Source organism: Desmodus rotundus, chromosome 6 (genome assembly GCF_022682495.2).
Source record: "Desmodus rotundus isolate HL8 chromosome 6, HLdesRot8A.1, whole genome shotgun sequence".
In the NCBI taxonomy this organism is placed as follows: domain Eukaryota; kingdom Metazoa; phylum Chordata; class Mammalia; order Chiroptera; family Phyllostomidae; genus Desmodus; species Desmodus rotundus.
In genome coordinates this window covers 37714086-38290801 of record NC_071392.1, presented here as the reverse complement: position 1 = coordinate 38290801, position 576716 = coordinate 37714086, and the positions used below count along the sequence as shown (strand labels likewise).

Genomic DNA, 576716 nt, shown 5'->3' with positions numbered 1-576716 from the left:
CATGTGACGGTGCCAACATGGTACACGTTAATATTCATAGCTGTGTGAATGTTTGGCATTTTCATGACTAACATATTAATTCCAACCTTATTTCAGCCCAGTAGTTTCATAGTGATACTGCAGTGCCCAACATGGTATACACACGTGGGGATTTATATTTAATTTAAATGTATTAAAATGAAATACAGTGAAAAGTTCATCCCTCATTTTCACTCACCACATTTCAAGTGCTCACTAGCCACATGTGGCTGGTGGCCACTATATTGTACAACCCAGATACAAACCACTTCTATCATCACTGAAAATTTCATTGGATAGTCCTGCTGGAGACCTTGCACTCAACAACTTTAAACTATCTGAGCCAACCATGCATTTTACTCTTTTACCAACACGTCCTGTCTTTCCAGATCACTATGACTTCAAATATATTTTTACCTTATTAGTTACCCTAATTTACAAATTCTTAAAATTTTATTTCAGGAACCCCTTAAATGTTAAAAATCATGAGGATACCATAAAGCTTTTATTTATATATGTGATATCTAGTGTTTTATGTCATATTATAAATTAAAAGTTAAAAATAAAATAATTTAGAAATTTATTTAAAATATCAATAACAGGCTCATCACATATAAATTTAAATACGTATCTTGGCATCAATTTCCACATCTGGGGAATTTCTACATTGTTATGATGCTACTCAGAGTTTGTGCCCTGACCCTGAATAAAGCCTGTGACGTTTTGGTTTATGGACGACACTCCAACCAACTGAGACACACTGGCCAAGGCCTCTTCTTTATTATTTAAATCAAGTTTAGTTTTCCCCTAGGTTTCCTTGTATAAATTTGAATGCTTAAAGTTCAGCGTTGTTTTGAAAAAAGCTGCAAATTAATGTGTTTAAAATTCAGCAAATTCTGGGGAAAAATACAGTCTATATTTTTATTTAGTTTTACCTGTAGTCAGGCCTGCCCTCTTGGTTTTCTGGAAAAGTGAGGATTCTGCTTTTTATATTAGTGTTCTATTAGTCACATATATATAAACTTAGTAAGTATCCATCTATCTACCATATTTTTTGGACTATAAGATGCACTGGACCATAAGACGCATCTAGGTTTTAGAGGAGGAAAATAGGAAAAAAAAATTGAAGCAAAGAATGTGGTAAAATATTTAATAACATCCTTTAAAGCAGAAATCCTCTTCTGCTTTGACATCTTTCCACAACTACAGTAGATTCAGCAGGAGACTACAGTATGCTATCATATCTTTCTACAACAAAATACAGTAATGACAGAACTATCAGCACTGTGTCCTTCATAGTTACGGGGCACTGTAGCTGAGAACGTCAGTGGATGACGCACTGTTATGGGGGGATCCGCTGCTGACACTGTTATGGGGGGATCTGCTGCCGGAGGGCCACAGGCTGTGCAACACTCTTGTATGGGGACAGCAGTTTTGCACAACCTGTGTGGCTCTGCAGCTGTTGCCAAATTACAGCTCCCATCATCCCAACCTGTCCAAGCATGATGGGAGTTGTAGTTTTGCAACAGCTGCAGGGCCACATTGACAGGGGATGCTGCAGTGGAATTTGCCTATGTTAATATTAACGGGGGACACATCAGTCATGTGATAGAGGCATGTATGGACGCCATAGGCTTTCTTCTCCTAACGTGCCTGCACCGCTGCACCCTCTTCCCTAGCACTATAGTATGCTGCAGCAGGGACTCCGCTCCTGCCTCCCTTGCTTCGTATTGCCAGGACACCTTCTCCTCCTAGCCCAGGGCCTGCAGCATCTCCCCACTCAAGATGCACCTCCATTTTCCTCCCAAATTTAGGAGGAAATATGCATCTTATAGTCCAAAAAATATGGTATGTCTTACAAAATGCACTTTCCAAAGGTAACAAACTCAATCCACAATGTGCTTTTTAAATACATTCAATATTATAGTTATAAAAAAGGAAACAAAATTTGGAATATTGATTCTTAGAAAATTAACAGAAACCACTTTTCTTTACATAATAAAATTTAAAGCCTCTTAAAAGTCTCAACATAAACCATATTTTCCTGGATATAAATTGTCCATAATAAAATAAAGTTAACTTATATTGAGACCAAACCATGTTTTATTTTATAACATACTTAGTTCATCCCTTCTGTGAGAGAGATAGCTGCCTATTCTCTCTTCTTGCTCCTTTTGACTTTTTAAGGATTAAAGTTCTAATGCATGAGGTCTATCTGGAAAAAGCTCAGCCACTGTTAATGTAACAAGAATGGTTTTCATGACATCATGTAACTTGGCAGCCAAGGAGAGTGGAATGAAATGCACACATGTAAAAAATGACAACTTCACAGTACTAGTTAATGGGAGTGGTAGATGCCGTTGAGTGAGCATGTGTACTGTGTGGCTGTCGCATTCAAAATGACTGAAAGAGTAGAGCAATGAATCTGCATCAAATTTTGCATTAAGCTTGAACAATCCTGTACAGAAACTATTCTGATGGTTCAGAAATCCACAGCTATGGGCAACTGGTGATTGGCAGTTTCATCAAGACAACACTCCCACTCACACATCATGCCTGGTGCAGAGTTTTTGGTGAAATATCAAATCACCCAGGTGACTCAGCCCCCTTACATTCCAGATATGGTGCCTTGTGACTTCTGACTTTTCCCCAAACTAAAATCACCTTTAAAACAAAGAAGATTTCAAACCACCTATGAGATTCAGGAAAAGATGATGGGGCAGCTGATGGCAATTGGGAGAACTGTGTGAGGTCCCAAGGTGCCTACTTGAAAGGGGACTTGGTGTCATTGTCCTGTGTATGATGTTTCTTGTATCTTCTTCAATAAATGTCTCTAGTTTTCATATTGCATGGCTGGATAGCTTCTGGACAGACCTCATATATAGGCTCACAGGAGAATTTCACCTTTTCAACCCCATCATATTTGATTTTGAGTTTTGGATGCCATGGTCAGCAGTTATTTCATTTCTAGAAAAACAAGGGTAACAAAAAATATAAGATTCCTGAACCACGATCAGTAAGAGTTCCTAGCCTTTAAGTTAATGTGCTGATGGTGCTAGGCTGACATAACATGTGCAAAGCTGAGTCCTTCCTTGCTTTGAAACACAATCTTTGCTGGTGTAACTCTGTTCACACCCGCGCATGGTCACCTACTCATTCTCAGGAAACCTGGTGACTGTGGCCTTGTTTACATCTATCTGCGTAAGTTTTGAAAATAAACTGCAGAGCTTGAATATAACTTCATTGTTTGAAGAAATAATTGTAGAAATTGACACGATTTTTAAGTAAGGTTTTTAATCACAATTTACAGATATAAATATAAATTTACCAGAAATATCCTTATACATTTTACAAAATATAAGATCTCATAACACTGAATTAAGAAAAGTTAGATGTGAATTAGATGCTCTCTTTTAACCAAAAATAGATCGAAGCAAGTGAGAATAAGGCTAAAATTGTCGGTTAGAGCAAGGGTGGAATTACACATTTAGGTATGGATGCTACTTTTCAAGTTGTGACAGAAGCTAGAATGCATTAAAAGACAATGTCAAGGAAAATGAGATGACGCCAAATCAAATTCATTTATGTGTTTATTTATTTATATACCTTCCTTGTATTTCATCCCACAGTTGGTTTTGAGTAGCTTATTTAGAGGTAAGTAAGAGGTGGCAATTCAAATAAAATGAAGTGTCAGGAACAAGAGGAAAATTAAAACATGTGACAATTACAAAGTATTGCAAGTTTTAATGACTGTATAGGACACCATCGATACATGGTCTTTAGAGTTCTAGAGTTTCCTGGCATCCACTTGGAAAATATGGTATCAATCTGACTCACATTCTCCCAATAGAAAAAATGCATGCGTATTACTCAGCATTCTCCTGGCACCAGGCCCAAGAGAAATGACTCACATGCTTTTTATATTGGGAACACTAAGTAATGTAGAAAACAACGTCCTCAATAACATCTCTCCAAAAAATAAAATAACATATTCCATATGCCCCTTACGGTGTCCCACAGAATGAATGCAGGACAAAATACTGTGGAAAGCTTTCCTCCAAGAAGCCACAACCATGTTATAGAAGTACAGAAGTTTCTGCTATTGAAGAGATAGAACCCAGCTATCAAACACAATTTGAGACCAAGCCACGGGGCATGCAGAGGACCTCGGGTGGTGGGGATACTGGGGAGTTGTGTCCCACACAGCCATACAACAGAGTGCTTCAGTGCACACGGCTGTGCAGGTGGCCTGGCTTTAATCCCATCTATGCCCATTATTGACAATGTGACTTGAGCAAATCATGGACTCTCTCCATACTTGTTGGTTTCTTTTTGAAATAGGGATGCTACTCATGATATTTCTACCTCATACAACTATTTTTAGGATTGAATGAGAAAATACAAGTAAAATCCTGTGCAAAGGGTTGGCACCTGTCAAATGCAAAATTTAAATGTTAGCTATTACTTTATCTTCAAAGCTGAAAAGGACTATGCAAGAGAATATATAGTCTTATTCTCTTTGACACTAAGACATGGGATTAGGGTCAATACATCGAGTACTCACTATCCAAGGACTTGGTGTTTGCAGTGTCACCTACTTGCTAAAGTTTATTTGTACCCTGAATCTGTACTAGGGGTGTGGCTCTGCAATCATTGCAGATGAGTACAGGACAACAAAATTTCAATCACCCAACATGTGTGTTGCCACCTGAGGTTGAACAGGGCAAGCTTGCCTTCCTGTTTTAGCCTTCATACAATAAACAAGGGTCCTCCACATTTCTCTTTCTTTTTGGGGTGTTTTTCTATCTAAAATGACACCCAAACATAGATTAGAAGTGTGGTATGGTACTCCTAAGGCAAGAAGCCCTGAATGTCTTTGAAAGGAACTTTAGAAAGGAGAAAAAAGAAAAAAGGGAGGTGACAAGAGTCTTGTGTTTGAACTGCTTTAAGAGTTAGTGTGTTCTATGCAGCAGAGAGAAAGAAGGAGCTTATACCCTTTGCAACAGCATGGATGAAACTGGAGAGCATTATGCTAAGTGAAATAAGCCAGACGGTGAGGGACAAATACCATATGATCTCACCTTTAACTGGAACATAATCAATAGAAGAAAAAAGCAAACAAAATATAACCAGAGACATTGAAGTTGAGAACAATCTAACAATAGCCGGTGGGGGGGGGGGGGCAGTGGGAAGAGGGGATTACAGGAACTACTATGGAGGACACATGGACAAAACCAAGGGGGAGGGTGTAGGTGAGGGAGGGAGGTGGGTTCAGTTGGGGTGGGGTGGAGGGATGGGGAGAAAAGGCATACAACTGTACTTGAATAACAATAAAAATTTAAAAAAAAAGAGTTAGTGTGTCTTCAGTTGGATACATGGAACAGAATGACAGATTTCAGAGGTGAGGGGGTGGGGGGATTGGAAGAAATTAGCCAAAGACCCTACGCATATATGCAAGGCTTATGGACACAGACAAAAACTTGGTGAAGGTTGGGGTGGTGGAGGGGTAGGCTGGGACTGGGTGGATGGGCAAAAGGGGGATAATATGGGAGACATCTGTAATAGTGTCAACGACAAAAAATTTAAAAAAAAATTAATGCATCCTTAGTTGTCAGATTGACCATTTATTCCTTAGAATGACCATTTATTCCTGATTGTATAAAGAGAAAGCAGATAAAATTCACATTTCAGGCATAAATCTAATAGCTGTGAGAAAAATTACACAGAAAACAAATATTTGTCTTCATAGTAAAAATATTTGGGAATTATAAAATATTTAAGAATTTTGTTTTTATTTAGTTATAGTTTGGAGAAAACTATTGCTATTTGTTGTTGTTTTATCCTATTTTTATCATTAGTGCTGAACTGCTTTTTTCAAATATTTGAGCTTATTGCTGTGTCAGGGCAAGTTTTGCTGCCTGATTTTACATGCGTTGTCTATGATGTATGAAACTCTAAATCGACAAGGCTTTAAGTAATTAGTTTTTGTTTTACTGTAAACCTGTTGTGCTTGCTGTAACCATAACACTTTCCTGTATACCTAAACCAGTCCTGCTGAGTAAGAAGAATTGCCTAAATGTGAAAATAGTGTAGCTTGACACCTGGTTATAAACTGACTTCCTGGTCTATAGCTTACAGAGTGTATGCCCACATGCCCATAGATTAGGAGGGAGGGCGGCCCAATCCACTCTCACATTCTCTGCTCTTCTAGTCAGATGGCTTTTGTAGAAAAGCCTTAAATATTTTTATAACTTACAATTCCTATGCAGTTGCAAGATTGTTTTCCCAGATTAGGACTTCCCCTAAAATAAAATGTGTAAAAGAGTAATTTATGGTAGGGTAGGAGAGACACCTTTTCTCTCTATATGTGAGGAATACATTTCCTGTAATTTAAAGGAAATGTAGACATTATTTACAGCTCTTTCTTAAAATAGATTTATTTTATATATACATACATGTACACACACATTTTCTTTCTGTTGGCTCATTAAAAATATTGAAAATACTTTGATGGAAACAAGTTCAGCTCAACTTTGAATGAAATTCAGTTACTTTTTAAATAGATGATAATAGAGTACTCAGGTGTTGTGGCCTAGTGTCCTAGCAGTAGAGATATACATAAAGTGCAGTTGCATGTTATAGAAGCCCATGTTTCAGTTCGCCTAGCCCAAATTGTCTTAGTTTCAATTCCTAGCAAACTGAGGGAGTCTCCCAAATAGCCATTTGCCCGTCTCCAGTGATATTCTGGAAGAGGAAGCCAGGGCAGGGCTGGTTTGAGAGTGACTGCTGTCTTCCAAAGTCTGTTTTCTGTATAAAGCAGCAAGTGTAGTTGAATCTCCCAGCTTTTAGCTTATCCAGGCCAAACTAAAGGAGTCGAGACACCAAGACCGCACGAGACAGTCATTGGGACCAGGTAGACACGAGTCTGTGATGAGATGAGCTAGAATCACTCACAGTGCCAGGTTCACATTGATTCCAGTCATCGCACTGAAGTGCATCAGCCTGAGTGAAGGTCTCAGAGTGAGGTGACATGCTTTGTTGTACTTTTCAACAACAGCTTCTCCTGGAAGCTATCATAGATTTTTCTAGAAAGCCTAAAGTTGAGAGGAGAAGGTGTGGATACTAACTTTTCTTTATTTGGGCGAAATAAGCTTTAGGGTAGAGTTTTGTTCAGTTTGGATTTAATCTTTTGAAAAAGAAATTGCTGGTTCACTGGTTTGATTACAATTTTTTTTTGTTATCTTTAAAAGGGAAAACTGCAAGGTGACTCGTGTGTTGTGTGAATCTGCCATTCCCCCAAGTTTTATAAGTATCGGTTGTTTGACTAATAATTGATCACTGCGATAAATGGATATTGTTAAAATGCATCTACACTCAATGGAATTCCTCAAAAATATGTAATATTCAATGAAATTAGAAACCTCAATAATAAAGTATAGACCTTTTATTGTCACTGCCCACTTTGGATCTAAATCATTTAAAATCCCTTACAACCACCTGTGTGCGCTTCTAGTTTTATTCCATTATCTCTCCTAAGACCTTATCACTATTCTGAATTTTGGGCTAACCATGTCTTGTCTTTTTCTTTTTGTTTAAGTGATTTTATCACTTATTGTATATATAGACAGTCCATATGTTGCTAGATTTTTGTTTCCTTTTAAGCCTCATAAAAATGTTATTCCTGCCATAACTTGTAATATCTTTCTTCAAATATGTTTTGGGTCTTATTCTATGTTGCTGCATATAATTATATTTCATTTATTTTTATTTAGTAATTTCACTAGTAGCTGTATAATACTACTTTGTTTATATACCACGATTTGTTTATAAATTATCTTCTCTAAGGGCACGTGAGTTGGTTGTGGTTTTAGCTATTACAGCCTCTAAGCACCTGTATCTTTTCACGTCTGTGCAAGAGTAGAACACCATGGAAAATGCAAATGCTTATCTCTACAGGCGATGTCAGATTACCTTCAAAGTGGCTGTATAATAAACATACCAACCAGCTGCATAAAAGAATTCCATTGTTTCATATGTACACCAGTCCTTAACTTCAGGAGAAATTTTAATTTTTGCCAATTTGGGAGTGTGAATAGAAATGGTGATTAACAGCAGCCTGATTTTGCATATTTCTAATCATTATTAAGGGTAAGCAATTTTCCTATGTTTAAGGTCTTTAATGTTGCCTTTCCAGAAAAATGTTTGTTCATAATTTTTTAAAACAGCCTTTATTTTTTTTAGAGCATTTTTAGATTCACAGCAAAACTAAGGGAAGGTATAAAGATTTCCCATACACTGCTTGTTTCCCCACACACGGCCTCCCTCATTATCAAAATCTTGCCTCTTTATGAGTTTTGTCTGCTTGTTTAGTGATTGGTATGTGTTCTTTCTGAACAGTCATTTATTTTCTAGTTTCTGGCTTGTCTTTTTACTGTTTTATCATGTTTTTTGAGGAACACAAGTTTTTAATTTAAATATAGCTTATCAACCCTTTTTAAAAATGGTTCTTGCTTTTCCGTCTTGTTTGTGAAAACCTATTTTACCCCAAGGCCATGGAAAATATCTTCCTATATGTTCTTACAAGTTTTTTTTTCTACTTTTGTCTTTCACACATGAGCTTTTGATCCACCTGGAATGGGTTATTGTATACTAAATGTAAGGCTCTATTCTAATGCTTCGTAGTAGCAATTATAATATCCTCCCACTAGAAATAGAAGAGCTTTAATAAACCTCAGTGGAGTTGGAAAGAATTAATACCGTGTCCTAAATGGGCCAACAGTGGGAATCAAGCAATTGAAATAAGGAAGATTTGGATATGTAACAGATCATCAGAGATATTCAAAATAAGGGCCCTGAGTGCTAAATTGTGTGAATACCATGGAAAGAATGAAAAATCTGTATACACAAGGGCTCAGATGGACTTCTGCTTGCTAGATAAGTATTGTGCTTTGGCTGCCTTTTATTCCGATTGCTTATCTTTTCATCCATGACCTTCAAAATTCTAAGACTCTGGCCTTTGCTAAAGGGTATCTTAAATATAGTAAATGCCTTGTACACAATAGCTGTTCAATAAATATTTATTTATTTGAACTGAATGGTACATTATAATAGAACAAAGTGAGCAATATATGTTTTAGACCAATAAATAATTGGGATGAAGGAAGGAAGGAAGAAAAGGGAAGAAGAGGAGAGAATAGAAAAAGAGACTTTCATTTTCATAAGTCCTATATCACAATATTGTTCAAAAATTTTTTTTATTTTTCTTGGAATTTTGAGGAAGAATCCGTTTTGTGGACCAATCACATGATGAGAATGACTGGCACTCCCTAGCTGGAAGAGATCTGTAGAGTGAGGGGTGGGTGTGTAGCAGGCGCAGGGCAATCTAGACACCAGAGTGGTAAGGGCACCTCTCAGGAGACATTGCAGGCGGCAGAATTTTTTTTTGAAACACAAGAAAGCTGTCTCCTACAATTTCTGATTGTTTTGTTGCTCCTTCCCTCCCATGCTCCCATGGGTTGTGAGACATCATCATTCTCTGGTTGCTTGTCTACCATTACCCATAACGATTTTTTAATGGCCTTTTTCTACCTTCAGGAAATGGAAAGGGCCTGACAGTGAATCTTCCATAACTACTAATGATTTCCTTCCCTCTCAGTACTGAAGAAAGTTGGTGGAAAAGGAAACTCACTCACCCTAAGCATTTTTGTCATAAAATGATACTCATTTGAACTGCTTACCCGTACTGAGATGCAAGTACCATTTAAGTGCATTAAGGTTAATAATGTAAAAGACCTAAAAATAATGGTAATCTTTAGCAGTATGACCCAATCCTCCAGACACAAATACCATAATTAGATTGGCTCTGCACAAACTCACTTAAATATTTTAATCAAGTGTTTTCCGTGCTGTATATGTAAAAGAAATTTCTTTCTGGTTGTTCCATAGATGAATACAAGATTAAAAACTTGGAAACTTAGAGCTCAAGGAAAGTGAATATCATACTTTCCTAATGTCTCTAATTGGAATAAATGATATATATATATATACACACACCTGTTGAAATTGAGGAAGCCTATTGTTCCTATTGGTTAAATGAAACAAAGCTCTATTCTGGTCAGGTTTTCTGCAACTCACGCTCGCAGTACTGCTTTGCACATAGAAGTGAAAAAACATCCCACGAAGACCCTCTCCTTAAAGACACATGAGGGTATTTCAGAATAAGTGAACATTTTAGTTAAATGCCCGTGAACACTGGTAGTGGTTTAAAATTAGATAACTTTTGGAAAATTCTGTATATTTATTTTTTGAAATATAGACAAAAATAAAAGGAAAAGCAATATATCACAATGTAATCAAACTGAAAAATTAGTTATTTCTTAGCTGTGGTATGCACTTCAATTGACACAGAGGGTTTGGGAAAACAAATCAAACAAAATGGAGAAAATGGATGTATGATGGCGTTCAGATAAGGGTGAGATGACTGGAATATGATCATTTATTCTTTATTTCCTCTCAGAATAAGACAAGGGGCAATGTTAAGTCCTAATAAAGATGATTATAAGTAAAACAGAATAGGAAGTGCGTGGGTAGAGTAAATTTAACTGTTTTCTCCATTGGGATAGTAAAACCAGGCATATTTGCATGAGTAGAAAGTTGAAATGGTTGGGCAACTGGAATGAAATGATGGTAAAGACGTGTAGTTTGGAGCTCTTATCAAAGCAGAATAGATACAACGCCAGGCTCATCATGAAACATGAAAAAAGATCTTCATAAAATGAAGTAACTGGAAATAAGGCTGCAGCTTACTTGCGTTGAGTATTATTTAAATACATTCCTTCTGGAAAGTTACACTTCTGCATGCAAGTCTATTTGTGAGGTTCATTGAGGGGTGATCATCGTGGGGCCCAAGAAGCAGAAACAAATTGAAACCAGCGAAAGCAAAGAGTAACAATGGGTGTGTCAGGTGTAAAGCCAATAAAATTATTTAAAAATTTTATCAAAGAATCTTTGAGAGGGAAGTGAAATCACATAGGGAAGCATGTCATCTGTGTTTGAATATGAGCCTTCATTGTAATAAAAGTCAGCCCTGTATAAAATTGAATGGGGAAATTATGTAATATACATTATATATGTGTGTATTTGTGTATGTGCTTATATATGTGTGTATTAATGTAGTTGTATGTATGTGTGTGTGTATGTACACACACAGGAACTGTGAATTGCCTCTGTGGAGCATAGTCCTGGACACATAGGACAGATGCCACAGGTGGGTTCTCACAAACATATGTAACATTCTGTTTAGGAGGAGTAATTGAGACTGTCTCCACACCCTGACAAACATGCACTCCTTCCACAGGAAAGACATTGTCTAAACAGTGCTCACGGCTGAGCCACTTTCTGCTTGGTAGTAGTATCGGCAAAGGGAATAAAGGAGAGTTTGAGGGAGGAAACAAAGGAACATTTGGTAGGAGGGACCTGTGAAGAAAGAAGTTTGGGCAGAAGGAGACAATGAGAATAGGAAGGGTGTCCTCTGCTTTAAGGAATGGAGTCTGTAAACAAGCAAGTTGTGCTCAAGGCAGGTTTTTCAGAAGTTTTGATGTGATATGTGATAATGCTGCCTCCGCCTCCGTATCCCCGATAATCATTCAGAGAAATTTTCGTTATTCCTCAGTGCTTTCAGTGCTGAGCTTTGATTTTTTCCCTCCCATATACGCCCTCCTCTCCTCTTCCCCTCACAGCACGTCTTTCATCCTCATTTGCTTCCTTGAAACGATGCACAATTTCAGTCTCCTTAAGGTATAGGGAACCAACCAAATGTGCTATATTTTATATATATCTGTTCCTTATGAAGATGCAATATGGATCTCATACTGATTAAAATATTCAAATATAAAGAGAAAGATATATGTCATTATAATGAAATAGAATGAAATATTTCCAATAGAATTTAATGTTTCACAAAGAATTTAATTGTTTATTATTTTCTATATTAAATATTTTATGTAACTATGAAAAATGAAATGTTAAATATCTGTGCTTCCACAATTTCTTAGATGCCATTTCTATTGCAAATAAAATGGTTCCAATTTCGTCTAGATTTTTACAAGGTTTTAGAGCAATTTATCTCAAACGCTATAAAATAGTAATTTTGAGTGGGGGGTGGGGAGAAAATGCAGACAACTGTAACTTAACAACAATAAAGTAATTTTTTAAAAAATTAAAAAATTTTTAAGAAGACCCGTGAAGATTTAGGTGAGTGGAATCCTAATTTGGGGTCATAGGTTCTATCCTAGAAGTCAGCATCATCAGATCCCCCCTTCAGGCAACACAAGAAAAAGTTCTGCTCTCTTTTATGTGAGAAACTCAAGAACAAGACAAATAAAATTTGATTTCACTAAAAAAATAGTAATCTTGAATATATATATTTATGCAAGAGGTACGATTTGGCCAGGGATGCAATGGTAAAATAAAGGAATCATAAGTCTTTAATATTTATAAATTTAAAAAAATATATAACTTTTGGATATTGGTTTATATAAATTTTTCTAATTTCTGGATGATACTATTGATTTCAAAAAAAGTGTTTAAAGTTCAAAAAATTAGAGCCAGGGAAGTGACTCAGAGTCTAGTACACTGATCGTTTTAACCAGCTTTTTGATTGATTAGAATTGGTTGTCATTGATAACAGAAAGTTTTACTTACATTCCACTGTGTAAATTCTACAATTAATGTATCTGTTATATCTAAGTAGCTGAACAATCTTCAACTGGTAATATTACTTGAGTTAGAGAAAAACAAAATTGTTGGAGTTATTTTAGACTATAGCATTGAAAATTTAGAAGTGGATTTTACTTGGCAGGTAAGCTTATTGAAGGCAGAAGTGAGTCTGCAGGGGTTTCATAGGTTTGTAGATGTGTGGAGTCATCACGAGGTAGTCGTTGGTCACGGCACAGCTTAAGGGAGCTCATTAGTGTGACTGTTGTAAAAGATCATGTCTTTAAGAGTGTAAATGATAAAGAGGTGCTGGTATCTGAAGTATATAAGATCAACAACGATATAAAAGAGACTAAAATTCAGTGTTATCACTGGTCATTGAGAAGCTATTTTCTTGAATTCCACGTGCATTTGGTATATTATATTATCATTTGTTATGCCCACAAACTATATTTGATGGTGAGATTCAATCACACAAGTAAGAAAGGTTGTTGCTAAGCCCAGCAATGCACACCTGTGGAAAAGTGCAAGGTTTGTTGTCCCCCGTCTTCTTTCACCCTTATACCCGTGTACATTCCTGCTCCTGGTCTGAGAAAAGGTTACAAACATAACTTGAGGTTGCCCTGTTTCTTAGCATCTGACCCATTTTCTGATAAACTTCATGTATCAGGATGCTTACAGCTGCAAATAAGACAACCCCCCTAACAGTGGCAGAGGTATCCATTTCATATAACGAAAAAGTTGAACGTAAGGCATCTTTAGCTTGGCCCATGCGGTTGAAGATGGTTGCCACAGTCAAAAGCATCATACAGAGTAGAGAATATTCTCCTTCCCACATCATCTGTACACTGTATTATTTGTTCGCCACCCCAAGATAACCAGTGCCACCCTACTAAGCTCAATAAATAGGGGAAAGAGTAGTCTCCTTTTCTGTGTTTCTTTCTACTAAAAAAGAAAAGAAAAAAACCCAGGATCCTCTACAGTTCTATTTGTCTGTACTAGTTTGCATGCCCATGCCCTAGCTACATGTTTCTGGGAAAGCAAGTCGCTGATATCTTCAACTATGACAGTGGGATACAGGCTCTACTGGAAAAAAAGAAATAGGAGGGGTCATGGCATAGATTTGGCACACAACCCACACTTCCCCCAGCTATTACAACAGTGCCTCTTTCCTGAAGGCTTCACCAGTACAATGACTCGTCAAGTTTCAGATTTTCCTTGTCTGATAAATGAAAAAAGGTACCACATGATTTTAATTTGACGTTTTCTTATAATAAAAGACTGACAAACATATTACTACTTATTTGCTGCTAGAAAAATGGAACAACTCTAATTAGCTTTTATTTATTGTGTGTGAGTACTACTGTATCATTTTCTGATTTTAAAAATTTTGTAATTATTTGAATAGGTAATGCCTTAACATGGTTACAAATTCAAGATGTGAAAAAAGGCATATAGTCCTTTTTTCACTTAGATCTTTCAATATGATAATCGTATATCATCTTATATAGTTTCATACATAACAAATACATAAAATATTTAAAAATTATTTTGATTTACCATAATCTATTTAATTGGTACTTTGTTGATGGATATTGAACTATTTCCAATCATTTGCTACTATAGACATCGATATATTATAAGAATAAATATTCATTTTACACACACAAGCAAATCTATAGGATGAAATACTGAGTCAAACGTATACACATTTGTAATTTTGACAGATATTGACTAATTGTCCACAGGGTTTGTAAAAGCCTATACTTTCATCCATAATATATGAGAGCATGTCTCTCCACAGACTCATCAATAAAGCACGCTGTCAGATGACTTTTGGCATTAAAATATAATTTATATAATGAGGCTGGGGAACTTTCAAAAGTTCTATTCTGTGACTAATTTTTTTTAAAGATTTAATTTAATTATCTTTAGAGAGAGGGAGAGGGAGGGAGAAAGAGAGGGAAAAGAAACAACAAAGTGTGGTTGCCTCTTGTGTGCCCCCTACTGGGGACCTGGTGGGCAAACCAGGAAGGTGCCCTGACTGGCAATCGACCCAGTGACCCTTTGGTTTGTAGGCTGGCACTCAGTCCACTGAGCCACACCAGCCAGGGCTATTCTGTGACTAATTTTATACAACCTATATTTCTTTTGGGTTTTATATCTTTATTCTTATTTATTTTTACAAGCTTTTTATATATTGAGAAGATTAGTTCTTTTCTATAAAACACATTGCAAGCATTTTTCATAGTGTTTTATTTGTATTTTGACTTTGTTAATGGTGCATTTACATAGGATTTAATTATAAGTAGCCAGATTAAAAAATCTTTTATGGTCTTTTCTGTCTTTTGACTTTATGATGCTCTTTTCTACGAAGCAGTTCTTATGCAAACAAACAAAAAAACCCTGAATTTAATTTGTTTCTTGAGTCCCCCTCTGCCTAATAGTGAAAAGTCAGCGGCTGCAGGTTAACTCAGTCAATCAGGATATCCCAGTCAATTCGGGCATTTTCTTCTTCCTTATCTCCCTAATTTTAGGTCTCAGTTCTGAAGGGTGACACTTTGCCATAACTTTGTAGGCCTGTCTCTGATTTTGTCATCCTGTCAATGTCTGCTAGGAAGCACAATCTCCCACCTGGTCCTTGGTTCTTGTTTCTCCACCTGGACATCTGCTGAGTTATTCATGCTCCTTGGTGTTTGGTCACTGGGCTGGAAGGCTGTCTCCAGGCCCCCATTTCAGATGGAAGATTTGCTCTGAGCTACTTCCTTGGTGAGCCTTTTCATTGATGTGAAATTACGCTTAAGGAATCTTTTCTTGCATGGGTTTTGGATTTTGAATTACGGACAGGCCTCCCCATTTCAATGAAAATACAAATCATTTCCCTTTATCTTCCAGGTTTTTTGTTATCTTATTTGTTACAGATGAGTATTTTATTAATTTTTATTGTATTTTCAGGTATGATGCATATAATGGATCCCAGTTTCTTGATTTCACAGATGACTGTCTTGTTTCCCAATAACAGTTATTGATTTGAGAACTCATCATTGTGTTAAAACTACTTGCACTTGAATCTCTTTTTGGACTTTCTAGTAGTGTTCATTGTTCTGCCTATTTATATTCCTACCAGCAAACTGTTCTGATGATTGAAGCATAATATATTTTTATATCTGCTAAACTAATCTGCCTTCACATTCTTTTTTCTTTTCAGAGCACACCCCTTCAGGCACTTGCATTCTTCCAATATAAAATTTAGGTGATTACATACTGCAGTATATTAAAGTACCTACCCACATACATACATGTAGAAAGCCGATGGGTTTCATCATAGTAGGTTTATTCTTCTTTACTTACCAAATGCTGTTATTCTATGTAACAGGTTTTTATTAGATATCACCATGTTATATTTTTTAAAAAGACAAACATCTTGCTAAATTATAGTTAAAACATATTAAAGTCATAGAAGATTAGACTTCATGGAGAATTTTTGTGTGAGATAAAATAAACAGGCAATTTAAATGGGCTTGATATTATTGAATAAACATTGTCATTTCATGAGTATTCTCTACCATGAGCTATTTTGATTGATGTTACTCTTTCAATTTACTTTGTCACTGTTTCACCCCCTTTTTTTTGACTGAGTCGATTTACTGACATTGTATGTTAAACTTTAGCTTTTTCTAAAGGTAAGTATTGAAAGGGTAATTATCTACAAGTAATATAATAAATGCAACACTAGCAATAAACAAGTTAGTATTGTGCTTAACTTTCATTGAATGCATTTTTATGGACCAGGTACTATAAGTACTTGTATTTCTTCATTCTTATAGCAATCCTCTGTAATAGGAATTATTATTATTATTATTATTTTGTAGCTGAAGAAATAGGAGACAAGAGAGGTCACGTGTTTCAAAATGCATTGAAAGCAACTGGGAGCACTGAGATTTGAACTCATAGAGTCTTTGCAGATTCCGTGCTCTTAACCACCACAAAATCCTGTACTAATGCAGCAGTAACTTCCATTATTCCCGATGGCCTTGCGGCAAGCATTTCTCATCCTAAAATAGGCTCAGCTGTGCTTCCTTCCTTTGGGTTTCCTGATCTATCCCTGTGAGCTTACAGTTTGAATCCTGAGATCTGCTTGAGCAGGTTTAAACTTTAAACTTTAGCGCAATAAACAGGTACTCACACTGTGTTAAGAGGCTTCCTTTGGGAAGAATATCTTTAACTTGGACTAGAGGTAGTGGGCACCTCCTTCCATTTCCAGAAACCAGCATTGAGTCAATTAAGAGTGACACCCTCTGAGAAACAATATAAATAAACTGAGATTTCTTTATTCAAAACTTCATGCTGTTTCGTTGCTGAGAACTGTGAGACCCACGGGTCTTTCACGGGCACCAAAGCACTGCCATTATTGTTTCTTGTAGAGGCTTCGTGCATGGGTCTAAATCGGATATGTTGCTCCTTTCCGGTGAGAGCTCAGGGTCTGGGTAAAGTTTCAAACCTCAAAGATCAATTAGGTTTTGCCTCCGGTAACAAGTTTGTTTGATTTGCTTGAAGAAAGAATACAATTTTCCACCTGTGCTTTTCTGATAAAGAAGACAAAGTTGATGGATGCGAGTTGACTCTGAGTTTCTAAAAAACAGACCTGGAGGAACCGAATACATTCAATATTGTGGCTATGGGATCATTTTATTAGAACATCTACTTCTGGGCATAGTATCCCATTTAGGTAAATTATGCAGGAGAAATAGGAACCTGGTTTCCTAGAGACTGAAAATGTCAGAACACAAATATATTTTCTTATTTGAATTGATGGGGAGATGTATGTACGGTTATAATAAAAATAAATTCCATGTGACACCTACAAAAATGGAGGGACTTAATTTTGAATTAAGGGATCAAATGTCAAGCAGAAAAGTTCAAAAGGAGAATCAATGCAGTAGCTGTAAAAGCATGTCCCCCTCAGAAGGCACTCTGACATTACAATTCAGAACAAACTTGTGAATATGATTCCCGATAGACGAAAAGGCAGAGTCAATAGGAACAATCCCAGAAACCTGCACCGATAACCCAGGAAAAAAAAACCCTGACTGGGAAGTACAGCCAAACCTTTAATAGCTGGACGCATTTAAACTGGAAACTTAGTTTACTGAGCTTGCCTGTGACATAGTTCCTGCCATTTTGAATTCTACGTATTTTCTGTCTCCCATCTCAATTTCAAGAGCCTAAAATGACTTGAGTAAAAAAAATACAATTGATTCTTGGTTTCTTTCCAAGATCCAGTACCTCCACTAGATGCCCCTTGAGAACAGAGTACCCAGTAATTACCATTATAAGGAATGTTTGCTGGTAGCAGAGGACAATAGCCAGAACTCCTTAACTCTCTGTGCACAGAATGGATTTGATTAGCAACACCACCTACTTAGAATGTCCCTAAATTCCAGCTTGACAAGCCACTATCTTGTCATTATATTAAAATAAATCTCACATAAGATTCATCTTTCAGATGTGACAGAAAGCACTCTCAATTCCCCCAGGCATATCCATCTCTCTCATAGCAGAGTTCGAATTGGCACGGCCATGGTTCTTCTGCCCCATGTCCAGGCTTGAAAAGTGCAATGCACTTTGCAAAATATCCCGTTGACATTGTATTATCTATTAATTTTTCCTCTTTAGGGTGAATGAATAAACTCATCACAACGAATAAACTCACAGTGTCTGTGAATTATTGCGAAGTCCCAGAAAGCAGAGCCTGGATCTAACTCAGTAGCCTTTTATGCCTCATTGCCATGTTTAGTCAGAAATTAACTCATTTTTGGTGACACTGAGGATTTGTATTATAATAGAAGTTTTTTTCTTTAAATTCTAATCTAGTAATTGTTTTTTCTGCTTCAGATATATTTAAATTCTAACCGAATTATGGACATGTTAAAGAGTTATTGGCCACTCAGTGCAGAGTCTGATAAAATCCTAGAATTTATTTCCTATGTGTATTTTTCCTTAATTTCTAAATGCATGTAACATTTAAAGGAAGCAAAACCCACATGGTTTCATTCATTTGTATTGAAATTGTGAAAATGTTCACTTTAAGAGCTCTTTGAAGTTTAAGATTTTTAATAGCCCACTTGAACTTTTTTATCTCTAAACTAGGATTATATTTTGCCAAGAATTAACAAACACCTAAAGGTTAGGGTTCATCTAGAAATTTCAAACTCTCAAACTCTCATATTTACCCTCTATATGTTCTAAACTTAAAAATTAAAACAAAACCTCTTTTCTCTAGTACCTACTGGACAATGAGCAATTAAAATATGGTGTTTTCTTTCCTTGCTTCTATTTATTCACATCTGAATGTGTGATTTGCTTTTTTATCAACAGTACTTAACAGGCAATATTGTTTTAAAATACATTATTAGAAAGCTAAAAACATATTTGACTATTGACTTAACTGAATATAATATAGGTATTTTATTTTAGTACATAGTAAAAAATCTATTTTTTAAATTAAATGTATTGGGCTGACATTGGTTAATAAGATTACATATTTTCAAGTGCACAATTCTATGACACATCATCTGTATGTTGTACTGTGTCAAAACCATTACTTTTATACTGTTTTATTTACTTGCATGACTCTAAGTGCCAAGGATAGAGAGAGAGAAATCCAGTTTAGTAGGAAAGAAGGTCAACAAATGGGAAATGATAAAGACCTTACAGAGGTAGAGCACCCTGTGCTACTAGACGAGGTAGGACACGTTAAGGTCAATGACTCTTGACTAATAATTGCAAAACAGTAACCAGTATGTATTATAAAATATGCATTCAACTTTCCTTTGTGCCTGCTTAATCTGTCATTCATATTCCCTTCCTTATACCTCTTGAAGTTGTTCATCATTTTTCTCTTCAAATTAGTCCAAACAATTAAATGGTAGCATCAGAGCTTGAATGACTGTGGCTCTCAATTAATAGAAATACATACAATTCGATGCAGCGGTGGGTAGAACGAGTTATGCCCTACATGTCAAAATGTCAATGGCATGAGAGCCACATCTGCTATGAAGCTAGTAGAGAAATAAAATGATGGAGTTAAATCGTATTGTGTTGTTGATGCCCATGGTCATTACAAACAATTAAGTTATGATATATACTAAATGTAAGTGCATCTGATAAAAAATTTAAATAAAATGCAAATAGGAAAAAACTTAATTTTTAAGTAATAGTAGATTTATAGCAATACATAATGGCCACAAGATTATATAATGGATAGAAATATCAATCAAATTCCTTTATTAATGTGTGTAAATTTTATTCAGCAATAAATTTTTACTCCTATCAGTATAATATCTCTGCATATGGTGAAATTTGGTAACATTTAACTATAGATATTGGTGACAGATACCTTAAGTAGAAATGGCAAAACTCTTATGTGACATTTTATAGTGTACCTTTTTCATTAGATTCTGAGATGGTCCATTTTATTAACTGTGCAAAAATTGAAAGCTTGTAGCTTTTGGAATCGTATCAATAACAGCACCCTTTCTAGTTATTTGCTTTTATAAGAATGCCAAAGGTGATGTGTCTAACATAATTTAATTATACTTTTACATATAAAATATATAATTCACTATATAATTCCACATATTTTTGTTTCTATTATCAGAGAAATGATAAACCATACTGCAATGTACATTGATCTTTGCTCTTAAGAAAAAAACATTGAAAATCATTGAGCTGAGCCATCTTTCTCCCTGTACTGAGTACAAAATGGAACACTCATATTTTTAGACATTATTTTTTTCTTTGCAATATTTTTAGTCTTTTATAATTTACTTTGCAGGGTTCATGCCCCCCCCCCCCCCCAAGAAAGCAGGTTTGCACAAACTTAGGAAGTTTGGTCACTTCCTTTCTTACCCATGTGACTGAAATGGTTCTCTTATGTGCATGAACAGAATGGCCCTATTTTCTTTCTCCTCCATATGTTTCTACTAGATGCGAGTGAAAAGCAAGTAAGTCAAGCATGCTGCTCTTAAAAGTGACTTCACTGTGGACACTAGTACACACTGAAACTTTCTCAACTACAATTGCCTAGCAACTTAGTGATTACAGAGGACAGAGTCCCTATGGAATTTTGACCCGAGAGTCCTGAAGTGGACTGATTCTCTGTTCTAAGTGAAAAACTGTGCTCCATGTCAAGACACATGAGTATATCAAAATGGAAATGTTTTCATCTTAGTTTATCTGAGCCATTAAGACCAGAGACTGTACATTCCAAAGTGAAACAACTACATAGAACTGTCAAATGCAGGTGACTGAAAACCTGTCAGGAATCTCTTAAACCTTTACACATCTCTAGGGTAACAACAATTCAGGAGTTAAAGACAAAAGGAGAATAAAAATATTTTTAAAGACAGCTGTTGCCTATGTCCACGGATTATGCATATAGGAGTATGCTCATTCCTTCACCATCTTTCGTCCAACCCTCCCTCCCCTCTGACAGCTGTCAGCCTGTTTCATGTATCCATACCTCTGTTTCTATTTTGTTCATCAGTTTATTTTGTTCATTAGATTCCATGTATAAGTGAGATCATATGGTGTTTGGCTTTCTCTGACTGCCTTATTTCACTTAGCGTAAAAATCTCTAGGTCCATCCATGCTGTCACAAAAGGTAAGATGTCCTTCTTTCTATGGCCATGTAGCGTTCCATTGTGTAAATGTACCGCAGCTTTTTAAGCCACTCATCTACTGATGGGCACTTGAGGCGCTTCCAGGTCTTGGTGATTGTAAATAATGCTGCAGTGAATGTTGAGGTGCATATATGAGAGTATTCTTTTGAATTGGTGTTTCAGGGTTCTTAGGATAGATTCCCAGAGGTGGCCAGAGGAAAAGGGGGACATGAGGGTTGGGCAGAGGTGGGAAGAGCAAGGGAAAAGGGGACATCGTAATAGTGTCAACAATAAAAATGACATTAAAAAGATAGCTGTTGCTGTGGATTATATTATTTTCTATTCTATTCTGTGGAAAAGAATATAAGCCCCAATATTCTTTTCACTAAAAGATTAGTGAAAATGGTTTCAATTAAAACACGAAGAGTTTTATAGGTATTCAATAAAATTAGAACTATGATAGTGGACTAATCTCAGATATCTGACTGAGAAATTTAAAGAATAAGACGCAGGCTCGTTAGATGTTACCCAATCAGCTGAGCGTGCAATGAAGGCCACTGATTACTTTGCCAAAGTGGGTTTCATGTAGCATGGGGACAAAATCCTGATAAAGTCATGTTGATGTAAGATGGATTGGTGAGAAAGTATAGACAGTGAATATAAACATTATTTTTGGATGAGATATTCTATAAGGGGTGCAGAGAAATGTGGCAGGGAAGATGGGCAGGTGGGAAATGACCTTTCTTTAAAAGATGTGATCTCTTATGGTGTATTTATATTTTTAGGGGAATAATTTGGTAGGAAAAATAATGATTCAGGAGAAAGAGAGAATATAATTGCAAAAACAATGTCTTTGGTATGCTGGAGGAGACAGGATACAGAGCACAAGAAGACTGAACAGCTTCTCCTTAAAATAATTGATATTTTAATTAAATTTGGAGTACTATTAATAACATATTTATACCTGAAAATAGGAAATGACTTTTGACAACTGCAGGAAGAATCCATCCTTTGAGGAGAGAGGGTAGAGCTCCTGGGGTCAAGTCCAAAATCCTGAAGTCAACTATGAAACCACAGATTATTTTGCCCTTATCTCTAGCCTTACTTATTCCAGTGTTTCTTTCATTGTCTCCTCTGCAAAAATGCTGACATCTTTTGGTTTATTTCACAGTCTTTCATTATTCTCTTGTCTGTGAGTCTATATACATGTTATTCCTACGGCACTGACCACTCTCCTCATTTAAAAATACATCTCCCTTACCTTTATTACTATGTGCAGGTAAATATAATTTTTGTTTAAGACTAGGCTTAAATATCCTATCTTAGGGATATCTTTCTTATTACTAAACTAGATAAACAAGCTCTAGTTTTGCCAATATACAGCATTATTCTATAACATTTATCTCCCTAACATTTATTTGGTTACACTTCTTGCTTCATTGTCAGCTCCATGTGGATGATGGTTAGGTCTTTCTCTTGACAATGCTGCATCCTATAATAGTTGAGATATATTATATAGTTTATAAATTTGCTGACTGACCAACCTGCTTGCATGGTCAATATAAAGGAAATTCAACCCTTACTTTATCTTTAATCAAGTATCTAAATCCAGAAAGCTCTATGAAATATGTGTTTAATATAATGGAAGCCATTACACTATGTCGATTAACCCAAAATTTAAGGGGAGTAAGCAACCACTTAGCAGAGAAGAGAGCAAGGCAGGTATGGAACAAAGAATAAATGAATGGGAGGAGAGGTATCAATAAAGATCTAAAGCATTGGCTAAGGCTTGGCACAAAATTGGCTTAATGGAAGGAATAAAGTCACTCTGTTTTCCAAGGGAAGAATACAAATTTCTCCACACTCTGTTTTCAATTCAGTCGAAAGAACACTGACCTTTTCTTCTTTGTTAACTCAATCATGCCTCAGACTTATGCTCCATTTAGAGAACTTGATTACTCTTAAAGATGGTTTGGCAATAGCGCTTTCCATCTTGCTCCCATTAACTCAGTATCTGCTTTATATTATTTTTTCCAAATTTGTTTTTAGAAAATGATTGTCAACTAATTTTCTAATGTAAATATTAAGTTTTTGTTTTCCTTCTGTACTTCTGACATAGCTACCTTTTTCACATTGTCCTTGAGAAATCATTAAATATTCAATCCATATTTTGTGCATATGGTAAATATTTAAGAACTTAATACATAAAAGGCATTTTTCTTGGTGTAGAGGAGTGTAGAGGGCAATTACTCCCTTCATAGTAACATAAGTAGGTACACAATTAATTATAAAACACAACAGAGGATTACCAGAACTACCGGAAGATTGGAAGTGGTGTGCTTTTGGAGCACAGATGAAGGAATAATAAATTGTCTCCAGAGAACAGAAAAGGGTCATAGAATTTTGAATGAGGCCTGTGCTAAGAGTATTGGCTTAGGGAATTCAGGCAGAGAGAAAGGCATGATTTCCAGCACAGAGGTATCAAAGTGTGTTTGGATAAGCAACTTCTCTGGTATGACAGGAATACTGGGTCACAAAGGAGAAAGACTGGGAACATGCGTCAGGAAAAGGAAGCTAGAGCCAAATTGCACAGGGCATCGAATGGTTTTCTAAAACTTAAAACTTTTCTCTGTATGTGCTATAATGTAATTAAAATTTAGATTTTAAAATATAATTAATTTGCAGAGTTGGTTGGGAAAAAATGGGAAAGAATGAGCCAGTGACACAACCATTGTCTGGGAAAGAGAGAAAGGGCGTTGAACTTTGGAGATAAGAAGCTCCCCTGCAGTCCAGGCTGGTGTGGCTCGGTTGATTGGAGCATCATCCCATAAACGGACATGTTGTGGGTTCAATTGCATGTCCATGTTTCTCTCCTTCTCTCTCTCCTTCCCAGTAAGCATGTCCACGGGTGAGGGAAAAAGAAAGAATCTCCATTCCTTTACTGAGTTTCTGCTAGGCACATAGCAATGAGGTGGATGCCTTATAGAATATCCGAGTCAAGGCAACTGTAACCGCAGAGGGTCATACTACTTTGCTAAAAATGGAAAATATAGTAATTTTATTTTATAAAATTTCTGAACTCCTACTGATTTCAGTATATTTGGAGAAATCACCAAAAGCATGAAATATCCTGATAAGATTTGGGTGAAATTTTTGTTCCAGAGCGTTTATCTTTAGACTTGGATTCACCCCGATAAGCACCATCATCTCTGAGGTTTGTAGAAGTTAATATTTAAATAATCAGGCTTCATGGTGAGTGCTTGCAGTGTATTTAAGTGGTGTATTTTTAGGATCTATTGCCAAAATCAGAACAAAGGCAGTGGATCAAGTATGAAGCGATCCATATTTTGTATGTAATGATAGTACAATTCATTGGGCAAAGTCTTCCCATTTATTTTCAAATTATTTGGAACGGTCTTGGATATTAAAGATGTTTTTTCTTTTCAATGTATTTCTCTTACAAAAGAAAGCTGGCTTTGTGTTGTTAAATAAATCAGGAAAGAAAAACCTTGGGTGAGTGCAACGAAGCGGTAAGGCAGCTCACCACTTCTCCTGTAAAGATGAATAAAGGGCATTAAAAAATCCTCCGGGGACATTTCACAAGCAGCCTCCTCTCACTTCAGAGAGAACTGCTTGTCTACCCAGCTTAGTTTCTCACATTAGTTTCTGGCATCATAACTCCATTTAACATAAACTGTTTATATTTAGCAATTTCTGATTTCCTTTCTTGGCACAAAAATTTCTGAGCTCACCTATAGTTTAAAAATATTTCTTATATTCCTACAGCTTTTCTTTTTTTTTTAACTTAAGGTAGTATTTTACCAGAGACCAGATAATAGTTTTTAAACATCTAAAAGAAGACGTACCACTCTAATTTACAATCACCATTTAAAAATGAGTCTTAGTATGAGTTGTTGCATTGTCTACCATTTAACTGAAATGTATGTTTTTAGTTAAGTCAATTTTTCCACATAGAATAAGATAAAATTTTGTTAAAATATTAATTTTTGATATACATGTTTAAAATATTCTGCTGTAACAAAAACAGCATCTTCCAAGAGACAGCTTTTTAATTTTTCCTGCTGAATCTAGTTTTAAAAGTTGCAACCTTTGATTAAGTTGACACTAATGAATTTTAATTTTTATTCTGTAGACATGGAGGGTATTAATTTAGTATTGAAATACAATACTAAAAAGTTTTATTTTTATCAGTGGGGAAAGTTTGAGAGCAATAATTAGCATATGCAGATGGTAGAGGATAAAATATTAACTACAAAGAATTTATGACTTCCAGTCCTTAACCTTCTAAGGCAGATGGAACCCAAAGATCCCTGCTTAGTAAAGTAGACCAGTAGGTGGAGCTGTGAACAGCAGAAGCTGAGAGATGGCCAAAATAGTGCAAGAAATAAATGGTTGGGAAAACATGGATGGGAATAAGTAGGCAGAAATCAGCCCAAGACATGTTGGAATTATTCTTAGAAGGGTTAATTCTGCCGGCAGAAGAAGACTACAGAAGAGATATAATGACTACTGTGAGGAGCAGGATGTTGGGCAAAAGAATTTTAAAAGGGACTTTAATGGGTTTGTGTTTTATATGTGCTGTAACCCTCTCCTCTGTCACATAATATCTTCAGAGCAATCTTCATTCCCTTTCAGTGATGCTCTTTGAATTGTTATTTACTTGCTGTAAGTGTAAAGTTTCTCTTCTTCTTTTATTAAGGTATTATTTATAAACAATAAACATGACTAGTTTTAAGTGTGGGGGGAGTAGATGGTGTCGAACAGTTGTCTGGTGCTTCTTTGCCTCAACTTGGGTGACTCTGAAGGGCCGCTCCTGCTCTAGAGCTCTCAGGGGACCTACTGAAGTGCACTCACTGTAAATAGAGAGCAGTTTAATTTGTTTCCTTCCCAATCCTGCTTTCTTCCAGCCTTACAGGAGTGGTCCTGAGTTTGCTACCAATACACCTCCCATACACAAGTCTCTACTGCATTTTGTTTCCAGGAGGACATGGCCTAAGAGAGGTGGTTCCAGGAATGTCCTGGCAGGGGTGTGCACATTTTTGCGTCTCCAGCCTGCACTGGAAGAAGAATTGTTTTGGGCCACCCATTAAATAGATTGCAACACATCATCACAAAAAAAAATCTCATAATGTTTTAAGTAAATTTACAATTTTGTGTTGGGGCACATTCATAGCCATCCTGAGATGCATGCAGCTCATGACCACAGGTTGGGTACCCCTGCCAGGACCTAAGGAAGCCAACTCTAAAATGAGAATTGGAGGTTTGACTCACCTGCCAGCCAGGTGCCAATGAACACCCATGTCTGATGGTCAGTAGACTACCTAGAGCCCTTGAGATTCTCTAACGAAGTAATTGAGAAACCCCACTGATAGTAAATGGGGACAAACACCCATGAAAGGAACATAAGGCCTGGTGGGACATCTCAAGAGAGGTATTAGGATTCCCATCACCTGCAGCCAGAGGGCAGAAAAAAATGGCCAGGCCCAGAACTTAATCATAGAGCTCTAGAGAGGTTTGAAATCTAAACCTTGGAAAGCTTACTACACCAAGATTAGGCACTGGCTTGTCTGAAACAGAGAGTTGAGATTTGAGATTTGGGATAGGGGCATCTAGCTTTATGAGTCTGAAATCTCTGAAACTCCAGATCTCCCTGAATCCTCTGAACATGCAGAAGCTTCTTCGTTAAACATACGTCTTGTCTCTTGTTTGTAGACAATGCAGAAGCCTCTGCTTTTCAAGACAGAATGTATCCTTCCTTCCCTACCTGGCCACCAGACCCCCAGTTGGGGTCAAATGCACCAGAAAAAGAAGAGATAACAGATAAGGGCGCAGGATCAAGGAGAGAGGTATAAAGTTGGATAACAAAGAGTTCTCCCCTAAAGTAAGATTTACTGTTTTGGCAGGGACCCTATGGAACAATGCAAATAAGCTATTGAGTTGCTCTTGGAAGTTTAGAAAAAGTGCAGACCTAAAATACATGAGGAAAGGCTGTCTTAGTTTGCTCAGGCTAGTATAACAAAATATCATAGACTGGGTGGCTGATATTCATTAGGCAACAGCAGGCAAGTCCAAGTTCAAAATACTGTCAGGTTCATTTCTTGGCGAGAGCTCTCTTCCTTACTTCCAGACCTATCCCTTCTTGCCCTATCCTCCTACGTCAGAGAGGAAGCTCTTGTGACATTTCATTTTCCTATTAGGCAACTAATCCTGTTATGAGCACTCCACCCTTATGATCTCATCGAAATCTACGTCCCAAAGGCCCCACCTCCTAATAACATCACTTTGGAGTTAAAGGCTTCGACAGGGATGGGGAGGGGACACAAACATTCATTTTTTAACAGTCTCTGAAGGCTCAAAACAGGTGTGGATGCTGTAATGGCCACACTAGATAAACCCCAACAGCCAACTGTGTTCCTGGGAGGGCCCAAAGGACCCTCCATTTATCAAAGCAGAAAAGAGCATGTTAGTGAGAGTGAGCCAGAATCACTGAGAAGCCCCTTGCTAGTTGTCCTCTATAGGCTAGGCTCATTGCAGAAAGGGCTGATTTGGAACAGAGGTCCTGAACGTCCTGAGAGTAATAAGGAGCCTGAGAAAAGAGAGTCCAGCTGGTAGCACTTAACCATCAGAATTCAGGTGGGAGCAATTAGCATAATGAATAGCTGAATAGCCAGGTCTGAGTGGCAGCCTGTGATCCTGACCCACAGAGAGCTATTGAAAAGTAGGACATAATGTTCTGGGGCACCAGATAGTAAGGAAGCTAAGAGAAATGTTGTGTAATTTATACAACCAAAAAATCAAAGATGGATAATGAGGATGCTGAGGGCAGCCTTGGCAATGAAATGCCACATTCTCAGGCCCAGTTTCCGGACATGAGCCAGGTCTACAACTGGAATGCACCAACTAAGGAGACATACCGTGTCTGCATAAGGAAGGATCCTACCATAGGACTGTAAGTGTGTATAGCAGTGATACCCCAGTGCTTTTCTAAAGAACTTATGACCATCTACTTGGCAACTATATCCTGGGAGGAAGGGGAATAGGGATTTTAGAACTAGGACCCAGGGTCTGAGCTGATACTGATCATGCAGGTCACTTGTAAACTGGTGCCTGAGGACTCTGATAAATGAAGTCCTGGCCAATCTGCTCATAATGTGTCCCCTAGGGCCACAGACCCACTAGGTGTGCTTTCCCTGGTCCCTACAAATCCCTAACGTTCTGGAAAAATAGAGTTTAGGGTACTTTTTAAGGAGTGCAGCTGCAAGGTCACCTTAGAGAAGATACCTTGTCATTCTCCATGAGGACATGGTATGCATACAAAATTATTGAATATTATTTTGTACTGTGCACCCAAGTAATGGAATAATGCCTGAGTGCTGGAACTAAGGGCCGGAAGCACTGCCATGGCACCCCCAGTGAGGCAGCTGTGGAAACCGGAGATGATTTTTTGCCTCCCCTCCCGGTGTAGGGGTGAGGTAGGGGACACTTGGCAATGTTTACAGACATTTTTGGTCTTCACAACTAAAGGATGCCACTGGAAACTATGACTTTAAGCAAAGCAACATATAACAAAACCACTTTTACCCTAGGTTAATTGACATAAACATGATTTAACATCCTATGGCATATTTCTGGTCACAAAAACATCACCAAATTTCTAAATAAAGACCTAAAACACTCCTAATATTAAACATGAAATGTGAGCTGCACATAATTTACAAAAGATTAGTAAAAACAAGTTAGATAATTCTTTTCCAAGCTGCTTATTCCAGTTCAAGGTCTGGGTGGCCAGAGCCTATCCCGGCAGCTCAGGGAGCAAGGTGGGAGGCCACCCTGGACAGGACACCTTTTCTGTCAGGGTGCACACACACACTCAGACTGGGGCAAATCGGACATAGCAATTCACCTCACTTACACATCTACACATCTTCGGGGGAGTGGAGGCAACCAGAGTTCCCGGACAGAACCCACGCAGACGTGGGGAGAATGTGCAAACTCCACACAGACAGTAGCCACAAAAGGGAATCGATTTTTTTTTCTCATCAGTGTTATAACAAAACTACAGTGCGTGAAATGACACTTGTCAAGGACTTGGTGTACTTTGGATTGAGAGTAGAGTTGAGAGAAAGGGTAGATACTGACTGAGCACAGCATTCCCAAGCAGGCTTCTCCCTTAAGTGCCTAATTCTCAGGAGTGCTTAACTTGATTAGCTTACTTTAAGGTTTCAAAGATAATTAGATATTAGAGAAATTAATTAGAAATTGGACTCTGACCTACCCCGTTGAGTTCTTTACATTATGTGTCATATTTTGTGGCTTTTAACTTTTTATTCACTGGAATTATTAGAGGAATTAAAAAAAGAGTAAGAGTCCTACGGAAATTCCAATTTAGTAAGGGAGGCACATAGAGCCCCCAAATCTGGGGTTAAGCCAGTTTCCTAATCCCTTTCTATTTAAAGCGTGACAAGGAGTATCAGTATCACTGGAAAACTTAGAAAACTGAGAATCTCAGGCCCCACACTCAACCTTCTGAAGCACTTTAGTACTATCCCCAGGTATCTTCTGCACACACTGAAACTGAGAAGCACCAATCTACGGAGTCTAATAAACACCCAGACTCATGTACCTGATGATGACAAGTTAGGGAAGGCTTGGCAGTAAGACACCAGTTTTTATTACGGTTTGGTTGCATGTGCCTCAGACAGGTGTGGCTTACTACCTGCTTCATCAGGATGAGCCATGCATAACTACATTTGGGGAACTGTTTACCGGTGAAAATAATCTCAGCTCTAGAAGGAACCTATGTCATAACCCAGAAGCAGTAACTATTGTACGCAATCCTCCTCTACAGGCTATTTATGCCCATGTATAATACGGAACATATCAAGATATCTGCAGAACTACTTGAGTGAGCTAAAGTGGAGGAGCTAAATTACAACACTAACAAAAACTACCGGGACATAACTCATAGCAACATGCCTTAGCTTTGCTGTATCTGGCAGTGGTAGCAGAAACACAGTCAAGCCAGTAGAAGACTCGTTATACCACACAAATGCAAAAAGATCAAGAAGCCAAGAGCAACAGACATTCAGTTTTCAGCACTAAACCCCTGTAGCATCTCTTCATGTTTATTAACTGCTGAAGAAGTATTTGTCATGCATCCCAAAGCGTTATAGTAGCAGTATAATAAGCCCCATGCTCTGTTACAAAACAAATACAAACGCGATAAGCACTTAAAAACAGCGCGATAGAATCTGTTTTTAAAATCCCTGCACTAGGAGCAAAATATTATTGTATGATCAACTTCTGGCATGTTTCAGGAGAATAAGTAGCACAAGCACTCTAGATCTGATAATAACGTCATAAAATCTGACCGATCACAGCTGGAATCCTCCTGGAAGGGTGAAGAAAGAGGCAGAGAATAAAATTGCTTAGTTTTGTTTGCATCATGAAACCTTTTAAAGATATATGTCAACTGATCTGGAAGTAAATCATCTTTTCATATACGAGGCCACGCTCTTATATCCAAGTTTCTTAATGACTGGCATCCCATGATTTATTTACACAGAGGTAACTTAATGTCGATTTGGTTCTCTCCTAACACTAAGGAATGTACGTTTCCCTAAAAGCAGAAGACATAAGTGAACTGTGTGGTCCATTTTTTTTTTTTTTATGAGACCACATGTACTTTAAGCTCCTGAGGAAGCTGCTTTCCTTTGTTTGGCAGGGTCTGTGGCCATTCCGGTGAGCTGGGAGAGACTGAAGTGGTTGTTGTGCCAGCAGTTCAGAAGATGAGGCACCGAGAGACGTGGAAACTTTTTGAGAAGTTGCCATCCACTCACCAGGAAGGGACAAAGGGAGGAATCGCAGTTCTGCTCAGGGGTTGGTGTTAGTGCGACTTGTATATACCCTTTATTTTTAGAAATCACTGGCAAGATAAAGGCTTTCAATAACTAAGTACTATAGCAAACCACATATTTACTTGATAAGAAATAGTAATATCAATATCTGATAGTTGAAAGGGAAGTATAGTAAAAAAGAGCTTCATGTTATTTAAAGATGAAGTGTCTTGGGGATACAGTCAATGACATTGTAATGACTATGTATGGTGCCAGGTGGGTACTGGAAATATTGGGGGTGGGAACACTTTGGAAGTCATGTAATTGTCTAACCACTAGGCTGTACACTTGGAACTAATACAAAGTGATATTGAATATACACTGTAATTGAAAAGTAAAAGAAAGATAAAATCTAACTTTTGAGAGGTTGTACTGTTTTTTATAGAAAAATAAATTGGGGTAGTACAATCATGGATTTCATGCAGGGATAATAAGTTCTAGTCATAAAAGTATACTGGAACTTTTTTTATTATTGTAGAGTTTATGTAGATTCAGGTGGATTATTCTCTGCAATGACATCAAACATGATTTTTTAATTATACTATATTGCCACAGCCTGTAGAAGAGCTTGGATATAGCTATTAAAACAAAAGCCCCCCAAATATATTTCCAGTGAGATAAGCCCTGCTGCCTTCACATAATAACTGCCCTGTGTAATACAGACACAAATACATATGTATATGCACACATACAAGTACACGGTAAACATATGCTCTGGAGTACAAACTTGCCCAGGAAAATACCTAGGAGAACACAAGACGCATATCGAGTGACTGCCGTGGTTGCCAGCCCTGGACACCCACTGAGATCACCGGGGAGCTTTACAAACCCTTGCTGCCTAGGCCCCGTCCATCCCAGAGATGCCGATTTCACCGGCCTCAGCTTTTGCATTTCTTTCAAAGCTTCCCAGGTGGGTCAAACATACACCTAAAAAAGTTAGCAGCTGTTGGGCTAATGTGGTCACAAAGGGTTTTGATTTTCCCTCCTTTGAAAAAACATACCAGACAGCCTTCTGTTTCTCAGATTTGTAACCCTTTTTCCGAACAAACCACTGATCCCATCATGAAGGCTTTTTCTCTTTTAGGACTCTCTCGACTATCATTTGGGTGGAGAAAAGGGAGAAGAAAATCACCATAGAATGTGGGTGCATAAATGACCGTGATTCTGTCTTGGGCAGAAGACAATATCTCCAGCTGCCTGCACAGATTAGCCGCTCAATGATTATTTACTGAATGAGTGGGTGAATGAATGCTGCTGTTAGTTACTTTGGTTCTAATCTTGTCTCCCAAGATCCATTTCACTTTTGGCCAGGAGTGGCAGGATTCTCTGCGCTCTATTCTATGTCCTTTGCTACTTGTTCCAATCTCTGCCATTAGAACTGGAGAACAGATTTTTGAGGTGGCTGCCTTGCTGAAAATGTTGTCCCAGCTCACAGCCAGAGGATCAGGCCCCTGTTTCTCAGCTTACTGCTTGAGGATGTGGCAACCAGTCTCAAAGAGCCAATTTTATTTATATTTATTTGGTAGTAGAAGTTGCATTTGGAAGTAATGACTCTTAAATATGGAGAGTATCTCCTTGTCAGAATGTTTGGTTGCAAACAAGAAACCAAAGAAAGTTGCCTGTGAAAATATAGCGGCATTATGCCACGTGAACGATTCAAACAGAGCTCCAAAATCACTTAAAAACACGAAGCAGTCGCTAGTAGCACCACCCGCTTGGTCTTGCCACCTCCAAATCCTCTTGAAGTTTCGCAGTACTGAGCTCTAAAGTCTCCATCACGGGAAGACAACAACAAAAACTAACAAATCAATGATCTTTCTTTGTATTTGGGGGTTAATCTCTAAGATTCAAAGTCCTAGATATGATAATTATATATATGAGATTTTTTTTAAAAAAGAACATATATTTAATGTTTTAAATACTTGTTGACTCTAACTCACATTATAAATCACATTTTATTAGTTCAGTAATTCTGTCTCTTTTAACTAGTATGTAAATTGCTGAAGTCAGATCATATCTCAGCTGACTCCCACCTTTCCAAGGCTTATCATACTCAGAATTTAAAATCCTTTGTGTCCTTCAAGATCCTACCATCAGACACCTGGCCGCCTCTCTGCACCCCTCAGAAAAGGGGGGATTTTCTGCCACATTTCCTCTTGCTCACAGAGTGTTAACTGTACTTTGTTCCATTGAATAACCAAAGGGATCACTTCATTTGTCTCTTTTCAAATGTAACCACGTCATAGAGTCTTTCTCCACCCACGGGTGAAAATTAATACCAATTTGACATCTTACATATTCACTCTCCATTCCTGCTTCCGCACACACACACTCACAGGAACATAAATGCTAAAGAACTTTGATTTTCACTGTGGTATCCTATGTACTTATAAAATTACTAATTTACAGTACATATTCAATAAATATTGGCTGAGTGCCAAGCAATACAGGAACAGAAGATCATAAGAGATAATTTTTTAAAGATGTAAGTCTCAGGAGCTTTTGATACCCATGCCTCCCGATATTCTAAATCCTTTAGTTTTATAATCGAAGAACCTGATGATTCAATCAGAGAGTGTGGTACTGCAGTTAGACTGACTGCCAGGTAGATTTTTATCTGGGTGATAAATAATTTTTGCTGTACATGTAATGCACTTATTTGGAAAAATTACACATAACTAACTTTCATCTCTAGTATTTTCAGTATTTGACTTGCAAATTATGGTCGAAGATCAAAAACTATGAGGGGAATTTTCATTTGTATTTAGTATCTTATTTGCTTTATCAGAATGTCACAAGTTAAAATAGAGAGTGAGATATTTATGTAAAAATTCAGGTTATGTTCTGAGAATAATTTATGTTGCAAAAATTTACCAAGAATGAACTAATAGAAGACTGTTGAAGAATCGGAGGGTATAAAGATTTCAGATAATGCCTCAGTTCCAGGTAGCTTAAAATATATTTGTAGAGATAATACATGCCTAGGAAAGAAAATTACAGTGCAAGGTAGAACGTGACAAATTAATGATAGAGAAAGCAAGTTAACCTCTGATCAGGGAAGACAGCCTGCAGTCCGAAAAGACTGGAGGAGGTAGGAGAGAGGCAATGAAATATAAACATTTTCCTGAATTACCCAAAATGAAAGCCAACTTAAGAAGTTTATACATATGAACTATTCAAAGTTGAATTAGCAATAACTACTGAATAGCATAAATAAACTCTCTAATTCATCCAGGATCACATGTAAACTCCAAGTGATTAACTGACTACCACTAAAGACATAATAATTCCTATTCACTCTAGACATAAAAAGTTACTGCTTGCACAGCTTCTCTTTTGAAGAGGAACACATACCTTTAATGTTTTAAATGCCTGCTGAGTTGACTATAACTCACAGGTAGAAACCATGTTTATGTTTCTAATGAACCCCCCAAAGTGATGACATGTCAGAATAATGTGAACAAACAGCCCCTTTAGCGCTCACAATAGTGAATGGGGTTGAGCAATTAGCATTCCAGATCAAACTGAAAAGGAAACTAATCAAAAGCTTCATGGGTCAGTTACATCAATACAACTTCAAATTTGATCCTTGTTATTCAAGGAATCTGAAAATTTGACACCCACAGGTATCAGGCTGCATTATTTTGCTATCTTTTTATTAAAATTCCTAATGATTTTAACAGACGGTTCTTTTTTAGAAACTATTATATATCCACTCCAATCTATTTTCTGTATTATTTCTATACTACATTGTCATTTTCACCAGCTTATTTTAGAAATATTTCTTTTCTTTTTCCTCCAGCCCTCCCTCAGCCTCAACCTCTAGTACATCACAACAGCAGATGAGCAAAAAAAATTTTTCATTTTTCTTATCATTGGAATTAGTGTAAGGTAAAGCTCAAGTGCATATTAAGCAGTAAGAATCACTTTAGATTCTGAATATAATGGTTTTTATAAATGGATATACGACCTTGAAATCATCAGAATAGTTGATTTCTACTCAGTTCCCTTCAAGTTACCAAAAGCATTTGTCTACAACTCCAAATGAATAATTTTTACAATAAAGTCATATAAATTTCTTCGTCTGTCCTTCTCTTACTGTCTCTCATATAATTTTTCACAAGGCTGCCTGGTATCCCAAGCCACAGGCAGAGACAAAGAACAAGTATAGTCGGGAGACTGCAAGAGTCTAACAAAGACTTAAGAGATTAAATCAAATTGAAAATTCTCAATTAGGAAAGAAAGGTAGGTTCTGGTTCCGGATGTTGATGAAGAAGACCCTGAACTCACCTACCATGGGCATACAAAGTCTGCAGCTACACATGGAGCAATTTCCTGTGAAAAAAATCTAAAGGCCAGCTGAGCAAAGACTACTACAAATTGGGAAACAAATCCTGTAAAAGACACAGAAACACAATCTCACCATAAACCCACTCTCAGCATAGTGACCCACAACTGGGAGATGCCACAAAACCCAGAGCTTCTCCCTGAGGCCGTGCCTCTTTGAAACTAGTGCTGAGAAAATTGGAAAGCCACGTGTGAAAGAATGAAACTAGACTACTCTTTGTCCCTATGTACAAAAATTAACTCAAAATAGATCAAAGACCTAAATAGAAGACCTGAAACAGTAAATTACACAGACAAAAACATAAGTGCTAAACTTACGGGCCTTTGCCTTGGAGAGAAATTTGTGCATATGACCCCGAAGACAAGGGGAGGAATAGCAAAAATAAATGAGTGGGACTGCATATAACAAACTAAAAATGCAAACCAAAACTACAGTGAGATACTACCTCCCATGGGTTAGAATGGCTATTATCAACAAGGCAATAACAAGTGTTGGAAGGGTTGTGGAGAAAAACAAACCCTTATTCACTGCTGGCGGGAATGTAAACTGGTACAACCACTGTGGAAAACAGTATGGAGACTCCTCAAAAAATTAAGAATGGAGTTATTATATGACCCAGAAGCCCTCTTCTGGGTACCGACCCAAAAAACTTGGAAACACTTATTCTGAAATACATGCACCCCTATGTTCAGTGCGGCATTATTCACAGTGGCTAAGACATGAAAACAACCAGTGTCCTTTGATGGTTGATTGGAAAGAGAAGACGTGATAAATATACACACACACAGTCAACCATGTCTATATATCTATATCGGTAAATATGTATATAGAGAGATAGATAGATATATAGATATGGCAGAATACTACTCAACCATAAGAAAAGATAAAATATTGCCATTTGTGACAAGATGGATGAATCTTGAGAATATCATGCTAAGCAAAATAAGTTAGACAAAAAAAGCTAAGAACCATGTGATTTCACTCATATGTGAGATATATAAAACTAAAAGCAACAAATGAACAAAAACAAATGAGCAAGAACTCATAGACACAGACAAGAGGGAAGGGGGTTTGGGGAAGCAGTAAAGGGAGTCAAATATATGTTGACAGAAAATATTGAGTTTTGGTGGTGGGCACACAATTCAATCTATAGATGATGTATCATAGAATTAGACACTGGAAACCTATATAATTTTTATTAACCAATGTCACCCCAATAAATTGAATGTAAAATTAATTACATGGGTTAAAACTTTTTTAAAAAAGGGAAACTGCTCTCAGGAAACAGAGGCCAGCGAACACCATCTTTGCACTCACTTCTGCCTCTCTCAACCTGACCAGTGTCCTTGAGAACAAAGGTCATACTACATCTGGCACTCTGATTTCTGTGGCTGCAGTCAGGGGCCTGCCTCTGGTGGTAAAATTTCAGATTTGGGGGATCACTATACAGGCTTCACATGGACTTTAATTAAGACAATTAGGTGTTACAAAATTATAGTATTTAATGTGTTAAGACATCTTATTCAGAAATTTCCAAACTTCTCCATATCCTAAAACATTTTTCAAAGGTGTTTTAGAAGCTTTCACTGGAGGGAAAGGTGGGGTGAGAGTGGCTGTGAACAAGGAACTCTTCAAACCCCAGATCTTGCTTCTGCCAGGAGAGACCCATTCTATTACTTCCAATATTGGGCTTACTTGTTGAGTTTCATTTAAAGAAAGGATTTCTGTCAATTTTATACTTCTAGAATGCATAGGCCAATATGAAACTAAGACCATAAGATATTGATTGGGGCAAATACCAGTGAAGGTTAAAGGACAGAAGGAGCAGGGAAAGACTGAATCCTCAGAGAAGCAGGTGCCAAGATAAAATTTAAAATATCAGGATTTATAACAGGAAAGCCTGTGTGGAAAAAAAAAAAAGGTCAGGTGTTTCGATAAAGCAGGGACAGCCAGCCATCGGACAATGATGCAAGTCTCAGCATTCAGAGGAATCCTACGTCTACCAAGAATAGGCCTGCCTTAACATCCCTCAGTCACTGGTGGGCAACATCCCATGGAAAGTGCAGTCTTCTTGCAAACTTGGCAAAGGATGCCGGAGCACAGCAGATAGGGCCCTTGGTCACTTAATTCTGTCTGTAGTTGGAGATCTGTGAGGTATGTTCTCCTGGCTGCCACATGGGTGAGCTCCAGACTATAATGCTGATCTAATACCTGTGAAGAGAGAGAGGGAAGGGTAACTGATTGAGTGATAAAGCCTCAAATAACACTGCCACTCTGAGAAACTCCCATTAACCCGATGGAGAAACTGAGCGAGATCACCTGATAGAGGAAGTAACCTTCACTGGGCACAAATGATCCAGTTGTTTATGTTCCCACTGTTCTGTCTTTGGGAGCAGACCGCAGGAAGAAAGTGGCCTTGGCATAACCACCACATCAGATTTACAGGAGCAGCAGCTGGGAGCTGTCAGCTAACTGCATTCTTTGGAGGAAGTTTTTTCTCGAAGGGAGGTCTGGGTGGCGCACCTTCATGGCCGCCACAGAATTTTATGAACAAAACTCTTTGAAAATAACCTACCTAATAAATCCCTCATTTTACAGATGGTGAAATTTAACTAAATAAAATGAATTTCAAAGGTTGAATGGTTAGTTGTTTTATAGCCAATACTGAAACCAAAATATTTTTATCTTCTATCCAGAATTATTTCTACCATACTTCCATGCATTTCCAGCATTCAGTTCCACAATATGACCAATAATTTACTCTTATTACTAAACCTTCACATAATTACAGGATGAAGAGAAATCCCAATTTGGCTTGCATCCTGCCTTAATTTTTCTTTTCCTTCTTTACAGATTTCGAAATTGTTAATGAAATTCTAATTCAGCAAACAGAACCTTAAGGTCAATAGGTAAAGATTATGCTTTAAAAAAAAAACTGTTGCTTTTCAAATGAAGAAATGAAGTCATAGGAAGAATTAAGTTGTCTGATGTGGTCTAAATAGTGAGTGATGATGATACAGGATGGTCCAATTTGTCTAATCGAAAAAGTGTCGAAGGAAACGGCTCACTTTTGGTGTATGCTTGTTCTCATATATTTGGAGATGTTCCTGTTGATAACATTTCTTGTTATCTCTTAACAAAAAGAGAGTCAGAAAAAGCATTTATCGATAGTCCTTTACCCAGTACATACTCTTCAAGGCCTTCTTCTGGAATTTGAAATCAAGATTTGTAAAAATATGGGGAGAAAAGGCAGACAACTGTAATTGAATAACAATAAAAAATTTAAAAAAGTCATTAGAATGAAAAAACAGTCCTTCTTATGTTAATCATGAAAATAAATAAATACATAAAAATTTTAAAAAACTGAAAAAAAGATTTGTAAAAATACTTTACAGTATTTTGTTTTCTCTTTTTAAATTTAAGACAAACAAATACAAAGAATGTTGAACTTTAAGTAGAGCAAATTCAAGAAATAAAATTTAATTAAATAAGGTGAGTTTTGGAGCTCTTACTTCTCTGTTATTTAGTCTCTTAATATACCTAGTTGAAAAAAAGAGTATTTCTCCATATTTTTATCTTTTCCCTTAATTTTTTCCATTGTTAAACAGTATAAATCTTATTTGTTTATTAAATTGGATTTCCTGTTATGTATTCTAGACTAAACTGTATAATTTATTATCAAAATATAACATATCTTAGCTCCTTTATGAGGGCTTCCTGATGTATGCCCAGAGGTGTCTTCTGCTTATTGTCAGAAAAAAATACAATGAAGCCAGTCGGCAACATAAAGTGAAATTGGGATTAGCTATTTCAAAAGAGCCAATTTTATAAAAGGATATATACATAATATTTTTTCTGGTGTGGAGTTTTAGTTTAACTACGTATGTCATCAGATGGTGAGTATTAATAAAATACACAGCAAAAGTTTAAGACTCTCCTTTGGCTCACTAAAGGCTTAATCACCAGGATATCAGATGTAAAGTGAGTTTAAAGATCATTCAATTTATTTTCTTTCCTGTGCATCTTTCTAGAAATTAGCCAACAAATTAGCAACTGTTTGGTCAAGAACAACTCTAATTGTTAAGAGAATGTCTTCAATGTATAGGCCATGGGTATATCATTCATGGTCTTAATTTATTCTCTGTACAGCAGCTCAAGATTGTTTCAATCCCTCTTGCCACGTGCTAGCACTTTAATATTAAAGAAAACTCTTATGCCTCTTGTCTTCATGTCTTAGCCACATAATTAGAGCTAAATGTATACAACTATAACTTTCTTTTAAGAATAAGCAAATCACTACTGTGACTTTAAATATATCCTGGATTTCATTAAAAGCCTTGCCTAAGGGACACATGTTTGAAAGAGGAGGTAGGAGTTTTTATTTCCTTGGCTGCGTTAAAAAATAAAATTCTTTATGAGAATTAAAGGAAAGGGAGGAGTTGAGCTCCTTCAAATCTTTTAGATGCTGGAGTGAAATCTCTGGGGAAATTGCAGGAGAAATGACAGAGAAGGATGAGCTTTAAAAATAACAAATTCTGCTAATTAGATATAATTGGGTCACCTCCTAACTATCATCACAATCTCATCTCTCGTTTAGTATTATTACCCATTCCCGGTGAAATGATGAGAACATTTGTGCAGTGCACAAACTGAAAGTCTGTAAAACGAAGTGAAAACTTTTCTTAAATGTAGAAAAAGTCATTATTGTAGCTGTTTTAAAAATTAGTCTATGTTTTTGTGTGTATGCATCCTAGTATCCATTATGTAAACATTAGAATGCATTATGTAAAACCTAGATAACGGTGAGTGGGATGTTATAATTCTAAACTGAAGGCAGAACTAAACTAGGATTTACCCCTTTTATCTAAATATTTTAATTATTTTAAATAATGAGATAGAGTAATATCTAAGTTCTGCAGAAATTAAGTTTGCACTAGTATATATGAAATCTAAAACCCAGGAATTACTTTCAGCTATATTTTAATAATATCTTTTTACGAATTGACTATTAAGAATTACCCTCTAGGAAGCTGAATATATTTGGTCTCAGTGTCATAGAAACTTGTGATAAAGTTGCAAACATCATTTGCAAATGTTTTTATGCACAGAGATAATATAGTATTTTGTCAAAATGTATACGATATAGATTTTAATTTTTTATTGTATTTTACCTTTTGGTAGTGTTATTTTGAACAAGTTTTGTGATGGTATTACTATTTAGCACTTCAACTTGGTTAACCTTAAACTGTATTAAGGTACACAGCAAAAGTGAAACATATGTATATTAATCTAGAGGTATTAAGAATCTGACCAGAAGAGAAAAGGAAGGAAGGAAAGAAGGAAGGAAGAAATGCTCAGATAAAGCAAAATTATTTTTATGATAGTATTCTAGCTTCCTATTCCATAAATGCAAAATTATTCTGTCAAAAAAGTAAAATTTGTGCAAAATATAACAGATAAAGTAAAGCAGCTTACTAAGCTGGAGATTGAAAGTTTCTTCTTCTTTTTCTTAGATAAGTTCCTTTAACATTTCATATAAGGGCTTGGTGATGATGAACTCCTTTAGCATTACCTTGTCTGGGAAGCACTTTATCAGCTTTTCAATTCTAAATGATAGCTTTGCTGGATAGAATAATCTTGGATGTAGGTGCTTGCTTTACATCTCTTTGAATACTTCTTGCCAGTCCATTCTTGCCTGAAAGGTTTCTTTTGAGAAATCAGCTGATAGTCATATGAGAAAGCCTTTGTAGACAACTCTCTTTTTTTCTCTTGCTGCTTTTAAGATTCCCCCTTTATTTTTAAACTTTGGCATTTTAATTATGATGTGTCTTGGTGTAGTCCTCTTTGGGTCCAGTTTGTTTGGGACAAATGACAATAAACTCACAACTATCAACAATGGAATCCAGAAAAACTAAAACAAACTAAGCAAACAACTAGAACAGCAACAGAATCATAGAAGTGGAGATCACATGGAGGGTTATCAGTGGGGTTGGGGAAGAGGGAGAATGGGGCAAAGGTACAGGAAATAAGAGGCATAATTGGTAGGTACAAAATAGACAGGGGGATGTTAAGAATAGTTGGAAATGGAGAAGCAAAAAACCTCATATGTATGACCTGTGGGCATGAACTAAGGGGAGATTGCTGGAGAGAATGGGGGGCAAAGGGGAAAACTGGGACAGCTGTAATAACGTAATTGATAAAATATACTTAATTAAAAAAAGAAAATTTCTAATATATTTACTCCTATAGCTATATTATAGCTATATTATAGACATCTCATTGTGCTTTTGATGTATTCCTTCTTCATTTCTCCTGGAGATAGCACCCAAACTTATTCCGAGAATCTTACTGGCTGTGAGGTTTGGTGCTTAGTGGCCTAGAATTTTATTTCTTAACTAAAACTGAAGTTAGCTATCCTTACATAATTCTCTTTTAATTGTCTATAATATTTGCCATGAATAAGACTTAGAAGTTAGAACAAATCATTCATAATTTGGGGATACATTTATGTACATTGTTATTACAATTAGTTATATATAAAATTTTTACAATTTTTAATGCAAGGTAAAGATCAAATGTTATTAATATTATGTAATCAAAGGGAGGCTATACAGCTCGTGTGTTTAGATAAAGTCTAGACTGTGAATATTGAATGCATTTTAGAATTAATTTTGTATACAAAACAAAGTTCTGTCACTTTCCATTTGCATGTGGCCTAGTAGCCATTTCAAGTTCACTGTCTATTGTCATCGTCTATAGAAATTTCTTCTTTCTCCTTTTATGTGGTGGGGTAAGTATACAGAGCGAGACAAAAGTAGTTTTACAGTTGTGTGTATGCAAAACAGTGTTTACTCTTGTATTATTATTTATCAATTATTGTACTACTTTGGCCCCAGCCTGCATGTATGCAGAATGATAGGTTTGGCTTTGGTCATAGCTTTTTGGCAGATATTGGGGCTACTGGCAGTAATATAGGTTAATCTAAGCTCCCAATTTTTCTACTTTTTGCTACACGGAGATGAGGGTCCCTCAACACATCTGCTTTATCCCGTCATCATATGGAAATTGCTATCTGAAAAAAAATGTGTTTTTATTTCTGGTTCTAATATTACATTCTTGGTTTCATCAATGCAATTATTGGTAAGTTCATTTTAGTGTTTTACCAATTAGAAAGATATAAACAAGCAATTCATTAGTTTTGTGGAAGTCAAACTCATTAGTTATTGCAGCAATCAAATTCTTTCAGTTTTTAAGAGAAATGCTGTTCTACATGAAAAACATTCCAAAATGGAAAATGGTTTCGCATTACAGAGAAGGCAATAATTTATTATAAGTCCACGCAAACTGAGGCATTTTATAGCAAATTCTTCATGTTGCCTTAGAAAAATCTCATTCATAAATATAACTGTGTAGTATTGTATTACACCTAAGTCTCAGTTTCAAAGTTTTCCTGAATTAATATTGTTTCAGTAATAAATCACTATAACATGTACCTTGTTCACAACTGTTTTTCGGGGCAGGGTTCTGTGGTATTACTGTGATTGCCTGACAGATCACGCGGTGATTTCAGAGAGCCTTTCTCGACATTCCTACCCGCGTAGAGACGAGGAAGTAAACACCACGCTAGAGTCCTAGACAACTGAACTCTATTACTGGAAAGTTTATTGCTTTTGGAATTTCTACTCAGTTTTGAATAATGAAATTGTGCATGACGAATTCCTAAAACACAGTTAAACCCAAATATATTAGATGTGATTTCCCAGCATGTAAAAATACATCATCTACTTGTCTCAAAATCGATTGCTAAAATGTATTGTCGCTTCCTTTTAATTATCTTCAGAATCCATACTATTGTACATAAATATTGCTGCTATTACCGGTGTTACTAATAACAGCTAATATTTTTGTATGTTTTCATATCCTAAACTGGTAAATGTGGTGTCGGTGAATTCTTAGAACAGTTCTATCAGAGCAGTGCAATTATTACCATCCCCAACTCCCAGATAAGGGAACAGGAGTAAGTAACTTACTCTGCTTGGTGCACATCAACTACACGGGGAAGCTAAGGTTCGGACGGAGCTAGTCATGCTCTTGACCAACAGCCAAGAAGGTAGGAGAAGCACTGTAGCATTCTGGTGAGTTTCAGGGGCAGGCGTACAAGGGTCTCACACTGTGGTTGTTACCAAACATACCATCATTTTCATAGTGGCCGCTTGTCTCTAATTTTTCAGGTAAAGTGGCTATAAATTCCTCAATATGACTTCTCAATGGTGTTTTATGTGCATATAAAGCATTTAATGCAATAATTAACCCCAATGATATATGGGCTTTACAATAAAATATATGCATGAATATATTTCAATTTGGCATTCACAAATACACATATATGCCAGTAAATAAATGTTTCCTTATGCAGAATAAATGTTAAATATAATATGCCTTCCCACATCAATAATGTGATAAACCAAGAATGAGTGCTATTTTCTTCCTGATGACTGTTGGTTTGGTGACAGCCACCTCTGTAGCCAGAGCCGCCCGTGCCATCTGGTGGACAGAGCGGGGGCTGCCGTGGGCAGTACGACAACAGTCTCGTGAACCCAGAAACCCACAATCTGAGAAGTCAATAAATTTTACTCATTATATTTACCTGATGAGATTGAAAGTCATGAAAAACATGTGAATTTTCTTTCTGATAAGGAATGGAATGATGCAGCTGTTCTCAACAATAAAGGTGTAGGTAATTACCTATCACTGAACCCATCACTGAAAACCCACCACTGAAAACTGTAGCCCTAATACATTCATCCCTGTTCCCTTTTGTCCTCCGCCCCCTCACACCACACACACGCCTCTATGGTATCATCTCAAAACCTCATCCACTGGTAAGACACAGCAGTTATTTGTTCAATGATCACCCAGAAACACACCAAAGGAAATGGTAGAAACATGAGGAATATATTACACAAAAGGAACATTTGGTCTTTTTAAGAGGAAATTCATAATGGTGACTAAACACCAAAGGAAACAAACCCATCCTTGAAAACTTCTTGTAAACAGGTTGAGGAAGCAGAAACATCTGGCAATAATGTAATTAGTATGTGTAACAGCATCTTAAAAGCATATTAAACACAATTACATTAACAGCCTCAGCCTGGATTCCAATCTACACTTTATCACTCGTTATCCTGATCAAAAACTCAGCTTCACTCTGTTGTTAAAATGGAGGTGACTGCATCTCAAAGAATCATCATGACAACTGAACTAGATAATACACATAAAACAAAAAGGATGGCTCTTAACACACAGAGAAGTCTTCAGTGTTTAATACTGACAAAGAATCCATCAGGAAGGGATACACACGGGCCTGGAATGACAGCTACACCAAGTTCTCTCCAACTGCCACCTGTGGATTTAATTCATTGGCTGGAATTGACTCCCAAAGCCACATCAAGCTCCAAGGAAGGCTGTGAATTGTAACCAAGTTTTTGTTATAATAAAGAGAAGAATGTATGTTGGAAATGCAACTAGATCTCTGACATACAAGTGTTGCCACTAAATCTGAATTTGAATAGAACTTGTTGCTCATTTATAATGATAAATTGAATATTCAGCTATATTTGGACTTTTGATACAAAATGACTAACTGCAGCATCATTAAGTGTTTTCCTAAACTTTTTTCCCTCTACTCTTGACCATAACTTTAAAACAGATAATGCTGGAACAATGCAGACACTTGTCTGTTCCACTATCCCCCAATTTTCACTTCAAAACACACAGGGTCTGGCACAAATACTGCTCTTTTTTATTATAAAATATTTTATTACAAATCACAAGCAGGTAATTCTGTAATATAACAACATCACACTCAAGCACACCATATGACATTTTGGGTGAAATGTTCAAATTAAAACTATAAATTATTACACTCACATTATTACCCTACCAACCACACTCAAGCAGGCCTTATTTCTGCTGGACCTAGTATATTGTGTTGGCCAAAAAGTCTGTTTAGTTTTATCCATAAAATAAAAAACACATTTTTCATTTTCACCAATAACTTTATTGATTTGGATATTTTGAGTATATTGGCTATCTCCCTGCATGGTATAGCATCGATTATTCTCAATTAATGTCTCAATTTGATTGCTATCAACTTTAACTGGTCTGCCCACCCATGGAGCATCATCCAGCGAGAAATCTCCAGCATGAACTTTACAAACCACCTTTGACATGTTCGATCAGTCACAGCACCTTCTTCATACACTGCACAAATCTTTTTTTTTTTTTTTTGCGTTTCAGTGGCATTTTTACCTTTCTTTCAAGAAAGGTAAATGTTGCATATTTTCTTCCATCTTCAATATTAAAATGGCTACATGAAAATTCACCAATTTTGATGAGTGTTTTTGAAAATACATGCTGACATGACAGCTGTCACAATATAATTTAACAAAATTGTTTTGAAATAAGTTACAGACAATTAAGCACTACTAGAGCTATCTTATGGAGAAAAACAAACTTTTTGGCCAACTCAATACATACTGTGCCTTACACTCTGAAATCAAGTGTGTAGTCGCTCATTTCCTGGGAAATAAAGCAAGGTTTGATAGCAAGAGTGTGAATAATTTACTTCCTCAATACAAAAAAATCTGTAAGTTCTTTTAGTACTCTATATGAGTAAATTTACCTTACATCTTTCCGTCAGAGTAGCCTTTTTCCCATGATTGCAGCAAGTGGGTCAGTTGCTAGAATTCTCTTTATTAACACATTGGGTTAGGGTTACATTTATTGATACTATTGATTAACACTAATATTAATTACTTATTAATACTAATATTTTTGAGGTACATTTGAATTATCTAGATATAGTTATGCCATCTGTGACAAAAGTAACTTTACTTCTTTCTTTCCAATATCTATAGATTTGATTAACCTCGCTTATACCTCATTGGCTAGGACCTTCAGTACAAAATTGACAAGTAGTGGGAGTGGATATCCTTACTCTTTCTCTGATCTTATAGAGAAAGCTTACATATTTCATCTTTTAATGTGATAGTTGTGAATGTTTTTCATAGACTTTTTTATGAGATTAAGAAAGCTACCTTAATTTTCCTAGATACTGGAGAATGTTTACCATAAATTGTTATTAAAATTTATGAAATGCTTTCTCTGCCTCTGGAGCAGGTCATATGTTTTTTCTATCTTATTTTTAAGGTGATAAATTATATTAATTGTTTTTGGAATGAAAATTAATTTCCATCTTCTAAAATAACTGCTACTTGGATATGGAGATATATATATGTAGATATATATATATATATGAATTTTGTTTGCAATTTTCATATTTATGCATGTGAGAAAGGTTATATGTTTCCATTCTTGTAATGATCATACCACACATATTGGTATAATGATTATGTTCATTTCAAAAAATAAACTGGGAAGTTTTCTCCTTTTTTATTTTCTAGATAAGTCTGTATTTGGATAAAAGTGTATCTTTAATATTTGGAGAAATTTATCAGCTAAGATATCTGGACCTGGAGATTTTTTTCATTGGAAAGTTTTAAATTATGATTTTAATTTCTTTTAAATTGTTTTATAGATTACAATTTTTATAATTTATCCTCAAACCTAACTTAGATTAAGAACATTGGTATAGACTGATTGTTGACAAGCGAAAATCAAGTAAATATAAATATTAAGAAAACATGGAAAGGATTTCACTTCATATAGAAATTAAAGTTACTGATGAAAAGAATATGGAAGGGTGATATGTCCAATGTATAATGAACATGAATTATATTTATAATTCCAAAAATGTACATTTTGTTTAGAAACAAATGTTATGCAATATCAATGGGTTTTAGAAATTTGAGGAAATTATTTATTTATTTTGTCAAAGAACGAAGTTAATGTTTATTAACTGACTAGATTAAAAAATAACCATGGTAGATACCTCACTTCATCCTTATAATAAGCCTGTTGATCTGGTCTTCCCTGTTACTGGCATCTCTACCTTCTTCAAAATAACCTGAATTTCTATATGGAATTTCTTTATTTTTCTTAAGGGTTTCTGGCACGGCAAAAATCTTTCTCTTTTGTGTGCTCCATAGTTCCAACTGGAAAAGAGGTTGTCAGATTATTTTTTAATCCTAACCTGAAGGTATGTTCATTGATTTTAGAGAGGAAGGGGTGGGGGAGAAGGAGGGAGGGAAAGAGGGAGTTGGAGGGGGAGAGAGAGAGAGAGATGTATGAGAGAAACATCAATCAGCTAATCAGTTACCTCCTGGACATGCCCCTACTGGAGACTGAACACACATCCTAGGTATGTGCTTGACTTGGAATAAAACTCACAACCTTTTGGTGTATGGGATGATGCTCCACCAACTGAGCCACCAGGCCAGGGCAGGTTGTCAGATTATTTTTATATCTCAATGTAATTGTCTAATTCACCTGTGCTAAAAATTATCAGTTGTCTCTATGCTGCTTTTCTCCCTTTCCTCTGCTCATGCACATAAACAACACACACACACATACACGTACACACATACATATATGTGTATATACACGCATATGCATATATATGTGTGTGTGTATAAATATATAAAAGTTGAATGAATTTCTTTGCATTTGGTTTTAATTATGTTCTCTGATTGGCTCATCTATGTCTAAAAATCAAAGATTTCCTTTTTGAAATAGTTTTGACAATTTGTTTGATATAAAGGATATCTACCATAAGTTTGCTTAATTGTTTTGAAAGTAATCATGCCTTTCTAATTTAAGGTGTCCTAAGAGAGAGAAAAGCATATTTATTTTTTACCTATTGAGTCTGGAATTTTTACTAGAGTCATCCATAAAAGTTCCACATGCAACTCTACAAAGTGATATATTTATGTTAAAGTATCTGGTTTTCTTGTAATTGGTAATATTATATTAACTGTCACTTTCCTTAAGCAATGTTAAAAAGTAAAGAATAAAAAAATGGAGTAATTATTTATAGTAGTATCACTTTCTCAAGAAAGCTTTCTTCCATTTTATATATTGTTTAAGATAGAAAATATATTTTAAAATGTTCATTCTCCAAATAACATTTTAAAATAAATAAAACAAAAAAATAATCAAATTTTTATGGAACAAGAAAAGACCCCAAATAGCCAAGCAATCCTGAGAAAAAAGAATGAAGCTGCAGGTATCACACTACCTGACTTTAAATTATACTTCACAGAGATGGTAATCAAAGCAGCATGGTATTGGCAGAAAAAGCAGAAACACAGACTAATGGAGCAGAAATGAGAGCCTAGAAATAAAACCACATGTATATGGGCAAATAATTCTTGACAAAGGAGCGAAAATACACAATGGAGAAAAGAGAGTCTCTTCAATAAATGGTTCTGGGAATATTGGAAACCCACATGCAAAAGAAGGAAGCTAGACAACATTTTCCCCATATACAAATATTAACTCAAAATAGTTCCAAGTCCTAAATATAAGGCTTGAAATAATAAATTACATAGACAAAAAACATAGGTACTAACCTCATGGACCTTAATCTTAAGAGATTTTATGAGTTTGGCTGAAAGACAGTAAGAAAATAAAGACAAAAATAAATGAATGAGACTATATTAAACTAAAAAGCTTCTGCACAGAACAAGAAACCACCAACAAAATAAAAGGCAACCAATATAATGGGAGATGGTATTTACAATCATCAGCTCTGACAAGGGATTAATATCTAAAATATGTAAAGAACTCATGTAACTCAACACCAAACAAACAATCCATTTAAACAAATGGGCAGAGGACCTGAACAGACACTTCCCCCAAGAAGACATATAAAATGACAACAGATATAGGAAAAGATGTTCAACTTCACTAGCAATTAGGGAAATGAAAATCAAAACAATGAGATACCACCTCATGCCTGGTACAATGGCTATTATCCACAAAAGAGGTAATAAAAAGTGTTGGAAAGGTTGTGTAGAAAAAAGAACTCTTACTCACTGCTGGTGGGAATGTAAACTGGTACAGCCTTTATGGAAAATAGTATGGCAGTTCCTAAAAAAAATAAGAATAGAGTTACTATATGACCCAGCAATTCTTTTTCTGGGTATCTGCTAAAAACCCCCCTCAAAAACATTTATTTGCAAAGATTTATGGACCCCGATATTTATTGTAGCACTATTCCCAGTGGTCAAGACATGGAAACAATCAAATTTTCTTTAAAAAGAAGAAATGTATCCAATGGAATACTACTCAATCATAAAAAAGATGGAATGCTGCCATTGGTGACAACATGGAAGGTCCTTGAGAATATTATACTAAGAGAAGTAAGTCAGAAAGAAAAAGCTAAGAAGCACAGGATTTTACTCATTTGTGGGATATAAAACTGAAACTCACAGGCACACACAAAAGTATGGTACCAGAGGGAAGGGGGTGGAGAGTAGTGACAGCAGATGATTTGACTTTGAGTGGTGGGCACACAATGGAATGTACAGCTCATGTATCATAGAACCATGCATTTCAATCCCACATACTTATTGACCAATATAACCCCAATAAATTTAATAAAAAAGAAATGTATGTAATAAGAACCTCAAGAAATGTACACTTGAAACATGTAAAATCTTATTAATTAATGTCACCCCAATATATTTAATAAAATATAAATAAATAAAACACTTTATTATTTTATTCAACAATTTTATTAAGCACTTACTATATGTTTATTTGATAAGTTAAGTGTTGATTTACTGAAGATTTTAAAATATCTAGTTAATTCCTCTCTTGTGCTAAAATAATAGTGTTTATTTTCACAATATGACTTAGCATTCAATTTATTAATTTTGAGTAAAGAATACTCAGTTGACTCCACCAAAAAACTCTTCTACCTCATGAATGAATTTGGCAAAACAGCAGGATACAAAATCAATATTCAGAAATCAAAGGCATTTTTTATAGCAACAATGAAATATTAGAAACAGAAATCAGGAAAAAAATCCCATTTGATATAGCAACAAGAAAAATAAAATACCTAGGAATAAACCTAACCAAGGAGATTGAAGACCTATTCTCAGAAAACTATACAACGCTGAAGAAAGAAATTAAGGAAGACACAAATGGAAACATATATCGTGCTCATGGATCGGAAGAATTAACAACATCAAAATGTCCACACTTATATGTTCCACGTGTGGGAAATGTAGCTCAGCTCCCACTTGGAAAAGCCAGTGGGTGTGAGGTTTGGCAGGCAGGACCCACACTCACGGACAGGTTCTCCCATGGGGAATCAGGCCTGCATTGTACCTAGGCTGCTATGAGACTTGCTTTTGCTAAAACTCCCTCACCCTGGATTGAGGCAGCAAATGTTTACTGAGTATCTTTAACTTCCTAAAGTCTGTGCTAAACCACCCAAGTATGGAGTGTAACCAGTTCAACCACTTTCCCACTTGAGCTGTAACATCCTTCTCTTTAAAGTAATTAGCAGCATTCTGTCCTTTGTTGTCTGTAAAAGGTGATCACCTACAGTGAACCTGCGCCTAGTAAATGAGGACCATCCTCGATGTAATATGTCCAGAAAAGCAATAAAAGCTTGTCCAGGCAGGGGTCGGCTCTCTCTCGGGCTCTCTCTAGCCCTCTCCCCCTCTCTCACTTAGACAGTGGCCATGTCATCCCTTTTTCTCCACAGGATTTCTGTAGTCTGTGTGTATTTGTCTATTGCTGCCACAGCATAGCATCCTGCTGGCCAGGATCCATATCACCTACTACCCAAAGCAATTTATAGATTCAGTGCAATCCCTATTAAAGTACCAATGGCATATTTCACAGATACAGAACAAACACTTCAAAAATTTATATGGAACCATAGATGACCCTGAATAGCTGCAGCAATTTTGAGAAAGAAGAGCAAAGTAGAAAGGATCACAAAACCTGATATCAAACTGTATTACAAGGCCACTGTAATCAAAACAGCCTGGTACTAGCATAAGAACAGACACATGGACCAATGGAATGGAATAGAGAGCCCAGAAATAAAACCAAGTCTCCATGGTCAATTAATATTCAACAAAGGGGGCAGCACCATAAAATGGAGGAAAAATAGCCTCTTCAAGAAATGGTGTTGGGAGAGCTGGACAGCTACACGCAAAAAAAATGAAACTAGAGCACCAACTTACACCATACACAAAAATAAATTCAAGGTGGATAAAAGATTTAAATATAAGTTGTGACACCATTAAAGTCATAGAGGAGAACATAGGCAGGAAAATCTCAGATATTCCATGCAGCAATATTTTCACTGATATGTCCCCTAGAGCAAGGGACATAAAGAAAAGAATAAACAAATGGTATACTATCAAAATAAAAAGCTTCTACACAGCTAAAGAAAACAGCAATAAAATAAAAAGAGAACCAACTGTATGGGAAAATATATTTGCCAATGATACCTGAGACAAGGGTATGATCTCCAAAATATATAAAGAACTCACATTGACTCTACTCTCAGAAGACAAGCAACCCAATTAAAAAATGGGCAAGGAACTTAAATAAACACTTTTCCAAGGAGGACATACAGAGGGTTCAGACATATATGAAAGGATGCTCAGCATCATTAGCCATCAGAGGGATGTAAATTAAAACCACAATGAGATACCACTTCACACTGTTGAGAATGGACATTATAAACAAAGCAACGAACAACAAGTGTTGGAGAGGTTGTGGAGAAAAGGGAACCCTAGTGCACTGTTGGTGGGAATGCAGACTGGTGCAACCACTGTGGAAAACAATATAGAATTTCCTCAGAAAACTAAAAATGCAACTGCCTTTTGACCCGGCAATTCCACTGCTAGGATTATATCCTAAGCACCCTGAAACAACAATCCAAAAGAACCTATGTACTCCAATGTTCATTGCAACACAACTTACAATAGCCAAGTACTGGAAGCAACCTGGGTGCCCATCTGTAAATGAGTGGATCAAAAAACTATGGTACATTTACACAGTGGAATTCTATGCAGCAGAAAGAAAGGAGGAGCTCCTACCCTTTGCAATAGCATGGATGGAACTGGAGAGCATTATGCTAAGTGAAATAAGCCAGGCAGTGAAAGACAAATACCATATGATCTCACCTTTAACTGGAATATAATCACCAAAATGAACAAGCAAGCAAGATATAACAAAAGACATTGAAATTGAGAACAGGCTGACACTGACCAGAGGGGAAAGGGGAGGGGATAATGGGGGAAAAGGGTGAAGGGTTTACAGGAACAATTATAAAGGACACATGGACAATAACAAGCTGGGGGGTGGAAACAGGAGAAGGAAGTAGGGAGGGCTGGGGTGGTGGGGAGGGGTGGGGGGGAAGGCAGAAAACTGTACTTGAACAACAATAAAAAAATGTTTAAAAAAATCCTCAATTGTGTATCTCACAATTTAAGGTATAAGACGTCATAGGAGAATAATATAGGAAATATTATTTTTGTCTAAGAGTATGATTTTTTTCAGTTTTACTGAGAAATAACTGGCATGCATCACTGAATGAGTTTAAAGTATGTGGCATGATGGTTTGATTTACTGTACTATGAAATGATTGCCACAACATATTGGTTAACATCCATAATCTCATAGAGGTACAATAAAAAGTAAAGAAAAAATATTCTCCTCCTGATATCTCTTAGGATTTACTCTCTTAACAACTTTCACGTATAACATACAGCAGTGTTAACTACAGTGATTGTGTCGTTTCTTGCATTTCTAATACTTATTTATCTTGTAACTGCAAGTTTGTACCTTTGACCACCTTCCTCCAATTCCCCATCTTCCCACAGTACCTCTTACCCCTTCTGCTAATAATCACAAACACAAATCTGATTTCATTTTCTATGAATTTGGCGTTTCCGTTTGTTTATTTCTTAGATTCTACATGTAAATGATATCATAGAGTATTTGTGTTTGTCTGACGTATTCCATTTAGCATAATGCCTCAAGTTCCATTTGTGTTGTGACGAATGGTAGGGTTTCCTCATTTTTATGGCTGAATAATATTCTATTGTGCATATACAATATCTTCTTAACCCACTCACCCCCAATGAGCTCTTAAGAGTACTCCCAAATTGTGGCTATTGCCAATAAGGCTGCTGTAAACATGTAGGTGTAGGTGTAGGTATCTTTTCAAGTTAGTGTTTTAGTTCCCTTTGGATATATATTCCCAGCGGTGAAATTGCTGAATCATATCACAGTTTTTAATTTTTTGAGGGATCTCTATACCAGTTTCCATAGTGGCAGCACCAATTTGCAATACCACCAGCAATGCACAGGGGTTTCCTTCCCTTCACATATGCCCGCATTTGTTACTTCTTGTCTTCTTAATGATGGTCGTACTGACAGGCATGAGCTAACATCACATTGTGGTTTCAGTGTGCATTTCCCTCATGACTACTGATGAGCTTTTCATGGACTTGCTGACTCCTTGCATATCTTCTTTGGAAAAAATGTTGATTCAGATCCTTTGTCCATTTTAAACCTTGAATTATTAGGGTTTTTTGTCTTGTTTTGTTTTGTTTTTTTGCTATTGAGTTGCACAAGTTCCTTATAAATTTTGGATATTAACCCCTAATCATATATATGGTTTGCAAATATTTTGTCCATTCCACAGGTTGTCTTTTCACTGTGATGTTTTTTTTTTTTCTCTGCAGAAACTTTTTAGTTTAATGTAGTCCCACTTGTTAATTTTTTTATTTTGTTACTTTAGGTGTGATTTCCAAAAAATCATTACCAACACCCAGGTCAAGGAGCATTCATTCCATGTTTTATCTTTTTAAAAATTTCTTTATTTCAGGTCTCACATTTAATTCTTTAATCCCCTGACAGTAGAATTTTTAAATCATTAGGCAGATTTAATGTTTACTGGATAATATATTTTACAAAAAAATGTTTTAATAAAATTAGATTTATTATTCCAGTTTAGCAGATTGTGGGGGACCTCCACCTGCAGGGTCCCATCCCCGGCTGCCACGGATGAGAATAAGTCTACCAAGACATGATCTGCTTGGGGAGGAAAGGTGGCCCATCTCTCAAAGGAGAAGGGCCAAAAGTCTTTTCCTCAATGGGCTTTTATTGGGTTCATTTTGCACAGGAATATAGGTAAAGCTCATCAATCATTGTCAGGCAGTAAGGATCAAACAATACATAACATACAAAGAACTCTGAGGGCGTATTCTGAGTCAGGGTCAGATAGCTAAAGGGCTATAAGACTTTGAGAAACAAACTCATTTCAGGCTTGGACCCTTATCATTTAAATTGAGGGTATTAGCAAAGCAGGTTTCACAGGATTTTATGCATTCTTTCTTAGGCCTGATCTCCTGAGGGAACCCTCTTTCCAGCACAAGGCTGTATCCACCTCTGGCATTGTTTCAGGCTTAACTCAGGTAGGGGAAGTAAGGCAGCCAAGAGATTAGGAGACTTCTTGCAGACAGAATGAGGACTCAGGCTATGTCAAGCTGAGGGGCGAGGGTCCATCACCCCCTTTTTCTATAGCCCCCTGAGTCCTTCCCTGTGGGCCTCTTCATGACCATGCCTGTCTCAGGTCATCCCTCCCTTGAGAAATCTTACCCATCATTGGCTAACTGGTCAGGCTCAGGGCCAAGCAGGGTAAAGTAAAGTGGGCAGAGGTGGCCCCCTGCCAGGGAGATAAGCTTTGTCTCCTTAGTGGCTTATGGTCCCAAGGTCTCTGACTCAGCCTTAGCCATGGGGGTTTTTACAGCCTCTGAAACCAGACAGGAGGGTTCCCAACAGCAGATAACACTTTGCATTTTGCTTAAAACTCCTAATTTAATTAAACTATAACTTAATCCTTAGCAAATGTTAATAAGTTATTACCAAGTTTTTAAAAATCACTTAAATGTTTAATATATTTTTTGTACTGTAGCATTAGTATTCTCCTCACTATATAGTAAACTACTTTTATAACAGGGATATTTGGTATTTTTCTATGAAACCCTGGCACCAAACAGAGGGTCAGCTCTCAATAAATGTTAATTGAATGAGTCAAAAGCATAATGTATATAATTACTTATTTTTCTGGAAAAAAATGATAAAAATATCATTATTTTGTAATGTAGATGACAATGGGTTAAATTCACCAGATTAAAACTATTCAACAGTGGGAAAGAAACCCTACTAAGACATATTTTACGTAAACCAAATTACTTGGATGCATTCATATTTAATGCAGTGTAATATTTTACTGTTATGAAAACTGGAAATCTCAATTACTTCATCTACTTTCTAGTTGTTCTTCAATTGGAAGTTGAGTGTCCTCTCAGGTTGTAGCTACTGAACAAGGAGATAACTTGTTAACCTTATACAGAAACTATCTCAGCAGAGAGTTTGTTTCAGGAAGCCAATTGTTGGTAAGTTTGTCCATCCATAACAAAATAATTTTACACAGAATAAGACTTTTCTATTTCTTACTTCTTTTACTTCAATCTAAACCAAGTTCAACATCTTTTATAAGGAAAATGGAGATTGGTACACTACTCTTATCTTGTTCTAATCCAGCAATTTTCAAACTTTTTCATCTCATGGAACACTTTAGTAATTAGATTTTTCTAATTACTAAAATTCTGCGACACACCAAAAATAGATGTTTTGCCAATCTGACCAAAAAAAAAAAAGGGATAATTTTGGTTCATTCACATCGAATAGCTTTTGTTATGTTGACTGTTGAAATTTTTTATATTTGACAATCTAAGGGAAAAGGGGTCAGTGGCCTTGACTAAATAGTCAGGAATTGCATGGTTAAGAAATTCTTGCAGCACACTGGTTGAAAATCGCTTGTCTAGTCATTGGCAACTTCAATTTTAAGGATTCATAAGTCACTTCAACAAAGACCAGGCACAGGGTTGTTGTATAAGAAACCCAGACTCAGAGACCAAAGAATGTATAGTACAGGTTGTTCTTATAGAACCTGGCAAGTTGTCAGAAGTTGAACTTAATCTGTCTCTCAGAGCTTACATCTCTCCCATTTCTGCCTCTCTCTGTTTATTCGCTGACCTTTCCTATTTCTGGCAGTGGAATGGCTGCTCCTGCTTACTTGCCACCCTTAAATGACTCAGTGCCAGCCGCTATGACCCCCAAATAGTCATTTGGCTGGCATTCGTTATCAGTTGACTAGTCTTTGTTCTTCAAGTTCTTACTGGAAAAAATCTGATTGGCTTAGTTTAGCCTACGAATCCCTCATCTACCTGTGGGGTTGTGTGTCTATTCCAACGTAAACAGCCAGGTTCAGGGCTGTGGATTCATGCGATGCTCAGACAGCCAACTGGAAACTCTAGGTGGGGCGGACTCTGTAATGGCCCATCTGGTATAATACAGTATCATTTAAAGAGAGCAGTTGCCCATGTTCCCTGCATTACAGGATGTAAGCCTATTCCTTTTCCTTTCTGTTTTTCTTTAATTGCTCTCCATTTGGAAACTTTCAAGATAAGCTAATTGAGCACAACATTTAAGAGTTTTGAATTACTGTTCTCATTTCTATTGTCTACTTAGAGTGCTTCCTTACCCTTACTCGTCTTTTTTTCTTCCACTTTCAAATACTTGTAACCTACATAATGTTGATGTAAAATAATTAAGAAATAATTATAAAAACATACTTTTAAATATAAATTTCTAAAGACTTAGGTTGTCTTAGGTTATCTCTTATCTGTGCTCTCATCACCCAAACAACGATAATGATGCTGCAGATGAAGGCAGCGTGGCACAGCAGCCAACAGGGCAGGCTCTGGTGTCAGACCATTGACTTTCTCGTCCTGCCTTCACCTCATTCAAGCATTATGACCTTGGACTATATGTGTGATTCATGTGACTTTCTTGATACATATAATGTATTATATACACTAGGCATGAAGTATGCACTTAATTAATAAATATTACTACTATTTCTAATTACTATTATGTTATTACTACAACTACTGCTAATACTACTAATCAATTATCTTTAAAGCTTAGGAGTTTCTTAAAGTTTGCAAGTTAAAACACATTCAATTACATTTTTGTGTCTTTTCTACAAAGAAGAATATATAAAATTTTAACATAAGCCTTATCTATAACTTTCTGTCAACTAACCTTTATGTTCTCGTTTGTCCATTGGAAAAATGTTGTCGGCTGAATTGATACTCACCCAGAAACATTTGCTTGTCATGAGAATTGTCATTTTCAGGGCTGCATCACTGCATTTGCCCTCTGAATATTTCTTTCTCATGTCTTAGTCTAATCTTCATAGACAGTTTAGTATAATCTAGATTAGTAAGGGAGGGGATTAAATTATCTACCTTTTACTCTCCTTGAATACATAGCTTCCATTGGAATGGAATCTGTGAAACCTTAGTTGTCTATTTTGTAAGCACATTATAGACCACTCAAGTATAAATCAAACATGCATATCTATTATAAATGCAGAACAATCTTAATCCACTGAGACAATTTGCACTGTGGCAACCCTTGATTTGCCTCAAATCTTGGTTTTATGTAAATGTTTATATCACAAGTAGGAACCGAGAGGAAGGTCTTATTTAGATTGCTGTTAAGTTTGAGGGTACATGACAGCTCAATTGGTAGAAAAGTACATTCCCTGGTGCCTTCAGTCTTATTTCCAAGAATGGCAGTCTTCACCAGGGCTCACTAAACTCTTTCCAGGAAGAGCTCTCAGAGTGTGGCAGCTGGTTCAGAGCTGTCATGAGATTTAAATTCTTTAGCTAGTCACCCTTCGAAGGAGGATTATGAAACAGATGTACGGGAAACCTTGTATTTACATGTGACAAGAGTAACTCACATGGAGATGATAGAGATTAGACTTTTCTTTCATGGTTATAAAAGCTTAATGTAATTTAACTAAAACAATTATACATTACTCCAAATAGGTAAAGTTACATCAGTTATAAATATTTGAATCCAAACAGATGTTTTCTCAATCTCAGCTAAGTTATCTTATTTTTTCTCTTTTTTTCTACTTCTTCAGTCAATGAGACTTGTGCTCAGATTGACCAAAAACCTCCCAAAACTCAACTGTATTTTTGTTGTTATTATTTCTATTTTCAGAGTGGAAATAATGTTTTTGTTGAAAGTGGGTGATTTTAGAAGCTAATTAATTGCTAATTGATGTCTCTGGTTCATTATATATTTTATACTTTTGGCAGGAGTTGCTCTTTATAATAATTTAAAGATAAACAATAGTCATGGAAATCTGGTATACTCTCTAAAAGTATTATTAAACAGGTTTCAATGCAACTGCATTTACAGGCCTCCAGTGTATTGACAAAGGAAAGGACAACCTCGAGGTTGTTTTGGCATCGCCACACCGGGTAGTGCACTTCACACACCCCTCTTTCTGGTATTGACCGCCAGAGCCTGTGCCACTGGACGAGGCTTGGTATTTAATTTGAAACTCAGATAACAGGAAACATAACTAAGAGCGGGGGTATTTATAGAAAAAGGGAAATCAAGTTATTAATATTGATTTATTCATTCAATGTATCTTTCCAAAACATTGTGCTGTTTTATTGGATATTGGAGTGAAAAGAGCAAGTAAAACAATACACCTTCCTTTAGGTCATTTCAATTATAGAGAACACTCATCCACGTGATTAATACAAGGAAGTGTGCGGATGAGTTATGAGAAACATTCTCAGCAACGAGCTGAGCCCCAAACTGGCAGTGGCAGAGTCCCACGTTGCTGCGCCATGAGTTTCCGAGTTTCTCGGAAATCTCATCTCAGCAGCAAAGCCAGAAAGAATGCCAGACGGTGAGGTGTCATGTAAATCCCGTCCCTGGGTCAAAGTTGATGACCAGATGTGGCAGATCTGGAAGAAGGACTTTAGGGCAGATGGAAAGGGCTTTTTAAACAGGTATGTTTAGGAAGACTATGTATTTTAGGAAGACTGAAATCCTGTTGTTTCTTTAGTAACTCATGACTATTGTATCAAGTTTCCAAGAAGAATCTTTAAAAGTTAAATGTATTAATATTAAGAGATCTATTAGTTTTAAACTTGTTAACAACATTCTAGAATTTCATTTGTTTAAAAACATTGTAATATACTAGTTTGATTGTTAATCAAGTGGTAGTGCCAGTAAGTCTTGATGTGTCCATATCAGTGACCTTGAATCAAACTCATTATATTATAAAAACATACAGATGACCTTTCTTCAAGTGCTCATGCCTTTTGAGGCAGTTAGTCCTGACTTGTCACAGTACCCTATGCAGACTTACCTTTCTTAGGCTTTACTTCGGTCCGTAAGTATTCTTCTCCCATTGATTGTACCAGTCACCCAAATCAAAACGCAGGGCAGTCTCTGCTTCCCTGCAGCATGTGGTCTGGGTATCTGAAGAGCCATCTGGAAATAAAACAAGATCCTAAATCAATGAAAATATACATACTTTTAGTTCATTACTGGGCTCATAAGAACTACAAAACTTTCTAGGGACAAATAAAACAAAACAAACCACAAAAACAACAATAATAAAAATAATGAGCCAAATGAATAGGAAACAAAAGCCAAAGTGAATAAACATTCAATAGATTGGCAGTAAAGAATTTTCTATCATATGTACCTAAGGAGGTGGGAAAATGGCCTGAGAGGCAAAAAGTAATAATGAACTAAGAAATAAGTAAATATGTAGACAAACTGAATATGTATTGTCTATATAAGATAATAACAGTATGGTCCGACTTGTAGATTTAACAAAAAAACACAAATAAAATTCTATTAAAAGTAGCATATATATCAGGAAAGGAAAAGTCAGAATCAAAGTGTTCTAAACACCTTTTATAATATATTAGGGGGCTGAGATACTGAATAACTTAGGAAATTGTTAAGTTAAATATATGTAATAAAGTTTTGAGGTTGCTGTTTCTATTTTCACAGTAGAAATAATGTTTTCATTGAAAGTAAGTGATTTTTAAAAACTAATTAAAGTTAGTTTTTAAACTAATTGCTCTGATGTGTCTTGTTCATCATAAATTTTATACTTTTGGTGGAAGTTGCTCTTTGTAATAATTTGAAGAGAAATGATAGTTATGTAAATCTAGTATACTCTGTAAACGTATAATTAAATAGAATGCAATGCAACTACATGCACATGGCCTTCAACCTACTTACAAAGCAAAGGAGAGCATAATGTTTGTTTTTGTACTGCCACACCTGATAGGGAGAAAAATTAAAAGTAAAAAACAATCAATATGCCAAAAAATAAAATATAAGAAAAAAGCAAACAGAAAAAGTGACATTAAGAATGTAAAATAAGCCCTGGCTGGTGTGGCTCAGTGGATTGAGTGCTGGCCTGTGAACCAAAGGGTCACTGGTTCAATTCCCAGTCGGGGCACATGCCTGGGTTGCCAGCCAGGTCCCCAGTAGGGGGCGCTTGAGAGGCAAACACATTAATGTTTCTCTCTCTCACTTTCTCCCCCTCCCATCTGTCTAAAAATAAATAAATAAAATCTTTTTAAAAAGAATGTAAAATAAAAATGTTAGAAATAAGTCTAAATGTGTCAGTTATCCCAATAGACATAATAGGCCAAGCTTGACAGACAGAAGACATAGGTTATCAGGTAAAATAATGAAGTAAAATCCATTTATGTGTACACTACCTGTGTAAGGATAATATGAAAGATACAAAAACGCATGCAATGAAAAAAACTATAAAGTAATTAGTTAACTTCAGAGACTAGCACGTGCTAAGAACAATTTTCCTTAAGTCAATGACATGAAAATGGTTGTGAAGATGGCATGGGAGAGATTAGTTCAAGAGTAAAATAAATTTATGTATGTCTTGAGAGACATACAACTCAATTTAATAATTGTACTTTGTTTTAATCATGATTTAAATAAGCCAAGTGTAAAAAGACATAGTTTAGCAACAAGGGGAAATTTGAACAGGAGAATAATGGCAAAGTCAATTTGAGTGGCACAATCTGTTTTAAGGCCCGAGTTACTGAAGGTTCAGGGGTCGGTTCAGAAACGGATATTAAACATGGAGTGCAAATACCACAAAGTCACACTCTGCATCTTCAGAGACAGACAAAGAAACCATAACCCCAAAAGTCAACTATTCACATAAATGGTGCATACATCTGAAATATTTTATATGTTGATTTGCCACCTCTAATGAGATTATAAGCAGGTTATTTATTTTTTCTAAACTCTTATGGACCTCCCTATGGCTGGCACTCTAGAGTTACCCCTAATAAATTTTATTAGGCTCTAATGATCAATAATTTTTTTATAAATAATCAAGGTGTAATTCTAATGGCTTCTAAATCAATATAATTTAGTTAGTTCCTTTAATACAATATTAGGATAAAAATTATAATATATTGCAATAATTTACTACATAAAAATTGACTATCCCAATATATTTCTACTAGTACAGAGCTACTTTAATATCAAAAAATACAAATGGAAAGCCTCAATTTTATAAGGTAAAACTCTATCACCAACACATTATTTCCTTATGGGCTCCCTCCTTACACACAGATTAAGTCACCGACATCCATTACAGCTTTCCTCCTCCATCCTTGTTTGGGTTGTATTTCCAGGCTGGATTCCAAGATTTGGCTCACTCCTCGCCTGTGTCACTAATCCTTGAATTTGCTCCCTGCTTTTTCCTTTGGGTTTAACATTGAACATTTTGAGAACTCATTTATGTCTTAGCATGAGACTCCAACTGCATTTTACTCTTTGCTGTATGTTTGCATATTCCACAAAGCTCAACCCCAGTTATAGCCACCTTAAAGCTCAGATCAAAGGTTCCTAGACTAGGTGAGGGCCCAGATTTTCACTTGTCAAATCAAAAATAATTTCTTTCCTTATTGTTATTACTATTGCTATTATTTTTAAAAGACGCACTTATTCAGCATCATGTTCAGACTATTACTTTTAGTAATCAACAGCATGAGTGAAAAAAAAAAAAAACTACATCAAAATCCTTTGTTGGAATGCTTCACACTTTCCACAGAACAGAAATTAAATACCTGTGATACAATTAGTCACAAATACAGTTCAGTCTTCATGCTTTTGCCCATTGACATGACTACTGACCAAAACGTGTCTTCTTGGTAGCAGTGAGCATTGTCATCCTCTGCTTGGCTGAGGCCACAAAACTGTTGTTACCTATAGCTTCCCTGCCACTTCTCTGGCCCTCCTCTTCTGTTAAGCTTTATTTCCTGGCAGTAATTAAAACCTTTCAGCACTGCCTTAGCTACTGCTGCTGCTGGAGTCGCCATAGCCACCTTGGTTTTATGGTTTGGCAAAGAACTGGCCTCTATCACCAGAGGGACCATAACTTCTGCCTCCAAAGTCTCCTCCTTTCATGGGTGTAAAATTTGAAGGTTGTTGTAATTGCCCAAATCATCGTAGCTTCTGCCACCTCCCAAACTGCTTCCATCATTACCAAGTCCATTACAGCCATCCTCATTACCACCATATCCACCACCACCACTGCCACCAAAGCCACATGAAAGTTTCCTCCACGGCCAAAGTTGTCATTCCCACCAAAAACACCTCCAGGACCACCTCCAAAGTTTCCAGAACCACTTCGGCCTCTGACTAGATGGAGCACTAGCCACTGCCTGCATAGATAGCACTCCCCTTACGTCACAGCTGTGGCCATTCACAATATGGTATTTGTGAATGACGATCATGTTTGCGGAGCCATAGTCATCAGAGGTCACAAAAGCAAGGCTCTCTGCTTGCCCCTGCCTCGGTCAGTCAGGATTTCAATCACTTCGGTTTTCTCGTACTGTTCAAAATGATCTCTTGGATCTCTCATCACCACCCAGCCTGTGAGGTTCCCCAGTGCTCAGGATGGCTCCTCAGACTCCAGGCAGTTGTTTCGAAGCTCAAGCCTCCAATAAAGAGATTGGTCTGGCTCCTGGGGGGACTCTTAGACATGACGACTGTGGGAGGGAAGACCTTCATGATGCAGGAAAAAGAATTTCATTTTAAAATGCATTCATTAAAAAATAGAATCCTAAATCTATTATTTTTTATACGTCCTTCTGGCCAGATTATTATAATGCTTACGTATCATGTTCAGACAGTCAAATATATCCGATTTGCAATTACAGTAAGTTAATATTGACCGTACAAGGGAAAAGATAGGTGAATATTAGGCTGCTTCCTATACTATTTGTGACATAAACCAAGTCTCTATCTTCCTGGGACTTTTTTGATTTATTTACACAGTGTACTTGTACTAGTTTTTTTTTTTTTTAAGATTGCTAGATTGCTGCTTATTACATTTTATCTAGCTTTTTATCTTTGTTAATGATGTATCCTATGTCTGAAAGTTTCCCCTGAGTGGTCTGGACTATTGAAATAAAACCTACGTTTGTGTTTCAATAGCAACTTATGTGACTCAGATTTATAACTAAATTGTCATCATTTCTTTTGCCTCCCACAAAACTTGAATCCTCTTGTTCATCCTTATTTTCTCAATGTCCATCTTGGAGCCAACACATAACGTGTGTTCATTAAATATTTATGGGAATTATGAGTGGATTATAAAGAGTATTTTCACAGTTTAGATCTGTGTCAGGTAGTATAGGTTTCTAACAATTTTGTTGCGTTGACCCAGTTTTGAGGTCCTCAGCAGAGGTCAATCCTCTTTTTGAGCAGCTGATCAAGTACACACCCAACAACTTCCCTTCTTGGGCACTCACACCGCAGGCCACCGTGCATCGGCCCTGATCAGCTCCAGCTTTCTGCTACCAGGTCCCTGGGCGCAAAAACCCTGTGTGGCCTGGCCTGGCAGCCTTGTCTTGTTTGGAGCCATCAGCAACAAAAAGTTCTGCCTTTCATGTATCTAATGTTACTATGTTATTTCTTACTGTCAAAAGAATTTTTAAATTGTATACTATAACACATAGCAGCCCTTACCTAAAAGCTAAGTGTGTCACATAGAAATAATTAGTTTAGCATCTATATTCAAGACTCAAAAAGTGTTTCTTAGAATTTGGTAGCAAAAAACCAACATCTTTACTATCAAAAGCCTTGAAATAACTCCCTTAGAGGGGACAAAGAAAATGTATAGCTTGCTACCATTTTTTTAAACTAACTTTTAAACACTTTAAAAGAAGCAATTATGCTGTATTCCAAACTTTTATGCCTCACATATGTCTAGATGCATAATGGGAACTTAAAATACAATTACCAAGAGATTGAGTTCAATACATATTATAGATTGCTTTTTATATTTGCCTTTCTAAGGAAATGATACTATATCATTTCTTCTGTGGGGACAATTTAGTACAATTTAACTGTATTAATTTAAGATGATCTTAATAGACCAAAGAACATAGATAAAATAACAAAATAAAATAGATCAAATAACAATATAATTGCAATCAAACTCAGACATAAGTAGTATGTTATTTTAAACGAAGTTGGCTGCAACTAGTGTTCTTTTTTGCAGTTTCCAGCATCTGCTGAATTTACTATATAGGTTGTATTGTCCTTACATTTTGGCAGAAACATAAGAGAGAACATATTTTCCTTGCTGCCCCTCACACTCTTTGATTGGAAGGTTCCACTACTTTATTTGGACATTTTCCATCATACTTCTTATAGTATCCATATGCTAGCTTTTTATGCCTATTAATGTTTTCTTTACTCTGGGCACCCTTCCAAACACACTACTTTGAAATATGGAACTTCTTATTTAGTTATATAGCCAATATCTAAAAACCTCAACTAAGAAAAGATTTCCACCAGAATTTTCAAAGGTGCTGTTAAGATCAATCAAGGCAGCCACTCACTGAGTGTGGAAAAGAGTCTTATAACAGCCCAGGAAACCATCCCATAAAGCCTGTACCAGGGAGAACAGAACGGAGGACCAGACACTACAAACCGCCATGAGGGGAAACTAGCCAAACTCAGCAGCAACAGATGGAGAAGAAATGCTCTTATTGACTAACTTCCTTATGAGGTTGTATTTATGTTTCTACTTACTGGGTGCAGATCATATTTTCTGCCAACAGTAAATGCTATTGATTTAATACATGTGAGCTCTACATCACACTATAGCCCAGTGGAACCTAGGGATGGAAGAGAAACACAGAGTTCTTTTTCTAAGACACAGAAGATAACCCATAGACTATTGAGGCACTTTTGCTCCCGAAAGGCTCATGGCTAAGGAATTTGTATATTGTCTTTTGAAAAAAAAGTATAGGCATGAAGCGAAATTACATTTTGGATGGAGATGGGCAGTGCTACTTTTTTTTCCAGATGTCTGCCTAATTTTCTTGCCAGAAATTTCTAAGATTTATATAAAATTTTCCTTTAGAAATGCTTACCAATGTTCTGTGAAGAAAAAGCAAGGCACATAATGACTTGATCATCTCAGAGTGAGACGTAATGAAAAAGATACTGTATCATTACTGAGAAAATACAAGTCCAGAGAAACCAGAGATCAGGGCTCTCTGGCCTTTGGCAACACCATGCTGGCTAACATGAGCAGAGGCTTTTGATCTAATTGCGAATTTGCTCCTTTGTGATGATGACATCCCATCTCCAGCATTCAGGAAGTAAACATTTTAAAGTAACTGGCTTTGTCATTTGAAAATCAAATCGGAGGGATGCTGGCTGGAAGCCAAGGACTTACTCCCAGATGCATAAGAAAAGTGGTTGCAGCATATAATTAGGTTAATGCTGGACTAGACCCTGCTTTTGATGAGTTGGCAACTCCCATGACTGCGTTGCTTTAAGTGGGCTGGTGCCTGGGAGGAAAATACACCTGTGGGACTTACCAGGAGACAAGCACCAGAAAGCAATTGAAGGGCTAGGATTTCACAAATGGTTCGAATAATGGAATCACAGAACAGAAAGGTCGTCTGCATGGGTTCCTGACACTACATGGGTTTTCCGTCTGAAAGATGAAATCCGCCCTACTTTTTTATTCAGATTTTCCAAAAAGGAGGCTCCACCATCTTCTTTGGTGAAGGTTTTAAGGTTTAGTATACCAACAAGTTCTTCCATATGATGCCTCAAAGTCTCTTTGTTACAGTTAAGACCTAACAACTTTCTCCTGTAATATTTTTAATATGCATGTCTGTGATTCCCTCATATTACTAACTCTTACAATATCTGTATAATTTTTTCTTCAGAGTCACTTACTATACTCTGAAACTTTTAATTTCTCAGGGATTCAAAATTGATCAAAATTCCATAAATTCTCAATTCTGATAAGACGGAAAACACTGAGCTCTGTTTCTTGGGTTTCCTGTTCAGGTTCTGATCATTTGCCATAGGTAATGAATGCACTGCGGCCAATTTGACACTTTTGTTACTTGAAAGAAACTGTAAGGGGCACTAAATAAACCTGTTACCCAATGTTAGATGGTTATGTTACTTAAGATCAAATTTGGCTGAAAGTGAGAATGAGAAAAACATCAACATATAGAATGAGTTTCTGGTATATAAGAAAAAATGTTGATTTTTATGTATAAGAACACAAAATATTATTCAACTTGTTATTCAGCACATAGAATCACACTTTCTAAAAGTTTACATTATACTCCAGGAACACATATTTTTCAAAAATTTTAACCTCTTTAATGTGCCTGAGTCATACACTAATAGTAAAATATTAAATAGGCAGTCGCCTTCCAAGAGCACATTGCATACTATGGCTAAAATATTCCGCATACTCTGGACTATGACCCCAGGAACGTTTTCTTCAATAGCATGTCTTCCAGTCTGTCAGCAGCAGAAATCGATACCAAGCCCCCAGTGTGGCACAGTTCCCCCAGGTCCTCAGTCTTCTACCTGGTGATGGGCTGATTACACTGGACTGCTCATCATCATAGAAAGGCAGCATTTTGTTCTTACTGGAACATTCACCCCTGTGAATACAGACTTGAAATTCTTGCATACAATGCTCCTTCCCAAACGACCATCCCAAAACTTATAGAATGCCTTACACACTGTCATAACATCCTACACAGCATTGCTTCTGGTCAGGGACTCTCTTCCCGGCAAATGGAGTGCATTATTATTATTATTATTATTATTATTATTGCTCCTGGAATCTGTCAGTCTCACCATGTTCCCCATCGTCCTGAAGCAGTTGACTTGAGGTAATGGTTAAACAGCTCTTTGAACATGGAGTTACAATGCAGAATAGGCGGAAACATCTTTTAGCACTTGGTTAATATTCTCCAGAAGGTGGTATATGCTCTAAATCAGCTGTCCATATATGTCGCTGTTTTTCCAGTAGCCAGAATTCTCGGGGCCAGGAAAGAAGAGGTAGAAATGGGAGTGACATTGCTCATGTTTACACCTGGTGATCCACTAGCAGAATGTTTTCTTCCTGTTTCTAGAACCTCACAGCCAAAGGATGGGGTGTTTCCCTCAGGATTTGCGCTAATCATTCCATTGAAATGGAAGTTAAGGTTGCCTCCCAGCCACTTTTGGCTCCTCTTGCCTCTGAATCTACAGGCATAGAAGGGAGTTTGTGTACCTACTGAGGTTACTGATCCTGATAACCACAGGGAAATGGGACTGTAACTCCACAGCGGAGATAAGGAGGAACGTGCCTGAAAGATAAGAGATCCCCCAGGTGTTTCTAAGTTCTACCATGTCCTGTCATTAAAGTCAGTGGGCAGCTACAACTATCCAGTACATGAAGGACCACTAATGTCCCAGGGTCTTCAGGAACAAAGGTCGGGGCCACTTTACCAGCTGAACAACCACAACCAGCTTAGCTGTTTGCTGAGGGTAGTGAAAGAAGGTAATTATAAATATCAGCTGCAACTATGTGACTAGTTGCAGAAATGAGGATTATAACTGTTCAATGTGAAGTGTATTTATTCCTTATTGTGTTGTGAATGTGTGTGTGTGTATTTTACAGTTAAACTGTGTCCAGTGTACACATACAGGTAAGAAACATGATAAGAGGTAAAAAGCATTATGAGAATTAGATGTACAAAACAAGAAATAAAAAAGCAGAAAGTAGATAAATTTAAAGCCCTTTGAATGAGTGCAGTCCAGAGTGAGTGGCGTCTTCCCACATGGGCCTCGACAGCCACCATCATCCTAATTACGGGTCGTGTGCTGAGCAATGACTGTATTCAAACTCACCTACTAAAGGAGAGCTGGTTTCTTATGGTTATGATCACATCAATACTGTGGATAATCAAAGAGAACACAGAATTTGCTAACATGTCACTTTATATAAGATTTTTAAATAACGTTTTATAATCATCAAACTCTTAGGGGATTCTAGTTTGTTTTACCCAGAACCAAAGGTTGCCTCTTTTGTTTTGTGTAAATTATTCTCAACAAACAGGCTTTATTTTGCAATACTGAACATAAGTTTTGGTTACACATTTTTAAGGAAAATATGTTTGCTTTCAGTGGTCAAGATGGAAAGTAATGTTCTACCAAAAAATGGAAATTTCATGTGAAATACTGAATTGCTGAATATGAGCCAATTTTCATGGGCACATGGAAAATATCAGAAGAAAAGTATGTAACTAACTTAAAGTACTCTAAGATTAATTAAAATTATGATGAAGTATATATGAAATAGTGATCCAAATAAATAAACAAGAAACCAATTATAACTCATAGTTATAAAATTTACATTATAGAATAAATACCAATCATTGACAATTACTTGTCCTATTATTGCAGTGGAAAATCTTTTGAGTGATTTTTTAAAACCATTTGATAAATAAAAAATCATCATGATTGTAACTTACCTTTGAATGATATTCCTAGACTATTATATGACGATGTTGCTTTAAAGAGCGGCAAGCATCCCATAAAACAGCACTGAGTGCACAGAATATATGCCATAAATTCCTAACCTTGGTGTCCTTAAAGTAAAAGCTACTGCTAGGATACTAGAAATGCTGCTTTGGTATTCTGCTGTAATTACAAGTCTTGTCTCTGGTTTATCTTTAACACATTTGACAACTTGGGTTTTTCTCTAAAGAGAAAATCTGCTCCTTATTATGAAGTTGTAAATGTAGTTTTGAAGATTTAAAAGTGAAACCAGAATATAAGAAAAATATAAAAATGTATTTAAAAGTTTAATTTGGAATGCTTACTAAAACAAGAGAGAAATTATGGGTTCCTGACATGGGGATATTTGAAGGGTAAATTTTTTGTCACTTTGCAATTTATTTATTAAAAAGCTGTGAGAAAATTCAGAGAAAAATGAAATGTAAAACAAAATGATAAAGATGCATAATATCAGTAATAATCATTCTGATATCCAGAAATGAATTATAACAAAAACTTTTAGATCAATATTAAAGCAATAACTTAAGAGGAAGAGATAAATTTTGAGTGAAAGTAATGAATAAACTTTTGATTATATGATCAAGTTATTCAAGAGAATTCAATAACATGAACACATTTGAAAATGCTTATGATAAAAACAATACAAAACTTATAATACACTAGTATAACATATAAAGAGAATATTTAAGAAATCTGGATATGTCCTATAATAATGTGGCTCCTATGGAAAAAAAACTTGATAGATGTGTCCCCAATTTGACTTAGGATAGTTCCTAAGAACTTTCATGATATTAACTGATATTAATTGTGGGGGTAAAATAGTTCTAACAGATATTTTTTTCTATTTTTTTTTTACAGTAAATCCAATTACAAAATCGTTGTTAACTTAAGAAGCAATCAGCATGTGTACAACTAAAAGTGTAAGAAGAAACTATTAGAAGTGTGTCAGCCCACTAACGAAAAGTCCTAGACTTGCTTGCGAAGGTGGTTTTATATGATCCGGTCACTTTAGAGCACTTCCCCTCCGAACAAGGAGTTGTTTCTGCTACAGAAAATAACTTCTGCTGCGCTTGGACCAACACCTCTGGTACTGTAGCCAATATAAGAAATTATCGAACCACTTGGCTAAAACAGGTCAATGCCTCTTTGGTTACATATTTTGATTTGCTTGATACCAACTGACTTTGCTCAAGGGGGCCCTGGCAGGGAGCAGACTTCAGACTCGGTATCATCCTCCTAATGGCGACATGATAGTCTCCCTGACGCACCTTGTTCTCTCACAGGCCGCACACACCTGTTCACAGCCACCAGCATCACATCGGATGGCCGCACTAGGCTCTGAGAAAGAAAAACGTGATGAACCGCATTCACTATGAGTTGCACCATGAGACAAGAGCAAGTTAGCTCTGAATGTGACAGAAAGTGGTGCTAGTAACAAATTTTTAGTCGATCTCTCATGTATGAGAAGATGAGCAAAATAGGGGAATTGTTCAGTTCTTTAAACCAGGAGACCTTTAAACTGGTGTGGCCCTAATGCCACGGTGGCCTACCTAAGCCAACCAAACTCTTAGCCTGTAAATGCCTCAAGGCCATGAAATAAAAATGCGAGGGACAAACACCCACAAGCAGCCAGCTAGGCTTTAAGTTGTAACCATTCTTTCACATACTTTTTTGATGTGATAACAAATTCTTTCCCTACTTATTATCTTGGATTCATCAGTCATTTACTTATTTATTAACAGCTCTCGATCCTGGGTCAGGCACTGGCTGGGCACTGAGACTCCATTTGTGAGGAGAAGACATACAATTAGGTATCACTAACTATCACTAACTTAACTTTGATGACGAAGTTCCAAAATGGTAGCAACCTAAATCTTCCCTAAACTCATTCTAAATCAACGTGTTTTTTAAAAAGACTTTGTTTTATGGAGCCATTTTAGGTTCACAGCAATTTGGAGAGAAGGAGAGATTTCCCATATATCCCCTGCACCAAAACATGCATAGCCTCCCTAATTATTACATCCTCTATCATAGTAGTACATTGGTTATAACTGATGAACCAGCACTGACACGTTATTATCGTTATCTAAAGTCCATAATTTTATGTTGGGTTCACTCTTGTAGTTATCCATTCTTTGGGTTTGAGCACCTAACCATCATTGTAACATCATATAGAATAGTTTCGTTGCCCTAAAAAATCTTCTGTGCTCCATCTATTAATCCTCCCTCTTCCCCCTGCCCCCGAAGCAGGCAACCACTGACCTTTCCACTGTCTCCTGCTTTCCTTTCCTTTCCTAGAGAGTCATGTAGTTGGAATCACACAGTGTGGAACTTTTTCATCTTAGCTGCTCCCGCTTACTAATACTCATTTAAGTTTCCTCTATGTCTTTTCAGGGCTTGATAGCTCATTTCTTTTTAGCACTAAATAGTATTCCATCATTTAAATGTACAATATTTATTTATCCATTCCTCTACTGTTATGACATCTTAGTTTCCTGTAAGTTTTATCTACTATGAATAAAGCTGCCATAAACATCTGTGTGCAGGCTTTTGGGTAGGCATACATTTTCATTTACTTTGAGTAAATAGCAAGTAGCACAACTGCTGAATCATATGACAAAAGTATATTTAGTTTTGTAAGAAACCATTAAAGTTTATTCTAAAGTGGCTGTACTACTTTGCATTCCATCAGCAATGAATGAGTGTTCCTGTTGCTCCACCTCCTTGCTGGTATTCGATGTTCAGTGTCTGGATTTGGCCATCTTAATTTGGTGTATAACGGTATCCCATTGTAGTCTTAATTTGTATTTTCCTGATGATGTATGATGTGGAGCATCTTTTCGTACGCCTATATACATTTGTACGTCTTCTTTGATGAGGTGTTTCTTTAGGTATTGGTGCATTTTTAATTGATTTTTTATTTTCTTATTGTTGAAATTGAAGAGTTCTTTATGTATTTTGGAGAACAGTTCTTTATCAGCTATGTCTTTTGCAAATATATTCTCCCAGTCTGTGACTTGTATTTTTATTCTCTTAATATTGTCTGTCACAGATCAGAATTTTTTTTTATTTTAATGAAAGCCAGTTTATCAATTATTCTTTGGAGGATCCAGTCTTTGGTGTTTTATCTAAATAGTCATTCTGAACCAAAGGTATCTAGGTTTTATCTTCTAGGACTTTTCTAGTTTTGCATTTTACATTAAGGTATGTGATCCATTTTCAGTTTTTTATGTGTTTGTTTTTGTTTTGTGAAGCATCTGATCTTGTAACAAAATTTTAAAGTTCGGATCATCAATAATGAAAGCAGTGGCACCTGTAGAATCTTGAAGTTCACTCTTCTTTTGTCCAACACTCATCTAATTGATAGGATTTGGGGAATTTCCATAAATTATTGGTTTTTTTTCCTAATAAGGTTATGTTCTGGAATGAGAAGGGGGCTCTAAATTATTGTGTATTTGGGAATCCCTTCTACTGGTAAGACAGTAAGTTTCTCCTTATTTCTTTGTTATTTTGTAAAACCTGCCAAATTCCTGTATAAAATTGTAGATGTTATATATAGGAACTAGTATTCCAGGATGTCTGTAGGCCAGTGATTGTCAACCGTGTGCCGCAAGAATTTTTGAAGCACTCAATACCTGACTATTTAGCCAGGGGCACTGACCTTTTTTTCCTTAGATTGTCAAATAACAAAAATGACAACAGCCAACACAACAATGGCTGTCCAGTGTCAATGAATCAAAATTATGCCTGTATGTTTTTCAGCAACCTAAAAATGTAATAGCAAAAAGTGTAATATATGTTTTGGTGTGCTGCATAATTTCAGTAATTAGTTTATGTGTGCCATGAGATGAAAAAGGTTATTGTTCTAGATTATTGATTTAGCTCTGAGTCCTCTTTAGAATTTGAGATTTTAGCTCATAGACTCACATGCCTTAAATGTTTAAAAAGCAACAGCAACAGCAACAAACTTGCTTCGTCCACAAAACAAAAATTAGAATATTGTAGCTTTTTACAAATGGAGAAGTGGTATTTGATAATGAAGCAAGTTTCCCTTTGCTATTTTCTCTCTCAGAATCCTGTTTGTTCCCTTCATTTTATTCACTAAATATACAATTATTTTAATTGTTTTGTTTTTTACAGTTTGTCTCTCTCACTAGAATGCACATTAGAAGAGGTTTTTACTTGTTCTATTTCATTCATAGTTGTTTCTTGGGCCTCATACAGCACCTAGCAGAGAACAGACACTTATTTGTTGAAGTATTGAGTTTAATGCTTTAAAATAAAAGACTTATGAATATTTACCACTAGAGGGCATTTTCCCTCCATCTTAAAATCCTAGTCCTCTCCTTTTAAACTGGAGGGACTGAGTACATTTTATTAACCTGCAAAGGTAAAATATTTCATATCAATCAATTATCTCAAATGATTAAGAGCACATATACTCTAAAATATGTGCTTTAAGCATCTATATTCTAATAGTTAAACCATCTAGAATTTAAAACGATCTAATAAACTACTCAGGCTTTCCGATTTAACTCTATTTAACAATACACATATGCAAAGGTATTTCAATGATTTCAAATAGACATAATGGCCAGAACCATGCATCTTATAGTATTTTAGTTATCTTGGAATACATGATGTGTATGACATGATTTAATAAGAGATAAATAATTTTAATTGAGTTAAAAATAAGTCTTTTTCCATAGAAGAGTAAAAAACGAAGTGGTCACAATGAGGCTCTCAGCTTGAGTTGCCGTTTTGCTCCTCCCAGAAGCAGCCTCAGGGATGGAGTGAGCCTGCACGGTGTTCACTAGGGAACACCACGGGGATCAACACCTGTGGACGGGACGGTAAGGAAGCAGGATGGGGCAAAGACTAAGTTCAAGCTTTGAAGGTTGACAGAAGTCAACCCTACAAGCTGCTCTGGAGCTAAGAAGGCCCATTAGAGTAGTTCAAAATTAGGCCCAAATGGCTAGCCTTTATATTTCTCTGTCCACCCATCACTGGGTGTGGACCATGGGGACCTGGAGCAGTTGGAAGAGTCGGTAGATGCGACTGTGGAATCCCTGAACAGGCTGGAAGCTGAGGTCTGGGGCAGCAAGTCCTTCTCTGAAGGCAGATCTGAGTAGTGCTCTGGCTGTCTGTCTATCACAGTTTAGTTTTGTGGCGAATTTAATGGTGAAATATTAAATTAAATTAAATTTAATGGTGAAACCATTAGTTAAGTGGGGACTCTGGAACTGGTTTAGAAACAAAGAATGTTTTGTAGAGCAAGTTGAATATTTACAATGTAATGATTTAAAAAATTAACACATGGATGTTTAAAGCATATTGTTAATACCCAGGTCAGGAGTTGAGAGAAAAATGTAAAGTTACCTTGCATAAGTCAGTCATGTTTTAAGTGTAACAAAGTTACTGATATATTTCAAAGTTAATAAAGCTACTATGTTTTGTTATATGTTGATATGTGTTTGATATAATTCTAAATGTTGATATTAACATTCTTGAGTAGTGAATATTATGTTTTAAGTATCAAAAATTTGAGATTTCTATTTTTTAAATTGATTTTAGATAGAGAAAGGAAGGGGGGGTGGAAAGAGAGTGATGTCGATCTGTTGTCCCACTTATTTATGCATTCATTGTTATTTCTTATGTGTTTTGACCGGGGATCAAACACGTAACCTTGGTGTGTTGGTATAAGGATCTAATCAACTGAGTTATCTGTTCAAGGCTAAGATTTTTAAATAATTAATTTACCCAATGGCATTTTTAGAAAATATAAATAACCTAGTGTGGAAGAAAATGAAAAAAAAAACCCTCTCTTAACTGTAAAATTAGAACTTCTCTTATTAATGTTCTCTGTCAAAATACATACCTTGGTCTTTCTTATCCCCTTTTTCTCACTTTAAGTTTTAGAGTGCATTATTACTTTATGTAATTTAGGGTGACATAAAATCCTTGGGAGGAAATATTTTTAACAATTCTACAATTCAGCTACAAAGAACTGAAATTCTTTGTTCAATAACCGTTTCCTGAGAAGTTCAAGGAAAGCTTTCTGTATGTTTTGAACTCATTTACCAGAAGATGGCGCTCACGCTCCTCAGCAGTGAATCTGGAGGATTTGACACTTTTGAAAAGAAGTTTAATAAAGAAGGGGACTTCAGCATGTTTATCTGAACCGATTGAGATTCTTCATATGCAGGTGCAACTAATCCTTTCAAGATATAATAAAGTGCAATAAATCCTCCTTTTGCAATATCTTCGCTGGCTTTTGAGGCTGATTTTGCTTTTTGTACTCAGCAAAGTGCGGCAGGCCTCTGCACAAGTGATGTGTGTTTAAGCAACAAGGAGACTGCCCCATTGTCTCCCGTCAAGCTGCCTGGGATGCAATTTCCTTTTTCCTGTTCTCAGAATTAGCTGATGAGAGCCAGTTCCCCAGGTGAGCATAAATTCTTCAGATATTTTGCCCCCTGAAATAGGTGACCAAAGAACCATGCATTCACTAACTGTCACTCTCAAGGTTGTAAGCTAGCAGATGCACTGGGCACAGTAACCCTTCTGTACCTCTGTCACTGCTTCTTACTCGGAGAACAAAGAGTGTACCTGCTACTCCTTTTCCTTTCAGTACTGTATAAATACTGAAGCTATACACTGGAAATTTTCAGGATTATTATAAACATTAAGATCACTATCAGGCAAGTTAATATATGTAATATTAAAGTATATACATCAATACATGCAGGTAAGTTCTTTGTTTATGCAATACAAAATAACTTGTCCTTTGAACTGGATATCTAGTAAACTTCATTTCAGGCTAACATCTTCTTGTTTCTTAGGTAGTCTCAGATTCTCAGATGCAAACAGTTAGAAATATTTCTGCTATTTCTCTATGTCATCCTGTGGGAAATAAGAATACATAATAAAGAACCAGGACTTCTCTAAATTATTTTTAGTTCAAGAAAACTATAGTAATATCAACTAAGCTATGGGTCTTAGACCTCCAGTCTTCATTTAGAAAAGGAGCTGCTAATGAGAGTGAATGAAAGCAAATGCTAAAGAGGCTTCTTATTCACAACAACTTCAATATTCTTCACCTTTCCTATTGCCCCTGCATTGCTGCCAGTGACTGGACTGAGTTAGATATGGAATGACATGCTGAGCCTACCCCGAGTTGTCCCTCTCTTATGACTATATGCTAGTTGTTTAAGGGTTAATCAAACAAATACATACCCTCCAAAGCAACCAGAGAGATTTTGTAACATTCTCCATCAGAATGAGTTCATTTCCTACCTAGTTTAAGATTTTCCAACCTTTTAAAATTGCACTTAAATTAACATCTATGTAAACCCCTATGTTTCATGCATTTTGAAATCTTCTCTAATGTGATCTCCTACCCTTTTCCAAGCTGCACTGGCCTTGTGTTAGTTCCTGCAATGTAGCCTGCTTGTGACAGCCTTAGAATTGTTGCTATAGCCATTTCTTCTATCTTGAACATTATTACTGCTTATTTGCCTGTGTGTGGCTAGCTCTTTATTTACATTCAAACTGCAGAATCAATGGCATTCATCGACTTTCTATCCTACTGTTTGCTTTAGAATTAATCTACAATGGATCACTGCTGGGTTAGTTTTCTAGGATCACCATAACAAATTGCCCCAAACTAGGTGTTGTGTTCTGGAGACCAGAAAAGTCTGAAACCGAGGTGCTGGAGGGGAAGAATTATTTCTTTCCTTTTTCACCTTCTGGTGGCTCTTGGTATTCCTTGTGTTGTGGAAGCATAACTTCAATCTCAACTACCTCTGTTTTCACATGCCTTTACTCTCTCTGTGTCTTTCAGTATCTCTTTTTACAAGGACACTAGTCTGATTTAGGGCCCACCTGAGTCCAGGGTGATCTCTTGTGGAAGCCCTATTTTCATACAAGGTTACAGGTGGAGATTCCAGGTAGACATGGATTTTTGAGGGACACTGTTAAATCCACTGTATTCACCATTTGATACATTTCATGATTTATGTATTGATTTCCTTATTATCTCTTTCATCCCACCCAGCACTATAATGTCAAGCCCCTGACATAAGAAACATTGTCTATGTGTTTAGTGCTATGTTGACACATAAGAGAATATCAGTAAATACTTTTAATTTTTAATAAATGGATAAAATGATGCTTCCAATAATCATAGCTGAAACCCTCAAACAATTGAAGCATATGATTCAGCTAATCGGGCAGATCGAATTTCTGAGCACGTAAAACCATACAAGCAGGTAATTCTGCTTTACATGGCCTTTGTTTGGTTCACCTTCAGGCGATGCCTTGGAGATCCCAGATTTAACACAGCTCCCCTGTATTCAAACCTCTCTCAATCCCAATAACAGTGGCAACAAAGGAAAACTAGAAAAGATCCTTCTGGATCTTTGAATATCACAGATGCAATCTCTCCTTTAGCACTACGAGGGTTTATATGTGTTTTAAATTCCTCTTAGCAATGCCTATTCACAAAAGACTTCATCCTAGGCTGCACATTAATGTCACATGAGAAACTTTTAAAAATTCTGATTCCCTGGTTACCCTGGACCAAATACATCGTAATATCAAATCCTCATTTGTTGAGGTCTCCCAACACTCTTTAAAGAGATTCAAATGCAACCGTGGCTGACAATTCCTGCTGTAGCGGATGCTTTCCCTGGGGTAAGTTCACCTGATTGCTGTGCTTCTTGAGGCTGACTCTCCTCAAGTGGCTTGTGGTACATTGAACTGTTCCTATTTGTAATTCAGCCTCTTTTAGGAGCTTGGCTCCTTTAGCTTATGAAATTGGTCTGAGGGTTGAGCACTCAAACTAGAGCTGGCTTTTAACTACCCAGAGGTTTCAGGTGATTCTTTGAAGGACAAGATTAGTATTTAAATAAAAGAGTTTCTGCTCTTTTATTCTGGGCCTTCCCCTGCTTCCCACCCCAGTTTTCTCAGCATTGCCAGCTGCCTAGGGCATTGTCTTTTGTTTCCAACGCTGAAGTCTGTCTTGAGATGAACACTAATAATTCAGCCTATTTTGGGGGAGAGGGTCGTGTTGTGTGGGATGGCAGGGGGGCAGGAAATGTGTGTGGCTATAGGTAGACTATTCTCTTTGCGGTGCCCCAATGAATCCCACCATGACTGCTCCTGATCCCTCCCACTCCAGGCATCCACTGTGGAATTTCTGTGGCTTTGCTCCTACCAAATCTAAAAAATCATATTCCTTCAAATGTTTGTCGAACTGACATTCTTTTACTTGATTAAATTTGTCTTCTTTCAGTCTCTCAGGAATAACTCAGTTCTGAGCTTCTGAAACTTTCCTTCTGATTTCTGAGTATGGTTCTACATTTATGCAATTAAAAATATATATATATGCACGCTTTCTTGCTGTCCTGTTACAGAACAGACCCGTGGTGGGGATGATATACTATTACTGAATAGACCCCCTTTCTCCCGGGGTCCCCCTGTACTAGGTTCGCCTTGCCTGCCTCCCACCAGGAAATTATAGCTCTCAATGTCAGAGATTGGTGAAAAGGAAAGGAACTATTTATTCAAAAGTTTTACGGACTTAGTGTAATGACTTAATGTCTTTGTTAAACCCCCAATGCCCCTTAAAACACCCCAAACAGACATTGTCCTTCCTTCCCCCCTTTGCCCAGTCTGGGGTACCGTATCCCAGGAAAAGAAATAGAAGTCCATAGCTCAGGTAGTGCCCGCTCCTTCCCAGTAATCCGTGTTCAGCCCACAGGCCGCCTGCAGTTCCCAGCACCACCAGCTGTGTTGCCAGGATCTCTAGTTCTTAATCCAAAACCACATGGCACCCTCCCCTGGCCCACCAGCAAGAATCCTTTTACCCCTTTCCTTCCCGCAATGTCTCTCTTGCATTCTTCCAAGCTGCTAACGGAGAGCTCCGCATTGCTGCTACATCTCACTTTCCAGGTTCCTAAGCTGCGTGGCAAAGGGAGCCCCAAAGCTGCATGATTTGGCCCCACGCAGCTGCTGTGCCTGGGTTTAAATCCCAGCGCCAATCTCCCTCTGCATCTCCATTTCTGACTCCTCCCATAATCAGCTACACCTGCCAGTATTCCCAGAATTTTCTAGGTGTTATGGGCTGCCATGGTAAGTTAGGGCAGGTGTGGCCCCGTGGGGTGGAGCCAACCATCTCCAGGCTCTCATGCAGGCGCTGTAACCAGGGGGAGTTGCCTCCCAGTTACATCCTGGGTGGAAGTCACTCCCATCTCCACAGCTCACAGCACAGCCACAACTATTTAACATATCCATAAAACCAGTTAAAAGTTATAGATAAGTTAAATGACTGTTCTAGAGATTATCTGCAAAACTGCTGGTATGCAAGACAGCTCTAAAAGACCCTGCTCCAAGTGTCCCATCCCCCAGTTCAGACTTGTAGGTATGAGGACATCCTATATTTTTAATATTTCCTGGACAGCCTGAGTTCTGAACCCCATTACAAATCCCTCTTTGTGGGGGGGGGCTGGCTGCACCCTGTTACAGTCCCAGGGTGTAATGTGAGGGAGAAGACTACAGTGTGTACTCAGTATGCCTTTTTGTCCAATGAGAGTTGTGTATGCTCAACACTAATACACATTAGCTCACACACAAATTTCTCATTCACACGCAGAGATGGCACAGTGATTTTAATGTTTGTTAAGAAAATTTAACAAGTTCCTAGTCGTGCTTTTACTAAAAATTAATCAATTAAACATTTATTGAGAACTTACTACTGTTTATCTAAAACTGAGCTGGAAGCTATGGATATAAGAATAAATAGGACATGCTTTATTTTCTCTCAAAAAGCTCACCACTTGGTTAAGATGGCAGTCAAATAAGATACAGAGAATATATCTGATATATAATACAATGAGTGCTAGGTCAGAGCATATTCAGAAAGCTTTTTCTGAAGATCAAAAAATAAATAATGTGACATGCCTTTGAAGGATCAAGATTCAGTATTTTTCATTGCTTTTTGGTTTTTGTTCATTGTCAGTGTCCTCTGTGTTCCTTGTCGGAGTTCAGGGACTCTCTTACTGGAAGGACGGTGGGGCCTCACTGAAGACTTCAGAGTCTGAGTCTCTTGGCTTCCTATCATCATGTTATCTGAGCGGACAAGGCCTTTCTGGTGGTCTCCCCGTCTCTACACAATCTGACGTAGACTCCGCCTCTTTGTCTTGCGCTCCGTGTGAAATCTCTGTTTACAATATGTCCCTGTCTCAGCTCCGTGTCAGACCGACCTGCCTGTGCCATTGTCTTACTGGAGACCAACCTGTGTACAGGTGCATTTCCCCAACAATTGATTTTGTTTTCTGCCTGGGGTCACTCTGTTTTGTCTCAGAAACCACCGTTACTGCTGTAGATGGAGCTAAAATGGGTTTTCTTTAGCCAGATCGCACTGGAGAATCCTGTTTGTGTTTACTCCTGTGTGGCATAGTTGTCCCAGGCGCCTATCTTTTTTTTGAGAAGAAAACTACATTTTAAAAGATTGTTTTAATTTAATTATATGAAAGTATTAAGCTGTAGTTTTCTTTTCTATCTATTAGATGATTTAGGGTATGCAGTAGCTGGTAACTGTCAGAAAAATGGAAACTATTCCACATAATATCAGTATAGATTGCTGTGTTTTTACTACATTTTACATACCTTTCTAAAATTTGTATATGATAATTCACAATCCTACTAAGATAATTTTATGCCTATTTTGCATAAATATTTTAATATTTTTGTTTTCCCATTTTATTTTTGCATTTAGTATGGTATAATTGTGATCAAAGTAATAAAAATATTAAATTAATTAGAAAATACTGACAAAATTGAGAGATGATTGAGATGCTGTAAAATAAAATATTTACTTAACAGTTCCAGGTTCAGCTTGACCAAATTTTTCAATGGTAGATATTTTTGTTGTGTAGCTAACTGCCGATATACAGCTGGCTAGCTTTCAGAGTTGAATTAGCAGTGAATAAGAAGTCCAATGTTTTCTAATAAAATGAGCTTTAAATACTTTAGAGAAAATTCACCATATTTAAAACATAGTTTTGTTGTATTCTCATGGAAAAGCCTTTTTGAAAAAAAAGTTAAATTTTACTCTTTAAAATTACACCTCAGTTTTAAAATATTAGATGCCATAATAAATATAATTAAGATTAATAGTGTTCTCATTTCATAGTAGAGGAATTAAAGTTCTTTTACAAATGTACCACTCATTTGAAACCACATCATTTGAAGAATTCCTACAATATCAACTTTCTCAATTAACGAAGAATTTGGTGAATCCATCCAAATAAGAAAATATAATATTCAACTCCACTGGGATTTCAGAGTTAAGAGACAGAGGCAGAAAAGAGCTGTTATTAGGAAAATTTTCTGAACAAGTAGATTCTTCCCATTTCTCCATGTTCATCTATTTCACTTACTCATTGGATTTTATATTACTTCCTTTCTCCTATCCAACAAGATTTTATTCTTTATAGCTCATGAGAAAGTTTAGAAAGAAAAGCATATTTTCTCATGTGCGGTTTCCAACTAGTAAGGTCTTGGAGGCTAAAGCAATACCTTTTGGGTGCGGGATTAATTATTCAGTATTTGCAAGTATTCTTATTCACTTGTTTATTTTGGTTCTCTGGCAGTGGAGGATTATAATTTTGTGATTTATGGCACCTACTTACCTTTTAATAAAAAATAGGTGAATTTAGTACCTGAACTAAATCGCGTATGGAGTCTACACATGTCAAACACTGTGTCTCTATTCATGTAATTACAACCTCAAATTGCACTGGTGAAGTTCTACCAACTGACACTATCATAGATTTACAACGTGACAGTTTTTCCCCTGTAGGTTTTTAATTTGAAGAAGGACAGATGTTGAGATTCAAACCAAGTGGGACCAGCTCTCCGTGAAATGTTTTCCACTTGATTCTATGTTATGGCACAAAATTTGCAAGTGAAAGCTCTTAAATGGTTGGACAGCAGGCAACCACTTGAGTGGAAAGGTCATAAGGCTCAGCTGAGAATTTATGTGATGATAACATCAGGAGCTGTTTGTCTCATATTAAAGGATCGCTGAGTGTTATTATAGCTTAAAGCATACATATGTATGCTGGCATAGTTGAGGTACTCAGTTGTTGAATTAATGAACTAAGATGTATATTATAATCAAAATTTAATTATGAATAACGGTAACGGGGAAGAGATGTAGTGCAAATAGTGGAACTTTCAAATAATATAACTCTCACCTTTAATGCTTATAATGCATTTTATTCTCCTACTTGGTACATCTGCTGTTCTGAGTACCTTCAGCACTTTATGTATTAAAGCCACACGGAAAAGACTAATTTTCAGCCACAGCTGTGGCACTGCTTGGCTAACCTTTATAGCCTCCATACCAATACGACGTATTTCCCATGTCACAAAGCTAACATCATTACTTGTCAAGGTGATTCAAATTATTACTGAAATTTCCTTTTACTCCTTTATTGGTTTTTGTTTTCAATTCTAACCTTTCGGATACCGCCTTTAAAGGTAAATGAGAAACAACGTGTCTTTGTTTCATCCTTCAGGATGCGTTCGTGTGCGGCCAACCCCACTTGGATGTATCCAACCAGCTACCAGAACCCCAGTTTCCACAACAGTAACAACGCATTGTCTGTAATTTTGTGATGAAGTAAACTGACACTTTCCACCATTTACTACATGCAAGGCACGGTGGCTTACATATTAAATGCGTTGTATATTTAAATCTTTACAGAAACCCTGTAGATACCTATTGTTATTCTCACTTAGCCAAGATGGTAAGTAACAGGTAACAGGTAACCTTTGTTAACAGGTAACAAAGCCAGGCTACGTCTTCACTTAGCAAATAGTTATGAAACACATACTATGTACAAAGCACTTTGCTTGGTGCTAAAGAAAATAGTGAGCTATTAGATACTAGTTGTTTAATGTTTTATTGCCTGTTTCACACCCTGAAATGTGAAATCCTTTAGTGTAGGAACTTTGTCCTTTTTTTCATCACTAAATAGTCAGCACCTTGGAAGTATTTGGCATACAATAGTAGTCATTAAACATTTAAGGATAAATGAATGAAAAATGAAATATGTTCTCTTGGAGCATTGATAAATGAATCAGAGGTATAAAAGGAAATATCATATTCAGGAGAAATTCTTTGCCCAGAAGTACAAATGCAATCTAAAAATAAAAACTAATAGTTACTTTACAATCTATTTTTTATGTTCATTAATCAATTTTACCATTTTTTTCCCAATGAAATTAGGTTAATTCAAAATTTAAATGTTTCCAAAGTGCTGGGGGTGGAAGGCAAAAAACAAACAAAAAATGGAACAACGAAAGGATTGCACAACTCCATAACAGTGGGGAATCATTGCAGTATGATCTGTAAAAAGCTTTCCTTCGTGTAAGAAAGTTGCGCAGCTCTGGGTCTCTGGGGAAGATGCCAGGTGTGGTTGGCTGAAATCATGAAGCTTTTGTAAAGTTTCTACATTCACCTGGACTCTTGTAATGTTACATTCGTCAAGATAATGACACATTGAAGTGTCTTTCAATTGAAAAGAAAACGTCAAAAGCACAAGTTTCCAAGAAATTCAGCCTGAGACATTTTATGATGTGAAAATAGCCTTTGCAAAGCCCCTAGATACTCATATACTGCAAGGTCCTTACTTGAGATGCTGACAGCTGCTGATGCTTTCTCCCTGTACAAACCCATTCTCAAGCTAGAAGTGTTCCTGAAGTATATTTTAAGAAGTGAACACACTTGGCTAAATATAAATTGTGCATAACTTCAGAGTTATGTGAGGGAGATGAGTAATTAAAATTTTAAGAGTTTTCTACATAAAAATGAACCAATTGTTAAGAGGGATTAATAGGTGTGAAGTAATAGAAGCTACTAGCAGGCAAACTGAAAAGCAGAAAGTTATCAGGATGAAATATTTATTTCTGAAATATCAAAAATATTTACACGAAAACATTTTATATGACCAAATTTGTGTAAGTATTTTAATTACCATGGAGAAATATTTATATTAACTTCACACATTATGTGGGAAGTATTCTTTAAGGAGACATGAACTCTAGCCTAGCATCACAGACTTCTACTACGTGTCCACTTTTTTCTGTATAATGGTTAGGAACGCTAGATCTCCCTGAGAAAAGGGAACTTTTCCAGAATCGCTTTTGATGTTTGCCTAAAACCATGCAATTTATGAATTTCCATAACACATAAACCACTTGTTCTCTTAAGATAGTCATTATTTACTCTTACATATTTCAGTGTCAACCCTTAACCTATAGGTTGTAACTTCCTAGAAGTCAGGATTATATCTCCTGAGTCCAGTACATAGTAAGGAATTGAGGAATAATTTTTAAGTGAATAAATGAGATATATCAATGTCTTCTGGTCTTCCCAGTGCCGATTCTTCCATAACATATCTCCTTGTGAATTTGTACATATTCTAAGTATGTGATGGATGATTATCTGTCATTTGTATTTCTTCCTGATAAACAAAACTTTAAGTTAACATTGCCTGAGTATGGTGGTGGTGTGAATGTATTCTAGGGGATAGGATACGCTATTTTTAAGTTGGCTCAGATTATAACCACAGTACGAGAGCCTGCCTAGCCACAGTTCTGAGCAGAGATGAAGAGGTCTCCCATGTACGGAGAGAGGGAGGTAACGTGTACTTGGTTGTCAGGTAGAAGAGGCACTAACCTGAAGGATGAGATTTGGGGCAGATGTTCCCTGCCTCCCAAACACTTCTCTTTTAAGATTCGATATTGTCACTTAGATATTTGGGATTTCCCTCACTTGCAGCAATTAATTTATGTTAATATGAACAACCTGGGAGGTTGTTAGAGTCACATTATTAAGTATTTTTGAAACAGTCCTCGATATGGATAGCAGGTATTGAGGGACTGACTTGGTTTACCTTCTTTTCTCTGAAATTTGTGGGAGGAGTTTTAGGAAAGACTTGGAGGCCTGTTTTTGGTGTCTTCTTTAAAAAATGCACTCTGAGAAGTAAATGAGAAGAAATGCATTTCAGTATTTTCACCTGAGACAAGGAAGCACTAGACGCAAATCTTCATCTTGTCTGAAGTCTGTTTGGGTTTAAATTAAGACTCAAAAAAATATTATTAAGAAACTTGAAAAATCTGTGTGCACTCACTATGTCTTATTGTTCAGTTACATGGAACTTACCAGGAACTAGAATATACCAGAAGAATTGAGGCTGGGGCAGAAGAAGAATTGGGATGGCACCAATGAGTGGCACGAGGGACAGTCATGGGTTTCCTAGAAATGCGTCAAGTTCTGGATATGTAACAATCAGCCGAGATAGGCTCTAAGTAGTTCAGGCACTAGTGTCCGAGTTAGCTTGGGATGAGTGCAGATGTGTAGCAGTAGAAACTTGGAGTTGGGCTGGATGTAGAACTACAGGAACTGAAGGTGGGTTGCAGCAGGGATATTAAACCAAACTAGGAGGGCAAGGCTCTGTAGAAGGAACTTAAAACCATGAAGTGCCATATCACATTTTATTTTTCCAAACAAGTTGCCTGTGAATTTGGTAGTAAAGGTGGAGCTGTTGGGTTTGTTCCCAGTGAAGTGCGGGTTCCTACTGAAGGAGGAGCTAATCCATTCTATTGGCTAATGGAACAGAGAATGTAAAGATGAGGAAGGTGGATAGGTGCTTGGGAGGTAAATGCTATAGATTCCCATCAAACAATTTTAGCGTTGAAAATAAGAGTTCTACAAGTTACCTGCCTCATATTTTGAATGCATAGAGGTCTATAAGTTATTTGGACATGTTTGGGTTAGTCAAAAGATACACACACACACATCTCCTTGGAACCCAGATAAAACCACCTCGATTTGAGGTTTTGCACTTCCAGCTAAATAGGCAACTCCTTGAACAAATCCCTTAATCATCTCCCTTTTCAGATTAACTCACACTCTAAAATTACCTTTCTTCCAACTTCACTGTAACTGTCCTTTTGAAAGTTCAGATTTCCTAAAGGAAGGAAGGTCAAGTTAATTACTGTTCCACCGTCTTTTTTACTTTTCTTTCTACTTTCACTTTCTGGTATCTGCTCTTACCTCTCAACCACATGTAGCTCTTTTGCTTTGGCTCGGGGACACCAACTTCCTTTCTGGAAGTAGTCCGAATCCTCCTGCCCCATCCTCTGCCATTGTCCTCTCTTTCACCCCAAAGTAGAAAGGATAAAGAGCCCCCTGGAAAATGCTGTTCTGCCCAATTTTCCAGCCCTACTTTCATAATTAAAGCCTTGGTCATTTTGCACAACATTTATAAGTTGTAAGCTACTGGCCACTACTCTATCATGGTCAGCAAAGGGACTGACCAATAAAGGAATATGGATTATTCACGGTACTTGGTCAAGAAAACAGCTGTCTGAGATTTTACACAATGGTTCCTCTTTTATGTTAAAAATATAAAAGTACATTAAGTCACATCAAGAAGCTAACACTCAATGACACCTCTCTGGTAGTGACTTTACAAAGTTGCTCAATTAGTGTATCATGTCTGCTTTGGAAACATTCTTGAACCTCAGATTGCCCCAGACTCCCATTACCATTGTTTCTAATTTATTGTTTTCCCCAACAAATTTAGAAGTTTGTGTTACACATTAGCAAATCAGCAGTCTTTTAAGATGATTTACAGATTACTTAAGCAAAAACTGCACTTTTTAAACTCCATGGCTGGGAACTTTCTTGAGCTTTAATTTAAAGCCCCTGCTTTCTGAAATCTCAATGTCATCGCACATCCAGCGTATCAGGTCTAAGTGTTTTTTTTTTTTTAATATTTTTAATAGGCCCACATGTTGCTGAAGACCAATAAACTATGTTCATAGGAACCATAGCAAAGAGTCTTTTTTTCCTTAAGGATAGATATTCTGGTTGACAAGAATGCGTACCTGCAATAATGGATAAGCTAAGAAGAAGTTCATGGGCTGCTTTAAACAGATAGTATTTGTTGCTTTGGCACGGAACAGTGAGTGCAACAAAATAACTTAATTCCTTCACAGTCATACATGGGGAGAAATTATCAGGGTGAATTTAACATTGCAAAAATATCTGGGATTGTAGGACTAGTGGTGGACATTGTTAATTTTTGCTGGGAGCAAACTGGCAAAGTTGCTGAAACTTTTGTAAATATCATCTGGAACTTAAACAATGCACACATGGATTTATTTATGATGCTTTTCAGTAACCCTGAACTTGGGATCAGTTGGTTGTGGTGTGAAAAACAGAAGTAAGACCACCCAGGATAGAGTGCAAAATGTATCTCAGAAATCGATTGCATGCACACGTGTATACTTCAGTGTTGGTTGTGTTTTTAAGTGTTGGCTCTGAACATCACTGTGAGTTAATAGCTCCAAAGTATTTTAAGAAAATGGCCTTTGATTACTGTTTTTGCTAAATTACATATCTTATCATAAAAGGCTTTCTGTTGGCAATCCAAGTAGTTCTACTTATAGTACAGATTTAAATTACTATATTCTTTTTGCAGAAATAAAATACTATAAAATTATAGGAAAAAAATGGTTCAGAAATTCAAGCAGTCACTTTTATACTGCTGCCAAATTTCAAGAAGCCTAATACTGGAATATGAGAAAAATGTGTACCTTCATAATCCTAGGAAATCTAAAGGAAATGAGATGACAATATTATCTATAAAGTACACCCTCCAACTGCATTGTACTGCTTGTCCTAAGAATGTTATTTAAAAACTAGCTAAAACTATTTATATAATTGAGGTTTTTCATATTTTTTGTCCCAAACAACAATGACAGCAACCCAAACCAACACAGAAAGCCTCACTTTTGAAAAGCTGGATAGTAGAAATACCTTCTAAATGGAATTCTCTCACTTTCAAATCAGCCTGCATTATTATGGAGTAAATATTACATAAAACACTACAACTTGCTATAATTTCCATGACAATCATTCTAAACAATGTGTAATAGTTCCTTTTCATCTAAGTAAATCTCACCTGATGTGCCAGGGCTCAGACATCTTACTATCTGGCCTCTGCCTCGACAGCCGACAGGTTCTTGTGGTGGGTTGGCCTTCCCAGGACTCGGGCAGCAGAGGCCTGAGCAGAGCTGTCAGGCCAGTGAAGTCTTAGGAAATCAGCTATACAATTCAGTAAGAATTATCTAAATCTGTGCCCTTGAAAGAGAATGAGATCCAAATCTATAGAAATGAGTCACTTAGAAAGAACCCTGCTGCTGGAACATTAATGCATGCAAAAAGTCATTGGAGGGTTTTCCTAATTCTGAATCAGTCCTGGTTCAGACAGTCTGGGGCGGGTCTTAAGTATCTGCATTTCTCATGAGCTCTCAGGTGATGCCTGTAGTCTACCTTTGACCACGTGTTTCCAGTAGTCTGGACTTAGTAGATGGTCGATCAACATGGACAAGATCAGTAACACATAAGGGAGATCTCCAGAAGAGTAAAAAGAGAAGCAGACTGGAACCCATGCATCTGCACAGTTCATAAAAGAGACGCTGAATGTATTCCTTTATGCTTTTACTTCTTAGAAGATCAGTGAACTTTCTTCTCCTGCTTTCTCCAGCCACTATTCTCTCTTGTTTCATACTCCCACAGCTTTTGAGATTTTTCTGCTCCTTATGTTCTTAAAATTTTTTGAGAACCCTCTTCCAATCCTTTAGCATCCTGTGAAATATGTTGTGTCATTATGTGACCAATAAATGGAAGTTGAATGTACAAGGTAAGCCGTGTTGTATTCAGTACAAGACATTTAAACATGGCAGCACTGGCTGAAGCACAGAGAAACACGGAATTCAAAAAGATATCAGAGAGGAGACCTAGCTTGAAGGCATGAAAGAAAGTCTAGTTCAATATTCTCTGAAAATTATCTTCAGGGCTACCATAAATATATAAGGTCTGTCCAGAAGGTATCCAGCCATGTAATATGGAAAATAGAGACATTTATTGAAGAAGATAAAAATATAAAAAATATTGTACATAAGGCAATGATGCCTCAGTCCCTTCAAAGTAGGCACCTTGGGATCTCACACAGTTCTCCCAATTGCCATCAGCTGCCCTGTCATATTTTCCTGAACCTCATCAACAGTCTGAAATCTCTTCCTTTTCAAAGGTGATTTTAGTTTTGGGAAAAGCCAGATGTCACAAGGCACCAAATCTCGGCTGCAGAGGGGCTCAGTAACCTGGTAATTTGATGTTTTGCCAAAAAACTCTAAACCAGAGGTGATGCTTGAGGGGGCATGTTGTTATGATGAAGCTGCTAATCACCAGTTACCCATTCTTCGACTTTTGAAATCACACAAATAGCTTCCACAGGGGAATGTTCAAGCTTAACGCAAAATTTGATGTGGATTCATTGCTCTACTTGCTCATTTTGAATGTGATGGCCACACAGTACACAAGCTCACTCAATGGCATCTACTACCCCCACTGACTAGTACAATGATGTCGTCATTGTTCACCTATGTGCATTCCACTCCACTCTCCTTGGTTGTCAGGTTACATCAGTGTTACACAAAGGGTTCTCATTATATTAACAATGGCTGGACTTTTTCCGGACAGGCCTTAATTAAGTTTTGAAATTAATGCTTTTTTTTCTTTAGTTATGTATAATATAAATTAAGTTTTTTTAAAAAAGACTTTATTTTTTTATTTTTAGAGAGAGGGGGAGGGAGGGAGAGAGAGAAGGAGAGAAACATCAATGTGAGGAAGAAACATCAATCAGTTGCCTCTCAAATGTGCCCCAACTGGGGACTGAACCCACAACCCAGGCATGCGCCCTGACTGAGAATTGAACCGTTGACCTTTCTCTTTGTGGAACTATACCCAACCAACTGAGCCACACCAGTCAGGGCTAAAATACTTTTGTCCAATCACTCTTTTTCCATCTACCAGCTTGCCTAATACATATAGTAGTCTTTATGGGGGAAGATTCAAAATAGTCTCTTAAAGTCCCTATAAACAGAATAATTCTACTTCAAAGCCTACATTTTTTATTTCATCTTCTTCTGCTGCTCTTTAAATCAATATCCAAGATAGTTAAAGCTTCAAGATGACAATACTTCACACAAAGCAATTATTTTACAAGAATTACCAAATAATTGGAGCCGATCAGTGTTCACACTTTGGGAACTTTTATCCTCTCCTACCAGACCTTGAAGTGCGTCAGATTCTGCCGAGACCTTCCTGTTAGTGAACATCTGGATCATGTCACACGTTGGCCTTGTTTTTGCCTAAGAGTTTCCTGGTGGAGTTGCCTCCCACAGCACATGTGGTTTATTTCCAGTGTTACCCTCGGCTTGGCAGGGTTGGTGGTGTCATGTCTCTTTGCATCTCTACTTTTAAAAGGGAGCAATTTTGCATAAATTATTATCCTTCTAGGTGTGAATTATGATAGTGTTCTTTTTCATGCGTTCTTCAGAGACTATGACTGATGCCTGAGCTTCTTGTAGATTGTATCTTATTACAAGAAACATAATTTCATCTACACTATATGGTTTTCAACTTAATTCTATTTTTGACAGCTCTTCATCTGTACTTGCAATGGCTTAGACTATGTCTCAAGATTTTTTAAAATATAAAGGCACACTTAATGTAATATAGTTTATTGGAGCTTGTATGAAAGTAATTATTTTGCTTTCTGCAAGATAGTTGAAATAATGTATAAAGGTGGGTTTTCTTTTGAAGCTTGAAAATGCTAACTTTGAAAACTTTATAAAAAATATATATACATATATACACATGTATGTATATATATACACACACGTGAGTACTTAGTACAGAATGGTGGGCTAACTCACCGTTAGAATATATTCTTTGGGGTGATGCTGGCAGACAGTAGCCCTTAAAATTAGAAATTAAAAGTTGACCTAATTAGAAATTAAAATAAATGTGTTGGTATCTTAATTGAGTTGGGTTTTATGAGAGGATAAAAGTCAAAAACAAAAATTCTTTATCTTTAACTAGGTGTCCCTTAGAATGTCTTTTGAGAATTTTTATGGGAAAAGGCATATACAAAAGTGCTCAAATGAATGATATGACTGAAATTATTATTATTGTTATAATTTAGAATTCCTGAAATTGTATTACGCCCTTTTAGTTTTCTGTCTTTAAATTATATTACTAGATATATGTACCAAATAAACACATAATTTAATAGAAAATTACATATAGGAGTTGAATATATATACATAGGATGATTATAATTATTGCTGTTGAAGAATGAGAATCTATATGGGATTTCTTCTGGCAATTATTGATATACAATATTGATAACTATTATATGTTAAGAAGTAGCAATTCAATCAAAAGTATAAGGTTGATCTAGCTGAACACTTTTATAAAAATACCATTTTGAAGTGTGCTTCATGAATAGATTCATTTCAAATTATGAAAAATAGACATATTTGATAACAAAATTATTTTCAAATAAAAAGCAGACTTTATAAATACATATATAATTCCAAAAATATTTTTTTTATTTTGGTTACATAATCAAATATGTGAAGAAACCTCATTTTGTATCAGTTACAATATTATTTTTTGGACTAATTTCAACAGTTTAAGAAAGATGCATGAAGAAACCAATAATTTTTCTTTGATTGTTTTTTATTCTAAGAAGTGAACTATAGACATCGATTCAAGTGTTTGATTACACTCATCCAATATTTCATTCATTCATTCATCTTCCATATTAATTGCTATCTTATATTACCAAGTTCCCAAGTCAATAAATTGTTTCCTTAAGTTTACATTATTTTAGATGGTCTAAACTAAATGAATGCTTATTGCATTCCTATAAAAGTGTAATTGATTAGTGACTTTCATTATGCGATACAATATGGTAAAGAAAAGGTTCTGTTCTAATTGAGCTGGGATGGTAAAATTGCCCTCCTTCACGTAAGGAAGGTCAAATGCGGTCGTGAGGGTATTGTGAACGTTATAAAATGACACGAGAATGTAATGTACTACTGAACAGAGCTTAAGTAAAGCTGTATCATGCTTCTCCTTATATTGATTTTATTTGCCACTATAGTAATTTATAATTACAATGCAATATAAATAAAGTCTCTATTGTTGGGTTTAATATGTATTGATGTAAATCAGATTATTTTACAAAAATGTATGAACATTTCCTTTAAACAAACTTAAAATATTATTTCTCAATAATAAATATACAGCTACCCGGTATTACATAATTTTAACACTGTCTAATGACAAAGAAGATCTTAGAAAGAGACTAGTATGGAAACAATTGCAGATTATGTTCCAATATCCATTAAGGGTAATAAGATATATTTTTGAAAGATTAGGGATTTTATAACCTAAGGTATTTGTTGTCTGTTTTTTAAATTCTAGAGGGGTTTAAAAGTTGCAAGAGAAAACTTAATAGTGGCTTGTTTCTAATGCCAATGACTATCACTTTGATCAAAATATAATAACCTTGGGATGAGTATTTAATCAACTTTTACAAGTGAACATATTTCATAATTGCACGAATTTAATATATTCTTTAATAGTACATTTTTTTTCATACGGATACCAGATTTTACTTTTGATGTAGTATACTGTTTGGTAGGTAATAATTTAACCTGCATCCCATACCAAATAAAATATAACTAACTTCAACAAATGGAGTATTAGGGTTAAAAGTAATGCGAGAAGAAAACGAGCAGTGTTTCTGAAATTGGTAGATGCCAACAATGCTGATTTGAAACATTGCTGAACCATTTTTCTTCCATATTTAAATTCAAGTAGAATTTATTGAATGGTATATAGAAACCTACATTAACTTGTTGACATTTATCAGCAATTTAAACATGTCATGAAAAAATTTAAGGATTGATAAAACTGCCATTCATTTTTTATAAATTCAAAGATGCAAGCCTCCTAAATATTGAGACGTATTAAAAATAACCCTTCAGTGGAAAAGCTGTTTGATATTAGACACGTAAGTTTGTCTAATAATGCTTAAGCCTTTCTCAAGTTAGTTATAAAAACACAGTCCAAGCATTAAGAACTGGACTACACAAGTGACAGGAGTTTTTTAAAATGTATTTACTTGAGGTATAATGTTGAGACTTTATACAGAAAAAGGATGGAAATTGAGACTTAAAAATTAACCAACTTGTGATGACTTCAACACATTTATGAAAACTTTTATGTAGGTACTGTAAAAATAAACAGTGTGTCTACAAGTATAAAATTTAGATTAAAAGACATAAAATACATTCTTTTGTTATACAAGACAAACTTGACAGTTTAATATAGTGGCGATGTGGAGCTGACAAATTCAAGATGTAACTAGGCCTGCTCACTTTTTAAAACTTGTGTGTGTGTTTGCGTAAAAATAAGTCTTTGCTTGTCAACTATATGCGCTAACCTCACTTGTATGATGGTTTAGCCATGACATGCTCCATGTAGGGTAACCATGGAACAATGACACCATTCATATTGTAATGATACCTTTGGTGAAGTCTTGCTAAACCAAATAAACTATCTTCAAGTTAGCAAGACAATGTTGGAACTTGTGCCTGAGCAATCTGATAATAGATGAGCGAGGTAGTGCTGAAGGAAGGTGAAATATAAGAGAAATTATCTGTTGAGCTGTTACAGCACAGAGAGATCAACCGGATGAAGCTGTCTTCTCCCAGCCATTCGTCTGTGGAATTCCCAATTCTAGCTGAAGCATGGATGATTGACGGATAGAGGAAATTGTGGTATACAGAGTAGTTTGAAGATGGTTGTGGGAAGTCTGTCCAGTGCTGATTGCAGCTGAGTCAGGATAAAAGAGGTCAACATTGAGAGGGAAGGTAGGGAAAGAAAGCAAAGTGGGTAGCGGGTGGAAGAAGCAGAGTGAATGACATCGTGTGCCCGTGATGAGAATGTGTGGTATAAATAGAAGACAATAAACCAAAACCTAGGAAAAACCAAACAAACACACCATTTTGACTCATAGCAGTGGGACATTTTACTTGTCTTTATGAATGTGTGCTCCATCCACCTAAAATACTTGTTCCCAAACTAAAAGCATTTTCCCCACCTCTCCTCGACTCTCCTTATTTCTTCTATTCAGGTCTCCCTTCTTTTACATGATCTGGACAAATCTGTCTTATATTTTGGTTTATAGGTTGCATGTTATTTCTTTTCTGAAGCTTTCCATCTCTCTGGCTGAAGGAATTCCTACTTCCTCTTTGACACTGTACCACATTTATTGTGAACTTGTATTTGGAACTTACCACATTATAACCTGGTTCTTTGCAACAACGATTCACTGAGCTCTGTCCCTGAGCCAGGAATCACGCTAGGCACTGGGTCAGAGAGAGGTCAGATACAAACCCTGCCCTCAAGGAGCTCCCATACTAGAAAGTGAGACAGTGATGTAAATAGAAAAACTATACCTTTGTATTAAGTGTGATGATAAAAATATATACAAGACCCACACTTAGTGTTGAGAAGGTGGCTAGCTTCAGAAATGGGAGGTTCAGAAAAGACTTGCCAGATATGGTGATTGTAAATCATGTTACTGTTTCCTTTATTTTACTGTGAGCTCTTTGAGGACAAGGGTTAAGTCCCAGTCATCTCAGTATCCTCATCACTCACCAGTGCCAAGTACATAGTAGATAGGCCAGATCTATCAGTAGGATTTAATCAAATAGGTAGGAATCTGGCTTTGAAGGGCAAAGTGTCTAGGAGTCCAGTTTCTTTACATTTGAAATCATCTTTGGTTTGGTTTCAGTTGCTAACTGCCTCTGCCTGTGTGTGTTTGCATGTTTGAAATTGGAGCCAAGCTTTTTTCTTTGGTCATGTGGACTGTAAAAATGGTCACATTGCATGAGGCATGGTTTCTGTGGCTTCATTCTCTCCTTCACTTACAGCTCCTCTTAATATGTTAACTTCAAAACATGTTTCTTTAGTGAACTAGTATAGGAAAATTTTTGAAAATAAAATAAACTGATAAGATTTTGCAGACTTTTAAAAAATAGTGTTTTCTTTTTTATAGAAACATGCATTTTGTAAATATAAACATCAACATTAAATAATTATTACAAAGTCAAAATAGAAAGGATGGCTGACTTTGGCATTAGGCCAGTTTATATTTAACAACTTACAACCCAATAAGATGATTTAATAGTAACTTTGAAGCCATTAAACTCGATAGATTTCCTTTAAAGTGAAAGCAAATTGTGTGTAAAAAATGAGTTCATAAAACAAAGCTTTCAAAATGTTATGCTATTCACTCCATAGTAATGCTTACGACCTTCAAAACCGGCAATTTCAATGACAAATTATCAGGCGTCTTTGGAGATCCTGAATAAAACCAAACTGATTATGATGACACATTATAGAGTTTCATTCCCATATTTCCTTTATAGATATGTCCTAAAAATAACCACATTTAATTTGAAGGGCGGGAATATTCACACCATCACTACAAATACAGAACCCAGGTGACAGCTGATGACAATGCAGAAACCTGGTAGCTGATGATGTACCAACCTGATTGGTCCTCGTCCTTTTCTAAACTTACGCTCCTTGACACCACATGCTAGAGGGAACAGTAAAGACATCTGAATTCCAATATTTTGAAGAAATGTGTATTTAGCAACTGAATACAAGCTAAAAGGAGTAATTACAGCAGCAGTTTCATTACATTTTCTCTCCAGTTTTGTCGTTCCCATCTGAAATGCAATGATAAATACAGATATGGAACATGTACACTGCCTGGAAGCAACATGCTTTTCGAATGGGCACACGCCTTCTGCCCTTAAATAGCACACCAACCACCTTGTCACCTGTGTGGGAAAGCTGGCATTTTAGGATGATATTGAACACAATGAAATGGAGTACCTATAAAAAGTTGCATTTTACACTCTTCTTCTTTTCAAAATTATTTACATCTCTTTGCCTAATATGTAGGTAGCAAAAATATTAAACACATACCATTGAAAAAATCACTAAATAATACATAAAAAGTAGTATTAAGTGTGCATTTACATGCATTTACATTTTACATTTGATTTCCACTGGGCCATAATTTCTCTGCTGCGATGTACCTTTTTCCTACCTTAAGACTGAGGTCATAACTTACTTAAGGACCCACACATCTCTTACCATAGTTTCAGCTCTGATGATCCATGCATATGTCAAAGTCTATTAAAATTATATGGGACATTATTTTTCGTGCAACCTGTCCCGACTCAATACACATTGGCAGAAGATCATGACTGTAATAAGAGTTATTTACCCACAAGTTATATCTATAAATGTCTTTGCAAACTTAGACCTGATGGCATATAATGGTATAGATTTGTTAATCCTTTGTTTCTTTTAATTGAAGTCTAGACTTTCTATGGGTATTTTATAATGCTAAACAAAATGCATTCAGATATTGGAAGATATCCTGAAGTGATTATATAATCTCTATTCCTTCTAATCCTTTATTTTTGAAGACTGATAAGAAATAAAATGCTTCTGTTATTGTAAACAAATTTGTTTTAGTTGCAAATATAGAATAAAATGGAACACCAAATTTTGGTACAGTTAAGATATCCTGTAAAAATAAAAGAATGACCTATTTTTGGAACATTATTTGTTTTGACATATCTCACACTTTTGTTTTCTCTACATGAATGTGTTCTTCAAATAATTTAAAATCCAGTCAGCATTTAAAGATGTACTTTTCAAAGAAATACTGTATTAATCAATGGAGCTTAAAATGAATGTAGAATTTTTTTAGGCTTTCATTTGAAACAAGTGTGAACAAATTGCTTATTCAAGGTAATCATTAAAACTGTAAGTTGAGCTTCCATCTGTGAAATTTTTCAGTTGATAGCAAAATTTTAGAAAATTCACTGTAGTCTGAGGTGAGAAATTAATGCTGAGTTAATTAGAATCCCAAGACAGAGAGTTGGAATTTCAATGCTGCCTTCATTAAGTGCAATAGGATGTTTCTTTCGCATTTTTGTCAGGAAGAAGGACCTGGGGAAAGATTTCTGGCAAGAAGAATGCAGTACAAACGGCACTACTGCAATGCTGATGGTTTTCTACACCTGAAAGTCAAAGATTCCAAGAAATCATCTTCGGACAATGAAGCAGGCAAGCCCTTAATGAATAATCTTTCACCTTATTTAATAAGTTGTTGCAGGAGACGAAGACTTTTACAGGTGTAATGTGTGGATTGTGTCCCGGAAAATCGTTTGTATAAAAGTTGCTCTTACTGACATGAAAAGAACTAATGTTCTTTAGACAGATAATTGTCTTAATGTGAGATAAGAGACAGTTAACACAGATATAAACAGAGTTGGAAAATTTCTTTTTAGGATGTTGTTCTGAATATTACTGATCTCTCTTTTTAAAAAAATTAGGTGACACAGAGATAATTCCTAATGGAATCATAAGAGAGAGATTTTATGTCTCAAATATCACGCAGAGATTCAAACATAGAATTGAGACATTTTCTATTAATATATATTAAGATAACGCTTATTCATTTCATGAAATATGTGCTCCTTTTCTCCTCATTGATTCATTACATAAAACAAAATGCATTTAACAAATCAATTTATTTCTTCCCTTTTTGAGAAGGCTAAATGCTGTTTTTCTAAAAACATATGCATGTTAAAATCAATTTAGACAATAATTAAAGAAGGGGAGGTGTTATTTATTGGAAACCCTCATAACAATGAAACATAATTTATACCCAGGCTTTACTAATTAACTGCAATGATTTTTATATATATATATATATTTTTTCTAAAACAGTATTGGCTATCCCTCTTACACAACTGAAAACAAAATATTGGGGAAAAAAGCAGCACAGAGTTGGAATTTTTAAAACAAAAACTATATAGCACAGTAATTGTAAGATGAAAATCTACTCTAGCTTAGAAAAGAGCAAAATTTGACTGAATATTTGTCATGGTACATTTAAATTATAGTTTTAATAAAATACATCTTTAGATCAAAGCTGAAAGAAGACATCAGTAGTAGATCAGTGAATTCCATTTGTTTTCTGGATGATGGATGGTTTATGTTTTTCATATTTCTATAGACCATTTCATTCAGTATCATTTTACTTCTCCTGTACATATATAAACACGGACGCTGGTAGACAGAAAAATATCCTTGGATCCAACCACATTTTGGAATATTCATCAGCTTAGTAATTCCATGCAGTTTATTTTAAAGTTTTAGTTCAATAAAATGGCTTTGCTGATGCAATTTTTCTTCTTTAGATGGCTATATGGCAAATGACATTTTTATTTCTCAGGCAAAGAGGAAAGCAAAACCTATACAGGGAAATCCCATAGGAAACATTAAGTCTGCTAAAGTGAACATCGGCATTCACCTGACCTCGATTGTGTGTTGGGATTAGAAAGAACGCGTGTTAGGAAAGTTACTCATGGACTTAATTTATAATTGGTAGAATTCAGTTGCATTTCCCACCGTTGTAAACATCCACATAATGCCATGAAAAAAGTTCATGTATATTGCATTTCTTCCAGTTACTGTCTTAGGAGAGAGTCTCTACTTGTTTGAGGTTTCTAGAGGTAATGCAGCTCAGACACTCCTGGGTGCCCTCTCAAATTCGTGGGTCCTCCTGTTTCTAGCTTTCTTATTTTCCTGGAAGTGCTTCCATTTGGTAGTATTTCCCTGGGTATGTCCTAGCCTTTGCCGACGTTTCTTGTCCCTTTTCCAAACTTGTTCACAGAACTCATCCATTGTGTTCAGGTTGGGGTGGTTAATGAGCTGCATGAAGTCTCTGTACCACACCTTCTGGCTAGGTGTCATGCTGTTGGACATTTCTTTGGTCTTAGAGCCATCTCCATCATCATCTTTATGAAGAAGTTCTTCCAAATGCTCTGTGTCAATGACTTCCAGGCTCACTTTAAGAAGAGTTTGTATGAATCCATGTTCCACGGCATTACACATGTAATTGCCCGAATTTTCCTGCTGTAGACTACGCAGTAAAAGCCCTTGTTCTGTCCTGATAATATGGTCATCCACTTTAATCTGGCAGAAGGAAAGGGGCAGTAAAATATACATATTTAAAAGGAATACATTTCTGAAACGCTGTCTCAGTAAAAATTTAGATTGTGTGTTGAGGCACATTTTAACAGTCAGTAAAATTTCTAGCTTAAGAGATATGATAGCATTTTGCTATCAGAAAAAAAGTTATACATTTATGTCAATTGTTTTTAAGATGCTTTGCAAAATATTGTTTGCCCTTGGTTTTAATAAATTTTCTCATTATAATAATTTAATATATGCAAGGTGATGGGAGGAAAGTACAAAGATATACTTTATTTTGCATATTTGAAAGCAAGCATATAAATATAGGACAAAGTTAATTTTAAATATTAGAGTTGGAAATACAGAACACTGATACTAGAAAACAATGCAGCATTAGAATTAACATAAAATATGAAAAAATAAAATACAAAAAATCAGCAGTTGAACAAGCAGAAAAAAGCATGAGATTACATGCTTCATAATTATTTGTTTAATTTCTTGGGTCTTAGATGTTATATAAAAATGCAGATATATTCTTGAATACATCTAAATTCACTTTTATTTTGAATGCAGTTTATAACAGAGATCCCTGAAAGCCTAGGCTGTAATATATGAAATCATCCTTGACATTGGCATGATGTGATTACATAGATAAAGACTGCTTCAATTAAAAAAGATAATGGGAGAATTTTTACCTTTATATTCAGATTATGTTTGTAAAAATGTCTGTATATAATCCATTTAAAAATCACATAGTCTGGTTGCTCTTATATAACGCTTTTCAAAAGCTTTTGAGTTCTCTCTGAGATTTTCTTTGCACAATTCTTTAATTTCACAGAGGAATAAATGTATTCATCGAGGACACAGCTCTGATATGCAAATTTCATATCAGAGTTCATACTGGGACCTTAGAATCTTCATCCTGCATCTCCTACTCCCTTTCCCCAAACTCTCTTTCCCATGTGAGGTGGAAGTTAGTGGAGAAAGAAATACACATTTGGATAGCAGCATTAATTGAACAAAAGTTAAAATTAGTAGGATGATTTTTTTGGTACACAAATATAGATAATATAATGTCATGTAGATAACTACAGAAAGAAGAAAGTAGATTCTAAAAATATAGGACCTGGCACAAATAACGTCCCTTTTTTATTATAAAATTGTAAGCATATAATTCTGTAACATAATAATATCACACTCAAGCACACCATATGGCATGTTAGGTGAAATCTTCAAATTAAAATTATAAATTATTGTACCCATATTATTACTCCACCAACCACACTCAAGCAGGTATCAGTTCTGCCAGACCCTGTATATCACCAAATGGCTTCTGGGACAAAGCTCACCTTTGTTACTGCAACACCTAGTATATAACCTGCCATCTAATCAGACCTTCGATGAATATTTGTTTAATGAATGAGCTGTTATTGGGTAAGAAAAGGATAAAGATTCACAGTAATTTTTCCCCTTCAAGCCAATCATGCTGGGGTTACTTAGTATACGTTAGATAGAAATAATCCAGTCAATTTCATTACTATACCTCTTCTTTGCGCTCTTCATTTCGTCTCTGGAATTGCCAGTGGACCAGAGCATGCTGTGATTTTGGGCTGCATTCCAGGAATGTGCTACTATTTTCTACTCCGTAGATGATTCTTTCTTCAAAGCCCTGGCCATGGTGATTATCTGTTCAGTGGAAAGGAAGATGAAATGAGAACATGTTAGAGCAATAAACTCAACTTTCCAAAGTATTTATTTGGAAATTCAGGAGATAAATTTATTGCCAAGTTGGAAGTGTTTTCCAAATTGATTGAGGATGGCAGAAATGTCAAGGATGTAAGGTTTCAGAACCCAAGTGCTTATCAAAATAGACATTATTTGGATGGATTCTATAAGGCATGTGCAGATACTTGCCTTCCAGAAAATAGCATTACAGTAACAGAGTCAGCCATGTGTGCCGTACAACTACACATCTTTACATGCTGTGATAATACTCCCCAGGACAGTGTTTTAACTCTGAAACTCTGATTAATGGGGCCAGTGCATATTGTACTATTTTCCAGCAGAAAAGTCATTCCACCGGGCTTTGAAAACAAGATTTTGCCTCTTTGTATTTGTTTTTTTATCTGTAAAATTAAATTCACCAACGAATATTTATCTAGTATTTTATAAAAAGTAGAGTTCAGGAAGTTTATACTCCCTGCCAATAACCCCTAAATAATCCACAAGTTTGTGCTGAAGATCAGGTGGTGTGAAATGTTTGGAATGGCTCAGAAGAAAGATGCGTAGTTTGAATGCAATGTGGTTTCAATTGCCTTTATTTTAAAATGACACATCTTTTAATATTTTCAAGAATTAGGCTGAAGAATATGGCAAGAGTATATAATAAAATGCAGCAATAAGAAATCCTGTTTCCTGATTAAGTTTCTATTATTTTACCCCTTAGGTAACCTCCTTCAATGTGGTAAATGAAACACAGTTAAGATCAAAAGTATGACCTAGGGAGTGTAGGTAAAACTCATTTAGAGAAAAAAAAAAAAAACTCCTTATTATCTTGTGTAATCCTGTTTCCATTATGACATCCTGTAAAATCTGGGATTCATTAAATTAATTTAGAAAAAAATAAATATATTTTCACATGCATAGAAGGCTGACAGTATAGACAGATCAAAATATTTTGTTCTCTATTTCAAGCTTAGCTAGATTTTTAATTTTAAAAAGTATCCCCTCCTTTTTGGCATCACTTTGACAGTTTTACTCTCCTTATAATCAACTGAACATTTTGTCTGTCATAGACAATATGATTTGCTTTCACTAGCCTTAAAACTTTCCAAAATCCTGCTTCCATCCAATCCCTGTCCATGGCTAAGGTCCACCCTCTCCTCATCTCCCCCTGCCTAAAGTCAGCCTCTGCCTCCCTTGTTATCCCCGGGGAAGTCTGCCTCAGTGCCTTTTCCTGTATTGCCTGATGTGTGAAATAAAACTCTTCTAATATTGAGAAATATCTTATTTAAAGGATCAATCCCTTAGAATTAGGAAAAAATGAGGAAATCACTGAAATGTAAAGAAACAACATTTAACTGATTTGAAGTTGCTTTTTCCATATTGGAGGTATGTATCTTTTTCAATATCTACATTGAATATATTAGCATTTTTCTTTTTTTCTCTGAAAGTATTATTGTATCTTTGATTGAATAGATTTGGCACCCGTGGCTCTGCTGTTTTGCAAGGTATCTGCTTCCCTGGATAAAGGTAAATGTAATCTCTATGCCCAACAGGTCTGGAAAGACCCTGCGAGTCAAGAGCTGCCATGAATAATGAAAATGCTCATCACAGAGGTCAATGCAGTGTGCATGGAATTCCTTTTGTTCCTGCAATTGCTGTGTAGTTTAAATTGCTTTGATTTATCAATCCTTTCGGGTGGAATATTAGTCAGCCTTAAAAAAGAAGGAAGTCTGCCATAAGCAACAACATAGATGGACCTTGAGGACATGCTAAGTGAAATAAGACAGTCACAAGAGAACAAACATGAGAAATAAATCCAGGGGGAAAAAGCAGAAAACTGTACTTGAACAACAATAAAATTTAAAAAAAAAGAAAGAAATCCCATTTATATAAGAAATCTAAAATAACCTGAGAGTGGCACGGTGGTTGCCAAGGGCGGGAGAAAGGGAAATGTGGACTTGCTGTCAATAAGGGTGTAGTTTTAATTATGCAAGAGGAATAAGATCTTGAGATCTAAAATTTGTTAAGAGGGTAGATCTCATGTTGTGTTCTCTCACCAATAAAATTTTAAAAATTAAAAAATTAATATAGTAAAAAGTTATTTTACTTTTAAGAAGAGAGTTTTCTTTCAAGTTCTAAATATTAATGAACCATAACATATAGACAGCATGACGATGTAGAATAAAATCCCAGAAACCCAGGATTCGGAAACAAACACCGTGGTGATCCACTAACATCTTCTGATTCACCAGCCATGCCTCGAAGGCCTGCTTTTCTTGTAGACTTGTCTCTCACCTAATCTAAGCTACTATAAATATCTATAGCAATATAAAGTATAAGTAAGTTATTGCTCTCAAACATAGAACTCTAAATACCTTAGTACACTAGTTGCCCCAAAGCTAAGAACAGTGTAACTTGTACAACAAGAAAGAACAGATCTTTATATTAACATGTCAATTAGGTACATTTAAAAAAGCCCACTAAGTTGTCTTCTTCCCAATTCATTTAATCATCCCAACTGGTCCGTAGAGAGCTTTTGGTTCAACTTTTTTAGAGTCCTGAGAAAACTGCTCAGCTTTTAGTTTCTCTTCAAGATTTCCCCTGGTGACAGCAAACGTTTCCAAACATACATACACACACACACACACACACAGAATTCTTTTAATAAATGTTTCCTTATATTAAAAAAATTCATTTTAACTGCTATATAGCTATAGGAGAATCTAAGATAGTATTTGATTTAATCAATAACTTACAACAAGTTGTGTTTATTTTAACATAGCAGAAGTTCATGGGCTTTTTAAGACACATCATAATATTGAGGTACTTTTCCACCTGAATAAGAAAAGAACCGCAACTGGCAAATTTGGCACATTGGCTTGGCGCCTTTTATTAGTTGGCCTTCATAACCACTCTTGCCAGTACCTTAAGGATTCATTGCCCTCTAACTTGGCTTTCTATCTCTCCTTTGTCCAAATATAAGCCAAAAGAAAATCTTCTACTTAGTAAGCAGCTAGCCAAAAGTTCTGTCATATTAACCTTCATAATAAATAGTATGTGGAGGTGCTATTGTAGTTCTTTGGTTTGAGACCCCCCTGTTGTATGGTTGGCTGGGTCCTGCTGCCATCAGCAGTAGTTGCAAAAGTGAAAACTCCACTGAAGGCAGTTTTCTGTTGATTCCACTGCAGCAGCATGTTTCAAACATCAGCAACTTTTAATTTCAACTGGAACTTTAATTTAAAGTGGCCTCAGCCAAGCATTCATTAATTTGGGTGCTCAGATGTAACAACCTGTAAATGTTTTTCTGTTAATTTCCCCACCCCTGCCACCTTATAAACAGATATCTAATAAGTATTTTAGAAAGAATGATAAGACACAATAAATACCATTCTTCTTCCTAACCATTCTATCCCAACTGCGTGATCAAATTTTGTGCAACATCAGAAACATTGGGTGTCAAATAATGAAGTTTCTCTCCCCATCCTTTAGGGTCTTCCTTCTTCTCCTAGCCTCTCAGTCTGTATCTCATTCTCTCTCTCCTTCCCCCTCTCTCTCTCCTCCTTCACTCCCTTTCAAAACATTACAAACAGGAATGATATTTTGATTGTCTTCTAACCTTACTAGATTGTCAATACTTTCTTGGAATGCAAGCGTAATATCCTATTGACTGTTTATTAAAGCAAACAGCTCTGCATAGAAATGGCAGCACAGTATAATTAAACTGTAAGTGCTTTTCGAAGCCTATACTACCAAACTCATACTTAGCCGATATAAATCAAAAGCTCACCTGAGAAAGCATTGTTAATTCAAGATTTCCTGAAGGATAAGAAATCTGCATATTCATAGGAAGTATAAGCTATAATAGCCCCTGGATTACACTAGTTGATCAGAGAGCTGTTTACCTGAAACCCACTCTGGTAATGCCATGACGTAACAGACTTTGTTAAGTTGTGCTGTGTGGGGGCCCTCTGACTGGCTCGCTGTGTTTGTGCCAGGACCATCTTGAGTGTGATGTTCATCACGTCATAGTGGTTTTTGATGTGAATCTTTAATTTTGTCCTTTCTCATGTTAATTTTTAGGAATTATTGATATTCTCTTGATTAATTTACTTTTTAATGTATCAGTTGATCATATTTCTCCCTCTAGATTGACTAAAAAATGTGTTAGAAAAATTTACATCTTGCCCTTATAACTTCTTGGTAAATATGTTCTTAAATGCCTGCTCTTGTTCTCTGTCAGCAAACTTGCTTTGCCTTGTGGCATTGCTATCTTTATCTTATATTTGTTTTTTTTTTTCCCTGACCTGGAACAGAACTGCAACCCAGGGATGTGCCCTTACTGGGGTTTGAACCTGTGACCCCTCCGTTTATAGGGTGTCACTCTAACCAACTGAGCCACGTCAGCCAGGGCTATATTTGTTTTTAATCAAATAATTGAAAATTGTCTGAAATATATAAGGTAATTTAGCAATTATAGATAAAAAATATTTATAACCCTTTAAAATATTGTTTTTGTTGTTCTTAAAATATATCTATGTAGAATAACAGTATAATGTTTGGACACAGAAATAGTCATACAAATGTGCGGTATTATTATTATTGTTATTATTGTTTTTTTAAAAATTTTATTGTTATTCAATTACAGTTGTATGCCTTTTCTCCCCTTCCCTCCACCCCACCCCAGCCAAACCCACCTCCCTCCCCCACCTCCACCCTCCCCATTGATTTTGTCCATGTGTCCTTTATAGTAGTTCCTGTAATCCCCTCTCCCCACTGTCCCCTCCCCACTCCCCTCTGGTTATTGTTAGATTGTTCTTAACTTCAATGTCTCTGGTTATATTTTGTTTGCTTTTTTCTTCTGTTGATTATGTTCCAGTTAAAAGTGAGATCATATGGTATTTTACTGTTTTGATAGTTTCAACTGTTAATTCATTCAAAACTTAAAATCTTTTGTTGAGAATTCATACAAGACAAATTACGCACTCCTTCCCAACATCAGTCCACTCCCCATTGCCATCATAGAAAGTATTTCCTCTTTTATGATTCCTAAAAATCTCTTTTTTGCATATATTTTCAAAGCACATGTAGTCTTATTTATTACAATTATTTCTTAATCTGGTTATCTTTCACTTACTGTATATTCAAAAGACAGTCATTTGTCCCTCACCGTCTGGCTTATTTCACTTAGCATAATGCTCTCCAGTTTTATCCATGCTGTTGCAAAGGGTATAAGCATCTTCTTTCTCTCTGCTGCATAGAATTCCATTGTGTAAATATAACATAGTTTTTGGATCCACTCGTTTGCTGATGGGCACTAGGTTGCTTCCAGTACTTGGCTATTGTAAATTGTGCTGCTATGAACATTGGGGTGCATAGGTTCTTTTGGATTGGTGTTTCAGGGTTCTTAGGGTATAATCCCAGCAGCAGAATTGCTGGGTCAAAGGGCAGTTCCATTTTTAGTTTTCTGAGGAAATTCCATACTGTTTTCCACAGTGGCCTCACCAGCCTGCATTCCCACCAACAGTGCACTAGCATATGATCTCATCTTTAACTGGAACATAATCAACAGAAGAAAAAAGGAAAATATAACCAGAGACATTGAAGTTAAAGACAATCTAACAATAGCCAGGGGGGAGTGGGGGGGGACAGTGAGGCTAGGGCATTAGAGGAACTACTATAAAGGACACATAGACAAAATCAAGGGGGAGGGTGGTTTCAGCTGGGTTGGGGTAGAGAGATGGGGAGAAAAGGCATACAATTGTAATTGAATAACAATAAAAAATTGTTAAAAAAAACAAACAAAACAAAAGACAGTCATTAACCCTTAGCTGAGGTTTGCTGAATGGCAAACCTAAAACTATGTAGTCTGCATTGACATCCCCAAGACAGAGTTATCATAATTTTATTTAAAGATCATTTAAAATATAATCAGTTAAAAAGAGTAGAGGGATTATAACCTTGATTACGCTATTATAAAGGACACATGGACAAAATCGGGGGGGAGGGTGGAGGTGGGGAGGGAGGTGGGTTCAGTTGGGGTGGGGTGGAGGGATGGGGAGAAAAGGCATACAACTGTAATTGAATAACAATAAAAATTAAAAAAAAACGATAGGACACATTGTTAAACCACTGTTAAATGTAAACATTTCAAATTTTCTAAACTTGTTAAGTTTTCAAAGTTTACAACAGTTGATTTGAGAGATATGCTGGGAGAATATAATGACTAATCAAGTATACTTCAAAATCAAAAATTCCAAATATGGGATAGTGAGAAGACAAAGAAATTTGATACATTTTATGAATATATTCTCATTTCCCCAAGGACACCTAAATCTCTAAAAGATGTCCTTGGCAAAGAGTAATCTTGTAAATTTCCAGAAAGAAAGCATTCTAATTTAATCCATTTAAAAATACATTTCACACTTCGGAAGCAACTGTTTGAATACAAACTTTTGTCATGAAAATTACCAGTAGACAAGAAGGGTATAGTTGTTAAATTTGCATAATGAATTCTCATGGGCTGAATTGAATATTTAGAGCAAAAATAATTGAGAGCAACAAACATTAAAATAATTTTAAAAGCACCACAGTGTGTTTGAATAACACAATGTTACAATACGTTGCAGCTGTTAATGACAAGAAATAATGTTTTTAAGGAAGCAATCCTCAATTAATCACTTCCTCTTTTAGTGGGATAATTTATGGAAATGAAATGAGCCCAATAAACCAGAAAGAATGGGAGGAAAGAAAGAAGTTAAATAAATTGCTTCCTTTTGTAACAACAAAAAATCCATGATATCCATCATTTGGCCAGAAATATCATATTGCTAACGGCCTTATTTAGTATTTGATTCTCTTCCAATAAAGCAGAAACAGAAGGCATCGCATTTCAGCTTTCCATTTATCCCACTCTCCATTTTAACCCCATAAATGTCTTCCAAGATTGAAACACTAATAATGTAAGAGGCTCAAAAAATTAGATGTCATGTAGAAAAGACAAAGGTGGGTGAGTTAATGAACATTATATTTATTTAACTATTTGACCTGCTATCATTTTTGATGTCCTCCCATTTGTTATTGAAAAGTTGAATTTAATAAGTAATAAACATAAAAGCAATTTTGGGGAGGGGCAAATGGTTTTAAATTATTTTAAATATATTTAGCAAGTACAGTTAATTGCTAAAATACATAAGGAGAAATCTAATTCTATTTGTTTTCATCACATGGTAATTTTAATATTTTACAGTATAAGTTTTTTTCTCAATAATATTTACTGCCAAAGGCCAAGCAAGGAAGGGAAAGAAGCATTGCCCAGAAACCCTGGTGACATAGAACATTGCGGATATGCACTTCTTTGGTTAAACATCATTACTTAGATTTCTCTTACTAGATTCTACACGATTTTCTCCAGAAATAGAGGAGGCACTTTTTCAGTAGAAAATATTTTAATTTGGCTTAAGGTGGATGAATTGTATTTTTTAAGTTGCAGTAGCTAAAAAGTTTGGCATTTTATGGATGATCAAAAACTCTTGGTAAGACATAAAATATTTACAACTAAAATCGAGGACAAAAATGTCATTCCTTTCAACATCCATATTCTTGGATCTGACTACTAAGATGGCTAACAGTTGATTTGATTTCCTATACTGTAGTGCACTTAAATTCTGTAGTCTGTATAAGCTATACAGCAGGGACCGTGTGTTGTGTGTTTATTTATCAAGATAATGCTTCGTACAGTGCTTCTCCAATGTTTTATATGATGCTCACACCAACTAGTTTCCTTGTAAATGTTGTTTGAATGTTAGTTTGTATGCATGTGTGCACCCAGAAATGAACACATATGCACATATTAAATCTATGTGCTCAATACATCTATTTGTCAAGTACAAAAAAAGACTCAATTAATGAAACTTTAGAGACAGTTTAAAGTTACAAACTTATCTACTTGAAATAAAGTTTAAATTTCAAATTACTTTGATTTATGCTCTAAATTAAGATCTGTCTCTGGTGCTGGGGAATACTTATCAACCAGCATACAGCATTTAAAATTTTATAATTCAAGTAGTTTCCAATCTTCCTTGAATCCACTGATTCCTGTGGATTTGTGTTGAAAATGTTCTTGTTGGTATATGGATAGGTAGATGAAAAAAAATCACAGAAGGATGTGACCAGGGCACTTTAATTTTATTGTTCATAAGTAATTATTGTTTCAGAGATAGTCACTAGCAGCTTGTTTCTTAGAGATTTATTAAGTTAAAATATGAAAATAAAACTGAGGTATTAGGAAATTACTATGAAGCCATCTGAATAGTTGTACTTAGTACTGTGCTTAATATCTTGAGATGCCGGAGTCTGCAATGCTTCTTAGCATAGAGCAGGCCAAAACTTGGTTAGTTAAAAAGCAACACCATATGAAGACATCTACTGTAATGTTAACTTAATCTATATCAAACATCTGATATGTATTATTTTCATAATATTATAGCAAACGTTTTATCAAGAAGACACATAATTCATAGGCCAGAGTAAAATTATCATAGGAATGTTTACTTTTAGAAAACATGAAGCATGGACTTTGACGTTTAATTTCCTTTTCCCCAAGAGGTATGATAGGAGATGATGAAAAATACCCATTTGCTAAGGCAAAAAACTTCCTAAATAATAATGAAAAAAAATCTTCCACTTTAATATGTTCTTCTTATAAGTTTTAGAAATTAAAAAAATACAAAAGTCCTAAAATGTTCCCACTTACAATGGTTAGATTATATGTGTAGAAACAGGTGATCTCTGATGACATATTTAAAAACTTTAATAAAGAACAAGGATGACATAAACTATTTCAACATTGTTATTCAGATGTATATGCATGTTTTGCACACATATACTATAATAATGGGATTATTAGCCCAAGGTACTATCAGAGGATGTTTATTGTGGTGATTGACTATCTGCAGTGAAAAAAGTTTCAAAAAGGGTTTACAAAAGCTACAGAAGATAATACTGTAGGGAGTTCATTCTAGACGCATACTTCTTCATATTTTAACATCTCTGATATCAGAATGCATGTGGCAGTTGCTCTTGATCTGAGCTGAAATTGCTCTGTTTGGGAAAAAATTTGTTCTTCTGTAACACACATGAGAACCTACTAAGCTGATACCGTTTTTGGTCTTCCCTGTTGGTGGTTTCAGAAAGTAAACCGACCCACGACTGGTGTGGATTGGGCATCATCCTGCAAACCAGAACGGTGCTGGTTGGATGCCCAGGCAGGGAGCATGCCTGGGTTGCAGGCCAGGTTGGGGGTGTGAGCCAAATGATTGATGGTGATGTTCCTCTCCTTCTCTTTCTCCTCTCCCTTCCCCTCTCTCTAAAAATAAATAAATAAAATCTTAAAGAAAAATAAACCTTGATGAGTACCACCCTGTGGTTCAAAGAGTATCCCCTCCCTTTTCACTACTCATAATTATGGTTGAAACAAGGACATTTCCTTGCTATCTTTTGCATGGGGATTTGTTTTGCCTTCATGCTAATGCAGAAGCATATTGCGTCCTGGTGTGCCACTGGGAGCATCTACTAGACTGCCCATCTTGGGCAGGTGTTTTTGTTTTTGTGTTTGTTTTAAGCAGTGCATAAAATAATGGTGTATCTTACATTCAGTGACATCTTAGACTTGATACAATTTGGTAATTTATTAAAGTTAGAGGTTTTTTTGTAAGGCTGACATCATACTCATCTATCAAATCTGGAGGCTTCCTTTGGGGCTAAGTGCTCAGATTCATAGCTGGATTTTCCTACATGTACAAAAGAAGCCAAAGCATAGACCAGGCTAGCATTGCTGCAAAATACTAAATTTACAACTCTGCAGACCATAAAAACGACACTGCAAAAGATATTTTACGAAATTTTGATGCCAAGAAAGACATAAATTGATCCAGTTGTCGGGATAATTAGGAAGACTGAATTCTGTGGATGTTTTACTATGGGATGCTGGACAGGAGATACACGTATGCAGAACAGCCAAGAGAACCATTACAAAGTGAAATTCAATGATGACATTCAGCTAGAAGTTGGGGTATCAAATACTGTAAAGACTCAAAAATCTAAGATGTAAAATTAAAAAATAAAGTTACAGTAGAGGTTTTTCTTCTCTGGATCTGTAGATCATAGTATGACTCATTTTTGCTTGGTAAGGAAGGGGACATGGGAGGTAAATTTTAAAGGTAAATTGACTCAGATACTTATGCTGTTGAATGTAGTCAGGGCAGCTCCAGTTCTGTATGCAACAGTTATTTTAAAGAAGGAAACATGTTGCAAAACCCTGAGGTTTGTCTTTAGCATTCTGTATGAGGTGTGAGTGGAAAGACAAGACGATCTGGCAGCGCATATATATTTAGGCTTTTAGACTAAAATTTCCCGAGGTGAATGGCCACCAGTGACAGCGGAGAGCGTCCTGGATCAGGGCAAGGGGAACTGGATCTGTCTGCCTCACCGAAGGCAGCTCACCATCAGCGCTGTCTTTGCACAGAGGGCACAGGGCGCTGAGTGAGTGTTAAGGGTTTCATCGAGAGTACAATTCCTTCCACTTAATTCTGAATTATTTTATATAGTCTCTCTATTAAAACCTCAGGATATGTAAAATATGGAGTGCTACAAAATATGTTTACCATTACAGCTGGAACTGATTGTCCTGAAGTGTATAATTTGGCTTCAAGTTGCTTAGCAGCTTTCTGTGAAAACATCTCATATCTTTATATGTTTCCATATGAGCACAGATATTTTATTCCATGTGAGATGTGACATTAGCAAGACAACATACATGACTTAATAGGGCTGAGTTCTGGATTTCTGCCCATTTTACTTTCAAGTATTGATAGTACCTATTCCAAAATAATTTACTGATTCCCAGTGGTAAGCCTCAGCCTGCCAGATGGGTATGCCTGACTTAGTTTCCAACCATTTAAAATTTACTATAAACTTTGATGTCTAGTTTTTATGTTTGGTCAATTATCAAACAAGCAGACAAGGAATCAAGAGGCCTTCAAAAAAGGAATGCTTCACTGCTGCAGAGCTCCTCAGAGTACTTTACCATTTCCTCCCGTGTATCACAAGCATCTGCTTAGGACTGTTCACACACACACACACCACACACACACACACACACAATCCAGTAACACCGAACCGCAGCGGTTCCTTGTCCCTACAATGTTGCTTCTGATAGAAGAATCAGGGAGACCTTGACTCGTGTTCCTTTTACTTTGTATACTAAGCAATTCCACATTACCAATTTTTACAGGCTTTCACTAACTAACTTCAGTAAACACAACTTTAAAATCTGAAGCACTTTCAGGCTTAGTCATCAATAGTCAACAACAATAATTTATTCAGTTTAACTTAAAAAATAAATAGGTTTTTGGTCAGTTTTCCTTGTGTATACACTCATAATTCCAGTATATATGTAATTAAAAAATACCAACTGGGGCTAATAAGTACCTGGATAGCTAAACAAATGGATGTGTCAGTAAAATTTCATTAAAAACTATATTGGTTTAAAATTGTGAAATGCCATACTGTATTTTATTAAAAATTGATTATTAGTAAAATATAAATATATATATATACTTATATATAAAATTCCCTAGCAATCCTCAAAATACAGCATAGTATCCTACATACAGTGGTGTATAATAATTATTTATTAGTTAATTGGTTGACTTATATTTCTAAGGACATCCCATTTCTAATTATGATGATATTAATAACATATGACTTAAATAATATAGACAAAAAAGAATGGATGTTATTTAATTCAGATTTCTACTGGAAAAATGAAACAATTATTGGCTATACTACAGCTTGTAGTATTTTGATTAATTTAACAAATATTTATTAAATATCTATATGATATTTATTACCATGATATACATGATATTGCATCTGTTATAGCCCTCGAGATATAAGAAAGAGAAAAATGACAAGATCCATACTCATATGGACATTAAAGTCGGATTAAAAGTGAGCTCTATTACATCATCTTATTTCTTTTGTTTCCCGTTATTATTATTAGCTTCTTCATAGCTCAGGAAATAGATTCTTTAATACAATGAATTAATAACTCATAAGACTGCATAGCTTAAACGTGCTTATCATAATTCAACATTTTTACATGAAATAGATGAATGGAATAGTAAATGTTATGTCATTTGAAAATTTAAAGACTGTAAGTCAATAAGGTACTATATCTGTACAAACAAAAATTTATAACATTTGCTCTAAAATAGTGGCATCTTTTTTCTTTATAATAAGAACAATAACAGATAGGAAAGTCCTTGGCAAGAAAATTTCCAAGCATAACAGATCCAAAATATAGGCTGAATTCATGACCACCTGTCTCCTGATACCGGCCTCCTCCAAACACCCCTGTGACTGGTCATGAATCAGACACCGGTACATACGGGATACCTAACAGAGGATGCGGCCTTCAGAAGAGGAACTAGATTTGGAATACATGCTAGAGTGCTACTTGTGCAGTGTGCTTTCTTTCGTAACATTCATGAAACACGGGTATTCTACATTCAGAATTAGTGGATCAAATTCAAGTTAACTGATACAAATATTAGACCTTCCTTTAGGATGAATGTAAAAGGCACGAAAAAAGTTAATATGATAATTATGCTCAGCTACATGTAAAATGCTTACATTTTACATTTCAGCTATTTTTAACTATGAATTATTCATTAATAGTGATGTCATTGATCAGTTTCACCAGCAGAGGGAAGCAGAGCTTCATTATTATTTTTGTAAAGGGCTGCAGCACAGGGGTAAGCTATACTATAATTTTACTCCATTTTAACTGAGGCTTGCTTGGTATTTCAGCATTAAAGAAGCATTTTAATATTAAATAGGCCTTGACATCTTTAGCAGGCATAAAATGAACTTAGTCTAAACTCCCCAGTTCAATAGAATATAATACTAGTAAATTAGCATGAAGACATTGGAATTATCTTCCACTTGACTAGGATAACCAGTAACAATATATTGGGCCTATATCATCAGCATATTGATGAATGCTTTGCATGGCTGATGTAGCTCAGTGGATTGAGTGTGGGCTTGAGAACCAAAGGGTCACCAGTTCGATTCCTAGTCAGGGCATATGCCTGGGTTACAGGCCAGGTCCCCAGTAGGGGGAGCATGAGAGGCAACCACACACTGATGTTCCTCTCCCTTTCCTTCTCCCTCCCTTTCCCTCTCTCTAAAAATAAATACATAAAATCTTTAAAAAATACACTTTCTTCTTTGGTATATTTAAATACATATACTTACCTATTACTCTCAGGTTGCTACTATATATGAAAGCATGTACTTAAACTGGCTTTTTTTGTTGCTGTTAATATGAGAAAGTTGAACTTTGAGTCTCATAAGGGTTTAAAGTCTTTAATTTATCATACCTGTAGTAATAAGACATAATTCATTTACTTGTGTTCTTTAGAATTTCCTTTCTCTTTGATTTTCTTTCTCTTCAGCTGCATTTCCATAAGTATTGCAGGAGAGGTGTGTGCCCTGCCTGTGTGTGAATTTGCACTATTTCTTGTGGTTTTATCCTGGTGGTAGCAGGTTAAAAGATGAAAAATGTAACTTACCATGGTGTTGTAAGTCTGAACAGTGAGTTAGTGGGTCTCCATGTCTTATATCTTGTCGTCTTGTGCGTCTAAAACAATTCATTTAAAAGGTATTATTGAATCTCTAGTCCCTCTTGGGAATTTGTCATAAGAATTAATATGAATCAAAAATCAAAGACTCTAGGAGTATATTGAAAGAGATCATCTATGTCCAACTAAAAGATTTTTTAAGAGCAGCTTATTATACCTGTGAGAGCTGTCTCCAAGATGATCAAAATGGCAAACAGTATGCGAATGTGTTAACAATGCATTAGAAGTCTTTCAAAGGCCTCGGTAACAGAAAATTCAGTCTTTGTTTTGTTTTGCTACTGGATATGAATCACTAAGAATCTAACATCTAGAAACTCCTAAATTTTTAACATCTTAAGTTTTGATTCTCAGTGAAAATCACAAAATATAGAATAGCAACCCATTTCTTCTTAAACAGACAATTTTTTTTTCTGCTCACTCATGAGGGAGTAAGCTTGAAAATTGAAATTCACATGAACGTTCTCTTTCTCTTAACATATATACATAGTTTCTTAAATTGACTTTTGTTAAGTTTAAAAGCATTAAGACTATCAATTCTATTGTTAAGTTAGCTTAAAGTTTTCTTTTATGGTTGCTATTATCAACCTTTTTAAGACAAAACATTTCTTTTAAGATCACAGGGCTGTGATTTAAAATTGATTGACTTATGCAGTGAGTAAAAGAAGAAATTCAAGAACAAATATTGAGGAGCAAGGCCTCCTTCTGTCAGAGTCAGGTGAGAGAGAAGACAATGAACTTACCTCTAAAAGAAATGCCAAATTTGCTATAAAAATCTAAATGAGTTTCTCCTTCCTTCTACTGCTCAGATTACGTTAGTGGGTGTCCTGCCTGCACTTAAGCTAACCCCTGACGGGGAAGACGGAGGTTGGCTCTAGCCACAGTGGAGCGAACAAGATGTGTGGTTCCAGAACAAGGCTAAAATGGAGATTGGCTGTGTGTAACAGACTGGAAAAGATTGGGGACACTCGTCCAACTGTTTTCTGTGTCTCTTTCAGTGGGTATTGTCTTTCTGCAAAGTTAGTTACCGTCCCTGAAAAGAGCTCTCACAAAGGCCACTGAGAATTGCAAACATGGAATTTGTTACTGTATTCATAAATTTAGAAGTCCAGAGTATTTATAGATTCCTATTTGTAGAATTGGTGAGACTGTCAACAGATGTTGCACATTTCAAAATTGAGCCAACAAGAGAACTTGTGAAACACGAACCACAAACACTTGGGAAGGCATTTTTTTTACTGCATTTTAAGCTTTGAAAAATGCCATTACAAAGGATATATAAATATGAGGTCTCTAAATATCCTTTTCAAAGACACACGAAGCTGGATTAAGTAAAATCTGCAAAGCACACCAAAATTTTTTAATAATAATTCCTTCAATTGTGGATTGTAGGTATGCAATAAACACATTTCAAGTATATAATAATACCCAGCTTTTTAACATATGATAGCTGTAGTTATAGTTTTAATCCTTCTTATTAAAATTAGCTTTAAATTAGAATGGAGTATTACTAAATTAGGCAATATGATACACTCACACATGGAAAGGAAATAATATTCAATTTTAGTTCAAACATGAATTCACACTATTTGAATATTAAAATTCTCATAGAACTAACTGATTTAAAGAATCATACAATTTTAATCAAATATTTAATTTGATTGCTATAAAATGTGCACATTTTTATTTATTAAACTATCTGTAGTTTCTTTAATCAATAACACATTATCTCCACACTGACTTTTTTTTTAATTTAAACTTCCAATTAAACCAATAGGTGTATATAAATGATACAAACATGTCATCTCATTTCTGAATGTTAAAGTTTTAAGAAAATTATATTTATTAAATGGAATAGCCTAATACTAAATTTTCATTCAATATTATTAACAAGATAACAATATAGGTTTTAATTCATATGGACTGATTATATGACAAATTTATTGATAATTTACCACTCTATGTCAATATTATCTAAAGTGTACAATCAACAGATTTTAGTAGATATTAGGGTTATTTTTTCCCCTAATATTTTCCCAACATTTAAAATAAACCAAATATTGTAGACTATACCTCACTAGCAATGAAAAATATCTCTGCTATAGCTTCTTATAAAACATTAACTATGATAATAAAATTTATTTCTCCTAAAATGCAGTTGCTTAATAATGCTGATTTCTATTTTATATTTCAATAATTTTATGTGCGTAAGTTTATGTGTACTGTTAACCTTTGGTTTTGTTAGCAAGGTATTGTATATTACTTTCATCTATCATTCCTTGTGTTTTAAACAGTGGTAAATATCAACAGAGAAAGGCAGCCATAAGTGGTAGAGAACATGTTGAGATAATGATTTTCTAAAAGTAAGAAAAAAAATTTAAAGCAAAAGTAAAACAAGTTTGTATACAACTGTCAGATTGTGCTAAGAGTTTCCTGAAGTATAACTGAGCCTCTTTAATTTAACACCAAACACAAATGATCAAATGACTGTTCCTAATACATTCAATCTCCCAGATGGCGACTTACAGTTATATTATATGTAAATATATTTTAAAAATAACTTCTAGGCATACTTGAGCAGATTTTATTCAAGCATGACCTAAAAAATATTTTAAGTAGTATTATCAAGAATATGCTTAAAATATTTGTATATTACATATATACAGATTGAGAAATAGAGGTATTTTTTAATGTAGTTTTATATTTGAAATTCAAATACTGCAAATACATGATGATACTATGATAATATAGTAGCCTTTACATTTGGGGGTGGTCAAAAAAAGATATATTTGGGTCAAATAAAGATGTATAGTTAATTGATACTATATAAAAATGTGATACCTTCAAACCTAGAAACAATTCTTTTAAACTTTTTATAATTGGGCCCCTGTGTACCCTCTAAGACTCTAAAGGTAAATAAATTCTTTCCTTTGAGAATTTTCTGTTCATCCAAGGACATGGATTGCTGTATTAAAATTTAGAACCAGGATGAAATGTTGCTGGATAAAAACTGAAGAAGTTTTTTTTTCTTTTTTTTTTTTTAACAAAAGAGCGTTTTCATCAAAAAGTACAAGGCTCAGCCTACATTCTGTCTGTGACTTTTACCCTCAGTTTTCCCCTGTGTAAAATGAACCTGTAAAACTTTATAATTTCCAAGTATAAACATTCAATGTATTATTGTGACGCTTCAGATTTCCCTCAGTAATTTATTAAAAGTACGTCCCATTACATGTGTCCCTTATATGATAGAACCCAACTACCCTATTATACATTTTTCTGATGATTTTGACTATTAAAGGAAAAGAGGAAAATGTCTAAACCTCTTTTTATTCATTGAAAATGTTGGTACACTTATATGAAGGAAGCTGTTTCAAAAATAGAATCAGGTTCAATAAATAGCAAACATTTGTGTTTATTCTCAATGCCTTTCCTACCTCTTTGCAGTAGGAAAGTAGCGAGAGCAGGAAGAGCCATCCCAGGCACAGTAGGGGTCTCGGGCTAGGCAGCACTCGGCGCAGGCTTTCCCGTAAACATCGCATCGGTGCAGGGGGAGCTGGGCCACCCCCACCATGGAACCAACGTAGAGCTGTTGCTGCAGAAAGAGTTTGCTGTTACAGCAAAAACTATCTTGTTTTTCAAATCTCTTCTTTCTTAATAAAGTTTATACATAATAATGATAACTTCATATTCGTGCATTTAAAAAGTCTCATTATTGATAGTTTCTTTAAAGGCCTGACAGATAATGTGACAACTTAAAATGAGCAAGATGAAAATTTAAATATTTGACTGAAACAGGTGTAGTTTATAAGTGTAAAACCAAGGGAAGATAAGGAAGGTAGTGATAAGTACCGAATATGTCAATTACACTGAAATGAAAAAAATTAAAACAGGAAGACACTGAGCAATGTAATGTTCAAACTTCCAGTTTTTTTTTTCTTAATACTTGTTTGTGTTGGATTCTACTGTTCATGATTCTGAGTAAGCAGGTTACTTGCCTTGAGTTCCTGAGGCAGGGATCATTTGCTTCTGACTCCTGGCTGCCCTACTGTACGCTGCCTACTGTGGGGTTTCAGGGCTTGTGTCTGGGAGACATTTTGCCCGACACCAGCTGTGTGGTGCTTGCACTACCTCCAGGAAGACTACCTTCAACAAAACCACTAACTTACTTCTCATTCGAAAGGTCGTGCTGGCCGGTGCTGGTGCTGAGCTTAAACCAAAAGCTCAGGCATTGTGAAGCAGCGCTGTAATGGGCATGGGAGTACCTGCTTTCTAGGTCTTGCCCTACGTTAACTCTGTGTGTGATCTTGAGGCAGTCACATAATATTGCTAAGACTTACCCACAAAATGGGCATGTTTAACTACATTTTTAAAATATGCATCCAGATAAAATGTTCTACAATGCCATTGTCCTCCATGTGTTTAGAGTTACCCAATAAGTCAGATATAGGGGGAAAAACTTTCTAGTAGCAACTAATTCAGGATTTCAGTACAGTGTAAAAAATGCCTTTAACAAAGTTGAACCAACCTAGCATATCAGCTGCAAATTTATCTAAACATGATATGAAATAGAAATATAATTATTTTCTGTTTATCCGCATTTACTGTAATTGGTGTCATAGCTCCCCTTCCTTGCACTAAAGGCTTGAATGAATACTGCGTAAATACTGCCCTGAGCAGTGTGGTTCAGCTGCTTGGCCTGCAAAGTGAAAGGTCGCTGGTTTGATTCCCAGCCAAGGCACATGCCTGGGTTGTGGGCCAGGTACCCAGCTGGGGGTGTGGGAGAGGCAACTGATCTTTGTTTCTCTTCCTCTCTTTCTCCCTCCTTTCCTCTCTTTTAATCAATCAAGCAATAAATTAATCAATATTTTTTAAAAAGCTGTGTAAATACTGAAACATGTAACATTTTGCATGGGAAAGATCTTAAAAGTGTATTTTAATTTCTCAACAATGTAAATAAAAATAAGTCACACAAAAGATGGTTTCTGAGCCATGCATGCTCTTCTAAATATTAAAAATTGCCTGAGTGTCAGCAGTGGACATCAATGCAATTGTATTTCCAAAAGAGTTTCAAAGATAGACTATATATATATGAATAAGCAAGTTGAATAAAAACTGAAATATCTATTAGAATTAAATTATTAAGGGTATAAGGACTACCTATACAGAAAGTAATTCTGTGCTTCAAGCTAACCAACTAACTTTTATCTTAATACAAGAAAGGGAACTAAGGGAAAAAAGTGACACAGTAAAAAATAAACCACGATAGAAGCAGTTATCCTGATAAATGTTGCTCATTCCATTCCAGTAAGTGAAAACTATAGTATATCATAGTTTAGTCTAGTATAGAGCATATATTATGGCTGACCAATTTTTATAGTATTCATATTTTATTACTGTATATTGAAAGATGACACAAGCCATGGCAAATTAAGAAATGATAAAGTCCTTGGGAGGAAAAGATGAAGTATTGTCTCTCAGTTTTTTGTTGAGAGACAATTAGATTAAATTGTACCTTTCTTAAAGCATCTATAGTATGCATTAAGAGTAGACCATAATTTGAAAAATATTCACAGGAAACTTAATTAATGGGAGGAACTTTCCCCCTTCTTTTCCCCACTCTTATCCTCTATTTTTCTCTTTCAAAAAGCATCATTTAAAAATGATAATCTTAGATTGTATTGAAAGCAATCTCAATGTTCATTATTTAAGTGGGGTAGCAATTGCCTGAAGTACAGTTGGCATTGGAGAATATGGACATGCTAAACTATATATCATGGTCATTACTATTTAAAAAGCTATTGATTGAGTTTGTCATACTTAATAAAAAAATCTCTATGTCCATTAGCCTTTAAGAAACATGAGCAAAATTCATAGTTATACATTTTTAAAAATATGATATTTGAGTATAAAGAGTTGCTATTATCTAATATTTAAATCTGTACTATCCCTTTAAGAGAAAAACAGAGAAAAAATACACAGGAAGAATAGAAAACCCCAAATATGGCAGCTGAAATTATTGTAATGGAAACCTAAAGTTTATAAAATGCCAAAAATTAAATGCAACCCAATGGCTAACTTATATTTTACAATTTTTCTGCAGTACTGGTAGTGATTTGCAAAACCGATTATGCTATCTAAATGAAATACAGGGGAGGTTTGCAGGCACCATTGAGCATAATCCAGTTGCTAGCAAGTGAATGATGTGCTTTTTCTGCCCAATTTAACATCACCGTAGGCTTTCTCACTATCCTTCTTAACAAGTTGCAGGTCATAAAGCAGGAGATGAGTCTATTTATCCAGAAAATTAGTTGCAGTACTGCTTGTCCCTATTGAAACTATTGCCTCACTTTTCAAATTTCCATGAGCATTGAACAAATTGAGTCACATCTTCATGAAATGAAATTCTCACTATTTGAAAATAAAGCCTAGAGACATTGTCTTCTATTTTGGCATTTTAAAGGGACATACTGCTTTTTGGGAAATGTGTTACATTTAATAGTCAATTCCTAAGATAGCTTTATATTTTTTAATCTTTTCTCTAAGATTTTATTTATTTTTAGAGAGAGGGGAAGGGAGGGAGAAAGAGAGAGAGAGAAACATCAATGTGTGTTTGCCTCTCATGTGCCCCCTACTGGGGACCTGACCTGCAATCCAGGAATGGCCCAAACTGGGAATCAAACTGGTGACCCTTTGGTTTGCAAGCTGGCACTCAATACACTGAGCCACACCAGTCAGGGCAGCTTTAACATTTTTTAAACAAAAAAAAATGTTTTATAATACTAGATAGATATACTGTAATTAAGACTAGTAATGAAACCCAGCAGAGAGTAAATAACAAATCATTACAAGAGAGAGTATCCCAGTCTCACTTTCATCCTGGAAATCCCTAGGTTTTCTTGCCAACATTTGATAATTTTTAGATTATAAAAGCAGGTGAACACATACTTATGAAGTGTAGGATAACAGTATCAGGTCTATAATATCTGCACTCTGAGTTTCTGTAAACATCTTGGAGTTATCGATCTACTTTGCCATGTATGTGTGGAACGGATATACACTGAGTTTTACTGCCATTATTTTAGTGTCTTGTACACGGGGTAATGCACAGTCAGAGATAAGATTAGCCAAACGATTCTCCTATTAAACAATTTGGGATTTGTAAGTGCTCACTGCAGTGAGGAAGGGGCTCCCTGCTATCTTCTGTTGTACTTCCTACAGGGTTATTTAATAAGTATTAATTCAACTCGATGTCAAATCTTTTTTAAAAATATAGTTACCAGTTATGTATTGGATAGAATGATCAGATGACATTTATGAGGAAAAGATACATTTCTTAGAAGTTAAAATTATATTTGTTTTGTACATGTCATTTAGCATTTAGAAGTCACTTGTTTTCAAATGTCTTGCCAAAGGATTAATTCAATATGAATGGAAAGCCTATTAACATGCACCCATAACCTGTGAATTCATGGAGTATAATGACATCATTTGGCTATGGCCATTTTTCTGTTTTGCCTTCATATTTAGCCAAACTAAATGTTTTCTCTAGAATATAATACTACTGAAAAATTACCTTTAAAGTCAAATTCTCCAAACACATATAATCCAGTACATAATTTTATTAGCCTATAAAATGTATTTTGATTATACATGCAAATGAAATTATAAACTTGTATTCTCAAATATTCACCACTATTAATTTTAAAGGACAGATAGAGAGATGAAAAGAATTATTGAGTAAATTATATTACAATGACTAAAAATGTTATAACTGAAAATTTACAACAAATAATAATCTCAGAAATATTTTTATAGAGCATACATGAAATTGGTCAAAACGTGGGGGCAATAAAATATCTTTAATTTTCATTTTACTAGCTTATTATAAGACCATTCTTTTCTCTTTGTTTGAACAATTGTTAATAAATCTGTAAAATTTGATGGATCATAAAGTATGTACTTATTTGAAACACAAAATTAACAAAATGTAGAGTACTGATTTAAATACATAATGAAAGTACCTGCTTACTGGAAATCTCCATTCTTAAAATAGTAGTTGGCTCCTAAAGAAGAAAAAGAAAATGTAAACCTTTGGTCAATTATAAAGTCATTAATTAATTAACACAGAACAGAAACATAAGTTGTCAGAGAGGAAACATCAGTGCTCATAAGAAGCAACATAATTAGGAAATAAGAAGCATGAAAGAAATTGCTTAGATAAGTGTTAAATGTGTAGAACAGACAATAAGAGTGTGTTAATATCCCCCAGGCAGAGACCATTAGGAACACACCTGTAGTTGATCAAGTTGCGTTTATTGCTCATTGCAGTAAGAGAGACCATGGAAATGCTCAGTAAGTGTTGGAAAAAACTTACATCTTTTGAGCTTGGGAAAAGTGATTTAATAGAGGGTTCAAGGAAATGAGGGTTTGCTCTGCATTAGAAGCTATCAAAAAGCACAGATAATTCTATAGTTAAGTATCTTTATCAATCTTACTTAGAAGGAGGGAAGAACAGAGTGAAGATAAATCAGTGGTTGGAAAAAAGTAGCAATTTGGTCATTTTTTATGGTTTCAACAATGTTTATATTCTTGTCTGTGTTCTGACATAATTATAGAAAGGTCTTGCATTTCTCTTGATTCATCACATTTTCAGAGTGGACATGTCTGATGTCGGCATTCTGTGAAAATATGTATCTTTATCTGGCAAACACTGCGGCCTGCTGAGTGGCAGGCCAACTCCTAATAACACCGATGAGGAGCTGATAGCATTAGGCTAGTTTCCAGTCTTTGAGGGCTGTGTGGGCTCAGCTGGGATGAAAACACTGTTACGTGTTCTACTGAAGCCTATCATGAACACGTAGAGTTAGCGCTAATAAGTACTGTTCTTTGGTGAACTCAGACCACCAGAATGCTCTTCACCTGAACTCATTAGCCTATTCCTCTTGGTTCACTTTCACTGAACTATGCTCCTTCATATCTTTCACCAATAACAAACACAACTAAGAAGGAGATTGCTTAGGGGTTTCGGAGGTGGCTAAGGAGAATGAGGCTTAGGTAAGAAAATCATTTTCAAAGGCATTACTTTATAGGTGGCTGAATCTGAGCCCTAAACAAAGTGTGAAAAGGTAGACTTTGGTGCCAAACGGTATGGATATAAATAGTAACTCAAACCTGGCCGGAAGTGTGGTATTAGAGTTACATAACCTCTTTGCAATTCAGTTTTCTCATCTAAATAATAAGTACGATGGCACCATCCTCAGGATGGTTGAGAAGATTGAATTAATAAATATAAAGCATGTTTGCAAATGTGCTCTTTCTCTCTTTCTACACACACACACACACACACCCATATCCTTTTCTTGCTTTAGTTTTTCTCTTTATGCTTTATGCTTAATCATTACCTGGAAGTATATACATATAATTTATCTTGTATCTTATGAGTTCCCCTCAATGTCCCAGAGCAGAGTCCCCAGGCGGCTTTTATCTGCATGTGGAGAGCAAGAGTAAGGAACTAAGAATTGAGAGGAAGGAGGGAAAGGCAATGAAAGGACGTGCCATTGAAGTCACCACTGAGGGGAAATCTGAGAATAGTGGGCAATGACTGCATTGCAAATAGTGGGCAACTGTCCACTGAGGCTTGTACCAGGAAAAGTATTCATTCATCCCATTACTCAGTGGGTGCCCACAGGGATGCTAAGTCTCCCAGTTGTGACTCTTGTTTGCCCTTTCGCCTGCTGTCGGAAAGTGGAAGACACACGGGGGGGATTAAGGCAGGCTGATAGGATGTGAGGAGGGGGCAAATTTAGGACAGGTATTTTTTGGTATTTTCACTGCCATATCCCTAGCACCCGGGACTGTTCCTGGCATTTAGAAATTCTCCATCAGTATTTGTTGAATGAATGAATGCAACAGTAAATGAATGAATGAATGCTCTACCAATTTTCCCTTTTCTCTCCTATCTCTTCTACTTTGGCCAGTATAGTCTGTTCCTTCCACTGCATTTGTATCTGAGATAAAGGCACTTATCATTTTAAAAGTCCTTAGTCCTTCAAGCTTAGCTGGAATTTCTTTGAATATATTATAAATGTTCTAGACTCACTGTTTTTTTTGTTCATTTCCTATTTAGTGCCATTCATCCCTCAGCCCACTGAGTCTAACCCTTACTGTAGAGAGGTTGCCTACCATAATCAGAGGCAGAAATCACCAAAGAAGTGTATTGCTGAATGGACAAATTCAAGTCTATATTATTATTTCTGGACTTTGTTTTATATGGCACTATTGACCACTTAGTTCTTCTTGACTGCTTCCTATAGTAAATTTCCGTATGCCTTGGAATTCTTTATTGATTCTTTATTTTTAGCTTTTTTAAAGAGTCTTTTCAAGCTCTAGCTGTTCCTCACATGTCAGCTTTCCCTTGCTGAATCCTGTCCACTCTCCTTTGGATGCCACATTTTTTTTTCCTGGAGAGCTCATACACTCTTGTGGTTTAAATTACCCCACTAGGTACTACAAAACTACACATTTCCACTTCAGATTGTGAGCTGACCACCAGGTTTTCTTAACAAATTTAAGATAATCTTCTTGAAACAAATGAGAAAAATAATGTGGCATGTAATTTAATTTAATTGGGATAATATAGAGATTTTTCCATAGTTCCCCATTTTCATAGTTTAAATTAATAACATTTAAAAATGTTTTGTGGGAATTATAAATCATAAAGACAGCTATGATAAGAGTAATGTCTATCAATTTTCTCTATGAAGAGATACAATCTTTAGAAGCATCAAATCACAAAAATCAGGGGACAATTCCTCAATGATTTTTACCTTAAAGACAAAGATGACTAATTTATTTAGTTTTATATAATATTGGAATCAATGAACCCAAACAGAGAATTTAGAAGAGTTAAGAAAATTTTCCATGGCAATTTCTTTCAATCCAAAAAGCTTACATGAGAAATGATTAGGTTATTATGTAAGCAGGTAACTTCAAGCAGGCTTTCATAAAATGTATTTTATAGTCAAGGTGCAAGAAAAGTGCTTCTTAGAGAATTATTAACAGCTTAGTATGACTGAAGTGAAAGTTATATGTATCTAAGTTCTTTGAAGAATTTAAGTGAAACTATTTAAAAAGGAAACTGATTACTATTCATACATTTCACAGTCATTTAATTAAATATCTACAAGGTAGATGAAAATGAATTAATTACCTCATACATAAATTGTAAAACAAAACTAACCCCAATCCGCACCAAACTCACATTACGTCACACTATGATTTCAACATTATTAAATTTAGATCTTAGAATCCCTTAATTAAAAGAACCATATTTATTTTTTAGACTAGAAAATTAATTACAGTTTGGAATAAAAGGTATACTATATACTGCCTGTGGTTGAATTAATAGGTAATATATTAAGATGGCATACATTTAAAGAAGCTATGTATTTTTCTGAGAAATAACTTGTGGTAAATATAATTTCCACTTAAAGCAGATAGAGCTTTATAAGCATTTTTTCATGCAAGCAGATTCACTTGCAAATACAATTGGTATTTAAGTAATTAGAATCTTTTCAAGATTTTCTGATTCTAATTTATTATATTTTTCAGATATTTTAACTTAATCCTTTTTACACTTTTGCACTCACACAGCTTTTCAACCTGCTGATCTCAATACAATCTGACGCTGCTCCCTAGATGCGAAGCTCATGGGCGCTCCTTTAGAATTAGTTAATAATCTGGGTTTTGGAAAGCATCAATTTCATTTTACATTGGAATGAAAATTAAACTCTTTCATTCACTTGCTCTGCTGTTGATGGAATGTTGCATGAATTTGGTTTAAAGTGTTTGTGTTATTGATGTAACTGCCTTGCAATGCTTTGCAGTCAACAGGACTATAACTAAAACCCACCACACTAAATGTACTGCAACTCGATGTAAATACTCCACTGTCTCAAAAGTAAAGTGCTATTTGAACTGGAAACACAATCCCACATGGAGTAAAGTAAAAATCAACACATGTCTGGCTTTTATATACTTTTAATATTTTTAACAAGATATATATGTGGAACTTTCAAGCATTTTAAGAGACTTTTGTTTGAATAACTAGTTAACAATAGCTACTATTTACTAGTAATTTTAATTAAAAAACATTAAAAAATTAGGAACTGAAGAAGTTGAGGATCAACTGACTGTACCCAACATGTTCAAGGTCACATAGTAAATATGATTTAAATATCAGTTTATGATTACAATAATATTTGAATTAAGTTTGTCTTAGTATTTTAATACCATTTTGAATATATAATGGCAATTTAAAGTCATTTCTAGACTCCTATAACAATGCCAATTTTATTTCACTTCTTATTACCTATTAAAATTTTACTCTAAAGTGGAAATTTTTATTACAGAAGAATGTTTTTTTCTGTATTCTGATTGGGATTTGGTTTCACTCAAATTAAAGTATCTTGGATATAACTGAAACCACTGGAATGTTCTGTGAATAGCCAGGGTGTTTTCCTAAAACCCTCAAGGTGGTAATGGGCATAGCACTGGCTCTAACTCAGGATTTTATATGAGATTTGGTTATTCAGTCTAGCAAGGGCATGTAATGAACATGGTCTCCTGGAGATAATATGGTAAAATTAACTGGTTGGTTGACATTAAGTGTCTTTCTTTTTAAAATCCAAAAGTATCAGATATTTCCATTGATCCTAAATGTGTTCCTCGTCTATTTACCTGGTCACATCACCGTAATGCTCAGGTTAACACTTTAAGAATCTTTTTAACTTATTTACTTTTAGAGAGGGAAAGGGAGGGAGAAAGAGAGGGAGAGAAACATCAGTGTGTGGTTGGCTCTCGCTTGCTCCATACTGGGGACCTGGCCCACAACCCAGGCATGTGCCCTGACTGGGAATCGAACCAGCAACCCTTTGTTTCACAGGCCGGCACTCAATCCACTGAGCCATACAATCCAGGTCAGATTTAGTACTTTTATTTATGTTAAATGAAATGAACTGCAAGGCTCATATAGAAATATAAAGATTGTAACATTTCTTTGTTTTTTCATTGTATATAGCAACTGCTCTAACGTATTGTGTTTTTTCTCCCATTGCAAAATTAAACAAAGTTTGACAGTGAAATACTCCAATTGCTAGACCACAATATATGTATGAACTTTGCCTGATAGAACAGAATGTTGAGAGTAAATATTTCTCTAAACTCTGCCCAAATATGTTTTGTCCACTTGAGGACCAAAGAAATAAAAATGACAGTAATGCATAGCAGAGAATGTAGGAGCAAACTGGAACATTTATCCATGGAAAGAGATGTGTTCTAAGTTGCAATCAGTCCTTTTTACAAAATAAGCTCATGAACAATATTTCTATGCCAGTACAGTATTGATCGCTTGTATCTAACTGTTAGAGACTGATAAAGGAACTCTCTAGTGACTCTTAAAAATTACACAAATGCCATTTAAATGTAATCATAAGTGAAGTTCAGTTGTATATTTCTCTAGAAACTGCAACACACTAACAAAATCTAATAGGTATGAAATATTTGTGCTTGCAACCTCAAAAGATGTTTTTACAAGTCATTTAAGATCACCATAAATGAATATCTTATTAAACAAAAATTTTTATTAATGTATGAAAGAGTGTAGCTAACATGAAAAATGTAAATTTAAAATTCCAGAGATATGGGGAATAAAAATTAGCTAGATACACCACTAATGCAAAATTATGCATGTTTCAATTCATAAAATCCCAGAACATAATTAAATAATAGAAGACTTTAATTTAAAAATGGCATGATACCCTGGCTGGTGTGGCCCAGTGGCTGAGTGCCAGCCTGAGAATCAAAGGGTCACTGGTTTGATTCCCAGTCAGGGCACATGCCTGGGTTACAGGCCAGGTCCCCAGTAGGGGGCATGTGAGAGGTGACCACACATTGATGTTTCTCTCCCTCTCTTTCCCCCTCTCTTCCCCTCTCTCTAAAAATAAATTAATCTTAAAAAATATTAAAATTATAGGTAAAAATAGAAAAGAAATAAAATAGCATGATATAACTTTTTACAATTCCACAAGGGAAAAGTTAATTGTAGTAATGGATGATAAATTAAGTCCTTAAAACTATGAGGGAAAACACATATGAATCTGTAAGCTGTGTAAGGTCAGGGACCATGTTTATTGTGTTCAACTCTGAAGCACCAAAACTTAGTACTGTGCCAGATTCATAGTCAGCACAATGAATCATTAATTCACTCTTAATATTAGTAAGTTATTAATTTGTTAATTAATAACAGTGAATTAGTAAATAAAACTTAAAAAGTAATATATAACAACTGAAGAGAAATATAAAATGAACCATGATGAATCTGTAAGTACAAATTATAAAAATAGTTAAGGAATTCTTACGTTAGCATAATGTTTCAGTATCTCCTATAACTTCATATGCACCACTGATGGCAATATTAATTTTCAGTATAAAGAACTGGCATTTTTTTCTACTAGAGAGTAACATGGGATATAACCAGCAGTGTAACTTGTTGCTGTTCCCAGTTTCTCTTCCTCGTTCTTTGGCACCTCACTTTACCATGATCTTCCTGAGGGAGACTATCTGTACTTTCTCATATTCCATTTTTTCATCAATACCGATCCCTTCATCTATTTAATAAATGTTGGTTGAAAACATATTTTAGGTGCTGAAAGACACAACAATGGACACAACACCACGATTTATTGATCTACCCTTCAGTGCCCACAATCGTTTGCTAACTCTGGATGGACTCAGTATTGCTAACCCAGTCTGCTTGGATAACTGTAGTTTTGAATACGTAGGTTAAACTCTCAGTGTGTAAACACTAAAATGGGGCTTAGTGAACAGTAGGGATTAGTCGTCACCTTATACCAGACATAAATAAAATAAAGCCCAACTATCTGATTGTTAAAAATCATAATATAGTTATGATGATTTTATTATTTTAAAGACATACCAACAGTTAGTAGAAAATGCTACTGGACAGGTGGCTTATTTTCAGTGTAGCTAAATTGAAATAATAATATTAAATTAGCAATAAAATTTTGAGCACAGTACCTAGACTGTCCTGGATGTTTTACATATAGTATCTTCAATTCTTTTCCCCTCCTTGTGAACTATGCGTTCTTCTCGCTGTTGTACTGATGGGAAACCTCAGAGGGATAATGCAAATGTTCCTAATGGAAGTGCCATGTAGATAGGACTGAAGAGCCTACACTCTTTTCACAGGAGCAGTGCTAGTTGTTACTACCAGGTGCCCGTGGCAAGGTTTATCAGTTACTGCTTCAGTGTTAGTCATAATTTCGATCGAATGAATATATGCCAGGATCTTGCCATATTGTACTTCTTCTTTTCTTCAAAATAGTACTGACTAGTGAGCAAGAGCCCAATAAGGTTCATAAACTGGTTTAGAAACATGAGGCTAAGAAAAGTCTTGGGGAAACTTTGTTTACAATTAAGCAACTGAAATATCTATTCAGATGCTTCATTTTATAGATAAACTAACTGAGACACACGGAGACTAAATGAGATAATCATGAGCTGTAAGACTACATCCACCATTTTCTCATTCCGTCCCCAAAAGTCCTCTAATCCCAGTTTACTTTGCGGTCTTATAGATTGCTCTAGTATTTTATCAACAAATTGAAATAACACCTTTCATAGGCATCTACTTCCCTGCCGTATCATAAATAATTTCTGCCAAGATGTGCTTCAATTCAAACTTTTCCTATTAGCTAGCTTTCCGAAGGAAAAAAAGAACATTGTGGTAAACGTTACATTACTTTAGCCGAACACTCTCAGGTCAACCCATATCCTCCTGCCTCTACCCCAATCCTATATAAATTTACCTGGGCCTTCTGTGATTCAGGAAGAAGGGACAAGTATCGTACATTTCTTAAATGTGTACATTAGGAATCCATACAAAATGTGCTACCACTGATTACAAAATCTCAAACCTTTTCTTCTAAAAATAATTTTTAGTGAAAATATGGCAATACAATTCATGGATAGGCTACAGAATGGTTGAATGCATTCATTCCCCTTTCATTCTGAATATATTTCCCTTAATACATTCATGTAAGTTACCTACCATCCCCGTTATACTATAAAGGGCGAAAGAGAAGATTTTGGATGTGGGGGCTCATGAAGTTTGGTCATTGAGGTAACTTACATAAATAATATAAAATGTAAATCATATATATTATCATTGAGAAAACAAAATATGAGCCAAGAATACATGTCTTTACATTGTTAGATTTAACTGGCATTGAGAATTTCAAGGTTTATTTTGACTAGTGTCTGGCTTTCTAATTGACGAGCTAATTAGAAGGGTGTGCTAGACTACTTGTCCATACCCACTCTAGTGTGCAGCTGTCCTGGGGGAGAGACACGCAACTGAACTTGTTGACACTTGAAATTAAGCAGCACTCACCCGAAAAACTGTCATTTCTTCCAGCAGAACTTCTTCTAAATCATGCCAAGTCTCTTTAGGAACTGAAACTACTTTGAGAACGGTTCCAACATCTTTGAAAGAAAGTGGAGAGAAGAGCAGAGTTTAAATAGATCTGAACAGAGTTCAGTGTTAATGAATGGAGTTGGTATCTGACCAGAAGGAACATTTTGACCTCAGTCTTCCTTTTTTAATTGTTGTTACAGCATTAGTAAAATATTCATATGCATTTCATGCAACTAGATAAACTCCAAACATAGCATGAAATTAAAAGAGTTGAAATTTTAGAATATACGGATCTCTGAAGATGATATCACATTGAACTTGCATTATTAAAAAAATGTAAATAATCACTAGGTTAGACTATTATTATTTTTAATCTCAAGTGTCAGGTGTATCAGAAAAAAACCTAAAATATTACCAGTTTTGACATGACAGGTTTTTCCACTTTTGTTATGAAATCAGGGACTACTATGGAAACTTAATGTAGATGCAAAAAGCCAGGAATGTTGTCAAGCAACAGAAGGAAGAACAGTAGTTAGAGCTTCAGAGGCTGAGTGCTTATCCTCCTGTCCCCTGAAAGCCTTTAGTGCTTAGAGGCCCCTGAAGCCACCTCAATGATCACTAAGTGATGAAGGACAACAACTTGACTTCTCAAAATAAACACCTTGGATTACTTATTACAGTGTTTTTCTAATGATTGGTTAATCAATTTTGGTTAACATATTGGTTACTCAATTTTAGAGTAATAAAATTATAATTTGGAAGCATAAAGTATAAAAACTATTAAATTGAATATATTTTACATAGATTTCTAGCATCATTTATCCTAATTTTCATTGTTAAAGGAGACAAACTGTTTTAATGTTGAGAGCTGTCACTTTTACTCTTAGTTGGGTTAAGCATAATATTAATTTTCCAGTATTTACTGGCACATTGATAACATGCAAAATAGAACCTTATTAAAATAAAAAATTTGACTCTTCATCATTTCAATTCTAATCAGCTGATCAAATATATTTAGCTTCAACAGGATCATTTTAATCAAGTTTAAGAGACTCATTATTGGGGAAGAAAATCTTGCCAGTAAAAAATGTAAGTTATACCAGAGAAATAATGCAATGTATTTATATCATTGATAACCGTTTTCAGGGTATCAATATGAGATCAAAAAAAGTTGTTAGTGTATCCCTCATAAAGATTGAAAAAAATCATCTTTTAAGAGGATCTTCCTCTGTTTATAGAACCTTAGACTCCTCATAACACCAAAGATTAAAGGCAAATAGGTTAACCTACTCAGTGCCTCTGATCGGTCTCCGGTATCCAAACATAACTTTATCTGGGTTCCAGATCAAGTTTTACCGAGTAGTATTTCAAACAATTTCACACAAATTGAATCAGATTACTCAGCTTGGATCAATACATTATGATGTGCTACTTAGTAAAAAAAGATAAAATTACTGTAATCAATTTACTTTGCTGACAGATGACCCTGGCCTGTGCTGACCGATAGCCGTCCACCTCCTCAGACATTCAACATGCTCACGAGACCGGCTCCTGTAAGGACAGCTTGTGTCTGAGTGGGATTAAAAATTCATGATTGGGTATCTTTGGTCACATAGTCGAAAGCAAGCTTTTGTTGCACTGACAGTGAGTGAGGGACTCCTTACCATGTTTGGGCCAGAAGTGAAGAAATAGGCACGTGTGCCATTCACGAATACAATTAATTATTCTGCAGAGAGATCTAATTATGATTTGACATTAAATGATAAACTAAAATGTATAGGAAAGAAATCATGTCACCTTATAATTTCTAAAGATACTTAGGATCAGAAGTTGATATTTGCAATTCATCGACTTTTATCAAACACTGGGCTTCATTGGGATGCTTTTATTTGGTAGAGAACCTTTCTCACTCATAAAAGTGGACTGTAATGACTTGCTCAGAGCCTGACACGGATACACCTGATAACATAAGTATTTCACAATTTCGTTATAAAACTTTAAGTCTTTAAAGCACTTACTGCAAGTTTGCCATTCCCCTGTAGTTAATGCATTCTTTCCTGTTTCTCACCAAGGGAAAATAAATGTTATTACACAAGGTTTCAGTGGAGCACTCACTCAGTTTGCCATTGATTTATGTCAGTTAACAATGCTAATGGAGACTAGGAACTTATTACCTTGGAACCTGACCCTAAGCAGCAAGTTTCAAATTTGTAACTGGTAGTTTCAAAATAGTATTATTAAAGAGAGTAGGGGAAAAATAAAATAATATGTCACAATAGCAATGGAATTCTTTCTGAAAATATACCTACACAAAACGTGTTTCTAATAGTAGAATTTGTAAAAATATGTTGATAATTTTTTATAGAAATGGAGCTAAAATGTATCTGATGATCACTTAGGTCCATTTTATTGTTTTCTTTATAAAGTGTTTTTTTCTCACTGTATGGCAAAAATACCAAACCAGTTTTGTTGCCAAAATTTACTTGCTGGAAAATCTGCACCCTATGGGAATTTAAAAATTTGGATAACTTTGCATCAACTCATTTGGAAACCACCATCGAATGTCTTGGCAATTTTAGGTATGGTTTGAACAATACATCTTTGATCTAAAAAGCCACTGTCCAGAGAAGAGTTATGATTCAATTATAGACATTGATTATTCACCTAATTATCAGCTTTACTTGATTATACTTCTCAACTGTCGATTGAAACAAAAATTAACTTAATATATGTCAACTTGTTCAAAAAGATAACACATTGCCCTGGTAGAATATTCATGTTGTTAGGTATTTATGAGTCTAACTATACCTTGAAAGTGACTATAAAAACTGCCTTTAATTCTCAGTATACTTAGTCGGTTAAACCAAATGGTCCTGAAGAAAATGGAGAGCCGAAGTGAAATACTTACCTGTTCCAATAAACATGACATCATACTGGCCGTCTTCTGCATCCACTCGGTCCACTACAATTTGGGTAAACTGATAGTTTACGTCTGTTTTGATCATTATCGGGCGGTTATTAATAGGAAGCACTGGATTGTACATGGTCGGGTGACTTCTTGCAAATGTTATAACATCATCAGGAAGGTCTTTGGTAGAGTCAAAGCCACCAAATGTTTTGCTGGGACACTAATAAAATAAAGAGAATATCTTTTGATTAAAATATAATGAATAGGATTATAAATTATCTAATAATATATGGCCTAAAGGATCTGTGAATCTAAACCCATGGTTATGTGTTTTTTAAGTTAACTGATCAACTAAAAGTAAGGTTAATTAAATTAGTAAATGTAATATATACTATATGTTTTCTGAACATACATTAAGTCTCAGTGGGATTTAGTTATGTCACTCTTTCTTACCCCAAATTTCGAATGCCTCTAATGAATTTAGTGTACGGCAGGGTCTGATGCCTTTATTAGTGACAACACTGCATATTTTATATATGTAATAGATGAAGTGTTTGAACTAGTGAACGGAATATGTTAAAACTATGTGTAGTTAGTTAATCATTAAATTAGAGAAACTCAGCATAACTGTCTTAGATATATTTGATTTTTATCCTATGGCCAATGCTGAAATACAAACATTCTTTTCAACCTAAAAGCAATATAAACTATGCTTTATTGCTTTGTTTCTGATACAACCCTGAAAGAGTACCAGAAAACATACCACAAGTACTATGTGTTTAATGATCAGAGTTATTTTAGGGATAAGGAGAGAGATTACTAAGTGTGTAGTCTGCAGGGCACAGAAACTGACCACTCAGAACAGACCAAGTAGAACAGATAATGGCCATCGAGGCTCAGAGAGGATGCACTGTGGTACACCGGCGAAATATCGCCTCTGGATGTAAATGCTCCACACAAGGCAATACAACAAAAATGGGAAAGTTCAGATTTCACTGTCTCTTTTCATTGCATTTTATTATGTGGTAGAAGCATTCAGAGTACAATATCACCAGTCTGTTGCTTTTTGTCTTACACTGAAGTAGTTTCTGCCACTTAATGTAACAGCTTGGAGCTAAAAGGAATATAGATAGGTTCTTTAAAGAGGCCTAGAAGGAGAAATCAATTGTCTGTAATTACCTTGATATAGATCATTAATAATTCATGAGAAATAAAATAAATAAACCTGTTTTGAAAGGAGGAGTATCTATCTATTTATGAATATATATGTATACACATCTTTGAACATACATGTATGTAACAGTTAAGGGATTTAAGGAATTACTTTTTGTTTAAGTAAACTATAAGATTATTTATATTATGTTATAGAAATATCAAAAAGCTATAAAAATTCTTAGCAGAAATAATAAAACATTTTATGACATTTACTTATTTTTGCTTTCTGCTTTTAAATATAGCTTATAAAAATTTAGAAATGTATGATTAAAAGTTAAAGTAAGGAATTTATTTATTCTTCTTTTATCCTATATTTGTGTCATTTTCTTGTCTTTCTGGCCTTTTAGTTTTGCATCTAGTACTACTTAGCTGTAGGTTTTTCTTCTAAAAATAAATACCATCTACTGACACATTGTTTGAAGGTCACAGTATATTTTTCTCCAGTAACTGGTGAAATAAACTCTCAGCTGATTAATGAACTCATCCACATTGCTGACTTAATTTCCCGTGTTATCGCAACTGTCTGTGAATTCTGGTGAGAACACAGCCTCTAGAACCAAACTGCCTGGACCGAATGCTGGCTCTTATCCTCGCCTCAGTGTCCTCCTTTGTGAAATGGGAACAACAATTGGTTTATTGATTATATATATACACATATAAATCTCATACAACAGGATCTGGTACACAAAAATTTCTAATTACTATTTTTAATCCTCACCCGAGGTATGTTTATTGTTGAGAGAGAGAGAGAGAGAGAGAGAGAGAGAGAGAAAGAGAGAGAGAAATGTGGATGTGAGAGAGAAACATGGGTTGGTTGCCTCCCATATGGACCCAGACCAGGGATCGATCCCCCAACCCTTTGGTGTACAGGACGATGCTCCAACCAACTAAGCAGCCTGGCCAGGGCCTGAAGTCTTTTCTTTTTTTTCCCCTACTTTAAATTAAAGACTCAGAGCTGGTTGGACTTTGAGTTTTATCCGGTTTTATTTGTTTTTTTAAGCCTCAGTGTGCCCAGGGCTGCTGGAGGGAGAGGGGAGGCTGACGATGGCAGACAGCATCTGATGCCATGATAGGCCCTGCTCACTCTACGGGGTTTCCTCACATGTCTTCTTCACCTACAGTATTAATAAAAAGATGGCTTTTCTCCCATTTAATATCACTCCTTGAGCCTTTGCTATGATCAGAGAGAACAAGTCCGGATGCACACTAATTGTTTCAACTCTCCATAATGACCATTTTCATGATACCCCATTTGGAAAAGAAAATAAATAAGACTGACAATTCTATTTCTCAAAAATTATGGGTATTAATGACTGGATTTAAACACTGATATTTGTAAAGAACATGGTTTTAAACTTGGAATTCCATGGGATCACAGAAAATCCTTGACTTGCTTTCATTTAGAATCTTGGAATCTTTAACATTATCTGAATTCAATATCTGTGTATAGCTGCTATTTTTAATGTTTCACAGAAATTTATTCATTTTATATTTTAAGCCCCTAGGCCACTTACAGTTCCTGGTCGTGGGTAGGGGACTCTTCCTTGAAAAGGCACCCACTGGTAGTTGGGACCTTCCCTGTGAGCATAGGGGCCAAGGAACACCCTTCTCACATCACTCATGCTGTACATACACACAGCTGACCCTTTGAAGATGTTACTAAAAGAGAGAGAGAAAACCACAAAAAGATATTTTCATCTTTGTAAAATGGCAGAAGAACTGCTGATACGGAGTTCTTAAATTTCAGATATCAATGATCAAAATGAATATAAATTTTTAGCAATCTCAAATAGTGTCTGAGATTTTTTTGTCTTTTTTTTCCCTTTATTGAATGTATTGGCATGACATTGGTTAATAAACTTACACAGGTTTCAGATATACAATTTTATAATACATCATCTGTAAATTGTTATGTGTTTATCACCCCAACTTAAGTCTTCTTTGATCACCACTTATCCCTCCTTTACCTTCTTTACCTCCCCTAAGCAACTGCTCTATGTATTTTAACAATTCATAAGAGAACAAATTATGATTCTCAAAAATAGAGGGGATAGATGAAACTATCTTTATTATTCATAGAATATATATATTTATGTCATATATAAACTTTGATGGAAACACATATAATCTTCTAAAAAGTAATCTTTAATTTTAATATCAACTAGAAAAATAAAAATATAAACTTTAGAAATTTGTTAAACCTCAAGCATCATAAATCAAACTAGGGAATTTTTAAACCAGAATGTTTAAGAACTCATTTTATAAGCTGAAACTGGTACATAAAATGCATAATTAATGTCATATAATATGTTACATTACAATATTTTTAACTTCCAAACCACCATAAATATTAGAACAACTAATTTTTGTGAAGGCATTTAAAATCATCTCTTCCCAGGACAGAAAATCATTTTAAGTTAGTAGCTATAGTGGGCTATTCTAGCAATTATCTCCATCTTTTTGCTAGACAAAAAATCAGGTAACTGAAGTGAACCAGAAGTTTGTCATGAGCTGCCAGAATTTTCCATTTTATTTTATGTATGTAAATACAGCTCGAAGGTTGTATTTTTACGATGATAAAAACAGTTGTGCACATTTAAAATACGGTATGCTTATCTCTTAACCAATCTACAGAAAATTACATATAAATCAGACTAAATGAAAAACATGCATTTATAGTTTATAAGAGTTTATCATCAGAAATCAATGGCTGCATATAGATAATGTTTAATAGAGCACAAGCTTCATGAGGGAAGAAACTATGCCTGGCTTCTTTCCTGTAACTTTAAGTACATATTGCATGGCACCCAGCACAGAGTCAATCTCAGTAAATAGCTGCAGAATTTCATGTCAATATTTTCATAACAGGATAGCAAATTAATACACGTTTGATACATCATATCTCTAATGTTTATATATCCCTTTTCCATTGTTATATACTTTATTCATCTATTGATGAAATCAGTCATCATTGAAAGACTTGATAATGATTTACAGCTGTTAAGACAAACGTACAAACATCCAGCTCACTGAAAGAGACAGGTGAAATTATTTTACCCATTAACCTAGTAATTTTCAAGGTGTGTTCCCTAGCCAGCAGAATGGGCATCATCTGGGAATTTGGTAGAAAGGCTAATTCTTAGGTCTTACCCCATTCCTGCTGAATCAGAAACTGTGTGGGGCAGTGCCCAGCAATCTGTATTTTAACATGTTCTCTAGCTGATTCAATGAATGTTCAAGTCAGAGAATCATTGTGACAGGCATTTAGGAAGCAGAGAAGCAGATGGAATTTTAATTTGGACCTCTGTTTTATACCAAAGGGGGGGACATATTTGGATATGTACGTAGTTTTAGTAATATGTGTTTCTATTCAAAATATCCTATCAATTTGTAAGGCTTTAATATTTTCAGAATAAATCGGTGTTGGACATCGCAGTTAATCTTTCTGTTGATGCTATCGCAATCCCTTCCAGTGGTTTATCTGACTTTTTAAAGTTACTTTTTAAACATTTTATCCATATAGGAATGTATAACCTTATTTATGTGCATGTTAATATGTTTTCTTTGTCAATTCCAGGTAATGTAAACTTTATACTGAATGCAATGGAAGATAATTGCTTGTTGATCTATAGGAAGAGCCTTGGGGGACATGCAGAATGGAGGAAAAGGAGGGGCAAAAAGGGGAGGGAGGAAAAGCAGGAGAGAAGGAGGGGAGGGCCCAGAGAGTGAGGGAAGAAGCGGGGCTTGGAGCAAGTGGTGAAGAAATAGGAGAGGAGAGGGAAAAAGGTGTTTCAGTCTTAGTTTACATCACTATAAGCCTATCAAAACTCAAATTTCCATTTTTATAATACTCTACATTGCATTTCAATTTTTAAAGTCAAAGCTATACATAGGGTATTACATACATTCTTCATCATTATTTTTAGTGATAATGTTTTTGCTTAAATTTATTTAAAAAAACTATTTAGGTCATAACTTTTTTCTGCCACCAAAAAAACGTATAATGCCTCAAAGGTTAAGCCAACATTGTTTCCTCAAAACCCTATTTTCATAAATTATGGATGCTTGGAAAGCACCTGAAGGACAGGAAATTTCTATATAATAAGATAGTAAAATGTTTACCTGGAAGTTGTAAATATTCCATATATAATCGGATTTTTAGGATCTTTACAATTCATTAGGAATATATCCTCTGTTTGAAAACAAAATTGAGAAAAGTTACACTTTTTGATGATAATGGCAAAGTCTAAACAAGTATTCTCTGTGAAACACAACCAGTTATACTCACGCAATTCATCAAAATGAGTGTCAATGCCGTTTGGACCTGGCACTGAGCAAATCAGGCGGGCTTTGAGGAATGTCGTCCATTTATTCACCAGACTTCTGTGCCCCCCGAAGTCATTCTGAAAGCAGAGAATGCTGGTTTCAGGAACTGTGCATAAAAAAGATAATCTCAAATATTTCTCTTATCTTGATGTAGATATGAATGCAATTCCTCATATTTCAAAATGAAGAATGAGGAATTTTAAATGACAAGATAGAAGTGCCTATGTTTTTAAGTCATCTTGTTGATTAAATCTATTCACTCAAACTTTATTGAAGGAATGACTTACAGTAAGTGACAGCATTAAAAAGTCACTTTTTCCATTCTCTTACCACTCTTCAATGAACAATTATTACTCCTGTGTTTGTTTTTGGTTTGGTTTAAATCTCTCTCTCCTGTATGTGCCTTTCTTGAGATGTTATTTCTCTAACTAAGTTGACTCACAGTACAAGTACCGAACACTTTGGAACATAGGAGGCACTTAATAAGTATGTACTGAATGAAAGAATAACCGCATGCTTTAGAACCCATACTGAAAATACATCACAAACAAAAGCATGCTAGCACTAAACATTTTATAAGTTGAAACAGTCGAAGCAATGCTGACTTTACAAATAGCATGTGGAAAAAATATTCGCATAAACCTTAATAAAGGAAGCTCATTCTAGTGAAACATTTTGAAAAAGTCCCTTCAAAAATATACTGATTTGTATTTTGTTTATGTGATTTTATATACTACAAAGATTTTATATTTTGTAAAGAAAAGATTCTCATATATTTCACATATTATTTCTATGCTTCCAGATTGTTAAGACTTTGAATTTTCAAGTAATTTCATATACTACAGATAAATAAATAGATCATGATTGGGGTAGCAAAGAGGCTAAACCATCTTCTAAAACAGACATTATTAAAATTTCATTACTTTTTTAAAAAAGAAAAAAAATCTGTTCTAAGACAACTACTGGATCTGGCTTTGTTACTCTCTTGAAATGAAAGTTGCTTCAATCCGTACAAACGGTTGGCTTCCTTTGTGTTGCACACACCCTGTACCGTACGTAGGCAGAGGGAAGGTTGGTGCTGTTATCATGTCTTCACATCGACAACTAACTAATCCACCAGCACTGATCTATATTTGTTCTATGTACCTAACATTATAATGCAGTATTACACTTGATTTTGTGCCACACAGTAAATGAATTACTCAGATCAAGTTCAGGGCTGCATAACTATGTGAGTGTATATGTACATGGGATGTTATGATAATCAATTTATAGAAACAAGCTTTAATACTTATATATTCATATTTTAGTTATCCTAACAACTTAGTAGAAAAATGTGCTAGGTCTGAGAATACAAAAATAGCATATTCTCCTATAATTTATTTCCCTAGAATTTCAAACTGAAATCATTTAATGTAACGTCATTTTGAAGTAATACCTCCCAACCTCCACCTGCTTGTGCAACTTATGAAGAGTTACTTATAAACAGTGATAATATGTTTTCAATCATTTTTTATCATTTAAATATGTATAGTGATCAATCAAGTATCTTAGCCAGATTTTTTCATTGTACATGAATATAGGTAGAAAAGCAAAAGAAATAAAACTGTGATTGAACAGTACCCTCCTCCTTGTTTTTCTGTACCTCACCTTGCATATCTGACTTATTCTAGCATGAGTGGCTTTTCCAGTGTGCTCTACATCTATTGCGTTTTCACGGAAGAAAAAATATATTTTGTCATCTTCAGGGTTGTCACTCTCTGGGATGAGGTGAGCACCAATGAATTTTGGATCTAGGAGGCAAGTTATAGGACATATGTTAATTCACAGGTGGAAAATAATATCATTCACTGCAGGCCACTTTCACTTTCCCTAACTCCCGGTTGACATATTTCAAGAACTGATCTTTTCATAGTTCACTTTTTTCAGTACATGCGAACCATTCTTTATGCATTTTTAACTATGTTACAAAAATGCTTTATATCTCATAAAAATGTTGATGAGTTTTTTTTTCTCAGAAAGTAGTAAGTGCAGAAATCCACAGCATGACCACATAGTGCTAATGCATTCCTGGGTATTAGAATATTTTGGAAACTTTAAGTGCTATAAAATGTTACTTATTTCCATCACCACTGTTATTCTTCCTTTCAAGCATAAAAGAGTTTAAATCAAACTACCAAATAGTCTATTCTGGTTTCCAGCAAAAACTGGGTGGGAGGGGAGAAATGAGATCCACGTAAAACATCAGAAAAACAGCCCCTCTCATGTTGCTCCCCATCTTAGTAAACACAACGTCATTTACTAGACACTCAAGCCAAAAACCCTGGGGCCACCCTTGAGTCCCCTCTGCCTCTCGCATCCTACATTGGATCAGTACATCTCTGTTCATCACCATTTCCTCCCACACCCTTTAAGACCAGCCTCTCCCAGACAACCTTTGCCAGTCAGTGATAGCCACCCAATAGCCTCCTTGATCCTGTTTTACCCACCTTGGTCTACTTCTCTACACAGCAGCCAGAGTGAACCTCTGATATGTCTCTTCCCTCTCTAAACCCTCCGATATCTTTCCAAATCACTCACAATGAAATATTAATTCTTTTTTAATCAAATATTTTATTGTTGTTGTATTACAGTTGTCCCAGCCAGTTTTTCCCCCTTTGCTCTCCTCTGCCTAGCCTACCCCCCTCTCCCACAGTCAATCCCCACACTGTTGTCCATGTCCATGGGTCATTCATACATGTTCCTTGCCTAGTCTCTTCCCCTTCTTTCCACCTTTACCCCCCTCCCTCCTTCCCTCTGGCTGCTGTCAGTCTGTTCCTTGTTTCCACACCTCTGGTTCTGAAATATTAATTCTTATAGTGAGCAGAAGCATTTATGATCCGGTCCCTGCAACCTCAAATGCCTTTTCTACTGCCTACCCTTCTGTCCCCATCTCACTCTTGGTCAGCCGTGCCTCCCCGTTCTGGTTCTCAAAACACGTCAAGCACTCTCAGCCCTGCCTCAGACCTCTCCTCCCTGGGCAACTCTCTGCCTTTATGTGTGCTAAGGTCTGGGCTCCTACTTTTACTCAGGTCCTTGTTCACATATTACATTATCAAAAAGGTCTCTGTTGACTTCTCTCTTTAGAGCATTGAAATCCTTACTTCAGGACTTTTTTTAAAAAACTTATTTTTATTCATTATTTTTCCTAACATTATTCATAATCTGCTAGGATACACCTCTCTCCCTCTTTGTCTTGCTCTGTATCTAATCTTCATTCGCTCACTGCCTTCTCCCTTTCCACCCCAATGGAATAGAAGTTCTATGAGAACAAGAACTTGGCATGTTTTCTTTAATGCTATGATCCTAGAGTTTAAAACATAGTGAGCATCCAATAAATATCTGTTCTAGGAAGGAAGGAAAGAAAACAGGAAAAAATGAGACTGCCTAGATTATGTATAAGGTATATCAGCAGAGTTTAGAGCCCTACTTAAAAAAATACTTCTGTAAATACCTGGGTTGTTATGGTTGTGGCTCATACAAACTGTATAAAAATATGTACTACCTTTGCAGCTTTATATGTAATATATTAAGAACCTGCATTTATCACTGAAAGCACTTAGGACATTGTGGGTACTTAAATTCTTACAGTAATTTACCTTTATTCCCATGGTATATGCATAAACAATGAAATATATACACACAGGTCAGCATCATACTTAAGAGACCAGGAAAGAGTTCAGAATCCTGCAGTTAGATTTATTCATGGTATTGAGTCCTAATCTTTACACCTGTGGAAAATCACCGTAATCCTGTTTTCCATGCCTGTAACCTTTCTTTAACATTTGCTCTGGGACCATGTACTTAGTATATTCTACTATCCATCTTAGGCAAATTGTACAGACTGTAAGTAATGTAACACATATGAAATATTACCTATTTGCATTTAAAGTTCAGTGCTCCACTGGAATAAGAGTGAGAAACTAGTAATTTAAAAGTTGAAATCACTTAGCACCTGAATTTTTAAAAGATACAATATAATGGACTACTTTAACCTTAATAATTGTTGCAAATCTTGCCTTGTCTTCTTAAATTTGTACTTGTTCACATACAAAAATGTATTTGTGTATATACATATGTTATATCTATGTATGTATATACATGTGTGTTTGTCTCATAAGGAATGATGAGAGGAATAATTAATGTGATGTGGTAGGAATTTTAATGTGCATACCAAGAATTAATACCTCACTGGTGAAGTTAGGCTCCTAGAAATAAGACGTGTGTAAATGAAAGAACTCAGTTAAGTCCCTTGCAACTTTTGTGACCTTTGATATTACTCTTACTTCTCAGATCTCAGACGCCTCATTTTCAAATTGGATTTATCTCAAATTGAGTTATTTCAAATTGGGTTCTATTTACTTTGTATGTCACAGTTTATATAAAACCAATTATTTTAACCTGAAATAATGCATGTGAAACAACTTTGTAAAATGTTAACAAATACATTATTATCATTCGATGATAGTGAAAGGAAGCTTCAATGACATGCTAAGTTTAAGGGGTCACATTATAATTCAGCTGCATCATTTTTCATTTTAATTATAAAAAAATGATACATTCTTTTGCTGCAGTCGTGGAGCAAAGGAGAAGATGGTCTAATATCACCTCCCAGATTGGTGTAGCTGTTCATATAAACACTTGAATAACTTAAAGAATGTGAGGTAATGAACTCCAACTACATATTTTACATAAATGCATGCAAGGCACTGTGTAGAAAACAATGAAAACTATATGTTCCTTTTCTCTACAATCTAGCAAGAGTGGTGTTAGAAACACAAACACCACAAAGCAAACAGTTTTTACATGTAGAAGTAGTGTCTTGGTGTTGGGCATGGGAGAAGGCATTAATTACTGAGCATCATGCTTCCCTCTCAAAAACATATCAGGATAGTTATCACTTTACAAATGTGGACTTTAGCAAAACACAATTCAAGCAAGTTATCAAGTATATCAATTGGTGAAAGGGCCTTCAGTCCTAACTTCTTCTTCAATATCCGAAACTACAGAAATAAAGGATATTGCAGGGGAATTAACAGTTTGACATAACTTCAGATAGAGCCAAAATGTAAAATTATACACCTAAAATGACAACCAAATGTATTAAAATAGGAAAACAGAATATCAAAGAAAAATAATGTCAATTTAATATAACTTGCCTTCAAGAAATTTAGGTTATATCTTATACTGGAAAAATATTTATTCTTATTTAAAAATAAAATAGGTGTCTAGTTGATCTCTTTCAAAAATTTAAAAGTAATATTCTAATATTGCAAACTTGGAAAATCTCCTTTTTGGTCAAAACCTTTGCTCATTATGCATTTTCTACTTCTTCAGTCCACCAATTTTGCCTTCCCTTTCTTGTGCTATTTTGTTCTTTTCCCGTCTCTCTTATTCTTTCACTTTATTCCTCTCCTCCCTGGGGAATTCCCCATTTTATCCCTTTCGGACGTCCTAACCAGTCATTCTAATTGTCTTCCTCATTACCTTAGGACCTCTTAGCCTATGAACATTCACTGTACTTGCTGTGCAAAACCCCAGAACTTTCTTCCATTTGCTCCTATATCTGAGCAAGGATGAACAAAATTATATAATGGTAGCAAATGGATGTGCTATAAATTCACTTTATCTTAAATAAGAATCTTGGTGTTGCTAAGGAATTATTTTACTTATTATAGATGTATTAACAACGACTTTTTAAAATCATTCTGATTATCTTAAGGTACTACCATCTTTCACTTTGCTTTCCAAGGATGGACTTCTTGTTTGCTATATTGATAAGACCAAAGCCATTAAGTAAAATCTCCCTCCCTTTTCTTTCTTCATTTATGTCCCCTCTCTCTCTTTCCCCTCTCTGTATAATATATATTTATATATATCTACATAAATATTTTTATTAATAAAATATAAATAAAATATTTCTCTCTCTCTCTCTCTCTCTCTCTATATATATATATATATATATATATATATATATATATATATATATCCTTTTTATGGGGGAATGACCTAGCCTCATTCTAAGTCTAAGGACTCTATATTTACTCTCAATCCAATAATCTACAGAACAATACTCCAATAACAATTCCAATTCTTCATGTAATGAAGAATTCACCATTTTCATTTTCACCATTTTTACCATTTCTTCTTCACCATTTTTATTTTCACTGCTCAAATATTTTGAAACTCTGTGCTGTGGATTGTGGAATAGTTGGGGATATTGTCATAAAAAGTGTTATGTCCACTTTCGCTTACTGTCTGTGAAAGAACACCGATAATTAAATAGAGAAATTATGAACCTGCACAAAAAGAACAAAACCAAGAGTTTGCAAAGAATGCAGTAGGAAATCAAAAACATAATCTTGCCTTGAAGGAATTAGGGAAAGTTTTTCTTAGAAGATATGACATATAATCTAAGACTTGCAGAATAACCAGGAATGTCCAAGGTAGAAGGAACAGATGTGCAAAGTCTCAGACACAACAGAAAATATTGTGCTGACCACACAAAGTGGTCAATGAAGACAGAGGCGGTCAGAGATGATGAGGGTTAAACAGAGGCCAGGATAAAAAGAAAGTGTTGTTCAGCAGTGTATTGTCCTAATGGCTAGGAGGGAAACCCTGGAGTGTTCTAAACCTAGCAATGCCATTATCAGATTTATATTTTAAGAAGATCATTCTGATTACCATAGAGTAAAAACTTAAGGCGAGGCAAGAATGAAGACAGATAGACCAGTCTGGAGGTTGGAGAGAAATGACGGTGGTCTTGAGCCATATAAAGAAGGAGACATGTGTAGGGACGATGTGAAAGTAGAATTGATGGATTACATTCATTGATAAGATGCTGGTAAAAGGAGTAGTGAGAAAAATAGAAATATTAAAGAGACATCTGATGTAAGTAACTGGTTGGATAGAATTCATTACTGAGAGAAGGAACACTTTGGGAAGGATAGATATGAGAGTGGAGAAGAAAGATGAGCTCGAAATTCAAAATTATGACTAAAATTTTCTACCTAGATATCTCACTGTAACTTTGATTGACCCTACCAAGCAAGAAATATAACAACTTATCTTTTAGAAGTGCTTCCACTCCTTCCTACCTTTCCATTTTGGTTAATGTCAACATCAAAATCTAGACATTAAATATTATTTTACCTTAAATTATCTCCATCTCCTGCAGGACTTTTCCTTTGCACTCTAAATTTATCATCAAACATATTCCAGCTATCATTTTCATTACCTTTCCCTGTTTTATATTCTTAATGTCACCCTCACAATTCATGTCCTTTTTAACTTACAGCTATATTTTTGGAATCATCTAACTGTTCTTCAACTTGTGTTATCCATTTCTTCTAAGCCATCCATTCAGTGCTTTAGAAACAACTACATATGCATTTATTCCATACATTTTCCAGAACAGATTTCAGGTGTCACAGGACATGAGGAAGTTGCATAAATTAAACACACATTAAGTATAAAGGACAATAAGGCATATGTTACTTTGAGTCAGAAACAAGGCTGAGGCCAGTTATTTCATTCATACACATATATATACACACACACATGTGTGTATGTATGTATACATACATACACACATCTGTGTGTGTATATATGATGAACAACAATTTCAGCTTCAAGCACTCTAGCACAAGAGGAAAATAGAAAACCTTGTCAGTTGCATTCTTCACAGGGTCTCTACCATAGAGAACAAACTGTGGACAATCAGTGTCATCCGTAAACTAACTGTGACCTCTATGTCCAGCAGAGCTGAAAACCATTTATTCTTTAATCCCTTAGTGAATCTGTTTATCATCCGAGAAAGCACTGTGGCTACTATCTTTATAAGCATGTAGTTCACATAATACAAAAGAAAGTCTGCTTCTACCTGTCTTGTAACATTTCTTTCTCTGGTATCCTCACTTTCCTATTTGTTATGACAGGTATTTGTCCTGCATTCCTCCCTCTCTTGCCTTCAGCTTCTGTATAGAACAAATTACTTCCCTAAACATATTTTGATTCTGTCCCACTGCAACTACTCAGATGTAGGTCCTTATCTCTTCCCGCCTGGCAGTCCCATGCAATCTGTTTTCCCTGCCTCTGGCTTCACCTGCCCCTAACCATCCAGCACTGACGATGGCCCTTTAACACAAAAAACGTTCCCGGCACCTGGTGCGTGTGTATTTCTCAGTTAGAATCTGTAAAACTCCATTTTACTCACTTGTTTTCTCCCCCCTTTCTTCCTGTAAGTGGGTCTTTTTATTAACACTGACTGTGGCTTTCAGGCTAAGCTTAACTTCTGAAACAGAGCGTTATTCTTAAGAAGTGAATAAATTCAAATCTGCTGAACTAAAACATGTTTTTTAAAATATTTGTTCTGGGGCTTTCTTTTCCAAAATTTACCTCTCAGTTACACTTAAGATACAATATTACATTAGTTTCAGGTATACAACATAATGATTAGATATTTATATAACTTACGAAGTGATCACTCTGATAAATGCAGTGCCCAGCTGACACCATACACAATTATTACAGTATTATTGAATATATTCTTTATGCTCTACTTCATATTCACATAACTATTTGGCAATTTGTGTAGTGTTTCTTTTTTTTTAAAGAAAGATTCACACTTTCTTGCTTTTTGATATAGTTTATTAAAGCTTCTGGGGTGAGCAGCACTCACCATAGGCTCAACAATGTCTAGGTTTCTGGTTAAAGAAACACTTAGACATTCCCCTTTAAACTGCAACAATTTTTAAGAGTTTATGACAAAACAGCAGGCTTTCAAATAGTCTTCTGAAATGTTATGAATGTTCTTTCAAACTGGAAGAAGCTTTTATTTTTTTTGATTGCATCCTTTTGAGTCAGACAATTAATGAAGTAAAATTAATCATCTGTTTGCTGTTTTTGAAAATTAGATGGCATCAATAGGATTAGAGTAACAGAAGGCATAGTTCTCCATTTTATGAAGCTAAAAACAGTGCATATGTTGGAGGTCAGAGATTACCAATATCCTGGAAAACGACAAGCAGTTCAATAGCTTGCTCTGTCATCAAACACTCCCCATGGGAATGTTTTACCAAAACTCAGGCGTACTGATCTACTTTATTAGTTCTCCTTAGGAACCTAAGAAAGTTCACGGAATTCAAAAAGAAGCCATTCTACTTCCAGCTGCTACCATCAAATGGCACACAGACAAGAGAAGTCCAAGCTTACCAGTTCCTTTTTCTTTCAGTGTCTATAGTCTATTAGAGCAGAGGACGCCTACTCCCAATCCACAGGTACAAATTCCTGATTTCCATGTGGCCAAGTCTATTGAAACTAACAGATACACAAATAGAGATCTTTTCATAATGTAAACAGTTAAAATGCCCCTAGATAGCTTGCCACATTGCCTTCTCTATTCCCTTCACAGAATCTCAATTGACAAAAATTTAACAAAATATTGGAGCTTGTACACTTTGAAAATATTTCTTTTGACATGAAGCAGAAAGTCAATGTAGATGTATATGAAAATTGACATCAAAAGAAAGTGGCGAAATCCATTTAAGCATGATCAAAGTGTGTTAATCTCATCAGCAGAAAACTACAATGCAAATACTATGAAAGGTAAATAGAGTTGGAAAGGAGTCTCTCATCTGGAAAGCTTAAATGGTACGCCTCTGGGGAGGAAACTTTGTCTTTACAGGTACGCTGGTACTTTTGCAATGCCCTGAGCACATGGCAGAGGCTGAACAAATAATATTTAAAAATCTTGAGCCAATGCTATTATGTAAAACATGGAATCTACAGTCAGGATAATAGCAAGAAATACTGGGTAAATACACTTCTCTTTTCTTTCCCCCTTTATCTCCTTTACCACCCCCTCGACAATCTTCTACACCTTATCCCACAGATGGTATTTCTTGCAAAATTCACGTTTGGGCACCACCTGCCACCCACTTGTAACAGTACCACTCTGTCGAAATATTTTTAGCAGCTGCAAATTAAACTGTCCTTCAGGTGCAATCTCACACTTAATGAAAATGACACCTTGGCAAAGGACACGCAGCTGCCTTTATGATTCATTTGGCAGCTTGAGCTTATTTAAATAATGAACACATTTTGCTGCTCTCAGCATTAGAATCAATCTGAATTTCTAGTACAGCAACATTTTTACCAGCATTTGGATGGACCTTCCACAAACAAGCCTAAGAAGTATAAGAACATACAACTGAAATTGTAGAAGTACTTTTTTTTTTGGAAAATGAATTAAAGGATAATTAATTAAGGCTTTTAGAGTATCTATAAATTTAGAAGTCAGGACATGTATTGGGTTTCTAGGATATAAATTATACATAGCTCATCAGAATAGAGGCTGGAATGAATGACTATATGCTATCTTGTATAACTGCTACAAGCACCAGTTTCGCCCAGTGAAATAGCCAATCCCCTTGCAGAACATGGTAGGAGGTTCCAGAGCAGAATAGGAGGAACATAAACCATCCACCCCCAGTGGGAAAACAATTCAAATTACCTACCTGTGAATCGAATGTGCTCGCACTTATGAGAGTAAAAGGAAGGCTTGGAAATTAATGTACTTCCCTATATATGGGATCAGTAAAAAGTGACCTTACTGATGCTGACTACCCATACAGCAAAATCCTTACTAAATACTACTTTCTATTATCAAAAAATTCTTCCTTCACTGCACATATATAAACATTTTCTGTGGTAGGAATCAGAGAAAAAATAGTAAAAACCAAGCTTCTCCCACTCACTAGATTTGTAACTTCAAAAAATTAATTAATGTCAACCAGCCCCAGTTTCCTTATCTGTCAGAAGTGCATAAGTACATATACCTGAGAAGTGCTGGAATAATTACTTTAGAAAAATTATACATGACACATATATATGTATACATATCTATATCTATATCTATATATATCTTCCTTCCCTCCTTCCTTCCTTTCTGTAAGTCTCTTTTTATTTTCTACCTACCTACCTACCTACCTATGTCAGCATATCATTGGTTTTCAAAATTGCTAGCTGTTTTTCTAACACTGTTTATATAACTTTGAGAAATATCCTATATAATTATATGTTTAGAGTTAATGATAACATAAACTTTGTTTACTAATGAAAGCCAATTGAATCAGAAACCAACTGGTGAGGAAACCTGTCAAAGACAACTGAAAAGAACAACATGTAATTTAGGTAAACTGTAAAGCTAGTTTTTAAAAATTAAAAAATATTTCTAGCATCACAGCTTCAGGCTTCAAAATACAGGCTAACTAGAGAGAAATTAGTGATGGGGAAATATCAGCAGCAGATGACAGCCAGCACAGCAGCCCGACAGTCATCACGACTGGTTTCTTCCCTTTCCTGTGCGGCAAAGGAAAGAGGGGAAATGTCCCCCAAATCAGGAGACCGTGAATGGGAACCTCCGGCACACCAGGAATGTACAGAATGCAGCGCAGGGTCATTCTAGCTAATGGCCTATGCAAAATGGATATATCATTTTTGGCTGTGGAGTAGAAGAACCTCTGCTGCCAAGGAACAGGCCTGGAAAAACTTGTGATGCTTAGCTGGCTGGGAAACTATGAATAGTCTTGGGATAGCTTAACCCCAAGAAAGGTTGAAGATGAGTCATGTCAGGAAGGAGAAAAGGGCTGATTATGATGGAAGCTGAGCATGAATGTTAAGTAATTAGTACTATTTACTGTGCTCTTTCCTTGTGCTTTTTATACGTTATTGTAATCCACACTCACCCCAGAGGAAACCCTGACATTAAGACCCAGCAAATGCCCCAAAGTGCAAACTTGTACAAAATCAAGAGCTGAGCTCTTTATCCTCTGTCCTGTGGCATCAAGTATTTACACATGCACTTTGCACTATGTCTCCAAGTTGCATATGCTTGTCCATTACTAGTTATTTTGTTTGCTATTTCAACAAAGAAAACAGTTTTTAACATTAATAAAAAATCAGTGGAAAGTCTTGCTGTTTTCTATCCCAACAAAATAAGTCTATTTGAATGAAATAGTCATAACCAAATCAAACTTTCCACAGCTCTTCTCCACTGAGGGCAAATTACTGAAGAGGAAATGAAAAGCCTTTGGGATATTGGACTTACAAGAAAAAACATATGAAGTAATTGCAGACATCACTGTGCCGTGTGATGCCTCCAACTGTATATGTCAAACCAAATTAGTGACCTTAGACTTTCCCTTATTTGGTCCTGCAAAGAAAATGTTTTTCCATTCTTATCTTTTCAGTTTCATTTCCCATATCTACTTAGTTGGCATTTCTTACTAACTCTGCCCCTCATACACTTTTTAGTGTATTTTCCCCCTTATTTCTTTTTTTCCTAATTAAAGTTCTTTCTTCTCTCTCCTAAAGTACTGGTTTGTGTTCTTTAAAGATCTACCTGCCTGAAATCATTCTCAATCAATACTTCACAAGTTAGCCAGTGTCAATTTCAAATACACAGTTTTACTGATGGTTTTCCAATGGCTAAACAATTAAATTCAGGCTCGATTACTAATTTATTCATTTGTTTTTCAATTTATGTATAGCTGGTATACAATATTCTGTTAATTTCAGTTATTCAGTATAGTGACTCTACATTGATAAATTCAGACTCCTTTGAAAGGTATTCAAGTCTTTACCATACAACCCCAATATATGAGGTCTGTCCAGAGGATATCCAGCCATGTAATATGAAAAATAGAGACATTTATTGAAGAAAATACAAGATACCAGAAACATTGTACATAGGGCATTGACACCTCAGTACCCTCCAAAGTAGGCACCTTGGGACCTCACACAGTTCTCCCAATCTCCATCAGATGCCCTGTCATATTTTCCTGAATCTCATCAACAGTCTGAAATCTCTTCCCTTTCAAAGATGATTTTAGTTTGGGGGAAAGCCAGCATTCACAGAGAGCTGAATCTGGGCTACAGGGGGGCTGAGTCACCTGTGTGATTTGATGTTTCATCAAAAAACTCTGCACGAGACATGATGCATGAGCAGGCACATTGTCACAATGAAGCTGCCAATCACCAGTTGCCCATAGCTGCAACCTTCTGAGTCATCTGAATAGTTTCCATGGAGGGATGTTCAAGCTTAACCCAAAATTTGATGCAGACTTGTTACTCTACTCTCTCAATCATTTTGAATGTGATGGCCACATGGTCACATGCTCATTTGATGGTGTCTACTGCCCCCACTGACTAGTACAATGAATGACTAGTTGTCATTGTTCACACATGTGCATTCCAGTCCACTCTCCTTGGCTGCCAGGTTTCATTGATGTCACGCACACCGTTCTCATTATATTTACAATGGCTTGACATTTTCTGGACTCATCTCCCATTGCATTTCCCCCTGTACTTTTCTATCATATCACTCTGGATTCCCAGAACTTCCATTTTTAAATAACATTTCTAACGCAAATTCTCTCTGAAGAATAATACCAATTTTTCAAGATCTTTTTCAACATTGTTTCCAAAAGTGCATTATTTCTATACTTGAGACGGGAACTTATCTTCTAAGTTTCCATAATATTTTATTTATATTTCAATGAAATTAGTTATACATTCCCACCTGCCCTAGATTATTGTTTATAGTGATACACTGTGTTTGCTCACTAACTTCCCCATTCACCTTAGATTCCCTTCTGCTTCTCAGGATAGTATATTATAATTTAAGACACTGCTAACTCGAATTCAAGTGAATGGTACTCTATTTATACAATCATCTTGTGGTTTGTAACCCACCTTCACATAGATGATAATGGTGTAACTGCCCAGTGGTTAAGCGGTGGTCACAGCATTCAGCTGTGCTCTATTAATTACTACTCCTGTGACCATAAGGTGAGAATATGCAGATGTTATAAAAAACAAATGACAACAGAGTTAATATGTCTGTACTTGGAACAACATGCTATCGTGAAGTATGAACTGTCTTTATTGTTAAAACAAGGTGGGTTATCTCTGCTGCATTGTTTAGCCTTGTACTGTTCACGAGAAATTGTTTAAGAGTATCATCAAAGTCAACAAAAACCAGGTACCTTTGTATGAAGGAGTCAGAGATAAGGAGTGGAAACAAAGAGCAAATCAAGAGCCCCTTTCAATCACACGGTTATAATGAAAGAGATGATCAAAATGAGTCAGAAACTAAAAAGAGCAGGAAGAACATTGTTCTTTATTCTGACAGATAAAGGTACATGGATTTAAAAGGTTCAGGAAGAGGCTTTACTCCCAGTGCTGGGCCTTGAACAGTTATGGGCTTAGTCAGGCAACCCTAGGTGTGCTGCCATGTGTGTATAGGGTTTTCTTTGTAATCTCTGTCCGCAAATTAAATTCCACCACAAGTGTACCCAGTGTCTTTGCAATATTTAAATTACTATTGTTTTTAATTGCACTCAGTATACATATAGTTACATGGGTGTATAAAGACTCTGAATAATTTTAAATTATTTTGGCTGCGAAATATAAGAATATAAAACATGTAGATTAAGTAAATATTTGAAAATACACCACTGATGGATGCTGCTTCTTTCCCTTTCCTGTAATTTTTTTCATTATCTTAGTCTCTTTGATTCCCTCATTCTCAGACTATTTTTCTATGCTGGAGGAGCATTTTTGGCTGAGTTTTGACCATGTTCACAAAGTATTGCATATTTAAGTCTTCAGAATAACTGTCTTATTTACATCCTTTCCACACCTGGTATCTTTGTGGCTCAGTCATAAACTTGAACTACAGCCAAATTAAGAAAAAAATTCAAGCATAGACCTGAGCCTGAGAACTAAGCATCACTTAGATTTTCTTAGACATGCAAATTTGGTACAGTATAATCTTCAATGTATGGTTAGTTTTCTATATCTAGATAGCATGTAAATTCATTTTACTTAAATACTATGATCTCTAACATCTATTTAGATAGGAACATTTTTGTAATGTAATTACATACATGTTATCAAATTCTGTTTGGAAAGTAAATTGGAAATAAACATTTAGTTTATATGTTTCTTAAAAATACTTTGTCACATTCTGGTTTTATTTTTGTTTTACTGACTGATTTATTTTCATCATGTGTATCTTCCAATTATTTCTTTATTTTGGTGAATTTCACGTATTGCAGGACATAGGGATGAGCTTAAAGTAGGTTTAAAGGAAAGTTATTGAAATATTAATCTAATTAAACTAAATGGATATACCACAATGTCATATGACTATTTTGTTATTATTTGATAATTATGTACCAGTAATTATGTTTCTCTATCTACGTTCCTACTCTCTCATCTTGTAATACTGTCCTGCTGTTTATAAGAACACTGTATGTAATGATTTAGAGGTCTGCGTTTTATCATGTTAAATATAAATTATAAATATTTTGATGTCTTTAGATTTAATTGTTTTCTCAACTATAATGTTGTTAGGCATTTCTATAGTTTCTGACATTTCTTCCCTCTTAACTACAAAAAGCTGCAATATGTATAGATTATTCCTTGTATTAGGTCTTCGATGAATAAATTCATTCTATTTAATGCACTCATCTATCATCATAAAATGTTTTCACCATTTACCTTGAATCCCGTTATGTATAAACTGCTGTATGACTAAATTAGAAGGAATTGTTTTTTGAGAAGATCAGCTGGAATTTCATGAAGGACATAATGTCCAGAAAGAACATTTTTATTACCTCACAATGCATACACCCACATGTGTATAATATATGTGTATTTGCAGGTAAAAATTTTGATACTAATTTTGATTACTTGAAGACATCAAGGACTGAATACATATTTTTTCCAAAACCCCTAAAAATTGAAAAGATATAGGAAAATAAAACAATTATGCTTTACAATGACATTATAGGAAATGTCAACATGCAGGGAAATTAAGTAGAATGTGCATAATACAAACTCTGTTCTCTAAACACAAAAGGATGCTATCAGTGAAGTCTATGTTCATAAAGCAATTATGCTATTTTGTATATAATACAAATTAAAAATAATTTTTGGACTTGAGTGAAGAAAGCCAAGACAGCAAAGTTCCATTTTCTACATCTAAAAAAAGCAGAACTTTCTACTTAGAAAAGTGAGTGCTCCATAATAACAAATAATTTATATGATCTTAATCAATGACTTCACACTAAAACTTTCTCTTGAAGAGAAAATTGGTAGAGGTTCAAAAAATATGGTATTACCTAACTCCTATTTTAAATTAAAGCAGGTTTTTCTTTCCTTTGCCAGAGAGTTCATCAATTTTTTAGACAGTGTTCTTACTCTGCTTTATTAAATGAGATGAAACAAGTGCAATTAAGTGTGTGATTTATTTTCTAAGTTTCAGTGCTTAAGCAATGAGCTAAAAAAAAAATCACCACACCAAAGAGATCCAGTACAGGTGTGATTTAAATCTCTGAGAAAGAAAAAAAACATACCAGTGCTTTCTTTTAACTTTCTCCAATCAATGGTCATATCTCTTACTCAATAGTTATGTTTAAAAATTGAAAAACAAACTTTGTACCCTCATCCAATGATATGTTTCATTGATTTTAGAGATAGAGGAAGGGAAGGGGGAGAGAGAGAGAGGAACATCGATGTGAGAAACATCCATCTGTTGCCTCCTGTGCATTCCTGGAGAATCAAACCCACAACATAAGTGTGTGCCCTGATCAGGGATCCAAAGAACCTGCAGCCCCCTGATGCATGGGCTGATGCACCAACCAACTCAGCCACCCAGCCAGGGCCTTCACTTTTTTTAATTGTTTTTTTTTTTTTTGAGAGAGAGAGAGAAAGAGAGAGACATAAAGTTTTTGTTCCATTTACTTATACATTCATTGGTTGATTCTTATATGTACCCTGACGGGGGAGGAGACCAGCAACTGTGGACAGTTGGGGCAATGCTTAGCCAATTGATCCACGTGGCCAGGGCTTATTTAAAATAAAGAGAACTATATAAGTTTAAGATGCATTTCATAGAAATAAACACATTTTAAAAGATGATTATATACAGAGAATGAAAACCCAAGTCACTAAGAGAAAATATTTGCAAAAAACATCTGATAAAGAACTGTTATCCAAATATACAAAGAACTCTTAAAATTCAACAATAAGAAACAACTTCATTAAAAAGTAAGACAAAGATCTTACGAGACATGTTATCAAAGTAGACATTCGGAGATGTTACTAATATTGGCAGCATAGGCGAATGCAGTACTCGGATTCCCCCACAACCACATCAAAACTTCAACTACAGAAAGACCATCATCCAGACTGTCTGAAATCTAGTAGAACAGAAGTCCTACAAGTAAGAATAGAAATTAAAAGCCAAATGGAAACTGGTGGGAGGGGTGGACACGTGGAACAGGTTGGTCCACAGACCTGTGTGTCCAGTAAAAATTGGGAGGGATGTCTCGGATGCAGAGCTTCCCCCAGAGGGTGAAGTGTCCCAGCCTCACCCCAGGCCTTTCAACCCAGGGTTCCAGTCCCAGGAAGAGAAGTCCAATTTTCTCACCCACATATCTTATACATGATTTAAAAATAAATTAATAATTGAAATTTTGGTCCAAAACAAACAACAAACAGAAACTCTAAGCAAAACAAAAACAAAAGCAAATATGGAACACCGATTTAATTTTTTATATAATATTCTCTTAAAAATTATGTGTATACTCAATTTGTTCTTCATATTTTTTTTTCTGAAAAGTACCTTATAATCTACAGATGGCAAAACTTGTATTTGTGAATGCCAGTACCAGTTTTATCTATTTATTAAAAATTTTTTTTATCCTTATTTGAGGGCATTTCTTCATTGCTTTTGGAGGGAGAGGAAGGGAAAGAGAGAGAAACATTGATGTGAGAGAGAAACATCAACTGGTTGCTTTCTTGAACTCACCCCGACAGGGGATTGGACCTGCAACCTGGGTATGTGCCCTGAGCAGCAATCGAATCTGCAAACTTTCAGTCGACAGGATGATACTCCAACCAATTGAGCCACACTGTCCAGGGCCAGTTTCATTTATTAAAAAGTGCTAAGTTTCACATAGCCATAAAAATTTACCAAACATTTTCTGAATATGTAATCTCAAAATATTTTTATTCTGTGAAATAAAAAAGTTAATTTTATACATTAAATAGAAAGATTTCCTTTTTGATATTTACCCAGGTCATAGGGCACAGTAATAATCCCAGCCCTAATTCAAGCGCCTCACTGACGGGGAGCTGTTCCTCTGCGGTGCCTCTCATCAGGCACTTGAGTTCCAGGGAACAGGAAGGATCTGTTAAGAATGTGGCCTGATTCTTAAAATAAAATAATGATTTAGGGACCAGGGAAGATTTAGGTCAATTTTATTTGACACAGACCTTGGCAACTTTTTACCAACTTGAGTGTTATTATAGATAGAAACTAATTATACTGGTCGCACCACCAGCGGAGCAGCAGCACTTCTCTCATCTGGTCAGAAAACGTTCTCAAAAATGCCGGAAACCCAGGCGCTCGTCAAACACGTAAAACCTGTTCAACCGTGATATAATTAGCAGTTTCTACGGCTTTTGTCTTAACAGACAATAATAGTTTTGATTCTTAAGAATGTCTAATTATATGGGAAGGTAATTCAAGGCAGAAATGAAGATAATTTATAGCATAATTTTCAAAGTAATTAGAGTTTGCAGAAAACAATTCTTATTATAAACCCTATTTAATCTGTAAGATCTTATTATCCTTTAAGAAATAATTCAAATTTAGCATTAGATACTATTTTTTGTACTTCCCTAATCTCAATATGTTAAAAATAAACAATTCCTGTTATTTTAATACAACTTCCTCTTATTTTCAGTTTTTTCTCCCTTTTTAGGATTCCATCTATGAAAACTGAATAGTGAGAAAGTTGTCAGTTATGTATACACAAATTTTGGAAGTACTTTTAATATGAGAAAGGCTCTATTTCATTCCTACAATTTATTTATTTATTTTAGTTTTCACATTTTTATTGTGTTTTTTCCATTACCATTTAGTGCCCTTATATCCCCCTCTCCCAAGCAGTCACCACACTGTTGTCCATGTCCACGAGTCCTTTTTTCTTTTTTGCTCAATCCCTTCACTCCCCACCCTACCCCGACCTTAGCTGCCATCCTGCTCTCCATCTGTGCACTTGTCTATATTTTGTTTGTTAGTTGTTTGTTCATTAGATTCCACATATGAGTGAAATCATATAGTATTTGTCTTTCTCTGACCAGCTTATTTCACTCAGCTTTATGTTCTCCAGGTCCATCTACACTGTCGCAAAAGGTAAAATTTCTTCTTTTTCATGGCTTAGTAGTATCCCATTGTGTAAATGTCTCACAGTTGTTTTATCCACCTGTTTACTGTTGATGGACACTTGGGCTGTTTCTATATCTTAATGATTGTAAATAATGTTGCAATGAACATAGGGGTGCTTATGTTCTTTTGAATTAGTGTTTTGGGTTTCTTTGGATATATTCCCAGAAGTGGGATTGCTGGGACAAAAGTCAGATACCAGCTTTTTGAGGTATCTCTATACTGCTTTCCACAGTGGCTGTACCAGTCTGCATTCCCACCAACAGTGCACAAGCGTTCCCCTTTCTCCACATCCTCGCCAGCACTTGTTGTTTGTCGATTTATTGATAATAACCATTCTGACAGGTGTGAGATGATATCTCATTGTGGTTTTAATTTGACATTGAACATCTTTTTGTATGTCTATTGGTCACTTTAGAGAAGTATCTATTCAGGCCTTTTGCCCACTGCAATACCAAATTTAATGTTCTAACATTAAAAAGTATGTATTTTTTGTTTTTGTTTAGGTTTGATTTTGTTTCTTTGCACTAAAGATCTACCTAGTTTTCATTACTGGATGCTTTTGACAAAAAAGATGTTTACAGGGAGTTAACAACCAGTTATCACATTTTTTAAATACCATGTAGCAGTTTTATCATCCTTTTATTACTTAAAATAAAATAGTATTAATCCTAGTCTAGCTCTAGTGAAGGAAATTTTATTTATTGCTTTAAATTTTTATTTATTGATTTTAAAGATAGAGAGAGGAATGGAGAGAGAGAGAGAGGGAGGGAGGAGAGAGAGAGAGAGAGAGAGAGAGAGAGAGAGAGAGAGAGAGATTCAATGATTTGCTGCTCCACTGATTCATACATTCACTGGTTGCTTCCTGTATGTGTCCTTCCTGGGGACTGAACCCACAAAAACCTGGCATATTGGGATGCTGCTGTAACCAAAAGAGCTCCCCAGTTAGGGTGCAGTTAATGTATATTAACCTGTTCTGAAAATTACCTAAGAAAAAAAGCTACCTGAGTTTTCTTTGAACACTGGATATCATCACCTTTACCACAATTGTTTTTTAAATTAACATTTAACAGGACATGTAGTTGTGGGAGATTTTATGAGCTACCGGAAGGTGCTAGCAGCTGTATTGATCTGATACTGTCTCAGTATAATGATTCAAGCAGAATAAGGTGGGCCTTACTAGCCTTACGTAGAGTTTGTGTAAGTGGTTATTTCATGAAGTTCCAACCAACCTGTTCAAAGGATCCTTAATGTTTATATTTCCAAAGTTTAAATAGAAGCAAAAGTCACTAATTTAAGAAGGCTGACGTTAGAAGAATTTCAGTTTGGATTAGACCCTATCACGTGAAATAAACTGAGTCTAAATAGTGAGCACACTCACACAGACATTCTTGCATGCTAACAACAATTTAAGTAGAGATATAAGCTAGTTTACTCGGGAACACAGCCGTTGCATCTCTATGTCTCTTCTTTAACAACCAAACGTAATGTATTTGGATAGTTTAATCTGGTCTGACTCAAATTTTAATGTAAAATCTCAATAGAGTGGAGATGCTGATTCAGCAGGTCTAGGTAGGCTCTGAGACTCTGCATTTCTAACAAGCTCCCAAGAGATGCACAGCTGCTGGTCCAAGGTCCAGACTCTTTGTAGCCAAAGTTGACACCATCGGAGTTTTCAGTGATTTGAGGTATGCATAAGTAACACAGTTCATTCTGTGAACCGTATAGGGTAGAACCCTTTAACTCTGTCAAATCTTTGCTTTTTACAAGGCATGCACTCTCCCTGGCCAGCGTGGCTCATCTGGCTGGAGTGTCACAAGTTTGATTCCTGGTTAGGGCACCTGCCTAAGTTGTGGGTTTGTCCTTGGTTGGGGCGTGTGCCAGAGGCAACCAATCAATTTTTCTTTCTCACATGATGTTTCTCTTCCTCTCTGTCTCCCTCCCTTCCCATCTCTCTAAAATCAATAAGCATGTCCTTGGGTGAGGATAAAAATAGATAAATAAAAAGCATGCACTTGATGTAGTCTCATTTGTTTATTTTTTCCTTTATTTCCCTTGCCTTAGGAGACGTATCATTAAAAAACATTGCTACGCAAGATGTCTGACATTTTCCTGCCTATGTTTCTTTTTAGAATTTTTATGGTTTTGCAACTTACATTTAAGTTTTTTATCCATTTTGAATTTATTCTTGTGTGTGGTGTAATTTGGTAGTCCAGTTTTATTTTTCTGCATGTTCCTGTCTAATTTTCCCAACTACAATGCTTCTGAATAGCGAAAGTAACCATCAACAAAAAGAAAAGTAAACCCATCATATGGGAGAATGTACTTGCCAATAATAACATCTGATAACAGGTTAATTTCCAAAATATATAAAGTACTTATACAACTCAACATCCGGAAGACAAAGAGTCCAATTAAAAAATGGGCAAAGGACCTGAATAGATATTTCTCCAAAGAGGACATACAGATGGCCAGTAGACACATGAAAAAATGCTCACCATCACTAATCATCAGATGGATACAATGTATAACTACAATGAGATATCACCTCACACCTGCCAGAATGGCTATTATCAATAAACCAACAAACAACAAGTGCTGGTGAGGATGTGGAGCAAAGGGATCCTCATGCCCTATTGTGGGAATGCAGATTGGTACAGCCACTGATGAAAACAGTATGGAGTTTCTTCAAACATTTAAAAATAAAACCACCTTTTGACCGAGATCCCACTTCTGGGGAATATACTCTAAGGATCCCAGAACACCAATCAGAAAGCATACCTGCACCCCTATGTTCATTGCATGGTTATTTAAAATAGCCAAGACCGGGAAATAGGCCAAGTGCCTATAAGTAGGTGAGTGGATAAAAAAGCTGTTGTAGCTTTACACAATGGAACACTATGTGGGTGTAAAAAAGAAAGAACTCTTACTCTTTGTGACAGCATTGAGGACTCTGAGGTTGCTATGCTAAGTGAAATAAGCCAGTCAGAGAAAGACATACAATATGATCTCACTTTTATGTGGAATCTAATGAATAAAAATGGACAGAAAAAAAAATAGAACCGGAGACATGGATACATGGATCAGACTGGCAGATCTCTGAAGGGAGGAGGTCGCAAGGGACTGGATGAAAGAAGATGAAGAGATTAGCCAAAGCACACATATGCATAATCCACAGGCACAAATAGCAGAGCAGTGAAGTCCAGGGGAAGGGAGGTGGGGGCTGGGTGGAGGTGAGCAAAGGGAGAGGGGAAATGGAGGATATCTGTAATAGTGTCAACAATAAAAACGTGAGTTAAAAAATAAAATGTGTGCACCTATATTTTTCAAAGTCTAACTTCATAAACATTTCCTATCTGCAAAATATTTAGCAAAAATAGAAATATGCAAAATTTTAAAATGGTAAATACTAAAATGGACATGCTAGAAAGAGAACAAACTAAGAGTCAGAAAACATTGGTTTAGTCTGTTTTCACTCAATAGCAGGTTACTATTATTCCCTTGTAGATTACTTAAATTTAATTACTTGTAGTATTCTATTTCACAAGGTTTAGGTGAGAATAAGGTGAATCTTAGTGGAAGCACTTTGAGGGTATAAAACATTAAATAAACATAGGATTCCATTGTTCACAATTATTTCAATTACTTTTACAATAAGTATATCAATTTTTCAAATTATTGTCTTAATTATTAAAAATTTCCAATATTCATTGTCATATGAAATGTCACAGCATTGACAGCGAGGTGTGTGCAATGTTAAATTGCTGCCGATGCTTAAACCAAGTTTTGGTCTTTTTTCAGTTCAGGGGCTCCATTAATTTCATTCCTTTTTGTATGTGTGTGTGGCAACTCTTCCCTATTATTTCTTATTTAAGAATGATTATGTATTTTGAGTGCTGATATAAAGTTATTTCCATAGACACATAATCGAGACTAGTAAAGGTGTTTTCTAAACCAATTTGACACTTCTAAGTTAGTTTAGTATGGGGTTTGTGTCATTTTTTAAATAAAATTTAAAATTAATTTTACTATCTAATGGACTTACTATTTCTATATTCTTCCATGATATCCATAATAAAACACTCATAGAACTATTATCTGAACAACACTCTAGTGAGTCTTATATAATTACATATTATTACAAGAAATTTCTTAGACCACATACATTTCTTAGAAATATACATATATTAGTTAAATACATTAATGAAAAGATTTTCCAGTTTTTAAAATAATAGTCCTCAAGATGTTCCTGAGGCCAAACAAAGAAATATTTATAGATTATCTGTAACTAGAAAGGCAGATAAAAAAGAGGCAGCACAGCTTACAGATTTAAGTAATAAGCCCCCCAAATTGGAAAATTACTATATTTTTGTTTAATGATAGAAAAAGAAGGCAGTATAACTATTGATATGTATCAATTCTGTAACAAATGGTGTTAAATTAATTAATTTAATAAAAATTACTCAAGAAAACTATGAGATCATGCATTTTTAAACTTCTGTTGAACCACTGCTTTAAGTAACAACTAGGAATTAAAATCTTAAAGCAAAATGAAATGCTTTTACTCTTAGAAAAATATTTGTATCAAGAATCATGACTATTGTGAATAGTCAATTAATTTTTGTATATTTATTAAAGCGCAGAGAGCACTTTAAGAGACTTTACTTATTTGTTGGAAAAGAGCCCATACCATCTACTATTCCTGAACCACTAGAACCCCTGAATATAAAAGAATATTGATTCTGGTTTCTCCTCACTCCCTGACTACTTGAACCACGAATCTCTTTTTGCCTCATTATTTCTGGAACGACTTCCCCTCTTAAAATTTCTTTTTAATTAGTAATGTGTGCCTTTAAAATAACATCTTATAAAAAACTATAGTTGATTATCTATAGTTTTTCTGATCCCATCTTTTTCTTCAAAACCTCCAAGGGTTTCCAATTTTTTTGAACTCTTCTTTACATGTATTCTCAAAGAGAACACTGAAGAAGCATGTACAAAAGGCAGCCTCCCTTATAAGTTGTCATATCTTTCTATTATTTTATAGTGAAAGCCTCAGACAGTAGTTCTGATATTGGTTTTAAGCCTGAAAATCAATTGAATCAAAAAATTCACATTTCATTAAAAAATAGATAGTGGTACCTCCTCTCTTACTTTATAGGTTAAACTATGGTTTTAGGATATTAAGATACCTTGGAAGTATATGCATATGATCTCATCAATGTGCCAAGGTTTCTAGGGTTTTCCATTTGCTAAAAAAAGGATCTCTCTTTTTCTTCTAACAGTTTTTGGTGCATAGAGATTGCTTAGTGGGTATAGAAAATGCCAAGTTACCCCGAGTAATATGTTGGTAGCTAGCAAATGCAGCTGGCCAGCTAATGTGCCATTATCAGTGATCTAGGAGGACAAAATACTGCTGCAGGGGAAAGAGGAGAGAATAGCATTCTAGATTAGTGATTAGGTGGTTGATAAGCGACTTATTTACAGAAAAATAGAAACACTGTGGAATGAGATGTGAAGTGACTAGACCTGAAGAAACTGAAAATCCTCATTAAAAAACAGAAAATAAATACATTGACAAACAATAAATTGGACAGTTTAATCTCTCATTAAAGTGATCTTTTCTTAACTTCCCATTAATAATGGAGCTATTTAACCTCTATTACATCATATTACCTAGTATTTTAATTGTTTTTACTGTCAATCATGTGGTCAGATATGAAATGGAAATCTCAGTATTCTCGAGAATGAAAATATGTTCCAATAACATTTTGCAATATTTGCGAAAATCCCTGTATCACATCTTATGTATCACATCTAAGTTACATCATAAACTTCAGGGTTAGAGCTTTAGTTAGAAGACGTTATGATGTAGTTTGGGGATTTTTATTTTAGTTTGTGATGCTACAAATCTAATCAGAAAGGTATTATTAATCATTATATATTTCTCTTTCTTTATTCTTCCCTCCCTTTCATCTCTCTTTGCAGATACTATTCTACCAATGGGCATATTTGTTTAAATTTTTCTTTCTCTTTATGATGACCCATTGTTTCTCCATCCTAGAACACATAAAATAGTTTCAAGTAATCAATCATAATAGCCATGACTTATTCAGCTTCCTCAAATGCATTAAAATGTATTAGAAGAAGTTTCACTTTTGCTATTATTATTAGAATGTCCTTTACTTACATCTTTTGATAACTCTGGTCTTTCTGAGGACGGTTTGGGAATTCATAAGTGGCTTATAAGTAGTATTAAAAAATGGAGTTGCAACACATTTATACAAAGTCAAGAAGGCAAAACTAATCAGAGCAACAGTAAATTTATTGGAAGTTTTGTAAATTTTTACTACATGGCTACCGTTCTCTTTGGAGCTACCATGTTTTGTCACTACCAACAGGCTTCGCTCGGTGGGACTGGGCAACAGTCTGCTGGACTCCTAGCTCCAACCCCGCTTTTCAACTGCCTTCCTCAAGCTGCTCTCACTCAGGAATGAGAAGTGGAAAAGGAAGAAAACAAAGTAATTACAGTTTAGGAAAACGTGGAAGATTAGTTCACATTTTAAGATTCATGAACCCAATTGTCACAAGGTCTTTCAAAGGCAATTTTGATGTAATTTTCCTAGTTTGGACACTGATTAATCAGAGCTGGCATAGTTACCTTGATATCTATGAAGAATGTGATTTTCTCCTTTTTTATGTAATGGAAATCAATGGAAAGAACACTAAAAAAAGGTCAGCCACTAACCTTCTTATGGCAAACCACTATTTCACTACTTCTACAATTTCTTTTCAATCAACATATTTTATGATTACAGAAAATACATAAAGGTTATTGATCATAGATCCCATAAATTATTGGTTTATCCTAGGCATATAAACCCAAATTCCATAATTTGGATTGTTAATATGATTAGGTTTCCTTTTAATTAACCCCAAAATGAGTATTACCACAAAAAATTTTGTGGTAATACAGGTGTTTTGTTTCCTATCTTCCAAATTCATTTATTTTTTGTTTGATTTATAAAATTGCTTTATCACCCTCCAAAACAAAGGTATAATTTTTTTATTCATTCTTTTTAAAATATATTTATTGATTATGCTATTACAGTTGTCCCATTTCCCCCCCTTCACTCCACTCCATCCTTCACACCCATTCCCTCCCACATTCCCCCCTATAGTTCATGTCCATGGGTCATACTTATAAGTTCTTTGGCTTCTACATTTCCTATACTATTCTTACCCTCCCCCTGTCTATTTTCTACCTACCATTTATGCTACTTATTCTCTGTACGTTTCCCCCCTGTCTCCCTCTTCCACTCCCCTATTGACAACCCTCCATGTGATCTCCATTTCTGTGGTTCTGTTTCTGTTCTAGTTGTTTGCTTAGTTTTCTTTTGTTTTGGTTTTCGGTGTGGTCGTTCTTAATGTGCTTGGAAAACATATTTGATGAATACTGACTCTGTGGGTGTTAAGAAACTAAATGGCAGTCATCAGTTAAATATTAGTGTTGGCATTATTTAACTTGCAGGATCAGGGAATTGAAGCCCAATGCATTATAAATGGGTCATAATGCAATGTATAGGCCTGAAACACAATTCTGTGCTGGCTGTAACACAAATCCCATTGTGTGCTAAACAGAAAAGGCAATGTGGTTCCCAGACAGAAAGCTAAGTCTGCTGTCATAAATTTCCCCTACACGTTCATGTGGGATGTTATAAATGTATAAATGACATAGCTCTCTATGATATGAAAACCTTGTGATCTTTTAAAATTAGAAATTAAATGAGCAAAGGAAATTGTATGGGTTTATATGAATAGACAAATGTACACACATATTGAGAAGACACATTTTTTCATGGGTCCCTTATGCTGTCAGCCTATATTAAATCCAAAAATAGTTATTTAGCAATTCATCAAGCAAAATAATAAAAACTATACTTCCAATGAATAAAATATACACATTCATATTAATTTATAAAATCACTACTAATAGCCCTGGTTGCTGTGGTTCAGTGGTTTGAGTGCTGGCCTGCAAACCTGGGGGTCGCCAGTTCGATTCCCAGTCAGGGCACATGCCTGGGTTGCAGCCAGGTCCTGGGTAGTACATGAGAGGCAACCATATATTGAGGCTTCTCTCCCTCTCTCTCTCCCTCCCTTCCCCTCTGTCTAAAAATAAATAAATAAAATCTTAAAAAAATAAATAAAATCACTACAAATAACAAATCATAATGTTTTCAAAAGCATACCATTATTTTTGATTCAATATATTTAAAAATAATAATAGTACCACATATATAATGGTATACTGTTTAAAATGCACACTTTTTGTGATGATCCAAAAATGTCATAGGAAATCAATAGATTTCTGAGAGCAGGGTGTGGGAGGCTGGGGTGGGTGGTGAAAGAGATTTGATTTCGCTCTTATCTAGTTCTTTAATCATATAGCAACACAAACATTTCTAACCTGAAAATATTCTTTTTAAAGGCATCTAAACACACTTAAATCTTCCTTACTAATAATATCAGGAAAATATTTTAAAGACTCTTCTCCTGGATAACCTTTAGTGATTTCTATTTAGTTGATATATGAAGTTTAGATCATTTTACTGTCTTTTTGTCATGTGTAAGTACTAGTAATAAGTAAGTCACCAAGCTTACAAAAATCTGTTGTCCCTTCATGGAAGCAAAGGAGTAGTAGATTTATTTTCTTCAAAATGTACAGATATTGCTAGGCAAGAAATCCTGTATGTACAGACTCAGTCTAAGGAAGGGGCAGAAGCCACTATCACTTTATCTTTGTTTTCCCTAAACCACTTGCACTGCTTGCCTGGAAATATGTGGCTGCTCAGTTAACCGAGACTGTGCACTACTTTTGTAGTTATTGGACGTATTTAGGCATTGCCATTGCTCCCGTCTTTAAAATTCCTACATAATATTATGAAACCAGCAAACAGCAACTATTTTTTTTTTTGGTTTGTTTGTTTTTGGTAATAGTAGTGACTATTCCAAATGCTTTACGTGAATTTATTCATACGTAATCCTCATAACAACTGAACAAGGAAGGAATTATTATTATTTCATTCAAAACAGGGAACACGGAGCACAGACAGCGTACATTAACTGTCCATAGTTGCTCAGTTAGTGCCCAAGGCAGACTGTTGAACTCCATGCATTCCATTCTCTTAACAACTGTCCTGGAATTTTTATAGGATGTCTTCACATGGAAAGATTTAAAAGCTAAGCTGTGAAACAGCAGGATGAATGATTTTCTTGTAGTTATCAATGTAGTCAGTCTTCTTAAAAACTGTATTGGAAAAAATTTAATAAAAATTAACCTATATTTTCCTTATTTTAGTAGTGATGATTGCACTTACTAGAACTAAGTTAATGCTTAGAAGAATGCATTATTGAAATTTAGCTTTTGTACATCAATTACTTTTTTCACATGCTAATTTTGTTGAGCTCTATTTAATTAAAAATTTGATTATTTTAATACTAAAGTAACTTGCCAAATGTGCGCTATGTACTATGAATGTATTAACTCATATTGTTCACTGTGTGGATTTGCCAAACATGCATTATGCACTATGTATAGAGCTGATATGCAAGTGACAGCAGCAACCATAGTTATTATGAGCATTTGTTATATTATCAGACACTGTTCTCATATAAACTGTCTTATATAAACTGTCTTATATAAACTGTCTCATGCATCCTCAGAAAGACAGTGTAAGGCACTGGAATTAACTGCATTTTACGAATCATAAATGGGTGATGAAAATAAGTAAAGGAAAAGCTACAAAGGTAGTTAAGTGGAGGACCTGAGATGTAAACTCAGGCAAATTACCCCAGAGCCTATGAATTGGATTTATTGAATTGTTTCTTATTTGATAAATCGAGAGTGTAAGGCACTGTGAGAGAAACAAACATGCATCTGTGTGCTCTAGGGGTGCAAAGGTGGGAAAGATTAAAATCCACTGGGAGAACAGCATGGTTAAATGAAAAAGATAGCAAGTCTGAGGGCAATGCACTCTATTTGATTTGAGTCCGCCAGTGTTAATATTGGAGAGGTCACTTAGGATTAGATGGCAAAGGGCCTGACAGGGAGTGAAATCTGGATTCAATTTGCTTGAAAACTGAGAGACCTAAATGATTTTCGAATGGAAAACTGTTGTGATAGCCACCAGAGCTGTATTTACGGAGATCCCGGCCAGTGTTACATACAAAGGAAAAGTACATAGGGCTTATTGTGTCAGGTAGCTTCACAAAATTAAGCATAAACAATGGTTTACTGACTAAAATGAATTTTCATGAGTCAACATTTATGACTCAGGATTAATTTTTTTGGGAATTTGAAGATTATAGATCAAACAAGTTAGGGTAAACATATGAACAGAATTTTATCAAAAAGCAAAGACATTATTTTATAAACTTGTTTCATTTAGATATTCTCATATTGGTTTTTGAGACATTGTAATTAAAACCTTCCAGTCTGAAAGCTTCTGAAATCTACCACTATGAAAGTATTCACACATTTAATAATACTGTAAACTTATTCCTTCTACTGAGGGGATAAGAACATAGTAAGTTTTTTTGTGGGGGGAGGGGCGTGTTGGTCAAAACTATCCATTCCATTAAAGTTCAATGGCATTGCTTGCCACCATTCAGCTTTATCTGGCTAAAATCCTTTAATTCCCCAGCCCCTGCTGTTGGGGAGCTCTAGGCTCATCACACTTAACCTCTGCCTAGGCTTCTCAGAAAAGAATTTGTTTCAGTCCATTCATACTTTCAATAGTTGAGCAAGCCACACGCAACTGCACACTGGTCTTTTACCCTGAGCACACTAATCTGATTGTTTTTCCACTCTACAAACTCTGGGTCAACAATCAAGCTGCCGCCAGAAACTAATTAATTTGCAAACAGGCTTCTGTTTTCACAGAGGGAAATCTTTTGAGAGCCATGTCGGAGAGGCCGGCCACACCATGGTTACACACAGTGTGAGGGCATCCACTCCGCTGGGTAAATCCCCTGCTTGATGTCACTGCACACATGGACCCAGATTAGCCAGTCAGCAGTAAATCCCTATTCAGGCCCACTGAGCTCTCAATGCAGCGGCTCCAGAAGAGGAAATTGGCATAGACAGGCTCTGTATTCATTCAACCGATGGTGAGACTAGAGAGAAAAATTTTAACAACTAAGGAAGAAGAGAGCTGGCTTTAATTTAAAGAATTTTCCAAGATATTGTCTCATTTTTACACATTTTCATTGATTTTAATTTAAAAATGATAGAGGCGGTCAAAGGGAGAAAACGGCACAAATGTAATAGCGTGATGAACATAATATAAAAAATAAATGTAAAAATAAGTTAAAATGGGATTCTCTTGAGTGTAATAATATCCTTAAATGTTATTTTTCTATTCTCACCATTCAACTATAAATTCTGAAATAAGTTGTTGAAAATTTAGAACTAAGAGGCCATTCTTCAGAGTTGTACTTTTTTTAGCTCATCATTAAAAAATGTTAAAACATCATACCTTAACTATTTTATTCAGGTACATTTTCTCAGAGCTCTGAAAAACATAAATAAAGTCACCTTCTAAAGATTGCCACGGAGTTAACTTTTATTCCAAAGTTTTATCTATTTTCCTCATTAGTGCCGCGTAATTTTAAACACCAGTTAAAGGAGATTTTGTGCCTTAGACAACGTGTGACAGAGAAAGTAGTTCCTCTGAAAAGAAGATCAAGTAAAGGTATGTATCAGTAACTTTTTGTTTTCTTTTCAAATAAAAAAGCATATTTAGTGAACTTATTAAATGTATTATCATTTAGAGAGTAGATTAATTTCATGGTATTATAGTTTTGGAAAACTTATAGTTGAGTGTGTGCATTCTTTATTGGGATAAAAAAATTTTCTAGGTAATAGACTCATGAGAAAAAAAACAGGTGACTACTAGTTTATATTAGTTAAGGTATGAATAAATTTTGTTGTTGAGATCTGTTTTTATTTTATTTTTCAATCACTGTTTACTTTCAATATTCTTGTGGGTTGGTTTTAGGTACATGGCAAAGTAGTTATAGTTGGTATGAATACTTTTCAACTATTACATATCCATGTTTCAGCACAATTTCAGTAACAGTAGCCAAAAATACGATTATTTTTATGTGTGACTCTATACAGTGATACGTCAGAAATGTTCACTAACAGAATAAAATTCCGAGTTGTGATTCAAAAGCTGAAAAGACCGCATCCTTGTTGTGTCTTTCACAAGCTATGGAAACCAAGAAGACATTTGTGGTTGCTGTTGCTGTTTTAGCTGAAGGGTCACTCTCCTTCCACAATATTCATCTGCTCATATAACCATAAAGCAAGGCCTCCAGAGGGCTTTTTTCTCCAAGGTCAGCAAAATATATTACTAATTTACTTAAGCCAGAGAAATAATTCAAAATGGCATCATTGAGAAGTCTGACATTATGCAAAGCTAGATTTGTTTTACTTATTTAAAAAGTCTAATTAAATACTCTGACATAGTTTATACCTTTAAAGATAATAGAATTAAAATAGTACATCGAAAGAATCACACAAATGATTTGCGATTACGTATCTGGTGCCATGTAACGTTAATTTGTACTCTCATAATTTATTTGTAATCACACTTCTTGGTTCTATTTACATGAAAATATGTCCTGTGGAGAAATCTGAATCTTCAGAGAACATGAAATAGCCTGGTACATGACCACAGGGGAAGCTATGCTCGTTCCAATAAAGGCAGGCCAGGCTGGCATGAGAGTGTTACAAGTGAGAGGAAGTGGAATGATGACTTGCATACCATTTCAATTACAGAAAAAAGCAAGTGGGTTGTTCTATCCACAGGCACAATCCTTTTAGGAAATCCACTAAAAGAAAACAGGTCTTTCTGAAATGGCTGGGAAGGCCTCACACTCTGGGCTCTGTAATTAGGTCTGTTTGTGTTCATGGGGCCTTGGTTCTCTCAAGGATCCATGCGGTTTTACATTAAACCCTACTGTGACTGCCCTTTCACCCTGACTCAAATACCTCGCTCTCAGAATGGATCTGACAAAGCCTGTGAAGTAGGCTCCACCCAATGGAAGTGGGAGAAAAGATACAGAGGAAATTCACACTTATTAAATGCTTACCACATGCCCATCACTTGCTGAGTACTTTTTATAGATTACCATGAGGTCATGTTTTTTCACAACTATATGTCATATGTAGTAGTATCATCCCATTAAAAGTAAGGTCCAGAATAAGGTGAAACATTGTCTAACTCTAAAGACTATGGTCTTTCCTCCATAACATACAGCCTTCCAATATTAATCCAAGACATAAACAATACTGCAAATAGTGTGCATCAAATAGGAGAATAAATGTGGGTTAGCCATACATCTGCTCTAGTGAATGTCTAATATGTACAAGAACCAGGTAGTAGTAATTACATAATAAAGGTTAAGAAATCATCACTATAATAATAGCATAAACTTGTTTTGTATCCTTACTATGAATATATAAAGAACATTTTTACTAATCCTCACATTGTCAGTAAGCCAAAAATGGAGCTTAAGTTTAAAAAATATATAATATTGAGAAAATTTATGAAGCACAAGGAAAAGCATTCTGAATTTGGGGCACCATGGCAAATACATACCAGTACATTTTCTGAAATCAAAAGTTGTTCTAACATCTATCAGCCTTCAACTCGGAGCTAGTGTCAATGATAATTAAAAAAATATATATTTCTTTACCTAAATATATTACTCATTCCTAATATTTCTTGTTAAAATAAAACTGAATTTAAACTATTGCTGACACTATTATAAAATGTAAATTTAGCCAGTGATTATGAAAGTAGTGAAATTCCATTAAAATCAGATATTTCAAGATCCAATTCTAGACAATTTTTTTTAATTTTATTTAGAAAGATAGTAAAAGTCATTAAAATAGGACAACCAATCCTTCCAAAAATAAATAGTTTGAATTAATTTAAGAAAAGTAAAGCAAGTCCTGTGCCCAAATTAATTTTAATAAAGTACCATGCAAGGCAATTTATTACTTCTGGAAGCACAAATGACTGTGTAGTCTATTCATGCCTCCACACTCATTTATTTTATGTATGTGTAAACATTACGTTTCTAACTTCATTCTGAAATGGTACTTAATTCCACGAGGCTGTGATTCACACAGTCCCTCGGCTCTATCTCAGAGGTGTCTGCGTCCCCCATCTCCCAGAAGCTCTGGTTTCTGCACCCTGTCAAATGTAACCTTTGTGCTAATTTGGTAAAATCAGTTCTCACGTTTAGTGCTGAGAGACTGATAACCGAATTCTCAAACGCACTACACATTTGCAGAGATGAAGTACAGAGCTGCGGACAATGACTCTTTTCCCACAGTGTAAATTCTTCGGGCCCAGCTGTCAACATGTGAGTGTGTGCAGCGCAAAAGCAGCTTTATTTGATGACTTTTTCCTCCCAGGCCATAAAAATGAAATGGATACTGTACTCTCCTTTATGTGATTCCATCTCCTAATGAGGTTTTCTTTCTCATGGACAGTGAGAGCCTGTATGTCTTTCAGTTCCTAGTAGATCAGTCTCCTTCTTGCACATTAAAAACAAACACTTTTCTTCCTAAATAAATAAATATTGCAGTTGCAGAGTAGACCAGAGAGCAGCAGTGGATATTCCAGAATTGTCCTCTGGGAATTTGGAGTTAGGTTTTTTTTATAGTTTTACACAGATAGGCTTGTCATGATCTCAGTGTATTTTCTCTATTTTCTCCTTCTTGGTGAGCCACATCATTTCCCCGCTGGTCACCCCGCTCCCACAGCACTTCCTCTCTCCCCAGGGGAGATGTTTGACTATCTGTCCAATCTCCTTGGACTACCACGGTGTTTGTGCTTAATATCAAAGGTCTTAGGCATGATCTACATCAAAGAGAACAACAATGGGGAAGTGAATGATAGCAAACTTACTTAAAAGTTGGGAGAATAAGAAAGAAGGCTAGTTAAGTGACAAATACTGATGGAGAGGTTTCTCTAAGTGGAGATTGATAAAAAGCTATGGAATGTCATCAGTGACCTTGGAAGGAGCAGTTTCACGGGATCAAAGTCAGGCTGAAAGGAGGTAAAGGGGTAAAAATGTTGAGAAAACAAGTTTGTAACCAGGCTATGAACTTGGACATACAGGGACTTCATGGCGTTCCATGATTAAAGCAAGTGTATGAATAGAGTAGATGAACACGTTTTCAAGTCAGAGGGAAAAATAGTGGTGAAGAATACATTAAAAATAGTAGGATGATCAGAACCATTGTTGCAGGTGGGAAGAGATGCTGATTGAAGTTATTTGTGGTATGTTTTATGATTTGAATAGTCACTTAGAATGTGAGATATATCAGAACAAAGATTGTCAAACACAACTCATGGTCTCCTGACATTTCAGTGAGGTTCAGAGGCAATATTATAGTTTTTTCTTCTAACAAATCAATGAAGGACTGAGTGATGACATGAATTTTGGGGTTCTCCATAAGAAACTGCAGGAAAACCAATTGTAGTAGAAGTTCAAAGAAGTGAGATTATCAAGCATCTTACTGAAAAAATAGATGAGCTATAAACCAAGAGTTTCATCCTTATTAATGAGGCATGTGAAATCAGTTAAAAGGTCATAGATGGGAGGTTAGGGAATTGGCAGCTATTTTTATAAGACCGAAGGCAGATGTAAAGGGAGATAATAATTTAATAATAAAAAATAACCATGATAATACTGTGGGGACCATTATAAAAGCCTTTGATGAATGTGTAAGTGAATCATCAAAACAAAATCAAACTCTAGATGTAAGAACATATAAGATTACTCAGTTCAAAATCTGAATAAAATAGCATTTATTTACTTTAGGCATATAAATTTTGTGTATTTTCTCCTATGCTAGAATTATTTATTTACTGAAGAGAAAAAGAAAAAAAGCATCTACTGATCAAGTAGTGAAGCCAGTGACTGAGGTTAGAAAAACTGGGTTTTTGTTCCACATCTTCTACTATTGGGTTACAAGTAACTTAGATATTAGGCTCAGTTTCCTCGCCTATAACACGGGAGACAAGGTTTTAGAAAGATAAAGGAGAAGCAGAATAAATGTCATAAAAGTCCTTTGAAATTTTGAAAATACTTTCAATGTGATGTCATCAGCGCAATTTTTGAACATGCTAAAGAACTTACATGATGTTCTCAAGGAAATCAGAGAGGTGTGGAGGAAAAAAACAAACACTATGTCGTGAGACTTGCGGTGTTCCTGCAAGACTGGATTGGTAAGTGGTCTTATCATTTCCCATTGCCTCCCTTCCGCAGCTCCAGCCCAGATCCATTTCTTTCCGTAGTTCACTACTGAGAAACTGCACTTTTGGCACAAAGCAACTATTTCCCCGAATCCTTAATCATTCTTTTCTCTTTTTTCCAACTTTCTCACACCCACGGTCATGAAGTCACCACTATAAGCTTAACTGCATACTGAACCTCAAGTCATATTGTTTGTAGTATAGAAAGGAAGTTCTCCACTTGCTACAGCTACACCTGCTCTGTGTCTGTTCTTACAAGCACCACCTACCATTGAGCCACCTGGAATCATGCTGCTCTGTCCTGACGGGGTGGTGGTGCCCAAGCGTTCGGAAGATAGCAAAGTCCCGCCCCATAAAGTCAGCTGCTGTTCCAGAGTATAATTCTCCATCTGTGTTGGGACAAAATAAAAGCACATATGCGTACTTTAATTCAATTAAGGCAAGAAAAACAGAACAAACAAAATGCAAGTCTGATGTTAAGACCATGCTACAAAGAAAACAGAAATGCTCTCTGCACCATTAGGCAAAGCTACTTATTTTTTAATCCTGTCTTTGTTAAAGAGAGTATTTTATTAAATGATCATTTGCTGATTAAATACTACCCGACTACTCATTAAGTACTACCTTTCAAAAATTAAGTAAAATATGATTCAGGGGATATCACTAAAACATGAAATTTTATTCTTTTCAACTATAACCAGACACAAACGTACAAAGTGCAAACATTGTTTGCATTGATATCTGTAAAGAAACTATGGTTCTAATAATCTTGTTTATTAGGATAAGGAATCATTGTTAAATCTTGCTTATAGTTCCTAATGTACAGAAATGAAACTTCTAAGATATTCCTTTTTAATGGAATCCTATATTTTGCTCTATTTAGAAAGTACTAATATTTTCTTTACCATTTATTTTATTTATAACTTGGAAAGTGTTTTAATTTAGTAGAAATACAGTCAAAAAGAAAAGTCTACCATCTAACCTCATATATGACAGAGATATGTTGGGAGAAGAGGAAATTGTACAAACACCGCTCGTAATTACTATGGTTCAAATTCTTTGTCTTTTGACTTATTCCAACTTAAACTGAATGAAGTCTAGGTCAGAGTTTAATAATGGAAGACTCCTAATCAGAAGATAAAGTATAGAAAGGAAAAGGAAAAAGGAGGAGCAAGAGAAGTTAGTATTTACTGACCACCACTCTGTGCTTGCCCAGCAGTCAGGCCCTGGCTTGACACTTTCAAATGATCTAATTCAGTCGTTCCAACAACCTCATGATGTAAATGTACCCCTTGGGCCACTTCAAGTGACCCAAGGTTGCTCAGCTGAGTAGGTAAATCAAGGTGAAAGTTCAAACACAGGTGTGTTTAATCCCAAGCCTCTTTTATTAAAATTTAGGGCCTTTCAATAAACTGAAGTTGGTAAATGTTATGTTTTCTTTCCTTTAAACAGAAAGTGTTACATATTATTTCTTCCAGAAAAATACATCATTGCTTGTCTACTTACAGTGAATTATCAGCAAAACAAAATAACAAAAAAATCCTAAAATTTTCTCCGTATAATGTACCATACTGACAGTAAAAAAATACATGATATTGTTGATCATTTGGGTATGTTAATGTTTTTCAATTCATTGATTTGAAATATATTCAGAAAATAAGTGGGAATAAATTATAACCTAAATACTTAAATAACACTGTTTTCATTTTCAAAGAAATTTCATATCATTAGATGAATGGAAAACTTCCTGTGAATTTTCAGTTATAAATGCCCTTGAGAAAGTTTTATTAACCTGATTGTTTATTCAATATGCTTTGCTCACACCCTCAATTCTCACTTGCAAATACGGGCTTTGCTTCAGAAGACAGACGTTCTCAGTGGTCCAACCAAAATCAGTGTCTTTGGTGAAACCTGTGGTTCTCAGAAATGTTCGAATGTACCTAACCAAGCTTTGAGGAGCCCCAAAGTGGTGAAGAACAGCTCCACAGACCATTGAACAGCTCCAACCTATGACTTTAAATATTCAAAGGAAGACACCTGATCTAGGAGAATGAGTTTAAAATATTGATCATTTACTTTGGATTGCTGTGAATCAGTACAAATAAAAATGATTGTTGGACAACATATTAAGTACAAATAATCAGTTAAATAAATCAAATGCATATGACATCCCAAATTGTCATACTGTAGAATCTTTGGGATTCAAAAGCATCTATGTTCTCTTCACTTAATTGAATATGAAGTTCAAATCTGACTTTTTCTTACCATAACTTGCTGCAATAATATTTTGTGTAACCACAGCTAAAGAAATAACCCTTTTAACCAATGTCACCCCAATAAATTTAATTAAAAAAAGAACCTTTTTCTAAAAGCACAAAAATTCTATGAATATGTTAATGATAAATTTAAAAGGTACTCTGACCTTTTAAAATGCTTATTGTTTCCTTAATTTAAATCTATATTCAATCGCTGTAAGTTAATTTATTTTCATAGGAGGTTTATATCCTCCTTGATGTACCATTCTTATTAAGTTTGGTGTTTTGTCATTTAGCAAATTATATATATATTTTAAATTTCTGGTGAGTTATTTTTCTTGCTCTGTGTGAATAATGGGGTATTAATTTAAAGTATGTTGTGAAAGCAGCCTAAAATGTTTATGTGAATTTCAAAAGTTTTCATGTTGTAACACCTGTCATGGGATGCTTTATATGTTCTTTACCTTCAAAAATCAAAGATATTAAATTATTTTTTGAACCTCGTTGCCCTCGTAGCTGCATGTTAGGTGGTAAAAATCAGGAAGAGTGAAAATAGAGCTGCCAACAGTGAACACTGAACAATATTATATCAGAATGTAGTCAGATAGGCATGCCTAACAAAAGGTATAATTAGAAATGTAAAGATCGTTATTAATCATTCTTTTTATCCTATTTAGCTTTTTTGTGAGTAAAATCTATAATTATGGTGGTTATTACATGTAAACTCTATTCAGGTGACAGTTGAAAGAACAGAAACAGCATCAACATAAACTGTTACTTGGATATAGATGGGTACTTGTTTCTCTTGTTCATTTGGCTAATGCTTTTATAACTTTCACTTACTCTTTGTTAACCACTCCCACACGAGGAAGGCAAAAGTCAACATAAATAAAGGCAAAGAAGCATGACTGGTCTGTTTCTCTTTCAACAACGATAGGCTGGTCATTCAGTGAAAGCAGGAGAGCTATTCAGCAGAAGGGGCTATTAACTCAAGTTACTACTAAATACAGAATTAAATTAAACAATTGACTTATAAATCAAAGGAATGTTGCAGTTTGGATACCAATTGCCCCTAGTTACAGGAAATTACCTCTTCCACCTGAATATTATTTTTGGCAAGAGCCAGAGTGATTTCTGTGAGCTGGAGGGTGCCAGATAATTAGGTGGCCATGAAGGGGACATTCTCATAGGGTCAATACTTGATATCAGTAACTATTCTTTTATAACAGGACTTAGATTAGATATTCTGCTGAGGTTTCTCTAAGATTTTGATCAAGGATAATTGCTCCAGAAAATGTATGACATAATATTTTTTGACACAAAATGAGAGGTAGTATGATAAACTAACTACTCTTGTATTCTTATTAAGTAGAAATATAATTTTAACTTAGTATATTTCATTTAATATACTTGTGCATTTTCACCATATATATTTTTTAAAGATTTTATTTATTTATTTTTAGAGAGGGGAAGGGAGGGAGAAAGAGAAAGGAGAGCAATATCAATGTGTGGTTGCCTCTCACACGCCCCCTACTGGGGACCTGGCCTGTAACCCAGGCATGTGCCCTAACTGGGAATCGAACCTGCGACCCTTGGATTCTCAGGCTGGCACTTAATCCACTGAACCACGCCAGCCAGGGCCACCATATATTTTTAAAGACATAGTAGCCACATTCTGTGGCTATCTCAAATGATCTAATGATATCAAAGCATAAGAAATTTACTATACATTTCAGGTGGCATGTTTACAAATATGTTTAACAAAAATGCCTACTTGCCAAGCTTCTTTTGTAGTTTCTAGGTCAATTCTGAAGTTATCAAATTATATGTTGACTCTTGGGCATAATGACAATTAGCCAGTTTTCTGAAGATAAACATGCCTTACTGAGAATCTGAAGTAGTGTATTAGGTAAAGGCTATCTTATTATAGAAATGACATTACAGTTACGATAGATACTTTTGGGTTTCCCATACGTCCTAAACTACTAGTGAAAGAACATATGACATTTGTTCAATTTTATTAAATTTATGATGGAATAATATACTCAAGGAATTGTTATATATATCAAAAGGTAGTTGTGGATACTTTGTCCAACAATGTTTTTAAGTCTTTCCACAAAAGAAAACATAGGCAGTTTGGTATCTCAAAAATAATACATTGGAGTAAGATACATTAGTGTGACGGATGTAACTAACCACTCAGAAGTCGTCAAATAGAAAAGTTGTTTTTTGAGTACACTGCCATTCTTTCTTAACGGACAGCTTTTTAAACAGTCTTTAAGGAAAGCATTCTTTACTGAGATGAACAAGTTTAGTGAACCGCATTTCCACTGTTGCAGAGTTATCTGAGAAACATGTGTTAAAAACAAAAGTTCATGTGTACTCTGGACTTTCTGTTCACAGCTCAAAATGAAGTGAAAATGTGGCTTAGATCAGCTAATGTATTACATTACAATTCCTAAGAAGGGTGTGGTGAGGAGAAACAGAAGGTGAAAAAACATTTCCTGATGAAATTGAAGCATTACTAACGCAGGTGTAAAGTGTGATATGGACGTGAGCAAAAATCAAACAAAACTATAGACCGAGCCCCATTATGTTGTTAACACCTGAAGTAAATCCCACTCAGAGTAGAGAGTAATTAGAAACAGAGGACAAAGAGAAGTTTCTCTCTCTCTCTCTCTCTCCCGGCTCCTCTTTCTCTGCACGTACACACATTTGCACATACACACATGGATGAAATCTATTTCCGGAGAATGGAAAGGTATGGGAATGATTTTACATTTTTAAATTTATTGAACATCTTTTTCTATACTGATAAAGACAGAGTGGGGCAAAGTAGGTTTATAGCTATTCATACGAAAAATATCAATAAATAATATGAATATTATTTATCATTTATATTATAAATGACAATACATTTATTAATATTGTTTATTAATATTTTATGTGAACAAGTAATCAATAGTAATACAAATTAATAAATAATAATGCAAGAATAAACTTTGTGTTGTGCATACTCAACTGTAAACTGACTTTTGCCCCACCTTGTATAATATATATTGAATATATTGGTTTTGTTACTTATGCTGTCCTTTAAAACCAGCATTTTTTGAGTAGTTAATATGTACACAGGGTACAAAATTATTAAGACATAAAATTTATAAGGTACCAAATCTGTCTCCCAGACTTTACACAGACAATCACTGTTACTAGTTGTTTTCTATTTGTTTCTATTTCACATATATTTCAGAATATGTAATCAGTCAAATGTAGTATGCTATTGTACTGTCATACTTAATCTCACAAAAAAAAACAGTGAAATCAGCATGGCCCAGTCATTTTATATACAAAGAAATTGACACTGTGACAGCTTCAAATTATTTTCTCAATTATAATGAATTAATTTAAGGAGTACCTCATTTGCACTAACACAAAGTAAGAGTATATCCTAACATAAAATTGTGTTCTTTCTTGAGGCCTGGCAAAATTCTAGTTTGGGAAAAGAAACCTTAGCTAACAGTCTAGACCCTTGAATCAATCATATCTCTTAGTGATGGAATATTTCTAAATTATTAGCGCTGCAATGCCTAGAGAAGATTTCACCGAGGAAATGAAACTGCTTTCAACTTGACTGCTCCTTTCGTGAAAATGTAAGATGATACAGAGAAAATACTACGTTTCAGTCTTTTGTTGTGTTCACACCTGGTATTTATTCTAAGCAAGACAGCAACAATGATTTTTAATAAAGAACTGTTAAAATTGTCATAAAATATTTACATGTGGGTAAAATAAAAATATTTAAAAATGAATACTAAAGCAATTTCATATTGACAATGGTTTTTATTAAAGGGGATTCAAAAAGTTAACTTGACTATTGTGATTTTTAAAAACTTAGACACACAGGATTTGGAGACTTAATTCAGTAACTACGCATTGCTCAGGAGAGAATCGATACTTCCTACGAACATCAGCTTCAAACACATGGAATTTTGGAAAGAGGTTCTACTAAAGCGTCATAGATTTCATAAACTAAATTTTAAGCTGTCATCTGGTTTTAAAGTTTACTACTAGTTGAAACTGCTTAATAGAGGGCATAAAAAGTATCTACTGTCAAGCCCCATCTAGCCACTTTATAGGTGTCTTGTGCCAAATGTGAAATTTTCTTTCCCAGTATTGGAAAAGGAAGCAGCCCAAATCACCTTGAAATTTTTCTTATGTGCTCAAATGAGGAGAATATATTCAAACCCTTTTGGTAGATAGGTTTTCCCAACAATCTGTGTATTTCAGAGATAGTAGTTACCCTTGTATATAAAAGTTTGGGAAGTGTGGTAGGAAATATTTATGTTTAAAAAAGTCCATTTAATTAGTAAGCATTCTTTATAAAGCAGCATAATGGAAAATGCCAAGAAAAATCCAGTAAGGGGAGTTAAATATACTGTGAGAAGAAGAATTTATAGCATAGTTATGAGAAGTAAATAACCTCAATAAAGAAAGTCACAGCTCTTGAATTAAAGTGGTGTTGTGGATATTTTAAGAAAATTTACCAGGCTTAATATGGCCTGTTGATTTTTATGTATCTTGTTAATCAATTGATTAGGAACTTAATTTATGTTGGCTTGAATAATCCTCCTTTTCAATAAGCACTAAATATTTCTGAATGGACTTCCACTTTAAAACTGATTTCCTGAAATGCCTGCTGTTTTTTTTTTTTTTTAGTCATACATTCTCTCCTTGACTCACAGCTCTTCCCTCATTCTCTTTTTATTTTCATAAACTTATACAGCTTTTTTCAAAGAATTTCTAAGATAAGATCCAAACTGTGGAGTTAAATATTCTTTGTGGACTTTGTGTGGTTGCATACCAAATGAACTATGTAATACTTACTTGTCATCATCCTTCCTCAATGGAATATTAAAATAAATAATCAAACAAATCCCTACTGAGAAACATACCACAAATTAAAGCTGCTTTGGGCACAATTTTACATAATGCTTTTTGAGGAAGATCTATCCGTTTTTTCAGCATGCAATTTAAGTAAGTATAAGCTGCATGTTCAAACAAAGCTGGATTCTTCTTTGTTTAAGACAACTTTCAAATTTCTGTGTGTGCACTTAAGGAAGTCACCCACATGTAATCACTAGGCCATCTCTGAACAGGAAAATTATGTGTGCCAAATTTGCTGGATTTCTTTAGGTCTTACATTTTTGTTAAAATGCTCTGTAAATGGATTGAATGGACTGAAATTGTCTACATTTGAAAAGCAATGGAGGAGATAATCATGCTGTAGTGATTTTATTCTTAATAGAGAAGGGATCAGTGATATATAGTAATAAATACTAGAGAATACTGGAAAAATACATCTTTATAGTTGATGTAGTAGTCAATATGACTAGTTTTATTTTGCTGAGTAGAAAAAATATTTTTATAAAGGAAAACACTAGAAAAATTTTATGGACGTTTTACACACAAAATAATAATCTAAATATACAAGAGCATTATGCTAATAAGCTAGGAGGTGAATGACAAATACCGTACGATCTCACCTATATGTGGAACCTAATAAATGAAACAAACAAGCAAACAAAAAATAACCAGAGTCATTGAAATAAAGAAGAAACTGATAGTAACCAGAGGGGAGAGAGGAGGGGAAGGGTCATCAAGGAACGTGTATAATAGACCCACGGACAATGCCAAAGGGGGGTAGGATTGAGAGTGGGAGGTGGGGGTGAGTAGGGCTGGGGAAAATGGTGGGGGTAAAATGGAGGCAACTATACTTGAATAACAATAAAAAGAAAAGAAAAGAGAAGAAGAGAAAAGAAAACTCTAGATTTATTCTTCAGATTTCAACCAGAAATTTTTATATTTGAAAAGTTTTACTGTTTTTTTGTTATATTATCAAATAATTACCTTCTATAATTTATAAAATAGTAAACAAAAAGTTACATATTTTCTACATGATTATAGAGAAAAACAGATTCAGTGATAGGGTAATGACCAAGTATCTTTTGTATTTTAGGTTGTCGGTGTGCTCAAAAGTTAAGAAGAAAAATTGTTTAATGATGTATTTTATTAAACTCCAGTATACAAGCAGTAAAAAATATGGAAAAATTATCTTTCAATGCAAACTAAAGTTTTCTCCTTTATCTGCCTATTTCTATCTTTCTATTTTTATCTTTTCAAAATCTGACTATGCGTTCACTACCCATCTTCAATATTGAAGGAAAATGGTAAAGAAGTAAAACTGGAAAGAAAAATGGTTCAGAGAAAAGAATGGAAACAGTAGGCAAAATGTTTTGTTTTATTTAGAAGAGAGTAGAAGATGTAAAGTTGAAACAGATGAAGATAGAAGGCCCTGATCAGCTCAAGGTCCCTCAGCGGGGCCTCTGCCAGCTTTAGCGACTGTACTGATTAAGTTTCCTGATAGTGAGGGTGTGACAAGCCTTGGAACTACAGTGAACAAGACAATCATTTGTTTCTTTTGATTTATCAAAATTTGCTCTTTAAACATATCTTCGTAAAAAGAAACAAAATACATTTCCGTCAAAATAAAAATTTTAAAGTTCTAGTGAGGACGTAGAGTATTGAGCTGGTGACTTCAAAGAGACTATTAAATGACTTCGAGTTAAAAGAGCCATAGTCTAGATAGTGCGATCATCAAGGCAGCACTTAGTGTTTCCTCATTTCTCAAAGTGGTTTATGATCAAGAATGGAAAGCATGGGCAAATGATAACTAATGGGCCAGCTGACTGTCTATAGAAAATTCACTCTTTCATCAATGGTTCTCTACGCACCTAATAAAAGAGATGTTGTCAGCAGTTTAGGGTCATACGGACTCTTCCCACGGCCGTTTTCAAAGTGCGAATCTTCCAGCTTAAAAATGTTGTCCTGTAGATAAGAAAGAGAAGGACTGAATTTATTGATGATAAGAAGTATTTTTAACTTGCCAGTTTATCAGAGAGAGATTGAGTCTTCATTCCCATTATCAAGGAGTATAATTATTCGTGTAAACTTCAGATATGGAAATATAACTGAGTGAATTAAAATCTAGCTAGTACTAGCCAAAAATCTACTTAACTCTGTGATTTTTAGTAATGTTTAGCATGTTGCAAGTAATAATATATAAATGAACTCTGAAGACAGACATGTCATGAAAAGAATAGAGGGATCATTGTATTGCATAGGTATGTCAAGGGCTATGTTAATGGCTCTTGAAAGAAAAAAATTAAATTTAAATCACCCTTTTTATTCCTTCACAAAAAGAAGAGAAGCACTCCACTATACTGAATTTCTAGAATAAAATACACTATTTTACTTTTCTTTATGTTCCAGAAGGAATTGCTAAACAGCCAGAGCAGTCCCTTCCCCCATTCTTGCCATTACCACAACTTTGCTACTTATGTGCTTCTAAGCATTTTAAATTACTCACGTTGGAAGGTGGAAGGTACCTGAAACTACCCTTACGGATTTCTCTAAGTGAGACATACAAAACTGCACGTGATGGGGGGGCATGCCTGGAGGTAGTATCATCAGAACAGCAAACACACAGCTGACACATTTTTATCGCCGGGAAGTCTGCTCAGTTGACTCAAGTACCCAGAAACTCGCGTGGGTATTTTAGTCCAGAAATATGTTCCAAAGGAGAAAGTATTCCAGAAAGCACTGCAACAAAATCCTTAATGAGAAAGCGACTAACTCCTGCCGGAGCCCCTGCCCTCAGAATGTGTGCCGCTCCTGCAACTTCTACGCGACAGAAAGATAAAGTGGGGGTGGGGTATGCCTGAGCACTCTTTCAGACCAGGTGCACTAGGGAATAAATTAGGTCAGAATGTGCATGCTTTTTCCGGGAGCACATTAACTTGTCCACAGGCTGAAATGAAATAGCTTCTTTGGCAATTTCTCTACTATTCATATAAAAAAGTATTTTCTATCTTCTTAGAATAGTAAATGATGTTCATTTTATGGCCAATGGAACATTTTATTTAAAGTTTAATATTTCTGATGGAGCTAATGGCAGAGTTTCAAATTATCACTCTTAATATTCATTTGAGCTAGGGAAGAAGAGTGAAATAAAAAGGAAACCAGAAGTGTTCTCTTTTTATTACTGTGAGTAGGAATTACTGATTTCATTCTTTCCTCACATTGATTCTGTATTTGGTAATTGGCCGTCCCATAGCGATGACGGTTTCTTTAGCTGGGTTCTAAAATTTACCCTGTGTGATATTTATGGGGTTTCTCAGAATTGTGCTAAGTTGCAGTGGAAAGAACAGCGATTTGGGAGGCAGGTCCAGTGAGGCCAAAGATCAGCTCCGGTTCTTTGGTCACACTTAACATCTTTGAGCCTCTGGCTCCAAAAAGTCAGTGCTGGTAATTGACTTGTTCATTGTGAAAAAAACTTTGTAAAAGATGAAATAAAACTTTTTAAATCAGCAGAATATAAATACAATTAGGTTTATTCTATTAATACTGGTTATATCACCATTATAACAAATCAATATGAAAACTAATCACACATTACAATTATTATTGTAAGTTTTCCTAGTATAATTTGAAAGAACTAGCACTGGCGTTATATGAGTTACAAACTTACAAACTTGTTTACAAATACAAATTTATCACAGGCACTTGAATATTAAGATTATAATTTGAAACTTATTGGTGTATACTAAGAAAAAGCATAGACAAACCTCTTAAGAAATATTTCAGTGTATTTTGATAAAAATTAGAAACTAACCGAAAAGAAATATGTTTAGGAAAAGATATATACTCTACTGCCACAAGTCAAAAGAGTATGATTTAAGCTTGTATATATGATTATTTATCACAAGTTAGAGGTAGCAGCAGGGAAAAGTGGTGGTGAAAAGTGGTGGTGTGGTTGAAAATGTTGTTATAAATATTATTATAAACTTCTGTCCTCATACGACATTTTCCAATACTGACAAAGATGGAGGAGATATCCTTCAAAGTACGAGACACTTGATAACTGGGATCATGTGTCCAAGTTAATAAGACAATGCCAAAGTGGATGAGAAGTACTTCCAACCTCATGTTTAGTATTTGATTTACAAAGTAAAGGATTAGACTTCATAGGAAGAGAGGTTAAGCGTATCAGTTATGGTTCAACAGATGAAAATCTATCCTTCGTCATGGTATCAGGCAATATGTTCAAAGCTGGCCTGCTTTTCCTTTCCTCTTTTTTTCCCTTTAAATGTAATTCTTACCCAAATTTCTAGGTATCTACCATTCAATTCTTCTACGTTCTTATATGATTCTAGTGAAGGGTAAAGAACTGAATTTTCTTTTCAGCCTAGTGAGTTGGGAGCCTGGAATAAATAAATTTGATTTCTGAATAAGAAAGTAAAAAAGACATTTCTTACATACAAATAAATGTCTGTAGTGTAAAATTCACACCCATTACACATAGGAATGGGGTTCAGTGGTGTTGAAATCAGACAAAGCTGGGTGTTATCCTTGGCTCTGCATTTTATTAGCTCTGGGCCTCAGGCAAGCCCTACACCTTTCTAAACTCAGATTCCTCATCTGTAAACAGAGTATAAACAATCTGATAGAGTTAATGTGAAGATTTGCTGTAATAAAGTATATAAAATAATACTTATTGTGCCCTTCATAATATTAATTAATTTCCTTCTTCTACTGTTTTGTTTATAGCTGGCAAAATAAAACCACTCTTTCCTATACTGATCCATCTATCCTGTGCCACAGTGGAAATACCTGCCTATCTTTTCATCAGCGGAAATTAGGACATATGTTTAAAATACATGTCCATCTTTGGACACTGAAAATGCCTTGAAAATTATTTTTTGCTATAGCTAGACAGGAGTCTAGTTCTAAAGCTGTCCTGAAAAACCACTGTTAAATAAAAAATATATAGAAATTCTCAACAAGACTGCCTTTCTGATATGTCTGATAAATTTAATGTGATTGATACAAAGAGATAGAAATGTTGCTCTTTCTGTTATCTTATGAGTGAGACCTATTAGACCTGTGAGGATATTAACCTATTGTAAAAAACCTAAAAGAACTATGTTAACATAATAGATTATTAGCATCCTATGTTGTCATATGTAACATGTCATGTAGAAAACTCTCCAACTGTACTTATTAGGCCTTTTGAAATTTTATTGCTATTCGATGAGTTTTTGTTTTAAAGAGTGTGAAATAGATCACATATGCAAATAGTAAACCAAAAAATCCTAAGAACAATGTACACAATTAAACTGCATAGTTTATAAATCTTATCTGGGCTGAAACAGTTTCCATTTTTAGTAATACATGACCAAAGATCTAGCTGCATGGATTCTAATTGCTTTAGCAGATACCATGAGCATATCATTTAAGTTATTATGCCATATTTTATTACATGATTGCATCAGTTTTCAGCAACTAGTTTTAGCTTTCAAGACCACTCTTTCCCCTCTGTCTTTTGGATTTCCTGAATGTTATTAGACTGTGGTGAGGTAAGGCATTAGAGGAAATAATAACTGTGCTAATGTCTAATCCAAAGTCTTATAAATTATAAACCATGTGTGACATCATGGAAATATATTTCCTAAATCTCAATCTTGTCCAAGTAATAAATTTAGATAGCAATATTGTAATTTTATTTGTTTTATGTAATGATTAAAACATAAAGGATACTTGTAAAAGAGAAAAGAATAGAAAATCTTACATCTATATGATAGAAAGACCATTTTGGGTGGGGAATGGATATAATTGTGTCAAAATCAATACTTAGCATTTAAAAGTTTATGCTATTATATTTTTCAACTTTTTTTCTCCCATGATGCTCTTCACAAAAGGCACCTTGTTTGCCATTTATACTGAGTCAAGGACTCCCTGGTCATGCCGTACTTTGTCTTGTCTTTGCCAGAAACTTCTTTCTCCTTCCCCACTCACCCTCAGCTCTCAACCCCAGGTGAACTTCCTTTCCTTGAAGAGTAAGTTCAAAAGTCACTTCCTAGAGAAGTCTTCAGAGATTCATGCAGATATAATTTATTAGTTTCTTTTGTGCATGCCCTAATTAACAATAGTATACAGGCAGTGACTAAACTGGGTAAAACTATTGGTTTCAGCAGAGAAGGGATGTAATAGGATCTCACAGGAAATATTGTGGCATACCGTATTTTGCCCAAAGGAGATCCTTTTGTGGATCCAGTTCATCTGCAATTTATTTTTCCTAAAAAGGTGACTCTATGATCTATGTTGTGTAACACTATAGCCACGAGCCCCATGGGGCTATTTAATTTACTTAGTTCAAATTGAAATTACCATTCCGTGGTTACACCAGCTACATTTCAAGTGCTCAATAGTCACCGCGGCTTGTGAGTACAACGCTGTGTAGATGCAGACATTCCCACTGTCAAGGAAGTTCCTTGGACAACGAAGCTCTGGACCCAGACTCCTATTCCCTCCACAGGAAGGAGTAGAATCAGAAATCAAAGGGCCTCCAGGGAGAGAAAACTTGTCCTCAGACCACAATATCAGCAGAAAAGTCCATGAATCATATGAGGAATTATACTAAATATACTGGTTTAGCTGTTGATTTTCATTAGCCAGGGTTATGCTAAGCAACATCTAATGGCTGTGCAGATGAGCAAATAAATGTTCTGTATCTTCTTGTATGTCATTCTTTTTTGAGTCACATTTCCCTAATCTATGCAGGTACAACTTTTACCATAATTTAAAGTTTAGGTCATGATATCCAGACCACTAGATTTTCATTGATTTTCCCCAGCAGGAGAAAAGATGTTTTACCCCTAGAGCTTGCAGACCAACCTGTTCATACTCTACACCATTGTTACCTTCAGCCTTGTTATTCAATAATGCAGGTGTTCTGTGTTTCCTACTAACTTATTTTGAGGCAAGAGCTAAATCTTATTCAATACATTTCTATTAATACGAAGATACAGCCTTGCATGAGACAAATCACAATAGAAGAATCAATGAAAAAATGAGTGAATAAATGAGTGACTGTGTGACTAAATGTAAGAGGCTTGATAGAAAAACTGTATTTGAGGAACAGAGAGGATACAGCCGTGGCTTCCAGGAGCAAATACTTTAAGGGTATGACACACGTATGAACATAACTGTGCAGCAGGTGGTATTCTATAAAATTCAAATATTAAACCAAGTTTTCAAGTCAGTTTTAGGAAATATGATATGTTAACTTTTAGTGTTATGTATTATTATTAACATGCTATTGATACTTAGTATACACTTCAAAGATGAGTTTACTCTTACTATAAAAGATAAAAAAAATAAAGCCTAAAGTCAAAATGTATACCCTTACAATGCCTTTAGGTTTATATCCTTGTTTCTCTTTAATTTTAATGGGACCCTGTAATTCTTCACTTAGTATTGATATTAAGCTTATTAATGAACTATTCCTCTCAACAGAGCAATCTGCACCAAAAGGTAAATTATCATAATATTCCTTTGTAAAACCTCGAAAATCTTTCTGATCAATGTAATCTCGTCTCTCCTGTGTATTCCATCATTCAGTCATAACTGAGTTACCTGATGAATTTTTACTTCTAATACCTCTGGATATAAGCAAGTGTGAGAGCCAACTGGAGATGCTGTTTGAGCTTGCCAAATGTAATTCTCTACTTATCAAAATGCACAATTACTTATTGGTATTTTCATCTTTGTAATTATTTTAGAACTTTCTAATTTATACGTTTTCTGAAACACTAATATAAATGTTAATTGATTCTGGAAATACATATTGAGCTGTGACTAAGAAATATGTTTGGACTGTGAAAGTGAAATGTCTAATTGTTTAACTCAAGGAGCATTAAAAAACTCACAACACAATTATAAAATGATAATAAATATATTACAATTTTTATAAAGCCTTGGTAGCTATTACACTTAACACTGAATACATACAAAATACTAATGATGTAAGACTTCATGCATTTCACTTAATATTCAAGCAACCCTACTATTATTTTACCAGTTTTATGGATGAAAAATTGAGGCATTTTAAATATAATATTTCAAGTTGTAAAGTTAGTAAGTGATGGAGTAAGAATTTAAAAACAGCACTATGTCTTCTGACTCTGTGTTTTAGCCATAAAAAAGGTAGTTTACCATAAATATTATGTGAGAGGTATCCTAAAAGAACAGGAAGTGGAAACCATAGGCACTCAAAAATGTGGAGGTTTACTTCTCTATTTCAGTGTATGAAAAGAGGCTTTATTTGATTTAGTTCCTGCAAATGTATTTTGGTGGGAGATGCGCATATCTGAGGGTATGCGTGTGTGTGCCTGGCAGGAAGCGCAGTGCTAGAGGAGCTCATGGAGAGAGCACAGAGAAAAGCGGGGAGGTAGATTACTCTACCTGGAGGAAAGAGGATGAACAAAAGCCCTTTGAGAAATAAAATTCATATTTAAGATATAACACAAAATTGAAGTTGGACAATGAGGAATACATACGGGTGTTAAGAGATAAGGCTGAATACAAATGTGGAGTCGAGCTGTGGAAAGGTTGCCATGCCAGAAGCAGCTATGTAGTCTGTGTTCACATGGTGTCAGTGACACGGTGATAATTTTAGTTGGAGAACAATAGCATCAGGAGGTGCGACATTGTGATGAGCCTGACAGTGATGCGTAGGATGATTTAGAGACACACAAGCCTGGTGGCAGGGAGAAAACTATTGCCATGAACTGCAGACTGTGGGGAAGGGAAAGAGGGAAAGGAACTTGGTCTTGTAACATAGTAATTTTTTTATGTTATGACTCGGTCTCATCATTTAGTTTCTTTGTAGCTCAGGTTTCTTAACTTCCGTTACATCAGAATTCCCTTTAATATTTTAGCAAATCTATGATTTTTTTCCTTGTGAAAATTGAAGCTCAGCATACTTACAGTACATAAGCAATCTTTAGTGTTTATTGATTTTATGTAGTCATGGTAAGAAGTTCTAAATTAGTTCTCCAGAGACCTATTCATTTCTAACGTGATGCGATTGTATCTTCCTGTCCCTCTGACCTTCAGCATTTGCTTCTGTTGTTCACCATCCCCCTCCTTGAACATAAATATACATGATGAATCCAGTGATTAACCAGATTTTTAAAAGCCATTTTTTTACGTCCATTCTCCACGTACTACTATTTGGAATTTATTTATTTTTATAAATTCATCCATTCAACTTCAGCCCAATCCCTCTGCAGTTCTAATCATTCAAACTTGGGGTTCCTGGCCTGAATGGAATCTGCTTATTTTCCATAGTTGTTTCAAAATTGAGAGCTATTAAGAGTCCTTGGCTCTTCAAAAGACTATAGGAGCAATTATGAATAATAAACTTCAAAAAGTTACTGTCAGAAGTAGTTATCTCACAATATACATTGTGGGTAGATACAAAGGAAATGTAACCTGGTCTTTGTCAGGGGGGCTGAGAAATTTAAGAAGTAATAAGAATAAAGCAAGTATAACTTTCTGCCCTGATTATAATGTATTAGCCCTGTCTTATATTTAACTAAGATTTCAGCCATATCATATTAAAATTTTACCTTTCCTACAATAAACCAAAGGAAAATTTCTGCAAGTAAATCACTGTTGACTGAAAAAAAGAAACTTGGTAAAAAGTTAGTTCAAGGAAAAGGCATAACTGTCAAGGATTTTAGACCTGAGTATATTAACAATAATTTCCTTTTACATTAACTAATAGTTCTGAGTCTTTTTATATGTACAATAATATAATATTTGGTTTTAAATGCAAAATGTAGTGCGTTTTGCAAATGCAAATGCAAGTGCAAATGCAAAAGTGGAAATATTTTGAAGCAATAATGGTAATTATTATATTTAGTAATTGCCATTTTATTTTTAAATGTATACTTAGGAAAAAATATTTCCTCAGCAAGTAGAGCTACAGAGCCCACTGTATCATAATTGTTTGAGAAAAATGCATTTTATCTGTAAAGTTAAAATAATAAAATAAATAATAAATAAAATAATAAGTTAATAATAAAATAATAAAAATACTCCAGTTATATAAAATATGACCCAGGTTAATATTCATGATACATACACTTAATCTCTAGTTACATCTATGTAGAACTTTAAATTAAATACAATTCTTGTTTCTGAGGAATTTTTAGGATCCAAAATGGAAGTAAGAATAATATCATCAGGGTAGACGACATTCCCATGTAGTTCATCGATAGTTTGAACTTAAATAGAGACAGTTGGCCTCTGGCTTCATTGATTTCAGTTTCTACTGTTTCTGCATTGCTTTAGAATAGTGGAAGTCATACCCCTGAAATTGGTCTCCAGAGATCACATGGCTTTTCTGTGACCCAGAATTTTCTTGTTAGTTGACCTTTAAGGTAGATGTGGTAAAAATGTTACTTTTATGAATTATGAAATCTAGATTCCATGGCCCATTGTGCCAATTATTGATTGTATGTTTTAAAACAAGTTTTTAGAATCTCTGAAGGGTCAATGTTCTTATCTATGAAATGGAAACACAGCACAGAATTGCCTCTAGAGTTAAATAACAATGTGTATTAACAGAGAAACACACTTGAGCCATATAGAAATTTAGTTCAGTAGCATTTTAGTTATCATAAATACACTATCAATGGTACATCTTTGCTATGGTAGCACGTTGATAACTCATTGTCTATAATAATAATAACTAATATCTCTTAAGTAATCATCATGTAAGCACACTGTCCTGTTTTGTCAGTGTTTACTATTTTTTTTATCCTTACACTAGCTCTTGAAGTAAAGAGATTATCCACATTTTGTAGATGAAGTAACAAGGAGAGAGAAAAAAGGATCTGCCTGAAGTCACACAGCTAGTATATAGCAGGTCCAGGTGATCTGTTTCCAGGAACTATAAAAATAGAGGAATTATAAAAATGTCATTTTTGTATGTTCCATTTCCACAACCATGTTCCTTTATTGACAACCATCACACATAAAGTATTGTTACACCTAATATCTATTAATTTTTCATTTGAATTGACCATGAGAGATAACACTGAATTCCATATAGTCCTCATGTTATAGCATTAATAAAAACAAGTAGGAGGAATTAACCGATTTCTAACTTTATTGGCAGAAAAATATGTGAAGTCACTTTGTTTTCCAGTACGTGTAAAATTAGTATCACTGTATTCAGTGTCCTCCTAGTAACAGTATGGACATACAGTCCTTACAGCTGGATTAAATAGGATTTGCCCTCTAAATTTAAGAGACATGAACTTATCTGGGTTCCCCAAACAAACATCAGTGACCCAATTCATCTGCTTTTTGTCATCATTAAAATTAATGGTATAAACCAAGTAAAAGAGAAAGCACATGTGTTCATACTTCAAGCAGATTGTATTTTTAATAAGAGCTTAATTTGAGTTTATGCAGATATCACAAACCTGTCACAGTGTAATTATTCAGCTATAAATGCCTGTTAACTCCCAAGGTACATAACAATGAGAGAAAAAAATTCTATCTTGGCTAGAGTGAGAAACTCCAGAACACGAACAATCCACTCTCCAGTGTTTCGCCCCAGGGAGACTCGGCAGAGTAAACTCAGTCAGAGAGCAGATCTTGAGTCCAACAAAAAATACAAGAGGAACAATTCACTTGACTTTTCCACTTGAATTTCATCTTATGTATTTAAAACATAGTAACTTTTCATTTGCCATCTTATAATTTCAGAAAATGTCAGAATGTTTTTCAAACTTAAATTCTGAAAAGACAGCCATTACCTTTTTACCAATTCCTTTTATAAAGGTTTTGTCATGTGTATGATTAGACAACACAGATAATTTTATCAGTCTAAATGTAAATTATGTTGATACATAGGGCATATGTATTGTAAAAGAACTGGCATCTACTTATATGGTTTCTTTACATTTTAAGATTTTTTGATACGTGCCATCTAGAGAGTAATGAGGCCAAAAGAACTAACACTTTATTTAGACCAGGCTTCGTATGAGCAAAGCCTTGTCACTCCAGACTTGTCATAATCAGATGACGTAAATGTATAATTTTCTTTCAGCAAATTAGCAAATATTTTAAAAATAATTCTTATTTTTAAGGTAAAGGTATTGAAGAAAACAGACAACCCTGTCTTGGAGAATAATTTGGGATTTAGAAAGATTATTAAGTTTCTGTATTCTTTATCTTGATTATTTTGCTCTTGGAGATAAATACAAATGCCAAGGGAAAAATGCAAAGCAAGAAGAGGTTCCTCATGGCATTTAGAATTCTGGAAAAATATTTAAATGCTAGTTAGAAGGGGACAGTAAGTTACGACACAGCTACAGAATTGCATATGAGGTGGGTATTAGAATAGATGTTTATATTACATAGGTTATAATATATCATCCCCCAGGATGCGTGAGAGATGGGTTGCAGCAGCCCCGTGATTACCAAAATCTGGGGATGCCCAAGTGCCTTAGTGGGTCCTCCATATCCATGGGTTCCGTATCTCTGGATTCAACCAACTGCATATTCAAGAAACTGCCAACTTAGAGGTCTGGCTGTTCCTAGAATCGATACTTCTGTTAGATCATTGGAAGCAACATGGAGTAATGTAACAACTGCGTAAGATGGGTAAGAAAAACTTGAAGGAAATACATTAAATGTTTTTTCTTTAGCTTATGTTATTTGGGTATTTTTCTGTGTATATTGTTTTTCTCTATTTTTAATATTTTATATAATGATCATGCAACACATACCAAAAAACAGGGTCTCTATATCCTACTATTTAAGTACATATTTAAACTGGCAGGGCATGGACTGACCCTGGCCCCAGACATGCCTTCCATTGGACTTAGTACTTTTACTCCTCATTCTTTTTGCATGTCTTTCTTCATCTTTCCATGTCACCTGCATGGCCACTGTGGGCATTTGAGTTTGCAACCCTTATAAAGCATTGCAACTTGATCACCAATGACCACATTGCATTTACCATCTAAGAGTCCCCGTTTTTCAGACTTATTTCAAATAACAAAATCCTCAGGACTGTAGTCATCCTCTCAGCTCATGATGGAAATGCTAGAAGCTCTAGCAATTAATCATGGTTAATCATAGAAGTTAATGGGAACTTCAAAGTGATCTGAGACTTCTTTAAATAGCATGGTGTCATATATCTCCATCACTTTTCACGCACTCTTTTTATGTAAGTAACCTGATTTGTACATGCACTGCTTTTTAACAATATATCTCTGCTTTATTAGAAAACATATTGACCATGCTGAGTATTTAATCTAAATTAATTTTCCAGAATCCCTAAAAGTTGAACTTCAAGGCTGTGTGGTTAACTACTGAAATATACCGGCAGACCGATATTCAGAAAAGTTCCCATATATTGGATGTTTTCTTTGGCTTTCAAGTGAATGGGCATAGAGACATTCTATGTCACATGTTCGGTTGACTATTGGGACATTATCTGTAATCTATTATAGTGAACACTACAATTATTTATAATTGAATGTTTCGTATTGGTAGAAGTCAGTTTCTGCTTATAAAACAAGACTTGTTTGTTTTCAAATAAACACTTAAAATTACATAATCTGGAATAAATCAAGCACTTTTATTCAGTTTATTAATTAGAATGTTTGATGTTGAAAATTATACTTTACACCTAAAATTATCATTCACATAGATTGGAAAATTATATCATTCTAAATAATATTTTTAATTAGAGAAAACATAATAAATCTCTATTATAAACTATTTCAAGAATAGTTGGTAGCTCAATTAATATCTCGCTAACTTGTTCATAGCCATTTATAATCCTTACAAATATAATTTAATCCTTGCAATTAAAAATTTTTAAATTTGAAATGTGGGAAGAATATTAACACAAGTTGAGAACAGCAAAACATTAATAACTATAAGGTATAGCATATGTGAGTACATACTTTGTGTTATAGAAATTCAAAATGGAGAGATGGAAGAGATGGTATAAATAAGTTGAAGCAACAATGTGTTGATGTATCTGTGGCATACTCAGAAGACTGGCCCAGCCTTAATGTTGGACTGATGTAGGAATAATAGGAAAGAAAAAAAATTAGCAAAATTGTGTTTTATAATTGCTTAGGCACTTCTAAATTTTAAAAAAGTCAATACTTTTCCAAGTCTATGTTTGATCAATGTTGATGGGTAATACCTAATTACAGTTAGAAAGCCCCTAAACAAATGGATATTCAACTAATAAAACTGGAAGGCAATATTCAGATATAAAAAAGTTATGTTGGATTACTATTTATATCTTTATATGCATATATATTTATAAATATGCATACACATATGTAAATATATGTGCATATTTTATATATTTGACTTCAATATGTTATATGTTACATATAAATCTCTATAGTACTTAATATTATACTTTTACCCTGGCCAGTGTCCTCAGTGGTTTGAGCACCAGTCTGCAAACCAAAGGATCACCAGAAATCACCAAAGGATTTCCCAGTCAGGGAACATGCCTGGGTTGTAGACCAGGTCCCCAGTGGGGGGTGTGTGAGAAGCAACCACACACTGATGTTTCTTTCCCACTCTTTCTCCCTCCCTTCCCATCTCTCTAAAAATAAATAAACAAAAAATCTTTAAAAAAAGAATTTCCTCTCTAAAAAAACATTTTCATTAACTCATCTTTATTTATGATATTGTACAACAAGGGTTTCTTAATTTTTAAAGAAAAGTTATGTTTAGCTTGTGAAAGTTTATTCCCGGGGTCCTCTTTATGGGATGACCAGGGAAAATCTATGAGCATTTTGAATACAGACAATCAACAGGTAAAGTCTATAATGCTATAAGATTTTGAGTTAAAGAAATTTCTATAAATTAGTGATTAATTCAAAATCACAAGAAATTCAAGCCATCTGAAATCTGCACAAGGACAGGGAAACTAAATTTTGATTTTGTGGCAAAATTAGGTTGCAAATGTTATCCTTCAGAGAAGTCATCTATAGCTTAAAAATTACATATTCAAATCTTGCCTGATTTTCACAGGATCACTTAAATAATATACAATAAATTGCTAGTCCTCTTAATTACTGTTACTGTAGTTACAATGAAATTGTTTTATCCCTAAATTTGACATTAAAATTTAAGCAGTTGGACACCTCTTCATAGAAATATATAAAATCATTTAAAAACATAATTGTTGAAATGTATACCAGGTCCAAGTTTGATTGAAAACTAATCACTGAAAAGTATTTTGGTAAACCAATTTCTGATAATATTTTCTGCTTTTATATTGATGTTAAAATACATTAAATTGTGGAAACTTTTAAAAAAGTGGTTCACAATATATATTATATATAATTTACATATTTACTAACATTCACTAATAAATTAACTAAATACTGATATAATTAACTAAAGAATAATTTGAAACCACATTTCTTTAAAATGTTCATTTCTTTGAAATTATATATAGTTAATATAAGTAAAACCAAAATGACTGCTGATTCAAATATAAGCGATAACTCTAACTTCTACATAGTTTTTAATTTATTAAGATCACTCTTTACATAACCCATCAAAATAGTTAAAATCACTGAAGGTCAGATGGACATAAGTGATTACTCAATATTTCAGTTTTAGAATCTTTTCTACCAAATGATCCTGCCTTTTTTCATGGTAACCTTTGTGGGTTACTGTTACAACATTTACTCCTAATTCATAATTAATCATACAAATGTCATCATTCTACATACAATATAAATTGCATCTCCAGTTTCATTACAAAGTGTCTTATGTTTATCACTGTTGACTGAGCTGCTTCAGGTCCAGAATTCTGCTGGGCTGAGCATCAGTCTCACACAAGTGGTGGGCGGGGTAGGATGAAACATAGGAGTCATTGAAATTTCACCCTATTACACATTTAATGTCTTTTGAATTTTGAGTTAAATTTAATTTTATAAAATGATTTAAACTTTTGCTAAAGTTCTCAATTTATATGTCTCAAATGTCTAAGTTTTATTTGTTTTCATAAAAGTGCTTTTGAAAAACTGATCATAATCAACCAAAACTGTCTACAGGCTAATTTTTCCATACATTCTTCAAAATTATCATATATATTTTGAATAAATGACCAACTACTTCTAAGATAAAACTACATTTATATTTTGTGTAAAAGTAATTATAAAATTAGGACAGTGAATGACATGGCAGGAAAATTTTATCCAACTAATAAACTGTAATTCTATACATTTTGCTTTAAAATGTTTCACTCAGAAACATTTGAAAGCATACAGGAGATGAATCAGCTTGCTGGATAATTGAACTGAGAGTGAATTGGGAATAATTGTATTAAAAATTGGGTGAAATTGCTTATAGCATTATTTAGCCATACCAATTTCCTGTAAATCATAAAATAATCCTCTAAACTCATCTCTTTCAGAATACTATATAATTGCAAGAATCTGGCATGGTGAGGGTGGGTGAGTATTCATCTAGTGCATTTAACAGTTAGCAGCTCTAACGGATATCATAAAATCTTTCCTAGAAAGGCAAAACACTCTCTTTACAGAGCTGCTTTACATTGTGATTTTTAAAAATACAACATCTGTGTTTGAAATTTGAGCTCAGTCTTCCATAGTTAATGTTATGGTCTAAGATATGGCATAGATTAGAAACCTAGCTCGTCATTATTTGAAGATACTCCAGTTTGCCAATGTCAAGGGAGCACATTTAAGAATAAGTGGAAAATTAGGTAGCTCTCTAAAAAAATATAACAATGATTAAATCAAAAAACAAATATTAGAAAAAGACACCACACTCATTTGCCTCAAATATCCTAGTGCTTATGTTTACATTTCTGAACAGGACCAAAATAAGGTAAAAATTTGTTTGAACAGTGAGTGTGTTGCTTTTGTCTTTATAGAGATAGACTGTCCAATATTCTGCAAACCAACTTGGAAGCTGCTGTCGTTGTTGTTATCCATTGTCAAACATAATCCCATCAGAAAAATAAAGTCACAGGATGTTGAAACCTGAGAATGCCTATGCAATGTGATGCCTACCAATGTGGGTTTCTGGAGGGATGTGAAGAATTAGGGATATGTCAATAATAGTGAAGGTGGCTGCTACATTTGGAATGAGGTATTTTTTGGCTAACTGCATCAATGGACTGACTATACTGGAGTTTAGGAGGACCAAAGGGAGGATGAGAGGGGGTGTTGTAGGAAATGAGAACATAGAAGTAGGAGGATATTATATTACACAGAGCTTTGAAACTGATCGTAAAATCTTAGACACTGTTCTGGGGAGAAAATAACTGATGGGCGGGGATGAGGGCGGTGAGTGAATGTAAATGGAAATGAAAAACTGCCGCAAGATCAAGTAAGGAGAAATGTGAGAAGAACCAAGTTGAGGAATATGCTGAATCACGTGCTAAAGGTTCTAAATTATAGCATAACTGGAAAATTTGAAATTACGTCCTCTTTTTCAGATAAAAGTCCTATAACATTTACCAGAGGACAATTAGAAAACATGGATTGTATTGGGTGAACTATTTATACCATATAATTAATTTTATATTGAGCATCCCATCATATTACTCTCAATTTTTGTAACTTCCTTACCCGTTTAGAAATAAATAAAGCCATCATTTTCCACGAATACTTTGTATCCCTCTTGCTCTTTTAAAAATAAATAAGGCAAAAAGGTAAAGCTGTATATAAATGGGTTAGCAGGAAGACAGAGCTGTCTGTTAGAGGTTCTGACACTGTTTTTTGGGAGAGAAGTATGGTCAACCCAGACTACTTGCCTCACGTATTTTAATGTTTTTTTTGTTGGTTTGTTTGGTTTTTGCTACTGTTGGGCATTTTATAATTGCTTCAACTCCCAAAGATACACAGCTGCAAGAAATCAGAGAAGAGGTTAGAGCAATGCTGTTTTTGTTGTTTTCCGTCCCCCTGTTGCTGCTATAAGTTGTCTGTGTGTGGTGTTAGATGATTTCATAGAACTGGAGCATGGACATCAAAGGCACAAAGCCTGCTTCTGTTGATACAGCTACTACACTCACTACCTCCACTGTCAACCTTGCCAGCCCTCTCTCCAGGACTAGCATTAAATCATAGCAGCACAAGGTGAGAACACAGGAAGATGCTAGGCTATGCTCCCGCCACTTCCCACAGTCTCTGAAATTAGAGCCCCTGGTTTGAGTCCAGGCTCTGGGGCTCTGTCATAGGGTGACTCTGACTTTCACCTCCCAGAGGCTGTTTTCTCCTGTGCAACAACAACACACAAAATCTTTGCTACCATTTGTAGGATTGTTATTTATGTAACATATTTATATTTCCCAAAAATGAGCTATCAGGCAGATGTTATTTTCTTCATTTGACAGTTAAGGAGGCTGCTTATGCTCCAGAGGGTAGAACTAGTAATTAACGGAACTGAAATTCACAGTGATATCATGCATGGACACAGTGTTACATGAGAAGATAGCAGGCTTAACTGTTCAAGTTGCTGTGCTGTTCAAGTTGCTGTGTGATTTTTAAAATTCATAGCAAAAATTATGTGGTTTGTGTACTGAAAAAAAAACATTCTAGGAACAAAGAACTATTATTTCTAATCTTGCTTTACCACGAGTTGTCTTAACTTGTTTCTTTCTATGCTTAAAAATGATAACCAGAGGCTTGTGTAACAAATGGCATATCTGAGAAGCAGGTTTCAATATGTAATCATTGATTTCTACAGCATTCTTCATGATCCTCCCTCATGCCAGGGGCTACGGTTGCAAAACTGAACAACACAGTATCAGTCAGTCCTCTGGCACGTACACCTTTGTAGAAAGACAGACATTAAACACATACTTATACAACATTCATGTAATTTTAATGCACAGTATTCCCAAAAGACAATACCATATGCAAAATAGGATGGTGATTTAACTCAGGTGGGGACTGGGAATGGCCCAGTAGGAGAAAGCTTCCCTGAGGGAAGGACAGCTAAGTGGAGATCTGGGGCAAAAACCAAAGGTATGTTAGAAAGGTGCTCAGGTGTAACTCAAAAATTGTAGTTTATGGTTGTTGTTTTATTGTTATGATTACTACTCTATTGCGCTGAACCTTTCCTGAACCCTTCATTCCCACTGACCTCTGTTCTTGAAAACGTATTGCTCAGTTATATTCTTGCACTATCAACGGCTTTCATCTGTGTTTTGCATTTTGTTTTGCTCTCGTTCCCCTGTGCCTTGCAGCATTTGTCCCATTTTCTGTAAGGACTCTATTTATGTCTTGGTGTCATTTGGAAGTAGCTCTCATACTCCTAGGCAAAACTGCGTATTCCAGAATCAAGACTTCCACAGTACGTTATACATAACTATAGTATTGCCTTATGTTTCATATTACTTATTTTCCTAATGCCCAGGTAGTGCTAACGGCAGCTGTTTATATTTTATCTGCCAATCTATAATTTGCTATCATTATAAAATGAGCACAGAAAGTATTTGTTGAAAATATGCTTGTTGATTATGGTAGTTTTATGACTGTAACAGGGAGCGAGGGTAAGATTCTTGTCCTATATAGTTCCACTCTGTTTACTTCTATCACAATATGACACAGGTGGTATTTGTGTGTGTTGTAGGCTGATGATGAATACATTTTCACATCTATGTAAAGATATTAGAGCATTTCATTTTCCTTTAGCTATAAAATTTGACAGATTTAGAAAAATGGTGTGAAATGCATGATCTTACTTATTTTTCCCAACTTCCTGTTCCCCCAAAATGAAATCACCATAATATGAAATATTAATTTGAGAATTCAAAAATAAATATATGATTTAATTACACCTTTGCTAGTTAGAAGGCTCTGCTCTTGCCCTAAGTATTCTTCGATGGTACTTTGTTTTCAGCATTGAAAACAATGAGAAGGGGGTCTTATTAGTTCAAATAAGTAAAGTCATTTGCTCAATGTTTTGGTCTTATACTGAGTGAGGAAGTCATTGAAATAAAGATCCTCCTGACACCCAATAATGAGTGGAATCACAGCTGTTCGGAAGAAGAATGCCACGTGGTGAAAATTATGTGTAAACACATATCTCAAGCACTACTTTCCAGCATGTTTTCAGAGTGGTATAAAATTCTTCCTCTTAAATGAGAACAGAATTCTCAAGATTGTATCACTCTGTTTGTTACTCCACTTGCAGAAGAATATATGTTACACATATTGCCATTACTATAACTGGTACAAATTTGCCGTTTTAAAAATAAAGCAAATCTTTATTGGTGGTAAAGTCTTCAACAAGAGTATTTTTAACTTCATAGGCACAGATCTGCAAAACGTCAACTATAAATCAAGGCAAGGCAAGTAAGCTGCCTAGGTAAGTCACTTTAAGTATCTATAGAGAAAGATCAATGTGTGTGTTTAATGAATATATAAAAATTTGACAATCAGTACTACTAAATCATGAGAAGTCCCCCTTTCCATTTCTAAAATGTACTCTTTGCCCTGACTGGGTGGTTCAGCTGGTTGGAGCATGGTCCCATACACCGAAAGGGTGCAGGTTTGACTCCCGGTCAAGGCACACACCTAGGGTATCCCAGTCATGGTGCGGATCGGAGGCAACCAATCAATCTTTCTCTCTCACATCAGTGTTTCCTCTGTTTCTCTCTCTTTCTTCCCCTTCCTCTCTCTTTAAAATCAATAAACATATCCCCGGCTGAGGATTAAAACATCCTTTAACATTTGCTCCTTAAAAAATGGGAAGGCAACACAATGTTTGCAGATGATTTGCCTAAATATGTGCAGGAATAGCCTGCCAAATGGCAACAGCATGTTTTCTCTGCAAGGAGGGAGGACTCAACCCAAACGCATAGAAAAGGAAGTACACAACACAGAGTTGAAGAAGCAAAGCTAAATGGCATTTAAGCTTATACCTAAAACAAAAGAAAAGGAAAAAAAACACCAAAGTGGAATGAAATGCATGCTTTCAACTAACTGATTTTTTCTACTATAAAACAATCCTTTGAAAGAATTGATTTTAAATAGTCAATACTGATTAACGGATACTAATGGCTATTTGTTTTCCTAAATTAATAAATATTTTAAAGTGTATAAAATGTATCAGACATCCTGCTACAGAAAATTGTGTAGGTGGGTGCCTTGCTAGGTTAAACACATTTGATCCCAATATCGCTTTGAGGAAAAATAATATAGTTAAACTTTAATCTAGCAACACTGTGGTTAATTTAAAGTAGTTTCTAAAAACTCAACCAGCCATGGAGAAAACTGATTTATTTTGACTCATGTTTTAGGCACCAGCCATACTTTTCCCTCAATGACTATCCAGAAATTTATTAATTTATTAGTGTCTCAAAAGTAAAGAGCTTTCTTCAGTCTTTTCAGTCTGTCAGAAGCAGGCAGTGATTTTGATTATAATTCTCCTCTTCTAACCTACCAAACACTGTAGAATTCTAAGGTGCTTTACCTATAATCTAGATCAGTAAGTTATGAACAACACTAAATGCTATATTACATACTGTCACTTTACCTAATGGACAAATATGCAGGTTGAATTTTTACACAACTCTGTACACTCTGCTAAATTCCAAAGTCTGAATTCTCTAGTCAACCCACCATCTATTCTCTGAGAGCATTAGTGAATTAATGTTTTACACATGCCAAATGCATGCTGTTCACAAAGAGGGGGGAAAAAGCATTTAAAGAGACTCAAGAAAAATGCCTCCTGTCAAGTTGTTCAACCTCTGAAATACCTGATTGTTAAGCAAGTTGTGTCATCTCCTGCCAATTAGGTCCTGATGGGGGAAGATGAAAGGCAATTCCTTTACCAAAATAAAATTTGCCTTTATCCTCAGAGAGCTTTAATTCGAAACTCAAACAATGGAGCATAGTTTTACTGTAATACTACCTTCAGTTATCATCATTCCAATGTTAGTGTGCACGCATTTCTGCCTTTGCCTTCCTTCTACGGGTCCCCTTTGCCCTCTCACCTTAAAGCTCCCACTTTCCTCCACTGTCGGGAGGAAGGCTGCCGCTGAACAACGTTCGTTATATTTGTTGCTTCCTCTGTATTAGTCTTCAGCAGTGAAATGCAGATTTTGACATAAATGTTATGTTATGAGTGAGAGCATCCGAAGAACCTTTAAGTGTTGTACTTGATCCAGAGTATTAAAGTCTACAAAGAATTTCTGACCTATTTTGAACAAAAGGTATCAAATAGAAATTAATAGACATGCTATTTTATTATTCTTATTGTGCAATCAATCCATTGTTAGCCCAACCGGTGTCATCAAAATGGATTTTGAAGCCTATTTCTCCCTTAATTCCATCTCCCCTTCTTTCCTTAATCCCTTCCCTTCTTTTTCCTTCTTTTCTTCCTCCCTTTCACTTTGGTCATGTATATCATCCAACTCTTTCTTTTCTTGCGACATAAGGGCTCTAACAGCAGAATAACTTTCAATTCCAGATCTGTGTACATGTTATTGTGGAACTTTAACTTAAATCTGTTTTCTGCTAAGGCCATGTGCATGAGAGGAATAAAACACATTTTTCAACAGTAACAACAACAAAGAAGTGCTACGCATTTTAGCACAGTTGTATGTTAATCAGTATGGATTATTCCTGACATGAAAGTTGTGATATGTGTCAAATGCATAAGATGGCTTGTACTAAAATATGAGTGTCTATTTACAAACTTTTAAAGAGACTACTTAGTGTTATTTCTCTGAGGGTGTACACTGGCTGGGGATTTTAACTTCATGTTCTCATTCTAATTTGCATCTTGTGGCTTTTGCATAAGAAAAACAATAATAATTAACTCTTGAGAGATGAAGAACTGATCCTCAACAGTTCAGAGGTTATGACATGAATCCTACCTGCCAATATATGCCTTAGACGGACAATGCTCTAATTCTTATGATAGGACTTATCGCAATATATGTATTTACTAAACTGACCCTTCACTCATGTTACTATGAGAGTATATATAATAGCAGTATTACTGACAATCAATAGAATTCAAGGAAACTTGCTCTAAGAAAGTGATGCTTTAGGGATTTATTAAAGCAAATATGTGAAGGAAAATCTTTCCAAGAAACAGTAACAAGTGCAAAGACTTAGATGAAGAGAGATTCAAAATGAAAAGGAACTGAAAGAAGAAAAGGGACTCCAGAGTGTTAAGAGGGAGTAAGGGGAGAGTGGTCCAACTAATGGCACAGAGGCAGGAGAGTCCAAGACTAGAGAGCAGATTTCCCTAATGGCTAGGATTAAAAGCAGGCAAGGGAATGTTGAGGTGATAAGCTACCATTTGCTTTCTGAGACCATAGCTCTGACTTCGATGTAGAAACCAGACTGAACAATGCCCGCGGTTGTAGTGAGGATGGGGTGTAGAATGCATGTGAGTTAAGAATATTATTTCATCAAGTGTAACCATACGTCCGGGTGACCTTTATACCTCTGGTTCAGTGTCCAGCAAAAGTGTCTATTACAGACAGGTATGCTCTTAGAGGGAAATATATTTTGTTTGTTTGTTTGCTTCCTAAATACTTTCTCACTGCCTCTAGCTCATGGCCTTTTGCCATTTTTTGCCCATTATTCTATCTGACCTGAAACATGGCTCAACTTCCTAGCCTTAAAGTATGTACCTTTTCAAAAGTTTTCTTTTTAATTATATTTTAGAAGAAATTATGCCCACTTGAAGATTAAGGCTCCTCTGTCATTAATTTTCAAGGTTAAGGCTCTAATGTCATTATTATACCCATGTGTATTCCAGAATATTCTCATATATGTAATGCTGCGCATGCTCACAAAGGAATGTCACACATGCGCATGTTATTTACCAGATATAAGGTTTGGGACAGCTGCTGTAATATTCAAAATCCAAGAAAACACTAAGTTACATGATAGCAAAATTTATACTTAACAGCATAATAGAAAATCAATTCTAAAAACAAAACCAGCACCATCAACAGCACCACCTTTTGGGATACAGAAACCCAAAGACGAAAGACACCCAGAGATATAAAGCACTGACGAAAATGTGTTTGCTTTGGATATTTGCAATAGTGGGGTGACAGACAATGCCCAGACCAATTCCATCTGTACATAGAACTGATCGATTCCCAAACAATCACTCTGTCCACAATAAAGATTATTTCCTTAAATGGGAAACACACTGAAGTCTATATTTACAAGGACACTCGTATGTTCAGGCAGTCTAAATTTACCTTTTGGTGTGTTCTAAGGTGTTGTCATCCACTACGGATATAAACATGCTCCGTATATGTTATATATAGTTTCATTTACAAATATCATATATATACACATCATATGTAAATACTTCCCATAGAAAACACTTGTAGGGAACTACTACAGGAATTAAAATACTTTAAATACGAATCAAATTGCCTTTATTACCTTTTTTCTAAAGCAGACTTTATCTCTTTGTACCTACTGAGTTCTGTGACTATTAATAACTTGTTTCTGTATTTTATCTTTTTCTTTTCTCATGCTCTGTGTCAACACTCCACTAGAATTCACCCTGTTCATTAAACCTTTTTTTCTAACAGATGTTGCCTTTCTTCCTTTTACTCTTTCATGTCATCCAGGAGAGATCAAAGCATTTAGTCATTCTTGCCCATTGTACGCAGAGGTGTGTGGGTGAAACTTTGCATGATTCTTGTGTTGAGGTTGCTTCCCTTGTGTTTTCAAGTATTTTCTTTGATAATATTTGATATGTGTTGATTGCTTCAGTAGAAATCATCTTAAATCCAGCTACTTTTATGAGATAAAATAAAACAGTGTAAAGTATTGAAACCACATTTAAATTGTATCTTTTTTGAAGAGACAATGGGCTCATTCACAATAGATAAATATTACTTTTGTGAAAAAAAATCATAAACATTTTCTCTGAAATTACATGGTATAATTTATAATTAGACCATGAGTGCATGGGTAGAAATGTAAAAGACAACCATCTTTTAAAAATAATTGTCTAATGTTCCTTATTTATTTTTTTTAAATTTTGGGTAAAAGAAAATGTAAACACCTTAAGTACATGGAAAATTATGGCCTCCGTGTGCTTTTACACATTTGGCGGTGAGAGTGAAGGCAATATGGTATATGGAAAGGACTCTGAAATAGCTGCCAAAAGACTGAATTTAAGTCCAGCTTTTACCAGTAAGTAGCCATGGAATTTGAGAATATTATTCAACTAATCTGAGTTCAAATTTCCTATATGAGAGAAGATCTATACAGTAACTATAAGTTACAGTGTTTTTTAAGTATATATTTTTGAGCAAGAATTTTATGGAAATTGTGGTCACAGTCTAACCCTGGACATATAATATTCAAAAAAATGGATATCAAATATTGCTGAGCTTTGTGTTCAGTATAGTATTGTGTGTAAGTAGTTATGAGTATATTGACTTTTCCAACTTAATCATTTTGTACGCAACTGTTCCAAATCAAAACATTTTTCTTAGCAGCATAGTTGAAAAATGTCCTAAGAGATCACTGAAAATTTTAGACTTAGTACTAAGTACAAGGTAGAAAAATGAGTGGGATTAAAATTTTTGTCATTCATATGCCAAATGCAACATTTTTAAAAAAAAAATTTTATTTCACCCGAAGTTGGTTTTAATCCAGAGCCTGGAAACTACTGACTGCCTGGGATGGACTTTATAAACTACAGTGCATCAGGTTCACTTCTAATTTTTTGGATGTTTGCATTATAAAAAAGGTAATATTACGCTTACCAGTTATATAACCTGTTCTCATTCCTCTGTCAAATGAGTTATTACACCTTATTCTAGAAAAAATGTTTTTTGCATACATTTAATATACTGTGAAATTTTAGCATGAATTAAAAACAATTCCATATCACTGTCAGAAAAATTTGTTGTGGTATCAAAGAAGTATCTGGAATTGCTATCTAGCATTATGTAATATAAAAAAATAGGCATTCCTCCCTGCAAATCTTACATTTGCCTGCAAAATTTAGACCAGCTAAGGGCAAGTAAATAAGGGACGCTAGACATTCATCTTTTCCAGGTTAAGTAATTTAAATATGAGGTAAGACAGCTATTAGAGGCCAACAAAATATAAATCAAAAGAAGAAAAGTTTGCCAAGATAAAAGCACTTAAAAGGAGCCTGATCCCTGGCATGTATACAAAACTGCATTAGCTGCATTCAGAAGACCCAGACTTTTAGCCTCTGTGTAAGCTTCAGAATAGTTTCAAGTGAGATAACTCGTTGAAATAGAAGCTAGTCTTGTACTTTGTAATCAGTAAGCTATTTTTCAGTGGATTTACATAGTGTGTATTAGGTAAGTATTTTTAAATCACAGGAGAAATCTTGATGCATAAAAATGTTAACGAGACCAGTTTAAAGTCATTTCAGTGGCAGCAAAAGTCACACACACAATGAATCAGTGGCAGACCTGTGAATTGATTTTAGGTCCCATTAGACTCCCTTTTTAACCACTCAGCAATTCCTGAGATTGCTTTCAGTGACCAAAGATGCACAATTAAATTAAAATGTCAGACTGGAAAATAAAAATAAAGTAAAAATGGAAAGTAGTCATTATGTGCGGTTTGATACCTGGCAATTTTAAAAGATATATGTAAATATACAAATCTCAAAGCTGTATTCATGTACTATTATCAAATTTTCTATAGATTACTGAAGGATAATAGCAAACTATGCAAAGGTAGAAGTAATTGTGTCAAGTGTAAGTTGAAGGCCCATGCCGTTCAATATTTTAGGCAATGATTAAAGGATATCCCGTCACATAAATATGTTTCCTCAAATATATTTTTCTAGCTGAAATTTCTAAAGACTTATAAATACAAAATTAAATCTGAGTAAAAAGAGAAACTTTTTCCCCCAATCGTGGTAGTATTTTGAAATTTTTATAAGCAGAGATAGCTTGTAAGGCCTATTTACATTAAGCAAAATAGAATAAAGAGTATGCTTATCTTTAGTTATTTGATAATTTATATGCCATATAAAATTATTTTCTGTTTATTAGAGAATTCAGAATTCTATTGATACAAATATATCAGTACCCAGGCTTGTCTATGTTCTTGAAATATTACATGATCAAAATACTAAGAAAAATTGAAAGGACACATTTCAGTGCTAAATTTATGTTGAATGAACATTGGAAAACTCATTAATTTTATTTTAAATATTTTAAGAACTCTATTTCAAGTATGTTTGTGTCAGTGGTATAGATTCTGATTTTCCCTTTGGGGTAAAAATGAATTACAATTTTCTTTCTTTGTAGAACATTACCTCTCCTGTGTCTGAGTGAAAAATGAGTAGGTGGGTTTTATCTTTGCTCAACACCTAGATTAAATATACAGAGAATTAGTAGAAACAGAAAGTATTGTATGGGGTATAGTAGCGTTTATTTTGCTGACACATGACTCCCTGATTTATATTATTAGCATATCCTTTAAAAGACTCCATGAATGTGCCACCTCATGAACTTTCACCAAGATAATACGCACTGTCACATTTGCAACACAAAGAACTCAGTGTTTCTGTAAAGAAGCTTCCTAATAATGTAATGCAAGTTGTAATTTACGTTACCTGAAATTCAGTGTTTGAGAGGGTTTTGACCTGAGTATTACTGAGCACATAATGCATGTTGTAGCATATACCAGGGTTCCCTTCTTTTGTGTGTATATGCCACATTTTCTTTATCCATTCATCAGTGATGGTCATTTAGTTTATTTCTATATCCTAAAATTATGATTAATGCTGCAATGCACTTGAACGCTATTAAGCTAGGTAAAAAAAAATCCAGTCACAGAAGGACAAATGCCCCAAGATTTGCACTTATATGAGAATTCTAAGATAATTGACTCACAGAAGAAGAGCAGACTGGTGGTGGCCAGGGGCTGGGAGTGGGGAGAAATGGGGAGGGGCTGCGTCATGGGTACTCAGCTTCAGCCTGCAACATGAATGAGCTCCAGAGGCCAACTGCACGACACTGTGCCCGTGGGTCACAATACTGAATGATGTTCTCAAAAAAGGTGTGAAGAGAGATCTTGTGTTAAGTATTCTCACCACAATGAAAATTAATGAAAAACCCACACGGGGCGGCATCACACAAAAGAGCTATAACTGGCATGACACTGACGTTTACGTCAAATGGTATGGTTCTGTAACAGTTTACTAGTTGTGTGACGACAGGCAGGCCGTTGAAACGGACAGTTTCCAAAGTTGAAAACTGAAGATAACACTTCCATCACAAAGCTGTAAAAACTAAATGCTATACTATGGATAAGGCTATCAAATATGTAAATGATAGTCATTAATATTAATAAAAATAGTAAGAAAACATGGAGAGTAATTAATTATAGCAGGAGAGAAATTGTGCAGAATAAGAGAGAAGTCAAGCACATAATTTTCGTACAAAACTCACAAAATCAGTATAAGCTATTACATAAGAATAATATCACAAATACAACATGGCTTAGTAAGTTTTCACTTAAAATCCCTCTACTGTACAGGGGTGGGCAAAAGTAGGTTTACAGTTTTGAGTACACAGAGTTTGTTCTTGTATTATTTATTAATTATCATATTATTATTTATTTGCATTATAACTGACTTTTGTCTACCACTGTATATCTTATTTCTTTCTGGTTAGTTATTTGTTGTTTGTTATTTTTATTTTTTAAACAAAATGCCTTTAAATTGCTTTTACACATGTATTACACAAAATAGCATTATCTGGATTTACAAGCTTGGAGAAACCACACCTTAATGGTATGATATGGGTGAGAAATTCACATAACTTTGCATATTATAGCTTAATGTTTTAGGCACAACATAAATTCAGCTTATTTGCAGGCTCATGAAGTGAAAATTGAGTTTGCATGAGCCACACCGTGCTACAGAACATGTTTGCCTAATTATCAAAAAGAACCGGAAAACCATCTTTCCACTGAGGGGCTTTAACAGCGCCATCATCTCAGCTGTTTTTAAAATAGTGGCTTAGGGTATTCGGATGTTATTTTGATTTGTTATTGTTTTCCTACAAAAATTTTAGGTTATCTTCAGTATCTTTCACTCAGGATCAGTCTGGGCTCACATAATGTCACACTAAACATTCACCATAGTCTCAAAATGGATGTATCTACATGTCCATTCATTTCTCCCACATTTATACCAAACATAGGTTTTAGAACCAATTGTAGTAATAATAGTAGTCTCCTCTTACAAACTTGTACAATTCTTGACTAGCATCTCAAACTCAACTTGATCCTAATTCTCAAGCCTCCTTTTTAAAAATCACTGTACTCTATTCACAATGGAATATTTACCATATTTCCATTGGCTTTTTACATCTCTGTCCTTCTCTTTACTGTTGTTAACGTCTTAATTATCTTCCACACCCACCAATACTTCACCTACTTTTCAAAGTCCAGCTTAAATGTAAAGGTCTTTGTTCGCTTCATCAACGAACTATAGAAATGATCTCTGAAAGTATAGTCTTTTGTTCACTTCATCAAGTGTTCCTTATTTACACTCATCACCTTGTTCAAACTAGGCATGCATTAAGAAATTTTGAAATATGAAATCAACATAAGATGGAATCCCCGACTTGACCCCCTAAATCAGAGTTAAGGATTTTACACTTTATCTCCCACTGCAGGCTGCTGGTGTTTCCTTGCAAAGGAGTGGGTTCTAGACTCAGACTAGAACCACCACCAAACGGCATGCATGCCTTGGGCTTATTACAAAGTACCCATGGAAACCTTAATTTTTTCATTAGTTAAAGGGGAATACTAAGAGTACCTACTTCATAAAATTTTGTGAAGATTAATTGAGGTAATATATTCAAAGTAGGCAGTATAGTACATATATTAATTATTCAATAACTATTACTTATTGGGAGTATAATTGTTATTTTTACTGAAGTCTTCATCTATGTTGAAGTTAGATGTTTATGTATATATGAGCCGTTTGAGGCAGACATTTGCATTTTTATACCTCAACATTAGTATTAGGACCCTGTTTAAAAACATGTTTTCTGTACTTTTACTAGTGGACTTTATCTCTATTGAATCATTCATCTGAATACAAATTGCTTCCAATATCACTTGGCCATTGATTGTAGCAGCTGAGCAGAACGGCAGTGGTAGATCTGAGGAACCCTATACATGAATCCCTCCATTATATCCTAATGTTCCCTCAAATCTTTTCAATAAAACCTCTTTTCCAGAAATCTGGTCTTATTATTGTATCTTTTCTTTTCACCTTAGTGCTATTTTATTATGGCATGCCGATTCTCATCACCAGTCTTTGCTATTTCTACCTCCCCACTTCCCATCCTGTCCAAACTGACTCCTGCTGCGATGCTGGTCCAGTCCCACCTCCACAAGGCTGCAGTGGACTACTCTGATCGCTGCCTCACCGCACCCCAGGATCTCTTTATTTCCTTATAATTATTGTATTTATAGTCAGTGCAGGGAAACACACCTTAGCGACTTACATAATGGTATATCTTCAGGGCTGGTTCTAACTGCATGTGTTAGCTTTCACGGTGAGACTGCTCAAGATTTATAAGGATAGGTTCTTCCCACGTGAAAAGCGCAAGTGCTTTCATGAGATCTGCATGAATCAGAGGCAGAGATTCCAGAGTTTTATATACACAAAGCTATGACATCATATTTATCTTCTCAGTGTTCCAGAACAATAGTGAGTTCTTTCCTTTCCCCGCAGAAATACGGACTTCCACTATGTATTTATATATTTATACTTCAGTGAATGGCAACAGACAGCCTATAGTGTTTGAAATTTTACCATAAAATATCTGAAAAGTTGCCATCATGTTAAAAGTGTTGTGCAATTGGAAAACAATGTTTTGTTCTCCTCCACCCTCTTGAAGTTCAATTTGTACAATGTCTAGGATTCCTGGGGCTGTTCTCTAGTTAATTCAATGGGCTGATCTCATTACGTTTTTGTGACAATGTTTTAATAGCTAAATGTAAAACAGTTTACGTGATATTAGAAGCAACAACATTTGATTTCATCTATGAAATAGTAAATATCTTGCACAAACACCAATGTAAGAGTCATCCTGAGTTTTATCTTTGCCTTGCCTTCTACAGCTGAGCTGTCCCATACTGTAGCACCAGCCCTATGAGGCTACTGAGTATGTGAAATTATCTAGACTTAATTGAGTTGAGCTATAAGTGTGAAGCACTCTCAAAATTTCCAAGATAGCACAAAAATAATGTAAATGTTATTAGCAATTTCATATTGATTATAAACTGAAATGGTAATATTCTGTAGGTAAGGAGTTAAATATATTACTGAAATTAATTTCACTGATTTATTTTTACTCTTTCTAATGTGGCTACTAGAGTAATTACAGTTATAGTTGTGACTTGAATTATATTTCTCTAGACAGAACTGTTCTAGAAAACCCTAATGTAGAATCCAAGGTGCTAATGTAGGGTAAGAAGGTCTGTGTGTAACTATTAAAACAGGCTCTTCTATTTATTTGCCTTAAGAGAGCTGCTTGATTCATTTCTACTTAATGTTTCCCTCATAAAATATGTGTTATGTTCATTTTTTTAAACCTCGGGTTAGCTGGTTACAGCTTTGGAAGATAATAATTGATGTATTCTGAGTGCATGAGACATTCTCAGGTAGGGAAAGAGCAGTATTAAAACCATGTAGAGCATATGTGTGGAGCCTGGAGCAGCTGAGAGCCCTGGGGAGCCCTAGACCAGAGGCCGTTACACTAGAGCCAGGGGTGTCCCCAGATGCAGACGTAGGGAACAAGTAACTACCTGCTTAAAAAGCACCACAAGGTATCTTCTTGGTGTGTTGCTGGAGTTACCTTCCTTTATATATTTTCTAATAGTACCTACATTTATGGAATTGTAAATCAAAGTATGTATACATACGTCTTGGTTAAAATTAAGTACCAACAAAGCTGGAAAGCATATACAATTAAAGTTAGCAATAGTAATGCAATGTGACTATGATACTGCTGCATGTCCTGAAAAGCAAACATCTTGCAATATTAGCATGGTTCTAGTGACTAGAGGCTACAGACTGGAGGGCTGGCCGTCCTACCCTTCTCTGTGCTCTGGGATGATTTTGTTCCCTAACCACTTTTTTCTACATGAACCACAGCAGCCTCTTACTTCATGCAGCCCACTGTGACCTTACTTTGGCCTTTACTTGGCAGGACTACAGCGGTTGCTTATGGAGTCAACCGTTGTTTTTTTTTTCTCATTAGCTCAAGAAAATTAAAGGAATATTCTTGGCACTCACATGATCATAACCTCAAGCCAAAAAAAAAAAAAAAAAGGCACTGAAGTCTTCAGATTTTACATGATTATGAGGTAGTTTTCCAAACAATTTAGAATATACTTATATAATTTTTCAGATCATCATGAAAGTGAACTCTCGTGGTTTTAAAGAAATCAGCAAGGTAAGTTGCTGATGCCCACTTGAAACACATAGCAAGAGGAGGCAAATGTATTCTGATTTGTGGAAATTCCCTCTAAGCTTATCCTGTTATTTTCTGATGTTTCTTATGTATGAAACTAACACCTTTCTTCTGACCTCTATATCCAAGCTGTACTTCTCCTATCTTACACTTTGGCTTCAAAGGAAGTAATATAGGCAAGGAGATAAAAAGATAGAGGAAAGAAAATGCAGAACTAGAGTTCAAGTGCACAGGAAGAGTCATAATGGGAGACAGAGAAGAAATACGATGAAAAGCAGGTGAACAGGCAATGGGTTTTTGTGTCTTGTAAAAGGTAATATTGATAAAAAAATTACAGTTTTTATGGATGGAAATTCATAAAAACATTTTATGAATTTCCTCTTAAAAGAGATTGTATGGGGGAATGAGTGTTGAGGAATCTAAGGGGGCACAATAAGAGAAAGAGTAAGTCTGGGAGGCAAGCTCCAGTGACAGGCTAGCTCCAGTAAAAGTAAGATCATTGATCTAGATAGTTCTTGAGAAATAGAAAAAAGACACATTGGTTAATGGCTGTATATGATTTAGTCCTTACGTCTATATTGACGAGTTGTGAATGAAGGCACTATTCAGAAATTGAGTACCATACATAAAATTAATTTTAATAAATAATTAATAATGATATCATTGTACCAATATGCCCTTTAGAAAACTTTAATTTTTCTCCCAATTATTTTTCTGGCAATAGATAAACCAGATCTGCTAAAACACGAAGCTAAATATCCTATGAATTAGGAACTGAATGTGAATATATGTATTTTTGTCTCTTAGTGTTCTTAGGAATAAAATACTGTGAGAAAAAAAGTTTTTTACAATTGAACCAAATAAGTAGTAGAGGGTAAAAGGATGTTACTCTCATAACTATGGTGTTTATGTATCAACTATTCAGGGACAACAACTTTGTTAAGCAAAGTAACTTGTACAGGTGTACCTTCCAACATGGTTCAAGTATTGAAAGACCAGGAAAGAAAATCCTAGAAACCATTATGGACTTTCTCTGCCCACATTTGGCTCAGGCTGGGAATGCAAATGAGGGATACACTGCCTCTGAGAAATAATGAGTAGTCAAGAGGAAATCACCAAGGAATCCTGACTGTGCCCACCTAGGTTAGCTTACTAGAAAGTAAACTGTCTCCAGTGTAGGATCCGAGAAAGAGGAAAAGATGTTATCTACTCCAAACAAACTCCTCATTGTTTTGTCAACATATCTAAATTTTTTAGCTTCAGTATTTCCTCATATGCATAAACTTGTGTCCGTTGGGCTAAATAATATAAAATGTTGAGAGAGAACTCAATTAGAAGAGATTAGATTAAATGCACAAATTAATCCACAGAACACTAGCGACCACTTAAATAGCACTTAGGCCAAGGGGACTGGTACTAAAAGCATCTGATTCAAAGTTTTGCATAAAAGCAAACTCTTATTCTTGGTGGAAGGGAAGAACCTGACAAAACATTGTATTTTATATGTAGATGTATTGGTTGTCATTGTAGAAATGACCTTGCAGATAACCATTAAGCTTCATTGCATTTCTTAATGTCCTTTTGGTTCTATCATAAACTGAGGTCATGAGATTATGAGAGTATTTATGGAGCTAATATGTTCCAGTTCTCATCTGAGTCCATCTCTCTTTAGATTTCCTGCTCAGTACATAGAAGAGGCCCATTTGGAATTGGAGAAAACATCCAGAGACTTCTTTGAAAAGCTATACTTGTCCTAAATCTGCACATATTTTTTTTTAACGGATGTAAGTTTGAAGGGGAAATACTATATATCATAAGCCACTTGGGAATACATTGTCTCTTAAGGATGACTTACAATTTTCATTTGAGTGGCATGGATGCTAACAGTTTAAACTCAAAACTCATCTGTGCTCTAGCTCTGAGTACAGATGATCATTCCTTCCATGAACTCTGAATGAATTTTTATGATAAACACATACATGTGTATGAAGTATGTGACCTCACTGGCAGTTGTCTGCAGTGTCAAGTACTATTGGCAGATACCCAAGAGTTGATTGACACATCTTACAGAACTGGAGTTAATTAATATGTCTACCAATTCCCCAAAGTACTACAGGAAACAGAATATCTGCTTAATACAGCAATCAATGACGTACTGTGTGTGGTCAGAGGGTATTCACTGTACAGCAAGAGTAGGTTTGGAAATACAGAAATCAGGAGTGTAAGGAAGTACTGCTATTAAAATGTGAGGAAGGTAAAATCAGGTCTGCTTAACTGAAGAATAAGTGAGCAGGCTATTTTGTAAACTGCTTATCACTTTTAAAGGGAATTGTTAATTTCCTCCATGAAGTTTTTAAATGACAAAGGGAGTCTTGATTCACTTCAAAAGCGATATCTTTATTTCAGTGACTATTGGCCATCTGGAATAGTAGCCCATAAGGTCCTTTTCTAACAATGACTTTCAACAACCCTGGGAACTCAATGTAAGACAAGTTATTTTAAAGAAAGAACACTGCAAAGAAAAAAAAAATGAATGTCAAAATTGAATGTCCATGAAATCCATGACAAAGCAAAAAGCAAAGTGTCCTTTTTTTGTACAATAAAATTATTTAACATATATAAGGGCTGGAGAGTTTAAAGGAAGCCATTTCATTATTTTATGTAGTGTGGGGCAAGTAACAGCAGACTGTATATATTACTTCTAAACTAGAATCTAGGACAAAAATGCGTTCTGTTCTTATCTGAAAAACCATCCTTGCAAATAAGGTACTGAATTCAAACTTCATGAAAGTTATGAATTCTAATCTAAAATTCCTGCCCTTGGTCTGGTTGCTATTTTATTTCTTACTCTTCCGATCTTTCCAGTTTCCTTATTCTTTTCCTAATGGTATGAAGCATGCACTGTCTCTTTTACCAAACTCCACAAATAGCATAACTGTTTAAGCCCAAGGGTAGTATCCTAAGTACCAGCATACATCAATTTAAAACAGATTCTCTCTTAAGGAAGCTTAAGCATTGAAAATTAAATGTTATGTCATCTAGAAAACCATCTTGATAATTTATTTTCCAGGAATTCCTAGATAGACTGTCTAGACTACTCTAAATACCCTAGGTAATTGAATAACCACCTTCTTGCTGACCTCCTAAACAGCGTGGGCCAGGACTTCCCAATATATAGTTGCCACACAAATAACGACCACTGAACTTCTTAAAGAAGACCTCTCTCAAAGGGTCTGAGTTTCAGAGTATTAGAAAAATACTTGCACCAACAAAATATAACCAGAGACATTGAAGTTAAGAACAATCTAACAATAGCCAGGGCGGGGGTGGGGGGGGTGGGGGCGGGGACAGTGGGAAGAGGGGGTTACAGGAACTACTATAAAGGACACATGGACAAAACCAAGGGGGAGGGTGGATGTGGGGGAGGGAGGTGGGTTCACCTGGGGTGGGGTGGAGGGATGGGGAGAAAAGGCATACAACTGTAATTGAATAACAATAAAAATTTTTAAAAAAAGAAATTAAGTAAAATCAACTACAAAATAAAAAATACTTGCACCACAATATCGCACATCAAAGGAGATCACATGGGGTATTTATATATTTATTTCAATCAATGAAATGGCCTCCTCCATTTGCCCGAGTAAATGGCCCGGCTTCAGAGCCTGTACTTTTCCATCCCCCCATCTATCCATAAGTCAGCAATGAGTAATTAATTGATGAATTGAGAAGGAACATGTTGTGAACTGTACAAAATAGTAACTTCAAAAAGAAAACAAAATGAACATTTTTGGGAAAATGAAAAAAATATGGCAACAATATATGGTATTTTAACTTAAGGTCATCTAAGTTTCAAATTTAAAAATGAAGGAAAACAAGACAAGGGCAGAATCACCTGGCGAGAGTGAGAGCCGCGTGCCATCATTCACAGCCTCTGATGAAGTGAAGGTGACATTTAAGTACTAACATGAAAGAAAGCAATGGCTTTCAGCCCTGAGATGCAGGCTTATATTTGAAAAATGATAACTGACATTTCTAGCACCTACGACCTTTTAGACAACATTCAACTCTCATAACAACGGCATTAGGTGCAGGCCACTCTCTACGCTTTCTAGATTAGAAACAGAGACATGGAGAAAATAAGGAGCTTGCTCCATTTCAAGCATCCAGTACTGAACTGAGGTTGGACAAAAGCCCTGCAGTCTGAGGCCAGAGGACATGCTTTTAACAATGATGGGATTAGAACTGCTTGAGTTTCTAAAGCAAAAATGTCAATGGGTTGGGCCCTGCTTGGAGGGTTGGAAGGAAGTGGGACGTAAATAGTCAACTTCTCACTTGAAATATATGAATACTGAAGATCAAAGAGGATTTGTTTAGTTTTGTTTCACATATTGTGAGACAGAATCTCAAAAAGGTTAAATAATTATTCCAGGGCTCCACAGCGAATAAGTTGTAGAACAAGATCACAGTCAGATGTGACAACAAAGGCCTTGTCTTTTCCGCTAACCTGTGCTAGGAGCTCAGCTCCCTGATGCCGTCGCTCTGACAGCATGATGACTGGCAGATGCAAGAGGTGCAATGTAATACTAGGGGCTTTTCTAGAGCTATCTCCAGAATATTTAAAAAAAATGGATCACCCCAGGTTCCTGTTCTAGGGTGCCTGACTATTGGAAGTGTCTGATAAGGAGGCAAAGAGGGAGAGATTTATTTAGAAGGTGCTAAAAAGTTGTGTGCAAAGGCTCCAGAACCATCTTCAAAAAATAGTTCCTAAAACAGTGTCACAACATCATTTTGATTTCTAAGCCTTGGGTTGAAAGAACACATTTGTGTTGGTTTAGGACTTCTTAAGAAACTGCAGAGAGTCTGGAGTTTAAGTTATAAAGAAGTGGCTAACATGTAAATTATATTTTATCTTTAAGGTTCCAGAAACATTCTGGGAACGAATCCTTCTTTGGGGAGTATTCCTGAATTCCAATTTGGAAGCAAATTCTGTCACAAATGATTTTCTCACTGCATGAACACTTTCATTTTAAGGATTTTGAGCCAAAAATTATAAAAGGGCTTATAATTAAAGGCTATTGATAAGCCCAGTTCATGAAGCTGCTTTTAACATTAGTAATTTTTTTCTTTAAATACTCCCTTACTCTCAATTTTTACTTACATTTACCTAATTTTAATCTCCTTACTAAAATGTCTGACTCAAACATCTTTGAGGAATCACAGATACATTAAGGAAACATTTTTTATCCCATTTCACCAAAATAGTAGCCAAAAATATAAAAGCATCACTTAGCCAAGCAATAACGCACATGTAAATACTTTAGATCAAATACGAGAGCAGATCACTGTGCACGTGTGTGACATCGTTTTCATCCCTGGGCGGAAGAAAACAACGGGGTGGCAGACACTTCTGACTGCGGATGGAAAGGGAGGAGAAAGCTGGCAATATCCAAACGAAGGAGAAACCCCGCGCACTCAGCCTGCTGACATCTGCTGCTGTGTGAGATGGATTTGACTCTGTAATCCGGGGCGAAAGCAAATGCTCGCTTCCTTCCTTCCTCCTGTTCCTTAGTTATTGTTGAATGATGGTCTCATTGTTTTTGCATTCACAGATTAAAATTAATAACAGCCTCTGAATTTGAAGTAGGTCTCAATGAATAGGGAACCACAAGCTCAATGAACTGAAGAGATTAGTGGTGAAGCATCTGAATAAAAAAGGGTCATGGGCAAATGGTATTTTTTAAAAGCCAGCTTTACCTCAGGATGATGTCCAATTTCGATGTAGGCGCAAATTGGATGAAAAGCCCCCGTTCCGCAGGCGTACAAGTGAGTCTGATTGTAAACCTTAAGCACCTTGATGAAATTAGCACATTCGTTCTGTAAGACAAAAGGAAAGCGGTGAGTTTTAGCACTCAGCGTGACTGCGTATCTAGGGTGCTGTGTATGATTGAACAGACCTTTTTATGTGTCCATTTTTACAGCATTTTAGGGCTTATTATTCCATTGTTTGCTCATATTATATGAACTAAAAACACAGAAGTTCTTACTCTTTGGGGGGCTAAATAAAATATTTTCTTTTACTAACTCTTTCAATGAAATTATTTGTAATTTATTCAAAGGTAAAGTTATAGATAACCAGTAATCAAAGGTGCCTTTTCTAGAAATGAGAACAGCAAAGTATTTGATTAATTAAAAATGAGATTAATACAATGGTGAAAATTTCTTTGCAAAAATCAACCTTGAATTTCTTTTTAGAAAGGAAAAGAAAAATAAAAGATAATATAAACTTCTCTTAAAATATGAGGCTTAAATATCAGTAGTAACCCTGATGCTGACTTCTGAAGTTCAAATTGACTTTGAATTTCAAAAGCGCTGCTTGGTAATGAGCTCTACAGACCCCAAGAAGTTAGAGCTGCCTACTCCTGAAAAATATCACGTTAGCCCCAAAGACAGTTTGGGCATATATAAGATGAGATAAAGAAGATGTTAGAGTTCAGAGTATCTGTAGGCTAAAGGGTATTTTGTAGATTGGGTATAACTAAAAAATACTTTCCAGAGGTCCCTGGACATGATGAACCCATCCGTGGAATGCCTGCCCATTGAGCTGTGGATCCCCCAAGTAATGAGCAATTACTGATGAGGAAATTCTAGTCATATCTTATTATTTATAGAAGTTCAGACATTCTTGGCATTTTATCTTCTGAATAAGGTATCACTTACAAAATAAAATGGACAGAACTATTTATATTCTTTCTATAGACCCATATTTTGCCATGTATAATGCATACCCACATATTGGGCCTAAACCTTTAGGAAAAATCTTTTATTTTAATTTTTAATTCAATTTATTTATATTTAGATACTTATTTTCTGATTTATAAAGGAATTTTAGCATTTATTTTTTAACATATTATAGTACAAGAAAGTTTATGTAACTACAAATAACTACAAAACACAAGAACAGATACAAAGTACAAGAAATTTTATGTACTGGTAACAAATTTACAGTTTTATGCATCGTAGAAGGCCAAGAACTCTTCGTCGCTGTTAATATCAGAAGTATCATCTTCTTCAACTTCTACATTAACTGTGTCTCCTGAAGAGTCACTTTCCTCATCTCAGTAAATGTCATCATCCTCAGTTCCATCCATAGCATTGCTGATACCATATTTTTAAAACAATTTCACAACCACTTTCTTTTTGACACAGTTCCACTATCTTAGGATCCAATCACAAACCTGGGTGATAGATGCTTTCTTGATGCTGCCTCTAGATGTTAAATCATTACCATGCCCTCCACTTTTTCTTCATTCGGGCCTTACAGGGCTTGCTTACTGACATATTAAGAGGTTGCAGTTGGCTGGTTACCCCACCAGGTATCAAAGCAAGTTGGGTTTTCAGCTCCACTGTGATTGCCTTTGCACTTCGTGTAACATGGACTTTTCAGTGATCAAAAACAGGCAAATGTGTGGTTTTTTTTTTTTTTAAATAATCCTCCAGGCCCTCACAACAAGACTTTGTTAAACCAGATTTCCATGCCTTCTTCACTCATCCATTCTTTTTCATGCATGTGGACAATAACTCCACTTGGAATCTTTTCTTTTGGAAACGTCTTTCTTTTAAAGATGATCATACGTAGTAGCTTTGTCCCACCTGCACAACAGGCTAGAACAACAGTGAAATGTGTTTTCTCACGACCACTAGTTCTAACAGCCACGGTCGTTGCTCCTTTGACGCCCACAGTTCTGTCGGCTGGCACATCACTTGTGAGTGGGACCTCATCCATACTGGCGATTTGGGACAGCTCAGACCTGTCAGTTTTTTGAAGACTGGTAACATAAGAATGAAATTCCAAAACTTGATTCTTTTTTAAAAAATAATATGTTTGTGGTTTTACTACAATTGTAGATTTACAATTTGTAGCATTTATTTTTATTTTTATTTTTTTAAAGATTTTATTTATTTGTAGACCGAGGGGATGGGAGGGAGAGAGAAGGGGACAAACATCAATATGTGGTTGCCTCCTGCGTGCCTCCCACTGGGGGCCTGGCCTGCTACACAGGCATGTGCCCTAGACTGGGATTCGAACCCGTGACCTCTTTGTTCGCCAGCCAGTGCTCAATCCAGACAGGGCCCAAAACTTGACTCTTATAGGCTGTTGGACGTTTGGAGTCAAGTTTCATTCATGTCCTCTTGCTCAAACCTTCTCTCTTCAAGAAGTTAAAGCACCATTTAGGTGTCCCTGAGAAACCATCGATTTTTTTTTTTTTCTTGTGCAATCCTTTTATGTTCTCTCGTATCATCTCTGTCGAAACAGAGATCCCAGTTTGATGCTGCTCCAGAATCCAGGTCTTCACCTCCTGCTCCACCTCTGGCCTCTTTGGAGGTTCCCCTAGCATTGCCTTCTTCTGTTTAGGCATCTGAAGGAGCTGTTCTTCCTCTTGCCCCACAATCTGCTGACACTCTCCATGGGAGTAGGTCCAAAGTGTCTCTTGGCAGCTCTGTTGCCATGTTTTTTAGCATATTTAATAACTTTTAGCTTAAAGTTTGCAGTGTACAAAAACTGTTTCAACATTTTCCAAGGGCTTTTGCAATAGCCTGCCAAAAGTGTACAAAGACAAATGTTGCGCACTGTTCACCCTATGGTAACAAAGTCGGCATCGCCTGTCTTATCAAGTGGGTAACAATGGGCATCATCTGTTTACTCTGTGGGTAACAATATGTTGCTCTTCATTTCATTTTGCTGAATTGTTGGCCTAAACTGCTTTCACTGAAAGTTTGTCATAAGTTCAACAAAGCTGATTATCCAGGGTATTCCAGGGTACTGTTTTGCATACAGATATCATTATTGCTTTCTAGAGTTACACTATTAATGCATAAGCATAAATAAAATAATTGGAAACATTTATATAGGTATAGAATTAGTACTACCTATGTGTAATGCACATCCTTAATTTTCCCTAAAAAATTTGGGCAAAAAGTGCACATTATACACATTAAATTATGGTATTGTATTCTATATGCAAATCCAATGGAAGAAAATATTGTTCTATTATCCATGTTCAGGAAAGATTTAAGGGAAAATGTCAGATATTTATAATATAAGTTGGATAATTTTATTGTCAAACAAATCCCAAGCAAGAAATGCTCAATTTTTGCAAAATATTTGAAATAGATGAATCTATATTAATATTGAAAGAAGAAAACCTCAAACTCTGCAAATAGCTTCAAAAAATGTTATGGTCTACCATCAAATCCCAAATCTCAAAAATTGAATGCATATAAGTAGAAAATAGAAAATATGAGCTCATCATGGAATACATATCTACTTTGAAAATATCTGAGTACTTATGTGATAAACAAAGTTGCACTGAATATCATTTTTGTTGCTCCTAGACTTTCCTAATTACTTAAATGTTTTTGCCTATAAACATTTGGAATTAAGACCCAAATGTGTAACTAGAAGCGCAGACAAAGATCAAAAGCAAACGACAGTAGAAGCAAGGTTGGGAAGCGCACTAGAGGACTGGGTTGGTCCTGGCACCTCTACCTGGGTAACAGCCCCAAAGTCACCCTCTGTGACTTACAGAGGGGAAGCTCAGAATGCACTGGAGCTTATATAGTCGGGGGCAGTTTAGGACTGAGGTGTTACAATAATTTAAGTACATTTCCCTGTGACATCTCTATTCTGTGTTTACATCTGATCATATTGGGCTTAATTCTATTCTTTTCCTAAAAGGGGGGGCAGACAACCAAACTTGATTGGAATAATTGATATTTAAATTCAAAATATTGCTTCCTATTTATTATCACTGACTTTTCTAAGATAAAACCTGAGGATGTCCCATAAACATATTGTCCTAAAAGTGAATTATATAAATTTCAAGTTATGACTCTTTATGATTTCTTAACATATGCTGAGTAGTTTAGGAGAGTAACTACAAAAAACAAAACATCTCATTTCTCCAGCTGTTTTATGCTACATCTCATTTCTCAAGCTTTTTACTTTTGTCCGTTAAGGCATTATAACATATAAAACTAAGCTCTGAAATCAACTGATTTTTCAAGTTGCTATAAAGAAAACTTTCCTCGTGTAAAGGGTACATGGAGCTCAGCCATGTTGCACTTTGAACATGGTACATCTTAAGCAAAACTGTGAAACTGATACAACTTAACTTCTAAGACTCTTAGCAACAAAGTTCCCATTCTCTAACAGTTACTCCTCTTTCCCCAAGAGGGTAGGGCATGGATGCTTGGGCAGAGGAAAGAGGTCATGGAGAAGGAAACTGCTGATAAACTCATTTACAAAAGAAGCATTCATGGGTCTTACCCAAAGGATTTATTTGTACTTTTAAGAAAATTCAGTCATTTGCAAAGAACTCATTTTCAGGAAACTGTTTTATTGCATCCCTTTCTTGGAAACATGTAGGTGGCCACACACTCTGCTTTTATATAAAGATAGTCATCCTTGACTGTGGGTTGATTCAAGATTATAAATAACCAGTTCCATCACCATATGTTGAAACCAAGAAATTGGCTGCATGCATATTGGTAAGCAAATGAATATTCTAATAAATAATAGTAGTAGTCCCAGATGGATGTTTTGTTCATTTTATAAAAGACAGGATTACAGTTTCTCTGCCATGCTTTTAAAGACACTTCATGCAATTTTGAATTCTCTAATCCTATTAATAAAACCTAAGTGCATCTTAGAAATTTAAGAATAGACTGTAATTCTTCATAATAAAAAAAATAAAAGGAAGGAAATATGTTACAAACATGGATATTTGTGACCACAAATGAAGGCCTGCGTCACCTCAGTAACTGTTCTGAGTCCTAAAATCATAGGATTTGCGAGTTCTTATCTCTTATAGATCAGATAACTAATTGGCAAAAATTAATGATTGAAAAGTTCTTGGGGTTCTTGAAAACTATGCAAGAGAGTCATACTGAATATCATAATTTTAATTTGTTCTCTATTAACTGTCAAAGAAGAACTTCTATAATGTGACAGCTATTCCTGTACAGAGCAGCTGAAAAAAAAAATCAACGTCAGAACTATAGCTGTGAAACCTGGCAAATGCTGCACAGCATTCTCCCTGCCGGGGAGGCCGATAACAGCATCTATCTGTGCTGCAGAGCAGCTAGACCCACCCTGCTGGCCTGAGGCCTGGAACGATCCCTTTCATTTCCCCCTGAACTCTCCCAGTTGGCAGCAGGTTGCACTGTTGCCATGCCCAGGGGCTCGCTCAATATTATTTTGAAGTGAAGGTTGATGCAAATAAAATGGAGGGAAATTTCCTGGGTTTATAGTGTGTTAAGACTGAAATGAAACAAAGAAATTGAATTACATACTTTCAAAATTGGTTCAAATAGCTTCGAGAAAATTCAACAACAACGGAGGAGGAAACAGTGAATTAAAAGAACTGGATAGAAAAAACCCCAAAACTTAAAAGAGACATTGTTAGTAAGGATTTGTTCTTTAAACAGAAAACCTACATAAAAGAGTATTAATCCTATCATTCATTTGCCTTCATTCTCCGGCTTATTGCTGCCAAGGTTTCTGAGTGTTCCAAAACAGGATATTCATTTTATTTGGAAGCAGCCTGGACATTCCATTATGAAAGAAGGAAGCGTGGCAGAAAGAGGAAACACACTTCACACATTTCTGTTCTGGGGAGACAGAAGAAGAGTGTTCCTGACCTTTTCCTGAACCGTGATGATTCTTAAACCTCAGAATGTAATGTACTTTTTGGCATCAAACGGCTGCACCGCTTTGCTCAGCACTGGCGGATTTACAACGTAATAAAGAGAATGTAATCAGTTCAAAATGAATTCATTTTCAAACCTTGATCCTTTTTGGAATTTAAGTTGATACACACAGACAAGCTTAGCAACAAGTTGGCTTCCCGAGAGTCAGGCAACCGCACTGATGTTTTATGTCACTGAAATGCACGCCAGACCCACAGCATTATACATTGTTAACTTAGCCTAGAAGTAAAAGTAGATGCAATTATAAACCAGTGAACCCCAGGGCCACACCTGAGGAGCAATGATTCATCATCCTCAGTGACAAACCATTTACACTTATTTTTTTAAAGCATTTCTAGTGATTTCAGATCAAATGTGTAATTTCAGAGGAATTACACCTAGAGATATTAGCCTGGAAAAATAAATTAGAAAGAAAATGTCTACCCCCTGAAAATGATACAGGAGCCAAATGCACAGTACTTCAAAAACAAACATTACAAATATGTAGCACTGATTAGACTGTGTTACACAGTCTTTTCCCAGACGGTTACAAAAATAAAGTCCACCCATCTGTCAAAACAACTGCTCCATGCATGAAAATTAAGAGAGAGTTGAGGTGTTTTTAACTAACTTCCGATAATTACACTTTTCACAAAAGAATTTAATTTATCTCCAATTCCAATTACCTCCTTCCAGGTTCTTAAATTATGGATGGAACAGTGAAATTTTACTATAAATAAAAAAAAGGAGAGAAGACTGTGAAGATGAACAATCTCTATTCAAATATATTCATTTCATGATTAAACCTAACAACTTGTTCTGGTTCAAATACAAATTAGCCCAAAATGAAGGGGTACAGCACAGCATTGCCTCAGGTCAATGCACATTCATTTCAAAAGAAAAAAATCTATAGCCCATCTGCAGTTTGTGCAGAAATATTTTAATGTATAATCTAGCAGCTGGGAAAGCCTTTCCCTATCACGATGGGTGGATTCATTTCTGCATGGAAATCCATTAATAAGCTTAATTCCTGAAGTTAATTTGTTGACTTTCTTTTTCTCTGGTCAATTTATTTGGCAAGCAAACTGAACACTAGCATCTTCATGCCAAAGCAGTAATCCGTGAGATTGTTCCTGCCACTCACTTCGCCCTTCTCGCTATTTAAGCTGCCCCACACTTATCTCACAGAGCCTTTTTCCCTCAACTCTGTGCTGACATCAGGGCGTCCATAGTCAGGTCTTCCGAATACCTCGGCATTTACTGAAGAATGTTAGAAATCTCTTCTTCAAAGGGATACAGATAGTAAAACTAAGATTTAATTGTCTTCTAATTATAATGTTAGCCATCTAATCTTGAATTTGTAAGTTGAGGTTTTTAAACATCTGCCATATGAAATGGTGAGTGGGCTGTGCTGTCTATTTCGGGACATAGGTTTGCCTTCACTACTAAGAAAGGTGGTATAATAAAATCAATTGACCTTCCCATGTTAATGCTTTGTTTTGTTTTCTTTTAATGTCAGATGATTTTTAAAAAAAGTTCTGATTGAACTAGAACAACAAACTTGGCATAATTTCATGGCTAGTTATTTAAGTATGTATGTCTATTCCTATTAATTGGACTATATAATCTTGAAACCTATGCTGATTGGAAAATAAATGTAAAGTGGCTTGAATGATGTGATAAACTAAATACAGACTCTAAGCTACGTAATGATTAGGTAGATGCACTAAGCTACCTAATCATTTTACTTAAATGTTCATTTCAGTTAAGGGTCTCATTTGACTGGTTTTTCACTTCCAGATTGACTATTTGTTTTGAAGTTCTAGAAATACTGCTTAATATTTTATAAATATTTTTCTTGCAAATTACTTGAAACTTTCAAACTTGGTTAAAATTATTATACACATAGCCACCATAGACCATGATATTAGCAAAAGTTGCCCAATGTAATTCTCTTCTATTTAAAGAAGCTTTGAACAATTTTCACTTTGAAATTACATATGGACCAGGGAAATTGATAGTATCTATTTCTGGTTTATATTTTCTTTTATATTGTGCTATCTGTCTGATTATCACATTTGTACTGTTCAGTGGCTTCCTGATTGTAGGTGGCTCATAATATGTAGCTAGCATAATGTATTTTACATTGTTTTCCTTTTTTAAAAGATTTTTTGTTTATTTATTTATTATTATACAGAGGGAAAAGGAAGGAGAGAGGGAGAGAAACATTAATGTGTGGTTGCCTCTTGTGCACCCCCTACTGGGAACATGACCTGCAGCCTAGGCATGTGCCCTAACTGGGAATTGAACCGGTGAACCTTTGGTTTCCAGGGTAGCACTCAATCCGCTGAGCCACACCAACCAGCTCTGCATCCTGTTTTTCTTACTGCTGTTGAAAAATGCAGCAAGTATAAATATATAAAAATTAAATATAAATAAAACTTTAAGAAAGTTTCTTGATGTCTTGTGGACATAAAAAGTGGCTTTTTATTGCTACATTTCCAAATCAAATTAAGCAGTTAAAAAGTTAATCAAGCTTATTTGACTTGAGTCATTGAGAAAGAGAGTATCTAAGAAAAATACTTCCAGAGTTCTTGGTTAAATCTACATTATGATTTGTAAACCTACATTATGTGTATCCTCAGAAACAAGTAGAATTTTATTCATGAAGATTATCAAGTACATAAAGAAACAAAATACCAGTGACAACTACTAGAAACTACATATCACATGGACTTGGAACAATCTGCTAACTATGCATGAGATAACATTGGCCGAAATCCTGCTCCCGGAGGACATGTCCGAATCATTCCAATGAAACTTATGGAGTAAAAAATTCTTACTATACTCTAAAAAGTATGTATATTGATGTGTGGATGAAATATGGTGTCCAATCAAATCTAAATAATAATTTGTCAATGACAAATAGTTGCATTTAATTTCAGCCATTTAAAGATACAATTGATATTTCTAATAAAAAGGAACACAATCAAAATCCCCAAGCCCTCTGAGATTGTTTATATAATGTCTCTATTATAAGTGGTAGACTAAATACTTTGCAAATATAAACTTAAAATGCATTTAAATTTTAATGCAGAATAAAAAGATTTCCAAAAAAATGAAGTTCATATGTACGGGGCCTGATCCATGGCAATTCAGATGCAATGAGCACCGTCACACTTTGTTGTATCAATAGAACATGGAAGTTAAAAATATGAATAAAACTTAGTTCCTAAAGCATTTTTAATGGGAAAGCTTCATTTCCCATGTATCTCTTACCTAAGACACAAAATGGGTTCATCCAATTGCTTTGAAATGTGTATCTTGTATCCAAATACGAGTTACATAAATGAGCTAATAAAAATAATGCATTTAGAACAATGTAAGTATATATAGCAAGTATTCAATAAGTGTTAGTTATTATTGTTACCACTAGCACTTCTGAATGCCAAATTAAAACTGTAATCCTCTTGTTTACTTTTCCTGACATTTACCCTCAAGCAGCAAGTCACCTGCATGTGTATACACATGAAAACCTGTGTTTATTTCTCTGAAATTTAAAAGACAAGGTATTCTCTGGCCTTCATCAAAAAAGAAGGTGTCTGAACACCTGAAGTGCCATCAGATTTCATTACGGGAGTCATGTTTAACAATGAATACACTGACCCTAGTCATCTGTGAGAGCACCTCCATTGTCCACAAAAATCAACTGTAGTCAATGCTGTCGAGAACTGTAAAGCATCTGTGATTTTTGCCGTACTTGTAAGATAAGTTACCCTGGCACAGTTTCACGGACTCTGGCAGAAGATACAGGTCTCCTGGGTCAGAGATAAAAGACTGTATTCCTCACAGAACCAGCAGTACTCAGAGTATTAACACATTGCATGCCAGTTCTCCAAGCTCCCATTCCCCCTGGGCAGTTGAAAGAGAGCCAGGTGACTCCGGCATATGCATTGATTGGGGATTACAGAAGAGGACCCCTGGGTTGAGGGAATCGGACTGTTTCACAGTAGTCAAACGCACACTCGATCTTCAGGGAGATGTTATGTTCATCGTACTGGACTGTAAGCATGCCTACCCTTTGCACCAAAGGAGACACTATCTCTACTTCTCAAGGCTGTTTGCAAACCAGTCATTTGCTTCACAGGGAGACACTACCTTCCAAGTCCCTTCCCTGGACAAATATCTCTAAAAATATTCTGCAAAATAGGCAGTTAGTGACTTTCTTCACCAGATGTCCCCAAGTTTGAGAAACTCAGAAAACTCTTCTCCCAATAATTATATTGTACATAGGGTTTAGCAATTTAATAAAAACTTATAATTTTTGTAGAATAGTAAGTAAATTAAACTATCCATTTAATAAATTGCTATAATTCCTTCAAGTCTCTAAAATAAAATAAAAAACATATTAAACTTGTCAACTTTGACCTTTGAAAACGTAAATGAACTTCAAGGACTAACGTGTGTGTTGGACAGCTCTGCAGATGCATGGACAGCTTTAAAGGCTCAATTGCACTCACTTGGCAAAAATTAGTATTGAGGTCCTGCAATTCGAGCCAGGACATTTTGACAAACATGTTATAATATATTATAGCATTAAAATTGAATAACAACTAAAGACAAAAATATAAAAGTAAATCCCTCAAGAACTTCAAAAATGTCCCAAAATTCAGGTGCATGATACTCCACTTTGAAATGTATCCAACAATAGGGATGTTATGAGAATCGGATTTTTTGTTCATCTCAGATGGTTGAAATTTTGATTTCCAGTGATATTCAAAATATTTCTAACAGTCATACGGTTGCCATTTGGTTTTACTGAAACAGTGCAAAGAGAGATGGTTTAATAGGATAAACAAAGAAGAGTCAGAGAGCTATTGATTCGAAACAGATTCTTTTAACAGTTAGCATGTATTTCGTTTTCATTTGCAAACCAGGGTCAAGGAAGTTAATCCCTCAATAGAAATGTTATTGTGAATAACAAAGTGGATTTTAAGCACCAGAAAAATAGAAAAAAAAGGAAAGTAAATTGGATAATAGCAGTCAGAATAGATATGTGTGGATTGCATCTATCTCCTTATTCAGGGTCTCTGTCCAATAATATTATGTATTATATATATTTTTTAAAATTACAACTCTCAAGTAACAACAATGGAGAGGTTCATGAGCAGTTCACTCCTCTAATATAGAAATGCCGTAACAATGTATAGGTTTAGAGCCTACACACCAAGAAAAGAAGGCATATTAATATATATCCTGCATATTCACTTCTGCAAGAGGAAAAATGAAATTGATATTAATGTTGTTGTCAGAAATGTCATCAGCAGCCTCAGCATCAGACACATTTATATGCACTCTCTCTCTAGAAAGACAGAGAGAGAGAGAGGGAATATTAAGCAATTGTCTCAGGCTTCAGATTCCCTCTTTACCACAAAGGCCATCTTTGTGGAATAGCTGCTTGAATTCCAGTTGCTGACTTAACATATGTGTTTGACACAAAGCTGTGCCATGAGAAATGATGGTTTGTATTTTCCCTGCTGCCTGGAAGAACGGAGAGAGTGTTCAATTTTCTGTATGATGTTACACTCAGCAACACATTCTTCACCCACTCTCGAGGTACATAATATTAACCAGTGTCTTTGCCCAGCTTTTCTTATTGTATTTATTATTGTATCCTTGCATCTGAATCTAATTCCAAGAAGAGAGCAGTTTCCCCAGGACTGGTTGTTTAAAGAAGTTATATTTCCAGAGGGCTTTGTGAGAGAACACTCAAGCCAGAAGGGAAAAGGTAAACTCAGCTTCTACAAACCAAAGAGAGCCCCGAAGGAGGTCATTAGTTTACTTTTCCATAATTGTTCAGGTCAGTTCCTATTTTGGTTACAATACTGTCCTGTAGTCCCAATGGCTGCAAAAACCACTCAAGCCTCATTCTTGTGGTTTTCAGCATTACAAGAGCTCTTTGAAAGGAATTATCATCCCTAAGTCACAGCTGACTATTATTTACTCAAGACAGAGTTCAGAATTTCCACCAGACTGTCCACATATCACTTCAAAAATCAGGTGTTGAATAAAAATTATGAAAAAACTCTTTACCTAAGGGTGTCTTTCTTTCTAATTGGCCATTTAAGAAAGTATTGGTAAAAGTACTAATGTTATTTATGATTGAATGTTTATTAAGGAAGAAATGTTATAAATCCTGGGGTGTCCACCAACTGCTATTCTAAAATCGTGTAAGAAAGAAATGAAAGGAAAATGGGTCTGTATGTGAAGTCCAAAAAGAATCAATGCCGTGTATTCTATTTAAATGAAGTGGGTATTTAAACAGAAGTACATAAATGACGCTACCTAAAAACTAAAATACACTTTAATAAAATAAATCCCAAATGCATAAAATACATTTTGAATAATAGGTCAATAAAAAGCAATATTAAAGCAATAAGAGGGGTTTCTAGAAAAATAGTAGAAAATACCTTTTACTATTTGAACACAGTTTAACGTTTGGTGCTTACTGTGGAGGAATACTACATTTTTTTTCTTGAACTAAAATATCTGAAAATTATTGTCTCTTCCTTTCATTAAATAAGTGTCAACAAAGAGAACTTAAAATCCACAATAATTAAATTGACAGTGCACAATATAAACAAATAACCACAGCACAAACATTTTATCATATTACATTAATTAGTTGATTTTGAAAAGATTAGTATGGCTAATATTCTCATACAATTAAACTTTCAAAAGTCCACTTCTCAGTGGACACATAATTATCTATCTCTACTATAATGCATGAAACACCATGTATAAGCTTTCAGAATCTTTATTATGTGTTATGAAATGATGTCTTATTTCCTTTTAATTTAGTTTTATAAAAACCATAAGCATTTTCAGTAAGCCTGGAAAATACAATAAGGTTGACCTTTTTAGAGTGGAAACTTCCGAGGTCACAATCAGTCACCCACAGGGAACTTGGTGATCGTGACTTTATTGCAGCTGCTGAATTAACTGCATCTGGGCTCACACTGGAATCTCTCATTTTTCAGTATTGATAGCAGAGAAGGGGGCGGGGGGAGAGGGGAGAGGAGAAGAGAGCCATAAAAGATAAGAAGAATATACCGAGGTGAATTTTGGAAACCACGAACACAAAAGAATATCTGCTCTCTTAGAAACTGAATGACCTAATTCAATCATTAAATCAAATATGTTCAATATTTGGTTTTCAGCGCTTATTATAAAATTCAGAGTGGCCATGATCATTAAGAGGGCAAAACTATTTCCCTTACAAACTGTCTAAGCAACATATATGTATAATAATAACAACAATAGTTAATATTTGTGTCATGCATTAAAGTCTCTGTACTAATTTTACTTGTGATTGCTTGAGTCCTACAGGAATGCTGTTAGCCGGTCATTATTATCCCCACAGCCTTGATAACACCAGAGTGGATAAGGTATTTATTCAAATCTTTATTATTTATTATCTCTGTGTTCATAGACAAATTCAAATCAATATATGCCCATGACACCAAACTCTTCATCAGAGGCACAGAAATTTTGATCCCAACTTTTAGGACAGTAATGAAAATGTTTCAAAACTTTTCAATGAAAAAACATTTAATAAATATTCTAAATCATTACACTACATGATTAAGAAAATGGGGGTAATAATACCCACCTTACAAAGTTTTCATTAAAATTATATTTAAAATATTATGTATAAAATTATCATAGTCCTTGGCACAGAAAACATCCTCAATAAGTTTGCATGTCTTCACCTGTTAAACTTTTATAGAAAAGGAGAAAGTCTGTGTTTTTAAAAGTCACAGTTGTAAACAGGTAATATCCCCATTTTTATCTACCCTTAGTTACCACCACACTGAAATCTTTAAACGTAACTCAATAGTGGTAAATATGGCATTCTATGTTAATAAACGTTTGTATACTCAGTTACATATTTTGCCTTGTGGTTTTGGAGTGGTTTCTACTTTTAAATAATTTCTCACAATTGTGCATATGCATATTCCATGTAATGGGAGAGATACAAAAGCCCCCCAAGAGTTCAGGTACTTGCTCAAGTACAATGAGTATCTCGGGGCATCGCCAGAATATTCTTGACTCCTCTGGACTCCTACTTCATATTTACTCCTTTCCAATAGTCCCAATGTGTTCATCATTTGGGCTAGTATAATATTTGATAAAACACACTTATGTTTTGTCCCATTTCACATAAGCACTAAAAAGTTTACTGTAGTATGAAGGTTAATGTGATTTATAATCACTATATGTAAAATGGGATTTTCAAAGATGAATTTTCCATGTTTGCTGACATGAAATGAATCAGGATGGTGAACATTTGTGCTGAGTGCAACTTTATCTTCCTTCCTTCACCTGCAGCCAACATAGCTACTAGATTGAGGCATTCTTTTTCCATGAACTCGATTCTACCTAAATCATTCTAAGCATGCACACATATACCTCATTTTGTTGAGATTTGCTTTATTGTGCTTCACAAATGTTTCAGTTTTTTTTACAGATTGAAGGCAAGACCATCCATCAGCAAAAAAAAAAAGATTACCACTCTATTACAATATTTGCTTTATTACAGTGGTCCGTAACTGAACTGAAATATCTCTACGTTGTGCCTGTGCATCATCTTAGGCAACTGCTACAAATCAATCAAGTTGTCCCTTGAACATACCAATATATCTACATACATATATACAGGTTGATTTATGTCTTTTGGCACATAGGATAATTTTCTTGTAAATGTTAATACATAGACAAAACTTTTAAACTATTTACTTTTGCTTTAGACATCCAAAAATGTGTGATAGAATATAAAATAATACAAGTTGTATTTTAAGTACTGGATTTTTTTGTTCATTGATTTAAATGATTATAACCACCTTTCATGATCTGTGCAGATGCCTGGCTATACCTAAAACCAGTAGCCCAGTCAACTGTACTGCCAAAGTTTACCTCAGGAACGAGGGTACCATTGTTTACAATGGTAAAGACATTGCAGGAATTGCTGACCATTCATCTTTTGTTCCGTAGTAACCAGGACAATGCTGTTATAGAGTCATTTATTTTTTTAATTAATAAATTATATATGTTTAGAATATGTTACATAGCTATTTCTCAATCCATATTTACTGAAGGGATGAATGGAAGGAAGGAAGGAAGGATAGAAGGAAGGAAGGAAGGAAAGAAGGGAGAAAGGAAAGAAGGGAGGGAGGGAATGAGGAAGGGAAGGGAGAAAAGAAAGCATGAAGGAAGGGAGGAAGACAGGCAAGAAAGGAGAGAGGAAAATGGAGCACATATAAAGTGAAAAAAGGGAAGAAATAGAAAGAAGAAAGGTCTGGTAATTTAATTATGGCTCAGAGTTAAAAATATTTCATATCATTCAAAAGAAATTCAGGAGGAATTAACATATTAAAATCAATCTGTTCAAAGAAGTTGAATTATTTAATATAAATATATGTGCTACAATATTGTATTTCATTCTTTTGCATAAATAAAAATCATCAAAGGGAACATAGTTGTGTTTTATTTAGGCACGTTGTTATTTTAACCTACTTTCTATAAAACTGTCAATACTTTACATAAAAATGTAAGTATCCAAAATTAACTATCATTTTGTTTCTAAAGAGTGATTAAATTCACAAGCACAAAAATGATGACAGAGTAATAAATTACTTTATGCAACTACTAAAATTATTTCATAGATTTATACTTACAATAATATCTTTTCCAGCCCACTTGCACTCATCCCTTCTGGTGTAAGACACAGGCCACGCAATCTAAGGGCAGAGAAGGAGCATTATTTTATGCCAATTAAGTTCTCAGTACGAGATCCAACACGACAGTGTGTTAGACCAAGGTGGGGAATCTGAGATAAGGAAAGTTCCCTAAAACATTATGTGACAGGAACCTTTCAGTTTACCCTGTTCAGTGGTATCAGTTAATTGGTATAAACTTAAATCACTCACTCTTTGTATACCCATGTGGATTTGCTGTATGAGTTCTGTCCAGAAAAAGTCCAGCCACTGTTAATATAATGATAATGATTTGTAACATCCATGTAACCTGGCAGCCAAGGAGACTGGACTGGGATGCACATGCATGAACAATGACTTCATTGTACTAGTCAGTGGGAACAGTAGGTGCCACTGAGTGAGCATGTATACTGTGTGGCTGTAGAATTCAAAATGACTGAATGAATAGAGCAAAAAATCTGCATCACATTTTGGGTTAAGCTTGAACATTCCTCCATGGAAACTATTTGGATGATTCAGAAGGCTTTAGGGGATGATGCAACGAGTGCCACACAAATAGAAGTGTGGCACCAATGCTTCAAAGATGGTCAAGAACAAGGTATGGCAAAGTCACAGCATGACCAAGACCATCTGAATTCTGTTTTTTGATTGGAAAGGTGTTGTCCATTGTGAGAACACTCCTCTAGGTCAAACAATTAATAAGCAGTGTGACTTCAATGTTTTTTGTCAGCGGACAGATGCAAAAGGGCCACAGCCATGGGCAACTGGTGATTGGCAGCTTCCTCTAGACAACTTGCCCATTCATGCATCATGTCTGGTGCAAAGTTTTTGGCAAAACATCAAAATATCCTGGTGACACAGCCTACCTATAGCCTAGATTTGGCTCCCTGCAACTTCTGGCTTTTTGCAAGACTAAAATTACCTTTGAAAGGGAAGAGATTTCAAATTGATGAGATTCAGGAAACTATGAAAGGACAACTGACGGCAATTGGGAGAACTGTGTGAGGTCCCAAGGTGCCTTCTTTGAAGGGGACTGAGGCATCATTGTCCTATGTACAATGTTTCTTGTATCCTCTTCAATAAATGTCTCTATTATTCATAGTACATGGCTGGATACCTTCTGAACAGACATCATATATGAAAACTGAGCAACACAGAAATTCCTGTAGTCAATACAGGCATACCTTGTTTCCTTGTGCTTTGCTTTATTACACTTCACATATCTTGCCTTTTTTTTTTTTTTTTTTTTTTTTTTTTTTACAGATTGTAGGCAAGACCCTCCACCAGCAAGGCAATTTTGACTTACTTTATTGAGATACTTGTTTTATTAATAGAGGTCTGGAACCAAACCTGCTGTATCTCCAAGGTATGCCTGTGTAACTAAGCAGTGTGTGGTGGAAAGAACTGCAAAGCAGCTTGGGAGAGAGAGACCATCTTGAGAGGATATGAGCATCTAGTAAAGAGAGGCAGCAATAGGCACAGAATATGGCTTACATTCTTCTAAGTGAATCGGTATCTCGAAATAGTGATTTTGAAATTTTAACATTGTTTGCTCTGGATTCATTACCCTAATCCAAATCTCAGCAGAATGTGCTTGAATGAACAATTTATAGGGTTAGAAAAAAAAACCATCTTAGGAAGAAATCTTTTTTTTTTTTTTTTTGACAGAGAAAATAGGTAGGAGTAGGTTTCTTTCACTTTCAGGAGATAAAGGGGGGAATGAAGAAGCAAATAAATAGCTCTAAAAATAATCACCCTCTTCACTGTAGGCAAAACAGACTAATTGAGAAATAATTGTTTGCATTCCCATCCCTAATTTTTGGTCTTCATCCTTCCAAAGGTTCCTATGTTATATGAATTCAGTGACAGTGGCTGATAACTGAGGTGTTACTGGTGGCTTAGAGGACTGTGGATACATTTCCCCTCAGTAATGTGAGTGCACATACCCTCATCTAAATTCTAATGTAAAATTTTAGTTTATCTTAGCAATTCCAATGACTCTTATCTCTCCTTGGGCCAATAAATTTAATGTTTTTTATTCAGCCTTATCTTCTGCTAGCATTAGTTAATTTCGGGGGGCGGGGAATCTTATGTAAAAGTCCAGAGACGGTGGCACTTAATCATTCATGTCAGCTAAAAAACTTTTAGTCTCAAAATGACTGATTAGCATTCACTGGGAACCTCTAGAAAATTCAATATAAATGGTCATAAACTTGGACAAAGGCTGTGATAGTCAATCCAGGGTATTAAAGAGCAAAATACAATACATTTATTAATGCAAACTTAGGACATATTGAAATAACCTATGATGACATACACATTTCAGGTCCATATCACCATGAAAAGCCCTAAACATTTTTGGATGTGTATTAATTTTTACCATTTGAATTTCTTAATTTACATATTTTCTTTTTCATGTGCTTTGCTTTACATGTATGTCTGTGTGTAGTGTATAAATCTGAACTGTTATTTGACTTGTTCCACAAGGTTTTTACAAAGTAGTCACACAGTCAAAACACCCAAGAAAGGCAAATGCATACCCTTCCCATTTGCACACCCTGACTCCGGAGTTACTACGATTGCCTGGCAGTTCCGCAGGCTCCACGGCCTTAGCCTCCCACCGGCTATAGAAAGGCCAGTGATCTATTCTTAGTTAGTGGCTACAACAGAGGAGGATAACATATCAATTATTAGTCCCAGGGGAGTCCCCTTGGGACTCCTCAATAATAATATATACCAGAACTAAAATTATTCAGCTTTCTAGTAAGGTTGTGCAAAATTCAAAGATTATTAACACATATTTTTTTAATTAAAAAGGCCAGTTTGCTTTTTCATAGTTTCCTACATCTTGATTGTGTGTTGAGACAGCATGGACTGCATGTTGTGATTTCTTATTATGTGAAAATTAATATAATTTTGATAATATTTGTGCTAAATTCTATCATACTAGAGAAGTGTGTGTACTTTCAACTTTCTAGAGTTCCAGGGTAGTGTGTGTGTGTGTGTGTGTGTGTGTGTATACATGCAAATACACATACATTTGTTAACCTGTTGATGTTTTCTCTCCTATTTTCAAAAATTTCTCACTTAACTAACAATGTCTAAATTTCTTACCCATTATACTATTCAAAGTGCTTCATGATCTATTTTAAACTGCCCTTCTTTATGCTTCTAATCCAGGTGACCCCTCTTAATTAGTTATTTAATAACTGTTTCTGCTTTAAAGAGATTGCACACTGTTGTCATGGCCAAGAATCTTTCCACAGTCCTTCCAAGCCTGAGAATACGTTTTTCTACCTAACAAGGATTGGCTTAGTGTTTGCCTTTATGTTAAAACCTTTACCTTTAGCATCATTCTTAAGTTCCTCAAGAATTATGACACTGTATTACACCCTATAGAATTTAGCACAGTAGTAGAAGTTTAGAAAAAGTTTGTTCAATAACAGTAAAAATAGGGTAAAAAGGACATAATATATAAATATATTCAAACAGATGTAATACTCAAGTAAATTGTATTTACTCTCATAGGCAGTGTGATATACTGCCTATCAAATCTAATTAACATTAAGTAATATGTTTGAAATGGGGTGTTTTAGTATTAGAAGTATGCCTTCTATTACTAGAATAATGATTTTAACTCAAGAGCAGGAGGTTTAACAGGAACACTGCGGCAGTGGGTGAGCCACCTGACTTTCATTCATTCATTCTTTCAGGATGCATGAGGGAGGACGAGTGTAGGTTTGCAGTTGCTCAGGTGGAAAACAACACAGTCATTAATAAATAATACTATAAGCAAATCAAATTGGTAGAAGGGGCACTGTGATGTATCTTGGGCATTCAAGTGGCCTTAGGATTTTTCTCATATATAAAATTATTGGTTATCTTATATGATAATTGAGTCTTCTCAATTTTAAAACTAACTGAATATGCAAACCAAAAAGACTATTTAGTGGAAAATGTTAAATACATTAAATGTGAAATTATGAAGTGATATGTGCTCCTATATTGTCTATCTGTAGGTATTTAGATATATACACATATATTTATATTTGTATATGATTTTACAAAATGATCAAAATATAAACATCCCAAAGTTGAACTGACATAAACTTTTATTATTAAAATAGCAAACTTTTATAATCATCTTAGATTTTTCATTAATTTTTAGAGGATAATTTCCATTCACTAAAACAACAAAAATTTGCTTATTTTGTGGCCTTTATGAAAGACCCTAGGATAAATGTTTTTATCATTTCAGAAAACAGTAATAAACAGTTTTCTTAGATAATGGATGATGTTAGGATACTGTTATCATCCGTGCTGGCTTAAAAACCAGATAGATGAAAAAGTTAGAAAAGAAATATCCAAGGTGATTTTTAAGTGTTACATTATAATTCTAAAGTATTATGTATTGATATTATATATCAGTATTGCTATTTTATATGACCATATGTAATGAATCAAATCTCTTTATACATATTCAGAATTTTAGTATTTTAGTAGGAGAAACAAAGAGAGTCTTAGGTTTAGTGCAGTGCTAAAGAGATCTTCAGATCTTTAAAGATTTGAATCAGCTTTGAATTTAAATCTTCATTTTATCCCAAAAGCAATATGCTCCAAACAGAACAAAAGCTTTTTACACAATTCGACTATTTTAAAAAGTATTGTTCTGTCTGTTATAGTTTATAAGAATTTGAGGCACACCACTTTAAAGCCCTGTGTGTTAAGAAGCAAAACTAACATACATAAATGCTGAAATGTATGCATTCTAAAAAGCATGTCAAACTAGCACTTTAGTAAAAGCTGTTGCATAAAGATCTTTGTTCCTTAAAGAAGACTGGAAACATTGAACTGTGGGAAAATGGTTCATTTAGAGAATATAACACATAGACTCAGTAGCACAATACCCACTAATTTTCAATCAATTTTATGTTCCAAACTGTATACCTTATTAATTAAATAAGCCAGAAACACTATAAAGAATGAGAATGGAACTGACAAATGACTAGTATCTAAATGACCACATATGTAAAAATCTGACACTGAAAATTGATCTTCCAGATAAGTGTTTGGCAAACTTTTTGTTTAAAAGGCCAGATAGTAAATATTTTAGACTTTGTGAGGCAGATGTCTCTATCACAATAACTCAATTCTGCCATTGTAGAATGAAAGCAGACGTAGACAATATGTAAATGAATGCCAGTTTTCCAATAAATTTTACTTACAAGCACAGTTGACATACCAGATTAGGCATGTGTATAATGATTGATGAACTCTGCATTTGCTGGCCATATAAAGATGTATACATTTATATTTATATACACACATATATAATATACACATACATATATATACATAGTACATGAAGTCAATTATATTTTTATAATGGTTGAGGTATTTATTTAACTTTATGCAGGAAAATGATATAACTATATATCATTTTTTGAAAATACTATAGTTTTTTCCTTGAGGATTTTTATGGTTTACTTCCTCCATTGATTTGTGATAGTCAAATCAATGTATTATTCTTGTTTGTATCTGAAAAGATAAAGTATTTATTTAAACAATTTTTCAATTGTCACACTGTTATATATCTAGAGAATTCTTGAGATGTTTCAAAACAACTATAGTGCATATATTAAAATAAAGATACCTTTTGATAATCCTTGATATTAACCAGGTTGAATGAAAATATGTGATCCTTCGCTCCAACATACAGCCTGCTCCGTTCCTCATCCAAAAGGAAGGTATGGTAACTGGAGCTGTTGGCCAAGCCATTGAAAGTGATCACACTGCTGGATTCCAACATTTCTGCAAGGTAACAAAGCAAGACATTGGGTGTTAATCTGTGGTCCCGTGTAAGCATAGATTTGGTACATGGGGATCTGACTACTCCCTGCTGTACTTCCCAATCGATGGTTTCTCTCCACAGTAATATGAAATATATAGAAGCCAACCTTTTTTACATGTCATTAAAATGGGAATTACACTCTTTAGTTTGCTGGTATCATTCTCAAGACCCACAGTGCTATAGAAGAAAGGGAGAGAAATACCTTGTCCTCACAACCTGTCTGGTGGAATCTCCTTGCATTTAGCAATGGATTAGAATGGTCAGTATTGTATATAAAATGCCTTTAATATTACGAAGACTGGTGTAAGTGACTTAATTTGATCCAAGTCATTAGTTAGAAGGATAAGCATTAGGGTCACTGAAGCAGAGTTTGTGTGAGGAAACATTGTTTAACTTCCTAGGTTGTTTGAGGTCTCATTTTATTGCAGAATTTTAATCTTTTCAACCACATTCTTTGTAATATTTTGTAACTGACATATATAAAGAAGCTGAGTTGGCCTTTTGTAAAAACATGAATTAAATTAATAATGTTACTTGGCCTCAATTTTTCTGTTTGTTAAAGCTCTCCAATTTGCTTTTGCTGTGACTGGGCAAGCACTGAACTGTTAGACCTATACTTTAAGTGAGAAAAAATATTTTCATATAAAAATAACATTAATTGTAAGTTCACTTTTGTAGAGAAAGGTAATTATTGACTATCAGCAAAAGGTCACCTTTACATCAACAAAACTATCACCAAAACTATGTTCTGAATCATTGATTCAGATTTTTCCAGCACATGCATAGTAGAACCTTTTCATCAGCATTCACAAAATGTAGACGGTGTCTTTCAAGAAGAGGGAATGGAGATGTAGACCCTTCCTCTATCCCAGTCCCAACCCCAGGGCATTAGCAATCTGATAAATTTCTTTGATTTATCTATTTCTCTTACTGCCTTCCAATGTAATTAAAAATATTATTTTAATAGAGGACGAAGTTCAAACCCTTTAACTTAGCATTAAAGATCTAGTCACCACCATCTGAATTTAGACTCCACCCAGTATTCTTCCTCATGTCCTCTTTCCTGCCACCTTGACCCAGCAGTACCCACCCTTACAAGCTGGTTCAAATGCAACCTCCAAGAAATTCTCATAGATTTAATTTTTTTAAAGATTTTATTTATTTATTTTTAGAGAGGGGAGAAATGAGGGAGAAAGAGAGGGAGAGAAACATCAGTGTGTGGTTGCCTCTCAGGTAGCCCCCACTGGGGACCTGGCCTGCAACCCAGGCATATGCCTTGACTGGGAATCGAACTTGCAACCCTAGGGTTCACAGCCTACACTCAATCCACTGAGCCAGGGCAGATTTAATTTCTTTGTAACATTTTGCTTGAATCACTCATATCACACTGTCAACTATTACAATCATTCACATAAATGACTTTTCTCCAGAATTAACATTCCCTCATGTCAGGAAATATATAATTAATAAACCACCATCCTCAACTCATATGGCTTCTTTTCTATATTACCAATTTACTAATATTAAATTGAATGATTGTCTATCTATTTATGTATCTATTATATATTTATCTGTGTATCCCCTGCATCTATCCATTTATCCATAGCTTACATAAAATTAAAGGAATTGTTAAAAAATGTTTAAAAGATACCTTTAAATTTCATGAGAAACATCTCATTAGTGAGAATAGTCTTTTCTCATCTCTACCCCTGCCAAAAAGAAAGAAAAAGAAAGAAAGAAATACCTGGCTGGTGTATCTCAGTGGATTGAGAATGGGCCTGTGAACCAAAGGGTTGCTGGTTTGATTCCCAGTCAGGGCACATGCCTGGGTTGTGGGCCAGGTCCCCAGTAGGAGGCATTCAAGAGGCAACCACACACTGATGTTTCTCTCCCTCTCTTTGTCCCTCCCTTCCCCTCTCTCTAAAAATAAATAAATACAATATTTTTAAAAAAGAAAGAAAGGAAGAAATAAAGAAAGAGGAAGGCAGCAGGAAGGAATAGATTAATAGACTCATTTATGTGAGTCATGTCTGAAATAAGTAAGAGCTATAGTCTCCTGAGAGAAAGAACAGAGAATACACTACATAACATCTGAATTTAAATGCCATTCCTCTCACCAGTGTCCAAATCATTGCAAAAGATTAATATATGACTGAAATTTCAGATACTCTGAGCTGTGTGAGGATGGAAAGGATTACTACCAGAGGCAGGGGCTATATCAATAGATATATTCTTTCATTGATTGAATGGATGTTTAAGCAGAGATGTTCATCAAATAGGCTAGATGTCCTTTAGTTTTTCTTCCAATTCTAAACTCTACTCTAAACTCTATAATTCTACCCTAATACCAGAGAGACCAAACTAAGTAGGTAAGCAAAAACCAAACCAATCCAACCAACCAAGCAACCAAGCAACCAACCAACCAACCAAACAAACAAACAAACAAATGGAGGTGGGGCCCTGAGTGAGTCTAAACCAAGAGATTTTTATACAGAGATCAATGATTAATCAATGGGAAGATCATTTAAGAGACACTGTGAGACTTAAATCTGAAAGGCACAGAATCTATGTAAGTGAGCTCTAAGTATCAAGTAGAAAATGCTATAGGAAGATAAATACTAAAGTTATAAAACATAAAGTCATCCAGTTATAGGTAAAAACACTAGCAATACCACTATACTTACATACCAGATCTGCAAACTAGAATAAGTTCCCTACAATACCTAGGCCTCAGTTTTTGGAAGATAGGGTTAATAATATACCTTCCAAGAATTATCATGAAAGTGAAATTGGGTAATATATCTAAAAACCTAGAATAATAGTTGGCATAGTAAATACTCAATTAAAGTTTACCTGTTTGTATAACTAGGAAATTAGGACCCAGACAAAAACTTATCTTAACAAGCGTGCTAACTTGTTATCACATCAGTAATTTTATGTGGTAAGAATAGCAATATGCACTTTGATTTAAATTAGTATTAAATATGATAACTTTAAGAACATTGAAATATTTTTGCTTGTCAATATATATATCCTGAATTATAAATGACAAATATAATGGCTTTCTATATCATAATTCCAAACAATGAAAATATTTATCCAATTGAAAAATATGTTACAGCTTGAATTTTGCAAATTTGTTCCGGGAGAATTATTGGTTCCTAGGTACAGACAACTTAAAAGTCTTTAGTGTTTTTGTTTTTTTTTTAATGAAATCACTCTGGAAACAAAGTACCCTTCAAAACATGTTACTGCTGGATCGTTTCATTAAAGAAGATAATATTTTCCTGAAGTACGTGTCAGCAGCTGTTTTTGATTGCTTTCAAATGGACTTAACCTTGCGTCTTCATTCCTTTTGCTCCAATTTCTTTAGATGCTCCTCTCTCCCAGGGACTCTTCGCATGGCTTCGGTACTGAAAGAAGAGCCTTTCTGAAACCCTCATGGCAGTGAGCCACGGCAAATTCTGGATTGCTTGGGTTTACTCGCCACTTTCCAGGTCAAAAAATATCTAGGTTAAAATTAGAGACCTTTTCTCTAAATCTAGGCCTCACACTATTTAATATTTTGTTTTCCTTATTTAAATGCATGATTTTGTTTTTCCTGTATGTAGACATATTCAGCTGCAATTGACATTAAAGAACTTCAACTTTGTCTCTAGTCCTTCACAATTTTAGGTGTTCCTTTTCAGCATCTGTTATGTGAATCTTACCGTGACATAAACTGGCACGAGAACTAAAATAAATATTCAGTAGTGTGAGATGCTTAATATCCCACTACCTTTTAACATATTTAATATGTGCATAATCAGTCAAATAGCCACAAATGTAATTTTAAAGAACAACCTAAATTTCTATAGAAACAATTTGACTATGATAAACCCCAGGAAGCCAATTACACCTTTTGGGTGTAATTCAGCATTTCTCTGGATGAGACGTTACTTTGACTCCGACATTCTCTGAAGAGAAAGTTGAAATAAGTGTAGAATTGCCATCAACAGTGCCATTTCAAACAAGTTCTCATTAATGAACTCCATACTCTTTAAATTTAAATGTGGCTGAACAAGCATTCTATTTTTTCCATATTCACCAAATGATTTAGTGTTTCTATGATTTACTTAATGACAAAATAGAATATTCTGATCATATGGCAGAACAAACAGTTTGTGCTCAAAAAGTGCTATTATCATCCTTATTATTATTTAAGAGAAAGCAATGTAGATGCTAAGCTTAAGTATATGGATATTCTGGAAAGAAAACTCAATTCAGCTCATGTAATTTCAAGCAGCACCATGTCCAGTTACAAATAGATTGCACTCTCTTGTGATGTTCCAAAAAATAGTCTTATGAAATTCAAGATACTTATATATGAAATCCATGTAATAATTTATTTTTAATCTAGTAAAATAGATCAAAAGAAGAAAATAAATTATAATTAAAATAGACTAATCAAAATATCCTGCTAAATTATTACCTCCCAAATAATCATGGGAGGTAAACCATAATCTTTTCTAATGAGTCAATTTTAATTTTCATTCTACTTATTTATTTATAAATGTTTAGATTTGTCATTTTCCTCTAAAATCTTCATGAGCTTTAATGTAGCTCTATTTGAGTAAAGAAAAAAAGAAAAAGGCATTGTTAGCTGCCACTATCAATACATTATGTAGAATATTGAAAAATTATTATAAAACCTAATGCTCTTCTTAAATATTTATTTTTAACACAGGAAAAGAAAAAAGATGGAAAAATTATATCAAAAATCATACATGACTATTCAACTCTACACAATAAACTTATGTGGTTCCTATGGTACCATATACTATGATTATCTTTAGAATAAACACATATTTATACAAATGTTTACGTTACAATGTTTGGGTCGGATTCTCAGAAGGCAATGAAATGAGTACTGATTTCTAGAACGCAAGACTGCCCAGAACTAAACTTTTTATAGTAGGATGGAAAATTGTATACTTGACCTTTAAATCCAAACAATAGCTACCCTGTTCTTCATATTTCTGATTTCTGTTACATTTCTTTCTTCCTCTCTCTTTCTTCTCTCCCTCCCTGTCTCACTTTCCTTCTCTCCTTCCCTCTACTCCATCTTTACCTCCATCTCTGTCTCTTTGTTTTATAGCAGAAAAGGAAGTAAGATGTTATCAGTTGCTGGAGTCATGAATTGCCTGTATTCACAGATGGCTTTTGATTTATGTCCTTTTCCTTGCCTGGAACTTTGTGCTTTTCACAGACCACTCAAAGACCCTATTTAAAGCAGTCAAAGGCAGCGTCTATATTATGCCAAAATATTTTGACTAAATGATGACATCCAGGTATTTGTAAATATTTGAAAGTTCGTTAATGTCTAAAATTTTAGACCCCATGTTCCAGTGCTTCCTATATTATATTTTAAATTTCAAAAACTGAAAATATTTTCAAAAACCAAATAGGGCTGAAATAAAAGTTGGCAAATTCTTATGCCATTTTAAAAACAAAATAGCAAGAACAAGTACTATTTACTATCATAGCTTCATACGAAAGAGAGAAGTCATGCTATTTAATAAAAAGGGCAGAAAGGACAAAACTACAAACATAAAGAATTATCTTTAGAGGTAAATTTATATTGTGGAAAAATTCATTCTATGTTTTTTACTTTACTTTTATTTCACCAACAACTAGTTTTTAAAGCTTGTGACACAGAAGGTACGTACCTTTCCACAGACTGAGGTTTGGGAAGTAGTGCGCTACGTGGACCTGCGTGGATGACGAACTTTTCCCCTGGCGTTCCTGGCCAGTGCATCTTGTCATGGCATAGATGGACCCAATATTAATGACAGTCCACCTGCTTTTAGTTACTTGGTGATGCCGGATATTTTCTCTCAATTTACTTACAAAGTCTGATGAGTGTTGTTTCAATATATGGAGAAAAATCTATCTTCAAAACTCAGTAGCAGTAAACACACAAAATGTGCATCAAGCTTATACATTCTGATCCAAAATTAACTTTTACCTAAACTACTTTTTCCAGCCTGTGCCAGAAATGACAACACTCCATAAAACACGGTCCCACCACCCCTACCTAGAACATTTCTTCAAGCTCTTCTAACCTATTTCTTTGTATCTGCTGATAGCCTGATCTCTAATGTCTCCATCACATTGAATTTATGCCAGGACTTTCCTCTGCCAAATGCTTCTTATTCATGGCCGATGTGAATAATCAGCTTTTGGACTTGGCCAGACTCCCTGACCAATGTATAATGTACCTGCAATTGAGCTTGGGACAAGTTAAGATCCATTCTGAGCTTAAGCCTACAGAATGGATCATGTTTCTGGATCCCACATAACAGACAAGTACCCTGAACCACTTTGTGAGGGAGGAGCAATACATTTTCCCTTAAATATGTACAGAAAACCTCAAAAGCAGGACTATCTGTGATTTAATCTGTTTTCCACTTTGTATAATGTAAAAAATATGTGTTTACAATCTAATCTGATGATTCAGATTTTTATTATTTAATGAAGTCATTCAACGACTAATTCAACAAACACATATATAGTCCTTATTATGTATAACACATACGCATTGGCTAAGAAGGTTGTGGAGTGTAAAGATTAATAAAACCTTGATGGAAATTTATACAAAAGCCATCAGAGAAGCAAAAACTAAATGGACAACAACAAAGAGAATAATAAGAACTAAAGAAGCTAACAGGGGGAAAAATTAATGTCACAAGGAAAAATGAATAATTATTGGGGAAAGGGCTTGCAAGTTAAACCTAGCCTTAAAAAATGTACAGGACTTTCCCCAACAGGAAGAGGTGTAGCAGAGAATTCCACGCAGAGAACATGAGTAAAGACCAGGGGACGGAAAGAAGGGCAAATACAAGAGAAAGAAGTTTTAAGTGTCTACTATGTGCCCAAAACTGCTGCATGGTTTATAACTATATTCATTTAAGCCTCACAGCAACACACAGAGATGAATTTTTTTTTTCCCATTTTCCCTTGGGAGGAAATTGACTCAGCTAGACACTGGGAATATCCTAGGTCACAGGGCTGCTGTGATGCAGAGTCCAGATATCCAGTTCCTCCTGATACCAGAGGCTAGGCTCTTTATTTCTTGCTCCACATTACTTCTAAGAGGGTAGAATTTTTCAGAATTCTATGAACGGATTGTTGAGGATATGTGAAAAATGGAAGAACACATTTTGGGAAATACAAGTAAGTGACTGGTGAGAAGTTTGGTTACTTCTCATTATCATATAACATTTCTCAGTTAATAGTCTCTTATTCATACTATTCTATTTGATATGCACTTGGTCTTTTTACACAGTAATAACTGTGAGTAATCTTATCTGCATCTGCAACTATTGCTTTTGTCACTAGAAGTATTTTGAAATGTCTCAAATGTGTATCTTGCAAGACATATTTCCTCCCAAAGGCCAAAGACTTAATAGAAACCTCTATTTAGACATTGCACAAAAATCTCAGAGTCTGAGCTTTAAATGGAATACACTCCCTTTGGCGTTTTTCTCCATTACTGATATCACCTTTCTGTATGTTTTAAAATTGGTTGCCAATATCACTCATTAAAAAAATCATGCAAACTTGTTCATTATCCACAGATCCAATCCATCACTTCAGTTTCTTTTAACTGTATAACAAGTTCTCCTACATTTTCTTTTGCTCATATATTCACTGTCACTGTCATAGATAAAATCCCCATGATTTCTTCCCTCAGTTATTACAATTATGTTCCAGCTTAACTTCCCCTTTAGGTTTACATCAATAAATGATGTTAGGCACTGTTTCCAGAATTTTCTTCCTACAAAACAAATACAGCTTTCTTTCAGTAAATTTGAGAGAGACCACTTATACTTTATTCCCCTTCCCTTGAGTCTCATGGGAAAAATAAAAGAGGCAAGAAAATATCCACATTAAATGAAAAGAGGGACTAATACCAATGGAATATCAAGCCACAAATTTTTAAGAGAATACTTGCAATATAGTGAAGTCTAAAACATTTTGATATAGAATGTTGAAATCTGGCACATATCCATACATTCAGCTAGGATAGAATTAGTAATAAAAGGATTACAAATCATAAAACTCATATGCACAAATGCTTTATTATAGAAACAAACTCTAGAAGTCTGCATCACTATAAAATTATTGGAAAATATCAGTAAAGAGTGGAAGAACAGCTAAGTACAAACGCAGCATCATCATAACTAACACGTGCATGCCAGGTGCTGTTTTAATGAGACACACACACGTGATATTTATCCTCTTATCAGAGGAAACTACTGTGTGTAAAGTGCAGGCAAGGAGTGGAGGGTGTGAACATCAGACTGGGTCACAGAGTGTTTTTGATGGGGTTTTACAAAAAAACACACCAATCACCAAAATACGAAAGAACGAAGGATGTATTTTCCCAGGAGAAAATACATGACAAAACTGGGAGCTTGTTTTCAAATCAAAATGACCATTGTCAACTGTAAACTCCTCCAGCTCACCTCACCGTCAGAGGAGGAGATAAAAAGTTCACCAAAGGCAATTACAGAGCCCAGAAAAGAAGACTTGACTGAGCAAAGACAGTTAATCTTGGCTGTCAAATTTCAAACTAATAATGTAGTCAAATGTTCTCTTAAAGAGATGAAATTGATTAATGAGAAGGTAACAGAAATGAAAGACACGAAATAAAACCTACAATTATACATATCCGCAGACTAAAATGTCACTGCCTTTCAGGAAAATCTTATTTTACAGAAGGATTAAATGTGGAACTTACTAAATAAAGGAGGAGTGTATTTGGACTCCTTGAACAAAAAGCAAGTCATCCACAGAAGGGAAGTAGTCAGGTGGTTTCGTACTTGTGCAAAGCAATATTATATGCCAGAAAACAAAAAAGGAAATTGTGAAAATACCTAGGTGCAAACATAGGTGACTCAGTAAGTTTATACTCAGCAGACTGTCTTTCAGGAAACAGAGGCAGTATCAAATATTCTCAAACATTCAAGGCTTAAAAATATAAAACACTCACCCATTCATGAAACTACAGCAAAAGCAACTTAATAAAATTCATTCAAATAAGACATGAACCAAAATCAAGAGCACTGATATTAACATCACTTATCTTTTTAAAACCTTCCTAGAATTCTCCAATGTTTATTTGATTCAAGCCCTTCATATTTTCCATATTTTCTTTGCTCATTCACCAATAGTGTATAAGTGCATGTACACCTATGTATTCAATGATATATACATATATATTTACACATACACACAAGATTATTTCCATAAGCTCAGTAGCATGCCATCTATAGTTACCCCAGCTCGGAGTGCTGTCTACTGCCCCCAGTGCTCTCAGTTTTCCACGTGCACCTGCTTAGGTGCATCTGCTAACCTTTCAGGATCGAAGTCAGGCCTCCCCTGTCACTTCTCCAGCCTTCCCTTTGATTGTATATCATGCCTTCGTTTGTGAAACGCACAGCCATATACAAATGTAAATTAATCGCCACTTTATTTTTTTAGCTCCCTTTTTATACTTAAAATATGCTTCTTTTACTGATTTTTGTTTTCCTAGTCCTAGAACCTTTCCCTAGCATATACCTAGTCTTGTAATATAGGAGTATCTCAAAAAATATTACTTGAAACACCTTTTTTTTAAGTGTGACAAAAAACTCAGAAAAAGTAGGCATAATAACAAATGCCTAGGAAAAAAGTGTAGCAACATATATTGTATGTCAAATTATATACTAGCTTTATAGCTATCATATCATACATTCAAATGATCAATATAATTGTGTAATCTAAACCCTAAATTATTTACAACATGGCTATAAAATTATAATAAAATAGCTCACTTTAAAAGTCTACGTGATAAGCACTGTTGTCATTTTATATATCACAATCACATAAATCAAGTTTTTCAGAGTTCAGTTTAACTAATAACATCAATCACAAAATCTATTGCAATAACAATAGTAAAATTATTTGAGAGAAATTATGATAGAGGGCTGGTTAAACCATTGATATAAAACATAGCAATAGTACGGTGAACAAAATAAAGGTAGAATATATTTGGACTCCTTGAATATAAAGCAAACCAACAGTACTTGCTTTACATTCCTATAGCAACAGTACTAAAAGCTATAACTTACAGCAATAGTTTAACTGGCCCCATATATTCAATTTTTCTCAACTTTAATATATTCTTCAAGGCATCATCATATATATTGATGTGAGCATATTTCAAAAAATGTAATGCTTTTATTAAAGAAACAACAACAGCACTTTCATTTATAACTATTACCTTAGCCCGACCTTCCTAATAAAAGTTGTGGTCCCTCATTTTCCTTTGGTGCCATATTTTATGCCTGTTTCCATCAGTTCCCATAATGCTATCAGAAATGGCCAGTTTACTCTTCTTTAAGCCTGGACTGCCCCCTCTCGTTCCTAGTATATTTGTCCTGCTCTTGTACCTCGGGGTGGAGTTGGAAGCCATCTCTTCTAGGAAAACCTTGAGAATTAACCAGTATTGCTGCCTCCTCTGATGCCCCACCTGCTTTGATCAGAAGACATACTAATGCGTTAATTGCATGCCACTCATCTGCATGGACATTACGGTACATGCTTTTCTCTTACATACAAAGTTAGCACAGTGCCATGAGGGTCTAATTACATGTGGAGGAAATGGTAAACTAGACAATTAATCACTGAATTTGAGATCTAGAAGGATCTTTAGACTATTAGGTCTGATTACTGCCATTTACAAAAAAAAAAAAAACCATTAAGTTACTTTTATCAGTAAAAGTTTAGAATTAAAGTGTAGATCCTTCTTTTATAATTCACATTGGTTAAATTTACAACTTTGAGTGATGGGCTAGTAATCCAGAGATCAAAATTTTGTTTTTCATTCTGTCTTATGTCTTAATTAGTTATATGGCTCCTTCAGAGGCAAGTTTCTATTACCAGTCAGCTCGCCAGCAAGCGTTCATGAAACGCCCAGGAGTGGCAAGCACTGTATTAGCATCATCAGAGTTTAAAAAAAAGAAAAAGGAAAGGGAGGCTTATCTGATTAACACAACTGTAAGTCTGTTTTTCTCAGGCAGTCTTGGTCAACTACATACACACACTACAGCATATATTTCAGTTTGTTCTTCAAATTACTATCGTATTCCACATGACTATAAAAAAGTAAATGTTTTCTGATATCTAAAAATTGTTACGTTTCTTCTTTTCCAGTAAAAAAAAACTGTGGAAAATATTCACAGAGAATTAAGTAGTTGTAAACCACTGAGTAACCCGCTTTCTGTTGTGTTTACCCATTATACGAATTTTTTAAAAACTGCTTCAGAATGTTTAATTTGAATTGTTGTAATGCTGAGCAAATGAGCTTTTCTTGAAGAAAGAGTGTGAGTATTTTTATCAGCATTTTTCCATCATAGGATGCATTTATGTGAGTGTAAACACACTGGAGAACACATTATTTCAGCGTTCACGGAGACAAGTGTCCGTCATTCTCGGAGACGGAATGTAGAGAGGACACAAGGAAGTCCCGGACATCATACAGACATTCTCAAAGACCCATCCAGGAACCACGCCAGAGGAGCAGGTGTGTCTGGCCAGAGATAAGAAGTACCCAAACCCTAAATCTGGCCAACAGAAGGTGTTTACTATATGTTTATCAAATGAATGAATAAATGGCTTTATGATGAGGTGGATAAAATGGACATGTTTTTGATTGTGTAATGGTGCATGTGAGTTAGATAACCCATAATTTGTCCTGATGTTCTACTTCAAGTCTCTTCATTCTCTAAACTGCATAGTGTGTTTGGGTGTCACAACAGATGTAATTTAAATTTGTCAGTTAAAAAATTAAAGTTGTTGACTAGAGAGTTGTTTTATTGTCTCTTTTCGGGGAGGAGAAGAAAGACAAGGCATTCATATACATGTCTAGACATGTCCTACTTCTTTAACTAGAATAGATACATTTTGATTAAAAGACTTCTGGTTTACCCATGAAAGGATTTTTGTTTGAATCAGATGTCCCTGTGGAGGGGTGGGAAGGAAATGACAGAGAAAAGTGTTGAAAACCAATGAACTCAAAGAATCTCTAGATAAAATCATACAATGTGTTCTGGGTATATTCTAATTTTAGTGACAATACTATCCTATTTATGATGGGACACTATAAATATTTCCTCTAGTAATGTGTTTAATTTGTAGTGGATATATTTTGGAATTTATTAAGTATTATAAGTCAGAATCCTAATGAAACTAGTTCATAACAATTCATTGATACTTTTTACTTTTTTGAAATGTACAAATAAAATGGAGAAAATGGAATTATTATGTAGATAATTTGGTCCAAATTTAGTTTTCCTATATTCTGATCCACCCAAATAATTTTTTGCAAAAATTATCTGATGGTATTACTTCTAAAATTTACTTTATGTTGAAGAGTTTTATATAAAAGATGGGACAAGTTTAAATTATTCTACTTTCTTTTCCAAACACTTTCTGCTATAAACATATTCTAATATTGGGTCATGTTCAGAACTGCTCTAGGATTGCAGTTAAATACAATGTGAACCAGATTTGACTTAAGAGGCCTAAGGGCAACTTAGTGATCCCCTAGAATGACACTAAAAATACAACACGTTTGCTGAAAATCTTTGCTCTCTCAGGGGTCATTAAATCAAGTACATTCCCGGGTCAGACATGACAGCAGACTCTAAAGATTCTCTAGACCAGTGCAGGACACACAGACATTTATTGCCACAAGGACAAATGTCTACTTCAGAACTAGATTTACCTTTTCTTCAAGAATGAGCAAAAAATGTAGCATCAGTCAATGCCTTATTAAACTGCCTTCTGTGCTTCCTCAAAAATGTGGTCGTTTTGCTTTTACATAGCAACAACAACAAAAAACAAATGAAAATACTAATAACAATGCTAGAATAGGTAATAAATGTTTAGAGTGAAATATGAACTTTTAATACCCGCTGAAAACAGTACATTTTCAAAATGAGACTCTCCCATTATTCTGAATGCAGAGAATAACATGGGTAAAATTTGCCTCTAGACAGGAGGGGGGGAAATGTGTTAGTGCTATTAAGTTCTAAAGAAACCCTCAGAGCTATTCAGTGTGAGCAAGGAAAGAGTCAAGTAACATTACCTAAGGTCACTGACTTCTTAATTCTTGCATTTTCCTGATACTTGTTTATTTTGCATATAAATAGTTAAAAGATTATCACTGCCAATCACTTCTTTACAACAATTTTGCTATTAGTAAATTTTGGATTAAATAATTTAAAATAATTTTATATCTTCAAAATTGAAATGTTTATTTATTTGAAGAAATGATAGGTATTATTTTTTAGCTTTCTCTTCAAATTAGTAAATTGTTATGAAAATAAAGACCTATGAACTTCCACCTCACAAAATTTGCTTTAAACGCTGAGGTTATGTATTTTGCTATATCTCTAAGTGGCCATACCTTTGTAATATGATTTCTAAGATTTTAAAAATGTATTTAAATTTTATATTTTCTTGTAAAGGAATTGTTTTTTAAAAGGCATTTGTTTCGTATTAAGCTAAAGGCCACTACTGATAAAACTCAAAAGAAACTAGGATAATTTTACAAATTAAGAAAAAATTCTAGCTTTTCCCAATTATAAATTGCTTTATCATTCTAAACACTCAAAGGGGAGAAATTACTTCTGCTTAAAAAAATAAAAAATTTAGTTTAAAAGTTCATAGCTGAGTTTGTTTGATGAACTTAATGACTTCCACCTCATTTAGTAAATCAGAATCTAAAAAAAGCTACACTCCACCCTTTTGATAGGCTCTGGAGTCTATCAGCCTGGCTTTGCCACTTCATTAGATGTCAAGAAGCAGTAAGTGATATTGCTATGAAAGTCTTGATTCAGGTAGTTGAAAATGCTCTTATTGCAAAAGTACCAATTATCAACAGACTTGAAGTCAAAAGGGGGTGTATCCGGAAAAGCACATCATACATACACACAGTTGGTTATCATCTTTGTAGACATCAAAGAAAGAGAGATCGTTTGAACAATCAGTAGTTGACTTGTAACATTCACAAAGAGAACACACATTGATTTAATATACACTGTAGCAGAGTTATAACTGACCTTGAAACTTTTACCTTACAATCTTTTGAGGGCAACAAAATAGGGATAAAAAATGAATATTTTCTTCCCAAAGGAAGAACCATAAAATATAAAAAGTTGCATGCTTTAATCTCTGTGCTTAAATGGACTCTTACACTTGGTCTCATACTATTTTTGAGGCTAATCCTTTTTAAAATGTAATTTTGTTTTGTTAACTAAACAATTCTACCGTGAACTTCCCCTTTAATGTCAAAATAGTATATGAGGCTCAAATTATACTTTAGTGAAATTTAATTTTAATTACATAGCCTTTTATTTCTTCTCTACCTTCTACCTTATTTCTATAGTTGGTAAAGAGAAACTAAACAGGAAAACTATTGAGGTATAAAATCTTGAATAATCAAAATAAAAATTAGAATATATTTTGGTAACATTTACATGACATTATTAAGGGGACTAAATGGTAATGTAAAATATACAATTAAAATTTTAAAAAAAGAACTGCTGGCTGTATCTCTGCCTAATGAAAGCAAACATGCATGTTAATGAATGAATGATCTCGTACTGGCATGATCCAGAAAAGATCAGTTTCCATTGACACTCACTGAAACGAAGGATTCCATGAGGAAATGAATTTGGGAGAATACTAACTATGGCGCTATGTTAGAATTCAAATTAAGACATTAAAGACTTTAGGAGGTCTAGAGTAAGGAAGTTTGCTCAGGGCAACTATTAAACCCGATGTTTCCCAACCTTGTATGGCATAGAGCCCTTAGTAAATGTATAAAACTACTCCTGCTTTCAAGGACTATTTAGGGAGATACTATCATATTAATGTCAGACCTATATTTATTGGGATGATCACTCAGTAAATTATATAATGTCTAAGCACTGGGTTGTACACCTGAAACTGATGTAATATTATCAACTGTAACTGAAAAATTAAAAATTTTATTTAAACTTAAAAATACCCATAGGTCACTTTAATTTTTCTGTAAATTTCAAGAGAATTTTTTGGGGAAATGGGTTTTTAAAATATATCTATTGTTTGTATACTTTTGGCCAGGTCTTTGTTATAAGATGGTATAGGTACTGTATAAACATTACATATATTATAATATATACCAGGTATTTTATGCATGCATATATCACTCTGATATATATATATATATATATATATATGTGTATACACACACACACACACACACATATAGGCCTTGGCTGGGAGTGTGTCCATCTGTCCTGGTGGGCGTGGGCAACGCCTAGTGGAAGAGGGCGCTTGCTCCTGCACAGTTGAGGCCTGCTGAGTCTTCAATGAGCTCCACAGGGCTGTGGCAACAGACCTGCCTGCTGGCCATTGGCTGAAATCCCTGTCTTGGGATGCTTTGCTGAGTGCACAGAATCCCTAGTGGGCAGGCAGAACTGGTGAGGGATCTTGAGCAGGCACTTAGGTTGGAAATGACAAATTCTTAACATATTTGCAGCCATTCCTTTCTCCTGACACCCAGAGAGACATGGTTAACTGATCACTGCACTCAGACTCCTCATGCCAGGCAGGCCGGCTGGCAGACCCAGCTGAAGGGTGAGGATTGTCCATTCCTTGAAGGTACTGCCAGCTGATAGCCAGGCCCCTGATACTAAGAAGGTAATGCCCAGGGTTAAAGCCAGGCCCTGGCAGTGGGTGAGTGAGAACTCATGCCTAGGCACAACTTACTGTGCTGCTCCTCTTCAAAGTCTGGGTTCCCCAATCATGAATATGGGGATGCTGGCTATATATATACATAGGACAGGATGAGGATGGGTGGGATGGCTGAGCACAGAAACTCACTGCCCTGAGGAAGCTCCCTCTGGCGGGATCCTGGGACTTTTACAGAGGCCCAAAGGGAGGTGAAAAGCTACCTACACTTTTGTGAGGGGGCTGTGACAGTAGGAAATGATTATTTACCTAGTAAAAAGGCTTAAAACCCATGAAACAAAAACTACAGACCTACACAGGGAAATGGGCAAATTCACTTTTATATTGAGATGTTAACAATCCTTTAAATAACTGATGGACCAACATACATATATATAAGAATACAGAAAACTTAGATAATATTATTATCCATCTTGACATTTATAGAACATTTATACATTCATTTCAAGTAAATGTGAAACACAACATAGCCCATATTCTGGGTCCTAAAGCAAGTCTTAATAAATGTAAATAATTCAAGTCATAAAGTGTGTACTCTGAATGGAAGGGGATTCTTGGATACTGATTGATTTCAAGGAAAATGATATTTTCATGCTAAAGCAGCATATCTGAAATACTTGAGTCCAAATGTCCACCTCTCTTTGGGAGTTGATTGGAATCCTTAAAATGACGGTAGCTAGTTTGATTCCATTTGTGTACAAGATGTTACATTTTACAAAAGCAGCTGTTTTTCATGGAATACATCCAGGTTTCCTCCTCAGTATAGAAACCGGTGACCTCATACTTCCAACTCAAGACCTATCTATCAACACTCTTTCCCATGCAAGATTTTCATTATGCCAGAACCCTCCTACAGCTGGATCAGCACATTGAGGACATCATAAAATAGTGTCGCTTTTAATTAGACTCAAAAATGGTTTAACTCCCAATAGAATTTTATAGCTTTAAAAATTTTAATCCAAAGTTTGCTGGAGAATTTGGATGTATTTTAGCTTTCATCAACTCTATACCTTCCTAATGTACAGCTTTTAAGAAGTTGATGTACTTTGGGCAGGTGTGCCTTGTTCTTCCTGAGCAGTTTGACCAAGACACTTGACCTCAACTAGGCCATCCTTTCCACCTTGGGAATTTCTCTTGGGTAGAACATTAGAAATTGTGTCAACTTGTATCAAACATTGATTGCTTTATTAAGAGGTTAGCAGATGCAGTCTTCTTGGCTTCTTTATAATCATTATAATGTTTCTTTATAATCTTTAGCTTCTTATAATTATATAGAAGAGGGTAAAGAAGTGATAATGGCTTAAATATATTTCTACTCCAACATACAATAAAAGATTTTAAAGCATGTGTTCTGCTTGCTGATGAGACTTCCTGAGATTTTCTTAAAGTTATACTACTAATACTTTTTTCTTATATTTAAGCACCATAGGATCATAAATACTATCAAGTATAGGTAGTTTGACTGCAGGTTTAAGGAAGATCAGAAAGCTTAGTTTTTGTCTGAGTAGCATATGAATTCTACATCCGATTTATGATGGAAGTAGTGGCAAGATACTGTCTTCCTTTGTCTCTGTTAGACCACATGTAAAATACCTGCCCTTACATATTTCTCAGGCAAACTTGAAAAGAAACAAAAATGATGTAATGTCTGAATTTCTTTAAAGACTTTTCCTTCTGGTGTTATAATGATTCCAACATTTAGAAGTTTCTATACTACTCTTTCCAATTGGAGTTCTATAAATTAAAATAAGAACATTTTTGGTTTTTTTTCTTTTCTCATATCTTCTGAATCAAATGTTACCAGAGTTTTCATAATGTAACAGGAAAAAAAATAGAAATGATGGGGTTTATACTTTCTGGCTACCTGAAGTGACAGAAGTATGCCATTTTTGCAAATACTATGAAAAGTACTTAGTTACTTGGATTTAATTCAAGTTTGAACTTTCCACCTGTGAATCTTAGCACAGAAAAGTAATCCTTCCCAACTCTCCCTTTAACAAGTAACTGAAAGAGTACACTTAACAAAATGCAATTGTTAGGATTCTTGGGTCATTTTGTGACTTGAAATTTTCCAAATAATCTATTAGAAAAAATGTTGTAAATTAATGTTGCATAATTGAGTAGACGTAAAAATAAAGTTTTATACCTTTGCTTAGTTTTATTGCCTGGACTGTCTGCACAGGAATTATTTTTAAAATACACATTCTAGTTCTACATATGTGGCATGTTTCTGTGGGAAAGTTTGTATGTATCTAAGTCTGTATACAGTGAAGATACACATGTCAAAAAGACATGAAATGTATGTGGGAATATTATGTTTTCAACAGCTGTGTGTTCTAGCCATAGGACATTTTCCCTATATATTTATTTGAATGGAAGTCACAGTCCTCCATTCTGACCCATAAAATGTTAATCCTTTCAAGAATGTCTCAATTTCTTTTAAGGAACTCTGTATAACATTAGCAAGCCGCAATCCTTACTTGTAACTAACCTTTTCACCTAAAGGTGGATAAACAGACTTGAAACATCTATTATGCATGCCAGCACTGATTTAAAATACATGTATGGAATCCTTTATTTTAAAATAATTCCCCCCAAATTAGCAATCAGAATTGTAATTTTAAAGCTTGGTCTATTTTGAGCAAATTGAATGTTCTATGTAATTTCGCATTTCCTGGGATATATGCAGGGACAAATATATACTCTTGAAATGGCATTAGAAGGAATTTTAATCTCACATTTTTAAGAAAATTTAAAGTTTCTATTTTTCCTTCACTCTTGTACCTCCACTTCTCTAGAATTCTTATACCGATATTTTACAATATGCCTGTTTTCCCTGCAAAAACATAGGTATAACTATTAACTACTAATTGTTTTCCATACTGTAAAATATATACATCCTTTGAAATATTATACTCCATTAGTGAATAGTGAATAACATCTGCAGGGATCTCAAAAGCCTTGTGTTCAGGGTCTGTTGATCGCAAATTTGAGAATCCAAACACCAGGCTTTGTTGCTGAGCACACACTATCTAATATATAATAAGGTTAAGGGGAATCTGAAGGGTATAGCTACTAGGAAACATGAAAAGGTGGATTTTCCATTCCTATCTACTTTAATGGAGTGTGTGTTTGAGTGTGTGCACGTGTGTGGGTAAACAGCACTAGCACTCTTTTCTGCAGATCTAGAGCATATAGGTAGTTCAAGCAATTTTATTATTCTAAGATATCTTTGATATTTTAATTATTAGGAAATTGGTAAAGTGCACAGTTGTTGTAACCACCCAAATTCAGAAAGTTATAGTTAATTCTACCCTGAAAGTACATCTCAAACCCATACACACCTTTCAATTGCCATTACTAGCAATCTAGTTCAATATAGGCTTCTCTAATATTTGGACTAATGCAAGAGAATTCTAAACAAGTTTGGCTCAGCTATTCAATACACTGGACACAGAATAATCGGGAGGCCTGTTAAAACATGGACCATGTCACACAAGTCCTCTGCTGAAGTTCCTGCCAGGAGAGGGCCAGTGTCTTAAATCCTTCCTCCCTCACCACACTTAGAGCTATAGTGTTTTTCTGTCTTACCTATTCAGCAGATACTATGATTTTGGTCTGGAATCTTCCAATCCCCTCCCCCTCCTCTCCACTTGGCTAAGTTGAACCTTATGATTCAACTTAAATGTTAGCAATTCAGGGATGTCTTCCCTGATGTGAGAATCTATAATAGGTTTCACTGTTAAATTTCTTATGATATCCCGTTTGCTTCATAACACTTATCATAGGATAGAACTATATGTATTTACTTTGCCATAATTTTGTACACTATTTCTCTCATTAGTTAAACAATAACTTCCCTTTGGGTAGCACTAAATGTGTTTGTGTCTTCTCTCCATCACACAGCGCCTAGCACAGTGTAGGTACTCAACAATACTGTTAAATAAAATATAAATAAAAATACAAAACATGTGTTTGTGTCTCCCTTTCTATTCTTGTGATAAGACATTTAACATGCAGTCTGTGAGGTGGTGGATACATCCATCACCTTCACAGTGGTGCTGGCCTCATGGGTGCTTCATATGCCCAAACCCGCCCACCTGCATGCATTAAATATGTGCAGGGTTTGTATAAAATTATACTTAAATAAAGCCGTGTGTTAAAAAAGAAAAATGACTAAAACAAGCTACTGCTTTCAGATGCAGTAGGATGGCCGCATGTAAAAAGAACATCAGAAAGAAAGCGTTGGTGAAGATGCGGAGAAATGTGAGCACCTGTGCATTGCTGGTGGGGCTGCAAACGGCCCAGTGCTGTGCAAAACAGTGTGGTGGTTCCTCAAACACATAAACATAGAATTACCGCTCCCAGACATGCACCCGTAAGGATTGAAAACAGGGGCTCAGACACATACCTGTATACCAGTTCTCATAGCAGCATTATCTCACTAGCCAGAGGGTGGAACTACCCCAAGTATTCATCAACTGATGAATGGATACACACAATTGGTATACATACTTTAAAATGGTAAACTTCATGCTGTGCATATTTTACCACAATGAAAACAAAACGAACACTAAATAATTATGTAAAGTTCCATTACAATGATTCTTCCATTGAGCTTTGCTTATTGCATGATGACCTGAATTTTGCTTTTTTATTACTAGAAGATTTAACATCACTTTTTGATAGAATATAATAGTTCTACAAGATGACAATAAAGAAGAAAATTGTACATATACTCTTTGTAGATGACAAGTTATAACATAGTTGCATACAGATGGTCTATGACCTACAATGAGTCAGGTTTAAGATGGGTGAAAGTAACATGAGTGGCCCTTTTTCCAGCTAACAGTGCACAGTGCTGTGCTCCGCAGTGATGCTGGACAGTGCAGAGAGCTGCAGCTCTGACTCAGACACGTGATCAGGAGGGTGAACAGCAGATGTTTTACAGGGTGCTGTGTTGCCAGCATATTTTAGATGTGGTGTTCTGAGGACATGTAAGTTAAGCTAGAATTAGCTATGATGTTAGGTAGGTAAGGAGTATTAAATGCATTTTTGACTTACGATATTTTCAGTTTACAGTGAGGTTTTCAGGAGGTAATCCCATTGTAAGTCAAGGAACATCTGTTGTAGGTCACAGTGTGGTCCTAAAGTAAATTGTACAGACTAATTTTTAAAGCAATTTTAAAAAACAAGCCTCATTTTGACTTGCTGGATCTGGTAAACAATTCCTTTTGTATATCTCAATTCAAAATATTTTTCTTTTTTCAGTTTTTTCATAGAAAGGGACTGTGTCTTTAGTGTGCTTTCCCCTCTTTATAGAAATCCATTGGAACAATTTTCCACTGTGCACATTGAACAGCCACTGCATTTTTCAGGGTCTTAAAGGTACAATATTCATAAAATTTTAATTCATATTTTAGCACTTGATACAATTATGGTGGTACTGAAAGACTATTTCTATTCTAGCAGAAGTAGCCGGTTTATCCAAAACTGCTCTACCTCACAAGAGCAGAAAACTTTAAATAAGAAGAAAAAGAGAAAAACAACCTTTTGTAGTTCCTTTTTTTATGTTAGAGTACTTTAAAAGAAATAAGGGGATGTTTTTTTGAATAATATCACACTTAGATCCTCTTAAAGAATAAAGAGTAAAGCACTTTAGAGTCTACACTCCTACATGAAAATCTATCAGTCTACCCTTGCTGGATATCCAAGGGAGCTGACATAGTAATTGTGGGGGAAATAAAATTAGAACACCACCTCTTCACACCAGTTAGAGAAAAGCATTCTAACATTAAGGCAATTTGCAGTTTGAGAAGTGCATTACTTAGCGATACTATAATTCAATCACAGAATAAACTGTCAAAAAACATGGTTAGGCTGTTTTAGCTCCTGATGCACTCTAAGCATTAATGCTTCTAGTAATTTTAGAGCTGGAAAGACCCAATTTTACCATTAGCTGTAGATAATGCCTACGTGCAAGGCGGATATGGGCAATTGTGTTCTAATGAGTTTTAAATTTTCACTTTCATGATTTGGACATTTCGCTGTTGGAAACCAGCAAAGGAACACTCAAATATTGAGTACAAGAGTCCCACAATGGAAAGCATCGATTTTACACTAGATGGAACAAAAACAGGGGCAAAGGTCATACATCGATCCCCAAAATGTGATTCAAAATTCAAATTTCTTTCTGAAATAGTGCATGTGTTTTTAACCTCAAGAGAGAGCTATGAGCTCAGTTAAATCTGAGGAACTGTAAACAGCATAAAAAATCTTCTTAAGGAGTATAGTGCCGAAATTGCACCAAATACTGGTAGTGAGATATTTTTAACTGTAGAGCACTTTGTGGGGTAAGATGAAAAAAAATTAGTATGTATTTAGTTCTACCCTATGCCAGGTGCTCTTTCAGACCCTTTATATATGCTATCCTTATAATAACTTCAGGAGGTAGGTAGTTACACTATTTTTACAGATGGGGAGACTGCTGTTCATAGAGGTAAAGAAAGATGGTTAAGATTTCAGAGCTAGCACGCGTCAAAGCTATCTAAATTTAATGTCCCGACAGACCCTTAGCACAGCTGCTTTCTCCACTCGCTCCTCCAGAAGTAGGTTGTTTTGCATGAGTAGATGAGAATTCTTTTTTTCAACTCAGTCCAGAAATTAAAATGTGAACATACAATCTTCACACTACAAACGCTGCCTAGAGCCCAAACCATCCCCAGCACACCCATGGGACACCAGGGGTACTGGCTCCTCTATGTTAGGAAAAGCCATGTAAGAAGGTTTTCACTCTCCTAAACTATAAAAGTAGTTGACAAGCCCATGAAATAGGTGGCTTGAAGTGATGTATGAAATGATTTCATTGCACAGTGTATACATTTCCCTGCTTTGGAGATTGTAGAAATACCTTGACTTACGGAAAGAACTGCGGGATCCTGTCTAATTTTGGAGTGGTGCAGAGTGGATGCAGGGCAGGCATGCAAAATGCTTTATATACTGACTTCACTTAAGATCAAAAACAGGTAGATGTTTAAAATATTGACAAGACCACTGTCAGGTGAGATAATATTAATATATTCTGTTTCTTAAACACCCTAGGAAGATGAATATTTAAATGCATTTAATGCTCTTAATACTTTATTTTTATCATGTTTATATGTTTATCATTAAAAACAACAACAATACAGCCAAAGACTGCTTGGCTCAGTGTTAATTCTAATCCTGACCCTAATCCCCATCCTGAGAGTTTAGCCTCCTTAAGTATACAGTATTTAACATTGGGTCTTGTTGGATTTACTTGCAACAGAGTGTTACTGAAAGAGCAAGGATATTCATCTTCACATAATGCCAACTGAATGCTACAAATATAATATTTTAATAATTTATTTCTATATTAATGTGCAGATGTTCCCATATGCATGGAGCTTGCTCCAAAATGTCATTTACTAAGTCCATTTTTCTCTAATATAAAAAAGTCACTATAGAAGCAATATGATGCTGTTACTTTCTGTGACCGGTTAGTAGACCGCAGCCGTATGTACACTTTAGTAGGATTGTGCAAATGTAGATAGAGGAAGGGCGGGAGGGCATTGGGGAAGTGAGGCCGAGTGCCCTGCTGGAGCCAAAATGATATCCAGGCTTGGTTAATTTCAGGAAATGGAGTTGAGGGCTTCTCATTTAATTTAAGACATGGGAAGAGAGAGAGGAGAGAAACTTCCTAACTATTTTCAGGGATAAAATTGGGGGATGATTCTAAGTACAGCAAGTTGTCATTCCATTTGTGTTTTGGTGCACATCCTTCAGGACCGGCAAAATCATGAAAAGTGTTTCACTTAAAAACACTTTTCAAAATAGAGGTTTACAGTCCTTTCTAGTGGAATGTTAGATCAAAAGGAAACCATTAATATCAGTTTGCCAACAAAGACCCAGAATTTGGGCACCTCAAGGTCTTAGAGGCAATGCCTTGCGGAAGAGTCCCAGTAAAGGTCTCAGTGCACCATGCCTTGGCAAAGTTGTAGTCAGGTCTGTGTAGTACCACAGCGTCTGAGGAGAATGAGGTGCATAGCTACGTAACAGCATTACCTGGCCTATAGTTCATGCTAATTGGGTTAGATTTGTTAACAATATCAAATCTGAAAACTCTCATAAATAATTAGGCAGATAGCTGCTCCGTGGAGGCTGGGATGTTGCATTAGAAGTTGTATATCAAAGTCGAGGGAATACAAGTATTTAATTAATGCAATTGCTGGTAAATCCTTATAAACTCAATTTCTGAATATCTGCAAGGGAGACCCATTTAACTTTATTTTATAGGTGAGGAAAGATAAGATATTAAGGACAAAGTTGTCAAAAACCATACAAGTCACCCTGGCCCGGTGGCTCAGTTGGTTGGAGTGTTCTCCTGTACAGCAGGATTGTAGATGTGATCCCGTCAGGGCACATGCGTATTCCATCCCTGGTAGGGCTGTGCATGGGAGGCAACCAATCAATGTTTCTCTCTCATACAGATGTCTGTCTGTCGCTTTCAAATCAATAAAAACATATCCTTGAGTAAGGAACCACACACACACACACGATTGTTGGAACTGCATTTTAACAGAAAATTCTTGATTGTAAAATGGAAGCTTTTTTATCATTTATATGTTTTATATAATATTTAAAACTTAGACTAAAATATTTAAAAAATTTTAAAACTAAATATGTATAACTTAGTCCTATAGGTTATATTTAGAAGTATCAACTTAAAATTTCAAGCAATATATAGATACACGTCTGTGTGCACACACACAAACACACACATAGTATGTCTACACACTTAAAGAGGGGTACAGTGTGTGAATGGTGAGAGCAAGTATCTACCAAAAGGTCCAAAAAATAACTGTTCTTACGTTATTTTTAAAGAGAAATTAATTTCTTTTTTTTTTTCCTTTAGCACTGAGATTTTTTTCATGCTGACAGAGACGGCCCATCTTTCTGGCCCAACATGACTGTCTTCACCTCCCCTCCGCCCCATGGCTCTGTCTTTATCTGTGTGCTTTTTAAATTTCAACTCTCCTTATTTTATAAGTTTGAGTATTTTAGGTTAACTTGTAATTTCCATGGACTGCTCAGTTCAAATGCTGAATTCTGATGATTTCAAATTCAAAATAAGTAATGTTGAACATTCTGATGTCAAACATGCATAAAAAAGATCTAAATATTTCCTAAAACTAGATAGGAAAACAGAATCATCATTCAATTAATGTATTTTATATGTAATTTTAAAGAGCTGGAACTCAATTAATAAAATTAATTGTAATAAAGGATATTATTATATTTCTAAATTTTATAAATTTATGTTGACTAATATTTAGGAAAACCTTAGTTGTAAATTGTTCATTGTTTTCTTATTGAATGATCTTTTCCACTGGTATATATTTATACTTTTGAGGAGAGTTATATTTATATGTGGAAATCCAATCAATTTCACATAGTACTGTTTTAACAGAAATGTTAAATCATAAAACCATAAATAAATACTTGTAAAAGATACTCAAATGAAGCTGTGAAACTATTTCATATAATTTATTGACAAATTCAGTTATGATTTTTTCTGAATTATTATTAAAATAGATTTTTGCAACAAAATTTCTAGAATACATTTGATACTTTTATTTATAAAGATTATTATACATTTCTTTTACAAATCAGAATTGTAATTAAATAAAACTCAGTGGCTGAATAAAAATTTGTCTTTTGTGCTTTGGGCTTTTATTACCAATAAAAGATAATCTTGTATATTTGTTGGTAAGAATACTCTGATGACTACAATTGCTTCAACTTATATAATTTTTATATAGACTAAATCCTCTTATATTAGCATATTTAGTCCTGGCAATAATCTTTTGAGGTAGATTGTATCATTATTCCTAATTTACAGTGAGAAATTTATAAATAACTTGCACATGGCTAATAACTTGACAACAGAATATGGGCTTAAGAGTCTTTGCTTTTGTTCATAAGACTGCTTCGCCTTTATGTCCTGAAACAATAAGTCAGAAAATAATTCTTAATTCTTAACACACTTCTTATTCCTATGGTATAATGGAATCTTCATTTTAATATACACATATATTGGGAAACTCCAGTTTACATAATATTTTTTAAAGATTTTATTTATTTATTTTTAGAGAAAGGGGAAGGGAGGGAGAAAGAGATGGAGAGAAACATCAACGTGTGGTTGCCTCTTGCGTACCTCTAACCGGGGACCTGGCCTGCAACCCAGGCATCTGCCTTGACTGGGAATCGAACTGGTGGCCCTTCGGGTCACAGGCGGTGCTCAATCCACTGAGTCATACCAGCCAGGGCAAGTTTGAATAATATTTATAGTAAACATGTGTATATATGACATGTGATTAATATGGAAAGTGAAAAATAGGCCAAGAGAGACGAGATTGGTAGTAGAAATATTGAGTTAATGGTTAGATAAGGAATTCTGTGAACTTTTATTTTGTTCTCCTTTGTTCATTACTGTATCTCCAAGGCCTAGAACAGTGCTTATCATACAGTGGGTAGTCAACAACTATTTGCAGAACGAACAAATACTACAAACGCAGCTCGGATTTTCTGGGTCATGGTGACGAAATGGCAAATTGATGTGATAGTGAAAAGGTGGGAAGTTTAAAAACATAATTGTGTAAGACATGGTAAAAAATAAAGAATACATCTGAAAGATGAAGGGGGACAATTGAATGGGGAAAAAAGTGGAAGGGGAAGAGACTTAATCAGGACAGAGCCCAGAAAAGGACGCACATGACCCTCAAGCTACCTATAGGACATGCGGTTGAGGTGCACAGGTTACAGCTGAATAGCACCGAAGTCATTAAACTCTGAGCATCCCTCTGAGTAACAGGAACAGTATCTGCTGCCGTGCTGTGCATCATGCGGCCAAATTCAAAAGATGAGAGAGCTCTGCCTGTGCCCTAGTCTGCACTCTACCTGCTTCTGAGGTGGCCTGGCACAATAATTCTTTCCAGTAGGAACATTTTACTATTGAAACCTCACTGAAAAGATTAAATTTCCTCTGCTCAGGATTCTGACACTAGAGACACAGATAATTGGGTATGGCAAAACCCAGACAGAGAAGGCTGGAAGCAACAGCCAAGACCATAAAAGTCACGAAGAGGCAGAAACCATGAGGTGGAGAGTAGAGTACAGATGAATTTGTAAGGAATGTTTGTAGAATAAGAGAAATGGCAATCAATCGGTGCAAATCTTACTACATCATTTAGATATACAGTCTGAGAATTCTAATGTCTTCTGTTTCTACTTCCAACTCAACAGCACTCCAAAAGGGTGAAGTTACTATGCCTCTTCTCAAATACAAATGAAAGAAATAAACAAAAAACTATTAATTTGGAGATTATTTTTTGAAATGGCTTCATTTTGAAAAGCATTGTGGGGATGACTACAATGTTTTGAAGCAGAAAGTGAGATAAAGAAGTGGGCCACGGGCTAAACCAACTAACTGCTTTAAGTGACCAGAAGAAATAGGTACCAGAGTCCAGTTGGCTTTGTTTGACTAGCTTTACTATTTTCATTCCCATCGATTATACAACTATATCTCACCAAGTGAGGTATTCTCTAATAATAAAGAAAGGCACCCTGGTTTATGGTCAAGGATAACTCATACATAAGTGAAATAGTATTCTGCAATTCTATGTTACAGGCTGATAATTCAATTATAAAACACTGCTTCTGAAAACAGATAATAAAGAATAAACACAAAGATAGTAAGATAAAATAACGTGTCTTCTGGGTGGTTCTGTCCTGTATTCAAGTGACTTTAGCAAAGAATCAAACTCAATGAATGTGAATATCACCCTTTCTTTTTACTCAGTTAGTGCATGGTGCGTTTACAAACTCTTTTGTTCTGTTTGCAGCCCACGGTTGGCACAGCAATCTGCGTTCTAATGTTTTGATTTCTAACACCTAAAACAGCTAAGCCTCTGTACTGTGGATTGCTTGATTGCTTTTATTAATAACAACAGTATTACAAATCTACATAAAAGTATTAAAAGGATGGAATACCCTGGCTGCTGTGGCTCAGTGGATTGAGTGCCAGACTGTGAAGCAAAGGGTCACAGGTTGGACTCCCAGTCAGGGGACATGCTCAGGTTGCAGGCCAGGTCCCCAGTAGGGGGCATGAAAGAGGCAATGACATATTGATGTTTGTCTCACTTTCTTTCTCCCTTTTTTCCTCTTTCTCTAAAAATAAATAAATATAATCTTAAAAAAAAGGATGGAAGAGACATTCTAAAAACTTAACCAGCAGAAGAATTAAATGTTTACTTGAAATAAGAGTATCACATTTTTCTGAACCTAGTGGGAAATGAATGATGGCTATCTACTATGGAAATTAGGCAATATGGAATTTATATCATTTCATAGAAAGGTTAGATGATTAATGGAATAGAATTTTATTTCAGAACCTGATGGGAGCCAACTGGGATATTTAACATGATACCTACCAGTTTACTATGCATATGACCTTTCTGCCATTTGAGTTAATCTTTTAAAATATACATTTTTAAGACTAGCTTCATTATCTAAATTTATGAGATAATGGTTTAATATTCTACTTGGCTGTCATATACCTATTTCTTGAGGGTTCAAGTCTATATCACTATATACCACTATATACACCATATACCACGACAGCAGTGTTATTAAGCCCAAACTTACATTGTTATCTACTGGCAAGCTAAAAAAATGTTGAGGCTAATATAACTGATTCTGCACTGAGGTCATGCGCCAGTATTTTATTTTTTAATCAGTTTCCCCTGGTGATTCTAATTATAGTTAGCGTTACAAAATCTACATTGTCTCCAAATGCATTCAATATTGTGGTAAAATAACATCTACTGTAAATTATAAATAGCATTCCTATTAAATAAACACATTTTACAAAATAGAGGAGAAGATGGGGGCATTAGTTTTCTCCATTAATTCTGTTATCTATGAAAATACTGAAGCATCATAAAATATTCAAAAACACTTTTCTGTGAGTGCATACCCTGGGCCCTAGTTCTATCTTTGCCACAAATCTTTGAGTGAAAGCCAATGAATTATCATAGGCTTCTATTTTATAATTAACAAAATTAATAAATTGGCCTACAAGATATCTAATATCATTGGTTTACTATTGTAAAATTTGGGCACTGCAGATAATTATCCCCATTTCTATATCTACATAAATGTTCTTCATTGTAAGCCTTGCTTACTGAAGCAAAATATAGGTGGTAGTGAATGTTTTTCAGATTCATTATAATTTTACTGCTTTTTAATGGGAATCATTTAAATTTCTATTCTTCAGATATCAAAACTAAAATTCATTAATATTAAGAAAAATCTTTTTCCCAGAATTTTCTTCCTTGTTCTAAAAAAATCAGGTATCATCTTTTTTGCTGTTAGGTCACAATGAGTAGCCAACAATGAATGAATCTCACACAAAAAATGACACTTTTATGAGAAGTAACACTAAATAATGTCATCTCAAAATACAATGCTGTTATTAATGAACATATTAAGATGAAATCGATCTTAAAATGAGATACTATTCATTAAAAATGACCATAACTGCTAATAATTTATTTGTATAAGTCATTAAAGCTTTTCAGTACAGATATTAAGATCTGAAGCTCTGTTTTTCTTAAGCTACCTTTATTTAAAAAATAAAGTGCCTGCAACTGAGAGTTCTAGTAACAAAAGTTAAAAAAAAAAGAAAGAAAATGACAAATATGTGCCATCAAGCACTCTGCAATTTCAGGTTGCAGAGATGAATGAGACATCAGGTGAAAACAGCTTTGTTAGCACAGCTTTGACATAAGTTATGGAAGGCAAACACATCTTGGTGCTCCGAGTTACAATGACTCACTACCTTGTAGAGATAAAACATGTTTATATATGCATTGTTTTACATCTTGTTCATATTCCTACTTATAGAATACAACATTCCATTTCAAAAAGTCAAAGTGATTTTTCAAAATACATAAAGTACAGAAAAGTCCACGTAGAGTGCAACTACTGAGGTTTCTCATTGCAGTGATATTAAGAAAAATTTATGGGTCTTTTGCTGTAGGTTTTTGTGCAAATAAAACTGCACAATAGCAAATGCTATGAAAATTGTAGATAATTAGAAAATACCATCATGCCTTTTGTTTCTATTTGCTGTATTTATATCTGTGACAATCATGAGATGAATTTGACATGTGTGCAAAAAATTCCTTATATAAGGTTTTCAAATGGAACACAGCAACTGATAATTATGCTAGGATTTTGTGAATATTATGATATATTTATCTTCAGAAACGTACATATATATATACATATGTTTAAATCCCTGATAATATTTTCAGACTTCCTTACAGTTAAAAATTTAATTATCAAATCTTGGATGTGCACAAGCAATCCTCATGAAAAGCTCTTGCTGCATAAAGAGATTCTCAGGCTGGAAGCAGACAGTGTGTGGCTTTATGTTTGCCAAGTGTTGCCATCTTAAAATCTTGACTGTTGAAACAATAACATTTTGGCTGCTTTTATAACACTCATTTAATGTTTACAGTTTAGTAAATATGCACTTCTATAAACAGAGGGCTTACCTAATTAAACTGGACCAGTGTAACAACTAGGTCAATGTATTGTGAACAAAATAATCTCAATATGGTTGGGTTATGGAACAGCTTAATTTTTCTCATTGAGTTCTATCGATTTTTGGCAGAAAAGAAGGAGAGAAAGAACAGATGGTAAAAGAAAGAAATTGAGCTGCTGGGTGAGGAATACACTATCACACTGAATTATAAAGAATGGTATTCCAATCTCCTGAGTAGTTATTTCAATTTGGGTACAAATTCAACACATGCTGCTTATTTCTGAAGCAACATAAATTTTTCAATAACGAACTGTGGTAAGTTTCAAATCATGACGATCCAGTGTTAAAACACGACATCTGAAGGGGAAAGGTTGCATTCTGCAGTTGGCTTAATGAAAAAATTAAACTGCATTTCCTTGTTTGGATTGGAGAATGGGAAGACATTTGCACTTACTAGCTGACAATTTGATGTTCACAGATATGAGGGTTTACACTACTTTGACATAGGTGAAGCTTCTTTATATAGGTAAATTGTACATAAATATGTAAATTATCACCTTTGCCCTGAAAAGATTAGAAAGTATTCTACCTGGAAATATACAAAATTACTAAAAAAATTTACTTTTTCTGAACAAGCATAAATATATCAATTTATAGTAACATGGCAAATTCATTTCATGTTGATATTGATATTGTATTTAATTATTTTCTGTTGTTTATCACATAAGTCTACATAAATAATATCTTGAACAGCTAAACAGTAGCTTCATGTAATTTCTGTATGAAATTAAACAAAAAAGATATTAATATAATAAAATTATTGTTAGAAAATATACTTTTTATACTTTAAATGAACTGCTATAATAAGGAAAATATATTCTGTTATGAAAGGACCAAATTATTTTAATGCTACACATTTTAAATATTTTAAAATTAGCTCTTTCTTTCTTTCTTTCTCTTTTTATTTCTTTCTTTTCTTTTTAGAGAGGGGAAGGGAGGGAGAAGAGAGGGAGAGAAACATCAATGTATGGATGCCTCTCGAGCACCTCCTACTGGGGACCAGGCCTGCAACCCAGGCATGTGCCCTAGACTGCAAATCAAACCAGTGACCCTTTGGTTCACAGGTTGGCACTCAATCCACTGATCCACACCAGCCAGGGCTAAAACGAATATTATATTTTATTCTGTTTACATAAGACATATCATTTTGGGTTTTCTGCATCTGCTGTACCACTTGAATAACAATGGAAGTCATATCATGCTGCTTCAAAGAATCAAAATGGAAAAAAAAACTATCAACTTATATGTTCAGTAGCATAGAAAAAAAGCTAAATGATCAAAGGAAGACTTTACTTTTTCAAATCTCAAACACACTGAAGTTTTATATCAGAATTTGTCTATATTTTGTGAGTTAACCAAATATATTTATTTTGTATGCCTTCATGTTGTCAGTCATTGGGATTAAACTGACCTTTGATTTCTACAAAGCAAAACTAAATCACTTAGTCATTTCTGAGTATAATTTAGTTCAGTCATCAGCCACCGTTTTCAGTCAAAGTTTATATAGTAAATATTTTGACATCGTAGACCAACAGGAGGCATTGAGGTTTTTGTGTGTTTAAGAGAGGGAACAACAATTTTATTGACAAATTTCAAAACCTATGAAATGGAAGTTTGAATTTCATATAATTTCCTGTCACAAATATTATTAGTTTTTTTTTTTGCTTCTAATTATGTAAATATGTCAAAACTCTTTTAGCTTCCAACATGTACAAAACCAGGCAGCAGGTAGGATTTAGCTCGCTAGCCATAAATTTCCCAGTCCTGGATTCAATCTATTGTTTTATTTTTGTTTTGGAAAGTATCTCAGTTACAGAAAGAAACATACGTTTATTTACCCAGGGAAGTATAAGTCTGTTAAGTTAAGATATATATTCCAATATATACACTGAACATATGTGGGGGTAAATGTTGTATGATGACTGAATTTTGAATTCCCTTTGTTCCTATCAGAAGGGAAAGGACAAGTTTTTGTTTCTCACACCACTTTATGGCTCTTTTTCAGAGACAAAATATATGGAGAAGCAATTATTTTTGAAGCAAACATATAGTTATTAATAGTTTAGTTATTATCTACATTGAGTTTCTCTCTAGTGAGGGTTTTAGGCCTATTTTTATCATATCCTCTTTTAAGATATCATTACTAACCATAAAAAAAGGGAAAGCCTTCCACTAACCATCTGAACTATCTTTAAAAACTTTTGTAAAATTGCTACTTATTTATTGGAAGTATGTAATCAAATACATTTACTAGAATGGGGAAACCAAGCACGATCTGAGTTCTCAGCTCAGCTGCACATGGTGCCATATACCGAGTGGTAGTGGATAAGAGAAGGAATTTGGGAGGGAGGGAGACCTAACACAATCGAGTTGACATATATTCAAATTACACATGAATTCCAGTTGGTACATCCAAGAGAGGCCTAGGATACAAAGAGGTGTATGTATCTGAAATTCACAAGCAGAAATATGAAACAGAGATCACATGCTGAGGTGCAAACATACTGTGATATTACATAATCTATTCCTTTACTAAGTATATTTTATCAATTACGTTATTACAGCTGTCCTGGTTTTTCCCACTTTGCCCCCCTCCAGTGGGTACCCCACTTCCCTCCAGCATCCCCTCCCTAGTTCATGTCCATGGGCCATGCATATAAGTTCTTTGCCTTCTCCATTTCCCATACTATTCTTAACATCCCCCTGTCTATTTTGAACCCACAAATTATGCTTTATAATCTCCATATTTTCCCCTCTTTCTTCCCTTTCCCCTTCCCAGCTGATAACCCTCCAAATGATCTCCATTTCTGTTAATCTGTTCCTGTTCTTGTTTGGTTAGGTTTTATTTTTTTTAATTTTTATTTATTTATTATTTATTTATTTTTAGGTTCAGTTGTTGATAGTTGTGAAATTGTTGCCTTTTATAGTTCATAGTTTTGATCCTTTTCTTCTTTCTAGATAATTCCTTTTAACATTTCATATAATAATGGTTTGGTGATGAACTCCTTCAGCTTTACCTTGTCTGGGAAGCACTTTATCTGCCCTTCCATTCTAAATGATGGCTTTGCTGGATAGAGTAATCTAGGTTCTAGTTCCTTGCTTTTCATCACTTTGAATACTTCTTGCCAGTCTCTTCTTGCCTGCAAAGTTTCTTTTGAGAAATCAGCTGACAGACTTATGGGAACTCCATCAGTAACTCTCTGCTTTTCTCTTGCTGCTTTTAAAATTATATATTTTTAACTTTTGTCATTTTAACCATGTGTCTTGGGATGGTCTTCTTTGGGTCCAACTTGTTTAGGACTCTTTGTGTTTCCTGGACTTCTATTTCTTTCAGCAGATTAGGGAAGTTTTCTTTCATTATTTTTTTCAAATTAGTTTTCAATTTCTTTCTCTTTCTCTTCTCCTTCTGGCACCCCTATGATTTGGATGTTGGTACATTTGGAGATGTCCCAGAGTCTTCTTACACTATCCTCATTTTTTAAAATTCTTGTGTCTCCTTTCTGTTCTGGTTGAATGTTTATTTCTTCTTTATGTTCCAAATCATTGCTTTGATACTCAGTTTCATCTCCTACACTGTTGGTTCCCTGTAGATTTTTCTTTATTTCACTTAGTGTAACCTCCATTTATTCCCTTTTGTTGCCATAGTCAATGAGTTCTTTGAGCATCCTGATCACCAATGTTTTCAACTCTGCATCTGATAGGTTGGCTATCTCCATTTTGTTTAGTTTTTTTTTTTTCTAGGGTTTTGTTCTGTTCTTTCATTTGGGCCTTATTTCTTTGTCTCCTCAATTTGGCAGCTCCCTGTGTTTGTTTCTGTATGTGAGGTAGAACTGCTTTGACTCCTTGTAAAAGGCACCTGTAAATTTTATGCAGCAGAGCCTTACATAAAGTGAAGCAGGGTGAGACAACCTGCTTCACTGCTTTGTGGGTCTGTGTAGGGGGAGGGCTCAGAGAGGGACTGTGCTGCTGCCTGGTCTCTGGGGATTTGCCTGGCAGTAGCCGCATTATCAGTCACTGTACCCACTCTCTGTATGTGACTGGCGCCCTTCAAGCTGTTGCCCTGGTGTTGAATCCCAGAGTGGGTGGGTTGGCTTATATTTAAAGATCATGCAGGCCTTTTAATTGGAGTTCCTGAAAATCTGGCAGTTCCTTCTGGTCCCAACCCCCACTGGTTTTTACAGCCAGAAGTTATGAGGATTCATCTTCATGGTGCCAGAACCCTGGGCTGTGTGATCTGGCCTGGGGCTGAAACTGCTCATTCCTAATGTATCCCTCCCGATTTTTATCTACCACACATGAAAATGAGACTACCTGTGCCCATTTTGTCAGCATTGCTGCCACCTCTCCATGCCACACCGAGTCTCCTAGCCTCTCCACCCTGTCTCTGCATTTCTGCCCCTCCTGCCCATCTGGATGAATATGGCTTTTTTAAATCCTTGGTTGTCGGACTTCCATACAGTTCAATTTTCTGACAGTTCTGGCTGTTATTTGTTTGAGATTTAGTTGTTATTCTCTTTATGGCTGTGCGAGGAGGCAAAGTGTGTCTACCTACGCCTCCATCTTGACCAGATACATCACTTGTTCTTTTACTAATTCTTTATAAGTTTGCAGGTTCATGACAGTCTAGCCAAGTGTTTTACTTTTTATAATTAAGCATTCCAAGTGTTTGTCTGGGTACCACTCAAAACATTTAAGTAAAAGGACTGAATGAAAAACAAAAATATGTCCTGTGGTGGTCATAGTTTTCACATTGCTCTTATCTTATCACTTACTGTTAAACTAGAGTAGCCACATTATCTAAACACAGTTTTCTTCTTTCATCCCGAAAGGTTGATGAACCTCATAACATTTCATAAAAACTGCCCATTTCCTTTATGCTGAGAAGTAATGTCTCTAATAAAACATCTTCAATAGAATTTGACAATTGATTCTATTCTCTGATTTTATTCATTTGTCAAAAAGTTTGCAAAAGCTTAGGGACCTTTATACAAATCAGGTCTGAGTTTGCCTGTGATGCTCCAGTAATATTAGGATGTTAGGAAAGGATTTATGGTTTAGAGAGTAAATCCTGTGGAACACAGGGGTTTCTCATTATTTCAGTATCAACCACCCATATTATATAAGTTTCACTTGAGTTTTGCGTAAGTTTTTCTTAAAGCATATAATAATGGTTTGTATGCTGAAACATCTTAAGCATCAACAACAAAGAACATAGGCTCAAACAGTTTACTTTTGAAAAATCTGCTTTATATATATTATGTTTATTTTAGTAAACAATTATATTATGGCATATGAGTAGCTATGCATTACTGGCATGCCATACACTATGATTCAATTCTAAAAACCAATGACAGATTTTATGGACATCCATGTCATTTCCAAATAAAGATATAGAATGAAGGAAGATGTAAAATTGGAATTAACCTTCCTGTAGTCCCAATTGTTCATTTTTATATGTAGCTCATATCTTTAGAGGAAATTATTTTATTTCTTTCGAAGACTTTAGGTATTCGTGTGTGCCTTTAGTTGGGAAAAACTAAACAATCTCTGGTTTAACTTCTTGGAAATGTAATAGTTTCTGAATTTTTAACATCTAAAACCCAGTAGCAATAATTCATATCAATAATTTTAAGACTGTGATTTTGTAATTAATTTTTAAAGTTATTTTTCCACTGTCATGATTATGTACAACTGCACAGTGGAAGCATTTGAATAGTTGTTTCTTCTAGTCACCTGGAATCAGATCTCTTTTAATGGAGAACAGTAATTAAAAGTAATGACTCATGTATATAAGTTACTTAAAATAGTCAAATTTATAAAATCAAAAAGGTGGAATGGTGGTTACTGAGGGAAATGGGAGGTTAGTAATCAAAAGGCATAAAGTCTCACTTAAGCAAGGTGAATACGTGCTAGGGATGTGCCATACAACACTGTACCTGTAATCAATGATAATGTATTGTACACTTAAAATGTATTTAGAGGGTAGATCGCAAGTTTGGCACTATTACAACAATTAAAGAAAAAAAAGGGAGAGGCTGTGATGTCAGGCAGATGCCCAAAGTGTGTCCTTTACTACTTGTTCTACTTAGGGCTGTGGCTTTCTCACCCATAAAAGGATGAAAAATGTACACTACCTAGGATGGCTGTAACAAATACATGAGAGGGTTCACACAAAAGTTTTAGCACTGTGTCTGGCCAGTGATAAATATTAAATTAAATAGTGATTATTTAACAGAAACTTAGGAGTTACTTTTATAAGTAATTACTTAAAAACTATAATTAAGTAATACAATTAAGTAATTGTTTTATTAGTAAAATAATTATTAAAAATAATTGTTTTAGAACTGACCTTATTTCAAACATCAGTGAACACCAGTGTTGGGGAACGCCAAGCATCCTCGGTAAAAAGGAATAGGGAGGTTGACCCCAAACCAGCACCTCGCTGTAGGATCTGTGCCGGTTGAGTACTCCGAGTGTCAGCTTCCCTTGCTTTTGAGACATGAGGGGTCACCACTTGGAGGTACACAGGCAAGTTTAGTAATCAGCACTCTGTGTTATTTGGGACCTTGGTTCTAGGATTAAAAGCTGGAATTTTCTTGAGAACCAATTCCATTCCCTTCTTTTGGAGTCATCTGAACGACTTAAGGGCAGTGCATGATACACACAGATAAATGGTTTCGATTATTCAAGTGATAGCTTACAAATGTTTACATTGGAAACCTACAGCAGTACTTTCACCTTTCTCTCTCTCCTATGTTCATTGTTCCAAATAAAAAGTCTGATAATCATTCCATCAGGTGAATGAATATACCATTAAAAGCTTACCATGTGAATCCTAAATATCTGGAAGTAGGCAAAGAAGCAAACTCTACATGAACCTTGCCTGCCCCATGAAAGAATGCTCTGAAGTTTTATAGCAGTTTTTATTTATGACCACAATGATTCACCAACACTAACAAGCACTAAATTTTCACAGCACTCCTATCACTTTATTTGGCATGGGAAATGGTAAATCTGTGACAGCCTAAATATGCAATTCTGAATTAAAACTCTCAATATTTCTTCTAAGAAAAAATTATTTCTGTTTAGTTGCTCCCTTTTTAACATATGCAATATCTTATTACTGAAATTGTGCCTAAGAATATGTACTAAATTAATTTATAAATTAATTTAGATGCAGTTCTTTTACATAGATACAAATCTTGGTACAGAAGGCACATTAAGAGTTTACTTTGTGGTATGTTGTAAATTGTTGAAGCAATTTAAATAAAGGTCCCAATTAGTGGGAGTAATAAGAACATTGAAAAAAGGCAGCCAAGTCAAAAATTATTATCCAGACTGGAATCAAGATCTGAGGGGTGTAAATATGTTTTCTATTGGGATTTCTACCACAAATGGCTCTCTTTTCCTGTATTTAATGGAAAACATACCATGAGCTTGATGTATACCTAGCAAAAAGAAAAAAAAAATCTATTATCTTCTAAGATATATGAGCTTATGTATTTATGAAAGATGGCATGGAAACCACTTGGGCACCCGATTAATGCCCATAAGAGTCTAGAATGGTGGCTTATGAATGAGCCCTTCTCCAGAAAGGTAGAAGTAGAAAAATCAGTATTTGTAAACGAAGGGAACAGCTGTTCTTCCTATGTTTAACATCCAAGACTTAAGAGTAGTGTTTAAGAATGTGTAAGTATTTCTTTAAGCATTTAACAGGACTTTCAGATCTGACAGGGAGCAATTCTTAGTATTCCCTATTCACTCACATTTCCTAGCCACTCTGACAACGTTGGGTTTGTGAACTAAAAGCAATGACTTTGATTTACTTCAGTAAGCAATTTAGATAATTCAGCCTGGAGTCGTCTTTCCTAGTAGTGTGCATTATGTTTGGAGTGTGCAACATTTAATTTCAGTAGTGAAGATAGCTGACTCTGGAAATTGGAAAAAGTGGCACCAACTTAGCCTTCTTTCAGTCTCGCAAAATAATGTCTAGCCTTAAGCCATAAAATTGGACTACTCAGTGGTGCTATCAAGTTTCCTGATAATATTTCTGGAATAGTCTTCCATTATTAGGAATACTCAGGGAAAAAATTAAAAATTGCACTTCAAAAATTTAAAAGGATATGAAACATGTTCATTCACATACAGCTTCTCCTTCTATATGAGTCATTTAAGTGAAAATAGTTAAAACATAGAACTAGAATCCAGTGGAATGCCTTTAGAACCATGATATTGGGAGAGAGAAAGAAAGGGTGTACAGCACAGAGCCTTTACTTTATGTGGCTGCTACCCTGCATAAGCATATTTAACCCATTATATACCTTAAGGCACATTGTAACAAACAACCTAGACATAGGCTTCTTGTGTTTGGTTTCCATGATAGACCATGTATTTTATGGTCTAAATGTCTATGATATCATATTACCTTAGTCTTTCAGCTACAGCATCTCTCATTACCATCATGTAAGTTAAAACTCTCTTGCTGTTCTTTTCCTGAGATATAAGAAAGTACATATTCTTAGGCACAATTTCAGTAATAAGTGAAATGTAATGAGATTGTGAAAAAATGTAATCACTTAGAAATAACTTAGTATTTATGCATTCTATGCATGATATTCTATTATGTTCCCTTTTTATAGTGTACATTCAGAAAATACCCCATTTAGTTATTATTTTGTAATTCAATATTCTTTACAAAAGTTTAAATAATTTTATAAGCTAGACTTATTTCCTATCTCAATAAGTGAGTTGTAAAAATAGTGTTAACCAATGTATTTTTAAGAAAAGTTTTCTCTTTCTTAATCACATACTCTCTTTGATTCTAGGCTTCTGATTTAATTCCGTCCTATCTCTTTAATATATTGATAAACATCTGGATAAATCATTACACAAAATGACTCTTGTTAGCTGTAGCTACAGGAATGTCTAGTCATCTTGCTCTTTCAGCTCTCTCTGGTTTCATATATATCTTGGTCTAGTCACAAGTTATCCATCTTTTCAGGAAACAGGGAGAACAATAGAAAATCAAACACAATAATCAGTATCTATATCAAGTAGAGCCGCACAGACTGAAATGATTTCTTCAGCCCAATAGTTACTACAATAGAGGGACAATACATGCAAACAAATGATCTTTTCCTCCCAAAATGTAGCTTGTGTATTTACATAATTGCTCACACCATTATCTCAACTCTTGACTTATGTTACTTGTTCCCTTCCTTCAATCCTCAGCTCTCATCTCACGTCTTTGTGAAGAATGACCCTTTTGCTTTTCTATTCTACTTATTACCTGTTCTTCACTTTTATTACTTGACCTGATTGCTTCCCAATGTGACCTGTTCTTATATATTCTATTAGTGTTTAATATTTACTGGATACTCACTACATCAACTACGTTGTTTAGTGTTCCATGTGTACATCCATCATACATTTTAAAAAGGTACCTGCCAAGGTTGTAATCTACACGAGTATTCAAAAGGGTAGAGCTTTTATTATCCAATCTTACAAGTGAGTTTTAGTGAGGTATATTTTCTAAGGTCACACAGATAATAAGTGTCAGATATGAGCTCAGAACTCTTTGATTACTAAAACCATGTTCTTAACTACTATGGTCTATTGATTCCAACCAGATTGGATTCTGGGCTTTGTACACCATGCACATAAAATGTGCTCAAACACATGAATTAATAATACTTACAATGGCTATTTTATGGGTTATTTAGTCATTTTTATTGGAAACTGAAGGGTGAAAGATGGAACAGTCAATTATTGGTCTCTCTTTGTGGCATGCATTGTGTGTTCAGAGAAGTCAACCACCCATGGTTATTCAGTTAGTACCTGAACTTACACAGCTTTCTTAAACATGTGTAGGCAAACTAGAATGTTGAACATATTATGACATTCCCTTGACACTTTGTCCCCTGCTTGTTATTTATTTACTCCCATCACCTAAAGTATTCTCCATTCTTCCTCTCTCCGTCCCCCCTCCCCCAGGCCTGCCAAAAGGCTCTTTGTGCCCACCTTCATGCTTTTTCTCACGTAAGGACTTTCCTGATTCCTTGATTCTCTGTGTTATCTTAATTTGCTCAATTCTCACAGTTATTTGTTTGGATATATAACTCTTTGCATGTTTGTCCTATTATATGTGTTTTGACATACTTGTATACCTTCTCCACTAAATGTCAGTTCCTTGGGGTCATGCTATCTTTATCCATATATAATCTATAAAGTATATTCCATGGTACACTTTATTAGTAGTTATTAGAAGAATGATAGAAGATTATGAAGAATCACTGATGGTTGAAATACTCAGATTTTCAGAAACAGCTTCCATTGCCTCACTGTCTGCTAACCTTTTCATTTAAGATTAAATTAATGTTGCTGTACCTTACTTAAGCTGTACAAATTGATGCCTCATGTCTCCAGGCTGTGCTTCTATAAGAAATGTCTTCCTCATTCTTTCTTGCAAAATTTCCTCATCCTCATAGGTTCCACCTAATTTTTCACTCCTCATAAAACATATTTTCTCATGTTCAATAGCATGCCATCACACAATTAATGAATCTGCACAATTAACCTCTAAACTTCATAGCATTTGTTTTATATCTAAATGGTGGACCAAACTGCCTTATCACTGGGTAGCATTCTTTCTCTAACACTATGTGGTGATGTTCTTGAGAAAAGAAAGTAATCCTACATACTTTTCTATTTGTAGTAATCATTATAATGACTGGTGTATAGTCATGCTTAGCAAATTTTGTCCATTTGAAATAAATGTAAAAGTTTTAAAAAGAACTTTCTGGATGAGAAAAAGAATATTTAAAGAAGCAAGAGCACAACAATCTGGGAAATATGCACCAAGAGTAATCAGAGTTGCAGTAGAGCCACAGACCAAATTGCAACAACAACACACACCCACACACACACACACGAGTTGAAGGATTTGTGTCTCTTCTACACTTTCCATTCCAGCATGCTCAGTCAGTGCTCCTCTCTCTCTTTGCTCCTCCGTTCCCTGTCATTCTCCCTCTCCTCACAGTCCTCTACCACTGCTGTATGAAATAAACTCCAAATGGCAACTGGTATTTGTCTAGTAGACTGTGCAATTAATTCTATTTCTGAAAACTTGTATATTAAAAAAAAAAAAAAACAGCCCCATGGTATGCTGGGCTCTGATTAGCCTGGGTTGACACTAGAGAGTAAGATCCTCTGGCACAGGGGTTGTCTCAGCTCTCTCTGCTAGTTTCTCAGTGGTCCTGGCCCAGAACATGCCTAGAATGAAGGACGGCATGCCGAGCCAAGGTTTGGGGACTATTTCTTTCTTTAAATATTGGTGATTTTTATTTAAATACTTAGTATAATGATTCACTTCTTGGCTTCCTTAAGTAAATATGTTATTTGAGTGGAGTTTTGTTTGTTTTATTATGAGCAAATTGGGAGTATAAAAGATTTAATTTCAGTCTAACAAAACATGACCTTGAGCTTTTTTTTATTGAATCCTGAAACACCAATTCAAAAGAACCTATGCACCCCAATGTTTATAGCTGTGCTATTTACAATAGTCAAGTGCTGGAAACAGCCTAAGTGCCCATCAGTAAATGAGTGGATAAAAAACTCTGTGGCACATTTACACAATGGAATACTACACAGCAGAAAGAAAGATGGAGCTCCTACCTTTCAAAACAGCATGGATGGAACTGGAGAGCATTATGCTAAGTGAAATAAGTCAGGCCATGAAAGACAAATACCATATGATCTCATCTATAGATGGAACCTAATCAACAAAACAAACAAGCAGACAAAATAGAGCCAGAGACACGGAAATAAAGAACAAACTGATAGTGACCAGAGGGGTGGGGAGAGGGGGATGATGGGGAAAAGAAGAAGGGTTTATAAAGGACCCATGGACAAGGACAAAGGTGGGGGGGAGAATTGAATGTGGGAGGTGGGGTGAGCAGGGCAGGGGAGAGTAATGGGGGAAATGGGGACACTGTAATGAACAACAATAAAAAGATTTTTAAAAAAGAAAATAAATATCTGTGGTTTAAAAATAAGATGATGCTTTAATACTCATTTTTGATTTATTTTATTTTTCCTTATTTTATTTCCCTCTTCTGTGTGTATGTCCACCTGGGTGTGTGCATACGTGTGTGTGCATTTGTCTAGTAACACTTCTCTGAATTCATGTTATTTTAATATCCGGCTTTACATATAGCAGATGGAAGAAATATTTTAAGGACATAGCACCATCATATTGAGACTAAAAGTTTCACTGTTTTGAATTTAAAGAAAGGAAAACATTTATTTTTATTATATCTATTTCCTTTTCAAGGAAATTTGATTGATTCAGGTTTATATGTTTAAAATTTATGAAATGTTATGAAGCATATATATACACATATATATACATATATAAATAGAAAGAGTATATTACAGTAAAAAACAAATTGATTCATGCTAATAAAAAAGGAGGGGAACATTTATTTTAATAAAGGATAACTTTAGTCATTCTAAAATGCAACCCTTAGGTACCAACTTCTAGTTATATAATAAATACATCATGAGGATGTAATGTATAGCATGGCAATTAATAGTACCAAATTGCATATTGCAAAGTTTCTAAGAGAGTAAAACTGAAAAGTTCTTGTAAGAAAAAAATATTTACCTATGTGTGGTGACAGATGTCAATTGAACTTATTATGGTTATCTTTGCACAATACATGTAGACATAGAATCCTATGTTGTACACCTGAAACCAGTACAATGGTGTATGTCAATTATACCTCAATAAAAATATAAAAACTAGAATGTAGCCCTTGGTGAAAGTGCTTTTTCAAAGACAGACTGATGTAACAATGTCTGATTACAAATACTAATGCTTTAACAATTTTTAAGGTATAAAATATTTGCCTTTGACAATTTATTGTGCTCCACTAAAAAAAAATTTTAAAACCCTAGCAGTTTTTAAGAATTCATCACTGATTATTTTTACATTTAAGTTACTATTAAAAGGCACATTTCTCTTTGTGATGTGGTTATAATTTATAACCACAGACATTCTAAGTTTTTAAGCTAAAACTATACCTCACCTTCACATATCATTTACATATAATGATTGCTTCCACATGTCTGGCATAAGGTAAAATAGTTTGTGAGCATTTTAATAGGGCTAAAGCCACAATAAAATAAAATTCATCTTTGTCTAGAGTACCTCAGAAATTTATTCATGCTTGTACATAAAGTGTTTTCCAAAGGAATTCTGCCTTCCAGAAAAATCCTTTAAAAGCCGACTGTGGTTAATGTCACCTCCTTTCTAACGATGTCTAGATTTCCCAGTCTGGCTTCCAAGTGTCTTCTGTTAGACAAAAGCCCCTTTAAGTTACTCTCAACATGTTCTTCATTCTATTTACTAGTGTCAGACTGCAAGTTTATTTTCTTGAGTGACTGCATATCCTCTTTCCTGCAAATGGGTTATTTGTGATCACAGGTGGTTCATAGAATTGGTCAGAACAACTCAGACTTTATATCTACAAAGTTTCATTTAGACATGGGGACATATTAAATAGGAATATTGTGTTAATTCCTATGTGGATTCAATACTCTTTAAGTTGCCATGAAGGATGTTGTGTCTTCATGAACCAAGTCATAACAAAATAATATTCAAGGCAACCATTACACCATTTGAGAGGATATGATGTAACTAAAGGAGCAAATAAAACTAGTCATTTCCTGGTTATTCTTCCTGAATATTGAATGACTGACTTTGGTTCATGTTGAAAACATGAATTAAAACTTACACTATGTGAGATGCAGGCAAGCCTTTCCTAATAAAACAGGTGCTTCCTTGCTCAGCCTGGCTCCCTAAGTATTCATAGCAGAAGACCCAAATATCAGGTCTTCTTCAATCCCCATATTTAGCTTTATGTATACACTTACACAGATTCCACAGAATTTACACTTAAAACTGTGTCAATCAATAGGTCAGCATCAAAGCATTTAACTTCACTGAAAGGCCTAATGTGAGACTCAGCAATTTGTCATCAATTGTTGACTTGCAACGTTAGCTTTCCACAAAGCCTTCTCACGTGCTCACTGGCTAGCTAATATTGACAAAATTCATTTTTTTAAACATTCACATTATTATAGGTCTTTGAAAGAAGCACACTACAAATACAATTGTAATTTTTCTTTGTATTATTTATATAACATTCAAGTAATAACTAGAGAACACGTGTGTAGACCCACTCCACATGAGCAAATCACAGAAATCTAGAATCTATGCAATTATTAATCTGCTTCAAGTAATTAATAGCTAATGAATATCTTATACGTACTAAGCATTGATTAGGCATATTAAATATCTACTGTCATTAATCTGATAACAGCTACTATAAAATAGCTATTCTCCTACATTAGATAAGAACAACTGGAGGCTAATAAAGCTAATAATATGCTCAAATCCTTACACCTAGAAAGTTCCAGAGGTATTTCAATGCTTTCTTTTCCATGTTAAGATTCTTTTATCCTCATGAAATTTTTGATCCAGTAGCTAAACTAGAAAAAAAAAACATTATTTTTCAGTAGGCTAACAAGCAAGTATGTTACCACTGTAAACGTAACGTGACTTCATATTCAATAACACTAAATAATAGTAATGTATATTATCAACATACTTATTTTTAGCTAAATATGTACTATCATTTTGCTCATTATAAGAATGTGAAATGTTATTCTTTAGACATATGAAAAGGCAATAAATATGGCTGTTAGATGGGGCACACCAGAGACATTTAGCCATTAACCTCTATCTATAAAGAAAACAAATTGTTTGAAAATGATGGTGTGATATGTACAGCTGGGAATCCATTTGGGAGAGTCTGGTCCTTAGTGTGTTATGTGTGGTACAGCTTAATACTATAGACTGAGAGCTCTACAAAGAAGCAAATTGCTGGAGCATCACTAACTTCACTTCCTTATATGACATCTGCTTAAAATAGACTAAACATATTCTTTTGAAATTAGTGTGCTGATGTTTATACAGTTGTAGACAGAAATCCTGTCATATAGTAGACAGTTTTCTCTAGTTTGAGAGCTAAAGAGCAAAGCCAATCAGATAAGTATTAATCTCATTCCTGATGAAACAACATTGAATAAAACAGACACTAATTTTGCCCTGCTCAGTGATTTTATGTATGGAAGAAAAAAAAAACCTTTTTTTTTAGTCACTTGGTATCACATTGTTGTTATGCTAGAAATCTTTCTCAAGAAGCTGTCTCCATTAGGAGGTTGAATGATAGACAGAGGATGTCTGCTCTGTTAGTGTGCAAAGGGAACCTTAATTTTGTTCTGAATAGGCAGCTTGGGAAGCAAAAGAGGGCTGAGACTCTATTGAACATAAGGAACAAGAGACTCCATGGCTGCAGGCCAGAGTGTGAGAGCCTAACAGGGAGTGGGGTGTTAGGAGTAGCTGCTCTGTTTGAGCAGTCCTTCCAATTGTGTCTGGTTAGAATCAAGTGCAAAGGAGTGAATATTTGCACACCAGTCCAGGGGGGGGAAGGGTCCATCAAAAGAATGATGAACCCATACAACAGAGTCAGCTGAAAACAAAAGAAACAAAAAAAAAAGTCATCCTTGATATCTTACTCTGTTCACATAGAGTCATTGTGATAGAGTAAAATTGGTGGGCTAATCCTCAGAAGTGCAAGAACATAAGAAGGAAGTAGTGTGTGAAAAAAAATATTTTTAGGTGGATAGCTGTATCCTGACATTTAATTATTGGGTTTTACAATTTTATAGGAAAGCATAGATAACTGCAGGTTTTCTTAAATATGATTTAGATTTTTTTAGGACATGTGAAAATATTATCACTCTAAGTGAAAGAAGCACAAGCTACATGCCTACATAGGAAATCTTTGTACCCCAGGAGAACAGGTCCTTATGTGAGGCCCAATCTGAGCTTCAGTCGCTTGTTTCAAATCTTGTTCATCATCTCAGGTGATGACTCAGTAACTCGGAACTGAAGGCAAACACCCAGATTTCTGGATTCCTAAAGCATTGCTTTGCACATACCACTCATTTATGAATTCTAAAAAAATGTATCATCTATTCAAATTAAAAGTTTGGATGCTGTAAACTCTCTTTCAAAATTCTCTACCATTTTCCATATATAAACTGCAGCCTTAGAGGATTTTTATTCCCATCAACTATTTCACTACTCTGTTTTACAAATCTTTCAGTTAGTGTGGGGTACGTGTGTTCTTACTTCTCTGCATTAGCCCTCTCACCTGGAATAATTATCTGCCATCTCCTCACTTACTCCTTCAACCACTTCGTGCAAAAAGTGTTTAATGTGACCTTATCATGTGCAAGACTCTGTACTTGACTGAGAATATAGGATGAATAAAGAACAGGTGTGACTGCAAAAACTGACAAACTACGTCTTCTCTCCTTCCAATGGTAAGTCTCTTCAGGACAGTTGCCATATTATGTTTTATACCTCTGAGCCTCTTCAAAAGCCTTGCAAAGGAGATACTCAAGTCAGTGTTTATTGGAGAAAATAGCATCAGTAAGCAACTGAGAGGGTAGGAGGCTATGCACACAGGAAGGAAAGTTCACAGGTGAGATATGGAGAACGGCTGACTGTTATGGAAAACATACTGATATGGAGAACAGTGGTACTGCAAGGTGAAGAGAGTTTCACTTTCCCATTACTATCACCTGTTGTGGCACATTCCTAGTTGGAAAAAGTTAAAAACTATTGTTCTTGAATTCTTCAGACCCTTCCTGTGCACAACCATTTGCCAAACCTACTTTTTTCTATACACTCAATGTATTTCATCTCCAGCCTTTCTTTCTCACTTCTATTATCATGATCTTTAATTAATATTCTCATATCTGAGTAACTACAGGACCTCCAAGTAGTTCTCTTTATGCCTTAGGCTCCTCTAGAACAACCATTCTTATAGATTGAACTTTAGCCAGTAAGAATTTAAAATTAGGAAAAGGCATAATTTGATTTGAAACTCAGAAAAACTGTAGACAGTAACAAAGGAAAGAAGAGAGAATGATTATAGGTGGCTGTTGCCATAATAGGGCAAATAAGGACAAAGGCTTGCCTGAACCTGGAAGAGAGGATAAAATGGATTGGAGGAATAGAGTCATGAGGCAGAATCCACAGCAAATCTATTTATACAGGTAGGCCAGTGAGGGAAGAAGCAAAGATGCTACTGACCGGGACAGGTGGAACAAAATGACAACATTCCCTGACACTCTCCTTAAGGAGGAGAGACAAGTTTGTGGAGAGGACAGTGAGTGCAGGAGTTCTCTGTGAGAAATCCAAGTGTAGATATTCTGCACCCTTTGACATGTGGAAGAGATACATGCAAAAGTCCCCAGCTGGCTTAGCAACTGGTCCCCAGACCTTGTAGCATCTGGGAGAGTAATTATGCAGGTAGGGGCATGGACAAATGGAGAAGAGCTCCCTGGGTAACACTAGCACAGAACTTCCAGTTCTGTGAGCCTTCTGCTCCTCTTCCCTTCCCAGTCATTTGGGCAACATTTCTACATCTCAAAGGTCCAGGAAACTATTTTATCCTTTAATCAGCATATTTTAATAGCTGTAAAGCTGAGGCATTGGACTAATTGAGAGAACCACACTCTCTGTATCAGGCACGGTGTCTAGTTTAGATCATTAGGTGTATTTGTGTATAAAAGGGATATTGAGTGAAATTTTCAAGTGTCAAGGTTATCTAACTTTAAAAGTTGTCATTTTATTTACTATTTGGTAGAATGATCTGCTAAAAATAAAAATTACTGACCTCCTTCCAAGAAAGACATAAAGGCTTTTGATTTTTGAGGCCTAGAAACTTTTTTCATACCCCAAGAGAAGAATAAACAGGATTTGGTTTTCAAAAGGAGAGCCTTAAATGAGATTTATTTATACAGGACAAGAAAAATGAGTTCAAGAAAAGGGGGGGGGTGAGAGTAGGGAATGGGGAGTGATCAGGATCAGTTAAATTTAAAAAATGTGTGTGTATATGTTGTATATATACATATGCATATGTATATGGGTGTGTGTGTATGTGTGTGTGTGTGTATATATGTATGCATATACAGATTCACATTTGGAAAGATGGAAGGCTATTTTGTATCAGGAGATTTGTATCCAGCTCACAGGCTGCACTCTGAAGGTGGAAGGACTGGAGAGTAGAGACACCAAGTGCATTTCTATGGAGGCAATGACACTATACACATGGCTTGGAGCCAAGATGCTAAGAAGGCTCCATAGAAGGGTTGCTGAAATGAGCCTTTTGGCAACTTGCTTGAGTCCAGTGCCTAAAAGAGAGAAGAGAAATCAGCTAGAGAGCAGGATCGCAGAGCAGAGGATGTTCAACTTTTGCAGGACAGCAGATCACAGACGGTCCCAGACCACTCAAGATCTCACATGAAGCAAAGAGAAACAACCTCTCCTCAAGATATTTTGATTCAGTCCTGTGCTCTAGTGATTGGCATTTCACTTTTACTACTACAATTAAATGTAATATAATTTCAAAAAATAATGACTGAATGTAACTTTTCTTATATTTGTTACACACACGTACTGCATATAAACACAGTGTTTTACGTAGTTCTTCATCTAGCATATATAATTCTAAAGGTACAAGGGATTACATTAATATGCCCAAATTCTAGAAGTGACTTTTTGAAATTTGTATTGAAAGATTCCTCAAATCTACAATTTTGTCTAATATATTACAAAGTGTTCCAAGATTTCAGCAGCTTATTTTTAAGTGATCCAGAGAAACATCCTGAGTGATAACAAAGTGGTAAGTGAATTAAAATCTATGCAATATATAACTTTGCATTTGAAGGCATGTGGTATACAACGAGAATGTGTAGTTACGGAGACATTTTAATATATATTTTCATCAGGTAGATGATAGGTATCTTTATATTAAAATAAATATTATTTATGAAACACTGTTTTCTTCACAACTTGTTCATAGGTCAAATGAAAAACAACAAAGTAAAGAAATATGGGAACTAGCTAGGAAAACAAGAAGAAAAGCCAATATACTTTATGATATCAAAGAGCTGTAGTCACAGTGTATTTCAACACTGGATAATCAAATTCAGCTTTCTTTCCCTTTTTTCCGCTGGCTAGAAAGAAGTCTGACCAATGTATTTTATAGACAAATCCCAAAGAAGAAACAGGTAAGCCAAACGACCACTGTGGAAAAGTCCTTACAAGCATGTACCACTTGTCCCTCCTGATGTCATTTTTAGTTAAACCCATCCAAGTGCATTTTAACTCCCTAGTGTTCCCAGTCTGATATGCTGCAGCTTTAGTTTGCCCTTGTTAAAGACAGATTTGTCTCCATGTTGCATTTGAATGCAGAAAAGAATTATATGGCTACATTGCTATGTAAACTATATCAAATGTATTGTTTTCCTAAAAAGAAAAAAAAACTTATCACAAAGAAATAGCTTTTTGGTAGTGATAATTACCACTCTTCTCTACTTCTGCCTTCTGACATTCTTCTTGTCTTTGAAGGTTCACCTTCCTTGTACCCTATGTTCACAAGCCCTCTGAAGTCTTTAGGTAGATGTGTTACTGCCATCCACAGACATCCAACTATATTCACTTTATTATCCAGCAACCTACTTGTTCATGAAGAAATCCACAACATGCCTTATGTAGGTTTGTGTGTTCATATATGTGTGTCTTACACATAGAATACAAGTAAAAATACTTATCAATTATAATTGAATATGTAAATAATTTAAATTTGCATAGCTGATGAAAACCTAAATTCACTTAAACTAATTTTTATAAAATGATCACAACAGACTTTATGTTCTTGAAACTTCAAATTTAAACATGAAAATATTAAGATTTCTAATGCATAAAAATAAGATTCACAACTACTTGAACAGTTTAACTTCTTTTCTTTATTCTCACCTGAGGACATTTTTTTTCATTGCTTTTAGAGAGAGAAGAAATGGAAGAGAGAGAGAGAGAGAGAGAGAGAGAGAGAAAGATCTCTATGAGAGAGAAATATTGATTGGTTGTCTCTCATAAGCCCTTGCCCTAGGTACGTGCCCTGACTGGGATTGAAACTACAACCTTTCAGGTTACTGGATGATGCTCCAACCAACTGAGCCCCACAGACCAGGGCTGGGCAGTTTCAGTTTGACCTCAGGTATAAACCACTTTGTTTCAGCTTTTCCCAAATATATTCCTTAAGGGTTGAGAGTAGGCTTTTTTTAATACCCCTTAATAGCTATGATTTATGCATCATGGTACTCTTGCCTACTGTTCTGTCCTGTTGATAACTTCCACTTTGTCATAAGACTAACTTATATTTTATAAGAACCTAACATTAAACACTGTAAATTAATTCCTATTCTACATCAATTACAGACATAAATGCACTAAAGAAATTAACCTATTATGTGCCTCCATCCTCTTATTTATATGAAACCTGGATCTTCAATAAAGAACTCAAAATGTATTTTGAATATTCACACTTCAGCAATGATCTCTGTAGCTATTTTCCATCGCATCTATTCTCCTGGGCAAGTGGGGGCTTGGAAGCACGGGCTGAAGATAAAAGTGGGTGGTGTTCCTGAGTCATAGAGCACCAAGGCAGGGGAAGAGAGGCTGACTTGAAAATGAAAAGTGAGGGGGCAATAAGCAATGGCTGCTATCAACAAGCAGAATCAAGGATAAGAAGGCAGGAAGGTTCTGCAATACTAAATCTTAGCAAGCTGCCAGAGAGCAAAGCCAGGATTGTCCCAAAAGTGTGGACAATGAAATCTAGGCAATTTAAAATTTAAATGATTGTACTCTCAACTTTGGTAAGATTGATTTGTTTTACACAAAGGCTCAGATACAATGAGACTGATGATGAGAAATTTTATCTTTAGCCATATTTGGTTTGCAATAGTCTCTCTTTCTTTCTGGTCGTGTATACTGAGACACAATGATAAGGAAAATCAGGATATTCCTCCAAAAGAGGGGAACAATTCCTCAGCCTGGTTCCCAGAGTCTTCCAAGAGGTATGCGTTATTACATATTCTCCATCCTTACTTGCAGGCAAACAAAGATGACCCAGATATTTTCTGATTCAATCCTGGAATAGGCTTGATTCAGAGGGGACATTGTGGAGATACCACCACTCTCAGACGCTTTGTGCACTCCAAAGTGCCTCTCCTCTCTGATAACCCCCCACCCTAGCACCTAGTGCCGAGTTTACTTCCTCTGCAAGTCACTTGTAATGAATTGTGTATTCTAAATTTGCGTTCTTTTTATACTCACTCATAATCAGGTACTATACATTGCGTTTAAAAAACAAGGTGTGTCACATCAGGTACAAACTCACTCAACAATGAGTGACTCCGTCTAGCCATTGAGAATGTAATAATGACAAATAATGCAGATCGGCCTGAAGAACCTCATTCACAATCTGGTACAAAGAGGATAATCCACATAAGTAGTTTTACAGACTAAAGAAATCATTTGATGTATTCAATAGAACTAAGCTTCAGTTAGTTGGCGGATGCAGACTCAAGTGGGTGATGTTGCATCTTTTTCTCGAGACATGTTTGTGATTGCAGCAGCAACTTAAGTTACTGTAAAGTTTGGACAAGGTTGTCTCCCATGCCGGGTCTCTCCAAGCAAAGGAAACCTGGAAATGCAGCTTTAATGACTCATTCAGGAGCTAACAAGACTCCCCAAATTTGTGGTCCCTTTAAGTTTTACCAAAAGCTTGTAGAAAATAGTAAGACTAATTAATTTGTCATACATATCAACAGAATTCTACTTTTGCTTATCTTTATTCCCTAATTCAAGTATAAATTGTATATTTTCTTATCCTGGGTTTGACGGAGTCCAGCTTTGTTACTGTTTAGAAATAGTGTACGGATTCCTTACTTTACTGATGTTTATGTCTTGGTAATAAAAAAAAAAAACCCTAGTAACTTGGGACATTTGTGTCAGGTAGAATTTATTGATTCTTCCATATGTTTAATTATAAAAATAATTTAAAACAACCTATAGACCAAAAGGTGTTATTCTTTTCAAAATACATCAAATGTAATTTTCTAAACATTCTTTTGCCTTCTCAACTAGCTACTCTCCAATTATAAATGATGTCAATTGCATGCCACAGCCATGCTGTCTGACTCCTGTTAACCACACCAAATGATTGTGGCTTAAGAAAAAAGTTATATATATATGAATGTATATGAAATATTAATATATATTTCATACACATGAAACTGTCTTTTAATGTTCTGATTGTTTAGTGACTGCTATTCCACCTATTATTTTGTTTTCCATTTTATAGGTCTATCTCACATGTAAAGTCCAAGTAAAAATGCTTTATATTTTACTTATAACCATTTACTGTTTTAGGGTCAAACTGTACCAACAAGGGTACGTGAAGAGCATATCAGAATCTTTAGCAAATTTTACTTTAATTAATGCTTCTGTTTGGTGCATGTTACACCTCCTGACTTACACCAGTTTTTCCAAGTTTGACTCCAAATATTACTCTGTGTATTTCTCCTAGCCGCCTGCCCAGTTCCAAACTAATGTCACAAATTGCTAGTGCCACCTATTAGTGGAAGTGTAGTACTGCAAATCAAAAGGTAATGCCTTTAAATAGAACCTAAGAAGTCATGAGAGGCAAAACCCATCCCAAGACTCACACTTGCTCTAATTTATGTTTATAGCTGTTGGTCTTTTACAAATAAGTTTTCACTACATGCACTAAACTCAGGTAATGTCATGAGTTTGGGAGATTTTACCCACAAATTTACATTAATGAATCATCATAAATTTTTGTCCATAATGTTTTGATAAGCATGATATTTTAATCATTTAATGTAACTTTCCATGATATATCACGACTTTGTCAGTGACTGTTGTCAGATCAGTCAAAAATGTGTTTTAGTACTGGTTCTTCTGGAAGATTTTAGAAAACTTCAAGTATAAATGCTATTTAAAATAGTCCTGACTTTAGATTTCAAAAATCTCCCGAAGATGCGAAGGTGTGATGTTCTGAGCTGCAGAACTGTGATATGTACAAGTGCCACTGAAGTTTAGATGAGAAAAATTAGGATAAGAACCTTACCATATAATTCTGTGTAACTCACTTAAAGCTCATGATAACTTAATGTCAGTTAGAGGGCACATCTGAAATACAATTATATGCTCATGCTAAACGTAGACAGATTATGCTCTGCCACCAACAGTTTAATTTTAATTTTGTCACTAGGAACAGATGCAATCATGTTAATTAATTATAATTAAACTTATTCCTGAATATCCTTTAATTGCATTAATTCTTAAATATGGAATTTAAATATAATTGACCAAAACACCACAAGATATTTGTTACATATAGTTTGATTTATGTGTGGTAATTAAAAATAACAAAACAGAGAGAAATTAGTTATCACAGATCTGTACATCCATTTAGTTGTACACATCCCAGTGTTTTACATCACTGACAGGAGTGGAGTTTTAGAAATAATGTAGATGAAGAGAAATAACAATATAAAAAGTTAGAATTGAAAAAATGATCTCTTCCAATTTTTTCAGGCTTACTTAACCTAGTAATGACTGAATATCATTACCAAGAGTTGGTGGGTTAGAGACTTACACAGAATGGTTTTGTGGTCTCTGTTGTTTCCCTGCTAAAGTCAACACGGTATAAATTAATATTTCAAAGCCCAATCTGGCTGGCAGCTTTAAACAGAGAAGCCACAAACTGGAGACTTTCACCAGTCCTCATTGGATCTGACCAGCATTGAATCACCAGATGTGTGATTGAGTATTTCCTTTTCTTTTCTTTTCAACAATTATTTTGCCATGATACAAAGGGTGGGGCAAACGTGTGTTTACTGTTGTTCATATGGAAAAATAATGCAAAAATAATAATAGAAAATGATAATATAAAAATAAACTGTTTCATGTACTCAGAACTGTAAACCTACTTTTGCCATACCTTGTACTTGGAGAATAAATGACTAAAAATTCTAGTCCTCAGTGTCCTTAAATAGAAGACTTCAGAATCAAAATATGATTTTTTAAGTTAATAAAATTTGAGAAGAAAAGGCCATGTTATATAAGAATCAGCAAGTGAGAGAACTGATGCCAAATATGAAGTGACATTTGGATACAAGGTATTGCAAAGAACTGATCATTTCTTTGCTCTTGCTGTATAGTATGCATATATGTACTATGCACCCATATACTATACTATGTAAGCTATATATACACACACATTATAGTATAAAACATATACTATACACACATTATATACACATGTACTATACATATGTATATGCATATACTATATCTATTCCCCTACACATCTCGTTTTAACTGTGAAGAGATTTTTAGAATAAGGCAAATTGCATTCTATACCACTATGTAAATGCTTGAGATACCCATGAAAACTTTCCATGGGACTCAGAAGATGGTGTGTATATACATACATGTGTATATAAATAAATAAATAAATATATATATATATATACACACACACACACACACAAACACGTAGGAGTACCATTTAAATCAATGAAAATTTTATTTGTAATGCATTTACTATAATTCATAACCTATAGATTGCCAGGATTATTTTACTCAGCTATAAAATATTAATATAAAGTTTTGTTAGTTACACATTTACATATTCATATATTCATATATATTATTATTTTGTGTGAATGTGTGTTTATGCTTTGGTTGAAGTAAAAAACATCTCTGAAAAGTCAGCAAGTGTAATAAATAAGAAGGTAAACACTTATTCATATTAATAAAATTTAAAAGTGATCTTAATATATTGAGCAATAACAAATCAAAAGCTTCAGTAAATTTTACTTCATAATTTTTAATTTAATATTGTCTTCTAGTATGAGGAAACATCTATGACAATTTTGACTTAACTGATAATCTTATTCTTAAAAAATAAACTATTTGACTCTTGGAAAAGTAGCTTTAGGGAGTATGAAAAGAAAGCCTTTATGATGTCTGCCATCTTTTAAGTGCTGTTTACTAGGTCCTCTCTATGAAGGTCAAGTTAGTGCATTGGTTTAACCTTTGGAGCCACACGGTCACTGTTCAGACTTGCATGTGTCTTTGATTTCTCCTAAAACTGAAGCACGCAATGTCCTGGAAAAGCTCATTACACTGAGTGATGGAACATTTGTCATTTGTTTAAAACCCCAAACCTAATTTATTTCCTTGTGATTGCCATAGCCTTTTTTCTGAAGTCTTCATAGTACCACACATTCCAAAGGGAAGATTGCATGATATTCTAGTATTTCATGAGAAAAGTGAATTTGGCTAGTTTTATAGGGAAAATAAAGCTACGTACCATTTTGAAAAAGAAGCATCTTAACATTTAGCTACATTACATATATTTAAGGAAAGCAAAAGTATCTCTGAGTGGGTGTTTCTTGAGGATAATTTGTACGTGACTGCTGAGATTTACAGAGTTCTCACATTTGCTACCCCCTCAAGGGTTCTAAATCAGATTGGTTCAGAGGAAAAGCCAGCATACCCCATTTTTCTAATATTATCACTTCTCCAGATGGTCCTCAAACATCTATTCAATTCCTTTCCTAGAAAGTAAAGAGGTACCTACTAGATATCTATGTACATCCACTACAAAAGCTGCCTTCTTGTTCTTCTGTTTCTTTCTCATTTAACACATCAAATCTCTTTTATTTCTCACCAGAAAGCAAGCATAGTGATTGCCTAAAACTTTGTCTTGGCAACCTGAGCAATGAGAGAGTTAATGGTGGATCTTTGAAAACAGTGAGCATGGGAAATTAGGGTTGGCAGGGATTTAACTCTTCATGAATCATGCTGGAATATTTTTAAGGGCAATGCAGTGGAGGTTTTAACTGTGTTTGACATCTAATTAAGCAGGGAAAAGAAGCAGCTAAATAATGTCTACTTTAGTTTAGAAACAAAGTATTGATAATTGCCAACCAGGCCTTTGCTTTGGCAAAACAAGTGTACGTGGCGAGACAAAAAGGTAATGACAGACCAGTAAAATACCAGGAAAAATTGCCTGGCCCATTCCTTTTCTTGCTGTTGCTCATCCCACAGTTTATTTTACCAAATTGCCAAGCTCTAGGTATATCAATAGCACTGTCATATAGCTATAGGGCAGCTTTTGATTTAAAGGAAAGCAAAAATTATTATAATGGATGCCATTGCTAAAATGAGCTCATAAAGAGAGTGTCAAATGTATACACCTTGTCAGTATATACAGCTTACTTCATCAGACAAGTTTAAAGCATGTGAACATAACAAAGGGCTATTTTAATTAAACACTATCTTTTTAATATGTAGAAAGAATTGGTGCCTTCTCTATAAAGGAGAGCAATCTGCTACCATGGAAATACAATTCTTGAAAAATAAATAAGGATAACTCTCAATTCTTATTTATTTTACAATTTATTTAGCACTTTAGACAAGCAACTGCAATTGTAATAGATTTCATGTTTCAAACTTACTTTAAAATTATAGCCACTCACATCTTCAAGAAGTAAAGTTGCATGCAAAACTTACTTATAAGGAATATAAACTCGCATAAAGTGGACCATCAGCCTAAGAATTATTTGATGACATCCCCTCAAAAGAGTGAAAATAGAAAAAACTGATGAAAACACAGATGCCATAATATCATACACTATAATTAATTTAAAGACAGTTACTAAATAGATACATAATAGAGATTTAATTAAATATTTAATGGAGTCTATATATATTTTTTATATTTCAGATGAGCACAATTGCAATGCTGTTTGCTCATGTTTAAAATTTATTCCCATTTTAATAATCAAGAAAATATTCTGCCAAAAATAAATATATTTTCCAATTCAGTGTATTTTATCCAACAAGTATTAAATCCAAATAATCACACTTAATAGGTGTCTAATTTTCTAACCCAAAGTGTGAAAATTACATCTCTCTTTCCTATCTATAGTCCTCATTCACACTAGAGTATTCAGAGAGATCATTCCCATTATGTGAAAATTAAAGAAGCTGTTTTCTGGCATAAGAGCAATATACTGTATACACTACAGGATAGTTTTAATACATTCATTTTACGTTGGAGGCTAAAAATGGAATATAATTGTAGCTTCTCATTGCCCCACCCCCCTATTCTAGAAATCTGAGAAGCATAAGAAAGCAACACCTTAGAGAGTAAAACTACTTGAGTTAAAATAGTTTAATCTTAAATTCCACTTTACTAATACCTCAGTTGTATAAATATTTTCTTCCACTAAAAGTCATATCTATTATTTTGGAATCCAGGTTAGCATTATTTTATACATCTATTTATAAAAAATGTATCTAAGCAAATATAGGGTTTCTTTAAAACCCTCATTAAAAAACAAGTGTACACATTAAACTATAACCAGTTAAAGTACTAGCAACAATGTGGTCAATCTTTTTTCTTTTTTAAATGTGTACTGTTTTTACAAAAGAAGTTCACACAACTAGTTCTACACCTAAGAAGTAGTGTGTCTTCATTTCTCATTGAAGTACATATGGAATTAAAATAATATTATACTTCAAAGGCTTTTGCTCTACACCAATTAACCAAATACACAGTCTTTTTTGTATAATCATAACACACTGTAAAAAAAATCTAGTCTGTTCTATCCAGTTTATATTCTCTTGGCAAACCATGATCTACTGCTTATGTTAAGCATCTGATTGTCAGATTTGAACAAACTGAATATTCATGAAGATGATTAACCATTTAGTGTCTAAAACTAAGAAAATGCAATTTATCATAATTATTGTAGATGAGGCATGCACATTCTACAAAGGGACCATTTTGCAATAGTAGTTTTAAAAATATTTTAAAAGTAGGATCCGAAAAATTTAACAGAGCATATGATCACATATACAAATCAGCATTTACCAGGCATTCAGCTCCTCTCTGCAAATGTGATTAAATGTTCTTTGTTTGCATTTAAAGTGTCATATCAAACAGAAGACATGCTTTTATTAAAAAGTGCTGAAATCATCTCAGAAAGACACACACAATCATATAGGTTCTCTAGGTTAAACCAAAGGTTTTATGGTTTGGGTTGGGAGGGAGTTCAAGGGATGAAAAGGGGGGTGGTGGGGGGTAGAAATCACAAAGCTAGCCCAATAAAAGAAAAAAAATTAAATAAAGATTTACCTTTGTAGGATAATTTCAGCCTTGGCACATTATTCTTCCCATTTTGATAGTTTGCTCTTGTTGTAAGTAACACTCCCCAGAAAAGACAGACAATCTTAGTGAAGCAACCCATGCTGCAGACGCTGTAGGTCCCTGTGCTGCTTCAGGCTTCCCTCCTGTATTGTGCGGCCAGAGAAGTTCAAACAATCTGAAAACTGGAGGTAACAGGTGATTTAGGTCAGTTTCATTCATAAATGCAGACAATCGAGACTTCACCGCAACACTAACACCTCTTCTTCTGTAACAGTCACTGAAGCACAGAAACTTCAAAACCTCCAAAAAAAAAAAAAAAAAAAAAAGCGAGGCAGGCACCGGATAATGAGGCACAACTGTTGTGTGGAAAGAAAAAAAAAATTAACAAGGGCTGCTGCAGTGGTGCTTAAGAAGCAGTTCCTTTTATCTAGGCTCCTCTGATAGCCGGTGGGGACTCTAATCCTGCTCCCTGCTTCATTCCGCTCCGGGGAAGCAGAATGAAAGGGAAACAGAGAAAGAGAGCGAGAGAGGAACCGTGAGCAGCGCGTACTTTTCCTGTACACATGTAGGGAGAGATGACACAAGATCCCACAGACAGGTTTTCCCAACACTCACTAGACTGGCTGACAATGGGAGAACAGGCGAGCTCAACCCACTCCCCTTCCCTCCTGTCACAAAACACATGCAGAAAACATCTCGTAGAGATTAGAGCCGGGAGCAGAACCCTCCAGCGTGCCTGTGAAAGGCATGTAGCTATAAATTTACTTCCCAAGGCAAGCGTTGTTTTATAGCCATTTTAGGTGCAATTTTGATTTAAAAAATCTGAATTCGGCTACCTACATAATTTATAACTCCTGCTTATTATGTAATTCTGCTGAACTTGTGCATTACTCTCGGTGTATGTATATGTATGTATAGATATATACATACACATATGTATATGGGTGTATTTGCATATCCTTTCATCAACATAACTTTAACCACTGAAGGTTTTAAAGTCTTGTTAGAGATCGTTCCCTCCTCCCTACAAGCCCACTTGGCTCAACCACTGCCTTCCCCGCCCCACTGCAATTTCAGCAAAGAAATTCTTAGTCAAGCCCATTTCAACAATCAGTTCAAGACAAATATAGGTCCACCGAGGATTATAAATTACAACAGGGTATTCTCAAAAGGATATTCAGAATTTAAAAACATCGATGGTTTTCCAGCTTCTGGAATGCTCTGGTTAACATTTCTAATGCATCACATCTCATTAACTAAAGCCACTTCCAGAATTTTGGTTTAAAGGGCAGAGGAAGATGACAAAGTTCACAAAAGTCCCTGCTGAGTGTCCATGCTGAGGACCAACATGAGGAGAATATCTCTGTGTCTTCCTGAGCTGAGAGGGTTACTAACTTTTCTGTGGATACATGCACGTAATCAGGCAGTCACACAACATTAGTTCGTCCCTAAATGAGAATGGGAGTATATATATCATCTAGGGTGTTTACATTTCCTCTTCTGTTTTTCTTCTATTTTTCCCCACAGTTGATATTCTTACAGGATTTGGGTGGGTGAGAGACGTAAGTTAACAGGACAGAACTTGTCCTTTTTTACTATTTACTCCCCACATCTTTCTGCCTTGCACTCTCCTCAGCTTCTACCCCCATACACCATAGGCACTGGAAACACAGAAGAGAGAACTCTACTTCAATAAACAAACATTTCGTCTCTGAAAGCAGAGGGTGAGTCTCGCAACTGGAAACGTAAACACTCACTGAAAGTGGGTTAGTAGTCTCATGAAAACACGATCTGAGCATTGTCACTGCAGCTTTCATTACCCAGTGTCTGCAGACCAATAGAGAAAGAGCATCCCCTGCCTGTGTCTGTGTGAGTAGGTGGAGGAGGAGGTGGGAGAGGAGGATGAAGAGGACTGAAAAGGGGAAAATGGGGGAAGGGGGGAGCGATTCTCTCTCCACTTCACTAGATTGATTCATCAAACAGACCAGTATTGTATTTGGCAGTTTCCACAAGCCAATTGATCAGTCAGTATTGTTAAGAAAATAAAATCCAAAAATAATGTTGATTTTACTGACTGCCACACTTGTTATCCTGAGGACTTTTCACGCTCTAGGCAATGGATTAAGGCTACAAGTGACAAGAGGCTTGTCTGTCTTCCATGGATTACTCTCTATAGACATTCATCCTGCAAAGGAATTCATACCACTTTGGGATTATTTAAAGGACAGGACTAATGAATTATCCCATTGAAATATCACAAATAATCAGTTTAAATACTTGGAATAGTTGTACCATTTTCATTAATATATGTTTGAAATGTCTTAAAATATTCATTTTTCTCTAGCTCTTACTCTCCAGAGTAGGAGAGCAAGTTTATATTTGTCAAAACTGAACAGGATAAACAAATTTAGAAATGTATCCATTTCACTAGCATAATGACTAATCCTGATACATTTTGATGTGTTCCAGGAAAAAGAAAAGGTTGTAGGTAAAATTCAGTTAAACGAGGGTCAAAATTGGCTCCATGGCAAAGAAAGACATTCAATCTGGATTTCAAACCACAAGATCAGGATAAACTTATTTCATTTTATAAAACAAATAATTTAATGTTGAATCCTAGAATTTGGTAACTCAAGAACCTCCAAGTTTAGATACACACACACACATAAATAAACAAAACAAAGTAAAACTTTAATATTTTAATTATATTCGATATTTGTCTTACTCTCCATTTTATGATCTTTGTATCCTTTCAGATGTTTGAAAATTTAATAAATTCACATTTACCTTTATTTATCTATATAATTTTAATTAAAAATGTAAAAATAGTAAATTACTTAGGCAAACATAACTGTTCTGGAAAGATTCAATTATAAAATAGTAGAAAAAGACAACTATATATTGATATTTGAAATGTGATTAAAAATAAAGAAAAAGAATGCCATTATTATAAAATACTTTTAAAAACTATCAGGAATCTTATGTGTTTACTTCTTCCAATCTTTTGCCTTTGGTCAGGGTTAAATAAACTCATTTTCAACTTTTTTTTTTTAATCACTAAATAGGTGAGCGATAATCAAGGTTAAAGCTATTTCTCAGCTGAGAAGGGTGGAACGGGGTGGCTGTTTATCAGAGCCTGTAAAATCAGTGGCATGGGTGACATGCACACTTTGATTCCCCCATCTCCCCACCCCTCTCCCCCCCACACCTCTCCCCATCCCACCCTCCCAGGAACAGCGTTCCCTGCTCTGAGAATCTGTGGCCGAAGCCTTGACATCATCAGGCCTGCTAAATTTGTCACCTTAGCCATAATTTTACTGAATATACTCTTTTTAAAAGTCAGAATAATTACATTGATCTTTTCATGTTTAATATTATTTAAGTTAAAGGTGAAGATGTTATTTTGTTTCTTTTTCAAAGCAATCTCTCCATCTTTAATTACTTTAACCCATAATCTACATCATATGTTATAATGAAGTCTACTTGCAACTAAGTTCCTAATATCTTCTTAAGTTTCAAGTTTTCACATGTGATTAACTCCTACGACAGAGTTGAATTTGAGCAGGTGCCTAGTATGATGATCATGCTGTTGTATACATTTCTGTGAAATGAATCAGTGGTTTTCAACCTCGCCCCACTCTGTATTGAAAGAGATTACAAAGACAGCAGTTTTCTGGGTGGTTTGCTTGATTTTCTAGGGAAACAACACTTTCAACTGCACAACAAGTTGGTTAACTCTCGCTTTTCAGTAAAAACTGTGGAGTCGTAGAAGATGTACATTAAAGCATTTCTCCTCCACTGGAAATGTATTTCTGATCTTTTGATGAATTGCATAAAACGAATGTGTATGTTCCTCTAATTTTGCTCTTTTTTACAAAACAAATTGGGATGACAATAAGTATTGCAATTTAAGAGCAGAAATTATTGTTCTAATTTGTGAGGTGGTCTTCCAAGCACTTCCCTATGTTATAAACACTCTGAATCTTTCTGTGAATGGTAGCTGAAAACATTTGCTATATGTGTGCACAAAAGAATATAAGGAAATGTGTATAGTCTAGAGGCATTTAAAAGATTTAGTCAATTAAATGTACTTGGAGTTATGAACCTTTCATTAAACGCCCTAGCCTTTCCCTGCAATCCCATGCACAACCTCCCATTTTACTGTGGTTAGATAGAGAAACACCCCTTAAGTGTGTCCCTGACAGAAGTACATGACCTCTGTAAGAAAAATCACTGAGTGAAGAGTTTCAAAATGAGTTGGTTCACCAGTTTTTCTAAGAAACAACGTCAAGGAAAAAAAACAACAACATTGAAAACAAACGGAAAAATACCAGTACCCTTTCCAAGATGTTGTTCAGTTGACTTTTGTGAAAAACAAAACAAAACAACAACAAAGAACCTATATTAGATTTTATCCAACACATGTTATTTCCTATTTTTTTCTTCAAGGGCATGCTTCCTTAGTATATGAGAAAGGCCTACAATAACAGAATTAAATAGATGTCGTAGTCGAACATTCGCCCTTGTTCTGACATCTCATGTTGGAAATTCATTTTTAATGAGGGTTTTTCTGGTGCAGGGAATTTGAGCCATCTTTTTTTTTTTTTCTCTAAAAATGAATTGTGTGGGTGAACACATTCTTTAGAAGATCAGAAGACATCCTATTAATTGGAAAAATGAAATAGTTGCTATATTATTCATTTCAGCCAAAAATGATAGCTATTTAAGAACCACTGCAGTAGTCACTGGAAACTGGGTACAGCAGGTTAAAAGTAATATTTAAGAAATTGTTAAACTTTTCCTAATTTGACCCTAGTGCTTTAGTATAAGCAACATGTGAAAACATGAACTGAGAGGAGGAATTGGTAAAAAAACAAAGGGAATTCAACCTTTATAGAGGCATTCATTCCTCCCTCCCCCACCCCCCATGAATACAGAGTTCAGTAAAGTAAGCTTGCTCTTCTTGATTGAATTTGTAACAGTTTAAAAAAAAATAGTTCGTGTTTTCTTTTTGACATCAATCATCAACGTTCATGATACTTTAAGGTAAGTAGGTACTTTAGATAACAGACTCCTTGTTTTTCAAATTAATTGAAGTAATAAATGTTAAATCAACGCAGAGGGAGAGCAGACACTGGTCAGTCACATTATTTGTACCTGTAGATTTTAAGAAAAATGTAAACATGTAAGGGTTTCAAAAATTTTAGTTCTTTGGTTGTAAGGTGAGGTGGAAGCTTCCCTTTCCTTAGGAACTTGATTTGTGTGGCTAGTAGGTAAGGTTTTTTTTAGGTTCCTAAGTTTGAGTGGGGGATGGTAGAAGTGGCAAAAAAGGGGGGGGATGTGTAAAATTGTGTTTCTGATCAGTATCCATGCTGCCAAAAGTGGCTAAAATCCAGTTATAGGAACATGATTTTTCATCAGTTTTGATGAATCTTTTTTGACTGCTTAAATCAATCATATTTTTCAACATTTCAAAATGTTTTAAACATGTGATTTTTCCTTTTCCTTTTCCATCTATTTAAAGATCTAGTCATCACTTACAGCTCCTTTATTAGATTATCTGATAAGTGAATGCAGTGTTCCTGAATATTAACATATTGAAATAATAAGACACTCAAAATACCAAAATACCTAGTTTTTTAAAAGTGAGAGTGTCTCCACCTCAACTCAAATGGAACAAGAAAGTTTTCGAGTAAGACAAAAATCCCATTGTTAATACTGATCAGTACAGGCTAAGCAGTGAGGAGGAAAAAATGAGGCATCTGTGGAATACAAATGAAATGTGCAGGTTGGTTGTTGAGTGTTTCAGGGTATAAAGCTATTAGCTATTTGCTTTCTGTTAAAGACATATCACATGCTTTCTCAGTGAATAAATAAATAGGCAGATATATACTAAATAAGCAAAGTGAAAAATTAGGCCGTATTATTTAAATGATTACTTTACATCTGACTTGGACAAAGCAAATGTGTATGGTTTCCCTTTGTTATCCGCTGAAAAGAAAGCTGCACCTCAGATGTGAGTTTAATAAAATCTCTATTATCTAGAAGTGACCTTTTAAAAATGGTTTCAAAGAATTTGAAACTGATAACAATAGGAAACAGAAATGCTGAAACCTAGAATTAAAACTCTTTAAAAGAGTTTATTATAATGGCAAAAGCAACTGTTTGTTGGATGATGACTCAAAACTACAGTGCATTCTGCTTTTCAAGGGCACACATATCTCCAAATTTCAAGAGAAAGGAATAAAGGGACTTAAATTATTTTCTCTCATCTTCTGTATGCTCTCAAGTGTTAAATATCACTTGGTCCAGTCTATGAACCCCTCATTTTTCCTTTTGTGGCTTGGGGGTGGAGTTAGAATCATATGCCAGGTTTCATTTACTGCCTTGGCTATGGGAGCAGCTGTCACCTTATGGGAGTGATTAGAAAATGCCTTGTTTATTAGTTAACATTTTTTTTATTATTAACAAATGATTTGCGAAGAAAATTCAAGCCTTCCCCATTATTCCTCAGGGCATATCCATAGAATTAATCTCTTTGAAAATCAGTCAACATAAATTCATTTTCTCATTCCTATTGTATTCATGGAAAAAGAAATAGTATCCAATATGTCTAGCCTTGAATCTTCTTAAATTACAGATCCAAGTTGAAAATGGCTTCACTTGAGGACTTAAATGGCAATATGATTATTCCCTTGCTGTTTTTAAAAGTTATACATGACTTTAATAACTTAAAGCACTTTAAAGACCCTCCAAATATCTAATCGATGGAGTTTATAAAATACCTTTTGAGACATTGAAAATAATGTTTGCTATATCAAATTGTGTTCTCACATGGTTTTTAACTCTATTATCTCAGTTAAAGAACATTAGCAATTAATTGTAAAAACTGTCATGCGGATTATACATAAGAAAAACACTTATTTTTTTGTACTTGCAGTGTCAAACAGAAAGTATTATTATGTAACTTTGTAGGAATAACATTTGATTTCTTTGTTATAGACTCAGTTTGGTGGTGGTATTTGGACATATGTAATAATTATGGAAGATTTCATGAGTTGTGAAACCTACTGCAATTTTGTGAAGCAAAAATAAAAACAATTTGAGAAACAAGAAAACTAAATTTGAATGAATCGAGATAAACATGGCGATCTGTTTCTTGGGCTCTCAGCATAAATCTGTAGGTGCTTGTCACTGTATGTAACCTAACTTGGTACCAGAGATGTAATTTTAAATATATTCTTGTTTTGTTTTTACTTTAAAAACCAGTGACCTTTGAAAACATTTTATTTACACTTCTTGCACTGTTTCTTTTGTATTTACCAGTTCATTTAACAAAATTTTGAGACTAGCCTGGGTGTCAAATATTGTGACTTGTAAAACAAATTACAAGTTTTTTTGAGAAAAACCATACACATTCCTGGTAACTAATGCCAATTTATCTCTTTTTTAAACTTTCTACCACAAACCATAATACCATAAAACCATCTACGAAGTTTTCTGTACATATTTTGGCCAACAGTATATTATTTATTTGTTTTTTAAACACATCTCACCTGCTATTTTCTTTTCATCAAAGCCTATATCTGTTTTCATTCGTTCTACTGATATCTTCCCTACTATTATGGAAGACGCTAACTGATGACAGATTGTCTACGTATTTCCTTGGATTACTCATGATGATAGACTATTGTATTCCACTAAAGGTGATCTGCCTATATCAGGATATTGCTTTAGGGACTCAGGATATAAGATTGCTTATACACAAAAAAAGCTTTGCACAATTTTTCAGTGTCTTTGTGAAAATTCTGGAAGCTTTCTCCCTTATAATTCTGTGGTGCGGTGTACATACATCTGTTATAGCTCTTACTTACTTCATATAATGTTTCCTCAATAGACTCTAATCTCAAACAGAAGTATTTTTTTCTCATTACTTTATTTTCAGTTCTCAGCATGACATTTGGCACAGAGTAATGTTCAACCTATTAATTAATGGGTTAATTAATTAATTAGTCAAAATACATGCTAGATAGTTAAAATATCATAGTTCACAAATCTCCCCATTTTAATAGTTAGGTAAATAATTCTTTGCAGATATAATTGCACTAGTTTTCTTTGCTCTTATATGAAGCATATATCGAGGAGTGTAGACAGCAGCATTAGAGGGAATTCTAATTTGTTCATTTAAAATGCTGTAAAGTAACCACTAGAGTGCATAAATTAAAATGTTTGTTTCTCCTTCAAGGCATGGAAAATTTTTTCATTTTGTTATTATTATTTTTATCTAATATCTATTTCCATTTAAAGACCTGTCTTCAGATTTCTATAACCTGCAAACTATTACAGATGTTGCTAACAGAGATGTTAATCAAAATGAACATTACACAGTGTTTCCAAAAAGCAACAGGTTCTCATTTTTTTTATTTAAAAAATTTAGAATGGTGGTTATAAAACTCCCAGAAAGAAATCCACTACACTAGAGAAAACGCATGTATTAGATGAACCAGGACACCTGGGTTTAAATCACAAGATCACAATTTGTGGAAATACAATTGAAATGTTAGTTTCTTGGCCTGGAAATGAAGTTGCTTACCTCCCCCCCCCCTTCCCAATGGCTGCTATTGTATTTGACCCTGCCTAATACAAGGACATCCAGGGAGGCAGTGTTCCCAGGCAAAGTTTCCACCGCCATGGAACACCATGGAATTGGACTCTCCAGTCAAAGAATTTGGCCAAGCATCTGGGCATCAGAATGGAATGTGGGGGCCAGGGTATCATGTAGATATTGTTAGACAAAAAAAGCAACAAGGTTGATTCTAAAAAGCTCTGTTGGAGAATGCAAAGACGACCACTTGAGAATCACTGTAGTAGGCATATAAATGTTAGATGAAAAAGAAGAAAGGAGGATCTAGGCTGCTATTCATTTTATGTGTTGAAAAATTGTCCTTTAAGTGTTACATGTTGGATTTTAACTGCACCAAACTTACACATCAAATGCAGCAATTTTGCCCACGTAGAATATCTAAATTAGCCCTGGTGTGGCTCAGTGGATTGAGTGCGGGCCTGTGAACCAAAAGGTCACTGATTCAATTCCCAGTCAGGGCAGATGCCTGGGTTGTGGGCGGCATCCCCCTTGGGGTGCAGGAGAGGCGGCCACTTGATGTTTTTCTCCCTCTCTTTCTCCCTCCCTTCCCCTCTCTCTGGAAATAAATTAAAAATCCTTAAAAGAAAAGAATATCTAAATTGAAGTGTCAGGAGTAGAGAAGGCAGTAGGAAGCAGAGAAACCATGGCTTAGACAAAGGAGCATGAGGTTGTGTTCTCTAAAAGCCCTGTGACTATAGGCCACTTCGACTTAAAGGAGAGCCGTGTTTCACTTATTAACAATTTGCTGGTAACTCACTTGGCCAGACGTGGATTTCAAATCCTCCATTTTCACAGCTTGCACCGTATAGAAAGAAATGCATCTTTTATGGTAAATCAAGCCTTAAATTAGTGGAGGGCCCATTACTAGCACTAAATCTCCAACATGCAAGGGGTTTTTAATAACCTGAATTGCAAGCATCATGGGTTAGTATTTATGATTCAGAGCAAATTATTTTCCCAGATAAGTGTTATACTTAACTTTAGGAAGCAGAGAAGTTTAGGTCAACAGGTGAAACACCTGTACAACTACTATGGGAATATATCCTGCTACTATTTATACTTTAAGTCATTACATCTCATAGGTCAATGGCACTCTTTAGTATTTTAACTGTTCACCAAGTTTGTTTCATGCTGCTTTCAGAACACTAGGGAATCTTGATTGGCTGGTAAATAAGTTAATTTTCCATCCTAGTGGAATGTATTACTATAATAGTTTCAACAGAAACATTTCCCCTTTACCTTTATTACCACAGTTAAAATACACTGACAAAAGTATGATAATGATTTATATTGCACAACTATCTTTGAACAGTTTCTCAAATTTATAAACAGATACCCACAAAATATGATTTAGATTCACAAAATGAATTGCAAATATGTTAATTTACAAAATAAGCTAATTTTCATATTTATTTTTTACTATAATTGCCAGAAGTTGAAACATAACAAAAGATGAAAATGCAATTGCCACAATCTGAATAGAATTACAATTTGTATTTTTGCATATGTATCAGTCCATGGCAAAACTTTCTAGATTTATTGGCAAGAAGTAATGGGATACGTAATGTAGATTTTAAAGAAAGAATCATGTTTTATACACCTATAAAGAATTGTAAAAGTTCATCATGGTGTGCTCCCTCAAAAATGCTGTGTTTGAAATGTATTTGGTAGCATTTTCCAATGTGAATTCAATAAATGGGGAAAGCCACTTAGTCTCCTACCAAATTGAGTCTATCAGAAAGTGGTCCAAATGTCACTAACTATTTTACACGAATAATCATGTTGCAGCTTTAAACAAACTTAAGCTTTAGTGTACTTTAAGACTGAGCGCCAGGATGAAAATAAAGACCCCTCTGCTGAAAGAGAGACGACTGAGTTACATTTAACACGACGCAGGATGTGGCACTTCAGCTATCTCCCAGCGGTGGGCTATCTGCCACCCCAGCAGATAGGGCCGATTTCCTTTGCCACATGCAATTTCAGAATGATTTCATAAAAATTGCATGATTGACAATAAAACTTTCTTCCCATTCTGATTTTAATGTTAATATCTCCACAGCACATTTATGCTTTAAAATATTAGAAAAGAAAGAGAAATAAGCCAGCAATCTTATTTTGATGATTTTTTAACTAAAGAGTTCAGTTTATTGTACAAACACGGATGACCTCTACTCTAAAGGTTTTCCCTAATCGCTGTTACTTTTTAAAAATATATTTATTGCCTTCATTAAACAGGCTTCGTGATACTTTCCAACTTCTTCTCAACTGCAAAAATGAGTGATTGGATACTGTAAAAAATGGGTAATATGTATTTTTCTGTGTATATATTTCAGTAAATATATTATACAATAGTATTGCTTCCTTAGTTCATTCTATCTCAAATCTGTTTATTCCCCTCCTTATGTTTAATTCTCTGCAGTTTTGCAAAATAATTTATCCTAACTGTAGTCACTCCAACACTCATTATGCATTATGAGCTAAATCTTTACACATGCATTTTACTTGGGACGTGTTATATGAATTTGTTCTGTCAATAAAATGCACATATCATGAATATGTTTGTCTGTAGTAGTGCTTTCATTACAGGGTGTCTTCCACAGCGAGGCTCATAGGGATGGTTTCCCATGAAGTTCCTGGTGCAGTTCCTTTCACACAGTGGGTCCCAGATAAATACAAGTCAATGACTTCCTGACTATTGTCATGGCTCCTGGATGGTGGGGTTGGCAGCAAGGCACAAGCTGACTGTCAAAACTGTGACCTTCAGATGAACAGCAAAAACTATAGTTGAAAGAAATCTGAAGGTTTTCAGAAGAGTGCTGCCCATTCTATTAAAAACTGATTCAAAGAATTGTACATATTCCTGAACCTATAGAGATTGGTTTGAAAAAGAAATCCCAGAATTCAAAAAACCGGGTCAATAACCATTTTCTTATTTAAAGAAAAAAGAGTAAAAAATATGATTTTAAAACTATATTTAACTGTAGAAATTATGATGTTCTAGTTTGGAATATGTAGAAAAGTATGTTGTAGTAGGGTGATGAAATACTCTTAAATAATAGAATTTCATTAGGTACAGGTTTGACATAAATGGCTTTCCTTTGCCCAGTTCTCTGACCCATAAGCTAAATATCAGGTGTTACAACATTTAAGAGCTAAGTCTTCTTCCTGTGTAAGTAGGTGTGGGAAAAATGTGTCACCCTTTTCCAAGGAAGTTGGTGGAGCTGTTGGTAGGGCTGTTGGTAGGGGAGGCAGGCTTCCCTTCAAATGCTCTACACTGAAGTAATACTGCAATGAGAAAATAAGACTTTGGATGTGATGAGGACCTTAAAACAGTGAGACAAGGAAGAGTTTGCAGTTAAGTCAAAACCTTTTTTCTCCAAGCTTGTAAAGCATTTAGTTTATGTATTTTATAAATGCATATATATCTGTATATATAAATCATACACACATATATACACACACATGAAATGAATTCAGCAAACATGTAGTGAACTTCTGTGTCAGGCATTGTGCTAAAATTGTAAGAATTCAAAGACAAGTGAACACATACATTGCCTACCATCGAGGATTTTCACTCGAGTTGGAGAGAGAATATAAGACTAGCCTTTTAGAAGTACATACCAACCATCTCCTAGATGCCATTCAAGTACAAACTTTAAAACATAGGTCATTACTCTGTCTTCTTGAAGTATTTAGCTAGATTGGGGTAGTTTTCAGTAAAGTATAATATATCTCTTCTTTCTTGAACAATATAAACTTAGGTGTGATTTCTGGCATTTTATGTACAATTGGAACAGTTGACTTTGACCCACTTCCTTATGTTGAAGAATTACTCACAGATTTTAGTCTTGGAGAAAGTGATAAAGGCTATGTTCAGAAATCAGACTCAGGATATAGAAAAGTGCAGGTTTCTGATTACTGAATTGTAAATGGGTCTAAACATACATACTGTCACCTGAGTTTCATTACAAGAAATGGATACTATGTGTATTTAATACTCTAATATAATGTTCAAAATCTAAATAGCATGTTGTTTTACAACTAATGGGTTAGTGGCCTGCACACCCTGATTCAATTTTAAATATCAATAAAACTATTTTGTTGTGACTAACATTTGCAATTTAAATCTCTTTTTCTTCTGAGTATTTTATTTCGCGTTTACTGGAGAGGAAATGCCACTTATCCACTTTGTTACATATACCTCAGAAGAATCTATGATGAAATTGCAAAACAGAATTTAACATTCTGTAACACTTCTTACTGATTCTATTAATTTTAGAGATGAGCCTTTCACATTGCTCAGTGGTCCAAGTAGAAATGACAATAAAAAGATTTCATTATTTAACCACTGTGTGTAGTGGTGTGTGTGTCTATGCAGGCTTATGTTTGATTCAAATACATGGATTACATTTTTAAGTAATAATTAAGTAGACAGTCCAGTGTCATGAGAGAAACCCAGTGTGAGCCCTATCTCCAAATTGGGTACTCACCAGTATGTTCAATAGATAATTTGGAAGGAGGAGCTCAATATTCTTCTCAATAAGTGAGTTAGCTGGACTAGACATATACTATCTTTGGTTCTATCCAGTGCCCCAAAAGCTCTATTCAAAGGTGTACTTCCAAACCATAGTGTGAGATTTATCCTTTAGAACAGGGGTGTCAAACTCATTTTCACCCTGGGCCACATCAGCCTCGAGGCTGCCTTCAAAGGGCCAAATGTAACTTTAGGACTGTATAAATGTAACTACTCCTTAAGTAGGGGCAAGGAGCTCCGTGCTGCTGCTGGGTAGAAGGAAGGTGCCTGGCCAGATAAAACAAGGTGGCAGGCCAGATTTGGCCCCTGGGCCTTGTGTTTGCCACCTGTGATTTAGAATATTAATGATATTGAATTATTTTAGTTAGAAATAAGACTTTAATTTTCTCCAGGTAAATTTCATTTGGGGAATAAAATGTAAAAATATGTAATACTCTCTCATTAAAACATTTGAAATGTCTATGATTGCCACAATATCAAAAATATTAATTTATTAAATAAAATATATTTCTAATGTTCCTCTTATCCCGTCTCTGAAGAAGAAATTTGGGATTAAAAATCTAATTACATGGTTCTGATGTTAAATGTAGTTGCCACGATACAGAAGAATTTGCCTGAAATTAAGCTTTCTGGAGAGTGTTTTCTGTTACTATCATTTTGGGAAGAAAAGTTAAATTTCTTCCTCAGAGAAGGTTAATAGAAACCAAAATAGTTATGTTCAATTTACAGTATTCTCATTTGGTTACATTGAAATATACATTTGCTAGAAAGGAAAATAATGCTACTGATAATAATTCAATTTATTTCATTTGCTATTTAGCAATCATTTTGAGATACTAAAGTAGTTGCTTTAGAGAAGATAAAATGAATAAGAGGTGATCTTGCCCTTAAGGAGATCCCAATCTAGTGAAAGTTACAGAAAAATAAAATACAAACACAATATGCTAATTGCTCAGATAGCACAGATGATAGGCATTAGCCCAACTGGGATTTTAGAGAGGCTTCCTGTGGGAGACAGTGCCCCAGCCAGGTCTTAAATGATGAGTAAGAGCAGGTGAAGAAAGATGAGGAGGTCCTGCCAGGGCTTCAACCAAAGCACAAAGCCACAAAAGAGGAACGCATGTGTGAGTGCAGGAAATGGGAGCAATTTTGCTATTAACAGGGTGTGAACTGCAAAGCCAGAGGAAGGAGAAATCAGCAGGGGCCAAATCAAAAAGTTTCTATGTAGTCATGCTTGTAATTCTAATATGGGTGGTGAAAAGACACAGAAGAACTTTAAAGAGGAGGAAGCCATAAATAGATTTGTTTTGTAGATAAGTGAGCCTGGTTGCAGTGTGAGGGATATAATTACTAGCAACAAGCATGAAGGTAGAAAGGCCAGGTAGGCTCCCATTGTAACAGTCTAGACCAGAAGTGACAAGGCTTTGAAACATGGCAGCAGATTATGAAAAGAGGAGAGAAATCACATGAGCAAAACAGAAAAGAGGCATGCTAGTCTTGATGAAAGGTTTGATAAGAGAAGGGTGGAGAAGTGGGGTTTTACATTTCCCACACTGTTATTATAATATGGAAAATATTGTATCGGAAAAATAGTACAACTATTTACAATGAGTCCTATGCTTATGGCACAGATGGTTAGAGCCACTGACTGATACTAGCAAGAGAAGACCAGGAGCAGGTATGCCTGAGGAAAGAGGAGGGAGTTCAGCGGTGAATTTGTTGGGTTAAAGATTACACAGTATATAGTTTAGGTACGCATATGCAGTTTGGTAAATTACTTTAAAGCTCAAAAGCTGCAGACAAAGATTGGGATATGTGTGAGAGTTAAATTCAATTCAGAGGTAAAAAGCAGGCTGACGACAGAACTCTGGGTGGCAGTGAAGAAAAGGAGGACCCTACACAAGCGAATGAGACAAATAACCAGGGAAGGGCAGAGAAGCAATGCCATGGACAGCCAAGTAACTTTTAAGAAGGTCAGCCAATGTGGGAGAGGGCTTTTGGAAGATGGGCAATGCAAGTTCTATATGAAGCTCTGGGATGAAAGTCACGCTTGCTCTGTGCGAGAACAGAGTGGGTGGTGGGAATAGAAGCCAAATCGCAGTGGGTTTGGGGAAGACCAACTGCAAGAGAAATAATCAAGTAATAATTACCTGGTTTTTGGCTAATCAGTTCTATCCCTGTCTCAATATGAAATGACATTGAAAAATTCTTTACTGTGATGGAATTTTGGATTCACAATGAAAAGGGAAACATCTCTGAAAATGGAAATTATTTAGAACATGTAACAGTTTTCATTTATCATCACCCCATTGGGAAAAATAATTCTCTTTTATTGCAAATGATTTGATTTATTTCTCCATTTGCCCTCAAATTGTTTTGCAGGATCCTCATAGAAATTGATTCAAGGGTCACGATGTAATATTATGCCCTTGGCTTTTACTGTAGACTGATATAATGAATAATCTTGTGAAGAATACTCTTCCAATGTCTGCAAAACCACTATTCATTATATTAGTCAACATCTCAAATAATGATACACATGATAAATTCCTCCCAGAATTAAGTGCCAGGAAAAGTTTTTCTTTTTTGAAGAACTGATATACTTTTTATCAGTCAACGGAAATGTTTTCCCTTTTATCTTCAGCTGATGAGAAGTTTAAAGTGAAATTTAATACTCACACGAAGGAACCAGATTTTTCTAGTTTCCTAGCTGATTTCTGGAGAGTACCTTTTCTTTTCTTTTGTGAGTTCTCTCGTTCTGTGCTAATGTAATCACGTCTGTGTGCCCACGTGTGTGCCTGCTTACTGAAGTCCTCTATAAATGCTATTAGAATAAGAAGGGCACTTAACAATAACAATAAAAATGAGAGTAATAAGTATTTGGTCGGCATTTCATTTCACTTTTTTCTTCCTTCCTCTTGAAGGTCCTTTTTCCCTTCCACACAAATCCATGCATGTATTGTTTGAAGAAGTATTTTTATATTATTTTAATTAAAATTGTTCTATGAATTTTTCTTTTATCAATTATTTTCTCCTTTTTTCCATACACTTAGTTGAAAGAAAGACATATAATAGAATTCAATTCTGGCTTGAAAAGCATTAACTATTGAATTATTTTTGCTTATATTTATTGTTTAATCGTATAGTCCTGTGCCTGCTACGAATGAATACAAATATCCATGGTGATTTTTCTCACATTTAGCTGAACTTAGAACGTCTTGAGTTTGTGACTAAATTTGAGCTGATTTTATGACATTCTCCTCCAACAGCAAGCATCCTTTCTGTGTGTGTGTTGCTCTTATTTGTCATTTTTCCCAAACAGCGTTTTGTAAGAACAGTGTGAGGAGTGGCAGGTGTGAATAAAAGAATAGGAAACATACCCAAAGTCATGGGAGCTCACGGTTTGAGTGTAGGTGTGAGAATTTTAGAAGGGGATTCCCTGAGGACTAGCAAAAGCTGCTTCTTTTTACAAGAAATCTCCAAATATTCTAATTAGTTAAATATCTTCCCATTCTTCATGACCTGTCTCAAATGTCACCTTCTTTTTGAACCCTTTCCCAAAGCTCTAGACAACTGTCTGTACCCATTTTTTTTCTGGAGTTTTTTCTGGAGTTTTGATACTACTTGTCAAAATATAGTAAAATGATTTATTTAAAAGTCAGCTTTCTGTCTTCACAGAAAGAAATTATATGTTTTTGCAAAACAACAAAAAAAGTAAGTATACAGTAGGTACTCAATAAAGACTTTTTTGAAAGCTGAAATGTAAGAAAGAATGAAGCAGACATTTGGGTGAAAACTGCAGAAAAATGGGGATAATGAGTTGTCAGTCTGGATTTAAAATAATTTACTTTCTGATAGTATTTTATTTCATTTTTTGAGGGAGAGGTTCCAGGCATTGCTATTTTACTTTATTATTTTTTAAAATATTGTATCATTTATATTATTACAGTTATCCCAATTATTCCCTCTGGGAAAAGTTAAAGTCCCAGGAAGAATTGGAAAAGTTGGGAAATAAATCTGAGTCCTATTAAGCCAACACTAAATCACCATAATGCTCTGGAGTGGTGATGCAAAATTACCTTTAAAATAACACATAACTCTCATTTCACCTTTAACTGGAACATAAGCAACAGAAGAAAAAAGCAAACAAAATATAACCAGAGACATTGAAGTTAAGAACAATCTAACAATGGTCAGGGGGGAGTGGGGAGGGGACAGTGAGGAGAGGGGATTACAGGAACTACTATAAAGGACACATGGACAAAATCAAGGGGGAGGGTGGAGGTGGGGGAGGGAGGTGGGTTCAGCTGGGGTGGGGTGGAGGGATGGGGAGAAAAGGCATACAACTGTAATTGAATAACAATAAAAATTAAAAAAAAATTTAAACAAATAACACATAACTCCCAGTACCAGAAAGTTTGAATTGAATCTGATGAATGTATTAGCATAGTATAAAAACGTGCAAATCACAAGCAGGTAGAGAGCAGCCGTGGAAGCACTAAGGAAAAAGACCCAAAGACAACTGGTTGTAGTGCATAGCCTTGAATCTCCCCTGGACGTTCACCTCCTGAAAAGGGGTCGTGGGACCTAACAGTTGCATCGCGCTATGCCCTCAGCATGGTGACCTTCCACCTCCAAGTACCTAAGTTACTACTTTCCCTTTTGCTGTCTCCAAGCAATCTGCTTATAAGGAGAGAATGTGATTATCATAAAAATATGAGCTTTATGGGTTGTGTGGCATTTAAGTTCCTTTTATACTTTAACGATAAATATTCTGCTTGATTACACACTCATGAAACGCATTAGGTTTTTATTGCCCACGATAAGCCATACGCTGGACTAGACACTCTTGCATGTGACAGTATTAATCCTCACAACAGTACCCTGCGAGACAAGAATGGTTTTCCCATTAAACTGATGACAAAACTGAGTCTTGGGCAAACGAAGTGATGTGAATGAAGTAATTCACATTGCATTTTTAAACTTTTTCTCTATACAGTTACAACCCAAATGGACTTATATTGGTATATCTAGTCAGATAACATGATGACAATATTAGATATATAAAGACTTTAGGTTTATTTAAAATTCATTTGCATTATAAAAGTAGACAAACATGCTGCCAATATTACCTTTTTTTCAAATACATTTATAAAAGTGATAGAACACTGGAAGGATAATGAGAGAATATTTTAGTCCAACTGTATGCCCACAAGTGAATAGCTGAATTATATGAGAGTCAACTTCTCACCTCAGAAGGGTTCCTCTAGGCCCTGCATTCTTGGACATCAATAACCAAAGGCCAAGAGTTGCTGTGCCCTTTGCTGGCGTGTTCTTCCCCCCAGTAGCTGCAATGTCCTTCCCTCACCTCCTTCATGGATTCACTCCAAAGTTACATTCTCAGTGAGGTCGCATTCAACCCTGACCATCCAACTTAAAACGGTAAACCCCCTATTTCTGTTATTTAACTGAAATCTATATTTCTTAGTCAGATGGAACCCTTATTACCATCCGACATACACATTTTACTTATGTGGGTTCTGTTTGTCTCCCTCCTTTAGAAAGTGTTCCTCATGGCTAATCTGTTTTATTCTGTATCCCAAGCACCTGGAATAGTACCTGGTACATGGTAGGTGTTAACTAAATATTTATTGAATTCATGAATTTTTAACACATCCAGAAGTATAGCTGTGGAAAACTATTGAATTCGTTTTTCATTCACTCTGAAGCAAATAATTTTTCTATGCCATACAGAGAACATGCAATCATTTAAAAGTGGGCCAAGACAAAACTGTAGTAACAGTTTTACAAACATATTATTACCTTGAACCTACAGATTAATCATTAAACACTAATACACATCCTTTGAACAAATACTTACTTATGATATAACTTTTTGTCTTTTATTTAAAAGTCACTCTCCTGATAGTGAAAAATAATCTATCCTCAGATTTTCTTATGAGACATAAGAGCAGAAGGAAAAGGCAGCTCTTTGTATTAAGGTATTAAGAATCTACGGCAAACATATTTTAAAAGCATTTTTTCAGATCTTTTTTCAAGTTTGAATTACACTGATATTTTTTGGTCAGATTAAAATAGCACAACAGAAGACTGAATTCAAGTTATGCCACTGAGATGCAGGAAGACACTGGGTGTAGCATAGCCTGTGAGTCACGTAAGGCAGAGTGACAAATGGACGGTGATCACATAATGACACGGCAGGCTCTGGCTTTGGACAGAGGTCCATAAATATTTTGCACATGCTTGGAATACACGGACGTCCAGTTGACAGGCTCTCCAAGAAACTTCTAAAATTAGATACCAGATCTAAATTGGTATCAGGAATTTAATAAAAAGGGATGTCCTCTGAGACTTTGAGGTCATCACACAAAGTGGTATGAATTGTGTTTCACTTAGGATCGCCTTGCAAGACCTTTTTGGAAAAATACAGTACAAAGAACTGAACAGTGAGGCAGTGATTCTCTTTCCCCCCATATTGTAATCAGTTTGAGTAGCAGTGGATATGCGACTCACGTTAATTGTGCCAAAACAGCAGCAGCATGAATGCTAAATTATTCACCATGTTCACAAACTGTCAAATGGGGCAAATAGCCAACTGTTCAAAATAATTGTAAAAAAGATTGGCACAGCTGTAATGCATCTTAGTGTGTATTACGTATTGTCCTGAAACCCATATTCAAGGCAGAGAAATGAATGCCTCTCTTTGATAGACTCAGATGAGAATTTTGATTTCATTCATAAGTATTTCTAGCAAAAATTAATTAATTCATTTGTCCCATAATTTCCTTCTCTCTAATAATTTAAAAATAGCAACATATTTTCAGACTAGGAGAAATTAGCCCTAAAAAGTAAACTCTCAAATACATGTAGATAATGCTTGGAGATGTGCTTTGCCTCCTATCACTAAAAGGAAACTAAGTCATTATTTCCGAATTGTAGGCCTGTGTATTTTTATGGTAATGAATATAGTTGTAAAAATTCAAGTATGTAAAAAATTTAGCCTCCATCCTGAATTTTCTGTTATAATCTTGCTTGCTAGTTGTACCATGTGCTGGGGTGTTTTAATGGGATAGGTATTTCCAAGAAGAGGGACGGACGGAGGTTGAGGCTGGCGGGGTGGGGGGAGCACAGAAGGACTGAGGAAAGGAGGGTGTAGACAGACAATGCAAGGTTTTGAGTCTTGATTTTTAAAAAATCTTCCCTTGGGATCTTAGATATATCCTTCATAGTTTTTATTTGCCCATTCTTCTTGCAAATAAGAATGGAGTTTTGAATAAATTCACACCTAAATTTGTGATTTTGAATAGAGCTTTTAATTTCCATACCTAGTAAAAGGCCATTATTATTACTTAATGGAAACAAGTTTAAAAGATTTTCCACTCATGTGTTATGCAAATAGCCTAAAATTAAAAATATTTTTAAAGGGATTTTTGAAATTGGCTGAAGAATTTTTTTCTTTTCTTTTCTTTTTATCATTTTTAAATCCTCACCCCAAAATATAGTTATTGATTTGGGAGAAAGAGAAAGAGAGAGAATGGTTGCTCCCTCACACATCCTGACTGGGGATTGATGGAACCCACAACCTTTTTGTGTATGAGATGCTCCAACCAAATATTGCGACCCTGCCAGGGCAAAGTTTGTGAAGGTTTTAATTAAAGAAAACCCAGTGATGGTTAATAATAAAGAACTATTTGAATGATGGCAACTATTTATTTAATTATGAAATAATTAATGGGATGAAAAATAGAGAAATATGATTTTATATGGCATATTTTCTTGACAGATCTCAAAAGAAAACTTAATCTTAGAGAAATATTAATGATGAAAAATATGGTCACTTTTATAAATTAAGAGAAGATTTAGTTTTATTTCTATAACAAGAAAATATTTATTGGCAAATTTACTTTGATCCCAAATCTTTGGAACTTACATACTTTTATTAATATTGCTGTCTCCATTTATATGTGCTGTTATCATTATTAGTATTATTACAGATTTGTGCTATACTATAGTTACAGTTGCATATTTTAGAAGAACAATATGTCACATTTCTGCTTTTATCTCAGAGTGTGAATAAATTGAGATAAAGGTAATCCATTATTAAAATGAGGTCTGAGAGGTGTACATACATTTATGGAATAGTAAAATACAAGTTTTTTTCTACATCAGGTTACAAAAAACATTTTTCTCACATAATATTAATTAATTGACATCTTTACATCAAATTCTTCAGGTGCACTTTATGCATAATTTAATATAATTTTTACTTGCAAAAATGTTGAATTTTTATGACAGTTTTAGATAAACTGCGTATTTCTGAATGCCATCAGGCAGAGATATTTTTTAAAGTAAATTGAAGAATGGTTTTTAATTATTTGCTGCCTTTCCCTATTGGAGGATCATAATTTCCTACCCTGCTGATACTGGGCTTAGTCACATGCCTTGTTTCGGCCAATGAGAAATGAGCAGTCCTGCTGCAACCTGGGGACGTGGCTTTTTAGAGCCATCCCCTGGTCCCACCATCTCTGTCTCCCTGTGTCAGATGAGGTGGCTCCCTCAATTTGTAACCCCAGTGGAGAAGGCTTGGAACAGAGACAGACACAGATCACAAAACAGTATTAACTGAAGAAAAAGTAAATCTTTTTTGATTTTTTTTTATTACAGCAGCATTTTTAGCCTAATATGACTGACATACTATTACTGGCCCATCCTAGACAACATGAAGATCATTTTGTAGTTTTAACTAGGCCTATTTTACATTATTTCCATTCAGAATACACACAGTTTGAAACACTCATGGTATGATTCCTAAATCTGCATTTGAAGAAATGGTGAGTAGAACAATTGAAATGCTTAATCCCCACAAAAAGATTTGCGTCCTAACAACTCAGTTGTATATGACACTATCATGTAGAAAGCTGAATGAAGACAAGCAGTATTCTTAGACCTGGTAACATTTATATGAAATTATATGATCATTCTTTCTGCACTTAAGCAAGGTAAGGATTATTAGTAAGTCATCACTAGTTCTCTTGCTTTCCAGTACAAAATGATGAATACCAGAAATAAAATAATCAAAAAAAATTGTTTAACTTTAGGGAGTAGAAATAGTTTAACACTTTGTAAGTTTGAGATAATACTTCATAATTTCTAGATTTTTTCAAACAAAATTAAATATTTTTTAATTTCTGCTAACTATTCTGTAGTCTTAATGAAGCTATATACTATTCAGCTTGTGTTCATTAAATAATACAAATACATTTTATTTACTTTATTGATTAGCATAATTTAAAAAAATAGACACAAAGAATAAAGGAATAAGGCATTGATGATATTTAGGGATTTAAACAGTAGACTGTAATATAACTGTGATTTTAGTGTGATCTTACTTTCCTATGGCCTGTTCCTTTAATTTTTCATAGCTTACAAGAACCAAATACACTCTAAGTGGTAAAGTAATATTACATTTTATACTTAAGTTCCTCAACATATTACTCTTTCTCACCTATCCTCAATTATGTTCATGTCATACCTCCCTGTCTTAGGATGCCGACAGCAAATTGATGACATATACAAAATAAAATATTTTGAATAGACTTTACTTGCAAAGGAACTATTTACAAAAACATTGGAGCCCACAAAACACTCAGTGGGCTCTAGCAATGGCTCCGCCTCACCAGCAGAAGACTGAGAACCCAGGGAGGGTGACATATGACTGGGAGCATCTTCAGTGGAAAGTCAAATGGCCTTGGGTAAAGATATTTAAGTAATTACTTGTGTGCTGTCTCTAAGAATTTTATATTTCCACCTCAGTCCCAAATAAAAAGAATTAATTATGTAGGGCCAGGACAGGAAGAGGTAAAAATGTCTGGCAGAAGGTGCCTAAAACTAGTTCTCAGTGTGAAGCGTGTGAACTTTTCTGAATGAATGTTGAAGTGTATAGAGACACAATGTAAGTTGCACAGGTGATAGCCATAGTTTCCACTGAAGCACTTGTAAAACCAGACATAGAACTCCCTCCTGAAGCTTGGCTTCGTATATATGCCAATACCATAAGGCTCTTCCATGATGATATGATTCTCTGCAATGTTACTAGTATAATCTAGTCCTTGCTGTCAAAACTTATTTTTATATCTCTGAGAAGCCTCCGAACATAACAAGATTTACATCAAGAAAAAACACTAAATTAGCAATACATTAATTCTGATAGTTAAGTTCTACGCGATCTAATGATAAAGTGATCAAACAAAACTCAAACTGAAATATGTAAAGGAAGTTAGATTCAAGTTGTATACCTGTGTTTGTAGGCTAACCGCAGCCTACAAACTAGAAATATGACACCACATTTCCAGTTCTTATACTTAGGGATAAAGAGAAAGGGCATATTACCAGTGATAAGTATTTAGGTACGAACCCAGTCACCAAAACTTTTCTTACACACAGCAGAATAAAATACAGAGGACTGGACGCATGAGAACAGATCCAAGATGGACGTTTCATCATTTGTAATTTAATGAGCAGGGAAGATAAAATGACAAAAAGCTTAAAATATCATATTGCCTTTAGTAATTTGGCATAACTGAGAGGCATAGAAATGACAGTTGCTGACAAAGCAATCCACAAGGAATTAATTTTACTTTTGTTCCAAAACTTAATAGTAACTGTGAGCATAGGGTAGACTTTTCCAAAGAATGATGTAAAAATTTCATCTAAGCATTATATTTGCCTTCAGTATAGGAAGATTTATTGGTTCCACACTAACATTTCAGCCTTCTTCATTAACATTAAATTAGTCTCCAAGCACATAATGCCTACCCCTCGGTTCACCTGTGTGAGCAATGGCTCTCAAAACTGCCTGTGTGTCGGTATCGCTGGGTATGTTTGTTCAACACACAAATAGGTAGAAATCACTCTGAGCTTTTATTTTTAATCCTCACCTGAGGACATATTTGCATTGCTTTTAGAGAGAGAAACACCAATGTGAGAGATACATTGATTGATTTGCCTTCCATAAGCACCCTGGCTGGAGATTGAACCCACAATTTAGGATTGTGCCAGGGCCAAACTTTCTGATTCAGCATCCAGAGGTATGAAGCATAATCATCTGTGTTTTCAATAACTTTCTCAGATGTATCTTATACCAGAGACACACATTAAATCAACTAAAAATAATTCTGAATATAACATCTTATGCAAAACTGTCATTGTTTGCAGATGAAATGATAGTGTACATGGAAAGTCCTATAGAATTCACCAAAAAAAACCGCTCAACCTAATAAGTGAATTTGGTAAAACAGCAGGATACAAAGTCAATATTCAGAAATCAAAGTCATTTTTATATACCAACAATGAAACATCAGAAACAGAAATCAGGAAAACTAATACCAATTGATATAGCAACAGGAAAAATAAGGTACCTAGGAATAAACCTAACCAAGGAGGTAAAAGACTTGTACTCAGAAAACTACACAACACTGAAGAAAGAAATTAAGGAAGACACAAACAAATGGAAGCATGGATTGAAAGAATTAATATCATCAAAATGTCCATATTATCCAAAGCAATTTATAGGTTCAATACAATATCTATTAAAGTACCAATGGCATATTTCACAAATATAGAACAAACATTTCAAATATTTATATGGAACCATAAATGACCCCGAATAGCTGCAGCAATTTTAGAAAGAAGAACAAAGGAGGAGGAATCACAAAATCTGATATCAAACTGTATTACAAGGCCACTGTAATCAAAACAGCCTGGTACTGGCATAAGAACAGACACATAGACCAATGGAACAGAATAGAGAGCCCAGAAATAAACCCAAGTCTCCACGGTCAATTAATATTCAACAAAGGGGGCAGCAGCATAAAATGGAGTAAAAATAGCTTCTTCAACAAATGGTGTTGGGAGAGCTGGACAGCTACATGCAAAAAAAACCGGAACTTGATCACCAACTTACACTATACACAAAAGTAAATTCAAGGTGGATAAAAGACTTATATATAAGTTGTGACACCATAAAAGTCCTAGAGGAGAACATAGGCAGGAAAATCTCAGCTATTCCACACAGAAGTATTTTCACTGATATGTCCCCTAGAGCAAGGAACATAAAGGAAAGAATAAACAAATGGGATCTCATCATAACAGAATCTTAAAACATTGTGCAATAAGTATTTTTTGGCAGAAACACGGCAACTTAGAAAGCACGTATAGACTGAGAAGAGATTTGCACCTTCATTAAAAGAGTGAAAACTTTGCCCTTTTTTAAATTGGATTGTTTATCTGCCTGGTGTTGAGTTATATTAAGTTCTTTATATATTTTGGAAATGAACCCCCTATCTGATGTATCAGTAGCTAACATGCTCTCTCATACAGTGGGTTTCCTTTTCATTTTGTTGATGGCTTCCTTTGCTGTGTGGAAGCTTTTTATTAATAGTTTGATGTAGACAAATTGTCAATAGACATATGAAAAATGCTCAATGTCACTAGTCATCAGAGAGATACAAATTAAAATGACCATGAAATATCACCTCATGCCTGTCAGAATGGCTGTCATCAGTAAATCAACAAACAACAAGTGCTGGCGAGGGTGTGCAGAAAAGGGACCCCTCATTCACAGTTGGTGGGAATGCACATTGGTGCAGCTACCTTGGAAAACTTTATGGAGGTTCCTCAAAAAATTAAAATGGAACTGCCTTTTAACTCAGTGATCCCACTTCTGGGGATATATCCAAAGAATCCTGAAACACTAATTTGAAGGAATATATGCACCCCAATGTTCACTGCAGCATTATTTAAAATAGCCAAGATCTGGAAATAGCCCAAGTGTCCATCAGTAGATGAGTGAATAAAAAAGCTGTGATATATTTACACAATGGAATACTATGTGGCTGCAAATAAGTAGGAAATCTTACTTTTTCGGACACTCTGGGTGAACCTGGAGATTGTTATGCTAAGTGAAATTTGTCTTTCTCGCCAGTCAGAGAAAGACAAATAGCATACATCTCATTTTATGTGAAATCTAATGAACAAAAGAAACAGAGGCATAGATACGTTGGCCAGACTGATGGCTGTCAGAGGAGAGGGGGACTGGATGAAAGAAGGTGAAAGGATTAGTCAAAGAGTATACGTGCATGATACATAGACACAGACAACAGTGTGGTGATGGCCAGAGGGATGGGGGGCAGGAGGCTGGGTGGAGGTGGGCAAAGGGGGAGAGAATGGGGATCTCTGTAATAGTGTCAGCCATAAAAATAAAGTTAAAAAAACTAAACTAATTTCATCATAAAAACTAAGAAAATTCAGAAATTTAGATAGAAGCAAAAATCACTCATAAAATTTTTCTTTCATTTATTTTGTTATCCACATATGTATTTTACTGAATTGTTATGTACATGTTGATTAAAGTCTTACTTTTTTGTCATTAAAAAACGTTTGAGAACTAAAGACAGAGTAGGGAAGAAGGAAAGCTGATGCTGGGAAAGCATCACAGGTCATAGTCATAGCAAGCTTTACTTAATGTTTTCAGAAGTAGGGCAGGAAAAAAAAAACATTAGAGTTTAAAACTGGTTTGTCACCATTCTAATAAATGTGTGTGCAGGTGTGCATGCCTGTGCACTTGTCTGATATGTTACCTCGGTCTGTAAACTGTTCTTTTTGTGACTGATACAGAGGTTAATCCACTGATGAATATCCAATTTGACTACTAATCTGTTTCTAAATATTATGATTCTTTTATATTTTAGGGGAAAATAAACTCATTTGATGGGATTACATATATGAGTTCTGTCAGGAAAAGTCAAACCATTGTGAATATAATGAAAGCAGTTAGCAAGATATCGATGTAACTTGGCAGCCAAGGAGAGTGGACTGGAGTGCACATGTACGAACAACGATGACTTCACTGTAGTAGCCAGTGGGGCTGGTAATGCTCTTAAGTGAGTATGTGCACTGTGTGGCTGTCGCATTCAAAATGACTGAGTGAGTAGAACAACAGATCTGCATCAAATACTGCATCAAGCTTGAACGTTCCTCAGGAAACTATTCAGATGATTCAGAAGGCCACAGCTATGGGTAACCGGGGGTCGGCAGCTTCATCACAACAACATGCCTGCTCATGTATCACGTCTCCTGCAGAATTTTTTGGTGAAACATCAAATCACTTAGGTGACTCAGCCCCTCTACAGCCCAGATTTGGTGCCCTGTGACTTCTGGCTTTCCCCCAAACTAAAATCACCTTCAAAAGGGAAGAGATTTCAGGAAAATCTCTTGAAATTCAGGAATGAACAATGAAATTCAGGAAAATACAATGGGGAAGCTGATGGTAATTGGGAGAACTGTGTGAGGTCCCAAGGTGCCTTCTTTAAAGGGGACTAAGGCACCATTGTCCTGTGTACAATGTTTCTTATATCTTGTATCTTCTTCAATAAATGTCTCTATTTTTCATAGTACATAGGTGGATACTTTTAGGACAGACCTTGTATAGTATGTTTCTAAATGTAAGGTTTTTCTAATTAGAATGGAGATGTAAAAAAACTGTATGACACAGGCTGTGAAGAGGAATACTTTATATCTATGTGAAAAGCTAAGGCTTCAACATATGAAACCAATATGGGAATAAAGATAATAAAATTAACATGACATCTAGAGAATTTCAGATACCATGAACTTTAGGAAGGATAAGATGATATCATAGTTTTGAAATAAAATGGAAATCTTATCTTAAATGAACCCAGTTGCGGGGTTCACCAGAAGAAAATCTTGAGACTTGTATTACCAATTCTGTTGAAATATATATCCAGGTATATACATAGCTAATCACAAAAATGAGATCTTGCCAAAAGCAAGGACTAATATGTGAATAAAAGTACATGCCCAAGAAATACCTTAAAAGGCTTCTGTAGAAATACATAAAAATTTTAAAAGATTATAGAATAACTTACCACAACTATACAGTTTTCAGATGCTAAGTGTAAACAAATGTTCTTATTTTCACATGCACTTTTCTGTATATTTACCTTAATCATTTACTTGATGGCAACATTGCATTTCGGTCCTTCATGTTCTATTCACATTAATTTAAAGGTGACTTATTTATACCAAAGGGTAGAGGAAAGCATAAAAGTGACATATGTAAGAGATGATGCTTCTGAGAAAATTATTCATATTTTCTTGATCACAAGGTTTAACCTAAATGACATGGGCTCTGCATACAATTCGAGGCTTCTATCTCATGCATTATAGAAATATTAAGAAAACAATTTTAAGCACTGCAGTACTAATTGTACTCTCTGTATGACACAAAGGAATTTAAGGTGTGTTTCAGAACTCTCCCACATTCTCTGATTTAATTATTTATAAGACATTGTCTGGTAAATATACCAAAGAGTAAAAGGTCACTTAATCTTTTGCTCTATTTAGGTTTTGAAAAACAAACAATAGCATGATGAATGAGCATTGACACAGAACTAAAACATTCCCATGAAAATATACAGTAAGAACTATACACAATCCATTAAACAGGACAAAGTCCATTCCATACTGGCTTCTTCCTAGGCAGTGTGAGTACTGAGAGAGAGAGAGATTTGGGACACCTTGACCACCCTTTCAAGTACTGCTAACAAAGTAAATAATATTTGTTGTCACATCACTCACTGGGAGGTGGATGTGACTTCATGCCTATTCATTTGTCACTCTCTGATTGAATAATGCCTCCCTTAATACCCAGGCCTTTTTCCCAACAGCTGGTAACGACTCAAGTAGAAGTTAATGGAGTCATTGGTTTCCCCTTGAATCTGTGAAATGTATGGGGAATGTGAGTCATCCATACTGTATAATAAAGTAATAAGGTAATAGTCCAATTTCTATTATGAAAATAAGATGAGTCTGCTTTATATTCTGTTCAGGAATAGGTACTGGAACTGTAAATCTTTAGAAGGAAGTTGTGGAGTGAAAGAATCAGGAAGAATAGAATAAGAACAGATTTCTTATAGCTCTAGTAGGAAATATTGGAAAATTATACTTACTATGTTTCACAGAAAAAATGGAATTAATTTTTTGGATTTAGAGTCAATCAATGACTTCTAATATTTGTATGTCTTATCACTCTCAGGTTCAGATTTAATATAACTTCAGAAAAGCATCACACATACTGTAAAGCAACAATGCACCATGACCAGAAGGTCCGAGTTTGTGATCATAGCTCTGAACATGAACAGCACAAAAGTAAATAAACATTTTACCATATCTCACACATTGTGCTGGATCTCAATATGTTACATATTCTTCTTCTGGGACACAAGAATAATACATCCAGAGTTGTGGTAAGAAATTAAAAATCCCCAAACAAGTTTATTTATTTCAAAAAGCATTTATTCTTTTCCACTGACCCATATGACAGTAACAAAACAGGCTTTTAAGCCTGATGTTGTTCTATCATCAGTGAAAATCCTTTTCACAACCAGCAGGGCTTCCTTTAAGAGAAGCGAGGCTCTGTTATAAACTAGAAATGATTTTCATTAACTCAGACCTCATGCAATATATTCGATGACTTTGCCTGCACCAACCATGTGCCTCACCACCTAAACAGAACCCCAAAGGCCTGATGTGAACTCCTGGATTATCTCACAGACGGGGGCCCAGAGGCACAACACTGGGTGCTCTGTTCTTCGGAGATACAGGCAAGAAACCTACCTGTAAGGTTGTGGGTTCGGCACTTTAGAATTCTAGACAGCTGGAGTGGAACAGTAGGAGAAAGTAGGAAGAATAAGATAACTTGCTGTCTATTTTACAAGCAGTCACATGAAGATTAATAGGCTAATTTCTGAGAAGCACTTAAACAGTGGATGCCAAGTTTAAGCATTATTATTTATTAGTTGGCTATGTGGTACATTTCTCCTGAGAGCATGACTAAAAGCCACACAGAATTGTATCTTCTTATTTGATTTCAATATCCACATTGCATATATGGTAGATTTTAATTGTATGAGAGCATTTGGAAAGATAATAAATCACCTTGAAGTCTAAGGGTGAAATAATATCTCCCCAAATATTTTAGAGTGCTCCATATTCACAGGGTGGCAAATCAGAAATTAACTATTAAATAAGACGCTCTGTTGTCTCTGTCCCTAGAGAACAGGATCCAGGACTAGGAACATAAATTCGGAACGGTGCTATTGGGAACAGGAAAGGTGTCAGAAATCACACATTTGCTAGGACTCCCCTAAAAGAAAGTCTTTAAAGAAAATGTCCTTGAATGAACAAGGTGAGCCCACATAGCTTTACTAAAAGCAGGAGCTGGGGGAACCCAGGCTTGCAAATGTTCCAGAGGATTTTTGAAGCACTTTACAATTTGTCTACAATAAAGTTCCAAGGCATAGTTTACAATGACATGTGTTTGTGCAGTAACAATCACATCTTCACATCCATAATTTTTTCAATGTAGCTTATTGCCCAGTAGAGCAAGCAAGATTTTTGATATAATATTATTATTTAAAATAAGCATGATTTTTAAAATGCTGCTAATATTTGGGCAAAGATTTAGAGCCAATATCAAGATAGTGATACCATATTTCATTTAAAAAGAAAAGACTCAAACATAAAATTATTCTGCTTAGTATATGTATAGCTATATTCTATAATCAATATCTGATACTACTCTTCAATAACCAATATTTGAAGCTAAAGGAATGCAAGATGATTTTGGAATAAGTTTCTTAAAAACAGTACAAATTACATATCATTCTATTCTTAATGGCTATGGCACTTGGGAATGAAGATTTATAGTCAGTTATTAATGCCTTCAATTATAGAGATGCCATCAAAATCCTCTTTGCATTAAATATGCCTCACAGATTCGACTCTCATTATTTGTTTAATGTTTGAGGTTTATTCTTTGTAGGACAAAAAGGCAATGGAAATGAGAGCAACTGTCCTGTACAAGGTTAATTTATGAATGATAAATGAGTGCTTTCAAATGAACTGCATAGGTTACAAGTTGGACAGGTTTTGGCAGAAAACCAGTTTTCTCTGTTCAGTTTTTTTTTGAGGTTTAATAGCACAGAAGAAAATACAAGTGGTGGCTGTACAGAGTTTCTCAAGAGAAACTGAGAAGTTCACCAGGATGTGTTCAATCTCAAGGCAGGCGAGATTTGTGGTTCGGACTTGGACGCAAGTATTTACCATATTTTTTGGAGCATAAGACACACTTTCCCCCCCAAATTTGGGAGGAAAATGGGGGTACGTCTTACAGTCCAAATGCAGATTACCTGGCTCGCTGAGGGGAGGGGTGGTGGTGGAGTGGGTTTTTCCCTGTTTTCCTCTTCTAAAACCTAGGTGTGACTTATAGTCTGGTGTGACTTATAGTCTGAAAAATACAGTATTTGCTATCTGCTTTCTTGGAACAAGAGCAAAACTAAATATATGTGTGTGTGTGTGTATTTATATATATAATAAGTGTGTCTTGTGTGACAGTTGAAGAAGCAAGTGAATTTTAATAAAATATCTGAGTAGAAATTTCATTCTATCCATGCCCTCAATTTATTTGATTGAACTCTGGTAAACCGAAGCCACCTTATTATTACATTAATTTTACTCTTGAAAACAGGACTCCTATAGTCAGGAGTGTTTTTCCAGTAACGCTGAGTAGCAAACCCCACATGGGTTCCATTTAAAGGTATTAGTCCTGATGCCCAGGAGAGTGGATTATTTCTTTACTGTGCAGGACCACCTGTGCGATTTTATTTACATGGACAAGAAAGACCCCGCCTATGCAAAGTAATTCTACCACCAGACTTCTATAGCAATGTTCCCTTCTGTTCTTGAAATACTCATCTCTGAGCACTTTCCTTTTTTGTTTGTTTGTTTGTTTGTTTGTTTTCAACCTACTACAGCTAGTAGGTGATGTGTGTGTGAGAGGGGCAGGAAGTAGTTGAAATCTTGCATAAGATTGGTAAGGAAAAGCTCATTTAAACATAAACGTCCCTTTAATGCTTTGACGAGGACTTCTGCTCTGCCTGTATGGATGGCAAAATATGGCTGGGGTTTGTGGCATGCAGAGATAGGGCAGCCTCGGTGCGCCCTAAGACGGGGCGATGGAGACTGAATGGGCTTGTGTGAGCTGCCCAGCCAGGAGCCAGTGGAGAGATGAGTCATGGGTAGACTGGGAACTGTGGAGGACAGCTAGTCCTGTGGAGTACATGTCCAACTAGAGAGAAAATAAAAATATTTCTAGTTGTTGCTGAACCAAGATTTAGGGACCTAAGGAGCCTGCAGCAATACCCCACTTACCTGATATTCTTTCATTATTTATGTAGCATTTATTGATTAGGATTAATAAGAAACTGAGTTTTTTAAATTAAATGCTACATTGTTTTAACTTTAGTTTTTAATGTTAAAAGAAATAATATATGTGATAGAAACCTATTTGCCTTTGCAAATACTCTCTTATCTTCTTGAGTTCAAAGAACTGGATGGTATAGGTATAAGCTCAGTCAGTTGGTTCCTGTGTACCCCGGCTTCTGTCTGGGGTTTGCCAGGGGGGATGACCAGCATGGGGATACAATGGGTCAGAAAAAGGGAGAAGGAGGGAGAGGTCCGATGTTCATTTCTCTATCTTTCTTCCTCTTTTTCCAGGTTTGGTACACACTCCCACCTTCCTCCTTCCCTTCAGTCTCTGGTTGATAATAGCATCTTCAAGGCATGGGGCACTGTGTCACACCATCCTTTGTGATTTCTCTCCACTCTGCCCACATATCTGTGAATGTCCCTTATGGAACTTTCCTCAAATTACCCACTTTGAGTGTGCCAGCTGCTTCTTACAAGAACTTGCCTCTAATACTACCATTCTTGGCAGAAAAGACAGACAGAAAAGTGTTGATAACAAAAGGATTTAAATAAATATGTGTATATGTGTATATATATTGTAATCATTAAATACAATATTTAAAGTAAACTGTTTATAGTTTTATTAATATATGGCAAGATAAAAAGCATCACTTAATGAGGTTCACCAAATATGACAAAATATTTGGCTCAATAAACATAATATTTTAAAATTTGTCTGAAAGTATAGTTTCAAAACATAAAAAACAAAATCCTCAAGTTTTCCAAATATAAATGTACAATTTCATGGCCAGAATAACAGATTTGAGCACATCTCTCTGATACATTGTTCATTCAGATACTGACAGACGTACACGCACACGCAAGCCAGTAAAGATGTAGATTTCAACAACATAATAACAAGTTTGTGCTCAGCAAACCATCCCTTTGTAAGAGTGATCCTATCCTTTCTTTTGAAATGTTCTTTATTTTAACCCCAGGACCTAGGAAAACATTGAATTCCACCCCACAGAACTTGTCTGAGAGATGTTTTCCTTCTTATTTTTACCTTTTAATTTTCTTACAAAACTCACTTGATGTTTGTATTTTTATTCATTTTCTTGAAATGCCTCCAAGTTCTGTTTAAATGTAAAGGAATGCTTTACACAAACACAGATTCATATTTCACAAACATTTAGTCATCTTTGCTGTTTTAGGTGCTTTCCTGTCTCAGCGCCACCTCAGATTCTTTCCAGGAGCCTGTGCCAAGGGTCAGCTCTTTCCTTAGAACGGCCTCTGTGGCTTTTGATATATTCAAGTCCCTTCTTAGTATGCACTAAGTAACAAAGAATTAATTTAATGAAGAATATTGGTTAAGACAGGAAAATGACACGTTATTAACGTGGAATGCTCTCGGAGCTGTTCTCTTGGAATTGTGCTACTCTTTTTTCAGTTTTTTTTCAATAACTTTGTATACTTTCTATGTCCTATTTGCTGACCTAACGACTTGGTGGGACCAAAGATAAAAGTCAGGGCAACATGAAATTTCTCAGCCATACAATGTATTATTCTTCAGTTTAATCGATTCTCTTATTTGATTGTTAAAAGACCCCTTGGTGAAGAACAAAATTTGTCTTGCATACATTTATTCTCTTGGGTAAAAATTATGTTTCTAATGAATACTCTAACAAGCAGAAATGTTTTAAAATGTGTTTTCAACCCCAAACCCAATCCTTAATGGGTATGTGATTTTCACTACTTATTTAACCTCTCTGCATTTTTTTCATTAAAAAAATCCCAGGAAAATAGTATTTACTCTTTAGGGTTGTTGTGAGGATTAAATGTATACAGACTATCTACTATAGGATGTTCTCTGAGGTAAACTTTCACAGGCGAATTCACAAGGATGCAACATTTGCACATGATGAAAACTGAACAGTGGCTTTTTGTCAATGAATACGATTTATTTAATGGGGGGATTTTTATTTAAGCGAATAAAAGAGAATACCAAAACCATTTTAAAGCCTTTAAAAATATTTCAATTATAGAACTATATATTTAAGAATACCAAAATGCTCTCATTCCCTGAACACTTGTTGTAACCAGAATAGATTTTTATTTCTATTTTCTTTTTGATTTACTTGTATTATACTAAATCAAGAAGTAAAAATATCTTTAAAGTAATTTTTCTGCTGTGTTTTCTAAGAGGCCTAATAGTTTGGCGAATTCTGTGTTGCGAAGGTGCAAAAGCAATTTAGTGAAGCCCGGGCACTGTTAGAAACCCAGCACTAAGTGTCTGTGCAAAGCATGTGACATATTTAATTAATAATACATCTTAAATATTGTGGGTATTATGTGAATGCTAGATTCCACAGTAAAAAAAAAAAAAAAACAAAAAAAACCTGTCTCATGTCTATAAAGTATTGTAGAACCACAGTTACTAGGCTTGTTCATTTGTTTTAAATCTGATCTCATAGTCATAATGTAGCCTAAGTAATCAATAAAAGCACAAAAAGTAAATACACTGATTTGGGGTGAAGGTTGGGGGTTGTGGTGGCAAGTAAACCACGTTGTTTTCATTCTCTAGACACTTCTAAAATGGGTTTATTCTGGCTCTGTTACAGATCTCTTAGAAAACTTAAAAAAAAAAAAACCTATGATTTGACCTTTTTCTAGAGCAGTGTCTCCATCTCCTCACCTGAAATAAAATGTGACCAAATCCTGGTAACGCTGTCTAATCCGAAACCCTCCCCCACATTTACACCCGTGAACACTCAAAGAGGGGACAGTGTTCTCATTGCTCATGGCTCTCCAGAGACCATTGCCTGTTACATGGATCAATAAGAGCTCCACGTTTGATTCCCATTTATTTGTTTTTACCTCACCAACTTTCTGGGGCTCTTCCCTTTTCCCCATTGACATAAGCCTCCTTTGATTAAGCTATTCTTCTATTACTCCTGTCTGGTCTGGTTCTTAGGTTCAAGTCAAGGAGCCTTTTAACCCTAACTTCATAGTGTCTAGACTTCTTCAGCTCAAGAGAACTGCATTTTTATTATGCACATGCATTTCTTTATCCAACATTTCCAGTTCTTTTGAGCTTTAACTCCTGCAGCTCCCCTGCAGCCCTCACTACGTCCTTGCCCCTTTTAGATTCAATAGCCGGCAGATTCATCAATGACTTCACATGAGGGTAGATTTGCTTCTTTCTCCCTCACTTCTGCTTTCCATGTGTGTCATTTCAATTTTTAAATCTAGCATAATCTTTTGAATTTTCGTTCCTGAGTGCTGACCATTGCTGAAGAGGGCAAAGTAACAAAGGTAATTGTGCAATGACAAACAAGTGCTAATTAATAACAGTTAGTATCCCGATGTTGCAGTGCTTCCCTTCTAGTCTGCATTGGGCATTCAGAAAGCCTTTTACCTCAACTTGCCTACAGTGTAATTTAACTTAAATAATCTGGAGGGTCATCTAATAATATGTTCAAAAATGATTTAAAATGTATGTTTTTTTAAAACAACAATTTCATTATTAACATAATCCAAAGGCAAATCTCAAAAAAATACACAAATATGCATTTTTGTTTATACATAATGAATTTGTTAAATAATTTTATATGAGAATAATGTACGAGAATGTAGCAATTAAATGAACTTTTTATTAATTACTACAGCTACATCCTTACTAAGTGAAATTGAGTGGAATGAAATATTATAAAGTGGCATATTACACACAATTTTATATATGTAAGTGTGTAGCTAATGCATGCAATCATGTATATGCATCTTCTGTGTAATTACATACAAGTTTGGAAAAATGCTGAGTTATTAATGATTGATTTAAAAAATTTTGATAGCTTTTGCTCTTCCTTAAATTTTCTTCTTCATACTTCTCAGTATTGCATGAAATTTCTGCATGAATATGTATTACTTTAATAAGAAAAAAATAACATTTAAAATACATTAATTTTAGGAAAATAGTAGTTTAGATATAACTGTTTTAATCCTCACCTCCTTTTTGTCCCTAAACAAATAAAATCTAGTGTCTGATTTCAACTATGCTATTAAATGGATCTTGTAAAGATCAATTATCAATGGACATATCACTGTATCCTCTGATGCCTTACCCGTGGGCCACAATCTGAAATGGTTGAGTATACAGTCTTCATTAACAGTATGACTGCTTTAAAACACTTTTCATACCATGGCATCTTAAGCTCTTTCATTAGCTTATTCCACTTGTCCTCTAAGTACAGGCATTTTCTAGGTCATGTGTTCAGACTGCATCATTTTTACTCTATATATTCTTTGTTTCTTATCTTCACCCAAGGATGTGATTGGTGTTATTTATTTATTTATTAGTGATTAGAAAGAGAGAGGAAGAGAGAGAGAGAGAGAAACATCAATGTGTAAGAGGAACATTGACCGGTTTCCATCCAGTATGCTCCCCAAACGGCAACTGAACCCACAACCCAGGTATGTTCCTGGACTGGGAATCGAACCCACAGCATATTCATGTATGGGACGATGCCAGAACTGCGTGAGCCACCTGGCCAGGACTACATAGTCTTCACTAATCTACTTTTCTCCCACAATATCAAATATTACCCCTACTGAATCTTTCTCAAATGATCTAAACATCAAAACTACATGCCTGACAGTTTGCTGTTTACTACACAAAACAGACTTGAAGTAACCAGCCTCAAACTCCTTAAGAGCAGATTAATTCATTAGTTTCCCCTTCAAATTTTTATTCTCCTATTTCTTCAATTTTAAATGCATTAGTCTCCTTTGCTTGGATTTAAAACTCCAGACTTGTTGAACTTCTTCTCTCTTATGCCTCAGCAAATCACCATATCTGTGTTGACTATACACAACCATCACATATTGTCAGTGGGCAAATGAAGCCAGGTTTTGGATGAGGTCCTATTTCTTTTATACTTCCAATTATATGTCTACTTTGTATATTAATAATTTCTCTACTAGATATCCAAAAATGGCACCTACTCTGTATTTCTAGCTTATTTTCCCTTCAGTCACACAGTCATCAACATTAGGCTCCTACAGCTGATTGTGATGATGACCTTTTGCAAGAGAGAAAGAATATTACTAGCTTGATACTCCAGGTCCTTTCTCAAAGATGTCATTTCAACCTTCCCTTGAAATTCATATTTTATTGCTTTGGTAATTAATAATGTTTTTTAAATGTTAGAACTGTTATTTGATTAAATAATTACTTGGTGAATAAGTTTTGAGATTCTTGTATAATGAATTCATTTTTCAAAGCATCTGGTTATCTTTCTGACTAAAAATGCAATACCAATTGTATTTTATAGGTAGCGATTTTTGAAAGATTTTATTTATTTAATTTTAGACGGAGAGGAAGGGAGGGAGAAATAGAGGGAGAGAAACATTGATGTGTGAGAGAAACATCAATTGTTTAACTCTTGCACGCCCTCGGTCGGGGACCTGGCCTGTAAACCAGGCATGCACCCTGAATGGGAATTGAACCCTCAACATTTGGCTCTGTGGGATGATGACCAACACACCGAGCCATATCAGTCAGGGCTCAATTTGTTTTTATGATTTAAAAATTGGATTATAAAAAATCTGTGGCTATACTATTTTTTTTACATATTTTTAGAAATACAATCAGATCTGAGGCACTAAATCTGAAGAGCTGGAATTGAAGACAAGACATTACTGCCTTCCATCATCTTGTGCAGCCATTTTGGATGAAGTTGCTCACACTCATGACAGGCACTCATACACCATCAGCGCCTTCATCGTTATGAATCTGGGTAAGGACTATTCTGAGGTAAAAAAATATAGTAGTTATAAAAACATTTCTCACCTCCAAGTAAATATTAAGATTTGATATGATATGGTTGAATAGTTAATTTTTCTAGAATTTTTTAGGCAGTACACATATTTTATTCCAGTAGTGTTAGTCTGAAATAATAAGTTTTTAAATTAAGAGCAGTATATGTAACTAGAATACAAATATATTGTATAGATTCTAAAGTATTTTAAATAAGCATTTTATACCCAAATGGTAGCTAAATATTCAGAATCCAAAAATAAATAACAGTATTTGTTATAAATATAAAAGACAAACACCAAAACTAGTCTAAATATATCATATTGAAATGCAGAAAGAGAGAAAGAGAGAATACATTGTATTTAAGATGCCTAAAATACAAAAGTGAACATTATGTCTGGAACTTGTAAATGTTACCTTAAGTGATAAAATTATTGCAGATGGGACTAAGGAGCCCGAGATGAGGAGAGTCCCTGAGGTGTCGCAGGTGGGCTCTAAATGCCATGAGAAGTGTCCCTATAAGACAGAGGCTGAGGGAGATCAGACACACACGCAGACGGTACACAGGTGAAGCTGGAAACAGAAGGAGGGATTTGAAGATATTAAATACTGGTTTCGATATGGAAGAAAGCGTGTGAGCCATGGAAGACAGCCCCAGAGACCCTAAGAGGCAAGGAATGGATTCTTTACTGGAGCCTCTAAAAGGAGTGTGACCCTGCTGACCTTGATTTTAGCCCAGTAACACGGATGTTGGACTTCTGCCTCCAGAACTATGAGGGAATAAATTTTTGTTATTTTAAGACACCACGTTTGCTGTTACTGCAACCCTAGGGAACTAATTCAAAGACTTTCCAAGCACAAAGCCAAGGGAATAATGGTAAAACAAACAAACACTTGACTACATAATTATTTACAAATACTTATACCAATAACAAAATACACACTGTTAATATTGCTTTGACACAAATAAAACACAGGGTTAATTTTATATGTGTGTGTATGTATATGTGTATACACACACACACACACACACCACACATTATTAACACCCTGATTATAGAAAGGCTATTTCTAAAATTAGAAATTCAAGGGACCAAAAAATGAAAAAAAATATTTTAACAATAACCCTGAAAAGGAATCAAATAAATCAAAATAAAAGTGAGCTAATATTTTTGCCCCTAAATTGACAAATATCCCAAACCCTACTTATTTTCCTTAGTTTAAAAGGGTGTGATAAATTAAACACTATCATAATTCTTCTTCTAGGAAAAATTATAACATCCTAGGAAGCAGCTTGATATGTATAGTTCTTATATGTAAAGAGCTATATTTGACCCTGTATTTGACCCTGCAATTTAACATCTTAAATTGTCTTAAGGAAGTCATCAAGACGACTTTACAAGGGTATATATAACAGTGTTCTTTTTTGCAGAAAAATCATCGAAAATAATGTTAATGTCAATAATAGGAGACTGGCCTATAATTATTGCAAAATGATTCAATGCAATATGATTATAAATATGGTTTTTAAGTCTGGTTAATGACATTGGAAATGATTCTGGTGGCAAAATTGGTTTTGTGACATGAATGCTTAAGAAAAAAAGACTGAAATATCAAATTATACAATATATCAAAAATGTGTTAGAAGCACAACAAACCAACAAAAAATTGTGACAATGTATATTTTAAAAATAAATACAAAAAGACTTATTCTCAAAATTTTAAAGTAACTCTTTGTGGTTGCTATATAGATGAATTAGTTCTCACATTTTTTAAATTTTTAGTGGTTCCACAATGAGCTTTTGGGGATTTAAAAAGTTTTAAAATATAAGCATTTTAACTTTTGAGGAAAAAAATTATATAGTATGCACTCAGGTATTCACCATCAAGACTAAACCAATAATTAACGTATTGGCATATTTGTTCCTGATCCCTCCGTCATATTTTCGATTTTAGAAAGATGGAAAAGTAACTACATATAAAAAAGTAACAACTGTCTTTCGCACCTTCTGTTTCTAGAGTGAACAGGTATCCCATAGTTGGCATGTAGAACACTTGTAACTGGGAAAAAATTATCCAATTTTTAAACAAAATAAATTTCAATAACAAAACCCATTAGTTAAGAAGAGGTAAGTCAATACAGTGATAAAACTTTCTGCAATAGAGCAAAACGTTTGGACTGGCCGGTCAATGGGAGAAGGACAGAGAGGAAGATCTGCAGGCTGCGGAACAAATAGCTGCTCTGCCTCCTATCTCTTTGAATGAACTCAGTGAGCCACCAGACTCATGGCCACGGTGTCCACCACGACCGCGGTGTCCCCCACCACCACGGCCTCCAGGTAGCCCTTCAGGAGAGAGTGCTGCTGCTCAGAAAGTCTGGGCTTTAAAACGTAACCTGCAGATGTTTATTGCCTCCGTGTTTGGGAGGTAATATGTGTTCCGTTTGAATGATTTCTTCAAAATCCTTTAGAGATGATTTATCTTCTGGATTACATCTGCCCACATTGACTAACTAGCTCCTCTATAGTTGCAAAGAAAAGTGATGCAGTGAACTCCTATCTGCACTGTGTTGGACAGTGTAGTCATTTCCTTGTCATCATCTGGTAAATAAATGGATGCGCAACCTCACATACTACTTATCGTTATCACGTCAAGATACAAACTGGCGTTTGTGGTCTCTTTTCCTGTAAATAACAGACACAACTAACACTTAATAAATACAATTAATCCTAGTTTGCTGATGTCCATTGTTCCTTCTAACCTTCTCCTTCCTCTCTACATAATTTATAGCCTGTTTTAATAAAATGCTGTTGATATTTTATCTGAGACAAAATTATTGAAATGGAATTAAAAAGAATGTCAAATTCTTGACCCCACTGTTCTGACAAATTAAGTACCAATGCTTTCTGCCCCACTCACGGGCATGCACGGGCGTTGTACACTCCAGCAAGCAGATGCTGCGCAACCACTAAAGGGAACTATGAGAAGTGTGACCTTTTGCTGGGAAGTTGTGGCGTGTGGTCAAGCAAATATTTTACCATAAACGAAATATGGTAAATATGTCTTTTCTTGAGAGTCAGCAGATATAAATTTAGTTTCCTCTAGAAATTGTCTCTACTTATTCTGCCTACAGATAAAAACTGCGTTCTTAAGCTCCATTATCTACAAGAGTTAACATGTATTTGTTCAGACATATGATTCAATAAACAGCACGTCAATGGCTGTTTATGGCGGTGAAAGTTTTTCTCTAAGCATACCACTTAAAATATCTCACTCTTTGATGTCCTTTTTGTTTTGTTTTGTTTTGTTTTTTTAGATTACAGTGTGTTAGGAGGGTCTTCACCTAAGAGACACTACAAAAATATTCCTTAAGACTTTTAACAGCTCAGTGTACCCACTCTAAGGAAGTGTAGGGCTTCAAAAAACAGAAAGAGAACTCCTTTTCAGAGTGACTGGTCCTTCCCTCGTGGCGTGATTTGGGTCAGAGCAAGGCCACATTTGGCCATGTGTAATGCAGGCTCTAACCTCATGTGGAATAGGAAACCCGGTTGTGTCTAAACTTGGCAACTCATGTCTGATATTTTATGTAGCTTGGTCTATTTCCCTGCTCCTATTTCTCAGGAAAATAGGGTGCTTCTCTATACTTCACTAGGTGCCAGTCCTGAGGCCCTCCAAGGAACCATGTTCCCCTTTGCCCTCCTGCTAGGATACCTGGAAGATTGCCCGTTATCCAGGGAATCTTAAAAGGGGCCATTCTTCAAATCCACTCTTCCTATGTTGTTAACCCTCTACATTGAAACTCTTTTCAATTAACTTAAGGCAAGGGAATATTTGTTCACAGAATAGCAATTAAGACCAACCTGGAAAAGAAATTTAGTTAGGAGGGGACTTGTGTTGGTCACAGTCCAAAATTTTTTAATTTTTTTTTTTTTTGCCAACATATGCAGATACAATCAACACATCCATGCTTCCCATTTCCCATGGCAGAGGTTAAGATATTTTTTTCAGACACACAAGAGTCAGTCAATAGTATGCCAAGTTGCTTCTGGTGCTAAGTTATTCTTTAAGAATATGATCAAAATTTTTTTTTAACTATCAATAAAACCAAATGCTCCATGTCACTTAAGAAGACATAATTCCAGGTCTGATGTCATGTAATGTATGGAAATAGAAGTGAATTTGAGCCTGGCTCCAACTCTTACTAAATATGTGGTCATAGGTAAACCACTTAGTCTGTATTTTTCTGTTTTTTAAATTGTCTTTGGCCAAATGTCCCTCTACATTATATTTATTACCTGTACTTGGAAATCAAGTGAGATAATGAAAGTGAAAATGATTTGTAGAAAGTAAAGTATGTATGTATTCACGCAAGTATAACATACTACATCCAGGTCTTCTGACTCTGACTGGTTTTCCTTCTGACTGACCATATTCAAACATAAGTGATATTATTATCTCCTTCACAAGCCTGAGTCTTCTAGCTCAGTTGAAATTTATAGATTTCAAAGGTCCTTAGACATCTCTTTATAAAGAAATAACACATAATCAGTTATTGACTAAGTATATTCATCTATTCTGGTGTGATTTTTAGGGAAAAATAGTATAAAAACATAATTAGGCATAGAAGGCAATTTCTTATGTATGAGCTTTGTTAGAGATGTAAAAAAGAAATCACATTTTGATTATTTAATATTTTTTTGGTATTTGTGTTAAAAACATACATAAAATAAAGCAACATTATTTAACCATTTAATTGCTTCCATTTGTTTGTGAAACTTAACCTCAATTTAACCTTAGTGGCTACTGTGCAAGTCAAAAATCAAATGACTTTGACGATCTTAGTCCCAGAATAATAAACTCTTTGGAGGCTTTAAGCCTCTACCTTTAACAGGGGGAACTGAGCAGTCTTCAACTTGTTTGTATTCGTTGATTGATAATGAGCAGTTTCTCTGTCTGCCTCTGTGTGGGGCTATGTGAGGTCTGTGTTAGCCTGCTGGGAATTGAGAGGAGGGAGAGGCAATCACAGTGGGTTTAAAAAATTTTTCTAAAGATGACATTTGGAGGCAAATATTTTGGCCACAGGCCAAGATGATTTTTTTAACTCTAAAACAAGCTTGGCACTTTACATTTTCATTTTAATCTGTTTCCACAATTCAATATAAGTTGACAGTTCACTATTTCTAAGTAATGGGACCTTTCCTCATATGGCCACCTCTACCAATAGCTTATTTTAAAAATATGCGATGAATGAAAAGTTCCAGAATTATAGTATTTTATTCTGATTTCATCACTCGTTAAAAAATTTATTAGGGATCAACTCTTCCTTGTTAACTATGGAATATTTGGTTCTTACTCCCATTTTTGTTTAATTGGCAATAATGCCCATGGCCAGGATGTGAGATAATCTAAAGAGCTGAATACTTCTCATTAAATGGAGATGAGATAGTAGTGGCAAATTCATAGAGCTTCTCATCCTGTAGAGTTTCCTTATCATAGGAAGTTCACAATACGAATACGTTCAAATATCACTGATGCCTTTTAGGCCATTTATGCAACAAGAGGAATGTGTGTCAAATTTTAACATATGGCTTTAATAACACTATTGATTGCTTTATTCTACGCAACTGGCTATCTTTAACTCTATCAGTGTTATGGTTCTTTGGTTTTCAGGAGCATTGGTTAAAATGGAAAGTATCATTTGCTGATACAAGGTGCTATGCTTTGGTAAGTAATCAGGAGAGCAGCTGGCTTGGACTTCTGACTCAGAAACAACAGGTTAGAAGCCAGGAGGGCCGATTTACATGATTGGGAGCCAAGAGTCTGTTTCCAAGTGGACAGGAGGCCTGGAAGCCAGTACACATGGTCAGAAAGACTGACTCCAGGAAACGCAGTGTGTTCTCATTTATCCTTAAGTGAGGACATGTATGCTTAAGTGAAGACAGGGAGACTATTTTTGAGCCAGAAGGCTGACTCAAGGAAACTGTATTTCTTTATAGCTTGAAAGGCTATCCGTGGAGCAGAGGTCCCACAGAAACCACGCTACACATCTAGTGACCGCCCCAGTTCTCTTACACAAAACTTATTATCACATGACTCATCCAGCCTCGCCACAGGCTAGGCTTTCCCTGAGCAGTAAAATAAGTTTTTTTAATCCTCAGAGCAACTGGTAGGATTTCCTCGGTCACCTTCTCTATAGGATTTTTGGAAGAAATAGGGGCTATCTTCTGATTTAGAATAATAAAAACACTCAGATTTTCTTTTCATACTCTTGTGAGCTGTACTTAGACAATGAGTTAATTCAATCAAAATGTGACTCAAGTTCCGCAAAATAAAATCAACCAATTGCAGAGAACATATCAAATGCTTTTTTCTGGTATTGAGAATAGAGACATTTCTTTTATATCCTCAAAACTTTTATACTACATATTCTTACAATAAATAAAGCCATAATAATATGGCTTTAAAAATAATAGTCTATAATTCAAGAAAAATTTCATATTAGGAGTGAAAATGTTACACAACTATATTAATATTTGGATTCACCTAAGATCAGATGCTAGAGTATGTTGGGAACCGCTCTGCCTGGTTTCAGAAACTGTAACCCCTCATGGCTAAGGCTGAGTAAAAAGACCTTGGGACCATAAGCTGCTTAGGAGACAAAGCTTATCTTCCATGTAGGAGCACCACCTCTTCCCCCTTTCATCTCACCCTGCTTGGCCCTGGGCAGATGAATGGTTAGCCAATGACAGGTAAGACTCCTCAAAGGGGGGGGCAACCTAAGACAGGTACGGCCATGAAGGGGCCCTCAGGGAAAGACTTGGGGGGCTATAGAAAAAGGGGTGATGGACCCTCACCCTTCGGTTTTGACATAGCCTGAGTCCTCATTCTGTCTGCAAGAAGTCTCCTAATCTCTTGGCTACCTTACTTCCCCTCCCTGACTTAAGCCTGAAAAAATGCCTTAAGCCTGAAACAATGGTGGAGGTGGGTGTGACCCTGTGCTGGAAAGGGTGGGTTCCCTGGGGCAATCAGGCCTAAGAAAGAATGCATAAAATTCTATGAAACCTACTTTGCTAATGCCCTCAATTTAAATGAAAAGGGTCCAAGCATGAAATGAGTTTGTTCCCCAAAGTTTTATGGCCCTTTAACTATCTGACCCTGACTCAGAATAAGCCCTCATAGTTCTTTGAATGTTATCTATTATTTGATCATTTCTGTCTGACAATGATTGATGAGCTTTATGTATATGCCCTGAATTCCTATGCAAATAAACTCAACAAAAGCCCATTGAGGAACCAGCTCCTGGCCCTTCTACTTTGAGAGACTGGCCACCTTTTCTCCCCAAGCAGATCGTGTCTTGGTAGACTTATTTTCCTCCGTGGTGGATGGGGTTCTCTGCAGGCAAAGCTCCCCACGAGAGTGATGGAAAGCAAATACTCCAAGCACTTCTGCTCCCTGAATGTCATTGCTCTCTGTGGAGATTTTGGTAAGTGTAGAGCAGGAGTAAGATTAGCATTAGATCACTTGACTGTTACCTGGTGGGTAGAGATTCAGTTTGCTGCAAAATAGTATCATGTAATTTAATAGTCAGCTACGAGAAGATAGGACTGATAATCATTTACGAAAGATGAAAGATGGAAAAACCATTCATACTCAAGTAGAAGAATACTGACTTCCACATAAAGGCAAACTCCGAGAGAACACAAAGGGATGAGGTTATTTTCCCAGACGCGATATTGACCCTGCTGTAGTATATGCAACAAAATGAACTGCACATACAAGATCGACTGTTGAAAGTGCTGTCTCTTTCAGAAGTGATGCACCCATCAGAGAAATTACTGCTTTCCTAAGATATTTCCTTAATTCTTGAAGAATATTGAACATTTATGAAAACTGAATTTCCCATACCTATAAATTAGAAAAACAAGTTCTCACCTACCGAGTAATTCAGGACAACATACAAATATTGAAGGCTGCTGTTACAAAGAATCAAAAATATATTGGATGGCATAAAATAAAACACATTATTTTAATCTATCCATCATCAGAAATTGCACTACATAAACTAATCAATTTACTTTACGATGTGAGGAGTGTGAAGTTGAATAGAAAAGTGTGGCTCCAAAAGCTTTGGTAAATATTTCCTTTGTGCTTAAGTAAATTAGAACTATGCTTTTTACAACAGTGGATATATTTGTAAATACAAGGTCTGGTAAAGAAGATCATATGACTTTTTATAACATTAATTAAATCACACATTAATATTTACTGAGCAACAACCACGAGAGGTTTGGAAATACAGCGGTAGAAAGACACATCTAGCCCCTGACCTCACACCTCAGAGTTTCCAGTCTGGTAGAGAGAATGTCTAAAAAAAAGTATAATAAGGTTTAAAAAGTGTCTATTAGATTAAGTGACCTAGTTTTTACTTATTTGTGACTTAATGAGATCAGTTCTATAGAGACAAAAAGTATGTAAGATATAGGTATATGATTTATGTATTATATATGCATGTATGTATATTACACATTATAGTTAGATGTAGGTACACAATGTAGGTATTACACATACCTGTGTGTATTATACATGTTTTACATATAAATAAATGTATGTGTATATTTACATTATATACGTAGATATTTAACTATGATAGGAAGAATGGAAAAAAGGAAAGTAGCAGCTAGAAGGGGGTTTGGGATAGAAGGAGTTTTATGTGGAAAACAGTTATTTTAAAATAAGAATTATATAATACAGAAGTAAGAGTTAAAGTTATGGGAGTGAAGCCACATAAAATAAAGTGAGAGCTACAGGAGAAAATAGAAAATGAGGTCCTGGAAACACTTTGAATAGGAGTAAGAAAGCATGTTCTTTACTTAGAGGGGGGAAAATGTATAAATGATGAGATAGTTACATTTATCCATTAGGTGGCAGAGAGCTGGGATAGTTTTCGTTCAGTGGTTATTATTTTGCCCATTGAGGTAGGTGGCTAGATTATCTCTGAGAGGGAGACATGGAGGCAAGGAAAGGCTGTAGAAAGGTAAGTACATTTTGAAATAATTGCTGTAGAGAACTGCAGAGAATGCAGATAAGGAAAGCCAAAAATCACTGGGCAGCTTCAGGGACCGGCTGGTGCTGGTCGTTATGAATGTGTCCAGTACTAACCATCATTGTTCTGTGATTTTCTCTAGTAGCTCTAAAGTGGAAGCATTGGAGACGACAGGTGGTTCAGAGGATCCAAGACTGGGGTTTGGCAGAAAGAGGAAAGGAATTTAAGTGGCCTAGAAAAATGAGGTATTAATCAACGGAGTGAATTATAAGATAAACAAGGAAGTTGTAAAGAAATTTTTAAAAATGATAACAACTGAGAAAATAGAAACGTCAGGCCATTGGATGTGTGGATGAGAAAAGGAACGGAACTGCTGCGCTGGGAATAGCTGAATGGGAGTGCCGGAAGGAGGGGGGCTGTAATAGATTTAGTTGTCTCAGTCTTTTATCCAAACCCCTCCTGGTGATGACAAGGCTCAAATGTGACTCTGAAATTTAGTCACTGAAGTCCAGTCAAGTGGAGATGAGACAAAGGAATTGAAAGGGCAGGTTGTCAGCTGAGCAAACACAAAGACATTGAATTTGCATTAAAAAACAGATGAATTGGGTACACAAGTTTTCAGTAAATAACAAGAAATAATTTGAAGGTCAGTGAAACTAACTAGTAAAAAGAATGAAGGGAGATAGAACTGTTTGCATGGCCCAAAATCAGAAGGACTTACACCCTAAGTGTTGAGGTGCAATGGTTTAGGGACTTGCATGAAAACTGACATCAGATGACAATGGGCCATACTATTCCAATGTGAATTTTAAATATGCATTTCGCAAAAATCCTTACTTCTAGATATGTATTCTTCAAACATTTTAAAAACATTTTATTTTAGTTTGACAATTGTAAGGTACATACATTTGGTGTCAGTTAACCAATCTTTATAAAATGGACATATCATATAACCACCATCCAATCAAGATGTAAAAGATTACCAGTACCCCGAAGCTTGCCTCATGCTCTCTTCCAGTCATTACCCACCCATCTACACAGGTAGTTACCAATCTGGCTTTTATTATCATGGATTAGTTCTGTTTAGTTTTGCAAGCTACTATGAATAGTTTGACCATGTCCGCTGGCCTACCCATCTGGACCAAAAGACATTTATATGAGGCTCATGATAGCATTGTTTCAAATAGCTTTTCTCAAATTTTAATGAAGCAAAACTCGGTAAGTGCTTCACCTGTGAAGCATGTATATCTTGTCCAGTTCTATTTTTGGCTGCTGGAGACAAAGACTAAGTGAAGGGCAGACCGAATTTGGTGGAAGCTCTAAAACTTTAACTTGAGAGTAGATCACCACCATGAAGTGAAGTAACCAAGGACATGTGGGCCTGTCATGGGCAAACTTTGGCTCAAAGGCAAATAACGACATAGCAAATAGAACTAACAATTAATATTTTTGAACATTTACCGTAATACAGACATTCTTTTAATAGAGGCATGTAAATTATGTTCATTCCTTCACAGCCACTTTGTAAGGTTACTATTCTTTTGCCCCCATGTCATTATCTGACCAATTCAAGGCACAAAGAAGTGAGATGGTAGAAGGCTTACTCCTGTCTCTGACTAGGATTCCATCCAAACTGTCTGCACTCAAGGCAACCCTCATGGTCAAGTTCCTTCCACAATGAGCCTTGATCTTTTTGCAAAGATTGTAGAATGCTAACTAGAAATGCACAAGAACACATCTGCTACACCACAGCAATCTGTTGAAATTTGAAACCTGAATGATTATTTAAATGTATGGTCTTTGGTGAATATCTCTGAGATCTACATTCTCTTTTCTCTTTGGTCTAACCTAGTAAACACCAGAGATTGATCCCTTCTGTGTCCTTTTATTATTTCCATTGATTGCAAAACTCCCATGATTTTATTCAGAGCTCACATTCCTTATCAGTCTCATTACATGAATGAGAGAGAGGTTGTGTAGAGTTTTGTAGCCATACCAAAATTCCTTGCAACAATAAAAACAGAAACATTCTGTAATGCTGTAGTGCTGTTTTCTGATTCTTTATACAACTGCCAACTGGTAAAATAGGCAAGACTTTTACAATTGTAATGTCCTTTTTATTGTGATGGCAGATGAAACAATCCTGCTTCTACCACTTTTTATTTAACTTTATGGAGTATCTGGAGATTTGTAATCCTTTCCCAAAGCACAGGAATAAGATGCAGCACTTGGAGGTTTTAGAACGCCGTGTGGGTTATGGGCGCGACAATGATGATGTGATGATGGCAACATCACATGCAGACCGAAGAAGGTTCTGGGTGGTTGGTTTTGCACAGTTGCAGCCTCTTTACTTACTTAAATATATACAAAATGTAGAGAAAATCCATAAAGGTGACCCTCTTTTACAAGAAATACCACATTAAGGTAGGCTGAAAAATGTTGTTTCACCACATTTAGGCCTTGATGAATGGTGTGTGACTTGGAGAAAGGAAGGCAGTAGAGGTGGCTCCTTTATCTGTCCAATGATAGTAGAAGTCATGTTGTTATTTGAAAGTAAGGATGTGTCTTTAACTTACTAATTTTTCAATAATGAAATCCATTCTTAACACTCTGTTAAAATTCCTGATCTCTGATCACTGCTGTCACCTAGAAATCCTTTGGACTTTTTTAAGCTATGATTGCCAGTTGTGCGTTTCTCTAAGAATACTTTTTAAAGGCAAAGAAGAAGAACAAAAGCTAGTTAATGGAAGCATCTGTTTGAAACTCTCCTACAACAAAGGGAGCCTACTACACACTCTGGAGTAGCGAGGAAAGGGTTACTGTTTATCATATTGTACAATGGGAGGAAAATGTGCCCTGGCTCTCAAGTTCAAAGGGCTTGAGGGAGCTTTGGTAACTTTATCCCCTTTAGTGACAAACTGTGAGACGGCATATGGTTAACATCCTTTATTGGTGTTATTTTTAAACTTGTTTATGAGACATAAGTAAAAAGGATTCTAAACCCTATAAAGACGTTTCTCCCTGAATGGAAACTTGGTTGTGATAGGCCAGGCGGTGCCTCTTCCAGTCTGACTGTGTGACGACTTTTCCCTTCACTGGTGAGGCAGCAATGGATACATGCTTGAGAAACCAAAAGCTAAAGGGTAATATATTACATTTTTGCTCTTTATTCTGCTCTGAGTTTTCCCATGGCATTGGTATTCCAGACCTACAGAGCTAAGATAGTTGAAAGGAGATTTAGAAAACTGTCAAAAGCCATTTGGGGAAAGGGAGTGTCTCCACAATTTTCCATGAATCAAATTTGGTAACAGGGGAATATCATTTTCTGACTAACTTAATTTCTGACTCTATAGCAGCTAGAAGTTTGGTCCTAAATCACACAAGATTTTCTTAAGGAAAAAAATGTCAAAGGAAGTAATAAATGTCAAACACTCATCACAAACAGGCTGGGCACTTTAATTTTTTTATTTTATTTTTATTTTAGCCTCTACAGGAGTTCTTTGAACTTGTAACAAGTAACCCATCTGCAGGTCAAATCTACTGTAAAGCTGGTTTACCATGCTACCTGTTTTAAAACTTACATCTTTCCCTCAGGGCATTAAGAACTGGAGCCATAATCCATTCTGAAGTATGGATCTCTATTCCCTTTACTTTTCCTTGGTATATAGTTAGAGTTTCGTGCAATATAATCAGGTAACATTTAAAGTATTAAGATGTATAAACATATGGGCACTGGCATTACATTCATGTCATTTGTTCTGGGGCAAGAATGTATACCTGCTCTGAAACACTAATCCTCACAGGGGATAGCCAGGGCTTCCCAGTAGAAATTAAACTGTGCCTGCTGTGATTTTCCCTAATCTGATTCATCAACAGTGTGTGCATTGGCTCTTCATAAATGAAACTGAAAAGCAATAAAGACCCAGAACAAAATTTTATAAAAACACTGATTTTTGCTAGTGCTTCATTCTGGCAAAAAAAAAAAAAAAAAGAGTGCATTTATATTCATAAATTCAAAGAACATGATTTAGATGGAATAAATGTCATGAGTCAAACAACTTAATAAAGAAAAACTTGTGGACAAAAATCATATAAAATGATACAATTTTATAACTTATTTTAGATGTATTAAATGGAATGGTATTTCACTTCTTGTGTTTGTACCTTTTCAACTGCAAATATTCATGATTTATCTGACACAAAAGAGAACAGCCTTTCGCTTTGAAGCTCCGAGCTCAGGCCGTTGTGTTCAAGGCATCGTTCTCCACCTTTCTTCTGACAACGCTTTTTTACGCAGGTCAGAGCGTGACCGGTTCCACCTCCTTCATCGTCTAGGTTCACAGCCAGCACTTCATTTACTTGGGTTGTTTCTTCCTGGCGGTCAGTGGGCAAACGAGAACTTCAGGTTTCCAAGCTAGACTTCTGATTATCAGCTTCTGGTTCCAAAGGTCAGTTGCTGCCCTTGCACAGTTTTCACTATTTTATTAATTCACCTCACTTCCTGTGTATGGTGGGTATTCATAAATGGATGTTTAGTAATGTGATGTTCCCACTGAACTCTTGAGGAATTCTTTCCCACCATATAAAAGTTCAAAGGAAGGAAAAAAATGTGACATAATAATCCAAAGAAAGATGTATATGCTGTATTTTGAGATGATAATTCTACCCTTTTCAATATAATTCTCTCAACTTTGTGAAAAAAAGCCCTGAAACAATTACTCTTGATTTCTTTATACGAGACTTTACGTATTTTCAGACTGATGAAAATAATCTCACTAATGTTTCATTTTTTGCCATTTGCCATTTGAATAATGACATTTTAAATATTTCTGGTGATAGTGAGTACTTGCCGAGCATGCTTTTCACAGAGCCGTAGAAACAGTCTGTCAATATTTCTTTATTAATCAGTGCCGCTTTACTGCTTCAAGAGAGAATGAATAAATGGGGCAACCAAAATTATAAGCTAGGATTCCCTGCTTCTAGTCATAAATTCCAACCAAAACCTCATTTTTCTTTTTAAGGTATTGCTATAGGAAACTAGTCTTATTTCAAAGGCAAAACTCTAGGGATTATCTAAACCAGAAGGGATGATTATTTTTTTCTTTTCTGAGCTGTGGCTTTGCCATCTGTTCTATTTCCCTTATTGCACAAAACTGGTTTCTGTGACCAAGAAACTAAAGTTCTGGTAAAGAAATAGGATATCTTATGAAGATCTGATATTGCAGAGACTTAAGTTTGAACAACCTCAATACTGAGATACCTGCATTTTTACTTATTTTCAGATGAATTAGTTTTTCAAAGAAGTTAAAAATAGTGTTTGAACAGTTAAAAAACATGTTGTATTTTTAACTCATCAGTGATGATCACATTCAATATTTTTACCCAGTTTATACTATGAAGACATGTTATATTGAACCCTATTCTATGTTTGTATTAATTCCATGTAACTTGTACAAGTTTTAAAGAGATTTTGTTTCTTATGTATTTGATCTGGATAGTACACCACCTCCAGGATAAATTGTCACCTAGGATATGAGTAAATTTTCTATTCCACCTTGTTCATTCTGAGAATAGAAATTGGTTCTCAGATGAAAGGTATATGAGATATTTATGTTTGTTATATGTGTGTTGAAGGGAGGGGTGTAGAAGGGTTGGGGAAGGGGTTTGAAAAAAAGTATGACCTGAATATGCTACTAAGAAAAAAAAAGCATGAATATAAACAATTATTTTTTAATTTTCCTGCACTAAATCCCAGAAACTAATTTTAGAAAAGAAAACAAGAATATTTATGGTGCTGGGAAAGAAATGTAATCTTCACATGTGAAGATCAAATGTTGTCCAGGAGGAGATGTAGAAGCCATAAATGAGGACATTAGTCAGGACAAGACATTAAAGGAAGCTGTAAGTGAAAAACTGGGAGGTTAGCCCAGTAAAAAAGGAAGTAGAACACTTGGAAGTATAAATGCCATAAAACGAGGTCAAGGACCCCTGTTGTTTTTGGAGAAAGGAAGTGGTTTAGATCAAAGCTCATTGAGAACACTAATACACTGCAAAAGTTGTTGATGCTTTATGTCATCATCTGCCTAAATTTTTTTCAAAGATATTTTTTCATACTTCATTGCATCTACAAAAAATAGAGTGGACCTTAACATTTACTTGGTAGTCAATAAATATATGTTAAGTGAACAAATGAATAAATAAATGAGTGAATGAATAAAATGATATGAGAATGACTGAAACTTTTAAGCCTAGAATATCTTCAAGAGTTTCATTGGAGAATAAGATAAATAAAACATAACTCCCTCCATAATAATAATAATCATCATCATCATCATCATCATAGTCACATGTGTTTAATTAATAATCTGTACCAGACACTATAATGGATATAGCAATATGCTATTAATATTATTTATACTCCTCAGTCATTCATTTAAGTAACTAATGTCAGCTTCTTTGAACAGAGGAGCTCTTCTTACAGATATGCAAGATCCCTTGGACCAAGAGCATCCTTGAAAGCAAGGTCCCGTGTTACAGAGACTGTCTGTGAGGACTTCACACACTTAGACTAGAGATCATCTCTTAGTTTAATGATACATTGATCATATTACTGCTTTATATTAATTGAGAAATTATAGTAAATATCCCTTTTACATAAAAATCACCACACTTTTAAGGACTGCTACATTATCACTATATAATCACACTAATTTATGTATTCAGTGAAACATTCCAAAGTTTTTAAAAAATGATAATTCTTTTGCAATACATTACTTTCTCTGAGAAGAAGGGCTAGGTAATCTATATCCATATCAATAACTACATCTATGTCTGTAAATTTGCCTTCAGATATACATGTAAGTGATGAAACAATTTTTTTTTTTACAAATACAATCAGTAGATACTTTTAAAGTTAAACCAGTTTTTAATTCACTAATGCTGACAGACTAGCCCAATGTATGATGAACATCTCATTATTTTTTCCTGTCTATGTTTCATCAGTCTTACTGGCCAGATGATTATCTCACAAAGTATAGACTAAGAGCATGTAGATACTGTCCAAGAGTTTATTCAGAGTGTCAAGGTCAAGCTTACAGAGAGAAAAGAATCTCATGGATGATCCATAGAAAGAGGAAAATGTGCTTTATTTATAGAAGAAGTGGAAGGGGTTGTTAAGAAGCTATAATATTATATATAAAGCATAAATATATAGGTTTTTGAAAATTTGGCATAATTTAAAAATAAATTATGGCAATTATATACCTTAGCAAATGGAACTTTTTTATTTACTTATAGTATCTTCCCTTTATACTAGCACTTGGGCAATAACATTTTTCAACTTACTCAGTTTTTAAAAAGATATCCCTAAATTCTAAAATATGCTACCTTATAAAATATGTGATGGAACTTTTGCTCTTTATCTAATCTTGTGGACCACAGGTAGGCAGTTGCAGGCAAAAACCCTCGAGGTCTGGAAGGCCTAGCCATTCCCACTTGGAGAATATTATTGGTGGTGCAGATACAAGGTCAGGACTTCTTGCCTCAGAATTAGAAAATGCCAGTCTTCTAGAGCCTTTAATTTTAGTGTTGGCAATAGGACATGTGGTCTTTGCATTGTATTCTGCTTCCCTCCTTGGGATATTCCACACTGCATGTCCCTCTGTATCTATAAAATGGGGCAAATTAAAGTATTTAATGCATAGTTTGTTGTGAGGATTAAACTAGTTTATATATATAAAGCATTTGTAACATGTCTGGCACATAGTCAATGCTATGTAAGTACTGTTATCGTTCTCTGTCACTCTCTCTCTCTCTCTCTCTCTCTCACACACACACACACACAGCCTGTGATAGTTCTCTCCAGAGATGATGTTCCATACTCTTTATTTCCTGTATTACAGTATTTTTTTACAGTATTTGAAAGCAAGAGATCTATCCTACATCTTTCCAGAGTTTATTAAAAAAGACAATGCATATTAGATATATAACAATCCTAATCATTACTCTTGATCTTAAAAGGAATTAATGCATCCCAATATAACTGTATCAACAATGAGTAAACATTTTCTTTATAGTATTAGAACTGACAGCTGAATAGTGGAAACAAAAATCTGACATATCTGAAACTCTTAAATGTAAAACACAGCATAAACTAGCTACTTTTTAGATGAAAGTTGTAAACAAATTATGAATGAGTCAGCATTTTCACTGTTGCCTCTGAAGAAAAACAGGAACCACTGACCCTCCACTGCTGTTGACGACATTGTGATTTTTTTCTTGTATTAATTCAGTCTTTATTTTTGTTTTAATCAGATATTTGATATTGTGCATGTGGATTTTCCTGCCAATATAAGCTTACAGATATCCTATCTGCTCTTCACATAGATGTAATATTTTTGAAAATTAAATATAATGCTTTGAGAATATGTTAGGAGACAATGTAAATATTTAAGGGAAATAAATGGTAACCTCAAGCAAACTACTTGGGGGGCCTACACCAATGTGCATAACTCTTTGCCCCGTTCTTTTTAATTTTCCTGAATATTTATGCATTTTGCTTCTGGCTAAGGATGACAGTAGAGGAGCCAAAATTCTGTAAGAAAAATTACCCCTGTGGTTTTTTTCTGGCTCCTGTAACAGCAATAAATTCAGGGGTACCAGATATATTAAGATAACGTATTTTCATTAAATTTCTAACTCAGTTGTGGATCCATGTGGGTCAAATAAAATGCATTCGTGCACAGTGATCTGAGATGTTCATTGTAACCAAATTGAACTCTAAAGCCTTGGGGCATTATTCATTATGAGAATGAGCCACATTCATGCCTAAAAAAACAAACAAACAAAAAACAACAACAACAAAAATCCAGTTTTTAATTTGCAGAGGGGAGGGTTTAGGCGCTCCCCTTTAAACTGCATAAGGCTGATGTACTTGAGCCAGGACACACTCGGTCTTCTTAATCTTGGCTTCACTCACCAGTGGGAACTGAGACACAAATTCACCGCCCCTGGTAAGATGTCCCAGATCACAGTATTTCAACTTTGAGTAGTTTGTTCCCAGGTTCTTGTAAGAGTTGAATTTGTCTAAGCTTCTCTATTAATTTTCTAAACCAGATTTCTCGTGTGTCCTCTAATTTGAGTTTCTATGCCATCTGTCAGCCCACTTGCCCATTTCCCTAGTAAGCCAAGGTTCTGTTGATGTCCAAACCCAATAGCACCCGGTTCCAAGCCCAGAGTACCCTACATCATAGTTATGATCTCTCCTTGAGTTTTGTTTTGGAGTTTTCAAAACTTTAACTATGGCTTAGAAAGTTAAGGAACGTACCCCAGGAATGAGGGCTGATAAGCAGTAAAGCTGGGTTTATAATGACTACTCATCATATTCACTTAATTCTAAAATCCATGTACATATTCTTTGAAATACTGCTTTTGTCTTAGCTGTGTCTCTCTTTTTGTGAGTATGAGGAGAAAGGGCTCTGAACTTAATCCCAGCATGGAGTTCTACAGCCCATGGATGGCCCCTCACACACTGTTTAATGTCTGCTCTTAAAGTATTACTTAACATGAATCTACCGCAACCCCGTGCTGCTCCTTTCTTTGAATACTGAGGGCCATGCTACTCTGTTAACAGAAAACCACGCCTGCTTATTTGAAAATTTCCCTTCACATACCTCTGTCTGCACCATTCACTCCAGGCTGGTAGACTAAACTAGTAACAGGTCTTACCCCTGCCATGTCCCCAACTGCCCCTGGCCATTTTGCATCTCACATGCAAGCCGTCTCGCTTAGATGAAGCCCACAATATGTTTAATGCACAGGACATATAATTGGTGCATAGGCTATATATGCCAGACAGTAAAAACATTACCATACAATTGGTAGGATCATGCCAAAATCATTCATTGGCATGAACAATTTTTCTTGAATGATAGAGTAAGAATTTGAAGACAACTAATTTAGAAATGAGGGTAGACTGACCTTTTTTGGATTGGTCAAAGTGGTGTTTTAGAAAGCATGTTCTGGTAGTACCACAGTAGCAGGAAAAGCAAGAGGCCATTTCAGCATTCCAAAGGACAGATGAGAATGGGTAGAGAAAGTGATTGAAAATTAAACAACATTGTGTGAGTCTGTAACCATGGGATATGAAATCATTATTTCTTGGCAAATTTGGGGAATTTAGATTATTGAGTTAAGGACAACGAAAAAAAATAACTTAAGAATCACCTAGTGAGAACGAGGTACTACCTGAAATTGCAATGAAGTGGGAGGCCAAATACAACTCAGAAAAATTAAAAGCATAATTGAAAAGAACGTGAAGTGCCAACTGGCACACAAGTGGGAGGAAATTGCTTTAGCTGGTGAGTGAGAAAATAGGAATAATAAATTAGCTGAGGTTTGGTCACCACAGGACTTGTAAGAACATTTCAGGAATGTTGTGAATATTATATTTATTGAGAATAAGAGCTTATTGAGAATATTTATAACTTTAAATATAAGCATTACCTAATTATTAATGTGCCTGTCAAGGTGCAGTTACAGGTTGTTTATAATACACATAGAAATAACACATAAGTAAAATATAGCTAAATTTATGAAAGCTATTTCATGTTCCCTAATTTAATTTTCAATATATTGGCTAAAAATGTCAGTCAAAAGAATTTCACAGTTTTAGCAAGGTATAACAGTACCTTTTTAAACAGTTATACATTATTAAGTATAGTATTTTAAATGTTTTCAAAACTGTATTATCTCTCTCCAACTCCCCTACCTATGTACACACATACATACAAATATGTAATTATCAGCTTCTCAATAATAGGAATTACTAATTTTTTTAATGCCTAGAACCTAGTCCTTTTGTCTAACAACTGAGTATATTTGTCAGGAAATAGTAGTAAACTAAGTCCTCCCCTAACTCAAGAAGTTATCAGTATCGTATATTACTATTTAATGTTTATCCAATGTTATGTATTACACATATGCTGAAAGAGCAAACTCAGCATTTCCTTTGGGGTCCCAAGCTGGGGTCTAGCGAATGGTGATGTCTGCCCTCCCTCATTCAGTTTAGTGGAACAGACAGTCTCCAGTGCGGGAGTGAGGCCCAGGGAAAACCGAGAGAGAAAAGCGCAACGGAATATCTGAGTGCCTGCTTCCCTCAAGTCTGAGGCAAACCTCTGTCTTTTTCTCTTTCCTGATCTTTTGCCTTTTTCCTTAGGCTGAGTTGGCTTTGGTTTATGTTCCTTTCACTCAAAGAGTGTCCTTTACTTTCTCAGCTAGACAAGTACTCACTATAAGGGTTATGAACAATTTATAGCCCACTATTGGTCTACCCTTTCTTTGCTTTCTATGCAGAATGTCGGAATGGAAGCAAAGGGGTTATTATTATAGGCTTAACCTAAATGTGTTCTGATTTACTTTAAAGGAAATCATTTGCAAAGTTTGCTCCATTAACAAATATCAAATTACTTGAAATTCACCTACAGCTAATCCTGACCCATCAGTGTATCCACACCACTCTTGAGAATTGTTACTCCAGCTCAAGGAAAATGAATGGTTTTAATTTGCTACTCACGCTCACGGCTAATCAATGGGAAACCTCACGGTGACTCCTCTTGCTAACAAAATGGACCTTCGGTGCACAACTAGTAAGTAAAAGGCTTTTCTTCTTTCACTGCCCCTCCTTTTCTCCCTCCATTCTCCTTCTCTCTCTCTCACTTGCCTTCTTGGAAAGACCATCTCCTTACTTCTGGAATTCTGGATCAATAAATAGTCTAACATTGTCAATGGGTAAAATACATACATACACACACACATATACACATATATACACACTGAGTTATCTAGCAATTCTTTCATCCTACATACTAGGATACCCTCCTCCCAATACATCTGATTTGGCTTAACCATTGGAGTTAAAATGCTAATTATTTGATACATAAATTTTAAAATGTATTTTAAGACAACTTAAGAAGTGAAACAAAGGTTTGAAGTAAATTATCCTTGGACACAATAATCATGTCATTATTGCAGGTGAATTCTTAACAAAACTGGGCCAGGCAGAGGCACATGAACTGGCAGAGACTGGAATTACGTGAGGTTGGCCTTTTACATCATAGATATATTGAGTTTTCAGGGGCCTAGGAGATAACATAGTCAAACTCTCCAATTTTAAGAATAATTGAATTTCAATCAAGAGAGGTTAAGGGATTTACACAAAATAAGACAGCTAATTGAGGGCAGAGCACAGATCAAAATTGGGGTCACCTCTCTCACAAGTCAAACATCTTGGTTCTGTAACATGTTCTATGTTAGTGTAAAATAATGTTAAGGAGATTTTACATTATTGTTATTAATGTAATTAAAGTTTGAACAAGCCTATCCATTCAAGGTTTTACTTCTTTAAAAAAAGTTGGTTGTTTGCTATTTGATTGCCATTTACCTCTAGCAGAATTTTTTGGGGGGTCAGGGAAGCTAAAATATTTACTTTAGAGTCTTTGGAAAGATGCATGCTTTTCTTTATCAACTTGCATAGAACATAAACACATTATAGTAATCATATCATAGTAAAATGTAAATTTTTAAAGAAGCATAATTTAACTTCTGAAAATAAAGGTAAAGCATTTTCTTTATAATGAATTTACATGGTTTCAAAACAAGAACATTTTTCTCCCCTACAAAACTTGTTGAGCAAGTGTGGTTTCAAGCAGGAATATTTAGATGGCGAACGTGATTTGGTATCCCCTGAGGTAAGATCAGTTTTCAAAGGCTTAAGCTTGGAAATCTTCTCAAATGGTTTACCTGCTTGTCTGACTAGCCACGGAAGTCCAGGTGGCACTCTTATTTTACTCTTCAGCTTGGGTGGGCTTCTTTCTATAAACCAGGTGTAAGAATTTTCACTAATTATTACTATTTTTAAAAAGTTTGCTCATGGTAAGGTTGGAAAATAAAGATTGAAACGCCTGTGTGCCCCGCAGAACCTGCAGCACGCACACTATCAACCCTTTAACCTGCTGTGCAAGAGGATTCTCGGGGAAGGGGGCAAACAAAGGGCAGGTGACAAAACTGAGAAGTAAATCTCATTCCCTTTGTCACTCCTGCATGTCTGTGTAGCTCTAGCTGGTCTTTGGGTCTAGTTTGCTGTTCATTCCCCTTGGATCATAATTTTTGTTTCTTATCTTATACACATGCCTCCTTTATTGATTTGGTTTGCTTTCCTGTTTGCTAAATCTCCAGGCTACGTGAGGACTGTGTTATTTTTAGGGGAATAAAAACAGTTGAAATATTACATCTTAAATGTCTACTAACAGAAAAAAATCTAAATTAAATTCATTGAGGTGACATTGGTTCACAGGGTCATAGAGGTTTCGGGTATACATTTTTATGACACATGATCTGTGTTTTGCATTGTATATAAATTATCTTCCATCACCGTATATGAAAGAATCACAGTTTATAGAGAGAAATTGTGTTTCATGAGTCCTATCCGCTGGGGCATTTCTATAAAATGGAACTTTCAGGTAGATTACTTCTCTTAATCCCCGAGGCTACAGGTTCACCTGGTGTTTTTCAGACTAGTAGATCCAGTTTCTCTGCTTCTTCTGTTCATTCACATTCATTCGCATTCATTCACATTCACATTGTTACTGGACAACTTTAAGGATCATTTACTTTTGTAAGAAATGTATAGGAACTGTACATTGCAGATAATGTCATCTTTCTTCCTAATCTCATTCTGATTTCTTCTCTCCTCTCTTTCTTTCTTTCTCTGCTTATTTTTAGTTACCTTCCCTGAAGTGTATGATTTCAGGGACACAAATACTAATCCATTTGAAGCTACTGAGAAAACAGACCCACAAAACAAAAGTGGTTCAGCAGTTTCCACCCTAGTCAGAATTGCCTCTCTCAAATCAGAATTATAATTTTTGGACAATCACTTTCACTACATCTTGAATAGAAACATAAATGAGAATAAAGGAAAAATTCTATAGGCATCAGTCTGATACAGACATTTTATCTGGCTTCTGAGTATTACTATAAACTTATTGTCAGATACCCAGGTAATTCTGATATGTGAACTGATACTAACAAACATAATGATGACCAAACTCACACAAGCCATCGGCTGTCCTTTAGTTCACAGCCACAGTCCCCGCCTTTAACTTTAACCAGGAAAGATAAAAGCGGGCCTGGTGGGGTGAATGCAAATCTATCAACACTCTTCAAAGGTCATGTCCCACTGAATCCCATTCAGAAAATCATCCTCAGAAATTCAGGAAAGCACACTACAAGAAATGTAAAATCATGCAAATGTATGATTTTAATAACGTGCTTCTAATAATTCAACCTCTGTCCTTGATGTGAGATAATAATATGTTGTAATTCATAGCACTCCAACCAATTACAGAGTGCAATTACTCAGTCTGTTTACATGTCACTGTGTTTCTCTGCAGTTTATAAGCTTCTTACAGTAGGTACCGTGTCTGTCCTATTCATAGGTGTACCCAGAGTGTGTAAGCACCCTGGCTGTCACAAATTGGACATTTGCTGAAATGAAGGAATGAAATAACTGAGGCAAACTATTCTATTAGCTTGGTAAAACTAACATCATATTTTGTTTTATAAGTAATCACAGAAAAAGACTGAAAACCAAAGAAAATTTAGAACCTGTGAAAAGAAAGCAAGATATGTTGAGGTAATTTCACACGCCACTGTTGCAGATTTTATGGAAATCGGAATCTACTTTTTTGTGACAATTAAAGACATAATACTTCTAGATGCTTGCTTCTCTATTTGTTTTTAACTCAATTATATTAAGTTGTTTATCATTCTATACTGGACCACTTATGTCCATTATTATAAGTAATTAATTCTAGATTCTCCACTAGTTTTTAACCTAATTATTTCAAGTTGTTTATTATTATATTCTGAACCATTTGTATCCATTATTACAAGTAACTAATACTATATTTATCTGAGAAATAATAACAATAAAGTAAATGTGTTTATAATTCAGTTCACATATGTTAAATGATTGTGGCTAAAAGAACTTTGTGTGTGTTGAGGAAGTAGACAACCAAAAACAATCATATTGATAACAATATTTTCAGATATTTTTAGAGAACATTTTCTTCATCAATACAATCGGCTTTACTCATCAAGCTATATCATTTATAATGATTGTAAGTGAGACAAGATTACCAAGTCTAGTGCTGAAAGACATTTTCCCACACTTCTACCAAGTTAACCGTAGTACAGGCAGGTCAGGTTACACCGTATCTGAGCATCTGGAAACCTTACACTATTTTGTCCCTAGATCCCTACAAGAAATTCCTTAGGTTTTTTTTTTTTTCCCAGCTCAGCTTTCTATTTCACCTTAAGAAATAAATAATAATCATGAGCTGAAATGTAAATGCAGTTATTTTCCAGCAGCATATTATAACATCCAAACAACAACGGTGATGACTTCCTACATTGCACTTCTGAGGGTATGTCTATCTTGTTTCACAAATACCTGGCCTTCACAGAATCTCAGATTTCATATTTGAGAATATTTCAGTATTGTTTGTCAGGCTCCTTTTTAACCAGGCCTTTTGCTGACAATTAATGCAAGAGTGAAAATAACCCAGAGGGAGGCTCAAGTAACTGAGAAGATTCAGCTAACATCTTTTAAAATGTTTTTCCAATACTATCTTTGATTTTCCTTAAACTTAGGTATGAAATCATGCCAACAGCATGCTAGCAACAGTAATACATAACAACATTCCTGCAGCCCAGCAATTCCCAAAGTTTTCTGTAAGACACGAGTCTCCTGGACATTAATAGATGTTACAGTAAACTTTCTGAAATTTAAGATGCTTAAGCAATGGTAGAATAGACAAAGTTAAACAACTAATTTAGCCATTTCAAGGAACTCTAAAACCATTAGCTATGTGAATGTACAATGTGAATTTTAGGACAGTGATACAGTGTGAAAGTTTTCCTACTTTTTACTTGCATGTGGTACCATTTCTTCTAAGGCACATTGAAAAAAACTAGTGTTCCAAGGCACACAGTGTGAGAGAAGTTGTGTACATTTGACCATCATTATGCGAAAGATAAAATCTGTTATAGACAGTTCTGAGGATGCTGAGGAAGCAATCGAATGTGACTGGACATTCTCTAAGTAGGACATATATACTTGCAATTTAAATTTTGGATGGCATTCCTGCCGAATGTCTGCTCTGTTTTGGTGGGCTTTGTGCACTGCTCCCCTTTTTCCTCCCTTATGAAGAGTCATGTTGAATAGATAACGACATTCCAGGGGCTTTTACTTGTTGGTTCAGTTGTGCCCTTCCCACATGTCTGGCCTGTTTCATTTATGGGCCACTCAAATTTCATGGCTGATTCTCCAACGTCTGTTAATCCTATTCTCTTCAAATTAAATTTGAAAAAGAGTATATTTATCTGGATTGGAAAAGTACATCAATGCAAGTTTTATTTTCTTAATATAGACTCTTAGAGCTCAAAATCTTTTTAGAGATTATGTATGCATCCATTTATTTAGACTAGGGCTCGTATTTAACCATTTACATTCTGTCTTTGGCTTTTTCTGCTTCAACATTAAATTGCCATTTCTAGGTTATCTTTAATGTGTCCCCAAAGAACTAGCAGTGACTGACCCACTTTGCAGTTTGCAGGTTTGCCTTTGAGGCTTCACTTCACTGGACTTGGTAAAGTTACTCTCTCCTATTGATTCTGCCTTTCCTCTGGTCAGTAAACAATCTGCTATGCAGGAAGGGCCTCTGGAATTCCTAACAATCATTTCCCCCTCTTCCCACAATTAGGTAGCAGGGAGAGTGGAGAGAGTAGAGAAAAACACACAGTTCTGCTTAGACTGTCACTTTGCATCAGTCTGAGGGGGAACACATATTCCCCGCCTGAAGGGGCTGCCGGGAACGATTAGGCACAGAGCTGCGAGCAAACCTGGGAAACATTCCAGCTCCCCACGGGTCAGGTCTTCACTGTGCGATTTCCACGTAACCATAAATAAATAAATAAATAAATAAATAAATAAGCAAAACAAATCTTTAGTGGAATATATGATCATCCATTTTAATATTGTGTACATGTTCTACTTACTGTACTTATACCTGACATACATTATAAAGTATCCAAAAAACAAATTATAAATGCATGTGATAAACAGAGCAATATACCTGTGGGCTACGTTGACAGTTTCCTATAGAAATGTTAATAGATATGTCAAGTAGATATTTTGATAATTTTAGAAGTTTCCCCTCACTAGTCAGTGAATCTGATTATATCATCATTCTTGTCTACCTGTCACGGAGACCGAGGAAGACTGTAAGAATTAAGTCTGTAAGTCTGTAAGAATTAGAAGGGTTAACTCTGACACTTTTGGGGTTTATTTTGTTTTCTTATATTTGAAAAAATTGTATTTGCAAAATCCATTTTATAGCTTTCTTTTTGTTAGTGTAATTAATGCTGGGAAACATAATAAATGAGAGAATCCGTAAATCTACTTAGCAGGCATAGATAGCAGCGGCTGTGCACTCCTTCCCTTTTGTGGAACTTCATCTCTCACCTCAGGTTATCAGATATTACCGGCCTATGACAGTCTGACATTTGGACAGAATAAAGGCACCGGTGTGAATATGATATTCAATATATGTAAACCTTAATTTACTTTGTACTTTTAAGACAAAATTAGTATAAAATTAATATATATAAAAGTTCTAATCTTTCCAAATTCCAATAGCACGTATCTCCGGCACTGCTTGGAATGTGCAGACCTCACATTAGAGCTGGTTACCTCGACCAGCACTCCTCCCACGGTCACGTACACAAAGTACCTGAAGTTCTCGAGTAAGTGCAGATTCTGACGGAGGTGGTTGGGAGTGTGGCTCAGGATCCCACACTTCTACAGACTTCTCACAGTGTTGCTAATCCAAGGACCACAGTTCAAGTACCAAGAACCCCAGAACTGTTCTGGTTAACACAGTACCCACTAGCCCCATGTTGCTATTACACATGGAAAATGCTAATCTAAGTTCGGATTTACTGTAGATGTAAAATACACACAGGATTTCAACGGCAGTACAAAAAAGGATGTAAATATTTCATGAATTATTTCAATATGGATATGTTGAAATAATCTTTTGGCCCTTATTATATATACATTCTTAATGTAGAATATGGATGCATTAAAATGTTTTCATATGGCTATTAGAGAATTTAAAATTGCTTGTGTGGCTCACATCGTTTTTCAATTGGACATTGCTGCTCAAGATCACGGCATGAGGCCCTGATCCAGTGAACAGGGGCAGTGAGAACACGCAGCAAGCGTTTCCATCAATGTTTCCACATCTGCCTGCTGCCATTCCCCATTCCATGCCCTAAGGTTCAGGTACGTGACAGTATTTGATATTCACTCAACATCTATTCTTTCATTTATTTTTTTATTCAGTAAATATTTATTGAGTATTATACTGCACCATGTAATGCTAGCAGGTAATGGGGTTTTAGGAGGGTAAAGGGTAGATAGGGCCAGGCTTCATCAAACATATCATCTCTGACTAACTGTTCTCATTTTATTAAAGGAAAAATTCCTTTTATTACTTACTTACATCCCTCTTTTTTTTTTTTTGGAAGATACTTGCTGGCTCCGTAATCTGTACTTCTATAGTATTTTGTATGTATTTTTACAAAAAATCATTTTCTTATGGTTTGCTTCATAGATATTGTGTTAACTGTGTTTTTCCACATATGGGTTATCTTTGGTGGTATAATCATCTTTATAGTTTTTGTTAAATTTAAAGCACAATTTCCAGCACTTAGTAGGTGTTTACTAAAGCAACTTGTGAGTGCATTAGTTATTTCACAGGTAAAATGGTAAAAAATTTTAAACAGTCATTTCCACAATCTAATTTAATTACAAAATTAATGATTATTTTAATTTGATTGTCACTGGGCACAATTTACTCCAGTCCTTCTGTTAGCACAAAGATGTTATGGAGTGATGTGCTATTAAGCTCATCAAATTTAGAATCAATTCAGCAAAATTTGAGCCATACTAGATAATCTAATTAGACTGAGCAATTAATTTATTCTTCCTTAATACTGTTCTCCTCATTAGGAAATGGATTTTTAATTACCTGCATGTTTTTGTTAAAAAGATTGAAAGAGTTATGAAATTGTACCCAGTTTATAGCAGTCCTTCAATGAATATGAACTCTAACAAGTTTTAGCCATTTTATTTTGTTTTTTGGTAACTGAATATAAAATAACATTTCCATTGCTTAAAAGTCAATGGATATTTGGAGATGATAATAAAGTCTTGAAAATAAATAAGTAAAATCCAGTACTTTTCAAATTATTTTTTTTCTTCCTCCCATTTCAGTCCAAAAGTCATTTTATGACTAATAATATATTAAAATTGGTATATTCTTTAGATCCTATAGATATTAAAAGGATAATAAAGATACTTACTATAAGCTACTTTAAACATAAAAATTTTATAACTTGGATGAAATGGACTAATTCCTTGAAAAAAGCAATTTGCCACCACTCATACAAGAAAAAAATGTGTATAAATAGAACCATATCAAATAAATTAATCAAAATAAATAAACTTAAAAGTACCAGGTCTGAATGGATTCACTTGTGAATCTTACCAAGCACTTAATAAAGAATATACCAATTTCCTATAATCTGCTTCATAGGATTGAAGCAGATGGAATACTTCCTAATTTATTACATGAGGCCAGCATTTCCATAATATAAACCCAGACAAAGACATTATAAGAAAAGAAAACTATAGACCAATATCTCTCATTGATGTACATGTAAAAATACTCAACAAAATATTAGCAAATCAAATCCAACAATGTATAAAATAAATTAGATACCATGATCAAGTGAGATTTATCTCGGATATTCAAGGTTGTCTGAACATTTGAACTTTGAACTTAATGTAATTCATCCCATCAATAAGCTAAAGAAGAAAAATAGCATGATCATGTCAATAGTTGCAGAAAAAGCCTTTGACAAACTCTGATATCCATTCATGATAAAACTCTCAGTAAATTAGCAATAGAGGGGATTTTCCTCAACTTTAAATAGGTAATTTACAAAAAAACCCCCTACAGCTAACATAATGCTTAATAATGAAAAACTCAAAGCTTTGTCTATGTAGGAAATTTAAAATAATCAACAAAAATCTTCTGAAATTATTAAGTTACTACAGCAAGTTTAGAGCATACAAGGTTACTACACAAAAGTCAATCACTTTCCTTTATACCAACGAATAAGTGGAATTTGAAATTAAACATAATACTATTTTCATTAGCACCCTCTAAAAATTAAATACTTAGTTATAAATCTAACAAAATGTGTATAATATTTGTGTAACCAAAAACTACACAGCTCTGCTGAACAAAATCAAAGAACTAAATAAATGGAGAAATATTTCATGTTTAAAGATAGGCAGAGTTGATATTGTCAAGATGTCAGTTGATCTATAGATTCAATGCAATCCCAATCACCATATCAGCAAGTTATTATGGATATTGTAAAACTAATTTTAAAGTTTACAAGGAGAGGCAAAAGACTCAGAATTGCCCATGCGATACGGAAGGAGAATAAGAAAGTTGGAAGTCTGAAAGTATTTGACTTCAAGACTTAATATAAAGCTAGTTAATATAAAGATAAAGCTAGTAATATAAAGATGATATAAAGTAATCAAAAATATATAGTATAAAAAATAGTGAGAGAATGGACAACGGGATCATTGGAAGAGAATAGAGAGGCCAGAAACACCCTCCCCCCATACATAAAGTCAACTGATCTTTCACAAATGGAGGAAAGGCAATACAATGGAGAGAAGATACTATTTTCAACAAATGGTACTGGAGCAACTAGACATCTGCACACACACACACAAAAAAAGAAAAAAATGAAACTAGACAGAGATCAACATTCATCAAAAAACTTTACTCAAATGGATCACAGACCTACATATAAAATGCAAAGTATAAAACTCTTAAAAAACAATGTAAGAGAAAACATAGATGACTTTGAGAATGGTGATAAAACACCGAAGGCAGAATCTATGGACTTTGGGTGATTATGATGTTTCAATATAGGTTAATCAGTGTAATAAATGTTCCACTCTTATGGGAGATGTTGATAATAGGAAAGGCTATATAGGTAAGGGTAGGAGATGCAAGAAAAATCCCTGTGTTTTCCCTTCAATTTTGCTCTGAATCTAAATCTTCTCTAAAAAAATAAAGTGAAAAAATTGGAGCTGTTAGTATAAAACCATGGTTTAATATAATATAAATATATGGTTACAGATATATAGACGCAAAGTTGTGTGTGTTGCCACATAATAATGAACTATTCAAAAGTGATTTGGACACATCAAAATAATAAAGATTAGCTTAAAAGACTTCCACTGACCAAATCTGGACAGTTATGCTAATAATTATAACACACTGAATAAAATTGGAATCCAGGTGTTTACATTGATGTAAATAAATGAATAAGTAAGTTGGGAGAGAATAGATCTCTATTTAACAGAGAATGTCAACTAATAAATGCATTGAGATAAATAAAGTTAGAAAAGAATTATTGATAATCATCAAAGTAAGAGTATAGGATAAATAGTATAGGTTAAATAGCAAGTTTCTAAATTCACTGGTTTTAAATTTGCTGATATGTAAGTGTGATAAGTAACAGGATATTTATTAATATCAAAATATCTTCCTGCAAAATTCTTATTGATTATAAAGAAAAAAAAAAGAAATGTAACTTTCTAGTGGAGAAACCTGGCAGTAAGCACCTTAATAAACTTATCAAAGCTACCACCACTCATAATGGGACACATCGGTATCATATGCTGACTGATGGGACGCAATGAGGACACAGCATGACTCCTGTGCATTTCTGCCGAAAACGTGTAACTTGGAGAAACAATGGACAATCTCTCATCAAGGAATATTCTAAAAACGAATGACCAATAGTCTTCAAAAATGTCAGAGTTGCGAAAGTCAAAGAAAAACCAAGGATCTGCTCTTACTTAAAAGGAAGAGAGTGACATGACCACTGCGTGCAAGGGACCATTCTGGATTGGATTCAATTTTGAAAATGTCCTGGGCAAATTGACAAAATTGATGAGGGTATGTGGGAGTTGTTTGTACTATTCTTGCAATTCTTTGGTAAGCCTGAATTTTTTCCAAGTTAAATAACTTTTAATAAATAGATGAAACAAAATGAAGAGCAGTTAAAAAATGAAACGATAGATGATAGAAACTTACAGTTAGTCAAGTATATCGTAATTTGAAGCCAGAGCACTCACAGTGAATGTTTAATATTGGTCTGTTGCATGCTCTTTGTGGTTATATTTTTCTCTATCGTATCTTAACAAGTCATCTCATACTTATGTAGCTTATTTCTAATAAAAATCATCTCGATGTCGTCTGACTTCCCAGTCTACTTAGATATCATTCGCTAAATCCACAGCGTTCTGTGCATACCTCCGTCATCACTAATCTTACGGTCTCTCAGGTTCAGGTCTGAGCTCTTCAGTGGCAAGCAGCTTATAGTAAAAGAGCACTGTGACACTGCAGTGGGGAACAGAGTTAAGTTATGTCCATAACGTAAATTATGTATTTTATCAATGTAAAACTGTCCCCTCTAACCTTTATTTGTATTGTTGGAATGTCTACACAAAGAAATCATAAAATTGCACTATTTTTTTCTAATTTTAACAACCTGATATAATGTCACCTATTACTTGGCTTTTAATTTTTCTGTTAAAATTTTTACTACGTATCATTGTAGGTTTTTGATCTTTCAGACAGCATATTATTGAATTTACTTTTTTACCCTATGTGAGAGACTATATCTTTCAACAGGGAATTTTTTCACTTTACTGTTATAACTGATATACTTCTTTGTCCTTTTCTTTAATCCAGTGCATCATTGACTTCTCATTTATTCTTGTTATATGGGTTATATTCAACTTGATTTTAAACCCAATGACATGTAAGAAGATGTATGCCATATTTAAAATTTCCCAGTGATTTCTCTTAAGTTTTTCAAAAGTATTTTTAAACCACTACCGTTTTCTCTAATGTTGTTGAGAGTAAGCTTTATTTCTTCAATTATGTATCAATTATGGTGTAAGGCTATATTCTCATTGCTCTTTACACGTCCATTACTGTAAGAGTTGGATTGAGGAGGGTGAAATTGGTGTGGTTATGCACAGAAGTTTGCAGTGCTAAAAGAAAGGTCTGCCTAGGGTGACCACTTGAAGAAAAGAAAGAGCTGCCTGGGGAGACTGCTGCACATATCCATTTCTAGTCCTGGGGAGTCACGTGGCAGCCGAGCGGAAGTTAGTCAAGATGTGGAGTTACTTGACAATTAAGTTGCATCTCACAAGAGCTCTACTTGGATAGGGATGGATGGGGATGACCTGCTCCTCTGTCCAAGAACAGAGGGCTCATCAGTTTCCATAATCAACAGAAGCCTGGGTTTCTCTCATTCAAACTGCATTTTCATCAGTCTGTTCCAACTTGAAATCATTACCAATTTCCCATAAGTTTTGATATTAAAACATAATGTGGTATCCAAAAGGCCAGACTTTGTAGCCACCCTAAGTTCAAATTCCAACCCTTGTTCACTAGCTATGCAATCTTGAGTATTTTCCTTAAATGGAGATAATTTATGGATAACAATAAAATATTTGAAAAGATAAGCTGAGTCAATACATTTGTGTGTGCTTGGCTGACATAGTAAAAACTCAGTGAATGTTCACTGTTATTATTACAATGTTCTTTGAGAATGTTGAGCCACTTTCTTTTTCTTTTGTATTTCCATGTATATTTAAAAGAACACATAGGTCGCCATTTGGCTGCTACTCAAAAGCTTTATTGAAGTGTAATGTCTTGACTATCCATTTTAAATGATCCTTTTCATAGCATTCAAAACCACCCAGCTCCTTGATGGCCCCAACGTCCTATTGCCAAAGGTGACACGTAGAGAAACACCTAGTCATGCCCACATCAGCTCATCATCCTTTATGGGAAGAAATCCACCACTTTCAATGAGCTCCACAGTGAATTCACAGTTTTAAACCACCGCTGGGCTCCAGAGGCCAATGCATAATTCTTTTGCGTATCCTTAATTTCCTGGTGGACTCCTTGTTGTGTTTCCTTTTGTGGTTGTTATAAAATACTTCCATTCTCCTTAAACTTGCCACATCATTTCTCAGAACTCCAAAAGCACTCCCTCCGAAAACATTTTAAATAAACTCATTTTTATGTTTGTGATGAAACTGATATTATCTATTATAACCATCTTCATGATCTTTTTTTCCCACCCTAATATTTTTCTTGAAATGTCATGCTCTGTGTTGACTTTCGCCACCCATAAACAAGCACAAGTCTTCCTATCCTAAAGCACCTTCTGTCATCTTCCTATCCTAATGTTTGGAAACCTCTCCTCTCATTCTTTTTTTGCAGCCTACTCTACTGATTAGATAACCTTAAACCAGTGTTTCCTCAAGGAAAAAGCTTTGTATTTCTATGTCATAAGCATTGCTCTCTCGTTTAAGAAATAAAATAAGCTACCATAATAAAATTAATTTTGTAAATTGCAAAGAAAATTATGTGAATAAAATAGTAAATTATGTGAAAAAATAAGTAAATTATGTAAAATAGTAATTATGTCAAAATTATTAAATAGGTTATACAAATTTTTAATCTTCAAAAATTGTGTGTATGTGTGTAGGGCTCATGGATTACAATGGGTCACTTGGCTTCCAGACCAAGATGAATACCTAAGTCTTTGTTCTTAGAACACCCAAGATTGCAAGATCATACCATTTTAGCATCAGCATACGAGTAAACACATGCTGCCCATTTCCATGACACATACAAATACAAGTGCGTGCATGTATTAAACTGTGTACTGGTACTTGCAAATGAGTGGATCAAAAAATCCGCTCAAAACTGTTCATATTTCTTTATAATTTTTTTGCTTTAACTATTACTTTTAAAGTCATGTAACATTTTCCCAGGCTTAAAATTCCAGAAAATGCTCAAAATAATTTTAGTTCCTTCCTAGTGCTCTAAGTGAAAGGTTAAGAGGGCCCAAAGAAAGGTGACGTCAATGAAAATGTAATTACAAAAAAATATTAATATCACGTTTTAAGGAGAACATAGAAAATTTGACCACTGATGGAATATAATAGAAAACTATTCCTAACTAAATCTAGATTGGAAAAGGAAATTAATGCAAAAGTGCATACAAAATATTTAAATAAGACATTATTAATATCACCTCTAAAAATAAGCACAATTTTCCTTTTGGAAATCCAGATATTTGCATTATACAAGAAAATCAGATAACTGAGTTACAGTAAAGTCTACATTTAAATGCCACTTGAGCTCCTACTTTCTCTTCTAAAGTAAATACTATGTGTATCTGTGTACTGAGCAGGTGTCTGCTTTAAAGTGCTGGCTGACACATTACAGGAACAGCAAAGGGACCATCTACTAAGCAAATACTTAACTTGGTTCTTTAGATTATTAAAGACTAGTTTCTCTTACCATTTTCTAAGTATTACATTTTTCCTTCTTTTAAATATTACTTTCAGAGAGAGTCTGAAATGTAGTTTTTGAGATATTGAGATAGACAAAATAGCAGATATGGCCCTAAATACACGTTAGCTGACAATATCACCATCTAAGTTCATTGGACTTAATCTATAAAATTTTGGGGCGAGAGCAGACAAGGCTAAGTGTACAATTAACCCTAAGATGGTAAAATGTTTTACTTCCCCACCCTCATCAAAAATTAAAACAACTCTTGACCTTCAACCCCAGTGTTCTACTTTAGTGGGTATTGAGCAATTTAAACAGAATGCTGGATCCCCTTAAATCATTGTGTCCCATAAATGGAATTGAGTCTTTCAAAGTTATTAATAACAAAAGTCATAAGGAAGGAGAATGTGTTTGTTTTTTTAATCTCACTATCAAAACTCTTTTCCAATTTTCTAGATGATGATTCTCTTTTGATTGATGGGCCTATTAAGTGTCTGGGAATAAAAGCCAAACAAACATACCATACAATGGTTTTATTTAGGCACTTAAAATTCAAGTCCTATTTAACACAGTGGGATCACCAAACATCCAGTAAAGCTTTTGCCAATGTTTGTGTTTTCTTGCAATTAGATGAAAATCAAAGCCATGTGGACACCAATGGGGGAAACAGCAGGTCTCAATGTGTGCTTGGTGGGGCACATTCTGCTATTCTCTTGGACTCTTTTATGTGCTGACAATGTAACCAAACTTTATTTTATCTATTATTTGTGTTGTGATCGTGGTGGTCCTAATTTTCTTCTCCCAATGTATATATTGTTTATCTACAGTTCCTAGGTAGTTTTCAAGAAGAAAATCAAATTCCCTTTTTTAATGTTTATTTCCCTTACTGTTTAAATACAGAAGACAATAGAGCAGGTGCCTGAAAAACCGTGGGAAGACATTAAACAGAAAGCAAATGTACTAAAGACTTTTCCAGGAAATGGAAGAAATACAAGTATAACAAAGGTGTCTAAGAAACAAATGTATGTACACATACATATATGCAATTGAATTCTTAAACACATGCTTATAGCAAGAGCAAGTAATGCACCCAATTCATTTAATAGGAAAGTTATATTTCTTTTCAACTAAATATTAAGATATAAAGGCTGGTGATGCCAACAATTTTAAGTGGCTCATATAATTGCTAGCGTAAAAAATCTTATTTGTTTATTTTCTGAGAATTGCAATGAATGTTTTGTTTGTTTGCCTTTAATTGTCAAGATGGTTCTCATAATAGAAGGTACATATACAAGAATATTTTCTTTGGTAACAGACAACTTATTGGGAAAGAAAAAAATAGTTGTTTATATTAGCAAAATCATAGCCCTCAATAAATATGCATAAATTATGATGATTCTAATTTCATTGAATGTCTTGGCATGTTAAACTTTGTTAAAAATTTGTTAATTCACCTCCTCTCAACACCTCTACTGGGAAAAAAGTAAAACAGAGCTGTGGATTTGTTACTTTAAAGGAGGAAAAAGCAAATAAATATGAGGTATCTCAACATAGCAGTGGTGGCTTTGGTTTGACATTCGCCCAAATCAGAATCTTTTTCAGATCTTAAAGTTTCATTGAATTCAGTGCCAGACAGTGAAGGAATGTAGGACAGAGAGAGCTGCAGATAAAGGAAGACGTGGGCTTAGAATTTCATTTTGATATATAATACCGTTCATTAAAAAATTCACTCAGGAATTTTGGAATGAGTTTTATCTAAAATAATAGACTGATTAAAGAATAAATAACATATCTGAGTCTCTAGGAAAGAAAAAAGAAAAGATTTCTCTAACCTCTCCAATTCACTACCTTTAGTTTGATCGGATTCTCAGTTTATTAGATAATGATAGGTAATATTTCTGAGAAAAAATGTTAATGCATTAACCCATTGAACCTCAGCATAGCTATGTGATACAGAATCTATTGCTCCTTCCCATTTTATAGAAACAGGGCTTGGAGAATTTTGGCAAAATTTATTAAAATAGCAGAAAAACATTAAAATACCCAGAATTCAATGGTGGGCAACTTTTGAACCCCAGGCTTCCCCTGCCCCAAAGCTCTTGTTCCTTAATGATATGCTTTACTGTTTTAGGTTACTATGTTTTTATATGTTTTGACTTTTTAAATGCGAGGAAGTATATTTGTGTCATTTAAGATTGAGACAATATATTTTCAAGGATCATAATATTTGATGCCATTCATGTCATCAATAATCTATATTTAATATTTAAAAAATAATTTTTGGAAAAAAGTTCCTGAAATTAATGGGGAGGTTTCATTAAAAAATGACCCCAACTACATAGACATCATCCTAGGTTCTGCTCATTTAAATTATCACCAGTCAAGTTATTTTTATCTCAGGGAAAATAAAAAACTCAATAAAGTTTTTACTACCTTACTTTATTATGAACAACTACAGTTGCTATGTTCTCTTAATTTTTCTTTCCAAATAATCTAAAGCCTAGAATCACAACTATTTTAATGCTGAGAAGAATCATCCGCCTGGGTTTCCCAGTGTATCATCATCTCTTCTATCGTTCTGTTAATCCAAACTCTACTCACAAGATGTACTTTTGTTGTTGTTTCTGAAAGCTTATTTTCCTATTACCATTTAGTCCCCTTGTCTTCCCTTCTGCCCAGCAATCACCACACAGTGGTCCATGTCCACGAGTCCTTTTTCCTTTTTGCTCAATCCCTCCACACCCTCCCCTCCCCCAACCTTAGCTGTCATCCTGCTCTCTGTCTATAAGTTGGTCTCTATTTTGCATGTTAGTTCAGTTTGTTCATTAGATTCCACATATGAGTGAAATCATATGGTATTTGTCTTTCTCTGGCTTATATCACTTTGAATAACATTCTCCAGCTCCATCTATCCTGTCACAAAAGGTCAAGGTGTATTTTTAAAATCATTCTGCCAAATATATCACTCCAAAGTATTCCTCTCCTACCAGGTCTGATTCCTTTAGCTTCTTCATTGCAATATCCAGGCTAAACTGATTTTTGAAAACTCTTTACCGGTTTGATATATTTGTTAGTATTATTACTGTGCTTTCTCTTAAGATGATACTCTATTTGATTAAAATGTAAAGTATTTCTTTTTTGTGTTTTTCAATAATTCCTAATGATTATGACTTGAGAAGTCTTTCTGTGAACTGTCAACTCCAGTCACTATTTTAACAGAAGCTTCTCAAATAATGCAAATCTTCACGATTTACTAAAATTGTATAATGTTTTCTTGAATTTATTTATGTTAATCCTTATCTATGTATTTTTTTACCTTGAAAAGTATTTCAAGAACAATTTCCAAATTTAAGGTCATGTGTATTAAATGGAGAAGTGGAAAACCTAGTTCCTCTAGTGTTCCGTCCGGCGCGTCACCAGGTGAACCAACCTCACCGAGAACTTCACACGTTAATTCTTTGTGACAGATTCACCATACTATCTGCAGGTTCGGATTGTGCCTTTGTGGTGTGTCTTGAATAGAAAGTTATTGTAAGACAGTGAGAGTGAGTTTGTAATGATTAAATTTATTAAACTTATGACAATATGATAATAACAGGGATCAATGCTAGGTTTAGAAAAATGGAAAGTTACCTTCTGTATTCCGGTATCTGTGAGAATCATCACCACCCCCCATACACAAACACAACGTGAAGTCTGATTTTCCTCTAATTCAGGCAATGGATGCTTCTGTCTTTTCCATCTTGACCATTTAAAAATGTAATATTACAAAATGTTTATGTACTTCTAATTTTAAGTAAATTTAGGCTGTTTTACTTTAAAATTATTTAATTTTTTGAATTATACATTAGATCACTTAACACATCCAAAAAATGGTGCCTATGAAGTATACTCTATCATTTAAAAATAGGACATAACTGACAGTGACCAGAGGGGAGGCAGGGAGGAGGGAATGGGGGAACGAAGGGGAAGGATCAAGTCAAGGAACTCATATGAAGGACTCATGGACAAGGACAATGGTGGAGGAGGACTGAATGTAGAAAGTGGGAGGTTGGCAGGACAGGGGAGAGTAATGGGGGGAAACTGGGGATAACTGTAATTGAATAACAATATAATTTAAAATAAAGCAAAATGATTAAAAAAATCAAAAAATAAAAGTAGGACATAAGAGATTATCTAACCCATTAATTTTTTTTGTTAAAACAATCAGGTCACAGGATATTAAAGATTATGTCTGTGCCCCTGGCTAATCCAGAATCCAAGGATCTCTCCTCTGACTTCAGTGCCACTGGAGATGGATTAGCTTTTTAAATAACTTCATGATAGCTCATTTTTAGATTGTTCTTTGAGCTAAAAAGTTATTCTTCTTATTTACCTAAACTGTATCAAAGGAGCCACAGGGTACTCTGAGTATTTCACAATGGACTAACACAGCCAAAGCCTCCCCCTCCTCCACGTTGATAGCCTTTGAGTTGCTTCTTTTCCCTAGTTATCTCAGTGAGGGTTTTGTTGTTGTTGTTGTTCCCTTTTTTCTGAATGGCATGGTGAGCCCCTCACTGTGGTAACAGGTATCTTCTGAATTAAGTCCTCTTTAAAAATAATCTGTTTGATAGCCGAAGATAATTTTTTGGAAGTATTAAATGGAATTTTCACTATCCTTGTTACGTGAACTAAACATTGTCAAGTTAGTATATTATCTGTAGTAGCAGTAGTGACATTAAATTGTAGTTTAGATAAATGTCCCTTCTTGAAAAGATTTCACAAGAGCAGAATGAGGAACAAGTTGAGATAGGAGACCCTTTTCTTTACTCTCAAAATTTTAAGGAATATTATTGTTTGACTAATTCTTGTATTTAATTCTATTTACATGGAACAGTTCAGGTGGCAAGAGCAAAATGTGATATTGCTGATAAATTTGGTTATTTCCTATAAACACATCAGCTATCTTACATAAAGGGAAAAAAAAGACTCCAAAGGGTTTAGACCATATGCCAGATATTGTTTAGACTAGTGACAAGGAACTAATCATAAATTATTTTGAATAAATTATTTTCTGGGTTGCATTACCCCAGAATGTTGTTCATTCCATCTCATTACATACCATGTCACATTTAAAGAGCTAGGAAATAAAAATTTTCAGATGAATAGTAGCAGCAATGTTCCTTTGTTAAAAAGTATAAAGCATATTTTATTAATTTATACCGCTGTATATAGATTAGAATTTCAAATTATTTTACCTGCCCTTAATGTTCTACTCATTGTTCCTGCACTTGATATTTACAAGCAACAGTGAAGAAATATAAGGAGCGTAAGAATCTGATTATCGGTGGAGTATCTCAAATTTAAATTTTGTTGCAAATTCATTTGAACAATTTGTTTTCATTCTTCATAGCTGACTAATTTGCAAGGACTATAAGAATAGCTAAAAAATGTAAATAATTAGTTAATGCTACCTCTTAAATTTTAGTATGAAACTATAATCTTTAAAACATTGAATATTTTAAATTTACCTGGATTTATCTGAAATTTATATTGCCGTGCTCTTTCAAGTTACAAAGGAAGATAGTCACGTTATAAAATTTTAAACATCTTGAATGGGATCCTGGTACTAATAGAGGATGATTTCCTTCTCCTAAGCTGTTTAGTCTTTAGTTGTGACCAGGCTGACATTACTGACATCTGACACTGTTCATTGTTCAGTTTAAAAGTGAAAAGCTTCTTATGAAGAAAAGCTTCTCATCCAAGTTAATTTCCTAAAGAGTTCACTCCTTTGGGCAAAACAAGCACGCGGAGCACCTGTGGTGCAAGCACTACAGAAGCACCGGGCCAAATGCAGCCGCAGCTGCGCTGTAATCACCGGAGTGTGCCCAGTGCATAATGGCACATTAGGTAGGCATTGATCTCTGCCAGTTTATGAGGTCTCTTACAGAATTAGGCAGACTTTTTCACTGAAACCCATGGAGCAGAAATTGCTACTTCTAAACTAATCCATTTTCAAATTACCATCCAATTGTGACTGATGACCTCACGACAAATCCGCTTATCTACCTCCAACCACTCAACAAGCAATGGAGAATCAATCGTTATTTCCCTTTATTTTCAACTCTTTATACAACACTCCTCTTGACATTCTTACTCACCTTTTAATGCCACTGCAGCTGTGAAGATAAGCATGATAAATGTTAAATGCTGCCTAATTGTCGGTGCTTGTTTTCAAGGTAAGACCGGAGAGTAGAATATGTGCTTAATATAATATAAGATTAAACTAATATTTGATATTAAACTTATGGCTAATTTAATTAATTTAGTTTAAATAAGTTATTCAGACTGAAGTATACTGAATGCTTGATCAAAAGAATTTTTCATTACTATAATATGCGAGTATTCCTCAGTAAAAACCCTGGGTCCAGTTTAATCACCAGAGTGGTTAAAACTTAAAACATTTAAAATAAAACTTTTTTTGGTAAAATGATGGTGACACTCAATAGTTTATTTAACTGAAGGCAATATCATGTAAAAAAATATGTAGGAGGCATTAAACAAGAAAATTAGAATCTACCAAAACCTAGTCCTAATTTCTCTTCAAGAAACCTTATCACTGAAGAGAAGTGATTGTATGTATTTAGTAGTTGTGAGAATGCATTGATAAAGAATGTATGAAAGTGATACTGACCTGCATTACTTTCTCTTAGAAAATTATAAATAGCTGTAACTTTCAAAAGTCCTTTGATATATTTTAAAAGTCAACGTTTACTGCATATTTTGTAGGTTATTTGTGAAAAATATCTTGCCTGGACTCTGAAAGGTTTTCCTGTGGACCCGGTAGTAGAAACTTAATTGGTAAGTATATTAATGTATGAATGGGAATACTTGTTTACATATTTATTGAAGCAAATAATATACAAGTAGCAATTTGAAAACAGTTCTAGCAAAATTGTAGAATATCTGATTAAAAATGTATTGGACAAAGTAGTAATTACCAAAACCTCAGCCTTGGCAGGGTGAGAGATGAGAGAGAGAAAAAATTATTTTCATGTCTGTAATTAAAATATATATATTTTTGAATGTTTCCATCACACTGTAATAAAAATGTAAGCATCTGGACCAGTCCAGATGTGAAGCTCCATCTTACATGGTGTACTTGTAGTGTCCTGGCAATGGGCTGACCTAATTACGTCTTCGGGGCCAGGCTGGCAGCCCTTCAGTTTCTTGAAAGAGTATCTTCTCAAAGGAGTTCGAGTTGCTTTCTCACAGTTGCCTTTTGACTTAAGTAAGTATGTATATGGCTTCCTTCTGAACATTAGTCAATAGTGTTTCTTTTATTTGGTATATGAGCTAGGGCAAGCCATTTGTAAAGTGATACAATACCTATTCTAACCTACCTACCAGTAGGTGGGGTGAAAAATAAATTAATTCACAGATTTAAAAAAAATTCTATTTTTGTTTAAAATATCTTAATTTTAAAAGTAATATTATCAATTTCATGAATACCTATATGAATGGGTGGGGAAAAGCCACTGGTCTATAAATTATAATCAATTAGTAATCTAAAATATTATTTTGAGTACATCATCTCATTATTTTTTTAGAATAACCAGGCCCAGCAAAAGGAGCCACATGCTATGGGTCACTGAAAACAGGATGACCATGGCCAGTCACAAGCACCATCTGACAAAGGCCTACACAGCGTCTTTGCAGATCTAACTAATACATACAAATAAATATAAAGAAGTAGCCAAAATGGGAAGACCCTAAATGAAAGAACAGGAGAATTCTCCAGAAGGAGAACTACAAGAAATGGAGGAGGCAATTTATCAAATAGAGAGTTTAGAGTAACGATTATAAGGATGCTCTACAACATAAAAAGAAAAAAAAAGGACATAGAAACCATAAAAAAGGGCCAGTCAGAAATGAATAATGCAATATATGAAATAAATAATACACTGGAAGGAATAAACAGCAGGTTAGATAAGGCAGAGGACTGAATCAGTGATTTGGAAAACAAGGTAGAAAAAACACCCAGGCAGAGAAACAAAAAGAAAAAAAAAATTTAAATAAGGAGAACTTAAGAAACATTTTGGATAGCATGAAGCATAACACCATCCTCATCATGGGATTGCCAGAAGGAGAAGAGCGTGAACAAGGAATTGAGAACCTATTTGAAGAAACAATGACTGAAAACTTCCCTAATCTGGTGAAGGAAAAAGACACATAAGTCCTGGAAGCTCAGAGAGACCCAAACTAGTTGGGCCTAGAGAGGCCTACACCCAGACACATCATAATTAAAATGACAAGGCTTAAAGACAAGGAAAGAATCCTAAAAACCACAAGAGAAAAGCAGGTAGTTACATACAAGGGAGCACCAATTAGACTGTCATTGATTTTTCAACAGAAACATTTCAGGCCATAAGGAAGTAACATGAAATATTCAAGGTAATGAAAAGCAAGGCCTACAACCAAGGCTACCCAGGAAGGCAATCATTTAAAATCAAGGGAGCTTCCCAGACAAGAAAAAGTTAAAGGAATTTGTTAACACCAAACCATTACTACAATAAATGTTAAGGGGTTTGCCTTATGAAGAAGAAGAAAAAAATAAGAGCAAAATTGCTTAACAATAATAGCACTAAATATGCATCAATAATCACCTTAAATGTAAATGGCTTAAATGCTCCAACCCAAAGACATAGGGTCACTGAATGGGTAAGAAAACAGGACCCATATATATGCTGCCTCCAAGAGATACATCTCGGTTTGAAAGATATGCACAGACTAAAAGTAAAGGGATGGAAAAAGATTTTTCATGCAAATGCAAAAGAAACAAAGCTGGGGTGGTAGTTCTTATATCTGATGAAATACATTTTAAAACCAAGGCTATAGTAAGAGACAAAGAAGGACGCTACAAAATGATAAAAGGAACAATCTAACAAGAGTATATAACCCTAGTAAACATTTATGTACCCAACATAGGAGCACCTAAACATTTAAAACAAATCTGGATGGACAGAAAGAGAGAGATCAACAGAAATACAGTCATAGTTGGGGATTTTAACACCCCATTGACATCAGTGGATAGATCTTCCTGACAGAAAATCAACAAGGAGATAGCCTTAAATGACACACTAGATCAAATGGATTTAATTGCTATTTTCAGACCATTTCACACCAAAGCAGAAGAATATATAGACTTTCCAAGTGTATATGGAATGTTTTCTAGGTTAGACCACATATTAGGACACAAAACAAGTGTCAATAAATTTAACAAGACTGAAGTCATATCAAGCATCTTCTCTGACTACAGTGCTATGATATTAGAAACCAATCACAAGAAAATACTGCAAAGCATGAAAAGACTGGAAGCTAAATTACATGTTATTAAACAATAAATGAGTCCACAATGAGATCAAGAAAGAATTCAAAAGATACCTTGAAACAAATGAAAATGAGGACACAAAACCCCAAAATCTATGGGGCACTGGGACAGCAATCCTAAGAGGGTAATTCATAGCATTACAGGCCTATCTCAAAAATAAATAAATAAATAAATGACTCAAATAAACACTCTAACTTTACACTTTAAGGAGTTTGAAAAAGAACAACAAACAAAGCCAAAAGTGGGTAGAAGGAAGGAGATAATAAAGATCAGAGCAGAAATAAATGAAATAGAGTCTAAAAAAATGATAACAAAAGATCAATGAATCCAAGAGCTGGTTCTTTGAAAAGATAAACAAGATTGATAAACCTTTAACCAGACTCATCAAGAAGAAAAGAGCAAGGGAACAAATAAATAAAATCAAAAATGAAAGAGAAGAATAACAACTGACACCAAAGAAATACAAAAGATTGTTATAAAAATATTATGAACTGTATTCCAACCAAGTGGACAACCTGGACTAAATGGATAAATTCCTAGAAACATACAACCTTCCAACACTAAATCAGGAAGAATTGGAAAATCTAAATAGACAGATTACACCTAGTGAAATTGATGCGGCAAACAAAAAAACTCCCAAACAAACAAAAGCCCTGGGCTGGAGGGCTTCACAGGTGAATTTTACCAAACATTCCTAGAACTAACACATCTCCTTCTCAAAATATTTCATAAAATTCAAGAGGAGAGAAAGCGTCCAAACTCATTTTACAAGGCCAGCAATATCCTAATTCCAAAACCAGATAAAGACATTACAAGGAAAGGAAATTATAGGCCAACATCACTGATGAACATAGATGCTAAAATCCTCAACAAAATTAAGCAAACTGAATACAGCAATGCATCAAAAAGATCATGCACCATGATCAAATGGGATTTTTTCCAGGAATTCAATGTCGGTACAACATTTGCAAATCAAAAAATGTGATTCGCCACATAAACAAAATGAAGAATAAAAACCACATGATCATAGCAATAGATGCAAAAAAAAGCATGTGATAAAATCTAGCACCCATTTATGATAAAAACTCTCAGCAATGTGGGATTAGAGTCAACATACCTAAACATAATAAAGGCCATATAGAGAAGACAAACCCACTGCCAGCATCATATTCAATGGGCAAAAACTACAAGCATTCTCCTTAAGATTGGGAACAACACAGGGATGTCCTCTTTCACCTTTCTTATTCAGCATAGTACTGGAATTCCGACTCACAGCAATCAAAAAAGAATAAGAAATAAAAGACATCCAAATTGTCTTTTATTTGGATGAGAAGTAAAGAAAGAAGTAAAGAAATAAAGAAGTAAAACTGTCATTATTTACAGATGACATTATACTGCACATACAGAATCCCAAATATTCCACCAAGAAACTATTAGAACTGATAAATGAATTCAGCAAGGTAGCAGCACACAAATTAATATCCAGAAATCAGGTATTTTCTATATGCCAGTAATGAACTAACAGAAAGGGAAATTGAGAAAACCATTCACAATAGCTTCAAAAAGAATAAAATACCTAGAAATAAACCTAACCAAGGATGTAAAAGACCTGTGCACAGAAAATTATAAGACACTGAAGAAAGAAATTGAAGAAGACACAAGTGGAAGTACATACCATGCTCATGAATAGAAAGTATTAACATCATTAAAATGTCCATACTACCAAAGCAATCTATAGATTCAATGCAATTCCTATCAAGTTTCCAATGATGTATATCACAGAAACAGAACAAATATTTTAGCAATTTATATGGACCACAAAGGCCCTGCATAGCAACAGAAATCCTGAGAAAGAAGAACAAAGATGGAGGAATGACACTATCTAATTTCAAACTATATTATAAGGCCATAGTAATCAAAACAGCATGGTACTGGCATAAAAACAGACATGTAGATCAACAGAACAGAACAGAGAGCCCAGAAATAAACCCACACTTTTATAAGTAAATTCATATTTAACAGAGGAAACAAGCTAGTTCATTCAATAAATGGTGTTAGGAAAATTGGACAGATTCATGCAGAAAAATGAAATTAGACCACCTTCTTATACCGCACAGAAGAATAAATTCAAAATGAATCCCAAGCTTAAATAATAGACACAAAACCATAAAAACCCTAGAAGAACACATAGGTAGTAAAAATCTCAGACATTTCTCCTAGCGGTATTTTATCAGACATATCTCCCCAGGCAAGGGAAACAAAGAAAAAAAATAACAAATGGGACTACATCAAACAATAAAGTTTTTGCACAGCAAAGGAATTCAACACATAAAAAGAAAACCCACAGAATTGGAGAACATATTTGACAATACATCTGATAAGGGATTAATATTCAAAATTTATAAAGAACTAACAAAACTCAACACTAAAAAACAAGCAACCCAATTAAAAAAATGGGCAAAGGACTTGAAATGTCTCTCCAAAGAGGACATGCAGAGGGCCAATAGACATAGAAAGATACTCGACATCACTAATCATCACAGAAATGCAAATGAAAACCACAATGAGATATTACCACACACCCATCAGAATGGCTATCAATAAATCAACAAACAAGTGTTAGTGAGGATGGGGAAAAAGGGGAACCCCTTTGCACTGTTGGTGGTAATGAAGATTGATGCAGTCACTGTGGAAAGCAGTATGGAGCTACCTCAGAAAATTAAAAATGGATCTGCCTAATGGCCCAGTGATCCCACGTCTGGAAATATATCCGAAGGAACCCAAAACACTAATTTGAAAGAACATAAGCACCCCTATGTTCCTTGCAGCATTATTTACAATCACCAAGATATGGAAGCAGCCCAAGTGCCCATCAGTAGATGAGTGGGTAAAACAACCATGGGACATTTACACAATGGAATACTCCTCAGCTGTAAAAGAGAAGAAAATTTTACCCTTTGCAAGAGTATGGATGGACAAGGAGAGCAGTATGCTATGTGAAATAAGCCAGTCGGAGAAAAACAAATACCATATGATTTCACTCATATGTGGAATCTAATGAACAAACTGAACTAACAAAGAAAATGGAGACAGACTCATAGTGGAGAGCAGGATGACACCTAGTGGGTGGTGGGTTTAAAGGGTTGAGGGATTGAGCAAAAAGGAAAAAGGACTCCTCAACATGGACAATAGTGTGGTGATTGCTGGGGGTGGGGAGGTATAAGGGCACTAAATGGTAATGGAAAAAATACAAAGATTAAATTTTAAAAAAGACTGAGCAGTCGGTAGGCACTCTGCCATCTTAGTACTTACATCGTCCTTTGAAAGTTCTATTATATTGCTCTCTTGATGACATTCTTTTCATTGTATGGCACCTATTTTTAATTCTACTTTATCAATATTTTATGATAACACTCAGTATATTCTCCATATATAGAAGTAAATGTTAAGCTCCTAAAATGGTGTCAAAAGTACATCTTCAATTAAACTGCCTGACATTTTGGGAAGGAATCACATCTCATATTCATGTGTCCCCGACAGAAACCTGTTCAGCAAATATCTCTGAATTAATTGGTTGCTCAATATTGTTTTCTAGTTTAACTGAGGTATAATTTACATTAAAAAACATTGTGTAAATTTAAGATGTATAACCTAATGATTTGCTGTATGTGTGTAGTAATACAAAATAATAACCAGAATAAGGTAGGTTGACACATTCATCACCTCTTATAATTACCACTTATGGGCCTCTGTGATGACAACGTTTACAATCTATTCACTTAGCAACTTTTAAGGATATAATACAGCACTGTTACTTATAGTCATCATGCTGAACATTCGATCCCCAGAACTTGGTCCTTGCAACCACAATCGCCCTATTTCCCCACCTCTCACCCCTGGCAACTACCATTCTACTCTGTTTCTGTGAGTTTAGCATTTTTAGATTTCATATGTAAGTAAGATTGTGCAGTATTTATCTTTCTTTCTCTGATGTTATACTCTTGGTTGCACAATCTTGAATTCCTTTTCCCTGCTTTCACAATTCCTCCCTGGAGCTTTAGGTTTAAACCATGAGTATGAAATGCTAGGGGCCCTTCCCTTCTCACTGCTTTCTGCAGGACCTTTGTATCATATACATTTTTGAATGCTAACTTTTCTTAGTTTTCTTACTTTTAGTATTATGTTCACTTCATCCAAACTTGGCAATTGAGGATTGTGTGGAATTTCAGCTAACACGTCTCAGATGTGTGTGATCTCAGCCTGTCGGATAAGAAAGGCCTTAATGTAGAAGGCACCTCCACCTAACTTCAGCGTCTAGACTAGCAATTGGTCTAAGAATATTTCCATGAGACAATAGATTCAAAACAGGCATTAATCAAAATACTGACAATATCATTTTGTTGTTAAATGAGTGACATAAGGTCCATTATTATTATTATTATTATTTTATATTCTTACACTAAGTTACCAGGTTGCAGAAGTAAAGATTTTCTTAATTCACAGTATGTGATCACTGTATTTTATCTTTTGCTTAAGGCAAAATTCTTCAAATGACTACATCTTTTAAAGCAGGAAATAACAGAAATGGATTCCATATATTTGCAGTAGAAAAAGTGTCTTTATAGCTTTCAAAAAATTATTTCTACACATAGGCTTTCTGTTGATAATGTTTACTTGGGAAAAATCTTTTTTCATTTCCCTCATTTCTTTCATTCTTATAATTAATTGCACAGATTTATCTCTGAAATTTCTGCTCTAAATTTGCTCTCTTTCATAAAACATTCAACTGTAAGTAAATAAATGTGTAATTATGCCCTCTGATAGATACTCAAGCCAAAATTTTAGATAACATTTTTAAACTACATAGTATGTTTGCACTTAACCCTTAGTTATAATTAAGAATTTCATTATGATTTTGAAAATAACTCAACCAACACACTGAGAATAATATTTGCAAAAGCTGTTGCTAATAATAGCCATTATCATTGTCGGGTTTGACAAGTCAAACATGTCTAGAAATGCACAGGTCAAAGTCACATTCATCGTTCATATTTTTATATTTTAATGGAAGCAGTAAGATACCATGAAAATAATTAAGCAAAATGTATATTTAAATGTATGCTCAACTAATGAAGCCATCAGTATATACAGAGAATTACAATCCATTACTTATAAAGTATAATTTCTAGGAGACAACCATTAAGAAGTTATACATGTGATACAAAATATGAAGACTTTATCATGAAAGTAGTATTGGTTGAGACGTGCAGCTTTATACGGAGTTGGCTAGATGAGTGGATGAGATTGAAATTAGGCATTTGGGCAGATGATTTAATACAACCATTTTATGCAATTTCTTCAAAATGGCCACTTCAACACAATATGAATTCAAGCAACATCTACTACTTTAGAAATTGGACAAGATTCACAGTAAAAGATGGGTATGCTTTTCATATTATCTAGTAACACAAATGTGAATGCCTTTGCCAGAGTAATCTAGTATGGCCGTCGGAGTGACAGTCTGCATAGCAAGTTGGAGGAGTCATGTGCAGAGGGTCTTCTCGACCATTTAACAGGAGATGTGGGTGTCCTTTAAACGACTGTAGAACTTGGACTGATTTTCTATTGGTATGAACAATAGATCCTAGATGTCCTGGGAATCTTTTGTAATGAAGCATGCTGTTATTTATCTTTCTATCTTTATAATGCTTTTGATAGCTTATTAATCAATATTCAAAATAATTTAATATTGTGAGTAGAACACTCTAGAAAATGTTGAGTGCCAAATCTTTTAAGTTTATATTTTAACATATTTTTACTACCATTTTCTACTCCCCCCCAAAAAATTATACGTTGGCAAAATGACAACGTATTTACAGCTTTCACTCCACTCCAGATTATGTTAGTTTCATCATATTATTCAGTAAAATGATACTTTCTGAGATTTGTATTAATATTTGGGAAATCACTATTTAAAATATAGGTGGCTATAAATTTTATCTAAACAACTATGCTCTGCTAATTGAAAAATAAATTTATGGTTTTGTCTAAGAATTTTTTAAACTTCAGTATTTTAGAAACAAAACGAAGTTGCACTTAACAAAGGAAGCTCAGGAGAACCTGTGACCACACATTTAGAATAAAACAGAATAAAAGTAATCAAAAACTTCTGGGTCCGAGTCTCCATTTTTGTAGTGTAGATTAAAGTAAATTGTTCCAGAAATTCCATTCAAGATAACTAATCTACATGGACCTATGTACAATAGTTTACAAATCCAACTATTGTTAATACCCTGCTTCTTTATGCTTATTTCTTCACCTATTGTTATTTTCAGTTCTGGTTAACTGTTGTTGGTTAAGTTTTCACTAAAAAAGAGTTGAGTGAGACAGTTTCCATAGCAACTGTCTCAGACCTCAGGCAAATTCTTAATGACTATTTGTAGCACTTCCAGACATAAGTTATTTCAAAGTCCATTGTGGCCAAAAAGGGATATAGTTTTGATGAAACCCAGATGAGCTGCAACTGTATTTCAGTCTCTACTTCCACTTAAACTATCGTCAATTATCTATGGTATTAAGAGAACAGAAATAACATGAGTAATAAAATCTATAGATTATTTCAAAGCATCATTTTAGCCAATAATCCCTCCTCACCAAACCTCTTTCTAAAACTTCTCAGCATGAATTGGAATGAACAGATGTGAGTTTTCTTCTCTTCCTGAGGCAAAGGTGACAATAGGTTATAAAATGATTCTTAAAATATAGCCATAAGGGAGCGAAGACTAACCATTTGGTATAGACACTTGTTTATGAAAAACTCAGGAAATTTTTTTCCTCTGAATCTTGGAAACATATCACCATTATCCAAAATAATATTTAAGTTAAATAAACCTATTAAAGATAATACGTACAAATTTATCTTCTCCCTCCCTTAACCCCACTGAAGATATAATGAGATAACTAAACAAACAAATGAACAAACAGAAATGGATTCATCCACTAGGACCAAGAGGGTGATAAAGTGGTTACCACAATGTAAGAATTCAAGGAATTTTGGAGTTGACAAATTTATATAAACTTATTTGTCTTGCAAAAAAGTGTAAGAGGACCTCTGAGGACAAGCAAACCCAATCACCCTAAGGAAACTGGGAGACAATCCATACTAGGTGTCGTACCTTAAAGAAAAAGATTGGGACGCCAATATTTCCACCCTCTATTCCCAAAATATCAGCAATCAGCAGGTATTTTCCCTCTTCCAACTACTGGAGATACTAAATGGCACTGAAGAAAGTACCCCACATATCATCGCTAAACAGCACTGAAAAAAGTACCCCACATATTATCACTAAACAGAACTGAAGAAAGTACCCCACATATCATCACATCATTGTGAAAAGACTGATTTGCTTACTGGTAAATATAAATTGCAGTCTAATGATCCACAAAATATCCTCGAAACTCTACCACTCCAATCCTAGTCACACGTGGCTTCCAAATATGGTTTGACATATCACTTACAAATATCAATTTTCAGTCCAGAATTACATGACTTGTAAGGAAAACTGATCACATCAATGAGAAACAAAAAACCCAAAATCGCCAACTAAAAGAACCCAGAGAAAACAAAAATAATGAAGGACATGAAAAAAAAGTGAAAACTGTAATGAATATTCCTTCAAAATAAGAAAAGATTTTTAATCTATTAAAAACAAACAAGTAAATAAGACTATAAGAAAGAGAAACAGGAAACCAGAAAGTGCTGTTAGCAATTCAAAATTGGATAATTGAAATAAGAACTTCAATAGAAGGGTTAGAATACAAAGTCAAGAAAAATTGCCACAAAGTAAAATCAGTAAGAACAAGAAATAAAAGAATAAAAATAAAAATAAAATAATGGATCAAGTAAAGTAGTCAAGTATCATATTTTTGGGACCCAAGGAAAGGGAAGACAAAAAACTCAGGGAAGAAATTTATATATATATTTCTTTTATATATAATTTACATATCTCTCTATCTATATCTTATTATATATATTTCATGTATATCTCCACCTATATATTTCAATATATCTTCACCTACATCTATACATATATATCCAGCAAGAAAATTTCCCTTAAGTGAAGGGCATTTATTTTCATATTAAAAGGGCTGTTTAGCACTTAGTTCAATGATAATAAAATAAAACAGATTCTGAAAGGCTTAACATTACTGAATTTTAAAATGTAGAATAAAATCAGATTCTAAAAGCTTTTATTTTCTTGACGAGAGGTATACAAGTTACAGAGGAACTGAGATTGCAATGTATTAAATGCTCAACTGCAGTATTAAACAGATGACTTGAAAAATCAATAGATGCAAATATTAACCATAAGACGGTTACAGTGTCAGCTAAAATAGACAACAAAGCACAAGCATTACCAAAGATAAAAAGGAAACAGTGCATAAAAGGGTCAATTCAGCATGAAGACACACTAAGCATAAATGTGTATGAAATTATCAAAGAACCACAAGTATAAAGAAGTCATAATTTATTGTTCAGAATTAAAATAGAAAACTAAAATTTCATAATTATAGTAAGGGATTTGATAAGACAACAAGACAAAAGTAAATCAGTAAACACAGAGTGGATCTAAAGAATCCAGCCTTAAAACAACCCTCAGTAGGTTTTAAATGATAGATAGCCAAGTACATTCTCTGACCACAATGAATCGAAAATAAAAACCCATAATAAGTTATCTAGAGAAACATAAGTAGATTTATAGATTTAACAAGTCTCAATCCAAATCTCAGAAGACTTTTTTTGTGAGGTGGGGGGTGGCTGTGGCGAGGAGTTGTAAGGGAAAGCAAACAACCTGGAAGTGCCAGAGAAATGTTAAAACACAGCTGAGGTATGGACTTCCAGTCAAGATGGAAGCGTAGGCAGACATGGCTCACCTCCTCGCACAACCACAGCAAAATTACAACTCAATTATGGAACAACTGGCACTCAGAACTGTCAGAAATTGAGTTGAGTTAAAAGTCTGACAACTATGGAATTAAAGAAACCATATCCATTGAGACTAGTAGGAGAAGCACAGATGTGGAAAGTGCTGGTCCCTCACCCACATGTGGTGGATAAAAATTTGGAAGGGGTATCTTGGGAATGAGGAGTGCCAGCCCCACACCAGGCCTCCCAACCCAGGGCTCCAGTGCCAGGAAGATAAGTCCCCACAACTTCTGTTTGCAAAAACCAGTGGAGATTGGGTTGGTGGAAATTCAATCTGGAGCCCCACATAGTTCCTCTTAGAGAACCCATGCACAGACTCACCTACTCAGACTCACTCCCTCTGAGCTGCAGCACCGGGGCAGCACCTTCAAAGGCACCAGTGGCATACAGGGAGAAACTGAAGTTTCTGGCATTAAGGTGAGCAAAGGCCATTTCCCATTTTCTAAACCATCCCCCCACAGAGTCACAGAACTAGCAATCTGATGCCATATCTGAGACTCCATCAACCTGGCTAACACTGTTTGACCTGCCTTGGAGATCCCTAGAGACTCTGCACCACCCAACTTGTGGGCCCACTCAGGCTGCTTTTCCATATGAATGGCTGGTCTTGGCTCATGCTGCAAAACTTCCTAAATCCTATCAAACAAGCAACAGCTGGCCTCAGTGAGCCCCCTGCCCAGCACTAGCAGCAGCCAGTCTAGATGCACAGCTTGTCTTCACCTGGGAATCTCCAAACACAAGTAGCAGCCATCTCAGATTGCTTTATAGCTCAGGCAGGGCAGCCTGGGCAAATTACAGCTGGGGGCCGATCTTGGCCTGCACCACTGGGAAAACCCAGGGCCAGCCCACCCAGTGGACACCTATAGACTACACCAGAGCACCATCACCCTGCCCTTGCACAGCTGATCCTCCATGGAGGGTGGAGGGTGGTGGTAAGAGGTCACAGCCAATCCTTACAGTTGACTGGACTGGGTAAATCTCCCCCACTAACCTGACAGCAGCAATCAAGGCTCAACTAAAAGAGGAGGATGTACTCAGCCCACACCAAGGGCGCACCTTGAGTACCCAGCTTGGTGATACGGGAGGCTGTGCCACTGGACCCTACAGGACACCTACTACATTAGGCCACACTGCCAAGACAGGGAGTCATAGCAGTCACCTAATACATAGAAACAAATACAAGGAGGCTGCCAAAATAAGGAGACAAAGATACATGGCCTAAATGAAAGAACAGATCAAAACCCCAAAAAAGAGCTAAAGGAAATGGAGATAAGCAACCTGTCAGATGCAGAGTTCAAAAACTGGTTACAAGGTTGCTCTAGGAACTTAGTGAGGACCTCAGGAGCATAAAAGAGACCCAGTCAGAAACAAAGGATACTCTAGTTGAAATAAAGAACAATTTACAGGGAAACAACAGTCGAGTGGATGAAGCTAAGAATTGAAGCAATGAAATGAAAAATAAGGAAGAAAAGAGCAAACAATCAGGAAAATAAGAAAAAAGAATGCAAAAAACCAAGGGTAGTATAAGCAGCCTCTGGGACAACTTCAAGAGGTCCAACACTCTCATCAAAGGGGTGCCAGAAGGAAAAGAGAAAGAGCAAATAGTTGAGAATCTATTTGAAACAATAGTAAAAGAAAACTTCCATAATTTGGTGAAGGAAATAGACATACAAGTCCAGCAAGCACAGAGAGTCTCCAACAAGATGGGTGCAAAGAGGCCCACCAAGACACATCATAATAAAAATTCTAAAGATTAAAGATAAAGAGAGAATCTTAAAAGCAACAAGAGAAAAGAAGTTAGTTACCTACAGGGGAGTTCCCATAAGACTGTCAGCTAATTTCTCAAAAGAAACTTTGCAGGCTAGAAGGGATTGGCAAGAAATATTCAAAGTCATGAAGGGTGGGGAGTTATAGCCAAGATTGTTCTAGCAAAGCTATCATTTAGAATTGAAGGGCAGATAATGAGCTTCCCAGAGAAGAAAAATCAGAGGAGTTCATCATCACCAATCTATTATTATATGAAATGTTAAAGGGACTTTATTTAAGTAAAAGAAGGTGATCAAAACTATAAACAATAAAATGGCAAAAAAATACATATCTATCAACAATTGAATCTAAAAAACAAACTAAGCAAACAAGAAGAAAAGAGACAGAATCATGGATACAGATTTCATTTTGATAGTTAGTAGGTGGGAGAGGGGTGTGGTGGAATGGGTGAAGAGCTGAAGGGATTAAGAAGTACAAATAGGTAGCTACAGAATAGCCATGGATATGTAAAGTACAGGAAAATGGTGTACAGTACAGGAAATAGTGTAGCCAAAGAACTTATACGCAAGACACAGGGACATGAACAATGGTGTGGGGATTGCCTGAGGGGGTGGGGGTGCTTGGTGGAGGGGGACAAAGAGGGGAAAATCAGTACAATTATAACAGCATAACCAATAAAATATAATTTAAAAAACACAGCTGAGTTGGTCATCTTATACAATTTGATTTCAAGACTTAGGGTAAATACAAAAAAAAAATCAAGACAGTGTGTTCTGGCAAAAGGGTAGATAGACACATAGTCCAATGGAAAAATTAGAGACAAGAACTCGGGATGTTGAGTTTTGACAAAGATCCTAAGGTAAGTCATTGAGAAAAGGAATGTCTTTTCAATAAATTATTCTAGACAGTTAGACATTGGAAATGAGAAGAATGAGTCATCTCAACAGTTACCTGAAAGCATATGCAAAAATGTACTTAAAATGGATCACATTCTTTCAAAAATTAAAACAATAAAACTATTACAAAAAATATTGGAGAAAAAATGTATCATTGGAGTAAGCAAATATTTCATAGTAAAAATAGTACAAAATATAAATGAAGAAATGAATGACATATTGCACTTCATCAGTGTAAAATTTGGCTAAAATAAACTTAAGAAAATGAAAAAGAAAGCAATTAAATGGGAGAAAATATTCATACACGATGAATGTCTACTAAAGGACTTGTATCCTGAATATATAAAGTGCACTTAAAACTCAAAAATAATAAGACAAAATTCAATTAAAAACTGGACAGCATATTTCAATAGATACTTTAGAAAATATATAAAGATGCAAAAACACAAATTAAAAGATGCTCAGTATCATTAGTCATCAGAAAAGTAAAGCCCAATAAAATGTCATCACATATACATTAAAATGGATAAAATGAAGAGAGACCGACAATAGGAAATTCTGCAAGGATGCAGGGATCAGCAAACCTTTCTTTAACCGGCCAGATAGTAAACATCTTAACATTTGAGTGCATAACAGTCTTTGTTAAATTACGTAAGTCAGCTTTTGTAGCATAGAAGAAGCTCATTCATAAAGAAGAAGGAGCTTATACCCTTTGCAATGGCATGGATGGAACTGGAGAGCATCATGCTAAGTGAAATAAGCCAGGCAGTGAGGGACAAATACCATATGATCTCACCTTTAACTGGAACATAATCAACAAAAGAAAAAAGCAAACAAAATATAACCAGAGACATTGGAATTAAGAACATTGTAACAATAGCCACAGGGGAGTGGGGAGGGGATAGTGGGGAGAGGGGTCTATAGGAGCTACTATAAAGGACACAAGGACAAAATCAAGGGTGAGGGTAGAGGTGGGGGAGGGAGGTGGGACTGGCTGGGGTGGGGTGGAGGGATAGGGAGAAAATGCAAACAATTGTAACTGAATAAAAATAAATTAATTAATTTAAAAAAAAGAAATGTGTGTTGTTTTTCAGTACAACATTTTTTAGAAGTAAATAAAGCCGATTTTGGGTTAAGAGCTATATTGTGCCTACCCCTGATGCATAGCAACGGGAACTGTCACGCAATACTCAGGGGAATGCCACTTAGAAAACCGACATCTTTTAAAAAGTTATAAACCTATGCCCACCAAACGACCCTGATGTCTCAATCCCACAGATTTTTCCAAGAGAAATAAAATCACATATCCACATTAAGATTTGTACACAAATGCTTATAGAAAATTAGTTCACAAAAGCCAAAAGATGAAAACAATTAAATGTCCATCAACAAGTGAATGAATAAATAAATGTAGTATATATATTCAATGAAATATTATTTAGAAATAAAACGAAATGAACTGCTGATAAATACAAGTGAATAAATAAATCATCATGCTATGTGAAAATTAAGCTTAGTTGTATGATTCCATTTAAAATATATAGTTAAATAATTCCATTTATATGAAAATGTGAACCAATGCATAGCATGAACAAAGTAAAAGGTCATAGGAATCTTGTTGGGTTAATGGAAATTTTCTGTATCTTGCTTATGGTAGTGCTTTCCTGGATATACACCACTATCAAAACTCACAGAATTGACCCTTTTAAAATAGGTGGAGTTTAGCTTAGCTAAATTATTTTCAGTTAAGTTAGAAAGAAAAAAAAATAAATAGAGAGAGAAGCTTCACCCAAAGAAACTGTACACATCTCAATGAGTTTAATAAAGACCAAAGTTCCATGCAGTACTTTGCTGTTTGTATATATGTACCAACAGATATTTAGCCAGTCATTAAATGTCATTCCCCGAATAGGGCTGTTCCTGGAGGTCGTACACTATGTATGTATTCCTCTTACCTTGTAATCTTTCTTGCTCAATGGTTTCCACACACTGACAGACTTTGTGTTTGTGTGTGTATGTGTATGTGAAAGAAGAGGATGTCACCTCTTTATTTTTCTACACAAATACAAATTGCACTTGAAGACAGTGATGTTAAATAATGAGAATTGTCAACAGATAATTCTAAAATATATGATAGAAATATCATACCTTGGGAACAAAATATAAAATGTAAAGGAGTGTGTTGGAAGCAAGACCTATGATATAAAAGAAAGAATGTTAAAGAGTTTGGGGTTTGGGTTATTGGTCTCTGTAACTCGTACTAAATTTATTTTGTTCTTAATTTCCTTATGTCAATAATGAGATGGCCTCTTAAATTCCTTCTGGCTCAGAAATTCTGTGGACCTAAAAACATTTAGCCCAGACTATAAAAGATAGAATAAAAATAAAGAACTATTTGAGATAAGAAGGGATTATTAGCCAGAAAAAATAAGTAAATGATCGATCTGAATCTGTGGTAGGATTTGTGCGAACTTGCAGACAATGAAGTTTTTCAGAGGTAGGTAACATCCCACCCTCACTGGGTGCAGAGCAGGTTAGGGATATGCCAGGTTCTCCAGGAGCAAAGCCGCATCTCCCAGACATTCCTTCTGACCCTGTGGACACCAGTATCTAACCCAAGGCCAGGAGACAAGAGCTTGCTGGTTGCTCACGTCACCAACATTTCTTGTTACTGAAGCTGAATGAGAGCTCCCTTCCAGAATGATTTGCTAGGCACACTTGAGATATCTACCTTTCTCTCTTTCTTAAAAAATATCTAGAAAATTCCTTGATAAGGAAAAGTTATTCAAATTCCTTGAAAAATCTTAGAAGTAGTTACAAAGCAGATTAAAATACTAACAGGCAACAAGCTCAAAGAACCTATTTAAAATCAAAATTGAATGTCTAAATTAACAAGGGAACATATTGAGTTTAAAAGATTTTTATTTTTTAAGAAAGATTTTATTCTTAAAAACTGACATATTTTAGAAAAATTTAAATGTTTTTGTTTTAACTCAAATCACAATCAACATATCTAAATAAAAAGGTTCTTATTCTTTCTTTTAGTCACTCATTTAATAAATATTGTGTGTCCCTTACACTGGCAGGTGGAGGAAGGCATAAAGAAGAAAAAATGTTTTTACCTTAAAAGCTTACAATGTATAATAGAAAAAATAAGACAACAATAAAAAAAAGTACAAAAACGTAAAAAGACTAATGGACATGGAAAACAAGATGGTGATTGCTGTGGGGGAGAGGGGTATAAGGGGATTAAATGGTAATGAGGAAAACACAATAAATATTACATATTTCTTAAAATGTCAATAAAAGCACAACACTTTGAAAATGATATAAATAAAAAGCAGTTTGAAAGTTATTCAAAAAAGAGAAAATATATTGCATATTTCAAAATTCAATTAAAAATAAAATAGTTCAAAATATGTAAAAATTATAAGCAAATAAATGAAATATTACTAATCTCAATGTGTAAATGATGCACAGTAATTTTCCCAAGTTTACATGGGGATTCAGCTTGGAAATCCAGAGAGATGTGTGTCAGGGGTGTAATATCATTCCAGTATATGAAACCACTTCCCTATTAAACAGACCAAAGTTATTCAATGTTTATATAGGAATGAACCTCAAATGGAATAACAAGTTATATGAGTACTCTTGATCTTAGCATTCTGATTTATATTTTCCTCTTCTTCTTATCCACATATTTTCAATTTTTCTTTTTCATTAATGTGAAATTTTATCTCACCTTCCTGTCTTCCAAAATCAGTACATCTTTTTCTTAACTATGGCCTCCTTTAATTGCCTTAAAAAAAATAAACTCTTGATATCTTTATCATGATCTTTCCAATATGGTATTGCTTATATATTTAATTCAGAATTTGTTTAGAATCAAACATATGTAGAACCATGTCTAGAGAAGAGTCAATAATTGCAGAACTATTCTCCAATTCAGTACAGAAAATAATGCATCACAGTTCTTGCTAGAAGCATTCCATAAGCAAATAAGCCAGTAAATAATAAGATTAGCAGGATAAGCAAAATATATTGTTTGTCAACTATATAAATATTTATTTATATTAAATGTCATCATAATTTGACATGCCCATAATTCTCCAACATATTATTTTTGTTTAAAAGGGGGAAAATTTAAGGGGTAAAGTAACCTGTCACTGAAATGAATATCGGTAACAGGTAGGTCTCTATCCTCTTAATTTGGAATGGCCAGATCACATTTTCAACAAACGATATTTATCTACCCTTGTTTGTATTTGTATCTTTCAAAGCCTAAATCATAAGTTAAGTTCTGCAAATAGTTCTGTTGGATGCAATATTGCAAGTAAATTTTATGAATTTTAGTCAAATTTGCTTTTCTCACTTTTATAAATATTTATTAGTTTTCTAGGATTCACTATCCCATTTCTATTCAATGTGTTCATTGTTAATTGTGTTCAGTAATTTAATATTCATCCAAATGAAGTGTTGATTAATTTATCTAAATTAATTTTGAAAAACTAGCTTGCTGTTTAAGTATACGTTAAAAGCCAATGATGGCAGTGCCTTTAAAAAATGTCTTTGTATGACTTTGGCCTTCATAAATTTTAAACAATCTTTAATTACTACCTAGGAAATTTATTTGGCGAACCTTGCCTTCTTTATTGATATCCTATGAGGCAATTATAATTGGAAAATGAGGAGGTTCTGATCTGCTAAAAAAAAAAGAAAGCATATTTTTAGTATTTGTGGGCATGATATACTAATGAAAAATAGCATCCAAGATATGGACATTTTAATGATGTTAATTCTTCCAACCTATGAACACAGTATATGCCTCCATTTATTTGTATCTTCCTTAGTTTCTTGCTTCAGTGTTCTATAGTTTTCCAAGTACAGGTCTTTTAGCTCCTTGCTTAAATTTATTCCAGGTACTTTATTTTTCTTCTCGCTATAGTAAATGGGATTTTTCCCCCTAGTTTTTCTTTCTGATATTCCATTGATGTTGTACAAAATGCCATCAATTTCTGAATGTTGACTTTGTATCCCACTATTTTGCCAAATTCACTTATTAGGCTGAGTAGTTTTTTTGATGGAGTCTACAGGGTTTTCTATGTACACTATCATGTTGTCTGCAAATAATGACAGTTTACTTCCTCCTTTCCAATTTGGATGCCTTTTATTTCTTTTGCTTGTCTGATTGCTGTGGCTAGAACTTCCAGTACTATGTTCAATAAGGGTGGTGAAAGTGGACACCTTTTTTATTCCTGACGTTAAGGGGAAAGCTTTTAGTTTTGCCTGTTGAGTATAATGTTGGCTGTAGTTTTCTAATATATGGCTTTTATTATGTTAATGTATGCTTCCTCTATTCCCACTTTGCTGAGCTTTTTTTTTAAAATCATAAATGGCTACTGACTTTTTATCAAATGATCTCAGTATCTATTGATATGGTCATGTGATTTTTGTCATTCATTTTGTTTATGTGGTGTATTATGTTTATTGATTTGTAAATATTGTGTCCTCATTGCATCCCTGGGATGAAGTGCACTTGATCATGGTGTATGATCTTTTTCAACTCAATTCCTATTAAAATGCTAATGGCATATTTCACAGGTCTAGAACAGATATTTCAAAAATTTATATGGAACCAAAAAATACCCTGAATAGCTTCAGCAATATTGAGAAAGAAGAACAAAGTAGGAGGGATCACAACACCTGATATCAAACTGTATTACACGGCTACTACAATCAAAACAGCCTGATACTGGCATAAAAACAGGCACATAGACCAATGGAACAGAACAGAGAACCCAGAAATAAACCCAAGTCTCTATGGTCAATATTTGACAAAGGGGGCATGAGCATACAATGGGGTAAAGAGAGCCTCTTCAACAAATGGTGTTGGGGGAGCTGGACTGATACATGCAAAAAAATAAAACTAGACCACCAACTTACACCATACACCATACACCATAATAAACTCAAAATGAATATAAGACTTAACTATAAGTTGTCCCTGGTCGGTGTGGCTCAGTGGATTGAGCACTGGCCTGTGAACCAAAGGGTCGCCTGTTCTATTCCCAGTCAGGGCACATGCCTGGGTTGAAGACTGGGTCCCTAGTTGGGGGTGTATGAGAGGCAACCATGTATTGATGTTTCTCTCTCTCTCTTTCTTCCTCCCTTCTCCTATCTCTAAAAATAAATAAATAAAATCTTTAAAATTATGTAAGTTGTGACACTATAAATGTCCTAGAGGAAAACATAGGTAGGAAAATTTCAGATATCCTGTGCAGCAGTATTTTTGCTGACATGTCTCCCCGGGCAAGGGAAATGAAGGACAAAATAAACAAATGGGGTTACATGTAACTGAGACACTTCTACATGGTTAAAGAAACCATCCTCAAAATGAAGTGATCTGACTGTATGGGAGAACATATTTGCCAATGATACATTGGATAGGGGTGTGATCTCCAAAATATATAAAGAACTCATATGACACAATACCAGGAAAACAAATAATCCAATTTAAAAAATGGGTAAAGAATCTGCATAGACAGTTCTCCAAGGAGGACATACAGAGGGCCCAGAGACATATGAAAAGATGCTCAACATCACTAGCCATCAGAGAGATGCAAATTAAAACCACAATCAAATATCACCTCACACCTGTCAAAATGACTATCATTAATAAATTAACAAAAAAACAAGTGCTAGTGAGGATGTGGAGAAAAGGGAACCATAGTGCACTGTTGGAGGGAATGCAGACTGGTACAGTCACTTTGGGAAATAGTATGGAATTTCCTTAAAAAACTAAAAGTGGAACTGCCTTTTGACCCTGCACTTCTGCTGCTGGGAATATACTCTAAGAATACTGAGACACCAATTCAGAAGAACCTATGCACTCCAATGTTCATAGCAGCATTATTTATAATAGCCAAGTGCTGGAACAGCCTAAGTGCCTATCAATAAATGAGTGGATCAAAAAACTGTGGTACCTTTACACAATGGAATATTACACAGTGGAAAGAAGAAGGAACTCCTACCATTTTCAACACTGTGGGAGGAACTGGAGAATACCTTGTTAAGTGAAACAAGCTGGTCGGTGAAGGACAAATACCATATGATCTCACCAATAACAGGAATCTAAGGAATCACATAATCTAATGAACAAAATAGAACCACAGGAATGGAAACATGGAACAGGCTGAAAGTGACTGGCAGACAGGGGCAGGGGGATAATGGTGGAAAGAAGGGGGAGGGATTAGACAAACAACATGTATGAATGACCCACGGACATGGAGAACAGTGTGGGAACTGACTGTGGGAGTGGGGAGTGGGATGGGCAGAGGAGAGCAAAGGGGTAAGAATTGTGACAACTATAATAGAATACCAATGAAAAATGATTTAATAAGAAAATAGCATCCAGGAAATTAGTATTGTGGAAGATAAAAAATTAATCTATCCCTATGATGAACACATCTACATGTGTATTATATGTGTGATATATTTTGTGTATGTATATATTAGAGAACTGGCAATACAAAAGTCATATTTTGAAGTCTCTACTGCTCTAACAATACTAAAGATGTAGGATACCCCTATAAAAATAAAAAATCTTTTTTGTCTCAATATTACCTTTAACAGTTCCAAATGTACATCCCAAATCAGTGAATTTACACCTTATGTAATAAATATTCTGTACATATAATGCTTCCATATAACAATTATGATATAATTTTCAGTAAAATCATTTTCTCTTGATACTAAATATGAAAAATAGATAAAATGCATTTGTTCACATTAAATAGGAGTAATTATTTAATTAAATCAAAAGGACCTAACAAGATTGGGAACTCCTTAGTTTTACTGAAATAAAAATTTAAAAGTTGATAAAATAATTAATTCCACTCAAACACCCATAAAATGACAAAAAACCATTTCAATTGTTTTTCTCTTATCAGTCCCATAGACTACTCATAGATCTTTAAGTATATGTTTAATTCCTTTGTTCATTCCTTCTAATAGCAATTCTTTCTATCAGTATTATATTTACATATATAATGGTGGAACGGTAGGTTTAATGTTGCTAAATTTTCTTCCTACTTCTTATAATGAAATGAATCTTGCATAACAATTATAGTTAAAGAGGGTTAAAAAATAATGCATACATACACATTTAGATTTCCTAACTGCATTTTACTTTCAGGGTTATATTTTAGTCTTACATCTTAAGTCAAAATTATGATAGCATAATATATTATAAAACTGACTCCTCCCTCTGTGCTTGGCACTCAAGCCTTTGAGGGATTCTAGTTGATAGTAACCATATGTGCTCCAGGAAATGGAGAAGGGACAGGCTAGCCAAAGGACCTTTCTGAGTGGCGATCTGCCCACACACCAACTACCTTTGCTCTGCTGCTCCTGGGGAATAAGGCAAAACCAGTCTAATTACTAAGTGTGAAGATTTTTAAAAAAATAATAAGAGTCCAGATCTTGACATTTTGAAGTGGTATTGTGGCTTCTCTACAAACTATTTGTTTTTTTTTAAATGTTGGAGCCCTACCCTTTTTCAAATCATCCCACAAAATACAAGTCTAAGTAAAAACAGAAAATGCCCTTAATTTTTAAAATTTGTCTTCTAAATTGCATGCCAAAAAAATGTACTAGTATAGCAAAATGTCCACCAAAACTTGTTAATATGAAAGTATGCATATTTTTAAATCTCTTACCTCCTTCCAGGAAAAATTCTTAGTTTCTGAGACTTCAAGTATTCTATAAAAATAAACAAGTTCCTTCTTAAAATTGAATGTAAATCAAACAATTACCAATTAATTAATAGGTGCACCACTAAGTTAAATTCTTCAAACAGTGTCAATACCTTGCATAGAAAATGTAGTGCAGGAAGCATAAGGTATTATGAGAGGCAGATACTGAACTGGACAAACACTTTGCTCCTGCTCCTTCAAACAACTTAAAATTTGTAATCACTAATGTGATTTTAGGTGCTTTGAAACAATTCATTATTTAGGTTCTGACTCTGCTAAAGAATAACTGACATAACTGATTTATTTGAGAATTAGTTGAAACACTAATACCCTCTATTGCATTGTCCATAATGACATCATTAACATTGTTCACCACTGAGGACGAAAGGCTCACCTTGACAACCCAGCTAAGCAGTGATTTCATGGCGCTGCTAGCACTTAACCAGATTTCACTTTAACAAAACCTTTGTTTTTTTCTTTTGTAAAATATATATACCATGTATAGAAAATAAATAATATTTTAAACAGCTGAACCTTCTCAAATATAAAATTAAAAACATGCTTTAAATATTTTTACTACAACATTATAGATACTTTGTAACATTAGCCATACACTATTTCATCTTTGAATAAATAATAAAAAACAAAGTAAGAACAATTTAAATCTGGGCCAAATACTTAATATTATCTTATTTTGGAAAAATATAATTTGGTGAAAACAAAAATGTATTTAATGGAGGTATTTAATGTATTTAATTATTCATGAGCTAAGTATTAACCTTATTAAGTAATAAGAACTTTTTTAAGTCAATAAAAACTACAGTAATACAGATTCTAAAGGTGGATTTTTCCATATTTATTTCCAGTCTTTTACTGTACATTTTTGAGAAATATAGACTAATATATATCACAGTATTTTTGAGAAATATAGAATCTATTATATATGTTTATATAATATTTTTTATTGGATCCATTACTATTAATAGGATTATAGATAATTTAAAAATTGATATATGCTAGATTAGAGGTAAATAAACAGATAATCTATTACTCCAAGAATATATGCAAATATTGAAACTGAAATGACAATATGATGTTAAATATTCCTTGAATGGATATATCACAAGCTGGTGAAATTATTTCACAGTAGTAATAAGGTGGAAAACAAGATCCTTGGAAGTGAGGAATCAAGTAATTCAGAGACTAGTGGTTTTGAAGTCTCATCTATGTGGGATATTGGAATTTCCATATTATATTATGAGAATGGTGTTGGAGAGAGTGACAATGAGCTAAGACCAGTATCTTAATGGAAGAGGGGAAGTGGCCGGAGGTTGGTCAAAGACTTCTATAAAGAATAGTGGGTAGATGTCATGAGATCACAACAAGGAGGTTGTAGGAAGGAGGCAGACTGCTTTGGAAGAGATACTGAGGAGCAAAGAGAATATTAACCCATCTCCAATCTCAGTCATTTAAGTGGTGTGGTATGGAAATAGCTATCTCTTGAAAGCTAGCATGTGAAGCAGAGTCAACAAAGAAACACTGGGTTTTATTTAGAGAGCAGATAAGAGGAAAATACATAAAGTGGTTGGAGATGGAGCTTTGCTGGTGTGTTCCAGAAAACATTGTGAAAGGGTGTCAGGAGACAGAGAGGATTAGAGGATGAGCTTGAGAAATGAGAATATAACTTGGAATCTCTGAGTTCTTTTTGATCATTGACATAAAATGAAGAAGCAAGCTTGATGAGTCCAATCCTAACTTTTCCAGAGGGAAAGGTGTGAAGTCTTGTCAGGAGTGTTTCGGAATTTAGGATGTCCACTTGACTCTTGATGATAGTGCTCTCTGACCCAGCAAAGTATGTGTGAATTCTTGATATCTGATGGACATCTTTAAGTTAACACAGGGGCTTTCCCCCTTGACCTCCATCAGTGGTGGCCTGAAGATGAGGAATGTACACTATGTGTGGGCTTCCTTTGGACTTATACAGAAGGCACCCTATGGCCAGTCTAGGGCTCAGCTTACAGTAAGTGCATAGCCAACCTGCTCATGGTAGCCTCAATCTTAGCATTTTTCTGAATCATCCACATATATAGATCTAAAGGTCTTCAAGGGGTTATCACTATATTTCAGCATTTTGACTTCCACTACAGGAAGCCTAAAGAAAGAGAAGTTTTGAGTCAAATATAAGGGCTTCCATTTTTTATATATTTGAATTTTCTCTTATCTTGATATTATGTATTTTATAATTATTTCATTGAGAGTTTTATGACATTTAACTGCTCTGTTTATAACTAATATAAAATATTATTAATTCAGTAAATATTTATAATTTAATCTGTACCAGGCATTATTTTAAGCAGCAGTGACAAGTAATTAAAGTACCTGGCTGTAAGGCACTTAAATTTTATACAAATGTAAACCAAATAATATACAAATTCATAATACAAGGTCAAGCAATGGTAAGTGCTATAAAATAAGAGGACAGAAAATGGCTCGGTGATAATGGGCTTGGGATGGTCAGGGAAGTCCTCTCTGAGTTGCTGACATTTTACCCAAGGTCTGAAGGAAGAAACCATATGGATATCTCGAGAAAGAAGATTCAAGCCCAAAAAAGCAATAAGTACAAAGGCCGTGAGGCAAGATCATGCATAGATTGTTCCAGAGACAGCAATATGGTCAGTGCTAATGAGTGAGAAAGGAGTGACGGGGGAAGGTGGAGGGACAAAATATAATATAACTGAAACTATATACGAGTTCAATCTTATTAGTAAATACACTACAAATACTGGTAAAATCTATGCCATGAACACAATTTCTTAGTTAACAACAGTACCTCAGTTAAATCAAAATATTGTAAAATATAAAACAAACAACATGAGGCTATAGATAATACAATTAAAAGAGCTTACTTTCACATTAAAAGTTAAAGAACTTCATTTATCTCTACATTAAATGGACCACAATGGAACCATCATGTTGGTATAAAAAAATTTAGCACACACAATGTTGTATAATTCAATAATTATAACTATAATTAAAATATACTTCATTTCTTAAAATGAAAATATGCACCCAATGATAATGCTGAGAATCTTCTGGCACGAGTGAGATTTTCCACCTATCTTTGGGAAGATTATATGAGCCAAGTAGGCACCTGCTGATACAAAATATCTGATCCTACCTGACAGTTCTTTTTTTTTTCAATTCACACCCTATAATTATTCAACAAAAAAAAATCTGTCAAATGAGGTTCCATTAGTGTCAGATAATGATTCCTAACCAGCATACCTTTAATGTTCTAAAATGATAGTAACAAGTGAAACTTAAATGGAAAACTCCTATTGAAAATAAATTGTAATTCTTTATCTTATCTATTTCTTTTCTTTGATCCTGGTGTTCTTCTGGAAACTCTAAAGGAGTTTCGACTTTGACAAATCTTGATGTCTGCTAGTTCCTACAAGGATGTACTGAGACCAAATTTAACATTCTACTCTCTGTTGTACTTGCTTTCCTTAAACAATGATTTACTAGGAGTTAGATGAATTGAAAATTACATTGGCCATTTTCTTTAAAAGTAATAGTAAGTTTACTAGAAAGACTTAAAACTGTCATAAATATTTCTAGGAAGCTTCATTACAAATTTAAATTTTATCTCTCTGTCTTCTTCCTTCTGTTGCTCTCTCTCCTTTTGTCTGTTTCTCATGAGAGGATGGGAAGGTGACGTAACTTAAGAAATGAATATGAATAAATTTAAAACCATTGAACTGAGGTTTAATTTATAATGCAGAATTTCAAGTGATTTTGATTAAAATTAGAAGATGCATTTTAAATAACTTGAAGATATGTGCTGTCCTGATTATTGAAAACTTACTAAAGTGTATAAATTTTAGTAACTTTAAACATTTTAATGTTTTTAATAAAATTTCTATATTTATTTATTAATTAATAATTTTAAAATGTTTAATACACATATCTAATATGTCAGACAATGTTTTAGGTGCAAAGTTAAATTAGGCATGTAGCTCAAACAAAACCTTCAGAGAGCAGAGAGTTGCTTTTTATTTGCCACTTTAACTCCAATGAAGAGAACAGTGCCTGGCTGAGAGTAGCATTTAAATATATATAATGAGTATGTATTTTAAATGTATGTATGTACATGAATGAATATATATATTTGAGTAAATGAATAAATTTTCATTTATTCCAGCTCCTTTTATTTTACTGAGAGAGTCAGACAACTAAATTAATGATTTCAGTACCCTGTGATGACTATAATGGCAGTTCTATAGACTGAATGCTCAGGAAGCACATACGTAGGTAAGAGTACAAATAAGGCTATGTGGTACTCAAGTTTCCAAGTCTATGGACAGAGAATTAAAGAGCATAATGAAGATTCAGAGTACATTCATCTGGGGCTGATTTATCATTAGGCACTATACTAAATTGGTCAGGTAAAATATATACACAAGTCAAGGTCCCCCAAAATACATAATCGTGAAAAAATACAAATTAGAAATTAAGAAGTATTTAAGTAAATGCCTGTTAAATTTCACCTCTCAACCTTATTAATTATTAAGTTGTAAATGTTTTATAATTAAGATCTTCTTGTTCTGCAAGTATGCCCAAATGCACATTATTAAAAATACCACAGCAAATGCTAGTGAAATGAAAAGACAAATTATTATGTACTTTCAAAATATGAAAACAAAAAGACAATGCTTAATGTGGGACAAAGGTAGATTTAATATATTTGAAATACTATGACGTGAGGCCACCAAAACAAAGAAATGACACCTAGTGCTAAAACAGGCCATGTCATTTTGTCTTATACTGGTTTTGACTTAGACTGAAAATTAACATAACTTGGTCAAAATATTTGCATGAAATCTATCATTTTAGTAAAACTTTCTAAATCCTAAATTGTCACTGGTAATCTCAAGTGTAGAATGGAGGCCTGAAATTAAAAGTTATTTATGCTAATATTTTAATGAGATTACAAAGTTACCCCGATGGTAACGGATCATTCCTAAACTTAAAATATATATATTGCACTAAAAATAATTTCCCCTTTGAAAATAAACAGAAATTCTATGAACTATTACAGAACTATTGCATGCAGACTAAATGCTTGAGTTTTCTCATAGGCTAATGATGCTACCTTGCAAACTTCCATTCGTGTATACCTCATAATAGGTGCACATCATTTACATTCACATGCATTTTGTAAAATATATACTATTACATGCAAAACATGCATACACATATGTGTGCTTATGCATATAAGCTCATGTGCTCATGTGTGTGTGCACACACATCCTTGGAGAATCCTTAGCTGAGTTGTACGTGCTTTATGTTTTAATTAGGTAAACTTTGAACTTAAATTATCCTATTGCTTAGTATGAACAAAATTTCTGGAATCCCTATTTCTTTCTGATTATATGTGATCACCTATTCTGAATACATGTAATCCATTGTTCTGAATAGATATTATTCCTTATAAGGCTTTGCATCTTTCCACTCTTTCTTAATCATATTTATAAACATTGGTGCAAATATTTTTGAAGCTCCTGATGTCTGCAACATCTAAAGTTATTTGCAATGTAGATGTCTTTTTTTCTCTTTGAAATAACACTGTGAATAATATATTTGATCTCTCTGACCACACTATCCACTTGTCCCTAATTAAGTCATGCACTATTATTTAAACATTACTTTTTAAGAACATCAGCTGTGGTATACATTTAAATATTTTCTCTGAAATTCTATTGCCAGTCAAATCAAAAGAATCCGATTTTGAGAGTAAAACAAAGTAGAAACTATAGGGAGACTGAAGCTATCGTCTATAAGTCACTTCACTTTAGGCTACTTATTTGCCATTGTGTAGAAACAAAAATATTAATGCCCTTGCCGGTGTGGCTCGGCTGTACAAGAAAATGTCAGAGGTTCAATCCCGGTCAGGGTATGTATGTGAGACAACCAATATATGTTCCTCTCTCATGTCCATGTTCCTCTCTCCCACTCTCTCTAAAATTAAAAAAAAACATATTATAAAAATTAAAAATGATATTGATTCATAGTTATTTGGGAGTAACTATGTTTTAAACATTTAACAATATATTTTATTATATGTTATCTGTTAACAAACAGGTTTTCTTCTTTCTTTTTCAGTTAAATAGCACTATATCCAGTTTTATACTTAAAGTAATAAGGAAAACTGTGTTTGTTAAGTGAGTTGGTGATAGAAAGGTCTAGAAATGTATGCTGTGTTTCCAGATGTGTGCTTCCTATGAGTGAAAAGCTGTGTGTCCCAGAGCTTGTCAAGGTCTTTCCAGACGCATCCTTGTCCTAAGACCACATTTTATATGTGTACTCTGAAGGTACTCGGCGAGTCTATCTAGGTTTGCAATTAGATAAAGAGGTAACATTCAATTAAGACACAGATTGTTATACATTTATGATGTAATTGTTTGGAAACACTAGGGGCACAAAAATTAAAGGTGTGCATTTAGGTACCTTGTACATTGCAGATTCCAAGAAACTCTATTTTTTTCCCTGTGATTATCTAATATTATATTACCAAATCAGATCTATGTTATGCTTATTTTAGTGATATCAACAAGTCAAATATTTATAAGCAACATCAGCATTATTAGCACCATTACGTGCTAAAAAAGATTATTTTACAATATTAAAAAAATTGGCCCTGACTGGTGTGGCTCAGTGGATTGAGTGCTGGCCTGTGAATTAAAGGGTCGCTGGTTCAATTCCCAGTCAAGGCACATGCAAGGCTGGCCAGGTCCCCAGTAGGGGGCACATGAGAGGCAACCACACATTGATGTTTCTCTCTTTCCTTCCCCTGTGTCTAAAAATAAATAAATAAAATCTTTAAAAACATATTAAAAAACTGGTATGTAGTATACTCAATAAGCAGCAGCTCTCAGTCACAACTTTAAATTCTATTCACATTCAAGCTTCATCTTTTTCTAAGACAAATGTGTGAGACTACATTATTGTCAAAATATTTATATCCCCTCTCTACCCTGTCCCTCCTTATCAGGAAGATCATACCTCACACTCTTTTGACTTCAAGCTTGGCCATGTAACTTGCTTTGGCAAATAAAATGTGAGTAGAAGTGACACAGCTATTTCTGAGCAGAAATTGTAGGGTCCACTGTGTGATTCCGCCAATCACCCCTCTTTTTAGGGGGATACAACCTAATTCTTAATTCCGGGTGTAAAATAATGGAGCAGAACTGAAACCATCACACAGAATACGTATAATGTGAGGGATATTGTTAGGAAATCTTTATTCACATTGTAGTGCCACTAATTACCTCAGCATAATGGAGTCTACACTAATTATATGGAATTTGGTGTTTAGAAATAATGTATTATAGTGACAAAAACCTAAATCATGTCCAAATAGTTAAGCCAACCTTACCAACCATACAGCAAAAGACTCTTAAGCATTATATGAAGTTGAAAATTAAAGTTAGATAAATGTGATGGGTAAACTTTTCAGCTCACCACAAAGGTAAAATATGTAAATGTAGAGTGCTAGGCTGGAGAGGATGTGAGCTATACACCTCCAGGCACTTTTAAATTTTGAAGACCTTGTTTTTATTAATGATGCTACTGCTGGAACACAGGTCCGTGGAGGAAAAATCCCGAGATATCAACGGCTACATATTTTCTCTTCTCCTTGGATGATTGGCAAAATAATAATAGACATATTTTTGAATTGTGTTTAAAATACCAGCTATGATTAAGTCATAAAATCATAGGCTAGAAACAAATGAGGAGACATTATATTGTCTCTGTTAAAACCAATTTTGTAGTTTATCTCATTCTTAAACAATTATGTATCACTACAGGGTGATCTAAATTTCCCTCACATTTTATCTTTAATTGAAACAATAACACAAAAATAGGACAACACTGATAATAGCAAACTTTTATTGGAAGAAAGTAATAGATTAAATTGTTCAAATTAGAAAAACCACTACTTTAAGTTTTATGTACCTTTCTTAATTTTCAGTACAACGGCAACCAAACTAAAACCAAAGTAAGCACTAATATGAAGAACTATTTGGAAGTAAATCAGTTAATATTTTCAAATAATAATAATTTTAAATCTTTAAGAAAAAGACATTTCACAACACACAGAATGCTGGTACATAAGCAAAAAAATCCACTAAATTAGTAACAAAAAAACCTTCCTTGGTTTTGCAGCATACAGAGTACATTACTACAGTATCACATCAGCCAAGATAAAAGAGGCATCCTAAGTCTATGCATCAAAAGTACACTTGCAAACACTGGGAGACGTGCAGAAAGAGAAAGAGTTACCATTTCGGAGCTCCTGTGAGTCTTCTTTCCTATTGCTTGCTGCTGATTTTTTTAAAAGCAGTTTTTAATCTTCCAGAATCTCGTTCTTTTACTTAGTTTTAAAATTAAAACCTAGTAGCAGACAAAACAATTCTGAAACTGCTAGTGGTCAAATAAACTAAGAGATCAGAAGAGGTGGTAGGAAGCCCAGGATCGAGTTGATTAAACTCCGCTGGATCTGCAGTTTGTCAAAAACCTTTTTGCTGCCTCACATTTTCTAAAAATGGAAAAGATGAAGCTTTCACAAGTAGCCGGCTCCAAATAAACCAGTATGCCCAGCACAAGCCTCATGATACCAGCAATTGCTTTTCACACATTAGGAAATTCTACTATTAGCCCGTGCCCATCATCCTAATAGGACATTTCTCCATATTAATGTGAGATTCAGCTATTGGACCCCCAAAACTCTTTCTGTCCCTGGGGCTACATTTGTCCCAAAGAAGCAGTAGTCACGTGTAGCCTTGAGGGACTTTTACACAAACCTTGTGGAAGTAATGTATAGATTCCTGCTTTGGAAAGAAAAACACAAAACAAAACTGGGTCACTGATGGTGGTAGTTAAAACAGTAAATCTAAGAATGTGCTTTTACTTCTTCCTTTTTATTTAATTCCCTCAGTTTGACTTTGATTTTCTAGAGATAATTATGCTGTGTATGCGAGTTAAATATGGGCTATATCATGGCTACCCATGATGTTATGTGTTCAGTGATAGCAGACTCCATCCCAACTCATTTATTTTTACCCCTCATCCTATCTAGCTGTTAAAGGTGATAAACTAATCTATTTTTTTTGTTTTTGCATAGAGCTTTGCCAGAGCATAGTTTTACTCTTTTAGTTTTCACTTATATTTTAACAAAATTGGTCTTTACCTAAATATCACTATCTTTTCAACTTAAAAATGTTAAAAACAAACATAATCTCATGATTTGATAGGTATTTTTCTTCATAGTTTTTGGAGTAAAACTATGAAGAATAGTTTGCAGTACATTTGACATTCACTAAACTTGACTACTCCTTGTCTCAACATATTTCATCAGTTTTTATGGTCGCTGAGCTGCCAATAAATTATTTAACTGAAATAAGTGTTCTCCGGTGGACAGCATGTCTTAGGACAAACTCCACAAAAATGCAACTACTTCAGGAAAGCCTGAAACTGCAAAATTGTGTTAAAAGTACCTAGTTTCTAAATTAGCTTTGAAATAAATATCATTTTAAAAGATAACTTGTTTCTTAAAAATCAATTACCTAGCAATATTTGCTACATTTTTACACAGTAAAAGAAACAAAGTCTGAGTGAGAATTAAGCTAAACAGCTATTCATCAAAAGGGTTTTAGGTCATATGTGAACCTTCCTTTCCTCACCTGTTAAAATAAATAAGGGATAGCTAATTCTTAGGCATTTACTATGAAATTGCTCTGTTTGTAAACACTGGTAGCATTTATAAAGTAGACCTGGCTGGTGTGGCTCAGTGGATTGAGCACCAGACTGCAAAGCAAAGGGTTGCTAGTTCGATTCCTAGTCAGGGCACATGCCTGGGTTGCAAGCCAGGTCTCTGGTGGGAGGCATGTGAGAGGCAACCACACATTGATGTTTCTCTCCCTCTCTTTCTTCTTCTCTCTCCCTCTCTCTAAAAATAAATAAATAAAATCTTTTAAAAAATTCTGCCTTACTAAAAAAAAGTAGAAATATGGATTTTCCATTATTTCATTATTTCCATTATTTCCATATTTAGTCCCATATTTTCTTTAGTGATTAAATGTTAATGCCAAATTGATAATGATCAACTAATTGTTAATAAAAATAATTTGTTATCACAATTTTGAAACATAGTCCAAATAAGGAAGTTATTAAAAGCTCTGTCTTTATCACTTACTGTATAAATTAATTCTTTTTATATTCAATAAGATAGGCAAAATAGAACAAATGGATCTGTTGGCATAAAATGACTTCCATGTATCACTGCTTTGCTCATCACCAATTTTCATATCATTACCTTTATCACTCTCTATCATATATGAATTGTGTGATAGGATACAATACCACCAGATCCAGATATCAGTAAAACCAATTTGTTTGAAATCTAACCACCTAGAAATCAACCAGATATGATTAGGTATGGTCTTGGAAGTGTATTTCTTAAATATATTTATGCAAATGATGATTAGAAATCATACACACTCTCCAGATATTACAAATGAATAAGACTGAATTAAACCTTAACCCTATTTCCAACAGATTTCAGGCCTCCTTATCTACCACATAGATGCTGATTCATTTAGTAATTTATCACCTTAATTACCAAATCCTAGAGGTCAATATAACAGTAACTACTGGACATTTATTATAAATCAAAGTCTGTTCAAAGCACTTTACATCAATTAGCTACTGTAACTCTGTTGAGTTAAATGAGCTTGTAATTCACTTCATAGGTAAGAAAACTGAAATAATAATTCAGAAAACTGAATCTGGATAATAGGTGACAAACTGATATTAGAAGATTATTTGACCTGATTGCAATGATTCAGTCCTTAGGCTCTATGGTCTTTGTAGCATCAATATTTTGACCAACATCAACATTTCATGGGAGAAGGGAAGCTGATAGTGCAGATAGACCACAAAGTGATCAGCTTATGATGTTAGGCCCTGACAAAGTACTTAGTAATTTTTGAGAAAAAGAAAACAAACAGATCTAATTGTTTTTTCTGAAGGAAATAAAAAGGGAACAATAAGCTGCTGCACTAGGACAGCATGTAAAGGAAAATACAATAGAATATTAATACATCACATAAACAAAAGCAAAGACAACAATCACCTGATCATATCAATAGATGCACAAAAAGCATTTGATAAGCTACAGTGCCCATTTATGATAAAAACACTCAGCAAAGTGGGAATAGAGGGAGCATTTCTCAACATAATAAAGGTCATATAAGAGAGACCTATAGCCAACCTCATACTCAATGGGCAAAAGCTAAAATCTTTCCCACTAAGATCAGGAACAAGACAAGGTTGTCCACTTTCACCACTTCTATTCAACATAGTATTGGAAGTTTTAGCCACAGCAATCAGACAAGAAAAGGAATTAAAAGGCATCCAAATTGGAAAGGAGGAAACAAAGATATACAGAGATATACATTTAAATCTTCTTGTTCCAATTAGAAAATAATTTGCTGTTTCTGCGTATTATGATATATTATTGTTTTTGTCCCCTATGTATAGATTTTCCTCTTAATCAGTCTGTATACAATAAACTGTCATTGTTTGCAGATGACATGATAGTGTACATAGAAAATCCTATAGACTCCACCAAAAAACTGTTTGACCTAATAAATGAATTTGGCATAACAGCATGATACAAAGTTAATATCCAGAAATCAAAGGCATTTTTGTACACCAACAATGAAACATCAGAAGCAGAAATCAGGAAAAAAATCCCAGTTGTTGTAGCAATAAGAAAAATAAACCTAACCAAGGAGGTAAAGTACCTGTACTCAGAAAACTATACAACACTGAAGAAAGAAATCAAGGAAGACACAAACAAATGGAAACATATACCGTGTTCATAGATCAGAAGAATTAACATCATCAAAATGTCCATATTACCCAAAGCAATTTATAGATTCAATGCAATACTGATTAAAATACCAGTGAAATATTTCACAGATATACAACAAACACTTCAAAAATTTATATGGAACTACAAATGACCCTGAATAGCTGCTGCAATTTTGAGAAAGAAGAGCAAAGTAGGAGAGATCACAGTACATGATACCAACTGTATTACAAGGCCACTCAAATTAAAAACAGCCTGGTAGTTGCATAAAAACAAACAGATAGACCAATGGAACAAAATAGAGAGCCCAGAATTAAACCCAAGTCTCTACAGTCAATTAATTTTTGACAAAGGGGGCAGAAGCATAAAATGGAATAAAAATAGCCTCGTCAACAAATGGTGTTGGGAGAGCTGGACAGCTACATGCTAAAAAGTGAAACTTGAGCATCAACTTTTACCATAAACAAAAATAAATTCAAGATGGATAAAAGATTTAAATATAAGTTCTGACACCATTAAAGTCCTAGAGGAGAACATAGGGAGGAAAATCTCATATATTTAATGCAGCAATATTTTCACTGTTATGTCCCCTAGAGCAAGGGACATAAAGGAAAGAATAAACAAATGGGATATCATCAAAATAAAAAGCTTCTGCATGGCTAAAGAAAACAGTATTAAAATAAAAACAGAACCAACCATATGGGAAAACATATTTGCCAATGATACCTCAGACAAGGGTTTAATCTCTAAAATATATAAAGAACTCACACGACTCCACTCTAAGAAGACAAGCAACCCAATTAAAAAATGGACAAAGGACTTGAACAGACACTTCTCCAAGGAGGACATACAGAGGGGCCAGAGACATATGAAAAGATGCTCAGTATCTCTACCTATCAGAGAGATGCAAATTAAAACCACAATGAGATACCACCTCACATCATTGAGAATGGCCATCATAAACAAAGCAACAAACAACAAGTGCTGGTGAAGTTGTGGAGGAAAGGGAACCCTAGTGCACTGTTGGTGGGATTGCAGACTGGTGCAGCCACTGTGGAAAACAGTATGGAATTTCCTCAGAAAACTAAAAATGGAACTTCCTTTTGACCCAGCAATTCCACTGTTGGGATTATACCCTAAGAACCCTCAAATACCAATCCAAACGAGCCTACGCACCCCAATGTTCATAGCAGCACAATTTACAATAGCCAAGTGCTGGAAGCAACCTAAGTGCTCATCAGTAAATGAATGGATCAAAAAAATGTATGGGACATTTACACAATGGAATTTTATGCAGCAGAAAGAAAGAAGGAGCTCCTACCCTTTGCAACAGCATGGATGGAACTGGAGAGCATTATGCTAAGTGAAATAAGGCAGGTGGTGAAAGACAAATACCAGATGATCTCACCTTTATCAGGAACATAATCAACAAAACAAACAAACAAGCAAAATATAACCAAAGACACTGAAACTGATAATAGGCTCATAGTGACCAGGGGGGAGAGGGGAGGGAATTTCAGGGGAAAAGCATGAAGGGTTTGCAAGAACAATTACAAAGGACACATGGACAATAATGGGGGGTGCTGGAAATTCGGGGGGTGGTGGGAAGGGCTGGGGTGTTGGGCTGGGGTTGGAGGAAAAGGCAGAAAGTGTACTTGAACAAATGATTTTCATATCAAATGATATTCTTTCAGAAATCTTAGTGACATTTATACTCATAATGGCTTTCAAATTGTGCTATTATTAGATTTTCCACTAGGTCCTCTTCTTCAATTAATAAGGACCTGTATTACTAAGTCATAAATATGTCCTTTTCAATATTTTATACTTTATTTTTACTATAATTGATTTCCTTGAAATGCTTGAACAACGTGGGAGTTACAAGCTCCAACCCTATGAAGTCAAAAATCTGTGTATATCCATTTATTCTCCAAAAATGAAACTACTAAGAGTATACTGTTGACCACAAGCCTTATGGATAACATAAACAGTAAATTAACATATACTTTGTATGTATTAAGTACTGTCCTCTTACAATGAAATAACCTAGAGAAAAGAAAATGTTATTAAGAAAATCATAAGGAAGAGAAAATATATTTACAGTATTTATTGAAAAAATTCACATATAAGTGAACACACAGAATTAGAACCTGTGTTGACCAAAGGTCACTGTATTTTATTTTCTGCATTTAAAAACATCATTCAAAGAAGAAGTTCATAGACTTCACTAGACTGCCAAAGACATGAAAGGACTAAAGCTCCGTGATAGGTGAACCCAAACCAAGAACTAAGTCAGCAGCAAGGTCTTCAGCCGAACCACTTCTCTGATACCTTTGGACATCATCCTGCCTCTCTTCTTTCTTGTTTCTTGCACCTGTGCTGTTACTATGCTTAAGAATCACTGAAGACTCGATCACATATCAAGACCACTTGGTAATGGGTATTATACCTTTAGTCCCAACAGAATTTAGAGATATACATTTAAATCCTCTTGTTCCCATAAGAAAATAATTTGCTGTTTCTGAGCATTATGATATATTATTGTTTTTGTCTATGTATAGATTTTCCTCTTAATCAGTCTGCATACAATATAAATTACATGCTTATTTCAGTACACTAAAGAGCTGCTAAGTTTTAGCAGAAATTCCTCCTAAGCATAATTCCTAAGACTCAGGCAAATCAAAGTTGTTTCTTATTGCTAGTAAAATTATAAATTTCATGTTCCTGGTACAGCTACTTACTTGCATTATTAAATGCATGTACTTTAGATATATGGAATTATTTGTAAAAAGTAAGAGGGACACACATTTCCATTTGCAAAAAAAAAAAGTCTAGGAATCTTTATTGAGTCATTTTCTTCTTAAAAGGGAAATCTATTACTGTTAAAGTATGAGTTATGATTTTCATATATGGAAGTTATTGTATTAATTTGTATTTTTAAATGTCTATATCTTACAATGTTTGACATCTCTTGGGGGCCTTACAGCCCGGGGAGAGCCTGACTTTCCTGGGCTAACTAATTCCAGGGGGTGGTAGACAGCTTGCCTGGAACACACTGTTTATGTGCAGAACTGCAGAACCAAGGCCTTAGTCTCATCTACTTTATTATTTATTTCTCATACATTAAGCTAACATTTCCTCTGCTCTAAATGAACCCACGGCCAGATACCAGAAAACTAGAGACTATTTCTCTCGCCCAAAGCCTGCCAGAATTATTCAAACTAGTGTATCCTAAACTGCTTATGCTGCCCTAAAGCTATTCCCTTACTTGTTTCTTCCTCTCGACCAAAACTTGGTTCTCTCTGCGGCCCTGTGTGGAGCACCATAATACTTCTAATGCTAGGGAAACTGTAGTTTAAACTTTTCTCTCAATGGCATTGACCTGTTCTAGTTGTCACTCAGTCACTTTTATAAATGAAGACCTGAGCAGATAGCAGCTATATTTCAGAGTAAAAATGTAAACTATGCATAATTATTTAACGGTAAGTGTTACACAGGATGAAGTTTTGTGACATAGTAGGAAAACACTCAGCATCACTGGACATGAGAGAGATGCAAATTAAAACCACAATGGGATACCACTTCACACCAGTCAGAATGGCCATCATAAACAAATCAACAAACATGTGTTGGAGAAGATGTGGAGAAAAGGGAACCCTAGTACACTGCTGATGGGAATGCAGACTGGTGCAGCCACTGTGGAAAACAGTATGGAATTTCCTCAGAAAACTAAAAATGGAACTTCCTTTTGACCCAGTGACTACTCTGCTGGGATTATACCCAAAGAACCCTGAAAAACTTATCCAAAAGAACCTATGCACCCCAATGTTCGTAGCAGCACAATTCACAATAGCCAAGTGCTGGAAGCAACCTAAGTGTCCATCAGTAAATGAGTGGATCAAAGACTGTGGTACTTTTATAAGATGGAATACTATGCAGCAGAGAGAAAGAAGGAGCTCCTACCCTTCCTGACAGCATGGATGGATGTGGAGAACATTATGCTAAGTGAAATAAGCCAGGCAGTGAAAGACAAATACCATATAATCTAACCTATAAGTGGAACCTAATCAACAAAACAAACAAGCAAGCAAAATATAACCAGAGACACTGAAATTAAGAACAAACTGACAGTAACCATTGGGGAGGTGGAAAGGGATAATGGGAGGGAAAAGTGGGATGGGTTTTCAGGAACATGTATAAAGGACACTGGACAAAACCAAAGAAGGGTAGGATCAAGGGTGGGAGGTGGGGATGGCTGGAGTGGGGGAGTGGTGGGAAAAAAATGGACACAACTGTACTTGAACAATAGTAAAAAAAGAAAAAAGAAAAGAAAATAGGAAATTCTAAATCAGATGTACTTCTCTAATTTATTTGCTGTGTTCCTTAGTGCAGCTTATTAAATCTCTCTGTGCTTTCATTTTTTCTTCTGCAAGATGAGTATGATTACCATTCAAGATTCTTATGAAGATTAAATGATAAGACCACAGGTGTGCTAAATATACAGTGGCCCTTAATACTGGTGAATTAGCCTCACATTAGTCAATTATGTATTTAACTGAATTTTATTTTGCATTCTAGGCTTTAGGAATTAGGTCATTTTTTGATAATAGCAATTGTGATTGTAATTGCATTTCCTAAATAAAACCAATTACCCATATAAAACCAAGTAGTAGTCTTTGGGGAACACAGAGTTTTTAAGGCCGATTCTAATTGATAATTCTAATCTCATCTCATATTCTTCATTTTTATATTATTTTTATTCTAACCACATAATCACACATTTAACACAAGAAATCTTTTTTTAATTAAAAAAGCACTCTTTATTGTATATTTTTCCTGTTACATTTACATGATTTCTGAAACAAAATGATTAATTATTACTACAATTAAAATGTGATCATTTAAAAAATCTGGATACTACTTTGTAAAAGTGCTCCACAGCGAAGTAAAGTACCATCTTTATCTACAGTACAACTGAACAATAATGATAAGACAATAACTTTTAGGACATATAATCTGGAATCAGACACCTGGGTTCAAATCATTGCTCTGTAACTAACTAGTTCTGTGACCTTAGTTTTATCATTTGTAAAAAGTGTACAGCAATAGTAATTGCCCCATAGTGTTGTGACAATAAATGAATACTTGTAAAACAAATGCCTGTCAAAAATGAACTTTCTATAAAAATACTGTTATTATCTCACCATCATCATTTATATTTCAATTATATTTAAAGAAACCTTATTTATCTTTTAAAAGATATGGGTCTTTGAGGGTTTTTTTTATAAATGGGAAATGACATCAGTCCTACTTAAACTCAGTAGGGGTTTCCTGAAGGAGATTTCATTTGAGAAGAGGGGCTCCATTCCCAACACTCGGGCACAGCAGTTAGGAACAGGGCTGAGAGAGTCACGCTGCCTAGATTACAAACTTGACTCTACCATTTCATTCACTGGGTGATTTTTAACAAATGGCCATGACTGTAGCCTGTTTCCTAACCTGGAAAGTGACGGACTCCTTGTCACGTTGTGATCAATAGTAAATGAATCTTTAAATGAATGTCTTCAAAAATTGAATGTAATTAGATGCATAATAAATGCTTAATAAGCATTAACAACAAGCCTAAGACTCCTTTTTTTAATGATCTGTGAAGAGTAGTTGCCAATAGATGGTCATTAAACTAATTGCGCATTTTCTCTATACTGTAGTATTTATGTTAATCAAAGCAACAATACACAAGAGAGCTGGAGTCCTTCTTCCAAAGATGCAATTCACTGTGCTATGGTTGTTACAGTTTGCTAATATTCACTTTCAGCACGATTCTTAATCTACAGGTTCTTACGGCATTAATCACTACATAATCAAGCATGCCAAGTGTGACAGACAGAGCACCTTCGGCTAAAGCACAACATGAGTACTATTTGCTTCTTAAAAAGAAAACATTTCTTTGATGAGAAGAAATCATGTCATTTCCTGAGTGGAAGTTCAGACTTGCAACACGCAATGAGTAAAGAATAAATTTGAGGGGAAAATGTAGAAAAAAGTCTGTAGAAATCGTATAAATGAAAAATATTTCCATGCTTCTATGCTAAATATGATCCTTTCTTACAAGAACTATAGTTCTTTAAAAAATGGAGAGCTTATTCTCTGATTATATTTTGTCATAAATCATGTGGACAGATGTGTGCCTTAGTCACGCATCATGGTTAATTACCATCATTCAAGATTTATGCAACATGGGTTAAGAATTTTATTTTATAATTCAACATTTAATTTCTTTGGTATTAGACCAAAAGTAATATTCTATGAAATTTTCCTTGTTATAGTACAACATCTGCACAATAAAAATATTTATATCAAGTTTTTATTTTAAATGTGACTTTAAAATCATGTATTAATTTGTTTATTCTCTTCAAGAGAGTAGTACATCTTAACTTTTGAATGTGGTTTATAATAAATTGTTTTTAATTATGTATACACATTTCCTATTTTTTAAAAATCAATACAATGTTAAGTGTTTAAATAAATAAAATTATCTAGAGAACTAGTATTTACCAGTATGATGATGGTTGAGCCCACTTACATTTCTGACACCATAAGTCAAGGCTTTCTTTAATTACAGGGTTTGTGAAGACTTTCTAAATATTGTTGATCCACAGCAGCCTGAGTTAGGTGGGTGGGATAAATCTGCACGATGATTTCTTACAAAAGCAAATTCTATAGGATGATAGTAATCTACTGGAGTTTCCAATCAAGCCTTGTTCATTAGTGCTAGTCAGAGCTGGTACACAGAGTAGATTAACATGAGATTACGTGATATTTCTATTAGATAGAATTCAGAATTCACATTGGTCATGGGTATAAAGTTAATGCTGAAGTGGCTTTGGAATTCAAACCCTTATAGCTATCTGCCATCACCAATGAATGAACAAAAACAAGATTGTTATAGGGCAAAAAGAAAAGAACATATGGTTGAAATAAAACAAATGCTGTTTTTGGCTGATAGATAAATAGTAAAATGATTATTATTTATACATTGGCACTCATATTTTACCAAATTAGAATTTTAGATAAGAAAATATGTGATTTTTTGTATTTAGCAAAAAACTTCAAAAATTACTCTCAAACTCATACTTTTCAAAGAGACTGAAATTTATCCTATGTATGATCTTAAAATCATCTTCTAGGCTTATGAACAATATAGTACATATTAAAATAGGCCTAACTAAATAAACTACAACATTGGTTAATAATGGTTAGGAGATTTACAATATTCCTGACTACATTATAAATATCAATCACAAAAATAATATTTTTTCAACATTCAATCAATAATTATATTTTAATAAAACATATCAGACATGTACTTTTCAGGAAACACTAAAATTAAGTAGACATAACCAGCCACTTCCTTCAAAGAGCTTATACTTAGTGAAAAAAAAAGACATTCCTTGCATATTAAAGCTTATGAAAAGGAATGGCTTAGCTAATATAATATATGCTTTATATGTAATAATTTATATGTCTTTATTTTTATAATAGGCCTAGACCTACAACAAAAGAATTTACGTTACATAGTGTCAGCTATGGGGTAGGCACAGTCCTAGACCTTGCAGTTATGGCAATGGACAGACAAACTTTTGTCCTTATGAAACATATTCTAGGGAGAATAGACAGACAATAAATACATGAAGAAATAAGTTAGAATATTATATAAAAATGATACGAACTATCAAAGTGAGGCAAAGGAGAGAAAGAATGATGGGAGGTGCCATTCTAGATCAGAAGGCCAGGGAGAGCTTCTCTAATAAGGTCACATTTGCAAAGGGACCTGGATCATGGCAGAAAGTTAACATAGGATATTTGTGAGAAGAGTCTGAGGCAACAGACACTTAACATACAGATGGAGGTTGGAAGCATTACAGGAACAGCAAGGAGGGCTCTGTGCCCACAGTGGCCTGAGTGAGGGGCATAGAGGGACATGAATCAGAGAGGACGAGTGAGCCTGACAATGGAGAGCCTTGTGAATTTTGACATAGGAAGCCCTGTAAGTAATCAGAAGGTTTTGAGCAACACAGTGGTAGGATCTAGTGTACTTTAAAAGACCACTCTGGCAATTTGTCAGAGTCGGGACTGTTGGAGTTACCCGTACAATCGTGGGGATCATTTAGACAGCTTCCACTGTTGTTCACAGGAAAGACGTTACCGGTGCATTGCAAGGACATTCATAGAGGTAAGAGTTAAATAAAGGTTTCTGGCAAAATTCCAAACAGGGCAATTCTGTAATTCAAGGACAAATATTATAAACTAAATTTAAGTGTTTATGAGCCACAAGCAACTAATATTTTATTGAATTATTTGCTAGTGGCTTGATTTAGCCCAAGTAAAACCCATGGGCAAACCATAGTCACTCTATTGTTGGCAGAAAAACATAGAGTATTTATTTTTTATTTTGTAAAATTTCCTCATTAAAAAGTGGGATTTATGAATATGTATCTATTAAATGTTTTATTCATCTTTGAGTTTTATTCCAACTTGTAACAATTTTGGAGGCTGTTATAGGTACAATATTATAGACCCATTTTGAAATGTAACTAGTCTGAAATTGTAAAATCTTCTGATTCATTGATCTTCGCCCTCAATAGATTTACACTATTTCCAGGGAAGTGAACATTTATATATGAGAGAATTCCAAAAGGTTTTTCCAAGTAAATTTCATAACATAACTTGACTCTAGGAGTCTAGGCATTTCCTATGGCTGTTAGGGAGCAGGTGTTCAGTTTTCACCGGGATAATTAGAGAAGGCTTCATTTACATGTAGTAGTTGAGATGGGTAGAGGGAGGAAAGAAGGGATGTAGGGAGGAAAGCAGGCAGACAAAGAAAGAGGGGAAATGCTGAGCCCTTGATGTATGCCAAGAATTATGCTAGGATCATTCACATAGAATCAAAGTAGTATTAAAAAGCATGCATAGTTCCAAACAGAGAAAACATGAGTATGTAAAAATATTCTTCATTCCTATAAGATCTAGAAGAATAATTCTATATGAGGGGTCTTTTAAAAGTTTTCTAAGATCACTATTTGCACACTATAACTGTCATTTTAAAGAAATAAGTTTATTTTTTCAAAGTAATATTGTTTTGAACTAGGCCCCAGTTCATAACTTTCACCACTGCTAGCTAATGTAAAGAATGTAGCATTTAATCACAGATTTCAAGCCTAAAAGCATGCAAATGGAGCAAACTTCAATACAGAAAAGCAGCTATGGCACATGGTCTTTTTGATGAATGGAGAACACTCAAGGCTGTTTTTCTTTTTGTAAGGGCCTTTTAGTCTGTGATAAAACTCAAAATTGGATTAAAGGCAACAACATAGAATTTGCATGCATTTAACACAAAATAGACCACAGAGATCATTTATACCATTTTCTAATTTGTTGGGATGATTGTTGATAGATTACAGTTTTGAGTTTTATAAATTAAATTTTTAATTTATAGGTGGATCCAATTATTTATAAATACTTGGTTTTTATGGGCTTGCAAACAATTCCTTCTGTGCAAATAAGTGTTTTTGTAAATTATGAAGAAATAAAAGAGCCAATACAATCTTTAAGAACATAAGTCAGAGAATCAAGAAATGAGTCAAATGAATAAGGTTTGGAAATAACAGAAGCCAGTTATTTTTCATGGCAGTCTATGCGGAAAGAAATATTTCAGTGTCTCCATCTCTACACTTCAAAATCTCATTTGCACCATCACAACAAAGTTGGGTGTCTATGTACAACGTCAATGACCCCTTTAACACCATGTCCTAGATAAGTTTCTGGCACATATAAGCTTTTAGTTCTTGGAAGAGAGAGAAAAAAGACATCGAAGGAGAGGAAATAGGTTGTAAATTTCAGGATAAGATGCTTTTATATGTAAAAAGTTTCTATCTTCATGAAAAAGGAAACATATTTGCTATACATAAAATATTCGAAGGTTTATTTTTGGATGAGATAAGCCCTCATCCACATTGTATCAAGTGACTACAGCTGATCTATTTCAACAACCCTTGTTAAATGTATAGAAAATAAAAACATCCTTTATTTTACTGATTTTTATTCATTTTGGTCCATTCACGTCTTTCCTTTGTTTATTTAACAAACAGTTACTAAGTATGTAGGAACTCCACTAGGCCCAGGAAACACAGATGTATACAACACCAGCCCCACAGGGACACAAAATCTCACAGGAAGATAAAATGTGAATTCATTAGAGAAAAGAGTGCAAAAATGTAACTAAACCAAAAACACGAAGGCAGTATGAAGTGAATAATTCCAAGTCAGGTTCACAGAAAATTTCCTGGAGAAAGGCACTTTTAATTTATATATATTTTTTGTTTTTAATTAATTAGTTCTGATAACACTGGTAAAAATAATTATATAGGTTTCAAGTGTGCATTTCTTTTTCTGAAGTTTTCTTAAGGTTCTTTTCTTCACTTTTTTTTATTGTTGTTCATGTAGAGTTGTATCCAAGTGTACATTCTGTGATACATGATCTGTATATTGAAGTGTGTGGCCACCACCCAAGTCAAACAATCTTCCATCACCATACAGTTTATCCCCTTTACACTTTACTACTCCCCCAACCCCTCCCTCTGTTGTAACCACCATACTGTTGTCTGGGCCTATGAGCTTTTGTTTTCCTCGTTTGTGCATTTTGTTGCTTTTAGTTTTATACCCCGCTTATGAGTAAAATCCTTTTGTTCTTGACATTTTCTGTACAACTTATTTCACTCAGCATGATACTCTGCATCTATGTTGTCACAAATGATAGTATTTCATCTTCTCTTATGGCTGAGAAAAACATTTTAACCTGGTAATTTTGATTAGATTGCGCTGGGTTTGTAAGATGCAGAGAAGTAGTGCTAGATAACAATATGGGCATTCTAGGCAGATGCAATAGTATTTATAAAGCCATTAACACATTGAATTTGCAAAGAATTACATGTAGCTTTTGTGTTTCCAAACATACATTTTTTCTCTTTTTCTATTGATGTTCAATTACAGCTGTCTCCATTTTACCCCCACCATCCTCCCTATGTCAGCCATCCCCACCTCCCACCCTGGATCCTACCTCCCTTTGGCTTTGTCCATGTGTCCTTTACACATTTTAATAAAACAAGTAGACAAAAGATGAGTTCTGAGAGTCTGTCAAAAGATTTCAATTGGTAGATAGAGAAAACAAAAACAGCATAATTTTAGGAAGCAGACTCTCCTAGAAACCTAGAAGAGGGACAGAGATCAGATCAAGGAGAATCTGAACTAAGATGAGGTCATAGTTTTGTTTACCAAACCCCTGTAAAGTATAACATCCTCTGGTTCTCTAACCAATAATTCAAATCAATAGCATATTATATGTAAGAGAAAATACAGTGAGTAATTACAAATGTTGTGTTATTTTAGAATATATGTCTGTACTTCTCTTTGTGCTTTCCCATGGGGCCTTTGTGGCCTTTAAATGAACTACTATCCTAACCTCCAATAATTTTATGCTATTATTTCTCTGCCAAATTTATGGCTGGTACTGGCTTGTTTAAAAATGAGACCCAATATATGATGAATTCAATTACAGGCATTTAGGGCCAATCATAATGATTACTATCAGGTACCTCACATTCTTACCTAATGGCAAAGGATGAAGGTATGATACAGAAAACACAGATTCTCATAAGAAGTAACTCGAGTAAAGTATGCAAAGTTGGTAATGTTCAGTTTGTTTTACAATATCACTGGCTCAAATTAAGTGGCAATAAATAGTTTATACCCTGGATACATGTTCCATTGCTTTCTTTTGTGGTTAGTCTATTAAAAATACACTTAATTGGGAATTCAAAACAAGTCTGAAAAAATCTTTTATGATATTCATATGATGTAAATCATATTCTTCAATATTTTAGAGCATAATTTGCAAAGCGAGGATGATCATAATCTCTTATCTCAAAAGTAAATTGTATGAGTGAGATAAATGACCCTTAAATGTATCTGAATAGTGAGGAAATCTAATAATAAAACTTCGAAAGAAAAAATAGTAATGGAGATAATATATAACAAAACTTTGTATATATTTAGAAATAAGATCTACTGATTTTAAAAGTGTTTCCAAGGAAGATAAATTATTTAGGTAAACATGATAAGTAAATATTTTTAAGACAATGACCGTGTGTGAGGAAGTACCCTTTCATGTGTTTTAACATTGAAAGGATATTACCTAATTTATTTTGCTGTTACCACCCAAAATAGTCATCTGCCATTCATTGTACTACTTATTTTCTACCACTTTTTTTTCCTGTGGTGCATGGAGCATATAGGGGTAATTCAATTTATTTTTTTGCATATTTAAATGGCTGGATCTTTTGGAATTTTACAAGCATGATGTTTCATCCAATTCTTCCATGAACTCATGCTAACAACTAGGATGGTCTTTCCTTCACTTTCTGAGATAAGAATGGTTTGGATTTTTATCAAATCAAAGAGGCCTAAATGTATTGGAATGGATTTTGTCTTATATCTATGTCTCTGATATTTATTATCTGGGGATGGTTAGCCAAGACATTCAGACGTAAACTGATGAGCCCATGCCATGGAAAGAAAGACCAGAATCATACATTTTTAGGTTTTATAGATCAAAGTCTGTATCTCAGGTTTTATATTTGAATGCCATGACCTATGTAGAATGGAGTTTCAAGCAGTCATTGCCTGTGACAGAAATGCTTTTCTTTTTCGAACTATTTATTGCTTTTCTGAATAATCTCCAAATCCCACTTTGTAGTCACTCAATTTGGAGTTCAAAAAGATATCAGGAATTTTGAGGTATCAAAACCCCCCAGAAGTATCTAAGATCATTAAGAAATTTGCCAGGGGTATTTGGAAGACTTTTTTTTTTTTGCTTTCTTCCAAAGTTCTTTTAGCTTGAATTCATCTCTTAATACTTTATGACAAGAGCTTCCCCCCTTAGACAAAAGGTGTGTTTCTGCTTTTCATCCCAGGCCACAATTTTATAATAAACTTGGAAAATGAAAGATTCAGATGACCCTTGTTTTTATTAACTGTTTTAAATTCATTTAATTTTTAAGTTAAGTTTTCATTGCCCCTTATCTACAATGCATTGAACTTGTTCTTTATTACTTTCAGTCTGTGGTTTTATATGCTTCTAACTAATCATTGCTCATTATACCAAAAGAATCGGATTTCCAACTATGGTTTGATGTCATTGTGTATGTACAGGACGTCCACAGGTGGTTGGAAGGCCAAAAAGAAAAAGAAGGAAACCAGCCAAGATTAAAGTTGCATAGATCCAGATGTTGCTGCTGCTGATGTTTGAAAAAAACACAGCTTAGAGCTTGGCATTTCAGCCTTACAGCTGGCAAGTAATAAGAGAGAATGAGGTCTGTGTGCGTGTGTGCATGCTCCTTTCGTGGCAGAAAAGGGAGAAAGGGAAGGAAGGGAAGTCCAAACTGCTGAAATAAAATAGGAATGTGGATGAGAGCCTGTTCAACCCCACTGGCAACGAGGTATTTCCCTGTTATTAATGAAATGTTCTGGCACATTGGGAAGAATGCAATTTGTGTGAATAAACGTATAGGACAGAAAAATAAAAACTAATTCCTAATAGCATCTCTTCAGCTTGTTCACAAAATCATCATAAACAGAAGTCAGTTGTCGTCCTTTTTCATTAACTTGTTTTTACCATGACTCATTACTCCTTTACTCATTACCCTTTCAAAGGATCTACAAACTTCATAAATCATTGAGTCATGCAATATGTTTAAAAGAGGACTGGTGACATTATGACTTTCACAAGTGGCTTCCAGCAGATGTTCCTAGCAGGATATTACAAATAAACCCAAAATTTGAAGTCCCAGTGACTCATTTCCAGAAAAAAGAATGGCATTGTATCTACTGCACATGAAATGCGATCACCATGATTGCAAATGTTTGTGAATTCCTATTCATGGCAAGGTGTTCTACCTCATCAGTAAATATATATATATATATATATATATATATATATATATATATATATATATATATTTATATAATTGAGTGAGTGAGATATATATATATATAGTTGATGCATGTCGGTGAAAAGAGATGCTCTTGATTTGAGTCTAGGTTGTCCTGGGCAGTAATCTGTAAAAATGTATACATCTAGACAAGTTAAATTTTATTAATTCTTAAATTAAGTATATTAAATTCTGGGTAAAACTGGGATCAGTATTCAAGGTAAAGTCCAAAATTTCTTCTTAAAGGTCAGTTAAAATTGATTTAATATGAAGAAATGAATCTATTGGCTTTTCAGTGGCAATTCCATATAGTTTAAAAAATATAACCTTAACACATGGCCGTGACATAATCAAAGGCACTGACAACTGGAAACACTTGTTTCATATGCTCTACTAATGGGATAGGTGCAGATAAGCTTCAAGATGTAGATAGCTCTGTGCTTTGTAGAAAAAAAAATACAAGGAAAAATACTTGGTGATCACTATATATTAGCTCTTACTCCAGAACAAATATTTACAGTTCTTGAGTATATTTAAAGATTGAGTAACTTTATTAAGTTTGTTCCACCCAAAGAGGTTATTTTTAAATGGCTCTACTCACTACAGATGTGTTACCAATGGACTCATTTCACATAATAAGGTTATGAATCATTTTATTATTTAAGATAAGAAAGACAAATAATTCAATCTCATTTTTTAAGTCACAATTCAGTCTAAGACTATTGCCATGAACACCACTGTTTCAGACCTTGATCTAAGTCTTCAGTTATCTCCATTAATTTTATTTTTGAGAAAACATCCAGCTGTGACAGAATATTTCTTATGTAAAATGGGGAAAACAAGAATAGTACCTACATACTGCATGTGAGTTTCCATTGAGAAATACCTTATAAAACACAAGCCCCCCAAATGCTCAGTTCAAGCTACTATCAAGGTCCTCATCACAAACACATACGAGACCCTCCTTGAATGCCCCCATCCGGTGTTTTCCCTCCCAGGCCGTAGAAACGCTGCACGAGGAATGGCACTATACTGGCTAACACTCAACGCCGGTAATGCTCTCAATTTTAAATGATGGTGTTGAGCTTTTCCCACAATACTGACCTATACTTCTTATGCTCCTCATCGGTCACTTTATCCAGATCCTTAGCACTCATAGAAGAAATTAAAACAAAACAATGAGGGAGATAGTTGCTTCTAATTAATAAAAAGTTACAAAAGAATGTTCATTACTGTTTCAAAATTTCAAAGTCTTTCAGCTTGCCATTACATACTCACTCTTCAAAGAAAAAAATCCAGATGAAGAAAATACAGCTCCAAGGACAGAAAGTGTGTTAATTTGAAATGTTTTATTTTATTTTTTTGCATAAATATATTTATTTCATGCACATAGATAATCAGAGTTATTATGTTTTTTGTGTAATGCTAGCTTTATATTATTATTCATATTTTATTTTAAATTATTTTTTGAATTTATATATTTATTTTTTATTGTTACAATTGTCTTCATTTTCTCCCATCCCTCCACCCCACCCCAGCCAGTCCCACCTCCTTCCCCCACCTCTACCCTCCCCCTTGATTTTGTCCTTGTGTCCTTTATAGTAGCTCCTATAGACCCCTCTCCCCACTATCTCCTCCCTACTCCCCTCTGGCTATTGTTACAATATTCTTAATTTCAATGTTTTAAAGAAACGAAATTTCAAAGATGTAATGCTCATGAGTAGTGATTCAGATCTTTTGTATGTATATTCTGACTATGAAGGTTTACTCCTGCTAAAGCATATTTTTTACATTTATAAACAGATTATAATTGCAAAGAATATATAATAAATAACAATTTATTAGCTCAGTTGATATATAAATATAATCTCTCTCTTGTCTCTATCACACACACATGTGTAAACACACACACTGTTTAGTGCTCGCTAGAAAGTAAAGATTATGTGATTCACATTTGCTTAACAAATTCAATTTGTTAAAGAAAAATTCAGTTTGTTAAATGTGTTTATAACTATGTTTACCCACAGTCAAAAACACATTTATGACTATGGATACATACATTTAAGCAAATGAATAATTATTGTTATTTTATTTACTACTGACATTATCTCAACTGTCAGAAATGGTCTAAAGTAACAACTTCTAACTCAACTACAATGCAAGCCACATATTTAATTTAAAATTTCCTAGCATTTACATTTTAACTAAAAAGTTTAAATAGTGAAATTAATTTAACATTTTATTTTACCTATAATAAAATGAATATTATTACATGTAATCAACATACAATCCAAAAAATTATTGATAAATTCTACATTCTTTTTTTCTTACTAAGTCTTTGTAATGTTCAAAACTCAACTAACAATAGCACAATTCTGGAATTTTATTGTCATCCAAGGCTACTGGCCATTTATCCCATTGGACAGCACAGGTCTATCATGTGGCTAAAATCTACTAAAAGCATGATCTCAAGAAATATTGGAGCTTTTTCATCCTAGATACCATATTTAGAAGAATATAAGCAGGCAACTGTCACATTGAAGTATCACAATGACTATAGAAAAAACCCTATGTGAGTGCAATTAAGGGGAAACTTTTCAAAACAGAGGGAGTAATTAAGTAGAAAATGTGTAGTTCAATCCACACAAAAAAGTTGGATGGAAGAATCCTTTCCAAACAGAAGAACACCAAACATAAAAGGAAAGGGGAGGGGAGGAAACTTAGCACTGGCAAAAATTACCATATTTACTGAATAGAAGGCCAGTTTGGCTCTGGAAAACTTTTTCTTTTTTCCTCCCAGAGAGAATGGCCACACGCCAATAGATACAGACCTAAAATAGAGTATATACCATGGTAACCATAGTAATGAGTAGATAGAACTAGAAAAAGCTGGTCTTGGGGGAGCAGATGTTCAGTCAAAGCAAGAATGAAAACATGAACTGCATTTCACAACCTCCATTTTATCAACATACAGTAGGACAGTGTTCTAGGACCCTGTGGGAGGAATGTGCCTATGGAGGAGGGACCAGAACGCCAAGGAGGCCCATCAGTCATCTACACAGGCACACAACTAGGGCTTCCACGGGGAGAATGCCTTAGAGAGAAACATCACCAAGTAGGTCTATGGAAGGTGCTAAGTGTCACCCGTATATGGGTGTGCACATGCACACACACTGTGTCCTGCAGTCTTGTAACAGTCCATCCAAGTTAAAGTATGAAAAAATTATTTACCATCTTAATTCCTTTGGGAATTCTAAACTAAGTACAATTTTTATGAGAATAGCAAGTTGTTATCTGCATTATGCCAACACCTTCTCTAGACTTAAAGTTATCCTTGCTATAGAAATGTGTCAGTGTTTTGGTTAGCAACAAGGAATGTTACACGGAACTGCCCGAGTTTGAATTCTGGCTCACCAGGTGACTTATGACAGGTAACTTCTACTTTTTCAGCCTCAGTTAATGCACCTGCAAAATGGAACAAGATCAGCCACTTCCAAGCATTGATATATGGGTTAATGTAAAGAAATTGGAGGTGATTAGCACATAGTTAACACTGATATATTTTAGTTATTTGCATTGTTATGAAATTCAAAAACAAATTTTATGCCATTATGTAATTAAATTCCAAAAGTGCTGTCAAGAAAAATACTAAAATTTTGTTTTATTGTGCCCAGGGCATTTTTGTGGACACATGTACGTACAAACAAAAATAGATAGACTCATGCCCAAATCTATATTTTTTCATCCCTTAAAAGACCCACTTTAAGATAAACCATAGAAGTTATTCTCAAAGAGGACAGGTAGCTCTCATTTCATCTCCCAAAATGCTGTTTAGCAAATACTTCATTGTGTGCCATCCTCTGCTCCATTCAGTGGGCAGTGCTTCAAAACCAAATTCTATGCTACAGAATATCACAGAGGCCAAGGAACATTGAGTCACAATTAGCCCAAGAATAAAGTTCAACAAGGAATAAATTCAAATGCAGTTTAATATAAAAAGGCTTTAAATGGAGGGGCATTGTGTTGGGTCTGAATAAAGCAAGTCTGCATTCTTTTTCTTTTTCTTTTGTGTTGGATTTATTGGAGTGACAATGATTAATAAAATTATATAGGTATCAGGTATGCAGTTCTATAATACATCATCTGTACATTGTATTGTGTGGTCACCACCCAAAGTCATCTCCTTTTATCACTACTTACCCCCCTTTTATGCTCTCCTACCCCCCCTTTCTTTTAATCCCTCCACCTTGCATTCTTGATCATTGGAAACTCCTTGATAAAGTACCTCCCTAGATCCTTAAATGCCTTGTGCAGCTGGGGTTTGAGGTCATCTAGTACATCTCACTACATTTAGTGTGAGAAAGGAGGGTTGGCACATGTTCAGCCTGATCTGTAGGTAGCAACCAAAGCACTTTCAAAGAAAAAAAAGCATACAGAACTGCCTAGCAAGTAATGTTTTCCAACACTGAATTTCAGGAAGCAGTGAGATCTCTGGGAAGAGAACATTTTAAGCAGAAGTTGAATGATGAACTCCATCCACCATTCAGGGGTACTGAATCTTATCAAGTGTTTAACAAAAGCTTTATACTAACCAAAGCTTAATAAAAGCTTTATTCACAAAGATGTTCATCACAGTGTTTTATATATAATATATATATAATTTATATATATTAAAAACAGTGTTTTATTTATATATATGAAAAACACTGTGATGTATATATATTTTATATATATATAACTGTGATATATGTGTGTATGTATATACATGTGTATGTGTATATATGTATGGTATATATATGTATGTGTATATGTGTATGTATGTGTATATATGTGTATATATTATGTGTATGTATATATGTGTATACATAATTTATGTGTACATATTTGTTTAGATAGATAAAGGGATAGATAGATAAACAGTGGAAAGTGTTCTACATAGTTCAATGGTGGGTAAGTGATTAAGTACATATAATATAAATGAGTATTAAGTGCTTTCACAGAGCACAACAGAGTAAAAGGTATCCATTAGTATCACAAATCTGTTCCCTTAAACTTTAAAGTTTAGGTGGAGGATGAAGTTAAACCATAAAATAAGTGATTATTCAGAATTATGTTTCCCTCCCAAAATTTAACATTGTGCCTCCTTTTTGTTAGAAAAGTAATAAATATTGATCATTAATATGTTAATATTCTTCATATTTTATAAATTGTAACTCACGATGCCTGAGACTTTCAGCATATTTTAGTCATACCTTACGCTGAAGTTCCCAGTACACTTCACCTATTTCTAACTCTAGGATTATCCTTTTCCCCCAAAGACAGATATTTGAAGAACTGGGAAGTTTAAACACAGAGATTGGGCATAAATGCAGGTAATGTCACCAAGGTGACAGAGAAAGGGATTCTGCTTTCCCACACCCATACAAAAGTATCTTTCCATACCAACTTATGTCTTCACATGTATCTGCCTAATTGTGTTCATTCAACTAAATAAAGTTAGTCAGAAACTGAAAGAATAGATGAGCATTTCACAAATGTCCATTTTTCTAACATTCATTAAGAAATGGTAAAAAAGATTTAAAGCATAAACTGAACTTGTTTTAATCATTGGGAACAAAGATCAGATCTAGTTTTAAAAATTGGAAGAAAAAATATGTTTTAAGTTATTTCTATCAGATGTGGGGTTTTACTTACATTTTCTCTTTCTTTTTTATATGGGATAGCTCATATGTCTGTGGTGGGTTCCATTCTCTCTGCTGGTGTATATATCACGTATATATTGGGTCCCTAGTAATGATTTGGTACCAGGGATTGCTTTAGACTTTTCAGGAATTAACTGTTCAAATGGTGCTCCCTTGGAAAATTACAAATCAGAGAGTGGGCATTAACTTAGCCAACATAACTGTACTTTATGTGGTGTGGGTTTGTGTGTTGAAAGAATATATAATCCAAACAAAAGTAGGTGATTTGGAGACTAATGCAGTCACAATAAGGGAGATCAGACTCTCCCTGCGAGCTCAATTAGAGACTGCTTGTGCAATTTTCCCCCTGTCTAATGGCCTTAATACAACCACATATTCCTTTTTTTTATTCCTTAAAGTTATTGAACATATGTAATCTGTGTATCAGCCTTTGTGGGTCCTTTCAATAGTTCTACTCAAGCAGCTGCACTTGAAGCTTAAGGGTTTGCAGCTGTTAGAAGCTATATGAGGAACGTGAGGGTTTGGCGCTGCTTTTCATAGCTCCTACTGTGTAGGAGTTTGGCAAGAGCTGTGGAAAGGGTATGGTAACCTAAAGAATGTTTGTAAAACTTTTCCCCATGGTTGTGGCTCTGAGCACATGAGGTATGGAGTCAAAGAATACAAGGGTGGTTATTTTGATTAGGGTATTTGGGTCACACTCATACAACTAACGTGAAGGAAAAATGTTCTGAGGCAGTGCCTAGATTTTGGTTTTTTCTTTGATAAGTATAGCAAACAGAAGACTGTTGTAAAGTAGGCCTGAAGAATATTTCATTTTCTCAATTTCAATAAGAATTTTCAAAGCCTTTATATGACCATTTAAACTATAACATCTTTAACATAGTAGCATTCCTGAAAATAGTTTCAACACTCAAAGAGGAACCATTTTACTTACATGCATTAGTTATAGGGAGTAATTAATATAGCACTCAAGTCATCACTTAGGATATTTAAAGTCATTTTAGAGAGAAAAAAAGCAGGGAGAATTAGAAATAAAATTCAATGGATTTTTACATTGTACAGGAAACTTTCAAAAATTAGCATGATGGGTAATAAAGATTTTTATTTTCAGATTGCTTGAATATTATAAAAATATTTGCTTAACATACTTTTATAACTCCTGACATTATTACAGTGAATCTTTAAAAGTCTACTTAAGTGAATATTTATATGAACATAATTATAAACCATGAATTCTCAACTCTTTCAAGAGTAAATGTGATAAAATGACATTTTCCTGGGTAAATTTTAAACAACATGTTAATATATATATGAGTAATCCAAGAGTGCTTTTTTTAACTCTAGCAATTTTATACCCTAGCTAGGACTTGCAGATTACAAGCCACAGAATTATAATAAATTCAAGATGAATTTATCTAGATATTTTAGAAATATATATATTTATAAATATACATTTATATATGTATTTGTAAATATATATTTTTATATATTTCTAAAATATCTAGATGAATATATATATACACACACATACAACATTTGTGTCAGGTTAACTATAATATTGATAATTTTAGGTATAGATTTTATATGTATAAATTTATATGATGGATAAAAACCAAATTATAAAATTCAATTTTAAAATATTTTCCATAAAAATTGGAATATACAAAGGAAATCAGAACTCTTATTAAAAAAGTTTCTTAATATGTATGATATTTATAGTTCTATGTAGAATATAAAATAGAGGAGTGAAGTGATTTCAAAATAATAAAATGATCACTTGAAAGGTAGGTCTTCAATACTGTTTTCCACAGTGGCTGCACGAGTCTGCATTCCCACCAACAGTGCACTAGGGTTCCCTCTTCTCCACATCCTCACCAACACTTTATGTTTCTTGATTTTTTTATGATGGCCATTCTCAACGGTGTGGGTGATATCTTATTGTGGTAAAATTATTATCTTATTTTAATCTGCATCTCTCTGATGGCTAGTGATGCTGAGCATCTTTTCATATGTCTCTGGGCCTTTTGTATGTCCTCTTTGGAGAAGTATAACAGTAATAGTATGGAATTTCCTCAGGAAAATAAAAATGGAACTGCCTTTCAACCTGACAATTCCATTGCTGGGATTATACTCCAAGAACCCTGAAACACCAATTCAAAAGAACCTATGCACCCCAATGTTCGTAGCAGCACAATTTACAAAAACCAAGTGCTGGAAACAACCTAAGTTCCCATCAGTAAATGAGTGGATCAAAAACTATGGCACTTTTACATGATGGAATACTACGCAACAGAAAGAAAGATGGAGCTCCTACCCTTTTCAAAAGCATGGATGGATCTTGAGAGCATTATGCTAAGTGAAATAAACCAGGCTGTGAAAGACAAATACCATATAATCTCACCTATTAGTGGAACCTAATCAAGAAAACAAACAAGCAAACAAAATACAACCAGAGACAGTGAAATTAAGAACAAATTGACACTAACCAGAAGGGAGGTGGGAGGGGATAAAGGGGAAAAAGTGGGGAGGGGTTTTCAGGAACATGTATAAAGGACACATGGACAAAGCCAAAGGGGGATAGGATCGAGGGTGAGAGGTGGGGATGGCTGGGTGGGAAATGGAGACAACTGTACTTGAACAACAATTTTAAAAAAGAAAAAAAGAAAAAAAAAGAAAAATAGGTCTTGGAACATAACTTTTGGAATGATCTGATGAGTGTCCATCTCATTTCATGTGGACATGAAATGCCAGCCATATGGTAAGCACTACTCTCTGTGCTCCCTTCAGTTAACATACTCATGTGTCTAACTGTAATATATTCATCTAACACCCATTTATTAAGCAATATCTAAAAATGCAATATTAGGGATTTAAATATCATTTTCAAGTAGCAGTATGCATGTTTCTTTACTCAATCTTCAAAGATTATTTCAAGACAAGATTTGACAATCCTTGCACCAGTTCCAAATCTAGGTACCTGAAACCTATGAATCGTTTTTTAGTCTCTCTTATCCCACATTTATTCCATCAGCAGGTCCCACAGGTAATGCCTTCTGAATAGCTCTTTTTTTCTCTACTTCTCCCCATGTCTACCAACAGCACCCATCCAAGCCACAGTCATCTCAAACTGGAAAGGCTGAAATAGCCCCCTTAACCCTTCCATTAACTCTAGCTGCCCTTCAATGTAGTCTCCATGATGCCACTAAAGTGATTTTTAAAATTACAATTCTAAACATGTTGCCTGCACACCCCCAGCCTGTCACCCCTTTAAGGATTGGAAAGTATTAGTATAACTCCAAAGACATCCATTTAAGTTAATGCTTCTGTTGAGGTTTTGGAAGTTTATCCTATTTCACACCTTAGAACATTTGTCCACAATGCATTTCCTATCTCCCCCCCCAACAAACAAATCAATTTCTACTTCTTCTTCACTTGCCATCTTATGATTTACCACCTCAAGGAAGCATTTCCTAAACTCTCAGATCAGAATCATCTATTCTCGGCTACTATAGAAACCTTATTACTTTTCTCTGGAATATCTATCAACATTTGTACCTACATTTTGCAGATAACTTGCTTAGCTTCTATACTGTGAATATCATGAGCACAAGAACCAGGGATGTTTGAATAGATTAAACAGAAAATTAAGAAAATTTTTAGAAACACAGGAAGAGTACAGGTTTTCAAATTCTATTTTTCAACTAAATAAACATTTCAGGTAAAATAAGAGATCTTTGAATAGTGTCATCCCAAAGGTAAATCTTCGATATCTCTTGAATGCATACACAATCTAATGAAGCTGGTAAAAACAGTTGTAAATAATCAGTAAATTAATTCTTATAATTGTGAGTGAATAGTGAAAACAAGATTTAATGAGCACTTACCAAGTGCCAGATATCATGTATATTTTTGAAATGTTCACTCTCATTTAATTCTCACAAGTATGTGATGTAGGAGCTACTATAACTACCAAAATCCATTTACCCAAGTCTGCCAAACTCAGGATTAGAGCTCTTTGGTACATTTTGTATTAATGTGTACCTAAGAAAGAAAAAAATATCTGAACTCTGGAGCCCACACACTTGACCACAAGCTTATAATACTCTTCAGGAGTAAAGGTAGAGATGAGGCTGGAATCATAAACTAGTCACATGGCAAAGGGAGTTGAATACCATGCTGAAGAATTTCAGCTTTGTCTTCCAGGCAGTGGAAAACACTGGAAGGGCTGAAAACAGGGGGAGTATATGATACAATGTAATTTTTGAAAGATTTCTAGGGTGGAACATATGGAAGATTAATAAAGGTAGATTGATTAAATTGCCTATGACTGCATTAAATTGCCTATAACTGAGCTAGGGAGCTACAATACTTAAACGTAATTTAATTCAGTCTTACTCGAACTAAATCCTCTAGAGTGACTATTGAATCCTACCTCATCCTCTGCCAAAAACTGACTCTCTAAGGAAACACTTGTCTGTTGAGGGGAATCTGGCATTGAGGAGTAGCTGATGCCTCATGGGACAGCCAAGTGGAGCTGTCAATAAAACGTTAACAATATGAATGAGAAAGAAGGAGTCACGCTGGGTAAAAAGAGAAAACCAAAAGGCTAAGCATACATTATTTAAAGAAAGAAATCTGACTTTATGAAAAGACATGAACACTTTTGCAAAATATTCTTTAAAGTACATTATAATATAGATATTCCTGGCATTAAAATTTTGCTCAAATGGAAATGTTATCAGTCCACTCAATATGGATATTTTATAATACTTCCAATACTATGTAAGACAAAAACTAATGTTCCTGGCCAATATGGGATAACAGGGACTGGATTTACTCTTCTGCTTTAAACTACAAAAAGAAACACAAAATACACAAAACAATGGTTTCAAGATATTGCACAGTAGGTGGTGCAGGAATATAGTCCTTCAGAGAAGGGAAGTTAACAAGGTGAGCCCTAAAATTGCATCAATGTACTGTGTGGGAGCAATATCCAGACTTTAATGCAGAAAAGTGGAGAAGACCTAAGTACAAAACAACATTTTTTATTGAGTTGAGGTTACAGAAAACTGAATTCTGAAAGACTAAAGCAGGTATACTTTGCTGACCAAAAACCTAGAAAAGAGAAAGCTATATAGGAAAGTCTCTATAGGAAAACAGAGATCCTTGTATGTCTGCAGAAGGATCTCCTCAGGTCCTTGGCATACTGCTGATCTACTGTGTGTGAGAGGAGACTGCACTAGGAAGGAGAACAAAAAGACTAAGGAGTCAGCAGAAAAATACATGGAGCCAAAAGGTCACAGTTCATGCTTCCATCATCCATAGTGGAAAGACCTCATAGGACGTGAAGTATCAGGCAGAATCCTTAGACTTACTCAAAATTAAAAATTTTTCTCCTTGAAAGACACTGTTAAGAAAAACTAAGGGGTCAAATACACACTGGGAGAAAATATTTTCAAAACAAATGTCTGAAAAATAAAACCTTGCAGCCAGAATATAGAAAGAACTTCTACAATTCAATAACACTAATAGGTAAACAACTCTATTTAAACAATGTGCACAGCATTTGCACTGACATTTCACCAAAGATGAATATGAGAGGCAAATAATGGAAAAGAGGCTCAAGATAATTAGTCATTAAGGAAAAGCAAAAATATCAACACATCGAGCTACCACTACACACTCTATTTGACAGTTACCACTCAAAACACTGATAACATGAAGTATAAATTAAGATGTGGAACTTTCATGTGTTACTTGTGAGAATCTAAAAATTATATACTTACTTCAGAAAACATGTCAACAGTTGCTTATAAACACATCTCCTTCCATACAACACAGCAGTCTGTGCTAGATACGTACCAAAAAGTGATGAAAGCACATGAACCCAAATGTGTATTCAAAACTTATAGTAGATTTATTCTCATAGGTAAAAACTGTAAAACAAAACAAGTTTACATCAACTGACAACTAGATGAACAAATTATTGTATATCTGCAAAATAGAAAACTACTTAGCAATAAAAAGGAGCAGATTATGTACAATAACAAAATAATTCTTAGAAGTATTTTCTAAGGAAAAGAAGCCAGCCACAATTGAACATATTTTCTGCAATGCCATTTTTATGAAATCCTAGAAAACTCAAAGCTTTAATTTATAAAAACAGACAAGTGATTGCCAGTGGCCACAAAGGAAATGAGATGAAATGATGCCAAGGAGCATCGGGGAGCTTTGAGGATACTGGAAATGCTCCATCATGATTCCGTCGTGATTATGATGTTGGCTTGATAATGTACACGTTTGTCAAACTCATGAAGCTTACACTCAAAACTGGTAAATTGTATTATGTGTATCTTATGTATCAATAAAGCTGATTTTAAAAAATTAATGTGGATATGGACAGTAGGGTACACTAGATATGAATTGGGAAGCACAAATATGAGAATCCTGCACTTTCCATTAATTTTTCTCTGAACCCAAATGGCTATAAGAATAAAACCTACTTTTTAAAAATGCAATTAAAAGTACTGCTAAAAGATGAATTTCACCATAAAAACTAATGTAGCTTTGCTAAAATCTTAAGACTTTAATATAAGATAAAAGAAGTAGATAAAACTCATAGGATTTTTAATTAAGAGAATTATTTTTGTGTGGTTATTATGTATGGAAGAAAATACTAAATATTCATTAACATGTATTGAAAGTAAAGATTAATTTTTCCATGTAGATTATAAAATGTAAATCCACTTAAAATTGACTGGAATTTCTGTCTTCCTCTTTGGCTATTGAAATAATTTCTTAAAAAAATATTTAAAGCTTCTGAAGGCATTTTTTTGAGATTCACATTTGATTACTGTCTTCAAAATAGAAATAACCACCAAAAAATCAAAATGAATTTCATACAATAAAGTTCAGTAAAAGCCAGACTCCAAAAGTACATGCTGCATGTTTCCATTTGTATAAATTTCAAGGAAAGGAGACACTAAACTATAGTGATAAAAGTCAGATTGTTGGTTTTACTTCAGGAACTATTGTCTGAAAACTGGCATTAAGGAATCCTGTATATTTCTATCAGTGGTAGCTGTGTGTGTGGGTTTGTGAAGTTGCAAAATTATCAGGTTTTACTATTAAGAAACATTCACTTAGTTCATGTATTTTGTGCTTAAATTTGAGGTGGTTTTTGTTTTTTTCTGTATAAGAGATGCATGATCTACTCAATACTTTTCTACTTAATATTTCCCTCCTGGTTCTTGTGCTTCCTTTGTTTCCCTAGTAAGTAAGATGTTCTACCTTCAACTCTTATTTTCCTTGCACCACTTTCGTGTTCCCTTTCTATTTTCTCTCTTTGTCTCCATACATATATTTTTAACCCTCACAATATCCCAAAATGTATGAGGCATTGGGGATTCAAACATGACCATACCTGTAAAAAAGGTATGGTCTTCCTCCCATGAATATTTAATGGAGTAAGAAATATTTAATCTAGGAAAGAAGGGAAATATTATGTTTTAAAAATCACTCAGTAGCCCTGGCTGGTGTGGCCTGGTGGATTGAGCACCTGATTGCAAAGCAAAGGGTCACGTGCCTGGGTTACCGGCCAGGTCCCCAGTAGGGGGCAGGTGAGACACAACCACACATTGAAGTTTCTCTCCCTCTCTTTCTCCCTCCCTTCTTCTCTCTCTAAAAATAAATAAAATCTGGGGGAAAAAATCACTCAAATAAACAGCTCAATAATAGCATATAATGGTGAGACTTGAACTCAGCTGTTAGGTCAGAAGAAGTTTTTCTGAATAAATAAACATCATATTTTAACAGCTTTTGACTTTATTGATATATTTTCCTAGAATTTGTTCCAGGCCCTCTTTCTTTCTCTACTATAATCTCTGGATTGTCTTGTATATATCTATTATTATATTTAACAATGATATCTCTAGGCCAGACTGCTGCTCTGAGCTTAAGATTTATACCTATCCCTGCCTTCTTGACGTCTCCAGGGACAGCAATATATCCTGCTTGAAAATCAATTTTAAAAGCATAAAGTAATAAAAAAAGAAGAAATAATAACATTCTTGCTGCCTTGAGTCTCCCAAATTGACCTACTAGTGTTCCCTATTTCAGTGTTACATCAGTTGTCACACAGGCCAGAAACCTAGAAGTTAACCTTGACATCTCTTTTTCTTATGTCAATACATTTCCATGACCTGTCAGTTAATTAATCTATGTCAATCTCTATTGCATTGTTCACTAAAATGCCCCTCATATCAATCCATACTTCCTCTTTTTATCCCCAAAGCCCTGTTCATGCTATATCATCTCCTACATTGTGCTCAAAAATACTTGCTAATAACTTTTCATAGTTCTTAATATGTTATAGGGCCTGATCAAGTGCTGTGCTGTTGGGTAGGGGAGGATAAAATAGTAGTTGCCTTGTAATCATACATAAAACATTAAATTGTTAGTGATTGAAAGAGATGAAGATATGGTGGGTTGTGTATATTTTGTGATCTTCCTTGGAAACCAAATTATTTTCACGCCAGGGGATTAGTTGTAAGTTCAAAGTTATGTGAATTCAGAAAAGCATGGGTGCATGCACATGCGTACAGAAAAACACACCTAAAGTAACACTTTAAAAAGTACTTTTTAGATAGTCAGCTATTTCAAGCTTGTACAGGACAAACATTTATTCATAGTACTTACATAAAGTTAATGTCAGCATTCCTAATGCTTTGGATGACCTTAAAAACTTTGTCCAATTCTTGCTGTGCATAATACCCATTTATACATGGATTGAGAGCCTTGCTGGCTCGCCCTTGGCAATATCACATCTTGAAGAGGCCCCTAAATTCATTGCATTTCATCTTTTAAATACTACATTACAAATTGAAGGGTTTCTAATATTTTATACACCACAGCATGATACCTTTGCCTCTATTTCAGAAGATATAACAGAATTTCAGAAATTCAATTAGATTCTTAAATAGATCCCTTCCTATAGTAAGACAAGATCGGTACTTGCTCATACTGATATACAAAGGGCCAAGACTAAGCATGACATGACAAGATGTGGGATGTCTCACAGACTTGCTTATGATATACAGCTGTGGTGTGGGGGGAAGGAGGATACACTACTGTAACAATAAGTTATAGCGTTCTGAAAAACACCTGCAAGTACCAGAAAGTAAGCAGACTAGAGTCAGCCTGCCACATCATTCATTCACACTCGTTATATCCACCAATCTTTATTGAGATCAAACAAGGGGACACTGATAAGTCACATGGGCAGCTACTCATTAAGCAAGTTTAAATTAATAAGAACAAGTATCAAGTTAATCTGTAACAAGTCTATACATAATACATAGTTAATGTTATATATACACATACATACACATAACAGACACATGGAGGTATATCCTCCTTCCTTTTTTAATATGAGAGGTATTTTGGAAGTTTGGTCATCAATTTTATCAGTTCTCAGAATATCCTGAGGTAAAAAAAAAAAAAGTGATCCAGAAATAATGAGTCATCATGGGTGGTTCTTCTCTATGAGATAACTTCTCTCTTTGCATGTTTTCCAAATGTCTCATATACTTATGTGACCCTGCATAACATTTATTATATAATGGAAATAAAGATGGGTAAAGCATAGTTCAACACAGATGAGTGAATTAATATGGAATATGAAGAAAAACTCTTTTTGTCATTTTAGAATAGAAACTGACATGCTGTGCTATTTATAGAATTGAAAATCAAATTTTGAAATGTTGCTTTTTTCCATAATATATTTTTTGGGAGAGAATAAAAAGTCTTGATGATTACAACATTAAAATGTCATAAAACATGGAATCTGACTTAAGAAGCAGTTTTGACCGTGAGCTTTTAGGTCCACATTGTTTATTGGTTTTATCCTCTTCTCAAGCCATATGTTAAGTTACAAATACTGAAATTGCTTCATTAAATCACATTTTTTCTTCTTTTCTGTGTCAGTTACCTATTGAGAACATATGCTATCTTGCACACTAATGCTTACTCTCAAGTCATACTATAAGCTTTATGCTCTGAAAATAAGAGAGAAATAAAAATGTCACCATATTCTAGCTGAAAATAAAATTTCATCACAATAATATTATAAGCATTTAATTTTTAAAGCAAAACTTATAATGATGTAATAACAAATTCACAAAGTTCTTGGACATACAAGACTATACTAAAGGGTGGTTGGCCACATATTACCCCCTGGATGTAGCCATGGTTTACTTTATTTGATCTATACAGGTAAGAAAACTTAGACCAAAGATTTGTGTTCAATTCAATTGATGCTAGTTTCTTAAGTTGTAAGATCACTCTGAACTTACTTGTTCAATAAACAAACCATTTCTTATTTCATTTTTTACATAAGAGAGATTAAGCATTTTAAGAGATTGTACTATTAACTGTAAGAAGGTGTGTATCTGTACCATTATTTTACCCATTCAGGTTCCACTTTCCTCCTATTTCTATTTTCTTTATTCCCCCATTAAGTTGTCAACATTTTGGACAGAAATGTTGACAACTTCTTTTAAGAGATTTTTCTAGAACAAAATCTATACAGCCAAGTCCCAGTCAATGAACAGTAAATCATATACACAATAGGTTTTATCCTGCCAAACACTGAGAGAGACAACAAACCAGTAGTGCTGGAGTTTTTCCCCTTTGATGCCAGAGGGTTGAAAGTAGTCTTTCGATTACATCATTTCATTTTTTCTTGTCCATGAAGGAAGAATTTGCTGTCTCCACTTTTAGATGTGATTCTTTACAAATGTCGTATCTTGTACACACCACCACAATAAACGAATATATGTAGAGTTGGTATTTGGTAGAGAAATGGAGGAGGTAAAAATAACTCAGAATCATTAAATTCAGGTCATTTCTCCAAAAATAACATGGAAATATGGCCTTTTGTTATTTTTTATCATAGCAACTTTTATTCTCCCAACCAAGTCACGAAATCAATTCGTCTACCATGGTAACGCCATTAGAATGAAACACAGCATCTGCATACCAGACCTTTCTGACTGGCTGAGGACAACACAGATCACTTCCGGTTAAGACGCTCAGGGAAATTAAGTATACAGAATGGAATGCCCTAAATTAGAATATCCATAAGATGAGAACAGAAACAACGGATTCGACCAGAAATCAAGTAGTCAATATTGCTTTCTCAAATTTAGTGAAACAAAAACAAAGTTGCTTGTGAAGTTCTTGGGCTTCCTCAATTTCTCTGCCGGTGTATAGAATAAAATGATTTAATTCATTCAATAAACGAGAAATTTATAATATATTTAAGTGTAGGTATATATTGTACTTACACAGATTGATTCTAGAATAATTGGATAATCAGAACCTGCATAAATGTTTTCTAGAAAGCCTCACTTTACCAAATCAATGACTAACCTTTGAATTACTATCACCAGTAATTTCTCAGTATAATTTTTTTGTGTTTTTAAATCAGATCAAGCGTCCATATCACATAGTTATCAGTTGGAAACAATTCTGGCTGCTCCATCCAGAATAACAAAACTAAGAAGGAATTAGTAGAATGTAGAAAAATATATGAGCCCAAGTTAAATTGTTTTAAATAAAAGTGCCAGGAATAAAAGATCAATTTGTTAGTACTTGAGGATACAATTTCTAATGTACATTCACTGGTAAATAAAATGTGAATGAAAAACCTCTTCAGTCTGAAGTGCCTATGGCCTTCATGTTATAAATGCAAGTAAAGGAAAATATCCTAGAATAAAGTAGCTTATAAAAAAATCTCAAAAATGGTTTTAACAAGAATGGCAATGCTATACAAATCTTTGCTGCATTTCAGATTCATGCATTATGTTTATAGACCTTATTTACCTGTTGTGTTCAGTAAGTACCATAGACCGTTGAATATTAAAAATACAATGATTTTCTTTTGAAACAACTTCAGTGTTTTAAAAATGGGTATAAATTTGGGTCATATTGATTTTATAGTGCATGCAATATGAGTTTAGCTTGCCCTTTTCAAATGATAATTGAGAGGCAAGATAGACATTTAACTTATCATACCCGATTGCTAATTAATTTTACATCTTCTAATATATATCTTATACTCAAATTCAAAAGCAAAATTTATTCACTTGCATTTACCCTAATTCCAAGAGTATAAACAGCACTCTACTTTTAACCTAGTCCATATTATTACAAAATGCCCTGGACCTTACCGGTTAATTTTTTTAAATTTATTTATTTTTAGAGAGAGGGGGTGGGAGGGAGAAAGAGAGGGAGAGAAACATCAATGTGTGGTTGCCTCTCACATGCCACCAACCAGGGACCTGGCTGGCAATCCAGGCATGTGCCTGACTGGGAATCGAACCCATGACCCTTTGGTCCACAGTCTGGCACTAAGTCCATTGAGCCACACCAGCCAGGGCCCTTACAGGTTAATATTAAAAATATTTTTATACATGAAAGATTCTTAAATGTGTTTTTTAATTATAACCAGTGATTTAGTAGAAGCTTATTAAATGAATGTAAATTGAATTCCATTAAGTAAAACTAAATCATTATGAAATCAAGACTTTTACAACATGCATTATAATGAGAAAAATATGCAGTTTGAAAAGTCTTCATTTTTTTTTCATATAAAGTAAGCTTTGCATCTGTTGGAAAGTCTAACTATAAAAGGATTTCACCTGTGTCATTTATTCTAACTGTTTATTTACTTTGATTTTTGAAATGTCTTAAATTTAAGAAAATACAAATTTTAGAATTACTTTATTATAAAGCATAGTTTAAAAAAATAAAAATTAGCTCTGATAAAACTGCACATTAATACTTAAATTTTTTAATGGAAAAATGATAGGCTCCAAAATTCCAGGTATGGATGTTGTGCTACAAGTTAGTAAAGAGACATTATGCAACCTTTGATAATGACACAATGCAGCTTAATTCTGATTAGGCTTATCTGAGAAGCACAAGAGAAATTATATGACACCTTCTTTCTTTATTTCATGTTGACAAAATAATTCCTTAACAGATCAGCAACTTCAGAATCCTTGTTCTGCTACACTTCAAAGATTTTACATTGAAAGAGCTTATAAATATGGAAGTATTAACATATTTTTCACTTGTCTAAATTTACTTGGAGCATATCAGGTGAATCTACAGTATATAGTTTATTACACAGGTTGGTGTTAATATGCATAGGATGAAATTACATCAACTTCCAGAGGAAATAGAGTAAACCACACTTTTGGGCCAGCTATCCTTTTCTACAGCCCTTTTCGAAAATCTATAATTTTAAATAACCCTTTAAAGATTCTGTGATCAATTATTAAAACTTACAATTTTAAAATGTACATCTATAAATATCTTTTAAAAATTGTTACCAGGAATTGAAAGTTTAATGCTTGTTTTTCTGTATTTGGCCTCTGCACATGAATACTTGAAAATGTTTTACAACTTCATATGCTTCTTACAAACTTTATTGTAAGAGATGTTTTCAATAGGCCACATTAACCTTTGAAAGTATACTTCACTTTTGCTATAAAACTATGATAATTCAGAAGAAAAGCAATGTAGGAATGAGGCAAAACAGGATATTCTAGATTGGTTGCCATTTACTCAGCATTAATGTAATGAAATTAAATAATTCAAAACAAAATTAGAACTCGATTGTCTTCATTCTTTCCCACATCAAATATAATTGATAATAAATCTTGAGAGAGGAAGACATAAAGTAAACAAATGTTCCAATCTATCAAGATAAGGAAAGAAAGATAAAAAGGAGGGAAACCACAAAAGAGATATCCTTGCATGTAGTAATGACAGGAAGGGCAAAAGAGATTTCTGTGAACTACTATTTCAGTGAATATACAATTAGCCACATATAAAGATGGTAGAGAAGACATAAAACTTCAGGAAACAGGAAACTTTTCCACAGCCAATATAGGAAATTAATCAGAATGCTAATTAGGAAGAAATTTATTCATCACAGAGAGCATGGGGTAGCTTTACAAAGAGAAAATCAATGTAATTTACTTTTTTGGCAGAGTGGCCAAGCCACAGAGGCAGGAAGAAAATGTAAGATCTCAATTTTCTTACATAAAACTTACTAGATTTAGCAGGAGTAAAATTTCTTTGTGTGTGTGTGTGTGTGTGTGTGTGTGTGTGTGTGGTTTTTTTTTTAATAAAAGGTGGGCTTAATTAATTTTTATAATTACTGAAGATCCTGTGCTCTGATTTGGGGGTAGTTTACAACTAACTGACTTTCAAAGACTGGTGTTAATAACTGTTAATTGGTTCTTGGTGGATATGAGAAACTACTTAAAAACAGAAAACTAAAGCTAAAAATAAGCAGGAGCTCTTGGAGCTTGGAATGACTAGATCTTGGGAAGAAAGAAGCTGCTTTTCACATCTGAAGTAGTCACCGAGGAGAATCGCCCTGGCTCAGATTTCCCCTGGAGATGATTGCCAAAGGAGAGATGACTAAACTGGAAGCCTCTTTCTCATGAAGAGCTAAGTTTGTTTTAAAGGAGTATAGGATAGCTACGTGGACTTACGGAACTTTTACAGCTGGGAGAAAGAATATTTATATTGTATTGGAGAAATGATACAAAATGGAAACCAGTGTTTACAATATTCTTAAATGGTAGAGAGGAACAAATAAAAATATCAAAACAGAAAAATAAAGATGGAAAACTATAATACAGTAGAGGAGATTCTACCACTAAAGTAACGAAACTAGGTACATATAAAAATAAATATATCTATCTTTTCTAAGCATGGGATTCAGGTGTTTTAAATATAAGGCAATAGTGTATGTTCAAAAAAAATAATAAATAGGCATCATTAGAGAGAAAAATTAGTATAAAATAGAGTCAAAGAAGGACATTTCTACTATTAAGGCCTCAATAATGATGAATTTAATGACACAGAGCTTTCTGGAAAACTGCACTGCACAATGAGAAGGAATCGCCAAGAAAATTTCTATTGGTAAATCATGTGGATGCAAATAACATCATGCAAAGATTCAGAGAATCATGTTTAGGGTAGCCCTAAGGGGTTAAATGAAGGACTTGGGAAAGGAGGCTGTTTTCTTTATCGCTTCCAAGGCAAATAATTCTGCAAGAGAAAAATCAGAAGGCAAACTTGGTTCTAGGCTCTCCCTTCTTCCATTTTTATAACAGTTTTATTAGTTCTTGAAAATAGTTTAACTTTCTTTTTTTTAATGGTGCTCATGTAGTTTTGGATAGTATATTTAGTGGTTAAGAATGGGAAGATAACCTCTAAGATAAATTTTCTTCCTTTGGTACTAAACTGGATGACCTTAAATAAGTCAGTTTCTCCAAGACCCAGTTATCCTATCCATAAAATTGCAGTAACAATCATGCTGATCTCACAGGGGAGTTGAAAAAATTAGAGCATTCTGAATCTCAAGCCACATAATAAATGCTTAACAAATATTAATTTTACTATCACTGTCAGGCTTTTAGGAGTCCATAAATACTATTGGAAGGTATATTTGAGCATTTGTTTTGGAAATATGAAAAAAAAAAGGACATTACCTGACAGAGGTGTATAATAATGAACAAGACGGTGACCAAGGACAACCTTGAGATCATCCATATCAAGCCTTCTAATCTCACCTATCAGTTACGGCTTCATAGCAAAATCCGTACATTTGAAGTTTCACATGGCCGAGCTCATGTGGAACACTTGCTATATTTATAATAGAACTCTATTAACTATTAATATTTGCACATGTTGACGGAACCTTAATATCTTCATTGGTAATTTTACATTTCTATCAATTACCTGTAATGTATTTCTCAGTTTTTTGACATTAGGGATGCATGCAACAGTGTGACCTGATAAAGACATGCATTTCAAACCTTTCACCTCGAAGTACACAAAATGGATGAGTGAAAAAACTATACTATAAATGAATGTAAGCTGAGGCAAGTGAACCCATTCAGTAGTACAATGAACACATTTTAAGAATGTAACAATTAGAATATTACGAGACTTCTGTGAAAAATAAAATTAATTTCTATGTTCAAATCTTATATATTACATGTGCGCAGACTTGCTTCATATGTGTTACCTCAGAAGCAATCAATCAGTCTGCAGACCCTGCTGCAGAAACCCACCAAGTCCTCAGAGGAGGACTGTGTGAACCCCAAATACTGGCGGTGGGCTCCTCGAAGGACTGAGCAGACAGAGTCCCACACAGTGCCTGCACAAAAGGGAGGCCGATTCATTAATCTTGGAAGAAACATACTGCAGAACAAATGGATGAGGAAAAAATGGGAAAGTTACAAACTAAGCAGTAGGGTGGGAGTGCACCACTGAGCAACAGGGGGGAAGGAAATGGATGACGTGTCCTGCCACAGGTCGTCAAGCTGCCTCAGAAGCCAAACAAAGTAGCAAGGAGAGAGTTTCTCTACAGACATCTGCTGAAATTCTCTTTCAGCAAAGTCACATCATATGACAAGTTCCTGACACACCTTATTGAAAATTCTATTCATCAAAGATAAAGGAAATGAATTATCTGGGAAATGACTCTCTGGACTTAATTCTAACCAACAAAGAATTGATTCATGAGGTGAGAGAAATAGGAACCCTGGGAAAAAAAAGAGTTCACTGGCCTAAAATTCCATGATAGCCCAGGAGATGGAGACTGGATTCTTACTTTATTGGACATTTGGAAATACACATCCATGTCCTAAAGGCAATCACTGAGAATTTTGGGCACATTTTCTTCCAATTTATTTTAAACTCCTTAAAAAAAAAGCTTAACAGCTTTATTTAGAACGAATTTTAGTTTAAAAAAATGTATCTGTAGATATTTTAATCGACCACATTAGACATATAACTTTGTATCTCTTTGTATGTAATTTTATAATGTACATATTTAATTGTTTCCATTTAATTGTTGTGATTAACCTAATCTGAATGCCTACAAAATGATAAACTTCATGGTTTAGAGAACTTTGCACCTGTCACTTTCAACTTATTGTAGTCCTATTTAATTAGCAATCACGCTGCTTTTGTGACATTATTATTAATCCCAGCTCCTTGTATGTCCCTACTGGCCCGGGACAATAGTGCTCAGAGTTTCATCTAGAGAACTCTAAATTCTTCAGTAACTTTTCTTACAGTCTGCCAGGTCAAAACACCTTTTAAAATAATATGAAGATATAATTGGACTTTTTCACTTTCATTTGCAGTGTTCCAGAGGCTGCAGGTGGGTGCTGTCACCAGGAATTAAACACATATGTAGATACAAGATCCCATCTACTAGGCCAGGAATTAAGGAACTGAAAAAAATATATAAAGCAATATTACATTCTCACTAATTTTCTTTGGAAATATATTTTCATTAAAGTGTATATTGTGTTTACCTGTCATTAGTTTATTGCTACTTAAAATGAAGTAATAAATATATATTTTAAATGCCTGTGTTATGATTTTATTATAGATTTTATTATATTCAGGGTCTTAAATAATTTAAATAAGTATAATGAAAACCTGAAACCAAAAAGTGTTATATATTAACATAATCTTTGTCATATTTCCTGAAAACACTTTGCTTAATTTGTGCTTTGCACAGCAACACTGCTTAAATTAACAGAAGAAATTAGAAATTAAATGCATACATAATTTTTAAAATAAAAATTTTGATTTTGTGTTATTAAGTATTTACTTCTCTTTTTAGAATTTTTCTTATCATTTAAGCTTAGAAACCTATCACAGTTTTGAATTTGAGCTATATTTATTTATTTTGTTTCTAGAATTTTAGTCATTTGAATTTCTATATTTAATTATTTTCGTTACAGGGAAAATATATTGTTGTATGGTATAAAAAACAAAGTGTTTTACCCCCCAAGCTTAATTTTGTTGTGCTATATAAGAACCTAGTGTTTTTATCTTTTCAAGCAACAAAAAACAATTTGCTATTAACATTATTATGCTGTTGTTTTCTGTTTGTTTCATTTTTGTTTTTGAGTAACTGTGGATCAGAAGGAAACTTCATTATATAAGAAAAAGGGAAACAGAATCAAGAGTAATGCTTGTAACTAAAAGAATTTACTAAATTCTGAATAAAACTGTTTAGGTCAGGCAGGCCCTAAGGACACAGAGAGATCTTGAGGAGGGGGAAGGGAAAAAAAAAGAACAAAGGAAAAAAAGAGGTAGAATTGTAGAATCGTTTGCATTCTTTTTACCACAAGAATGAGGGTACTTAAAAACCAAGAATTCCTTAAACCAAGTGGAGTTAGAATTTTGATCAAAGCTGCCCTGCATGCTAATTTTATTCCCACCAGCCAGCAACCGGATCTTGCCTTATCATTACCTCTGGTTTGGAAATACAAAAGGAATAAAAAACATATGACAATTATATAATAATAATTAGGAGTAGAGATAGAGGTGAAAGAGTCAATTCAACCCTGAGGGACCTCTGGGGGGCATTTGGGTAGGGTTTGTTTCACAGGAAAATAAATGACATGACAGGGAAGAACATGTAGCAGAGACTTCCCTGTAGCCTGCCTGCTGGAGACAGCATTACCTTACCCATTTTCCTAAACACTCATACTTAGCAGGGAACCCTGCCCATAGTCATGTGATCCTTAAGGACCGGGATATTCTCTGAGATGCATCATTACGCGATTTCATCATTGTATGAACATCACAGAGTACACTTACACAAACCTGAATGGATAGCCTACTGCACACCTAGGCTATACTGTGTGGCTTATTTCTCCTAGGCTACAAACCTGGATAGCATGCTGCTGCACAAAACATGAGATTAAATCAAGCAGAAGAGAAACGATGCAATCAGAAGACATGGTAAACCTGAGGTGTATGAGGCTGCAGATGGTGTAACATAGCACACTAATTGACAACAAATTTTTTATAACCAGAAAGAATACACTCTAAAATAATGCAAAGTATTGTGTAGTGAATGCATTACCAAGAACATAATCATTTATTATCATGATCAACTATTATGTATTCCACATAAGTGAATGTGCCACGTTTTTATACAACTTGCAGTGCAAGAGATTTGTTTACATTATTGTGACCACAGACTCGTGAGTAATGCGTTGTACTCCTCCTTATGGCTCCATTGTAATTTCACGGGCCCACCGTCGTATATGTGGTCCGTTTGTGACTGAAAGAAACATTCTTATGTGGTGCTTCACTGTGTTTAGAATTTGGAAAAAGAATAATAAGATTATTCTAACTGGAATAAAATGATTAACAGGGTAATATTTTGGTGTGTTTACGGCTCAAAAAGTCTAAGTTTGATAGCACTGGGTTTGTGCTCTCTGCACCTTTTACAATTGTGTTCATTTTATACTTGAAAAAACAGACAAAAAGCATTTTATTATCTTCCAAATCACTGAGCTCTAAAGTTGGCTCTAAACCAGGGGTGTCAAACTCATTTTCACCAGGGGCCACATCAGCCTCACTGTTGCCTTCAAAGGGCTGAGTGTAACTGTAGGACTCTATAAATGTAACTATTCCTTAACAGTTAAGCAAGAGCTCGGTGCTGCTGCCCAATAAAAACAAGGTGCCAGACCGGATAAAACAAGGTGGAAGGCTGGATCCAGCTTATGGGCCTTGTGTTTGCCACCTGTGCTCTAAACCATTCTCTCTGAGCCTCCAAAAATTATTCCCTAAACCAGTTCCTCATTTGGGGAAAAACTCTTTCCCAAACTAGATTTAACTATGTCTCATACTCTGTTACTGTTATTTGATCTATTGATGTACTTATCCACGTGGTACCCACACTTCTACTGTGAGTTTCTGAGCATACCACCATAGTAGAAAATGTATCGTTGATGTTCAGTTTCACTTCACCTCGTATGACTGTAGGTTACATCCATGCTTCACACTCAATCAAGCAAGAACATGGAACACGTATTCTTTCTGCCTCAATAGATGAGCGCTCAAGGCAGGATTACTTCAGGTTCCCTTAAGAGATTCGCTTGGTTCATCCATAAACAATGACTAAAAAGGCCTTTCTATTCAATGATAATCCACATGTCATGTTCTAGGCATTTTAAGGTGATAGGCATACTATCAAGTAAATTGTTATTCCAAAACTAACCATATAAAACTAATGATTCAAATTTATTTATTTGGTTATGTAGTTTTTTTCTTTTTAATTGTATATTTTCCATTACCATTTAATCTCCTTGTACCTCCCTCTCCTGACAATCATCACACTGTTGTCCATGTCCATGGGTCCTTTTTGCTCAATCTGTCCACCCCCTAACCCTTCCCCCCTTTAGCTGTCATTCTGCTCTCCATCTATGAGTCTGTCTCTGTATTCCTTGCTAGTTCAGTTTGTTCATGAGATCACACCCTATGAATGAAATGATGTAGTATTTATCTTTGACTGACTTATTTCACTCAGTATAATGTTCAGTGCTCTCATTTAATGATGGCAGAAAATTATTCAGTTTGTTCTTAGCCAGGCCAATGTTCTAAACAGTTTACATGTAACTCATTTAACACTCAAAACACCAAACAAAACCTATAAGGTAGGCTCATCTCATTCCAAGTCTAGTTTTTGGCAAATCAAGGTATTGAGAATTTAACCAACTTGTCTGAGGTCTTGAAAATAACTCTGGGGATTAAATCTATGAATCCACTAGCACTGCTCTCTTCTATTTTTTCCTGTTCAGACCACACCTACACAGGATACACAAAGTATTAACAGCAAAACTCCTCTAGGAACTGTGGATGGAATGAAGTAGAAGTCATTTTCTAATAACAAATAAACATATAGATTACGTATGGAATTATCAGCTATAAGGATGCCTTCATACTTTAGTCTAATTACTTAATTATCCATCTAAAGCAATAAGCCAACAAATGCCAGTTGGTTTATTCTACATTATATACAATTGGCTTTAAAAATAGTGCTCCTAAACTAAGCTTGTATACTCTCAGAAATAATCTATGCAGTGTTCGTTTATGTGTTTAAGGATCCTAAAACATGGTTAAAGACTTAAGGTAGGTGCATAAGTAAAACACAGTTTCTTATAATGTTACTTCCAAACACTAATTTTGCTAGAAATTTCTTTGGATCTTCAAAGGATAGATTTGCTATAGAAGTTCCAAGAAAGATGGTGATCTAGTCTATCTGTAGTTATTTCAGTTATCTCAGAAGACTAGATTTGAATTACAGTTTAACAGTCTATCCTTTTGATCAAACTGGTAGAGGAGAAACATTCAAGATAGGAAAAATCAAATGGAATAAAAATACATATGCATTGTATAAGTGGGGAAGCAAGAAATACATTTGGAATAACGAGAAGACTTATGTATATATAGGTAAAGATCAGGTTAGAAATGTAGACTGAAATCCAAGTATAAAAAACAAAGATTAAGATAAAGAGATTAGACTTAATTCTTTGGGAGCCATATACTTTCCCTTAACCAAATTTACAGTCTTGCTTATTTAAAAGGGTCCCTAACAACTCTTAGGTTTATAAACACTGGACCTTCTTAGTAACACATTCAACAAATATGTAGTAACCTATTGAAACTACTAGAAAAAAAAAACATAATGAAGGTAGAGTGAATGTCCCCAGGGATTTTATGGTTTAGTCAAGTAAATAAGGTAGCATGAAGTAATGCTAGGGGTGCTAAGAAAAAAACATATGTAATATTTAAGCTTATTTATATACTTTATAATATTTTTTAAATATGGTATAAACCTCAAAATGTCTATTTTTCCTTTACAGCATAAATAATACATTGAAAAATTTTTCATTGTATTTTTATTGAATCTGACTAGTATCCGGTATTTTTCCACATATGTAATCCTTTTATTTTCAACCCAATAGATGACTTGTATGTCAAACTCACTTAAGAAATTAAATCATTGTCTTCTGCAGATGAATTGCAATCAAAAGCATGTTATTTATCTTTGTAATGAGGGATATGAGAATAAGAAAACCAAGGCAGTTATTTTGTAGATCACTTAAATATCATATCACTGGGTCACAGTTTTATTTGAATTTTTTTGTTTTATGTTTTGTTGTTGTTGTTGTTGTTTTGGGCAATGGCTCAATGTCACATCATATGTTCACAATCTTGTGACAAAATGAAAATCTAGGGATTTATATTTGGAGATATTTTTATTTCCTCAAATCATTGAATCCACTCTTACCTCAGAGATGATATTTTTGAGAAACTGTTCAACATTCAGGTAAGGTGTTCATTTTTTTCAAGTTTATTATTATCATTTTTTGCTTTATCTTGATCTTACCTTGTAGCCAATTCTCTCTCTCTCTCTCTCTCTCTCTTCCTCTCAGTTTGTATTTTGTGTGTCCATTTGTGCCTATGCTCTATGCGGTCACTGGATTTTATTTCAATGATATATCTTTAATTTAGTCTTTCAAATATATATCCAGCCTTGAAATTGAAGATATCACTGGAGTACAATGTTAATTTATCTAATTTGAAATTATATCATTGCTGTTCTCCCTGAAAACAATAAACCAACTTTGCCAAAATTGCATCCCCCTGGGAATCAATAATTACAGAGATGGACACATAAGACACACAAACCTATATTTCGAGTTTAGGCTAAACCTCAAATCAGCTCAGAGCCAGACATTTTACAAGTTTAGTATGTCTGGGAACTGTTTTAAAAAATGTATTTTAATATCCTGTGTTCTGTATAGACTTATTTCTAAGTGGGATGGGGGTTTACCAAACTCACATTATCATCTTTCTTTGGAATCAAGTAAAAGAATCATGGTTTTAGTTAGTCATGTCCAAGAATTAATAATCATGTGCTGCTGAAATGACTAAGTATTTGACGTGTTGTGCTCATCAGCTTCATGACTCTAAGTGACAAGGACAAGGGCAAAAATATTTATCGCAGTTTCATAAAGAGACACTGAGATGTGATGTGAAGCTGCAGACTTGAGACAAAGAAAAGCCTCGTCTTTGGATGCTTAGACCAGACAGTCTTTATAAAAATTGTCACACTTAACACCTTAATTCTGTAAACTAGAAAGAATATGTATATATGTCTAAGTATTTGAAGAGATTAATTTATTTATTCAAAATATGTTAACTGAACATATACTATATGCCAGATGATAATCTAAGTGCTGTGAATAAAATCACACATGCCATAGATGCTACATTCACAGGCATGTCATTTTCATAAGTGGTAACAGATAATAACCATAGGGCCATATAAATGTAAAATGTAATGTTAGGTAGTACTAGGTGTCATGAGGACAAATACAGGGGTGTAAGTGAATACTGAATGGTGGGGATATATTACCTTTCGTCTGGTCAGGGCAGGCTGGTTTCTCTGGAGATGTGCAGATGTTTGGTGAGAGGCGAGTGATGAGCAAGGCTGATACCTGTGATGAAACATGCCTCATCACGTTCAAGAAGCAACAAGGGGTTTGGTGTTGTTCAGGTGTAATGCTCAGGAGGAGCAGAAAGAGGTAGTCTGAATTGAGACATGTAGGTCATAAATAGGGAGTTTGAATGTTATTTTAAACTATGAAAGGGTGCCATTAGAGTACTTGGACAATGAAATTAATAAATGATCATATTGACAATAAATCATCATTCTGGTTGTTATGGGGGACTAAAGCGTAAGGGCAAAACTGAAACCAGTGAGTCCAGTCGAGGTAATAGATTATGGCTCCTGGATGGAAGGATGGAAGGATGGAAGATAGAGGTATTGAGAATACTATATTAAACTTGTATGAGAAAGCTATACAGTTACACATCAGTATCAACTATTAGTATTTGAAAAGCAAAGAGATTTTCCTAAGTTCCTGCTGGTTAGAGACTACGATGTGGCACTGGTGGTCATGAGAAATCATAATACCAAACAGAGGAGGACTTCAGAGAGAGGCGGAGTAAGGAGGTGTGATTCTGAATATGAGAAGGATGTGGCATGCCATTGTTTACTCTGCCACATTGGGACTGTGTCCTTGGGCTGGAGAGAGACCTTAAGACAAGTTAAGGGAAGTCCCCAGTTGATAGCCAACAAAGAAATGGGCCTCAGTACTACAGCAAGAATCCTGACAACATTCCAAAAGAGCTTGCAAACAAGTTCTTTCCAAAGCCTTCCAGTAGAGCCCACCTAGCTGTTAACTTGATTTTGGCATCGTCAGTCAGGAGCAGAGATAGCAGTTGAGACAGACTAGATACCTGAACTACTGAGCATCCCAGCAGAGGGAGCCACGTGCTAATTGCTAATAGTGGATTGCTAATAGTTCCCAACAGGTTGACCACAGCCAGTCCCAAACAGTGTCTAACAAAGGCCTCCCCCAGATTGTATGCAGATCTAATACATACAAACAAATACAAATGGGCAGCCAAAATAGCAAGAGAAAGACATAGACCCCAAATGAATGAATAAGAAAATTATCCAGAAGAGCTAGATGAAATGAAGGCAAGCAATTTATTAGATAGAGAGTTTAGAGTAATGATTATAAGGATACTCAACAGCATGAAACAAGACATAGAAACTATAAAAAAGAACCAGTCAGATATAAAGATTGAAATATCTGAAAGGAATAATATACTGGAAGGAATAAACAATAGGTTAGATGAAACAGAGGAGTGAATAAATGATTTGAAAGACAAGGTAAAAAAAAAAAACCCACCAATGCAGAGAAACAAAATTAAAAATAATTTAAAAAAATAAGGAGAGTTTAAGAAACATTTTGGACAACATGAAATGTAACCACATTCTCATTGTGGGAATACCAGAAGGGGAAGAGAGTAAGAACAAAATCAAGAACCTATCTGAAGAAATAATGACAGAAAATGTCCCTAATCTGGGGAAGGAAAAAGGCACATAGGTCCAGGAAACTCAGAGAGTCCCAAACAAGTTGGACCCAAAGAGGCCTACACTAAGACACATAAGTAAAACGACAAGCTTAAAGAGAAGGAGCCAATCCTAAAAGCTACAAGAAAAAAGCAGGTAGTTACATACAAGGGAGTTCCAATTAGACTGTCATCTGATTTCTCAAAAGAAACATTTCAGGCTAGAGGGTGTAGCATGAAATATTCAAGGTAATGAAAAGCAATGTCCTCAACCAAGGCTACTTTACCCTGCAAGGCTATTATTTAAAATTGAAGGAGAAACAAGGAGCTTCCCAGACAAGAAAAAGCTAAAGGAGTTTGTTGAGAAGAAACCAGTACCGCAAGAAATGTTAAAGGGCTAGCTTTAAAAAGAAGAAAAAAAAGAGAAAGAAAAAAAACACAAAAAAACTAAGGAAAATAGCCTAACAATAAAATGGCACTAAATATGTATCTAAAGAGATGAGTGATAGAGTTAACCCTTATCTGTTTTGAATTTATATTGTTTCTTCCCATGTACAAAACCATTTTTTCCTACAAATACTTTTTTGTGTGTGTATTGGGGGGTATAAAGGAAAGCAGAGTGTTTTATCATGGTTTTGCTTCAGCAACTTTGGGACAAATTAAAAGTCCTAAACTCTGAAAAGAAAAAAAAAAAAAACCAACATACGGTGACTGCTGTGGGGAGGGGGGTATAAGGGGACTAAATGTAATGGAAAAACTACTATAAAGATTAAGTAAAAAATAATCACCTTAAATGTAAATGGCTTAAATGCTCCAATGAAAAGACATAGGGTAGATGAATGGATAAGCAAACAAGATATATATATATATATATATCTGCTGCCTCTAAGAGTCGTATCTCAGATTGAAAGATACACCCAGACTAAAGGTGAAAGGATGGAAAGAGATATTTTATGTAAATAAAAAGAAAAAAGAAGTTGGGGTAGCAGCACTTATATCCAACAAAATAGACTTTAAAACACAGGTTATAGTAAGAGACAAAGAAGGACATTATATAATGATAAAGGGAACAATCCAACAAAAGGATATAACCCTAGTAAACATTTATGAACCCAACATAGGAGCACCTAAATATGTGAAGCAAATCTGGGTGGACATAAAGGGAGAGATCGACAGAAATACATTCATAGTGGAGGATTTCAACAGCCCATTGACTTCAAAGGACAGATCTTCCAGACAGAAAATCAACAAGGAGACAGTGGCCTTAAACAACATTAAATTAAATGTATTTAATGGGTATCTTCAGAGCATTTCACCCCAATGCAGCAGAATATGCATACTTTTCAAGTGTCCATGGGACATTTTCTAGGATAGACCACATATTAGGACAGAAAACAAGTCTCAAAAAATTTAAGAATATTGAGATCATATTTAAGCATCTTCTCTGGCCATAATGCCATGAATCTAGAAATCACTCACAATAAGAACACTGAAAAACATGCAAAGACATGGTGCTAAATAGCATGTTATTAAACAATGAATGGGTCAACCACGAGATCAAGGAAGAAATCAAAAGATACCTTGAAAAAAATGCAAATAAGGACACAACAACCCAAAGTCTGTGGGACACCGGGAACACAATCCTAAGAAGGAAATTCATAGTGTTATAGGCCCATCTCTAGAAACTCAAATAAACAATCTAACTTCACACTTAAAGGAACTTGAAAAAGAACACCAAACAAAGCCTGAAGTGAGTAATAGGAAGGAAATAATAAAGATCATAGCAGAAATAAATGAAATAGAATCTAAAAAAAAATGATACAAAAGATCAATGAATCCAAGAGCTGGTTCTTTGAAAAGATAAATAAGATTAACAAGACTTTAACCAGGCTCATCAAGAAAAAAAAAAAAGAGGACTCAAATAAATAAAACCAGAAATGAGAGAGATGAAATATCAACTGACACCAAAGAAACACAAAGGACTGTAAGAAAATATTAGAACAACTATATGCCAACAAACTGGACAACCTGTATGAAATGGATAAATTCCAGAAACATACAACCTTTGAAAATTAAATCAATCAGGAAGAGTGAGAGAATCTGAATAGAAAGATTACACCTAGTGAAATTGAGGCAGTAATAAAAAAAACTCCCCCCCAAAAACCCTAGACCAGATGGCTTCACACATGAATTTTACCAATCATTCCAAGAAGAACTAACAAAACTTCTCAAACTATTCCACAAAATTCAAGAGGAGGAAAGGCTGTGAAATTCATTTTACAAGGCCAGCATTATCCTAATTAGAAAGCCAGATAAAGACACTACAAAGAAAGAAAATTATAGGTCAATATCCCTGATGTATATAGATACTATAATCCCCCCAAAATATTAGCAAACTGAATATAGCAATACATCAAAAAGATCAGATACCATGATTAAGTGGGATTTATTCTGGGAATACAAGTTTGGTACACATTTGCAAATCAATAAATGTGATTCACCACATAAATTAAAGAATAAAAACCACATCATCATATCAATAGATACAGAAAAAGCATTTGATAAAATTCAGCACCCATTTATGATAAAAACTCTTAGCAAAGTGGGAGTAGAGGGAACATACGTAATAAAGGCCATATATGACAAAGCCATTGCCAGCATCATACTCAATGGGCAAAAACTACGCGTGTTCCTTTTAAGATCGGGAACAAGACAGGTATGTCTGCTTTCACTTACTCAACATAGCAATGGAGGTACTAGTCATAGCAATCAGACAAGAAGAAGAAATAAAATACATCCAAACTGGAAAGGAAGAAGGAAAGCTGTCATTGTTTCCAGATGACATGATACTGTACATAGAAAACCCCAAATATTCCACTAAGAAACAACTACAACTGATAAATGAATTCAGCAAAGTGGCAGTATACAAAATTAATATCCAGAAATCAGTTGTATTTTAATAGGCCAATAACAAACTAACAGAAAGGGAAATTAAGAAAACAATCTCATTGTCAAATGCTTCAAAAAGAGTAAAATGCCTAGGAATAAACCTAATCAAGGATGTAAAATACCTGTACTGGGAAAATTATAAGACACTGAAGAACAAATTGAAGTGGAAGCACATACCATGTTCATGGATAAGAAGAACTGACATCATTAAAATGTCCATACTACCCAAAACAATCTATAGGTTCATCACAATTCCTATGAAGATTCCTATGATGTATTTCACAGAACTAGAACAAATATTTCAAAAGTTTATACGGGCCTACAAAAGGCCCCACATAGCAACAGCAATCCTGAGAAAGAACAAAGATGGAGGAATAACACTACCCACTATGAAACTATACTATAAGGACATCGAATCAAAGCAGCATGGCACTGGCATAAAAACACACAAATAGATCAATGAAACAGATAGAGAGTCCAGAAATAATCTCACAGATTTGTATTCAACTAATATTCATCAGAGGAAGCAAACACATACAATAAAGTAAAGTTAGTTAGTTCAATAACTGGTATTGGAAAAATTGGACAGATACATGTAGAAAAGTGAAACTAGATGACCTTCTTATATCACACTCAAGAATACATTCAAAATGGATCAAAGACTTAAATATTAGACCTGAAATCATAAAAATTATAGAAGAAAACATAGGCAACAAAATCTAAGACATTGCTTGTAGAAAAAATTTATTGGCTATATCTCCCCTAGCAAAGGAAACAAAAGAAAAGAGAAACAAATGGGATTTCATCAAACTAAAAACTTTTTGCTCAGCAAAGGATCTTCATCAACAAAATAAAAAGACACCCCACAGAATGGGTATCATATTTGCTGATACATCTGATAAGGGGTTAATGTCCAAAAGTCAACACCAAAGAAAACAAACAACACAATTAAAAAATGGGCAAAGGACTTGAATGGACACTTCTCCAAAGAGGACATACAGATGGCCAATAGACATATGAAAAGATGCTCAAGGTCACTAATCATCAGAGAGATGCCAATTAGAACCATAATGTCATCTCATATCCATCAGAATGGCCATCATCAATAAAGCAACAAATGAGTGCTGCTGAGGATGTGGAGAAAGGGGAACCCTTTTGCATCATTGGTGGGAATGCAGACTGGCAGAGTCACTGTAAAAATCAGGATGGAGGTACCTCAAAAAATTAAAAATGGATCTGTCTCTTGACCCAGGAATCCCACTTCTGGGAATATATCCGAAGAAACCCAAACACTCATTTGAAAGAACATAAGCACCCCTATGTTCATTGCAGCATTATTTACAATCAGCAAGATATGGAAGCAGCCCAAGCAACCATCAGTAGATAAGTGGATAAAACAACTATGGGACATTTACACAATGGAATACTACTCAGCCATAAAAATGAAGTTTTACTCTTTGGGACATTATGGATGGACCTGGAAAACATTATGCTAAGTGAAATAAGCCGGTCAGAGTAAGACAAATACCATATGACTTCACTCATATGTGGAATGTAATAAACAACTGAACTAACAAACAAAATAGAGGCTAATTCATAGAGAGCAGGATGACAGCTGTGGGGTGGGGATATTAGGTTTGGAGGGATTGAGCAAAAAGGAAAACGGACTCATGAATATGGACAACAGTGTGATATTGCTGGAGGGAGGAAGGCATAAGGGGACTAAATGGTAATGGAAAAAAAAGAAAACATAATACCTCCTTCCCTCAAGTCATAATTTAGTATTTTGCTTGTCATCTGACATTATTTTCCATTTTCTATAAGTTGGGAACATATACATGTATGGGAAAAGAATAACAATGTAAGATAACTCAGAGAATATTTTATGACTTTATAGAAATTTATAATTTACCAATCTAATAGCCATTTTATAATGCTCATGATATTAGTCAATTAATTCTTGACTAACAGGGAAAAATGTCAAATTTTATTACTAATTAGTAAATTAATAATTCTGAATAATGGTACAGATTTTACTTTTGCAGATGACAGTGGGATAATTATTGGTTCAGATGATCCAGAAATACTGCCAGGTAAAAGCTAGATGTGTCATTTAAAGGATAGAGGATGTACAATCTTCGGTCAAGGTGACAAGCCATCTCAGATGGGAAAGGAAGCTGCAAAAATAACGGTGAGGATGCTGTCTGGGGAACTGTGTGTGGCATGAATAAGCTGGTCCGATTGCAGCACTGAGTCTTACTGGACAGAAGTTGAAGATAACCTCAGGAAAGCAAGCTGTGGCCAGATTCTAGAGAGTTTGGAATAGCCATCTAAGGAATTGAGTAGTAAGTTACTACGCAGGCAAAGGCAGACTTTGCAGGTTTTGAGCATAAGCACGAAATGATGGAAGTTGTGTTTAAAATGCATGAGGATTAAATGTGATAACATATGAAAACTGCAATTCACATATTTCATCTTCACACTATGGTGTGCTTGCTCCACAGTTTCACAGCCTCCTCGGAGAATCAGAAATGTGCATACACACATGTCAATACCTTCTATATTAATGTATATATTTCCTTTATAATTATACAGTTTAACAGATACATCCTTTAACATATGGAATATCTATGGAAATCATAAATACATTATAATTTACAGAAAAACAGTGTAGCTAGGCTTTAAACACAATTTTAAAACATTAAACACATACAAACTTGTTTTCTCTGTTGAATTCTTCTTAGTCATGGGTCAACACTTCCTTTTCTCAATTCCCCATTTCAATTTTAAACTCTTGCTTTTTCCATATTTTACATACACTACTTCAGTTACCACTCAACAATCCTTTCACAATACATATTCTGTGTGTATGTTAAATGGGAAGAAACTGAGATTCGTAGAGATGAAGTTGTAGGATGTGACATTTCTTTAGTAAGAAAAGATTAGAGGATGTACAAAGCTTGCTCCCAGCAGGAGGCAGACCTATCTAGGGCAGCAAGTTTTCTATGACAACAAAAACGTAAGGTACTACCTAACCAGATAGAAGATAAGTATGATAATACATAGATAGTTTGATACACATGCAGATGATGGATGGATACATAACATATATGTAACCTATGTGCCATATACATAGTTTTGCATACATACAGTAGATTACATTTGCCTGTGCACATCTCCTTTTATACATACAGGGGCACACAGGCACTTACAAGCACCCAGATATGGACACACACACAAACATCTACCTTTATGAGATTTTACTTTTGCCATTCTCACAGGAGATCCATACACCTGAATACAGAAGTAATTATTGGCAGAATCTCTTTCTAATAATACTTCTTTCTTTACTGTCTTGTTCCTTCAGACACTTATTAAAAATTCAGATATACTACCTATGCCAGCATGTTAAGGGTTACCACTGGACAATGTGCAGTGTCTCCGATAGTTTTGTGTACAGCACAAAATATGAGGAAGGTAAACAGCTGAGACATGTAGAACACATGGAGTTTAAAGTCGTATTAATATAATGCAGGCTATGTGATTATCTTTAGCTTCTACCTTAATTCAGATGTAGATATTTTTAAATAGTAATTCTATGACACAAATGTTTACATTTTTATGTGAGATAGAATGAGTTATTTAGGTCTCAGTTGTTCAGATCATAGTGTCAAATTATAATATGTAAGAAAACAAAATATTAAAACATATAACTGTTAATTATAGATACAAAATTACCTATGTAAAGACAAGTCTCACCTCACACAGAAACTAAGAAACAAGTAATATTCTGTATGTTTGAACTTGAAGAAATAAGTACACACTTGGTTAGATCTTTTGCTCTGGTTTTAAATAATTTGAGGACTGGTTTTAAGAATATAAAGATGTTAATAATTTTATTCACACTGTTTTAAGTTCCACTTACAATCAAACACAAAGCAAAGAATTGGAAGAAAATAACATTTTTCTTCCAATTACCTGCTAAGAGGCCTCTTCTTGATGAATACGTCTCTTTGTTACTTCAAAGACGGTTACATTGATTACATTTTTAAATATTCTAAAAAGAAAAGCAAGCAAACGAACAAAAATCTTTCATATCTGACCTTTTACCAATGACTGAACTTTCTTGGTGAACCAGTTAAAAGACAAACAAACAAACAAGAACGCTGTTCTCTTACTGGCGGTGAAGTCTCCTGGGACACCTGGGAGGCATTACGGAGCTATCTCGCAGGCTTCCTCACCCTCTATGCTCTCTCATCACTAGCCACTCGCAGCACTATTATCTCCCTCACTTCTTCCTAAATTGGATACTCAGAGATTATTTCCACTATTTGTGGGTGTAAATTTGGCTCCTGTCTTTTCGCTCGGTGTTCAGCTGCCTTATCTTTTTAGACAAAATATAGTCACCCACTCAGCTGCTGTGGACATTTCCGGCTTTCTATCTTCAGTCATACTCCTGGGCTATGATTCCCTCCTCCAATTTCCGCTTCACTCACCGGGAGTGAGTAATAGTCACCTTAGGATCAGATTCCCCAGCAATCAAGTGATTTTTCTTACAGACAATTACTCCCAAGTACTCTTCTTAAACTTTGACTTAATTTTTTGGCACCGGAGTTGAATAAAAGTTTTGGATTCTCAGTCTTCATGCTTATGTGACCCAGCAGCCACAGATTTGGAGGCTGTGGCATGAGTTTGGATGGATGGATAGAATGGTGTCTAGTTTAATGAGTCACTCCCTGAGAGGTTATAGTGCTGAAAACTGAACCCAGAGAGACACACTAGAGGTTCTGAAACAACATGAGCAATATTTCATAGGAAGAAAACACCTGATCGAAAACCAAGACATCTACAATATCTCCTTCCTCCCTCAGGGAATTGGAAAGTTTCATTGTATCCTGTTATCAAATAGTTAAGAATGTAGGTTAATACTTAAGTTTGGAACTAGAATAGATATTCAAAGAAAATGCAATTGTTATGGTGGAAGGTTGCATTAGTGAACCTCCCGTTCAATCTTCATCTTATTTTCCACATGACTTGGCACTTCTTCCCACAGGGTCCTGATTATATTTCCATCCCTTGGCATGAGTTTGGTCATGCGACTTGCTTAGGCCAATAAAATGAGGCAAAGGAAATAATGTGCCAGTTTCAAGCCTAGGAAATGTTATGTTTCCACTTATCTCTTGTGTTTCTTCCACTGCCATAAAAAGGGCGTGCCTGGGCTAACCCACTGGTCCCAGAAGGACAAGAAGCATAAGAAGAAATGCCTGGAACAGAGCTGCCTGGATAGGATGTCCCAGCCAAGTCCAGACAAGGTCAGCCACCCCGGTCAACCTGAGGAAGCTGGAATGAGCTTATGTGATTAGGTAAACCCCAGATGACTAAGGTGATGGTTATTTTCAGGCACCGAACTTACAGTGTTTTATTATGCCACGACAGCTATTCAATACACATCGAATAGAAGAGCCTGCCAAATACATACAGAAAATAGTTGCTTACAAGCCTGCCTAAATTCCTACTTCATCATAATTATGCAAGTATATTTTTAAATACAAAACTCTCAGAGAATGCCTACAATCATTATAAGAAAAATATAACTAATAACCTTTTATTATGAAATCCAATAACAGATATTTGTTCAAAAATTATAAGATTAGTCTAAACTAACTCCAATCTAATCTAAATTTACATTTTTCATTACACGGTAATTTAATCAGTACATTTAATTTCCAGAATTATGCCTTTGAAGTGCTGGCAAAGCCCTAAATTTGCTTTGAAATTTTCTAATGCAGACAGTTTATTATAGTGGATAAATGTCAAATGGTGGTTCTGACTATAAGTAGACTTGGTCTTAAAATCAAATACTAGAATGGCAGTTGCCAGAAGCAGAGGAGAAGGGGAAATGAAGAGTTAGTAATCTACAGGCATAAATTCTCCATTAAGTAGAATGAATAAACTCCGCAGATCTGCTTCACAACATTGTACCTATAGTCAGCAATAATGTATTGTACACTTAAATGTGTTAGGAAGATAGAGCATGTTAAGTGTTTTTATCACAGCGAGAGAAAGAGAGAGGAGAAAGAAGAGAGGAGACAAGAGAATAGAATAGAATAGAATAGAATAGAATAGAATAGAATAGAATAGAATAGAGAATAGAATAGAATTGGAATCACAGAATTGTGGATATAAGCTCAAATATGCTACACATTGGCTATTTGTCCTTGGAAATTAATTAGGATATTCTGAGCTCTGGGTTTTTATTGCAAAAGAAAACATGAATAATATTTAATTGTTTATATAATGCAGTTACAGCATTAGCCTATTATTGTTTTTGAAGAAAGTTTAAATTATATTTGTTAATGTGGTATTTATCCTTATTTTCTTTTACAGCTTTTAAAAAGTCGCTGTGGAACATATGGTGAGATGAGTTTGGCTTAAGAAGGGGGAGGTGTCAGAAGATCAGCAAGGGAGTCCTCAAGGTGGAGGAAAGCGCCCAGCTAAGAGTTACTGAGAACATGGGGTCGAAAGGCCTGGCATGAGATCAGGAGGAGGGCGATGGCCCTGAGACAGCATCTCCTGGGCAGCAGCCTGGAGAAGAAAAGGAGTGGGGATAGAGAATGAAACTCAAACAAGTTTTAAGATTCCACAATGTCCATGGTAACAAAAATCAGGAACAGGTTTGTGAAAGGCAGTGTGTAATGAAAAATTTAATGTGTATATTATTTGCCCCAAAATGCCATTTCACGGAATTCATCCAAAGAATAGAAATAAACATGTGTACAAAGACATTTACACCAGGCTGTGCACTGAAGCACAGCTAAAAATAGTGGAAATGGAAAGCACATGTTTATCGAAAAAGGAATATTTAAGTAAGTTATGGAATATGAACAGTATGCATCTAATAAGATGCATAAACATTTACCATATAAATAGTTGACACATACATTACATGTATGTGTATATATTTGCAGAAGTATATGTATGTATATATTCATATTCAATAAATATGTATACATACTATATATACTTATGAATACAGCCAATGATATGTACATTTTCCATAATATATTGTTAAAGGAAAGTTACAAAACATAATTTAAAATGGTCCTGCCTGTGAGACATGCTATGTCTATGTGTGTGTACATGTGTGTTCTACATGTATAAACATATGTACAAAACAAAATGTTTAGAAGGACAATTAACAACCTGTTCAAAACTGCCCTTGGTGTATAGTATTTAACTTTTTTATTTTAGCATTTTTATATTTACCAGCATTTATTTAAAATAAGCTAAAATATTTCTAGAGTTTTCATTAATAGAAGAAAATCAAAATAAATTATTTAAAATTCATTTAGGAGTATTAGACTTATATACAAAAATTTGAAAAGCAAGCTCTCAATAATATAATTGCTCTGATGGATTGGTAATAAGAATGCATCTAGCCACGTGATACTAAGTGTATCTAGTGGGAGTATTTATTGTACGGTATGTGATTACCAGTGTGCAAGGAATCGGGAAACTTTCCTTATATCTATGAGATACTTGCAATTGGACTAGCCATTCTGCCGTAGCATCTGCTTATGACAGGTATGGCTCCTTCTCTGCAATCCTGGGTAAGGGTGTGAATGTTGGCACATGGCCTGACACTTTAGAACAGGCATTTTCAGGGGAAAAGTCACATTATAGTCACATGCTGCACAATAATGTTTCCATCAGTAATGGATTGCATTTATGATGATGGCCCCCCGAGGTTATATAATGCAGCTGGAAAATTCCTGTCACCAGACAGGACATCAGAGCTCTCATAACATCATAGCCCAAAGGGTGCAAAAATCATCTTGGCTGAGATGGCCAACAACTTTGTCTCAGACATGGTTGAGAATGACACTGGAAAGCTCCTAATGGTGGTTCCTGAGGAACTACCACTGTGAAGTTGTGGGAACTGAAACTGGAACAAGCGCTGATGGCAGAAGAAAGGCAACAGAAAAGGATACTGCAGGAAAAGAAGGAGAACCCCTAAGAAAGTTCACAGTAAAGGCTGTATAGCAGAAACTTTTGTAGACCTCAGCAAGCACCTGAAAAAGTTTGAAAACATGGACCCAAACACTGAAAGGTTTTCATTAATCCAGCAAAATGCTTGTGTTGCATTATCTGCTTTATTACAAGCAAATCTGTGATAAAAAAAGAAAAGAAAAGAAACAAACCACACAAGCCATAAACTTGTTTCTTAATTGAGTGGTCTACATCCTCAAAAGGAGCCCCAGGCGTGTACTTAGGAAGGTGCTGAGGATGAAGGCATTGTTATCCTTGGAGGGGACAGCTCCGTGAATAGTACTGCCCCTCAAGACTTTCTGGTGGCAAACAAAATATAACCAGAGACATTGAAGATAAGAACAATAGCCAGGGGGTAGTGGGGAGGGGACAGTGAGGAGAGGGGATTACAGGAACTACTATAAAGGACACATGGACAAAATCAAGGGGGAGGGTGGAGGTGGGGGAGGGAGGGAGGTTCGGCTGGGGTGGGGTGGAGGGATGGGGAGAAAAGGCACACAACTGTAATTGAATAACAATAAAAATTTTTAAAAAAAGACCTTCCGGTGGGACAAAATGTGAAGACGGAGGACAGGATACTGATGGTCCTGACTCTGTGCAGGCCTAGGTTAATGTGTTTGTGTTTTAGTTTTTAACAAAAGAGTTAAAAAAGTTAAAAAATAAACTTTAATAGGAAAAAGCTCATAGAATAAGGATATAAAAAAAGAATATATTTTGTACAGCTGCACAATGTGTTTGTGTTTTAAACTAAGTTTTATTACAAAAGAGTTGAAAACTTTAAAAAAATTTATAGTTTATTCAGTAAAGTAAAAAAAAACTTATAGTAAGCTAAGGCTAATTTATTATTGAAAAATAGAAAACATAAATACAGCGTAGCCTAAGTGTGCAGGGTTCATAAAGTCTACAGTAGTTTATAGTGATGTCCTAGGCCTTCCCATTCACTCACCACTCACTCCCACCCTGACTCACCCAGAGCAACACCCAGTCCTGCAAGCTGCATTCATGGTAAGCACCCATGAATACAGGTGCAGCATTTTCATATTTTATACAGTATCTTTACTGTCTCTTTTCAGTGTTTAGACATATTAAATACACAAATGCCTGTGTGTTAAAATTGCTTACAGTATTTAGGGCAATAAAATGATGTACAGTCTTGTAGCCTGGGAGCAATAGGCTATAACATATCACCTAGGTGTGTGATAGGCTACAATCTATATTCGTGTAAGTGTACTCCATGATGTTATACAACAAAATCACCTAAAGATGCATTTCTCAGAGCACATCCCTGTGCTTAATTGTGACAGCACCCAATTCTGTTTTTCACTTTGATAACTTGCTCATTCTCCTAAAAACCCTATGGGAAGATAGCTTCCACTCACTAAGAACTTCCCCATTCTACTGGCTGTACACAGTACTTTGGGGAATCACTTTACTCAATCCACCTCTCAACCCAGTGTGGTGTATCTTCTTACTTGTTGTCTCTGCTGTCCATCCTCAGAGACAGACCTTTCAGACGTGCAAAGACATCTCAGGACAGTAGGAAGATGTTTCCATCCATAGTAGCAAACTAATTGAATTCTAGCTATGTTTGACTTGCCACATGGTATAGTCTAGCCTAGAGGAGCCCCCCCGCCCCTTCAAGGTAAATTTCTTCCAGCTGCCACTGATCAAAAGTCATTTACCTGAGCATAGCCATGTTGCCAATATTAAGTGGTAATTCTTTAGGAAATATAATTACAGAAGTCCTTTCAGGCTCATCTGACCACCCTACTCAAAGACCTGCCCCACTAGCCAGAAGAGGGTTCCCCTCCTTGAGAAGTTATCATTGATGGTAATCTCAGTCCCACACAGTAATTGGAACAGATGATACGCCCTTTGTCATAGACGAGGCCAAATAAAATCTCATTCCCCAATATTTCTGGGCAAATGAAGCTGGCCATAATATTATGCTACATGCAATCTAATCTCATTTATATTCAAAAGCAATCTTAATTTCTTCATTTTACAAAGAAACTAAAGAATGTATGTGTAGTCAATGTAGACAAAAATTCATTGTTATATAACTTAAGGTATACTTATTTTAAAAACAATGTAATTTAGAAAGATTACATTTGGACTATATTTGTTTAATTTCTTTTTCCTTATGAATTAAAAATTAAAATCTATGACCATATTTTCATGTATTTGTACTAAGTTTAATAAATTGGAGGAAAGCTTTTTTTCATGGTATTATGTATGAAGGACACATGGACAAAGCCAAAGGGAGTGAGTTCGAGGCGGGGAGGCGGGGATGGGGGCAAGGAGGGGCATGGTGGGGTAAAAGCGGAGACAATTGTACTTGAACAACATTAAAAAAAATAGTTAGTTTATAACTCATGGTCTTAATTTACAACTCCATGGTTAATATCGCCAAAGCCTGCCTGAGACAATTAAGTACATGCATGCAAGATGAAGTGAGTGTTTACAGGAAAACGTAATTTTTGAGATTGAATTATCTCCATTGATCAAATTCAAGAGTGAAATTCCAAAGAATCGAGGAAACTACCCATGAGAGATTCTGTTCGACACACACATATCACTGGATTCATCCACCAAACATATGAACATAATCGTATCTCTTTAGAAGAACAAAGCTTCTATTTGAGGAAATGGTCTGGTCTTGAAAAACACCCCCAAGTCACCAGCTATTCCATAACTGGAATGAGGTGACAAAATTGAAGCAGAAAAAAAAAAAAAGAAACTTGGCTCCATGCTCATCAAAACTCATGTGGGAAAGCCCATCCAATTTTTGTAACCAATAAACTTCAAAGTACTGGTGGCTTTTCTCTTCATATTTTACTGCTTACAGTACTTTCCAATTAGGGACAATTTGCAACAAGTAAGGCAAAAATAGTGACAGCATGACTCACATACAACTGCTCAAAACATAAATTAGATTTGTTTGGCAACTAATTTGTGGCTATTTCGATTCAAATGTTAAAAATGTAAATGAAAGTTCTGGTTTCAGAATGAGACTGAGTTTAGCATATTTGACTTTGGAACGTTTGTTAAAAAGAATTGTAAGGCAATATGAGAAATTCCAGGGTAGGTTTTGTGTGAACTCAGAATAGTGAGTCCAGCATATGTTCCCAAAGAAATGAGACTGACCTGCAATGTATTTCAATCGTTTATCACAAAGATGATAAGCTAAGTTTATCATCTTTGTAAATGAAAATGAAAGGGTATTTCCCTGGATTGGAAGAAAAAGTCTCACATGATCCATTTTATTACTCCCAATGATTTTGAGTAATAAAAACGTACATTGTTCCAGGTGCACTGGAAGACACAAAATAGGGATAAGCTTAAATCATACTTGTGACATGTTTACAGTCTACTCTGGCAGCAAAAGGAAAGTGGACAAAATGTTCAGATGGTAACTCAGGATCCTATCGAATGATATGGGCTACAGGTTCGGCAGATCAAGAGAGGAAGTCAGAATGAATGGAGTAGCGAAGAGGACTACTCAGAGAAATTGGAGGTTTTCCTCAAGCTCTGAGTTTGCGACTGCACTTCAGATAGGCAAGGGAAGTGGGAGGCCACTTTGATGAAGACCATGAATGAATTCAGGACAATGGGATGGAATTGGCATAGGTTTTAGTATTCTATTGCTGCTGTGAAAAATTAACAAAAAATAGTGCTAAAAACAACACAATTTTATTATGATGCAGTTCTATAGGTCAGAAATCTAACAACTTGACTAAAATTAAGGGGCCAGCAAGGCTGAGCTCCTTACATGATGCTCTGGGGGTGGAGTGGGGGGGTGGGATCCATGCTCTTGATTTTTGCAAGCCTCTAAAGATCTCTCTAGTTCTTGGACAAAGAACCCTACGTTCCAAGCTGAGCAACAAGGAATTTACTCATTTTCATGTGGCCATCTCTCTTTGATCATAGCTGGTAAAGGTCTTCTGCTTTTAAGAACTCATGTGATTAGACTGGATTAGATCCCGGATTATCTGTAAGGCCCTTAACCTTAATCAAATCACCAAAGTCTCTTTGCCAAGTAAAGTAACATATCACAGGTCCTGAGGATTAGGAAGTGGACATTTTAGGGAGCCATTAGTTTCTTACCACATCATAAGCATAGGAAGGGATAAGCTCTCTCTTTTATTTTTTTTCTTAAAGTTTTCTAACTTTTAAAATCTTGCTCCTTAAACTTTACATTAGGGTAAGCTCTACACCATAAAAAGAGTCTGATCCTAATTTGAGTGTGGAGTTTGGGTCATGGTCATGGTGAGAAGTGAAAAGGATGTCAATTTTTATAATTTCCTAGTTTGCTTCAAGTCAGTCATGACATTAGCCTAGATAACTTAAGCCGTTTTCATCAGAACATTGCACCTTGGAACCCATGCTTCTTTTAAATGATATTTATGATGACCTCGGGGATGGTTGTTTACAAGCGGGGCAACAGGTAGACTGCTCTTGTGTTGTCTGCAGTCGTCAAGACTCCCTCAAGACTGGGGGCCGATATTTTAGGCAAAACAATCCAATTCAAATTGCTCCTTCTGGCAGTCATTTAGACCTCTAAGCACACAGAAACCTAAATGTTCAACAAATTGCTAAAAGTATTCACATCCGCATACTATATTCTCCTGGTTACACCTGTCCCATAAAATTCCACTCTTCCATCTTCTATTTACTAACCTACATTTGGGCTCATTAATCTGTATTCTGTGGTGTGCAAAACCAGCCCTGTCCAGTATGACCCTCTCATCTTGTCTAAGTGCATATTCCGGCAGAAGAGAGTAGGAAGACATCCCTAACAAGCAAAAGTTATAGCTTGACTCTTGGTTACAAATACAGGGTACGGTAAAATTAAGTTTACAGTTATGCATATGCAAAACACAATTTATTCTTGTTATTAGTTATTAATTATTGTATTATTTGCCATATGAACACAATTTAGACTTACTTGTGCCCCACTCTGTATAGTTAATTGAATATATTGATATTATTCTATGCAGGCTTTTAAACGGTGGGCAGAGAATTTTGCCTAGATCCAGTACTGCACCATGAATGAGGAAGTTTCAGGATTTAACTGATATTTTAGAAAAATTGTTTAGGTGTGTCTTCTGAGGGGAGAAAACACAAGAATTGGAGAGATGTAGACATGAAGCCAGGTACGAGGTTTGTGTAGTAGTTGAGGAAATCAAGATTATGTCAATTAAAAAAAAAAACATCGTATTCATTTAGAAAGTTACAAAATGTTTAAAGTAGCATTTCTTTTTTTCAAAATCCATATGCTATTTTAAATTGAAGTATAGATTTTAGATTCTGGTGTTTGATGTGTGTGTGTTTGTGTGTGAGTGCATGAGTGTGTGTGTGTGTGTGGTATGTAATGAAAACAGTTTTATAAAAATCTCAGAAGGGATAAATGAATGATAATTTTGTCATTTCAGATGTTGTTTGGGCTTACAGTCACATTCAGTTTGTTCAATCACGCACAAATATCCCATATCTTAACTTTATTTTTAGAAAGTGTATTCTTGCTTACAGTAATTATAAAGGAAATCAAAATTGTCTTTTTCTTGTAAATGAGAAAATTCATGCAAAGTTAATGCAATAATTCCCTAGAACATCTCTTAACCACTTTTGTCATTATACACTTTTAAATACAGTTCTCTCTAAAGTTTCAGTCTTAGAAGGCATAAATAATAATAGCAACCCCCCCCCAAACCCTTGTTCTACATCCTTCATGGATCTTAAAATTCAAGGGCAGCAATTGAAAAATTAAAACAAAGCAAAATCCTCCAAATGCATTAAAGTACAGAAAGGGGGATTGATCATTTGATTGATCCAGTACAGATTATTTTAGGGAGAGGATGATTTCTTTCAGGTTCTCCACACCCCCTTCCTTTGGTGCTCAATGTGAACAGCTAATGAGTGAGCAGTTACAACTTTGGGAGGGATTTGCCATCTGCTTTTCGAGTCAACTGTAAAATGAAGTACGAGGTAGATGTGAGGGTGGAAGCAAACATCAAGGAGTTGACTAGAGCTGGTGTCCTGTGTGGTAGCCAGGGGCCACCAGTGGCTACTGAGCACTCCAGATGGGACTAGTTTGAGTTGAGATTTGCTGTACGTGTAAAATGCACACCCAATTTTGAGGACTTGGTTCAAAAAATAACGTAAAAGATCTTAATAATTTTCATATCGTAGAGTGAAATCATCATATTTTGGATATATTGGATCAATATAATACATATTATCATAAAAAAAGAGTATATTGCTCAGGACCACTCCTCAGTACTACTGATGATCCACAAGTCAACTTAGGCTGAGTTACTGTTATTCAGGTTATATTATAGTAAATATTAAGAAACTGAAAAAATATATAAACTTCATAGAAGTATATGTCTCTGCTGAACAATATTAAACAAATGGGATAAAATAAATGGAATATTCCCACTATATGATAACTAATTTTTATGCTTTATTAGATGGAAAATTCAAAAAGGGAGGGTAAGTTATGAAGGTAAAATGCAACAACTATTATCTTTAACTTCAAGGAAATATCTAAAGTTAATTTGAAAAATAAATTTCATTCATTTGCAACAATACACTTCTATATTAACATTTTCTTAAATGCAATTTCTTCAATTTACTTCAAATTTACCGTGATAGCAAAGTGACTCTAGTGAAAGGGAGCCTTTAAACATTCATGCAGAAAGTTACATCCCTATTAAAAACCAAGAAGGAGTCTATTTATAATTTATTCAAACGAGCCATGTCCTGTGACGAAACACAGCAGATTGCAGTTCAGCATCCTATGGCAGCAGTTGTCAGCCTTGTTCATCTCATGGCACACAGAAACTAATTACTAAAATTCTGCCACACCAAAAATATATTATACTTTTGCCCATCTGACAAAAAAAAAAGGTATCATTTTAATTTACTGTGTTGGCTGTTGTCATATTTTTACTTGACAACCTAAGATCAGTGTCCCAGACTAAATAGTCAGATATTGGATGTTTGAAAAATTCTTGGGGCCCACTGGCTGAAAATAGCCACTCTGTGGTATAGATGTGTTACCTGTTTCACAGAACAAAAAAAGTGGAAATTATCTAATAAATTAATTATTCTGTGCTATTCAATGCATTTGTGGAACCCTTGTTACTACCATGAGTTAGGTAAAGAGATTTCTATATTTAAACCTGCTTCAACTTTGATTAATTTAGAGAGAAAACTTTGATAATAAATTTACCTCCTTACTGACCTAATATATTGAGCTCTTTAAATTTTAGGAAAAATACTTATTTTTTTTAATGCTTAGTGTTAGACGCTATCATGAATTATTTGAGAGAGAAGTTTCCCTTTTTGCCTGGGCCTTGCAGAGATTAGGCTAAAGAACAGGATCACTCCCTTCTGTGCCAGTCAACTCAGAATGTTTGGAAAACTCATATATCATTTCTTGGAGGGTACTTCTAGGACACAACTGTCTCAATTATAAATAGGGTCATATGAAAGTTAATGAGTCCTTTAAATAACTCACTGGTGCCTTGTTCCATTTATTTTTGCTAATATGTTAGGGCAGAGATTACTTTCCTATGACACTGAGACATGAAAAATAATTGCCATTTGCAGGTTTGACACTATTTTTGATTTGTTATTATGTGTTCAATTTAATTCAGGTCTACATATTAAAGATCCCTAATCATAGAAAATAGTTCTAGTATCGTGACTTCCAAAGAGTAGAAGGTGGATCACTTTGATCATTATCATAATATGTAAGAATGGAAATAAACAAATAAATCTATTAAAATCTTAACCATTTTTTCACTCTGAAACCGGAAAGCAATGTGTCTCTTTATAATTTACATTACAAATGGTAATAGTGGTATTTATTCAAGAAAGGTGAGGTTAAAAAGAAGTAAAAAAAAAAAAAAACACAACCCAAAACTTCAGAACAAAAGTCCATTTCTCATTCTCACAAGTGCTGTACAAACCCCACAAAACTCCAGGCCATTATGTTCTATGCAGCAGCCCGTGATCCAGAAAGCTTCAACCGTGTGATTCTTACTTCAGCACAAGTTTTTGCTGTTGCCAAGTTAAGGAAAGAAAGATACTGAACGTCAAATATGAGCAAAACTCTCTTGGCCTGAAAGTAGCACACGCCATTTCTATTAACCTTTCATTGGCCAAGACTAGTCCTTGGCTGTACCTAACCTCCGGAGAGAGGTGATGTAGAGGACTAATGGAAGATGTGTGGAGTTTTATTGGAGGATTGTCTCTGTCACCCAATATTCTTTGATTCAATTAATCCACCAAGAAACACACTCGGCTGCTCTCCGACTGAGACAACCCAAAGACCAATCCAGTCTCTGCTTCCAGATCACCCAGTCCTCTGGTTGCTATTCTATGTGAGAGTCTCTCTGTCAGGTTCAGATGTCACTGCTTTCAATTGAAATATATAAACTAAAAAAGTCAAGTTAACATAGCCTGTATGTATATATATAATATACATATTATTTATATATATATGTGTAACCCATACATGACACTCAATAATAAATGATAATTAGTAGTAGTAATGGAACCATTAAGAGAAGAGGAAATTGGGTGACACAGAGCAGCCATTAGTCCATAGAGATTTCGGTCCCTGTGAGCAGAAATTTTGAGAAGCTCTAACCTGGGATTGGGGAATATTCCTCTGTTGGGTCTAAATTTGGGGGGGAGGCCCCAGAGAGTCCATTGTTCTTTGTGCCTCCTGGCTTCAACTTTAAGGATGCTTTTTTTTCTTTCCTATCAGATGTGGGTTTGGGGAATCCCTCTCCTGGGAGACTGGAGAAATTTCCCAGCCAGCTTCCTGCACACAGCAAGTTTGGGAGCTTGGAGTTATTTTATATCTCTAAAAGCTGGTCCCCCTCCAAACACATAGTTTCTTTACCAGTCAAACTTACAAATACCCAGGAAGCTTTCCTTCTAATCTTTTCCATGGACCCAGAACATACTGAACTCCTTTCTAGGTTGTACTTCTCTGCTCTTTTATTTCATTATTCATTATACATAACAGGGTTACCCAGAAGCTGTTTGAATTTCTGAGCAAACCCGCACTCTTAATCTGGCCATTACACTGAGTCATTGTTCCACGCTATTGAGTGCCACATTTGTAACCTGTTCTTTGCTGTGAGGCAATTTAATCAGTTGGAAATATATTACCAGACATTTGTCTGTAAAGACTTTTGCACTCTCGTCATTTATTATGGTCATGAAGCAATTGGTTTTCCGAAGGTTCTGTATTAGACTCTCTCTGTTCCTTTCCTTTCTACTTGCAAACTAGCCAACCCTGTTCGGAGCTCGTGTATTAGTTAATATAGGTGGCCTAATAAAGGTAATAACGCATCACATACATTATTAACATCCTGCTTTCAAACCAGCGTCACAAATCTGTTAGGTATGTGATCTGCTGCTCACACTATCCGCATGTTTTGCTACCGTATGAAGTTAAACACCATCTTCTGAAAGCCCCTGATATCAGTTCTCTTTCTGCCTTTCCCAGTCAGATCACTAGGGCGATGTCAAATATAATACTTTTTTGAATATATCATCTCACTTCTGGTACCAATTTCTAAAATAACCAAAATAGTTTAGATAAGACTGATAGATTAGGGGGACAGAAACAAACGATCTCACATCTTAATGCTCAGTACAACAAAGGCTTATTTCTGCCTCCTTATGAATCCATCGCATATTTGAGCTCATTTTATGCAAAGCTCTTCTTGCAGCAGCTCAGAGATCCAGGCTGTTTTGGTGTTTTGGGTCCATAACACGTGGCCTTGTAAGCACACGTTAAAGGGAGAGAGAGACTGAAGAATGGTGCCGGAGATTTTCACTATTTTAGCCCAGAAGTGGCACACGTGACACTTATTCTCACACATTATTCTCCAAAATAGTTTTATGGTTCAAAGTAATTGTAAGAGTACACAGGAATGTGGGGGAGTAAATAGAATATTTGGTGAGTATTAGTCTCTGCCCCAAGAGAGGAAAACCCCCATCTCCCCTACATTTTTGTAAAGATAATACTATATTTACCTATCTTAAAATAGAATTTTCTATAACTAACACTATTTCAAAACAAAAATAAAAAGCAGTATAAAACTAGGTTCTTTGGTTTGTTATCTCTGTTATTTTGGGCCAAGAGAGGTAAAATGAGATAATTTTCATAAAACACCAGACATCTATGAAGTATTTGACAGTTTTTAGCATTAATGAGTAGCACACTCTATTTGCACTTTCTACTTTCATAGAAATAATGTGGGTATTTAATCCATAATTTTCTACTAATATTAATAAATGAATTAATAAATATGAAACATGACAGAGAAGTCTACTTCTTTTGCCACTGAAAAACATAAAAGCCAAGTTTTTGCTTAAGAATTCCAAATAATTGTAGGGAATCCAGTTATTTGGCTTTCTTAAGGAAAAACAGTCCAACACTTGGAACACATAATGTGAAATTATTTAAGTAAACTAATAAGAGGAAGAGGGATGGTGATGAACAGGGGTAAGGGTTAAGAGAAGGAAAGATTAAATTTAATGAGAAAAGCTAGTTGATGTTGTCTTAAACAAAACCTAAGAAGAATTGTGGTTAATTAATCATAGACACACATGCTTCCACCATCTTATTTTAATACCTGCAATATTATTCTGTTTGATCTCTTTTCCTGGGAAACTGTTGGCTAAATGATACAGATACAGAGAACTTTGCTGTAATCAGAGAAAATGAGTTTCGACTTTGAATCTGATCTGTAGTCTGGCTCTTTTATAGCTGTCCTGACTTCTAAAGAAACAGATCTCTTTAAAAACAGAACCTGTTAGAATGTGGACATGTTTGACATATTAAAAATCTACATTTGTTTGATCTCTCCAAACAATGTGAATGTACATCAACAGAAATAAAGCTCACATCTGCCACAACAGGCATGTTTACAATCATTTTAATGATGCCATTAGATGTAGCTCTTCAGGGCTTGCTATTCCAGGCTGCTACATGAAAACCATGTGCGAAAAGTTTACCACCTGTGCACCATGGAAATAACCCATTTAAACGAAGCATGGCAAATGCAAGTAGAAGATAGAACTCGATTCATCTCCTATGTTAAAATACGACCTTACCAAAAAAAAAGAATTTGTTTTGTGGATGAGTATGTCTTTACTTTAAACCAGAAAAAAATAAGATGCAATAAACAGACTTTTCCTGATCTCAAAATAATGGAACTTAATTGTCTCTGGAAAAGTCTCTTGGTTGACAGGTAGGTTCTGAACTCATACACAAAATCTGAGCTTAAAAAGCTTGTCCAGACGTTTGCTTGGTTCTTAAGGTATCTTGGATTTAGATACTTTCAGGAAGTTAGTAGGTAACTAACCATAATTTTACTGCTTCTAATATATTTCTCTTCAAAAGGGGTAGAAATCGTTGTGTCCTTTTTGAGTAGTAAAGGAATTACAGGGTAATTCCTCCTGAATCTGTCCTATTTTTTAGCCCATTTTCCTTCATTTTTTGGGCCAGGGTTTGTTTGAGTGTTCTGTTGATTATACTTAAAACCATTATTGAGAGAATTCTAGGTTTTTGTGTAATTTTAAATCTTATTTTTATACACATCTGTATTTCTAGACAATCAAACTGTAATTATTACCAGAATGCTGTGTAGGTCTCCAAACAACTGGGTATAACAATGTGGGAGACAAAAACAAATAAATATACTTTCATTTGCCAAATGCTTTCTATGGGTCTGAAACTATACTAAGCCCTAGAAATGGAAGCACAAATAAAAGAAACATAGATAAATCCCTAGTAGCTACCGGGTTGTAAGAGGGATACAGAAGCTAAGGAATTTCTCATTTTTGATAGCAGGCCCAGAAACATTTACCCTGCTTTAAGATACTAGGAGGCTTCCTGGTTCTGTAGCTTCACCCCCTGCCCGCCCACCCCAGGCTGCGTAGGAACAAAGCCTATTACTATGGTTAAGAAGTTAGAAGTGCATAAATTAATTGGAATACTTCCTTAGCGTTATGGTCATAGGTAGCAATCTAGGGTATCACAGTTAAATTCACTCTTTACAATCACAAAGGGACAGAGTACAAAGGACAGCTTATAAAAAGGAGATGTTACAATGAGAAAAAAAAGAGTAAGAGTTCCGTTACTACATCTCATTGTGTGAACATCAGGAATATTGGTGGTGAGGTTCTCTGCAAACAAAGTTTCTTTCATCTGTCAGATAACAAAGCTAGTGAAGAAATAAATAAAGCAGGAGTTTTCCTGATTAGATAAAATAAGAGTCAGAGTTCATTTGGGCTTTGACTTTTCAGGAATGTGGGAGTTGCTCCACTCTGGTAGAAAATTGCTAGAGTGAATCTGATCTCTTTGAATCTCTTCCCACGTGTCAGTGTGGTATTTTCTCTGATTTTTCTACCCACTATGTACCAGAGGGTGGCCTATTTTGTACGTCTGAAGTATGTAATGATGCACACTGAGAGTGTGTTTTGTTTTTCTGTTTATGACACTTTTATGGTTTCATTTCCCCCTTTTGATTTTCAAGTAGGTAATTGTGTAACTCAATGGTACACACCTGGCTTCTGAGTAGAATAGCCCAGGCTGGTAAGAAAACAATTCACAAATCTCCAAAGTCTTGACAACATTAATATGTCAAATTTAATAAAACTGTGCACAGATACTAAACATACCTGCTGAATACTGATTGGAGAGACCCTTTCTACATATAAGATCCACTATTTAGCTAGGTAATTCTTCTTAGAAACTAAAGTAGTCACCACGGTAAAGAAATAAATTGTGTACTTGAATGAAAATGTATTCTACATATCTTTCTGCTGCCATATACCAACAGTGATTTTCTAAAATATATTAATACAATTTTATGAGATCAGGATGAAGCAATGTTTATGCTTTAAACAGAACAAATAGAATTGTAGGCACATAGAACCTTTTAAACAGAGGAGAGAGAGATAATATACCCTGCAAAATATTTAAAATATAATATATTCCAGGGCATTCAAAACTTTATATAATTGGATACTGCCTATGCAAGATGAGATTAAGGAGATATGACTAATTTTCTAAAGTCAGATTGTCGTGATTATCTTGTATCAAAGTAGCAGCTACAAGTCCCCTCTGCATAGAGTAAAAACATAAATACATATAACAATAAAATAGATGACTGTATGTCTGAGCCACTTTATATTTATACAGCAAGTGCCGCAATTGGTTGTCTTAAAGCTTCTGCTGAGGCTTGTAAAGCTCCTTCCAATCGCCATGCCATCGTGCTAGGAACTCTCCTGAACATCTGGCAGTACAAGATTTTTTATTGATACTTTCAATATATTGAACTAACTAAAAAAAGCTGGTGATATTCAAGAATTATTATTATTATCATTATTATTATTTTAACAGCTGGGAAGCAATAGTTGGATCAATTTCAATAATGTTTAGAGTATTAACTCTTTTACCAGTAGAAATAAGAAATGGTCCTTCTGGTCACAAGCTAATGTTTGTGAGAACACTATCCAGTTTTCCTGCTGTGTTCTGTCTTTCTTCTCTGAAGTACTCTTTGACTCAGCATCCTCAGCAACTGAGACCATACTCAGCATTCCAATGCAGAGGTACCCTGTCATCAGCAACATTCCCAAGCCATCAGGGAATGCCAGTATTATCTTGGACAGAGCTGGAGGATTGGGTTGATGCCAGTGCCTCCGGATGAAGTATTGGTTGATAACAGGATGCAGAACAGCCAGAAACCAATGACCCGTGACTTTTAGAGACTCTTGTTAAGATTTGGTGACGCTTTTCAGCAATCTGTGGCTTGAACTACTTTGGAATATAGACGATGTGCTAGGAGAGGCTGAGCTGCTGGAGAGTAAGTAGTCAAGACTCAGCATGTTGGCCTGCGTTCAATTGTCCTTTGAAGACAGACACTCTGTCTATGGCTTGCACTCGGGACTGCCTGAGAGTCAACCCTCATAATTTGCAGCTTGGCCAGGTTAGAAAAGCCAATTTCTGTTTGCCAACTTCAGGCTGGTATAAATGCCAGTATGCAAACATCATCAGCCTTATTAGGAGACACAATAAGAAGATGCCTCAGTACCTTTCTTCAAGGGAGGAAAACACTCTAGCCAAGAACCAGTTACTAGTTATGTGCTCCTATCCTAGTTTTAAAATTATGTTTAAGCAATTTACTTTGGACACAGATACAAGAGCATGGAATTGATTAAGAGCTAGTCGATTGGAACCACTAAAACTGAAGGAAAATACACTGGCAATAAGATAATAAACACAGGTAGGACACATCTGTGGAAATCCCTGGGCCTTCAACCAAGCATCAGTGGGAATAAGGATGCTGAAACAACAGATCCTCCAGGAGAAACATCTTCACCAAAATCCAATTTAGATGTGGTCGGGAAGGAAAACAAAAGGAAAGTTCCTCTCTCCATAACAGAAGATGTTGGAACTGAAGCAACGACAGAACAATTGGCTAATCAGGTAACTTACTTCACTGCCAGGATAGGGTATTCTGTCTTTAGGGAAAGATATATGCTCTCAGTAGGAACTACTGTGTGTTTTTGTGGTTCACATTTAAAATGAAAAATTAAGTTATAATATTTCCTCTCCACAGTTGTATTTTGTATGTGTTAGGGGCAAATGACTCCCACTTTAACTTGGAATCAGTAGATCATGAGTAGTCACATTTAACCTGTCAGAGAGTAATGCATATCACATAGGTATTGCAGAAAAGGAACCACAGGCAGTAAGTGGAACAGCCTCTGCGTAGTTTTCCTTGCAGGAGAGGTGAGTGCCTTCCATGTGAGAAGAGCATGGATGCTGAACAGCCAGCAGTGGAGCTACTGCTGCAGACACCATTTAGTGAGCCTCCCACCTTCCATTCCCAACTTCTTTCCCTTTTGTTAATCCTCAGAAGATTTTCATTCTTCTAGTGTCTCTCAAAACCAGAAATAGTCATGGGGTCCAATTCTGATCAAACTAACCTAAGATGAATTTTACTGGGATCTTGTTGGAAAGATTATTTGTTGAGAGGGAAAAAACAGCTGGCTAGCATAACTCCTTCCCCTTTGTTTCTGCCTTGCAAATGTGATTTATAGAGCTATGGAAACCATGTGTATCAAAGATACAAGAATGATTAGGACACATAGTGGCATACTAAAAATTTGAAGGAAAATAAATATGATTGTAGTATACTTTAATTGCTGGATCATCTATGAAACAATCCACATCTAAGCATCTTTCTAAATGAACAATGACAGTATATTGTGTAGCTGCTGTTGGTCAGGTATTTTGTTTTTTATACTCTAAAAATTTTTAAATTCGTAAGTACTCATAGATCATTAACTTAGGAATTTATAGACTGTCATATTTAAGAAACATTTTCATATAGAGTCAACAGGTCATAGCATTCTGTGCATTATTTGCTGACCTTTAAAGAATAAAGCATGTGAGATACATATATATATGTGTGTGTGTATATGTGTATATAAATACACACATATGTTTATATGTGTATACACACATATATTTGTATAATGGAATACTACTCAGTCATAAGAAAAGATGAAATACTGACATCTGCAACACCATGGATGGACCTTGAGAATATCATGTCAAGTGAAATAAGTCAGACAGAAAATGTTAAGAACCATAAGATTTCACTGATATGTGGGATATATCATTGAAAGCAACGAAAGAACACACAAGAAAAACAAACAAAAAACTCATAGAGACAGACAACAGTATGGTAGTTACCAGGGAGAAAGGAGGAATGATTGTAAAGGGTAAAGGGGGTCAAATAGATGGTGATGAATGATGATTTGACTTTAGGTGGTGGGCTCACAATGCAATATACAGATCATGAATTGTAGAAGTATACGCTTGAAACATATATAATGTTATTAACCATTGTTGCCCTGATAAATTTATTAAGATATAGGTAAGGTAAAAATGGGATGTTATTTCTGAGATATAATTTATAGGAATTTTAGTTATCCATAGAACACTTCAGAGCAAATGCAGAGTATTTTAAGTTTCCACTTTGATGGCTTTTCAGGTTCTACAGGACACAAGATAAACTCTTGGGTAGGCTTGAAGTAGTGCACATGATAGGAGTTTGCATTATAAGGCTAGGCTCCTAAAAGATTACATCTTCAATAAACCACAGCAGAGGAGCAGTAAATAAACTTCCTTATGTCACTGGTATCGTGGGAGTGGAAAAATATTCTTTTGGGAATTCATAAGCATAATCTGGTCTTTATGTAGATTTTTTCTCATCTTTACACAATTTAGTTGGTAGAGGAACACCAGGCAACTGATAGAAGTAAATGCAAAACCTATACCATAAAACTTTAACTTCAATTCAGAACTCATATGTAGATAAACATCAAAAACTCATAGAGAAAAAAAATGTACCATGAGTGAAAACCAGCTGAAGTATACTTGCAGAGCAGTTATATATATTAGGTGTATGAATTAATATTTAAATATGCATGCTTTTTATATTTCAGGAAATAAGAGTAAGCTTGAATATTTGAGTGAAGATTAAGAAATTTTAAAATGTTGGTAGAGATTGAAAAAGGAATCAAATATAAATTTCAAAATGGAAAAAGTAAAGCAAAAATTTCATTGCATCAAGATAGAAGCATGAACTAGAAGAAAAAATTAAAGAAAATATTCATGAGGCAATCAGAGAGAAAAGTTAAAATATCCAACAGTGGTTATGAGATACATAAACTGAATTGATGAAGTCTGATAATAGTCTAATTGAATTTCAGAATAAGAAGAATAGGAGAATAGGCAAGACAATATTTTTAAAAAAATAATATAATTATGATTTTAAGATATAATTATAAATTATGAATATACATCTACAGAATAAAGGAAAGAAATCCAACATTTTATACCAGAAGAGCAAAAAATTAAACAAAGTAATTTAAAAAATTCTGAGCAAGATATATTATTGCATTAGACTATATTATTTAATAGTACTATAATAGTAATAATAGTAACTAAATTTCAGAGACAAAGACAAAATTTTTAAAATGGTGAGAAAAAATATACCATTTGTAGAGGAATGACAGTAGACTGGCATCTCAGCTCCAACAATACCAGTTAGAAGCACTGTAATAATATCTTCAATGTGTTGTAAGAACATAAATGTTATCATTAATAATTCTATACCTGGAACTACTATCTTTCAAAAACCAAGGTGAAATAAAGTATTCGTTTTCAGAAAAACAAAAAGTGAAAGGATTTGCCTTCTGACTCTCACTAAACAAACTTGAAAAGGCTGCCATGAATGTAGAGGGGGAGCATTCCTGATGGAAGGTTTGACATGCAAGAAGAAATCATGAGAAGATGATTGGTTTTAGTTCTTTCTTTTCTATCTGTATACTCTTTATTTTATTTTTTTAATATACATAAATTATCTGGGACCCATACTTTAATCCTCACTTTCCTTATCTAGGCAATATTTGCCTCACCCTGTACAAATAAGCATAAATTCTTAGCAAAATAACTAAGAGTTAATAGGCAATTAGCATGTGTTCATCTGTTGATGTTGTCATTGTATCACCATCCAACATACATTGACAAGGGTGCATCATTTTTTCTTCCATGTTTACATAGTTGCATAAATGGAAGCATACATATATATTTCTTTGCAATATTTTATTAATATTGCAAAGAATATATATATTCTTTATAGAATATATATATTCTATTTATATATATATAAATAATATATATATATATTAATAAAATATTGCAAAGAAATATATAATTGAGATTTGATTGAGATTGTTTGAGATTTTCAAAATCTTGATGATTTACATTTCCTAGTTTATAAGATAAGTTTTTAAAGGCATGCAATATCACCAGGTGAGAAATTCAAAATTTCCAAAGCTACAGCATTTCTATTGCTTATAATATTGAATAAAAATAATATACTTAGTCTTGCTTGTTACTTTAACTTTCTAGTTCTAATTAAAATTGTGTATAGAAAGGTAAGTGTGCAAAAAGTGTTAACTGTGCAGTAAACATTTATTGAGTTAATTTACATTGAAAGTTTCAGCATCTCCTGAAAATACTCTATAAGCTTTGCCGTAGCATTCTTCATGCATTTCTTCCCTTTTAATCTAATATATACATGGGCACAAGGAGCCTCTAACATGTGTAATTTTGGAAAGGAGTCAGAACAAAACCTCTAGGTTAGTAGTTCTGAAAAGTTTAGTTAACCCCTATGGACCTTCATTCTCTTACATGTAAATCAACATGTTTGAATGATATGCCATTTCCAGCAGAGTGGCACCTAGTCCATGGAGTTTTGAGGTAATTAAATGAGATAAGGCATGCAAAGTTTATAAAACTGGGCAAAACCAAAAGATTTCCTCCCCTTTGCATCTGTATGCCAGGCATTGTGCTAAGTGTCTCATGTCTTACCCAATTTACTTTTTAAAATGACCAATTAAAAAAGTAAAGATAAGCAAACTAACTAAACAACCAAAAGGCATGTTGGCTAATACTCCATTTATAATTCCAGTCTCTCAAATTTCGAACTAGTATAATCCAGCTATATCTTCACTTTCTTATCCAATTAGTATTTTTTAAAAAAGATTTTATTTACCTATTTTTAGAGAGGGGGAAGGGAGGGAGAAAGAGGGGGAGAAAAACATCAATGTGTGGTTACCTCTCACACACCCTCTACTGAGGACCTGGACCACAACCCAGGCATGTGCCCTGACTGGGAATCAAACCGGCAACCCTTTGGTTCTCAGGCCAGTGTGTGTTCAGTCCACTGAGCCACACCAGCCAGGGTCCAACCAGTCTTTTAAGACTCTAAAATTTCATTTTACCTCTTCTTATCGAAAGTAACAATAGCTACCATTTATTGCGTGCCTGCAATTTGCCAGGCACACAACAATAGAAGCCTTATGGTGTTTCGTTTAACATAAAAGAGTCTAGTGCTTTTTTCTCACTTTTTGTCCGGATTAATGAAACTGTGGCATTTAGGATTTCTGACCATTCACTACCTAGATCAGTGTTTTCTATAGATTTTGGAGATATTACACATTTCAAGCACATTGCTCCTTTCTCAATTCCTCACTGTAGCCTTTCCAATCATACTTATGCAACATGTTCTGCTTTTGCACCCTTCCAATATCTGTCATACTGGGCCTGCTACACTATACAAATCCCAGTAGCACCTTTCCATCAGACTGTTTTGTGGTCTACAACTGCCCAAATGGTTTTAAACCGGAACTGGAGAGGGTGGTAAATTTGACAGCAGCATTCGCTAGGGATTCATTGTAGAACATTGCTCTCTTCCTTGAAACTCATGCACTTATCCAGAGATGGAGAAAACCTATTGTTTAAATTCTTCAATTAAAAGAAACAAATTAATTTATTTGTATTTTATTTCATTGTTTCCCAAAATAGAAGGAGAAAGCAAATGTGTTTTCTGAATCACTGACATTCTTGGACCAAATAAGTTAGGTGAGAACTATGTTATGACATAATTTGTGCAAATGGCTATTTTTGAAAGAAATTAATTCAGGTAAAAGCTATAAAAATTATGGAAGAATTTCAGCTTTCAGAGAATCATGCACTGGTTTCCAAGGTTCTTTTGTTGTGAGGTATAAAATGGAAGAATATTAATATTATTTTTAAAAATATAAATATTTGCTTCCTTACTCTCTATCAAAAGTTTTCTTTCTTTTTCTGTTTAGAAAGAATGACTAATACAGATCAATCACATTATGGAATAACATTATTTGTATGATAATTGATTTGAAAACAAATTTTCCACTGGGGAAGCCAAATGTATGAATACTATAAGACTGTTAAATATGCCCTGGCTGGTGTAGCTCAGTGGACTGAGCGCGGGCTGTGAACCAAAGGGTCACTAGTTCGATTCCCAGTCAGGGCACATGCCTGGGTTGAAGGCCAGGTCCCCAGTGTGGACCACAAGAGAGGCAACCACACATTGATCTTTCCCTCCTTCTTTCCCCCTCCCTTCCCCTCTCTCTAAAAATAAATAAATAAAATCTTAAAAAAAAGACTGTTAAATATTTGTTTTGTTCTATATAAGAATAAAAAAAGCAAATTGATCTTATCTTTTTGTATTATATGATCAATTGTTTGTTACTTGAAGGAATACACAATTTACATGAATTTTATATTTGTACACTAATATACATGTATATAATACATATATACATATACATTTATAAAAACATACATAAAATATAGTTGTTTACAAGTAGTGATTGTGGGTTTTTATCAGAGGACATTTTCTTCTATAATTTTCAAGATAAAAGGCATTCTTTTAAAGTTAACATGTGCCTATGTGGTTATGCATTATATTATTCAGCAAGCAACCTGGATTTAATTCCCAGCCCAGACTGCACACTCCCCAGGCTACTTTGCTCAACACCTGTAAAGAAGAAAATTACTAATGCTACATGAAAGCACCTATTTCAGTTTTAAGGAAAGGTGCTAGTTTCCAATAAAGGAATAAAGTGTTGTTTTGCTTTGTTTCCCGTTGGAAATGTAGGAGTTGTGGCCTTTCAGCAGGAGATAAAAAGTCAGTCCACAGAGGGTTTCCTTCCCAGTGTGTCCACGACTCCGTCCAGCAGCACATGTTTTTCTCATAAAGTAGAGAAAAATGCAGGTATTAGAGATTCTAATTGTATGTTTCTACAAACTGAATTAACACGGAAATGGCAAATTGCTTGGGGGAGCATTTAACCCCGTGTCTTTAAAGCTTTCAGAAGTATTTGTGTTTCTCCATACTTGTACTCTTAAAGTCCATTTGACCAATTTCCCAGGATATCTGCACCCCAAAGACTCACTTTCTATTGACACGGTGGCAACTATTAGATGGAACTCCTTCCAGCTGTTCTTGAGAGGTGTAACTTTTCATTGCCCACAAATCTTAATGTTTAAGATAGAAGGATAAGAACATGCCGTAAGTCAGTGTGTTCAAAACTGTTTGCAGACATGTGCGTGTATGTGTGCGTGAGTGTCTGTGTGTGGGTGTTTGCTCAGGAGAAGAGTTCGCCATATCTCAGAAGCATCAACGGAGGGGAAAGAGCCTTCTTAGCTATGTGGTGCTTGATCTCTGGAATAGGAGAAAAAATGGTAGCAGCTTACTTGGGGTTGTTTTTATAATGTAAGATGGTTGTGATGATGAGTTTCTATTTTAACAACTAAATATATTTAAGGAGCAAGTTAGAAAGCACAGTCACTGGAGCATAAATTGAAGGGAATGTAATAAGACATTTTGTCAGGAATAATTTATCATGAAGGGGTACTAGAATTTTAGTTCTCCCTTGCTTCCTAATTACTATGAATCATTTACTCAACGTCCTGTTACTTCCCTTATGATGTTTCCAGAATATCGGCCAAAGCCGTCATTTCTATTAAGTGGACTTGAAAAGAATAGACTGCTTACAACTTTACCCATTTCTTAAAATATTGACATTTAGGTATGATGATAAATTCTTGGACGCTACTGTTACAACAAAAAAAAACTGGGATAAAGTAGATGGGCTCAAATATATTGAACTTTAAACATTTTAATAGACATGTAAAAATTACACTGAAAAATGATGTCTTCCCCTATACATGTTGAAATTTTTCTGCTATTCTTTTTTTCTCATACCAACATGAAACAACTGGATTAAGAAAGATTGTATTTTAAATTCAGGCTTGTTTTCTTTCTTCTTTCAACAAGAGGTCAGGGACCACCTGTAAACTGTATCTTGACGGATTGAATAAAACTTGTAAAATTGAATCCTGGTAATGCAATAGATTCTATAAAATAAGACACTTTGTATTGCTCTCCCCATTATCCCATTCTATTGTTGGTCCTTCCCTAATTCAAATGTGCACTTATTTTAAAATACATGATTTCTGTAAAGTTCTGCATTTCTTTTTCACCTTCTTTCCTAAGAAACCCATTGAGACTTTTCTTACTATGCTGGGCAAACTTTGAACTTCTAGATGGTATTTATGATACTTCAAAATGAATGCCTTGATAAGGCTGCAAAGCAAAGTAATGGCTTGAAAAGCCTACGGATGAAAAGGTCAGTAGGAGGCAGTGCAAATCATATACATGGATCACGCAAGAGGCTACAGGAGGTCACAGGTTTTAAGGAATAAGGATCAGGCAGGGTCAGACTGGTTTTAGTCAATTGCACAGACACATTTTTCTCCATTCATCCTTAGCTGAGTCTCTAATTATGACCTACACAACCAGTGCCAAAGCACTAAAGAGTGAAACTGTGTTGTTCCATGGTGAGTGCTTAGCAAAAAAGCTGGAATTCGATACTTAGTCACAGTTTGCAAACAATGTGGTTGAACCACCTGAGGGGTCACATTTTTACATTCTGAGGCAATTTATTAGTAATGGTACCTGTCAGTCAAAAATCCCCCCAAAGCACTTTCCTTCCTAGGCATTACTTTGATATAGAAATGGTTCAAAGCAAGAGGCAAATAAAACGAGCTAGATCATTGAAAAAGAAACATCACCACATTCCCTTTATCCTTTCCTGATGCGCAGTCTTTGTAGTTGTCCTCTAAGTGCTGTGAAGATTAGACTGGATGGGCTGTTTTAGAAGCAAGCCTTTTTATTTGTCTAGGAGGGAAGTTTAAAGTTCCTAAGCTATTTCCATGACTACTTCCACTTTAAGTCAAAATATAAACAGAAGCAAACACTAGGGTTGAGACACTTGATGAGATGACACTTTCCAAGGAAACAGTACTCCAGACAGGAATCATTCAAAGTTTAGAAAGCTTGTCTAAATTTAAAAACAATATCCTGTATATGGATGTTGCACAGTTTTCTCCCAATAACACGCACTCACACACACATAGCACAATGTAACACAGTAAAAATAATTTAAAAATCATTGTTATGTGCTAGGAAATATGACCCATGCTTTACATGTAGTATATTAATTAATTCTCAACACAGTCTTATGAGGTAGGTATTATTACTACAAATGTAGCAGATGGGAAAAATCAGTCTCCAGGTCACACCTGCTGCTTCATTATAAATTCCTAATGGCCCTATCAACTGATATTTTATTAAGCACTATAATGGTATTTATGATAAACCCCGCATTGTTAACCTGAATAACTGACTCGATTCCAGTTTCAAACATATGTACACTGTAACATTCGTGAACTTGTTTTATATTTTTAAAAACTAATTTCATAATCAAATATTCACCAGTCTTTGAAATTTGGAAGCTAGGCACACGCATATGCATTGATCTCTCGACTCCAGCCCTGAGCTCTCAGTCATTTCCATTGCCCATAAACACCGACAGGTCGAAATGAAAGAATTGGTTTTGTAAATACCACTGTAATAATTGGCCAAAGCAATAAACATGAGAACATGCTAAATCATTGGCTAAAATGTTGCTGGGGAATGCAATCTTCACATAGTCTCAAAGATCAGCCCACGTGTTGATAAATGTGTACAATACCATATACCTTCACAACGGAGAAATCCCACAGAAATCACTATAACCTTGCAATGGAACTTAGTATCTTCCAAAAAAAGAGGTACACTGTCATTATGTAAATCTGATATAACAGAAAGCATATAATATCCCTGTAGTATTGTTGTCAAAATTGTTTAACTTTAATTTAATCCTGACTAAACACTCAGGCAAACCCAGGAGGGGAACATTCTATAACACAATCAGGCTGCATTCCTAAAAGAAAAAATTAGTATCAGGAAAAACAATTAAGCCAGGATAAATAGAGTGAAACAGAGGGGCTGTTTTTCCACACTGAAGGAACTACAGAGACATGTAAAACCATTACCGTGCAGGGTCTTTGACCGATTTCTGGATCAAAATAATCAAACAAATAAAGAAGCAAAGCACTATAAAGAATACTGTTGAAACTTTTGAGGAAATTTGAATAAGGACTGTATATTAGATCAAATTATTGTTATAGTATAATTTTCAAAAGGTTGAAAACATGACTCACCTATAAATATAAAATATATGTCAAAAATTTTATCTATCTCATCAATTCATGAGGAACCAGTTGGACATTAGAGTTAGATCAAAGATTATAGGATCTAGGTTTCTGCAGGCAACTTAATAAAGATATTGCTCGGGCACATACAAAACTAGGGCAACAGATGACAGCCACAGGATTGTTTTTTTTTTTAATAGGTAGAAATCATTTGCAATCTGTGCAGACAAAAATCTACAAGTTAGCCTTTGTTATTTCAGAAACCTTGGATTTTATAAAATAGACATTGACCGAAAATTTACCACCAATACCACTGAGTATATCAAGGGAAATTCAGTAGTTTCTTTTGCCTGTGAAGTTTTAGAATTTTTTCATATTGTTATATCACAGTTAAAGTTCTTGTGTGTGATAAGGAATACTGCCATACAGGCAGAAGAACACCCAACTCTTACAGTACACATACTGAAATATTTGGGGATTTCATTTTGTAACGGCTGCAATTACTTTCACATAATTCAGAGACAAATACTGCTTGCAGGGACCAAAAGCCAACGTGGCAAAACTGTCAATACCTGATGAATGTAGGTGATATGTTATACAGGTGTTAATTTTACTAATCTTCCAGCTTCTCAGACATTTGAATTAGAAAAAATAAACATTTGAACATATTAAACAAAATATTCGGCTTTTTTGGCATATTTTCTTGTTTAGATTGTACCAGTTTGCTTGTATTTGTTTCCTTATTCTAGTCGTTGGAAGCCATATAGCTTGGAGCATAAGCTCTCAAGTGAGGGTTTTTTCCCCCTGAAGGTTTTAAATACCAAAATTCCTACATGCAAGCTGTGTATAATTGGAAAATGCAAATATACTCTGTGCTTACTTTTCTCAGCTATATTATCAGGATATAGCATTCAAATTACCTAGCACATATTTAATATTCAATAAATGCTACCTAATTTAATAGCATTACATGTTATATTTTTAGAAATTACATCACTAGTGTCCATTTGGTCAACTAAGTTGCTAGGACTTCTTTAAAGCATATTGTGAGTCTAATTCCGCAAGCCTCAAAAAGTGTATCCATGTAATCTAGAGTTGCACGTACTGATTTACAAATACCCTCTGTATCTTTTGTTACCAGTGAGACATTTTACAAGCTCATAGCTCATTTCGTTTTTGCTGGTTATCCCTTTCTGACCAGCATCTCTAAAAAGAAGTGGTAGTCACATGCATCTACTTAATAAATACAAAGGTTTCAAGTAGGAAAAAAATCTTTCAAACATGGAGATTTGGGTGTAAAAAAAAAAAAGATAGACAAGAACTAGCTCAAATTAGACTATCGACCTTCAGTTAGATACCAGACTGAAAAAGTTATAGGAACTTGAGAGTCAGAAAAATGAAAATGCTCTCATTTTTTAATTTTCCTTTGCAATTGGACAGGTATCATTTAAAACAATATTTGGGGAAAAGGATTTGGAGTAAAGACAAACCTTCAGGAAGGAAAATGATGCAGAGGCAATTCATCTATTTTTTATCCATTTGGAGCCAGAGCATCTAATTAGAAGAAAGATTTTGTTCCAACAAGGAATAAAATTCAGACCTGGCTTGTTCATTAAGGATCCCATGGTACTTGCAATTTTTAAGGCATAATCCTTTGAAAAAAACCCTAATTTATTTGATTACTATAACTGGGTATACTATTTTAAAATTTAGGCTCTGTGATAAACTTCTTTATAATTTGGCTGCCTTATAAATAGATATTTAATTCCAGTTCAGAGAAATGTTACTCCAACCATGAATAAGGAATATTTACCTATACTGTGATTTAAGAGTGCTCTACTATTTTAAAAATAAACTGTTCAAATCTATTTCAGTTACTCTGCACTCATTATGAGACTCTTTACAAATATAAATTCATAATAAAGATCAATAGCTACAATGTTGTTTGGTCTAGAAATAGTAAGATGATGAAAACAATTAAATTTTAATTAATGAAAATTATTGTGTAAAATGTTTACTTACGTGACAGAAAACAGGAAATTCACTTGAAAGTTTCTGAAAAACATTGATACAAATGGATGGTAAATATATTTGCTCTCATCGAAAATTTTAGGATTACATAGTGTTTCTATTATAAAACTTTATTTTATTTCAACTATAGACTTACTCTCATAAAATTTCTGTTCAAAAGTCTTTTAATTTTATAGTGATTTAACTTAATACCATGAAAAACATTTTATTGCTTTTATTTAAATGTCAATTATAATAAAAATTAATTTTATTTTTTATCTTTTAATTCATTGATTTGTGAGAAAGTAGAGAAGGGGAGAGAGAGATTGACTTGCTGTTCCACTTATTTATGCACTCATTGGTTGATTCTTGTCTGTGCCCTGACAGAATCAAGCCCGCAACCTTGGCTCATTGGGACGGTGCTCTAACCAACTGAGCTACCTGGTCAATGCCACAAATTGTTAATTAAAAAAATGGCGCTTTCCTTTTAATTTTTTATTGGATATTGCTCTTAATAATCAGTTATTCTCAGGCATCAACTTAGATGTGGGGAATAAAATAACCTAATGTAAATGAGTTTAAATAAGAATACTGTAGCGGTTACTGAATGTTTGGTTTGTAACTCTGCTTTTTATTTCCTATATGATTTAAAAGACAAATGCAGAAAAATATTATAAACCTATTATTGGGCACACAATACAAAATACAATTTGTATCACCAACATAAGGGGAAGGAGAAGTTTTTGAAGTAGAATTTTGCATGCTATTGAAGCTGATTTGGTACCAATAAAATTTGACTGTTACAGATTTAGGGTGTTAACTGTAATTCCTTGTGGTACCCAAATAAAGATAACTCTAAAGGGCCTGCATTAAAAGGCAGGCAGTGTAACCTGCAGTCTCTGCTCTGTCAAAATAACATAAGAAAGCCATGCTAGGGGAACTGCCTAGCGTGGCTAATGACTCAAATCTTTGGAATGTTAAAACAGGGCAAAATAACCTTTGGCCTGAGCCTAAACAATCTCTTTTCCCAAAGAACTGTTTACAAAGATAACAAGAAAGCAGTTATTATGACTACTGATTGGACCGAAAATTAAAATCCTTGTGTGGAATTACCATTACTATGTTATGTTATCTGCACCAATAGAAATGCTTACCTTCTACCGATATAATAGTTCTCCTTCCTTTTCTCAAAAATACACTTTGCCATTTTCTCTTAATTGGAACACTATTTGTTTTTCTGACTGAAAGGGTATGTACTTAATAACTATTCTCTTTGATCTCAAAATAAAGAAACAAACAAAAAATCCTTGTTTGCCTCTTACTTTGAAAGACCTTTTGATTTTTAAGTTAACAGCTTTTCACCATGTTATTCTACCTTCTGTAAAGAGGTATTTGAATGACTCACTCATTCACTGAGAAAATATGTATATTGACCACCTAAAGAAAACTATTGTAATAGACTCTGGCATCATAGTGCTGGGCAAAGCATTACACTTGCCTCCCAGTAGGCCATGGAAATCATTGTATCCATAACATTTTAATTCACTATAATTCACTATAACATCATGGACAAATTTGTAAAAAAGAAAACAACATCTACCCAATAAGTACAGCATAAAAGACATATCTGTTGTATTGGAGCTATGCAAATATTATGGAAAGACCTGCAGGTATTAGATTTGAATATGAATTTGTCACTACATAACTCTCAGTCTCAAGTGGTCTCTGTGCCTCTTGGACTGCGCTTCTCCCTCTTCCTCTGGAGCCACACTGGTTCCCATGCTGTTTCTTGAAAACACCAAGCACATTCCTGTCCTGAGGCCTGTGCATTTGCTATTCCTTCAGCAGGAACACAATCCCCGTACGGAACCCTGAGCCTCTCCACCTCATTTATTTCACTTCCACCGAAGAGTTCTTCTCAGACACCCTATAGAAAGAATCCCATTCCTCCCTAGATATTTCCTACTTAATTTATTTCTTATACCTTTATGTGTGTTTTGTCATAGCAGTTTAGTTATCTATCTATCATTTATCTATCATCTATGTATTGTCTTTGTTTCTCCAAATGAATGTAAGCTCCATGAAAGCAAATGTTTTGTATGCTTTTTTCACTACTGCACATTTAAAATGTCCATAGAAAAATGTGCAGGTCATGGTTGGCCTTCACTAAATATTTGTTGATTGATGTGGTCAATGAACCACAACCAATATTATATACTTTCTATTACATTTAACAAATTATATAAACCTAACAGTGTACTAATTATGTAATTATAAGATTAAGATGGACTTAAATATTTACCCAATTTGCTCTTCAGCCTTCAGATAAGGCATTTTTAAAATTAATTTAAAAGAAAATGTTCACAACATCACTCTTTTCCACTCACAATGTTAAATCATGAAATTACCATTTGTTTTTACAAATCTAACTTAACTATCTCATGTTGGGCTTTATAATTTTCCTTCTTGATAATTAGCAGTGGGAAACTTATCATACTTATTATACTAACTTTTGATATTTAAACTTGATGGTTTCTAACAATGATCTCTACCTTTTAGATAAATGTTTACCTTTAATAACTGGGTTTCATATTCAAACTTTTAAATTCTTTCTAAATCTCCCCTGGAAGAAGATGACTTCATTGTCTACACAGGATATCCTCCAGTATAAAATACTTTACCACAGTAAAATAAAATATCGGATAATCAATACATAACCATATTTTATGTTCCTTTTCTCTGGCCAAGAGTGAGGAAAGAGACTGACCCTGTGAGGATGGGTGTCCTAAAGTGAGGATTCTGCCATGTGATCAACCAGGAAACCACGTTAGAGAGGTTCTGCGTATTAAGTTTTTCAATGGTTGCAGTAAATTCCATCTCATTTTTCTGCATTTAAAGAGGTAGTTGACTAGAAGCTGGAATAATTCTATGTGAATAGCTATGCCCACTTGCCCAGCACCTTTACTGCCTCCAAAATGAAGAATGATCTCTACAAATTATCTTTGCTGACATCATTATTTTGAAATTAAAAAAAAATAAAAAAGAACGGCTGTGACTAAGAATTCCAATGGCTTAAAACAAAGACTTTACTGTTAAAAATTTCAGTTGGAGGTAGAAGGAAACACAGGACCACAGGACGTGATTCTTCATTCTAGAATTCCCTAGCTGGTAAAATGCACACAAGAAAGACATGTTCAAGAAAGAAGAGGCAGTCCGAGTACTTACATCATTTTAATTAAATTTGCTGTTTGAAATAATTGCGGGAGGAAGAAGTTGAGGCATGGAAATGGAAATGGACTCTTCCCTTTTGAATACATCTTTGACGAGAATACCCATCACTGTCAACCAGCATAAATACACCACAGGCGTCATAATATGCTAACGGCAACTTCAAGCTATTATAAATGTTACTTGTACATTGTGGAGACAGAAAGTTCAATTCCACATTAAATTCACACTAATCAAATGCCTCACTCAAAATGTTGAGGAGTGCGTATTTGTCACGCTGTCAGTAGAAATGGTGCATAGTATAAGCCCGATTTGGGAAAGTCTGACTTTGGCAATTTTTTAACATATTTAAGCACAGCAAAACTTTCCTCCATTTAAAAACAGTTTTTCTACTTCAGAGGCATGTCATTATAAAACAACATGTTCAGAAGAAAATATACATGTTTAAATGGTGTTTAGTTTTAGGAGATTAAAATGAAATGTACTTGATTTTGGGCAACCAAAAGTAATTAAAAGAAAATTCTGACAAGTGTGTGTGTGTGTGTATATGTTCATATTCCAAACAATTTAGTTAACAATTTAGTTAAAATAGCATACTTCCCAGACAGAAAGATATGTTGTGTAAGAACTATGAAATTCCTAGAATGCTAAAAAAAGTAAATTTTCTGGACAAACATCATTGTTAAAAAATAAAGATAGCTAAAATTTCACATAGAATGGACAAAAATTAAAATGACTGAAAATTATAATTGTCATTAAATGATCAGTCTGGGCATATGCTTTTTAAGTTGGGTAGATTATTATTATTACATAAGATTAATTTGAAAAAATATAAATACAGTTGACCTTTGAACTACATGAGGGTTAGGGGTGCTGAACCTGAGCACAAAGATTTGTGTATAATTTTGACTTCCCTAAAACTTAACTACTAAGAGCCTACAGTTGACTGAATAAACAGTGGATTAATATATATTTTATATAATACATATGTTATATATTGTATTTTTATAATCAAGTAAGCTAGAGAAAAGAAAAGGTTATTAAGAAATCATAAGAAAGAAAAATACATTTAGAGTACAGCATGCATTTATTGGAAAAAAATACAACCTCACATACAAGTGAACACATGCAGTTTAAACCTGTGTTTTTTTAAGGGTAAACTATAATTCTGTTCTTTTATATGCAACCTAGTAATCTGACCCTGTATTTGAAGACTAAAACAATAGGGTTGATGGAGTGGATACCTGGGAAACAGACTGGCTGAGAGAGCCAGGTGTTACTGCATAATGCTGTCTCGAGGTACACAGGTCATTTGTCCGAAAGCCTTTGAGATTATGTTCCAAATCCACATGTAAACAAATGTGTGTGTGTGTTTTATTGCACTTAAGTCAACATTAAATTTTGGCAAAGAATAAACAACTAAACTGTATAATATCTTTAAGATATTTATGAAGTATAAAGCTCTGAATATCCATTTGTGTATGGATATCTATATATATACACAATACACACACACACACAGAATATGGTCCTTCAGTGTAATTTTCCCAGAGAGTTACCATATTTTTTGGACTATATGATGCACCAGACCATAAGACACACCTAGGTTTTAGAAGAGGAAAACAGGAAAAACAATTTTGAAGCAAAAAACGTGGTCCTGCTCCTGCCTCCTGTAAACTCCCTGTACCACCCGCCCCCCGACCCCAGCAAGCCAGGTAAGCTACATTCGGACTATAAGACACACTCCCGCTTACCTCCCAAATTCGGGGGGGGAGTGTGTCTTAGAGTTCAAAAAATATGGTAAATGATATAATGTAACTTTACATTAACAGCTACTATGTCCAGGTATTAATTTCTCCTAATAATCTGGTTGCCCTAAATAGAGGACATATTGAAGAAAGTCATTTTTATTTTAAATTTTATTTCAGCTTTGTGTGTAGAAGAAAACTACATGCATTTAAACTTGCATTTTCTGCCCATGAAAATTTGAGGGGAAACAGTTTCCATTATTACGACATGACATTTAATTAATCAAATGATGTTTTATGAGAACTTGATGTTCAGAGAATCTTGAGTCTGTTAACTTTTAAAAGCTTTTCTTCTTTGAACCAAGAAGTAATATTTTGCCGAGAATGTACTAGTTTTGAGCATCAAAAGTATGATGCTCATTTTGGAGTCAGAATTCAATAAATTTGAATTGTATTCAATGAATAAAGCCTTTTTATCACTAACTTTGGCTAATATACAGAAGAAAATAGAATATATTCATTCCCAAGAAGTTACAGAAAATTAAAAATCAGAGCTCGGATAGCAAGGTTACCTAAACTTGGTAATAGGATTGGGTTTATTAATTATCGTCTAAGATTTTAAACAAGATAGAATAATGGATGAGGCCAACTTCAGTAGTTAATAATAGATGAGGATGCGATCAATTTTAATTAATTAAACAAACATTTTTGACATTTGCATTACAAAGACTCAAAGATTTGAGTATCTTGTCTTCAAAAGACTTACAGTTGAGTGACAGAGGGATATACACAAGCAAATACCCATAGTGCATTATGTAAAATGAACTGCTAGAACTGCATGCAGAGTGACACAAAGAAAGCTGTTGCCTCTCTCTGGAGGAGCCAGGGCAGATTATGTGAGATGAAGTGTAGTCACAACTGTGTACCAAACAGTGAATGGTGTGCCCAGTAGACAGAGGAGCCAGATCCCTCGATGCCCTGTAAATAAGTTTGGACAAAGCTTTAGAATGATGGAAGCCACTGTTTTAACGTGGAAGTGACACGAGAACATGTGCATTTCAGGGATTAATCAGAAAGTAAATCATTGAGAATGTTTCTGTTATGCAGATGGGGACAAGGTCAATGCGTTCATAGTTTACTAGGACTGAGTTTACACCATAGTTTTCTTCATGGACTTTGCCTTTATTTTTTGAGGGGCTAAATATTAAACTGTTTGTATGGGGAAGCCATGCATATTTACTTATTTTGAAAGAGAAATTGTTTATTCACCCAAAAGGTTTTTTATTCAGCTTTTCCAAACAGTTTTAAACGGCCCTTTATTTTGAGTTAAATACCAGCAATTCAATTCCATGACAGAAACACAGACAAAGCAGAATCCCAGTTACTGATCCAACACAGCTTCTCAGCACTCTGTGCTTTTACCTATTATCCTTCAGAACAAAGGATCACAAGGTTTTATTTTCTTACAATAGGCCCGCCCACTGGATGGTTGAGGTGATTCCCAAAGAGATCAAATAAAGAATGGTATATGGCAAATCAGAGCATAGTAAGCTTTAGTGGCTAATATTTTCTGGGAGCCTAGCTGCAATAAAAAAAAAAAAGGGAATAATAGGATGAACTGAAGTAGACACACATGGTAGGTAAGGTTTTGTATCATTTGAGCTAGTAATTAGCCTTTATTGCTAGTATTGAAAATAACTCATATGTTTATTTTCATAACCCTTTTGTATGTTTATTTTCAGTTAACAGTCAAGCTTGAACATTAAGTCCTCAAAATGATATTGTGTTTAAGATAGTCTTATATAATATGACCCTAAGATTGGATACAATCCCTTGTTATATTAGTAGAGCATATTTCATTTAAAAAACATACATTTATTTTCAAAATTCATCTGATACTTTTATAGCATTAGGTTTCTATTCATAGTGGAGTATAATAAGAGAAGAAAGCTGCTTTAAAGAAAATAATTGAAAGAAAGATTTTTATAAATTGGATAATACATAATCATACATGAGAACAAATTAGAGAAGACATAATTTTCAAACAGAAAATGCCAATAAGTATATTGAAATGTGAGGTAGTCAGATTGACAGAATAAAAGCAGCAGAACAGCAAAGGACTGTAATGTGTGAATCTATAATAAAATAGAGCAATAAAATAGGTAAGACAAACTAATACAATTTTTATTTGCAGAAGATATGAGTGTATAAGTAGCCAACTGTAAGTAAACTATAAAAATGAACTACTGTGCTACTACATAAAATTACCCTAGTGATAGGATTCGAGTTTGATATACAAATATCATCTAAAATTGTACATGTTAGCAAGAGTTAAATTGAAAAACAAAAAATTTTAAAGTGGCACAATAATATCAATGATATAAAAATATTTAGCAATTATCTAACGTTGTTAAGATCTCTTGACTGAAGAATACCACATATAGCTGAAAAGATTAAAACAGACCTAAATGAACTGAGAAATGTAGTATTATTAAATGACCATTGCCATCAAATTGAGCTACAGATTGAACACAAACTCAATCAAAATCTCAGTGAGCTTTTTTAAAGAAATTGGGAAGCTAACTGTAAAATTTATATAGCAAGACAGTGGTAGAGTAGGTAAAATACACACACTTTCCTCCCAGAACCAAACTAGAATGAAACTAAACTATAGAACAATCTTTCTGAATAACCAGCCGAACACTAGCTGGAAAAAAATAGTCTTATAATCAAGGATTTACAGAAGAAGCCATCAAGACTGCCACTCACCCAGGGCTCTGGTGAAGGGAAGGCGGAACAGATTGGAGTCACGTGAAAAGAGTCTGGGGTTCGCAACTGTGTGGAGAGAGCGGAAGGGACAGCAGCCCTGATCCCTGTGTTGAATCAGGCCCCACACTGCAGATGCCACCTATCTTGGGTAGAGCAGTCCCCTCCCTCGGTGCAGCAGCATCCTGGGGAAAAGTAGTAGCCCCAGCCTCTGCACTCCCTTTTGCTCCACCCAGTGTAATTTAGGCCTGCTGAGGAGCATAGCCAGAAGCTCTTTTAGTGACTTAGCCTAACAGGCAGATAGTAGGCAAAGGCAGGCAGAAGTGGGACTTTTGCTGACCTGCTCCCAAGCCCAGTCCCAGTAAAATCCAGGCTCGGTGCATAGCGTGGTCCTTCCCATGGACACTGAGGCCCCGCAGAGGCTGCCACAAATGGGATTGCTGCTAGCTCCAAATAGGTTGCTGAGGGCCAGTCACAGACAGTTTCTTACATTGGCCTGCACCAGAGCCCCTTGCAAGAGGACCAGAAACAATACACTCAATGGCCTGATTCAGTCGACATCAGAGCAGGATCTGATAAGCTTCACAAGCAGCATATTCAAAAGGAGAAAACCTTGGCAGGCATGAAACCCTGCCGAGGCAATTTTTGCTTCTTGTAGTCAGCACCATCACAGAAGCTCACATGCAATGGTTGAGGTTGAGGCTCAGAGTCTGCCAGCGGGAAATTTGATCCCCATGCACAAATAGGCCAATAGCAATCAAGACTCAATCACAACAGAAGGGACCACAAGGGCCATAATTGACACAAGGGGCATTCCTGGAGCACCCAGCTGAGGTAATCAAAGGGACTATAACACTGGATCCCACAGTACAACTAATATAAGGCCACCCCATAAAGACTGGGAGATGTAGCAGATCTGTCTAATACATAGAAAGAAACAAATAAGAGGCAGCCAAAACTGGGAGACAAAGAAACAGGATCCAAATGGAGGAGCAGGAGAAGTCTCCAGAAAAAGAACTAAATGAAATGCAGGCAAGCAATTTATTGGATATAGACTTCAAAGATGTTTATAAGGATGCTCAACATCATGAAAAAGACAAACCATAAAAAAGGAACAATCAGAAATGAAGAATACAATATCTGATTAAAACACTGAAAGGAATAAACAATAATTTGGATGAGAAAGAGGATCAAATAAACAATTTGGAAGACAGGTAGAAAAAAACACCAATCAGAGCAGCAAAAGAAAAAAAATTAAAAACATGAAAATGGTTTAAGGGGCTTTTGGGACAATTTGAAGCATAACAACACCCATAGCATAGGGGCACCAGAAAGAGAAGAGGGAGAGAGACTCAGAACCTCTTTGAGGAAATAATGACCAAAAAATTCCTTAACCTGGTGAAAGAAAAAAGATACATTCTCCAGGAAGCAGAGAGTCCCAAAAAAGACAGACTCAAAGAAATCCACACCAAGACACATCATAATTAAAATGGCAAAATTTAAAAAACAAAGAAAGAATCCTAAAAGCTGCAAGAAAAAGAGAGTTACCTATAAGAGAGCTCCCATAAGACTGTCAGCTGATTTTTCAACAGAAACATTTCAGAACAGAAGGGATTTTAATAACTATTCAAATTGATAAAAAGCAAGGACGTACAACCGAGACTACTTAATGCAACAAGGTCATTTAAAATTGAAGAGAAGAAAACAAGCTAAAGGAGTTTGTTACCCCAGACCAGTATTATGAGAAATATTAAAGAGCCTGCTTTAAGACAGACAAAAACAAACAAACAAACAAAAGAACAGAAGGAAATAGTAAAAGAATAAATTGGCAATAAATTCATGCATATCAATACTTTAAATGTAAAGGATTAAATGCTCTCTCAAATGACATAGGGTAGCTGAATGGATAAGAAAGCATGACCCATATACATGCTGTCTACAAAGGACTCACCATAGAATGAAAGATACACACGGACTAAAGTACAGAGATAGAAAATGTGTTTCATACAAATGCTGGGTTAGTAATATTTATACCTGACTAATTAGACTTTAACACAAAGGCTATAGTAAGAGACAAAGGAAGACACTGCATAATGATAAAGGAAGCATTCCAATCAGAGGCTATAACCCTTGTAGACATTTATGTACCCAACACAGGAGCACCTAAATATGGAAAGCACATCTTGATGGCCATAAAGGGAGAGTTCGACAGTAATAGAGTCAGAGGAGGGGATTTTAACACCCTATTGAAATCAATGGAGAGATCTTCTAGACTGAAAATTAAGAACTAGATCATGGTGATTTAACTGATATCTTCATGAGAACTTCATCCCAAAGCAGCAAAACATACATTCTTTGAAAGTGTACATGGACTATTTTCTTTTTTTTTTTTTTTTTTTTTTTATTGTACTTCTCAGATCAAACAGAACTTTTCTGTCTTTATTTTGAAACACCTTCTGGACCAGAACTTGGCTTTCTCCTTCTCCTTAACTTTCTGTCAGTACTACATGCTGTGCTGTGGTCTCACCTTCCTGGGAGTCTTATTTTTGAAAACTAGCCTTCTATGGCTTACTTAATTTTTTTTTTTAATATATTTATTGATTATGCTATTAAAGTTGTCCCATTTCCCCCCCCACTCCACTCCATCCTGCCCACCCCCCTCCCTCCCACATTCCCCCCCTATAGTTCATGTCCATAGGTCATACTTATAAGTTCTTTGGTTTCTACATTTCCTACACTATTTTTACCCTCCCCCTGTCTATTTTCCACCTATCATCTATGCTACTTATTCTCTGTACCTTTCCCCCTCTCTCCCCCTCCCACTCCCTTAATGACAACCCTCATGTTCTAGTTGTTTGCCTAGTTTGCTCTCGTTTTTGTTTTATGTGTGGCCGTTAATAACTGTGAGTTTGCTGTCATTTTTACTGTTCCTATTTTTGATCTTCTTTTTCTTAGGTAACTCCCTTTAACATTTCATATAATAAGGGCTTGGTGATGATGAGCTTCTTTAACTTGACCTTATCTGAGAAGCACTTTATCTTCCCTTCCATTCTAAGTGATAGCTTTGCTGGATACAGTAATCTTGGATGTAGATCCTTGCGTTTAATCTTGGGTAATGTAATTATGATGTGCCTTGGTGTGTTCCTCCTTGAGTCCAGCTTCTTTGGGACTCTCTGAACTTCCTGGACTTCCCGGAAGTCTATTTCCTTTGCCACATTAGGGAAGTTCTCCTTCATTATTTGTTCAAATAAGTTTTCAATTTTTTGTTCTTCCTCTTCTCCTTCTGGCACCCCTATAATTCGAATGTTGGAACATTTCAAGATGTCCTGGAGGTTCCTAAGCCTCTCCTCATTTTTCCAAGTTCTTGTTTCTTCATTCTTTTCTGGTTGGATGTTTGTTTCTTCCTTCTGGTCCATACCATTGATTTGAGTCCCAGTTTCCTTCTCATCACTATTGGTTCCCTGTACATTTTCCTTTGTTTCTCTTAGCATAGGCTTCATTTTTTCATCTGTTTTTCGAATAGATTCAACCAAGTCTGTGAGCATATTGATAACCAGTGCTTTGAACTGTGCATCCGATAGGTTGGCTATCTCTTCATCGCTTAGTTGTATTTTTTCTGGAGCTTTGAAGTGTTCTGTCATTTGGGCCATTTTTTTTTTTTTTTTTGTCTTGGAGCGTCTGTTACTTTAAGGGCCGGAGCCTTAGGTGTTCACCAGGGCGGGGTAACGCTGGTCGCTGCGCTGTGACGCTGTACGAGGGGGAGGGGCCGAGTGGGAGCAATGGCGCCAGCCTCACTCTCCTCCGGATTTCAATCCTTCACTCCGCTACCCACAATCAAACTGGGCCACTCTGGTGCTGGTTCCCGAGTAAGTGGGCCTGTGCACACTCTAGGCCCCTGTGGGTCTCTCCAACAACCTCTCCTGTGAGGCTGGGAGTCTCTCCTGCTGCTGCCCCAACCCCCAGGGGCACTTTCAATCAGAGGTTTGAGGCTTTATTTCCCGGAGCTGGAGCCCTGGGTTGCACGGTCTGCTTCTCTGCCCGCCGTTCGTCCGGTTTATCTGTGGGCGAATGTGGTGCCGCAAGGTGCTATCTGCCACTCTGCCTGCCCCACTCTCCGCCACTCTGAGTCCGGCCCTCTCGGTTTATCTGTGCAAATGTGGGACCGCAGGGTCTGCTAGTGCTCGGACTGCCTGCGCCATTTGTCCCACACTCCGCCAGTCTCAGTCCCTCCACAGCCACGCGAGTCCTCTCCACCCCGGTGCCCGTCTCCGCCCCTCCTACCAGTCTGGATGAATGGTTATTTTCTATTTTCTTGGTGTTGGTCCCCCTTGCTGTTCAATTCTCTGTCAGCTCTGGTTGTGCGAGGAGGCGCAGTGTGTCCACCTACGCCGCCATCTTGGTTCTCTCGACTATTTTCTAGGATAAACTACACACTAGGACACAAAACAAGTTTCAATAAATTTAAGAAGATTGATATCATATCAAGCATATTCTCTGACCATAATGTTGTGAAATTAGAAATGAACCACAAGAAAAAAAAACTGAAAAACATACAAAGACATGGAGGCGAAATAACATGTTACTAAACAAAGAATGGGTTAACAAGGAGATCAAGGGAGAAATCAAAGGATACCTTGAAACAAGTAAAAAGGAGAACATAACAACTCAAAATTTATGGTACACAGTGAAAGCACGCCTAGGAGGAAAATTCAATTCATAGCAACACATGCCTATTTCAAGAAGCAAAAAAACCTCAAGTAACCATGTAACTTTACGCTTAAAGGGACTTGAAAAAGAACAGTGAACAAAGCTCAAAGTGAGTAGAAGGACGGAAATAATAAAGATGATGGAAATGTGCACTATTTTGAGGGGATAGTTGTTATACATGCACACATATTGTCGAAATTCCTTGAACTGAAAGCTTAATACCTGTGCTGTTGGAGGGGGGGTAAAAATATTTATTTTAAATGTAAAAACAGTTTAAAAGCAAAGGACTAAAATGCTGTATCACACATTAAGAATAAGAGGGATGGATGGATATATCAATACCAGACACAGATTTCAAGAAAAACAGTATTAACAAAGATAAAGGGGCATTTTTATGATTATAAAAATTAATTAAGAAGACATAATAATCCTAACTTTATATATACCTAATAATAAAACATAAAAATGTATTCAGCAAAAACTAATAGAACTCTACCAATACCATGAAATTATACACAACAGAAACAAAATGTTAATAAATCCAATAAGATGGATGAATCTGAACTGCATCACAAGGATAAAAAGATACATGCTTTTTGATTCCATTTATAGAACATTCTAGAAAAAAAAAGACAGAAAAATAGAACAGTGGTTGCCAGGGACTAGGTTTGGAGAGAGGGTTTGACTATAAAGAGGTATGAGAGAATTTTTTTAGGGGGTGGAGGGAGGAGATTAAACAGTTTCATATCAATTTTAGTGATGGTTCCACCACAGTGTACATTTGTCAAAACTTTTATAACTGTTACACTAACTAAAACAATGCAAAGAAGTAAATTCTGGGTAAGGTATTCCCCAGGTTGCCCACGTGCTTATATAGCATATCGAATGAGACTCAGCCTGGAGTAGACTATCTCTGCCCACCGCGCAGCTGTGGCAAGGATGGCTGGGCCTGCAAACCCGCCATGTGCCAGCGGAGAAGCCGGTGTGGGTCTGGACAAAGGCACAAGGCAAGCCTGAGGGAATCTGTGCATCTTATTATATACAATTATAACAACATAAAAATAAACACAGAATAGTGTAGGGCAGCGATTTTCAACCTTTTCGTCTCATGCCACACATTACCTTATTACTAAAATTCTGCGGCACACCAAAAAAGTTTTATATTTATTGCTGATCTGACAAAAAAAATGGGTGAAATTTTGCTTCATTCACACCATATGGCTATTGATGTGTTTGGCTGTTGTCTTCTTCTACTTCCTTTTTTTTAAATTTGATAATCTAAGGGAAAAGAAGTCAGTGTCCCTGAGTAAATAGCCATGTATTGCATGTTCAAAAATTTCTTTTTTCAATGGACATCAGCTTTATTTGGGGACCATTGGGGCAGAGGGAGCAGCTAGGAGTGTTAGGAACATGGTGGGAGGGGCTTCTCAACTTGCTTTGTACTTTAATGCATATTGCCTGGAGGTTCCGATGAGTGAGAAATGAGAGGAGAGGAAAAGGAAAGGCCATGGAATGGATACTTTCCTTAGGGAAGGAAGCCAGGACCAGGATATGGGGACTGGGGGCAGGGAATAAAGGAACCCTTCACGTACTGAGCCTCACCAAGGTCACTGCTTGACGCCAGCTTCCCCAGGCCCCCTGACCTGGCCCAGCTCCTGGCCCAGATACCTGACCTTCTAGCTCCATCAACTTTCTGCAAAATTGAGGGGGATGAGGATGTGGGGAATGGTGGCACCCTCTGCCTCCAGGTCCCTTGCCTACAAGAATTGGTCACTTAGCCTGTCCTGAAGTCCCAGCCAGAGTCAGGAGGTCATGTAGCCAGGGCGCAGGCTGGGGAGAAAATTGTGCCCTTCTCTGCTATCCTGACACTCTGTCTGACTCCTGGTCCTCACATGAGGTTGCAAATCTTGGCTTGATCGTTGTGCATCTCACCTTCCTTCCAGTGTCCCTGGTCTGGCTGTCCTGCCAGCTGAGCAGATTGCTGCAGTCCCCAGTGTGAGTCAGTCCTGCCCAGCTGCTGTGACCTCGGCCTGCAGAGGCCACTGTGGCCAGAGGAAGACATCCCTGATGCTGCACTCAGAGGACCGGCAGGAGAACTCCACAGGGATGCAGGCTGCCAATTGCTTGGCCGCACCGCGTCCTGCTTGTGTGTGACCAGGATAAGCCTGTTGGACAGCTCCCTCAGTGTGGCCAGGTTGGTCCGCATGTCCAGTTTATAGCCAGCCAGCACAATCCTGGCACCAGGGCAAAACTCCTGGGTCTCCTCTTGCCACTTCTTGAGGACACTGTCCAGTGTGTCAAAGCAGATGATACAGTGTCTGGGTCAGGATGGGCCAGGGCCGGATGTTATCATAGTAGAGGAATCTAAAGTGTCCCACATATTGAGCACAATATGGTGCTTGTCTATCTCAAAGTTCTGGCTGTAGTTTTCAAACACACTGGAGACATAACTCCGGGAGGTTGGTGTTTTGGGGGATCACCTACAGCAGCTGATGTCTCCTCACACTCTGCATCCCCTACCCCATGATCTTGCGGAGATTGCTCTGTCCCTCCAGGTCCCTGCTCCGTGCTGGCCCCAGCCCTGCCTTCTGGTCCTGGATACCTACACCTGCATTTCATGGCCCCACTGAGCCCCTGACAACCAACCTCCTGGCACCCATGGCTTACTCTCTCACCCCTCCCTCAGCCGCTTAAAAATTCTTGTGGTACACCAGTTGAAAGCCACTGGGGAATGGAGAAAGCAAGTACTGACCCCTCTGTAAAGAATATTGCTGTATAGGAACAGAAGATTAATGCAGTAGCTGCAAAAATAAAATAATGCCACAAGAGCTTTTTGTTTTTGTTTTTGTTTTTTAAGTCCAAGAAACAAACAAATAATGAATGCTGTATTTTAATAGAGAAAATCCATAAAGAGAAAAAGATGTTGATTGAGTAGAGAGAGCAAAGAATGATATCTTGGAGTAGATGAGAAAAGAAAGCATCCAGAGCTTAACTGGGAAGTTTGGGCTTTGTTGATAACACTAACAGTTTCATCCACAGTTATAGCCAGAAAGCTGGAGAAGAGGAGCACAGTGCAGTTGGGTAACTAGATGTGGTGTGGAAAATGTTGGAAGTCATTTTTCTATTGCTTCGATTTTCTCAGTCCATACACGCAAGGTCAACAACTGCCAGTGAAGAAGAGAGAGAAAGTATTAGAGGTTTAATTTAGAGAGGAGCAGTGGTAAAACGGTGACCCGGGAGAGAAGAGTGAATGACTCATGCAATTCTATATGGCTTCTGGGCACAATGAAGCACTCACTTGAGGTTAGTGGCTATCAATTTATATAGTCACCAGTCAGCACGGATGGCATCATTCTCTCCACTGTTGTTCAGCAGAATGGGTTCGTGGATGGGGTAGGTGGAGAATTGGTTTTAATCACAGTTGCCAAGCAAGCAAAAGTGAAAGTAAGCCAAGAGGGTCTAGAGTTTATAGAATGTAGATACTATAATGATTGGCCGTGGAGTTTAATATGGAACATAATCTTTAATGTATTGTGGGATTCACATTACATATCATAATAGAATAGCAGTGATTACTTTTTTCAACCATTTTGGTTTCAGTTAGACTTGAAAGAGTGTGTCTAGGTTGTAATTTAAAGAGTTCATGTCAATCAATAATGCTAAAAATATAACAACGACCTTTTGAATCAGTGAAATGTATGAGTCATCAGAAAAAATAGATCTTAACATTATGTTTCCTAAATCAGGTAAAATTTGTATCACACTTGACATTACCCAACATGGTTCCATAAATATATCATTTAACAAACTGTGAAGCAGATGGAGCAGCTATTATTATTTCCACTTTACAAGTGAAACACCTGAGTATTTTTGTACCTATGTACTTAAAATCATTTAGTCACTTTGCTCATCATCACGTAGTTTATAATCTCTAGCATTACAATTAATTATTTCATTATAATGGAGGAGAAAGAGGAAGGAATGTCTCTCAGTCAATTATTTACATTTTCAGTGTTACGGTCTTGGAGAATATCTTAATATTCATTTTTGATGACCACATTAAAGAGTCACTAGAAGTAATAGAAAATCAAAACTCAGGCTTTGGAGTCAGACTTGGATTCAATTCTCTGTTCACCACTTATTTTCTAGAAGACCTTAGGCAAGTCATGCAACTAAGGAACAATTCCCTCATTTGTACAGCGGGTATACAAAATTTACCCCAGGGTTTTGTGCCGTCTAAAGCTGACGATGCATCAAAAGCTTACATGGTATCTAGCATGTTGTTGCCACTCTATATATTAGTAGTTATAATTTTATAATAATTCATATAAGATTATTTATAAATATGTTTGTAAACACATAAACTTTTAGTAATAAGTTTGTTATTCATATAATTGTTCAGTTATAGAAATGCAATTAGCACTTGCTTGCTTTCATAGTAAAAAATATATAAAATAGTACTATGGGGCTTTAAACAAAAACAGTTCTTCACCTGAAAATATTCCCACTTCCCTTAGATGACCACTTCAAAGGGATTCTTGTATATGTTTTCCTTTATTTTTTCATCTATGTTGTTGCATTTACATGCCTTTTTTGAAATAGATTCTTTCCTAATAAACCACCTATCTTAGCTTTATTTTCTAAATCCAATCACATTTAATATATATATATATATATTTTATTGATTATGTTATTACAGTCATCACAATTTTTCCCTTTGCTCCCTCTGCCCAGTACCCCATTTCCTCCAACAACCCTCTCCCCCAGTTCATGTCCATGGATCATACATATAAGTTCTTTGGCTTCATATTTCCTATACTGTTCTTAACCTCCACCTATCTATGATGTACCTACCATTTATGCTTCTTAATCCATGAAACTTCCCTCCTATTCTCCCCATTTCCCCCTCCCCACTGATAATCCTCCATGTGATCTCCATTTCTGTGATTCTGTTCCTGTTATGGTTGTTTGCTTGGTTTGTTTTTTTTAGATTCAGTTGTTGATAGTTGTGAATTTGTTGCCATTTGAATGTTCATAGTTTTGATCTTATTCTTTTTCTTAAATAAGTCCCTTAACGTTTCATATAATAATGGCTTGGTGATGATGAACTCCTTTAGCTTTACCTTGTCTGGGAAGAACTTTATCTGGCCTTCCATTCTAAATGGTAGCTTTGCTGCATAGAGTGATCTAGGTTGTAGATCCTTGCTTTTCATGACTTTGAATACTTCTTGCCAGCCCCTTCTTGCCTGCAAAGTTACTTTTGATAAATCAGCTGACAGTCTTATGGGAACTCGTTTGTAGGTAACTGTCTGCTTTTTTCTTCCTTTTAAGATTCTCTATTTATCTTCAACCTTCAACATTTTTAATTATGATGTGTCTTCATGGGGTCCTCTTTGGGTCCAACTTGTTTGGGACTCTCTGTGATTCCTGGACTTGTGTGCCTATTTCCTTCATCAAATTAGGTAAGTTTTCTTTCATTATATTTTGAAATAAGTTTTCAATTTCTTGCTCTTCCTGTTCTCCTTCTGGCACCCCTATGATTCAGATGTTTGTACGTTTGGCGATGTCCCAGGGGCTTCTTATTCTATCCTCATTCGTTTTGAATTCTTTTTTCTTTTTGCTGTTCTGATTGAATGATTTTTCTTCCTGCTGTTCTGATTTAATGTTTTTTTCTTCCTTATGTTTCCAATCGTTGATTTGATACTCAGTTTCAGCCCCTCCACTGTTGATTCCCTGTAGATTTTTCTTTATTTCAGTTAATGTAACCTTCATTTCTGCCTGGGTTTTTTTTTTTATGCTGTTGCTGTACTCAGTGAGTTCTTTGAGCATCCTGATTACCAGTGTTTTGAACTCTGCATCTCATTGGTTGGTTATCTCAATTTTGTTTAGTTCTTTTACTGGGGTTTTGTTCCATTCTTTCATTTGAGCCATATTTCTTTGTCTCCTCAATTTGTCATCCTCTCTGTGTTTGTTTATGTGTATTAGGTAGAGCTGCTTAACTCCCTGTCTTAGTAGCACCACCTATTATAAATTGTGTGGGGTGGAGCCTTATCTTATTGCCAGGGTCAGGCAACCCATTTCACCACTTTGTGGCTCTGTGTGGGGGAAGGATCAGAGAGGGGACAATGCTGCTTCCTGGCTTCTAAAGTTTGCCTGGGAGGAAATTTGTCTCCCAGCACTTGCCCTGTTTTTAGCCTCCTCACTTTCTCCCTGTACGTTACTTGTGCCCTTCCAGCTGTTGCTCTGGTGCTGAATCCCAGAGGGAGTGCATATGTGTAAGTCCTAAATCCATGCAGGCACTTTAAGATGATTCTCCTGAAAATCTGGCTGTTTCTCCCACCACCCCCAACCCCCACTGGTTTTTACAGCCAGAAGTTATGGGGATTTATCTTCCTGGCACTGGAACCTTGTGCTGCTGGGTGGTCTGGTTTGAGGCTGGTATCTCTTGCTCCTGAGGTATCCCTCTTGATTTTTATCTACTGCACATGAATGTGGGACCACCTGTTCTAGCCTCTCTCCAAGTCACTCTGTGGCTCCACATCCTCCACCTCTCCCCACATCTCTTTCCCTCCTTCCCATCTGGAGGAACATTTCTTCTTTAAATCTTTTGTTGTTGGTCTTCCATACAGCTCAATTTTCTGACAGTTCTGGGTGATATTTGTTTTGTAGTCTAGATGAAATCTTTTCTGTAGTTGTGCAAGGAAAAAAAGTGTTTACTTATCCCTCCATCTTGACTGGAAGTCCCAATCATATTCCTTTTTAACAGGTGGAAAGAATTATATTTCATGAGAACCCTTAAATTTTTCTAACTATTCTGTCTTGTAGAGCAGTGGCTTTGTTTGTAGCTTTTTAATGTTCCAAAAATTTTTTTCATGAATACCTTGGTATGTATATTTTTGCAGATTGATTAGAGTATATACTTAAAACAAATCCTCCAAAACAAAATTGCTGGGTCAAAAAATATATGCAACACACATAACATTTCTCCTAGCTCAATACAGCAACATTTTTTGCTTCCCCTGTGGGGAGCAAAAATATCCTCTTTGGATAATATTTAAAGTCAGGTCCACAAGTAATCAAAGTCATAGGAAAAGTCCCTGTTGTCAGTTTTGAGTCATTCTGGAACAAATTTGCCCAGCTATCACAAATAATTCTTAAATTGATCACAGATGTTTATAGCCCTAAATTACTGTAGAATAAGTGCAGCTAAATCATTAACCTGAGATTCATGTTACTCTTACCCAGGATAGTAGTAAGTGATTTTTATAAAACATGACTGGTGATAGAAATTTGCTTTATATATGAACAAATATTTGATGCAGGAGGAGCTAATGTCTTCTGTTTATGTTGTCTCTATAATCTCTGACATCCGCCACTACTTTAGGAAGTGACATGTTTTGAAAATTTAAAGCTAATGTATCACAGGAAATTTCCGTTGGCAAAACTCTTATCTGAAAAATCACTGATGACCCAGTCGTATGCTGAGTTCACATTTCACTGTATACCTTACTGCAAATAGGACCGTGGTTTCACTTTTATATGTGTTGCCCCCCTACCTTCCCCTCTTCAAGGCTGCTTGATGAGAAGATGTTGGAAGTGTTGTTTTGTTACTTTATTCAGTAACACTATATTTTTCTCAAATAAAGGGACCGTCACATGGGTAAAATTTGCAATCTGTTCCTTTCTTATAATTCTAATTTCTAGATAAACTTAGTAATACTTGCTTAATCTGTTCTTTTTTGAATCTATTTTTAAAAATCACCTTTATCTTTACTTATTTAAATCTATCTGTAACACGCTTTTTTACTAATCCTAATTGAGTCTGGATGACATGACTCATATAGGGGTCACACTCATGTTCTTTCACTTTGTAAGCTTTAAAGTTCAACATTTGGAAAAACAGAACAAGCTCTTACCAAATATATTCAAGATTATTATTTATAAGTTAAGATTTTTACAAAATTTATTGAATCTTTAACACAAACCCACTCGGATGTTACTCTGTATGAATGACCTGCAATAAGACTTATTTTGATGGACAATAGTAAGGTCGTGGAGACCATAAAGGAGAGCTGAATGCTGCTGTAGGTAATGCTAGCAATCTGGATGGGTATCATGCACCTATGAGGAGGCCGTGGCCATTTGAGAGCATGTGTATGTCATTCCCACAAACGCTCATCAAGACAGTATATGGTGGCACAATTGATCATATAAATCTGCCGTTCTCATGGTGATTTTATCCTAGTACTTTGCTTCCTTTCTAAGCCTAGTTATCCTTTTTTAATTGACCCTCAGCTTGAAATGTAAATGCTATATTATTATTGCTTAAAAATAGTTTTAATAGTCTTTAAAAGCAAAATATGTAGCAGGACACTCCCAGGGCAACTGTATTTTGTATTTTGCCACAGACACTGCTGACTGCTGCATGAGGTGCTGCTAACGAAAGACCTGCAGACAGCGGTGACAAGTCCCCTACCTGTTTTCCCTGTGGCAGCATGATGGATGCCAAGTTCATCTGCCACTAACCAGAGGCGTCATTTTTCTTTTCTATCCACAACTTGCCTGAACTTAGTGTACTGGGTCACTTGTCACCCTCTGTGAGCATTTGTGCAAATTAGCAAGGGTTTTTTTGCAGGGCGGGGGGGCGGATAGTAAATCTTTGTAAACCGTCAGGGTCTTCCTCTTCTCGTTAACACTGGAAGTTTCTATGGCAATATCCTTATAGATTTGTAGCTTGTAGATTTTTACCAGGGATAGCTTAATATTTTTATGTTAACTTAGCCTAAAACTTTTCATTTTTGCCTCATCTTTATCAAAGACAAAAGCACGTAAAGAGAATATTAAAGTTGTGCCCTGGCTGGTGTGGTGGGTGGATTGAGCATGGAAAGAAAGGTCAATCCGAAGGGCGGGCACATGCCTGGGTTGTGGGTCAGGTCCCCAGTAGGGGGCACATATGAGACAACCACACATTGATGTTTCTCTCCCACTCTTTCTCCCTTCCTTCCCCTCTGTCTAAAAATAAATAAATAAAATCTTAAAAAAAAGGAAGATTTGTAACCTTACACACATTGAATACCCACTGTTATGCAAATTAAATAGTGAGATGCATGGAAAGAGAGAATGTGTGAGCGTAGTTTCAGAGGAAATTATGGCTGATGAGGCTGTTTCATTCTGAGTGACAAGCAGACTTCATCCTAACACACACAGTGCAATGCTACATTCTGCGCAATGCCAGGAAATGCTATATAATGGAGCCCGCTGAAGGACACGCTCCCTGGCTTTCCCTGAAGGCCACACTCTGTATTAGTCTTCCAGTATTCATATTATTTTAGTAAGCAGTAATCTGGAATTTATCAAGAATATCTGCTTTTCTTTGCAAAAACTTTTGCATAGAAGTTCATTTGGTAATATGCCAAAGAAAGCTGTTGTGCAACAATTACATGGATGAATCAAATCTGACCTGATTGGATGATTTAATTCTAATTACATTTTTTTAACAGAGGGAGGAAACAATTCCTGTCCTCGATGTTACAGTATAATTTCCAGTAAGACTTCTAAAAACTACCGTATCAAGAAATAAGTAGATTTCATAAACAATTATGATGATTATTAGAACAATGAAAAATGCATCCACAATATGTGCACCAATTTTTTGACTTGATTTTTTTAAGTTTCCCTTAATTCTCTCTTCTGCATAATTTTAAGTGTCAATAGTCCTGAACTTTTCCTGAAAAAAGTAAATGAAAAAGAAGCAGGTAAACAATATAAAACAACTGTAGAACCTTACTGCAGCTTGGGGAATATTTTTTCTTTCTGCCTTTATTCTGTGTTATGATTAAGTTGGCGTTTATTTACAGAAGGTGTCAAGTGGCTTTACACTAAGACTTTAAAGTGTTTACTCTGTGAAAGAGTAAGATATACATCATCCATGGCTAAGTACATATTTGGCCTTAAACAAAAAGGAACTAAGTTCAGGGTGAGAGTTTAGTATTTTTTCCATTATTTCTTTGTTGACTAGTCATTGATTATTTACTTTATTATCATGTCATTCTTTTAATTGAAGACCAGTGCATAAAAAAACTAAGAAACCAATTGTTTTTACCCAATGAAATCTTGAGATTGACAGCTCAAGTTATTGTAGCAAGTTGAATGTTTCAAAAACATAACTTTAATTATAATTTTCAAGCTCATGATGTCAATGATGGCATGAGTATATTAAAAGTTATTTATAGCACGATTACACTGAAACATAGAAAACATTTACCAGCAATTACAGGTATTATTGTCTATTCATATTCCATTTTATAATGGTTTTGAGCTTTGTGTATAGCATTAACAACAGAAAAATACCCAAAATGAATAAAAGAAATCTTACTCAGGCTGTTTAATACAACTATTTGACTCTGATTTTTCCTGCCATCTGGTGGCAAGATCAAAACTCAGACAATATGTATTCAACCACATAAACAATGAACTAATGTTAAATCTTTTCCACTTGACAAACAAGCACAGTCATATTAATATGTATATATTTGTGTATGTGTATATCAGTATATACATATATAGTAATTATATGTGTAATATGAGCAAAAAAAGTTATTTTAACTATACGAACAAGTACCACCTCAAGATTAACATAATCTTTCCAACTAAATATTTGTTATAAAGTTAGTGGACAGTGTTGTACCATATTCATTCATTTTAATATAGTTGAATTTGATTGAAATATAAAAGATAGTTTTTAAGCAAGAGTTGCTAAAAAATGAGAACTCTTTTAATTTTTAAATAAATTTGATGAATGGAAATAAACATCTCTTTCTAAAGATGTTTAAAGTTTGAACAGGAAGTTTAAGATTAAATTTTATTTTATGCAAGTTATTTAGAATGCATTCTTTTCAAATGAGAGTATAACATGTATCATACAGCATTTTTATTTTAATAGAACTACTTTATTTAATACTTTACATCTTACTGAACAAAAAAAATGTATAAAAATTTAGTACTTCTAAATGTTTAGATGGTTCATTAATAAAAATTCTTATACTATGTATAATCATTGGAACGGTATAAAAGATAGTGTCATATATTACATATTAATTTTAGTCAAGTGTCTGGACTAGTGACAGCAATGTTTAGAAAATTCAGTTCATCTGATGACTTATTTTTAACAGATATAATCTGAAATTTCAGTGTGAGCTATTTCTTCCTACAATTTGATCTGAGGCTTCTTCTTAATTCACTTGTATATAATTAAAAAGAGTAGTCAAAAATGTAAAGAATAGTCATAAGTTCATTACTAAGTTATAAGAATTTTCTTAAGTTTACAACTATAAACATCTTAAAAATTATGAATTGCATTTTTCTGAATTTCAAGAATAAAATATCTGTTCTTTGTATGTGGGAAAGGGCAGGATTAGAAAAAGATTTAACCAATGTAGTAACCCAAATATACTGCAACTTTTACTGCAGTGAATATTCTTGCCTACATAGTTGGAAATAGGCAATAGCTGAAATAACTTGCGAGACAGCTGAGTGGCTGATTCATGCAGTCATATGGACACACGTTCTGTCTACACAGCACAAACTGATACGGAAATTTGGCAGCCTCCCAATTTATGCTATCCTTGATAATTCAGGCCTTAAAGTAGATTTAACACTTGTGAATGAGACGCCTAAGTAAAGAATGTTTGGGAGGATATTCTAAAATTATTTCTTGCAGTTCACAACTTAAGTACCCCTATGAGAAAAAAAATTAAAAAGCAGAAAATACCCCCTTTCTTATTTCTAATCCCCCATGCTTATAAAGGTATGCCTATAAAAATAACTTAGATACTGATACACCTAGAATTTTTGAGTCAAGTCAGTGCGGGGACTGGAAGCTGGATACAGGGTTAATATGGTAGACTCTATTGTTAAATTCAGGAACTCTAGATTATATAGCTCTCAGAGTTCTAAATTAACACAGGAGTCGTTCACCAATTTTTTGAGTATTTGTGTGTCAGACGTTATAATTAAATGACTAAGGAGGTACAATCATCTAACCATTTTTAAATTTTGATGGCCTAGGTGTCAAATGATAAGAATCCTACCATGTAAAATTAAGAATCTAATATGAACTAAGTAGAAAGACTTAAATTCACAAATATTTGGCATGTAATAAATATTAATGTATTGATTTATGTAACTACATAGCTATTTATCCTATAATATAGCCTTTCAAAAATCACTAAATTGAATACCTTTTTCAATTAAAAAACAATAATCTGAGTTTTGTTTGCATACAGCTTAAATAACTGTGGTATATTTAGCTTTGCTTATATATAATGTCAAAGTGTCATTTCAGTGTATTGCAGGGATGGAAAAACAAACAAAAAGATCCCCATTTGTACTACATGTTAGAAACACTCATTTAATCTTCAAGCAATTCTGTAATTTAAATCTTACACCCATTATTGTGATAAAAACCTGAGGCTAATGGGCCCCAAGCGACGTGGCTAATGTCAGCTATTAACTGATGAAGCCAGGGCACACAAACTCCAGTCTCAGGATACGAACCATACTCATTTGTGTGCTTTAAGTAAATAGACATGAATTTTGGTGTCACAGACAAGTGGGTCCCAATCTCGGCTTCCCCACTGAACACCTAGTACCACTGACAAAATCTGACGATAATGCTATCTCTTGTGCAAAATGGAATGTCGGGAAGGGTGGAGAATAGACAAGTGGCTACTTTCCAGTTTCTCCTGAGTCACTTATCCCTCAGGTACAGAATATACTCTTTCTCAGTAACAAGCACATACATTCCTTATCTACGGAGGTACGTAGGACAATCTGTCAAATTTCAGTTCTGCAGCTCCTTGGCTCTGTCGTGAAGGATCAGGATTTGAGGGCAGAGCAAACTGTAGGCAAGTTGCTTATACTAGCTACTAAACTTCTGAAAATAGTGAAAGATTTAATATTTAGAGGAGGAAGATTCATTTTTCATTTTTTAGTAACTATAAAAAACAAAGTAATATTTATTTTATAAAGTTTCAAGTAATTTGAATTAATAAGAAAAATAATTGACTTTATTTACAAGAATCCTTTGAAATGAATTTAGAAAATATTTTGTTTAAATGAGGCATTTCTTCTAGATAAAGAACAATCTCAAGTGTTTCTATATTTAATTTACTGATGAATATATTCTAAATAAAGTTAACAAAATAGAGCACTGGATATCTATTTGAGGTGCTCTGTCTTGGGAATATTAAGATATGATTATGAATAAAGAAAAACAATTCTAATTCTCAATTTCTTCTGAAACATATTAGCCAATTAATCATTGGGAAAATATAATTACTGAGCAAAATATTCCAATATGATATAGTTATAGTAAAAAAACAAACCAAAAAAATCTGTATCTATCTACCCAGCTATATCTGCCTATCTATCTATCTATCTATCTATCTATCTATCTATCTATCTATCAATCATCTATCTATCTATACATAAAATGAAGGAATCATCTGGGGGAGTAACCTGGGCCTAAGTGTTGACTTACAGTCCTTGTATTTCCACTGATAAATAATGCAGTCTTAGGTGACACATGAAACTTTATGTTCACAACCTATTTCTTCAACTGTGTTGATGTTCATGAAGTGAGAAAGCAATGCCTCACATTTACAAAAAGTGAGTGATTTTCCTTCTCTAGCCTTTTGGTAAAAAGGATGCATTTCACTGCTCATTTAACATATGCAGCATCTTTTATTTGTGTTCTGCTTTGAAGAGAAGTAATACTTAAAACATTATTATTTAACTTTATTATTATTTAACATATTGACACCACTAATTCATCAAAGTCCAGTTAGCTCTGTGTTGCTACGTTAATCATAGAAATAGATGAGATGAACATTTTACTTTTTCATTTTGATAGCATTTTTTAAATATGCTAATAGAATTACTCAATTTCAATTGATATACTATGATTGCCCACCTAGGAAATTGGAATTCTTGCTTTTTGCCTTCCCCTGGGGAAAGAGCTTCTAGCCTGTCAGCTTTGTGGTTGCAGGATTCCTCCTACCTTTCTCCTAGTTGTCCCTCAGATTTGACATTTGGAGTCATCTCTCAGGTCTTAGTAAAATTCTTTAGAGTGCACAGCACTAGTTCCATCACCCTCCCAGCACCTGCTTTTTATTTTATACACAATTTTATCCTTGCTTCCATAAAAAATCTCTAAGGACTCATTATTACATTTCCAACATGTGACTCATTGTCATATTGCAGGAAGTCATTGTGATATCGGGGGAAAAGGTCATATGAGATGCAAAGAGAGTTGCAGTTAAAAACACATACTCATATTTCTAAACACTCTGACTCAAGTATTGAAAAAAGTGTAGCCACTGAACCATTAAGAGTGAGAAGGATTCACACTAGATCTGTTGATAGAAAAGAAATTTTCCACAGAGTGCAGATCATTACACTTTATTTGCAATTTATTTCTTTATAATAAAATAAACATTGCCCTGGCTGGTGTGGTTGCTGGGTTGAGTACCAGCCTGCAAACCAAAGGGTCGCCTGTTCTATTCCCAGTCAGGGCACATGCCTCGGTTGCAGGCCAGGTCCCCAGTTAGGGATGTATGAGAGGCAACCATGTATTGATGTCTCTCTCTCTCTCTCTCTTTCTTCCTCCCTTCCCCTATCTCTAAAAATTAGTAAATAAGCAATCTTTGAAAATATTAAAAATAAAATAAACATAGTAAAAATGTATTGCAATGTTTTAAAAATCCTTTAAAAACTTGGTTTTTAAAACAAAGAACAATAACAAAAAACTTCAGTAACGTTTGTAGCATGTAGATCATAAATATTATCAATCCTAGTAGACATGAAAGAAAGAAAGTATTGAAGGTAGATATGATCGAGCCAATGGTGTGTGAAAATTGATACCAGCAGAGAAATAGAAAGGAATACAGGGTCTGAATTATTCATTTCCTGAAGGTTTCCTTGACACTCTGAAAAAACAATCTTTGTGTTTAATACAAGTTTTATAATTTTCTCACAGAACTTTAGCAATCTTAAAGAAATACAATTTTCTCCAACTTACTTATGATTTACTTAAAATTTAAAGTGTTACAGCATATAGCTTTCAGAGGCATTAAAGAGGTTTTCATCAACTGCATTCAACAATGGTATAAATTCTAATTTTCAAAATGTTAAGAATTCTTGACTTAGAACTTTAAAAACTAGTTTAAAGAAATGTGATATAATCACAGATGTACCCTTACACTGGACCTTCTAATCCTGCAAATTGAAAGCAAATAAAGTAATGAGAAATACACTTGGCTTTGTTTCCTTACCTCCACAGATTAAGAAACTAGTAATATGGTGCTACATTCTTGTGTGACATTCTGTTTGTGGGCATTTTCCCCCAAATATGATGAAGTATGAGGAACTATAATTTGCTAATCAATCCTTTAAAAATCAGAAGGAATAGCAATTATAATTATTATTTTCAAAGAATTTTATGCAACTAGTAGGCTATTCTGCATTTATTTTTCTACCATCTAGCTATGAAGCAAAGGATATAAACTCATTTACCTTCTTAAACCTTGACATTTGATAAAATTGAGGTGAATAATTATTTACAACTTAAAGATCTCAGAGCTTTTACATTGCTCCCAGTCTACTTGTTGACTCAAATACCAGCAATTTGAATTATAACATGCTGTCCCCTTTCATCACTGTTTTACAATTTAATGACACCTTATATTTTCCATCTAATTTAAGACACACAAAGCTCTGTGGTAGACAGGGATTTTTTTTTTTTTAAACTCCATTCCAGAATAAGGAAGCTGAAGCTCAAAAAGGAAGTACATGTAGGAAGTGGAGAAGTCAGGGCTTGAACTTCCTGGTCTATGTGTTATTGTCACTCTTTGCAACTGATACCCAGATGTACCAAAGTGCAAAATGAGTCACATAAACTTCATTAAAATACCTATACTCACTCACTCAATTTGCCTTAGATTTCAAACTAAGATAATCCCCAAAATGTGTGGTTGAAAATGGTAATTTTTCTTATTTAAGAAAGTATAATGTACTATAAGTATATTTCATTCTAAATGCCATGTAATGGACACAATGTTCTATACATGGGGTGTGAAATGAATAGCAGATTAAATATGTTGATGAATGTTCTTAGTGAGCAGTCTGCAGCTGCCTTATGTTTTAGTCATTTAGATTCTTAAAATTGGTTCTTGCGTTCAATATGTTTAAACATTCAAACACCAAAATTTCAAGGATCTTCACTGACCATCCTGCTGTGTCCCATCAGGAGTGACATGGTAACAGAGCATGAAGAAGACAGGATTTAACTTTTACAAAATTATAATGTGGCCCCTTACAAGAAACATATTTTTGGTGGGTGATTTTCCATTATGAATATGTATTTTTGATGCACAAATACTTGGACAGCTTTTTTACAGCTGTCTTCACTTCTTTTAAATAAGGCAAACTTTAGATGTATAATGAGGATGCTTATGCATAAAGAGATAATATTTTGTGCATCATAATCAGGCATAGGCCATGAACAAACAATGAAGATACGTGCCTTCTTCACCTTCTTCTGTATTATCGACGTGGATCTTTGGAGACCAAAGTGAACAAAGACATTCTGAGAAGGGCTAAGTCTACTTCACGGTGCATTACTATTAGTATTTAGCTAATTGGAATACTATTGAGTTGATTCAAATTGAAGAAAGCTAAATCACATAGAGAAAGTGAATCCGTTTCATGTTTATAAAAAACACACTTATGATGTATTTTGTTCTTCTTTGATTGTAATTTGTTATTTAATTTTGGGTGGTTCAATTCTTTTACAATGTATGTTTTCCATACGTACTACAAAGACCAAGATTTTAATACCAAGATTTGTAAGTTTGAAGATTCTACTGTTAAAATTTTGTGATATTGTCCTTTGGACATTTCTTTTGATGCTGAGCTATAGTTTTTAAATCACTTTTTATTTTTTTCAGTGTTGGTGATAGCCAATGTATCTTCATTATTTTTCTCTCTCCATGAATATATAATGTTTCATATATGAGCAGCACCTTACAATTTATAAAGCATTTTCCCATGTGGTATTAAGCACTGACATGTTACATATTGAATGTTTTTTCCCTCATAAAAATATACCTTATTACCAAAGCATTCAGAGGAATTAACAAAAGATGGATGGCCTGATTTTCAGCTTATATTACATTTCCAGGATACCACTGCTGCAATATTTTATAGTTCAGCATATAATTCAAGTATTCATATTAACCAAGCTAAGAAAATGACAAAATTTTACATACAGCAACTGTGACTTCTGGAGTCTTCCCAAGGAATTTTACGTAAAGAAGCCAAAGTATCCCTGCAAGAATATAAGTAACAAATTTTCCAAGTTTACTGATACAGACACTAGCTCTACAGGATCATGAAAGTCTCCTATTTTTTTAAATTAGAATAACTATTGTCTGTCCCTTTGTCTGGCTGGTTTCCTTGAAGGCACATTTACTCCTCATTATAGTCTTGCATCCTTCATTAGTCATGTCCCTCAGATCTTTATTTGGAGTCTGTCTGTAATAAGCAAGGCCATTTCTATTACAGAAGCAGGTTACCAGGCACAGATGCCTGGTTCTCTCTAGGAGAGTAGTTTGCATTTGTAGCACGGGATCACGGTGGACCTAATGTAAAAACGAGTGAGCTTCGCTAAAAAAAGGAAAAGATGGGGAAGAGGATATTTGCATGTACAGCCTGTTCAATCCACAACGTCCTAAATTCTAACTGACATTTTCATCTCTTTTCAGAGAGAAAATGTGTCGCTGAGCCCCTCCCCTAGGCTATTGACTTGATTATATTTTCAAATGTCTTCTCCATATTAGCTCTTTCTTTTCTCTTATAGTGGAAAGTTTCTTCTATCTCAATAGATGTTCCATCAATATTCCAGCCAATACAGGTTTCATTCAATATCTCTCCCTTAAATAGCCATCAACTTTTTTGAAATAGTTTAACTCTCTCATTTCCATTTTTTTAACTCAATTCACTCCTCAACACACTGAATCTACATTGTCTGTAGCACACTAAGGTATTAATTCTTGAAAAATTTCCCAGTGACTTTCACTGAAGTTAAGAACAATCTAACAATAGCCAGGGCGGGGGTGGGGGGTGGGGGCGGGGACAGTGGGTAGAGGGGATTACAGGAACTACTATAAAGGACACATGGACAAAACCAAGGGGGAGGGTGGAGAGGGGGGAGGGAGGTGGGTTCAGCTGGGGTGGGGTGGAGGGATGGGGAGAAAAGGCATACAACTGTAATTGAATAACAATAAAAAAAAAAATTTCCCAGTGACTTTATGTTATCCAAATCTTATAATCACTTAAAATGTTTTTAATTATTTAACCTCAGAAGCATTAGACTCCGTTATTTATTAAAACTTTAAAGGAAAGCTCCCACTTATTGAACTCTCACACAACCCTGACAATAGAGCAATGCTACCCCTATTTTTCAACTTAAAAAAGCCCAGAAAATCCATGGGCCTGAGGTTACATGAGTGAGTGGCCATGCGCGAAGTGGAAATCAAATCTTTCTCTCCAAAGTTGTGACTAAGGTTATAATGGAGAGAAGATGGAAAAGGAGTTTGCATTTAGGCTGATTTCTGAAGAATGAAGGACCTGCTATGGGAAATTTTCAGGAGAGAACATTCTAGAAAGAAAGTAAAACAAGTACAATGGCCTAAGTCATTAGTATGTTTGATAGGTTTAAGAACAAAAGCTTTTAATAAAAGATCTCACAGAGTGTGATAATGCAAAGGAGTAAGCAAGGCATACATCATTAAAATCCATGCTAAAAATTCACATTTTCCCTAATTGTGGTAGAAATATATAAAAATGAATGTAAATAAAGCCATGACATGATCTATTTTTCATTTTATAAAGATTATTATAATTGATGCATAGAAATTAGACTGTAGAGAAGAGGTATGAAAGATGGGAAAGTTATATATAAATGATACATAAGAAAGTCATATTTAGTTGCTTTTGGAACACAGAGGTATGAGGAAGGGTTTTTATTACCTAACCTATTAATAAACTTTTATTTTTGAAGCAGGAGCATTTAAGTCTTAACAGGAACTTGAGCTATTTCGGGAGTAAACATAGAAACCATAAACAGTAATATTAAAAATAAAGTTTACTGTATGGTTCTGAGAAATAAAGAAGTTTAAGGATAATAATCCTTCAATTGTGAAATTTTGACACCACCATTATTGAGTTCTATAATCACACACAAACATGACTGGGTTGTGTGCAACTGGAAACAAATCGCCTAAATTTTCCTATTATCAGTTTCTTGTAAATGAAATGAGAAGATTTTGAGGCATAAAGTGGAAATGGGAAGTTTAAATTATGCAGGAAGAGTAAATTCTAGAAATCTGATGTACAAAATAGTGCATTACCACTACAAGTTAAAATTTAATTATTATACACTTAAATTTTGTGTTAAGCAGGTAAATTGTATTTAAGTGTTCCTACCACAAAACAAATAAGTGAAAATAAAGGGGCAGGAGTGATTTTTGGGGGGTGATGATTGTGTTTGTTGCCTTGATTGGGGTGATGATTTCACAGTTATAGGCATACTCCAAACTCAACAAACTGCATGCAAAAAATATAACCATTTTTTATTTTGATATATTAATTATATCTCTGTAAAATTAAAAATATGGAAAATTATATACCATCAGTGATTTTCAAGAAAGTATTGAGTGTTGTGGTATAATGATGGGGTCTTCAAAATGGGTGAAGGCTGACTGTGCAGGCGAGGGCCTTATTGCCCCTCCCCTCCCCACTTAAGTAGCTCCATTTTTTTTGTTTGTTTTACATAGTAGACTTACAATATTTCACTTGAAATAAGCTAAAAAATATTGAAAATCTGCTAATTCATCTGAGGCCACTGTCAGACATAATATTACGTAGATGTATCATTCACCTTCTTTTCTTTTTCATAGATATTCATAGATGTTTTCACGCATGTTATTGCCACATAAATATAAATTTTAATTTTTATTTCTAATATACTCTTGACTCCTGCACATGAATATGTCCAACTGCTTATGTTTATTTAAAACTCTCAGAAAGATCCCCAACCCAACATACTACCAATAAAACATTTGATTCCTCTTTATTTATTTCTCATTGCCCAAGCCAGAAAAGCAAAAATGTCATCCTATATTCCTCATTTCGATATATGTCCCAGGGTTTTATATTCTACCTCTCAAATCCCTACCAACTACTCCATCTACTTTGGATACTACCTTTATTACCAGCATCAACATTTTTTTTTCAGGATATTAAATAGCTTTCTGTCGGCCTCCTCTCCAACATACTTGTCCAAATTTCAGCTCATACCTAACTTCTGCTATACAAATCTGATCATTTTCTCCCCTTTGAATGGCTTCCTAGTTCATTCAGGACACACTTCATAGGCTGAGCATAGCTGTGAAGGCTACAATAATTAATCACTATGTACCAGTCACGACTCTTGGTGCTTTAATGTTAAACTGGTATGTGGAGGAAGTTAGTCTGTGGCATAACCCAAATTAAACTTTGTTTTTGTCTTCCACCATCTTTACAAAATATTTTTCATGAAGCTCTCAGGCCCACGAATTTCTTAATTTGTCCTTTCTTCAGTAAAAGATAGCTTTTTAGCCTTGGCTGGTGTGGCTCAGTGGGTTGAGTGCTGGCCTGGGAACAGAAAGGTTCCCGGTGTGAGTCCCAGTCATGGCACATGCCTGGGTTGCAGGCCCGGTTCCCAGTCAGGGGCATGCCTCAGGAACTGATTGATGATTATGTTTCTCTCACACATCTATATCTCTCTCCCTTTCTCCCTCTCTCCCTATCTCCCTAAAAAATTCATAAAATCTTTTTCTTTTAAGGGAGGGTTATCAGCAGGGAGGAGGATGGGGGCAGGACATGAACTAAGGCGTGAGGGGAACGCTGGTGGGAGGGAGGGGTGCAGGGCAGAGGGGCATAAAGGGGAGAAAAAATGGTAAAACTGTAACAGTACAATCAATAAAATATATTTAAAAAATAAAAAAATTAAAAAGTTTTATTCAGAAAAAAGATAGTTTTTAATAACTTAAGTCAGAAACACAGCCTCAATTTAGAATATATGCGTATCTCTATGTATAGGATAGCCATATATAGATAATCCATATATGATTGGAGATTATATACGTGTGTATATATATATGTATACATATGCATGTGTGTGTATATATGTGTGTGTGTGTGTATCTCCAACCAAGATGAACCTGATTTAACAACAGCTCTTCTACCTGTCTGTTCAAGCTAGCCTCAGTGTGGAAGGCTAGATGGTACCTTGACCTGGAAAAGTCTAGAAGCTGACTGCTTTTCCTGGAATGCTTTCATGAATAATTCAGCTGTTCCCAGCTGGGATGCTCTCACCTGCAGCTCACCCCTCTAGGCTTGGACTGATGGAGGTAGCACTACTTTACCCTTTCCTCCCATGAGAACAGATACTTACAGGTTGGCAATTATTTCTATTCATAAAATTTCTTCATAAACCCTCCTCATCTCTCTTTATTCTAAGCATGCAAACAGTTTCAAAAGGGTAAAGAGTTTCAGAGGATTACCAGCGTTCAGAAATTTCTTTCAAAATTCTGCACGTGATCTCTGCATGTGATTTGGCACCTCAATTTACAATTTTTCAGGTTTTGGAGTCTAATTGATATTTCAATTATAGTATGCATTATCTAATTTACTCCTTAGAATAATCCTATGAGATAAATCTAATTGCCTTTGTGCACTTGTGGAACTGACTTTAATAGGAGTTAAATACATTTTTGTAAGTTACAGACCATATAAATGACTAAGTCAGAAATCAATTCTAGGCACTGGATTTTGGGCCCATGACCGTAAGTCCTGAACTATACAGTCTCTCATGAAATTCCTTTTACTGATCTGGCCTCTATTCACTTTTTAAGCCACTTTCCCATTTTCAGCGCATTCCAACATCACTGACCTTTTAAGAACTATTTTCAGCCCTGGCTGGTGTGGCTCAGTGAAGTGAGCACCCGCCTGTGAAACAAAGGGTGGCCGGCTGGATTCCCAGTCAGGGCACATGCCTGGATAGTAGGCCACATCCCCAGTAGGGGGCGTGTGAGAGGCAACCACACATTGATGTTTCTCTTCCTCTCTTCCTCCCTTCCCCCTCTAAAAATGAAATAAATAAAATCTTTAAAAAAAAGAACTGTTTTCACTTACCAACCTTCCCTCACCTCCTGTCTTCATACAGGTCATGTTCTATACTAGAAATAGTCCTCCGCTTTTCTTCCTTTAATACTGATGACCTCCTGGACTCTTATTTTCAAAACATCTGCTTTCTTGATCTTACCAGGTATAAATCCTTCCTTCAATATGCCTGCAAATAACAGTATTACGGCATTTTTTTTCTATTCTCTTATAATTTGTTTATATATCTGCCTCTCCTGCTAAAACTCTGAGCTCAGGCAGATAGAGATTATGTTCTGTCCATCAAGTCCTAGAGGAGATATTTGTTGAATGAAAAAATAATGCACTCCATGTAGGTCACAGGCTACCAATGTTGAAATTAAATTTTTGCCAAGTATTCTGGATAGAAGGGTAAATCTTTGGAAATAATCTAGTCCAACAAGCTCATTTAAGAGCCAGGGAAAGTTAGGGCCACCGAAAAAGATTTACTTGTTGAAGGCAGCCAGTATTGCATTTTTAATTTAGAAGTCTCCCTCCCTCCACATCTTGGGTATTTTTGCATTCCTTATTTGTATAAAGCTTTCAGCAAGGTCATGTGGCACAGTGCCAACATACAGAACACCCTCATCTTCCTAAGACCTAGCAGATGTGACCAGGCTGTGCTAGGACCACCTGGGAGCCATTCCTAAGTAGCAAGACTTGTCTCACTTATGTAAAGGTTATAACTACAATCCACAGCAGGTGCTTAGTTTACTGCACTGAAGGTCATTACAAAGGCACTTTGCTAGGTTCTTAGATGCAGTGAAACTCAAATCACAATAACAATGCTAACTTGGATTGCTCCCTCTCTTTGCTTTAATCAACAGTTTTAGTCAATGATATTTTGTTATCTATAATTTTGTTGGAAGTCCTTTTCAGAGATAAGGTGTAAGTTATGAGTGAGTGAATGAATGACCAAAAGCATGTTATCAGTTAAGAATAAAAATTAAAAAAGAAAAATTAGTGAGACAGGAGGCAAAGAGATTTCTTACCTTTCTGTTCAGGAAAGGCTGGTGTTAGATTAAACAATCTGCTTCCAAGGTTTTTCTGATAAAGATTTGTGAGTATTGGATCCACTTCAAGAATAGTTATTGTTTTCATTCTCAAAAACTGTCTCTCTAAAGTAAAACACTCTTATTTTTGAAAAAGCTAGGTCAGCCTTACTGTCAAATTTTGCTTACTTTTTAAGTTTTGTTTGTGATAGTATTAATATGTTATGAAAGTATAAGTAATTTTCTCCTTTTTCATTTTACTTCTGGAAACAGAAATAAAATGTTCAAAATTTAGAAATTTTTAACAAAAATGTTTAAACTGAATGTTTAGAGAAGTGGTTATTTCATTTAAAAAACAGAAATAAGCTAAACGGAAAATCATACCATATGTTTTAAAAGCAATGCCCATGTTTTATGTATTGATATTTTTGAATAATAAACCTTCTTGCCATCTCTAGAAAGGGGAAAGCATGGCTATGTATATGAATGATGTAATATTATTTCCTGTCTTTGGGAGACCTCTCTTGTTAGTCCCATTCAACTATAACCTTGTAATCTTTAAAGAATGTTTTTGGTCATGGGCCTTCACCTACCAGTGATTTCATCCAGATACAGTTTCGTAGTCTTTACTGGTTTAAACAGAAGGAAAGAGCAGACCATATGAACAAAATAAAACGTTACCATTAAATTGGTTTTTGCAGCTTAAGGTACAGTGTAATGATATTTTTCCAGCAGCTGCTTTCAGTTGGATTTAAAGTTCAGAAAAAGCTTTGCATTTGATACAAAATAATAAAGTGCAGGTTGTGTTACTTCCTTCTTTTTTGTCCCAAAACATAAGGAAAGTCTTGGTGCTTTTACATGGTAAATGATGATCATTAATTTTTTTGTAACCTAAATAGTTGCCCACATGTGCTGAATGGAGTCTATGTGCAAGTCCTTTTATAAAAGGTGAACCCGTTCTCCTAATAAGTATGTCTGTGACTTGGCTCAATTTGTATGACTTCTGGATTTCTTCTATAAAATGACTGAATTACTTAGGTAAAATAAGATGTCTTAGTGATAAACCCGTTTCTTTCATATAATCACAGTAATTAATTTTATTCCCCAACCATGATGGTATCTGTTGAATTCTTATATTAGTACAGTGAATAAATACTCACCAATGAATAAATTTACCACTACTCTTTTTTTAATTGAATTTATTGGGGTGACATTGGTTCATTAAAACCAAACAGGTTTTAAGTGTGCAACTCAGCAAACCATCATCTGTACACTGCGTCACGCACCCATTGCCCAAAGCAAAGGGTCGTCCCTTTTCACCCCTATTCTCCCCCCTTTTACCCACCTCCACCTGCTCCTCACCCCCCGTTTTCCTCTGGCTATCACCACACTATTGTCTGTACCTATAGGTTTATATATATATATATATATATATGGGGGGTTTTTTGCTTAATTTGTTCACCTTCTTTTATCCAGCCCCCCAAATCCCCAAAGTTTACTGCTGGATATTCTAATGAAGAATGGGAAGATGAGAAAAAAAATCATTAGAAGATTCCTTAAGTTTTGGGAATTCTACTATTGTTATAAATTCATAAAGAGTTCATAAATCCTTTATTTTTCCATTATTAGAAGCTTCAGGTCAAAATTAAACAATGAGAAACACTTTTCTTGTAAACAATGTCATTAACAAACCTCACTTTTATTTTTCTTTAATTAGGCCAAATTCGTGTTTCTAATCAAAAATACATTTTATTCTAAATTAGAACTGGACTACGTGCTAAAGCACTTGAGGAGACACAAATGACCCTGGGGTTGGTAGAAGACCATAACAGTTGTGAAATACAGTTAAAAATTAAAAAAAAATATAATACTCTGGAAAGTGAAAAGATGGACCTTGGTGTGTGGGTCTTGCCTTGCTACGGCCCAGTGAATTAACTTAAGGATGTAGCATGATGGAACTAAGAGTAAGACTGTCAGTTTAGTCAGAATAAGACTAAAAACCCAAGGCTTAAAATAGGTAATACCTAATAGTTACTTATAGCTGGTACATAACAAAGATTATACCTACAAATCCCAGAACTCCTTCTCCAATTAACTTGTACTTTTTTAAACACTTCTTATTTAGCAGTATTCCTTAGCATGAGGTGTAGATAAAGCTCTGTAGGAATAAAAATAGGCCTATCCCAGACTTGGTCCCATTCACCTATTTTGCTGCCTCAGTGAGATTTAAATTCTTTCTCCTTCAAGACTGTACTTGACATCTTTTTTCATAATTGGATTTCACATATAAAATTATTTGGGTCAGAGGGAAAAATAGATTATTCTCTACTGGCTAGCCCACAGTAAAGATAGGAACACCGAGTAGACAAAGAAAGGGAAAAAGAGAAATGTCCCTGAGTTTAACAGGCCTTCTAACAAATAACTGACGGACTAAAATGGAGAATGCAATACTTGAATCATGCATTCCAATAAAAACCGTGATGTTCATAGCCAGCAGTACACAAAAACAAAACCGCTTTCTTAAGCCAGATGGAAACTGGGATTAAATCATTGCCCCTATCTTTTGTGTGATTTTTTTTGTCCCGAGTCATAAAGTATTCATGCTTATGAGTGGTCTTGCAAAAGAACTGATTTTAAACTGTGCTTTTTCTCCCCCCCCCCACGACAGTATTTCTGTCTAGCAATCAGAGTGAGTGCTTGATGTGGTATTGTTTTTAAAAGACTAATATTTCTCTCCCTTATTAAACAAATGCACAAAGCGTTAAATGGGTGCAAGAAAATCCTTAAAGAGGATCTTTTGGTGTCCTTTTCAGTACAAGATTTTTAATGAAATGTTGGAAGTGTCACTTCATGTCAATGTAGTTCATTTTTCCGTGACACAAAGAGGAAATATGTGCAGAAAGAATCAAAAGAACTTTATAGTGATGCTAAAAAAGCAAAGCTTAGATTTATAGGACAATAATTTCAGTCTTTTGAGAGATAAAAATAGATTGCATTTGCAACCTATCCCAGTGGCTTTAGATCCTCATGGGAGAAAGGGGGAACCAAAGAGTTATGAAACCTAGACCTGAAATTGCTAGAGTGCAACAAAATCCCCAATTCCCCTAGCCAAAAAGAGACAGTCTAAACCATCCGTATTTCTATGCATGTGTGTGTGTTTTTTTTTCCTGGTTTCTAGGGAAACATGCTTTTATACCTAAGGCTGACTTGGGAAATCTTTTTTTTAGATCTCTTGTTCTAGTAAAAATTTACTGCTTCTATTGTGATCAACATATTAGGAATAGTGGTCCTACAAAATATCTACTCTCAGATTTTTTTTTTCCCATAGTAGCTGAAGTTAATGCCCAGGATTATTAATTGCACTGACTTGACACTGATTGCTAACTAAATTTAATAGAGTTTTAAGAGACTAACTCAATGAACATAGGAGAGAGCTCTGGGACTACTTAATCTCAAATTGAGTGCCCAGTCTATACTAAAATATTAACATGTGTGGCTGTAATAAAAAAAGAAGGTGTATATGAATAAATATGTGGCTTATAAGTCCATATAAGTAAAATCAAGCTAAATGGTAATTTTTTTCATGAATTGAGGAAAAGTTAGCTTAGAGTCACTGCCTACAGAGAAAAACAATGACTTGCATTGTCCCATTCCCCCCGTCTAACACATCTTTCAGGAATATGAAGAAATTGTGAGGAAGACTTTAGACTTTGATGGGACATGAATTTGGGGCAAGCAGGACTAATAAACATCTAGACATTAAGAGGCAAGACCTTAGTTAACATCTTAATTATTTGAGAAATAGGAAAAAATCCATTAGTGCTTTGCATTTTTACTGGTCATGGAGCTGCTGCTGATGTTTGCTCCATTTTTTAATCTATATTTCACTTGTCTTTTTTCCCATTATACTCTCCAGCCTTTTTCAGATAAATCATGCTCCCCTATTTATTTCAGATAAAGCATTCAGTATTTGTCAAATTACAAAATACCCTTTAAATATTTAAGAGCTAAGTGAAAGTCTTCTCTTTAAAAACAAACTCATTCCAGACAGGATCATATAATACAGTTAGAGGTACATTCAATCAGAAATCAGTATTCTGCTCTTAACCTTTCCCCACCACACACCTCACTATATTGTTGCAGAGGAAGGTAAGCCCACTAAAGTAAGGCTGCAGAAAAGATCATATAGTAGGTTTTAACAGTGGAAAAGGGAAATCTCAAATATAATGAAACACTGACATTCAAGAAGTAAAGTGATATTCCCTCCTACCAAATGGCAGATGATGTAATTTATTAACAACAGATTTTGATATTGCTATCGGTTTAGAGTGGTGCTCATCTGATTGGTAATATTTCCAATAATGATGAGAGTTTCAGTAAGAAGGATACTGCATATTTGTGTTATAAAACTGGACTTTGGAGTTCTGCTAATTCTAGACATGAACCTCAACAATTTTTTTCATCTCTTTGAGCCACTATATATGCTTTCTTCATAGAGACTTTATTCGTATTTAAAAAAAAAAAGAAACTACACACACAAATATGTGCAGAGGTAGAATACTCTACACCTAGTACTTATTAAATGTGCCCTTTTCCTTAATTCCTTGGAAGGTCTTAACGCTAATCTTTGTGGTTAATTATTATTCTTCATAAGTTTTAACTGTAAATGAGTATGATTATAGGAATAAAATAATGGGAGAGATTAAAATGCCATCCCTGGATAAATCTTAGTTTTCTATATTTAAGTCAAATATAATACATGTTTTAATTACCATGAGAATGGTTGGATAAAAATATCTGATCATTCACACAGTGAAAAAAACCAAGAAGAAAAATTTAAATCATAAAACAGAGCATTGAAAGTATGGGAATTATCTTCAGTATTGGTTCTAAGAAAAAAAAAACTTAAAAATAACAGAATGTAAAAGATGAATACAATGAACAACACTGTACTGAGGCAGGAAGGAGTTACAGTTCTATGTTCCACACCTTTACTGAAGGAGAGAGAGTCCAGGTGTCTGGGACACACACTAGTTTGGACCTTGATGGGGACTGAGATCAGTTCAAAACCCTGCTTGACGGTGTATATATTCCATCAATGCAACAATGGCTCGCAGTCTCATCCCCTAACCATTTCTCTTTCCATATCTCTTGGCCTTGGGATAAAGACAGTTTAATTTTGATCACAGATAGACTCATAGATGGAGAACAGATGACAGCCAGTGGGGGGAGGGGTGGGAGGAGGAATTGAACAAAAAGGACTCGTGGACATTGACAACAGTGTGGTAATTGCTGGGTGGGGAGGGTGGTATAAGGGGACTAAATGGCAATGGAAAAATATAATAAAGATTAGAATACTAAATTGTTTTTATTTCTCTGACTATAATAGGAAAAATGATGTGATTAGAGAAGATAAATGAGCTAAACCTAAACTTACCTTGCTAAAAGCAACAGTTTTCCCATATTTTAAATTTAAAAAATGGATGGAAGATGAAAATTATGTGTATGCCCAATATAGCAGCATATAGAAACTACTCAAAACAGGGTAAAATTGGTCTTTGAGTAAAGTGAACCCAAAGCTTATTCTTCTCAAAAAGTAGGCTGTTTCCCAGACAGTGAAAGGGCTATAGGAACGAACAGGAGAGAAATTCTTCTCCCTAATCAGATTGTATAGAATTCTGGGGCAGGTAGGTTCTCCTGACCCCTAGTTAGGCTGAGGATGGCGCTTTATTTTTCAGGGAGAGATCTGAAATAAGTACAACTGTTCCTCCTTGTCGCAACTTTTACACTTGACGTTTTATCCTCTAAGGTGTGATAAAGAATATGACATCTCCCTACCCCGCCCCTCAGGATGGTGAGAGCTGGTGCATCCAGAACACAGAGAGGAGAACAGAATTACTACTATTGGACACATATATATTTCCTCCAAAGGGTATGTGAAGCACATCATAAAATGTTAACTAATAGCCAGTGTTCTTCAATACATCCCTGGAGATGGCAAATGCAGGCGATAACGCTCACATCCCCCACTTCCACCCTGGGAGGGGGGGAAACTCCATCCATAGTAAAAATTGAGGGAGCATACAAAGGACCAGTGGGAATGAATGTTTGTATGCATTTGATCAGAAGAATTGCTGCACTATTTAAGAGAATCAGAGAGCTTTGGGGAAATGTTAGAAGTTTTGAAAAGTGAAGAAGAAATGGAAAGAGAAGAAAAAAATTAAAGTAAAGAGAAAGACACAGAAAGGATGAGGAAAAAACAGTGAAACATCTGTGACATCATTTCTCTGCCAGAAGGCCTCAGATGGACTGGAGGCGCCAGAGTTCTCAACCCCACCCTCGGGAGTGCTGAGTCCCAGGGGTGCTGGGGTGGGTGTGGGGAGGGGTGGGTACAGCCCCTCTCACACTGCGTGGTGGAAGTACATTTTTACTACATGCATTTGATCTGAAATTTCCTTGCAGTGATGGGTTGTTAGAAAAGCAGAATCTGTTTTGGTAGTTGTTTTGTTTTGGGGTGGTTTTATGTGTGCTTGTGTTTGTTCATTTGGTGTGAGGGTGTGTGCGAATGTGATGGCTGTTTACGCTGGTTCTTGTCGTTGGCATCGGGGTGGTGGTAATGCGTTGACTTGCTATTTTAAGGCTAAAAAAAACATATGAAACATATAATTTTTAAATGTCTTTATACTTAACATTTGAAAAAGTCTCCAGTGAGAAAATGCAGTTGGGCAGATGTTGGAGTAGACTTTACTGGGTTGGGTCGGACACTCTGACCTAACTCTTTACAGATAATACAGGATGAAAGTAGATTTCAAGAACAGTCCTTAAGGAAGAAAATCACAGAACATGCAACCTGGTGGTTTAGTTGAAAATGTAAAGACATCCCTATTTCCTTTTTTCCCTGCAATCTTTAGTAAGAATTAGTGCTGAGCAAATATTTTGTGAACTAATGAGTGATGTGTTCAGGAATATGGATTTACCTGTCTATCTCCTGATTTACCTGCGGCACTCATTCCTGCTCTCACCTGAGACACTAGAATCAAAGAAAGACAGTCCCCTCCCCACTTCTCCCTGGGGGACCATCTCTGCCCTTGCAGTTTTCTCTGACATGTTTCAGCATTAATCTATAATTTGTTTTGGTTCTTCTTCAGTAGGCTTTATCTCTGGCTTTCACACAAATCTAGGTTAAAATTTATTTTGCAAAAACATGCAAATAAATCCAGATTTACAGAAAAGATAATATTTATTATAGCAACAAGTTTTATATTTTCTTAGAATCTGGAGATAAGGCAAAGATAATTTAAGAATCTTTTAAATGTGCCTCAGTCATCCGAATTTAGGGCCAATACCCAGGTGTTTGCAAAACAGTGCAAGAGAGTAGTAAAATGTGAAGCTAGTTTTAACAAATTTAGGTGACAGTAGTTACTTGGGAGAATTAAAAAATTTCATTTAGCAAATAACCTAAATGTCTAATATATGTTAGGCATTTGGGTACCACAGAAAAAAGGTAAAACTGATAAGTATAAAAATTATTTTACTAATATTGGGTATATTGCTTTGCTATTCAAGTACTCAAATAATAAAATTTTAGAATCATGTTATTCTCATGCACAATTATTTTGACTGATAAACAAAAAAGTGGTGCAGTAAATATATAAAACATATGTAGAAAATAATATACATTTTATATAGTCCAGGCTCTTTAAATTATCCCTGAAACCTAATGTAAGATACTAACTTGCACAATATTAGTACGGTTTCATGTGCTCCTAGTTGTGTACTTACTAGACTAACCATTCTTGTAACTGGGAGACTTGGCTGCGATCTATCATTAGTGCCATGTTATGTAGGAAAAATTGAGATGACATTTTAAATCAACTTTCCAGTATTTAGCCTCTATTATAGCACTTAGCATTCATACTAAAGGAAATAAACTAGTCTTATTCCTAGTTTTTGTGCTGCAAGTAAAAAGCATTGTAGAAGAGTGCCTGCCACGTGTTTGTAAAAAGAGAATAATTCAAAGAAATCATCCTCAGAATGTTTACATTACTCTTTCAACAACAGCAATGACCTAAAGTATCCCTGAAGTAGCACAGTTTCTCAAGCAATGTTACTCAAATAAATAAAAGTCTATATTGGAGAAGGCATTCTGCAAAAATGAAAAACAGAAATTTTCTTCCATTTATTTGCTAAATTTGCATATATTTTTCATCAACTTGTGTGAAAATAATATCAATGTATATGGATATGTCTAAGCTATTATTCCTTATGTATAGTGACATTGGGGTATGAACTCTACTAAATAAAAAAAGCAAAGAGTTAATTAATATGACCTTAGATCTTTGTACCTCCAAGAGCATCCTTGAGGCCATGCATGAATTAAGGACAAAAATGCTTAGAGACTGAAATAAGCATATGGAGAGTCGTTTCTGGGAAAACTGTTGATTAATTCTCAAAATACATGGTCAATATTGGATTTGGTTTGTCTTTGTGGGTCTCCTTCTGCCTGGACTCTCATTTGCCAAGAACCCCTCTCATTATCACCTTCTTCCTCAGTTAGGTAACTAAATTCCAAGTGAACAGCAGCAGCCCATGCTGAGGTAACATTTTTCTGGAATTGAAGACATCATGTTACACTAGTTTGTTTTTCCAGTGAGATTCCACATTCATTAAAATTTGCCTTAAAGTGCAGCTTTAAGGGAGACCCTCCCCTGCCCTCAGTTGCTCACACCTCCTAGTGTCAGTTCCCTCTGGGACCCAGAGCAGAACTGAGCGCTTCGGCAAATCTAAAAATAATCAGTCCATTAGTATCGAGTTGCTTTCCTGAATATAGCAAGGTGCTCTTTCTGCCTCCTGTGTATAGCTGCCCTCCCAGCCTCTCTTCCACTCCATTCCGTGATGTATTATGTTCAGAATTCAATAGGAACTTCACTGACATACTGCTTTTCCCCAAAAATAAAGGCCTTAAAACATAATTGCATAAAAAGTTAAACCCAAAACTTTTTGAAACTTTGCAATATTACTTTACTATAGATGTACTATTTATAGATTGTGAATGTAGATTTGGGTGAAAAAAAGCATGATATAAAATAAACACATTAAATTGGAATACATTATTTAACATGACATTTCTTTCCAATAACACATAATTATTTCATACAGTTTTTGTGAAACACCCAAAAGAGAAAAATATGTAGGTTTTTGAAGACTACAAAGGATTATGAATGGTGTTATTATTTCAATAAAATTGATTATAGCTATGGGCAAGAATATTTACAAGAACAAATGTAAAATGCTGTTTAGAGACAAAATTTCATTTATCCTTCTCTGTTATTATCTGACATTACATAAAAAATATTTCAGGCAGTCATTATTCTTAAAGTAGTTGGTTGTTTCTGCATGTCTGGAGTCATTAAATATGATTTTAGTAGCAGCTATAGGAAGAGTTATTTATTTTTAAAATAAATTTTCCAGTTTCATTAGAAGTCATATGTGATATTTTCATGATTATCAAGCTTATAAATGGTACTTTTTAGAAAAGCATTATCTTGTCTTTCTTTTATCAAACATATCCCAACATGCTCCTCAAAACAATTTTCCAATTTTGTATCTTTTTTTGAACACCTGGAAAATTAATTAGTATCTCCACCCAGAAAATGGAGTCGAATGTTCTCTTTCAAAATACATATTTACAGCCACTCACAGAACAATAAAAGCATTCTACTAAGATTCTTTTTCATGCTAAAAAATGCATTCAGTGGGGTCTGCTTTGGTGGATTGTAAGGGGAGAAACCTGGGGTGCTTAAGGTTAATGGACAGTGATTAAGGTTAATGGCTGAGTGTTTAAGGTTAAGTGCTGTATTTATATAGCTGCCAGTTCTCTTTAAAAAAATGTATTCATGTCTATCAATCAGTTCCAGCTAATAGCTAATTAAACAACAAATGGGATATAGAAACAGAAGGTAAAGCCCCTCAATCTGGGGAACTGTCATTGCTCAATCAGGAAGTATTTATTGAACACCTACTTGGTCATGGCTGTGTAGGACACAGAGAGGCAGAAGCCAGGACCCCTGTGCCTAAGAAGCTTAGCGTCTAGCAGAGCATGGAACAGTGAATGAAATACGTTAGCACAAGTACTTATGAAATAAATGACACAGGTAATACACATTATAAAATCCAGAGCAGGAAATGATACTTCCTAGCCCAAGATTTCATGGAATGGGGAAGGATGTCTAAATTATGTCTTAAAATTAGTGATTTTCAGCCCTGGCTGGTGTGGCTCAGTGGATTGAACACCACTCTGTGAACTGAAAGGTTTGATTCCCAGTCAGGGCACGTGTCTGGGTTTCGGGCCAGGTACCCAGTTGGGGGCGTGTGAGAGGCAACTGATCTATATATCTCTTACACATTGATGTTTCTCTCCATCCCTTCCTCTCTAAAAGTAAATAAATAAAATCTTTACAAAATTAGTGATTTTCAAAGAGCTATATTAAATTCTTAAGAAAAGGTATACAACTTATACAGTGGGCCCATCTGTCAGCAACAGCACGTGCCACACACACTGGTCCGCCACAGTTTAGCCCTTGAAACTATGTCCACAATACATCAATAATATTAACAAGTTCAATAGTCAGGAATATTCACGTGCACTTCTTCATATGCAAAATCTCCAGATTAATTTAAAGTAAGTACAGCACTAGCAACAAAAACAGCTGGAGTAAAATTGCATTGTAGCACACTAACCTTGAACTCAAGTTAAACTTGCGTAAACTAGGAAAATCAGAGAAGTCTAGGCTCATGTACGGGTCTGTGGAACCCGGCAGTTATCCAAGGCCGACTGCATTACTAAACCTCAAATGACAACATGATTAATTACACAAATGAAGTTTACTAAAACAAGATTAATGTTCATCGCTGCAGCAGCCACTGGGAACAATGCTTCATACACGGAGCAGCCTCCCTTTTACTCAATTAGCAACATTCGGTCAGGGCTGTTTGCATTTCTCTTTTCCTTTTTTTCACTCCCCCTGAATTTCAAAATAATTTCAAAAGGAGGGCATGCTAGGAATGGTGAATGTGGGGCTTAGGGACTAAGAAGGAATACCTGGAACAGTAGAGAAGGTGAAAAACAGACTCATAATGCATAATTATTGACTAAATTTTCAAACCCAAATAAATTTTTATTCAGTAAGGTTCTTGCATTGGCTAGTTTTGAAATGTTTAGAGCATGAGCATAAAAAGGCAAAAGTGAATGGGCACGAAAAATTGATATTGATCTCCTGATGTAAGAGTGATGGTCAGGGAGTGGCTTCCTGGCTCAGGGCTGACCTGAGGCAGGTCGCAGCTCAGAAGTGGGGTATAAGGGCTCTCAGCTCTCAGCATGAAACGCATCTCTTTAAACGTTTTAAAGCAAAAGTATTAGAGAATTATTTTGAGTTAGAAGAATGTTCCTAATAAAATGTCAAATACCCCAAATAGGGTTAAAACTTTATTAATTAAAAAATACTCAACAAACTGTATTTTGGACACGCTGCATTTAATGCGTTTCAACATGTGTTTAATGAGCTTCCTTTTCAGGTTCCAGAAGTAATTACTGCACTAGTAGATTAAGTGTTTTGATTTAGGAATTACTGGGAGTGAGGGTGACAACCCCTAAGAATAGACTTTAGGAGCATGGAGATTTTTGAACTGAAAACACTGCTATTGGCAGAAGTTCAAGTTTGCGGTGATCAGAAGTAAGTATGGAGACAGTGTGTGCTTGAGGGTGACTCAGTTGCTGAGAGAGGAAAGAAAAATTGCCCCTGAGTTGGTTAAGTTGTGAAGAGAATGAAAAAGTGTCAAAGGTAAAGTTCATAACACTCAAAATCTGCTAAGGGTCAATCTTGTTCTTTATATTTCCTAGATGTCCACCTTATCTCTGGGGCTGACCAATAAAAAGATACCAAGAAAATCAACACAGCAGTGACCCGCTCACCTCTCAAGTACTCAGCACCTTTGTCTTTTGCACGTGTGTCCATTAAGAATGGCTTTTGCGGCAAGGTGGAATCAAATCTAATTAAAACTAAACATTATTTCACATATCTTTTAAGGTCACAATGAGATGTCCTATTGAAAGAAAAAATCCAAAAGTGTTTTAAGTATTATTATTCATCCAAATTAAAAGAGCCAGACACAACTGATGTTAAAACTTGATATATATATCTATAAAATAAAAAAATGAAATGTATAATGGGAAAAAAAACTAAGAGAACTTCATATATCTCTGACAAATTTTCCCAAGACTTATAGCTCTGATTTCAAAAAGGATTTTGAAATAATTGCAATATATTTTTCTATTTCTTAAGTAATATTCTTAATATGGTTTTATGTTTTTTTCTTATTATGTATAATTTAAGATAAATTCAATAAATTAAGTTCACTACTTTCAGCTAATTACATTGCAATATCTCCATTTTATTATGGTGTCTATAGTTTGACAGAACAAAAAATTATCTTTAATAGAAAAAAGCAAATTAATATCTGCTTAAAAAGCAATAAATGCATTTTAATTCCTTAATTCATAATAAGCACTTACTAGAAGCCAGCAAAATTAACTACAAGAATCAGTGCTCTCATTTTTCAATATTCAAGCTACTTCAGAACATTTAATTACCCAAAAGTTTATTAACTGAGTCAAGAATGACTTTAAGTCATTAAAATATATCATAAAAATAAAATAAAAAATTAACACATCTTTATAAGAGTAATTATATCTTCTACCTAAAATGTAATTTTATAGTTATATGCACTGCTCTTCAATAATATTAGCTATCATAAATGATATATGCACACACTTTTTAAATTATATAAAAATACACTGCATACATTATTTATCTCAAACTTCCCATTTTACAGTGGAAAAAATTTAGGTAGTGTTACTAAATGACCTGTTCATTGTCTTACTGCTAATGTGGGCTCTGATGCAAGCAGAATCTCTGAGCTGTTGGTAAATTCTCCACTCTTTCTAAGACAATGCACATATACAAATACACACATATTTTACAGTTTCTGTATAGCTAATACCTATTTCTAAAGCAAGCCAGTAAGCTCAGTCTAAATTGCACAATGTTTCTTAGTATTCATTTATTTAAATATCACTATTACGAATTCTTATCAGTGATGTTAACACCTAACAATTAGTACTGACAACCACAGTAGTAAATGCTCCCACATGCTCGGAACCTGCCCACCTCATAGTCCTTTCAGAAAAAATAGCCATTGTCAGTCCTTAAACACTGATGATGATGGGTGTAGTGCCCACTACACTGCTTCCCTCCAGAAAAGCTGGAGTTTCTGCCATGGCCACATCCTTCCCCTAAAGCATACTTACCTCATGCGTGGCCACTTACAACATCATTGCTGTGGGCACAACTGATGTAGGGTGGATGGGTCCTATCAGCCTCTCTTCATTCAACAGTCATCCTCCAGAACTAGTATCCTGAGTTTTGAAAGCAATTTCTTGCTCATCTTATGTGGTCTTATTTATTTTAAGCAGTTACATAATTGATTGTGAGTTTATCTTTTTAAAGTGTAGTCTTAATCTTTCTTAGCCTAATCTCATAAAAAGGACACAAAATTCCCTTGGAAAATTTAATTAATAAATTTAGATCGTTTTTCAGCCCCTTAAAATGTTCACATGTAAGTATGTATAGTTTTTAAAGTTCACAGAGATGGTAGACATGCCTAACATTCTTTGGAAGTGAAATCAAAAGGACAGATGATGGCAGGTCTTAGTGCTATAACTGTAACTATAGCTATAGCTATAACTATAACTACCTACAACTATAACCTAAGTGCAGTCTGCTCTCACAGACTGCATGGTAGTCCTTAAAATTTATCTTCTCAAACTTCATGCTAACAGCCTGTGGATAAAAGTCTAACAACACACTTTCCTCTTCCTCATGGTAATTTGATCTTTTATGAACTGTCTAGCTCTATTCCCCTGGAAACCTGATAAAAATTAGAATGCCAATGGAATTACTAGGAAAATGTACTTATGGTAAAAATGACACTTCACTGCTACACTGAATTGGGAGTGGGAGAACTGTAAATACCTGATACTAAGCCCAATGTTGGGTTTTCCTGAGTATGACTCTGTTGTTCCAAAAGACATGGGTTCCTAGGGAAGGAGGCATTTAATCTCGGGTGTTCCATCCACCCTGCACCTCCTCATTGTGATCTTCCTTGCTTGTATTTGAGCTGTTGGGCAAGGACTGCCTCAGGTGAAACACCTGAGGCTGCCCTGCTGGCAGTCTATTGTCCACCTCTTGCCCTAGCTCCTTCTGAGTAGGCTCATGTCAGCCCAGTCAGTGGCGGCCTCCTTAGTCTAGTTTCTCAGGAGAGTCTAAAACATATTTGTCAATGATACCTCAGATAAGGGCCTGATCTCCAAAATATATAAAGAACTCACATGACTGCACTCCAGGAAGACAAACAACCCAATTAAAAAATGGGCAAAGGACTTGAACAGACACTTCTCCAAGGAAGACATACAGAGGGCCCAGAGACATATGAAAAGATGCTCAGCATCACTAGCCATCAGAGAGATGCAAATTAAAACCACAATGAGGTACCATCTCACACCAGTCAGAGTGGCCAACATAAACAAATCCACAAACAAATGTTGGAGAGGATGCGGAGAAAAGGGAACCCTAGTGCACTGTTGGTGGGAATGCAGACTGGTGAGGCCCCTGTGGAAAACAGTATGGAATTTCCTCAGAAAACTAAAAATGGAACTGCCCTTTGACCCAGCAAGTCCGTTGCTGGGATTATACCCTGAGAACCCTGAAACACCAATCCAAAAGAACCTGTGCACCCCAATGTTCATAGCAGCACAATTTACAATAGCCAAGTACTGGAAGCAACCTAACTGCCCATCAGCAAACAAGTGGATCCAAAAACTATGGTATATTTACACAATGGAATTCTACGCAGCAGAGAGAAAGAAGGAGCTTATACCCTTTGCAACAGCATGGATGGAACTGGAGAGCATTATGCTAAGTGAAATAAGTCAGGCGGTGAGGGACAAATACCATATGATCTCACCTTTCACTGGAACATAATCAATAGAAGAAAAAAGCAAACAAAATACAACAAGAGACATTGAGGTTGGGAACAGTCTAGCAGTGGCCAGGGGGGAGTGGGGTGGGGACAGTGGGAAGAGGGGATTGCAGGAACTATTATAAAGGATACATGGACAAAACCGGGGGGAGAGGGTGGAGGTGGGGCAGGGAGGTGGGTTCAGCTGGGGTGGGGTGGAGGGATGGGGAGAAAAGGCGTGCAACAATAAAAATTAAAAAAAAAAACAGAAATTGGGTTTACAGCATTGAACCAAAAAAAAAAAGAAAAGATTGGAAGTGGGCAATATATCACCCAAGTCATACTAACATAAATATATAAATGAATAAATCAATAAATACCAAAAATATATTTGAGTTTTATCATAATAAAAAAATTAAAGTTCACAATTTCCAAAATGGATATGATTTTTAAAAGTTAATAATATCAAAATAGTTTGTATTCCACCTAACAGATGTCTGTGTAATGGTGTTGGTAGCCATAGTCATTATTTAAAGTTACACATTAAATAATATAAATATCCAATGTTCCTACAGCGCCAGAGAATAACAAGTGATTAATGTAAATATTCAAAACTAAAATAGCCAAGATAATCCAGGAAACAAATGCTTTAAGTCCATAGGTGTTTTTTCTGTTAGTGCAAACAAAAGCTTGTGATGAGATTTATTTTTTAAATTATAGACCACAGTTCTTTAAACTAAATAAAAAAACATTTTGACTTAATAAAGCTAGTGCTATGGAAAACATAATAGAAATCATGCTAATAGAGTGCTATTCACACATGCACATATTCACTCTCACATGCAAACTACATATACACACAGAAAAAGTTTTCACATTATCGCCACACAAATTAATAAATATACATAAAATATCATATGAAGACAAGGTCTGATATAAAAAATATATATTTTCCACACAATAAATCCATCAATAGCATTTGCATCAAAATTAAAGTGTCGAAGTAAAACAACTTAAAAAGAGATCGCATTGATATTATACTCATTTCTTGCATTTTCTTGATCTAAGGGTATATACCTTGTTTATTGTGCTTCATTTTACTACACTGCATAGATATGTATATATATATATAAAATATACATATACATATATATATATTTTTTATTTTTACAAATTGAAGTTTTGTGGCTACCCCAAATTGAGCGAGTCCATTGTCACCATTTTTCTAATAGCGCTTGTGTCATATTAGGTAATCCACTTCATGTCTCCATGTCACATTTGGTAATACTCACAATACTTTCCACTTTTTCATTGTTACTACATTTGTTATGGTGATCTGTGATGAGTATCGTTAGCTGTTTTCTATATCTATATCTATATCTATATCTATATTAGTTTATATATATATAAACTAATTTGATAAATGTTTATATGTTCTGATTGTGCCACTCACCAGCCATTCCCCCTTCTCTTTCCCTCTCTCCATACTTCCCTGTTCCCTGAGAAACCGCAATACTGAAATGTCTTCAAATAATAACTGTATAATAGTTTCTAAACATTCAAGTGAAAGAAAGTCACACATCTCTCACTTTAAATCAAAAGCGATACCTCAAAAAATTAAAAATGGAACTGCCTTATGACCCAGTGATTCTGCTTCTGGGAATTTATCTGAAGCAACCTGAAGCACTAATTCGAAAGCACTTAAGCACCCCTATGTTCATTGCAGTGTTATTTATAATTGCCACCATATAGAAGCAGCCCAAGTGTCAATCAGTAGATGAGTGGATAAAACAACTATGGGACATTTATACAATGGAATAGTACTCAGCCTTAAAAAAGAAGAAAATTTTACCCTTGTGACAACATGGATGGACCTGAAGAACATTATGCCAAGTGAAATAAGCCAATCAGAAAAAGACAAATGCCATAAGATTTCACTCATAAGTGGAATCTAACGAACAAACTGAACTAACAAGCAAAATAGAGAGAGGATCATTGAGAGAAAGCAGGATGTCAGCAAAGGGGGATGGTGGACGGGGATTTAGGAGGTAGAGGGGTCAAGCAAAAAACAAAAAGGACTCATGGACATGGACAACAGTGTGGTGATTGTGGGGGTGGGAAAGGAACATAAGGGGGACAAATTGTAATGAAAAAATATGGTAAAAATAAATTTTAAAAACAAACAAGAAAAGATTAATGAGGAAAGCATGTCAAAAGCCAAGGTAGGCTAAGAGCTAGGCCTTTGTGCCAAACAGTCAAGTTGTGAGTGCAAAGGAAATGTTCTTAAAGGAGATTAAAAGTGCTACTTCAGTAAACACACAAATGATAAAAGTGAAACATCCTTATTGCTGATATGGAAGTTCTAATGGTCTAGATAGAAGATCAAACCAGCCCCATACCTTAAGCCAAAGCCTAATCCAGAGCAAGGCCCTAACTCTAATACTGTGAAGGCTGAGAAAGGTAAAGAAGCTGTAGAAGAAAAGTTTGAAGCTAGAAGAGGTTAGTTCATGAGGTTTAAGGAAAGAAGCCATTTGCATACGTGTAAGGTAAAGCAGCAAATTATCCAGAAGGCCTAGCTACGATCAATAATGAGGGTGGCTTGTCCCTGTAGATGAAACAGCCTCACACTGGAAGATGCTATCTAGTACTTTTATAGCTAGAGAGGGGGAGTCAATGCCTTCAAAGCTTCAAAGCTTCAAAGGTCAGGCTGACTCTTATTTGGGACTTAGTGCAGCTGATGACTTCAAGTTGAAGCCCATAGTCATTATCATTATGGAAATCCTACAGCCCTTAAGAATTATGTTCAATCTACTCTTCTTGTGCTTTATAAATGGAGCAACAAGGCCTGGATGACAGCACATCTGTTTACAATGTGTTTTACTGAATACTTTAAGTCCACTGTTGAGGCATATTGCTCAGAAAAGAAAAAAAAAGATTCTTTTCAAAAATATTACTGTTCATTGACAATACACTCAAGAATTCTGATGGAGATGTACAACAAGATTAATGTTTTTCATTCCTACTAGTTAATTATACAACCTCCATTCTGCAGCTCATGGATCAAAGGGTAATTTCAACTTTTAAGTCTTATTATTTAAGAAACACATTCCATAAGGCTATAGCTGCCATAGATAGGAATTCCTCTGCGGGATCTGGGCAAAGTACATTGAAGACCTTCTGGAAAAGATTCACCTTTCTAGATGCCATTAAGAACAGTCATGATTCATGGTAAGAGGTTGAACATCAACATTAACAGGAGGTTAGAAGGAAGTAATTTCATCCTTCCTGGGTGACTTTCAGTGGTTCAAGAATAAGTGGAGGAAGTTTCTTCAGCTATGGAGGAAAGAGCAAGGGGTCTAGAATTAGAAGTATAGACTGAAGATGTGACTGTATTGTTGCAATCTCATGGCAAACGTTAAAAGATGAGGAGTTGCTTCTATGGATGAGCAAAGAAAGTGGTGTCCTAAAATGGAATCTAGTCCTGGTGAAGAGGCTGTGAAGACTGCTGAAATGATGATGAAGAATTTATAATGTTACATAAACTCAGTTGGTAAAGCAGTGGCAGGATTTGAGAGGATTGGCTCCAATTTTGAAGGAAGTTTCACTGCGGGCAGTAAATTTTTAAGAGATTGCCACAGCCAAGCCAGACTTCCGAAACCACCACCCTGATCACTCAGCAGCCATGAGCATCAAGGCGAGACCCTCCATGAGCAAAGGCTTTACAGCTCACAAAGATTCAGGTAATGGTTAGCGATTGTTAGTAATAACACGTTTTTAAATTAAGGCATGCATACTCTTTTTAGACATAATACCATTGCATAACAAATAGAGTATAGTATAGTGTAAATATGTTTATATGTGCTTGATATCAAAACATTCATGTAACTTTCATCATTGTGTTATTAATTTCATTGTGGTGGTCTAGGACCAAACTTTCAATATCTCTCCAGTATGCCTCTATACGCTCATTCTTATGGTTCCAAATGTACTGAAACAGTTTGAGTCTCTAACATTCAGTCCAAGGGACTAGAGCTGTAACGTACAAGTCTCTGACCCTATCTGTACTGCATTCGGGCTCCTCGGCATGTTCATGCACCTCCAGTTTTTCCAACATCATATTAGTCATTTGAAAATATTTTTCTTGGTTTAATGTTATTCATAAAACTCAGAAAATAAAACACATTGCTCATCTTTAAGTGGAACATACATATTTATTTTTCCTTATCGATATGAAGATTAAATGAGATTATGTAAATCACAGGAAATATAGTAGTTTCTTCTTTATATTTATGCACATATACTTGCTTTTATACCTAAAAGGAAATCAAAATGTTTTCCCAAAAACTAATCTTAGTGAAATTTTTATTTTGTATAAATTAAATATTTGATCACAATATTGTCTGTGTTAAAATATATTCTAACATTATTAAAAAAGTGAAAAAATCAAAGTACTATTGTGCTATCTCATGGGGTATCTGAGAGTGAAGATGACAGACAATATACATCAATATATTATATGAATCTTAACACTTCTTGCTAGTACTAACATATTATTATATGTTATTATTATTATATGAATCGTAACATTCTTGTGAGTACTAACAACATTGCTATCTGTCACTATTTTTCAAACCAGTGTTGGCTGTGACTCGGTGGGTAAACCAAACTTAGTTCAAGAGTTCAGTAGGTGCACTCACTTTCAAATGTTAGTGATTTTTGGCTTCTGTTACTAACTTTATTTCTTAAATTGTTCAAAACAGGACAGGTGAGAAACCCATAAAGTGTCAATAATCGAATATGAATCTTTCATTAAGTTTATAAATTGGGAAAAAGGTTTGAAAGTGTTTGGCCATGGAAAAATTATTAATTTAAACTTATATTTTGTCAAGTGGAACTTAAACTCAGATAAAATTTTTATGATTAGATATTACTAAAATATATTTTAGTCTAAGGGAGAAAATCTGTGTTATGCTTTATGTGATATAACAAATTATATCAAACATATAGCCCTGTACTACAGATGAAACCCTTTAAAAATCTGGCAAGAGTCTTGTGGGGAGCATCATACACACGTTTTCTGCATTTTCATGTTCTTTTCTATTGTATGGTAATGCTTCAAACTTATTCCTGGTCACTTAACAAAGAACTTTGCAAAGTTCTTTTACATGTAAATAATCACAGAAACTGTTACATTCTGAATATTCTCCACATTTTGAAAATGAATTAGTTACTGTCAGAAAGAAAACCAAAACCCCAGGGTTCATGTTTAGTGCTCCACTTACAGAGAATTCTAGATTTATCATTCAGTCAAATATAACTATAAATGTGAAAAAGTATATGCATAATTAGTAGCATATAACTTATCTGGAGAAAATAAATTCTAGAATGACTGAAACTGTTTTTTATCAGGAAAACAATTAGCTAGCATTGACATTCAAGAACATCTGGCCAAAACCAAGGTCAAACTTCAAACTTTAAAAAAAAATTTTTTAAAATTTTTATTCAGTTACAATTGCCTGCATTCTCTCCCCATCCCTCCACCCCGCCCCACCCCCCAATGCAAGTACAAATAGAACACTAATAATTTCTCCATGCTATTGAATGTACAATATTAAGGAATAAAACAAATGAAATTGTCTACTAATTAGATTCTGCTTTGAATTCTTGAGTTAGACACACCTGCAATTTTTGCTTTGGACTTACATTCATGATCAAGTATACTTCATAGCAAAATTAGAAATTGATATACTGCTCAAAATATGCTGTAGGTTTCAATGGGCCTAAAATAAAGAGAATATTTAATATTAAGCAGGATAGAAACCAAGAAAATTTACGTATGTTTTGCAGTAATAGATGCAAGGCTGTCAGGAGTCTGACTGCTGTAGAGACTGAGACCAAGAGCTCTCCATGCAAAGGAGGAAGCATGAGGTCAGTTGTGGTTGACCACCGCCTGCGGCTTCAGAGAGGAAAAAAGGCAGAGAGGCAGCTCCCCGCCTATGAGGGTGGAAGTGTCCACCAGCACAATGTCTAAGCCTACAATGTTACCAACATTACCATTTCCTTGGAACATGAGACAAAAGTAACCAGCAATAGAATTAATTGTAGACTGGGGCCCTGGCGGAAGGCTCAGAATAGGTCAGATAAGGAGAGCAGGAAGTGGAAGAGGAGCCTATAAATGAAAATGAAGTAGTTTCTGGTTAATTCAAAGAAAGGATTTATGAGGATAAGATCAACTTCAAGAAGCTAGCCTGTTGATCTGTTTGAGTAATGATAGTGACAGAGGAAGTCTTTGACCGCTGTTTTTAAAGCAATCATCAATCCTCAAGGTATTTAGAGTTTTCAGATCCTGTCACTGTAGATTAATTCTTCCAGGATCTTGAGATTACTGATAGTTTGAAAAAAAATACCTGTTTTCTTCTGTATAAAAATAATCTATGATTTTGTAAAGGCCAACTTCATCTAAATATCTTTATCAAATCTCTTTAATCAAATCTCATAACCAAAGAATATGTGAGAGTTATAATAACATTTATATCTACCCACTTTTTCAGGAAAAAATGGGTTGGGGTTGCTAAAAATTTAAGGTAATTTCCTCATGCTTATTTTGTTTTCTTTTGCCTTGTATAAATCTGTGTTTATAAAAGTAATCTATGTCTTGGCTTAAAAATTATGATAATATAGATTTTTTTAAAAAAACAGAACTCTCTTTAAACTGAATATTCTCTTTTTCTGGAAGAAGATATTCAAGCCCATCATGATAAAAGTTATATCATGAAATGAAAGGGTTTTTTAATCATAAATATTTTGGTTTTGATCTCTCTACCAAGAATGTTCCCAATTATATTGATAAATGTCTGTGTTGGAAAGAAATCATTTGAGCAGATAGACATAATAAACCTCCAGGTTCCTAAGACAATCTGTATTTGAAATGAAATCTTTCAAATAGGTATTTTCCAGGCTATCTCTGCATGGCCATAGATGAAGGAAAAATTCAATTAGTATTTGATTTTATTTAAAATAAATATCCAGATGGTCCTATTGCATACCTGAGGCCTGACTATCTTTGAGGGTGAATTCTGACAGCTCATTTTTTTTTCACTACTTTATAGGTGGGAATGTGTTGAGGTGACTCTCATTGAGAGGCTATTATGATTAGAGTCACCCCTGTCACTGTCAGCAGCAGCTTGGCTTAGTTGAAAATATATATTCTCAGGAGACACATACTTCTCAGAGACTTAATATTAATAGGAATGGAAATTTAGCAACTGAGTGATGTGGAAGAACCAGCCTGTTTGCCAGGTTGTCTGGGATGTAACTGCAACTCCTTTACCTGTAATAAAACATCTGAAAAGTCGTAGGGTCTCTAAGTGCTGGGTGATGAAATAACTTCAAGTGAGGTCATACTTGCTGGCATTTAACTATGTCTGCTTTGTTTGATTGGGGTTCTGCCTAACCCATTCATGAATTGCTTTTGGAGGTCAAGTCGTCCTGATAAGGTGATTAGAGATAATGACAACTTTGCACTGATAAGGGTCAGCAGTTAGGGAAGCAGTGTGTTCTATTGGTTGGAGAAGGTATCTGTTCTTAGGCACAGTTCATTTAAGCCCAAGTTCCACTACTTACCAGCTGTGCAACATTGGGCAAGTGCCTCAACCACTCTGTTTTTCTATTGAAATGTAAGTAGAAGCAGTACCTACTTCACTGAGCTCTCTCAGGGCCAAATAAATCAATACAAAATGCTGGTTCCCTGTAGATGTCCAACTAATGCAATTCATGAGCACTGTATCTGGAAGTAGTTGGCTTCCAATTCAGAGCAAGAAATGAAACCCTGAATAGAAGAATACCTGGAAGATACAGCTGTGGGCATTGGAAGGCAGGAGGACAGAAAGCATAGAAAGCATTATGCCCCCATAGGGCTGACTGACTACCCTGTCTCCTCCTTGAGTGGCCATCGAAACTGGACTGTATTTTTTCCTATACTTCCTATCTTGATATGTAATATAGTCCTTTATTATAAATGAAAATGAGATTATTAAACCCTATTAATGTTGATTTAGGATTAAAAAATAAATTAGAAGAGTATAACCTTTAGAATAACTTGACATGTCCCATAATTTCTATTTTCTCCAAGCATGTGAAAAATTTTATGCATTATATAGTATATATACTTATACCATTTGTATTACTTTACTTCTTATATTGGAATCTTATTTGAAAACAGGTGCAGATAAAGCCACAGGGACACAAAATAGTTATACAAATAAAAAGATGAAGGAACTTATTTAAGGACCATCTACTTCATGAACTGCCTAAATTGTTAATATGATATTTATTGATAAAATATAATTCCAGTCAAAAAGGTTTTTTTAATTTTTAAAATGGACTGAATATTTTCCAGCACAAGTATTCATTGTAATGCTTATAACAGAACCACCATTATAACTTTAAATGGCTAAATTACTTGAGGATATCACCTAGGTTTATAATTACTCTCATCTCTATGTAGCTATATTCCTCAATGAAATTCACCATTAGTGGAACATCATCTGCAAGAGTTACATACATATATACATATATGTATATATACATATACATGCATACATACATATACATACACATATTATATGTTCATACACATACACACATATATGTGTGTATATATGTAGCATTTAAGCACAGTAAATCTTATATAAAACATCATACCCTTTCTCTGTCACTCCAATCACCCCTACAATGCTTCTTAAAATTTATTCAATCAACTGAAACTTAAGGAAAGGCTCTAGAGTGTAACTATTTGGATAAAGAATAAAATTCTCATTCATCATCCTATGCCCTCAATGATTGGCTGGACTAATTTTTTTCACTTAATTAGTATTCTTTTTTATTGAATCAAATATACTAACCAACGTGCGCCATCCGATGAAACCAACCACAATACGTTTCAAATTGCAGTATAGTACCACTTGATTTTTATTGCACTTTGAAAGGCAAATGAAGTAAATCAAGAAGAAACAAATCTAAATGCAGTGCTGAAGTGAGGTCCGGCCTTTCAAACTGGCTTCCTATTAATCACAGGGCTGACCTTTTCATTAAGGGGCACTTGTTGGAGTCATTGACAGGGTTACAGCATTCATATGTGTGAACTGTACTCTGTGGTATTCATTTCCTGGGGAAGGCACAGTGAAATTAGATTCTCTCCCTGTAGGGGGTAGACATTGACCGCTATTCAACGCCAACAATTGTTGGTTAAAGTATTTCATGAAGAATGACTTTTAAACTGCATTTACTCCACCATCAGTAATGTCAAACGCAATTCTAAAAGAAATATATTAAACTAGCAGTAATTAATTAAGCCTCTCATAGCAGCAACGTCATCCGAGCTAAATCATTTCGGAATATACACAAAGGAGTCATCAGGACTCTACTGTCATGGCTTTTAAGCCATCAATTTCAATAGTGTCCATTTATAATAGTTAGAAAACAAAAATGAAATATTGGCCAGTGGGAAGTTACTTAAACAATGCAACAGTGTTTTATCTAATTTCACCTATCTATGTATCCTATAGATGTGCATTGTCTTTTGAGATGAGAATGTCTTCCCTACAAATTTTTCAAATTAAAAATGCCTAAAAACTCCCTCAGATGACTACAAATAGGTAAGATGTGCTGACAGTTTTTATTGCATCCTTTTAAAATGCGATCGTCGTTGTGCAACATTTGATGGGTTGAAGTTAGAAATCATAACTGCATCTTTGTCAGGGCATCTGTCCCATGTGTTTATTTCTTACATGAAACATCATGCATTTGAACAGCAAACACATTCTTTCACACTGGCTGACATTCCACCTGAAAAAGTCCACCACAGTCAGCTTGTTAACACAATTCAGGATATATGGTGTAGTAGGAAAGAGATTCCCTATAGCCAAGTAAAAATAAGAGTAGGGGGCTCAAGGAATAGAGCTGTACTTAGATCAAATCTGAACTTCAAGTTCAAACACAGTTTAATGGTGAATCTAAAGTTGTAAATGCAAAGTAAACGCAATGTGAAGGCTGCTTCAAACCAAGCATGAAAGACCAGAAAGTCCAAGTTGAGATTTCCTACATCTGGTTTTGATATCTTTTCCTATGCTATTAAACAAATGATCTTTTGTTTTGTTTTGTTTTAAAAATTCATTATCATTGTCATTGCTGCTACAACCTAATACTGGTTTCAGAGTTCTTAGTATCACTTCTTTGGTAAGAGATGGGGCTGTACAAATTTGTTAAGCAAAAGTTACAAGCAAATTCTTCACATCAATGTGTAAATAGTGATGTAACAATACGGTTATGTGTAAAAGTTGAAATCCATTTTGAAGAAGAATATGTGTTTCTTAAAGACTGTTTTCTATTCTCATAACTGTGACAAAACACTTGCCACCATAATTTTTGACATTAATAAAGGACATTTCACCCAGAAATAGCAGATAATATGCCAGGCTACAGGATTGAATTAGCAATATTATTAGCACCACATTTTAGCTCCGATACCTTCTGAATGGGGAAGTCACTGGGAATATTTAAGCTCCAGTGACAGTGCCAAGGCACCGTGCAAAACGAAACCAGAGGAAATCCACAGGGTTATGAACACAGGCTTTTTGCTCATTCACTTTTGCAAAGTCTTTATTCCCTGAGAGTAAACATCCCTGATTCATTCTATGTAAAAGAAAAAAAAGATAAATATTCCACTTACTGAATTTGCTGTCCTTTGTCCAAACGTTGAGGTGAAAGTGTTCTTCTGCTGTCCTTACCTAGCTCCAGGTTGCCCTCCGGATTAGGCATAAACGTGAGCGGCAAGCAGTGTGTTGACTTTGCAACTGTGCAAGGAGCAGCGCATCGCACTGCTGCTGGAGAGCCGATCAGGACAAAGTGTTAAACTTCAGCATGAGAGCACAGCATCTATTTATTACCCTGGAGGCTCTACCATTTCACCTACACCTGGGCGGATCTATCAAGCTTCATCTCTATTAGAGCTATTTGACTCTGTGGTTTAAGAGGGAGGAGGAAAAAAAAAAAAAAAAGGGAGAGAGAGAGAGGCTCGCCGTTGTCACACTTGTTTCCTATTAAAGAGCCTTACGGTGGATTGAGTAATTGTGTACGAAGGTAGTCTGGCTGGCAGATGTGTGCGGCCCCAGCGGAGCACTCGATTCAAGGCAGATGGGTTGTACCAGGGCGCAAACAACATTGAGAGGGAGAGAGGCGTGATTAAAACAGCAGGCCTCTGTTTTATGGTATTGGAAGTGGGGTAGCATTAAAGCTCCTGGGAACCACAGGTCCCCAAATGGTATTGCTCTATAGCACAGAAAACAATAAATTCAATAAAAAAGGAAGATGCTCAAGCTCCAAAAGTTATAGGGATATTTATAATATTCACTTGATTAACGAAGGACTAAATGAAGCACCCTTCCCCCAGCACTCTAACTGAATTTAATTAAAACTACTCAATCATGGGTCATAGTGGGTTATTGATAGTGTTAAATTGATGGATTTGAAACAGATCCTTCATTCTGCTATATAAGCCAAGGTTATCTTTTTAATCTGAATTAAATTGCTTTAAGGAGATTTACACTGTCAGGCAGATTGACATTCTGCCATTGGGCATTTTGAAAAATGTGGTTGAAGCCTATTGTTAAGAAAAATGTCCTTTTGTAGGTATCTCTGCTTACCACATATTATCTCAGGCACCTTAACCCATGGAAATTTTAAGGCTTTCTATGTCACACTCTTTTAGAATCAAAAATATATAAATAATCATAATGACTATGGTTAATTTTCACAGATCAGAACTGTTCGATCTGTTCTCCAGTGTTGTTCAGGGCTACTTCCTTATGTTAAGTAGTGCGCAACTACTACTATAATTAATAATGATGGTGATGATAATTGAGGAGTTGCTATACACCAGAAACTATGCAGAGAGCTCTACATGCCTCATCTCTTTTGAATCCTACAAGGACACCTTGAGGTCAGTATTACTATTATTATCACCATTTTTTTTTCTTTACAAATGAGGGAAAAAGCTGGAGAGGTTTCTCTACCAAAGGTCACACATTTGTAATGATTTGGAAGAATTCCATTGGCTCTCACTCCTTATTACATCTTACAGTCTCTATACAGAATAATTCATATCCTGTACAAAATAAAATGATTATCATTGATTTCTTTTATAGGAAAATTGGAAATAGACTCTTATTTATCTGGGTAGTTAGAATTAAATTCTCTAGCTTTGTATGTTCAAACAGGTAACAGAAATATTGTCTATTCTAATAAAAGTTCCACTAAGGGTGCGAAGGATCAATGAGGCTAAGGATTGCCTAAACATATATTTTGAAAAGAATTTATTGGCACACATGTTTTATAATTGAAATCATTTGATAAAGTGTTTTTTTTTAATATTCCTAGTTGGTTTTCAGCAAAGTAGTATAAAGGAAAACTAGATTGAAAGTTTAAAATTTCAATAAATAAATAAATTCTTAATTTTCAACCCATATGTATGTTTCCCTGGGTCAGCCAAAATGTATTGTTTGAGTAATAATTTCTTATTCTCCCTTTTATATTTCACTAGTTCCCTGTTGAAACAAATGCTTTATTTCTTCAAAGAGAAGCTTACGTTACTCAGCAGTATAATTATATTACTTAGTATTTGCAAAAAAAAAAAAAAAAAAGGAACAAAGCCCTCTCATTTTATTTCTGGAAACAAGATAAGAAGAGTAAACTTGAAAACAATGTAAGTTATATTTTTGTAAAAAGCTTATGTAAATAATAAGATTTATATTTAAGTAAACATTTTGCAAAAATTAAATGAAATAAAGTTATGGTTTGAATAATAGCATAGTCTTATGTTATATGCCAGCATATACTGACATACATATTTATTTATAGTCCTCAGATTTTGGATATTTATACTAATCATGCTAAAAAGTTAGCAAAGTGTCCTGCCTATCATTCTATTCAAAACAAGAGAATAATAATAAATATGCTTCAAAATTCAATAGTAAATCTAAGAATAGTATTAAAAGATGATGGAGAACAATAAGGTGTGGTAAAATGGTTCTACGTTACCAAAAAGAGATAGATAGAAACAAAGAGTAGAGATAATACTGGATGAAAAAAACAGGTCAGGTTTTAAATGTAACCCAAGGGACCAATACAACTTGAAGAAGCCTAAATGGTTCATGACTACTGTTTGCGTATAGCTGCAATATGAGGAGAGGGGCCTTTTGCCAATGTCTGGTTGGAGTGTATCTTTGTGCATTACTGTGTGTGAGTGATGTGTGAGGACTGATATATACCAAAGACATTGCAGGCATAGTTTTATATTCAAGTTATAGAAAACGCACTACTGGAAGAATACAGAATTACTTTTAAGAATATTTTTATGAGGGCAATTAATCTTGTTTTTTAAAATTGGAGTTAAGTAAACTAGACTGAAGTTTACCTGTGACCATCTAAAATCTCTTTCATGAACTTCAGCCAAACTTGTATAATTTTCAGATTTCAAAAATTTTCCTTGGATAAAAAACAAAACTTCTACATTTTCATGGTTTTACATAAAACGCCATGAATACTTTTAATGTGATTTTCTTCTATCTTGGCTGAAAATGGGACAATATTGGAAACAGCCCAAGAAACGTCCTGAAGAGTTTCCAGTCTTAAGTTATAGACAAAAGTTTGGGTAAGATTTGGACAAGCATGCAGACTTTATTTTGATTTACTTCTAGGTTTATTCACAGTCATCATATACACTTATACTGAAGGTAGTGCTTTATACCTAATGTTATCAAATTTTCATAAACTAATGATTAAATTTTTTTAATTTAAAAAATTAAAAATCAAAAATTTCCCACAACCAAACCACCTTGTTGCTGATTTCCACCGCCCACCTTCCACTGTGCTTACCACAAACCCATCACGTACAATCTCCCTTTTAGTTTTACTGATGTTGACTATGGTCACCGTGGCTGTGGAGTTATTATTAATAAGATTGTATTAATAAATTCCAAATGTGATCTGTCACTGCTAGTTCAATATCAAAATATTTTGTTAAAATTATGTATAACTACTTCTGTATGATACATTTGCTCAAATATTTAAGATATTATGTCATGAAAATCAAAATTCATGGTATTTTTAATTATCTGGTTCAAGATTTGAGTCTTTTTTAAAAGCTGTGTCTCATGTAGGTCAAGATTTTAAAGCTCAAATGGTAAATAACTTGAGCTTCAAACTGCTTATTCCTGAGTTTATGGTGATAAAAAACTCTCACACTGATTCCTAGTTACAAGTTGACATTCCTGCAAAAACTGCTTCAATGCTTAAATGCGAATATACTTTATATGAATATGTTCAAAACTGTTTCATATCCTTCTATTTTTCCATACCATTGCTAACCGAAGAATATAAAATAAGGGGAGCTCTTCAAAGCACGGGGTCCACTGTTTCTTCACAGGAGATTTGTGTGTTTGTTTTTTCTCAGTGTTGCTTGTTTAGGTGGGTGCGATTAGATGTCAGGTGAAAAGGGAACAGAAAGTTTTAGGTTTTGCTGATTCACTAGCTCTAGAGGATGGGCAAAGTGGTTTTTGTTTGTTTGTTGTTGATTATTAGTTCTAAAATACATTATGCATTTGGGCAGAAAAAATGTGTATGGCCCAAATCACTAGTATTCTATTAACTTTATGATATTTTAATAATATTGATAAAATATTAATAAATATAAGCATACAATTCAAAAAGAGAAAATATTTCTATGAGTAGATCTTTAAAAATTATACAGAGATTTGTCATTTGGGTATGAATAATTAAGAATCCAATGTTCATAGCTGCATTATTTACAATAGCCGAGTGCTAGAAATAGCCTAAGTGCCCATCAGATCCATTAAATGGATGGATCAAGAAATTGTGGTACATTACACAGTGGAATACTACACAGCAGAAAAAAAGAAGGAGCTCCTACCTTTTGTGACAGCATGGATGGAACTGGAGAGCATTATGCTAAGTGAAATAGGCCAGGTGGTGAAAGACAAATACCATGTGATCTCACCTATAGATGCAACCTAATCAATACAACAAACAAGTTAGCAAAATAGAACCAGAGACATGGAAATAGGAACACAATGGCACTGACTAGAGAGGAGGAGAGGGGAGGAGGATAATGGGGAAAGAAGAAGAGGCAAGTCAAGGAACATATTTAGAGGACCCATGGGCACCTACAAAAGGGTGGAGATTGACTATGGGAGTGTCTGTGAGTAGGGCAGGGTAGAGAAACAGGGAAAAACGTAGGACAACTGTAACTGAACAACAATAAATATAGTATCTTATATAGTATTTACATAAATTTTCATTTTAATGTGCATTTTAATATACTTTACTGATTATGTTATTATAGTTGTTCTATTTTTTTCTGTTTTATTCTCCTCTGCTCTGCACCCTCCTCCCACTAGTTTTTCCCTCCCTTAGTTCATGTCTAAGTTCATTTTGTACCTATCATTTATGTTTCTTATTCCTTGTACCTTTTCCCACATTCTCCCTGCTACCGCTCTCCACTGACAAGCCTCCATGTGATCTCCATTTTTGTGATTCTGTTCCTGTTCTAGTTGTTCATTTAGTCTGTTTTTGTGTTTTTTTTTAGGTTCAGTTGTTGATAGTTGTGAGTTTGTTGTCATTTTACTGTTCATATTTTTGATCATCTTCTTTTTCTTAGATAAATTCCTTTATCATTTCATATAATAAGAGCTTGGTGATGATGAACTCCTTTAACTTGACCTTATCTGGGATGCACTTTATCTGCTCTTCCATTCTAAATGATAGCTTTGCTGGATAGAGTAATCATGGATGTAGGTAATGAAGGAGAACTTCTCCAGTCTGGCAAAGGAAATAGACTTCCAGGAAGTCCAGGAAGATCAGAGAGTCCCAAAGGAGTTGGACCCAAGGAATCACACACCAAGACACATCATAATTACATTATCCAAGATTAAGGATAAGGAGAGAACCTTAAAAGTAGGAAGAGAAAAGAGACAGTGTGCATTTTCAACACTAGGTGTTTAATAATGAATTAAGCAAGCAAACTTAATTTATAAATAATATAAATTAAAGTAGAAATAATAGATTAATCAACAAATATTTGTCAGTAACTCCTTTTGTGAGACTAAGCATAATTTGTAGAATTCTATGACACAAAATATTTCAAACACTGCTCACCTTCTTATTATATTTTAAACATTTTCCTTAAAATATCCTTCTGGCCAAAGTCATGAACATTTTCTTCAAATATTTTACTGTGGTAAAAATTCTAGTAATCTAGGAGGAAGATAAAAGTTACTACTTTGAATATTTTCTTAATTTTTATTTATCCTCTAAATTAGTTTAATACCTTAGCTAGTGGTCACTTGAAGGCTGGTATAATCCACCTTTCAAAGGACAAGTTATATTGCAGAAGAGATCTTGGAAAATAGAAATAGTTTTGGGGGGTCATAATAGTGTGGGAGCCACCATAAAAGCTTCAAGTTGGCTGAGGTCATTAATACATCCCCAGGAGGAGGTCAAGTCAAAGAAAATTGTTGTTTTTTAAAAAATTATTTTATTGTTGTTCAAGTACAGTTGTCTGCATTTACCTCCCACTACTCTCCCCCCATCCTAGCCATACGCCCTCCCTCTCCTGATTCCAATCCCCTTTGGTTTTGTCCATGTGTCCTTTATAGTTGTTCCTGAAAACCCTGCTCTTAGAAAAAGATACATCTGGATGAACACAAAATTAGGCAAATGTTGGAAATGGGAGACAGAGAAGCAAAAGGGAATTTGAATGAAAAGAAAGAGGTTTAAAATAGTCCTGGTTGATGTGGCTCAGTGGATTGAGCATCGGCTTGTGAACCAAAGAGTCGCTGGTTTGATTCCCAGTCAGGGCACAAGCCTGGGTTGCAGGCCAGGTCCCCAGTAGGGGGCACGTGAGAGGCAACCACACATTGATGTTTCTCTCCCTCTGTTTATCCCTCCCTTCCCCTCTTTCTAAAAATAAATAAAAAAAATCTTTAAAAAATTATAGTTATACCAACTCTACAGTTTTTTTAAGCTAATACTAGAAAATATAAAAGTTAATTACAGAATATTTGTGAGACAGTTAATCCAAATGCTGAAAATCCAGAATGAAAACATTGTTTTTACCATTCTTCAATATTTGTCAGGCAATTTTTATCTCAGCTGAACAAACTATAGATGCTTCTTATATCACCAATGTAGACTTCCTAGAGAAGCAAAGCAAAACCTAGTGCTTGGCCTTAAAACATTTTACAAACTACTTGGGATGAAAATATACACACAACAAATTATATGTGATTTTATGATGAGAAAGAATGATACAAACAGTGAACTTAATAAGGGGACAGAGAAATGAGAGAGCGGTGCGGTTTGCCTAAATTCAGAGGTAGGGAAAGCTATTGTGTGGTTCAGAAATGATGACAAAAACAGTTTCTGTCAAAGAGAGGGGCTGAACTGAGGGATCATGAAGAAAGCTGGGGAGGCAGGGCCAAAATTGTGCAGAACAAAGAAACATTGTTGGAAGTTTCCTGGTAAGTGCCTGGCGTGATAAATACATTTTGAAAAGATTAATTGGAAGGGATTAGAAAAGGCAAGACAGCCTTTCAGTGTGTGGCAATAACTCAGGCCCTGACCTATATTTCCCATCTGATCCTCACTTTTCTCTCTGCGCACAACTGTCCCTGCAGACTGATCTATCCCAGTCCTCCTTCCAATCCAGTACCATCTCTTCCCCTATGTTCACGCCGTGTGCCAGAGCGTCAGTGTGACAAGTGGGGGTTTAAAAGTCTTTGATTTAAATCCCAATTCCATCACTTAATGGTAATTTAACTTTCCTAGACCTCATTAAAAAAATGAGATTGCAACCCTTTTTGGGAAGTTTAAGTATGATGAGATCAATAAACTGGAACTTTATACAGAAGAAGGAATATAAGTTTGTGGTCGGGTAATCACGGTGTCCATTAACTCCATCTTCTAGCTTCATGACTGGGTCTTAGTACAGACGTCCTACGTATTTTGTTCAAATGACTATGTATTTTAATATTTCTCATAGGATGTATTAGTACACAGAAAACTTTCGGAATTTGTTTTTTGTTTTTGTTTTTGGATGGCCAAAAGGACGTGGTTAATGATAATAGTACCACTAGGAAGAAACAAACAGAAAAAAAACCATGACTTCAAAAAGATGCATAAAAATCTCAGCACAAACAAGAAAATAAAGAAAATTCAAAGCTAGAAGCAACACAATTTTCCATGTAATTAGAGAAGGATGAAGAAGTTGTGTGAAAAATAAACCCTAGAAGTAACAGAAATAATAATGGATTTTAAAAGGCCAATATTTATTTCATGTTTCTTTTTTGCTAAAATTGAGAAATCCAGATGTAACATTTCAAGTTTTGTATGGCAACAAAATCAAGTCTTCCAATCCAGGAACGTGGGATGTCTTTTCATTTATTAGTGTCTTTAATTTCTTTCAGCAACGTTTGTAGTTTTCAGTGCACAAGTCTTTGCCTTCCTGCTTAAGTTTATCTTTACGTATTTTATTCTTTTTGACGCTACTGTAAATTAAATTGAAAAACATATTTTAAAAGTAATTTTTACAGACATTTTTTAAGCCATTAGAGATCCAGCATTTTTCCTTCAGCTCTGCCATTCTTGGCTGATAGATGTCAATTTAAAGACCACAGAGTGGATGCTGAAACTCTGGTCATTGTTTTTGTGATGACCGGAGGAAGCTGAAAGAGGTAAGAAGGGGCCCATGCCCGTTGTGTAGCCACTTTTAAAGGGAAAATTCATAAGGGTCCACTCAACAACAATTGGTTATTTAATATTGGCTTCACAGCTGTGAGAAAGTTTGATGTAATTTTAACTACCTGAAAGGTAAATCTATTTACTCTATTTACAGAGTCTATTACTCAAAAATATTGGTAAATAGCCCTGGCTGGTGTAGCTCAGTGGATTGAGCATGGGCCTGCAAAGAAATAAAAATATTGGTAAATACTTATAATAGGAAACTAAAAGTCTTTTTCTTATTAACTGATTTGAAGAATGATATTTTAGAGTAGAAATATTTGAGTTAGAGACAATTTTAAGTGGAATTTTGTAAAGTATTGATTTTAAAGATATATGATTGAGTGAACAAATGAATAATGAATTAGAATTCAAATATTCTATCTATGAGGTGTCTGAAAAAAAAGTGATGCTGATGTAGGTAGTGACCAAGTAATAAAGCAAACTAGGAATATTTAATTAGTAAAATCATGTCAATGAAATTTCAAATTCAAGTTAAACCTTCATCATTTTTTAAATCCTCACCCAAGGATATGTTTTTATTTATCTGAAAGAGAGAGAGAGAGGGTGAGAGAAACATCAATGTGACAGAGAAACTGTTGCCTTCCATATGCGCCCAGATTGGGGATCAACCCTAAAATCCTGGTATGTGCCCCACCTGGGAATTGAACTCACAAACTTTTGGTGTATGTGATGATGCTGCAGCCAGCTAGACCACCCAGACAGGGCAAACCTTCATCATTTTAATAATACTGTAAATAAATTATATAACTAGGCATTTTTAATAATTAGATGTTTTAATATATAGATACAAATAGACATATATAGATAAATACATATATGTGTTACCTGCCTATAATTAACCCACATATTTATTAGATTAAATTTTTAAAATTTTAGGAGCCTGTCAGTAATCATCTATGTGGCATTCCTTCGACTGCACTGATGAATTTTATCAAAACACAATTTCAAAATTTCACTTACATGACATCGTATTTGCTTTTGAGAAATATAATATTTACCAAGATATTTTATTCAGATGCTTCAATCAGTTATTTGCAACATAGGAGAAAGCCAAATATTTGTATTATATTTGCATATATTTTCTGCTATTTTGTGAGTTGTCTTTTCACTCTGAAGATTATATTCTTTGATGCAAAAGTTTTAAATTTTGATGTAATCTAATTTATCTATTCTCTTGTTGTCTGTGCTTTTAGTGTCATAACCAAGAAATCATTGCCATATCTAATATCCTGAAGATTTTTCTCTATGTTTTCTCCAAGGAGATTTATAGATTTAGGTCTTACATCTAGGGTTTAAATCCATTTGGGGTTAATTTCTATACAAAGTTTTGGGTAATGGTCCTACTTCATTCCTTTGCAGATGGATTTTCAGTTGAAAATTATGGCACCATGTTGAAAATTAATTGATGATATATGTGAGGTTTTGTTTCTGGGCTCTCTATTGGTCTTTATGTTTGTCTCTTTGCTGGCATACATTGTTTTGATCTTTGTAGCTTTGTAATAAGATTGAAACCAGGAAGTGTAGACCATCAACTTTGTTTTTTGTTAGTTTCGGTTTTTGTTTTGCAGGATTGTTTTGGTTTTCTGAAACCCCTTGAGGTTCCATATGAATCCTAGAATTGATTTTCCTATTTCTATGAAAAAGTCATTAGAATTTTAATGGAGATTGTATTAGATCTGTAGATAGCGTTGAGTATTGACATATTAACAAAACTAAGTCTTCCAATCCATGAACATGGGATGTCTTTTCATTTATTAGTGCTTTTAATTTCTTTCAGCAATGTTTGCAGTTTTCAGTGCACAAGTCTTTGCCTTCTTGCTTAAGTTTATCTTCACATATTTTATTCTTTTTGATGCTATTATAAATTAAATTGAAAACATTTTTAAAGTAATTTTTACAGACATTATTGAAGACTCTGATATTATTTCTTCTTCCCAGTCTTCTGTTCCTCTCTCACCAGAATCAATAATTAGCATCAATAGGTATTTATAGATTTAAAATGCAATGATATTTACATTATTTACATTTATCACTTTACATTAATAATATACATTGGACTATGATGTTTACTTGTTAAAACACAACATTATAAATTCTAGCTTTATTTATGCTAATTCAAATATATTGTGCTCATTATTTAATCACTGTAATAAAGTTTAGCATGTGACACATAATTTGTATATTCATTTTCTTACTATTACTTAAATTCTTCCATTTTTTTTCACTCTTATAATCTGACTGAGTATTTATTCTGTCCCAGCCTTGTTCTTAGTACTTGTAATGGTTTGAATAAGGTCACCTTCAAAATTCATGTTCACCAGGAACCTCAGAATATAAACTTAAGAAGACCTTAGAACTAAGGTCTTTGCAGATGTTATTAAGAAGGATGTTGAAATGAGGTTATCTTAGATTTAGGCTTTAGGCTGGACTTTAAATCCAATGACTGGTGCCCTTATAATATGAGAAAAAGATACAGAAAGACAGAGGAGCATGCCATGTGAATGCAGACACAAAGATGGTATCTGTCTACTAAAGAGTGCCAGAGATTGCTAGGAACCAAAGAACCTGGGAGAAAGATGAGGAAAAAATTCTCCTTCAGAGCCTCCAGAAAGGAACAATCCTATGGACACCATAGTTTTGGACATCTGGCCTCCATTATTATGAGAAAATACATTTCTGTTGCTATTAGACACTACGTTTATCATATTTTGTTATAGCAGCACTAGGAAATGAATACAAGCATTAAACCATTTATTCCTCATAACAACTCTATGAATTGGCTACTACTTTTACCCAATCTTATAAATGAGGAAACTGAGGCTACAAAATATTAAATAATTTACTAAAAGTACACAGCTGGAAAGTGATAGAGACAGATAAGAACACTCCTAGTCATTAGAAATGTAGTACCTTGCTTATTAATCTGGGTTATTTTTAGTAATTATTTATAATCAAATGCACATACCTAGCTTCATTTGCTAGCACTGATGCTCAGCATCACTAGCCATCAGAGAGATGCAAATTAAAACCACAATGAGGTACCATCTCACACCAGTCAGAGTGGCCAACATAAACAAATCCACAAACAAATGTTGGAGAGGATGCGGAGAAAAGGGAACCCTAGTACATTGTTTTATGGGAATGCAGACTGGTGCGGCCACTGTGGAAAACAGTATGGAATTTCCTCAGAAAACTAAAAATAGAACTGCCCTTTGACCCAGAAATTCTGCTGCTGGGATTATACCCGAAGAACCCTGAAACACCAATCCAAAAGAACCTGTGCACCCCAATGTTCATAGCAGCACAATTTACAATAGCCAAGTACTGGAAGCAACCTAAGTGCCCCTCAGCAAATGACTGGATCAAAACACTATGGTACGTTTACACAATGGAATTCTACGCAGCAGAGAGAAAGAGGGAGTTTATACCTTTTGCGAATTCATGGATGGAACTGGAGAGCATTATGCTAAGTGAAATAAGCCAGGTGGGAGGGACAAATAACACATGATCTCACCTTTAACTGGAACATAATCAACAGAAGAAAAAAGCAAACAAAATATAACCAGAGACATTGAAGTTAAGAACAATCTAACAATAGCCAGAGGGGAGTGGGGAGGACATAGTGGGGAGAGGGGTTTACAGGAGCTACTATAAAGGACACATGGACAAAATCAAGGGGGAGGGAGGAGGTGGGGGAGGGAGGTGGGTTTGGCTAGGGTGGGGTGGAGGGATGGGGAGAAAATGCAGACAACTGTAATTGAATAACAGTTTTTTTTTAAAAAAAGCTAGAGAATAAATCTTGCCTTCTGATTATAAAAAAGGTTTGTTACCAGAAACAAACAAACAAAAAAGAATGATAGCTAATTCTTTACTTTCATCTTATACATTTTAGAAAAAGATTGCTAACTGTGTTTCCATACTAAATATTTCCATAAGCTTACATATTTTTTAAAAACCTGTTTTATTTATCATCAAGCTTTAAACTTGTCACATGGTGTAGTGGAAGTTTACTACAGCACATTTTGATTATACATATTTAGACATTGCTTTTTAAAGAGGTTTAAAGGAATCTGAAAAAACTAAAGCAAATGCTAAAAATCCTTTAGGCAGGAAGTATCAGAGGAGTGAAAGCTGGTTTTCATTGTTCAAATAATTATTCTACAATGCTTTAACATTTCACATGTTATGACTGATGAAAAAGTACAAGGCAGTACAACCTATTTAGTAAATCCAGATTTTTGTAGAACAGTAATGAAAAACAAAATCTTTATTATAATATGTGTTTCAATCCAATCATAAATTAGTAAACTCTCTCCAATAAGATTTGTAGGAAACATACCTAGTTTCCTCATATATTTATTTTAGCAACAGCATGCTTATAAAAAATAAATTGTATACCTTAGTTTACCTGTAAATGTTTTTACTTTTTTGTCTTTTAAAATTTCTCTTGCAGAAAGTCTTTCTTGTTGAAATTATTTCAGTTTTTACAATATTCAGCATTTTAAACTAAATATTAATTGAATAGCATATGCTAAATATGTTTGCATCAATGTTTATCTAAATTTTATCTTGCTCTCTCTTGTTGCGTAAGGAATGAAAGTAATTTTTCCAACAAAGTAGTTCTTTAAATTTAGAAATCACCCTTAACTGGAACATAATCAATAGAAGAAAAAAGAAAACAAAATACAATCAGAGACATTGAGGTTGGGAACAGTCTAGCAGTGGCCAGGAGGGAGTGGGGTGGGGACAGTGGGAAGAGGGGATTGCAGGAACTATTATAAAGGACACATGGACAAAATCGGGGGGGATGGTGGAGGTGGGGGAGGGAGGTGGGTTCAGCTGGGGTGGGGTGGAGGGATGGGGAGAAAAGGCATACAACTGTAATGGAATAACAATAAAAATTAAAAAAAAAAGAAATCACTATGTATACTTTCATGTATCGTTTTACTGTCCCTTGAAAATAATCTTTTAGCTCTCATAAGCTACCATTATCCTGCCAAAGTAAAGTATTTAATTAATGTTATATGTAAAGATAGCATTTCTATAAACTTTTCTTGTTCCCTTTTCTCTATCAGTTCCCTGTACACATTTGTAATACAAGATAATGAAGTTAGAAATGTATACCTTTATAATCTTACATTATCAATAAAATAATTCTCCTTTCAACAGATTTTCATTGAACATCCTCTATGTGCAGGTCTACTCTGTGCAGTGGGAGAAATATAAGTTGGAATTTTATGAACATTATAAAAGACAATTAAATGCACTTAAATTATTAGTAAATTGTTTTTTTAAGTCTGTCCTATAGTTAATTGATCTTCTGAATTGATACGCCAATTGGGTAATATGTTTGTGTCCTTCTTTCCCTTTTAGTGGTGTTGATTATCAATATGCACATAGTAATACTCTTTTTTACTTTTAGTCCATAAAGCTTTCCTATAAACACACAGTGTGTGCCCAGCTCTATATTTAGCTTAATGTGACATTTTAAAGGATTCAAAGAGATTAATAAGACATGCAAGTTCATCAGAAGTAGAGATCAGTGGATGATTAGGTTATTATAGAGAGTGTAGATTACCAGTTGTGAGGGCCAACAAGATTGCTTTCCATAGGAATACTTTTAAAAAAGTAGTGAATTGTGAATATTACATGGGGAAAGATAAACAAATTGGTAAAATAATATCGCTAATAAAAGCATATTCTAGATTTGGTGATTATGGAGACACTGCTCTGTTAACTGTACTCGTTATCAGGACAATAAGCACAAACTGAACTTCTAATGAGTACAAGGACCTCAATACCATATTAGGAGGTTTATTTTATTTTGAGGGGCAATTGGAAGCCACACATGGTTCCTTAGACTGGGAAACATGAAACAACACAGGATTTGATAAGACTTTTCCCTCTGAGAGCATCACAAGAGTTTAGAAATAAGATTATCATCAATTAACAGTTTTTTTTCCAGTCCTTTGCTGAGAGGCAGTAATGGCATGAACTGAGACCTTGTAACAAGAGAGCAAAGGAAAATTCCAAGAAATAGTATGATGAATAGGACATGGTAATTACTCAAACACAAGGGAAAGAGAATACAGATACAAAGAAGACTTAAAAATAAATAGAGATTGTTCTGTAACAAAACAAAGAGTGACTAAATATCTATCTAATCACAGTGTTTATAAAAAGCCACATTGCAGAGTTCATTACACAAACAAAAAATATGATTCTCCATATACAAAAGAGATTCAAATTCTAAACAGCATCGTCCATTTTGCATAATATTTTAGTGAAGCAGAAGAAAAAAATACTTTTCCTCAGTACTTTTTCTGCTCTGTTACTTTTTGCGAACAATAGTCAGTAGACTGAGCAGTTATCTGTACTTAGAGAAAAATTACAGATGAGTAAGTGTCAGCGGGGGGAAACATAACTAACATGTGATGGTTTCAAGGGGTCACCTTTGGTTCCAGGGATGCTTGAGTGTTTCTTCAGTGACTTGGAAAATAGAATAGAGAATAGGCTCATCAAATTTGTAGATGAGTTCAATCTTCTGAAGAGAATAAAGACAGAGCTACTCATGAAGGGAAGATTCAGTATTGAAAATGAACTTGGAAAATTGGAAAAAGCAATGAGAAATGAACTGAACAGAGTTCAAATGGGTCAAATTTAAGGTAGTGCAGCAGAAGGCAGAAACTCAGCCTCAAATAAAAATGGGAGGAAGGGCGATTTGCAGCATTATTGGAAATACCCTCTACAGCATTATCATGCTGAAAACGGTGAGGAATGGTGCCTGCGCATCAGCAAGGACACAGGGGAACGACACTCACCACATTCTAGTACTTCTTGTGACTTTAAAATAGGGGCCCAAAAATACTCATTCAAGACTTTTATTTAGCACATCAGCAATTGTTAGATATCTACTAGATGAAATTCTTTGTTTTGTTTTAGTGCTTCATACAAATAAAATACTGGGAAATAAACCTAAATTAAAGAATTAGGATCAGCCTTGGCAGATATAGCTCAGTGGATTGAGTGCGGGCCTGTGAACCAAAGAGTTGCCAGTTTGATTCCCAGTCAAGGCACATGCCTGGGTTGCGGGCCGTGCCCCCTGTTGAGGACATGTGAGGGGCAACCACACATTAATATTTCTCTCTCTTTCTCCTTCCCTTCCCTTCTCTCTAAAAAATAAATTAGAATTAGGATCAAACAATTTAGAAAAGAATATAAAAAATAATTACAAACACAACTACAGTTAAAAAATACTTTGTTCTTGAATATAAAAAATGTTCTCAATTGCATTATTTCCAATATTAAGTCATTGCCAACTATGCATGGCACTATGACAGGCATTCAGAGTCAGTGGTAACTGAAAGGGAATCGCCGACCTCAGGGGCCCCTAGACTAGGGCAGGGGTCTCTAAAGGCCCAGATACTAAATATCATAGGCTTTGCCAACCAACTCAGCTCTGCTGTTGTAGAGCAGAAGCAGCCCTAGACAACATATAAACAAACAGGTATGGCTGGGTTCCCATAAAGGTTTATTTACAAAATCACTCAGGGAGCCAAATTTGATCCACTGGCCATAGTTTTTCAACCCTTGTGTTAGTGGATCAGATAATTGTTACGCAAGTTGTTACACATGACATAAATACAAATAGACCAGGTGTCACGTGAAAGAACACCCAGAGTTGATCAAAAAGATGACTTTAGGACGATTGTTTGGGAGGGTTTCACTGAGAAAGTGACATTTCAGATAAGATCTGAAGAATCATTCCTGGTTGGCAATTCTGCACATAGGGAAATTGAGTGCAGTGACTCTGGGGTGGAAGAGGGTGGAAAATGCTTGAGTGTGCCAGAGAGTCTATTGTGCAACAGGTACCAGAGAGTCTACTGTGTACTGAGCCTGTTCTAAGAGAGGGAAGTGAGATAGTAAAGGAGTAAAAGTTGCTGCTGTTCAGACTATTATATTCTAATGGACAGATTATGTATATATATATATGTATATATACACACATATATGCACATAGGTGAATCAGAGAACTACAGATAGTGGAAAATACAATGAAGAAAATAAAACAAGTTGATGCGGTAGCAGGATTTAGAGGGAAGGTCATTAAGTATATGGCATTTTATCTGAACGTAAGGAATTGCCCTTGGAAGCACTGGGAGAAAAAGTTCCAACCCAAGGAAAGAGCAAACGCCAAGTCTCAGAAGTGGATATGTTGTCATGAGTAGAGCAGGAAAGATAACTGAAGTGGCCAGAGCATCTCATGGATAATGGTGACATTTACTGTGACAGACAAGACCGAGAGAGAAGCAGAAGCAGGAGGAAATGTCATAGTTCTGTTTTGGTTGTGTTAAGTTCGGTATGTTCCTTAGGCATCTGAGCCAAGATGGAGTTGCCTACAAGTCTGTGGCTCAGACCTAAGGAAAAGGCTGGAGCTGAAAGGAGAGGTTTGGGAAAGAGTCATTAATACATAGAAAGCCAGTGTGCTTGGGTATAGGAGACAAGGGGGAATTTTGAGGAAAAAATGAAAAAGGTAGGAAGGTGACATGAAGCAGGAACTTGAAAGCTATGTTTAGCAGGTTTTATTATTCTAAATGTAGTAAGAAAACCATTACATTTTTAAGCAGGAGAGGAGCATGATTCAGTTTATAGTTGAGCCTTGTTACTTACGGATTCCTAATTATTTGTAAATTTTCTATCACCAATTTGCCTGCACACTTGGGGTCATATGTTTGTGACCCCAAGTCAATATCATAGTGCTTTCGTGGACACAGGCAGACATGTAGAAAGTAGGGACAAAACCGAGCCTCTTGACATGCACGTCCCAAGCCGAAGGGGAAGAGGTGTTGCTTTACCTTCTAGTCTGAACTCTGATACTGTAAATATGTATCCTTTTTGTGGTCTATTTATCACCAGCTATTTTATACTTTTGTACTTTCTGTTGCTGATTTTGCTGTTTGAAGAGTCCCAGGCAAAGTGCTGAAGTCCTTCCTGTCTGGTGTTCCTAACTCAAAAAGGCTGTGTTGTGCCTTATGGGGAAAATACCTGTGTTAGATAAGCTGTGTGCATGCACAGGTTACACTGTTGTTGGCTGTGATTTCAATGTTAATTAGTCAATTATATATATATATATATAATTGATACATATATCTATATATATTGATATATATATATATAATATATATATATAATTATTATACAAGATGCCTTTAACAGGAAAAACACCTAAACAAGATTGTATGTTGATCAGTTGATGACACTGTGTGATCAAAGGTTTATAGG

At 35.1% G+C, this 576716-nt stretch overlaps 1 protein-coding gene and 1 pseudogene across 2 annotated transcripts; both read right to left on the bottom strand.

The window, feature by feature from the left end:
- Positions 1 to 98059: 98059 nt before the first annotated feature.
- On the bottom strand, positions 98060 to 559552 carry SEMA3A (semaphorin 3A). Of its 2 annotated transcripts, XM_024559089.4 has the most exons (20): positions 559288 to 559552; positions 497753 to 497785; positions 404129 to 404171; positions 301391 to 301584; positions 242447 to 242604; positions 236755 to 236817; positions 221024 to 221143; positions 184626 to 184719; positions 175849 to 175968; positions 141548 to 141690; positions 139860 to 139974; positions 139694 to 139763; positions 137086 to 137230; positions 134357 to 134576; positions 131425 to 131516; positions 122975 to 123016; positions 118388 to 118545; positions 114888 to 114955; positions 101072 to 101214; positions 98060 to 99528 (listed from the first exon to the last, which is right to left on the bottom strand). In XM_024559089.4, exons 4-20 carry the CDS (start codon positions 301500 to 301502, stop codon positions 99076 to 99078), a joined length of 2316 nt encoding a protein of 771 aa, XP_024414857.2. In that variant the 5' UTR covers positions 301503 to 301584; positions 404129 to 404171; positions 497753 to 497785; positions 559288 to 559552; the 3' UTR covers positions 98060 to 99075. The 2 variants fall into 2 exon arrangements, with proteins under 2 accessions (XP_024414857.2, XP_053781953.1); XM_053925978.2 differs by lacking the exons at positions 301391 to 301584; positions 404129 to 404171; positions 497753 to 497785; positions 559288 to 559552 and having other exon boundaries at positions 242447 to 242633.
- On the bottom strand, positions 509896 to 512665 carry LOC112302567 (rho-related GTP-binding protein RhoN pseudogene; annotated as a pseudogene).
- Positions 559553 to 576716: the final 17164 nt, after the last annotated feature.

Excerpts from the sequence above, each read along its gene's own strand:
- SEMA3A (XM_024559089.4), bottom strand. The coding sequence starts at position 301,502 with ATGGGTTGCTTCACTAAGATTGTCTGTCTTTTCTGGGGAGTGTTACTT. Across the intron at positions 141,691-175,848 it reads TGATTCCAGGTGGCTCAATG|ATCCAAAATTCATTGGTGCT; the intron begins GTAGGTGGTGCT and ends CTTGCCTCCTAG. Across the intron at positions 114,956-118,387 it reads TACTTTCCTACTGCAAAGAG|ACGCACAAGACGACAAGATA; the intron begins GTAGGAAAGGCA and ends GAATTGTTTTAG.